At 42.2% G+C, this 545201-nt stretch overlaps 4 protein-coding genes across 4 annotated transcripts; 2 read left to right on the top strand and 2 right to left on the bottom strand.

The window, feature by feature from the left end:
• Positions 1–29251: 29251 nt before the first annotated feature.
• On the bottom strand, positions 29252–67834 carry HSPBAP1 (HSPB1 associated protein 1). Its single transcript, XM_059852731.1, has 8 exons — positions 67478–67834; positions 55263–55448; positions 49485–49669; positions 45583–45719; positions 42367–42538; positions 34891–34974; positions 31802–31912; positions 29252–31591 (listed from the first exon to the last, which is right to left on the bottom strand). The coding sequence occupies exons 1-8, from the start codon at positions 67512–67514 to the stop codon at positions 31034–31036; spliced, it is 1470 nt and encodes a 489-aa protein (XP_059708714.1). The 5' UTR covers positions 67515–67834; the 3' UTR covers positions 29252–31033.
• On the top strand, positions 67834–139385 carry SLC49A4 (solute carrier family 49 member 4). The gene is made up of 9 exons (XM_059852730.1): positions 67834–68336; positions 88088–88181; positions 101333–101595; positions 107068–107197; positions 112220–112328; positions 112957–113024; positions 117984–118111; positions 128437–128619; positions 131774–139385. Exons 1-9 carry the CDS (start codon positions 68003–68005, stop codon positions 131887–131889), a joined length of 1425 nt encoding a protein of 474 aa, XP_059708713.1. The 5' UTR covers positions 67834–68002; the 3' UTR covers positions 131890–139385.
• A 5557-nt stretch (positions 139386–144942) lies between these two features.
• On the bottom strand, positions 144943–411503 carry SEMA5B (semaphorin 5B). The gene is made up of 23 exons (XM_059852719.1): positions 411186–411503; positions 330506–330566; positions 279053–279258; positions 264332–264431; positions 249489–249534; positions 226143–226205; positions 216865–216963; positions 215918–216131; positions 213076–213361; positions 208662–208797; positions 205013–205220; positions 202700–202907; positions 188390–188507; positions 182698–182879; positions 179569–179712; positions 177948–178095; positions 176452–176677; positions 175604–175822; positions 173545–173715; positions 172494–172643; positions 171546–171590; positions 168173–168378; positions 144943–151271 (listed from the first exon to the last, which is right to left on the bottom strand). Exons 3-23 carry the CDS (start codon positions 279204–279206, stop codon positions 151116–151118), a joined length of 3279 nt encoding a protein of 1092 aa, XP_059708702.1. The 5' UTR covers positions 279207–279258; positions 330506–330566; positions 411186–411503; the 3' UTR covers positions 144943–151115.
• Positions 411504–437928: 26425 nt separating this feature from the next.
• On the top strand, positions 437929–535806 carry PDIA5 (protein disulfide isomerase family A member 5). Its single transcript, XM_059852718.1, has 17 exons — positions 437929–438067; positions 449490–449616; positions 452592–452679; positions 466146–466229; positions 466997–467042; positions 472652–472744; positions 474008–474068; positions 477630–477697; positions 482237–482328; positions 482433–482504; positions 486897–487033; positions 503897–503967; positions 505266–505429; positions 508017–508147; positions 522955–523025; positions 531949–532083; positions 534566–535806. The coding sequence occupies exons 1-17, from the start codon at positions 437984–437986 to the stop codon at positions 534644–534646; spliced, it is 1605 nt and encodes a 534-aa protein (XP_059708701.1). The 5' UTR covers positions 437929–437983; the 3' UTR covers positions 534647–535806.
• The last annotated feature ends 9395 nt before the right edge of the window (positions 535807–545201 follow it).

Genomic DNA, 545201 nt, shown 5'->3' with positions numbered 1-545201 from the left:
CAAACAGCTGAATGTTACTACAGATGTGATTAGCACAGGAGGGAGAGCTACAATTAGGGGTAGTTAACAAGTTTTAGCCAGGGTCATATACAGAAGGATAATCTCTTTTTTTTTTCTTCATTGAATTTCTTTTCTGAACTACAAGAACCACTTTCTAGCACAAGCTGCTTAAACCTGGGAGATCAGTGCTATGGCAAATACCACAGCTGCTGAATTTTGGATGGTCCCAGACTCTGCATTTCATTATCACTACATTTGTTATTGTGATTCAATTTTAAAACAGCATTTAAGAGATGTGTCTGGTCCCAGATGTTGACAGATCTGGCCAGGGTTTTGCATGTTGATGGCTGGATTCACTAGCTGTTGATAGCTAGTCTTTCATGTTCATGTGTGTGATAAACCTCTCATGTACTAGTAGATGTGGGGCCTTTAGAATTCTCCAGCAATTTAGGAAAAAAGCCCCAAAGTTCCACATGAAGCTGGCTAAACATGAACTGTGGCATTGTTTCCTTGAGGGAGCTTCCTGTGTGCTTTGTAAAGCAGGGACCCTCATTCATGTCCTGCAAAGTTCTCCCCAGAGAGACAAAAAAGGGGGACACAAACATTTTGCCTTGAGAAGGGCTCATGTTGCCTAATGGAAATTGCAGGAAAGAAAATAATTGCTTTGCTTAAAATCCCTCCTTCCTCACCATCTCAGGTGGACAACAAGGAAGGAAACAGTTTCTTATTGAGCTTTGCATCAAGGAGCTGCTGCATCTTCTCAAAGTCTTTCATGCTGTGTTTTGCCAGCAGATCAGCATTAACCTGGCCCTAGCACCTGTAGATCAGAAGACTGTCAGGATGCAAAGCAGCCCCACAGCAGGCTCCCACAGTCTGCTGATCAGCTCTGATCTCTTCATTTTTAATGACTAGTTGTAGCAGTTATCCTGCAGGGCTCAGTCAGTCAGAATTGCTCTAAATTTAGGCCACAACTAAGGACCTGAGAGAACTGTAATCAACAAGATAAATAGCTAAAGTCTCAAAAACCTGCTAAAACACTGACTTAGTGCTTAATTAAAATTCTAATGTGCTTACAGAAAGTAAAAATGTAAACCTGAATTTAGCAATTCAGAGCAATGAGGAGCTGTAGCTGAAATCTACCAATGTGACAACTGGCAACCAAGATGAAGATACACAAATCAAGCAAACATTTCTCTTTAGATTATTTTTTGTCATTGCATACGTTGTACAGTCTGCTTGGCCCGTCCTGTTGGATTTACCCATGTGTGTAAGGAAAAGAAGCTGAACTGACTTGCCATGTACCCTTTCCAAGCTGCAGCTTGGTTCTTCTCTTGTTGCAGACTTGCAAGTTAGCTCCAAATGACTCCCTTTGCTAGCAGTCAGCCCCCTCAGTCCCACATGCTGATCTTCCCTCCCCACAAGTCATTTGTCCCTGATGACTTTGCCAGCCCCAGCACCTTGCTTATTCCTCCACTCATGCAGCCTCTCTGCTGGCAGCAACAGCGTGTTTGTTTGGGAGCTGTCCTGGACAATGCTGCCCACTTTCCTGCACCCAGAAAAGCTGCTGACCCACAGAAGAACTGTGTCTGGGCAGAGACCATGCCAAGCCAAATGTCTGGGTGGTAACAGCATCTGCCCTGGATGCTTTGCCTCTGGCTTTTTGTCACAGCTTTGTATGCCTTGACACATCTTCTGTTGGCAAATCAGTTCAGAGCACTGACAGGGGCTGTCCAGCATCTCCCTCCCACCTGTCCTGTGCATGGTTAGTTGCCCATAGTCAGCCCTTACGTTGTGCCAAGTCAAGCCACAGGGACTTCTGGACCAACACACTGCTGTCACCAGCCCTGGAGCATCCATCGGTGCTGCCTGTGGCCCCAGCCTGTTTACACATTATTTATGGCCCTGCCCTGCCAGCCAGTTTGAGAGTCTCTTGCACAGAAATGAGAGAAAGCCACACAGGCTGTGTCCATCTCAGCAGTGGTGTGTGGTCAGTGAGCTGCCTTTGCAATCACAGACCTGCCATCAGCATGGAAAGAGCAGCTGGTGGAAAGGGGCAGCTCCTCTGTCACCAGTGCCTGCTGGTGTCAGTGGGGCTGGCTCTGTGGCCATTCCAGGCTTGGCCTTTTAAAAGTCAATGTCAGTGTTTTGCTGAGAGCCCTGTCTTATCACTGTGTATTACCATGTGCTGCTAGGCTTCAGCTGCTGAATCTTGTGGTAGAGGAGCAGCAAGCTGCATCCTGGCAGGGCACCTTCTGCTCCTTCTTGGTCTACTTGTCCATCCCCAGTGACCAGGTCTTGGGTAATAACTGGCATCTCCCAGACCTTGCTGTGTTTGTGTACCACTCACAAATGAAGTTTCCTCAAATGGAAGTGGATTTGCTTGAAGCTCTGACTCTACCCAAGTCTGTCTGGAGCTGCTGGGAGCCTTTGTTCAGGCTCTTTCTCTGCTTAACCTGTGCATCAAAACACTTTCCAAGCAGCTTCATGCTATCCTCACCAAAGAAAGAAACCTCTCAAAGGTGCTGTACCAATATGGATTTTTCCTGCCCAAGTTGGAGGTGTAACAGGCCAGCAGGAATCCACCAGGCACCAGGAGTTGCTGTCTTTCAAAAAGACAAAGTGCTGTCTGTCACAGTGGCTCCTCCCATGTGAGGCCATGCAGTCCAGCTCCTGCTGTGCTCTGAGCTCAGCGGATGCTCCGATGCCTCTCTGGGGGCTGCAGCTCCCAGGTCCAGCACTGGCCAGACCAGTGTGTGCCAGCCACAGGCTGTCAGTGCCAGATTTGCTTCCTGACGTGTTGTACAGCCCAAAATCTGCAAAGCAAGGAGAAGACAGTTCCCTCTTTCCATAGAGGGTATTTAATTTGTGTGTTCCTGCTCCTTTCTCACCACAGCTAGTGTCATCAGTGCCCTGTTATTTCAGGGATGGCCAAGGAGTTGTGCAGTTCCCCATCTCATCACTTGGAGCAAGGGAAGGCTTGGGCTTTCCCACTCTGCCCACCCACAAGCACCTTCCTGGAAACTCTCCTCAAATTCAGATCGTCCATCTCTCCAAAGAGCACTCCTCATGAGACCAAGGATTTGACATGTTTTTAACCAGTCTGTCCTTTTGTGGCGATTAACCAGAGTGGGTAATGTTTGGATTCTACCCTTTGCTGTCTGCTGGTTGTGGATTTCCTTCTGGAGCTAATATCACTGGTTTTTTTTACATTTTCTCCCCAAAGGTTGTCCTAGACCACCTGCATTCTCTGTATAAAACAAATAAATGGCCTTGGCTCTTTTCCGGTAGATGTTTTATCCATCTTCCACCAAAACTTTGATAGTGCCATGAAGAATCCCTCTGCACTAATGGTGCCAGCATAGTCCTTTACATCCCTACTGGAGGATTTCTTTTTTTCTCCCTTGCACCATTCTTTTGTATGTGCTGCTTGTAACAAAAGGGCTTGTGCTCCATTCCTCACAGCCCACAGCACTTCTCCCTTCTGTAATGCAGGCTCTGAGTTCCCGCTTCCATTTGAGCATTTGAGCTGAAAACTATTAAAGGCTGTTGCGAGCTTCAGAACCAGCTGGGTTGCTGGGTTTTATCTAGTGAAGTCCTTTTTTTTTTTTTTTTTTTTTTTTTTTTTTTTTTTAATTCTTTTTTTTTTCTCCTGTGTTCACATCCATCACTTACAGCTCAGGAGTGAAACGCTGCTCCAGTCTTCTCCTGTCAGCTCTCTTGGGAGAAGGCTGGGCTTTTAGCTTTTCTATTAAACCCTTATCTGTGATACCTTTGGTCTTAATGTTCATTGTTAGCATCCCTTGAAGCCAGGGATTTTAGTTCCTTTCTTTGGGTTTTTGCTTCAGTCTGCTCAGCATTTTTAGCTGGTGTCACTGTATTATACCTCCTGGGGTCCACTGACCTGTTGGGCTGAAAATGAGATTTGAGCTTCTTTTCAGCTTAGGGAAAAGCAGGCACTTTTTCATGGAAAGGTGTGTTTTTCATGCCTACTGCATCCTGCTCTGTCTGGGAGGGGATGCTGCCAGGTCAGAGCAGCTCCACCATCCACAGCACTTTGTGCCTGCTTTTCTCTGGCTCTGCCTTTCCTAGCTTGGATTTTCCTGCTCTTGGTTTCTCCTTGGTGGGTGTCTCACAGCTGTGATATTCACTCAGAGGTAGATATTTGCCTCCAGCAACTTATTTTACCAGTCTCATGTTGTGGTGACACCAATCACAGGACTTATTTTGCCTTTCTTAGTCTCCACTGTTTTTCCAGGTTTCTGCTGTGATTTCTCTTGATTCAGACTGTTAAACTCTTGCCAATTTTATCTTCCTCCTCATGGTTTCCCATTATCAATGCTGTACTTGGAGTCCAAGTGCCCTTCATGCCCCAAATCTGCAAGATAAGTAAACTTAGAAAATCATTAGGGCGGACTTTGACCGCTCCTGTCTCCATCAAAGACTTGGATTAAATGAAGTCCCTTTGATAAGCCGAGCTGATGGGCCCATTTGGAGTGCACATGTGGTATTAGGAGCCTCCCGGGACTTATGATTAAAAGACACGAGAGAACACAATTATTTAGAGAGCTACCAGGAGATTGCTGTAGCTCACTAGTCACTTCTTTATCAGAACAAAAGAAGAGTCCAGTTCTCCAGGGCGACAGGCAGCTCTTGGGAAGTGTCCGCAAGTCCCTAATTGCTGCGGGAGGCGGGGCTGCCGCTTTCGTGTGTGCTAGAACTGCGGGAGGGTGCTGGGGAGAAAGCCACTCCAGCCATTTCTGTCCTCAAGGCACTTGGTCCAGGACTGAAACCTTCCACACAGGTGGCTTCTTTATCTCTTTTTATGGTTGCTTGGGTTTGTTTGTTTGGTTTTTTTTTTCCCCACACAAACTGCAGTTGCTTTTGCAGCAAGATAGAGCTCAGCTGGGTTTCTTTGCTGTGATCACATCCTGACCAGCACAGGGAGCTCAGTGCAACCAGGGCTGACTCCCTGCATCAAATCTTGAAGGCTGGGCTGGATCCTGACCCAACAGGAAAAGTCATGTTAGCTTAGGCTCTGCAGCAAGACCTGGAGATGAGAAATGTCTGACTGGACACAAATACAATTCTGCCCGTTCTTTTTTTTTTTTTTTTTTTTTCCTCAGGGTCAGGCTATTGAGTCAGGGCTGGATGGCATATGTAATTGTAGCAAGGCTATTTTTCTCTCTCTCTTTTTTTTTAAAGGAACATTCATGCTGCATTTTAATTACAGCATTTAGAACATGTCCAAATAGCTTGAGCTCAAATTGATCTTGTTTCTCAGCCAGGAAGCTTGTTTTTCATCTATTATTATAATAAATGTGCAATTGATAATAGTTTAGGTGCAATACAGCAAAGCTTTGTGTTATGCATCAGCTCTGGAGGCTCAAAATTTTCTTATTATCCATTACTGACATGACAGTTTACAAATATTTAACAAACAAATTACCAGGTTTTCCTTGTTCCCTCTTAGTTTGCAGTCTCAGTCCTTTTGACAGCTGAGTTCAGGATTAATGATGATCTTGTTTAAGACGATTGTTTGCTAGCAAACCGGTTTATTCTCTAAACCTACAAGTACACTAGGAGAACTAACACTGACACTTTGAATTAAATCCCATCCTCAAAACAAATTTTTTAGCTTTATTCCATCCAGTTCTCCAAAGAAGAAATTGGATTTGCCTGGTAAAGTGCTTAGACCTGTTAATAATTTTTCAGTTTATATAGTCATTTTAAATACAGACACTTAACATGAAGGGCTGGCAAAAGGAGTATTTTTTCTCTGCCAGCCCTGAGCTTGCTGGATCTAGTCAGGCTGTAAATGTTTTAAAATCCTTTCTGAGGACAAGCAGGGGAGGAAAGAGACCACCTTGACCCTCCACGTAAAAGAGAGATCCAGAAGGAGAAGCTGGATTTGAATCTCTGTAAAGCACTGGGAAACACTGAGCCCAGGTCCTGGAGTGGTAAAACACATCCACACTTTGCAGCAGGCTTCTTCTCCACCTGCTCCAGATCTGAGCACGGGGTGAAGGGCACGGAAAGGGCTGATGGCCAACATCTGCCTGGGAAGGTTGCTTCTGCTGTAGATGGCTGCAGGTGAAGCAAGGAAGGTCCTACACCCCCTGGAAAAGCCTGATGCATCCCCAGGGGAATCAGGGGCATCTTCTGGGAGAAAGCACAGAACCAGAATAGAGACTGAAAGAATGTGTGAAGCACCCCCTTCAGAGCACGTCCTGGGCACTGGGCCATCCCTGCCCTGTGGCTTCTGATCTTGGGCTTTGCATGCACAATACAGGAATTCACTGGTGTGGGGGCCTGGCTTTGGAGATGAGAAGTGAATTTGTTCTCAAGAAAAATCACTCTTTGTTGGCAGAAAATCTGTGAGTTGGGTTCCCCAAGGGCACAGTGTTTGAAAATCACCAGTGATTAAAAGATAACACATTTGAGGGTTAGTTTTGTTTTGTGTTGTTTTGGGGTTTTTTTGCTTTGTTGTTGTTGTTTGTTTGGTTTGGTTTGTTCTTGAGGAAGGTGTTTGGTTTTTTTGCCTTTGAGTATAATAAACTGAATGCCACTCATAAATTTCTCCACAGCTGACCTGGCCACAAATTTATTTTTTTTAACGCAAGAAAAACTGAGACTCTCCTTAAAAGAGGAGACCTCCCACCTGAGCTCTGAAATATCAAATGTCATACAAGCAGAAATAACTAAAGTTGGCAAGCCTCAGTGTAGTTTATCACATCAATCTTAAACAAAGATAAACCAAATCAAATCAGACTTGATGAAACAGAATAAAACCATGCTTGGCTTGAAATAATGTGTTAATAGAGAGTATTTCTTATTATGTTTTATTTGATAAGCAATAAAACCACAGACTCAGTGCATACAGTCATTTGCAATGCAAGCACTCCTTTCTGACTTCCCATGGAACCAGTTTGGCCAGCATGGAGCAGCAGGGACAGGGGCACAGCTGAGGATGTCAGCATCTCCTCCCATGTGTTTTCAACCCTGGAATAATCCCATAATATGGACATCTTAGCCTGATATTTAAGCCTTCATCTCACTTCTTTTTAAGGCTTGCTTAACACTTTTCCAGTTGATTGATACAGCATCAATCACAGTAATGTGCCAGCTATGATGTTCCTGTTAATAACTCCTGAGGAGATGGGTGGCTCAAGGCCCCAAGCTGAGCACAGGCATTTTCCTTGCAAATGCCAGGGAAGATTCACTGACAACAGCAACTTGCAGAATGTGTGGGGCAGCAGCAAGAAACTGCCCATCATTCCACCCCCAAGCACCTCCCAGTTTGGGAATATGCCTGTCACTGGGCTTTTTCTGCTCAGGGGTTTAGCCTTGAGGAAAGTTTGTGAAGTGCAGCTACCAGCTGGACACACCAAGGGTAAACTGGCTCCAATTGCCTGCTTTGCTTATGCCAATTGCCATGTATTACAAATCAAGTTGCTCACAAGGAACCAAACTATTAAGCTGCTTTCTCATAATCATTAATTATAAAGATAGCATCACTCGTGTTTGTAAAGTATGAACTATCCTGTGATAGCTCATTTACTTTTTTTCAGTTCAGTGAATTGTGATGGTGAGGCTGCAAACAGTGTTGGCAAGTGATTCCCACAAGGATCTGCTCCTGCAGGTCTGAGCTGGTGAAACCCCCCTGTTCATGACACAAAGCAAGCACAGTGACCTTGCAGGTAGAGATTTATGCTCCCCCCATCCTCCTGGCCACCCTGCACAGTCTCTGGGAAAATCTCAACCCTGCAAAAGAAGGTCAGGTAAATATTGATACCCTTACAGCCAGTTTAAGGAGAAGCTTTCAGGCTAAAAGGGTATCACCCAAAGACTTTCTCTGACATGCTGAGCACCCCAAAACTTTGCTGGGATCCATCCATGTGGGTACTGTTTTCTCCTTAGCTTTGCCATCCCTTATGTGTTTAGGTTCAGAGTGGCAGCACAATGAGAGGGACTCTTGAACCCCTCCCAGGGCAAAGGCAACACTTCTGGGGAGATCCCATGTGTTTTCAGCCCTCTCCCTATTCATCCTGCTGGTGTTCAGCCTTCCTTACACACCTCTGCCATTTCCTGCTGCTGGGTAGGGCAGCCAAATGGGTCAGAATAGGAAAAGCCCTTTAAAGATGCTCATCCCACCAGGTTAGTCAATGATCTGGAGACTGAACTTCCAGAATGATTTGCCACCACAGCACCTGGGACAGTCCTGCACAGTTTTGAGCCATTGCTGCTTTCTGGACAGATGTGTGCCAGCTGCTCGGTCTGCTCAGACTGCGCAGGAGTGATCGGATCACTGATCGATGCTCCACTGCCATCTGCATCTGCGGAAGAAGTGACAAATCTTCCTCCCCCACAACAGCTATACTTTCCATGAGATTTTGATGAATGAGATCTTTATTGGCTGCTGGGCTAATTAAATAGAAGTTGCATCAGCTTCTAGCTGACAGGCTTTAATTGCTCCTGAGCAGATTTTGAGAGAACCAGATGAATTCGAAAAAAAGAGGAAGGACTGTGGATTGGATCCAAGGATGTCTCTGACTGCATTGTGCTTCAGCTGGAAGTTTGTTCCACCTTTTCCTGAGGAACTGGAAGGGGACAGGGGGCTCCTGTGCTGTGAGAGTGCTGTCAGAAAAGCCAAAACTAACACAGATAACAAAAAGGAGAAAACAGTATCCTGGTTTTGGATAAGAATTTCTAAAGTCTTATCTTTGAAGTCTCCAGCTTTGGCTTTGAGCAGCTGGTACCCATCCACTCTGTGCTCCTGTTCCCATTTATCACACAGGACTAGCACCTGCTGAGGGCTGAGCTGCCTGGGATGCTCTGACACAATATGAATTCCTGAGACTGTTTTTCTCTTCTTTTTTTCCCCCCACTCCTGTTTCTTTGAAGTCCAGAGACTGCAAAGGGTGTGTCAGGCATCCATCAGCCCCAGTAGCCAGGCCCAGCCCTTGCAGTTCTGCTGAGATCTTAGGAGTAGGATGCTCCCCTCCATCAACAAGGACTTTGAGCCTGGCCATGCATTGGCACAGCTCCTTTGAAGACAGAGATGCTGTGTGTGTCCCACAGTGTGTGCTGGTGGCCAGCAAGGGCTGCACAGCCCTCTCAGCCCCTTGCTGCCTTTTCCCCATGCAGGAGCAGGGTAAGGGGCTGATTTGCATCTCCCCTGAAAGCCCACTAAACCTCCAAGTGGGTTATGTTCATGGCTCAACAGGAGAGCCCCTGACAGAAAAAGTTTCTGGGTACCCAAGGTTCAGGTTGATGCAGGACAGAGATAGATCTGGTACAGATCAGTAGATTAAAAAGTTAAATGAAATTAATGACCAAGCCCTCAGTGACTTCAGTGGTGTCATGTTTTCCCCAGTGGACTGTGCAATCTATATCTGGGCACATCCAGCCTAAGAGGCTTGTTCCATGTTTAATTTATGGCATGATGGATGAGTTCTTAGCATACAATGCACTTAATTCTATTTTGGGCTGATTTATGGTGTGATGTGAACTGCACGTGAAGTTTTTAATTCAGTAGGTGGTGACTCCGATCCAGTCTATGGAGTGTGACGGAAGAGATGATAAATTTGATTCCAAAGGTGATGCATCAACTTCAGTGTGTAGTGCATCAAATGTATCACAAGGCACATTGGTTTCAGTGCATGACACCCCAGCAACGGCAGTGCCAGGACAGTTCAGTGGGAGACTTTGACTGCATCTCCAGTGGTCCCCCACATCCACCACCTCCTCAGAAGAAAATGGCCCTTGCTGTTTGTCTTTCATTTGATCTTGCAGGTCTTGAACCAAACCATAAAGATGGCCCATTAGGTGCTGTTCAAAATATTTGTCTTCAACTTAATACATGCACCAGGTAAGACCTTTTGATATCCCACATCATTTCAGATCTCAGGAAGATGCTGTTGCTCTGGGGAACCTTGGCACCAACCAGCAAATTGGCTTAATTTTAAGTTAATTTTATGACTCAGTATCTTTGTTTTTAGCTCAACATCTGGCTGACCCACACTGCTGAATGGGAATGTGGAGTTTGAGTCCTCTCTGGGACATTGGGCTCTTCAACATCTGCAACTTCTAGCAAATGTTTAAAAACCCTCCGGATAAAACCTCTCCTCCCTCACTCCTCCCTGGGGATACTCTGGGGTTAAGAATTCCTGGCTGAAACAACCGATTGATCAGGAGTTTCTAATGGCATTCACACATCAGTTGTTTGGGACTTGGTGCACACAGTCTGAACAGCCCAGGGTGTGCTGGGCACTGAGGGGCTCCCAGTTCCCCCAGCTCCTTCCCCATCCTCCCACTCCGTTACACCAGCACCACTGAGTCCAGCTGGGCACTGCAGAGCAGGGCAGAGCACTGAGGCAGCCAAGAAAGACATGAGAGGGCTGATGAGAGGATTTGGTGACAAGCTGAGCAAGAAGTAATTACTTTTCTTCTTCTCTCCTCCTTTTGCTGCCACAGCCTCTGTGGCAGTGAGGATAAATGCAGTGTGTACTAGCAGCAGTGAGTGGCAGATTCACTGGTCTGCAATTTAAAACATTGTCCTCCCCAAAACCCCACTGGAGGGCATTAGGAAGCTAGCTAAATAAAGGGGGATAAAATTATGAGAGGGTCACTGTGGAAAAGTGTTTGGAAACCCTCAGAAGAGAGGCTGTTTTCTTCTCTCGAACTGTCTAGTTGAGCTCTGAGGGAGGGGTAGTGCTCCTACACCAGATATTAAATTCAATCCAGTAAGAAGGAGCAGATGTTGATGTGCCAAGCCTGTCTGCCACCATGTCTAATGCATAAGGATGGCTGAAAAATCTTCCATCAAAATGTTTTGATTTTTCTTGAAGCAAAAATAAATCTCTGCTGGAAAAAAAACAACAACGAACCTTCAGGGCAGAAAACTTCTGGCTGAGAAAACTTTGTCTTCAGACTGTTGATAAAGGGTTGCTGCTGTCAGAGGGGATAAAGAGGAGGATGTTTTTCATCAGTCATGTTAATCTGATCTATCCCTACATGCGCTTGTGCAGACAGATAAAATAAAACAGATACTGATACGCTGATGAGCCAAACTCTATCAGTTTCCAAGGGACTTTGAGCTGTCTGGATGGAGAAGCAGGGGGTGGATTTGCTTTGAACTTAGTCCCTGGTGAAGGGTGTTAAGCACTGGGAAAGGCACTCAGGCTAATGTGCATCTGGTCTGCCTGGAGGGAGCTGTTTGTAGGCTTGGCCTGTGCTCTGTGCTCCCAACACCTCTATAGCAAACAGGTCATGCTGCTCCTGCTGCTCACAGCCCAGTCCCTGCAGGAAGGGGAAGCTTTAAGCCTGGTCTTCCACTCTCCAAAAGGGTTAAAATCCCCCACAAATGTATGGTATGAATGGTTTAAGGAGTACAAGGGAGGGGAAACACTAAAAATAACTCCTTTCGATAGCAAAAAACGCTCATGAATCTGAACTCCTATTTTAGCACCACCTTGCAAACAGCTTTGTTCATGACCAGGGTAAGAATCACTGGGCGTGGGAGGTTGCTGTGCCTGCTCCTCTGTTCCCCAGGGCCCCCCACTGAGGGGATGCTGTTGCCCCACTTAACCCTGGCCAAGGAGAGCAGACAGGCTCAGGGATGCTCCACTGCTGCCATCCACAGAGAATCTCAGTCTGGATCTGGCTGGAGCTGGCACCAGGAGAAAGGCAGCAAGGAGCATCCCAGCTGAACAGCATGGATCCTGTTCCTGCATCCCAGCCCACTGAGCCCCTGGCACACACACACTCCTGCAGGACCGTGGAGAAGCCTCCCATGTTTAAGCTGTGGAGAGAATTTATTTCTTCATTTATTTGCTTTGCACGGGAGACGAGGCTGCTGATTAATAATGTGGAACAATCATTTTAACTGACTGAAGTCAGTCCTATAAAGCAGTTGCCCTCTCCAGAGCATTAACCAGACCCAGGGATCAGCAGTTTTATGATACCTTTCCATGTTACTCTGGGTGGATTCTGGGCCAGAGTCTCAGCTGGTGTAACTTGGTGTCACTCTCCAAATCCAGGTGATTTACACTGTCTAATGCTGCTATGAACTTCTACAAGTTTGGCAATCTCAGGTGCCCTAGTTTTTACTGAAGAGTTCATATTGTTATTTCAAGGTGTTTTAAAATACTTTTGACTGAGAGAGAGCACACAGGTCAAACTGTATATCCCAAACAAATGTGTTTGTCACTTCAAAATTAGTCCAGGCTGAAGGACTGGAAGAAAGGATGTCTCTCTCCGGTAGTATATACTCCAAAGGCTACTGGTCCCAATTAGCCAGGTCTCCTGGAGCCTCAATTCCCTCCTCTTTGCATTGCTGAGGCTCTCAGCAGGTTTGATGGTTTTCCTCCAAATCCTTTGACTATAACCAACAATGAGGCTGCTGGCGCTGCAGGCTGATAGGATGGCTTCTGCCTCCTCCTTGGTTCCCCCTTGTCCAGTATTTCCATCCATCCATCCATCCATCCATCCATCCATCCATCCATCCATCCATCCATCCATCATCTTCTATTCAGAGTGCAAGATCCTGGGACAGGGAGTGTCTTTCCTTTTTCTCTTTTATCCCATTCCTTGAGTGGCAGATATTTATTGACTCACAAATACACACAAAGGGAATTTCTGCCCATGATCTAAAGGATGTGGTTGAGTGAATCTTTTTCCAAGCTGCTTAAGGGTGAGCCCTCACTTCTGATTTAAACTGCAGTTTTTAATTTCTGATGGCTAAAATGAGGAGTTTGTGCCTTGTGAGCCACACTGGGCACCCACATGGCATCTCCACAACAGAGTGGGCATCACCACTGGGGAATCTTCCTACATGCAGGATCCCTCACATCTCTCATGATCAGATGGTCACTCTGTGCTGTTGGATTTCCTGAGGATGTTTGAGACCTGGGTGATTTGCACCATTTTGTCCCTCTCCATTTCCCCATGCTGCTCTGCTATTATTTTTTTTTTTTTTTTCACAGAGAAGAGGAAAAAAAAGATCGGAGGACTCTGAGGGATACTCATCCTCTGCAAACAGAGTGCAATGCACACTCAGATGGACATGGGCCTGCCCTGGCTTTTGACATGTTTTCTGGTCAGATAGAGCTAAGCTTAGTTTCACCTATAAAATTTCCCATTCAAATGAGAGGATGTTTCAGTTAACTGATAATCCATGATGATGACTTTTCTGTGAACCTTAGGTCCCAGGAAGTCTGAGGAGAGTGTCTGTTTCTCCCTTTGACATAAGGCATTTGGGAAAGGCTGAGTTCCAGGCTGTTTTCTGTACCTCAGCTTTTAAAGAGTGGAAGTTATAAAATTTGGGCAGTTCCTTATTTGTTTTGAATCACCTTTCCCCAATTTCCACCACCAGCATCTCATCTGGCTTTGGCACGTTTTTAATGTATAGCTTCAGCTTGCACACAGAATTGAAATTTTCAGCCACACGGTGCAAGATTTGTAAGTGGTAATTGCATCAACTTAGGATCAATGGAGCAGAATAATATCTGCCCACTATTAACAGCTTAATAAAATTAATAGTGCTGGCTCTGCCATGAATTACTTTAAAATAGAGATTGTAGGATAGTAATGTAAACAGTCATTGATTTTTCTTGGGAGAGTACTGTGAGTTAGATATGACTCTCTTCAGTGTGTAGTTGATACCAGACAATGCAGAAAGTGTATCTGAGTACTTTTAAGGTGGGTGGAGAGGGAAAAAGTGAAAGGGCCCCCGTGGCACTGGGGAGGTGATTAGATAAATGAAAGCAGCCCAGACCAGAAGATGAAAGCTCAGAGCCTCCTGGCACTCGATATTGCTGCCACCCAACCTGACCCAATTAATAACACATTAGCACAGGACAGGTCTGTTCAATGGTTCAGGTCTGTTAATTGAAATAGTGTGATTAATGGCATTGGAGGGGATGAGAAATACTTAGAAAAATGACAGGAGTCTGCAACCCTACAATGGAGCTGATGCATTACTTGAGGGTGAGGGAGATGGGAGGTGGCTTTTATTCCCACTGAGATCCTGCCAGCATCCCAGCACTGAGCTCAGTGTCATGCCAGCATTGGAGAGCTGGCAGCTGGAAGAGCCAAATCCACCCTCAGCCCTGCCCACAGGCACGGGGGAACTGTGGGCTCCATGGGCCTGTGGGATTCCCATGCTGCTGTCTGGCTGCATCTGGATCTGGGGCAAAGGCATCTGGAGTGAAGGTTGGGCTGGGCATGGAGTCACCCATCTCATGGGGGGCAGCACCCACTGGTACCCTTTGGGGGACACTGGGGCCCTGGCAGCAGCATGGGGCTGTTCCCACCACTCACACAGAGCCAGCATCCCTGCTTCTCCTTCCAGAGGCCAATTTTCCTGTCGATTCCAATTAACCCCAGTGCTGACATCTCAAGGACAGCTCTGGAGGCGGCTTTGCAGAGGAGCAGCAATTTGGAAATGTGTTGTGGGGCGGAGATGGCACTTTAGAGCCCAGCCTTAATTACATCAAATGGCCAGAAAGAGCTGTGCAGTGGTTTGAACTATTGCCATTTGCAGAATGATTCTGCTGCAAGATTCCCTTCAGTCCTGCTCTTGTCCTGGTGTCTTTCCTTTACATTGGTGCCTGTGCTTGAACTCTGGGCTCAGCACTGGGGCAGGTGTATGTGATGCACACCCTGGGTGTTTTCCTGGCAAAAACAAGCCTTCGCTTTCTTCTCCCTGTCAAATATACACCCTGCAGCTGTTGCATGAGTGTGTAAGGGAGGGGCCAGCAGGCTTTTCTTCCAGGGAGGCAGGGCAAGCTAGCAGCTCATACCAAACAATTGCCCCTGGCTGTAAGGAATGAATCACCGTTTCTTCAAGATTTGCTCTGCCTTGGTCCTATCTGCTGTTTCCATCAACCCCATGAAAGCTGCGGGGGGAGCTCTCCCCCTGTGTCAGCCATGCTCCCACCCTCCCTCCTGGTGCATGTGTGGCCACCCTGTTTGAAATACCCAAATCCACAAGTTTTTGAAGAACAGTATGGCTAATGGGGACAGTTTGGACACCTTCATTCCTGGCAGAGGCTGCAAGAGCAGCAGACATGCTGTGTTTGTTTTCCAGTCCTCAGAGGGAAAGCGACAGATCTTCAAGAGCAGCAGCAACACCAGAGAGAAGCGGGTTCAGAAGGACAAGCCAAAGCACAGCTTTTAACTGGGAATAATAAATGAATAGAAAGACCCAGAGCGCCACAATAAAACATCCCTTAAATCCTTTGTTTTCATTTTGGATGATAAAGGAAAACCATTAGGGCTCAATTAGTCACGAGAGACAGGGGTCCTTCTGCATTGCACCGGCTTGAGAAAGCGCCTCCTGTTCAAGAGAACACTCTCCCCATGCAGTGGGGGATCATTAAATATCAAACACTTTATTTGTGCCATTTGCATTGCTCAGAGTGCCCTTGTGCAGGATGGAGACTTGGCAGAAATAATTGATGTACGTGGATTTAAAGGCACCTGGTTCTCTTAAAACAGGCGGGGAAATGAAGGAGAGGCTCTAAGCAGTGGCTGCCAGTTCTGCTGCAGCAGCACAGAGGCGTAAAAGAGGAAATAAAAAGGGGAAGCAGGGAGATGACCCTGAAGAAGACCCTGACACGAGGACATAAGGGTTTTGGGTAGATTATCTTTCACTTGGGGGTGGAGAGGAGGGGACCAGGTGGGTGACAGCCACTGCTGGACATGATAAGACACAGCTGTGCCACTAGTCCCAGCTTGTCACTGGGATGAACTGGTGCTTCCTCCCTGCTGTGCTGGGGGGAAACTTTGCTGGAACAGGCCATGCACATGAGAACGAGGCCTTTAAATATTTATAATGCAGCAGATGATATCGAGATGCTGGGCAAGAGACTGAGAAGGTTCCCAAAGCCCTCTGCACACTGGCCCTGCTGCAAACTCTTGTTTAGTGTCTGCTGGAACTCTTGGCAATGTCAACAGGGGGCTCTGGCTTGTGCTGAGCAGACAGAGGACACCCCAAGAGGAAATAAAGGAAATAATCCATTTAAAAATCCTCTGCATCAGAACAAGCTCCCCAAACACCCCTCTCTTCCCAGAAGAGCCTGTGCTGCACAGAGGCTGTGATTTGTTGGTGTCACCATGTGAAGCACAGCAGCAGAGCATCACTTACTGCTTTATTACCCTTCCTGCTCCTTTCATTTCTTTGCCGAGACTGCAAATAAAAGAGCAGACAAATGGTGGCTGTGCCACTGTCCCTGTCCTCAAAAGCAGGGTGGGCACAGATGGCCAGAGAGGCAGAGCCCCAGAATGTCCCCGTAGAGAGGAGCACAGGGCACAGAGTAGGGACAAGCACACAGGGCTGTGCCTTGTTTTGGCACCCGAGAGCCTGTGATGGGCAGAGAGAGCAGCTCCAAGCAGTCACCTCAGGGACAGGTCACCCACTGGGGACAGGCTCTGGCACAGGGTTACAGCAGGAGCACGAAGGGCATGGGGTGGAGTTAGGCACTAGGAAGAAAGATATTTGTGCTGCCACAGGCACATGGACAGCTCTGGAAGGAAAAGCCTGACTGAACCTGCCCAACCTTAAGCAGAAGGGACCTGCTGTGGCTCTGGGACTCAGGGATTTAATTTTTTCCTCTCTCTGCAATTTTTTCCTCCCTGCAAGCAGAGTCTGCAGAAGGCTAAACAAATAAGGGGCTGTAATGTAATCTTAGACATATGCTCTTGAATTCACATTTAGAGTGCAAACCATAATATTTTGGTTTATTATTTAATTACAGAGCTTGTAAATGTAAATTGATTTAGACCCTTAATTTTAGGAAGCTTGAATTACCTTCCATTCCTTGTTTAATATTCAGGTGGAGAATTTCCATGTCTGGCTGCAGCATGTTTGGGGTGCAGCAGAGCTGGGTGAGCCAGGCATTTTCACCACTCTGTCTTCTCGTTTGTAGGAGCTGGGCCAAATTATGTTTTGCTGTAAAGTGTCTAAAAAATTAATTAAGTGGTATAGCATAAGGAGTTGGTTTCAGTCCTTCTTCCCCCAGCAGCACTTTGCAAACTGTGATAACCTCCCTGGTGAAAACCAGGAGGAAATTTAGCCCCCACTCACCAGTTTTTCTTATGCACCTGAAAAGAAATATCCTGTATTTCTGGAAATGTTCCCTTATTAAAAATTGTTTGCCTAATATTCATTGTGTCAGACAAACCCTCCTCAGCTTGAAATGTGGACTCTGTTCCTACCCAGTACTGGGAGCATGAGCCTAATTTTGAAATTTGTCAAAAGGCTTGAGCATGTGTGTGGGACTGGTGCTGGATTATGCCCTAAAACTGCTCCTATTCAGTGTGACTGAGGCTTCATGACACCAAAACCTGAGTGGAAACTGCTTTTGAGGCCTCGAGTCTGATCCCCGTGCTCTTGGGGCAGTTCCTGCAGGGGCTGCTGGGGTCACTCCCACAGCAGGAGGGCAGCACCCACATGGCCCCAGCGAGCCCAGGCTCCTGAGCCATATGTCCCCTGGCCATGCCTCCTGGACATGCCACCAACCAATGGGAAGGGGAATTAGGGGAATTGATCCCTTGCCTAAGCAAGGTGTCAGCAGGAACACTGCCACCTGGGAAAGAGGTGGTTATTTATAAAACTCCATCACTGGGTAATGGCATCCCCCTCCCTGCTGAGCTGTCCAAGTCAGGTCTCACAGAGCCCCTGCTGTGCAGGCTCTTGCGCCAGGAGGCACAGCATTGCTCTGAGGGTTTGGGATATGGTCCTGGAGGTCCTTCCCTGCTGCTTCCCTGGTGACCACTTGGTGTCTCCACAATTGGACTGAGGCAGGTTTAGGGATGCTTTGCTTGTACCCCATGAGAAGGGGCCTGAATGTAGGCTGCATCCTTTCCTGCTGTGACCAGAGGAAAAAAGTGATTAATTTTATCTATTTGGAACTGTTGAACTGAGGATGCTCACACCGTGCAATTCCCATCTCCTCAGGCTGCCTCCCAGCATCAGTGATGTCTGCAGGCAGCTGGTCAGAGCTGTGAGTGACTCCACAGGGACACTGCACACGGACACATCTAAACCTCATATTTGCTGTGCAGGCAGACCCCGGCCAGAATCGGGGAGGGGGGCTGCAATCACATCCATGCCCACTCCCACCTGGCTTTTGAGCAGAAAGTTATGGATAGTGTAACCTCCAGGCCAGCTCTTGTACACGGAACTCCTGCTTGTTCCCTGCTGAGTAAATAATTTCTCCTTGAGAAGAGTCTGTGGAGGGACCTGCTGAGATTGGTAACATATTCTCTGGATGTACACTAAGGAATAAATGTGTATCTTTTCTCCCTCATGGACATCAGGTTTTAGCAAAGCCTGGTGGGGTGGGGGGGTGTTTCCTTTGTAATGTTATATGATTTTAAACTGCTGCATTCAAGTAGATGTGCATTTGGCATCTGGACAGACAATACAACATAAAGTAACAACCATCTAATTCCTATCCATCTAGATCCACCACATAAATAATCAGAGCAAAGCACCTGGAGAAGGGAGGTGAGGGGGCTGAGCCCATCAGCAACAACGTGCAATAAACAGCAGAAGAAGATGTCAGACCCACACAACGGGTCAGCCTTGATCCCTCACTGCAGTTCAGTACCATAAAAACACCCCCCACTTGAGTCTGGGCTGTTTACACAGCTGGAGCATAAATATTTAGATTTGCAAGAGAAACGCTTGCTCAGCTGAAATCGCTGCGAGATCTCTGGAGGCAGCAGGGTGGGTGTGGAGAGGCCCAGCATTTCCTTGGAAAAAAGAGAATCGATAATAATTAGAGCAGGGAGCTCTGTTTCCACAGAGAACCCAGCACTCCTGTAAAACTAACTCAGCTCAGGTTCTTTCGGGGATGTGGGGAACTCCTTGTGAGGGTGGGCGAGCGCTGTGCCAAAGCTGCACAAGGGCCACACGTGGGGACCTCAGTGACACGGGGGTTGGCATGTGGGGGGTGGTGGGGAGGGTGCCAATATTGCTCTGAGAGCTGGAGGTCCTGGGAGAGCCACAGGCGCCTCCATGGGACAAGTTCAGCCTGTGGGACAGCAAGGAGTTTGTCCAGAGAATTTTGTGTCTGTCAGGTGCTCTGTGAGTGCTGTGCCTGCCATTGCCCTGGCCAGGAACCATTGTATTGCCATGAATTGCTTTTTTCCCCTTGCCTTTTGCTATCATAAACTTGGCTGTGGACCCAAGTTCATCTTTTCCCACCTCTTGCCAGGGGAAAGGAAGGCTTTCACTACTCCTCTGTATTACACAGACAGGTAAAGCATCCTCCACCCCAGGGAGGGGATGGAGAACCAAGCTGGCTCCTTCCCACTGAATGATGACTGCCTTCTTTCTAGAAAAAAAATGTTTAAGTGGATTTTTCATCAGGTAAACCCTCACTTTAGGAAAACCATAAGGTATAGCAGTTATTAAAAAGATGATTTCTACTAATGCATCTGCTGCATCTTCATTATGTCAGGGCATCTCCATGAAGGGATTTGCAGAGGAATCCAGCCATTCATTTCCACACATAATTCCTCAATAGCCCATTTGCTTCAAAGACTTTTATAGACTTTTACTACTACATGAATCCCCAGATACTTATTTTTTAGGCTCCAGGGGATCCATTGAAAAGAAATTTGTTTTCTGAAGTTTTATGACAAAGGTTTTGCTCTGGATAAAAGCTTCCCGTTACTTCCAACTTCTGTTCTCCACAAAGATGACTTTGGCAGGTCTCCTCCTATGGCTGCCATGGGGTGTGAGGCATGGGTAGAATTTTAGGTCCCAGAAATAAATAACATAGTTAATTAATATATTTAATTAATAACTGGAAAAGAGTCCTTCCTTACCTTCACTGCTTTCAGTAGTATGGACATTTTTCTACAGATATACAAATGCACATGAACACCTGGGAGTGGGAACCGTGCTTGTTTCCATGTTCTTCCTGTCACCCTCATCTACCTCATCACCTGACCCATCTGGCACAGGCCAGCCCCCCAGGGATGGCCAAAAATGCTCTTATAGATCCCCCAGTCCTGCCTGAGCAGTGGTGCTTGGGGAGCAGCAGTGAGCAGCAGCTGGTGGAAGAACCTGAGGGTAGGTGGGATGTTGGCCCCTAACCAGCAGGATCCCACCTGGAAAGAGAGGCCATGGAGATGGTGAAAGTTAATAAGAAACAGGCAAAACTAGTAGTAATAAAAACCTCTCTCCCCATTTCCATGATCCTAGTGCAACATTTAAGCCACACAAGGGCAAGGCAAACTCACAACACTCAAGGAACATTTCATACATCAAGTGGTTTTTTTTGGGAAGGAGCCAAGTTTCTTCCCATTTTGCTTTCCTGAGGATTGGGAATTTCCAAAAGCAAATCATATGCCTTGAAAAATAGGCTAATGTGAGTGTGGGGATGTCACACACATCCTCTAGCAAAACAGACAGTCAAGGGAGTCTGCAATCCAGGTGTTCCTGGCTTGTGTAGCTCCAGGGTAAGGATGATCTGTGTAAGCTGGAGCAGTCAATGTGCCTTGTTTAATAAAAAATATAAACTGTTTGGTACAATCTTGCTCCTGCTGAAGTCCATCAAGATGGCATTTCATTGTCTTCAATAACAGACTGAGTAAAGTGGGGTGATGGAGATGAGACCAGCAGAGGGTGAAAGGAGGATTAGAGGAGAGCAAACATGGCCACACCAGCAGGGCTCCAGAGGCAAAGCCAGATGGTTACACTGCAGCAGCATTGACACAGATAAAAGAAATATTTAGCTGGACTCATTTGCCATGAGGTGTCACTGGATTTAAGAACCAACATGTCCATCAAAGGAAGGGATGCAGCCAGCACTGGGGCTTATGAGTGATACAAGCCACCACACTTCAGGAACTGAGCCAGCCACGTTGGAGGGAGGGGAGGAGGAAAGATGCTGTGGGCAGGCAGGCAGTTTCTGGCTTTCTCTATGGAAAAATGTGCTGGCAGAAGCCACGGCTGGGTTTGGTGCTCGTCTGCCCATGGCGCCATGGCAACACACCAAGGATCACCACTGGCAACTGGCTCCTTATGGAGCTTCTACACCAAACCGAGCTTCTTCCTGCATCCTCTGGCTTGGTCTGTCAGAGCCATGTCCCTGTCCCTTTGCCTGCCCTGCCCCAAGCATCCTGGCAGGGCTCCATGAGCAGCAGTGGGACCACAGTGAGTCCCATGGAAAACTGGGCAGCCACCTCACCCTCCCTGTGCCCATCCAAAGGACATCTCCAGACCTTCACAGCCTGATAGTTCTGCCTCAGAAACTGTAACTGGCAGCAAAACAGGGCAATTAGCCATAATCACCCTGAATTATCACAAGTCCTCCTCCGTCCTGGCTTTTCTGCCTCTCCTCCCCCCCGAACTTTGCTCTCTCATTAATCGAAACAGAACCTTTCTGTCACCACTGATTGCACCGTCCAACATCAGCTGCCTGGAAGGATAAAAATAAAAGATGGAAAGTGTGTGCTTTTTGTACAAATAAATAGATGCCAGAGAAGGTAATTTAATTATGAAGGGATTGAATCAGGTGGAAGAAACTGCATTATGCCCACAAAATATCTGCCCTGATGATGGGTTTGAGGCATGGTCTCCCCGTTTGGCCAAGTGATGGGGTTTGCTTGGGAGGGCTTGGAGCAGCATGCCATTGGGACCACTGTGGATGCCTCATCCCCCTTTTTGGCAAATCTGGCTGCTGGCAGAGTGAGGCTGGTATTAAAATGCTCTTGTTGTTCACTACAGATTTTCTGTGCAAGGAAAAATTACTTTAGAGTGGATGAGCCTGATGGCTGGGCTGTGTCCCTCCATTACTGCACCTTCCGTGGAATTAAATGAACAAAATGGAGCAATTAATGGACAAAAAGGAAAAGCTCATCATGGATCTGTGCTACTGAAAAGTAAAAGCTATGAGGAGTTTATATGGGAGGGAAAAAATATGGATTTATAGCCAATAAAGGGTTTCAGGGAGATCCCAGAGCCAAGTGCCCTCATGATGTGCCACAGCCTCAGCACACCTCTAATTAGGATGAATTTCCCTTCTGCTGGAGTTAATGCATTATGTATTGAAATAATTTGTGTTCATTTGTAGCAAATAATTACTTTTAAATGTTATCATTCATTTGGATTTTTTGACTTCTCTATTAATCCTATAAGTAATTGTTTAAAAGATTGTGTTGAGGTTGGTGGAAGGCATTCCTGTTGTGTTGCTGATGTGGTGGAACAGCTCCCTGTGGTGAGACCAGCTGGTGAATGATGTGTTGGACCAGCAGAGACTCAGCCTGAGCCCTCCATCCCAAACAGCTTCCCAGTGCCTCTTGGTGACAAGGAAAACACACCAGAGCAATGCTGGAAATCACAAGGTGCCTCAAACTTGGTGCCTCTCTCTTAATTGTTAGGAAATGCTCTGATTTCCATATAAAGCTGCACCCTTGTCCTTGTTTCCCTTTGCTGTAAATTTTCTGTCCCATGACACCTAAAAGCAAAAGCAATCTTCTTAATCACAGCACTTCTGAGCACAAACAGAGGTACAAGGTAAGAGGCTCAGGGCAATGAGCTCCTCTGTTGTGTGCCCTTCAATCTGGCTTGATAAATGGAGAATTTGCCGGGAGATTTTTCATGCATGAGCATTAAAAGGGGAGCAAGGCTATTTTCTTTCCTTGCAAGGCGAGACAAAAGAGCTGTGCTTTCCAACTCAGCAACATTAGTCTTTATTTCAATGGGGGAAATTAAATAAATGAATCTGAACGCGGGAAGGAGGGAAAAGCCTTCAGAACAGGATTTAAAAGAATTATTTCTGGGGTTCTTCATGTCCTCCTACTGTTTAAGAGAAGTCCATAAAGCATTAGGGAAACACATGGATCCTGTAGGCATCCCACCAGCAGCCCCTAGCTGGGCACTCGATGTTCCAACCCAGCAAGCTGCCAAAATTTTAAAAAAGTAACCTGTCAATCAGCAGATTCTCTCTGAAGAATTTAGTCTGGGTAACTTAAAACTTTAGTGAACTTAAAAGCTCACCATGTTTAATTTGATCAAGGCTTTAATAACATCTGGCTGGATTAGTATGTGGGTACTCCTGCTGCCAGCAGTGGGGCTGGAACTGGGCTCCCAGCACCCCTCTTTGCTGTGCTTGAGTCATTTCCCCCCAAGCTCCTGTGTTTGCAAGTTAAGAGGATGTTGTGTGGTTTCAGTGGCTCCTCTGGGTGCTGGGGGTACTGCCAGCACTGACCCCCACTGGGGCTGAGAGGTGCCAGGAAGGTGGAGAAGCTGATCTCGACAGAGCCCCTGTCCTGGACTGGGGCAGGAGGGGCTCTGTGGGGTGGCTGAGGGCACAGTGGGGGCAGGGGGGTGCAAGGGCAGGGGCTGGGGGCTCAGCCCCTCTTGCATCTTGTGCCATCACATTGTCTTTCTGCAGTGGGGCTTCTCCTGGGAAGGCATCACACACCTCGCACCAGAGAGGGATTTTGCCTGCCCTTAAATCATGCAAAGATGATTTAAGGAACTGAAAGCTTCAAGCCAGGGTTTCTAACTGAAAAGACACATTGATTTTCTGTAGCTGATGGAATAAAAGAATTACTGTGGCACAAGGAAAAAAAAAAAGAAGCAAACGTTGTTCAAAAAGCCACCTTGGCACGTGCTGTGCATCAGCGGGGCTGGCGTTCCTGGGACAAGATCCTTCTGCAGCCCCAAGCTGCACCGACATGCTGGCACGGTTTTGGGTGCCCTGTGGTGGGAGCAGGCAGGGCCCAATGCCCAGAGGAAAGCAGGGCAATGATGGGGAACCAGGCTCCTCCTTTTGGGAGCGCAGTCTCTACCCCACCCACTCTGGGGTTTGGGGTAGAGACTGCATCCCTTAGCAAAGGGGTGCAAAGGGCAGCGGGCTGAGGGTGGGGAAGCAGCGGGCTGAGGGTGGGGAAGCAGCGGGCTGAGGGTGGGGAAGCAGCGGGCTGAGGGTGGCGAAGCAGCGGGCTGAGGGTGGGGAAGCAGCGGGCAGGGGCTCTCCTGCTCCCGGGTCTCTCCAGCGGCTGGCAGCAGGCTGCTGGAAGGCTCTCCCTGCCATGGAAGGCGCTCCCTAGCTGTGCAGAATTGGTCTCCCCGGCCGAGCCCCCTTGCCCCTCACGGTCGCTCCCTCCTCACTCCCTTTCCCGAGCAATGTTTGATCCCTGCCCAGGCTCTGGGGAGGGTCCGGCCCGCCCGCCCGGGGGAGAGGCTGGCAGAGGGCAGCGCAGCGCACAAAAACGCCCTAAAATGTGCCCGCAGGGCGCCTCTGGCCGCGATCCCGAGTGGGCCTTCCAGGGAAGGGTGGAACAAAGCAGGAGGCCGCGGAACGGCCAAGCGGGACCCGCAGGCCCCGGGCCCTTCCCGGCCGGGCTGGGGCTCCATCCCCTGCGGGTCCCGCAGCTGCCCCGGCCGGGGGCAGCCCCGGCATCCCCCGCCTGCCCTGGGTGTCGCACCAGCCCCAGGAGAGCCGGAACCGCATCCTGCAGAGCCGTGAGGAGCTGGCAGCGCTCCCTCGGCCCTCCGCAGAAGCACTTGTTAATTCTCTATTCTCCCTTAATTACGCGAAAGCAATGACCGTTCTATCATCGCTTTACAGCGCTTCAGCTTAAATCCACTATTAAGGCAGGAGTGTTGTGGCTCAGACACTTTAATTAACAAGAATGATCTCACCTTTGTCCACAGCATCTTTTTGCGTGCTATTATATCAGGTAATTGTTAAACTATTCACTGGTTTGGAGAGGTCTATGCTTTCATTAAAATGTCTTGCTTTTTTTGACCCGGCAGATTACCCACATTTTTACACTTAGAATTTTCAGGTGATTTGAGTTAAATCAATCTGCAGGAAACCAGATGAATTATTTAAAGCGCTAGTGGCCTCACACTAGGAAATGGGATTTGGTCAATGCTTCTCCAAATTTTAGAAGTTTCAAGGTGCTCCCAGAGCTGGCTGGGAAATCAACTCCCTATTGACCAAAGCTATCAAAAGAACGAACTGAATAGTTTAAATTCATTTGAAAACTCCCCACACTTGTGGGGGAAAAAAGGCATTCATTAATTTTTAACATACCATTTCATGTTTCCTCTCTGACCAGAAAAAAAGGCTGGGAGAGAAACCAGGGGCTCTTCCCTCAGGAAACAAAAGCCCTTCCAACTGTTTTGAGCTTTTCAGAAATGCTGCTCATGATTTTTTGTTGTTTTTTTAAGTGAAATTACACTGAAAATGTGGAATGATGAAATAAAACCCAGCCCAAGCCCCCAGATGATAAGTCCTTTCATGTGAATGAAACTTGCTTCTGACCAATTTTGACCACTTGAAAATGTCTGTTCTCTAAATTCAGGGAAAACAGAAATAATTTTTGTGTAAACAATCAGGATTGGCTAAAGCATCTTGGTTACACCCTGTGTCAGCCCTGAAAGTGGGCAGTGATTAGGCTTCTCTGCTAAAACATGGCCCAGGGGGCTGCAGGGGGCCTGGTCCTTCCCAAAAGCATCTCCAGTTCCTGCTTCCAGCGTCTGGTGAATGATCAGGTGAGAGCAAGACTGGGATACAGGCACAGGATGAGACTTCTGCCTCAGCTCTTTAAGGACCAAAGCACTGGATAAATCCTGACATTTGGTCTGAACACCTGAACCTTCATTTCCTCCTCTTCCTCACCCTGAGTTCCTCCTTAGAAGCAGCAGCAAAGCTGATTTAGGACAGACAGGGGAGAAAATCCCACTGCCCCTGCCTTCCCCATCAGCAGCAGGAGTATCACCTGTCCCCAGCCCATGGCAAGCACAGGAACAGGAGCACCTGGGGGCCTTTATGGCCTTGCCCAGACTCAGCTGGGACACACACCTGCACAGGGCACTGGAGCCTCTTGCAGCCCATCCCAGCTGCCAGTCCTGGCTTCAGCTTTTCTTCAGAAGGGCCTTGCATTACATCATCCCATTTCTCCATCCTGGAATCTGTTTGCTCCCATCTGCTGGACTCTGGTGGACCCTGGATCTTGTTCATGTCTCGGACACTGGTCCCAGCCCTGCAGGCTGCCCCCGTGGGTGAGGATCTCCCCTGACTCCCAGCTGGACCTGCTGCTCCCCACAGTGAGTTGTTGTGCTCTGGGTGGTGGTGAGGGCAGAGCTGTGTGTGAGCCACATCATTACCCTAGAATCAGCCTGGGAAAAAGGGCTGGAGGGCACCCTGCATTAAGGGACTGGCTGAATTTTGCCTCCTGTTTGACTCCCACGGGTGTGTGCCATTCCCAGGCTGGGGCAGGTCTGCTGCAGTCACCCATCACTTTGGAGGTGCAGCTGAGGCCTGCAAACCATGTTGGGTGTCAGGGGTCTTGTGCTTTCCTGCCCCTGAGAAGAGCCTCTGGCACTGCTGGGCTGGGGGCCACGTCCATGGCTCCCAAACCCATCCCCAAGGAGAGAGGATGGGGAGTGGCTCTGCCCCTCAGCCCTGTGGATGTGGCTGGGGACAGGGCAGGGAGGCTCCTCTGAGGGCACGGGCAGCCTGGTGTGGCAGTGATGAGAGTTGTGGTTAACTGGGTTAATTATATTCATGTTGCTAGGAACACGGTGAATTATGTTAATAGCAGCATCTGGGGAAATTACATCTTCATTAATTGGTCCTGATTGCTGCTTGGCAGATGCGAGATGTTTCTGACTTTAACATGCAGGACAAAATTTATTGTAATCAGCACAAGCAGTGACTGCACAAATACTGTCACCATGCCTTGCTAATTGACTCTCTGAAGAGGAAGGGATGGAAAAGACCTGCATGGCCATCTCATCCTTGCCCTCCTGCCCCAGCCAGGACAGGCTTGTCTTCCACTGATTCCTGTTCTAGTGCTTCTTCTGATAGAGCTCTGAACATCTTTTTGAGTTAATAATAGTAGTTTATGGTTGACAGACACAGGAGAGCAGCCATGGGGCTGAGGATGCTTCTGCTGATGTGGTGTGCCCTTGAGCTGGCCTTGCTCTGGCCTTGATCTGCCTATAAGGCTCCTCCTCGTGGATGTAAATTGGGGGCACTTGGGTCTATTCACATGCTTGGAGTCAAACTCATTTGGGATTTGGAGACCTTTGATCCCATCAAGTCCCCAGCAGGGCAGCGAGGAGGCTCACCCAGGCAAGGCTGTCCTTGGGGCCCCAACCTGGGTGGGAGATGGGGCTGCTGGCACGTGGAGAGAGGCCAGCCATGGCCAAAGCAGGGCTGAGCTACGTGCAGTCTGTGGCATTGATCTTTGCAATGCTGCAGCTTCCAGTCAAGGGAGCAGCAGCAAACAAGGAACAAACCACACTGCAGTGAGCTATCACAGGGTGGCAGAAAGCTCCATTCTTAACCAGGGCAGAGATCCTAATCCCTTTGGATAGACCCCCAAAGCTCCAGGCAAATGCAGAGGTAATACATTACATCCCTGGGGAAGCAGGGGCTGAAACGCAGGCAAGGCACCGAGTCCCTTGTAAGTCATGAGGCTCCTCTGGGGACAGCAATAAGTTGTGTTACAGCCTCACTTGCTCTGCCTTCTTTTTACACAACACCATCCTTCATTTTAATAGTGGTTTTTCAGCCAGCTTTGTTAGGGCTGCTGCTAATTGGGCTGGATTCATGTGTCCCACCAGGGCATGGGATAAGCCTGGCACTGCTCAGAAGGGAAGGGTTTTACTGCCTGGTGCTTTCAATGGGCATAGCCCAGGCTTTGGGGAGCAGGAGGAGGGAACATGGGAGGGGTGAGAGAGGAATTCAGGAACAATTTTAACTCTTTACCTGCCCTCGAAGCTCATATACCCTCCCTGATGCAGTGATGCAACAGAGAGTGACTCTTCCTGGTACTGGGGCAGGGAACACACCGGGTCTCCACCAGCCAAGAACAGCCTGGATGTGTGTGGGGAGATGAATGTGCTGGTCCATCCTGCTGCTTGGACTGGCCCTGGGCTGGAGCAAGGCTTTAACTTCAACACCAGGCCCGGCAGCCATCTCTTACTGTCATTCAGCTACAACAGAGATGACAAGCATGTCACCACTGTGACCACCCCAGTGATGGCTCTGGGCTATGATCTCAACTGCTGCTGTGCCTACTGCTAACAGTGAGTGGGAAATGCTCCTTCTTGGGAGAGAAAGTTTCTATCAGCAGTTGCAGAGGGCTAGCACTGGGTTCCTGCTCTTCTTGGAGACAGGCTGTCACCAGAGAGATCAGGAATCATTTATTTTTAACGCTATGAATATGTAGAAACTTGTCTGAGCTTCTGCAGGCAGTGGCCATGAATTTAGAAGCGGCGTCAGGAATGGTGGCACTCGGCACGCTGCAAGTCGGGTCAGAGCTATAAATTTCTCTTGCTGGTGCACAAGCCATTTGCCATACGTGACTTGCTGAATTTGTGGTCATTTCTCTCTCTGCCCCCGTGTGCAGAGCGTATGGCTGAGATTTTATATTGCACCTCTGAGACACAAAGTCCTTCTGATGCTTTTGCCTTGCATCCTAAACAGCCTCACTTGCTCTTCTCCCTGTCCCCTTGGCTTAATGGCTTCTGGCCACAGCCTGGCCCTTAAATCATGGGCTGCACCTGGACAGGCATAAACTGTGACTGTCCCCAGACAGAGAGGGTGTGATTGGAGTGGTGAGGGATGTGACTGAACACAGCTCAGCCTTGCAAGAATGCTGCTCCTACATGAGCCCGAAATGGGTCCTCTGGCACAGGCATGGAATGTGATCAGGGCAAGTCCTACAGAGACCCCTGACATGTTCAGTGAGCTTTTCCAAGGACAGTCATTTGGAATACAGAGGGATGAAATGTTCAGTGTGGATTTTGTGGGGTGTGTTAAGATGATCTGTGTGTTGGGAGGAAAGCTTAAGCTAAGCAAGTTCACACTGTGGGGACTGGAAGATGATGCTGCCATCCTCCTCCACTTTACTGCCTGTGCTTTTCCTCCCCCACCTCTATCTGTTCTAGACATACAAGCTTTTTTATTGCAAGACTATTTTTGCTCAGTGAATTAAAATGAGGCATTTGTAACCCTTCCTTCCCAGTGCAACTGCTCCCAGCAGCAGAGCTCTCTAGGTGGTCCCAGCCCCTCTGGTAGCCTGGGAAAGGCAAGCCCAGCAGTAGGACATGAGCAGGGTCTTGCTAATGGGTCTGCCCTGTTCCACAGACAGCTCCCTATGAGCCTGGTGAATCACTAAAGGCAACAGAGGTGACCAAGATGTTTCCTAAGTGATTCCTGACCAAATCCCTTTGTCACAGCAGTGCCACCACACAAACAGGAACTGTATCAACAGGGTTGTTTATTAAATTCTGGTCTGGTTGCAAGGATGCAACCCCGCTGAGACCCTTTGGTGTAGAAACATGAAACAAGAACAGTGGATTTTCTCACATTGCTGAGGTGTTACCAGGGTCTGAGCCCAATTACCAGGGCAGAGCAGGACACTGGAAACTGCCCATTTGTGGGTCAGAGATGGAGTTTGTGTGGCATCTGCTGCTAACTCACAGCCACTCTTCAAAGCCAGGGTCTCCAGGAAACTACATACACAGCTCTGCTTCCATCAGGGTAAGGTTTCTGTGCTTGTTAAACGTGAACCTTTGAGCCTTTTCAACTTAATCCTCTTCCAAATGTATTAGGTTTTTGGGGAGATTTTTGAAATGGCAAGGTTCCCTGAATTTCTGATCTACTGGTGCATATCTAAAGCCCTTACCATAATTCATCAGGGCCCTGCCAACAATGCAATCTGAATAAAAGCAGAGAGAAAGCACCTTTGCAATCAGGATTTTTCTACTATAAATTAGTGGAAGGTGATCTTTGTGAAAACAGCACTAGCTTCATGTATTTAGCAGGGAACACACACCAAGCAAAGGCAATACCAGCTGGAGGGCTGGTGGTGCAAGGTTCGGGCTATGGGAACAGGCTGATGATAGAAATTGGTTTCTTGGTCTCTAGCAGACACAAGCAAATAGACATTTTAAAAGCAAAGGTTTCACAGGAGCTGAAGCTGTCTCTTGAAACTACAGTTAGGGAAAATGCCTCTGTTGCCACCACAAAGAGAAATCAGGAGGTGAGAGCATCCTGGAAGGTGCCAGTAGCTTTCTTCCCAGGTTTTGTTCAAGCCTCCATGCATAGCTTCAGAGTCAACAAACCTCCTGTCTATATTTCATGTTCCCTAACTTTTCAGTCAAAGAACAACTCAGCCCTCAAAAATAAATCCAAGCATTACTATCCTTTGAAGAAAGGATCTTGTACATTTACAACCAAAAGAAAAAAAAATAATATACGTTGATTGTTATGGTAAGGAGAAGGACAGAAGTAAAAAGTCATAGCTGTTTTGCTTTGTTTCTTAGAGATAGGGGACTGTGCACATATGTCTTTAAATAAATAATAGCAGGAACTTCCCAATGCCCTTACTCTCCCACCTTCAAGAGTTTCTGAACTAGCTAAAGGCTACTTTCTTGCTAAGGGCTTTCGTCTCACTCCAACCTAGAGCTTTGTGACAAAACTGAAGTTATTTAGTGGAATGGAGGAAGTAGATGCATTAGTGAGTGCATTGTCTCTTGGCTGAGGTTTAGGTTTACCTGAATTTGTTATTTCTGATGTAGTCAACTGATTGCTTATTGACCATTTTACTTTAAATGTGGTCAAAGACTACAGTCTACAGTCAGTCAATCTATCTACTCCCTCCCACCCTTGGTTCCCCTTTGCTGTGACCATGTCCCAGCACTCCCTCTGTTACCCATCATCAAGCCATACTTGTTTTCCAGCTCAGAGCTGTAGAACATTGTGAAGATCCCACCTGCACAGCACGGTGGGAGTGTGACTGTGTGGGCTCTCTCTTGTTCATAACACTGAGCAGCTCCCTGACTAAACACACCTTTCTATTCCCAGCCATCACTAACCAGCTATTCTTCTTTCAGCTCAACTTCAACCTGCACTTAACCATTAACTGTCTATCTGTACCTAAAAATTACTTGAAATGGAACATTCAATTATTACAGATCTTAAACACGCAGAACAAGGCTGCTGTTTGATTTCTGTTTCAGCAATGATAAAGCACTCCAGCATCACACTCTCATTCTCTCCAACAGCAGCTGAGCCACTAAACTGATGACACGAGGATTAACCAGACAGTCTAACAAGTCATTGGTAGAAAGGGCTGTTTGTGAGGTGCATGGACTACAGTCTGAATCCATTTGATGTGCAGCTGTCTCACAGTCATTACTCATTAGCAATCTCTTCCTCTTGCACTGTAATTTTCCAAAATGTTCTCCTTCATTTTCATGGAGAAGATCTCCACCATCACTTTCAACTGCAACTGCACCCACCACACTGGTTTTGTGAGACTGTGGTAAAACCTGAATAAGATGAGGCCCAAAAGGTATTTTCTGCAGCTCTTCTGCTTTGGGTGTTGGAAAATCACATTCCTGGGTTGGTAATGTGCAGCTCTCTGGTTCACAGCCAGCTTCCCTTCTCTTCCTCTTGCATGAGGTGTTTGTCCTCTGCTTTGCACCATTGCTGCTGGAACGTGCCTGTCCTGACACACTTGTCTCCTGACACTTGAGGTATGCAGACACTGCTTTATTCAGGTACTGAAGATTGATTTCATGGGATGTTGCCTCAACCTAAGAAAACACCCACAATACACTCAGTTAAAAGGAGACATGTTTCAATTCAGCCTCCTGTGATTATCTTCCATGAATTACTTTTGCTACATGAAGGGATGGAACTTAAAACTCTTTTTCTCAAAGCAGCATAAAGACTCAGGGGGAGCTAAGCAAAATGTCAGTAATTCTTTGTTATTGCTGCCATAATGGGAGCAGCAGAGGGCTTACCTCCGTGGGATTTAGCCAGAGATCTCCATCACTGGGATTTTCTGCTGATTTTATGGCGCATACCAGCATTCGAGTTATTGCCTCTTCCACACGGGCTTCATGATCTGCATCCTGCCTCAAGAGAACAGAAGGTTTTAGGGGATAAATTAGCTCATGGGTCTCTGCAGAAAGCTGAAAGATCTTAGGAAAAACATAGATGTCCTTAGTTTGAAAGCCACACTCGTGAATGGGAAGTCAGTGGAAGGTTTCTGACTCTCTTCCTGTGCAAACCCCCAAACAGGTGACAGCAAAGGCTTTGGTGTGACTGCTCATCTGAATAAGGATTTGCAAAAAACAGTATGTGTATATAATCTTTTCCCTTATTAGTGTTTTGTTAATTAAATCTGGTGCTTGAAATTATAATGCAATATTAGCATTTAATTAATGTGTGCATTTAAACAGCTCTTTAGGACTAGAAGAGCCATAGAGGTACACAGCACATCTTTATATCTACATATTATGTCTAATTTAAGCAATTAAAACACACAGGATGTTCTAGCAAGGCAGCAGCTATCTAAGGGCTACACAAGCACAAAAGTGAATCTTAAGGAAATTTAGGAAATATCATGTAACAGCAGCTGACAGACTGCTGCACTTTTGAATATCACCAGAAGGAAAAGCATGTTTGCTCTGAAAAATCTCCTGCAAAACTGAAAATTAACTTATTAAGTTAATAACAGGCTCTTTGTTTCAGGCCTTCACTTCCTTCATGATTCCCCTTGGACAGATGGATACTAGCTAGATTAGGATAGCAGAAAAAAAAACTTTATAGGATCCTGGCTGACTTTCCCATTTGAGTTTCTTCTATGTGGAAGGAATGGTAGACTCTCCAAACAGATGGTGGTTTTGTTATCTCAGTGAGAAGTACCTAGAAGTGGATGCATATATTTGATTTAATTGAGATGCTTAGATGTATTAATTTTGGAAGGAAGATGCAACATGGTCAACCCACAGCCCTGACCAGTCTAACTGTGGCTCCAGGGAACCTGTCAAGCAAACCACACATCTGGCTAGTACAAGGGCTGAAAGCAGCAATTTGTGCTCGAACCCTAAGCAGAGTTTGGGATAGAAGCAGGGGGAAGTGCTCTTGGCATTTTGTGGGTTTGGGTGCAAGGCTTTTTAATGGCCTTGTATAAAAAACACCAAAATACAGAGTTTGGTATCAACATGTGGAAACTATTTAAGGTGTTGCATTCTTGGTATTCATCCTGGCCTGCTGAACAACAGGGCTGTACTGATTGCATGACAGTATGTTAGAAAGCAAGGAATACTTTTGGGTAGCTCACATCCAGCTGAAAACAAATTAAATTTCTACTCTAAACTCTTGCCAATATAATTAATGGTTTCACTGGGACTGTAATTGTTGGTGTGATTCACATCTGTCAATATGAAAGCAGCTGGTAACAGCTGTGAGCAAGAACTGCTTGGTTTGGTAATGCAAATGTTCTCAGAATTGTCTTTTAGAATCCATGTCAGAATTTATTTTATAGATGGAGTGCCCAACACCTCACAAACAATGCTGCATCATCAGCTGCAGGGGTGATTTCTGTAAGGACCTTTCACCTGGGCTGCAACAGCCACATTTGCTCATGGCAGATACTGATATCTGGGGAGGGTGTGTGTCATTTATCAGCAAGATCCAGCAAACACTCCTCTGCTTATGATACCGCACAACCACTGACTCCTGCTGGCACCAAACAGGATCTTGGTGACTTCTGCAAGACCTTTATGCCAGAAAAGGATGTAGAGTTTGGCTCCACTTTCCCCCCCCCCCCCCCCGTGTAACACATAAGAATAGCAAGAAATGCTCAGGTCCTGCCCCAGCACCTGGGAGCCACCAACCAAGCTGATCCCACCACAGCCTGCTCCTCCAGAAGGGGACAACTTGTGAGCCCCTGCTTAGGGCACAATGTGTGTGGTGACATCAGGGCCTTCCCAAGTCCAGGGCACACAGCCAGTTCCTCTGAATTACCTCAAAGGCTTAAATTCAAGGCAGGCTTAAGTGGCTGCTCTAGAATATAATTGGTGCTTCCTCTGGCACTGCAACAGCCTGACTGCATTTAGGGCTGTGTGAGAGCCTGGTCTGGGCTGTGGGCCTGCTGTCCTTGCTAAATACACAGGTTTCATCTCAAAAATTTCTCCATGAGGGAAATACCCAAGTGAGTTCCTCTGCTCTGCTTGGTTTGATGTTGGTATGAAAAATGCATCCTCTGGTCTTGGAACAGCAGCTGAAAGCATGTGTTCTTTCCCCTGCAGATTTCCAGTCTAATATAAGTTTTAGAAGTAGGAAAAAAAAAAAGCAGTGAGTATTTTAGTGAGGCCATTTCACAGGCCATTTCAAAAGGTCTTTTTTTTTTTTTTTTTTTTTTTTTAATATTAACCAAGGATTAATTTTAAAGTAATGTCAATCAGAAAACCTTCTGGAGTATTGAGATGATCTAGTGGAATATGTCCCTGCTCCTTGTAGAGTGCTTGAACTAGACAAGCTTTAAAGGTCCCTTCCAACCCAAACTATTCTATGATTTCATGATATCCCTGGAACCATCCCATATATGCTGGTTAACATGAGCAAGAAAAATCAAAGCCCAGGGAGAAGAAAATTAATTAAATACATGAGGAAATCTAACTTCAGCCAAAGCAAAACTATCACAGAGGAACAAAAATTCAAAAATCTTCTCCTCCCTTCCGATTCACATGAATCTGATTTAAATTCTAATTTAGCTTTGCACATAAGCTTGTCCTTGAGGTGAAGTTCCTGGTTTTTTGTTTTCTATTCAGCACAAAGCTGGCTGGCCCTTAAGAAACTAGGCATGAAAATTTATCTTGTGTTTAATTGTTTACCTGATTGAAGTAAACTTGAAAGGGGATTCCTGTTGAACTAGGGCTTCAGATCTGGAACCTTGAAAGGTTCTTCTAGAAAAAATTTGTCCATAAGGGCTTTTCCCTCCCCAGCTTCTGAACACAACACACCCAATAGGACTGAACCTGGCAGGCAAGGGACAGAAATCCTTTGGAAGTGCTACACCCCCAGGACATTAAAAGGAAAATACCAGCTCAATCCAAGAGTTGATGCTGACAGTGACAGGATCAATGGATTCCACATAGTGCCACCAGTGCCTTGGGACGAGCAGGACCTGCAATTGGAGACATTGCATTAGGGAACAAGCAGAAGCCTGAAGACACAGTTTTTTAATTTAGGTGATGTGGGATGTACAGACAGAATGGAGGCAAGGACACAGGTGAGAGGTGATGTTTATTTCTCTCTTTTAAAGAGCCTTTTCTCAAGACAAAAATGCTCACTCTATCAATACTATCATGTAAGAAATGGACATGATCCAGAACTACCTTCCATCCCAACTCCTTCCCATATAGTCCCAAGCAGGACTATAACCTTTAACTGCTGTGGGAAAGCAAAGTCCAGCAGTACAGAGAGGTGCAGCTGATGCAGCAGTACATCAGGACTTCAGAGTCTCAGCCAAGCAGGAATTCTTTTGTAGACTCTCCAGCTGAGCAGACTTCCCAGTTCCTGTAGGACTGCCAGCTGGTTTTCCCAAAAAGCAGGCATCCCTCTGCTCACCTAGGTGACTAGGTGACAAAGCATAGCTTTAATTCTGGTAAATAATCACCAGTATTAAATTTGTCACTTTTAGTAGACAGGCTTTTAAAAGAAAATGTCATGATTTCTGGGACAATCTAGTTTAGATCAGAGCTTTACAACAATATCAGGATGATAGCTGTGACAGAAAATTGATTCCAACCCATGGTTTTTATGGTACAAGACACTGATGTTGTTTTGATGATAGAGGACAAGCTTTGCAGATACTGAACATTAGAGTAACACGGAGCTATCAAGGAAAACATAAAAGATATTTTTTGACAAGTTATAAAAATGGTCAGAGACAGATAAAAATATATACTTCACAATGGGGAAAGTGAAGCAATGATCTGTATCTGAATTGCAGACAGTTCCTTCTCTTGCTAGACACAAATTACTTAGAAGAATGTTCTGCTACCCAGATAGCCCTGTGCTTCATTACATCAGAACACAGCAAATGAGAAAATGTCTGTGGGGCAAACAATGGCACCAGTCCTGCAAACACTTACAGGATACTTAGAACACTCTTATTTTTTGGGGCAGATGACAAAATGTTCTCCACAGGCTTAAATTTAAGTCAAACAAAAAGAAGCACTGGCTCTCCAAAGGTCAAAATCATTTGGAAATTATTCTTTAATCCAGTACAGCATACAAAACAGAAAAGGAAGTCAGTCAGTGGAGGGTCATTATTTTAAAAATATCACTAGTTAGTCCTGACATGTAAGTGTATGAAACCCTACAGACTGCAGCCAAACCATGTTTCCTCTGCTGAACAAGTTTCAGAGTTTTGTTTTTATCAAGGAAACATCCACTTTAAATGAACAGTGCAGTTGCATTAGCAGCAATGGGTTTATCTGTAAGGAAGTGTTTTCCAGATTCACTGACAGCAGAATCATACAAACACCCCCCCCACAAATACCCATCTGCTCTGTAGGGGATCCTACACTGAACTCTGCTAAAGACTCTGGTGCCCTCCGAGTGACTGGGTGTAATGGTGAACCCTGGCAAACTTTGTGTTACAGCAGAAGAAAGCAGAGCTCCTGTGAGTGGCTGTTTGTACCAACGGGATCCTTCCTGTGAGCCCTGTGCAGAACCATGAGCTCCAGAATGTGGAGGAGGGCAGCAGACACTGGGGAGGTGGTGCAGAGGGACCAGGTAGCAAGGGAACATGAGCAAGAGACAGATTAAGGGAAATGTATAAATGTTTCAATAAGAGATGCTGCCTGGAAAACCAAGAAGGAAATTAGGCATTGAATGTGCTGGCTCCACATGACTCTCATGCAAAATGGAGACAGAATTGCTTTGGAGAGAGCAGGTACAGCCAGAAGGAAAAATACAATCCCCACAACTTGTTCTGTGTTTTCAAACCAAAGAGGAGGAGCTTGGTCCTTTAGAGACTAATCAGATTTCCCCTGCCAGCAGGTTAAGGGTAATAACTGCAAAGCTGTGTCTCTCTGCAGCTGGCACTGTTCGCTGATGCAGTTTATAGAAGAGCTACAGAGCTGTGACTCAAATAGGCAAAAGAGGGTCCATAAAGACACTTGCTCTCCCTCCTTTATTGTTGAACAAGCTTATGCTTGTTAAAATTAGGATCTATAGCAAAAAGAAAATTGAAATTATCAAAAAGCAAAAGGACTAAAACTTTAATAAAGATGAAGAAATGGAAAAAAGGTAATTAAAACTAAAAAATACAGCTGGCAAGAGAGCAGAACTAACAAGACGAAAAAGAACCCTCCAAAAACCCCAACAACCCAGAAAAGAAAGGTAGGATTCTTCTACATTTACAAACTAGTATTCTTCTAGGTTTTCAAATTAGAAGCAAACAGAAGCACAACAAAATGAAAAGAAACAAAAAAACCACCACCACTGCCTCTAACGATCAATTTCACAATTAAAAAAAGCAGACTTCCATATGTTTATGAATATGGGACACAGATTTAGCTACATTCCTATAGGAAAGGTCAAAGTAAGCCACAGTGAAACAACATACACAAATGCAGGAAACATTTTACAGGGAAAATGTAAAGTGCAACAGCAAGACAGAACTACTACAAGCTAAGAGATAATTTTGTGCTAGCCTGCTTTCCACAGAACTTATCTAACTTTATTCGAGCTGGGAAGATACTGATCTAAACAGTAACCAATCAGATAATTTTAATATTTAGGCTAGTGACAGCCAAATATAGCAAATGAAGTTAAAGTAGGACAGAAGTCCCAGAAAAGATAAAATGAGATGCTGTAATGGGAGGAAAGAAACCAAAGGAACAGTTGGGAGAGCAAGTGGAGCAATGCTGAAGACTTGTACAGCACAGAGAACAGAGCAGGTTTGAATTCTCAGTGGACATGATTAACTTGATACAGTGCAAAGGTAGGGCAAAGGTGGAATTGCTTCAAAAGGAGAGCATACCCTGAAGTGAAATATTATACCAAGAAATTCCTGCTCATTAGAAAAAGATATTTAGATAAATGCGCACAAAAATGAAGCCAGTGTCATGGGAAGATAAAGACACTGAGCCATGGGGGGACCCAAGGAAATCCCAGAAGTGTTTGCAACCATGGCAATGAAACATGAAATGAAGTGGGTGCAGGCATAGCCAATTCTGTGGGAACACCACCTGAGGACTGTGTGTGAGCCCTGCTGCCCCAGCCTATGCCTCATCCCAGCTGGAGCCTGTGTCCTGGTGCTTGGAAGGTGCTTCTCACTCTGCCTCCTCCTCCTCCCTCCTGGTGTCTTCCCGCCCACTGAAATGGAGCTCCAAGGGTGATTGGGGTCAGAAACACGGGCACAGCCATGGGGAAAGGCAAAGTGAAGAGGAGGGAGTGGGGCTGCATCAGGCCATGCCCACAGTGACCCAGGTGAGAGAATGAGGGAAGCTCAGGGAAGAGGTGGAGAAGCAGAGTCAGGAAATTTCAGCTTTGACCTTTCATTTTTGAGGCATTCATGGAGTTCTCCTTAGGTGTTGCAGGTTGAGCAGTGTTTTTACCACCAATCCTAGCATAAATTCAGCTCTTGGACTCTTCTGCTTCTTCTGTGATGGAAATCATAGTTCTGGTGTCCCGAGGTTGGGTTGGGCTGTCTGCCTTCTCTATATGGTGAGTTGGAGCCAGCTCTGCAGTCTCCCATGTGAAAACTCTTTATTCCTTCCCCAGAACAGGATTACCAGTCATCTACTATGCATTATGGTATGGCAAACTCTGAATTCTCTTTTAGTAAAATCACTTAAATTTTTCTCCAACAAAAGTGGGTTTTTTTACTGTAACCCCTTTTAAAAAGTCTTTTGTATACTTTGAGCTGGAACATTACACTACCTTTGAATTACTGCATTTCTTGACTTACTAAAACACTTTTCTTTGGTATCAATTATATTTTTCTTGGCTATCCAGGCTGTGTGTTCTTCTGTTCCCCACTTTAAGTCCAACCTGATGTTCTCACACCCTTTCTTTAAAGGCAGCACATAGGGAAATCCCTCCCTGACTTCATGAAGATTTCTTGCTCAGGGCTAGGTCAGAAGTCAGAGGTTTGCCTGCACTGTTGGGAGCTCTGCTGCTGAGCAGGATCCCATGGTGTGTTAGATTCTGCAGCAGAAGCCCAAAAAAGAGAAGATACTGCAGCTAAACACAGGAACTGAGTGACAACTGTATTTGTGGCCACATAAATGTGTTTCTCTTAGACTTTGCAAAAGCAGGGGAGGGGAGCTTCTGAGCAGCAGACCATGGTGAGAACCAGCAAGCAGTAGTGTTCATCTTTTTCTGAAATCGTTTTTTTCCCATCCAATGACAATATTCTTCAAGGCCAGAGGGAGGGCATCCTTCTCAGACCCAATGTGCCTCTTGGCTACCTCAGTTAGGCCTTTCCTTGCACTTCTGCACTGCAGCTCCTCTGGCCCCAGGCTGCACTGGGGCACAGGGCCAGGCCACAGGGCAGGCAAGCACTGCCTCCAGCAGCACCTGCCTGGGGTAGCAAGAGGGGGAATAGGATTGCTCACAGGGGCACAGACTGGCAGCTGCTTGCTTTCCATCCCTTCAGATAAACTCAGATCACTCTGTAGTCTCCCTGCCATTGTCTAGTTATGTGGATATGGATTAACAGGGAGATGGACTAAGAGCAATTACATTAGTGAGCAGGAAGGAAGCCAGAAGTCAGTGAGAAGTGGGGCAGAGGAAAGAATGATCAATTATTTTATCCTTGTACAGCATCTCAGTTTTTTGTAGCTTTTTCAGGTGGTATTCATATTTCCTATTTTTAATCATCAAAAAAGTTAAGCATCTGTGTGCATAGGCTCCTTCTACAGCCCGTGCTGAAGGACAAGGTGGGATGATTGCTCCTGCAGGACTGTAATTGTGTAAGACAGGAAGGATGAACCACCTTGTTGAGGTGCCAGGTGCCACTGATGGCAGGTAGGACACCTGTCCTGAACAGGATTTAAGCTGAAGGTGACAGATCCCTAACTCTCTTAACACTTGTCCCAGAGCATGGGTAGAAGGTACAAGAACAGATGTGTTTTGTCCCATTTCTGGTCTTTTATATATATTTGAGAAAAGAATCAAGGTGTTACTAGAAATGCTGCTCCATACTTAATCCTCAGCTTTGCAACCATCACAGACGTGACCAGGTCCAAACATTTATAAGGACCCCCTACATTTGTGTAACACAACCTGAGCTTGTAACTTCGTGGACATAGTCATGTACTGCTGCAAGCCCTTCCACTGCTCAGCTGCCTGTTTGACTAAGCTTGACATCTAAATGTTTTCATCATTTGTTTCAGAACAGATCACTAATGTATAACCAGAAGTTATGGCTGTTGAAATGTGGCTGACAGCCAGTGGTCAGGTACAGGATGAAACCTTATAAAACCTTAAGTCTCAATCAGCTACCAAAATTCATAATAGAGGTTCACCTCTGAACAATACAGTGGAAGGGCACAAAGGATCTAACAGACTGTACACTCTGTGCACTGGCACAATGTTTCATGAAGGAATTCTGCTTTCAGGCAGAAAGGGTGTAGAAAGATGGCTGGTAGCAAACATTGACCAGAAGGTGGCATTAGACACATTAAGTTTTTGATATTCAAAGCTGCACTCACTCTACATGCAGCTGCTCTCCTGAATACCTAAGAACACCTTTGTCTTCGTTTTTTCAGCCTTTTATTGTTACAATCATCCAAAATGTTCTGCATACCCTCTGGGAATGATTTGAGATGCTACATTTTATCATAAAATAAAGATGCCTTCAAATTCTGCAGTAATTGGGCTAATTCTGTGTGAAAACCACTGTTAAGCACATATCAAGACATTATTTAGAAATTTTCTCCCTTTTTAATAAAGAAGTTCTTTTAGGTCATTCCTTTCCTCTCCATCAAATGGCAGCAGCTCTCAGCCACCTGCCCTGAAAGCTTCTGGATGAGATGCTGGCAAGCACCACACAGAAGGCTCTGATAAAATGGACAAAGGCAATACCTCACTGCTCCATCATTGCTTCTGCATTACTTTCCCCCCCAAGAAATCCAAACAGTATCTCGTTCACGGCAATGCAGACAAATTGTATTACTGAGCTGGCTCAAGGTCTTTATTCCTAGCAAGATTAATTTGTAATTGCTTTAAGCCTAATTAAAATTAAGATCATATTAAAGGTTCACTAGTACACTTGATCGTTGCAAAGGAGATTATAAATTCAAATAGTATTGGGGATCAGGGATAACGCAGTGCTGAATGGATGTGGCATTTTTATCAATAGTAAAAATTTGTTCTTTGTGCTTTAAATTACTGACTGCTGCAACCTTACAAAGTGCTGAATGTGAAACTAATGATTTGCTTTAGGAGTATGAGTATGAGCTAATGTAGTGCAAACAGTAAAGACTGATCATAGATTCCCCATTTGCATCTGTACCAACTGCAGAGCATACACTTCCAGTTGAAGGGTATCATCCTTTTGTTGGAAGCTACTATTCTGCCCCACTCTGCCTCCTCAAAATTAACCTAATTAGAGAAAATCCACTCTTTAAATTGTTGAAGGCAGCTGAGTTTGCCAGTTAGGGACAGGGGAATGCTCATACAAGTTGTTAAACTGAGGTCAAAAGAGGTGACAATATCTGGTAGGAGAATGGCGAAAGGGCTTCAGCAGCAGCAACTCCACTGTTTGAGCAATGACCATTGCAAAATTCCTTTGGAAGGGCCTGACAGTTTGAGATGCACAGCAGAGGCTTACCAGGACATGCATGGCTGAACAAATGAAAAAGGGTAATTCAGACTCCAAATACAGACCTTGTTGATTAAATAAAGAAGGACACTATTTACAGCAGGAGACTGGGAATCAAGAGTCCTGAGCCCTACTCTCACACTGCTGCTGCTTGCCTGTGTGACTGTAAGCCAGGCACATACAGTTGAACCTTCTCAGTAAAGCAGGATTAAAAACATCCTCACAGCCCTGTAAAGCACCATGAAACCTGTGAATGGTGTGCACTCTAAAAGCAAGTATCATCATTAAAGTATTTATTAAAGCAACAGGAGAAGGCTATTCATTACCAAAATATGAGTTCTTTTGCTAGCTCTATATACTCATTAACCAAATGCATTTTATGGAACATACTGCTGCCAGAGTAGACAGGTCAGAGTTCAAGAAAGTTCTGAAGTAGACAAATTTGAAGTGGTTGCAAGACAGGTGGTTGTATGGAATCAGGCAGCTGATTGAACTCTGATCTATGAATCAGGCAGCTGACTGATAGCTCTCCAAATATCTGCAGCTTTTGTACAAAAAAGTCTAGGCAAATAACTGTCAGTGAAGAAAGCCTCTGTGCTGAGAGAAATCTATAAGGTCTGAATGTGGAGTGAAGGAAGAGGGAAGTTCCACAGTCAATTTGTTAAGATTTCCTAGCCCTTAATTAGGCAGTTAAATAGGAAATTAAATAATGTGAAGCTCGTATGTAAGTGGTACCTGTCCTGGACTGAGGGTAACAACATGGGCTGTTGAGTTCCTAAACTCGGGAAAGCGTTTCAGATCAGGGTTGGCAATGTTGACTTTGCTGAATATGCTGGATTCCTCATAAGGGATCCTGGTAGGATAAAGGAAACTGGTGTCACCAGGTGGGAAGAGGTGCCATCTCTTCCTGAAAATAGAGAGAAGACAAAAATGTATTCAGTGCATGTCACTTGCAGCAAAGAACTAAAGGCAGTAGCAAGGTTTTCAATAAAACATAAATCTGCCTCGCTGTGTGAATCTCCTACGCAGTGAGAACACAGCCAGTGCTTACAGGCTGTCTCCTGAAAGTGTTTTTAAAATATTCCACTTTTTATTTTTTTAACTGAGAAGATTTACAGCTTCTCACCAATCATTTTTAAAGGCAGATAAAATTTAAAAAACCTCTCCCGTCTGGTTTCTTCTTCCTCCTTTTTACATGCAGCATTTACAGATGCTCAGAGCATTAAAAATTGCTCTATAAACTAGAGGAAATAGTTTTGTTACAGACAATGTATTTTTGTTCACTGAATGAAAAGCTTTCAAAATCTGTATTTGTTTTGAAAGGAGGGCATCGTGTGTTTAGGATGGCAACAGTAAAAGGGTTAGACATTATCTTCTGTTTCCTTATATGGCTGTGATTCTTAAAAATCACCTTAATGATTCCATGCAAAAGATGGAATGAATAAAAACCCAATACATCCATAGACACATAAGTATCCTTAAACATATGTAATTTTTTGTGTTATCAGTACCACATGATGAAAATGTGGCTGGTTGTGCATTTAAGAACTTACTGGTGTGACTGAATGCCAGGTGGAGCAGGACAGAGTTGTTCTGCTCATGAGGGCACTCGTGCCACATTGCTCCTACGTGCCCAAAGAAGCACATGAATGCACCACAGTGCAAAGGCCAAGCAGAGCTGGGACCATACTTTATCCTCAGGAGCTAATGTCTCTATTTCACTTACATAGACCAGATCAAAGAGAAAAAAAAAAAGAATATGCCAGAACTGGTGGTGCCAGTTTTATGGGCATCATAAATTAAATATCTTAGCAGCTACATATGGTATTTAGAAATAGAAATTTTAAATGGCAGTACTTTAGGTGGTAGAAATAACCAGAAGGAATACACAAAGAGAATTTATTACATTTAAGAGGTGCTAGACAAACAGTGCAACATGACCAATGCACTAAGCAATGGAAAAATAAAGGCAGCACTCTCCAGCACAGCTGGAGAGCTTGTGTAGCTTTTCTCTTTTGTTTTGGAGTCTAGAAAGGGCTTTTCTTTGTGTCCTTTCCCTTGACACTCACTTCTTGAATTTTTTCTACTGCTTCTGGTTCTCGATTCTAAGTCACAGATCTGAAAATGGGAGCAAAGCAACCAAATGGCACAAAACCAAAAGGGACAGGAACAAAAGAGATAGGAATAGCAGGATACTCAGAACTACAGACACCAGCACAGATGCAAGTGCCATAGGCTGCTGATATTTCTTGGTAATCACCAAAGCAACTGCTGGATGCAAGCATAAAACCACTTCTCCTGAAACTCAAGCCTTACTGCAACTTTATTTTGCCCTCCAAGCTAGATCCTCTGAGGGGGCAGAGAACGACTAGGTTAGGAGGCTCAGGGTTAATCCTGCAGGCTCACCGCAAAGCAATATCATAAAGCAAAAAATTAAGAAGCCTAAGGGATGCAAGGAGGAAATTCAAGATAGCAACAAAGGGCTAAGGAGCTGTCCCTGGCTTTCCTGCAAAGGCAAATCTATTTAAGTTTAGCATAAGCTTATATTCTGTTACAAAGCCTGTCTTGTTTGTGAGTCTCAAAAGGGAATCTTTCTTCTCTGAAGAAGCACAGGATTCACAAGCTTGTGGAAGTTTGCAATCTATTTACAGGCTTTGTTCTGAAGAAGAAAACAACTTTGTCTTTTTAGGCTGTGCAAGGGCTTTGGATTTCTTTCCCTGAGAGGAAAAAAGATTTTGGTCTACTTGAGGGGGAGGAAGAGCCTTGGGGAGGTGGACAGAATTGCTACATGATGCTGGAACTCTGGCTCGAGTTCAACATCTGAAGGTACAGATCAAAGAGGCTTGGCAGGTATGTCTGCTACATCACTGTACTTATTTAGTACACCCAGTATTTAAGTGGATCCTTAGAAGATTATGGCATTTAAGTCTCATGGTTTTCATTGAGATTTCTGGCTCCTGAATACAGTAAAGTGTCTGGACTTCAATGCACAATGCTTACTGATGTGATCTGAAGTCTACAGGATTGGCTGCAGCACAGCAGTGCTGAGGGAGGCTTCTAGAATGTCTCTGCTGCACATCCACCCAAGGACCTTAAGGCTGTTTACATACATGACTGAAAACCCTACACAGAGCTACCCTTCATAGGGATAAGATGATGACAAATTCATTTACCTCAGGCCTTAAAGCCAGTCAGCATGTGGCACTGCCCAGCTAAAAGGCAACGCACCTGACTTCCAATCCTGCACCTTAATCACACCACAATCTTACTGTCCTATAAAATGGCTGAGTAATTAATCCCATTGAAAAACCCATAGCAAATTTTTCCTTCCACTCTATACTATCAAACATAGAAAGTGTGTGCAACTTGTTCTGTTACTCTAGCACTACTCTAGCAAAAATAGATAACAACCCAAAAACCAAAAAAACCCCACCAACCCTGAAGCCAATATGCAAAGAAAGGACAAAAACAAAGAATGGAAAAAAAAAAAAAGACAGCGTGCAAACAGGCAGAAAGATACAGCAACAACCACATGCTCCCAAATGAGTTTGGAGCCTCAAATGTCCCTTTCTACTTTGCTCACAGCTGGCTGCTCCCATCCTGATGGTCCCCTTTTAAATTAATTCTAGCAGGCTATTAGAGGCTCTTGCACAGACAATATTGTAAAAGTCTAAAGTAGTTTATTTCTATTTTGTTTGGGGGCTTTTTATTTTTAACTCTTTTATTTCCTAATTCCAAATTCTTGAATTCATAACTACTAGGAAGAATAAAGTGTTTATAATTGGACCATATTACCCACAGACTAGAAAATAAAATTGTGTCAACTTCAGAACGCCCTGAAGTTCTGCCATTTCCTGTAGAACAGTTAGGGTGCTCTTCAGTCATTGAGAACTCAGAAAACTAAAATATAACTCTCCCCTTGTATTTACTGTATGTTTGTGCACTTGTTACCTTCCTTGTACTTGCAACACTAAGTTGCAGCCGTAGGAGTCCAAGTGGCAGGGGGTGTTTGCTCCTTCAGAACCAATCCACAGTGTGCTTTCTTTTCCACTTCTTCCAGGAAAACCAAAGTCAGACCACCTTACATCCTACAGCAACAAAAAGGTTTATTTATGTAAGCTGTTGAACTGATTGACATCCTATCCTTAGTTCTGAGAGTCTCCTGTCTTCTCCTTCCACTGCTCATCACTCTTTATCCACTGCAGCTGTTTTTTCTTGGTTGGGTTCTGGAGCACACGCAGTCTGTTCCCCTTCCTCCAAAATTCTCATTCCCACCTTTCATATCACTCAAGTTACTCCTTTGCTCTACAGAAGGATTACCCAAATTCTCATGGGCACATGGGGCTTCTTTTCCTTTTCAAACACTCTTTTTTATCTTTCTCCACCCTTAACCATCCACCCAAGCTCAGGATTGCTTTTAGAAAAATTCTTATATTTGGCATTTAAAAAGATAATGAAAGGAAAGAAGGAAAGAAAAATCCCTATTCCCTTTTCAGACAATTGATAATCTGTGTGGAATTTTTGCTCTCTCCTTGCTCCTATTTCAGCTTTCTCCACGTAGTCTGGGAACACAGACTTTACCCCATCTGTGACCTAGTGTTATGCCAGGTTAAGTTTCTTATTATTTAATGGACACATTTGCAAATGCAGAGGCAGTGAACTTAACTTGATGACAGGGTGAGAAAGGGCAGAACAGGTGTACACATTTTATGAACACAGTGCTGGATCTTTCCAGTCTGTTGATCCTCCCACAAGCAATCCCTTGGGGCTGACCGTTGGAAAGAGGCACAGTGAGGCATTTTTCAGACAATCCAAGGGTTTTGCAGAATGGTTCTGTGTAGCTTGGATAAAGCTTTCCCATATATCTACAGCTCTCCCTGCCACCTGCAGGGCCTGATCATTTGTTTATTGGAAAGCACTTGAGGAATACTGGCCAGAGATACTGGCACCTTTTGGCTGGAGCCCCAGACTGAGCCTTAGGAAACAGAGATTAAATTTCTGGCTTCCTGATGGTCTTGGGCAAATCACTTCATCTCTGAGTTTTATTTTTCCCATCTTGAAAAGGAAGATAATGGTATTTGTTCCATTTCAGTAAAGCACTTTGGGGTCATTCACATCACCTAACTTTAGGAACCTAATTTAATCTTGGCTCCGGCTCTAGTCAAAGCACTCTCAATCAAGCCTTGGAAAGGCTTCTCTTTTTCTGCTGTCTATAAAGAGCAAATAGGAGTCTAGGAGTCCTAATTTAAGTATGTAAGCTTGCTGCTTGCAGACAGGTGGATGACTATCCTTTCTTAAGATCTATGGATGAGGAAAACTACAGCTAGACATTATAAGGATGACTTCACCATGACTGTGCATCAAGAGACCCTCAAAGTGAGCGATAGCCTTCCCAAAAATTAGGTGTTGCTAAAGATTCTGAATTTCAGAGTTATTGATTTTAAAGATATCATTTGAAAAAAATGCAGAAGTGTAATATAAACATTTGTCAAAGACAAATGTTTCAAAAAGAAAAAGTTGCTCCTATAGATTTCAGCAGGCATAAAATTTGAAATTCAATACAACTATTTCAGTGAAAAAGTTAAGCGTAGCACCATTTCTACTCTTTAATCTCACACCTAAATAGTTTTTATATTTTGTTACAATTTAAGTGAAAAGAAAGCACACAGAATCAATATTAGATTTAAAAGAACTTTTTGAAGATGCTCCTGCTGTAGTAAATAGTTGAAGCGATTATGGGTAAAATAGTTTTTAACCAATGAACTGAAAAGGAACTGGTAGTATTACTGAAAACTTGTCACACTGGGTTCCTTTTCTACAATAAAAAGCCACAGTAAGAAGAAATGCACTAAAAGGTGTTCCAGCCATAACAGATGGCACATTACTTGTGATATATATTTATTTCATTTGCTGCTTATAATGAAGTTAATCTGTACCCGTATGTCACTTTAAAAGGTCTCATTTCTATTTAAACCTCATGCATGTATCTTGCTCCTGATTTATATCTCAAATTCTGTAATGAAATATCAACTGAACAAAAAATGTAAGATGCTAGATATTGCTCATAGATTAGAATAATGGAATCATTACCTTAGCCCACACAACTGTAAATGATAAACAGTGCAATCTAAATTTCAAACAACTTCTAAATGGCCCTATTAATCACTATAAATAACAGTGCAGTTGGCCTTCTTTTCCCCTTCAAATAACCTCACGTAAATCTAAATAAAATCTAGAAGGAAAAAAAGGAGTTATCATCAAATTCACACAAGAATGGAAGAGAATTTCTACAAAGAACTCCTTTGGCTGGTATAAATTTGTAGCAGTGTTTCAAAAGCCACGTGAGTGTGGAACTGATGGATGCATTTCTCTCCCATGCCTGTGAAAATGGCAGATGACACACACCATATTTGCTTGCATAACACCACCAATTCTTTCCTTCCCAGATTCTGCTTTTCAAAAAAATCCATGGCATAGCCATTACGTGTGTCTGTTCTAAAACTGCAGTACAATCTGTTGTGTGTTAGGTCAGGTGATCAGGTTGTGGCATGGCACCTGCACAGACTCCTGGAGCCTCAACTTTGTTCTTGAATGGAGGCAAGGAAAATAAAGAGGTAGAAAAATGTTGTTGTTTCCTTCAAGTGTGAAGGAAGCAGTAGGATATTCAGGACTTCTGAGCTGCTATTGGCTTGTGCTGGAAGACACATGGAAATGCTGTCTGTGGAAGCAGAAAAAAAGAAGACCAAGACAGGACCACAGAGAAAGTTGTGCAAAGATCTGGGGAAGCCTGAAACATCCTGGAGCTCCCAGTTTAGTTCAGATAACCAGCCCAAGGTTATGTGATCCTGGTTATGTTTCAGTGTGCTCAGAAAGGGAAGGGGGAAAGAAAGGTAAGATGATCTCTGTGACCAATCCTTACCTTCTGACCCAAAGGAAAGTCTGAAAAGTCTCAAAGTCTGAAAAAAGACTGATCACTGAAAACCACCAATTTTACAAAAGAATAAAATACATATGAGGAGCATGAGAAATGCTTTCTGAGGAAATAATTAATTTGAGGGGGCTCATCAGGTCATACTTATTGTCACCCCAGTGATATAGTGATTTTACAGGGAATTATGATTCCATTTTCACCTTTCAAAGTATAGAAATGAATAAGGCTTTACTTACTCTTTCTTTATATCTTTTGAAGAAGCACACCTTTTGTATAGCTATCCTTAATTTTGCCCTCTTACAATTTCCAAGGAGAAGTAGCAGAAATGTAGATGAAGCAAGACATTGAGATAGGAGATAGGCACAGAGAAAATAAAAGGCAATACCTTGGGTAGTTGGCCTACTGTGTATGGTAATTACATAATTCCATGGACAGGTTACTTCCTGTATTTTACTGCCTCCACAGAATCTCTCCTCCTCACAAACAGTTAATCTAATTGTATTAAGGAAAGGAGCTGAGGTACTTAAGAAAATGAGCCACAAGGCAAAACATGGAGCAAAGCCATGTTACAGCCTTGTTACTACAATGAAATACATGCCATCAATCCTCCCTCCTGAGTGGAGCTATTAATTTGGGTACCATTTGGGTGTAAGGTGGATCTGGCCTAATTGGGAAGAGAGTGATGCCAGGCTGGTAATTATTTTTTGTCACTTGGGGTGGTGTTTCTAAATTTATAAGGAGACCCAGAATTTTCATGGCTGCCATTTGGCAGATTTCAGTTAGCCTGAGAGCTCATACCTTTTATTTCAGAATTTTGAAATAAGTGGCCAAGGAGCAGAGAGAGATAGCAGTAGAGATTTCAGAAGCTACATTAGATAATTGGCAATGGTTCAACTAGGAAGAGATAATATTAATATTTTACCTGGAAAATTTCTGGCTTGTCTTCAAATATCCTGGCAATGTACTTGTAGTCAGCATAAGCCCAGTATTTGGAGTAATCGTAACAACTGAATGGTCCAGAGAGACAAGAAGGCTGCCCACAACTCCAAGCCAAAAACTCCTCAAGTGTTGCTTTCACATAGCTACAACTGGTTTCAAACTGGGGAACTAGAGCAACAAAAGAAAAATCAAATATTACATGAGCATTGAGAATAGAACCAGTAAAAATAATACAGGTTCTCTCAGCTGTGGTTAAATGGAACATCAGATACAAATCTGACTAGGTAGCTTGACTCTGGTCAATAAAATGGTTCTCATGACCTTACTCATAAGTAAAGTCTGAGACTATTGCTTTTTCATTAAGGTTTAATTGAATGGCTGTTACCTTGAACTTGCTGTGAGACAAAAGCAGGCCAGTAGTTAGTGTTGTTCTTCAGCACAGGAACTCAGTAACACAACCAAATTCACTAAACAACTTTGCTTCATCTCCCTTCCTAAGTGTGAGTTGCAAATGTGCACAACAAATATTTCTGTATCCTTTGTTTTGCCTGCATAGATTTATGCAGATGGGCATGTTCGTCTTACCCTTTCCCTAAAGCAATGACCAAACCAGTGTGGTCATGCATAGAAAGTGAGGTATGGAACCATACACATGCTGCCAATGATCCATCTAAAATGCTGTGTGCCCTTATTTTTCATTTGGGACTGACAAAAGCATATTGCAGTGTTCCTTGGCAGACACAGAATGTGTTTACCAGCAGGGTTTTGCTCCCAGCATGCTTTGGTCAGGCTGACTGATACAGCCTTTCAGCTCAAGGTCAGGTCACTTGGAGGGCCTGTAAGGTAACCCACATCACAGTTTATTTTAATTGCAGTTATTCAGAGATCTTCATTTCCTGCTGCCACTAAGTGTGCCATCTTCAAAGAGACTTACCCAGTTTAAAAAAATATTACTCTACTATAACTACTACTGGGGAAAAATTACTGCAGCCTGCATGAATGACAATGACAGAGCTGCAATTTAATCTTGTGTAACTTGCATAGAGCTGCACAGAAATGGGATCCTTTCACTGCTGTGCAGCAGCAGCTCTTGGTTCTTTACCACTTTCATTTTGTTACTGCAGCAGTTCTCACAGAGTCTCATACAGCTTTTACAAACCTTTATCACTATTATTTTCCATTGTAGTAGCATAGGTAGTGGTTTCCTTCCCACTACTATCAAGTCATTACCTAAAAGTGTCAGTGGATGGACTCCCTACCCAAGGACTGCATACAAGACATATAAACCACTTGCAAGTCACAAAATCACAGCCAAAACCCTCTGTATTTGATCCCATATCTGTGTTGCAGTCTCTCTCCTGATACCCAGGTTTTAATGCAATGTTTATCATTTTACTAAAAGGTGGTCTGACAGAAAGATTAGACAAAAGATACAAGCACTACTGAGGGTGCCTTAATATCTGTATTACTTTCATGAGAAAAAATAGGACACTTTTTCACTTCATGACACTCTTAGGACACTGCCTATTTTCCAAGATAACTCAGAAGCAAATGTTTTAAAGGCAAGAAATATGCTCTTTCTACCTCACAGCATATTTCACTCTCAGTTTCATTTTAAAAAAATCGAATTATGAAAGGCAAGACTATCTTGTAGAATACAATCTCCTCAGGCCAGGGTTCTTGGTTTGATTTATACCTTATTCAGTACCAAGGTGTGAGTGCTTATGGAAAAAAAAAATAGTAATAAAAACCATATTTGGACAATCTGGACAGTTTGCTTAGATGGGTTTGTAGGTTGTTGGGTGCAATAAGGGTGAAAATGTTAGCAATGAGCAACAGAAAGCAAGAACATTATTAACCAGTTTGCTAATACTTAATGATTTAAAGCTGAGGGTGTTTTGTAATTGACAAACTGCAGATTAAGCCATGCAAGTCTAAAGTAGGCTGCCAGTTCTGTCTGATGACATGGTACCTCAAGGCATAACAGTCCTCCTCTTTCCCCTAATACCACAGATTGAAATTGGAGGGAAGGAGAGAAGGAAAAGGTGGGTTTTAGAGAAGCAGCTCTTCTCCTTAGTTAAGGTCTGGTTCTGACAGTTGCCAACATCTGTTCTTCTCAGAGTGTTTGCAATGTGTACTAAGGAAAATGTAAGAAAAAAAAGGTGAAAAAGCCTTAGAAAACACCTAAAGCTCCATTAAGAATGCAAGTGAAATATCTTCTCAATTTCTTTAAAGAAAACCAAACCCCTTCACAGCTGCTGGGGAATTAAACAAATAATCCAAGCAAGAAATAGCCACTTCATACTTTAACAAAGCACAGGCGTACTCACAAACAAAAAAACCTGGCCATGCACATCCAACTCCAATAACCACTTCAGAGCTCAGCTTTATGCAACATTTAATCAGTGTACAGTATTTGTAATGTATTTTCAGCCTTCTATTCAGCCACTGATTCTGCAGCCACCTTTGCAGTCTCCCTCTATATCAAACCTCAGAGATTTGAATTCTTTTGCCATCCTTAGTGATAAAACCTCTTGGCAAGATGGTCAAGTTGCAGCCCTTTCCTATCCAACTGCACATCTGACAGCATCAGCTCTATCCAGCATCAGTGAGAGAAACATCCTCCAGAGATCCTGTGACTCAGAAACTGATTAGCATGACAGCTTCTTGTTCTCTCCAGCTTCTCCACAGTAGACTCGTTGTTGATTCATTTTACTATGCAACCACCAAAAACGGTCAAAACAAGAAATGGCTGCATACAGAAGTCAGTTCTGTGTAAGTTTTCTTCTTACTTACTGTGTGCTGGTGTGCTCCAGGTAGCCCTCAGACACAATGGCTGTAATGCCACATTTTCTCTGTCAGAAGCAAAACTTCTGAAGCTTTGGCCTATCCCTTATCCCACATCAGAAAAATAAATCTTTTAGTGTGGCTGGAACCAGATGGGTAGGGATTTTCTGATTAATAGCATCTTCACTGTTCTTGTAATGAACTCTGGTACTCTCTTTGAAGGTATCTTTTGTCAATGCTTAGTCCTCTGATTGTAGGTTTCTTCCTTTCTTATGGACACAAACTGTTTAACTTGTGTAATCAGACAGAATACTATCAAACACACAGGTACAAATAATGTACACAAATAATACTGCTAGCTCTCACATTTTTCCATGTTTTGAATGTGCCATCCACATTGATACGCTTCAGGAAGTTACAAACTAGTAAGAAAAGCAAATATAAAATCCTTGCAACTCCCACAAAGTTGCCCCATTTGCAATTCTCACTTTTGTACATTAAGGAATCTTCAGCTTGGGAAACCCATCCAGATGCAGATATGGCACTAAAGAAAGATGAGGAGTTGTAGTAAGAGATCTCCATGAATTTTGAGTTTTCCAGATGAACCTCACTTAAATAACCTCAGAAACTCTGAAGCTGCCATTTCAGAGTGTCACCAGAATGTGCCTTTAAGCAGGAGAGTGAATTTTTTCTTCTGCATTTCCAATTCCATAGCAGGAGTGGTCCCACCTAGCCTTAAGGCAATAAACCTCTTGTGGATATGGAAGGAATATTAAGAGAGAGATCAATGCAATTTTAGTTGTATTCTAAAATACAAATTCTGTTCTCTCTCTGAGCAGATGAACTGGTTCTGTTTCACCCAGGAAAGTTAGCAGGAACAATAAGAAAGAGAGGCCCTCATTAAAAGTAGTTTTAGGCATGCAATAGTGAGATCAACCACCTTCCAAATGACAGTGGCACATGGAATGTATTACATTATTTCAGACTGCGAGATGGCTTGGATAATGGCTTCACTAATATATTCTTATATTGAAAAATTTTTATGGCATCACAGGTCTCATTCAGTTACAATATAACCCCTGAAGGCTGTACCAATCTCCTTGAAGACAATTCCAACCAACATTACCACGTAATGGAGGTGCCTGGAGACAAACTGATTGCTGCATAGGGATAAATGGCTTTAGGAAAAAGTGAAATGCAGTTAGATGCTCCAAGATGTAAATTCCAATTTAAATCCACTCTCTATCTCTAGTGACTACAAGTTATTGTTAAGTGATGACTCTTATCTACTCAGTTGGTAGCATCAATCTGTGACTTAGCTACATAACACTCCATCAGTCCCATCAGAAACTCTGCCAGTTGGAACATCCATCTGGCTCTCAAAAAGTGCCTACTAATTAATGGAGAGTAGGACCAAAACTACTTTTGTACCTGGAAGGCCTTATGTGTTACAACTCAGATATATTAACAAGGTATAAGGTAACAAGGTATATAGGTAACAAGGAAAGAGTCATAAATATAAATATAAATATAAATATAAATATAAATATAAATATAAATATAAATATAAATATAAATATAAATATAAATATAAATAAATATAAATGCTGCACCTTCTCTATTGGCAATGGGATGCATTTCACACTTAGTGCAAGACTTAGGTAGTACCTCACTGAACTGCAGAGATATTGCAATGAAGATGTGTACCAAGGTTTTAATTCTACACCTCAGTTTTCCCATCTGCAGAAAGTGAGTAAATAATATCTGTTCCCCCCAGGAATGGCACAGAAATCATTAATCCAGGCTGGCAAAATGCTTTGAAATCCTAACACGCCGAGCATTTTCCCTCTAACACTTCTTTTTCATCACTTCTCTTGCAAAAATTGAACATGAAATAACATGGTCATGATGCTGTGAAGAAAGCAAATTTCACAGTGTTAAGTAAGAAAGTATGATGTAATCCTACCACTTTCACTAGAACTGGCAGACCCTCATCTGGATTCTTTTTGCAGACTCTACATTCCAAGAAAGAGGAAGTCCAACTGAAAAAGGTTAGAAGACTACAGAAAGAATAGTTGTGTGGGGTCTAAAAGACCATGACATATTAAGTATTTTTATAGTGGGTTTTTCTGGCCTAAGGGTTAAAAAAAATCCTAAAGGTAGTCAAGATACTTTATAGGCAGAAGGGAGAAAGTGCATGGCAAAATGTATTTTGGTATGTTGTTGGGAGGGCAAAGGATGTAAAGGGCAGGGATAAAGCAGTGAAGAACCTTTCAAGTAGATAGCAGATGGAACATGTTTCTTCTATCTTCCCTCCATGGTATGAAACTCAGTCTGTCCATGGACACACTACTGTGTGCCTACAGACAGAGATGAAGTTGTGGTATTTAAAATCCAGTTGGAAAATTGTCTTTCTCCCATGGCATATTCCAAGATCTATGAGTGAATCTGGAGGGTTAGCAGTGAAATTATTGCACTGGTGTCAAATGATTTTCTTAATGCTTTATACTTCTATCATGTCTTCCATCACAGGACCTTAAAGTACTGAAAATCACCTAAGTCTTAAAAACCTCTGGAGGAAGGTGAGAATTACCACCATAGAGATCAATACCCCAAGTCTGGCTAATTATTTAACTAATTCCTTTACACAGTCAGGCACATGGATATGGAAGCTCAGCTCATGTGAACAATCTGATCATGTGTAAGACTGGGACCAAACACACACACTACAATGCAAGGAAGGAACACTGAGAGACTTGGTTCTTAAATGCTGGTGCTACCCACCAGACCTCCTACTAAGGAAAAACACATGAGAAAGAGAAGGGAGAGTTCTGGGGCCAAATCCCATTCCTAAAAAAAGGCCTGCAATGAAAAGCAATACATTAGAGAAAGAACAGTTATAATGAAAAGGCAGATAATTGCAGGACCTGGAAAAGAGGCTTGTGACATTAATGCCTGTCCACCTCATTCTCACCTAAATCCACTGTCTTCAGGCCCAGCCTAAACTGGATTGTCTTTCCCTCCAACACAGCAGAAAGGTATTTCACATTCCAGTGTAGGGCTGGCCAGTTGCCAGCCATGTTACAGAAGACTGCAGGTTGCTGTAGAGACATCACAATTTCCTTGGTTTTCTCAGGAGTAAATGGTTTGACATCTGCATCTATGTAAAGAAAAAAAACAGATAGAGATGATTTATCATACATGAAGTGTTACCTACCATCTTCCATGGAACAGAAAACAATAAGAACTAAGACCTCCTTTCTTTATGATTGATTGTTTTATTACATTTGTAGATTTTTTAAAAATCAAAGTTGTACTGCAAACACTGGAAGAACTAAATTAAAGTTTAAAGCTTTGTATTAGCACATAAAATATAAAGAAAAAAATAAAAATAGGCACATGCTTAGAATTTTCACTTGCATGTTAGGCAATAAAGCACTGTAGCCAAACTGCTTAGAAATAGGCTAACAATAAAACAAACTTGCTCATAATGTTCAGAGTTTAGAGAATGTAAATTTAATAAGTGGAGGTTTTTCTGCATGGGATTCTTTCCAAAATTGTAGTGTATTGTCAGAGGTAGCAAACCAGCTCTCCATGTATTCTCTTTAAACTGAGGAACAGTAGCACAACCAATCAGCAGGTATTTTTGAAGTGTTTTAAAATTTCATCAACAGAATTTTAGAAAAAGGAAATTATGCCAATCCAAGAACTAAACTAACCCAAGATTTCCATTTATTTCTTTGCTGTTTAGAGATTTATATGCCCCACTGAAACTGTCAAGCTGAAATGCTGGCAATCTTGAATTAACTCAGCACTTTCAGAACAACTTTTCTTTAGGAACACATTCAGAAGGAAAATCTGGAGTGTTTTAAAAGGAATGACATCTCCATTGAGGAAGAGGTGGACTGCAGCTTCAGATCATAAAAAAATCCATTCATTATTTTAACCTCTATTAAAGTTAACTCATCCAGAATTTGTATCTGTATAATGGCTAAGATTTAACATACTGAATTGATACACGTGGCTCCTCCTGACTTCCAGCAGTTTATTTAAAACAAACAAACCCATTCAATTCAGTCATTGTATTTAGGGGTCAAATGATGGTCTGGCATACACGATGAGTTAAATAAATACAGGCCAAGAAAATTTCATTCCCCTCTGGGTGCTGTCATTCCTCCCCATGTATGGGAGATAGCAGAGAACTACCCAGTGGCATATGGGGCAACCCTGTGGAGTCAACTGGGGGAAACACAAGATGACCCACTGGGAACAATGTCACTGAGAAAAGTTCTTCAGGATTAATTTAAATTCAACAAAAATCCAAAATAAATCTATGAATGCTGAAGTGGGAACGGCAGGAATAAGAGGTGTTCTGTGCATGCTGTGTGCTGTATCTTGTGGGTAACTTTTGTGAGTCCCTCTTCTTTCAACAGGGCTTATACTCCCACATAGCTGTGCTTTTTGGTTTTCTAAATTAGGCTGCTGTCTTCACACAAACTCAGTGGGTGGTATTGGGGCTGGGCTTTCCTAGAGTCAGTGGGTCTCTTATTCCACAGACTTCGAGGGAAACCAAATCCCTCACCTTTCCCTCATGAAAACTCCATTGTGAAGCTTTAAAACTAAAGACCTCTGGTATTTTATCTTCATGGAACATAACAATTTTAAATGGCTTCTCTTTCCTAAGGCAGACGACAGGAGGGAGCTTGGATTTTGGTTTGTTTTCCACATTTGCTCTCATAGGCAGAGCAACACTTGACAGGATGGTGTTGCTGTGACACAGAGATGTCTCTGACACTTGGCCTTCAGTCTCACACCCAGCAACTGACACAACCAGGACATAAGGAGGCCTCACGGGGACCGTATGTCTCACCATATGCTCTTCCCTACCCCGGGAGGAGGCTCTGGGGCTTCCCAAGGAGCAGGTTGGCACACCTAGGGGAGCAGCTCCAGAGCAGGCACAAAGGCCATCTGCAGACACAGGGCACGTGCTGCTGAGCCACCAGGAGCTGCCTGGAGGCATGGCAAGAGGGGAAAGCTCAGCATGTTTATTCACAGCCATTCTGTTAAGAGCTAACACAAGACTTGGTCCAGATCTGAACTCCCCCAGGGGGTTTATAAAACTTCTGTCTTTCACCAGGGCAATTATAATATTGTACAGAGGTGCTTTCACCATGTGGGACCTGGCAGGCCTTACCTACCTTTCAGATTTTCCAGCTCATAAAAATGAAATCACTTCTGCTTAGGCCATGTTTATCACTGCATGGTTGTCTTTTTGACTACTCAGGGTTTTTTTTTTTTTGCTTTCAGGGCACTACATTTAAGTATTTTAGAGGATGTAAATGCAAATAAATGCAAGAAACTGGTGACACCTTTTTGTAGGATTTTGTAAAGCTGACTTTTATTGCAAAAGTTTATCCTGTAACTTCAATGAACAGTCGGGATGTGCTACAAAAGCAGAAATTTTACTGGAAGAGACAGGAAGGCTCTTTGAAGCCAACTGTTGATTCTCTGTGGCTTTCTAATGTGATTTCCACATGCACATCATGCTTTTGCAAGGTGTGGTTTTAACCACAGGGCATACACACAGAGTGGGAAGCTCAGAACTGAAGCTACTTGGAGACTAGGCCACTGGCAAACAAAAAACCACAATTAGGCTAAATACCCTCTCCTCTTCTGAATGACTGTCATGTCACCATGTTCAGTTGTAAACATATTTCCCTATAAAATCAAGAAAAAACAAAAGAGGACAGTCTGTCTTACTAAGATGCTAGTAATTCCTATCTTCAAACAGTATTAAAATCTTTGTTAAATGAGTATATATCTTCTCCTGATATAGATAATCACAATAATACAATAATACAATACCTGTAATGCACAGTGACATTTGAAACATTTTAGAAAATTTAAAGACTTAAATAAATATACATAAGGGATTTTTGCAAAGACAAATGCAGATTCTTGCTAGGTCTGTGTGAAGAATCTGTGTCTTGGTTCACCTTTGTATATTTCTTGGTGAGAACAGAGTCAGCTAAAGGTAATTCTTTCCCTATAACACTTGTCATGCATATCTAAGTGCCTGCTAGAGAAAAGACACTTGATAAAAGGTAAATATCATATAATACAGCAAACAGATATTATGATAATTTGGAGAACTCTGCTCAATACCAACAGAGATTTCTGATGGAATCATATGCTGCTCTAGGAGTGGGGAAAAGTAATTAAAAGAGATATCTGAAGACAGAAGATCTAAAGAGAGATTAGCAGGGTTATAGTTTAAAATAATAACTTTCTTAGTTATTGTTATCATAGTTTCACAAAAACCTTATAAACTGGGCTGTTGCTTCTTGGTATTTTTTAGCCTGAGATTGATGGTAATTGAGTCCAAGGCAAAGCCTGAGGTTGTGTAGCATATATAAGCACACACAGTTTGGATACAGATGTGCACAAGTAAAAGGTGAACAAATAAAATGTGTAGCAAAGAAGAAAAATATTCATTGCACATCTTAGGCATTAAATATCAAATTCCTAGGGGAGATTAGGTAGCAGGAGCAAATAGAAATGCATATTCCCTTGAAAAAGAAGAGCTCTGTGGGAGTCTTCATTTTCTCAGTTGTACTCTGATCCACAAGAGAAAAGGAATACTTCAGCTTAGCTCTTTCTATCAGGCTCAACAACTGGTGTGACTTCACAGTACAAAAGGAAGCAGGAATAATTTGTCTCATGTTTTGACTTTACCCAAGGCATGTACAGAATACAACCAGGAACTGAAAAAATGAACCAAGTTTTAGCTCAAGTTTTGTAACTGTGGCAGCTTATATAATTGGCAAAAAACATAGGTGTTCTTTGGAAAGGCAACACCTGGCAAAATAGAGATCTCCCAATTAAAAAAAGAAAGCTCTCCAGTTGTCTTTACACAAAGTACTGTCAAACATTAAGCCTCATCCAGACTTAGCACTGAGGGCAGGTAAAAGAAAAGTAATGAATTGGCCAAGTACTCTCCAGTAGACTTTGTGCTTCTGAAACAGAAAATAATTTAATGTTTCTTATTAACAATTTTTCTGAATAACTAAGTAGGGTTTGGGAATTAACAGTTTAGCACAGCAAGCAGTCTGACTAAAAGTGGACTTGATCAAAGTTGTTCAGAAGTTAAATGTACAGTCATTAAAAAGCTAAATGTACTGTCATTCATTTAAAATAATTTAGCAAATTATAAGAGTTCATTAGTGCATGGCAGTTGGCTTCTGCCAAAACACCCTGCTGCTTAAATATGAGATTTAATTGAGAGGTATTAAAATTATTTTCTAAAATAGGGAGTACAAAGAAATCCTGGTAATGTATTTGGTACATGCATCATCAAATTGTTTTTCTAGCAAATCTGTAATGCTCCCTTTTCCTTACTTCTTTTATTAAAAAAAATATCAAAAAAATATTTTGAATACATTAATACAGAGCAGCCAGGTGAGTAAAAAAATCACCTTAACTATTAGAAACTCCAGAAATTTAACTATTCCACAACCAGGAGTGGGAAAAGAGAAGGTATGGGGGAAGATGAGCAAACTCCCCAAACCAAATATAAGTGACTTGCTTTGGAGGTCAGACTTAATGGTTTCACAGTACATTAACTCTGTAAATTAAAAAACCAACTTTAAATAATCTGCATGTGATTACAACACTATGCACTATAATCAGCCTCCTCTGGGCAAACAGAATGGCTCTAAATATACATGTGTAGTTTTCAGGATAGGCTGCACCAATATCTAGGTATTAGCTGCTAGCCAGCTATAGCTGCTGCTGTTAGTTTTGGCTGTTTGGTTAATGCTGTGAATGCACACAGCCAGCAGGCAGCTACCCCAGATGTGCAGATGTTCTGGTTGCTGAAGGAGAGGTGGCAGTTGCATGGAGACTCTGGACAGACCAGTCTGCACTTGTCAGACTGGCAGCCACAGCTCACTCTGGCAGCCTGCAGCCAACACGGCCTTCCTCTCCAAGACTGCTACCGCAGGAGGAGGGCAGCCAAAGGGAGAAAAGAAAGAGGCTAAATGAGGAATTTGGACTCAATTTCCAGTGCTCCTGTGGCAGGGCTGAACATCTTACAGTTTTTCTTACAGGAAGTTGAAGTGACTTCAGACATGAAATAAGATAGGAGTGGGAGCCATGCCCAAACCTCATCTTGTCCTTCCGATAAAGCAACGGGAATTGCTGCCAGACTCCTTAGGGGGGAGTAGGGGCTGAGCCCAGAACACAGCTCCGGGAGGGACCTCCCCCCGCTGCTCTAAATGGCAGCGCATCATCTCAAGCATACGTTTAGGAAATTCTTCCCCTAAATGCCCTAAGGCTCCTCCTCGAAAGCTCCTCCTGAACCCCTGGCCAGCTCCTGCCTGATGTCTCTCCTCCATCCTGCCGTGCAGGTTTAGAATGCAGTTCTGCCAGTTTTCAGCTCATGAACTGAATGCCGAATGACCTCAGCTGCTCTGGTCTCCTCCAGTAGAAGAAATGCTTGAAGGAAAAGACTGTGGTCTTTAACCAAAACCTTCCACCAGGATATAAAAAGATACACTATTCTACCTGAAGCTAGGCTGCCACAGTTCCAACTTTCTGTTAGTCTATGGGGTGTAAATTACAGACACCTGCTACTGAGGAAATTCAGTAGCCGAACCACGTCTTCCCACCAGCCCATTGGCACTGATACACATTTCTGACATTTCCTAATAAACAGAAAATTTAATACAAAATTCAATACTAATATAGCATTGTACTTGAGGGTAAGGGAACTGGCATGTCAGGAAGTTAGTGTGTATTTCTAAGAAAAAAACCCCAATTTGTTAATATTATAAGCAAAGTTTATTTGTATTTCTTTTTTTGTATTTCTTTTTATTTGTATTTCTATTCCTTGTCAGTAGTAAGTATGAAGGCTTTACTCTTAAATAGATGAATACATTGTATAAAATTCACTGTCAGTAACTGTAACCAATTGTGACTTTATTTTTGTTCAGTCCTGCAAACTTGACTGACAAGAACTCCAAAATGGCAGCAACAAAAGAATCTAAATCTCATTTCCCATAAGCTATGTAGTAAATAGTCAATAGTATTCTCAAAATACATGCTTTTTTCCCTACAAGCTATTGTAATAAATAGTAATTAACACAATGGAGCCTTTTGAATTTGATCCTAAAAGGAGTTATGATGGTAGTATACATGACCTTGTTCACCATCATACTGCACAGGATACAAATTACAATTAATGACAGAGTCAATTAGAAGTATAATTAATTGTCAGAATGAAATTATACTTTAAAAGAGTATAAGAAGTTTTTGAATTACATGGATTATCGACTTGAAAGAGATCCACCATATGAACCTCAAGAACAGTTTCTGGAAAGCACAATAAGGGAATTAGATTCAGGGATTGCCATTATTATATGAATACTAAGGAAAAAGCATGGCTATTATTCCATTGTTTACATCATTCCATTTCTTTCAGCATGGCTAAAACAACCAGAAGTGCCTTTAATCTTTGCTTCAAATTGCTGTTTCTGTTCATAAAGGTTCTCATGCTGCAACATGAATTCTGTCAGTGAAAAACTGTTAACAGTGCATGCTTTGAATCCTGGGGTTCATATAGACCAAGACCATATAGGTACATGTAAAAATATTGCTTTGACATAATGTCAGCAATACACTTGATCAAAACAGCCCACAAAAATGTGAACTACCAAGGTTTTCTAATTTAATTTTCAACCTTAACATGTTCATGTTAGTTCTGGTTTTTAATATAACTATTAAACATAAACTCTTCTTTAGCTGAAAAAGCACAGCCTTTTTACATAGAAGCTCATATTTCACAACTTTGTGATACATTGAACTGCTGCTAGTGATGTCAACGTATCTTTAGCATTTTCCCTCCAGAGATTTCCTTTATCTTTTCTTTTTCAAATAACAACTGGCTGCGAAGTTTCTCTATCTGTAAACACCAAGACTAAATATCAGAGAAGATCAAAGACTGCAGGCCCAAGTTTCTACTCAGATCTCCATGAACTCCTGGTGTAATCAGCTGCATCTGCATTTCTGGAGACTGAAGGTGACCTTTAATTATACAACAAACTATGACAGTGCTGAAGTTGAATTTTGGAAGTTTCTTGCAATATGAAAAATCGACCAAAATTCAGTATTTTTCAACCTATCAGTAAATAGGGAAAACTCTTTAATGTGGAAGAGTTTCAATATTTTCATATTCTTTTTAAACATTGACATCACTCAACTCAACATTGTCTGATGTAATACTAGTATTAGAAGGAATGATGTATTTTATGTCTGATCTTCACAAGTATGAATTTTACATAGAATTTTAAGATAACCTCCTGAACATTAGCAAAATAATAAAACTGCGAAAGGTTAAAGTTGCACTTTTATACCAAGACATCCAAACTACCTTACCATTGCTCTTTAAGATACTCTTACAGAACCCAGCATCTCATGCTACCATATCTACTCCCAAGAATTTCATTGTGTCTGTGATCACAAAGCATAGAATAGTTTAAACTATTTATTAATATATGTCCCTGTGGAGAAAAGCACAGACAGAGAAATAATCGATTCAGCATCTTCTTTCTATATGAAATTACATGATAGAGTCACATTTTCAAAGACACAAGCAACAATTTGTGAGCTTTATGTCCTCAATATGGATTTGATCCCAAACATCTACCCAGGCAATCAGGTCTTCAGACAACTCATTTGCAGAGCACACAGCATACCTATTGTATGACAGCTAAACGTGACTAGACCAACAGAAACAAACTCCCTAATGTCTACATTGTTAATTATAATGAGAGAGGTAATTAAGTTACCCCTTGTTGCTCCCATGTAAGACAACAGGAGAACAATGGCACAGTTTGATAAGAAATAAGAAACGTGCACCAGAGACACAATGGACAGACCAGTACCAGAGCACCATGACTCTCTCCTTGCTGCCACCAGAGACAATGAGAGCTGCACTGAGGCAGTCCTAGTGCAAGGAAACGGTGGAGATTTTCACCTTGTACTTCCCAACTCAAGCCTAACATCCTGTGACTCAGTTCATTTGCATAATTCTCGGGTTTTCAGGAAGACAGGAAACCATCAGCCTTTGAAAATTTATTTCCTTAACATAACTTTGGGGTGTAAAATACTCCACTGATGTAGTTTGCGGTTACTTGCACATGGTGGCCCTGAATAAAATGAGACAACATAGGGGCAGTAGTCTGCTGAAGCTGGAGTTCCAGCACAAACTCCCTAAAATGTCTAAGACATGGAGCCTGAAGGCTAAGTGAGGTAGGGAAGTAGCCAACAAAATTACCTTGATGAAAGACATCATGTATCTTCTACCTCTCCCTGAAAGAAGATACAATCATCACTTACATGTTCACCATTAAGAAGGTGATGAATGGCAGAACAAGCAGAAATGGAGCACAGAATGCTTTAAATGTGCTCAAGTCAGATGTGACTTTTGCATCTTCCTTTTGAGAGCTGCAGTAAAGAACCTACAGTGTGGTGTACAGGGAATCAAGTGACACATCTTTCATTAGCCAGCCACAAAGGTAGACTCCACAAGAAAAGGTGGAAAATCCCACCTCTCCCTAGAGAATCTTACAATGGGCATTGGCTCACCACAAACCTGGAATCATCTACACTACAATGGTCACTCTGCAATGGGAATATACAGAGCCTGCAATCAAAAGGTATAAATGAATTCCCCCCTGGAAAACACTGAAGTTTGAATTTAAGAATAAAACTGCTCAGCTTTCATAAGCTAAAGATGTGTCTGGTCTGTATTTTTGCTTCCTGTTGATACTAGAAAAAAGGAAGCGCTGTAAAACCTGAAGGACCAGGAAATCATTGTATGACGTTAGAGCTGTAGTTTACACACCTCCCAATAAAAAAGAAAGGCAAGAAAATATGCTGAATGAATACACAGATTGGAAGGTGCCCAAACCAGAGCAGATTTCAACCAGCCCGTTCCTGAGCAACTAGAATAGAAACAATGTCAAAACTTGAGGAAGGAAGAACAGGATTTGCTCACAGCTCACAGGCTCACCTTCAGAGGTGTTTTTCAAGATGGGGTGTAAAGAACTCACCCATTTACAGATCCCTACAACCAGTGTTGTTTATGACAGCTCTGAAACTGCACTGTCGCAATTCCAGCTGAAGTCTGGAAATTGAGGGAAATCTCTAGTAAAGAGAACTTTTTTTAGATCCTGGAAGGAATTTTCAGAATCTGCAAAATACTACTTTTCAATCTTTGAATTAATTTCGGGTTCTGCTCATTTTGTGCCAAAATGCTTCTAACCTTTATGGGGTATGCAATGACTTGCTGCTTGTCACATTGCAAGGTAAGAGTTGACACAAGAAAGGATAAGATTGTATACATGACATTAGGAGCTGTTAGGAGAGAGGTGTAAGAACCAAGGGGACTGGCATTCATTGAATCTCTGAAGAATGTCACATGGAGAGCAAATCTGTCAAAACCATGGTGACAGGAAAGAGCAAATGGCCCTTCCTAATGTGCTAGGAACTGGGGGTTGCCCCACAGGGAGGATGCTCTCCTGGACTGCTGAGCACAACCATTACATGACAGATGTGTTTTAGCTGAACTAGACTCTCCAGATGCCCCAAGGTGGTAACAAACCATCAAAGCCTCAGTTTATATTAATAAGCCAATCTTAAATCGGCACACTGCAGATGCCAACTTGCAAACAGATCCACCAGGCCTGCCTCAGGGATGGCAAGAGCATTTGGAAGCAAGAACAGCCTCAGACATGTAATTTTTGTCTGTCACCACTAGTCTATCAGAGCTCCAGGTGACCAGCTCCTCCTCTGATGAATTCCTGAATGTCTTAGGTCAGACACAGGCATGAATATGGTCACACAACCACCTCAGAGCTTGTAGGAAATGAAGGCACCTACCAATGGACACACTATTGTGCTCAGACAGTTAGTACCTGCATGGGCATCTGTATCACAGTTTTGGATCTAGGTGTCATTCTGTCCATGCAAGACCTGCCACAGACATAAAAGTTATGGGCCAGGAGAGAAAATAACCTTTCTGCTTGCCTGAATATATGTGCATTACATCTGATAATATTCAAATCTCTTTAGCTACATTATAATGAGGTTAAAGCAAGAAAAATTTCCCCACCTCAAATATTACAAATGTCAGTAATGAGAACAGTAAAAATGTCACCACACGGAGAAAAGAGTGAAATTAGCATATTTAGAGGAGTATTATACCCATGAGTGAAATAATGCAATCAGCTAGCTGCAAGATAAAGCTAATTTGGTTTCCAACAGTTTATCAACAATACACTGCTCCTTTACATTAACAAATTTAACCAATACCATATCCTGCAAACAAGAATAATTCACACAGAATATTACACTGTGTTAATTAAATAGCTGGAATAGAAAAGGTCAGGCCATGACTGAAAGATGCGCATATGGGTTGTGAAGCTAGGAAAAGATGGAGCGATTTCAAATCAAGCAATTAAAATAAATTATTTAAATCATCATTAAGTCAATAATAAATATACTTAAATATTTTTGAGCCTATTTTGACAGCCCCTTTAGTTTGTTGCTGTTTCTCAGAAATTTCTTTCCTGTTGACCCATAAAAGAGTCAAAATATCTTGAAACCCATCATAAGATGAAGTGTCTTGGATAAGTTATCAAAAAGTTATACTGCTTATACTCAAGTTTTCATTTGACAATATGCAGGCAATATGAGGCATGAGACAAGTTTTGCAGTTAAAAAGGACACCACAAAACCCCACTTGTCTTATTTCTTGATAGGTTTCCTGCCACTAGAACCATGAAACCTCCACAATTACTACAGTTAATTGAAAAATGTTCAAAGAGAGAAGTACTTTTTCACATTGTTTACTTCTGCAAATAGCAGCACTTTGTCTTTGGATGAATGCCAGCAAATCACTTAAATTATAGTTGTAACATACCCTTTTTAAATTGAAAGAACATTTTGGCATGGGCTAAACTATGCTGAGGTGGTAATGTATGAAAAAGACTTAGTAAAATGGGGAATTAATCTTATTTGGAGCTCCAAAGCACTACCAGAATATATATCAGTCATGAGCAAGTCTGAATCACACCCTATGTTTTTATTGTATTTTGTCACTACAGCTGTACACAGCAGCCTCAAATTTGATTTTGCTGTATGTCCCCCATTATTTAATTGTGTGTGAATTTTATTTTTCATGGGCCATTTCCTGAAGTTTTGTAGACAAAATATAATTTTCTTTTGACCATAGTTCTGCTATTTCAGTCAGCATATACTTCCTTGTTGCACTTTCGGTCTAGGAAACTGAGCTGCATGGACTAAAAAAAATGCGATATCTGTTATGTTCTGAGAAGAATTTCATGGGAATGAAATGAAACCTCTGAGGTTTTGGCTGCAAAATTGTGGGATGATGGCCATGTGTAAAATTCAGCTGTGCACTGCCCAGCACATCAACAGCTATGACACTGACACTGGACATAAAACCAGTCTGTGGGGATCCCACCGTTCAGCTCTCCTCAGTTAATTACATGGGCATTTATCAAGCCAACTTCCAGACTTGGTGACAGAATGTCTAATCAAGCCACACTGAAATACCCAATATTTTAGGGAACATGAAGCACTGTGCAGCATATGAGCCATTAATTTTATGACAAGTACAGATGGTTGATATACAGATAAATTCTCACATAACCTAATCTAATGAATATATACTTCAATGTATTTAAATGATAATACTAATGAGCATAGTGTTCCCCACATGATGGTATATTGACCCGAATTATTTTTAAATGGACTTCAGTGGATGTTGTATCCCTGCTATTTTTTCCCTTTCACTTCGGACCATGGTTGATTTGTATCCACTAAAGCAACACGATTTCCTTCTCCCTTTAAGAGGATCGACACCCGAGGGATGCCCTGCTGCAGCAACTCCCTGTGCGAAGGTACCACACTGCGGTGAGGGGCCCGCGGCCGACAGGGACGTGTCGGAGGAGGAGCTGATGGAGGGGCTCGGCGGGTCCGGTCACGGGCCCGGTTATGGCCCCGCTTCAGCCGCCGCTTCACCCTCCCCATATCCGCCCTCGGCCCGGGCCTGGAGCCCCGCCGCGCTGGGGCCCGGGGCGGGCCGGGGCGAGGGGCACCTACCCGGCGCGGGGGGACGGCAGATCGGCGCCCCGGCCATGCTCCGGCGGCTCTGCCTGCGGGACGGCTCGGGCGGGCCTCGCTCAGCACCGCCTTCGGCGGCGGAAGGGGCAGCGCGGCCCGGGAGCCGCGGCGGGGCGGAGCCGCTGGCGGCGTGACGGCCGGAGCTCCCCGGCCCTGCCGGTGACAGCCGGGCGGCCGTGCCCGCGGGCCACCGCGCTCCTGCCCAGGCTCCTCTCCCGGCTCCCCGCGGGGTGGCGGCCCGGTGCCTTCCCCGTCCCGCACGCCCTCGCTGCCTGCCGGCGCGGCTCGCTCCCCGCGGGCGGCGGGCCCGGCTCTCCTCCGCGGCGCCGATTCCCTCCTCCCCTCACCGGCGGAGGAAGGAGGCGGCCGCCGGCCCTCCCCGACCGCGCATGCGGCACTGCCGGGCCGGGGCAGCGCTGCCGCGCTCGGGGACTGAAGTGTGGGTGTCCCTTCCCCCGGCCCCGTCCCCTCCTCCCCTGCGGGCCCCCGGCAGCGCCCCCGCAGATGGGCTTGGGCTGGAGCAGCGCGGAGGAGCGGCGGCCCCTCCTGCCGCCGCCGCCGCAGCAGCCGCGGCCGCAGCCGCGGGGGCCGGCGGGGGTCCCGGCGGGGCGGCTGCCGCCGCTGTCAGGCCGGGTGTACGGGCGGCGGTGGCTGGTGCTGCTACTGTTCTCGCTGCTGGGCTTCGCGCAGGGCCTGGTGTGGAACACCTGGGGCCCTATCCAGAACTCGGCCCGCCTGGCCTTCGGCTTCAGCGGCTGGGACATCGCCCTGCTCGTCTTCTGGGGGCCCATCGGCTTCGCGCCCTGCTTCTTCTTCATGTGGCTCATGGACAAGAAGGGTGAGCGGGGCCGGGGGCGGCGGGGCCGGGGGTTCGGGACTCCCCGACCCGCTCCTGTGGCTTTCCCCGGGCCAGGCGGGGACACCGTGGCCGTGTCCCCCGGCGGCGCGGTCCTGTTGCCGGTGAAGGGGACGCTGCCAGACCGGGGACACTCGGGCCCAGTGGCCTCGGCCCTAAAAAGGGTTGACTAATACTTAAAAAGCATTATGACTGCTGTTTTCAGAACTCTGCCCAAACGAAGACACATCAAAGGCTATTCACAAGGAAGATACTTAAGCTAAGCGGAATTAGGGCATCTGACGTCGAATAGGAGCTGTGGGTCTGGAGGAGTGCGCTCCAGTCCGGCATTGCCATCCGGCTGTGACCTGGAGATGGTCGTGATTTCTGGTTCCCAGCTGTCAGACAAACACGCGCTGATGTTCCGATCAAGTACTGCCATTGCTCAGGGTGGTCATTGCATTTTGAAAGAAGTTCTTCATTTTTAAAAGCAGGCTGGACGTGAAGTCGGTGGTTTTCATTGTGCTAGGGAGATACAAAGACAGGGAACACAAGAGAAGTTGCGCTTTGGTGTTTCGAAGAGGAGTACAAGGGAGAGTTTCCTAATTTGTGTTCAGACCATTGCATCTTGGTAGCAAACTTACAAAAATGGTGTTTGTCTCTGGAGAACTTCTCCAGGGTCTGTGTGGTTCCTCTGTGGTCACCCAGGGGACCATTCCAATGAGGTCAAGCATCTCTGCAGATTTCAGCTTTTGGGCCTAAATCCACTGAAGGGTTTTCTTTTAATTCCTGTTTAAACAGACCTCTAAACAGGAGGTAGGCACCATTGGACCCTTGTGGCTCCTGATCCAAAGTGCTACTTATTCAATTTATTTAGGAATTAATAGCTCATTTGTGAGAAAGGAAGGGGAAGAGGAAGGGAAAGTGAAAGCAGGCAGAGAGAAAAGTTGTGTTTGAGAAGGCCTGTTTGAAAACTGGAATTACTTTTCCTAAAACTGAAGAGGCATTGGGGGAATAAAATTTACTGGGCTGGAGGTACATTCTGGAAATGAGTCCATGGTGGCTGTACATCCAGGCTTCTCTCAAGCAGTTTAGACTTAAGTTGGCAATATCTGTCTCGACCGATACATAATAGTGTTGTTAATGATCTTAAAATTAAAGCAAGTTATTTTGGTTTGTACAGTGAAGACTGACTGCTTATGGCATAAAGGGAAATAGGGAAGGAAATAAAGGGAAATGTGAACCTGTGCTTAGAGAGCTGAGTCTGTATTTTTATTTCTACATTTTCTATGAAGTGATCCTGAGCAATGCAAAATAATACTGGAAAAGTTTTGAAGCAATTCATGGGAAAAGACACTTTAGTATTTTGTTCTTTTATATTATGATTAGTAGTCTTGCTGTGGGATTTCTTGGTATGTATAGGTTGTTTTGATGATAATATGTATAGAGGTGTTTTTCTCATTTCCTTAATTGATTGCTTTGGAGGATTCTTTTGTGTGTTTGTTTGGGGTTTTTTAAATTCTCATGTCCATTGGAGGTGCATATGAGTAACCCCTTTATTCTTGGTTTGTTGCTGTCCTTATTGAGAGATTGTTGGTAGGTAACCTGAACAGAGCATCTCAACTCATTTGGCCATGTGCATAAGGAGTACATATGGGCACTGGAGCAAGTTCTTTCCAGATCAGGAGATTTTGTAAGGGCCCTGAATGCTTTCTGATATTTGTTTCATGCTGTTTTCTGGGTCTGGGTGATTCCCACAGAGAATGTGATCACTTTGGAAGTGATAGTGGAGTCCTGTCACATGGTTCATCATGGAGTAGACAGGAGAGCTACTGAGTCCCTAGTCAGCCATGGGGCACACTTAGTGGAGGCATGTTGTGGGGAGGAGTTACCTGCTCTTTGGAGTACATGTGTGGCAGGATGATCTTGACTCTACTGCTTTGAAGCTGTAAAGTTGGTTGAATCTGATCTTGCAAGTGTAGTATTTCACTTGCTGTTACACCAGAAGCTACACCATTTACTCTTTGACTTGAATCATTTGTCACTGGAGTTGGCTAGTAAAGGAGCTGTCAGGAAAAAATGTATTTGTGAAGTGTCAACATGTAAAACCTGGCAAGTATCAGAAGTAAGACATTGTAGATGAGGCATGTCAGAATCTGAGAGAAGATTGTGCTGTTAGATAGTCCTATACTTCACAGTCAGAGGTAAATCTAACTGATAAGTAGCTGCCTGCTGTCACTTAATCAGATTTTGTGTTATGATGCTTCAGAAGAAGTTCAGAAGTATTGGTCTTTTTGGTTTTTAGTTGTACATTTGCAGCACATAGTTCACAGCCTAAATCTGTATCCATACCAGATTTCTGTTGTGCATTTTGTGCACCTGCTCCTTTTTTCAGTACTGGTTTGGTCCCTGGTAAAGGTTTTGTCACTTTTTTCTTCTTTTTTCCCCTCTTAACTAATTGGTAGTTGAAAGAATACATATTCATGAATAGGCATGCTAATAGTTAAAGAACCATTTCTTGGACTCTGTGATCCACTTCCATTATAGCTTCTCAGAGAAGTGTGGGGCCCTCTGAGAAGAGATGACAGCAGTGTTTACTTACAGTGAGAGGTGTGCTAAATAAGCTCTTTTCTTCAGGTCGGTACAGAAGGGTTCTAGGAAGGTGGAATTACAATTTTTTTGGTTTTCTAACCTCAGAAAGTTTATTGGCCTTTGTGACCTTTTTCCCTGTGGCCTGCTGAGGGTATCTCCTGGATTCACTCTGGAGGCCTGGTTGCTGCCAGCCCAAGCTAGGCAATTGGGGAATGGCAGGAATACATGGACTGGGAAAGGTGTATAGATGGTGTCACTTCTGGCTCCCTGAGGAATACTTGTGGCAACTGTACGCCTCCCCAGAGGATGACCCAGAAGGGGTCTTGGTGCCAGAAGCAGCATGACAAAAAGTCTTGGTTGACTTAAGACCATGTTCCTATGGATCCATAGGGATAGCATGTTTTTATGAAATTGAGGATGATTTTCCATCAGGAAGGTACTGATGGTCTTCACAAGGCTTCACAAAGTATATCTTGCTTGAAGATCTGAGCAGACTCAAAGAAGACATTTTTTGAAGCATGTTCAACACTGTTTTAAAGGGTCTTTGAGGCACTGGAGGAAGCCTGAATTTTGCCCATGTCTCTGTAAACTGTGTAAACTAAAAGCTACTTTGTGGTTTTGCTGAGCTCTTGTTGTCCAAAATACATTTGTTTTCAGATGCATAGTCAGGTTCACATATCACAGCTGAAAGTTCCTTGGGGAATGAGCTCTGTTCCTGTTCCTGCCTCCCAACTTCCTCTGGCTGAATTGTGCCAGCCCTTGGGCACCCCCAGGGGTTTCCATGTTCCTTGGCTGGGTGCTGTATAAGGACAGTGGTGGCATCTGTCACATTTCTTAGTCCTGTTCTGGGATGGGTGCATGATGAAAATCAGCAATTACATTTGCATATGGCACTTCTGAGTATGTGCCATTTTGGGTGGGTTTGAAAACTCTTCTATGTGTAGGATTAAAGGTGTTGTCTTGGTTGGTTTCTTAGTGAAGAAAGGTGAAAAGATTGAGGGTGCCATGGAACTACTGTTGTGTTGTGTGTCTTCAGAACTACATATGTTTTATTTGGTGCGTTTTCTTTAGCAATAGGATTAGAGAGTCCTTGTTTAAATTCTAATTATCTTTAGAGAATTAATAAGACTGAAATTAAATGGGAAATTACTTCAGTGTGCTATTGGATGGACCCTTGTTGTTTTCATGATTAAAATTAGCTACAATTTGTCACATGATGCTTGAGTGTTTATGTACATTTTGTGCCTTGAGTGTTTCATTTCCTGAGAACTGTAAATACAACCACACAGGACTGGTAGGATGTTTATATGTCTAACTTGAAATCAAAAGCTTATATGTTTCCCTGGATCTAGTTCACCAAGGGGGTTTTATTAAGCTCCTAGTTACAAAGTGAGGCCTAGAAGCAATATATGTCAGTCTTCATTATGTTCCCATATAAGCAAGAAGAGGCAATGAAGAATGAAATATTTTATGATAGCTTACATTAAACAAATTGAATAGAATGGTGATATTTTTCATTAATTTTTGGAATACAGTGAACAGTTTTATATTGAATTTGAAGATGAGACACATTACTTGTAAAAGTGGAATGTAATCTATTTCTTGGTCCTTTTTTATAAAATTATATATGCTTATGTGGGTTGCATACACAATCTTAGTAACTTTATTTTGATGAAATTGAATTTATGCAGCAATGTTATTCTAGTGATTACATTATGAAGTAGAGAGAATACTTCAATAATCAGATTCTGGTTTTAATCAAGATTGTCTTGTCCATCGACACCATGAAATTTTTTATCTGTAAGAGTAGGTATTCCTTTCCTGAATACCAAACTCTTTATTTTATTGCTGTCTCCTAAATCATGCATCTTGGTTTCCTTCTCTGAAGACCTTTGATAGTTCTTTCTCTTCCACCTGGGAATTTTGAGATTAAATCCTTTAATGCAGTCTGACAAAATTGTCATGAAAATGGAGTACAAGTACAAAATCAGACCTTACTAATACAAAAAATGTTCTTGATAACCGTACTCTCTATAAAATAAACTGCACATGATGTATAAACAGAACTGTGCATGGCAGCTTTGATGTTTGGAGTTCCTGGATTGTCGCTTGGTGCTGCATGCTTACACTGGTTTTGCTTTCAGGGGACCTTTGGATACCTCTACCTCCCATAAGGTCACTGGGACATAAGGGAGGTGACTCCAAGTGAACTTGTTTTCTCCTGAGATTTTAGTCTAGGAGGGGTTTGTGAAATGCCTTTGGGTTTATTTTGAGAGATGTGAAAGTGGGTACAGAGAGAAAGCAGGTTGCCTTTCTAGAAGTTGGTGAAAGCATGAATGGCCAAGTGAATCCAGCAGGTGGGGAAGATTTTCTAAAATGTTTCCATAATGCTTGGCATTTCAGGGTCCTTCTCTGTCATTCAGGGTTTTGGACAATGTAAGTATAAATTGGAGCATGTTACTAATAACTTAGAAGAATTACTGCAAGTGTAGTTGCTGATAGGTTCCATGTTAATATAAATGGATTATGTGAAGTAATTTCCATGGTGGCACTCAGAAGAAAGTGGGAGTTTTTGATGGAAGTATTCATAGTTCTGTCATGCCACAGATGCTTAACAGAAGGACAAAAGAGGTGACTTGTGAACCTTGAAAGTCTGAGAATTTTCACCTTTGGCAAAGAAATGCATTTTCATCTCCTTTTTGTCATGATCTCAGAAACAGACTTTTCTTATCTCAGATTCATGACTGCAAGATGAGTGCCTAGTATTTCAAAGTGACCAATTTGATAATTCATATGCTATGTTCAAGTGTGAGCCTCAGCTAAAAACATCTGGGATAAGACTTGGCCTAAGGCTGTAAGACTTCAACTTAGTGACATCAAGCCAAAAGGATTTACATGCTTCCACAGCAGAAGTTTGTAGGCATTCTGGCTTTGGCAGGTTAGTACAGCCTACAAGAAATACCCATGGGAAAACTTAAAGATTCAGAAATGTGAGTAGAATGGCAAGAGAGCAAGTAAGAAAGGCAAGTGTGATGCAGACATTAGAGAGTAGTCTCATAGTAAACAGCTGATTCTACTTAGTATTTATGGTGTTAGGATCCAGTAATTCTGATTATTAGAGAGATGCCTCTGCCCGAATTAAGGTGCAAATGAGACCATATGTCCAAGTCCATGGTACGGATTTTATTTAACATAAATGTGAGGTAGAGAGAGATAGGAATAAGAAAAAGAGAGGGAGAAAGGGAGTGACAGATTAAGTAGAAAGGTATCTCTACCCACAGATCCAGACAACATCCCATTGGTCCTCTTCTTGTCTTCTCAGTGGTGGGGGTCCTGAGGTCACTCCAGACTCTCACCATTTAGACATCTTAGCAAACAAAGGAATCAGTGCTCATTTGTCTACACAGTTCTTTTATTCTATTGGTTAAATGATTCCCTCTATTCCAATGTTAATTAGTCCCATGTTCAGTCTTTCTCTTTTGAGTTGGTGGGCTTCCCAACTTAAATGGGTGGGCTTTGGCCTCCACCTGCTGGACCCAGTCAGAACTTTCAGCCCAGTTGCTGTGTTGGCTTTCAGTGTAGATTCTTTGTGTTTATTACCAGTGCTCCCCTTGCTTGCCTTTTCTTCCTAGTCTGAGATAATCGGAAAATAGTACCACCATTATCTTATCTCACGTTCCCATCAATGGCATAATTTTGTCCAAATTCCCAGGAAATCGTGGAGTCATATTCAAGGGGGAGGGGTAGGATGGGGAGCTTGGCGGTCACAGATGAGCAGTTGCTTCTTTATACAGTTTGCCATAGTGGGCAAAGTCCTTAAAAGCTATTCAGGCTGTTATGACCTTTATGTCTCTTACAAATGGCAAAGGTTTTAACTCCAGCAAAAGCAGCAAGAAGCTCTTTGGGGTTGAAAGAAAGTTAAATGTGAACTTTGGGCTTCAGCTAAGAAAGGAGCCGGGGGAGAATGCCTTGACTCAAGAAGTGAAAGGTGCATGTATTTGGTGAAAATGCAAGTGGATGATGCACTTGAACCAAATACAAAAGAAGTAAGAAGGAAAACACCTTCTTTACTGCAGTCTCTCTCTCATCCTGTAGACAGCTACTGCATGCTATTAATGGTCCATATTTCATTATCTTTTAAGTGATACTGATCCACACCTATCAAATCCCGTGAAAGGGATTAATTTTCCTATGCTAACAAATCTTGGAAGAAATGAGATGAAGTGTTGCTTTTCATGTGTAGAGATGAAAGAAGCAATTAGAGAGCTGAATATAGGTAAATCCCACTAGAGCAGGTATTTGATCAGCTTGGTTTTGCAAAATTTATTTTGATGAGTGCTGGTGTGCATATTTCTATAGGCATACTTTTCCTCAGTATCATCAGAGGAGAAGAAAAAGGAAGACTGAACCAAACTTGGCTTTTGTTGCTAAATTTTATTTACTGTGGCTATATGAATGTTCACAGAGTGTTTGTACAAGTGCTTCCAGAAGTGATACTCATTAGAGAATTGATTGGCCCACCCTCCTTGGAGTCAGGCATGCTGCAAAAGACCACTTGATACACAGTGATTAGCAACACAGAGTGCTTTAATTACGAGCTTTTGAATTGTATTAACTTGATGCTGCTTTGGTTCATCATAGCAATGCTAGCTTGATTCTTAGTAGTGCTTTCCATACCTCCTGCTGGGCCAGGTTGAATTGAAAAGCATCAATCCTGGCTGTAGATAGATGTCCTCTACTGGAGCTAAGTCTTTCTGTTGGGTGGGGTTCCACCCCAGCTCTGATGGCTGCCATGTTTCCATACAGCAGCTGCTGTGCATAGGAGAGCAGCATAAAGAGAGAATGTATAGAAAGACCTAGCTCCAGCGGAGGATCTAGGTCCTCTTTTGCACTCCTCACATGGGTCTTTGCTGCTGAGCAAGGGTACTGGGACAGCTGTTTAAACACCATGTGGTGAAGTATATCAGGAAGCTGCGTGCTTGATTTGAAAGAACTTTTCCATGGTGGAAAGTAAAATAATTCTGTTTGCATATAGCTCATGTGACAATAGTAATGGCCATGTTATCTGGGGATAACGCTCTTGGGCTTTGGTGCACTGCACATACAAGCACAGTGAGCATGGGGTGATGGCCATAAACTGAAACACAAGGAGTTCCACCTCAGCCTGAGGAACAAGTTTATGTTGTGGGAGGCAGAGCACTGGAACATGCTGCCCAGGGAGGTTGTGGAGTCATGAGGTTGTGGAGTCATGTCTCCTCACTAGAGACACTCAGAATCCATCTGGATGCATTCCTGTGTAACCTGCTCTGGGTCACCCTGAGCCTTGGCAGAGGGGCTGGACTAGAGGATCTCCAGAGGCCCCTTGCAGCTCTAACAGTTCTGTGATTCTGTATGCCACTTGATATACCTTGATGTTGGGAAATTGATGAATAGGAAAATAATTTACCAGTGTAAAATATGATCTCTTGCTTTTCTTGTGCAGCTGCTAACACAGGCAGAGTTAAAGCACTGAAGCATCCCTGAACTGGGTCAGGACACACATAGGAAGATATTTTGTCAACAGAAGCTTTTAGAAGTTTACTGCAGGGGTAGTAATACCAGGGCAGCTGTTCACTGATTGTATGCTCACATGTTTTTACTACTCCTCATAACCTTCTCTTGACCCAAGTTCTTTCTAATCTGACTGCTTCTTCTCTACTTCATACCTCACCTGTCTTGTGGTATGTCCATCTTGTCCTCCTATTTTCCTCTGTTCTCCACTACTCTTGGTTGTTGAGGAGTAGGAGAGGTTGGATGCAAGAAGCTCAAAGGAGTGAGAAAAGCCTGTGGATGGATGAGAAGAGGGAGAGAAGGGGAGAGTGTGGAGCAAGGTACTGGGTGAAGTGTGGGAGGCACAGATGCAGAAATAAGATCTGGAGCCAGAGGGCAAGAAGTGCTGGGAATGGGAAAGGTGGAGCAACGGGTTGAGTCGGAAGCTCAGGGAAATGGATACTTTGAGGGGCAGTAGGAAATGGGAGTGCAGCAAATGGGGAGAGGGCAGATGCCTGCACAGCAGTGTAGGTCAGCAGCATGGCTTCTGTTTGAACTGTCTTGAGAGGCGCTTTTAAAACCAAGAGCTGGGAATCTCTTGGGACATAATTGACCTTTTTGCCTTTTCTTATCTCCAGCAAGATCCTGGTGGTTTGGCACTTCACAGCCAAACCTCTGAACTCTGCCTGGCACTGTCTGTTAGACAAAGGGTGAATTGGCCCTTCCTTGAGCCGTGCCTCCCCTGAGGTGTGGTGGGCTGCAGCTCCTGCTGTGGCTGCCTGCGGGACTCTCCGGGCGCTGCTGACGCAAAGGAGGGCGGCTCTTCCTTCTTGTGTGGCTTTGGTGGTGACGGAGGTCTGGCCTCGTGATGGAGGCACCAGTGGGATGCAGAAGAGGATGTAGCCCCTCTGGCTGGTATCTCTCTCCTTCTGGAAAGCCTTGTGGAATGGGACAAAAAGTGCTAAAATACTGTTTTGTTTTGCGCTGCCTTGCTGCATTTTAAAAACATTGAAATTTTGCCAGTCTTCTTTTTTTCGGGGAGTTTTTAATAGTGTGGCATCCATGCTGCATAAAGGTAGCTGGTACTAACTTCTAATGTGAATGACAACAATAATTTCTCTATTATCAAAGTCCCCTGGGCTTTCTCATAGGTTTTTATTATGGAAGTAGTCAAGTACTTAGGAAAGCTGTATTGCATTCATTTTGCTAGCTGTATGTTTATACTGTATTTATAATCCCAAGCTATTAGTTTAAAATTCTATTAAATAGAAAAATAATAGATCAGCTATTGTTCTGCAAAAGCTGAATCTATTTCCTTTAAAGAAAACTCAGGCTTTTCTTCAAAGAATTAACATGTTATATGTTTTTTCTATCGAAGAAACCAAGTATGAACAAACAAAGACCATTTTCACTTGGTACTGCTGAACTTACCGCACTTTACTGGTTTCTGAATTCTAGTAGAAGCATTACACAACTGCATAAACAAAATAATTTTTATTCATTCTTTTCAGCAGATGCTGTTTTTAGGAGTTAGTTTTGTGTTACATTTTAGGTGTGAAAAACAAGTCTGAAGCAAACACAAAAATGAGGTTTATTTCTCATTAATAAAGTTAGAATATTTTCTGCATTGCTGATTTTTCACCTGTGGTTTTTTTTTCTGGTAAGAAATGCCTTGCTTATGGGAAAGGAGCCATGTGAAACAGGGGTATTTGCTTACCTTTTCAGACTTACAAAACAGTGCATACATAACACAACTCCTGAAATAGTCTTCCCTGTTGTGAAAATTTCTAGTCTGACATTGTCAAATAAAAATATTTGGTTTATACGAAATATTTGTTTAAAAACACCCAAGCAACCAAAACCATGGTCAGTGCTCAAAAGAGCAGAAGTAAATTGAAGAAATATGTTTTGGCAGTTGTTTCATTGTTTTACAAATTTTCTTGGAGACTATTTGAATTCTTCCATTGACAGTGTGGTATTGCCTTAACTGAGCAGACCAAAGACATGACAAAAAATTCTTTTAAGAAGTTTTTTAGTTATGATGACATGATTATATATTATAAATCATATATTCCCAGCACCAGCAAAATTGTGGCTTGCCTTGCCTTTTTCCTAGTGGTGACATTGAGAGCTGTTCCATCACTTCCTGCCATAACTTTGGTTTTTTAATGCTTCTAGCATGCATGTGCTATTGTAGCTCTGTAGCTGTGCTGTAGCTGTAATTGTGCTGCAGGAGCTTGTGATCAATGCTCCAACTTCCTCAAAAGCTGTAAATCAAGCTTTCTCATGCAGATTTTTAGTAGAGAGGGTATTTTAGATTTTTCCTGTCTTCAGAGCTGGAGATCTGTGACTCAGCCGGAGGGAGTGATGTGTTTTGAAAGTGAGAGGTCTTCTGCTTTTTGCAAAGAATGAATGCTGGTGTTTTTCTAGTACATAGCACATCAAGTACAACCAGTTAGAAACTTTTTTGTTTTGCTTCTTTATTTGTTGATGAGAGCCATCCCTTTAAAATACTTGAGAAAGGTGATGGTGTTATAAATTTAATTAATCACATGAACCTAAAGAATTGATCAGGACCCTTAAAAAATATGATGGGTTTAGGACTCATTATAGTGCTGCGAAAGATGTCTTTTAGAATGAACTATGTACCCTAAGTAGTGCCTGATGTATTTTAATGTTCAAGTAACACTGAAACTGTTCATACAGAGAAAATTTGAAAGCTCACTTCAGTGACCTTTCCTATAAGTCACAAGACCTGCATGGATATTACATTAGTGAAGCTCTTGCAGCTCTTTATTTCCCCCTCTCACAGCAGGGAAATAAAAGGAAGAAACCTTGCACTTAGCAGATGCACCAGGCAGTATTTAATGGAGCTGCCCATCCTTGCTGCACGGTTGCTTCTTGATACTCTTGTTGAGGCAAAGCAAAATGTCTCTGTACTTCTTAAAAAGAAGAGTTTCATGCACCATTGAGTGGTGTGAGTAAGTACTATCAAGGTAACAACAGAACACCTTCCCTGGAAGATATGTGTAAGAGGGATTGCTTTTGCTCTCTGTTGCCACAGGTAAGGCTCTGTAGTTAGTGGTGTGGTAACTGAGCCTGCTGTGCATTTGGGAGTCCTTGAAAGGAGTGGAAAGAGAGAAGAAAGGGCTTCCCTCCCCTTGTGTGGTGCTGTAAGTGCTTAAGTTGTTGGTGTTCATTCAGGAGAGTTAGAGCGAAGGCTTCTTGTGCACTTTCTGTCAGCTTGTTAGTGACATCCTTTCTTTTGCTTCAGAGTTAGGGAGGAGGTTTAGCCATTTTTGTTAATTGCTCTGCACCTCTATGTACACACTAGCACGTACCATTATGTAGATTTAATTTTATCGAATAGCAAAGATGGATTCAATGATTCACCTGAATTTTCATGTTTTATTAGATACTGGTGTTGAGACTAGAAAGCAGCTGCCTGTGGTGAGAGAAGAAAGAACAATTCAAACAAGTGTTTGTTAATATCACAGATTTAGGAAGTACTTAAATAGCTTTTTTTTGTTGTATCCCAGCACTGCACTCACCTCAGTTGAAGAGAAAATCTGATTTAACAGACTTTCTAATACTAATGGTGAGACTGGCTCCTGTTTCCCTGTGTTCATAGCCTGAATAAACAAGACAGAGGGCAGGGGGAAGCAGAAGGGAATTGGCCTGCCCAATTTCATATGGCATGTTGGGAGATGCAGGTCCTGCTGCCCCAGGCCTGTGCTCTCTTCTCTCAGTGATGCTCTGCAAGCATTAGGAGAGGTTCAATGCACTTGGATTAATTGCAGATAAAAGGGATGCTTTCTGCAGTAAAATGTGTAATAACAATAATTGGCTAAAATAATTGGTCTCCTTTGAAACCAAGAATCGTGTTATTAAAGAATAGAAGATATTCTAATAGAAGGTCTAAAACTGATTCTAAAATCGTCGTTTTGATCTTCAGGCAAATACCATTCAGCTCAGCACTTTGTTTATCTGTTCAGGCAAAATGTCAGGCTCTGGATTGCTGAATAGAATTTACAGCACTTGTATAAACTTGCAATGCAGATTTCTAATTTACATATTTTGCCTTTTTTTCCCATTGTTGATGTTAAACTGTTAGGATGCTTCAAAATCCTTCACTGCCACGTGGAAGGAAGCTTCATTACTTGTAAGCTACCTTTTTCTATGTCTGAAAGCTTAGATTAAGCCTGTTCAGTTCTTAAAACCAGGATTTTTTTATTTCCAGTACCAGACTTTTAAATCACTGCACAAACTCTGAAATATTGCTTTGTATTTACATGTGTAGAGTGTCACCAGCCATGGTTAAATCTCTGGTAGTGGAGCCGACTCTGTAAAGAATTTGCATCATTAAGTCTGTAATAACTAAATGTAGAGGAGTAGAGAGCAGGAGAATTAAGTAATACTTTCCTTGACATATTTTTGGAGATTAATTATGTGCTTGTTTATTATGCTGGGATAATGTTAAAAACAGTATAGGTCCACTGTTCATGTGGGCTTGGCTTCATCCATGCAAATGAGATAAAAGCACCCTGCAGCTTCTTGACTTGGTTGTTTTAGCTTGTTGTTCTTTCTAACAGGTGCAGTCAAATTCTTGTATCTAGAGCAAACAGAAAAATAAGAACTTTAACATGCTTTAATGAATGCTGGGGAGATGTGTGTGTGGAGAAGAATAAAAATAAGTTAAAAACAGTATTTACAATACAAGCCAAAAGCAAGCCATGCATTTAGAGTGTGTACTTAAGTGTCTTGGTTTCCTTACAATTGAGGTGTGCATAAAAAAAGATGCAGCAGCTCAGGAATTGCAGAGTGGTTGTGTCATTGCTGTAATAACTCTCAATTGCATTCTGTTTAGTTTTGTTCCTCACAATTATGTTCTGTCAGCTTCCATATCTGTTTTAGAGGTTATATGTGTTCAGTTACCTCCCTCATGACGAGTGTCTTCTCTGTGAAACACCTGACAGGCTAAATTTTGTACTTTGAGGCTCTGAGCTATATTGTGTTTTTTTTACAAAATTCTTAGCTAACCTCAGAATTTGGGAGGGATATCCTCCTTACAAGGATGCACATGACAATGTATGCAGAGTGCATGTTCCTCATCTGAGAGGTACACTGAAAAAAAGAAAGCATTTGTATTGGCCTCATGCTTTCAGTTTGCACACAGCCTTGCTATGTCTGTCCAACAAGTGGGAGCAGGAGAGATTACGTTGTCTTTAGGTCAGATCTGGCTGTTGTTGCCCCTGTCTTCCTGATTTGGCAGGGACTTCCCTGTGGGTCCCCCCCATCAGTGGTGATGACACTTCTGGGATTTTGGCTCTACTGAAATTTTGACCCTGATGGGAAAGTTTGTCCAAATCACAGGAACTATTTTACTCCACCTTGTTGTGTTCGTGTACTGAGTTTGCTTTCTCAGATTTAAATTTTGCAAGCAAATCAATTTATATAGAAATGTCAAGCTCCTGCTGATAGCCTTGCTGTTAACTGGGCAGCAATTGCTGACAGATTCTGTTGCAACAGCTGTAAGATACTATAAAGAGAAATTGCCCCTCTGAAGACCATTACCTCCTACGTCTACATTTCAAGAAATTTCTAGTACATATTTCATATGAGTATCCCAGTCTCTGCCAGCTGTTTATGTCAGACAGAAATTGGAGCAGTGTCAGGTGGAATCTGCCCTGCAGTCCTCCACTGAAAGGTGGAGCTGGACTGTGTTGTGGATTAGTACAGGAAAAGATCTTGTGCCCTAGGCATGACTGAGGGTTGAAATGTAGCTCTGGGTTTAATTTATTCCAGATAGGTTCTGTGTGATAGAGCTTGGTTCTTATATTTTGATGCCAGAAGGATGCTGTCACTTGTCTTGCAGAATGTTTAAATTGAGTTAGCTTCATTTTCAATCAGGAAAAAAAAGTACTCAGGTCCTAAATCTTTCCTGTTGAGACTGGGATGCTGTCTTGGCAGTGCCACATAAAGCCAGGGAAATGAATGGAAGCACTTGGCTTCAGATTATTTTTAAAACTGAGGTTTGAAATGGGGCAATAACAGAAGAATCAGCATCAAGTACTTGGGGAGAAAGGGAGGTCCAGGTTGTGCTTAATAGCACCCAATGGTAGAAGCAGCAATTAATAGCATCAATGATACCTCTGTAATTTTGGATTAGCTACATACAACCTGGTAGTTGTTCTCTCTTGCATTCAGTGTTTGTATTTGGTTCCCAGTTTTTATTGACGCTATTCTTGAGAATGTATTTATTTTCCATTGAGTTTCCAAACACAATTTATGCCACTCTGCAATCAAGTGTCTTTGTGGAATCCGAGGCAGGCCCAATATACCGACTTTTCACGTTTATTCCATGTGTTAGCAGAAAGACTGGGACAACATCTCAGCTATGAAGTATTTTTACATCAATGAAAAGGTTCTTTTCTTTTGAAAATTGTATTGCTTGATGCAAGGATGCCTCTTCTGAACGAGGATTGCCACTTATCCTCCTTAAATGGCTGTAGTCAATTTGGCAAAGAGCAGGCACAATGCAAGTTTTATTCACTGTGCTTCGTAGAAAGCATTTTTTTGGTATTTTAATCATGGCAAAGATAATTGATGTTATGAGAGTAAATGTTGCAGCTATTAGTATAATTTTGCTAGAGTTACATTAAAAATCCAAAGATTTCTGGAGGATGGCATGTGTGTGCAGTGCTTTCAGGATTCCCTCAGAAAGTGAGTTGTTTAATTAAGCTTTTTCAAAATTATAGCTAAATGTATAGGGATATATTAAAAAGGGAGAAAAACAGACCCATTATATGAAACAGAGAATTGGTATCCAGCAAAGGAACCCATTTAAAAATAATGCTTGAGCAATAAGGAGGGCATTTAAACAAGACATAAAAACAATTCCAAGTCCAGAGAAAAATTGTGGAAGACTTGGAGCTCAATACTTTACTTACTGAACCTAAATGTAAAAGTTGGTTTTTATAGATTAATTTCATAGAAGGAAACATCCAGGACCTGTGGTTTGTTTTGTAAAGAAGGGCAAAACAAGAACTTTGAATTTACTTTAAATTGGGAGGAAAAGCACAGTTTAACAGTGAATTGTTGAAACAGCTAATGCAGTTTGTGAGTTTTAAATTTCCTGGTGTGTGTGGACCAAAACAGACTTTTACATTCTATTTTCTCTTAGCTAGATATGTTTTAGTCAAAATGATGGGGAAGTCAAGGAAATGCTCTCAGTTCAGTGTCAGTAGCAACAATTTGCGCTTTCAGCCTGGTCTTTAAAAAGTGAAGAAGTGCAGGAGGCTGATGTCACATGTTTCTACTCAGAGCCTTGCTGTACTTGGTATTTGTGAGAACTCATTTTAGTATCTGCAGGGGAAGCTGGGAAACCCCTCAAATGTTACTGCATCTAAGAGCAGGGGGTGTGAGCTGTATGAGGGAAATCACTGCTGCTATGCCGGGGGAAGCCTGAATCCAGCAGCCTTTCCTCTGACCAATCTTCTGCTAAAAAAAAGGAGAAAGGTGAAAACTTGTCTGTTCTGCCCATCCAGCTGGGATTTCTCCTAGGATGAATGCTTCATTGTAGGGGGAAACCAAACTCAACCAATGTGTGCCATGTGTGTGATGCTCTGAGCTAGAAGAAGCTGCTTGCAGTGCTCTGTAGCAGTAGTGGGGAACTGAGGGAGCTGCTGTGCTGGGCTCAGGTGGGGGATGCTCAGGAACAAGTTAATCACAGTCTCCTGGTGAATCACAAACTAATGTATAAATTGTTGGAATGAGGACAACAGCATAGTTTGTTAAGTTTCTTATTAAACTGGGCATAATAATTCACTCGTTGGGTTACAAGTCAGTAATGTGGCATGGGGGGGGAATGCATTTTCTTTTCATATACTTTCAAAAGCATCTTGAAAGTAATGCATGCTGGAGGAGTTGTGGGGGATGAGCACCCACATCCTGGATGCTCTTGCTTGATGTTGCTGTGAGGGAGCTGAAGAGCAGCTGGGTGCCACTGGCAGCTGCTGCCTCCACATTCCAGCATGGTGGGGTTCTGCTTCTGCTCTGTGTTGGGCTGTGGGTGGTGGGGGACTGTGTCTTGAGAGTTTGGTAAGTCTGTAATAGTGGCCAGAGTTTGGAGACAGTTGTTTTAAAAAGAAATATGAAACAGCAAATGCAGCATTGACTGCTGAAGTCATAAAGCAGATGGTGTTATGAGCCACAGGAGGGTTAAACAGTTGAACAATATCGACTGTTGCACTCATAAATGATAATTAAAACATCCTTTTTATTACTGACTCAATTTCTGCTGCTAGTTTGGACTTTTCGTTTGCTGTCAGTGAAGTTTGGCTGTTCTGAACAAGGCCATAGTTTGCTCAAGAGCCACTGCCACCTGTGGGGCCCAGAAACCTCCTCTAAGGAGAGGATGGGAAGGAGCAGCTAAGGAGACAAGGTGTATAGAACACAAAACTTCACCCATTGGCAGAAAATCTTTTTTTAAAGGAATTTCTTCACCTTCCAGCCATGTGTCAGAAACCTCTGATAGAAAGAAATGGAAACTGAATGATGGATTTTAAGAAGTTGTACCCTCCTCCCTCCCTCCAATTTCTGCTTGCATTTACAGGGTAGAATTAATGAAGTTAATTATGTCTACACAAAATCTCTTGGTTGAGTGAATTACTTAGATCTTTTAAAGTAGAGACATAATTTTCTGCAAGGTTCACAGGCTGTTTTTCAAGCTTGGTTGGTTGCTTTGGTTTATGGTCCCCATGATGCATGGTTGCTATCTTAAGCACTCTGGGGTGCACCTTTTAGAGTAATACAAGCTGTCAAATTCAGTGTAGCAACAACTGCAGCATTCAAAACAAAAACACTGAAATAAATAAAAAGACTGGTTTCTGACAAAAATGAAAAAGAGTCAAAATGTAAAGCAAAATAACAGGGTGAGGTGCTTAGAGAGTAAAACTATATTGTGTAATTAGCAAAGAAAATGTCTAATATGCTGCTTGTCTGACAATCTTTTGTTCACTTTGGTGTCATCATTTTCAATATACAGCATTAACCGAAGGAATTTGCAGGAGGGCGTTTACATGTTAAGGTGGAAACAGTAAAAAAGGAGAAAGAATAATCTGGGTAATCAAAACATTTTAAAAGAATACCTTATAGTAAATAGTATTCAAGATTAGGACTTCAGAGAATGAAGAGATCAGGCATACATGATTGTGAAGCTTTAACAGATAATTTTACTTTAAAATTATCTGATATATGAGGTTGACATTAAAGATAGGCCTGAATTTAAAGCTGGAGGCAAACTTCAGAATCTAATTAATTTTTTTTACCAAATTGCATGTTGGGGGTTTTTTTAAGGAAATTTTTGTGCAGATTTTGTTTAAAATTTTCTTGGTTTGTATATATTTTGGTTTAGGGATTTTTTCTTAAAAATTAGAAATTAAGTAGGAGTTTTTAATATGGAAACACTCATTTTATGTCTTGTAGTGATTTAAATTTAAATTTCTGTTTCTCATTTACAGCTGTGTCCTGGGCTTGCCCCTGGCTTGCACTTGAGGCAGGGCCCCATGAGCAGCACCCTCCATGCTGTCCTTGTCTTTGTGTCTCTTGAAAGGCAGAATGCAATGTGTTTTGTGAAATGTACTTCAAGAAGAGCCTAGTTTACATGGAAAATAAGGTGGTGTGTACATTACTAGAGCTTCCCTGAAAAATCTCGATAGCATTTCCTAATGGAAAACTAAAGGTTTTTCAGATAAAAGATTTGTATTTCAATTTTCCATCAATAAAATTCCAGTCCTTGCTGCATACAAAATTTCATTATACACAAAAGCAGTGCTAACAAAGGTTAATTTCCAAGAAGAAAAGGCAGAAGCAGTATGTATGCAATGCAGATATGCATAATTGCCCCAGCACAGCACAGGCAGTATGGCAGTGTGGAGTTAAATGTGGCATGAAGACTCGTGGTGGCCTAGCAAACACAGGAACATGAAGGTTTTGAGCAGCCATATTGAATGGGAATTTATTTAGGGCTCTCTGAACACACTTGAAAAACACACTTGAAAAACCAGTTTAACAGCAGCATTTGCTGGTTGAGCAGAGCCAAGCAAATAAGTTGGGGGAGGTATTGGGAAATCCTACCAGGAAAGAAATATTTTTGGTTGATGATACTTCTTCAGGGCATCAGGGATGTGAAGTGTCCTTTGGAGTCACATCACTGCAGCTGGCATTCCTTGTGTGAACACCTGGGCCTTACCAAAGGAAGTGTCACTTCCATTTCAGAAAACCTGCAATTTACTAACTTATTTTTGTTTGGATTGTCTTGGGCTATGCTGGTTGATAGAGAAGCTTACCTTAGGTTTGGTTAGTGCAGTGTCCAACACCAGGAGCTGCATACCCATGAATGAGGTTCATTAAGAACTCTCACAATATGAGCAAAATTATATCTCACCCAGTAAAATCACATTTTAGTAAAATACCTGGAGACAAAATAATTAATGCAACTATTGCTTGAATTGTACTGATTACAGGAGTCACTAACAGGGGGAACATTCCTCTGAAGATAGCAGCTTTAGAAAGAATCAAAGAGTTTGTTTGATAGGTGACTTATCATACGACAGGTTCTTTTACCATCGGTATTTTGGATAATTACTAGTTTTACCTAAATGTTAGAGGTATTGCAAGTTTGTCATCATTAATAATTTTTCTTATATTCTACTAAGAACATGGAAGCCCTTTATTTTCTATTTATTACTGTGAAATTTTTTCAAAATTTACAACTTCACAGATGCAGACTCTTTCTGTGGATTTTAATTGTAAGTATTTATGATTTTGGTGTTTTGCAAGATTCTGGAGCTTAAGTCCTTCAGCTGTCACTGTTCTCTGCTGCTGATGGAAACACCTTAACAGCATCAAACAAATTGCTGGCAAAAGGAATTGCAGCATGAAGATAAGGTTGTTTCTAATCTAAGCACTTCTCAGTTGAAAATTGCACGAGGGAAAAACATATTCAAAGAATCAGTCAATTGTGGCTTTTTTCTAATATACGATATTTACAACCTCTGACAATTGGAGCTGAGAGCAGCAAAAATCTGCTCTAATTGCAAGGACTGCAAAAAAATACTTGCACTTTTTTCCCCTGAATAAATGGTTGTTTCTTTGGGATGAAATGCATATCTGCATTATGAAAGAAAACAATAACAGTGCTGTGTCTGTGCTCGTTAAGTGGTTGGCGAAGAATGAACAAGTCCAGATTTTTCTTTGCGTCTGCCCAGATTTCAGATAACACAGTAGAGCATGTTCCCCAATGCCTCCAACTCCAATGGGAATACTGTACATTTTGATGATACTTTTATTATTACTTTTCACTTTCAAGAATGTCTGTAAAGATTTTGGATACACTCCTGTGCGTTACTTTGCCAAGAATAAGCTTTTGTAATTCTGGAGTGTAAGTGTAGAAAATAACTCAGGATTTCAAAATGTGTCTGGAATTTATATCAGCACCAAAGTGCTTATGATTTGAAAGAAACATGTTTTATTCCTGTGAGACTGCATGTAAATATATATCTATAAAAGCAATGTTTCTTTTGCAACATTACTGATTTAACTTGTAAAATACTGTTATTTTTTCATCTTAGGTCTGAGGGTAACAGTGTTACTAACATCATCCCTCATGGTATTGGGAGCTGGCCTGAGATGTGTTCCAGTTTCAGACCTAGAAATTAGGAAAAAGTAAGTGAATTAATTATTTTTAATACACATATTTTATTCTTACTGCTAATATAATTTTTGCTGCTACTGCAAAGAAATGTTAGTACCAATTTTTTGTATCAAGTTGATGTACCAAATGTTTGTTGTGTGGCCATGGGTTTACATGCTTCTTTGCTTCTTAAATGGATTTTTCTAGTCCTTCTTCTCCATAGTATCTGAAGATCAGAAAACCCTTTACAAGCTTGAGTTAATTTAATCTCACCCCATCCTGCATAACTAATATTAACCTGCTTTGCAAATAAGGAACTAGAGATTTAGCGAGGTTCAGAAACTGGCCCAAGATCACACAGGGAGCCATGCCTCAACCCCCCCAAAATAAGTAATTTGTATGCAAATGTTAAATAATTAGTTCATTTTCTCATAGTGAATGTATGGGATCATGCCGTGAGGCAGATGAATTTGTGCAAAATGGCTTTTTTCATGTAGTCTCTTCCAGTCCGTGTTTCAAAGTAGCCTTGTACTTTTTCTGCAGTGAAGTGATTTTCTGCTGCACACGTGCCCTTTACGAATCTGTGATACAAAGATATTTCTTCCTAAAAATCCCACAAACCAAACAATTTAATTATTCCATTAACATATCCTGAATCTAGGAATCATCAGTAAATACAGCAGCACTGCTGTTTTGTACAGCCAGGGAACATGGGTCACTTGTTCACTTAACTTTCTTTTGCCTCTTAGTGTGAAGGAGGTGGGAGTATGCAGGCATTACTACTCTTTCCTGCTACTTTGAAAAAGCAGCAGCACTGGTTCTTTGCTAGTTATGCTTGCATAATATGTAAGCACTAAGCAAAGGTCTTACAAATAAAATGTTTTATGTGGGCTGGGTTTTTTTCCCCTTGAATTCTAGTCAGTTTGAATTCTGCCATGCAGTCTTGGTATTACTTCAGCAGGTTCTTTGGGTTTGGGTTTTTTTGGTTTTGGTTGTGGTTTTTTTTTCCCCTTAGTATTGTTTAACCTGAAAATCAGCTTGGGCACCTTTTAAGCTGAGAAAGAAAATGTTCAGTGTGAAGTTCAAAGCCAATGACTGGGTACCATGGATAAAACAAAGAAGGAGGTTCAGAGAGAGAATGTAAAAAACACATGAATTGTAAAACTAACCCTGATAAGTAAACTAAGAGCAGAGTGGGGGGTTGCAATTTCAGTTCTTAGGTGCTTAGTGAGCATATAAGGAAGCACTCAAGGTGCTCCCAATGTTTGTTGCCTAGTGTTACCTGTTTTGACAGGGTCTTCAAGGACTCTGTGAGCAGAGCAGGCTGCACTAACCATATTGTGCTACCCTTCACAGTGACCCTTTTGAGAAAAATGTACTGTTTGGGTGGCCAGGAAGTGCTGTCCTTATTTTAGCCTTAGTTTTCATTTTTTTAAAATGTCAAGGGGTGCTCGACATTCAGTTTGTTCATTCTCATCAGTCTTGGGTTAAATATCCAAAGCTTTTAAATGGGACACATGGCTTAAATGCAATGAAATGTGATGTTTTATGTAGCTTTTAATTTATGATGTATGCCAGAAGACATGTGCTGCCCTAGCCTTTACCAAAACAAGGATGAAGACTATAAATACCTGAGAAGATGAAAACTCCCAGATGAGATTTGGATGTGAGGTATCATTTGGGAGTGGGAAGGAGAGTTTCCAACTTTAAATAAGATTTTCCAGGGTAGCTGCAGAAAGCAGGCCTAGGAAAACAATGAAATACATAGCTAAGGAGAAACATTCAAGGAACAGAGAAAGGCTTTGGACTCTATAGAGTCTGATGGGTGAGATGTATAAAATGTGATGTTAAAATTTATTGAAAACTATATAGGGGAAAAAAAGAGTATGAGCAGAATACTGATGGAAAAGGTTAATCGTTTCATATATTCATGCTGTGAAAATATGTATCATCTCCAGCTGAAACTGATAAATTTGCCTACTTGTTCTACTCCCAAAAAAGAAATTTGCCAGAATTGTAGATCTTCATGGGGAAGAAGCTTGATCTTTTACAAAGTTTGATTAAAAAATCTACCAAGAATTAATTATGGCCAACTGTGCGAAGCAAAAGAATAGTTTTCAGTGAAGTTTCTTGAGACTTTGTAAATAATTGTACAGACTGTATGATGCTATACCTTGTAACTTCCATTGTTTTGTGGGTTAAGGCTTAAGGCCAGTTTTCATCCATTCTTTGAAGTGTGATACCAAATAAAATAATTTTTTTTTTTTTGAGATGAGCATTTTTGCTTGATGCATTAGCCACAACTGGCTGAGCACCAAATTATGCACTTATTCTGAATGTGTCTATGTGTTAATACAACAATTTGAATGTTACAGAGCCTGTCAGAGGGACAAGATCACATGCAAGCTAATTGGAAGCCAGTGTAACTGGAATTTCTTTAAATGCTTTTGTGTGTTTTGTAGTGTGTTCCTTCAGTCTGAGAGTAATCTGTGGGAATATGCTGAAGATTTCCATGGGACAATGCTGTCTGAGTTAATATACATAAAATTATAAGAATGTTCATGAGGTTTGTAGGGCTCAGACTGGGGGTTTTGTACTTTGTAGCAGTCTCTGCTCCCTAAGCTCTTGTGATTAACGTAAAGGAGAGCTACTAAAGCTCACCACCTGTCAGAGCAGTCATAGACATAAGGAAATCACTGTTAAGACTGGCATTAATCCTGGCTGCTTTACCTCAAACAGACCTGTAATATCCTAGTGTATTCTTAATCCCCTTTCTAGTCCATAATTATTCTTTTTGTTGTAGTATGTAATATCAGACTAAGACCATGCCCAGTCCTCCAAGTAATGTTTTAAACATGGACCTTAACCTCTCTTTTCAGTACATTTGATGCCTATGCGTATGAGGAAAAATTCAAGTTGCACATTTCATTGTGTCTCTTGAAGCAGCTGTGAATTTTCTATGGTGAATTTTTGTTCTCTGCTAGTGTGTGACCTAAAATTGTACTGGAAATCCATGCCAGAACTGCATAAATTAAGTGCAGGCGAAGTGGGAGTACATGGTGAAAATGTTAAAGTGTGAACTTGCATGTCAGATGGAGGATCCATCCTTTAAATGGACTAACAAGTCCCTCTCATGTACATATATGCTTTTACCTGTTTCCCTCCCAGCCCAGTAATCTATGAGGTTAATGAGTCTATCATACAAGGACGTTAAAAATAATTTTTCTTAAGTACCATGTGCTTCTGGGTTTGTCACATGTGCCAAATATATGACAGTAAATTTGACCCCAAATTTATTATTCCTTTTTAAATGTTATGAAAACTTCATTTGGCACACCTGTTTATTTAGTTCACAGTTAATATACATTATATAGAACATAAAGGAAAAAAAGATGTTACCAAATTGTACCTTTCCCGAATCTTCTTCCCTTCCCTGGAGGTTACCAGAACATCACTAATGTTTTTTTACCTGCATTTTGTCCAGTTATTTCCTTTCTGACACTTGCTTGTCACTGAGTAAATATTTTCATTGGACTCTTTTAGGATTTGATTATTTTATCTTGAACATTAACATTACTCAGAGGCCATTTTTTTATAGACTAAATCAGAGTTGTTTTTTCTGCTCCACATAGCCCTTCATATTTACCTTGTATTCTGTGTTTAGGAATAGATTTACATACATCTTATGTCTTAAATCTAGGCAAAAAGCTTTATGAGCTGAAATGTGTAAAAGAAGGAAATAAAATCAAGAAATCAGCCCACAGCCATAAAACTTTGGCTTTTAAGACTGATTGTGTGATGTAAGACTTCTTAAAATGTTTTGAAAGGCAGGATAATTAAAGACATGGAAGTAAAGGATGTAACATAATTTGTCATTTGTATTGAACACATTAATTAAGCAATTTATTAGAACTTACGCTGTGGGCTGGTAGTGTTTGTCCTTCACATTAGATTTCACAACAGAGAAGCAGTTATTGAGGACCTTGAATCATGGCAGTGAGAGGATGCTCCTTGGCAGTAAGTACCTTTAAAATGTTTGTTGGGAATTCAGCAAAATTGCACAGAGAATTACAGTGGAAACAGAGTGGTTGTTTACACATTTATAGGAGACACCCCAATAGCTGGTAGATCCTGTAAATGGGTCTTTTTGTTAATATTAACAGTTCTTAGGATTTTGATTATTTCTCTTTTACATATATTGTTGTGAACTCTTTCCTTTACTAAATTTGAAGATTCACTCTTAGCACATCTTTGGTACATTTTGGTTCTATTGGCTAGTTGCAACCTAGTTTGTATTTTACTCTTGTTAGACTGACCCTTTAATGATTCCACATTTTCCCTTTTTCTGTTGCTGAAAGCCTAAAGAATGAATGGGATCATCTAATTATTTGTCTTTTCTGATCCTAAGGCTGCCATAAGCCACCATTCTTATGCATGGAAAATGCAAAGGGGCATCTCAGAAGAGGTTATTTCAGTAAAGGAAAGACATACTAGGATTCCTATATTCTCTGGTAATAATGAACACACTCCTGTGCTCAAAAAACCCCAAACAATCCAAATTGGAGCATTTGTGGAGAAGAGGAATTAAAGTGTTCTAGGGAATGAGAAGAGCCTGTTAGGAAAGGAAGGTAGACAAATCAGACTGTAAGGAATAAAGACAGAGTGTGCTGAGTGTTTTGTGCTCCCTAACTCACTGGGGAATAGAAATGAAAAAAGGATTTAATCTAAAGTGAGGGTCTGGGAGTAGAAGGATGAATAAACATACCTGTTTGTGTGCTCTAGCTCAGCAAGCGGAGGGGGAAAACATTAAAATTGAGCACTTGCCTGGTGCTTTTGGTGCTGATTTGTGCTGCAGTGCTGGGGGGAAGGCTGAGCTGGGTTAATCCATGGCATCAGAAAAATAGGAAAGTGGGGAAAAAAGGAAACAGGTCATTCATCAGTAGGTTCACATGGGGGATACTTGTTTTTTATGCCTCTGTAATGTAACAGTTTGTCCTGTTTTTATTACTTCCACCAGCTTCATCTTGTACACAGGGTTTATTGTTTAACCTCTGTTCCAAAGCATTTGTTTTAGATTAGAGGTCCTGTATTCTTAAGTGGTTATGATTTTTTCCAGTTTGCTTATTTGTTGATGGTAGCGGAGGGTGATTTAGTGTCCCTCTGGCTGCCCAGTGGCCCCACCTGCCACTGCTCGGGCCACATGTCCTGTGATGCACCTCCTGATCAGCTTGGGGGGCAGCCAAATTGGCTTCTCCTTCAGCTGGATCAGCCCTAGTGGAAAAAGGAGATGACTTGACAGCTCTGGTCATAAATGCTCTTTTTCTCTTGCTCCTGTCCTGGACTTTGGCCATGGTACTGTGGGTGTCATCCACCTGCAACCAGCGTGCCTGTTGAATTAGCAATTTACAGACCCTCTGTAAATTCTTGGAGTACATTAAAATAATCTCAGAAAGGGCTTTGTATTGCAGCAGTATTTAGTGGGCAGCACTTCTACAAGGTCTCAGTTAGTGCAAGCCTGTCCTGGAAGGGAAGAGAATTTATATTCTCTGTGGGATATTTAGCTTTATCTCATATAATGGCAGGTGGTATCCTTAACTGTAGAATGCTTTTAATTTTTTAATCATACTGAGCCCTTTGCCTTAGTTTGTGAGTCATATTATGGTGGCTAATTTTTGTCCTTAAAGAATTCATATTAATCGAATTTATATTGAAGTTGCTGCATTATAATCAAAACACCCTCTTGCTCTTTCACTCACTTAAGAAAAATTATTCAGGAATATTTAAATAGGTCTTGTTTATCCCATTCCTTAATTTGCTACATCTCCTGTACACTCCTACTCTTTTACTAAAAAATCCTACTTAGGACCTCTTTTGTACTAAGTAATCCTAATCAGCTTTCTCCCACAGCAGCCCAAATAGCAGCCAATCCTGGTGCACTTCCCTGATAATTTTTTTCAGTATGTTTTGCCTCATTAGTCCATAATGTAATTGCCTACTTCATGTTTACAGTGTTGTGTACTTTGGGTCTGTTCGTATTTGATGAGCATGTCCTCTATTAGTGTTGCTTTAAATATTTCTTCTTTTAGTAATGGGTTTGTGGAGTTGGTTAGTTTTAAAAGAAGAATAAGAAAACAGAACTTAATGAAAAAGCCCCTCAGCTTTGACTTTATGTGCCCTTACCTTTCAAACCTGGATAAAGTGAAGAACCACCCCCCACAGGTGTGTGACAGGTGTGATGGCTGCACAATAACACAGTGTGAGGATGCAAGGGAATTTGTCACCTCAGTGCCAGGGGGTCTCCCTGTACACCCACCTCATCCCTTTCCTCTGTCAGGATGTGTGATGGACACCTCAGGCTCTTTACCTGAGATTGCTGCTTCCTCTCCTTGCAAATACTTGTCTCTCTCAGCGGGCTCTCAGTAATAAGTTTTGGAGTAACTCTGGTTTTCCAGTCCTTTAATCCCAAAACTTGCCTGGGATGGAGATGCTGTGGTCCCTTCTAAATCCACTCCCATGATGGTCTGACTGACTGTGCTGAGGGGTAAAACATGAGCCCAATTCCTGATGAAAATGACTAAATGTGCATTTCTAAGTTTTTCTCTTTTCTTTTTCATTCTATTTCTGGAGATAATGTACCAAACAATGACTCAGGCTTTCTGCTTTTAATAATATTTCTTACTGATGGGGAAAAAAACAGCTTTAAATTATTCCACATATCAATGGTCCATGCATCAAAAACAAGCTAAAAAAATGCTAATGGCCTCAATCCGTGAATATCCAGAAGGCAGAAAGCTTTTGTAGTATAAATATATCATTTAATGAAAATATCGAAAGGAAGTGCATTTCCATGAAATTCATCTATAGAATGTTATTTTTAATAGATGAATTCATTGCTTTACCCAGAGGTATTTTTCTTTCCAGTCTTTTTCCAGACATAGAGCCTTGGTGTTCTCTCTTTGGGGTATAAACAAAACATCATTTGCATTTGCCATACAATGTAGCAGTGAATTGCAGTAAAGCATGAATTTGACCTCCCTAATTTTCTTTGCCCTAAATGTGCCTGAAAAAGTTCCTCATACTAGGAGGTTTTTTTGTTGTATTTATTTTTGTGAATTTAAAGGAAAAGCTCTGTCCACTTCTAGTAGCTTGATTGTGAAGAATCAGAAGTGGTTCTTGACAAAACTATTGTTGCTTCCCTCTGAGGTATATAATCAGTCTCCTAATATATAATGTGGGTAAGTCCATGGCTTTTTATGTGCCTTTTTCTGGGCAAGCAGTTTCCATCAGTACAGACACTCCAGAGTAGGAGGTATTTGCTTGCTTTGTTGCCATGTAGTGACATTAAATTCAATAGCACTTCAAAAGTTCTCTGAAGTCCTCCAGTGGAAGGGTCTCTTTCATTTGCTTCCAGGAGCTCCCACAATGACCTAATCACTACATAAACCTATTTGTCTTCCAAATTAGTAAGAGCTGAACAATCCACTTGTTTCAGTGAATGAAACTGTCAGGCATGTGAAAGAAATATTAGCTATCCATTTCTATAAAACATCAACTTCTTTATCCAGAATTGCTTTTTGCTTTAATTGTTAGGATCAGCAGTTTATGTAGTAACCTTTTCCATAGGAAGTGGCACACTGTAGCCCTGTCCTCCTGCAGAATAAGCACTCTCCGTGACTTTGTTGCTCCTCACATTTTGCCCAACAATGGCAGAACTGAATTGCAGTTTATTTGAGTTGTATTTGCAGAGAAGTTTGAAAAGTGACTAAGTGGTCAATTCTCATGGTAGCGAGTGGAAAAGCATGGTAGAGGTTTCATGAACAAAATCTGCACCAGAACCTCCTCTTCTCGGGGCTCTTGAAATGAGCTCTACTTCCTTCTAAGATGAAAAGGAATTGAGTTTTCCAGTCTGGCTGGGGTCATTGCGTTTAGAGAGTCAGAGCAACACCCTGGGGTTGGCAGCCCTGTTCTTCACTGTGTTGTCTGCCAAAGAAAAAGTGAAAATGCTTTTTCCACACTGTGAGTCAGGTAAAATTCTGATCCAACTTCTCTAGTCTTAGCCTTCCCAGAAAAAGTTCACTTAACATATCTTAGAACTGAACTTATTTTAGTGTTGTGGGTTTTAAATCCATTATATCAAAAGTAATTTTTGAGTAAGTAGTTCCTCTTCCAGTGTTGCCTTTTTTCCCCCTCTGAGAACAGAAACTAATGAGATTTTCTTTCATTTAAAATTCTCCTAAGTCCAGGCATTAGACACACAGTGGTAGGAACACTAAATGTCTGGATTTTTTACCTAGAAAAACCACTTATGTAACACACAGCTTTTAAATAGCTTAACAAATCCAGTACCTGATGTGACTGTGACCATGCATGCAAAGTTTCAACTTGTACAAGGAGAAGAAGAAAAATAAAGCTGACTGTAAATGGAATTGCTTTCCCATCTTAACTGTATGGTATTATCATCAGTCACTAGAACCTTTTTCCAGTGTAATCTCAGTTTTTTCATACCCAGTTTGCTCAGGTATATTGTATTCCAGCATTTATAGCCTTACATGGTTTTCTTTGTTGCTGCGTGTTAGGATATTTCAACAGTGGCTGCAAGAAGTGAGTAAGGAAGGTAGAGCCAGGTCAGTTCCTGAGACTAGTATCAAGTCTTCTTAGGGAAGTGGTGAAAACTGCATAAAGTTATTTATAACATGACTTGATAAAAAAAAAATTGGGAAAGATGTGACAGTATAGTACAAAAAGAGTTTTTCTTCTCTAATTTCTATTGCTGTATTGGAACTGTCCCTTGTACTACATTTTTGTAGTTCAGAGGCCAGTTTAGGAACAGAAGTGATCTTTATCTTGTGCAAAAATATGTGTGTTTGTCCATATGTGTATTTTCTTAGATACATAATGTAAATATATAAGTTACTCATTATTGTGATGCTCTGCCATGTGATATTTCACACTACCATTTACCATCAGTCCTCAATTTTTTTTTTTTTTTCTTTAAAAGGGCTCATAACGGGCTCATGTTCAATTGCAAATTACAAGTTTGGCAGAGCACATCAATTCATTAGCAGGGAGGTCAGATGTGCAAAAACCTTGACATACCAAAATGAGTCCTGACCTGGTCACTGAGACAGTTAGAAACAAAATATTTTAGATAGATGTTTACTTCCCCAGTTTTTCTTTAAGTTACAGTCATCAATTATTTTGTTAAGTTGAGAATGAATTTCTGGTGTAACTTTTTTCCAATTTTCTCTTTCATGATTGTGATTAAAAAGCCTTCTGCTCGTGTTATTTTCTGTCATTTGACCTCAATAGCTTTCTACTTTTTGATACATGAAAATAATTAAATGATGATTGGATAAATAACACATCTGAAAACAGCACTGAGAAAATAACAGATGAACATTACACTTGATAGTGCAATGAGACTGAGAAATGTTTTTCCATCTGGGTAAGATCCTGAGCTAAAGTTTTCATCCCTTTCCTCAGGAAAAAGAAAACTTGTGCAGAATGAAATTGGAATAGTGATGGAGAAAAGGCAGTTCCTCTTTGCACCTTTCCAGTAGCAGAAACAAGAAGAAAATCAGGGGATAACAGAAACAAACCTCTCTTGGTCTTGGAGCAATTTTTAGCACTGATGGTGTACGAGAGGAGACGCACAGGCTATGAGACCAAAATCTATTGCAGTGCTGATAAGATGTTGTAGCAAACAGCAAAAAGCCACCAGTACTGTTATGTTCATATTTTTCTGTCAGGTGGAGCAGCTGCTACATACATCTCCCAGAGCAGCAGCTTAGTAAATGCTCTGAATTGCATTTTGAATCTCTCATCCCTGCCTCTCTGGGGAAATGAGTTAAGGATGTGCAGAAGAACCATGCAAATAATCTTTTTCTCAGGAAAAAGTAGCTTAATTCAAGTCAGTATTTAAAAAGAGATAAAATAGGGTTTAAGCTGTTATCATATGCAGAGATACTTGAGGTAGTAGTCTGTCTATTGATGGCAATTTAGTCTGAAAATAGTGTTTATTAACTCAAATATGTTGGACTTGAGAAATTAAACAATATGAAGATAAGAGATGCTCTACCCTGGATGATAATATGAAGCTTGGTAAATGCCAAAACCACAAATCTGTGTGAACAGAGCACACAAGGCAGGACAAGGGTGGAGAGACAGCAGCCAGGAAAACACCAACAGAGTCTTTGAGAGAGGCAAAATTGGCTCACCCTGTGGAAAAAAAAAAACAAAACAAGAAATCCAAAACAACAAAGACAAAAAGCTAATATAGAAATAAAATTCTGGATTAAGTTGCTACTTTCTCCCTCGGGATCTGCAAAGTAAAATTAACATTTGTTGCTCCCTTTGAGTATGATTGGTTATAGAGCTTTATTCAGATGATGGAGTTTGATAGGCATAATCTAAATCTGAAGTACATGGCAAGAACATGTGTGTGTAATCGTCAAAATATATAAATTGGGGGCTTTTGTTTGATGCTTTGAGTTTTTTGTACAAAACTTTTCTTCTTCTGTCAGATGAAGTGCCTACATGACCACAGATGCTGCAGAACTATTGTACTCTTTTCTGATTTTACTGAGTTTTATTTGCCTTTGGGATGACTACAGAGGAGGCATATTTGGATTAAAATAGTAATACCAGAGTGGCATCTGTGAACAGAAGTGGTAGTACACCTAAAGCTATAAAGGCTATTTTGTGGTGACACAGTTTTCCAAACATACTGTAACAAGAACATAATTAAGGCATTAAATTCACTTTGGAACAGGAGGACATACTAAAATAAAATCATTATATGTTGCAGTAGTTACCTCACTTGGTACTGAAATGCAGTTGTTTCTGGGGATGTGCCGTAGCTCTGCAAATACCCTGGAACATTTTAGAAGTTTGAGAATAACTGCAGTGACATAAGTAGAATGAAAATACCAAAGTGCAAAAGGATACCTTGGTTTGTCCCAAATATACTGGAGAGTAACCATGGGGTATTGATGTAATGTATCCTCCAGAAAAATACCAGAGCACTGTTTATATAGTACTTTTTCTTTATTTACAATTATTTCATTTTGGTTTAGTGTGTGTGAGAGTTTAACAAGCATTGACAAGGCCTGACCATGCCTTGGTGATGTCCATCTGAAGCACATTATCAACACCAGTTATGAAATCTGCCATTTCTGTGTGAGGATTTAAAAACATCCAAAACCAGTGAATTGCTTATAAGTAAGAGTGGATATTATTTCTGTACTAGCTCAGAAAGAGTTTCCTTTAGATGATATATAATAATGCTTCTTTTTTGTGTATTTTTATAAATTTTGTTTGAAAATTTAATTTCCAATCCACTGAGAATCAATAGCATCTATTCCTTTCTATTGCAATCTATCTTGTTAATTCCATAAAGAATCTGTAGGCATTTCTTTTGCATATTGTGTTCCTTTGTGTGCTTTAAAAACTCCTGCTACAGTGTATATCCAGCCATTTGTGGCTTGAAACACTGCCTAAATGCTGGCTTATGTTTCCCCATTTTCAAGACGGAGCTTTTTATGTCTCACAACTCAAATCTTGCAGCAATAACACTGAGTTCCTGCTATGGCTAGAAAAACACCACCCATTTGAAAATATCATCTGCCACCATTTTATTGCACAATGAATAGATTTACGTTGGAGGGTTGCAGTATCTCATGTGACTCTCTAGCTGTTTTTTAGACATGAAGTTTTATATAAATTCTGAAATTGTTTTGCATTCTATGGCTGATTACTTTTTGGAAAAGTCACAGTGGAAGGTATCTGACTGAATTCCAAATGTAGGAGACTTCAAAAAGTCCTTTCTGTATTTGTTCATTGTACTAATATTAAGCCAAACTTTCAAGAGACTTCACTGCTTGGAAGTACTATCTCTGTTCTGTCACCAGCCTTATCTGTTAAATCCCAATGAGTGTGAAAAACAAGAAAAATCTGGGTTTACTTGGCTGTTTCAGCAGTATGTTGAGAATGGCCAGATTGCTGCAGAAGACGACTCTCTTGGAAACCCTAGCAGCCCGGCCTTCTCATCTGTAGGCACATAGAGCTCATCTGAGTGTGTAAATAAAAATAAATAATGCAGTGAAAAAATATGCAGAGTATTTTGCTGAAGTGTTTCAATTTTGGATTTGCCATAACTAATTTAAATCTTCCATTGGGATTTATGCAGGCAGGAGGGTCAGGCTTACAATGTTTGTAATTTAAAGCTTTTCTCCTACTACACCTTTTCTACTTTTATATCCTGTCATGATACCTTTTTGCTGCAAAGAAGGTCCCTTTTATTCCCTTTTCCTTTTCTGCTTTGAAGAGAACATTTACTTCTCTTTTTGTATGAGGTAATGAGATCAGAGTAGCTCCAGATTCTTTCAATCAATCTAATTTGGCTTCTTTTGGTGAATAGAATATCCTTCTTTTGCACAGGCCTTTCATTTCTTTGTGCAGCAGCTCCATCTCCAGCACTAGGTACCTGTGAAAAATGCGTATTTTATGATTGCCTTTTCGCAAATATTAAAATGAATATTATATGCGTTATGTTAGAAAGTTATGCTGTGTTAATTTTCTTAAGTAGTGTGTTAAATATAATTTTAGGTTATAACATAGTGTTAAAATAGAAACTATGCTATGTAAGATACTTTTTTTAAAGAAAGGATTTGCAGTGAGATAGCAGCCACAGGACACCTAAATCTTTCAGAGAAAAAGAATTTATTGCTTTCTTATCAGAAAAAACTAACTTCTTCCCACTTCACTCAGCCCTGGAGATGCCGTTAGGATTAAGAGGAAGAAGTTGACGGTGACCAGACAGAATCCTGTGTTTGAATGGAATTTATGCATAATGTATGAGATGTATGAATATGCAACAGGTTATTATTTTTAAGGGTTAACCCTCTGTTAACATGTGCCCTTTTTCGGGCTTGTGCTGCCCAGAAAAAGGTACCCGGCCGTCCGTAACTCTTTGTTTCTATTGTCTCATATTGTCCTAATCCAAATTGTCCAAGTTATTATTACTCTAATTATATTACTATTTTTATAACCATTTTATTACTATTAAACTTTTAAAATTTTAAAAACAAGTGATTGGCGTTTTTCACAGTACCTCACGTGCCTATTTAATCAAGAATTAAATAGCGGTTCTCACGCAGCCGCGGCGGTCTGTTCTGTCTTGCAGGCTGATCCACGGAGGGCAGCTGTTGAACGGGCTGGCGGGGCCCACGGTGATGAACGCCGCTCCCTTCCTTTCCACCACCTGGTTCTCCCCGGACGAGCGGGCCACGGCCACGGCCATCGCCTCGCTGCTCAACTACCTGGGCTCCGCCGCCGCCTTCCTGGTGGGGCCGCTGGTGGTGCCGCCTCCCAACGGCACGGCTCAGCTGGCGGCACCCAGCAACACCCAGCACATCAAGGACCGCATCGAGGCCGTGCTCTATGCAGGTGCGGGGCAAGCAGCGCCTAAAACCACCAAATGTGCATGCTTTCCTGCGTGCTTGGTGCTTGAGAACCACTACCCTCTAGTGGCTGGTTTGCACAGGATCTAGTCTGTGCCTAGGGGAAGATAATTAAGTCAGGATTAATTTTTTAAATAGCCTTTTGTACAGACTGACTTGAAAAGAAGTAGTTCAGTTGTTTGTATCAGCTGATCTTGGGAGAAATGTCTTGGAGTTTCCCTGAGCTTCAAAACTGGTTTTTGCTCTTTGAATTTTCTTTAAAGATATATTTCCATGACAAGTTTGCTTTCTTCTACTGTTCCTGTAAGGATGGAAATTCAATAGTCTTTTAGCATGAAATTCTATTCTGCATTAACTGAGCCTTAATTTATGACCTGCATGTGCCTTTCACATGTGATTAGATAATTAGTATTTCAGAATCTACAGAATCAGAAACATTGAAATTAAAACCCGATAGATTTTGGTTTTAGCTAAAACCACATAATTCTTACTGGTGAGCAATTTCAATGAAGTGACCACAGTTTAGTGGAAAAAATCACTGATATAAAATTCATCTGATAAAACTTGGGTTTTATACCCTTGCTCTTTTTATTACAATGGCTTCTATGCCTCTTCCTGTCACTTGGAAAAATTAGCAGCAAACTTTAAGGAAACTGAATTGGTTAAGTGGTTAAAGTGTCTACATTCTAATTTTTAGTGAATATAAATTGGTACAGTGTTAAGAGTCGCACATCTGATAGGGGTTTTCCCCTCTTATAATTGCATCCTCTGAAATCTAGCCAGGAGTTAGTCCTAAGTGTTCCAGAAGTCCTAACAAATATATGCTGTGTAGTTTATGTGGAGCTTTAGTGGATTCAGTTAGCTGTTTGTGATCATTTATTCCTGGACATTATCCTTATGGAAATTTGTCAAGTTAATATTCCTGTTGGGTGAGGGCCACTTTAATGTTTGTTTTAAAGAAAGTGCAATAGAATTTGGATCATGGCTTCAGCAAGTATTTTTGAGTAAGCTACTTTTTACTGGACTCAGATGGAACAACAAGGAAATTCAGGTTTGGCTAAGCCTTTTTCACAAGTAAATAGGTGTTAGGCTCTGAAAATCTCATGGCAGATGAAAATGTCTGGTGTGGAAGAAGGAAAAATGAAAGCAAGTCAGGTTTTGTCCTGAGGAGCAGTAGATAAGGGGAGGAAAACCCTAGCAATTTGAGAAGTGCTTTAGCTCTCCCTCCACAGATTTTCCATGGAGAGGGAAGAATTCATCTGCCTAAGGAAATACTGTGCTGTGCTTGAAACCACTGTTTTGAGTCTGGTAGCAGTAGAAATGTTGCCTTCAGCAGTGCACTGGATTCCCTTTCTTTTCTGTTCTCTTTCGTGAGGTTTTCCTAAGCATTTCCTCAGAAACAGGGGTGGATGTTGCCACCAACATTCAGGTCTTGCCTGCCTCATATCTCAGCATGGCTCTTTCTACCTTTCTGAGCTGGCAAGGGTGTGGGAACACCCTTGTAGACCTGTTTGGGATCACTGGTCCCAGCAGGCAATGATTCTACAGCAGCTCTTCAGCTTCCTAGGAGTTGTGTTTTGTGGGGCATCTGTATTTCTCACTTAGTATTTGAAAGTGCTTTGAACAGAGATAGTTTCTTTGTGCTGGTGTTTGTGTCCTATGGGATGTGTATTTTCAGGAGCTGCAAACCCTGTAGCTGTTCAGACAATGACAGAGAGCTGCTTTGTGAACATTGCTGGCCTGCAGTGAATCACAGTAATGATGGAAAACCTCCAACTGGTTTAAAATTGCAAAGAACTGTCAAAAGAGGAGTTTGCTTTGAATCCCTCATGGGATTTGTTCTGTCTCAGCTTAGCCCTGTTTCCCTGGAGAGCTGAGGGCACAAGGTTCTTTCTGACTGCTTCCCTGTGCTCTCTTGTGCCCTGTGGGGTCCAGAGGTGGAAGGACAGCTGCTTCATGGTGGGTAACAGTGAACAGACAGCTCTGTTCACCTGTGGGACAAAAAATACCTGGTAGGTATGGTAGGGTACTGTTTGTCCCCTTAAACAGCTGTGCAGAAAACTAGGCTCAAATTGACTTCACAGATTAGAAGTAAAGGTTTTGCAGAATGTAGAAGAACAAGAAGCTGGACCCAAATGTCCCACTTTCCCACTTGTTCAGCCAGTGTGGTCAGGTTTGGTATGACTTGTTCTTTCAGGTACTATGGGAAAGCCAGTTTCACAGGGTAAGCACTCTGCATTTCTAATAAGCTTGTTGCTTTTGTGTGAGCTAGCATTAAATAAGCAGCCTCCAAAAGTTAGATGATGTCTTTTAAAAGACAGTAATGATGTGAATTGTTAACTTGGGATCAGTTGTGTGCCAACAGTGTGCAAATTTTCCAAGGACTTAAGCTCAAACATGACTACGAAGCAATAAGCCCATTCTGAAATTGCTCTGTTAACTCCAGTCTCTTCTGTGTTTTAATAAATTGCTGTTTCTTTATCTCAAACACGGACTCAGAGCTCAGCTGAATTGCCACAGCCTCTTCCTGTGTCGTCTGTGTTGCTGCACATTCTGGTTCACAGCTCAAGTAGTACGGATGTAGCAAATCAGGATTGAATTGTATTACCTGAATTGTGTAAGGAAATGAATTATTCCAACTGCAGCCAGAGCTTTTAGCATTGTGCTTTCCCAAACATCAATGTAAAATTATTAGTTGTTAAAAAAAAAAAAAAAAGAGGGTATGTGTGTAAGGGGCCCTCATGCACCCTGGAATATTTCCCACAGAACAAGGTAGGGAGGAGGGTTTCTGGAATTGAAAAGGTTTTTGTGCTACGAGTAGCCTGCCTGAAGGAAAAATACTTTGTTATCAAGGAGTCTTGAACCTCTTTTTTTTTTTTTTCCTTTCTTTCTTTCTTTTTTTTTTTTCTGGTCTGTTTGGGGTTTACACAAGCATCATGGTGCCTGCTTCCTAGGCTGAGATGCAGGCATCTCTCACGTCACAAGTCACTGTGGTGTGGTACCCAGCTTTTGTGAAGCATTACAGTTTCACTCCTCAATAAGTGGAGGAATGTGCACGTATCTGTGTCTCTGCACACTAATTTATGAGTTGCCCCATTTCATGTGCTTTGCCTTGTTTGAGAGCATTCATTGCACTTTTGAGAAACTGGCAGCTTCTAAAGAGGAGCCTCTCTCTTGTGACTGCAGCTCCCTCGTTCTCAGCATTGACCTATTTCTTACCTTCTCAATTTTTCTTACTTTCCCTCACTACTTACCTGCCCAGGAAAAGTTTTAAATTGTATTCCTCTTCCTCTAGTCTGGTAAATTAAATGATGGAAATAAGGGTGTGGGTTTCCTATTGAGGAAGGATTTTAATATGTAAGAAATCAGATGTATTTGGCAGTACCTGGACTTTTGATAGAGGTGTAAGTATTGTATACAAAGCTAAGATGGCACTAAAACTCAAATTCTTCAGCAGAGGAAGATGCTTTTGTTTCCACAGTGAATTTGTCACTTTTCATTTGGGCATGGAGCAGAGCTATCTGGGCAAATTTGTTAGCCTGCAAAGTATAAGACTGGGAAATATTAAAGAGTTGCAAGAAGGTACTACAAGGACAACACTCTGAACTTAGTAATTTAAAAAAAAAAAAAAAAAAGAGGGTTACTGTACTGCTCCTACTACAGCAATTTGACTGGTAGAAATCTTGAGGTAGTGCATAGATGAGACCCCAGATGGACACTTGTTAGGAAATATTTCTGTAATTTAAATATTTCTGTGATTCTGCAGAATAAAACCTGGCCTTTCCCCTTGTTTTGCAGTATGACAGTTAAATACTAAGTACCTTGGACAAAATTGATGGGATTGTGTGATTACATTCTTGATTGGCTATACCTGTCTGCAGTCTTAAATCTTCCTTTAATATGTGATTAAAATGTGTGTAATATGTATATCTAAAAACCTATCTGTAGACTAGAGGCAGGAGGTGGGGGAATAAAAAGCTTTTACTAAAGAGCTGTGTAGAGTCATCCTGTAGTGACAGAGCATCTCATCCCTTTCTTAGGTCTGGGGTGATCAGTTACTGCCATTTCTTTATTCACTGCTCATGGTCTCCAAAACAATGTGCACAGAGATAGAAATTAATCTATTTTCTGAAGAGCAGAGGAGTGAGAAGATCTAGTTTAAGTGCCCTTGGCCCTTGAAACATGCAGTTACACCACAGCAGGAAAAGACACACCACGTAATTCAAAATGAGTCCTTTAGTATTTGATGATGAAAAATGGCATTGTCACACTCCCGATATGCCTTTTTTCCCGTATGCCAAATAGAAGCATTCATTTTCCTCCTCCATCTCCAGCTGATCCATTTAGACTCTGAGTGTTATTTACTTTTCAGTTTCCTGAATTTGTTTTCTTCTAGTTTAGCAGAAGACCTGGCAAAGTGCCATGTTCATATTGATTTATTAAAAAAGAGAAGAAAAAAAAGAAAATTAAGGCAATTGAGTATCCAGCTCTGCTGGAATTTATTTGTGCTGTCAGTGAACACTTCTTTGTTATAAGATCACAAGTTCTTTTAAGATAACACACTTCAGCTATACATTTTTCTCTCTATCAGCAAAGAATCTTGTTTTCAAAGGCAATAGGAGAAGTACTGGGATTGAGGACTGTGGAGAACATGATATACATTGTAAAGGGCCTGTAAAACAAATTAATTAGACTGACTGTGGGTAGAGTTGTTTCTCTTCAGAATGTCTGCCCATGGGACTTAGTGTTTTCTGTGAAGTGCTCATCACTTCTCAAGCTCAAGTCCAAACTTCTGCTATGAAATTTTTCAAAGATTTGGAATTCCTGCTGCTAAACAAGCAGAGCATCCACAAACAGCTGTATTCTTTCTTTTTCCCCCTCTTACCTGTACTTTTTCTATTCATGAGCCATGGCTGCTTCTGCACTTTGTTCTTTATATTCTGTTGCCATGTAGTACTGTTTGTGTTGGAACTGCTGCCTTGCTTGACCTTTTGTTTGCCTTCATCATCTTGTGCAATGAATAATTGTTATTCCATGCCCTGGGGCTTCCCCAGTCCCATCTGTTTCAAGTCTCTAGCATGCTGTTACCTGCACTGAGTTACTTCCATCGAAAGGAAACGTGGCCAAATCCTCGTATTGCGGTTCTCTCTGAAGAGAAAAAGCAAAAGCTTTCCTTTTGCTTCCCTGAGTTCTCTGTGTGTGAACCTTGTTCTCTGCAGCACCTATCACTAGAATGGACTGCCAGTCTCACTAATTCTCTATCTCAATTTGAAATCTTGTTTGGGGAAGGAGAAAGAAATTCCTCTTTCAGGTTACGGAATTCTGTTGTCAGGAGCAGTCAAGCACTTGTGATGGGATTTATGTCTCAGAGGCTGGCTGATAACAGCGCTGCAGTGAAATAAGTCTTTCAATGCTAACATCTGTTCTTGGTTTTGTTTTTCTTTACCCTCTTGTTTAGAATTTGGAATGGTTTCCCTGATATTTTCTGCAGCGTTGGCCTACTTCCCCTCGCGCCCTCCATTCCCCCCCAGCGTGGCTGCAGCGAGCCAGCGGCTCAGCTACAGGAGAAGTTTTTGCAGACTCTTAAGGTAGGACCTCACTGGGTTTCCACTTCAAAGCAGATCAGTGCCTAAGTAAATAAAAACAAGTGTGCTTTAATCTTCTCATTGAGCAAACAAGTTGGTTTGTAGTACTTTTAAACAAAATAAAATTAAATATTAATGTCAAGACATAAAAGGATGCTAACTGCTAAAGAGCAGACATTAAATTTTAAACTACTGTGTTTATCTCCACTCTTCATGCCAGTCCTTCAGCACCAGCAGTGCTTTAGTCATCCTGTTAGCATGGCTTTTCTTATGCAATGCTTCTGTTACATCAGGTTATACAAGATTGTTAAAAGTGAGCAGTGAGAAAACAGTGAATAACACTGGGAAAAAGTAACTTCTAAGTCATTTTTTTCTCTGCTTATTATATTGGAATGAATTTGGGGTTTACTTGTCTTTTGAAGGATTATTCGGCTTTCCTTCAACTGTAGAAGCAACGAACTATCTAAAACTGTTATATGATCTATTAAATCTCATTAATTGTACATTTAAATACAAAGTGGGAATAGGAAAAATGTCTTTAGATGTGTTTCTGGATAGGCTCAAAGGTGAGCCAGCTTGCTTTGAATTTTTAGGTTAAATAAAAAGAGAGGTTATAAAGAAAGTGACAGTATTTCAATTTCTCCCTCTTGGATTCTTTTGGTAAGACACAGTCCCACTTCCCCCAGTGTTTGTACAAGTGTCTTGTGCAATGTAAATATGATCTGAGAGGAGCAGCTAAAGCAACTGTAATATTAAGGGTGAATAATTGTGAAGGCCCGTGCCCTGTAGATGATACTGCCCAGAGGAACTTCTGGGGCAAAGAAGAGCTGCTCCCCTGGTACGGAATATGACTGACTTCACTGGGAAGCTTCTGACTCTTGCTGTAATTGTTGAGTGATGTAGGAGCTGAATCTGCATATAAAGGGTTGCTTGAAGCTCCATAATTGTGCAGCTTTAGGCATTTAGTTACTACAGGACTATTGTGGGCTGTACTTTCAATAATTGTATTTAGAGGCAGTGAAAACAGCTCATCCCTTGTCACTGGGTTTTCTTCTGTTTTTGGAGGCTTTTTTTTTTCGTTTGGGGGAGTAAATAGTTGGCAAGATGCTTAATCCTGTGTGTTCATCCTGGAGCAGGCTGGCACTCAGGAGGTGTGAGTACAGCTGGGTGGTTAGTCTGCTAAGTGACCTATTCAGGGTATTAAAAAATAGCAGTTCCCTTAAGGACACTTATCACACACAATAATGCTGTTCTGCACCCAAGCTGATGTGCTGTTAGACCCTGCCTCAGGGCTGTGTTGTAAAAATGTTGCTGTTGAACAGAAATCCAAACAGCAACTGGCTTCGCAGGTGAAATATAAAATTTTAGTTTTCAGTGCTCCATTTGGGAGTTTTATAACCATTAGATTCCGTGTTCAAAGTGTTGTAAACAGTGGACCTGAGACACTGGTAAGGTCAGGATGTAAATAGCAGAGCTGGCTTACTGTTAACAATAACCAATGAAACTTAAGAAAACAAACTGGACTTTTCAATAATGAATATAGTTTACAGTGTCTCCAAGAACGAAGAGGGCTTTTTTAAAATGTGGACAGGTAGATAACTAAATCTCTCTTGCCTCGGGTCTTGCATTCTTCCATGCTACCCTTTATCAAAGGCACTTTTTCATTCCTCTGTACATGAAACAATCAACAGTTCATCATTAAACCCACTTGTCTTGGGGAGCTGTTCAGTAACAATCTGTCATGCAAGGGAGTTTTATAAAAGAAAATTGTATCTGCCATGCTTCAAGAGAAATCCATCATCTCGTTCATTAGGCTTCTAAGCTCTGTTGCCTGCCTAATCTAGGCTTCATCTTGGTTTAGAGAGACTTTCTTTAGACTTGGTGGTGTAGACTGAAGGTAACCAGCAGATGAGTACTAGGAAATCATTATTTCCTTTAATTGTAGACTTACCCTTTGGTGTAAGAATGTGTGTAAGGCATTCAGGATGTGTGTGAGCTGGTGGGCTGACCCAGCAATGCACCAGATACAAGCATGAGAACTGACATGTTCATAATTTTCCTGTCTTCTCCACCAAGCTGCAGTTTTATTACTTCAAAATAAAGCAACATAGCATAACTTTACCACTGAAGTCACTGACCTTTTCTCCTTGGACACCAAGGGGATCTGTCACATCCTTGCAACTCCCACACTCCTTCATGCCTTCAGGTCCCTTGGCAAGTCTTCTACTTGAGCTGCTTCTTGAAGAGTTATTACACCATCAACAGAGGTCAACCATCCCCTGTGAGCCCTTTTTGGGGGACTTTCTTAGGACCTTGATTCTTCCTTCTGATTTGGAGGGTTCCTGCTTCTGACAGATTGTAACAATTAGTTGATGTCTCATTATCTCCTGATACCAACTCTCTCAGTCTGCGGTGGGAGACAACAGATTGATCGTGGATTGGGAGCTAAGCCCAAATCTTTTAACAGTCTATCACACACTGTGACAAGTGTAGTTTGAATTTCCATTAGAAAATGTGTGGTGCCCTGTCTCAGTTTCTTGGGTGAAGCAAATATGACTTGTTTTTATTTCCCCAGTTCAGGATATTCCACAAACTTCAATGGAAAAAATTCTAATACAAGTAAATGTATTAGAAACATTAAAACCAGCGTTAAAAAAATGTGTTGTGATTTTTGTTATGAAGTAATAAGATACTTTTAGCCAGTTACATGTCTTTTGTATTTTCTAGGGACTATGTAAGCAATTTTGAAATTTTGTATCAGGGGTTTTATGCATCATTATTGCTTTAATGACACTTTCATCAACAACACCATCCAGTAATGGAAGCTGCTCAGAATGTGCCTGATGTTAATAGGCACTGTCAAAGTTACTCTGAAAACGATGACTGACTTTGATGGGGCTCCCCTCTGAACCAGCCTGTCTTACAGATTCTAGTGGCGTTAGGTTTCTGAAAAAAATTCAATTCATATCCCAGCAGAATGGTTTAACAGGGAGGCTAATTCTGATATCCTGTCATTGCTGATAGGATGGAAAACAGTGTGGGTTCAACAGCTGATGGTGTGACAGACAGCACATTTTTCTACTTTCAGTAGAGCAATTGCAAAATTGCAAAAGCTGTGCACAAGTGACTGGAGCCATGAAAAGTGGAGCTGCTACTGAAGATGTGTGTTTGGAATGGCTTTAGCCAGCACGAGGTATTGCTGGGCAAGGGGGCAGAATGACACCTGGTGATCAGTATCTCTGTCACTGCCAGGCTCCCTTTCTCCTGATCACCTTCCTTGTTGTGGAGACCAGGCAGGGGAGAAGGCTCTGTCCCTGGAGATTGTCATAATGCAGAGCTGTTACTGTAGGATTGGTACTAGGGGTTGGATGTGGCACAGAGCAGCTATCCCACATCACAGTCTGTCTTGTTGCTTGAGTGACACAAAACAAATACACCACAGAAAACACTGCTCAAGTAAAGGACAAAGTTCTCCCTCAAAAGTAGCTCATTAATGAAGCTGAGGTCCAGATAGCCAAAGATTTTGAATATTCAGCAAGTGTTATTTCAGAACACTGCATTCAGACTTATTTCCTCCTAGCAGTCTACAATATGGTTCTATAAGGTCCATGCAAAATTCCCTTTTATTTTATTTGACATATGTTGAAATGGCTTTCACATGAATAGTATTAAATAATATCAAATGCCAAGGTGATACAAGATAGACTAGGATAAGAGTATGGCATTCTTAAAAAAGGAGAAAAGTTGTCAGGAAGACAGTAGCATTCAGAGAAATATAACTGATGTGTAGAAGAGCTGAAAGTTTGAGTGTTGTTTTTCTTTGCATTAAAAGATAAATCTGACACAAATGATATTGAAAGCGGAGGATATGTTCATGGGATGGAAATGTGTTATTCAAGAAGAGGATGTGTGGAAAAGAACAGTGCAAAAAGCACTGGCTGCTGTGTTGTGTGTGGAGCATCTAAGGGAGTAAAGCAGCATAAGCTGCAAACTTACAAATGTTTTGGAGAGTAATTGAATCTCTCTCTCCCTCTTGGCTTTTGTAACTGTGTGCTATCAAATTGCCACTGCTTGCCAAGGAACTGGTACTGATCAGGATCAATTTTATGTAAATTGTTTGAGACCAGAGGGAGCCATGTTTCGGGTTACACAGACATCCCACGGGATAACCGACCTTGGAATCACCATAAAATCTCTTCAGTTTAAAATATCGCTGTTTCAGATTCCAAAGAATATTTTCTTTCCCATTTGAGACATTTTTGATGAAAACTTGGATGTCTCTTAGCAAGGATTTCACATTTGCTTTCAGTTATGGTGAGTGGGGAAAATCTTTGGTTAAATTCCTGTTTAGCTCTATACATTGAAGATGATGATACAGCTTTGACTGTTTCACCTTCACTGAATATTAAAGGCTGAATAATTAGGGGGGAAAGCAAATAAGTTGACTACTTAGAGTAGAATATTATATCTGTGTCTGGTTTTTGTCAGTTCAAATTGTCAAAAATTTCCACTCTTGCAACTGCATCTGCCTCATTTCCAGAGCTTTCCTTGCCTTTCACCAAAATAAAGAGAATTAAAATAGGCTTGGGTTTTTTTTGATCTTTTAAGTGCAGTTCAAGAGGGATGAATCTCTGATTTTATTTTTGAAATAAGCTTTTAATCTTTTAAATTAGTGCTTATTATTCCTAACATACACTTAGGCTAAGTAGGTTGCCCGTGCCAATGCATGGAAGAATTGCTTGCAGAAATGAGAAACATATGAGCCCAGCATGTTACAGAAATCTTTGAACTATGTGGAGAGACTGGTGATTTCTATTATCAGTGCTAAGGTGGTAACATATCAGTCACTAGGAATTCAGTGGCATGGCTGGATACCTTTCTTGTTTTCCCTGGCTCACTCCTGCTTCAGACCTTTGCTATTTTTCTTGGTGGGCAGAATATCTAGGGTGTGATTTACTCTCCTGGCTAATCTTGGTGCAATTTTAAATATAAGCTGAGGCTAATGACAACATTTTATCTTCACAGCAATTTCCGATTCTTGATGATTGCTTTGGCCTATGCGATACCACTGGGTGTTTTCTCTGGCTGGTCTGGTGTTCTGGATTTGATATTAACACCCATTCATGTAAGCCAGGTAAGAATCTCCTGGCTGATAATCAGCAGCTGTTTTGTAAGTGGCATGTTTTTAATTTGCACTAGCATGCAGTTTTATCAGGTTTTTGTGTTTGACATGCTGTTAATACATATGGACCACTTTACTCTCTGAAATTTTAAACAAAATGAACTGTAGCTTTGGCATCCCAAACTGTCAAAACTCTCCCTGCTGACTCTCCATCAGTGGTGAGTGTTTTCAGAACTGTACGTGCCTTTTAACAAAAAGGAAGAAGTAGGTAAAAAAATGGGAGCATTGTTGGCTGCTGCATCTCTAATGAAAGAAAATAATGTATTTATGGTAGAAAAGAAAAGATGAAGTGGGGAGAAGATGATTTCTAGGCTTTTGATAGAGTATTATAAAAAAACAGAGGACATTACTCAGATTCCATAAAGAGAGGTCACATTTAGGGCATAGACTACTTAGTCTTACTTTCTTGTGGTGAATTTATTTCCTTTCCCAGAAAAAGCCTTGCACTTCAGATTATTGTAGAGAGCTGTTGTTAGCAGTTTGGAGCTCCTGCACAGCACTTGTTTTGAAAGTAACATCATCTTATTTTCTGAGCTTTAACACATTTCTCTATGTTTTGTTTTGGTTTGTTCCCTGTCAGGTGGATGCAGGCTGGATTGGATTTTGGTCTATAGTTGGAGGTTGTGTTGTTGGCATAGCAATGGCAAGGTAGGAATAATTACAGGTCCTTCTCCATTTCTTCAACTGTGATTGTCATTTAGGTTATCCTCTTAAGAACAGAACTTGTTTTCTCTCATCTTTCAGAAACTTGAAATGAAAAATTCCTTTTGGGGTTATAATGTGTTTCTAGTAAAGAAATAACTCATAGCATGTTATTGCTTGCTGGGGATTGAGAACTCCACATGCATATACCTGAATTTGGAAGTCAGATTCTTGTTCCTGACAATGGCTTCCTGTATGCTGCTTTTAAAGACGGCTCTGGTGAATTCAGCTGCCTGGTATGAGGGGGGAGAGCCTCATTGTAGCACATTTGGAAAGCATTGAAGAAATTATTTTCTGTTTCCTTCCATTAACACTTTAGGGCATAGTTTCCCAAAGGGATATAGGGAATGTAGCACAGGCAGCCTACCCACAATAACATTATGTTCCTCCACAGAGAAATTAGTCTGGGCCCATTTTGTGCATGTTACTAGATTCCTGAATAGCCTAACTATTTTCTCCTGTATCCTGTGGGCTACAGTATGGGTGTCTGTATGCTTTTTGTAAACCCAGACACAGCTGTCTCTGGCCATCATGAAAGCTGATGACATGGAGAGTGGAACAGCAAGAAAAGGACTGCCCTTCCAAAAGGCTGCTCTTTCTCATTCATTGAGGTCCCCTTTAGGAGAGGGATGGTGGGAGGGAGAAAAAGTCTTTTAGGAGGTACCTGAGCAGTGAGTTTATTATGTGATTAGAACCAATGGCATGTTCCCCTTGCTTTGGGATACCTGAGCATTGTCCAGGCTTCTCTGTGTCCACTCTTTAGACTCCATGTGCAGATATCTGCAGTTGTTGCATCATCATGGTAATGTGGATGGAGAGAATGATCTTTTTAGGACTCTCTTTTTTTTCTTTTTGAAACTCTCTTGTTTTCACTAGCTGTGCTTCATCAGAGTACACAGTGCATAAAGAAATGTGAGGTTTCACATCCTGACATTTTGCAGGCTGCCTAGCAACTGCAACAGGGAGAGGGAAAAACTCCTGACCTAGGGAAAAGAAACAAGGGCTTTTCTCCCATCCACTCCAGATGCAGGCCAGAGGACTTTATCTAGCCAAACAAAGTTCATGCCCTGATTTCCTCTAAAAAGAGTTGCTTCTGATTAGCCAGGCTCAGATACAATGTTTTCTCTGTAAGAGAATAGATGTTTAAAAGCAACTGCTGCAAATGACACAGATGCCATAGGTTGCATGTTGAAGCAGGTAGACTGCCATTTTTCATCATGAGTTAATCTCTAGTATATTTGCAGCATTTCAATAGTAGAGCTTAGAAGCTCACTTAACTTTCCTAGGAGAGAATCTGCAAACTCTATGTCAACATGCAGATCTCAGACTTTATGGTAGATTAATTTATTTAATATACTGCCTAGGTTTAGTTTCAGGAAATGCAGGCAGTCCCTTTAACTGCTTCAAAATTGATTTCAAACCTTGTTGAATACCTGTATTTTGCAGCATTTAGTAAATTTAAGAAATACCAACAGTCTGTCTCCAAATATGTCTTTCTAACTTGGGCGATGCACAGTTCAGATGGGAGGGTTTGCATACAGAAAGGGAGGGAGGAGGTGATTTGTCACTTCTGATGGATGACTCTCCCTCCTAGGCCTATTCAGCATTTATCTGTGTAGGGTTGAATCAATGATGAGTCTGACTGTAATCTGCTGAAAGTTGTAATTAGGAAAATTAAGTAATGATTCTTGTCAAAGCTGACAAGTTGATATATTTCACTGTCAGAACTGTGATTTGCCAAGCAAGCAGCTCTCTCCTTTAACCACCTCTCAAGAAGCTGTTAGTTTTGGGGTGGAATTTTTTTTCCTTTTTTTGTCTTCTGCTAATTTGTTAAAGCAAAATTGGTGCATCTTAGGAATTTGCTCCTTCCATTTTTGTCAATGCAGATTCTATAATTTAGAATTTTTAACAACCTAAGCCTTGCCCTGGAGCATTAGGTCCTGTACTTCACAGTAGGTGTTAAATCATCTGTATTTAAAGTAATGCCCAGTTTGGAAATTTGTTTATCTATCTAATTTTCAAAATGCTGAAAGTTTCTCTCAGCATTATACATAAATCCTTCTACTCTCCACCCACTGCTGTCCTGATAGCCATGAACTTACATGTTTAGCTAATGTGTTTGATGCATTTTTATCATTGAAAAGCCAGGCCTATTTTGGGCAGCTGGTAGGTGCTGTACCCTTTGCTGGCAGCTTTCAAATTCTACTAGTTTGAAGAAAAGCAGTGTCAAAGAGCAGCATTCCTATAATTGCATGGAAACATAAATCTATTCCCTTTTCTCAGATTTTTAATTTTTTTTTCCCCACATTTGCCAAGGATCATAGATATTTCTGAGGTTTTGTCCTCTGCAGCTCAGTTTCAGTTCCTGCTTCTAACCTGCAGTGTAGTCAAAATGCTGAAACTTTATGGCATGGTGATAATTTCCTTAGCAACAGACAGTCTTGTCAGCAGTGCAGGTTTGTGATTTTAACTGGAGGATACAACCTAGGGCTGGATCTGCTGGGAGGCTGGAGGCTGTTACCAGCAGTAGGCTCAGAGGTGTGTGTCTGGCAAAGTGTACACCTTCTCTCCTGTTGTGCCTACTTCTTTAGCAGTTGCAGGCAACCCCTTACATGCCAGATGATGTAGAAGGATTTATACAGAGCAAAGGTTTGAAATCAGGTACACGGTCTGAGGATAAAAGTAATTCCTCATATTTTTTGATTGAAGCAAGTATTATGAAGAGTAGACTAGATTTCCAGTCTTCTTTATTCTCCTGTAACCAGACCAGAAACAGAAGTCCTTCAATTACCAAGTTCAGACTAGGTTATTAGTCATCTATTTTCAATTATTTCTATTGCTGGCTGAATCCAATAGCTAAATAAACCTTTATGTTTATTTAGCTATTGGATTCAGCCAGCAATAGAAATAATTGAAAATGTACTCCAAAGTAAAGGGTCAAATGTACCCCTTTACTTTGGGGTACATTTGACCCTTTTGGAGTTCTGTGATATCTGAGAGAGCTTTGGAGCACACTGCTACCCAAAATGGGATCCTTGTGTCAGGAAGAGTGGCAGCTGCTTGCTAAAGGTAGGTATTTTCTCCACTTAGCTGTCATGAATGGCTTAGATGCATATCAGCCTCCCATCCCCACATATCCTAGGTGGTGGGACTGAGACCAAGGATCCTTTAGAGATCACCCCCAGGCCTGTAGTCTGTGAATGTCCCTCCCAGAAGGCTGATATTTCTCACGTTGTTTCATTAGACAGGATCTACGTCACTGCCCTTGCCTGTAAGGACAGTGATGTTGTCTGCCAGCAGGCAAAGCGGGAGTCTCTGTGGAATAAGCTGGAAGTTTACACTTCGAGATGCTTCTGCAAAGATTTTAAAATTGCTGATTTTGACCCTAGTGATCCCAAAGAATAATTAAAGAAACTCACTGGCAAACCAGTAAGGCGATCCTGGCTCCTCGATTGGATTGTCAGAGAAAAAGTCCACCAGTAGCAGCTGACCTCTGGCTATTGGAGATGAATGCATAAGCCACCTGAACACTGCAGTCATAAACTTCTCAGATTATATGCAGCATTGATCTCCCACTACTGCTTATTGAATTGCTCACTGCTAAATTCAGTGTGGAATTCAGGCACGGGGAGAATCAAAATACAAGGAAAGAAGTTGGTTTGGGGGAGCAGAGAGTGTTTGAGTGCATTACTCCTACATCTCATATGCTATATTTGGAAGTTCTCAAAATTCTGGCAGCATTTCCAGTTTTATCAAGTAAGCTATAAGGTATCTGCTTATAGAATGATCTTTGTCAGGGTAGAGAAGGCAGTTAGCTGGTAGACAGACAAATTTTATCATGGACCAACCTAGGTGGATTGTGCTGCCATTAGCCTAATCAAGGTAGAGCCTGTCAAGGGGGCAGAAAGATATGCTTTAGAAATACATACCTAACCTGTCCATCCCAAAAGCACATCTCCTAAGCGGGAGATTATAGAAAATTACTCATGAACAAATGACATTGCTTTTTCTAATATGTCTTTCCTAGCAGTTAGGTTGACATCCTCTGTGAAAAGAGCAGTTGCACTGATAATTATGCCACACAAGTGCTGCTCATTCTGTTCCTTGAAGGAAAAAGGAAAAAAAAAAGATGAAAAAAGCAATTGTACCATCAGGTGGTATAAATATCATAATTCCCTCTACATAACAGCCAGACTGCCCAAGGACTTGTGGGGTTGTCCTCCCCAGTCTGTCAGCAGGGTCTGTGTAGAAGAGGCGCAGCACCAAGCTTGTGGTTTCTGGAACTTTTCAACCCAAAACAGGCACTGGCAGAGTGATCCCCTGTGTGAGGAGTTCCTTCCTTGCCTAAGGCACCATGAGCTTCATCACCAATGCATCCAAGGGTTCAGAAGCTGTTCCTTGTCATCTTCAACTATGGATTCTTTGGACTTTTTTGGAGTTTTTCCATTTCCCACAGGAATGAATCTTGACACTTAGCTATGTCTTGAATGAAACGCGGCAGCCTCCTCATATGCTAATGGAGCTCTGTGTCTGCCAAGGGAGACTGGCAAATGCTGACAAAACAGTGATGGAAGTAGTGGTGAGATATTGTGTCCAGCAAATGCAGAAGGAAAAAAAACTCTCTTCCAGTGTTTTCATGTGATGCCTTGAGAATTGCTTGAGAATTGTTCTGGTTTGGTTGTTACTTGGTGACAGCTAAAAAATCCATGACTCTTCAGCTTGACAGCTAGAAATATCACCATTCTATAAAAATACCTTTTTTCTCTTTCTGAAAATGAGAAATTACTTTTAAATTATAGTCTCCAAAATGTTTAATGAGGATATTCTGAATTAATTGTCAAGCATCAGATTTAAATAATATGAAAATCGGCATTTGTACTGCTCTGATGTGTGTTTTTATTTTAGATTTGCAGATTTTATCAGGGGCATGCTGAAGTTCATACTGCTGCTGCTTTTATCTGGAGCAACATTAGCATCAACCTGGTTCACTCTCACCTGTCTAACTACTGTCACTCATCTGCCTTTAACCACAGGTATTGACAATGACTTTAATCCCTATTCTTTATAATTGATATTGCAGGCAAATATTTGCAGTCTTCAATGTCTTATAACCTGGTTTGGTATCTTTAGTAATATAGTAGTTTTACTGAGACAAAAAAAAAAGTTTAGAAAGTCTATTGAACCTGAAATATCTTCAGTGCTTTGAATAATGCAATAAAAAGATTAAAAACTTGAAGAACCCAATAACAGGAACCCTGAATACACATTTAAATTTGATTTGGGGACTAAGTGTTTTTCTGCTTTTGAGTCCTTCGGAATAACCGAAGTGAGAAATAAATCAAGAAAAATCAGATGAATGAGAGTAGTGTTGCATATAAGAAACAGTGACATGTCTGGGAATTTAGGGGTTTGAAACTTGCATTAGTTATTAGAAACACATGGTGCATTTCAAACCAAGGTGACCCATAGTGTTTTCAGCCATCTAAATCTGTCCCTGCACAGTGCTGTCCTCTTTTTTTGCACCTGCATGCAGGTTCAGGGAACTTTTCCAGCCCAAAATTAACTCAGCCTGCGCCTCAAAAAGACAGGAAAAAAGCAGTTGGCAGGCATGGGGGAAAAGCTCAGAGGTCTAGTTGGGCTGCCAGCGAGCTGTACCCTTAGTTGAAAGCTAGCACTGCTTAGTTCTTAAAAATCTGTCCTTCACCTTATTATCTGCACCAAAGGACTGATCCACCTGTGATTCCAAGACCTTCAACAGAATAGCAAATTACAGTAAAACCTAAGCCAACAAGGTTCAAAAATTTATTTATTTAATAAAGAATCTTATAAATTCATTTTAAATGAAGAGCCATCTCTGTTACAAGCAATTTAAGCATTCTAGGAGAAATGAAAACTTTTTTTGCCTATTTTTAATAAAAGAGTTTGGTGGGGAGAGTAGTATACAGAGTAGTGTTTTACTCAAATTAAGTTTGAGTTTCAGTAAGTGTCCTTGGTGCACTGCAAATGTCACAACTATAAACTAAAGTGGGTACAGCAAATTGAAATACATGATCAATTCAGGAGCAACACCATCTGGATAGATAGGTCAGATTTGTGCTTTATCTTGAAATTTCAATGCTTTCAAAAATTCTGCTTAAATAAAACATAATTTAATCAATAAATAAATCAAATTTCATGATGGCTGTTGTCATACTAAATGACTACACATTTCCATCAAATCTAAAATAAAAGCAATAAAAGCTTTTTTCTCATGCTTGCCTGCTTCATCACTACAAGCCTGCAGTAATGTAAATTTTTACAGTAACTCTATCCTCTGAATTGATGCAACAAACCAAACACATAAATGACCCTTCAAGTCTATGCATAAGAATGAAGCAGAAACGTTTCAAAAGGGGAAAGTCATTACGTACGTACTCACCAGTGTTCCAAAACAAAACTGATGGAGCTCTCTCTGAGTTTATTTTATTGGTTTTTTTGGAAAGAATTCAGCATGCAACATAGGTTCTATAAGAATTCTTATTTTTTATAGCATGTAGTTCATTGTGCTGGGTTTTTTTTGGAAAGGTCATCCGCAGTCAGGACACTAAAGTAGGTAGGGTGTTTGAGGTTTGATATATAGTCTCCTAAACTAGCATCCCTGGATTCAAATACAGGGATTGGGTTGTACTTTTCATGCAAATACCATTTATCTTAAAATGGATGATTCCTTAGATATAAGTTGTAATTATAGATCAGATTTTTCTGTCAGTGCTTTTCTTATGTATGCCCCTGTAAATACTGAACCATTTTCTTTAAAACATAAGCTTGTTTTGAATAGAAGTGCCAGGAATGTGCTGCATTCCTCAAAAAAAAAAAAAAAAAAAGGCAGTCTAAAGCATCAGAGTCTAATGTGCAGCCAGAAAATCAGATCTCTTTTTTCTTCTGTTTAAATCTCATAGATATGCGGTGGGGGAAGGTTCATATCAGGCTTTTCTCATTAAAGTTCTTAAAAAATAGATGCAATGTGCCTGTTCAATTTAGTTCCTTGTACACAGAAAAGCAGTGCTATATCTTTATGAAATATGCTGTTATGGATGAAAACACACAAGCTATTTAAGCTAATTTATAGGACTTCATGCTAGATTATTCCTCAGTGTAATGATGCAACATGATGATGACCTCTGCATTCACAGTAATTGGGAGAAACGGTACATTTGAATTGATTTGGATGAACTTCTTGTTATTCCTCTCCTTTTAATTAAAAGTTTGAGATGTAGAGTGTATTGGAGTACAAATCTAGGAGGTCAAATGCAGGCTGTGGGCTGGCAGTGTGGGCTGGCAGCTTTTGGAAGTGATTAGTGGTAGCTGGTACAGGTGGAAGTCACTCTGCATATCAGTGGGCAAGTGTTGACAGTGGACTGCCAAGTGGTTATTCTCTGTGTGTTTTGTAGAGCTTGAAGATGTGCAGAACAAAAGCAGACATCATTGTGGGGCTTTTCCCTCATTCATCATTTTAAAATTTTTTTGGTTGATTTTTTTTTTTCATCTGGTGTTCTCTTTTTTCCCTCTTTCTTTTCTTTGGTTTTTTTTTTTTTCTTTTTTTCCAGAAAAGGTCCATAAAATACTTTTTATTACAGAGCCACTTTGCAGGCAGCACTGGACACCTGCTGTAAAGCAGGGGTTGTGTTATTCAAGACAGGTTTTGATGTTGCCAGAAGGTTCATAGGCTCCTCCACTTCCACTTGTCCTGTGGCAAAGAGCACAAGTGTTGGGCTTGGCAGTGCTACAGAGCCAGTGATGGATCTCACTCCACACTTTCAGCCTTCTTCAAATGCTGAGGCAGAGCAAGCAGGGTTCAAAACTGACATGAAAATTTGTGGGGGTGTGCATTTGATCTTCCAAAGAGGTTTTCCCTTCCAACCATGTAGCTCCTGTTTTGGGAGGGACTTCCCCCTCCTCTCTTGGCAAGTGTTGGTCTCTTGAACAAGTCAGGCTTTGCCCTACAAAGCCACAGGTGTTTCCATCTTCAGCAATACCTGGGAACTGCTGAAAGAGCCACATGATCTGAAGGATTGCTGGTACAGTTAAAAGGCAGCTCTTCCACAGGACAAAACAGTCATTTCAGGGAGGAGACAAGACACCTTGTAGGAGCTTTTGTACTGGCCCAGGTGTTAAGGCAGGCTTCACCACAGAGATGAAGGCTGGTCAGGTGACATCATCATTGGCTGCTGTATCTCACCTAACAGCTGCTTGATCCATGAATAAAGTTTGCATCTATAGGCAGACCCTGACAGGGGTTTCCCCAGGTCCAAACCCAGTCTCTTCCTTTAGCATGTGAATATTGGGTGACATAAGCTCATCTCCCTCTTCTGAAAACCCTCTTGCTTGTCTCCCACCTGGGCTCAGAGCAAGCAGTAGATGGATGTGTTTTTATGGAAGCATAAAAAAGATGAGAGAGTTTGGCCAATTATTCACCCTAAAAAAAAAAAAATCTCAAAATATTTGTTTTTAAAATACAAGCAAACCTAAATCCTCTTTTAATTGGTGTTCTTTGTGGCAGTTTTAGTAACGTCTGGTTTAAATACTGGGGGAGGGAAGGTATTTGAAAAAATGGTCATAGCAAAATACATTTTCCTCACCTTGTTTGTATAATATTCTCCTAATTCCTTTTAAATAGGCACAGATATTTCCTACAAAATGTAATTACTTAGAGTGGAGACCTTTAATGCAGTTATTAAAAATCAATGACTGCATTTGTGATTTTAAATTATACTGTTTAGGATTGTTTGTGTTGAGTAATGCTTGCATTGCTTCGTATTTGCATAATACACTCCATTTTTCCTCCTCCCATGGAGGATGAAGTTTTGTGTCATTTGCTGACTTCTTAATGTAACTCCAAAAGACTTTATAAAAAGTGTAGTCATAGTTGTATATATCAACCATAACAGCCAGTGTTGGGAAAAAAGAAAGCAAGGCAATAATGATACAGTGCCAGCTACTATATCATCTGTCTAAAACACCTCTCATCAGCTAATCACAGCTCTCCAAAAACCTTGATTCTGGAATTGGTTTATATTTTAGGCAAGCCTGAATTTTATTTTAAGAAATTTTAATTTTAATGTATATTATTTGCATTTCAGTTTCAAAGACAATTTTATGTACACATAGAGCATTAAAATAGTTTTCTCCATTGAATTCTCAGTGCAGCTGCTGATCTGTTTGTCTTTGCCAAGTTCATTGTTAGTTTGCTTTGTATTGAACTTCATTATGTGAATTTATGTACAATGGGATACTTCGACCCAAAATAATTGCGTAAGCCATTGTATTGCCAGTTTCAGTATCTTGCCACTTTGTATTGCTGGTAGGATCTCTGGATACAAATACTAGCATTTTCCAAAAATTGATATGCAACACTAGTTGCTTGCAGCTCAGATTGAATGTTTTCAGTGTAGCATATCAGGAATATTCTAATATTTATGAGCACATTCAGCAGAAGTTTGCTTTACAAAATCTTTTCTAGTTCTGCATAGCAGACACCGAATACAGTGGCAACTCCATAAGCTGATGACTGTATTTAGGTTAAGCAGCCCACACTTTTATTTTCAGGTTCAACAGATTGAACATTGTAAACACATCTGTCTCTCTGTCCTCATCTACAAAGCACAGAAAAAGAAAGGTGTTAATAATACTGATAGGTTTATTATTTCAGTTTAATTTCTAAGATGTGCTTGGTAAGTGTAAGGCAGGGGAACCCAGAGAATAAAACAGTGGCCTGAAAACATTAACCTGCTTAGGGGTTTGGACAAGTCATTACCCCAACTCCTGCTGTGCTTTTCTCACTCATAAGATGGAAATGACCTTTGTTTTGCTGACAGCTTCTTTAACTTCACAAATAGAAGAGTGCTTGAACAAGAACTAATTTAGGGGGTTATTTTCTTTAAAAAACAGTGTTTAATAGTATACAGTGCTTGAAATTTGGGAGGAGCATTTCAGAGATGAGTATCTATGAATCTGGGCTCTTTAAATATCCATCAATAGCAAGCCTCAAATATTGTGTAATTTCCAGCCTTCTCTTTCATTTCTTGAGGCATACTCAGTAATTTTTTCACTTCTTAGTTCTCCAAACCAAATGCTCTGCTTTCAAAGCAAGTTCCACTTGCTTTTCTCATGAGAAGAATGTAGAACAAATCAAATTTGATCAGATTTTTGGTTACTTTCAAAACTATATCATGAGATAGTAATTTGATCAGTGCGTGCTGGAATGGAAATCCAGGCAGTGAAACATTGATGTTATAAATGTGCACTACAGAGACATCTTTCTTCTATTGTGTTTTTTCATTCCCCTAAGTGAATTACAGTAAAATTTACTGTCTTACCTTAAGGGAGTCACATTTCTCATGGAAAAATTAAGGGTTACTTCTTCCATGACTTTTCTTACCATGGCCAGTAGCAAGAGTTAGATTATAGGGAAGTTTCATTCTACTTTAATGGACTTTAGATTTTGGCAGGAACTAACTTGAATTGTTCAAATTGGTCATGGGGATACTGAAGCACTGAAGTCAACAAAGCTTGCATCCACATGAGGCATCATCCTTTCACTTTGATGTTTGGAATACAGTTATAATGGGCACTGACAAAGTGCCCTAGATCTCCACAGGTTTTGCTTTAAATCGTGTGCTACTTCCAAGAGAATATATTCCATTGTATTTACTCTCCTGTTTATCTCTATAAAATTTGTGTGAGTTTTGGCTGAGTGTGTCTCAAAAAAGAACTGTTACAAAATGCACAGAGTTCAAGAGATTCTGGCAGAGGACTTAGGAAGGAGATACTGTACCACTTGCTTGCATTGATACAGCATTTCCCATGTAAATTTATCTGAAAACTGGTTTTTTTAAGAAATGGTAATGCTTCATGTTCTTTGTTAAAAATCAGCCAAGATACATGTGCCAATGGTTGATATGAACTAATCACATCAGCTGAGGTCCTTCCATCAATTTCATTTGGGTTTGGATCAGCTCTGTATTTATACATTTAGTGATGGTATAATTTAAGAGTAGATTGCTAAACATGTTGCAGAACATCCTAGAAAATTCTGGAAAGTTGTTTGTATGTCAGAGATAGTTGAGTCTCCTTCTGCTACATTGCAAGCTCATCTGAGGACACCAAGTGAAAGCTGTCATTTAAATCACTTCCCTGTTTGAATTCCTAACTTTCCCCCCACCTTTTTTTTTAATTGGTAGAAAGCCTTTGCCACAGTTTGTGGCTGGGAGAAGAGACAGTCTCTTTCTGGGATGTGGGCATGTATTTGCCATCCAGTAGCTCAAGGCCTGTAGGAGATAAGCCAGTCAGGAACCTTCCTTCTTGGCTCTATTTCTCCTCTTTCTGCTAAGCCACTGTATCACCATCAGTCCCAAGTCATCTAACTGGTAACATCTCTACTGCTATTATCAAGGCACATTTCATTCCTTGCGTCCTTCCTGGCCAGCAGAAAGAGTGCTGAGGGACTAGCAAGGGTTACCTCATACCTCAAGCATGAACATGACATGATGAAACATGGCTTGAGCCTCCTGCTGCAGCAGCTCCTGCCAGTTCTCTGAAACAGCTGTGCTGTGGATGGGGTTTTTGCCTTTGCTGATCTTTTTGCAGTGGTCGACCTGAGAAATAGCTGTTTAATGCACACAAACATCTTTTAAACTATTTCAATTAATAACATGTTTTAAGAAACCTAGCCCAGTTCCATTGTTGATGTCCATAGCTGCCCTTGTCTTGGATACACAACCTTGCACAGAACTTCATCGGCAATTAATTGATTCCTTTTCGTAACAAAAAGTGATTTTTTTTAATAGTAGTAGCATGACACACTTCTCCAGTCTATGCCTATCCAAGTTACTTGGATAGGCATACGCTGGAGAAGTGTGTATTATTTCTCCATTTTTCTTTAGGACATAATGTTAGCTTCTTGGTGAATCATCTCTTTTTTTTTTTTTCTTTTGTCAGTGCTTTCAGATCCTGATATTCATTTCCAAGGACTGTCATTAAGATTGTCTTAATTGAAAGAACATTTGCTGTAACTTGAGCAGCTGTTCCTCTGCAGTATAAAATCATGGTAATTGTGTTCGTTCAGCACAAGGTCTCTGTGATGGAAAGCAAATGGTCCCTGTTAATAGGTGGTATCTCCCTGCTGTCCTGTCACCCACGAGCTGGAATATGAGATACACTCTTTAGTGTGTGAAATAAAAAAAAAAACCACTTCTGAACTCTGATTTACTTGTTTCTGGGACTTACTTTTCTAGAACTGTGTGTATCTTATCTTTGAGTTGCTGTCAACGACCAGTTGGATTTGTGACTCAGTTGCCAAATTAGTGGAATAAGCTTTCTGTAGCACTCAGGATAACCCTGGCTGATTTACAGATGCATGAGATAAAAAGCAGTTTCCCATCACGACAATAAGTACCATTTAAAGAAAGCTTTCAGATGTGCACATCTTCCTCATTTTCAGAGCTTCTTTTTGTGGTTTCCCAGTTAAAAGCTATCATTTCCATTAGATGTTAGAATTTAAATTGGCACCTACTAGATGCTGTATTCTGTCTGTCCTTTTGCTGTGACATTTCTGCTTATTAATTCCAAAGGTGTGTGTACCTGTACTTCTCCACAGACCTTGTTTTCTCAGTACTAGCTGTGATCTCAGCTGAGGCACTGTCGTTGGTATTCAGCTGGCAGTTCTTGGTGTGCACACACAAGGCAGGCAATACTTTGGGGCAGCCAAAGGGTGATGCCAAAGCTGCTTTGCTCCTCTCAGTGTGGAAGTGTGAGCTGTGTGCCAGTGGGTGTGTTCCTGTGAGAGTCCTGACAAGAAATTTGAGGGTGCTCTTTCTAAGGTACAGAGTTACTGCCCTTGGTCACTTGTGGTCTGATCATCTTAATACCTTGCAGTGAGTGGTGAGCAATGATGTAATTCAACTGGCATATTTTAAACGAGCAAATCTAGTTTGAAGGCTTCTTCTCATATTATGGAAACCTTGGCACCTACTGTATTAAACAAAATCTGAAGTCTTTAAATGGCTGCTAATTTTTGCTTTCATCTCAGTGACTCTATGTTTCTGGAAATTATATGTCTAGACATTGTCTCTGTTCAGAGGTATGAGTTCCCTTTTCCTGGCTGTTGCTCCTTCTGGAAGATGTTTCAGCCTTCTTGCAGAGGTGTTGCTTCTGACAGTGTGTTCAGTGCTCCACTTTCAGTGGTGCTGTTGGGGCTTTCAGCAGCTTCTCAACTATTTCCACTGTTTGAGTTTCTGATACAGAATTACAGCTGGGTGCCACCTTCTCTTCTTTGGGAGAGGTTCTGAAAATGTTCTCTAGAAGTTACAAGTCTATCTATAGACATCTTCAACTGAATGTAGTAATAAGGAGCAAATGTTCATTTGTCTTAAGAGATTCCTCTATTTCATTTATGTGTTGGTCTCTCAAGCCAATGCAAAAATTTCCAACCACTGAGTGTGATTGGATATTCTGGCTACACCTGACAGCAGTTAGAAAGATTTAGAGCAATATGCAGCAGTGTTTGAGGTAAATGGGAGTTCAAAGAGTGGTTCATGAAACTTTAATACTGGTGAGGACTTGCAGCAAAAATCTATGGATCTTATAACTAGGGAATCAGGTCTCCAGTGTTAGCTAGAGGAGTGCATTAGGAAGAACATCCTAATACTGTGTGGGGTTTTTCTTTCCTCTCTGATGACTCCTGGACATATCTTGCATCAATTTCTTTGATTTATTCTGCAGTTTATGACAGGAGAATTCAAGAATAGGAAAAGCTACCATGGTTTTTTTGAAGAATTGGTTTTGTTTGGTTTTGCATGTGTTTGTTTGTTTTTCTTAACAGCTCAGAGTACTGTGGTATATTCAAAGAAGTGGGGCCACCTCTCCCTCCTTTTTCCTGTCTCGACAAGTCCTCTGTTGAAAAAGAAATGTTCTTGTGCCTTGGAAGCAAACCACATGAAAAAGAGGATGTAATAAACAGCCCTTTCTGCTTCCTAATCCCTTTATTTCTTTTCCATGATTTTTTATATTTTAAGAAGCTGTTTTAAAATTTTTTTTAAGCTGAACATTTCCTGCTTCCCGACAGTTTCTCAGTAGAAAGCTTGAGCAGTGCTTAACAAAAGATGAAGTAGAACTGGTTTTCCCTTTCTAAGACAAAAGAGTGTAAATTAAACTGAAATATGTACACATATATATATATTTATATGAAAAAAATTCTAAGGGTTTTGTACCATAGAATCTTTTCACTGCAGTGAAAGGACACTATAAATAATTCACCTCTGACTTCATAACACTTTTGTATTTGAAATATTTTTCTTTAGGTTTTCTTAGTATTTTGGTGGGAGCCTCAGAAATTATTCCAGAGTTTTCTGGTTATTTAAAGCCTTCTCATAATTTCCTTCTTCTTTTTACTTGGTCAGTAACCTCAGGTTATTGAGGTTGCAAGTCAGGAAATCTTCTCTGTCCAAGACTTACTTGAATTTCTAAATAGATACTAAATTTTTGTGAAGTTTTGTGTTTGGCTTTTTGGTTTGTTTTTTTTCTTTTTTTTGTAGTCCAGAAATAACTATAATAAGTTTCTTAAATGATAATACAAGCATCTTAAGCTTCTGTATTAAGTACTGTGAAGTATTTGGCAGAAATTGTAGAACAAAATAGTTGAGGTTGCTGAAGAGATGTCACATTTTTCTGTTGGTTTGTCCAAGAAAAACAATTTGTTGTGCAGCAGCAAATAATCTGCATTATCAAATCTGTCCCTTTCCTGTCAGGAGCTGGGTGCCCTTCATTTCCTTTTGAAGCCAGAAGGGATTCAACGTGTTGCAGCTCAGGCTGTGCTGAATACTAATGTCTTGATAGCTGGTAGATCATTAGTATTTATTTGTAAAATGGAAGCAAAATTAGTTTTGACCTTTAGAGCTAAGTCAAAAGGTTAATCCATGTCCATTTCCAATTCGGTGCATTAATTGCTCCCTGTCCTAATTGTGTCTAGGACAATATTTTCTGTTTGTTTCAGAGGTAAATTAAACTGTAGGTGATGCTTTGCATTCATAATTTTGTTGTTTGTTTTACTTACAAGTGAAGTCCAAATCACTGAATATATCTTCATGCATTCTGTTTAAATAAATAGGTAAATAAATCAATCAATATTTCTGATTTTTTTTCCACATATCAATGCATGCATTCTTCCTAAAGTTAGTGGGATGTGATGTTCTTTTTGATGCACAGAGGATAAAAATAAGATTGTGCATTTTTTGGTTATTCAAATATTAGTATTCTTGGCAGCTCTGAATAGGAGGGGAAAACACCAGCATGAAATTAATAACTGATTTTGTTTCCATTGTAGCTACACTGTACACATCCTGCATTTTGCTGGGCATATTCCTCAACAGCAGCGTACCAATATTCTTTGAGCTCTTTGTGGAGACAGTCTACCCTGTTCCAGAAGGAATAAGCTGTGGAGTTGTCACCTTTTTGAGCAATGTGTTCATGGGAGTGCTTTTGTTTTTCCTCACATTTTACCATACAGGTAAGAAATATAAGGCACTTGAAAACTTTAATACTCCTTAAGGGCATACCTTTGTCAGTAAAAGGAGGGATTTGCACGTACAATTTCTCTTAATAACCAAATGTTTGAATCCAAGCAAGGGCAGCAAGGAAGGAGAATTTTAATCATTCTTTTCTATATGCATGCTTATAAAAACAAAATTTCTTAGATGCAGGGTAATTCTACTTGAATCTGCTGTAGGCAGAAACCACCAAGGTACACACTGTCATCTAATTTTATAAAGGCCTGGGTAATGTGACCATTAATAACGTTTGTACCTGTGGGTGGTGAGAACCACAGTAAAGCTCACCCCATCTCATGCTCTTGGGTAGAGCTGTATTGCCCAGGAGGGGCAGAGCAGAAATGCCCCATTTAAAACCAGCTCTGTTCAGTGGGTCAGAGGTCCCACTGCCCAAAGACAGAACAGACATTCCTGTGGGAAATCCTGTGGCCTATTCCAGCTCAACAGGATTTCACTTCAGGTTTTTGTCAATTCATTCAGACTTCCTCGTCTCTCAAGTATTATTTGCTTCCTCCTAACTCATAATCATAACTTAAAACTTGCTGTTTTGTAGACTATAATACATATTATTACTCCAAGCTGTAAAATAAGAACCCAGCTTGCTTTCAAAGGGAAGTCTTTATTAATGGTTTTCAAAGACACAGATTTTTTCTTTGTATTTTGTCATTATGGTAAACATTTGCTTCACGGTGTAATATTTGTAAACCATTAGAAAATGTGAGCTTTTATGTATTATTACTTCTTAAGATGTTGAATTTTATAACTAAGAGGAGAGTGACAAATTTCAGATTGAATTCTGCTATAAATTATCAAGGTTTCAACCTGGGGCAGATTTTCAGCATGGCTTGTCTTTCTGCCAGGAAATTGCAAGCAGGATGACAACCTTGTTCCAAACTGTGGTCTGCAAACACAAATGGAGAGAAATTATTTAATTTTTTAATACTGATGCTGAACTGTGTCATTGTAAAATCTGAATGCCATCTGGACTAGCCTTGGGGTGGTGTGAGAGCTAGTCTTTACATTTTAAAGTATACTTTTGATATTAATTGGTGTGAACTCTGTTCACACATACTGTTGTTTCTGACATCTGTACCTGAACTGGAAAGATGACACAGAATGTTCAGAGAATTTTTTCAGTGTTTGGCATTACATAATAAATGAGGATGGGGATATGGTGTCTCACTTCTGATGAAAAACTTACAACACAGTGGACTCATTCCCCCATAAATAGAGTATTTGGAGCCATTTTTTATCTCTCATATTTCTTTCCCTACGAGATACCAGTAAATGCAGGTTAGGATAAACCTGAAATTGGTATACCCATACACTTAAAATATTTTCCCTATTTCTTCAAAAGGAAAGAAAATAAAGTAATTTGTTCTTAGGAAAATCCATTCTTTGATAGAAAGTATGAGAGAGTGTGTGGTCACTGAGGGGGATCAGTGCCAGGGGTGCTATTGGCTCCTCTGATTAAAAAAATCCGTTAGAAGGTAGATAATGATCTTAATCATTTGCTTTCATTTGATTCAAATACATCCTGTAATGGCATTTAAGAAGCTTACAGATAAACCAGAACTCAGTCAAATTCATCATGTTCCCTTGGTCTTTCCTTTTAGCCAAATAATCTTTCAGTAGTTTTCATTCCAATTTCTCTTTTTCTCCTTGTACTGATATTTCAAATGCTGTGAAGGACCCAAACCCTGGAAGCTTTCCAGTGCACTGAAGATTTTGGTTCAGCTAGCAGAGTGGGGATGTAAACCTCCCTAAAGCTCAGCCTTGCTGCTAGTGCTGTGCCCCAAAGCTGCAGCCTCTGGATAAGGTTTCCTTTGCCTTTTCTGCAGGGATTTCCAAGGGAAAAACAAAAGGAAAATGACCTTTCACACGATTGCTGCATTCCCTGCATCGCCAGTGCTGGCACAAATTCTAGATCAAAAAAGACATGAAGTATTCCCAAGTTAAATTTCATCTTTTAGGATATTTGAGTTAAAATCTGTTTAATCCAATTAAGGAGGGATGTTGTAAGGAAAATAATAGCAAAGCATTTGCCTGTTGACTTCTGGCATCGCATAAGTCCTCTCCAAGCCTAGGAAATTTTTACTATGTTTTTAATAATGATACTGCCTAAACAAATCCATAAGGGTTTTTGGTGGATCAGGGAGAATTTTGTTGAAAGTTACTGGTTTTGGAAGGTTGATTTTTCAGGCCTTCTGATTGTTATCATTCACCTTGTTTAAAACAAATCATGCTTTTTCTTTCAGCAATATAAATTGCAGATTTAAGAAAGTAGCAGTGATGAGGCCTTGATTTTGATTAACTCAGATTTGATTAACTCTCCTGGAGGGAGAGTTTAGATTCTGTAAAATTAAATAATAATAAGGAAAAAAAATAATAATAGTAATAATAATTGAAAATTTGCAAAAAATGAGCAAAACACTATCCAGTTAAATGAATGTTTCTTTAGTAAATTGACACATGTAGAAAGAAACAATTTGTTGTTTAAAAAAAATGTGAACCAAACTGCTAATTATTAGTCAAATATAAGATGATAGGATTTTTTGAGTACAGAACACAGACTTTTAAGAGCAGTACGTTACATCAAACAGCTGAAAAGAGGCTTCCAAGGACCTGGTTTTTTGCAATGACTTTTAAATTGAATTGATCCCATTATGCACAAGTTTCTTCTGAGGAATTGGTTTTCCCTCCTTATACAATGTAGCAGGTTTGATTCAAAATCAAACCCAGTTTCTCCCTATGCTTTTAATTTTAGTTCTCAATCCATGGAAATCAAGGGACTAATGAGCAGAGTCTTTGGAAGTGGTTTATTCTCCATTAGCAATGATAGATTTTATTTTTTTTTCCCCCATTCTCTTCATTGGCAGGTTGAATAAGGAGGATTTACATTAGGTGGAGGATTGGTTATAAATATCTCTAACTTAAGGTGTCCATGGAGAAGGCTCACAGACCAAGTTAACCATGGATTGATCAACTGGGAGCTGTCAGGACTTCGTCAGAACACAGTGATTTCCTTCAAACCTGCCATCAGTCCAAGTTTTGGTTGCTTTAAACACAGAACATGTTTGATAACTGAGGCTGGGTCTCTGTTCTGCTTTACAGAGTTTTCCTGGTTCAACTGGTGCCTGCCAGGGTCGTGTCTGCTCAGCCTGCTCCTCATCCTGTGCTTCCGCGAGTCCTACGACAGACTCTATCTCGACGTTGTCGTCTCCGTGTGATCACCCTGCACTGGTGAGGGCTTGGAAGAGACTGGAAGTTGGCTTTGCAGTCTGCACATCTGCCTGGATTTGCACAGCTGAACAGCAGAAAAACAAAGAAATTTCAAGACTTAATTGTGGCTTTATTTAGAGAGGATGAGGGATGGGTCGTTCTTACGTTCAAGACCATCTTGATTTGCCATAAATGTGGAACTGGAGTGGTGATGGTGACACCAAAATGCACAAAGAGAATCTCTCTGCTGTCCAGGTCCCTGTGCAGGGCTGGGGCTCTCTGTTGAAGAGGCTGTTGATGTAGCAGTGAGGTGTATGTTGTGTGTGTGTGCCTGTGTGCTGACTCACGGTTATACACACCAGGGTACCAGTAATCTTCAGAGTCTTCTATCAGAATGAAAATAGGGAATAATCTTAACAAAAGGAAAAAAAAATAAGAAAAGAAAACAAAAATCTTTTCAAGATCTCTTTAAAATCACTAGTCATTTATATGTTGAATGTTCATTAAACATTTTAAGCTAAAATGATTTGGTGCTTGTACACTACATTTACATTCTAATAAAGTGGGTTCTGATATAAGACACTGGTACCAGGGTTTTTAGCCATACTAAATACCCCAAATAATACCTAAATACCCCTGCAAATAATCCTTGCAGTGTTATTAGAGGTGTATGTTACCACCCTGGAGCACAAGTAAAGAATAGCTTTAGCTGCCACTGAATCCCAACCCGCACCCACAGTCGTCTCTGAAATGCCACCATGGTTCTGTATCTCCTGAATATGGAGCTTCTGTGGTGTACTGGAGTGTCACTCTAGGTAAATGTTGCTGTTCTAAAGGCCACCACTGTGTCACCTTTCCATCCTCCATCTCCAGTACTGCCTTTTTTACTGTTTGTGCCACTGAATACTGTGGGTGTGGATGTCTGAATCCTGCTAGTTCTCTCCTGATACTCTAAGGTGTGTGGGTTTAGGATTAGTTTATGACTGAGGGTGCCTAAACAATATTGCTTGTAACCCAAGTCTGGAGAAATCACAGTTTCCTAAAAAAACCCTTCTAGTTGAGGAGGTGCATTGATGGCGAAATGACAATGATTTTGACAATGAGTAACTGGCATGATATGGAAATTGATGCCAGCTCTTTTTATCAGTACTAATCTGTGGTCATTCTGGCCCTTACTTGAACGTAAATATTAAAGACACTTTGAATAGTTTTTTAACTCAATTTTTAAACCTGCTAATGATTTGTTAATTATATTCTTAGATTTCAGTTCAGCGTCATTTAAAATATTTCTCTGTGTGTGTGTGTGTGTGTGTTCTGTGCTTTGTGTTACGGGGGTGTGTTTGTGTGTATGGGGGCGTGCATATTTATATCAATGTGTACACAAATAAAACTTATATATATAAGAGATACATATATATATATAAGTTGTGCAAGGGTATGTGTTTCCCTAGGTTTACTCCAGGTGATCCTGTCTGGGGAAGGTGATGTGCCCTTGTTTGTAACCAAGCCAGTCACTGCCGTGAGTGGGAATGCCTTGTGTGACAGGGATTCTTTTCAGGGAATGGTTTCCTGTCCTGGCAGTTCTGTGGCAGGGGGTGGGTGCATGTGTTGGAGGAGGCTCTGCATTTCTAGAAGTTGAATCAAGCACCCTCTGCTCCTGTGTGGGGCTCTTTACTCCTGGGGCAACACCAACACGGTAAGCTCGCTCAAATAAACCCAGAACTACCTTTCAGACACGGATCTGTTCCTTCTGCCTGCTCTCCTTTTGCAGAGAGAATACACCTCTAAGACTTAACTCAGGAGTGTATCTGTGCAGTAAAATAAAACAAGCTGTTCCCTGCTTTTATGTTTTCAGAGCAATTGATGTACTTACTGTAGTAACTGAAAATGGTTTTAGCTCATTGCCTGTATCAGCTCTAAATAGTCTTTCCTGTCTTGAAGCAGGTTCTTTGTGGCAGTGGAGCTAACCTGCATAGGGAAAATTAAATCAGTCCAACCAGCACATTCAGATCCACTGGCATCATCCCTTACTTTTCAGATGAGTAGTGTTAACTGTCCAGCTTCTTTTTACTACATTTTAGTGCCTGGATTAGTTTCAGTATCCAGTAGCTGCTGCTACCTATTGTCTCTGAAACCAGGGATCGTTTGCCAAGAGTCTGGAGTTGTATTGTCATGGCAGAACTGCAAGCTGGGATGGCTCTTCAGAGCTCTGTTTCTGCAATTTACTGTAGCTATATAAAGATTAAAATTGCTGTCCTGAGTGACAGAGATTTCTAATCCTTTCACTGTCCTGACTGTTTTAAGATGGAGAAGCATTTTACACAATACTTAGACTACAACCTATTATTCCTTTGTTCCAGAAGGCATCAAACAATTCAAAATATTTGTCAGTGCTTCCAGATGCAAGCTCTCCATAGTCAGGGGAGAAGAGTGAACCTCTTGTTTTAAACCCTGTTGATTGTTTTTCTGAGTCAGAGTGAATGGCTCACTGTGACTCTGATGCTTTGGTATCTGTTTCTCTGTGTGGTGAGTTGACTGTGGGTGGACACCACGTGCCCAGCAAAGCCACTCTGTCTTTGCCCTCCTCAGCTGGGCAGGGAAGAGAAAATACAATGGAAAGCTCATGAGCTGAAGTAGGAACACTCACCAGTGACCCTCTTGGGCAAGACAGACTCAACTCGTGGACACTAGTTTAGTTTACTAACAATCATATCACAGTAGGATAAAGTAAAATAAACCCTAATCTTGAAAACACCTTTCCCCCATCCCTCCCTTCTTTCCAAGCTTAACTTTACTTGTGGTTTTCTCTCCCCCCTCCCCTCAGCAGCACAGGGGGACAGGGAGTGGGGGCTGTGGTCAGACCATCATACATTTCATCCCCTGGGGGCTCCTCACATTCTTCTCCTCCTCCAGCATGGGGTCCCTCCCAGGTGAGACAATCCTCCATGAATTTCTCCACTGTGGGCAGAGACCTTTGGGAACAGTCCTGCCAGCAAACCTGCTCCAGCCTGGGCTCCTCTCTCCATCCTGCCAGGAGTCTGCTCCAGCAGGTTGCCCACAGCCTCCTTTGGGCATCCAGCTGCGTGGCAGGGGGTTCTGCACAGGCTGCAGGTGGATCTCTGCTCCCCATGGGCCACAGGGACACAGCTGCCTCACCATGGTGTGCATCACAGGCTGCAGGGGAATCTGCTCCAGTGCCTGCAGCAGCTCCTGGCCTCCCTCTGCACTGACCTGGCTACCTGCAGAGCTACTCCTCTCTCCAGCTGTGCAGTAACTTCTTTTCCCTTCTGAATCTGTTATCCCAGAGGTGTTATCACTGTGGCTGGGGGGTTCAGCCTTGGCCAGTGCCAGTGCTCCATTTGGAGCCTGGCTGGGTTGGCTCTGTCCCTCATGGGGGAGCTCCCAGCTGCTCCTCACGGACCCCAGCCCTGCAGCCCCTCACTGCCAGAGCCTTGGCACGCAGAGCCCGTGCCCTGTGTCTGCCTGGCACTGCAGCTTGGACTGAGTTACAGCCACCAGTGCCTCTGCACTGGAGCAGGGACCTTCTGCAGGGCTGGGCAGCCCAGCCAGGCCCTGCTGGAAACCTGCATGGGGTTCACAGGCACTCTGCAGTCAGGGCTCAACCCAGCTGAGTTCCCAGCAGCTCTGATGGAAATCTGCCCACGTGAAAGTCTCAAAGGATTGCTCCCAAATTACCTGAAGTTGTGCAGGACATGGCTGCATTCTACACACACAGTGTTCAAGTTTTGGATTTTATTAGATTAGCAAGCCTGGCTTAGGATGGAAATGAGGATTTTAAATGTGCTTGCTGAGATCTCTGAAAAACACTTCATCCTCATCTGTGCTCCATAGCAGCACCCTTCTGTGGAGGAGCAGTCCATTTCATGTCAGTAACACAACTCAACCCATAGAAATATTTTTTGGATAAGCATTACTGCCTGGTCCACCCTTTTTGGATTTAGCAAGAGTCCAAGCTGCCAGGCTACCTGCACTTCTTTGGAAGTTTGAGTTTGAAGCACAGGGAGAGCCCTTAGCAGTGCAGATGCAATTAGGAGTAGTGCAGAATAGGCTCAAAACAGTTAATGCTTTTCTTAATAATTAAAGTTTGAAGTCTGTCTAAATTGGACCAGTCACAGCATTGGCTGCTATGTGGCCTGTGACTTGCCAGCAGAGGAAGGTGCCCTGAGAAGCCCTGGAATATTCTTCTCTTTGTGGCCTGTAAGTTCCCAGCCCTGAAGAACCTCTTCCCCAGCAGTGCTGAGCCCCTTAACACAGGTAATGGTGTTGTGGTTTGTATTGGAAATGCTGGGAAGGTTGCTCCGTGGTGACCACTCTCTCCTAATGGTTCATTGCAGACATTTGTTTGGCTCAGTGACACTCCTGGTTTAGATTCCAGTGCTGCTGGCTCTCCTTCTCCTGAGCTCTGGAGCTGTGCAAGCTCCCATGCTGCTCATGGGGAGGCTCAGGATTAGAAAATGCAGGCTCCACTTGCAGCACTGCTTCCTGTCTCTGGTCACTGCTGTTACCCATTAACTTCCTCTGGCATCCTTTGCCCTCCCTCGGGGCTGCCTGCTCCCCTGAGCTAGAGGTGTGGAGAAGAGCTTCCTTGCTTCCAGAGCAATCTTACAGGGAAAGGAGGTTGGCTGACCATGTACTTAATGTACATTAAAATAGAGATTTTTTTTTTTTTAAATCATGCCAGTTGGAATAAAGTGCAGACCCAAAGGATTCTGCACATATCATGAACAGATAATCTGTTAGAAGCAGCCTGTAATTTACCTGAAACCTATGATTTTAGCTCCCACACCTGGAGAGGCCAAGCAGATGGGCACTGTGTGTGTCAGGTATTCAGGCTCACAGAATCACAGTTATTCCCAACCATCTGACAGAGCTGAAAGGACTGGGAGTGGGATGTCTTGAATCTTGGCGTGGGCTGGAAAACCCCAGACTCTGTCAGTGTTTGTAGTGGTAACTTGGGGAAAGCACCAGGTTGGACTGAGTAACAAGAAGTGCCCAGTTCCAGGGGGCATTTCAGCACCGAAATATTCCACTGGACTGGTGAGGTCCATGTGCAATTTGAAATTTTGTGGTGACAGGGATGTTAATGCTGGGCTTGTTCTGCAGTAAACTGAGCAAGTGGCTGCATGGCCTTGCACTGCAACATAAACAAGCTGCACTGATTGATGTGCATGTGTTGGCTCTTGCAAGAAAGGGAAATGTGATTTAATTGTCAGGAGTGACTGAAATATGAATGGGAATGACACAGTTTGCACGGTGGATATAACTGCTCTGTAATGGTGTGACAGCAGGGCTCTAATTGTTCATTTCTTTTGTTGGGTCACTTGCAAATTAAGTAAGTATCTCTGACAAAGGCATTTTTATGTTTCATTAGTTTGGAGGAGGTTCCTTTTATACTAAGTACAGACCATTGTAATAACTTGGCAAGACAACTGCTACACTGTGTGGAAACCTACACCAGTTCTGGGTATTGATTTGGGATTTGATGGTGGTGCTGCCATTCTCAGGGTTGTTAAAGCACCACATGGGATGTGGGCTGTGCAAGGAGCTCTGTGTGGGGATGCACAGTTGTGCAAGGGCAGATGCCAACCCTGCCAAAACACACAAGAACTTTGTCACGTTCCGTGGGTCCCAGCATTCCAGCTGTGGGGGGAGAGGAGGGAAATGCTGCCTTGTGGCTGCTGCCTCCTTTCCATCAGAGACAGCCAGGCAGCCTCCAGGTTCCCTGCTTCACCTGAGGGGATCAGGAATCATCACCATCAACACAGATCCATCTCACTTCCCTGCAGCCGTGTCTGCTGCCAGCTGGGTTGTGGGTGGCACAGGAATATCTGCCTTACTTCCTCCAGGAGTGTCACTTCAGCTGGCAGAGCATTGCCCCAGAGCAGGCACAGCCACAGTGAAGTCAGAAGAAGATGTCAATCTGCTCACAATTTTTGCAGTTTGTGTTTCAAGACAGATGAAACTAATAAATAAAGGAAGAAATGTAACTCTGTCCAAAGTTTTGACAAGCAAAAACAAATATTTGCACAGATGTGCTGGCTGCTGCCAATTACTTGGGATTGCAATGTTTTTGGATCAATTCATGCCCCCCACAGACCCAGCACTGTTTCTTCACTGCTCAGGCCCAGCAGCACCGTGGGAAGCTTCAGGCCCTGGTGGAGGGCAGGGACTGCAGCACAGAGGGAGAAGGGAAGGGCTGAGCCAGGCTGCCCAGGAGGGGGAATGTTGGGCACCTGGGCTGTTTGCACAGGAGGGGTGTCTACTTCAGCCCAGTTGTTTCAGAGCCTCATTTTTTCCTTCCTCAAGGATGAGTTTTTGACCTTCATTTTCTGTTTGTGATGGGGTTTGAGCTGCAGGGACAGGGACAGCCATGGTGGTGGCACATGATGTAGAGGTGCTGGTTCTCCAAGGTGCAGCAGGGAAGGCAGGTGGGACTTGCTCTCTGCAATAACAGCTTTTCTCTGCATGGTCTCTCTCCCAGTGGCTTCCTCCATGTGATTTATCCTCTTGTTGCATCTGGACAGACTCACTGCACTCACTCTGCATTGCTACATGAAGACAATACCAGCAGCAAAACCTTTTTCTTTACCTTCAGGCTGAGGCCACTTCTCCAGTCCTAGTCCACATCTTTGTCAAAGCCACCACAAGGCCAAGCTCATGTTTTTCTTCACAGAGGGGATGTGCAGGTTTGTGTGGGGCAGGTTTGGGGAAGGGCTGCCGGGGGCTTGGGGTGCCCACCCATGCCAGGTGAGGGGGATGCTCCATGTCCCTCCCCAGCAGGGACAGCCTGAACGTGCAATATAAACCAGAGCTGTGTTTCCTGCCCCCTCCCTGCCCACAGCTCTTCTTTCTGCTCTGACCTTTCTGCTTCACCAGGGCTGAGCCAGCCCAGCAGGGCTGCAGGGTGTCCCCATGGGCAGCCTGCCATCAGCTCCTGCTCCCATGGGACAATGATGCATTTTCCAAACATATCTCTTTTCTCTGCCTATGATATTTGCTAGATTAAAATCTCTTTTTCCCCTACCATATTTAATGTCTTCCACTGTGCATTTTAGAAAGAAGTACTTGATAAGGTCATCAAAACAGCTTTTAATTATGGGACACACCTAACAGTTGGGGTTTTTTTGAACTGCATGAACATATGGAGAAGGAAGAGGGTTTTACATGTTGGAGAGCATCTTTGTAAACTATCCTCGACTTGTAAGACTGTTCAGTTTTACTGGAGTTTGTATGCATTTTACTTTTGTAATTTTTTAAGTGATTTGATAGAATTTTATTTTAGGGCAAATTCTACATTTTGTATGGGATATTCCAATGTGGTGTATTTTTACTTTTGAGGAAATAATGTTGAAACCACTATATACTTGTCAGTGTAACATATCCACTGTGTAATTCCTATTTGAAACTGGACTCTGACCATGAAGTGCGTGTTATTTTACGTGCTGGTTGTTGCACATTAAAGAGGTTACTCAGTTTGCTGCCATCACTGTTCATCACTTCCAAGAAAGCACAAGGGAGTAGTTTATTTCTGCAATAATGCTGCCAAAACCCACTGCAGATCCTGCTACGAAATGGGGGTTGTTTAGTCTAAATGAATGTAGCCTCATCCAGTCTCCCAGCCCAGCCAATTAAAGATTTCCATGGCTTTTCCTGAGGTTTTGGGGGGATGGTCTGGCACTGCAGGTGCACCCCTTGGTACCCCCCAGCACGGAGGGGAAGGGGAAGGGTCTGGCAGGGGTGGCAGCCTCTGCAGCCCCATCACATCATCACCACTCTGATTTCACACCCTGATTCCTCCAGGCTCAGGGCCCAGGATGCTGCAGGCCAGTTGATTTTGCTGGCTCCCACCATCACTGTCTCTGTTGGGGCTTTTGGAAAGGAGAGCCTTTGTAAGAACCTTCCTTGTGTTTATCCTGCGTTTGATTGAAGCAGACCCAAGCCGGCATCTCTTGATCCATGTTTATTTTCTAGGACCAGCTCTTCAAGAATGGCCTGACTACTTATCAGGGCAAATTTAAAATAGCCTCACATCCTATTAGTGCTTGGAAGAAATCTGTCAACTCTCATGTTGTGGAATATCTGGGCCCCACTATTCTTAGCAACAGTCTCTTTCCAGGCTATATATGGGAGCTTAAAGCGCCTCTAATGGTACAGTTCCCAGTTGTATTTATCTTTGCAGTGTTACAGAAATCTCCATCCTTAGGGGGATGAGAACTGAGGATCTGTCTCAGAGCCCTGATGTAGTTCTGTGTTTTGGTGAAGTCCCTGTGCTCGTTCTTTCTCAGTTTTTTTCCTATCTCCTGTTTTATCTTTGCTGCTGTTAAGTCTGCTCTTTCCAGAATAAATGACATTTATTCTGTCCTTCCTGAGAGAGTGCCGGGTGCTGGCAGCTCTCTCTTTGCCTGTGCTGCAGTTGCACGTGGGGGAGCAGCTGGGCTGGGGCCAGCTGGTTGAAAGCTCTTGGTGCTGTGCCCAGATGTGCCCAGATGTGGGTGGGCTCTCACAAATACCTCGTGTTCAATGGCCGTGGGACCAGCAGAGGCTGGGGAAAAGGTTGGGGCCACTTGTAAATGCTGCGTGTGTGTGTTTTGGCATCTTTGGACTGCAGCCAAACACCCAGGATGCTGATGCTGGGAAACATGAGCAGCAGCACCCCCAAGGCAGGGGGACCTGCCTTCACCCTCCAGCCATGGGTCATGAGAGCCGAGCAGCTGCAGGGCTTTACCTGCTCCAGGAGCATGATTTGGGTTTGCATCAGGGACTTGGGACCCAAGGCATTCACCTTTACCTGGCACACACCACTGATATTACTCTGCACCCACCACCATGTGAACACAAATTTCCAACCAGGGATTTTTTTTTTTTTTTTTTTTTTTTTTTTTTTTTTTTTTTTTTTTTTTTTTTGCCAGAACTTGAGTTTGAGCTGACAGAGGGGAAGGTCCAGAGTGTGCACCATGCCAGGATTCTTCACACCAGCTGCCAGGAGCAGCACATTCTCCCAGTGCAGGCAGGCCACCTTGCACACTCAGTGTATCAGAGATGGTTTTATCCTGGCTGGGGTGGGCTCTGGGGCTCTGGGCTGGCGTGCAGCAGTGATGCTCCAAGTACAAGTTTGTACCTGCTCACTCCAGACCCTCCTTGGCTCCAGCAGCTCCTGGCACGGTGGGGCCTGCCAGGGACTGAGCTGCTCCCCAGGACAGGCAGCTCTGCCAGGCAGGAGGTTCATCTCCTCCAGTGCCAAAGGAGTGATGGATCAGCAGAAGACAGCAGTAATTGCCAGGAGGCTTTCAGGCAGAAAGCAAGGCTCTCGCTCGAGGACAGGCTGATGTAAGTCAGCATGTAAATTGGGGACAACATAAAAATAATTCCAGCCAAGCTCCTAGGAAGAAACCTATGAACAAAAAAATGTTGTTGCTAAGAAATGTGAAAACAGAAAACAATAATGTGGCTCCTGGCAGGGTAATAAAAGTGTATCAGCGTTGTGCCTGCTCTCCCGTACAGATCGCTTGCTCGTGACAGTAAATTAAGTACTGCCAAAATGGGAATGGTTTTCTCTGTGGCCATTGATGCTTCACATCATGGAAATATCAAATGTTTCTGATGGCTGTTCATTACCCTGCGCTTGAGAGGGGAGCAATCCTTTGCTGGCTCCATTATTTCCATGACAGCAAGGAAATGACTATGGGAGGTTTAAAAACGGAGGAATGCAGCAAGGTTAGATGGATGGAACCTCAGCAGCCTGTTGCTGTTCACTGTACTCCATGCAAACCCTGACTCTGGGAGACACCTCACTGTCTCCAGTGATGGAAAGTCAGGACTGCTTTTTGCTTCTTTCACAAACTGTGATGTTTGACCTTGAAAATCTTCAGAGATGTTATTTTGAAGGGTGACAATGCTGCAGCACAGCTGCTCAGCCAGAAGACACTGTCCACAGCTCCCCCATAGTCAGGGGGAGTTTTAAATGGTTCCTGGATTCCAGATCTGCCACAGCTGGTACGAGGACCCGAAGAGTTGCACCTTCCATGTTCTGTAGAGATCCACACCATGGAGCTGACAGATGGATGTGGCTGATGTGCAGCACAACAACGTTTCCTTGTCATCTTAGTAGTTTTAAAATGAAAACCATCTGACCTTACACAAGTTTGAGTTGCTGTGAGGTGTCAACACAAGGCCAGTTGGAACAAAAAAAAAGGGTGATAAAACTGCTGGGTCTCAAAATAAACCTGGCCTGTGATCACACTGGGCAAGCAGGAAAAGGTGAGAGTCTGCCCAGCTGCCAAGAGCCAGCTTTACATTTCTGTCACAACACCAAAATCACCTTCACCCGCTTCGGTCCTTACCCCGGAGGAGAAGGGTTTGGTTTGGAGATATTGTCAGCAGTTTGAAGGGTTGAAATCTCACCAAAGACAGGGGATGTGTGCATGTGGTTGGGTTTTTTCCTTTGGGAACAGCTGAACTCTGTCACCGTCTTGATTAATTTGAACTGCAGTTTTTTTAAACAGAAAGTGCACAACTCTGTCAGTGTTTTTTTTATGAATGGACAAAACAAACCATGTCAAAATGCATTTCAGCTGTTAGCAAAACAGTTTGTAATGAGTCCCAAAGCTTTTGGTAACTGAGTGTGTGGTCCCTCGAGGGGGAAGCCCGCATGGGGTACCATGGGGAGCAGAGCTTTTGCAGTTGAGGGCTGACTCTCACACACTGAGGTGCTCGCTCTGTGCTGATCTCTTCAGGATGGCTGCACTGAGCTCATTTAGGCAACACAGGGAATGTTGCTGAGCTTGGGGACTGTCCCCCTGCCTGGTCACAGCAGCATGACCACGTGGGCTCTTGGAGAGGAGTGAAATTGTTGTGTGGGCAGAGGGAAACTCAGGAGTCAGAGCCAGGCCATGTGATCACATTGTGATGAGGTACTGGGGGCACTGGTGCCTATGGGGGCACTGGTGGGGGTTCTGGGCACCCAGCAGTGCAGGGTGTGGAGGTAGGGGATTCACTTGAGACCTTTTTTACTGCTGCAGCCTGCCTACTTCCCAGGGAGTGTGTCTGCACAACGCTCTGCCTGGCTGCTGCTCCTGGCAGCATATGAGGCTCAGGTATAAGAGACTCAACAGCCTTGCTAAAATCAGGCTGCAGGATATTTCTTATTTCCATGCTATGTGCACGATGTGGTGCCTGTTCAGAGGAGGAAATTAACTTGCTCTGGATAATGCCTGGGTGCCCAAACACATCTGCTCAGCTGCTCTGTGGTGGTTACAACTCGTTCATCCGAGTCTCTGCTCCAGCATTTTCATGAGCACAGGTGGTACCTGGGCTGGGCTGCAGTTCCCTGCCCCTCCTCACTCCACAGCACCAGGTGTTGGCAGTGCCCTTGCCCAGGCAAGTGCCCCAAGAGCCATGGATATTTCCATCCCTTAACAGAGAAGAAAACACCAGCAAATGGGCTTCATACGGAGGGACAGAGCCGGGACAGGTTTGTCACTGCAGCATCTGGCCCAGCACGTCCCCAAAGCCCCTCTGGCAGGGAGCTGGGAGGAAACAGCGAGACCAGACTCGAGTCATGAGGAAACTTCTGCTTTTCCTTTTCCTGCATTTTTTATACTGAACCTCTGAGCACTGCCAAAGGCAGTTGGAGGGGTCTGTGGGGCTGCAGCTGTTGCTGTGCACCCCCAGACAGCTCCACAGCCTGGCCTGGGTCCCTGCTTTGCCCATGCTGCTGGGGGGGCTCCCCCACCTCATGGAGAACCCACAAGATAACGAAACTTTCTGTTTTCCACACAATTAAGAATTAAAGAGAGAAAAGGGTGCAGTTGGGATGAACAGTGAAGGTGAGAAAACAAAATTTACTGATGTAAACAGTGAAGCTGTTATATTAATGAGTCAAATTAGCAACTAGAAAAAAAATGTGGTGGTAGACAGATTTAAAGGAAATTGGAAATTGGTTCCAATGTAATACTTTGCTCTAATTGTATGCAGAGGTGTCTTGATGCAAAACAAAACTGTTCAGAAATGACCTCCCTGTGTTATCGCGCAAACTAACTGAGAAAAAAAAATCCATCTTATTTGCAGCAAGTTTGTTTTTACTGTTCTTGTGCCTCTCAATTACTTTTTAATGGTCTGCATTGAAAAGAAATTCCTGTATGCACACTTGAGAATAGGAAAACACCCAAATGATAGCTTATGATTTAGGAGGATTAAAGTATTATGTATGCAGGTATAGCACGTTTCAGGTTATTAGCAATCCAATCTATTTTTTATGACATTATGGTGTAATTTTCTGTATGGAACTTCAATATAAGTCTTAAGCTGTATCGGAACATAAACTAAAATGTTCCTGACTCTGTCATTTTTCATGGTCTTTACTTTGATTAATAAATGCAACAAGAGCTATAACGTTCTTCAACACGAGGCTATGATCATCCTTCAATCAAAATATGTCCCTCAGCTTTTCATAACTTTTTGCATCAATATGTAGGGCTTGAGCAGCAGCAGCAGCAGTGACAGGATTTCATTGCAGCTGAGCATATACAGCTGAAAGGCTCTGCAGAAGATGAATGTCTTCTTGCTGGCTTGGCACAGAAAGCAGTTGTGCTCTTGGGGGCTCAGTGTCACCTGCAGAGAGCTGAGGAGCACAAGGGAGGCGCTTACTGCAGATCTGGACAAGGATTTGGGACCCTGAATTTCATATTCAATCTCACCTCATTGGGCACCTCACTCATAAATACCTTTTTTGAAAGGCTCCCCATATTTGGTGTGGAGCTTGTGATGGGGGAAGGGAGCCTTACATTCAGTAACAAAATTTGGTGTCCACAGAGACCACAACTCATGACAAATATAATCCAGACCTGGGCCTCAGACAGGGAGGAAGGATGGATGCTGCAATTCCCCATCCCCACCCAGGCAGCTGAGTGGATTTTGCATGGCCATTGGCCACAAAGGTCAGGAGGAAGCTCCTCCTCATTCCTGCTGGCCCATTCTGCCCCTGCTGTCAGGAGCCCCAGATCTGCTGCGCGTTGGCCACGCAGGAGAAATAACTCACAGGCTTGTCAGGTTGGTCTGTTTTATTTCTGAATTATTCTTTACATTGTACAATATATAAAAATACAGAGTACCCAAAAAAAATTCACAGTGTCTAAAGGCAGTGATAATAGTCTAGGTCACCTTTATGCTAAAGTACCATCAAGTTCGATTGCATAGGAAAGGTGATGTGCCTTCACAACAGAGTCCAATAATACTCTCCAGGTTTTATTGTTTTGGGGCAAGCATTCTGTGTTCACATCATTGGTTCCCATGTATCCAAGATCCAATACTGCATCTGTCACTCTCCCACCTCAACCACAAGCTAAACCCTATCATTTCCATCTCACATACCATGCATCCTCCCTAAAGCTTCCTCTGTGGGAATGCTCCTAATTAAGCACATGGCTTTTAGGTATGGGCAGGTCTGGATGCTGTCTAAGGAGGGGTGTGGAAAGAAAGCACACTGCTCTGCAGCTGGCTGGCTTTTACACTGTTTGACATTTTGGTACTAATAACATTTTTGCTCCAGTTATTAATGGCCCATCCACGCCGACCTCTGCTTGACTCCATGGCCTGAGAATCAGCAGCGTCCTGCTGACAGAGGCATCAGAACCAGAGTGCAGTGCTAATAATTTCATGACCAGATTTGTTTAAAACCAAATCGTGGCTGGGGCCTGCAGAAAGCCAAATGCTGCTCTTATAGCACTGAATCCTCTTGAATAGCAGGGGTGAGTCTGCAGCTGAGGCTGGAGGCAGAATGGAAAAGGTAACAGGTTCAAGACCCAAACTTACACTGAATGCTATTGAGCACTTACGTTTGTGGCTGTGTGAATAGTGTGTAGCTGGTTTTGCTCCTCCAGCCAGCATTAATGCATTAATACATTTTTTTTGCCCAAAGGTTCTAAAGAAGGAATTTCCAGGCAGAACAGCTGAGACTGGGTAAGTCCCACAAGGACCCAGCTCCAGAGGGGTTTCTGCCCAGTTTTGAAGGCTGTGGCAACCAGGAAAAACAAAGTTGGACAGAAAGCTCTCTCACCTACCCACAAACTGCTCTTGAAGCCACCTGAAGCTTCCTTCTAAAAAGCTTAAGAGAATGATTCATCTGTTGGGAGTTCAGGCTTTGGTCATGAGGGCATTTGAGGGATTTGTTGGAGAAGAATGAATCCTTCAGACCTGATTTACTGGGTATTTTTCTGCCATGCCAGAGAGCTCTGAGGCTGCCGTGCCCTGCCGTGTGTGAGGGCTGGCTCAGGGGGTGGCGGGGTGAGCCGTGGGGGCAGAGCCTTGGCCACTGACACAGAAAGCTCCAGAGACACCCATGGCACCAGGTGCCTCCATGGCCTGGTGGGTTTCCTGGGCCCTTCAGAAAAACAAAAGCCGTGGGATCACAGGGCTTCTTTTCCTACATTTCAGATAAAACCTCCTGGTGTGACTGTAAGGCAAGGTCTGCAAAGCTGATCAATAACTCAGAAGGCAGTTACTGACGTCTTTAACACGGAAAATTACATTTTCCCCATTCTAACAGATGATGTGTTTTGCTCTAATGGTACAAGACTTGTTACTCCTACTTGCTATTTTAATTTTCTTTGCACAATTGCTCCCTACTTATAATTACAAGAACAACAGACTGATACACATGAGAAATTTAGGAGGCTTATTATGAAAATATAAACAGTATCAAGTATCTCTTTCTTAATAACTCTTAACCAGAACGATTTAGGGGAGAATCAGCATTTCTAACTAGAAAAATCAATTTATTTTTCAATTAAAAAATTATATTTCATTTACCTCAAAAGTGTGTTTTTAAACCTAATGGAAAGGGTAGTAGATTTTTATAGGGTTTTTTCTTCAGTTTGTCCCTGTGGAATTTGAATACCAGCACTGCCTTTCTTATTCCTAAGTTTCCTCTGCAGGCATTTTGCTAAATATATATATTGCGTGTGTATATATTATAAATATATACCATATCTATCCACTGATAGATGTATACACTGTTACAAAAAGAAGAGTAAGTTGTTACAGAAACTTTACATTTACATTTTTATATATATATTTATAGATATTTATATATATATATATAAAACTCTCCCCCGCTACATTTGGTACAAAGAATAAATCAATCTCAACGGACAGCAGTTTTCTCTCCAGGTGGGCCGAACAGCAGATTATCACCAGAGGCATCAAATTGTCTGCGTCAGACACAGGCTCCATTCCTGCTCTCTGCTGATTTCAAAGCAAACACTTCATTTTCTGAACATAAGGCAGTAGGAACAGTGGTGGTTAGACAATAAATGTTATTCTCCTATATATCTGTACAGGTCATACATTTAAGAGCAGCCCTGGCTCATATGCTGAACATTCAAGTGCACCTTAGAGCAAGAGCACCTCTTATGAGAGAGTTTGATCCTCAAGTGGTTTGTCTGTCAGTCAGCTGTGAGTTACTGGCAACTGCTCAAGGAAAACCCGACAGCAAGCGCACAACACCCCTGGATAACAGCAGCAGGCACACCCCCTCAGCTGGGAGAAAGGCAGCCATTTCCATGGAAAAAGAGAGAATGGCCTAATTACAGATGTTTCCACTACATACTTGGCCGTAAGATTTCCATCATATTTCACATCCTGTACACCTGAATCCTATCCAAAGGGTTTGCAGAGACACAGTGTCTCCAGACCTACAGAGGAACCACCCAGGGCTCCTTTTCTCTGCCGTAGAAGTAAAGGAAAAAAAAAATATATATAGCATAATGAACATTCTGGAAAGCAATGCTCCCAAAGGAAATGCATTTCCACTCCAGTTTAAGATGGTATTAGGAATAGGAAATTTTAGCAAGTTCAACATCCAGCTGCAGGAGCAACTCAAACTTCTACAGATATTACAGACCTGATGCTCAAGGTACCAAACTACCTGGAGGGCAAGAACATCCCTGCACATCACGTCATTAACCTGCCACACATTGGAGAGCTCATAAAAAATGCAACTCTCACACTGCATTAACATCCTCCTTACAGAACTGCACTCCTCTGCAAACATTAATTGAGTAATACAGTGTTCTGATTTCTTTTTTTCACTCTCTCCTGGATTCTGCTTTCTGCTTGAATGGAGACTACAGCCCCTTGCTGTGATTGCCAATTATATGAAAAAGGGCTGAATCCATTTGGATGGCTGATAAGAAGGAATGTCTTGATGAAACTATAACCACATACACCACCCTCATAGCATCTGCCCTCCAATAGCCTACAAAATATCCACCTCCTGAGCACAATGGCAATAATCACCCATCTTGGTGACTTGAACATTTAAGTAATTTCATATGGTACTTGGCAAAAAAGAAATCAGTTTACATCATGTTATTCTGTGAAGCCAAAAATGGAAAAAAAAAATTTAAAAGGGGAGAGGGGAAAAGAGAAAGGAAAAATAGAAGATTGAGATAATTGCAAGGTTTGACTTGCTTGCATTCCCTCAAACTCCAGCTGCAATCTTGCCACGTGCATGGTAATTGCAGAGTGTGTTAATACAGGGAATCTTCTGATGGGGAAGCTCAGAGATGGCTTTGATTTTACAATGGCTGAAATGATCTTGGGAGCTAGTGTTTTCTTCTGAATCACATAAATTAAAGCTGGGAAATCCCATCCTGATAGTCTAATGTAATAATTTCCAACCCTTGGGCTACATACTTGTTAGAATTGCATTAAGTCAGGATTTTAAATACTGCTGAGGGGCATGTGGAAATTCAGTGAGACAGAATGAACTCCTTATGGCACGAGGCACGAAGTCATCACTCCTCAAATGGGATTTAGGGCCTGGGAAGAGCCTCCCTGAAGGCTGCCTGCCACCAGTGCTATCCAGCTTCCCTGGTGATCCTGCTCTGCTCCAGCTGCTCTTGCCTGGCTGCTCTGCTGAAAGTTCAGGGCTGAACCACTGTGCCAGCTTGGAGAGTTGCAGGAGGTGCTTCAGACAGTCTTCTAGGTCTGCATCAGCTCCTGACTCTGCTGCTTAAAATCTGTTTAAGGGCATCTCTCTCTCTCTCCCTCTGCCCCATCTATTTCACCTGAGCAGAAACAGGGTGGGCTGCTAAATAACAAAAGCAGCTGCTGAAAATGGTGGGCACTGCTGAACCTAAGGCGTCCTTGTGGCAGCGCTAATAACCCCAGTTTATTACAAATATCCCCACAGCTTTCAATCACTGCAAACTGAAGTCAAACAAAGTAATTTAAAAACGGGAGGCTATTGTATACTTGCCCTCAGGTCAAACCACCATAACACACAGGCTTGCAGAGTCACGTTGGCTCTTCCTCGCAGGAAAAGCAATACACTTGTCACAAGTAGCACAGGCTTTCTTCATTTCCTACCAGCTGCCTATGTGAAAGAGCTGAGTACACGGCCCAAGCTGGGCTTCCGAACAAGCAACTGCAAAGGAACAGCACTGAGAAACAACCGATGTCGGCTCACAGCGAAACCCGAAACCAAGCGGGGACAGACAGGACTGCTGGGAACAGACCGAGCCGGGGCCAGGCACTGGCACGGCGCTGCTCGGGGAAGGTGCAGACAACAAAGCCAAGCTCAGGACCACGTGGAGCTCATGCGTATTTCAGGGTGTACTTTTATCTCATGCTCAGTATTGCGACATTCTAAAATACTTAGCATCAGGAGTTCATCATAAATATTTAGAAACACTGAATGGTAACGGCGGTGAACTTGTTCACGTTGCTAACACACTGGATGTAGTTGTACATTAAGCACCAGCAATAAGTTTCCTTTTTGCCAAACAATTATGTCAGACAAACATCTGGTTGTAGACAACATGGCTTCTGCATCAGACTAATACAGTTCTTATAGACACAGTCACACACATACACAAAATTACATTTCAAGGCTGGATATACTGTTTAATAATGCTACTGCTCCAATTTACTTCAATAGCTGCAGCAGCATTTGTTTGTTGGGTTGTTTTTCCTCAGGAAAATTAGAGAAATATTGGCAAACAACGCACTTTACTCAGTTGTGTTTCTATTTCATAGAGTACTGAGTGGAAGACGCTGTAAGAATGTGCAGCAGACTTTCTGGGTCATGTCAGACTATGGAAACATTCCTTCAAAAAATACCTTCCCCCTGCAAAGTCAGAATCACTCATTTTTTGAAAGTATATGAACTAAAACCCAATAATAAAACAAGAAGAAATATTAGCCCAAAGCAAGGTGATTTCCCACAAGAAGAGCACGGCCTCTAAAGTTGCCTCTCCTGGCAGACACAATCAGGATCAAAGCTAGAACAAAAAGAGTTAATACTGTCTCAGAAAAAAAGAAAAAGGGAGAAAGAAAAAAAGCCCATGGCTCTTGTGCGGCAATCATCACATCTTTTTTTCCAGTGATATAAACATTTTTGTTGGTTAGGCACTCCAAGTTCATGTTTCCAATGTTATTCCAACATTTACTTTTCTCAGTGTCTCACTGCCTGTATAATTTTCTTTTAATTAAGACTGGAAACATTCTGGAAAGCTTCTTTGGATAATGCACTTTGTTTGTGTGTTGTTTCTCATCAGCTGAACTGCATATTACCCAAGAAGGCTGCAGAGAGTATTTCCTGTAGTATGAAAAGATTCTCTTGAAGATATAGGGAACACTACCCTAGAAAGTTACTACTTATTTTTTTCCTCAGAAACATAAAAAAATCAAAAATAAAAATTAAAAAAAAAAAGAAAAAAGAAAATGTTCTTCAAGTTGTTGGTGTGATGGAGTTCTGCTTGGCCTGTCCCATGAGCTGTGTCTCATCTAGCACACCATTGTTGTCCTGGCTCAGGAATGATGCATCCAGCCCTGCTCCAGGAGACCACCTCTTGCTTTCTTGGAGTGCTCCCATGTGTTGTGTGTGGCTGCTCAATGGCCACCAAGCCCAGCACACAGCCCCTCCTCGACAACCTCAGCCTTGGACAGCAAGCTGACCTTCCAGCCATTAACAGTTGCAGTAGAAGAGCCATCTCCAGACAAATATCCACAAAAGCTCTGCTGAATGGTCCATTTGAATTCTTGTCCTTGTAAGGAGATGTGCTGTTTACAAAAAACACAATTAACCAAAGGAAAAAAAAAGACCCTACTGTACAATATTTACATCTAGAAGCTGGGCCGGTATTTGGTCCATAAAATGAATTTAAAAAAAATCATATAGGAAGTCATCCAGTCCCATAGGATCTGTCCATCATCAGCTGTTGGTAAAGGTCCTTCCAGGGGAGGCCTCGGGCCTGTAATCATATTTATTCAGTGTACTGGGGTAATAGGTTGTTGTGTACACATTGGTTTGCTGCAACGGATAGAAGTTGGTTCTGTCGTCCGGTATCAAGTTGTTCTTGTTAAGTGTCTGTAAAAAAGAAGAGAGGAGATGACAGGCATGGCCACAGTGCCACACAATTACTCTTTTCTACCTGCAGGCACCTCCCTCTCACCTGCCTTCTCCAGCACGGACTCTGCTGCAGCCACCACCACCTTCCCTCCGGCTGGGAGAGCAAGCTGGCACCTCGCGCTCGCTACGGGCTGGGCTTGGGGACCACAGCTCCTGCCCGGGTGTCCCTCAGCAGCCCCGTGCTCAGCTACTGCTGGGGATGGACCCAGAGCCCTCTCCAGGGACACGGAGTCTCCTGGTGGATGGCGTGTTGTCTGAACACCACTGTCACACAAAGCCATGCTGGGCCTACACAAAGGTTGGCAATTAACGGCAGCGCTCAGCTCTAACCTCGTCCAAAATGCTCATGGTACAGCCTGTGGCTCCCTCTCAAACCAGGTGCCAAACGGCAGCTTCTCCTCTTTGGAAGAGCAGGTGTGCATTTACCTGATCTCCATCTCCATTGGTAGATATCCAGGTTTGGACCCCCCGATATTAAGTGTGTCACTTCTGTAAGCTACAGTATAAGTAACAAATCATGGTCACTTTTGGAAAATCTAAAATTACTTTAAAAAAATTCAACAACCACGTAACAATTGTCGGAAACAATAACATAAAAAATTAGAACGACAAATGCCCGTTTTACCAGAAAAATTTAGAAATGTTTTTTTTTTCTCCCTCCCCTCTTCCCACCAACAAGCAGATGTCCCCCTCTCCCCAGATTAAAGGGCATTGCTATGCCAGCTGTTACCTATGTACAAGGATAAAATCACGCTTTGTGTGTATGTGTGCAATAATTCTATGGAACTTTCTCCTTCCTCACAGTCATCTGATTTCTGTGAATTTGTCTGAGATACTTTGATCACAGTTTTTTCACCTAACCCCTGGCTTAAATTTCTTATGCCTATCTCTGGTCTATGTCACTCCAAAGTGCACCTTTAATGGCTGTTGTGCAGGGAACTCACTCCTTTGATCTGGGAGTCAACACTAGGCGTGCTGCTACAGCATCCTTATCTTCAGGGAACATTTAATTAGCACATTTAAAGAGGGTATGAGCATCTCTCCCATCAGGAGCAGAGATGGAGAGGTCTAATGAGCCAGCTAGTCCTGGGCCCTAATGGTTGTTATGGCATGATCTGATACTGCTTTAGTGAGGAACCACTTCACCTCAGTTCCCCCTTGCAACAAACCTCTCCTGCCTGACCCAGCTCAGGGCAAGGTGAGAACTAATTAACTAATGCTCGAGACCATGAACTACCCAGCTCCTTCAGCTTTACTTGACCCATTGAACTTCAGGCAAAGTGGCTCCCTCAGCAAGGTGAGAAATCTCTGCTCTTTCTGAGGGCAGGTGCAGATGGAAGTTTCTGGGGAAGGCTCTGTCTCCACCCGACCCAGCAGCAGCAGGGTGACCTGATGGGGAGCAGGGTCCCACCCTGTGCATGCGCCCACTGCACAGTCAGGGTTCTTCCACATCCCAGCTGTGACCACTGAAAGGATCAGCTACCCTGGGCTCAAAGACAAGACCACAGGCAGTACATTTATCTCCCTATTTCTTTGCAATCAAATCATTTTACTGCATGGGGAGGGGGAGAGGAGGAGGAAGAAAAGAAAATGTTTTCTTCTAATCAGCAGACTGACAGCTACAGCTACCCTGGGAGCTTACAACTCCCAATTTCATACAAGATGTTAGGAGGAAAAGCTTTCCTGTGCCAAAGCTACCCTGGCAAAGAAATTTCCCAATTGCTGAAACACCAAATAAGTTTTTCAGAAATGAGCACTGCCTGAAACATCTCATACATGAAAACTGGAGGAGATCCAGCCCACTCCTGGTCTGACTGCAATCTCCCCCCTGCCTGGAGTCCCTAAATTCATCCCATAGCACAACACTTGTAGGAACCAAGGACAGAATTTGTATAGGCATGCTTTAGGTGACAAATATTTTCAAGAAATGAGAATTTGTGCCCTTCCATATAGAAGGAAAAAAAGTAAATGTCATGCTTTGCTCCCAGTCACCCAAAGAAATATTAAAGTAGTGTGGCCAACAGTTTGCTGCTTTGTGCTGGAGGCTGGGAAACAAGGAAGCCAGCCTCAGTCCTCCAGTGCTTGCTATGCTTCCTTGGGAAATTCAATTAACTGCTCTGCGCCTCCGTGTCTTCTGACCCAGCTTGAGAAAAACAAAGTTTGACATTCCCTGTGAAAAGGCACTTTTCTAAGTACTACCACCAAATATTTGGGGGAGTTGCTCTCTTGTGAGCCCCACAGGTGTTCACACTGGCTGTACACGATGGCTGCTGTTTCCTATTGATGTTCCTAGTCTGGGATACCCACTGCTGGCACCGTAACTCCATGGCCACAGCAGGAAGGAAGATGAAGAGGCTGAGTCCCACTGCCACAGTTTCTCTGGACTCTCTTGAAACTGGTCCAATATCCAGGCTTTGTCTGGGTTGGTTAAGATTCATGACATGACAGGATTGCCACCTCTGAAATTTAGTGAGATGAAAATCCTGACCTGCAATAGCTCAGGACCATCTTGATATGAGGACAAAGACCTCAGGACTCAACTTCTTTGGCTTTGAGATGGAAAATATGTATTAATTTTAATATGTTACACAGTATTAAAAACTAGCCCATTACAACAGATTTAGCCATTAATTAGCATGATTTGCAATTTTTCTCCTCTCTCTTCTTATGTTCATATAATACTTAAGAAAAACACCACAACTGGTCATTTGCTCTTTTTGGTTTTATTTTGAATGGAGGGCTTATATCTTAAGGAAATACCTCATAAAATGGCTTAGTGGAATTTATAATACAATTAGCTACAAATAATTTGTCTCTGGAAATGCTGCAGAGGTAGTACTGTCCTAAATCAGCATGATCAATGTGCACTGCTTTAACATTTCCCCCCACAAACTTATTGTCTGTCTCATTTTAATAAACAGATGATTAGGTTCCTTGGCACTCGAAATTGGTTGATATTTTGTGGAAGGGAAATTAGGCAGCAGTGAAATTTAGAGATGTACACAGACACACTCATGCATTCACTGCAGGAGAAAAGGCTGTAGTTAAATCTCTCTGGGTCGATTCCTGTGCTGCTTTACTCAGAGTTTTAACCCCTGCTCTCATCCCACGGGTCTTCACAGTGACAGTACAGAGATGGCCAACGACTTTCCTTTTGGAAGGTATTTCCCCATTGCTGTGTGGGTTATGCCATTGAGGTCAGAGCCTCCTGACAACCTGAACTCACTGCAGTTCCTGTGGGATGGGAACATCCTGCTGCACCCTGGATGCCCCCAGCAATACTGAACAGTCCCAACAGGAAAGGCAAGAGCTGTCACCAAAGTTGTCACCAGCTTGTCACAAAACCCAACACAGACCAGACCCTGGCTCCCAGCCCAACTCCTGCCAGTGTCTCATCCCCTCAGCCCCCCTGAGCCAGGTCCCCAGTATGACCAGGGCCAAGAAGTGCTTCCTGAAGACAACACCCAGCATGTCCTCCTAGAAGGGACAGTCCTTTGGTGCTTTTGCAGGGACTTGTCAGTGGCTGCAGCAGCAAAGCTGACTGAGCAGCCCAGCCAGCACTAGAGCTCACCAGAGGTTTCAGGAAGGAAAAGAGACTTGCCTTTTCAACCTGAGCCCCCCTGCACCACCGTCCTGCACCCTCCAGGGCAACAGACCCGTCAGTCATCTGAGCACCTCCAGACCTTTCCAATGACACTTCTGACACTCAACCTGTATCTTCCTCTTTTTGTCTGCTTCCTCCCATATCAAACACTACTGACTGCCCTTGCCAGCAACTACAACCTTTTACAACTGTCTGCTCAGTAAGCAGAAAGAACAAAAAGCCTGATCAATGCTTACTGCTGCAAATTAGTTGTGGCAAAATCTCCATGCCATACACACAATGTATTCCAAACACCAAGGAAAATGCATTTCAGGCCATCATTTTGGTCCTATCCTGCCTTGAGAAGAAAGAAGCTTCTGGTATTTGTGCAAGCATAATATTCCACATAAAAAGTGAGGCCAGACTGAGCTAATATGAAAACCTGTGGAATGCACTTAGGAAAAGCACTCCATTCCACTAACAATTATTTCTTTTAACTGCTTCCTCCCTTACAGTATGAGCCATGACATCCTGGCATAGCTGATATAATTTGTTTCTTTTGGTCTGCTCACCATTAAACTCAATTCAAGGGCCTGTTAGCAGAAGGAAAGCCACCAGCATGCTCTAACACAGCCAAGTGGATCACTCAAAAGCAAGCCCAACTTAACTGCTTTCCTTAAATGACACCTTACACACACTTTAGGCTGCATTGGCATATGACTAAAATAATTTGAAAAAATCTCTGACCCAGGAACTCTGCTTTGTCAAGCAGGGATGTTTTCAGATGGACTACGATGGTTATGGCTTTAACAGACTGTAAAAGAGCAGCAGCTTGCTCCCTTATATGTGATCTGTCAAGAGATCCAGTCTTGCTGTTGGTGAATTGCATGTCCATGCCAAGCACAACAGAATCCGAAGTATTTCAATAATTATGGAATTATATGAACAATTGATCACTCATGCAAGTGTGCAGTTAGAAGTGGAGGAGTCTGAGGGGAAGGGTCACACCTTAGCAGAGCATTCACATGCACTCACAGGCTGCTTCTCCCAGTTACAGCTCAGTGCTGGGTGTGTTAAACATGACTCTGTCGTGCCACATGCATACATTTAACATTTAACTTTGTTCAGCTTTCTCCATTGATCTTTTTAGCCTAGGTCATCATTCAGATTTTCCATTTGTTCATTTCTATCCAGCAAGACCTTGCCACTACTTCCCCAAATTCTGCCTCTGCTCCAAAACATTAAGTCATTATCCACTGACCTACTTGCTTACATTCTCCCAGATGTATCAAAACATCTTTACACATAACAGTATGGTACTTCCAGTACTACTCCCAACTCCCATCCCACAGCTGCAAGTATAAGCTGTGTAAACATTTCTTACACACATAAACAGATCAAATGTTTCAATTTCCAATATGCAGTCATGAAAATTTAAAACTTGATTTAAAAAGTAGATGGGCATCTCCTCACTCAAAATTAAAAGGAAGTCCATATATTTTTGAGAAGCAAAGTGAAAATGATACTTCTAAAAGCTTCTGATACTCGTACAACTAATACCAGAATTAGGGCCATAATGTAGTTCCCACAGGGAACTATGATGACAAGATTTCCTTAATCTGCTCATGTAGAAAGCACTCAGCTTTTCAGAGCTCAGCATTCTCGCCGAGTTCCAGATCTTTCTATTTTGGGGGTTGTGGAGGAAGAGTCAGCAAGTTTCCCAGGAGTTTTGTAGGTTAATCTACACCAGCTATGCAGCACTAGAATCCCAGTTAAGTCAATGAGCAAGGACAACTTCCCCCAGCCTCACAGCTCCTCCACTATTTCCCTTTAAACAGGTATAATTTCACTTCTTCTGCCTCCCACCCATGACACTTTCCTCTTTAGAAAGGTAAAAAAGAAAAAAGTTGGGGGACCTTCCCTGGACAGCTTCAAACAATTTTTTTCAGTTTTTATGGTTCCCACCACTTTAGCCTCTGAAGAGGCTGAACGATGCAGTGCACACCTTTCCATGGCTCATCAGAGACGTGCTGCCTGTGACAGGGCTGCACAGCTTTAGGTTTCCACCTTGGTATTTTGTCTGTAATGTTGAACGTCCCAGTGTACTACTAAGAAAAACTTCCCCTTTCCTTCACCACAGGATGAGTGCAGCCATGAAGGAACCAGGGGTAACAACTTCAGTCACTGCTAACCCTGCTCATCCACTGTGAACACGGCAGAGGGTCTAAAATCAGGGTCCAGGGAACAGACAGCAACTTTGTAGCCAACCCATTTCTCTTAGTAAATCCAAATGAAGCCCACGTGCATCCCTCATCCTTCAGCTGCAGAAATCGAAAGGACAACACTCCTGCTAAACTTAGCCACACAATTATCCCTAAAAGAGTTGAGGCAGCCTTTCCAACTTTCCTTGTAACAGCATCCAACAGACCTCCTGTAGCAACAGTGGGATGGCCATTATGCCCCCTCATTCCCCAGGAAAATTGAGGGATAAGGGAATTGTGCAATGATGTAATGAAACCAAGATCCAACATTTAGGTTCTTTTGTGCTCCTTTTATACCATTTGCTTCTTGCAATGAAATCGATTGAGCAAAATGCCTTTTTGATGCAGATCAGCTGTTTCATGGAGCTAGACATGCCTCCTTGTTAAAGGATGTTACTTTTTGCATTGTTGGAACATTAGCCAAATGACTCAGGGCTGTGGAAATATATTAATATTATGAAACATTTCTCAAAGCTTGTACATTTCTGGAAGTACCAGGGCAGAGATCTCGGAATTATAATTAATCAGTAAATTTGGGAATAATTAGCATAATAATTACATTTCAACAAAATAAACCATACAACTAAAATAACCTCTTTTGGCGATAACTGACACCAAGAAAATACATGACGTCTGGCCCACCCACATGCTCCCTTTTCTTCTGATCAACTGGATGCCACAACACTGCTGTGCCTCTTGAGCTAAGAATTACAAATAACCCTGGAAAGATGGAAAGTTGCCAGAAAGACCTTATGAGACCCATGTATTTACTCCAAGCTAGGAGTGATTTTTAAGACTTGAATGACTCCTCTTTCTGATTTTTCTTTAAAATTTGCTTAGTGTCTTATGCCAACCAAACTATCTCACCTGATGCTTTTATAAAACCTCTTAAGCTCTGCCTACACGGAGTCAAAGGAAGCAGTGGCCAGGGTTTATGTATTGAGCTTTTTCCTGATGAATTCAATAAGGCTGTTTGCAGGATTTACAGTGAAGTGTAGATGTACAGATGAGGAACCTATTTTCTATATAAGAAGGTTATTCGTCTCAAAAAGAGATACAAAAAAATCCCACTGGGACACTAAACTTATGATTGCATTTTCTTTTTGGATGGAAGCTTACCATATTTTTAGACTGGAGATTCTTTGTTCACTGTTATTGGTAAATAAATTAGACAACCCCCAAATGATGGCAGCATCTGTAGATGTGCTCAGGTTGACAATAGAACTAACATCCAATTATCAGAAAATGAATAGCTCAAGTTATTTATAGCTGTTTGAAAATAGCTATTTTATCCTTGCACTTAGGAGGGAGTGAAGTTATATTACTGCTATTGTAAACTTATAAAACCCTTCAGAGCTGGCAACATAAAGGACCATTGTCAGAGGATGCTTTGGCACATCTCTGACTTCAAGCACATGAGTAAGATGGCAAAACAAATTGCATGTAATAGTAAGGCGAACTGAAGTATTTTTCTGAACTGGAAACTGAAGTCTGAGGAGGTCATGGAAACCTTCCCACTGGCAAGTGCAGGTGTCTAGCCTAAAGCCTGCAATTTAGCCCCAGCTTGCCTATGATTTGGGGGTGGCAACACCCATGACGTGGTGTCCAGACACAAAAGAGGAATTTCAAGGCTGCCCCAACTGCTTCCCAATATAGCTGATGCCCAGGATATAGCAGACATGATCTCAGCTGTGTGGGAAGGTGTAAACTGTCTCCTCACTGCACTCCTGGGCCTTAGTGAATGCCCTTCCTGGGTGCCCCACGCACACAAGAGTGTTACTAGAGGGGCTCAGCATGCTCCAGTACTCAGACAAATTCACCAGAGGCATAATCACGGCCCTTTAAAACTGACATTAATCACTCTGGATGCAGATGATGGTTTGGAGCACTGGGCTGTACTGGGCTTCAGCTGATGGTAACTGGGGCTGTCTGGGGGCACAGCTCCCACTGCCTCGCTGCTCTCATATTGGAGCAAAAAACCTTGAGGTTTTGGACGGCCTCAGAGCTGCTTGTTCTGATGAATTACCAGCACAAGTCATGCAGCCTCATGCCAGCCCACAGTGCTGCATTTAGACTGAGAATTGCAAAGGTGTAACTGCAGTGGTGAAAAAAGAAGTAATAAAAATAAAAGTAAAAACTGGGCCCAATTTGCCATCTGCTAACTCCATTCAGTCTCTTATAGTCTTACTGCTTTCCAAATTCTCTCACCCTCTAAATAGCTGCTTTTTTATTATTTTCCTCAGGATTGCTTTATTTTCTCCCCATGTTGCCTCTCACCTTGTTATTTCCTCCCTACATTTGTAACCTCCTCAGGTCATTTTCCATTAGTCCTATACCAGTGGCTGTTTTTTTGACACACCTCCCAGTTTAATATCTTCTGCTCATTTAATTAACACACTGACTGCACTCTCTCCAAGGTCGTTAATGAAGATATTAAATAAAGCCAAACCTTGCATTACTGCTTGCAGCATCCCAAACAACTCCTCCCCATAGCCCTGTTTGTTCCCATCAACAATTGCCCAATGTTCACAGTCCATTAGCCAGGTTTCAATCTCTACAGCAGCCTTCCTGTCCAAGCCAATTTCTATTTACACATCACAAGATTATTTAAGACACCAATACCACCCTCTTTGCTTTAGATGTATGGACGAGTGAAGCTACATTTTTAACCAGCTGAGAATCTGCAGCTCTAACTCTGTGCAAAAAGTGATTATGTTTGATTTCTCCCTGCTCAGCATTAGGTCTTGGCTCAGCTGTCAGCTCAGCTGAACCACCTTTCATTTCATCAGGGTATGTGATATGTTGCCTCTCAAATATTAATTCAGATCTTCCTGCATATTAATACTGACACAGATTTGTTTCAATGAGTTTCCATTGCTGTAACTGAAAGCACAGTCAAGTCAATCCCATTTGTTTCTCCTGGTTTCACTCTCTAGAATGGCCCTGGCTGCCAAATTTTACAGACAGAGCAGGATTTAACACCCCATTGATGTGCTTGGTTGAATGGGGAAGGCCCAGGCGTTCTCTAGCGATTGTGGGCCTGCATGCTCACAGATGTTCTGTCTGATCCCCAAATCCAGCTGACATTTCCCACACAGACTTACTCAAGCTACTTGTGGAACTTTAGTGCATTGGACTTCTGTAGCTTAACAGTGACTCAATTAGCAGGGCAGAAATGAGCCTGCTTTCTCACTAACACTTTCGTATTACCTTTGCAATTCACGGCACTGGGGGTTTGCCTAAGGTCCCTGATATTTATAGAGATAATTGGAGTTGTTCACTAGCTGAGTCTCAGAGACTCTGGGATACAGTCCATCTAGATTCCTTCATCCACAGATTTTCAGTTCTTTCCTTTATTCACATGCTTTGTGCCAAATCTCAGGACGATATTGGAGCTGACTCAGTGAGGATTCCTCCAGCTCTATGGGAGTGCAGGCAGAATTACTCCTGCTTCCCCTAGGCCAAACCTCTTGTATATATATAAATGATGCACCAGGGAAAGTGGCTGTGGCTGTAGTGTTACCCCAGCCTGTGCAGCTCATGCTGTGGCAACAGCCAGTGCATCCTGAGCAGCCCTGAGCTCTCAATGACTCTTCAGGACTGGGCGGTCATGGTCCAGAAAAAAAAGCTCAAGTATTTCATCTGTCCTCAGTCAGAGCTGCCAAGCACTCTGGAAACTGAGCTCTAGTCCTGAATACTGACACAGCTATCTTTATTTTGTATGCATGTAGCTCAATTTCTTTATAATTGTACTTAAGAATCCATTAATTGCAAGTGGAACAGTTCAAGAAGAATAGCCAGGCAGCTCATCTCTAAGTGGAGCACAAAGGTTATATGCTTTCTGATATTTATTGTTTGTCTAATATTACCTTCTCCCTTCACTTCAGTTCTCTGCCTCTTTCATGGCTCCCTTTAAAGTCTTCTGCAAACACATAATTAATTCCTCCTGCACATCCTGGTGGCACTGAGGATTTCCTGGTTCAGCTAACACACATAACACTTCTAGCCAGAGCTTCGACAAAGAGGAGAGAACAAAGGCAAAGAGGAGAGAATCACCCCAAGCACTTGGTCCAAGGGAAACCATTAACTTCTAGTAAATGAGGAAAGGGTATATTTGAAATATTCCGCTGCTGACCAGTAGAGGGAAGTCATGTAAGCAAGCAGCAGCAAGTCCAGTGTAATTTTGTTATGCCCATTCCTGTAGTTCTTCAATTAATTATTCTTCCAGCACAGCTGGGTGGGTGCAGGCTTGTACATGTCAACCTCAGAAAAATCAGGAAAGGGGAAAATTGCAAGAAAAAGGTAATATCAGTCATTAGATCAATTAGTGTAGCCAGAAAAATCAGATAATCTTTGGAACACATCTGTCTGTCTGCAGTTCTGAAACAGCAGCTTACATATTCAAAAACCTGCCAGATTTTCCAGCTACACTCATTGGTCTAACTAAAAACAAACCAAAACTTGTCTACCTACAAACAGATTATCACAGCTGCAGTAATACTACTCCAAAGAAAGGCTCATGTGAGCATCCATGATGATCTAGCCTGTGAGAAGGCAGAGCATGGGCCATATCCCAAAGGTGGCTGTAGAGGAGTTGTAAAGAGGGAGCAGAGAAGGCTGAGTCAATAAGCAGAAAAATGTGACAGAATACTATGAAGCATCTACCCACAGTGTCAAAACCTCTTAACATGGCTTAAAAACAAAAAGTCATCTCAAAAGCCAGACTCTCTTAAAAATGGTGGGCAAAAAGGAACAGTGAGGATTCCCACCCTATAGGGAGCAGCAACACCCTGTGAAGCAGCAAGGGTTTGCATGAAAAACAGATGGAGCAGGGACTCAATTCCCATCGGGGGACTGCTGTGAGCAGCTGCTTAGTATCCCAGAGGGAGCAGGAGCAAGGTAACACTCCGATCTGAACTGGCGGTCTCCCCTACTCTTAAATACTTTATCTATGCGAGTGCGCTGTGACTCACACACAGCAACCCGCTGAGCCCCTGCTGCCAGGGGTGGGGACAGCGCCAGGAGAGGCACATCCCTCCCTGGGCACAATCATCCCAGGACAGGCACACCTCCAGGCATGCTTGACTGCTCAATTTGACTCGAGCCAATGATATAAAGGGAGAAAAGACACTAATAGATTTTGACTGAGACGCACCACTTAATCCTTTTTTCCCCATCAGTAAGCTCTCTTGCTTTCCCTTCATAGTAGGCATTATGCAAATCAAGAGTCCCCTGAAGTGATATTTGCAACTGCAGGATCATACAAGAAAGGGCACAATGCTTCTTTGCCAATTCAACCCCCTGCCCCTACTATTCTATTTCAAATAATACTATACTCATGGTAAGTACTAAAAATATGTACTCCACCATTCAAGCACTTAATGTTCTTAAATGCCATTTTGTTCAAGGGAAATGGCCTTTGTTAAACATGCAATTCACTGGGAACAGAATTTATATTTCAATCTGATTTACTATATCTATACATATATATATGGCTTTTTTTCCCCAGCTGATTACATCAGCTAACACCATGCAGCTAAAGCAAATACTTCAGGGACACTCTTGATAACTTCTTGAGAACACTGGGTATCATCAACTACTGCTTTATGTGTGAACTTTACAGCCACTTCCTGGGGCTTGAACAATGCAGTGAAAGGGTCACTGGGAAAAGAAAAAAGCTTATATCACAGTGCTATCAGTGCTGTGATCACCAAAAATAAATGGGTTAGCCAATTTTAGTTGAAGTAACAACACATCAAATTAAGTGGCAGGACACTGAAACACAAAGTTTTCCATGGAAAAGCAAACATCCTCTGAGACCAAGGCTGATTTTGACAAGCATTCCTCTAGGGCACTTGACAGCAGTTTAAATAGCTTTAACTTAAACCACTGGCTGCCTCCTCTCTATAAAAAAGGTGTGATTTTCAGCAGCAATGAAAATGACCATCACCAAGAGAGAGACATTTAAAATCCATACAGAGATTCACTTTCCTATGCCCTAAGCACTACTTTTTTTTTCACAGAATAAAATCACAGACTAGTCTGAACTGGAAGGGACCCACAAGGATCATCCTGTCCATCTCTCAAGCGAATGGCCCATACAGAATAACCTTGGCATTATTAGCACCATGCTCAAACCAACTAACTAATCTTTTTGCTAATTTTTGCAAGGTTGAAAGCCACACCAAACACCCAGCATGTTATTTTATTCAGAAGGATTCATCTTCCAAAGACAGAATTGGTTTCTGTGTCTCAGCTCTCCGTGTTAGTATTTTATTGCCATGAATTACTTGGGATTAGTAATGAAGTGTTGATCACAGGGCCCAGAGTCCTTTGTAGGGGGTGTCTGCTCTGCACTCTGTCATTTGTTTCCCAACAGCATTGTTCTCACTTCATTAGAAAATATTCGTTGCAGCTTCTAATTTATACAGTCCAAGTGATCTACTGATTATTCCCCCCATTTTCTGGTAACTGCATCTATATTTGCTGTATCATTTTAGGCAAGTGCAGGACTCACAGTTCTACTAAAGTTAATGCGTATTGTTCTAATGTCCTAGAAAAGTCAGATATCAAGCAATACATCAAACACTTAGTTTCCCTCTTTCATTGCCATATCCTGCAATCTCACCTCATCTTTTCCCACAATAAATTTAATCCTTGACATAAATGACTGTTTTGCTTCAGTGTTTGGCCCTTAGTTCCTACAGCAGCAGTGCTGATGCCAGAGAAGATGCAATGCTCAGGTGCTTCCTCAGGTTATTTGAGGCATCAGTACAGAGAGTTTTACTGCGTGACTTACAACTAAAGCTGTGTGGAAGGAAGGAAGGAAGGACAGAGGGAGGTCTGTCCAGCACAATCGCAAAGAAAATCTGCAGAATCATCATCAAAACCATCCTGCAACTTACATTTCTCACTGATCCCATCTGGCCTGATCCAAAGGCCATTGGATCTTGGATTTGGACCAATATGCAGACGCCTTTGTCCAAATCCCGCGTAGAATAAAATGTTGGCTCTCTTTATTGGCAGAGGATTTAGCAATAGGAAGAAGTTCAGTCCAAACCCTTTCTCCATGTGTGGCTGTTCCAAGAGATCCTAATTCACAAGGGCTCAATCTTGACCCTACATCCTCCTGCTTCTACTGCAGGATCATCTGGCTTTCCATCAGCACAGCTGTGCTAAGTAACTCACACAAGGCACGGAGCAGCTGAAGCAAGATGTTAAATAGAAGATCTCCTCACTGCTTTGATAATCAGTTATTATTTAATTGGCGTGGCGGTACTGGGAAGGTTGTAGGTGGTTCTGTAACCCGTCATGCCAAAACGTGAAGAGCAGATAATTTTTATTTCATTATGCTTTTGTTCTGCACAGTCTTCAATATTGTCAGAGTGTTGTTTGAACTTCAACCAATTAATGAAACATGAACTGCTTATTAGGTGACCCAAAAGGTCTCTCCCCTACGATCTGTGAATACCAAATCAAAATCAACGTGTTGCTGGTAAATGCATATGCATGAAATCTTTCAAGACATCCTGGCTAAAATAGCTAATAATAAACCTCACATCATTCTTGAGAAAGCAGAACAGGAAGGGAAAAGGAGCCAACAAAAATAAAACACGCTTCTGCAAAACACTGCCTATGCAAGTTAGCATCAGCTACATGATCAATAGGTTGCCCATTATGTATGGTATTTACATCTGATCTGCATTACTGCACTGCTGTGCTGAAATGGCCAACAAGGCTCATATCAGCTAGCACTTCCTTCATTAAAATCTGCCTTCATATACAATTTACCTTGATTTATGAGTTTGCATTCAGTGCTGTACATTTGAATGTAACACTGCCAAACTTTCTACAGTGTTCACCTGCTGGTTGTAGAGCAGAGATATTTCAAGATGAAAACAAACTAAAGATGGTTGCAGAAGGCTTATTATTATCAAAGAATGGAAAAATAATAAACCTGTGCATATGGCCAGCCTTCTGCTACCATCATGTCACTGTGTATTATAAATTTTTGTTACTGAAAAGTAGTCTATACACCCTCTCTATTTCCTTATCCTGGATTTATTAACTCTTTCACACAGATATATACACATACAAACCTATAATTATTCTTTTGCTTTCATTAAAAAATGTTGAGGGTGGTTTCCTTGGTATCTGCTGAAGAGAAACTTATTTGGGTTTAGAATCTGGAATCTCAGGTGATTCCACTTTCTTTCACATGTACACATTTCAAATTCAGATAGGCCCATATCCAAGCTCAGTCCATCCCTCATTATCAGGAAGGTGAATTTTAGCTTCTCTATCATTTTAATGTTGATTCTGTGGCATCACAATAAAAACACACATGCTCCTTGAATGCATGAAAAATCTCACTCCTAACCCTTAAAAAAATCCTGTCAGTTATTCCTAAATATAAAACTGGCTAATAACAAGTTCCATAAGTAATTACACAGCACAGAGCACACAGAGCCTTTCCTTTTACTTCATTAATGCTATATGCTTCAAGGGAACACTGAGGAGTGGCAGATTTGTAGTATGAAATGAGAAATTTTCAGCCAAGAGCTTAGGAAAGGAGGGGCAATAGAGAAGGTGAGCAGAAGGAAATACTCAACAGGAATGGAGAAAAGAAGGCTTCACTTGACAAATAGATTTTACCCTTTCTGTAAACCTCTTTGCCTCATTCACCACTCTGAAGTGTATGACTTTGAGTTTTTCTCAGCAAGTAGCCCCTTGCTCCTAAACATTTAGCTTTGGTCTGTCCAATGACTGCAGATTTATGCACTTGAACTCTTTCACTTCCTAACATTCTGTAAATAAGCCCCATCTGGTCTATCTCTCCTTGTGTCCAAGTCCCTTCTTCCCGAATGTAAGTCATACAGTCTCAGTTAGCTAATGCCTTCCTTTAAATAAACCAGACTTTTCAAACCTTGATCTAATGCCTAAGCTCTTTATGTCCCTCGAAAGAAGACTCTAACAGCTGCTCACTGTTACTATGCACTAGATCAAGTATTCAGAGATGGATCCATCAAAGAGGTCAACTCCCTCCTGACACCACATTAACTAATCTGCTGCTATTTTAAACTTTGCTTAGCTTTGTTATTACTTCTACTTCACTGCACCACTTGACATAGACATAGTGCATTTCATAACCCATTCACCCAATTGATCAAGATCGTTCTGTGAACAACCTCATCCTTCTAAATTTTAACCATTCTGCCTATTTTAGCATCATCTGATAACACATGACAGCACAGTATAAATCATGAAGAAAATGTTAACACAAATCCAACCCTCTAACTACCTGCTTCTGGCCACAAAACCAAATTTGTGTCTTTTCTTTATTGTTTGCTATATAAGAAACAAGGGGATCCTCTTGCTCATTTCTTTGTTTCTGCAAGCCTTTTTAATCCGGGTCTTCCTATTGACTTTGCCACAGCAGCTCCCATAACTGGAAGGGTTACTTGGAAGTTTGATTCTTACAAGATCAAGTCCCTGTTCTTTACCTGTCTTAATAATTTATTACTGAACCTGTATATGCAGAGTGTGTAGAATAATGCATCCCGTGAAACTTTGTTAAAAGTCTCTGAAAATCCCGATATGTCTGCTGCTTCCCTCCTATCTAGATCAATATTTATTTAATTTAAAAAAGGAATCCAATTTGCTTGACATGATTTACTTTCCACAAATCTATGCTGACTTGCATTATGATGCTGAACTCTTATTAAACTGTATGCAACTATAGCCTTAAGCTTGCTAGCAAATGTAGTTTTGAGACTGCATTTATAGGCAGCAGTATCCTCTGAAAGGCTGCAATGCCCAACAAGGATTTCACCACATTCTTTTTACCACACTGGTCAGTTATTTTCCACCTCAAACTGTTTTCCTCTAAATCAGCAAAGCAACACTGACCCTTCTCAAATTATTTGATGCAAGCTCTTATTTCTGATATGCATTCACACTGCAAATCATAGCCATGTATCAGGAGTCGTACTGTGCCCAGCATTACACAGTTCCTACTTAGAAACAGTCCTCAACACCCAGGGAGTTTAGACTGTGGCAACAGTCCCACCACTGATCTTATTGTTGGGTCTCAGTGAGAAGCCAGGCCAGACCAGCAGAGGCAGCCAATCAAAATGTCAACAGCACGTAGCTGTAGGAAGGAACAAGCAGCTGCAGGGCTTCCTTCTGGCTTTTGTTCCTGTCCCAAATTATGCTCCACACTGTTCAAGTGACCCTAGGCAGGCTGTTCCCCCTGTGGTGACATGAAGCCCCTCCACCCTTGCCACTGCTCACTGCTCTGATCCCACGCTTCACCAGGAGGCTGATGCTCAAATCCAGTCTCAGGGTATTGTCTGCAGCACCCTGGGTCCTATCTGCTCTGATAATGGGCCATGCTCACTTTACCAAGCCGACATGCCAACAACACATGCCACTTCAGCACTCATCTCCTACAGGCTTCAGCTCCCCACTCTGCTACTGTCACTGAATTCTGCACAGCTGCCTGGGGTAAGTTTCTGTCCAGTACTGATAGAGGGGGGCAAAACCCTCTCTGCTTTCTCATTCACTCCAATTTGGCAGTCACCAAAGAATTTCCAAAATCTCATCCTACCAATGCACATTTTCCCAGCTATTTGTGCAATGAAGTTTCCATTTTTATTCTTCCTCCCCTCCATTTCCTCTTACCATGCACTAACAATGCACTGAACTGAGCTCTTACTGATTTTTTTAGAGGACAATTTGTATACATTCAATAGTCAGAATGGGCTGGAGTATCTTGGTATGTACTTGCCAGACTGGCATTCATCAGGACTGTGAAACAGAACAAAATCCCACTGCAGTAATGAGGCTTTTTAACCCCTTTGTGACAGCACAGCTAAATGCCCTTTCAACCCCATGTATAATGCCATCAGCTGGGCATAGAAACACAGACCTACCCAGTTCTAAACATGACATGAATACAGAATTTATTTAGGCAGTTTCAAGCTGTTTGTGGTATTTCTCCTCAAGTACCCTACCTTGAACTCCATAGGGGTGTACTTCTCATTCTTGGGGGTTGTGTTGCCCTTGTAATGGAGGTGGTTGGGAGTGGTTGGGTGGATAACAGTGGACTCCTGGGACTGCCTCTGGCAGCGCTGGCAATACACGTAAATCACAAACGTTAACAGGCTGGAGCCGAAGAAACAGGAGACCCCAGTGGCAATCAGATGGATGAGACTAAAACCTGCAAGGGAAATGACAAGAGAGGCTATTTTTAAAGAACGGCCCTTTTCCCTCCCCTGACAAGACCACAGGTGCAAATCAGAGCAATGACATCTCGGGATCAGTGTTAATAAGCTGTTGAAGTCAGAGTCTTACGTTCTAACATAAACTGACATAATCTCCCCACAAATCGGTCTCCCCACTGCAGCTCTGCCTTGTGCAGTTTAACAGGTTCATGCATTGTTTTCTCAAAGCTCCCTCCCTGTCTCTCCTCTCTCCCCTCTATTGATATTGAAACTAAACATTATGTTAAGCTGACAGCTAAAGAAATGAGCCATACAAACAATGCACATTAATGGATTCCAAAGCATGTGCGTGTCATGGAAATAAGGGGATAAAAATGCTCAGTGTTTCTCTGAAGGGGAAGGAAGGGAGGGAAAAACACTTTTTGTCAGCTGCCCAAAATGCCTATGGGACTGTGTGTGGGGTGGGGGAGATACACATTCCTCCCCCTTGTAATCCAAGTGTGCTCAGCATTCTTGCTTATTCATGGGATGGCATTGCCTTGGCCGTGTCTGTGCTACATCTGAGGTGTATTTGTAGTGCTAACAGTGAAATAGGGGTCCTCTGGAGAACAGGAAAGAAAAAGTGGACAAAGGAAAGGGGGACAGTGCTTGAAAAACATTTCTTTGTTGGCTTTCTCTGCAAATTGCAGAGCTAGGAAATCAGTTGCAGGCAGGTGCTGGCAGGGTAGCTACAGTGCAAATACTTCAAACAGAAAAGCTCTTGGACTATAAAAGCCTCCTGCAGAGATCCCTCCATGTGGGATTGCAACAGCACCCTTCAAGGCCAGCACTGACCTCTGGAAGGAGCTGTAGCTGGGCATCCCACACACTGGCAAGTACCTAACTCACAGCTCTGACTGGTGGGGGAAGAAAAGTCAGACAGCACTCCTCATTCCTCCCTTACCTCACTGAGTCTCATGCCCCACAGTAAAACACATCACCAACAGAAGTCTGACAACAGAACCAACAGAAACGACCACTAGAGCCAGCAAGTTATCAAAGCAACCAGAGGGATTATGGGATGGCAAAACTTTATGACCCTGTTGTATCTTGCTATGTGCAGGGGGGACTATACAGAAAGGAATCAGCTATTTGACTCCAAATGCTTCTGCCTTTCCTCTGCCTTTGCTCTGCCATCTTTCAAACAGGAATGACAGAGGCCCTAGAGCCCGAGGGGACCCCCTGACTGCTGGCCCCAGGGCAGCTGTCCCCTGGGTCAGTCACATCGCCTCAGTGGCGACTGCAGCGGTAAATTTCCTGTAGCACTTAAAAAGCCAATTCATTTGGACAGACTGCTGTGTTGACTTGACTGTGTGCAGAGAAATGGGGCTGCTCAGAAAGTGGCTTTAAATGAGGCTCATTCTTAGTCTGATCACAGCGTGCAGTTTTTTGGTGCCATCTTACATTTTAAGTGATATGCTTTTCAAATAGCAGATTCTGCCCATTAGTCAATGGCTCTCGTCTAATCTCTAGTTAAAAAAATCCTTCTGATTTTAAAAAGAACAAAACCAATAGAGTTCTACAGCAAAGTAATGCACTTCAATCATAATTACAGTAGGGACCATTCAAAATTTATTAGACTGACAAACTAGATTTATTTTTCAACCCACATTATAAAATTCCATTGCAAGATTACCATTTTCTATTGTTTTGGATCATGGTCCAAAAAAACCCAGCAGAAATACTATAATTTCCTACTAAATGTCACTAGACTTTTTCAAAAATAAATTTCCTTTCTAAAAACCTCTGCCTGTTTTGCATCACTCATGAGACCTAAAACATAGAATATGCAACTGTGTTCAGTAAAGCCACATGACACGCTGCCACATTCTCCTCCTGCCCAGATTTGCTTATATTGCAGTGAATGTTTCATTTCACTGCCACATTTGCAAGTCACAACATAGAGCTCTCTCCTATTTCACTCTCACCTTTGAAACACCCATCTGATTTTTCAAATGAGTTTTGGCTGTATCTTAGGGGGGGAAAAAAATATTATTTTGTTTGCAGCATGTGAGTCCCCAGGGAAAAGCTTTCTGGTTCATCACTTTGAAAATATAGATTTTCTGAGATGCATCAACAGAATTTCCATTGATTAGCTTCTTTGCCAAATATTGTAGAACACTACATTAATAAATAATATTAGCTATGGCAAAATGTAGATAGCAACAGCAAATACAGTGGTGGTGGAAAAAGAAGGAGGAAATGTGTGTACAGTGCATAACAGTAGAGTGCAAGCTATAGCAAGGGGTTCTCAAATCAAAGCAGAACCATTGCACCCTCTGAGGGGGAAGGAGTGATGCAGGAAGCCAAATATTACATTGCAGGAGCTGAAATCTTAATTCCATTGATTGCCCTCAGCTGCAAACTGAGAAGCCACATTTCCATGCCACAGGTGGCATGCCTGCTTTTGCCATGATCTCTACAGGGAGAAGAGATTTTGGCAGCCTGAAGATCATCTAGATTTCAGGAAAGCAGGGATGTGACGCTAGCAGGAACTGGCATGGCCATTAGTGTGAAACTAGCATTTTAAAATGTTAAAGGAACCTGCCATTTTCTTCAGTCTGCATTTTTACCATAGGGGCTCCCAGGGCAGTGGAAAAGTGACACTAATGGCTGGACATTTCCAAGTTACATGCAGAAAGGAGACACAGTTTCTGTGAGAGGTAAGAAGCTGAATAAAAGGAAGTGCTTGGAGGACAAGTATAAACCTCTAATCTCATCCTATATCAGCAAAGGATCTAAGAGACCCTGTCCACTGAAATCTTTATAGGTTATTTAAAAACACCTGCCTCCAAACAGCTGGAGGCTTACAGTGGTGAATGGGGAATAACCCTTTCTTGAACGTGAACCATTTACCCTGGATGTAGAGAGACACAAGCAATTGCTCTCTGGTAATTAATGACCCTCAGTGGCCAACCCAAACTTCCAAATAAATAAAAGTCTTGGACCTGACAAGTGGACATGAGATACATTCCTCCAGTTGGACTCAGACAGCAAGACTCCAGTGGAATTAAGGCTATCAGTGGGATATGAGCTGTATAGATTAATGGTTTGGTTGATATTGCACAGGGAGAAAACAAGTCGGTTAAGATAAAAATAAGATGTATAGTCAGTGGTAACCTACCTCCACAGTTCGTGCTCTCATCGATGCTGGAGGCTGGCAGGATCACTAAACAAAGAAAAGAAGATGGAGAAAGTTATCATTTTGCCATCCCTTTTCTTCTTCAAGTAATTAAACCCTTTGTGTTTCAGACACAAGAAGGTGCTCATATGTTCTGCAGCAAGCTGAGAGTCTCTCTAAATTGAATTATAAGATCATGGTTTGAAACACATGCAACGAAACCTCTCCAAAGATCTTGTAATTCCAGTTCTGTTACCTGATCACTCTTTAGCTTTTTCAATTTAGGGAAAAGATGTTAGCTGAAAAAACCATGAAAAAGAATACCATTGCCTAGAGATGTCAGATTTTTAAGTCAGTGCAATGTAATCCAAAAAAAAAGAACACGTGGAAAGGCATTATTCAGTCTAGACCATATCAGATATTTGCCTGAGAGATCCAATTTCCAGAAAGCACAGGGTGGAATATGCTGATGACCATCTGTCCATCAACAGTGTTGCTCTATTAGACCCTGGATTAATCTCCCACCTTCATACCCCAATTTTCTGCATCTGCCTCACCTTAATTCTTCTCTCTTTTGGGATGCTTTTTGGATACCTGAAATTAACGACCTTCTGTTGCCCATATGCATACTGAGAACAGAGACAATTTTTATAACCCAGCCTAAGACAAACCACACAAGTTTAAAAGCTTCAATTCAGGTGAAGCAATACTACTTATTTGTTACGGATCAAGGTAATTCTGTTTAAAAGAAATGCTAAGCTGCTTAAGGGAAAGCCATTTATCCTGTGCCTGCCACAAGGGAATTTATAACGTTTATCTATTTCCTTGTTTTTCTAGAAGTATCCAAGCCCAGTTTTTAATAGAGAAAATCCCAGCCTAGTTTGACAGTCCAGGCACGAGCTGCTCTCCTGAACTGGCCCACCCTGTCCTCCTGGATGACACGGTACCTACCAGGAATTTCATTGTACAGGCACTCCTGGTACTGAGTGCTGTTTCCGACGCACTGGGAAGAGTCCGGGCTGTGCACCTCGCAGTAGCGGCTGCGGTACTGGATGCCCTCTTCATTGCACAGGCTCCACTCTGACCACTCTGACCAGCCACCTGAAATCCAGGGTCAGGAAAACACACACACACCCCATCACCAAGAAGAAAAAGGATGCTTTGTAGATACCAGATTTCTCCCATGCTGAAGGATCCCAGATCCTGGCCTGGGCAACTCTCACCCATCTTTTCCATGGGTCCTTAGTGGATTTAATTTTCTCAGTGCAAGCATCGCACCCTACTTGTCAGGTTGTAGCTCTCTTAATGTGGACTAAACTAACCCTTGGTGGAGCACTGCACAGAACAAAGTTGTCTTAAAAGCGCCTATTTTAGCTCTCTGGCCAAAGACATACAAGGAGCAGGGTGGGGCAATGTTGCACCAAGACCTCCAAACTTTGATGTGGCCTCCCAAAGATACCTCAAGCAGCCAGCACAAATTAGAGCACTCATAAAGTTTTGCTGAGGTTCCTAAGGACAGGAGTCAGCCTGCACTGGATCAGAAATACACAACGGTAGTTCAAAACCAGCACCAGTCTAAACCCTATCCTCTGAGTTGTAGCACATGCTGATCTGTTGTCTGTGAAACAAAAAGGAAGGACTGTCCTTCAGCAACTGTACAGATTGCTGCCTCATGACTCCTTTTGTTTGTCAGGTCAACTTCCACATGGAAGAACCAAGCTCCTGCTTTTTCTATTACTTGAAAGGAATGAAGCATTAGCAAAATTTTGCTTGATTCACAGCAGAATGCCAGAGCCAGGGCCAGTGAACACGCAAAGAGGAAGGGGTTTCACTACAGTTGATACTGGGATGTCTCCTTATCCCCTGGCTCAACAGACATTGAATACATGACCAAAAAACTTGTAACTCGTGGTGTTTCTGATCTGTTTTTTAAACATTTTGCAGCTGTGCCTTGCTCCCACCAGCCTGGAAGCCAGCTGGAGCGGGGATGAGGAGTGGCTACCTTGGCAGGGGTGTGTGTTGCAGAGGGCCTCCTCGGTGTGCAGCCCGATGCAGATGTCCTCCCCGCTGGACGGGGCTGGGTTGGTGCAGGTCCGTGTGCGCTGGTAGTGCCCACCCCCACAGGTGGCTGAGCAGTGAGACCAGGGAGTCCAGCAAGACCACGAGCCTTTCACTGGAGAACATTGAAAAGCAAGCACAGACAGGTAGAGGCCATTGGTTACTCCTCTCTCTGTGACAAAGCTGGAGATCCCCAGTGTCTCACCTTGCATATCCACCCTGCCCACACTAGCTAGCAGTTTCCTGCATCCCAGGACATTTGGGCCCGACAACAAGAACTTAACATCAAGAGAGGGTACAAAACCACTTCACTCTGGGGATGCAGAATGAAATCTATGCAGAAAAAGACTCTGCATCATAAAGTGCCAAACCCAGAAACTATTCTTTGTTGTAGTCATTAATATTCATTGGAATAGTCTACTCCAGTCTATTCCTTTCCTTTTTATAAAACAGCATTGCTGCTATTACTACTACTATTATTACTATTATTATTATCATTATTACTACTACTACCACTACTACTACAACGACTACTATGTTGTCTCCTGAAACTTCATAGCAACAGCAGATTTATTTGGGAAAAAAGCGCTGTAGCACCAAAGTTGAGCTTATATGGCACCTTTCTGTGGGAGGCCCAAGTCTTCTAGTTCCAGCCTTCAGGGAACAGCAGCTCAGAGGCTTTATTTATTGACCCTGCTCATTGCAGGGGCATTGAACTAGGTGACCTTTAAAGGTCCCTTCCAACCCAAACCACTCTATGATCTAAGCATAACCCCATAAGAGTTTAATATTAAAACTAGGGAGGGACTTAAGATCCCTGAATCCCCCACCCCCCACCCCCTAAACTGCCTGGTTTGCAGGTCCACATGCCATTAATTCAGAAGATAATAACCTGATGACTTAGAGCAAAATAAACCCAGGATTTGTGTATACACATTGAGTGAGGCAGGGAAGGAGTGAGACACAGAGAAATAGTAATCATGCACTCAGAACAGATTATAAAACATCAGAGTGTCTGAGGGGAGAAAACAGCACAGAAAAGGGGCACAGACATTAGTGAAAAAGCCACTGAGAGCTTCCAAAATAGTACTAATAGCTGCCTTTATAGTGCTGGAGTTATTTCCTTTTTATAGGCCATAGAGTGCAATATTTGGCACTCCTGTTATACTCTTGCTGCACATTCTGATCATATCTACATTTGAATTTTATCTTTGTATTGAATTTTAGAATCATAATAGTACTACTATAATAGAGCATTTTCAAGTGTAGGCCACAAACTACATTGCCAGAGGTAGATAATTGCTGGAACTGCAAAGAGGCAAGGTAATTTGTGTATGATCACTTAAATTTACTTTAGACAGTTATTACAGAGCAAGGAGAAGGATAAGTGAGAGAGAATACAGTAGTCAATGGTCTATTACTACTATTCTGGACCAGGAGTGCAACATAAACATGAGGACAAACTCGAAAACCAGGAAACCAGGCAAGAATACTCCCTGCTGGCTGTGCAGGAAATGGTAACTGATGTCAAGAGTAGATGCCCATCGCAAGAACAATACGTAAGCAGGAGAGGGGGAAGAAATAAGTGTTCACAAGAAGAACTGCCACATCAAGCATCTCTATACAGTATTAAGCCACATTTATTAAGCCTGCCTTCTCATCATGGAGCAGATGCACCATGATGCCCTCCACTGGATGGAGCATCAAACCTTCCTGAAGCAAAGGATTGCTACAAGCCACCATACTACTTCCTCTAGAGGATGTGGCTGTATTACCCTCCGAGCCAAGGTGAAACCTAAGTCAACACTAAAGATAACATACGTGGGTCATTACAATAACTTTAAAAAACATAAAGAAAAATCCCCCAAATTAAAAAAAAAAAAAAAAAAAAAAAAAAAAGAAGGCAGCTTAGAAATACTGATTTTGTGGTTGTTGTTGTTGCTCTACCACTAAGACTTAGGAAAACACTTCTGAATTTCATGCAGGAAGATTATCATGGTTACCTGGGCAGGGGTGAGGATTGCAGTCTTGGTACTCCATCGCTGACCCCACACAGGGCAAGCCACCATTTTTAGGTTCAGGGTTTGTGCATGTTCTCTTCCTGATTCTAAAGCCCAGCTCACAATCCCTGGAGCAGGAAGACCAGGCCCCCCAAAAGGACCAGCCCCCATTGATAATCCGTGCAGAGGTCTTACCAGTCTTGAGGAGGTCATCAACAAGAGCTTCAAGGAAAACAAACAAGACACCATAAGACCACAAATTAATCATTTGTTGAATTTTTAAAAAGGTATTCAGCTCATGAATAAAATCAGGATCTATGTGACCTGCAGAATAGTTTCTGTTGAAAGCCCTTGGCAAGAGGTATTTTTTTTCCCAGAACTACAGCTAAACTAGACAGAAAAAGAAATTTGTACGCATACAAACTGAGTCTGCTGGTAACCCTGATAAATCACCTCCCTGGGCAGCAAATTGTGGCAGTCCAGGCTGTGCCCGCAAGATGCTGCCTTGCATCACAGCAGTCCTGCAGGGAACAACCTGAGCAACAGTGCGCCAGGGGAGAAAGAAAAGACACACTGTCCTGAGAACTGCTCTTCTCTTCTTTACACCCTCATTACTTGCCTGTTGTCTTTGGGGCAGCCTAGCAGGAGCCAGAACAAATCTATAAGCACAGAGCTCACATCTGTATATCTGTGTCACGGGGCTCTCCCCATCCCTGCCACTCTGCAGTGACACCAGTCGTAAATGTAGACACTACTGCAGCCACAGTCAGGGGCTGGTTGTTCTGAGAGCACCCCCTTGCACCGCCCCACCTAGGCCTGCCCCAGGGTCCCTCCGAGCTGGCAGGACGTACAGTCAGTGTCACACACTGCGGAGCCATCGTTGGGGCAGAAGCGACTCTCGGTTTTCTTCCTCCCGAACTGCAGCTCGTGGGGGTCGGACAGCTGGGCCCGGCACGTGTAGCGGAAGCGCTGCTCCTGGCGGGCCCCGTTCTGGGTGATGTTGACAGGCATCCACGGGGTCCAGGGTGTGTTCCTGCGCACCTCTGGGCAGCTCTCTGGGTTGCAGGTCTTGTATTCCTGCCAAGAAGGAAAACCACTCCCTCCTTACTTATTAAACAGCAGCAGCCTAACTGGCAGAGGCTTATTTACACTTCAGAAAATAAGAGGGTACTCTCTGGATCTCAAACAATCCCCATCCACCTTATCTGACCTCACAGGAACAAGTCAGTGCTGGGCACGGCACAAAATGTGGTGATTATGGAGGCAGTGTGCTACATAGGTGGACCTCAAGGGTAAACTGTGCTTGCTATTTTTATGTCTCCCTCAGGTTTGTGTTTCTTTGCTGACTCAAAGTCCTGTGGGGCTTCGACAGCTTGGTTCATTATCGACAGGAGAATAATTCAGGCAAGAGATAATAATAACAGCAAACAAGCTTTCTGCTCTGACCCTGAGACGCTCTTCTTAGGTCAGCCTAGATAAGCCTCAAGAGGACAAAATGTCAGTAAGGTTTATTCCTTGAAAGTTTATCATTTTATTTTTAATAGTAGGGTTTAGAGTAGATCTTTTTACAGTTTTTTTTTGTTTGGTTGGCTTTTCAAACTCCCTAGTGAAGGTTATGAACCATTTGCCATCCTTGGTCTAGAGCAGCCATTGAGCACAGACAGCATTCTGGCTGGCTGGGAATGGGGGGATTCAAGGGTTTTATCATTCTCATCACTAATGGGAGGAATTCCAGCGACAAACATTTGTATTCTTGATTTAAATTAACTAAATAAACAACTCTCTTCTGGCAGAGGGGAAGAAATGTAATGCTTCAGGACTTCATGATTCTAGTGCAAATGCCAAATAGCTTGGTAAGAAATGGGAGGTTCCAGATCAAACCTGCTTACACTGAAATGAAGCCCCACACAACCAATTAAAATGGCTGCATTAAACAGCTGCTGGAATAGCAATGGGAAAGTAAAGAGAGCAAATGGGGTGCTGGACCTGTTGTTTACTCAAGTGTGACAGTGCAACTCATTTTTGATGTGTGTGTGGCCTCCTTGACTCAACAGGATCGTCCTTGGGAGTGGGACCGAAGAAAAGAACGTGTCTAGAGCTTTCAGGTAAAGGACTTGGTATCAGCCTACAGAGGTCTAAGGAAGAACTCTGTACACCAGTCTGTCCCTAAATCTGCCACCCCTCTGTTTCCAAGCTCCTTTCAACATCCTCTGCAGCAAAAACTGAGGACAACATCTTCTTCTTGCTTGAGAAATAAAAGCACGATGGAGAGAGAAGTTAAATACCCCATCCCTCGATGCTACTGTCAATTGGTGCCCCTCATGCAATGTCAGTAAATAATACATACCACAGCACAGCCTGGACATGTGTTTCCATTTTCACAGGACCTCTGCCTTGAATGAATCCCTCCACCACAATTCACGCTACATTTATTCCAGGGTCCCCAGGAAGACCAAAAAATTGGTAATGGACAGGGATTGTTCTCATTACAGAATCTGAAAGAAGAAAGTGCATTGCTGAAAAAACTCCATGTCAGCACATCCAAGGGAGGAAACGGCGTGGGACGCAAGACTGCACACTGCATTTGGGCACAACTGATGCATGCACAGAGAGCCAGCAATGGCTGACACAACATCAGATTAGTAATATTCCTGTCCATGGAGTGAAATGTAGCCTTTGAACCAAATGGGAGTGGTTAATCAGGCTGAGCTTGGTGAGACGGTTTGAGTAAAGGGTCGAGATCAGGTTTTATGAAATGCTCTTTTCTTCAAACACTGAGTCCACAAAAGAGCTCATAAACTGATGCCCAAGCATCACAAAGAGAGAGTGGATAGCAAATATTCTAAATGGGATGACTGGTGGGAGGACAACTCAACAGTGATCTGTCACTAATGGCAGGTACTAAACACCTCAAATCTTCTTTTCACACAATCTGGCTTTTACTGCTGCCTCAGCCCTAACAAGCTAGAGTTTGCAACTGGATCCTATGTGCATCTAAAAGCAGGACCTAAGTGAATGCTATTTCATGTTCTGTGTCAAAAGTAACTGTGATTTTGTTCATCTTTTTAATCAATATTGTTCTCAAAGTTAATCACATAGAACTGCAACTGTTTCAGAGGTAGTTTTCAAATCCAAAAAGGACTATTGTGAATGGACACAAATCAAACCAAACATTAAAATGTCTTGAAACATGGAAGTTAAATGAATTGCTCTTTTTATTCTGAGAAATGCAGAGATATAGGTCTTAGTGACCATTCAAGGGACAAGCAACAGCCTATTGCCAAGTAGAGGTGACCTTCAATGAAATGTCAGGCCTGGAAGGAAGTTGGGATGCCTTGAAGCATGTATTTCATGAAGGGGCAAGCTTGAAGAAGGGTTATAGTGCAGATGGCTCTGTAGGTTCAGAAAGTACTAGGTTTTTAGTAATTTTGTGTGAAATTTTCATAGTTTAGAGGGAAAAAAAGATGTTTTTTTGATACCATACCCTGCAAAAACTCAAGCCTGAGTCTGTGAGTTAAGCTGTATTTTGCCTTGAACTGCTTTTGGAGCATCAGCACAAGTAATAGAGACTTGGAAATGGCAACTGGCAGTGAGCTGCACATACTCAGCTGCCACTCCAGTGATGGATCAGAATGGAGTAACTGTGTCCATAAACTCTACAGTGCCAACAGCAGGCACAGCTTCTTCCTTCGGGGAGGAGGTCAGCCCTCTGTGTGGGACAGGAATACTTGCAGTGGACTGAAGGGTCCTGCTTGGGAGTGAGGGCAGCTCTGAAGTGTCTGATGTTCACAGGCTCACTGAAAGAGGGTGTCCATGTACGTACACGGCCACATCCCTCCCACGCTCCAGGACTGCTTCCGCTTTGCACATTGAGCCCAACAGCCTCAGTCTGCCTTCCCAGCCACCACTTCCAGCTGCCAACACTACAGCCACAGGAATGAACACACACCATCATGGACAGCCCTTACCTTTCCTCCCTGCTCTGTCCAACGCAGACCCTGCCCCCGTACCGTGGTGCGGGATTGCTGCAGGAGCGCTGCCGGACCTGGAAGCCGATCCCACAGGAGGTGCTGCATGGAGCCCAGGAAGACCATGGTGTCCAAGCGCCATTTCTAGCAAAAAGGGTGAGAGAGAACAGACTATGGGAGAAGTGTTGAAATCACTGGAGAATAGATCATTCATTTCAACCAGTCTTTGTATTGGGAGAGTTTCTTAAAAGGGAGTTTCAAAAGTGCCTAGCAGTGGCCTAACTTTCCACCCTTTGAAGTCTCTAAGAATTGGAAAACAACTAAGCCAATGCTGAATAATTTTGAAAAAGTCTCCTAGGATTTACTGGGTGATAGTGTGGTTAGTGTAATTTTCATTGACTATTCCCCATCATCTTCCCCATGTATCATAACTCTGCACTTCTGACTCAATTACTTATCCCAAAGTTGTATGTCCGGAACTCTTCCGCACAAAGAGTTCAGGTTTTGAGGATCATGAATGCCAGTTGTGCTGAAGGATGGAAAAAAACTACGCTCTGCTAATTCAGTAGGTACTGATGCTTTAAATCTTTTACAGCAACACTATTGCCAGCTCCCATGTTTTTATCACAAACCTCATAATATCTTGTGTTTTCCTAAAGCCTTCAGCATTGAATCCTATTAAGTGGAAATCTCAAATTTCATTAAAAATAACAATAATTGCTTCTAGCTTTCATGGCCGCCTGCAGACGTCACTGTAGTGTGACCTTAAATCTGTAGAAGCCAGAGGCAATTAAGAGCTCAGAGGCAGGATTGAGTTTCATGGTTTAATGAGTGATCACATCTCTGCTGAACAGTGGTAACACAGCCTGGAGCCAGTGTGATGTAAAACCGCCTAGTTCACACCTCAGCGCTGGAGACATTGGCAAAGCTCCTGTGAGAGGCTGAGCACGTGCAGGTGCCTAAACACGTGCTTACACAGAAGCCAGCATTTTCATCTTTAAAATCTTGCATCTATTAAAGCTCACCTTCCTCTGATTTGGCAGCACTGGACCTTGAAGCAGGAGAGGAGGAACCATATCTCATCCATTCTGTGCTGCAGGTTTCATTTCATATGGATCCAGTGGTAATGCTCTGTCTTATAAAACTGCCTAATCTTGACACTTCAGTGCCTTAAGCCAAAAAATATCTTTCCCGGGGTGTGTTTTTTTATAAAGAAAAACCTTTCTAAAAAATCTAGTCAAAAAACAGCTCAGGTGCTCCCTGACTCTTGAAAGCTAAGCTTGAAAACAGATGTTAATTTTCAAAGCATTTACTGAACTAATAACACTGCTGGCAAGAAGTATTTTCTGGCATAGCACCAATCAGGGCAGAGGATGAAAGTTAAAACCCACATTGCCCTTCACAGTTTTTGTATTTTTTATCAACTCTTGCCTGTTCTTGGCAGCTTTATTTCAGAACCCTGTTAGATCTTTCCCCCTCCTCTTCTTGTTCTCTTATCCTTCTCCCTCCCTCCCTTCCCCTCTCCCACCACAAACAAGGTCAAAGAACAAGAAATCCACTCATATAAAAATCCTACTATTGCATATTATTCTGCCATGTTTTAAACTACCTACTACCTCCCCACTCTTCAACCCAAAAGAATGATTATATGTAAAATTATGAAAAAAAAATCAAAGGGAAGGTTGCTGTTACTGCTGCAAAAAGGGCAGTTAATTTCTACTAAAGAAATCCTCACAACCCCAACAATTCTCAACATCTATTTGTGTTTCAGGATTTTTAACAGAAATAAAGTCACCTTCCACTTTCAGATCTCCAGCTTTTTAATAGAACTCATCTTTAAACATTCTACTCCCTCTTTGCAGAAAGAAATCTCAATGCCATATGAAGTCAATTAAAGGAAATTTGAGGGCTGAAGCGGATGTAAGATGACCAGATGTCCCTATTTTTCAAACCACGCTGTTTTCGTATGTCTTAAGATTGAATAATCTGTTTTTCATCCCCTTCTTAGAAGCTGTTCCTGCCTTAAGAGGCATCAGAGCAGTGCTGAGAAATCCATCCCACTGGCATGTTTTCCATTTGCCACTGACAGAAAAAGCCTGCTTGGGAAAGGCTTTGCTCAGCCCACAGTGGCAGCACAGGGGTAGGAATGACTGCACACCTTTTGGGCAACACAGCCCATATCTGGAGGGAGAAATGCCAATTAAAACATGAGTATTGCTGAATTTTTGGTGCCAAGGCCAGCACTGATCTCCAGGGATGAGTCAAGAGGCAGCTGTCCTTAATGGAATGAATGTTTATGGAGAAGATAAAGTAGATAAAAACTATATTGACCCAACATTTACCAAAATCCTGGCTGCCCCCACCCTGATTAAACAGTGCTTACACTACTGCATCATCTTCCCTTGAGTCATGACATGATGTGGTCTGAGGGTGGTGGGGCACCACAGACACAAACACCATGACTATGTTTGGGCACCCTACCGGAGGACATTTAGCTTCCAAACTGCCAAAGCTGAGCTTCAGGCTCCCGTGGGCAGGCAGTGCTTTGGCCCCAGCTGAGCTGCCTATGCTGCTCCAGCGCCATCCCGGCAGCCGCCTCCTGCACCTGCTGGCTGCCAGAGGATGAGCCAGAGGATGAGGAGCTGCTCTCACCTGCACAGCAGACAGCCTGTGCTGCAGACAGGTCACAGACTCGCAGAACAAGGCAAGCAAGCCCTGCCAGGAGCTAGGCTCAACCCTGTCCTTACAAGCGTTGCTCTGAAGGAGCTCTGCTTCGTTTTGGCAAAGTGGCCTTTGAACCCAAGCTCTGAAAAATTATGAGCTTATTGATTTTTTTAGTCTGCTGTTCAACTACCTCTGCCTTACTCACCTCCTCCTGATGGGCAACTACTCACTGTACAGGGGAAGGAAACCAAAGCACAGTATAGTGTACAGTAATTTGAGGTGCTCATCTTCCAATGAGGGCCCTTTGCTCAGAGCCCTTGGGTTTCTTCATTTTGCACTGACTTCAAGCTGGACCTCACACACCTCACATTGGCTGGGATACAATGACATGGTCACAAGGAAGGAGCTAAGCTGTGGACACACACAACTCTTGCTCCCTTGAGAAGCACAAAGATGCTGAGGTACCTGGAACAATTTGCGACCTCAATCCTGGCCCCTTCACAGCTGCGACCTCCACAGCGAGGACGAGGGCTGTCACATGAACGTGACCTACACATACAGGAGCCTGTGCTGTCCCCATCTGAGTGCTCACACAGTTGCCATGGGGACCAAGGCCCCAGTCTTCCATTTGTTGTCAGGTTTTTCACCTAATTTTAAGAGAAAAAAAAAGTCATTAATAGCAAGTTTACATTTCTGGAGACAGGCCCACAATAGAAATGCCAAACAAAGCTGCCGGAGGGATTAGGATGCATCTTAGATGGGAGCTGTCTGTGCTTGTGAGCAGGATTCAAAACAGAGGGTTGTTTTCAGACAATGCCACATCAATATTTACCCTCCAAATTCCATGCTGCATACCTAACATGTGCACACAGGCACTGAGCCGACCCAGCCAGCACCACACCAGGAGCAACATCCATCTGCCACACCACACAACCACCACGCTCCCTGCTCCACTCTGCACAGATTCAGCCTTTCAAGCAACACCGTGGCCAGTACTGACTGACCCTACTCCATCATATTCCAGCCTCTGCAGGGCTTCCTGCAGAGTATTTTCCAAGTTAGTGTTCCTATAACCACAGTGACCAGCTGAGGCTGGGGCCTCACTGAGTTAGCACTGCCCAAACCTGCAGTAACAATTGTTTCCCTCTCTAAACTGAGGCGCAGCCTAAATGGTTGAAGAACAAAAAGTGGACATGATGGTGACTAGCATTAATGCTGAGGATCACATAGTCACCTACAGAGTAAGAATTCATCTGAAGACAATTTATAGACTAGACCACGCTGCTATCTGTTCCCTCTGCCCTTTGCTTCATGCCTGCACAGCCCTGAACGGGCTGGGACTTGACAGCTTACTGCACTCTGAAGTGAAGGAAAAACACAGTAGTCCTGGCAGACCAAGAGCATGAGAAACAGAACTGTTTCAGGGCTGATGACAACCCTCCAGTAGACAGAGTGTCAGAGCTTGCTCTCCAGTTGCTTAACCAGTGCTTCTAGGAGTGCCCTAAGCTGGGGGCTGGGAGACCAGGTTGCTGGGGCCTTTGCCCCCAAGGCTCTCTGGAGAGGATGGGAGCTACTTGCTTTTCCTGGAATCACTCCTGGCCACTACTGCCTTCTTGTGCCCACTCCACCACTACTGCAAAATCCTGCAGCCCAAGACCATGTCTTGAAAGCTTCCCTGAACACCCCTGTCCTGGCATCCCCTCTGCTACTGACTTGAGAAATACAATGCAGAAAGGGATTGGTGCTGGCCCTGTGTGCATACAGCTACTCCCTTGTAAGAGCACAGCACTATGATGCACCTCTGCCCTGCTGGCTCCCTCCATGCTCCCCAACCCATGCTCCACCCCAAAGTGCCAGGCCTTGCAGGCAAATGGCACAGAGGGTGGCTGCCTGCAAGCAGCTCACGCCTGTGGGGTGACCCATGTGGTGGTGGGGTGCTCAGCAGCTTTGGTAAAGCTGCTGGCAAAGGCAACGCTGGATTTGGCCTCAGTGTTGCATGCAATTAAGGCAGGAAGAGGCTGGGCCTGGCCCCAGATCTGAGCCAGCTACCCTGAAAAACCCCACAGTGCCATGCTCCACTGAGCTCGGCTGCCAGCAGGATCAGTCCCCTGGGCTGTCCCAGAGGGGGAATGATTGTCCCTGCGTTACAGACAAGTAAACTGAGGCACGGAGGGGCTGTGAGCCTGCTCAGCAGTCATGCAGGGAGCCAACCACAGCCATGGGAAGAGTGCTTTCCAGCATTCATCCTCTGAAGCATGCTGCTCTGTGCTTATTCTCCAAGATCAGCACTACGTTAAACACTCCGAATGTACTTCTGGTGGGTTGTCATCTTCCTCTCTCACCCATCTACAGCAGCATCTAAAATATGCAGCAGTGGCATGGAAGCAATTTAGATCTGATACTGCACTCCTTAGGCTGCAGCTGGGGGTTTCAGGCATCTGCTGTAAGCCTTTGTTTGCAATAGATTATCATGTAGTTGTAAAAATTTGCTCTGGGCTGAAGGTCACAAGGCAAGATGCCCACAGAGGAGATCACTGAGCTTTGTTGTTGTTGAATTTGCTGTTTTAAACATTGTTTAAAAATCAATACAGTTGGGTTTCTAGAAGTTGGAGGGGGGGAATCAAAATAAGTACTTTGAGATATTTAATACTAGATTTTTATCTCGTTTTTCCTCCTGCCTTAGAAAAGTCATAATCCAAGTATTGGATCATTTCTATTCATTTTTGAGCCAGAAAGCCTTGCTGATTCCAGCAGGGAGTTCTGTTCCGAAATCAATGGGATGATGTGGCCCGTGGCATCAATTAAAAAAAAAAAAAAAAAAAAGCTAGCAAATAATCATTGGCTCATAAGTGATACTGGGAAACAACCCAAAAATTAAACAAATAAGCAACCATAATCAAAATGCTGAGATTTATAAACATGTCACACTGTGAGTGTGGGAAGTTTTTATACTTAAGAAATTACATATGGATTATCATTCCATCTTTAAATCCACAAAAATATCTTCAAAAGAGTAAACTTAGGAAGTGGGATAAAAACCCCTATGCACTGATCTTTTTCAGGAATACCTTTACAAGGCAAATCCTTTGAAGCCTACACAGTGCCCATCAGGCAGAGAGGACATCTTTAAAAACATATCTGATCAAATGCCCTTCTCTCACCTGACAATATTGCCATTTCTGGAATTCCTGTCTTTTATAAACTGCCATACTCACACCAAAAGGCCTCATCTTTTTCTTTCTTCCTTGTAGAATCTAAAAGCTCAAGGGCAAGATCTAAACATTCAGACTGACCACTCCTAACCTATGCTACCAGGATATTTTCCATGTTTATTCTGATATTACAGGTAAGACTGGAAGCATTCCTTGTTCTTTCAATTAAACTATTCTTTATCTGAGGATTCAGTTATCAACTGCTTATAATTTTGCCAAGCTTTAATTACTTAATCTGGAAGTTTCCATGTTAGCTGTTCGATGAAAGCTGAAAATTCTTGCAAAGCTTCAAACAACTTAAACCATTTATAAAATCAAATCTAGAGGAAAAGACTGTCCATAAGTAGCAATTTTTCCTTGAAACAAACTAGTGTTCAGAGCAAGGAACTGAACTTGATGTCCTTGTAACACCTCTTTGCAATTCCCATGAAAAGCCATTCAAAATTGCCCAGGGTATAAAATCATTGGGACATGGGAAAAATTCAGTTTTCAGAGATGCATTGATTTTAATCACAGCACCCAAAGACTCTTCTGTGCACTGGAGATGCTTCAGAGTGGGCCAGAGCAGGATTACCCTGAGCACTGCTGCTCTGGGCAGCTGAGTCCACATGAATTGACAGCAGGGTACAAGACACCCAAAAACAGAGTGGGAAAACTGCCACTTATAGCAAGAAAATGAGGTAGCATGGAACAGATGCAATATCAGTAAGATAGGGGTTTGCTGGAAACACAAAGTGGGACTGGGATGAAAACCTGGAAGGAAGATCATTGTTTGGCTCAGGATAAGGAGGACAGTACACTTTACTGGGAATACTCAATTCCTGTCTTGCCAACCATCCTCAACAATGACACCATGAGCTTGGCTAATAGTTTATTAGCTAAGCTAAAGTTCCTTTCCTGCTGGTGGCTCATGTTGGCATCAGTAAGATATCACAAAACAGGATGCATCTGTTTTTCTGAAATCAAAGCGCACCTCACTCCCTTCTCCCAAGCCTCACTCCCTTCTCCCAGGAAAGCAGGTCCAATCCTGTATCAGGACTCCCTGGTAAAGTATGGGCACATACATGGAAGAGCAGTTTAGTTTGCAGAATTTGTATGCTACCATTTCTTAATGTTAAAATGGTTCAGATTGCAACCTCAGTAACCCTTAGGAGATTCTGGATGTTATGTAGTAATGCCATACAGTAACCATTACCCCATGTATTATGTTAACACTGCAAGATTAAGCCTCTCTCTAAAGTCCCTTAATATTAAAGCTGGAGAGTAGGGAATCTGTGGCACAATGTAGAGCTGTACAAAGATATTCAGACTACTTCTGAACAAGCCTGTTTGCACAAGAGCAGCAGTCAAGTTGTGTTAGTGTTGTGGTTGACTCACACAAATGCCTGGCCCATGTAGGATATAATTCAATAATATGCCAGTTCTGGCTTTAAAAGTTGCTGAATGCCAGTCTCTCAGCTGTGCCAGGACATCTGTTTGTGGGCTAGGCTGCAGAAGAACTCACTGACATTAGCTGGGTTAGGAAAAGTTTATTTGGGAGGGGTGCTTTTAATCTACACCATTTCACACTTGACTGTGATCTCACATACAGCTGTACCAGCACAGCTGAGCGCCTGGTGCTCAGCCCAGAAAAGAAGGGTGGGAAAAGCCAGGACTTCTTATGGGAGTAACTCATCCAACTAAACTCACAGACAGGTCTTTTGCAGGAATGAAGTTTGGCATTGGGTCATTACATTCCCCTTCCCTTTCAGTGCTCATCTGCACATGCTGTTCTAGACCCCTGCTTCTGTTGACCATGACCTTTGTCCTGCACTGAATACAAGGAAATACTTGGATATTGCTGATGCAGGTGTTTAAATGAACTATCCCACTCCCTGTCAGTGTGAATTCATTCCAGTGAGTGGCAGGGGTTAAAGAAAAAGGAAGCACTTGCATGTGGATTTTAAACAGCTTGGCAGCCTGTCAGTCAAAGAGCACAAGGCTGACATATGTAACAGAATAGGAGCTTCTACACAGAAAATAATCTACAATGGAATTTTAAAACAAATGCAAAATGCACCCCAAGAGCAGTCAAAGCTCCTGAATATTCTGCGCTGGATTTTTATGACCTTGAAACAATGACCTGGAGTAGTTTGTTCCCTAGTGTGCACCACAGCAGACATGTTCAAACTAGAGGATTAACACCTCACACACCTATCAACAGACACAGGCATTAAGCAGGATGAGATAACAGCATGGGCAATCAAGAAGCACTGCATCCCAATTCAACACAGAAGGGTTAGAAACACACAAGCCTCTGAATCCAGCAGTGAAAAACTCGAGCCTGCCAAGCTGAGGATGGACTGAAGTAATGACTAATATTTCCTGGGAAAATATCTTCAGAGTAAGGAAGATAAGGGGAATAAACATCCCAGCACCTCCAGACAGAAATAGTGTACTGAAGATATAACCCATCCATTCCTCTCTCCCTATCTAGTGGACTTAGCAGTATTAACATGCTAATTGACGTTAGATAATAACAATGAGCATTAATGACAATTTCTCCTTCACCCTCAATTTATTTGACAAGACTGCTTTTTCATTCCCAGCCATCTTGGAGGTACAGTTCAAGCAGCAGGAATTACAGTCAGCCAGACATCTTCTAGGGATCACAGCCAGGAACTGGATATTGTCATCAGAGAAGGGTGGGTGGCTGGGAAGGGAGCTGAAAAGTAAACTCAAACTGATTCAAGAAGAGACACTTATTTTCTATTTGCAGCTCTTGGAGACCAGGACCAGGAAAAAAGGCCACCTCTTTGCAATATCATGTAGATTTGGTCTCAGGTCTGCTGGAGTCAAATTAGAACAGCCAGACCTCTTCAGGCAGCCACACACACCCCTTCCCTTCTCCCTTCTACACATACACACATCAGTATATATAAAATGTTTCCACTGCTTCCACTTACTGGGCACTCAGTAATATTTTGGGTCCAGAGGCTCATGTTGGAACTGTCCTCAATGGTGGTGCACCGCTTCTGCTTGCTATCCCAGCCACAGTAAGGGTCTCTGGCTCCCAGGCATTCCCTGCATGTGTAAAGACAAAAGATTAAAGCCCTTTAAGACTGTCTAGCTCCAAAGACATGTATTCAAGTATAGTCCTTGTATGTGACAGCTGTCAACCGCACCGAGGCTCAGCAAAAGAAACAATTTCTTTAAGCAGAGGTTTACCTGCTTGGAAGGGGGAAAAAAATGGATAGGGGGGTGATAGGACACAAAGCAAATATCACTCATAGAAGCTGTAGATTAAAAATCACTTCACTCTTCTCCAAGGCCTAGGGAAAGAAAATGACTTTACAAATTTTAGTCAAAGAACACTTGTCATTGAGATATCTTTGAGCCCCCATGTAATCACACAGCAGGCCAAATCTCACACAAAGCGACCTCTGTGACTATGTTTTCTGACACTGTGTCCATCCGAAGGGGTTAGACAAGCAGAATTAGCCAATGGACTGGTAATAAAGGCTTTCTATTAGTCTTGGTCTTTGCTGGAACAATGGTTTCATTTATAATTCCAGCATCAAGATGTCAGTTTGGAAAAGTCACAGCAGAACATTATTTCTAAGCTTTTGGCTGCTTTGAACACTGCCGTATTCATTTTCCTCCTGAATCCATATTTACAGGCTAAGTGTGTGTTCCCAACATGTGAGCTGCTAAACAAAAATATCTAGAGCTATTACTGCCACTAAACAGTGAAGATCAGTCACAGAAGTAGTCTGTACCAATAAAATTCAGCTGCATAAAATTCAGCTGTTGGTCATTCCCATGAGTTGCTTTAAAATTGTTAATTTTCATTAGGAAAATATAAAGGTACAAGCCACATCATGCATGTGTTAGTGAAAGACAAAGAGAGGACTAAGCCTAGAAAGATTCACAACACTATTTTTAATCCCTATGATCCATTCTCTTCTATCACACAAAAGGTTGATAAGATCTTTCAAAAAATCCCAAATGACTTGAAAACTGCCAATTAGACAGCAACAAGGGACCGAGGGGAAAGATTCAGTTGGAGAAGCTACACAGGAGAGTAATAAAATGTATTCTAAGGCAAGGTATCAGTATGATTAACGAAACATCAACACCTCTCCCCCCCCAAATGAAATGAGATGTGAACTGTTCCCTCCCAGAAATCTTTGAAATCCTATTAGCCTGTAATCAGCTGCAAATGAAAAAGCAAGTCCCTCACAGCAGCTGAGAACACTCTATTAGTCTGAATTGACTCCACAGTGATTTGTCCCAAAGCAAATCCCAGATTGCTTTGATGTCTGGTACCCATTGCTTTATATATATCTATACACAGACACAATTATATTTTAATTATGAGTTTCCAGTTTGCTCCGCTCCTACATTTCCTCTGCTGAAGATTTCACACACAGAGTTGTAAGGAACAAAACTTTTTCATGCTTTAGGAAGGTAGTTACAATGACTGTCTCTACTGTATTTTTCCTTCAGTTGCTTCAGCACACCCAAGGAAAAGGCAAAGATGATTTTACCCCAGCCCCAGGCAACAGAACATCAAATATTTACCTAGAAAATGACTTGGGATCCTCAGTCCAAGGACACAGAAGGGACATGTGCTACTTTGCTCATTACACTGGCTAAAGACCCCTGTCCTGCTGTTGTGGCAACCCGCACCACCCTCACCCACGAAGGGGGGCTGCTGCCACATCCAGAGCTGCCTTTGCTGTGCAGCAGCCCCTCGGCAAGGGCAGCACCCAGTTCAATCCTGAGCACACCCTGGGGCATCTGCCCACACTCCTGACACTTGGCACCTCAGGAGGAAACTGAGCAGTTTCTAAAAGGTAGAAAAAGAGAAGCAGTGGAGAGGGGGGTGGGGGGGAAGGCCCTGCTTTTCTTCAGAGAGCCTTTTGGTCAGGCTTTCACACCCTGACACCACATACGCTATATGTTCAGACCCTGACACCACGTACACTGTAGTTTCCAATTGCATGAAGCCATTTCACTGGGCACCCAGCGAGTTGAGAGAGGTCATTGTAATTCGTAACAGGGAAGGCTGTTGCGAGCATCACCCTATTATGATACACATTTTCTCTGAATTTAATTTATAGGAAAACATGTGCTGCATAAATTCAGGAAATAATCTCCATATGTTCTGTACTGCAGCCCTCAGCCACTCTGCAGGCTGCAGCATAGCCCAGCTAGGCACTGACCACTGTGCTGGCACTGCCATAATGTATGTCATGGAGCTAATGGGCTGCTCTTGGCCAGGAGCAGCCGGCTCTGGATCCCTCACAGAGCTCTCACTGAATCACAGCCTGCGCTCCCCTGCCACTGCCGTGACCCCCAGCTGACGGGCCATCAGCAACCGAGCTGCATGGCTGCCAGGGGCCCTGCTGATGGGCACTGGGAAATGCTACCATGGCAGGCCCTGCTGATGGTCACTGGGAAATGCCTGGCATGGCAGACCCTGATGATGGGCACTGGGAAATGCTGGCATGGCAGGCCCTGCTGATGGGCACTGGGAAACGCCTGGCATGGCAGGCCCTGGTGATGGGCACTGGGAAATGCTGGCATGGCAGGCCCTGCTGATGGGCACTGGGAAACGCCTGGCATGGCAGGCCCTGCTGATGGGCACTGGGAAATGCTGCCATGGCACCTGTTGGCTGGGAGCTGAAGCTAGCCCCGCGCACTGCATCCGGGGTGTAACGAGTTCCTGTACCCAGCCCGGGCTCTGCTGGGCTGTCAGAATACACACTCTTTAATTTAACAACCATCACAGCCCAGGACTTCTCCTCGTCTCATGGCAGGCCCTCAAAACCATCTGAAATCGAAAAACAAAATAGCTATGCTGTCTGCCTCCCTTCAGAGCACACTCATCTGCCTCAACTCTGGTGAGAAACCCGTTATATCAGCTGACAGCCATACACTTAGGGGTGAGGAGAAATGTATTTACTTACACAAAATTCAGCCCACTTTTTTTCTTTTTTAAGCAGGAAAAGCATTACAATGTATGTAACGCAAGAAAATTTCTGGCAAATACTTCCTGTGAGCACTTCAAAAGCCACCATAATTTATATCCTTAGAGTATCTAGAATATATATATCCCTGTTTATGTCATTAAAAGATAAAACCACATCAGCAAACACATACCAAAAGACAAATATATGCAAGCACACATGCATACCCAAATCGAAATGTTTCAGAACTACACTGTCATTCTCAGTAGATCAGGCACCATAGTGTGGAAAATGCAAAGATATCAAAGCATTTCCCTGTGCTCATAACACAAAATAAATTGAAATGTTTACATGTAAATACCATTTTGTATTATGATACTGTTGAAAAAATCTCACAGAAGCCACAGGGCCTGCAGTCTTGCAGGGCAGTATGTAAATACTGTGAAATAAGATACAAAGGAGTTTACATACAACAATGAAATTCTGATGTTTCAAAGGCAATGGGACTTCTGCCACTGGCTCAGATGTCCAAGTTTTATATTGTACATAAAGGGAACATTTCTCTTAAGTCTCCTCAGTAGCAGGCTGGGAATGACTCAAGGAACTAATGTTCCCAGGGGTAGAGGGTATCCATTATCCCAGAAGACTACCTGAGCATAGCAGGTTAACACTGACTCTCTTACTGCTAATGACTTAGTTAATGAAATCCTACTAAGTGGGATGCTTGTGAAAGTAAGATGATGATGATGATGACACCTCATGGCCCATGCCTCATTTCCCTCTGGCCATCTAATAACCTCACATTCAGTGAGGATTTGGAACCTCCTGACAGATATCTAAGAGGCTGGATTTATTTTGATAGGGCATTACTATCAATAGTGATTCATTTTAATTCATTGCCTCACAATAAATGCCTTGTGTGAGGCATAAAGGCACACACTGAAAAGTTCAATTGAAAAACAATTCCATTTGTGTTTCCTATTCAAGGTGGTTTTTTTCCTCCAGTTCCTCATTCTCACTTACTAAGGTCATTTACATGAAAATAAGATCTTGCTCGTAAGAGCTCACCTGCTGCCTGCTGTTTGGGAGCTGTAAGCCTCCCTGTTGTTGGCTGTTGCAATCATTTCTACAGCAGTGATATGGGATAACAAAAGGATTAAGACTCTGCAAGAGGGACACTATGACTAAAGTCAATGGAAACTCTTACCTATGCCTCAAAAGAGTTTTTATATGGTCTTTGACAGCCAGCTGCTGAGCCTTTACTAATGGTATGTGCTGTGTAAAAAGGCTTCTGCTTCTAGTATGCTGATGCTGCCCAAGATCCATTTTTTTGTAATGTCCTGAATGACATCTTCTTTCAGAATCTTCATTAAAGCTTAAACATCTGTATTTAAAAAGTTTTTCATTCCCACTTTAATTTGCTCTGTGTCTAGACAACCTTATCTTTTGGCCATTTTTCCCTAAAGTTAAAACTTTAGACTGAAAATGAATCATCAAATCAATGGAACCAGACCCAAGAGGTTAGGCTTTGACAGACCAAAGGAAAGAAAGAATTACTATAGCCTCTTCCCATTCTTACTACCAGACAGAAGACACATAAAAACAGCATTTTGTACCAAGAGCCGCAAAATTCATTCAAAATATTTACAACTAAGAACTCTGCTCCTTTCATCTGCCAGGTTGTGCTTACTCTCCCAGTTTTCATTTCCTCTCTTTCATTTAACTTTTTATCACTCCTTTTTTGGGACTAATAGCAAATAGGAATGGAATGGCAGGACATGGTGATGTTCAGAGGCAGGCTCTAGACCCAAAGGCTGAGAAGTTCCTCCCCAAACTGTGTTTGCTCACAAAACCATCACTGCACCGTGAGACGGTTCTGCATTTTCGCTCATGAGCTTGGAACCTGCAGTGAAGGTCCCATTTGTCAGGGACATACAAGAACTGTCTCTGTACCTGGTTCTTTAGACCCCATGGGCATCACCAGGCAGTCCATCAGAGACACATCCACTGGTGCAGTGCAAACATTTATAACCCTGATCCTGCAAGGTACTGAGCAAGCTTCATCCACGCTTAGCATCTCAGGAGCATGGGCAGCACAGGAGTGCCCCTCGCTCTTTTGGGGAGTAAGACCTCAGAATTCCAATTCCACACTGGTTTGTTGCACTTTTAGAATGGTTACCTGTGAGGGACAGCCCTTTGCAAGCAACAAAGGGGTTTTAGCTGAGTTAGTTGTAAGCATGAGGCTGTGTTTGGCAGACAGGCATTTCCTGGCAAGGTTAGCTTACTGTCCCATTGCTAGCAACGTGCAGAGAGGATGAACTAAACAAATAACCATATTAGCTTCCAGCCAACCAAATCATAATTACTGACAACCTCAATAGCCCGTGCAAGGAAGAGTGGACCTCTGTCTTCCCTAAAGCCATATGGCATGAAAAGAGAAAAATAAGAATCAAAAGGTTGATTGTGGTTTAAGAAAATAAGATTGTAAAGGGAAAGAAGCACCAGACATTCTAAAAATCCCTCTGATTTTGATACCTTTAAAAATTCAAACTACAGAAATGAGTTGGTGATCTGTACAAATTCATTATCTTTCCCCATGAGAAGAGAAGCCAAGTGGAACTGAGCTGCTTTAGTCAGATGCTGGTCAAGTAGCAGCCTCATTTCTCAGTTGGTGTATATAACATATTCCATGCCAGATGTTACTGCCCTTTCCTCAACACCAGTAGCCACATACTACATAAGGAATTCACAGGGCTGTTTGTGGAGCAGGGCCCTGCTTGGGAAGAGCATACTGTCGCTCACAGGTACCACCACTGTGAGGGGTGCAGTTGATGTTAATCTGGACAGACAAGGTTTGGTATTTTGGCATGTGATATTGGATGCAGAGGCAGAGAAGCTGAAATGCGTATGTGTCATTTATCACCCACACATGCTTAGCATCAGTGATTGCTCCTCTGCACATGATTTGTTTTGAATGCATAAATTAAAGCCACGGTGTAAAGCAACCTCCAAAACTGAAGTCCATTTATGAGTCAAACACATGTTACTTATTAAAAAAAAGCAGTGCACAGACAGAGGATTTTCAGGCAGTTTCATCTGATTTTCTTTTCCACATCAGGGAAACTCTTGCTAGAGTTCACCTTCTGGCCTACCATTTTCAATATCACTTTAATCGATTGAGGTTTATAGATTATGGCCTCGCACAAGCTCCACAACTATTCCATTTCTTACTTTCTGACATCCCATTCCATCATCTTCTAGCAACAGTGACTTCTTTATTGGATAGGAATTTATTTTTATTTTTAAAGCTGTGAAATAAAACAACATTCCATTTATTCAAACATGAAGATTAATGCCATTTCTGATTAAATCTGGATTTATGTTTACATTAGTAAAACAGATTAGTAAAAAAAAAAAAAAGGAGTGTTCCTTCACGAACGCTTTTAGAAACTCTTGTCACTGTGCCAAACAAAACTGACCTCTAATAAAAACAAAAGTACAGAGGGTCTCTGACTACCAGTGACAGGATCATTCATCCACAAGAAAACTCAGATACTATTGAAGTCCTAATGAAAGGAATAGCCAGAAGGAATTCCTGAATGCAGGGCATGTTTGTCGGGGTTGCAGAGCACCACCATTTCCAAGCCTCAGCAGGCTTTTGAGCCTTAAGAAAACATGCTCCCCAGGGCTGCCATATGGGAAGAGGCAGAGGGGACCAGACATCCTTTTGGAAAGGCAGCTTGGGCAGATCAGTGCACTCAAGTGTTACTCCCTGTCTCTGCCCTGTGTCAGTCAGTGTCTAGAGGCAGCTGTCACATTAAGACGTGCTCTGCTCCTGTGCTTCTGCTCTGTGGCTGCAGATCTGAGACCTCTGTGTGCAAATTGCTGGAGTTTGGTGGTGTGGGTGGAGACAAGCAAAGGGTGGCTTAGGCAAGAGCAAATCCACTGCATGAGAGGCTTTATGTAGCCTCTGCAAGACACTGATGATTTAAGAACACAAGTTACACTAAAATGGGAACTTAGGATGGGAAAGAAAAATGCAAAGGCAGAAAACTTAGGAAGCAGTGTGAACGATGATAAAGAAACCTGAAAATAGCCTACAGTTGTAACCTAGGCTGCACAAAGTAATCCATATTCAAGCAGCTCCTTTGTGAAAGTAGGATTTTGTTAAGATCTGGGTAATTATTTTCTGCTCAACAAGATGCAGATTAAACTGGATAGAGCCTTTGTAGATTAATGTATCTTGGAAAAGTCAAATAAATATTAGACCATCCATTACAGCCTGAGGATCAAACACATCTGCCTTCTAATGCAGGGATATTTTAACACTGTGTAAGGGGCAAAATGGTTCTGCTACATATTCTCCAGTGCTTCTTCCCATGTAATTATAATAACACCATCAAACAATGTTCATTCCTCTTTTTAACAAGAGAACATCACTTAAGTAAATGGATATTCTTGAAATCCAGCTTCCCCTCTTGCAGACTGGAGTGTTCCAATACAATACTCGGTATTTTGATAGAAGATGCCAGACTGTACAATATTACATTTTTCTATAACCCATACATATTTTATGTATTTATATGTACTTTGGTTTTAAACTGAGCCAGCAAAACTAAATTTGCTCTGACTCCAGATACTTCCTCTTCCCCAAACAGGTAGAACAGAACATCTCCTGATAAAAAGTTAATGAAGCATCTGTAGCAATACATTAACTCAGTATTAACATTGGACACATGTGTGTTTTACCCTGCAAATTCTGCCTGAAGCTTGAGACAAGAAGAAAACCAGCCATAGCAGCAGTAAGACTGCAGACCCTTTCATCAGGAGCCGTGTTACTGAATGTGACCATTGCCTAGAATACAAATCTTATGACAAAATAGTAGCAAATGGCAAGAATTGACAGATGCAATGGATATCTGCCCTGGGGCTTGCTGGTAGCTTTAGTTATTAATCTTGTTTGTATAACAATAGCATTGATGTCATCCTAACATAACATATTCCAAGAAAACGACATGCTTTCCTGTCAGTTGCCACTGTGTTGAAAGTAATTTCACACAGCCCACCTAGCAGGCATCAGATGGTAATGACTTTTAGAAAGCATTGATCTGAGCTGGCCTACAGCCAACCTCCTAGAGGTAAAAGGATCTGTACACTAAACTGTTCCTAAGTCCTGTTGGCAGGATGCTTTAAAAATAGGGAGCAAACAAAAGCCCTGGCATGTTCAACCTGTGTCCTCCCTCCTGGCAAACCCAAAACGAATTGGAAACCTAGTCATGATAGGAAGGAGACAAAAGGAAGTGAGTCCTGAAATCAGCTGATTTTTTGTTTGGCTTCTTCTGAAGTGACCTTTGTCTGTTTCAGCAATTGTATTACTCTGGACTCCAGCTACTGCTAAATTTCCCTTCTATTAACTCAGGGTCATTTCCAGATTTCAGAACTAAAAGTGGGAGCCTAAAAGTGCACAGGCTGCTTTAAATTATTATAATATATGTCATTGGTTTGAGCATTTAGTAGAAATGAGAAAAACTGTAATAATTCATCTGGTTGGGAGCAGATGAATTAGCCCTTTCCTATTTTGTATCCTGTCTCCTTTTCAGCAGCACATGCACCAGAAATCTCAGCACAGGCTTATTCCTCAAACTCAGCCTCTTGCTGCTTTCCCTGCTGGCCCTGCACTGCATTTCTCTCCTCACTGTTATTTGTGATTCCTTCATACTTAAATGCCATCTACAAAGTATGCTATTTTCTTTCTTCCATGCCATTAAAGATAATGTCAAATAAGATGAAACTGAAAACCAATCTCTCTGGCATCTTACAGGAAACATGCCCCAGCTCACTACCTCACTGCTTATCCTTGTCTACTTTTTATTTCCAATTTCAGACACATCCCTTTCCCAGACCATTCAAGTGAAGCTCTTTGATTGCTATTCTGAAAGCCACGTTCCTTAGACCTTACCATCCCTTCAAACCCTAGAGGTCCATATCCTGCAGATAGTATGGATGCACTTAACTTTACATATATAAACAGCTACATTAAAGAAAATGGGAGTAATTGCCTGCTACAGCAGATGCAAATGTGTTGTCAGGATAGAGAAAATGGTATAATTTTGTACTTCTATTTAAAGAACACAGATCCATTTCATCTACAAACTTCATTCTTTCCAAGAGCTTTAGTGATCATGGTTCTGTTTGATGTCTTCATTCTCTGTCAGTGGGAGTCTCGCTATTTTCTTAAATGCAACCAGAATGTCAAACCAGATGTTTAGTGATTTATTCGGATGTATCGTTGGATACTGTGGATGACAAAACATTGGGCTGAGCACTCTCCTTTCTGCCTATGAAGTCTTCCAAAGCTTTTCAGCATTATTGGTGATACAATAATTAGCTAATTCCCTTAATTGTGGAGAGGCCATATCAGCCAGAACAGATGGAAATTAATGATTAAGCTTTATCACAACATTTTTGTAGTCTATTACCTTTCCTTTTGCCTCTATTTTTAAACGGATATTCAATGTGCTGAATATTTTTTTAAACTCTCAAGCAGAAGATCTTCAAAACAAAATCTGGGCCAGATTTTCAACAGCCTCAGCTAAGGAAAAGGTGTTGGATTTTCAAGATCTTTGATGAACAATCTGGCCATCAGTGTTGCCTCAGCAATCTGCTGGATGCTGGGCTCCACTGAGCAAGTGTCCCTGTTGTTTCCCCCCCCTATCTTTTTAAACATTTTTCTTTCTATCCAACAATAGTTCATTGTTTGTCCTTCAAGGAACTATCATCATTCTGATGAAAAAGTCAGAGGATTTCCAGCCTGTATTCAATTGAATCCTTCTCCCAAACTGGAAAATTTTTATACCTCTTCCCAGACTATGTTATTTCTCCAAACAAATTCCCCAATAGCTTTAGTCCTGAAATATGGTAATCCTGTAATTCATGTTTTAGAATCCTACATTTAAGTGCTTCACTCCTTTGTTACAGAGGATTTTGCATCATATAAGGCTTAAAAAAAAAAAAAAAAAAAAAAAAAGAAGAAGAAGAATCTAACATTAAACTCCAAAGCAATCCTCCATGTGATATCTCAAACCCCTCAAATGTGGAGGTGGTACAGTGGTTGTGCTTGAGCTACAGTTCCACTTTGGAGAGAGACAAAGAGGGCAGAAAACTCCCTGCTTCTTTAGTGTGGCTGCTGACCCTTTTCTTCCAAAAACTCCCTGGAGCCATTTCAGGAGTTACTCACCTATATGTAACTCGTTTGTCTGATCACTGGCCTAGAGCTATTTAGAGGTGAGCTGTGCTTCTCTCACAGATATCAAGTCAGCAAATAAGAGTCCTTGTCTGCTGAGTCATTTCTGCCAGCTTTGCATTAAGTACCATGGCTGGAGGGGATATTCAGAATTTAGGCCAAGTAAGAGGGCAACAACTCACCTCTCATCACTCAAGAGCAAATTCCTGCAATCGGGTCAGAAGCAGGCAAGGGTTCAGGTAAGAGCATGTCACAGCTGCGTGCAAGAGGACACTGGCATGAAGGTAACCTGAGGTGGCACTGCCACAACCTGGGAGATGCCCACAGCATGGCAGAGAGAGCACAGGCAAGACAAACTATCCCCAGAACCACGCTGTACATCCAAAACTGCAAACTGCAAGTTTTATGCAGAAAAAAATTATGGAAGGAGAAAGAGGAAGAAATTAATATCAAAATAAAGTGCATTAAAATAAACTGCTCAGGACAGGGAGAGGAGAAGGTGTGGGTATTCAAGAGACTGTCTGGTCTTATTTCCAAACACTTTCTTTTCCTCATTTAAACGTGTAATCAAAATCCTTGGCCCACCTCAGGGTTTCCATGTGCTCAGAGACCCATTGTTCTGATGCTGCAAAGAGTCAACATAAAGAGATCATAAACTATTCCTTGTAACAACCAGCTTCATTTTCCTATCTGTCTGATTGCAATTCTAAAAATGCATAACTGCACCTCAGTCTTTGAAAAAAATGACTAAACTATGCCTTACAGATACATCCCACCTGAAAATAATGCTGCAGATCTGAGGTCTTCAGCTCTGAAGTTCAGATTTGGGATTTTGTTCAGGCACATTCTAAAGATACAGTGGTGTCAGTGATAAGGCTGCAGTACTGGTTCTTCAAATATTCCTCATCAAAGCTTGGGGGCAACTTGAAGTAAAAAAAATCGAAGCTCATTTGAAAATTGCAGGGAAGTTAACAAAGATTTCAAAGCCATGCAAAATTCAGCAGCAAGAGCAGCCAAACTACCACCCAGCAAAGCAACCGTCAAAACATTCTGCATATTCAAAGGGCTTGTAGGTTTTGCTCATGTTGGACATCTTCCTAAGAGTCTCCAGTGAGTGGGGAACAGTAGCACTCAAGAGAGCAGGAAAGACAAACACCAGGAACACACACGCACAAGGGAAGGTCCCTGCAGCCAAGCCCAGCCTGTAAATTTGGGCAGCTGACATTACAGATGTCTTCCTGTGTCCCTGTTGCTAAGAGTGGCTGTTCTGAAAAGACAGACTGAGACAGGTCAGTGGGCACACACAAAACACTGCTCAGACACCCACTACATCAAGACACGGGGCTGACTTACTGGTCACCATTTAAGAGATTAAATTGGTGCCGTGGCAATAAACAAACAGTAAAGGAGATGGCAGAAATCCTTATCCCTTTCCATCTCTTCTGTTTGCTGCTGTTTTTCTCTCTGTCCCAATTCTGAGCCTCGGTAGCAAGCCCCGAGGTTTTAAAGCAGCAGAGCAGCAAAGATCGCTGGTCGGGATCAACGCTAGGGTCAGTTTTCTCTGGATACGTTTGCCTGTTCCAGGGAAGAGGAGGAGGGGGAGGAGGAGGAAGGCAGGTTGAAGGCAACAGCTCTGTATCAGCAATCATAAACCCTCATCAGCCCCCAGGGTCTAAAAGGCTGAAAAGTTTCCTGATAAGAGAAGGCAGAACCTACAACAAACACTGTGGTATTCCTGCCTGGGAGGCACAAATTCTCTCCATCACCTCCAAGCTTCCCAAGCCGCCCCACCAAAACAATTACATTATAAAAGCTGCTGAAACCAGAGCTTTTCAAGGAGGCCAGTCACGAAGTCACAGCACAACAAAAAAGTAAGCAGGGAGTGTTGTAGGGGCGGGAGCCCTTCTACCCATAGTGACTGAATATTGGCGTGTATTAAATATAGACACAACAATAAGCAATAAATCACAGCCCAGGAGAAGTGCCAGGTGGAACGCACTGGAGGAAATTAAAATATCCTTCTTGATACTGTTCAGGATGAAAGAAATATAAAGGAGGTCAAATTGACTTATCACCTACATAGCCAGGATGCTAAGGGGGGGAAGGGTTCCAACACTTGCAGCTGAAAAATTTGCTGTTGAAAATTTCCTAGACAAGAAAAACAAGGAAAAAAAAGGGAAAACTCTAAGTCTAAAATGTAATAATAATAATATCATAAACATTCTCTCAAACAAACAAATAAATGATGGAATTTCTTGGCTTTCCTGCATTTTTTTTTTCCTTCCTTTTTCCAAATGCACAAGACTCACCGACAGGGCAAAGGATGGTTTGCAATGTACACAAGAACACTAAATGGTCAGCACCCAAATTCAGCAAATTCTGGCCTTCCACATCACACCCCACCATGCCATCAGGACCTATCCCATGTAACTTGCTATTGCTCAGTGGCTGGGTTTTGCTGATTTCTATCATGAAACTAGTCAATGGAGGCAAAATTTGAGTCTCCCAACTCTGAAGAATTGGGCTGTTTTCTCAGTTCACTCAAAATTGCCTCCAGGAAGTTTGTTTTAGAAAAAAAACCAGCACTAGTACACAAACTTCCCAGTAATTTCGGCCAGGACTCAGTGCCATACAGTGCACAAAACTGAGGCTGCTTTTGGTCACCAGCAGGCAAGGGACCCTCTGTGAAGACTGGTTTTTGTTTTGCTGGGATAAGCTTATACAAGGCTGCTCTGCAGCCTCCAGGACCTAAATACGGTGGTCCTGTGAGATAAGCCACCTGTCTGCTCTCCAGTCACTTCTTTTTTCTTGCTTGCCCCATTTTAAGGCAATTCAGCAAACCCCCAACATTTGAATTTTAATGGAAGTGTCATACAAAGTACTTGGGCAGGCTGAAAATAAGACAGAATCTATAAATTACTGGAAAGGTGAACTCAAGATTAGTAAAGGAAAGGAAGAACTCATTTCTCCTGAAACAGAATCATATATATGTATACACACATAAATATTCTCAGACTGAGGCTACAGGACAGCCTGAAAAGGACAGCTGTGATGTTCTACCTTTTAAAATCTCTGCTTTTAAGGGCTAAGGACAGCATGGCATTTTCCAGCTGTGGTTTTCTCTTACTAAACATTTTTGTGTCCGTCTGTTTTAGACATGCATGGATTTAGACAAGCTGATAGATAAACTCTACTTGTTGAAAATAAAGTTATGATGACATTTTTTATATCAGTTTTTTTGGCAGGAGAACAGGGACATCTTGCAGTAGGCCATGGAAGAGGGAATCTGTTTAAATGTTGCTAACAAAATCCTTCCTCTTGTCTAGCACAGAGGACATCAGTTTCACACAAAACTCTCACAGAGAGGAGCAAGGCAAAAGCATGAGAGGAGAAGGAAAAGTATTTTCAAGAGATGTAAACAAGTAAATGCCCACAGCACCCAGTGAGACTATTTCAGCATCTGTCTCAAACAGCTGCTATCACACTTTCACCTGCTTAAATGGAGAGGCACCATTTGGATGCAAAAACCTTCTACAGTCCTGTGTGGAAGACTGCTCTGGAGCCAAGGCACACAATTAGAAAAAGTCATTTTTCCTACTCCCTTTATAAGATACAATCAAGGCACAGAAGCTATCCAGGTGTAAGAGGTGTCACACATAGTTGAGATGAACTATTGATTTCCAAAAGCAGTAACAAGTTGCCACACAGCCCAGCCCTGCCTAATCCTATGTTTGAGAGGTGATCACTCCGATAAGCAAGGAAAGGCTGGCTGCAACCCAAATTCAAAAACCCTCAGCCATACTGCCAATAAGAACCACCAGGAAAACACATGGACTTAATAAAAGCAACACTATAATGTGATGTTTAAAAAAAAAAAACCCAAAAACAGAAGTAAATATTGTAAACCCTTACTTGGTAAACATATGATTCATTTCTGAAGAGGACTAATTAATATTTACAAAAAAAAAAAATTGCTTATCCTCATTGCTCCTGTTATGCATGTATCTGTAAGGACATGCACTCCAGCAGGGATACATGAGAGCTGTAAATTTACTTACCCTTCTGTTCTGTACATGGAGCATCTCTCCAAAGGAATTTTTAGCACTCCATTATTTAGACCCACGAAGAGTGACCTGTCGCTGTGTAAGATTTGGAGACTCTTGATTGCTTCCTGTTGTCCATCAGGGAGGATCTGCATTTCCTCTAAATAACAACTCCTCAGACTCCTGTTAGTGGTAGAAAGGGCCTTCAAGATGGTGCCATACTCTAATAGAACAAGAAACAAGGCACAAGTAAATCTTGGAGGCAGTGGCTTCATTTCATACCTGCCTAAAGAGGGAAATATTAATGTCACCTTTACAGAGCTGGTTTAACCTAGTTCTGGATCACCTGCTGCCCATGGTAGAGAGCTCCAGCTACATCGTTACAATCCTCAGCAGAAACCACCTGAGAATGTACTTATATGGGAATTCAGAAGGATGTGAACCATCTGGACACTGAGCACCTGTCAATTTTTCCCAGCTGGAGCACTGAGGCAGAGGAGTCTGGTCCCGTCATCAGAGAGTTACAGAGCAAGGTGACCCAGGATGGCAAGAATAATTTCTGTTGCCTTGAGTCTCTATTTCTATTGGTTTATGGAGCAGATCAGTGTGATTTGATGTCATGACAAATGACAACAGATGCAGCAGCCCTACTGGAAATCTCTGAGGCCTCCATAATGACTGCATGGGTCACAGACCTAACTGATCCTCTTCCTGGAAGAAGCCAGCTTGACAAAGGGATGTTATGGCATGAGGAGTGCATACACAGAAACATACATGTTTGTGCTCACAGTGCTCTTAGCTAAACAATTTAAAGATCTGCTAAACTGTGGGAGATTAATGCACACCACTTTTCATTGAAACCCCCAAGAGGACTGTCAGCTGGATGGTTCTTGAAACTTAATCTTTCTGTTCCAGTAACTTCTGCACTGGTGCCAAAGCTCAGCAATTTATAATCTTGGGGTTGGCCACCACGTGAAGTTTCCCTTTCACTTACATGTGGAACAAGACTGAAGTTTGGACTCAGTCTCAGGACTGAGTTAGTGCTCACGGCTGCCTCTACTGAGGCATTTCACAGATTTAAACATTTTCAGCAGATCTTACTCTTCAGCCACCACTAACCAGGGCCATAAAGCAAACATGAGTAAGCAGTTAAGGTTATGGCATTGGCCTTTCTGCACTAATGATATGAGACAGGAAGTATTCCAACTTTCTGTAAGGCTTTGTAGGTTGGACTCCTCACTTTAAATATCAAGATATCATATTGACAGAACCATGTTGTATTTCCATTTAAGTACAATCTTCTCATCATAATTAATGTTCATGGAGTTCCCATACTGCCAGTGTTGCTAGAACATATAAATAATAAACCAAGATGATCACTTTTGAAATAAGTGGTGGTAAAAGTTAGATAAATTATGACACAGTCCTGAAGGTCCATTCTCCTAAACATGAGAATAAGGCAATGACTCTGCATTCAGACATGGGATTAAAGGAACACTTATGGAAGCAATCCATCTTATTCTAAAGTCAAAGCTTCTGCTGTAGAGGATAACAACATTATACCCATGAGGCTGGCCATATGCTCTGATTAATCAAACTATTTAATTTAACCTCTATCATTAGTATGACTATAGGCTAAGACAACCATTTATAACACTTTGTCCTTCTTCAGCATTTTCACTTATCCAAGATACCTGTGCTTTTCAGAAGAGGCAACATGTTCTGCTAATTAGTGAATGGAAGTCAAAATCAAGAGATTAAATCATACACTTAATTCTACTACTGGCTTGCTATGCTCCCACAAAAAAAAGCACTCAGCTTCCCTATCTGCCTTAAACTTCAGGGCATGCCCATTCCCAAAAGCACTGGGAGCCATACACCAGTAGGGCCATGAAAGTGCGAAGAAAGACACAATTAAATCCCTGAGCAAGCCTGGAGGTTATGCATTATTATTGCTTATTCAGAGACGGGTCTGTCATAGCACTGAGAGGCAACTGACATGCATGAAACCACACGAGCATTCCAGCCACCTCTGCTCTTCCCCACTGTTATTTATTAGCCTGATTAGTTGAAACATGTTTTTATAAGAGGGAGAAAAATGTTATTGTTCTTTTTAAACACAATGGAGATTTATAGTCTGATCACTTGGGACTCTGCCTCAAGTCTTCCATCCTGCTTTTAATTTACTCAGGCAAACAACGGTTCCATGTGGTTTTATACCAAAATCATACTGAATGACAACTGTGTAAGGACTTCACAACTGGGCTCCCAGAGCTGCTAGGTCTACAAGCAAGCAGGAGGAACTGTTTGAAGCCCTCACACTCTTACCTGTTCCAATATACATGACATGGTAGAGAGTATCCTTCCCCTGAACAATATCAACCACCAGTTTGGAAAAGCGAATGCTGTCCTGAGTCACGTAGGGATCCACAGTCACTGGCTGCACCACGTCATTCATCAGGAACAGGCGCTGAGCGTCCTGCAGGACTCTCTCCGTCAGGTTCTCGTTAGGGCTGTCATCGTTCAGTGTCCCACACTAAACACAGAGACTGAATTTCAGAAAGTGCACCATCTACCCAGCCCAGCATGGAAATTCATGGCCTGTTGATTTCCTGGGGATGTGGGTCTGAGTGAGGGTCACAGGATCAGGCACGTAGCCTGATCATAGGTCCTTAGCAAAGATTTGGCCTGTAGCCCACTCCATGAAAACTTTTCTTCTACATCCACTGACCATCAGTGTGGAGTTTCATTCCCTTGTGATACCCTCAACCAGCACAGCAGAAGGCAAAAACCTTCAACAAACCACGTAGAAAAAGAAAGAATTAAAACTAGCTGTAGAAACATTTAAAGGTAGCAGTGGAGAGAAAGTTTTCGTGGTGATAAATCCTTAAAATATTTCAGACACTATCTAGCATCTCAGTCTGTACAATGAACAAAACCTGGAGTTTAAAAAACCTAAAAGTGGACTGGTTGTGCAGCAAAGAACCAAACCTGCCATATTGCTTTTCTTTGATGTGTTCCCTTCTGGACAGGCTCCCCCAGCTGCATCTGAAGCAAGGCAGATTAATGACAAGCTCCCTCCACCCCACACCCTTTTCTCCTGACAGCAAATAGCAGATCAAGCCATGACTACCCATCCTCCAGCACCAAGGGAGGCACTGAAAGAGGACTCAATTCCCTTTTACAGCAAGAACAGGGGAGAAAAAGAGCACATCATGTGTCTTTTAAACTGGTGGATAATGCATTTTAAGGCCTGAGTTGCCATCTCAGATTAATCTCTAGAACTCAGTATTTTCAAAAGCCAGTGCTTGTTTTTTGGTTCATGTCAGTTGCTGGGGCTGGATCTCACTCTCCCCACAATATCATGCCTGGAGGGCAAAAAATTTTTCACTCCAAAAGGCAGCAGGGTGACTGGTTATTTATCTTCCCAAGACCATGGGAGACAGTGGTACAACTAAATCCTGCCAAGTCCCATACTCAGTTGATGAACAACTTCACTAGTCACTAAATGAAACTCACACCTGAGCAATTTCACTAGAAATAAAATCCCACACATTTCTTTTTCTTCATTTTGGATCCAGGTGGTTGGGGTTTCCTTGAAGAAAAGTCAGAATACTGAGAATGAGGATGCTGATTTACAGCAGTTGAGCTGAGAGTACAAATTTCCCATGTGCACACTCTCCATACACATCACAGCAACTCTTGGTGGTATCGCTGCCTTTCCTGGGTGCTCCACACAGCCCTTCTCCCACTACGTGCTAAAATGAGTTGTCAGGGATTTAACACACATTCACACAGTAAATATGGATTCCAATGGCTGGTGTACTAAGCTTTACAAGAGTCTAGAGGTTGTGTGAACTAGAAGAACAGTTATGATAATTCTCACAACCTTTTCATCAATTTAAGCATCTTCCTGAATAGCCGGACTAAGGAAACATCAGTGGGTTTTTTAGGTGTCCTCAGGTGGGTTTTAATATTTTTTTCCATTGCAATGGTCTTTTTTTAGTTCATGACTCATCCCACATTCTAAAGAGTTCTTAGATCTCTCTCTTTTGTTGTATCCTATGCTCCTTCTTGTTCTCACCACTGTCTTCCTTTGGATACTTTTCTCCCCTTTTCCTTCTAGAGCACCACCTAAAAGGAGTCCCAGTGGCAGGAATGTCATTGTTGGTTTTGTTTTCTGTTCTCAGCAAGTCACAGATAATTCTTTTGGTCTATTGGCAGCTCACGTGCTGACGCAGCATCTCTTTGATTTGGTTTAATGTTGTTTTGTTCTAATTTCCTGATTATCTGTACTGTCCTGGTCCTCTGCATCTTTCAGTATCTGTCCTTCCTCTCTACAAGAAAAAAAAAATCTGGCATGCTTCCCTCATCTTTCTTCCCTCATCTTTCTTTGTGAACACTGAGGCACAAAAATTAATTTAATGTTTTTGCAATATCTGCCTCTTCTGTCACTAAATTACCCTTGTCATCTCCTTAAGGCTCCTCACTGACCTCTTGTTCCTTCTGTACTTGAAAAACATCTTAATCTCTTCTTGCAATCTTCCTTTTGTCTACCACATACCTCTTTTTCCTTTCCTTATTTTCCTCTGACCCTTTTCTTTCATCTGGCTGCTGCAATTTTACACTCCACATTTTATCTGATACTTTTCTCTACATGGAAATGCCTTCCAAAGTCCTTTACTATTCCTTCTGGGTTAGCCTAGCAAGGGACAGAAAGTCCTTGATACTCATTTTGCCTTAATATTCTATTTAAATTAAAAAAACCAAAACCAAGAACAAAACCAAAAACCTGGCTATGTTTGGCATGGCTGGACCTTCAGCAGGGCTTTGTTTCTTGGTTTTGAGTGCACCAAGCTGATCAAGAGGCCAAGCCTGTCCCACCTCATATGGGCAGGAGCCCTCAGTCAGGTGCCAAGAGGGAATTCAGGAGAAGAAATCAGGAAGACAAGGCTGTCCCTGCCTGCAGCAGAGACCTGTCTCCCATCTGCTCTTGCTGTGATTTCAGAAGACTGTAGAGTTCTTTTTGGAAGGTCCTTGACATCACCAGTTTGAAGGCAGATGGCACTTGCAGGCAGCCTCAGCACGTTTGCCATAATAAAGGAGAGCCAGATTCAGAAAATCAGGCTGAAAGGATTTGCCATGGGAAAGCAAGGACATGAAGACAAGTCCATCCTCCCCAGGATTCCCCTGCTGGGAAGGAGCTGAGCTGTAAAATGGGCTCATGCTCCAGAAGACTCAGAGTTTTCAGGGCTGTCATACACATACCCTGCCCCACACGGACTGGATCTGGTGATAAAGCAACTGAAGCTGTTTTATAATTTTCAAAATTGCTTTAACTGATAATCCTGGAAAGTTGCTCATTCATAAACAGAAAGATTTTTAAAAGGAAAAGGAACCCCTGTGACAATCCTCATGTGTCCCCTTCCACCAGTTACTGTGGCAACATGTCCATGGCTTCTGGCTGAGCTACCATGTGTTAGCAAGTCATTCATCTTCCACTGAAGCACTGGTAGCCTTAGGGGCCCTATCAAGTGATGGAAAATTCATCACCTCCTTGCAGAGTCACAGTGGTTAATTACCTTTCTTGTTTAAAAAATATAGATTGTCTCCATTCTAGTTTGATTTTGTCCAGCTTCAGCTTTCAGTCCTTCCCAGTTCTAGTAGGGACATGCCTTATGTCCTCTTGTGAAAATCACATCCTCAGAGCATATGTGTCAGTGATAAGTGCAACAGAGATTTAAATCACTCATTATTATAAAAAACCCAGAACATTTTTATTATTCCTTAAACCATTCAATTTTTGCCATGAATTCTGTGGCAAGGAGCTCCACAGACTAAAACACTCATAAATGTGGAGAAATACAACTTATCTGTACCATGGGTCTATCTGGAAAAATGAACCCCACACAAATGAACCCACTGAAGTGACAGAACATCAGAGGGGCTGCAGTAAACCCAAGGGCAACAGCAGTACCTGGAAATTGGGGATGGGGTTTAACGTTGGCAGCCAGGCTGATCTTGGGTTTTCCTGGTAGCGGAAGGGGCCATTAAAAGCCTGAGTAATGGCACTCAGATTGAAGGCACACACTGCTGAGGCAGCTATGCTGTTTCTGGAAAAGGGGAGGGGAAAAAAAATCAATTTAATCATTAGAACATTGACATTTTTATCATAACAGACATCAAACTCCACTCAAATAAAATACATGTAAATTGCTAGGTAGATGTATAGTGATACCAATCTCACAGGGAGTAAAAATAAATAAATAAATAAACTGTAAAATGCAGATGACTTGCGTGACAAGTTTGAGAATGAATTTAAAGTTTGGTTTTAAAATGTCAGAGATTTAAGGGCCATGGAAGCAGTTCTGACAAGAAAGGTGAATACAGTTTAATTTGCATGGATTATTTGTGTCTGGTTTTACTTTTATTTTTTAAACAACCCATCTATCTTTATTGATTACAAACAAGCTGATTTTTAATCTCTTGTTGTTTCTACAGGTTCCTGAAATCTTCAGCTATAAAATATATCACCTAGTATTATATTTATATACATGCAGTGGAAGGGAAAAGGTGACAGTGACAAACCAGCTGGTTCTGACAGCAGCTCAGCATGCAAAAAGGTCTTGCTAATTCATGAAAACCTCTGTTTTCAATGACCACAGTTCACTTCTGTGTGTTCCCAGGTGGGAACAGGATCTGTCTGGGGCAGACTGGTCAAGCACACTCAGCCAGGGGAGGCACAGCACAGTGAGGGAAATGCTGCTGTGGGATGGACTCTTTGGAAAGGAGTGTGTTTGGGGTGCTGGGCAGCCCAGTCACAGTGCACACAGATCAGCTGGCCTTTGCTGTTCCATTTCAGTCCAGGAGGACTCACTTCTGCAGGGTCCTGAGCCAGCCCATCTCCTCCTGCCTCAAGAGGGTTGGAAGGCACTTCCTAGATGGTGACCTCAACAAAACTGACTCAGAGGGACATCTGATAAGTGATGACCTGAAATTCAAACCTGCTCTCAGTTCTTCCCTCCTCCCCTCCTCCTTTTTTTTTTTTTTTTTTTTTTTTTTTTTTTTTTTTTTTTTTTTAGGAAAACTACAAGGTTTAGAGAAAAAGATATTAAAATAAAACTAAAAATAGGGCCAGCTTGAGAGACTGATTCATCATGGTGACTTTTAAATAACCCAAGCTCTGCTGTATGAATCTTTTTGCTAATTAAGGTAATTTGAATTCCCTGAAAAGAACACTTTTTTTGCTTTTTTTTTTTTTTTTAACTAAACCAATAATTACACTCTCTTGCAGACACAAAAAAAGCCTTTCTTCACCATTCCAGGCTGGAAAGCAGAAGAACAGATTCTTTCACAGCATATTTCTTCCTAGCAATACAACATCAGGAAGAACTTCCTGCTTTGCCTTCCCATTCTCTGCTCCCCCCTGCCCCTTGCATCCCCAGAATGATGGAGTAGCTCACTTTGAACATGTCAAAGCAATGCCAGGCAAACCTTTCTCCACTTTTGTCTGAACACTGCTGATGCAGTGCATGCTCACAGACAGCAGCTTTTAAGACAAACCTAATGATGGATGACAAGTAAATGCCTTGAGGCACACACAGGGAAAAAAAAGACAATGAGGGAGAAAATGAAAAAGGAAAAGAAAGAATAAAATTCCACTAGTCTAATGAAAATGCTTAAAAGAAAGAGAAAAAAAAAGAATATTTTTAGGGCCCTGCTAAGGACTTCGTAGTTTAGCCTTTTCTCTTTGCTGGAAAGGAGGAAGGAAAGAGGTTTTCCATTAAATCTGTGGACCATTTTCTTTTCCATCTGTGGTCTGGCATATTTCCCATCCCTCCTTATGAAAAGTTTGATCCCAGTCTCAAGTCAGTGACATCAACTGGTGCAGCTGGCCCCTGTGTTTTGGTGTGAAGTGCAACTTCCTTTATTCCCACCTCCTGCCTCCTGTGACTAACTAGCTGGTTTAAAGAATGGGTTAAGTTCAAAGAGGTTTTAACATTGTCTCTATTACCTCCCAGAAAATTTTAATAAAAACATCTTAAATATTTCATCAGCAGCTTCCCCCAAAAGCTCTCTTTCCCACTGATTCAGCTGGGTATAACATAACATGAAGCAATAAATCTATACGTGGGTGTTGCCACAACCACTAATTCCCCTTTTTTATAAGATGACCCTAAATTCATTAAACATGAACCTTCCAAAGTAAAAAATACCTGTATAAATAACAGCAACAGCAACAACAAAAAGTCATAGTTTTGTGTTGCATTGGCACTTTATCACAAAGAAACTCAGACTGGTGCATAAATTAACCCTCTTTGGTATGCAGAACTCATGTAGCATGATATAAGCCCCAGTGAAAGTTAAAAGAATAATTACCATTACTTCTCTAGTTAGATGACAAATTGGAACATTTTCTCTTTGAACTTTTAAAAGAACACTATGCTGTAGACCCAAAATGCTATTTGATCTCACTTCAGCTGTTATCAATTACTAATTTCTTCAATTACACAAATGTTGCATATTGTATTATATTCAGAAGATAAAAGAGGGATCCTACATCCCTGATGGACAAAGAATGTTCAAGTGTATCCTGAGGAGACAGGTAACACTCATCACATCTCATGTTAAACTTGGGAGATGGACACAGCAGAAGAGCACTGTCCCAGCCACAGCTAGTCTATGTCTCCCCCTTGATTGTCCAAAAACGTCACCAATTTGATAAATAAAATACAGTTATGATTAGTTTTCTCATTTCCAGCTTCCATTCTTGGCTGGATGAATAGGCAAATGGATAGATAAAACATTATCACTATGGGCACTGAAGTCTTCTCCAACTGCAAAATTAAAAAAAAGGGGTCATCTCAAGTGCCTAAAGCAGTAGCCAGATTTCCTTTTAATGTTCAGGAACTTTGGCAAATATCCTCTAAATGTTTTTAAAGAATGACTCATGTGCCTTTCAATCTGAGGACAGATCTTTCCCTAGCCCACAGTCAAGGTGCAGGGCTCAATCATGTTTATTTTTTCTAGTTGCTTCTCTGCTGGCTCACTTCTGACTGACATTGGCAATGGTGGAACAGAAACAAAACATGGAAGAGGGATGAGGGTGGCCAAACACTTACCTATTTCTTGGAATTTACAGAGGGGGAAGAACATTCAGGCTTTGTTGACTCACAGTGAGGCTCCCAACAGCGCTTTAGCTCAAGAAATTGGGGCTGATGCTTTGTGACTTCAAGGGCTGAAGTTCAAGCCCTGTCACACCAGCAGGTGACACATTAAAACAGGAGGGTTTGCAGGGCTTCACTGCTTTGGTTTTCTGTGGGCTCCCTGGGAACAGGCCCTTATTCATATTGGACAGCACTGCACACAAAAACCCCAAACAAGTTGGCTGCCCAGCACAAGGAAGGCACTTTGAGCATTTGCCATATGGAGTAACTACTCAGATTTTCATTCTCTAGTTTACACGTCAGGCTAACACCCCCCTGGAGAACATGTATTATTGAAACTCAATACCATGCAGACTGGTTATAGCTTGAAACTTATCATCCCAGCCTTAGGCATCAGAGAAAAAGTTATTTGAGCTTTCCTGACTTAAAAATATACATTATGAGTTTTTTAATATATTTTTTAATTAACTCCTCTTCTCCTTTCTGCTTTCACAGCTACACTAAATCATTCCAATTACAAGTTTTTTCAATATCAAGCCAAGAAGAGGTGATTATGAAGTATCAGAAATCATACCTTCCCCTCAGAGTTCCATCACTGCTTTTGATTTGTGGACCTCAAACAGTCTGGCAGAGGTAAAGCCTCCCCCACCCCACCTTGGAAATGCTAAATGCCTTGTGGCCCTCATGACCTTGCTATTACACTGCTGTTCAACTGCAATAGATGATGTTTTCAGTCTAGGCTGTTGTGATCCCATGTGCCTCATTCTTCTCCTTCCAGCCTTTCTCTCCCAAGTGTGTGCACCTGTCCATCTCATGGGCCAGCTCCAGTGTTCAAACAAATGTGTCAGATTGTCCAGGCAATTAGCCTGGCTGGAAATTAATGTGTTTCTGTTGGGTCATTTTTCGATCATTTCTCTAAAATACACAAGTGGGACTGTCCCTACAAAAAGTCTGAAGTCTGTCAATGCCCAGGTTTGTATCAAATTAAGTTACCCTAAAACTGCACAGTCACCTTTTATGGACTCCAGGAATCTGTGAACCATGGATTAAAAACACTGTCCTAAGGCTATGTTGTCATGATGGATAACACAGATCTATCTATTCTTTCACGTTTACCAAACGATCTTTCAAAAATGATTGCTCAGACTGTCTAAGAAATCAATACATTGTCAGTCTCAGACTGCTGGGGGATAGAGGAAGGGCAGTAAAGCCAGTGCAACTTACACATTAGTAGTGAAGACCCCGTAGATCAGATCTTGCTCAGGGAGATAGAAGGTGCTTTGCAATTCATTGTAATAGAAAGGGATTTCTCCAGCACGGGAGCAGTTCAGTCTGGCCTTCATGAACGTTGTCCATGTGTCCTCCAGCAAAAACCTCCCTCCAATATCATTTTTGCAAACCCTTGCCACACGAGAATACACTGTTTTCCCACAGTCATGTTCCACCGCGTTCTCACGGAAGAAGAAGTAGGTGAACAAGCCGATGTCATAGGCAGCAATAAAGTTAGGCTCTGAAAAACAAACATTTGAAGAGATTTATATAGGTTAGAAATCAATCCATGCTCACTGACTTGCTCAATGCATTGCGCTGCCAGCTCCATTTATGCAGCCTGTCAAAGCTGGGACCACAGGGAGTTTGGAGTCAGCAGAGGACATAAAACCAGTAGATGGGAATAATGATATATGAGGAGATAGCTCTAGTACCTTTTTTCAGATCTTGGAAAGGTCTAGTTGTTTCTCCACTTTATTGGCAAAGCTGCCGCTGATTTCAGTGAAAGCAGAGTTCAACACTTTGCATATGCATGACTATTCTCTGTACCCATACTCATTTTACAAGACAAAGCCTTCCCATTGGGCTGCTTCACCTATTCACTTTTGAAGTGGACCTTATGATGTGTTAAATATGCCGCATGCATCCGCCTGATTCCCCAGACAGCTGCTCTGAAACATTCAAGCTACTCTCCCAGCACTGTCACATCTGGCTTTTATCATCAAACCTTTCCAGTTTCTAGGCACAAAAGATTATCTTAAGTCCATAAAACAAAACCATTTCAGAGACTGACAGTAGTGAAAAGTGCTCTCCTTAATTCTTTTTCTCCTAAAATTTTCTGTATTATTTTCACAAGAATTGAAAATAACTTTGAATTTAGTAGTTTTAGTAATAAATATTTTAATTGGGGATATAACAAAGCTTTAAAGTGTATAGTCTTTTATCCTAAAAGTTTCTTTGGTAAAAGGAAAAGTTTGGCCAATGAATAATATTTGACCAAACAAACAAAACTTCCCCAAACCTGTTAGTTTAATAGGGTGTTTTTACAATATTCATTTCTGAGTAGTGCTCAAAGGAAGAAGAATAAAGGGAAGGACAGGATTCCTTTAAAGCTGCAGCCCAGGAGTGAAAGGAGAACAGAGAAAGGCAGCCCACTGCTGCTGCAAGGCAAGTTTGGGAGGCAGATGATGGTACAGAGGGGAGGGCATTGCAAATCATCTCCTGTCAAACCTCTCCTTCAAACTAACCATGAACCTTAAAGGGACCATTGTGATCCCCAATCTGACCTTCTGTCTAACACAAGCCGGAGAATTTCACCCTGTAATTCCACCATCAGATCCTGTAACTAACAGGAGAATTAGACCACATCTTCCAAAGGAGATCTTATATTAGTGGACAATGTCACCTGGCTTTACATCCATCACTTTCCTCAGTGACTTGTTCAAATCACTAAAGACTGACCCAGCTGCAACCTGTGCTTCTTTTCCCATTTGACATTATCTGGTTTCAGCTTCCAATCACAGGTTCTTGTCATGACTTGTCTGCTAGATTAAAGAACTTTATCCTCTCCAAAATCTTCTCTTGATGTAAGTACTTCCATATCATGAACAAAACACCTTTTATCTCCTTTTCAGAAAGATAAATAAATTGAGCTCCTTAAGGCTCTCACTGTGAGACAGGCTTTCCAAGTTTCAAATCACTGAATGGCTCTTCTCTGAATCACCTTCAGGTTTTCTGTTTCTTGTTGAAAAGTGGCCAGAACAGGATGAAATTACTCCAATGTCACCAATGCTGCACAAGGTTATAAATCCAAGAGTCACATTAGTTTTTCCAGTCACATACAAGAACTTCAGTTACTGTTTGTCTTCCTTTAACTCCCCAGTTCCAATGTGTCTTCCTTCTGAATCTTGCATTCATGCACAGACAAGAGGAACATGTTTCCAATGAGTGTATATGGGCTATGATGCTTGTTGGTCCTAATTCACAGTCTTTCCTGATGACATCCTTTCCCTGACACTCCAGGTCTCCATACTGACTTCAGGATGCCTAGCTCAGTCTTATTAAGCTCCAGAGAGTACACAGTCCCACTACTCTTATCTTTAATTGAAAGGTCCTGAAATCTAATAGAAAGATTTCAAATATCTGGTCAATTTACCTTGGTCAAAGGAGATGGGGGAATATTAGGGTCTCCATCACTACAGTCTGTTCAGACTAGGAGTGCTTTGCCCCAGTTGGAAGGTGTGGACTCAGTGCAGGGATCGCTGGTTAAAATTCTATAGCTTGCTTGATGCAGGATATTATCACACTGGGGTAAGAGCTGCTTTTAATAACTATAAATCCACATCAGCATGGACTCACATGGAACATAACGTGCTGTGAAATTTCTTATTTTTGGAGTGATCTTGCACTGAAACCAGGAATCTTCAGCTGAGTCAGGGGAAGTAAAGAGTGCCTATCACTCTGCAGAACTGGGTCAACAATACAATGCTTTAAGACGATTTTGATCTTCAAATCTTTGAGTGGTTTTCTTGTTAAAATGATGTATTTGGTCATCTCACAAGACAGAGACCCACATATATGTTAAGTAGCCTATAAGACCCACTTTCTATATTCTAAATCAACTTTTCTGAAATAATTCCAGGCTCTTTTTAAATGTCTTCTAAGCTGCATTGATTATTGCTCCGGAAGCCCTTCCCCATCATAACTCTGGATCTCAATATGAAAAGAGAAAGATTTACAAGCCTGTCAAGCTGACTTTAATACATCTCTTGCTCAGATGTGACCCACATGACTTTACCATTGAGCCATTTGGAGTTGTATTGTGCTGTCCTAAGTGGGGGAACATTTCCAAGGCTGCGGTAAATAGCAGGATCCCGTCCAGAAAAATCAATCACAGTTGCAGCATAGAGTTCTCCTCGTGATGTAATCACAGCTGTCGAGTTGTGCCGAGGGTCGTATGGGCACCGAGCCACTCCATTAATTCTGTCAATGATTTTGCTGAGATTTCCTACCTGTATTTAAAAGGAGAGAGAAGAAAATTTAAAGAGCATCTGACTTTCTTAATGGTATAAAGAATTTGGTTTGCCCATGAGTACCTATGAGCAAATCCCTGATTTTAAAAATCAGGTAGCTATGAGAATGTAATCTATGCCGATGACTGAAAATCGATCTTTACAGCCAGCATTTGCCAATGTAAGAAGTTGTGTCTGAACCTCACTGATCCCATTGCTTTGTACCAAGGGTTATTCCCCAGTCAAAAAAGCCCAAACCCCTTGGTGTAATCAGGTGCTCCTTGTGCAAGTGCAGGTTTTTAATCTTCCGTAGACACCTCCTGAATACATATTGGCCTTAAGCAAACATACAAATAAACATTTCTCTGGCCCTGCTCCTGCCTCCCATATACCCAAAGCGAGTTTTGCCCTTTATTTTACAAAAACTTTAAAATATTCAGCTCAGGAGTTACTCACAGTAAGCTTGTCTATATTTCCCATTTTCAGTGCCATACCCAAGGTTTACATGAGCAGCACTTGGTTCAGACCAAATTTATCCATAACATGAATTTTTTGTTCCCCAACTGCAGACACAGTCATTGCCCCAAAGCAGCCCAGAGAAGAAAACCAACATAATTTCAGTCAGCTACATTTAGAACATATTTTGTGCAGCCCTGATAGCCTGCCAAATGACTGTCCTTCCTCAGAGCATGTATCTAACCCTCTCTGTCACTGTAAAAGAGGCAGAACAGACCTGTCGACTGGAACACACTGGCGAAAAGGCGTTGGTACCACAGGTAAAAACCTTCTTGCCATAAACAATCAGCACTCGGACATAGTTCTGGCACTCTTCCTATAAGGACACAAGACAGAGACAAAGGATTTTTGAAAATATTATTACATTAACAATACCTGTGTTGCAGCAAGAATGCACCTTCCTTAGCTCTAACTTGGGCTGAGGTTTGTTGCCTAAAGCAGCGCACAGCTGTAGGGAGCCAGCAGTCTAGGAGAGCACGCCCAATTTGCTGGTTATTTTTCTAACCATAGCCCTGCACAGTCCTGGGTAGGATGTTAGCCATCAGGTCAATTTTGTCATAGCTCCAAGTGCCTCTTTCTGTGCTCTGCTTAGATTGGAGGAGAAATTTTCCCTCTTTCCACCATGATACTTCTGACCTATTTTCCCAGTAATGCTGCAGCTCTGAAAACACTACCCAGACACCAACTCCAGTGAAGGATAGCAGGTCTGTCTGCACTATAATTCAAACCAGTGCCAGCAGGATAACAGCAGGAACTTCTCTTTAATAGACCAGGCTGGTCAGAGAATCTCATGCTTGAACAGGCTGTTACTTCCTTCCTCCCAGAGAACTGTGTGCTCAGGATTTTCCATGGTAGAAGGAGTTTCTCTTTCAGGCCAGGCCAGTGAGAAATAGCAAGTTCCTAGTCTCAGCTGCTCGATCACTTGCTGGTACCAATAGGCAACTCCCTCCACAAGGCAGTCCCCAAAGCTGTGGGGGTCCTGCTGTCCCACACTGTGCTGGGGTGGCAGCACAAGGCTGCAGTTGCCTTTTTGTTCAGAAAAAATCACCTTCATGTGGTTAGAGAGAGCCATGGTCTCTCTTTCTCCCCACAGCCAGAGACCTGTGGAGTGCAAATCAGGCTAACTGAGCATCTTCTTGAGTTAAGTGGTGGGGGTGGAGTTAAGTAGTGGGGGTGGAGGAGGCCACCTAAGGCAGGAACATTCTAACAATACACACGGGAAAAGGGAGGTAAGAGACTAGTATGCAATTCCCAGAGGCAGTGCAAGAGGCTGCAGAGCCACCTGCCCCAAGGATCACCCAAAGAACCCCAATGAGCCATGTGCACCAGCCTGCCTGCCCCAGGCCCTGGGCCACCTCAGAGGAGAGGATATGAGCAATGATTGGCACCCACTGGGCTCCAAGGGAAGAAAGTCTATTATGTTATACCATAAACAGAAAAGGAAACTTGTTAAAAAATAGCAACCTCAGCTGAGTTACCCGGGCTGCTTTGCTTTCTTCCTTCCAACAGATCATCATTTGCCACTGAGTTGAGCCTACAGCTGCAGACACCACTTCTCCCTCCTGTAAGCAGCAATCATTCAGCAAGCTCCCATCTCACAGCACTCCATGCTGTTGATCATTTCCCTGAAGACTTCATTTGCAAGACTCAGCAGTGTAAAAACACCCCCTATCATCTGGAAAGGAAGGAGCTTGCTTAGCTGGACTACACACTCTCTTGTTTCATTTGCTGTACGGAGAGGATCCAAGAGGAAACCTGCCAGTGCTACCCACAGATGGCAACTGCATGGACATGATATGTGATCCTTGCTTTTGAACAGCACAGACTCCACTCCAGAGCCAGCCCAGGAGCACTTGCCCAGTCTGGAAAGAGGCTACTGAGCGCCACAGAGCACATGCTGCCAGTCTTGAGGGGCAGCAGGGGCAGCAGGAATCAGATATCCAATGCCCAGCACCCAAAAATGAGAGCTTAGTTTCATAGCTGGGTCAACTCTTTTTATTTCAGAAGCAGATCAGTCTTGGTGTCTGTACATCAGTCTATCAAACCAGGACCTTGAGAAGCACTGTCCCACCTGCTGTATTGAGAATAGTGGTCTCCTTGCTGCCTTTAAGGAGACAAAGGCCTTGCCATCCTCTCTGCCCTCTCTTGTCATTGCTGCATGGTTCTGGGAGCCCTGTCAGTTCCTTCCTGCCCTAGGGATGTCTGCATTTTATGACTGGGTTAAGTAATTCCTCTTTCTGTACAGTTATTCAATCCCACATAATTTTAGGACCACTATATATTTGACTGCAAAGTACTAAAAATTCTTGAACGAATGCTGTTAAAAAAAAGTATTAGGTCATCTCCCAACAGAGTGTTGTTTTCAGAATATGATTGATTTGCCATCTAACCTAGAATGCAGTTCTGTACTCAAATTTCACACAAGAGACTACCCACCTGCTCCCCCTCCACTGCCACCATTCTCTGCTTGTGCAAGGTCTGAGCACAGCTTCTGACCCAAAACAGCTAGAACCAGTTATGTTGCTGGACCCTTTCCTGCCTAGATACTACAACATATTCCTAACTAAAGCCCTGCCCAGCAAAAAAATAAAATCCTAATTTGGAGAATTCCCTTTATTTGCACAGAGCAGAATTACAGATTATCAAACTTGAATTTCTAGAAAATCTTTCCAGCTGAGAAGATAGCACATAAAAAGAATTTCTGTGGAAGGTCATATGCTGCAGACTACTGGCAGTGATTAATCTGTTGCAAACTTTTATTGCATTTTTACTGCTTAAAAATAATGCTGCTAGGTGCGGGCCATGTCCACCTGTAGTTGTTCCTATGAGTTAACTGAGCAGACATTTTCCCTAGACCTGCCTTACTGATGATGGTAGCAGCACTGCATGCTCCTGGAGGAAGAGCAGTGATAATATGCTCATTTCATGCACTGGTCTCAAAGCAATTTAGACACTTAAAGTAATGTTCTGAAGCAGATGCACATTGCCTGCCCTGCTCTCTCAGCTGGGGGAATGGAAACAATGCAGGTGCTAACCTCGCTGTGGTGACGGACACACACAGAGGTCCAACTACCAGACCACACCTCTCCAATCTGCCTGGCCCAAAGCAGAATACAGTGCTCACCTCATGTTTCTTATTGCTGTACCCATGACCAGTCACATCAGTCTATGAAGCCTCCAACAAAAGCAAAGAAACAAAACCATTGAAATGCTCCTGATTGCAGGATTTTTCTCAAACAGTGTCTGGGAGATTTAATTAGATCCTCTTACTACCCCATTCTCAAAATAAATAGCAAGGAACAGCCTCCTCTCTGTGTTCTTTAAACCAGCCTGGATTTGCTCTGCAAAGTCATTCAATACAGAGCTCTCTGCAGCAAGTCATAGCTGAGGCAACTGGTTAGTAAAATGATCTCACAAACCCCTACAGAAAGTAGGAGCTATTTAATGCAGTTTCTTCCATGAGGTTGGAAAACTCTAGGCACACAGGAAGCAAAAATCAGATGGGCTGTAATATAAGCAGAAAATTTGGCAAGTTTGAACCCTCCTCTGTCCAGACAAGACAATATTTGGATCCTTCTCTCACATTATGGAGCAGACAGTTAAATCCGTGTATGATCAGTCTGCAAATCTCATCACCAGAAGATATTCCAGGGATCAAGAGATTAAGGTTTTAAATAAAGGGGGAAGACTGCATATTTATATGGTTAATAAGAATAACTTAGTTATATTAGTTAGGATTATTATTAAATATATGGCAGAGCTGATAAAAACCTGTGGCTCACTGCCAAAGAATCAAGCATATTTCTGATTTTCCTATGAATTGCATGTTACATACTTTGAGGTCTTTGCTCCTTCCCCAGAATTACCTGGTACTCATACCTTTATTGAAATAGGGCCATAAATTTAGAAGGTATCACTTTTCTCCAGTCTAATGACCCTTGTTTGCCTAGAAAGAAGAGGTCATGACTGCTAATTCTCAACACTACAGGCCACAGAATCTCACAGTCAGAACAAACTGCACTGAAGCCCCTTCCTGCCACCTCCTCAGTTTAAGCCTACTCTCATTTATTTAATTTCTTTGTAGCATTTAGAATTACTATTAATGCACTGTCTGTGAATGCTGTATGTCCATGACTGTGGACAGGACCAGGTCTCTTTCCAGCTCACAGAGACATCAGGTTGCTTTGAGAGCACAATTCAAACCTGGCAAGCAAAAGTGGTGCCCTGTTACTGCCTTCATTCATGTGGACAGATCAGCAAATGGAGGGGCTGACCTCCTGCAGCTTCCATTGGAGGTAAAACTCAGAAAGTTTGAGGTTGCTGCAAATAAGCCAGCTGTAGATGCTTCTTAGTTGTTTATTCTGTCATCTGTTAACACCAGAGTTCTAAAATGCTATAAATCCTAATCTCATTGTACAGATGCATTTTTCTTTGTAAGCATAGCTATATATAGGCATTACTTTAATGGCTTTCTAGTTTAAATAAACTACCCAAGCCCTGTTGTCAGAGATCTCCTTTTTAATTATTGGTAACACTATTTCATCACATACTGATATGTTTTACAGTTATACACTGAATGAGAAAAATAGCTGTTGCAGACAGTCTGCCATGCTCAGTAGAGAAACACAGACTCCTGGAGCACAACCTGGAGTTCAGAAAATCAGCCAGCAGAACTCCAAGTTACCCCTTCTATGACATTTTAGAATGCAGCAAACATTTAATTTATCTGCTGCAGTTTATCCCAATTTATTAAAAAATAATCAAGACCCAACTTGGTTCTTGTGCCCTGCTATTGGTACACTCTCAGATGTCTGTATTTACTTCTTTGGACAAGCAAGTCTGTTACTCAATTTAAGCCAAGACCCCAGCCACACTACCCTTCTCCTCTGAGTGGAACAGATAGCAAAGAGAATTGCTAATGATTTTTCTAGCCAAATGTTCTTTAATAGTTTTCTAATCAAATTTATTTGGGGGCTGATTCTGCATTGATAACTTAGCAGAAGTAATAGGAATGTAGGTTCAGGTCTCTAGGAACAGTTACAAAGGGGATAAAAATAGCTGATGGCCTCCCAGCAATTTCTGTTTCCCCAGGGATTTCTATGGTGCCTCTCCTACCTGGATGTCTATTATTCTTAAATGGTGTGGAGTTTCCCAGTTCCACCAGGTAAGGAGATAAGCATCCTCTATGTGACATACAGCCACTGGAAGGCCTGAAATAGCTCAATCCTCCTTTAGCTCAGCAATTTCTATGCACCAATCCTATTCCACTGGGCTGAAGCCTTGGCTAGGATTTCCCTGTGACCTTGTGCATCCACAACAACAGGACAGCACACAAAAAAAAGCTATACTGGCAGTGCAGTGGGACAACCCAGCTGGATGCCTATCAGATACTAATCTCACTTCTTTCTTGCTCCAGAAGTGTTATTAGTGCATCATCTTCCTCCTGGCTACACAAAGCTCTTAGGGCAGAACATAAGAGCTGCCATTTTTCACTGTCGTTTTCACAAGTGGTTTCTTTACACAGTTTAAAACAATGGTGTGCTGCTTTTGGAACATTAACAAATAATTTGGTGCTTAGACAAAAGAAAGACCAAAGTTTTAATCTTGAAAAAGCCACAATTTTCCATGTTAGGAAAAATTTCTTAGATGCAGTGGATGGCGACTGTTATGCAGAGACAAACCAATTACAAACTAGGAACTGAGCAACTCCTAATGAAAATAAATACATCTCTTCCCCTTCTGCTCTATCCATCATTCATTTTAACTACAACCTCTGGATGATTTCATTTGGAAGACACAAAGAAAGGCAACATAACACTGACTTTGTTCTCTGCACTGTCTCAGTGATGTGGATATTTTCCAGGGGACAGTTTAAAGATATTGATCATGCTACACTTTATAAATGTTGCAAAAAAAAAAAAGGCAAAAAAAGAGAATGACTACTTGTGGAAGCCAGCATGGCTCTCCAGAGACATGGCAAGCAAAGCATGTACACTTCTTGGAGGAAACCACAAGTTTTAGTTGATAGAAATAACATCAATGAAAGAGACTTTTCTGAGGTGTTTGTTTTAATACTGTATGATATATTGCAGAGTTAATTTTAAAATCAGGTTCAGGAATTTATACATTAAGTGATTAAATTCTGATAAATTACTGTAATTAAAAAAATCCTAAAAGTGAAATCACTCATAAACTTGCTGTCCTAGTGCAGTCCCAGCTGGGGTGCTACCAGCTCAGTATCAACATTTTTCTTAACAAATATTAATCTAAAGATGGGAAAAGCTGCAACTATCAATGAGGCCAGTGCTCCACTTTATAAAGATACTGTGCATTAAAGAAAAAGGAACAAAAGGGCTTTATGTATAAACATGGAGATTTCATCCCAGCAGTAGTAACTGTGAAAGGATTTAGTGGTCAAAGTGGCCAGGAAATTCTGCATGATCTCCTGTGGCAGAGGAGCTTACAAAACTGCCATGTATATGAACTAAGGAGGGTGGAAGGCTGTTTTAATCACACTTAGGTATTAGAGATATTGACAAGGGAATACAGGTGAAAAATTGGAGTGTGCAGAAAACAGACAAAAAGTATTCAAGGGCAGTAGAAAAATGACTTAGAGAAAGAGGCTTGGAGAACTCATCTTTTTACTTCATCAAAAAACTAAAGTACTGCATTGAAAAGAACATATAAGTGCCTCTGTAAAAAATAAATACTGATAACTAAAAGGCTCTTTAATCTAGCACAGAAGGGCAAAATGAAGCCCCCTCACTCAAAACCAAAGGTGCATCCAAATAAAAAATAAAGTACATGTTACCAGGGAAGGTAATCTGCCATTAGAACAATCCAGCAAAGCACAGGGAGCACATTGGCTTCAGGCCCTCACAGCAGAACTTTCCATCTTTTTCAAAAAGGTACAGCAGACAGACACAGGCCCTGAGCTCAATTTAGGAATAAGCAAGTGAAATTCATTGCCAGAGGTGTCAGAAAAAAGGGACCTTCTCACCTTTTATCCAATACCCAGATTTTTCATCTGCCTCTCCTCTAGACAATAGGTGCTCAAATGGGAATGGGAAGTGACTATTATATCATAATAATTACACTTCTGTGATATGCATTTTGTGGCTTTTATTCTTGTGCTTCTTATTTTTCCTAGGGTACAGCTCTGTTCATTTTAGGAAGAGAGTTTCTAAGCATCAGGAAGAATCGTATTATCTTATACTTAACAGGCACAATAAAAGCATTTTAATACATGAGCCAGTTTTGAAAGCTTCACCTAAAATACATACATTATTAAATGGGCAAGGAAAATGTACCAGTCATATAACTTAGGCAATTACACTGTGAATTAATTTAAGATTTAAAGGTTCTCCTTATTTCTAGCCTCTATCACCGCATATCTAAATGTCTAACAATCCATAACACATTTATCATCAAATCATCTGTGCTGGGTAGAAACTTGCCATTAGTCAACTTGGAGGCAGACAAGGCTCTCTACCTTGTACCACCATTGCACAGCAGAATCAAAGTGTTCATAATAGTGCTGCCCTCACCTGCTGCGTTTACCCAGCCAAGGGCAGAGATCCTGGCTCAGATCTGGACTTAGCTGGTGTAGAGCACTTCATCAGCTGACTAGACTGAACTTGGTCTTCTTGAGCTGGTGCTGAGTCATTTCTCTGCAGTGTAACTAACAATGAATGTATAGGGGACTCAGCTGTGGACACACAGGGTAGTGTAGATACAGACCTGGGAGATCAGTGTTTACTTAGCTACTGCAGAATCCTTCTGCCTTTATAGCTTCCTGTCTTCTTGTCAGAGTCTTAGTCAATGCCTTTGTTTGCCACTAATTGTATGTCAAGAAGTGCCTAACAGTCTGCTTGACTACCATTCCTCCAAACTTCACTCATGATCACTGCACCCACCAAAAGATTTCAAACTCTGTGTCACAATCAGCATAAACTCAGCAGTTCAGAGCATTATGCTCATGACATTTTTTTGCAAACCCTTTGCTATGTGAGAAGGCAGCAGTGAAGATACTCAGACTGCTGCTTACTTTTGACATAACAGTAACAAAGAGAGATTGAAATTACCCTAGAATTTGTTCAGTCACATGTATGGCTTTACCCAGGGGTTGACAAAATATTTCTAGGTTATAAATACAAATTCTTCAAGAACAACAGGACACAACTTAAATCTCACAGACTTTACAATGGAGGAAAAGAGGAAAACCTTTATTTGCACATCTAAAGTGTAAATACCACAAATTCAAAAATTCCTCATGTCTTAGATTTTGGTGTTTTTCAATTTTGTCCTACTTCTTCTCATTGCTGGCCATGTTTGGTGTTTGCCTATCCCAACCCATTTTGCCTCCATGTTGATTTCCTGCATCATATAGTTTCCACTTGAAACTCTAACAGATGTTCTAGGATAACCATACTCCTGTTCTCCAGAGCTACATGAAGCAAATTGTTGCTTATCTGGCAAAACTCAAGCTAGCTTTTTTTTTTTTTTTTTTTTTTTTTTTTTTTTTTTTTTTGTGTACATACAATTTTATACAGTAATCACATGAACTTTATTATATAAAAATAATATTGTCAATGGAAGATCAGATAATCCTATGTTTAAAGCAGCAAACTAGAATGTGACAGATTCCAGCATTTTGGGCTAGCCACACAATCACTCTGTGCTTGATTGTCTGTATCTAAGCAAAGACTGTGCTTATTCTGTCTTATCTTTTGCTCAGCTCCTCTGGTTTGGACTGAAAGCTCTTTGCAGAGTTGTACTAAAGACAATGGACACCCTCTCAGTTGAGGACTGAAGATTTTTGAAGTGCATGAATATCACATTTGAAAAATCAAAAAATTTCCTGCTTTTAGATAGATGCCTTCATTTTAGCTTCTCAGAGGAAGGGTGGAAAGGCCCCGTGGCTGGATCAGAAATGCCTGCAAACTCCAAACTTCTGGGACAGCATGTGCAAGTTCAAGCAATTCCTGCTTTAAAGTGCAGTTTAACAGAGTGCACCTGCCTCCCAAGCAGCTCTGTGATATTCAACCTGAACAGATTGCAGTGTGTGAGCAGATTCAATTCTCACTTTCCAGGGAATTCTACAACTACAAACTCCAACTGCAAGCAAACATTGAATCCCACATGGCTGAATGCCCAAAGCTCATTGCTGAGGACCTGTGCTAAGCCAGCCTGCCTGGCCTCACATCCCTCTACAGAATGCTACCCCTGGCTTGCCACCACCATGCTCCCTGATGTGTCACAAATTGTGTCCTCTCCAGCAGTGAAATCACCTTTAAATTTCATGCAGAGCAAGTGTAATAACTTGGACAGGGGGCCTTTGAAGTGGCTTGCTTGGTGGTGCTTATACCCATGTGGCAGTACAGCTAAACTGCTGCAAATTTGCAAGCTCAAACCAGTGTCGGACATTCTCTGTGTGGATTTCACATGTTGCAAATATTTTTACCCATAACATCATTGTAACAAAGCAAAACTTACCTCTGTTTTCCCTTTGCTTTGACAGGACCTCCTGGTGTCTTCATCTGAACCCCATGCTGTTGCCTGAAAAACCAAAGTGCACAAGTCACACAAGAATGCCACCAACCACCATGTCTGGAGACTCCCAAAACAAAAGCAAGCATCTCCAGCCAATTTACACAGCCCAATTTAAAAGCAGCATTGTGACAGTAAACATGTATCTAACTCCCACTGTGCTCACAGTGCACACAAATGATAAATAGATGAGAAGTTCAGAGGCGGTGGCAACTGGAATGTTCACAGAGGACAGACTTTAATTTACATGTAAATATAACTTCTGATCATCATTCAGCTGGAAGGTCCAAGACATAAGCCCCACACACCAAGTCATCACATTGTTTTTAAAGAGGATAGCACTGTATAAGCCCCCAGCTCTCATTGCCAAAAAGAAAAATTCCCTACAGCGAAGTCCAGCAGTTGTGCACAAATCTGTTGGTCTTCTAAAATTTACCCCCAAGATTATCATCTTCTAAGTAACCCTGCAGTGAATCAAGCTGGATCAAAACTGGAGCTGACAGGTAAAACCCAGAGAGATGGGAAGAGGGGAAAAAGGCTGATGGTGATTTGTGATGCCAGACAAGTGGGGTCAGGTCCTGAAGTAGAGTAAAACACATTAGGGCTGAGGGCACTGTTCACTGGAGGCTGAGAGCATGTGGGGTCCGCAGTGACCTCTGACTGCTTCAGAATGAAGAGGCCCCTTCCTTCACAGGAAAAGTCAAGACCAGAAAAGCTGCATTAGAGAGAACTTTTAAATGTAAAGTATTTAGCAACATATCCAACTATTCAGTGCCCTCCCCAATTTTCCTCCCTTCAGCACTTTTTAAAAATAGTCCTAACAAATTCAAGCAGGTATTGTTAGCTGGAGGTGAAAATACATATAAATATCCATACTATACATAATACATCATTCTGAGTACCAGAAAAACAGCTCTGCTACATAGGGAAAGGCCAGGCTCACAAAGTACAGATAAAGATCCAGAGCTCCCTTAACAGAGCCAGATTTTCTTTATTTTTATTTTCCTCAGTCCATTACCAACAAAGGAAATAGCTTCAAAGTTCGGTCCGGATCTGAACTCTTCTTGAACTTCTCCCTGCAGCCAATATGTTTTTTAAAACCTAGACTGCCATAGAAATTGTCCTCTTGACACTTGATAAATCCATTTTTTTTTTGCAGGAGAAAGTTGGGAAACTGCTAAAAAGAGAAGATGAATTTTCCAACTCCCAGCTCAGGTCCATGAAGACACTAATTCAGACCTACAAGAAATGCAACCAGCCAGGAAATGCATTTATACACAACATTAGGGGAAAGGATAGTTCTAGCTCATTCAAAAGAATCCAAAAAACCCACACCATCTCTCCATTAGCTGAGCATTCCATTCAATTTGACTTAAAATAAAGACTTCATGAGCACAGGCAAAGATCTGTAGAGAGAAGAGAAGAGAACAGGTCTTTCCCTGGAAGCCACTGGGGAAATATCTCCCATATACTGCAGTCCAATCCAGGGTGAGGGCAAAAGCTTGTGTCTCAGAAGTGTTTTTGTGAGAGCTGGGATAAGTCCTTGCTGAAAAGGATCATTCAGTCATACGCTGAGAGGCAATGACACTGGATGACAGAGCTCACATTGTAAGCCATCACAGGAGAGCAAGGAATTTTGCCTGCTGACTACCAGCAGCCATTGACATCACCAAAGCAACTGCACAGTAGGATTATGATCTGTAATCCCAGCTCTAGCCCATGCTCATTAAAACACAGTGTCTTTGTACCTTCAATCAAGTTTTGACAATTTTAATAAAAAAAAGAAAAAGAAAAAACATACTGAGAAAAGAGATCACTTATTGTGAGGCCCTTTTTCCCATTTTAAAACCAGAGACAGAGAACTTTCCATTATACAGCCCAGTTTACTTGAACAGTGCTTGACAGGAGAAAATGAAAACAAAAATTGTTGGTTGCTCCAGCAATCGATGCTGCTTCTCTGCAAATACTCTGGGTCATCTGGGATTGCAGCAGTGCAACACAGAAGAATTTGGCCTCCTAGGGGTCACCCAGCTCTTCCTGCCAGACACCTGCACCACAGAACGTCGAGGCATGCTGCAAACACAGCTCTTGTCAGAGCACTGCTCTCCTCCAGCAATTTTCTAATGTGCCTAAATGTTTTCTTTTATTAGGCACATTGCCCTTCGGCCTTCTGAAGCACAACCTTGATGAGTAGTGATAAAGAAGATCTTAGTGATGGCCCAAATTATAGCAACATGTTGTTTGTGACTACACCATTAGTCAGGGTGCATCTCATTAGAGCTAAGAGGATAATTAAGCAATATGGCAAGCCAGAGTGTGTTTTACAAGTCCCACACATGTCTTTGGCAGGACAGGGGGGAGCTAGCTTGAGGGCTGAGTAACTCCAATGACCTCTGGTGACTCAAAGAAAATATTCATGACCCTGCAAAGCAGAACATCTTGAAAATAATAAAAGTATAATTGCAAAGCCAAGCAGCTAATGTGCACTTAAATATTTTTACTGCAAGGTCCACTGACCTACAGACTAGACCAGGCCTTGTGCTGGACTCCCAGGAGCCCACACACATCTGTGGCTGTGGCGTGTGGCTTGGACCTGGCTAGGCTCAGACCTCTTAGTCTGGGGCTTTCACATGAGCTCTCCAGCATTATTCAGTTTCTTTACTTGACTGATCAGCTGTCTTTTCAGGTCAAAATGTCCCACCCCTGTCACCTCTGTTGCCTTGGGCTACTCACTGCAAACTCCCTGTGGGACGCTGGTGTTCTGTCCTCTCACTGGTGTATCCAACCCAATCCCCTCCTCCACAGATGAACATCTGTCCTTTCTCTGCCTTAGATCCATTCTGCCCCAGGATCAAACTACTGGACATTTGACAGAGCAGCTTTCAGAAAGATCTCTCCTTGGGGTGCATCTGTGTGTACCTGTATATTTATCAGTGAGGCACAGACCTGCTTAACACTTGCATAACACCACAGCACTGTAAGAGATGCTTTGTACTTTGTCTTCCTTACCTGATCATAATGCTTTTCAAAAGCCATTCTCTTGAGCAATGGCTTAGGTGCCTCTCCCCCCTTTCTTCATATTCCTCAATAAACCAAATTATTTTTTTTTCTTTTTTTTTTTACTGCTTTAACTGCCTCTGCACACTTGGATGAGGTACAAACTGTATCCACCAGATGTTTTTGGTCACTCTGTTGGGATATCATCCTGAATTTATGATTAATTTTCTCAGTTGTCTGAGACATTTCAGTTTCCCAGCCCCAGAAAACACATCTGGGATTATTTTTATACCTCCTGCTACATATGTCAGTCAAAAGCACTACACATCTCTGGACCCATATGCAATAAAACAATTTTCATGGCATGGGTTGTGGAAGACAGTCTGGATGAAGACGTGACAAACCTGGGAGCAGGGCTATATGCAAATACAGGACAGTATGTACTAGCCATGTGCTTAAGCAACCAAGCAAACAGCTTTTTAGGCTGTCAGGGTGTCAGCAATTCCTCCCATGACATCCTTATAGAGAGCACTCCAGCTTCTCATGCTAACTCCTTAAAAACTCTCAAGTATTTCTTCCTTCATGCATTTCTAGAAGAAATGCAATTTCTAACAGTGTTTCCAGCCACTTTGAGGACCTCCTCTATAACCACATGGCCCATTTGCAGGATGGGGTACCCAGATCCATGTGCCATGTGAAGGGAACAGCTCAGGGCAGCAGCTGCTCTGCAAGATGAGCCATGCAAACCACGGGCAGGACTGCCCAGCCACCTGTGCAGACAGACACCAGAGGACAAGCAACTTTGTCCCTGAACTGAAAAAGCAAGTAAATGTGCCCTCCTTCAGCCTATTTGCAAGGACAGCTGGTCCTTCATATCTCTGTTTCTTGAGTTATATGCAGACAGATTTTCTCAAATATTTTTCTTAAAAATTGCATGTTTGTGTATTATTTCTGCATTTTTAGAAGTCCCATGAAGGAGACAATCACAGAGAAGCATTTGTGCGTACAATCACATGCACCTGGTGTGGCATTGCCCAAGTAGAAATTAACAGAAGGGGCCACAATAGCTAAACCTATTCAGTGCATATCTGAGGTCACATCCGGACACAGAAAGAAAGAGTTAATGTCTCTCCCAATAAATTATAAGCATCACACTTTGCTACCAGCTCTGACTGCAGATCAGCAGTGCTCTAGAATTCTAGCTCATCATGTGCTGTCACATCAGTTATTCAGCACACACTGCTGAGAGAAACTTTCTAGATACATTTATTTAATTACCTGCACATCCTGGCATTGGCTTCCAAAGTACCTGCCTGTCACTAGCAAGTCCTGTTATCAATAGTTATGTGCATCCTCAACTGTTAATGTGAAAATTTCTTAGACTTCTATGGACCAGCTTTTACACTCAGGTCAGCAATTTACACTTCAACACCACAATATGAATTTATAGATTAAGTGTACACTAATCCCTGCACTGTACTTGCACAATAGAGGTTGCAGATTTTCATGCAAAACCAAAACATTGCTTTAAAACTGGAAAGTTAAGATTGGAGGAGAATATATTACATGCATATTTATCAATTAAACACATTGTTAAACACATCTAAGGTGTTTTATTACAAACCTATCCATCTGTTACCAACCTCACTGACATGAAGCAACTGCTGCACGCAAACCACTTGCACGCCTGAAGACAGACCCACAACCATATTTTTCTGTCCTATTAGGGGAAAAATGTGTAATACCAGAATGCACATTGTATATGTCTGAAAGGAAACAAAAATCCCTCAAGTACAAGCTTACTAGAAAAAATAACAAACGCAACAAACAAAACCACCATGAAACAAACAAGCAAACACCCCCCAAACCAGGTACTGATTTCTGTGAGATGCCAGCTTTTTCTAGAAGGTACTGTGTTCCTCAGGTTTCTGCTACTGTCAGCAGATGCAGAAGCAAAAGCAGCACCTTGTGTCCCAAGCTCGGGTGTGCAGGGATTGCTGACACAGGAGTTTCCATTTCCATCAAGCCTCCGCAGTGCCCACAGGAGATTTCTCAACCTGCCCACGGAATGTGAGGTGATTTTGGTTCTCTGCTTGCGCTGCAGGGGCACCCCGAGCAGAGCCTGCCAGTCACATCACCCTTTGCTGAGTTATGCATGAGGAAGGAGGGCAGGAGGTGCTGTGCTGTGACAGCTATTGTGCGCCAGAGACCTGAGCTGGCAGACTTATTCCTTTCCCAGCGTATTTATTTACATCTTCCTTTCCAGTAACTGTACAAGGCACTAGTATGTTCAGAAAAATGTACCTCTGGAAAAAAAAACCAAAAACTTGCTTCCAGACCAAAAATCTCTTCATCTCTGATTTACATTGATAAATTTTTCTATCAGCTCATTTTACAGTAAGGTATGGAAGATTTTCTTCAAGTCTACAGAGAGAATAATACGGAGGGACTATGTTTCCACCCTGCATTTAGAATCTGCCATCTTCAATGTAAATAAAGCACATATTCACACACCCTACTGGACCAGTTCAGCTTAATCACATTCTTAGGGACTTTGCTAAATTGGGGTGCAGTCATTCCCTCACGGGCTGCTCAGAGGCTGGTTCATTCCCTTACAAGTTGCCAGCCTCAATATTCCCATCCATACTGAAGAACAGATTTCAGACCTCTAAAATATCACTCATAGATTCTTGCTGATAATGAAAAATTCATTTCACAAGTGTTTCCCTATGTTTCTATATACTTTGTAGTGTCTAACATAACATAGCAGCAATGCAGATCTACCTTTCTTTGGGCAAATGCTGCAGCATTTAAAAGAAATTGATAAGTGCTAGGTCTTACAACACTTGGAAGAAAAAAATCTTTCAAAAAAGTTCTATAGGCTGGATGCAGAAAATCTATGAGGAGGTTCTTCTATTTCTATGATGTTTAGAGTGAAAACATTCCTACAACAATTCAGCTATTTCTTCCCTATTTAATCCTCCAGAACTTCTCCATAAATACTTGCTGTTTTAGTCTAAAAGTGGAAAGTTAAATTCCCTTTTTGAAGCATTGGTTTTTGTCTCTTAAGGACAAGGAACATTTACAGTGCTCCATAAATAATAACTTTTTGAAATCTAATAAAGCACAGTAGCTTAATGCCCTAGAGGCCATTTCTGAAGTTTCAACACTGGTAATTTATTAAAACTGTGATAAGCATGTCTGATAAAAAGATAACTAATACCAAAAGAACAGAATGCCAAACTTCAATAATTAGTTCTGCTTCACACTGCAGCATACGAATTGCAGATCACTGCTGTGTGCAGTGACAGGTATGAGGAATGATCATGGAATTCAGTCAATTCATTGCAGGGAGAGGAGGGGGTTTGGATGAAGGGAATTGCATTGTGTGTTATCAAATTATTAACTGATTTCCCTTAAGTGATCTCAGATCCTTCAAGATGTGGTAAATTCAAGCTGTTTGCTCCATTTAAACCTGTAGTGCCTAACAACAGACTGGTCCAGATGGCTCTTCTGGAGTGGCTGGACAGTAACTCAGCTGGGGAAGACCTCAAATATAACACTTGGAAGATGGAGGTTCACAAGCAAACAAACAAACAAACAAACAGGTGAAAAAAATCCATCAGTGGGTTTCAGTCCCTGTAACCTTAATCTCTCAATCAGACCCTCTCTCTACAAACAAATGTCAGCATCTCACTGTACAGGGATGGCTCTTGGCCTGGCATTTATTGGCTGCTGAACACAATTGCTCACTCTGTTTGTGCCAAAGAAGTGGATGCTTCATGCTGGCATAGTAAGGATGGAATAATCCATCAAAAGAAGGACATGCTCATTTTAAGAATGGATATTTCACTCAGTTCTGAGTAATACCATCTTTGGATATTTAAGATTCTCTGTCTCATGGACTGTTATCACGTCCTTGCAAAGGGAAATGCAATAGTCTGAGGTACATTCCTCTGCCCTAGTTCACCTATTGCACAGATCAGCATTTGACCAGTAAACAGGGAGCAGCATTTTCAGAAGACTGACTTTGTTTTCTTTGGTTTCATTCTTAAGCCTTGTTGATTTAGAGTAGTCTGGCCCATCACTTTATGTTTCCAGGCACAACTGGACAGAGCACCACTCTAACACCTGGCAGAACAGGGCCCCAGACTCCAGATAAGGGAGCTCTTGCTCTTTTCATCAAGTTATCTCAGCCCAAACAAGGTCCTGTACGTCAGCTGAGCCATGGTCACTCACCCTGTTCATGGTCCTCCTATATCTCAGATGCAAGGTAAAATGCTTCACCGTTTCCCTCCTGTGCACAGCTCTGCAGCAAGCGGGTAAGCTCCTATACCACAGTTGGGTATCTGTGCCTAAAGGCACAATCTGCTCTCAACTGCAAATGTTATTCTTTCAGAGAAAGTTCTTAGCTGCTGTGAATTCTTCTTTGGTGGTCAATGCTACTGATTTTCTCTCTTTCACAGCTTCAAAATCCCTTGTTATTTACTTGTATTATAGAAGCACGTAGAGGAGTAAACTGAGATCGTGACCCCGTATTTCTAGGCAATATACAAACATGGTGTGGGAGAGAATTTCTGCCTGAGAGCACTCACAATCTAAACAGAAAACACAGGCACATGGGAGGAAGGGAAAACCAGATGCACAAAGAGGTCAACTGACTAGGAAAAGCCACTGAGCATGTCAGAGGCAGAGATGAGCACTGACCCTTGCTCTCTTGCGGACTAAAAACTTTCCTGTCTAGCACAAATGAGTTCTTAGACAGCCTTTTTTTTGCTAGTGTCACAAAACACATCCACTGAATCAGCGGTGTGTGAGGGAGTGGGGTTAAAGATTAGAACAATGGGCAAGACTCAATGCATCCTGTCCTCTTTCTTGGGGCATGGCCACAGTCTCATCTACGAAAACAAATTTGAGGTTTTGTGCCTTCAACTTCCATTTGTCCTGCAGGAGATTCCATTAAACAACATAAGGACTGTAAATCTGACACTCCCCCCTCTCTGCAATGTCAGGTAGGAATTTACAACTCCAGACTATGCATTCCCTTATCTGAAAGGAGCATTGTGTGAGGCTTAAGAGATCATGGTTTCTACAGTGTACCCACACAGAAGTACTGTACAAGTCCAAGGTCTTATTAAAGACGATTGTCTAAAGATTTAGTAAAGAACATTTGATACCAAAAACTAAAACTAAAATGGTGGGTTTTAAGATAAACAACAGTCATGTACAGGTTACAGCTTTTTTCAGCTCTTCAGGAATTTTAGTGTACAAAGAACATGTTACAATGAAGCAGCCGGCTCAGTCTTAGGTGCTGTCAAATTAAAATTCATATCCGAAGCAAGCAGATTGTCTTGCCACTGCTTTAAGTACATTTTCAGCAACTCTTCTGTAAAGTATTTGTAACTTGATCCTGAATCCCATACAGAGGAGAATTTGAGCTTTTTAACATAATGGAACTTTGTCATCCCAGTTTGCAGTTTTCAAAGGACTTGTGAGCCTCCATTGCAGCCTAGGACTCCCTGTGCCAGCCTGTGTAGGTACAGCCTTGTCAAAATGCATTATAAGTAAAGTGCAATAATAAATGGGGCATCAGGCAGCAGTGGACAGCAGAGCATTGAGAGAGCACAGCCACACAAAAGGAAAAGGTCACAGCTAACCAGCCACATAACTCATTGTGAGGTTTTTGTAACCAGAAGTTATCAAGGTTGGGATTCTTCTGAGATCCAAAGGGGACACATGGGAAGAAGCAAGAGGAGAATGCACATTAACTAAAGGCAAGAGAGGTGCTGGCTTAATGGGCTGATTCAGAGTGGGTTAAACCTCTCACTGACAGTAATAAGAAGGTTTGTGGAAGACCCTTACAGTTAACACAAGCACTAATGCAATGCCACAAGGATAGGCCCAAAGAGAGGGGAATCAGTGTAAGGGTACAAAGATGCTGGGATGCAGAGCTGTCCATAATGATAAAGAAAGGAGGGCACACTCTGCTCTGCCTGTGTGCTGAGCTTTGACAGTTGCATATTTACACAGCAATGTTAGATGAACACACCAACACGAAGCTTTGCAAGGAGGATACAGTTCTGAAGAAGAGAGATAAAGATGGCACTGCATTTCTGTTTCCACTATCTAGTGTTTGTATTTTTATCATTCTATGTAAAGAAAAATGTCAGTCTGTGCCAATGATTTCATTTAGCTGGTGATCTACTTCCTTTTGCTTGAAAGTGCTTAACAGTGCAATGATTTAGTTGCAAGTTCTATACGGGAATGCTTATCTGTTTTTGAAAGCTATTGCTTTTAAGCATGAAAAAGCATGGATGGGGCCAAATAAAAATTGACAGTCTCAGTAAACTGGGATGATAGTGAAAAAAGACCTTGAAGCTCTCACCTATAGCCAGTTTAGAGTGAATGACAACATCCAGAACTGGAGAACAGCAGAGGGGATGTTGGGGAAAGATGACAATGTTTTTCCTATTAGTGAAGATTGAAAGCATACAGAAACTGAGATGAGACTTTCAGCACACTGGGTAATTAACCGCCACAGTAGAATTTGGTTTCTTGCCATGTCACATCCAGTTTACAGCTTAGGATAACAAACATTTACAAAATGTACTGGAGATTACAGAGACATAAGATTATATGTTAAATCAATAAAATAACTAAATAAAGAGGTTCAAATATACTGAGGGGAAAATAATTAAAGAAAAAATTCACTCCAGTCAAGCACGGGTCAGAAATGTAAGTACAGCTGATGCACAGACAGGTGCCGTTGTCACTGGCCAGGTGGGTACCACATAGAACTATTTCTCATAGCACCAGCACTGCTTATTCTGCAAAGAGCAGGCTTTGTTTTGGGGTTTCTTTTCTTCAGTTGAACAAAACAAGGTACAACAAACTATTTCTAAGAAGTGAGCCAACGAATGTAGTCACAGCAATGGTTTCCCTCGATAGAGTGGAGGCAATTCTTCTCTCAAGGCTCCTCCACCGCCAAAAGATGTCCATCTCCACCCCTTTATGTTCTTTGGCAGAGTCGCCATTCAGAACCAAATCCCTCCTTCTTCTTTGTGGCCTCTACTGATAGATGTGACAAGACTTCTAAGCAGCCTCCTCTTACTGTTTTGCACAATGATTTCTGGAGTAGGAGGTTCAAAACCCCCTCCAATGGACCAGCCCATATTCAGTACAAAATCAATTTACCATGGCTATAGTCTCCTTTGTATTTCTGCATCAAGCAAAGCGATTTTGTTTTCCTTCACTTTTCTGCTCCGGGTTTCTTTGCCATTGTAACTCTTTGAAGCTCACTGCTTATGGAGAGATGTTAAGGGTTCTTCACTAAACATTTTTTGCATGTCCTCCCCCTCTGCTTATGGACAAATCCTACACAGTCAACTGAGTGCAATTTTGTGCACCTGCATTAAGGGTTCAGCTATGAAATGCAATCTTTCCATATAGGCTTGAAACCAAAAATGCAATCACTGAAGCACATGTGACATGCCTGTGTATTACCAGCTTTCTAAAGCAGGGAAGTCTTGCATTCTTTATTCCTCTCCAGGTTGCATCGTTGAATATACTTGTTTGGCATTTATTTGTTTGTTTTGAGAATAAGCTAAAATAAGTTTGAGGAACTGTCCAATTTGGATTTGATTCTTACAACAATTAGGCTAAGATTCAGGAATCAAAATCAGCACTTCCTGCAGTATTAAAGAGACTAATGTAGAACTAAGATGACATTTTCACTGTTCTGTGCCTCCTGTTTTTCTTTAGGGAAATCACATCTATTGCATTGGGGAGTGCTAATACTCTTTCAGATGACAAACACTGCAATATATTCTCATTAAAATTGTGTAAGAGGTTGAACATAGTTTGAGTCTTGCCTTGGCTTGGAAAAAAAAAAAAAAGGGCAGTGCAGAATTAAACAAATAAATGTGCATATGATTGATTTTATCCTATCAAAATGCTTTTCTGGTTGTGCACTTATGCTTGGTGTAGTACAATCGAAAGGGAAAAACAAAAGTCACTGGAAATCTTTAATTCAGTGAAAGCTGCATTATTGAGACCAAACGAAAGCTCTGAGACTCCTTTAATGAGCCAAGGCCAGTCTTGTGCAAGCCAAAGAGATTGGGAAAGTTTTGCAAGGCAGGCTGAAAACAGAGATCCTTCCTGAACCACAGGAACTTAAGTGAAACCAGACTCTCCCACTTGCTCTTCCTCCATTTAAAGTAATTGTTTTTGAGCTTCAATAATATGGGTAAAAAATTCTAAACCCTAAACTAAAGAGGAGTCTTTGTACTTTCCCTGTTCAGTTCAGCAGATATATATGAGAATTTCCATTTGTTTTCTAGCATACCTAGAAAAAAGATCCAGACCCTGTTCCTAGTATGATTTCGACATGAACTGCAGAAGCACATGGACAGCTGCATACTGCTAGGCATTTCTGTTGGAAATTAAAAGGCAATTCTGCCCCAGTGGGCCTAAATCCTAGCACAGAGGTGAAACCCACCATGTGGCTGGAAAAAACAGGCAGAAAGAGGAGATGGACCAGTGAGACAACAGATACCTGCAATCAGGGAGTTCACACGGTGTGCAGGCAAGTGTGGTGTAAGCTTCCCAGGATGGTTTGTTGACAACACACTTAGATTTTGACCTTTAGACTCTCTTGCTTCTATGGGGTTTGGTGTTCAGCATCAAAAACTCTCAGAAAAAGGCCATTTTTGATAAATCACTAATAACCAAGAATAAGTAGGACCTTCCAGAAATTACCAGGCAGGGCTGGAAGAGAAAGTCAGCAATGAAAGGTCCTCAATGTTTCATAAAAGAGATTTCTGTAGTTTTTATTGTTCTACAGCTACACTGTGCATTACATCTCTGCTTTCCTCCACCAGTTGCCTAACGCTCTTGATAAGCTAATTACAGCCTTTGCTTATTTCATGTCAAGCTTAAGTCCCAGTCTGAGCCTAGCCTGCAGTTCTGGCATGTATTTTCCTTAATCTAAGACCATCTGTGCTCCATCAGAAAGGAACACTTAAATACAGAGAAAGTGAAGAACCAAAAGTGCAGAATTCCCTCTATCCTGCCTCCACCTCCTCTCCCCAGCATTTCCAATGAAGTGTGAAGCCAACATCCATCCAGTCCTAAATACTCTGGAAGGCTCTGATGCAGCAATAGTTTTCAGTGGTCAGTGGGGAAATGACAAGCCAAAAAGGACCTGAATCTCTCAATTTCTTCATATCAAGAGCTTCATAATTCAAATGCCACCGCATCCCCAGGAACATATGCAGTGGTTGAGTCCAGCACTTGATCAGTGTAAATCAAATACTTGTCTCAAGAAGAACAAGGAGTCAGTTTGGGGGAAAAAAAGCAATAGAGTTGATTTATCAAGAATCCAAATGATATTTCTCAAGTCTATTTTTTATTGGGAATGCACTACAATTTAAATCAAAACTGAACTGCAGTGTTAGGGACAATGGCTCTCTGCCACTCCTGTCCCACCACCAAAATTTCAAGTGTTTCTAAGCCCTACTGTCCCCTTGCTGCCCAGCCCAGCTGGACACAGCCCCTGCCTGCTGCCACTGCCAGAACCTGACCACTGTGCACAGCATTGATCCACCCCTCTTCCTCCCAAGGCTGGGAAACAGATGCCTTCAGACTCCCTGCTTGGTCTGTCACAGTTTGCCTTGCTTCTGTCTCCTCTTTTCCAACACCAGACGTCAGCACCTGATGCTGCAGTAAGCTCTGCCAAGCTTCATCTCAACAAGGAATGCATTTGCTCCTTCTCCTGCAAAGATGGCTCTGGTGCAGTGTCTTTTATTCCTTCCTCCCAGATCCTCCGTTCTGTTCTCCAGTCTGCACTCTCCTGCCAACCCAGGATTTATTTTTCAATTTCCTTCAGTTTGAGTCCTGCCCTTACATTCCCACTTCCATCTGGGTCTTCCCTCACCTTGCCTCCAGCACATTTGCATTTGACCTCTATGAAGGTCAAAGATTCCATAAATGAGTTTTGAGAATATGTTTTATAATTAAGTTGAGGGAATACAAAATGATTCTACAACAGGATTAATGCAGCATACTTCTTTGTGTTTCTTCTTAACTCCTTTCTGGTGATTTTCAAAGCTTTCACATTTATCTTCTGTTGAAAAAAAACCTTTTTCTTTTTTTGCCTTGTTATTAAATCCTCAATAACTGATCTCACAGCAAAAGCTACTAAATTTGTAACAATTATATTAGCCACATACATTTTTTTTCTCCTGTCACTGTGTTTACCACTATTATATTTATGAACCATTGATCATTCCTTTCTGCCCCATGCATCAAAATTCTTTCCTCTTAGGCAATTGCAGTTTGTCTCTTAATATTCCCAGGCTAAGTTAGGATTTTTTTTTTCATATTCTTAATAAAGCTTAAATCACTTCTCTCTGGACGACCTTGCAGCCTATTCAAATGGCTGCAGCCCTCTTAGCTCCTTTTCCTTACTTATAAGGAAGCAAAATACTTTCTTCTAAAACCTCAAAACCTTGCTTTGCCTCCTGTCTGAAATGAATAATCAATCTAATTAGTGTATAGAATTCTTGACAGAACAGTGTTTCTGACGAAAACATATTTTTTATTAACCCTCCCCCACATTCCTTCCAAGCTGTTCTCTTTTTTACACAAATTTGCAGGCTTATTCATATTCTAAGTATTTTTATCTGAAGGGATACATTTGTATAGCATTCTTCCCCTAGCAGACCCCCAACTATTCTATTTTTACATTCAAAGGTTTTCATTTAAAATGTTTAGAAAACAAGTAGTGAAAAAGGGGTCCATTTTAAACACATGGATATGCTGGAATTGCCTTAATGATTACCTAAAGAGAAGAGATGAAGATAACAACTGCTTAATACTACATCTACTATGAATCAGAACATGACAATTTTGTAGACTCACAGTTATGGCAAATTTCCTATATTTACAAGTGCATGTAATCACATATAACATTTAGATCCTAAACAAAATGCCACATATTTCAGAGCATGTCAAAAGGACAAAGTGTCATTATCTCAGCTTCACATCTGGAAAAAGGAAAGCTCAGACTGGGGATAGCTGGAAACCGCCTTACCTCTTCACAGCTGCCTGCAAGTGAAGCAGCCAGCCCATGCTATCCAAACTCTCCTTACAGAGAATGGAGAAAGAGATGTCATTTTTCTGCATGTGCCCTTCCCCTGACTCACCAGTCTTGGTCTCTGCAGTCTCAGAATAGTCTCTTACTTGGTCATGTTAGTGATAAAAATGTAATAGGTAGCTATAACCATCGTGTGGTATCTTCTAGATGAAAGAAGCATTTCAGTGACAGTAGAATAACTTAAGATAATTGTTCCTAATAACTGCTCAAGCTGCAGTGGCAACCAGCAACTCATTTATGCCCCACAGCCACATTCCCTCACCCTCCTCCAGTGGTGTAACCCACCCTTCCTTTCCCATTACCCACCCAGTAGCAGGCAACCCACAGCAGCTATTGCCTGATCTCCTTCAGCTGAAGGTTTGCTGCTGATCCTCCTCCAGCCCTGAAGAAAGGTTTCTGAGGATGCAAACTTCCCATCCTTCTCCAGTCAGGGTGGCTGGAGATGCCACAGGCATAGTCAAGGTTGAGCCTGTTTACCCATCAGTCCTCTTAGGGTGTGGGTTGGGCTCTCCTTGAGCTCAGCCTGGGAAAGGCAGGTGAAATCTTGCAGCCCAAAGCTCTTTGAGGTTGTCAAAGGATTCAGGGATTCAGCTGCACCTGCCATGCTGAGACAGGATCAATATCCTGTGGGAGTGATGAGCAAACTGTTCCCATCCCAGCTCCCCAGCTCTGGGTGTCTGGTAACAGCTGTGCAGGCCACGTCTGTGGCTGTTCCTTAGCTCCAATAATCCCCTCCTATTAGTCATTCAGAACTGCTGCGCTTAAAAGAAGCTGTAAAACACACATCAGCTAAACTGTTACTAACAGAGAAAAGCAGGATTATTTACCTAGGGAAAAAATACACAGTAATAAGAAATGTGTTTACTATAAAATATTTTTTTTCTTTTTTGCAAAGAGCTCAATAGTTGGTTTTAGAGGAAACGTGAGGTCTTTTGTGGGCCCTTGAGAGATGCAAATCAATAAATGGTGATTTTTTTAATGCTCTCATTATAAATGACTGGATGCTAACAGGGTCAAACTTAATCCTGTGCAGAGAGCCAGTGCAAGGGACATGAATCATTTAGATCTCGTTTAAGCTCTGCTTTGAGAACAAAAATGTAGATATTCCTCTGTATTCTCAATCTTTAAAAAGTGCCAACTTTTTTTTTTTTTTTTTAGTAATTGTCCCACGTACTCCATTGTTCATTGTTCATCTTGTAGGGCGCCCAGTGTGCTCCTTTGTGTTTTCAAGGGCTCCTCTTACCCCAGACTCGGCAGCCTGCGCTGCTCAGCTCCCGCGCCAGGGATGGATGGGTCGGGACGCCCGCCCCAGGCAGGAGGAGCCCTCAGCAGAGCAGGGCAGCCCCAGCGCCGGCCCAGCAGCGTGCGGACCTCTGCCGGGATCCATGGGCAGCTCCCCCGCCACTAACCCGGGCTTGCTGAGCGGGGACACCGCGGGAGGCATCCCCTTGTCCCCAGGACAGGGTGCAGCAGGAGCCGGCTGCGCTCGCGTGTGCAGCTCAATAGGTCGCTGCTCCCGCATCGAGCACTCCCGGCCAAGGTGCGCATTAGAGGCATCCTGTGCTGGAGCCCGCGCTAAGGATCGTGTCACGGAGCCTTAACCCGGGCAGGAGCGGCTCGGAAATGAGCTCTGTGCCTTGCACTGCGCCAGCCTGTACAGCGAGCGAATAGACCACTGCCGTGCCCGAAAAACATCCCACGTACCTAAAGTAGTAAGAATTTTAAAAGCACATTTTTGTATAAATCTCATTTTGTATAAATGTTGGCTTAGGTAAGGTGTTGCCTACAACAAGATTTGCCTCTCAGAACATCTGCAGGGCTGGGTTTGCTGACAGCAGCCACAGATGAGTGAGTTTGTCAGAGCAGGGGACAGCCATAAGCACACAGAGATCCCCCAAAGCCTCCTGGAGCTGCTGGAGTGGGAAGCAGCCCACAGAGAAAAAGGGCTAAACATGCAAACCAAAATTTATTTTCCAATGATAAAGAAGCAACATTGGTGTCAGGAAATGAGAAGTCCAAGGAATTTATTTTTCTTTTGATTTTCATTTTTTTTTCTCTTCCCTTCTATGTATGTCTAATGGTATGACTGTAAGTTGCAAGAAATAAGAGCATTAGTCTTCATTCCCTACACATAAAATGCCTGACAGGGTTTTATCAAATAAAGAGTCCAATATGCTACTGTTATCAGTAAGTGACTTCAGCAGCTAATTAAATTCTCAGTTTCTAAATCCTGCTTATAATGTCTGCTGACAAAGACCAAAACCCCTGTAGTAATTTTGGCTTCTAGGTGAGGTGAGGCTGGGAAGGAGAGAATGCCAACTAACAAATTACCCAGGGAAGCAGGCTGGCAATCCACAGCTGACATCCATCATGTAAACCTCACTTTACTGTGTGAGCAGAACAGGGTAGCTCCCCTCTGGATGCAAATCAGCTCCATGGCCTTCACTGACTCCAGGACGGCTGCCCTGTTTAAAGTACAAACCCAAACAGGTACAGCTCATGGACCTTCTCTATAGGGGTGCTATACCCTGTGTATACAATCCTCCCATATATGAGCACATATATAAAAATAGATATGTAAATATATATATATATAAGAACTTCCTATACTATGCCTAAATACTCACTTTAGAGAGCAATTAAATTGATCATGACTAGACAGTAGACTCTGAGCCAGTTTAGCAGACCTAGGAATGTGCATATTGAAACATTTTTACTCACTAGAGCACGCAGTGTGTTCTTAACTCAGAGAATTCTCAAAAGAAAACTGGTATTTATTTAAAGCTAAACCTGGGCTTAAAAGCTTTCCTGGTTATAAATGGACTCATGAGCTGGGTTCTCTTAGACAGAGGGGATGTTGTGCTCAGAAATCACTCAACGCTATGGACTGTGAGAAGAGATTTACTTTCTCTGCTCTCTGAATTTCAGCTGATGACTAACATCAGCAGAACTTTGGTTCCCAAGAGCAGATGCTGGAGCCCATCACAGAGTAAAGTTCCCTGCAGTGAGGAGCTGGACAAGTGTGTCCTTGAAGGGTGAGGTGTGGCCTTCAGACATTGTCACCTGCAGTCTGACTTGCACTATTTTCATCCCTCATCTCTCACTCCACATAGAAATTTCTCTCTTACATAAATCTTGGGAAGGATGACTTGCACCTGAAAGCTGCAATCTAGCTCCTGACCAGTCATTTTAAGGAAGGGAATATTCAGGCAATTTTATTTGGGGACCCTAAACCATAAGAATAAATAGCTGAATTTACCAGAAAGTTTTTCCAGCCAATATAAGCTTTATTATGGAATAGCTTTAAACCACGAGTCTGAGAGTGAGAGGTTTTAGGTGCAGCTTTGAAAGGTGATTTATGAATAGATTTATATGTTAATCTGTTAATAAAAAATGTTTCATACTGATAAAATATGTGACAACCAGGACTCAGCTATGAGCCACATATTAAAGCTGCATCTGCTCTGGTAGAGGTCTTTTGATTATGTTTTTAAATGAGGGAACTGCACTGGCCTGAAAATAAAGAAATAAAAGTTGTAGCTAGAAATATGTGCAGCATAATTCAAACACGTATCTGGGAATCTGCAAGAAACAAATAATAAACTGCTTCTGGAAAGTGAAGCTTATTCCTGAACATTTCAAAAGAGAGTTCCTGTCAGGCAACTCAATGGTACATAAAGATAGCCAAAGTATTCTTACTCTTTTCCAAAATTACTCCCTAAACTGGATTTTAAATTGGATGATAATCCTCACATTCCAACTAGATTGGAGAAATAAATACCTTCAGCAAAGTTGGGCCAGCCCAGCCCTGGGCTTGCGCTGCAATATCAATGCCTACGTTTCTCATGATCTTTGAAAGGATATTTTGAAAAATAAGAACAGCTCTGGCTCAAGAATGTTTCTACAAGGAAATCTGAAATACAGTACTTTTACCTCTCTTCCACTGGCAAACCCCACTTTATAGAGCACTTTATAGAGGAGTGCTGCAGCCCTATTTCACGTGTTAAACACCAGGCAGACAACCGGGGCAGGTTAACTTTACCTCAGGCATCCATGGGCAGAGCCAGCAGAATTTGGCCCTCCAAGCCTGATCTGTCTATCCAGTAACTCTTGTGGATGGGAGATTTTTCTAACATTTGCAAGTTTTCTCATAAGTGGCAGGCCTTTATGAACATACTGTGAATCCTTAATATTTCTCAGTGAAGTATTTTCACCAGAAAGATTACTTGAGTGACAATTTGTGCTGTAAACTATATTACTCACTGTTCCCTGTTGATTTTGTTTATCATATTTTATTCAACTGTACAGAGAAAAACCAAGTTAAACTCTGCCACCTCTCCTCACACTTCTATACACTTACAGACCATGTTTCTCATCAGCAGACATAAGTGTGGCACTACTGAGCCCTAAATAAGTAGAAAATAATGCATTTAATGCTTGGTTTGATTCAAAGTGCAAAAGACAAAACTTGTTCCATTTGTTGCTATGTGACATATTGAGGACTGACAGGCAAGTTTTATTATTATTAACTACAGTTTGTTGATACATGCTGTTGATTTACCAGTGATTATGCCACAGAGTTAAAGATCCCTTCAGGGAGTAGCAGGGAGGGAAGTGTGTCTTCAGGAGCAGCTGTGCACTTTAAGAGCTTCATCTCTGTAGCAGGGATGTTGCTGCTTCTTAGACCAAGGGAATTAAAACTGGAGTAAAACCATCCTTATCAGAAATGCACTGGGTCTGTGGCTGCAGTTTATTTGCTACAGGACACTATGGAAATGTTTTGTCGTTATTTCAGGTTTGAAAAAATGTTTATTCCAAAACCCTAACAATATCAGCAAATAGAAATTTATTTCAGTAAGGTTCAGATCATGATTTAAGAGCTGATACTGCCTCAGCATATTGATAAATTACTTTAAGCTTGGTTTTAAGTCTTATGTCTCAGTGGGACTGAGAAGTACATCAGGTTTTGCCCTGGTGACTGGGTAGCACTATCTAAAGTGCCCTTGTGAATACAGGGGATCTTATTTAGAAATGTGAAGCCAAATTTCAGAAGCAAATGAAGTTGTGTGTTCTGTAGCATTTTGTGTTTTGCAGTGGGGTGCCAGTAGATCTGTAATTGTAGACCTAGGTGGTACTGGACAGTGTGGAACTCCACAGGCAATTCTTCCTAATTCAGGTTTAGGACTACTGGGGAACCCACACATTCTCTCTCTGCACTTAATCCACACTTTTATTTTTGTCCTTAGGAAAAATATATTAAATTGTCAACTAAAGCATATTTTGATCTCAAATTTTTTTGTCTTTCTTAGGTGAAATAACTTATGTCTTCCAAATAGTTCTGCAATAGGTGTAATTATATATTCTTTCACAGTCTGGTAAAATACAGTACAAACCTTGAAGTATTTTAAGTACTTGAAACACTACTAGCCTGACATACCAGCACACAAACTTCACAGGCTGCTTAAAAACTTTTTTATAAGAGATCTTCCATTAAATGAAACAACTGAAACCAAAATATTTTATGAAATTCCAACATTTTCTATTACACTTACCAGATGAGAGTCCAGAAGGACACCTCAGATCCATAAAGAAGGGAATAGGAAAGGAAAAGAAGAGGAAAGGAAAATGAAAAGGAAAGGGAAAGAGGAAGGGAAAGGGGAAGGGGGAAAAGGATGCCCCAAACAAACAAGAACAATTGTTTGAGATAAGAGAAATGCACATGTAAATGTTCTCTTTTGATGCTTCAGAAAATAACTTGACCCAGAGTATTTGCATGCCAATTAACCACATGTCTATCTATCTCATTCTCCTTCAGATTTTAGAAAAATGTCAGAGGTTTGTTTTCATCTAAGTGCAAAAAGATTGGAAGTCTTTGTATCTCAAAAATGTTGCAAAAATAATGTCCTACTCAGTTTAATTGAGAACTAAGAATCCAGGTAAAATCACAGTGAGCAGGGGATAGGTGCTGTACTATGATTTATGAAATACCAGCCAAATAGCCTGCTTTTAACACACACCCCAGAATAGCATTTCTTGCTAAGAAATCCCAATCAGTACTGTGAATTTTAAAAATTTTGCTTAAAGGCTTATGTTTTTAAAATGACTCTTCCACCTACTCTATTAATTACCAACTCCAGTATAAAACTGACTTTTCTATGGCCTCACCATGAAAGCTGCAGATTAGGAGCTAGCCTTGTTTCAGATCCATGCATAAGTTAACCAGCATGCTCTCCAAGTGCACATCATCTATAAAATGTCTAGTAGTGAGAGTTTACAATATATATAAGACAATTGTTTAAAAACAGACATGAAACAGAGTTTTTGTTTAAAAAAGATGCTAAATATTTAGGGAAGAGTGTCCTTTTTAAAATTGTGCTTTTTGACTGCTGCAAGAATTTGAATGCTACATGCCAAAATTTCCAATATTAACAGGTGCTTTTAGATACCCCACCTCAAGATGATGATTTTCAGTAATTCTTTAACAAAGTGCTTTTGTTTTGGCAAATAAAAGAGGTAGACAAAATCACAAATGACCCCCAAAATACCTGGGCTATAACTTCCTTATGGATATTGAAGATCAGCCAAAAATGTTTTTCACTAAAGTATTGACCACCACAAAAGTTCTAATGCAACTAAAACTCATTTGGTGAAAAGCTTCACAGGTTCCAAATGAAATTTCTGGAACACATGTCGGAAACAAAGAAAGGAGGAGGAAACATCTCTGAGAAGTTGGGACATTTGGTTCTGTGGAGCAGGAAATGAGCTTGTTCTGTTTCAGTTTTTTTCTCCACTCCACCTACTAGTTTTCACGTAAAAGATTAGTGCCTTGGAGAAGTAATCTCAGCAGTACCAAAAGAAAATTCTAAGTGAGAAGGAAACATCAACAGAGCAGATGAGAGATAAGAAAGAAAAAGAATTGACCCCTTATTAAAAAGGGGCCCAAGAGCTGACACATCCCAAAGTCAACCCCTCTTCCTTCACTCCCCTGAAATCAAAATCCTTCTATAGAGTAATGCTGTCTTTTTTACACAATTCTTAATCAACAACTTCCCAGTTAATACTAAACTTTGTCTTTTAGTTAACTGCAATGCTAAGACAGCAATTTCCTATCTAAACCACGTGGCATGCCTCTTTCCCACAGGAACTGTGCAGCCTCAGGATACAGCACAAGAACACTTAGGAAAAAACAGCTTTATACTTCATCGAAGCATGCTTAGAGGGGTACATTGCTCTCACTGCCAGGCTTTGTCCCACAGCCAGCATATCCTGATGTCTCTCTCCACAGACCCTGCTCCTCATGTTTCTGCCCTCACTTTGTGGAAGTACAAATGCAAGGGAGCAGATATCTGTCAGCACAAACCTGCACCGTGAAGCAGATTTAGCACCACTGGCAGGATGACAATGAGGTTTCATGAGCAGAAATAAATCAGAATACAATCTCGAGATGAAAAACTACCCCAATTCAGGCCTGGAAAGATCCCCACCGTATTTTATTTACAAGTGAAGAGGAGATACAAAATGTAAATTGACATTGTGATTATTTCTTGAAGTGCATTCTCACCCCTATAGAACTAAATGCAAGTTCCTTGCATTTCTAGTCTCACTTTCAGATCTGACCTTTAAAATGATGCACGGTGAAGGGGAAGGTGGTGCCTTTAAAAAGCATCATGAGCTTTATGGAGTCAAGCCAAGCAGCTACTTAGGCAACCATTAGGTTGGGAAACAATCACTTCCATCATTCCCAACACGTGTGTCAACATAATTCCATGCTCTCTTTGTCATGCAAAAAGTCTTGGCAAAGTAACCGGATACACCCAGAAAGCAGGAGCGAACTAAGCTCATTATGTTAACCGGAGATCCCACAGCAGCCTCCAGTGCCATAGAAGGAGACTTCCCATGTTTTGCAGTGTAGAAAAGGAAACTCACTGCACTGAAGAGGGCCAAGCCTGGCTTCAGAAATGTGTGAGGGAGATTCACAATTGGGTTTTGTGGAAGGGGATCCCTGACAAGCAGCAGAGGCTGTGTCAGGCAGTGTGATAACAGGCATTGCAGAAGGTATGACACCTCTCATGACTACAAACTTCCCTCTCCTGTGTGCTCACTGGAAAGCTTCCAGCCATGTTAATACAGCTCTGCAAAAGAGAAGGCACTGCCAAATGGGAGTAGCAGCTTCTCTAACTCTTTATTGTTGTCATTGGTAACTCTGGACTTTGTTTTCCTTTTAAAGGAAGATTCAATGCATTTTACAACCATTAAACATCTTTTCTTCTCTCCAGCTATACTTGTAACTCACTAACAGCAAAAGGCTTGTGCACATCAGAATGGCTGGCAATACTACTCTAATGGCTTCTTTGTGTGGTCAGGTACAGGAGCAAGGCCTCTCAGTCTATCTGAAAAAATGCTGAATGCTTCTTTGGTGATCCAGCAACTATAGAAGATGGTAAGGATCCCAGAGCATAAGTGTTAATTTATTTAAAGATAAGCAGCTGGTGTTTTCATTAACAATTTTTGCTGTATCCTTCAATTCCAGATTCAGTGCAGTGAGAGTAAAGTCCTAATAATGCTGGATATTTTCAAGTGTTTTCAAACTTCAGCTGCTTTACCTTGGTAAAGGCAATGGTAACACACATTTTTCAACCCCTTTTGCCTCTTGAATGCTTGCAAGTCCAATCATGGTTTTAGTAATGCATTTCGCAAAACATAGCTCCTCAACAATCCATGTTCACAAAGGCCTGCAAGGGCTAAAATGAAGATGGATGAGAACAGTAAAACCTTCTCAAGCATGTTACTGACATCTCTAAAGAAAGCCAAGGATTTCTACTGATTGTTTTGTTTAAGCCTGTATCAGTCACACTACATGCTTTCTTCCTTAAGATGCCAAATTTTTGGCAGATGCCATTACCACCCAAATACCTGAGAATCAAAACCAGACGGCACCATCCAAGTGGGCAAGTGTAGCAGAACTTTCCCCCAGTATTATCACTGGAGTGGGAATAAGCATTTGATTCTGACTCTGTCTTCTCCCTGGTGCACCACTTTGGGCAAATTTACACTATATAGGCTTCTGAAAATGTACATCAAATATTACAGAACTTTCATTAACAAGTCAAATAAAATAAGAGAGTAAAAAGTGAACATACCTGAATAAGAGAAACATTGTGTAGACTAAGTCTGAAGAGGTAGTTCCTGCATGAACAAACAGAAAAATTACAAACTATTAGGCTAACAAGGAAGGAAGGGAAAAATTATTAAAGCAAGTAAGTTTTTGGTCATTCATGTCTACAAATAAAAGGCTTTCCTGGACTCCTCTCCACAGAATACCAAAGCAGTTATATGCCTGTTCACAGACTTGTTCATCAGTATTTAAGTGAACCTGGTAACAAAGTTCTGAGCAGGTCCTAGCATTAAATATTCCAAAATCCATACTGAAGAACCACAATGAAATCCCAGCTACAAAGGGCCATTTGCAAAGTCTCAGCAGGCTTCAGTTGAGGTCCGTATGGGCTGCAGTCATGTTTTTCACTGAATCTGAGAAAACTGGGATTGGACAGAAGCCAGCTGGAGCAGAGCTGACTTCCTACTATGCTCCCCCAAGCCTGTTCTTGTGGGAATTCCCATTCAGGACTTCGTGGAAGAGAAGAGAGCAGATACTTCTCAGTGGAATCTCTCTGCACAGAAAATCAGCAGGGAAATCAAGGCAGTGACTGCAGATATTCCCAATCCTCCTGTCATTGTCTCTTCACAGGCAAAGCAAGGGAATTCCTGACAGAAGTCACTGTAGCATGAGATACCACATATCAGCTGAGCTTCTGTCACCCTTCTGAATGTCCATATTCCATCACAAATAGGAGGCAACACATATTTGCATAAACATCTATAGATAAGGCTTAGTTAACAGGATTTATCTCACATTTTTGCTTGCTAAGACAATGCAGTTACCAGGAATCAGCTGACATATTAAGCCATACGGACTGGATTGTGTGCTTGAAGCTTTTGGCCACATCTAACTTCATATTTTTGAATACCATCTGTCACAAGGTCTAAAGAGCTGTAATCCTTTTCCAACATCACTGACACTACAATTTTCCAGAGAACACACTTTTATGTCATACAAGGTGAATTGAACCATACTTCTGGAAGTAGCTCTGTTTAAGTGGTAGAAAGTGCAGCTTTGATGATATAGGTTCATCTGCTCCAGAAATGCCAGTATACAGACATTCCCCTACCTAGTGAAAATGCAAGTTTCAGACCTAGGTCAGTTAGCCCAGAGGAAAGAGCCTTTAGTGATGAAAAGGTCCTAAAAGGACCTAAGAAGGTCCTAAGGACTCTTCTGAAGAGCCTTCTGTAGGGTCAGTACAGCAGCACACCCTGACCAGGCTAAATAAATAATTCAAACTTTGACAGTGAGAGATTCATATTGGGCCACAATGACCACAACAAGGCTTGAGCAATTTCTCCTTCTTCTGTTATGTATCACTTGTGTACCATCTCAGTCATAAGGATAGAGTTGCCTGTGTACTTGTCCCAGTTCTATAAATAAATCAGAGGCTCTCAAACGTTGCTGACTGTTAATAAAGAAGGATGGGGACAAGGAGGATGGGGGACTTGGGAAGTTGAACTCTTGATAGCAAATCTTCTGACTTGCTCTTGACTTGCACCATTGTATTCTGTACTGGAACTCGTTACCCAGAGAAGAATGAGACCCAATAGCAGTGTCTGAAGAAAATGTATCAGTGATCATTATTCCTCCTATATGTATCAGTGATTATTATACCTCCTATAAGTACACAGAGAAGTATAGAGACACAGAGGAAAGCTCCATCCTTTCTCCTAGTTCTGTCACTGAAGACCCAGCAGTTCTTTTGTACAGTCTGAAACTCTATTCTGTCTCAAAGGGTTGCATACTTTCCCCCAAAAAAATTGTTAACTCTTTAGCATCAGCATCAGACTTAGATAAAGGTGCATGCAGCAGACCAGAAGCACTAAGCTACACACAGCAAAAATTTCAAAATGAAGCTAAATTCTTATCTAGTGACAGATCTGACCACTCCTTTGGAACACCACATACCTACTCACACCAAAATATTAATGCAACTCCAAGCCATGAGATATCATGGAATAAGCCTTCTGCTGGGAAAGGCTTCCAATCTTACAATACCCTCAGGAAAAAAAGTTCTCATAACTAGGGACTTGAAGTTTCTCTCCTGTTGTTAAGCATGCTATTTAAATGCATTGATTTTGGAAGTCTTATAATGCAGATTTCAGCTCCTTGTTCTAGGCTTGCAAAAAGCTGGACAGTTTGACTAGGTAATAAGTTTTAATATTAGGGTTTTTTTTTTTTTCTTCCCTGAAAGCACTGCAGAGCAAATTCAACCAAAATATCTTTAATGAAAGAGACATATCCAAAGGACACAATTTTCATTCCACTCAGCCAAAACAGATGCAGCCAGGAATAGTGCCCATTTCAATAAAGCCAGTCTGTTCTCTCAGTGACTGCTGTGTAGCACCTGGACAAAGCCACTCGGTGGCTGAGACCTGAACCAGACAGGAGCACAGTGCTAATGTGAATAGCACAATGATCTTCCAAAAGCTTTATACTAACCTTAGGTCTCTAAGTCTGACCTTGGGGCTTTCTTACAGAAAGAAGGGCTTCCCCATGTTTGTTATCAGCTTCCCTCACCTGGTGTCTCTACAGGCACTGGTAGTTTCTTTCTGTTTGTTTGATCCTTCTCACATCCTACCAGCAGCAGTATAAACACCTGTAGGCAAACCAGGCTATCAGACACCTCCTGACTCCAGCTGACCTGCCCAGCTAGAACTGACTAATCCTTAACTAATAACATGCTCTTTTAACCATACTTGTTTTTTAAAGCTGTACCAGGAGTAAAATGCCAAAGGAAAACATCTGCTGAATCAGACAGTGCCATTTTTATGAATTGCATTTTAACTGCAATTTCAGTCCAAGAATGAGCAAGATCTCTGAATGACAGGCATGGTTTAGTGTAGCTAGAATTGCCCCATTTGTGTCCTTTTTTTCTGCTTGTGTTTGAAGTTATGTCTGTTTAATACTTTGCTGAACTATAATTTAGAGCAGCTGAAGGAGTATGATTAAGAAGTATGTAAGAACACTGAGATCTCCACATGAATACATGAGGTACCTTCTTGGGTTTTTTTTCCTATCTTTTTCTTTCCTTCCCATCTTCTTTTGTAAGTGGATGCTGGTTAATTCCTTTCTCTCCTAAACTGAACCCACTGGACTAGGCCAGAAGAGCAATTGCCTGGTGCAGCCTCCTGCCTCTCTATGAAAAGCTGGTGCACAAATTTGGAGGGATAGGACAACCTTCTTAACTGCTGTCCTAAAAGGTCACACAACTTCACAGTATTAAACCCAAGCTTTGTTTTACCCCCAGTTTGGCTGCATTTCAGCCATTTCCAGAGCAAGTGACTACACTCCTCTGAGTACTGTGGGGCAAATGACATTACGCCTCAAACTACTAATTATTATTACAACTAACCTTATTTTTCATAAACATCAGTGCCTTTCTGAAAATGCCCATGTTAAATAGTAATGCCCTGAAGTTTCAGGCAAGGCTGTGGTTTTGTTGCACTAAGACACAGAGGGGGGTGATGATGGATCCTCTGTAGATTGATTCCCAGCCAATACCTCTTCAAACAACCTGAGGGCAGATTCTCTCTGTCACCTCTGATTGCAGTGGGTTACTATTCCCCAGCTCAGATATACACAGTTAGCTTCTGTGAAGTCTGTCCTGCTCTATTAAACCTAGGCTTAAAGAATTTGCCACCTGGATATATGGAGAAGAGAGAAAAAGATACATGACTGTCATTTAAATTCAAAACACAGATTGAGCAATTTAGCCAACATTACAGAACATATCTGCAGCACAACCAGGAGAAGATCTCCTGGATCATTAGTTTATGCCCTAGTTAGAAGAATAACTCACATCCAAAGTTGGGGCACGGCATGTACACCTGTGCTGAAGTGTCATTTACACTCATGAGTAGAGGTTCAATTACTTTCTTAACTGGGAGCTCTATCCTGTGTGCATATGAACAGAGTCAAGCTGCAGCAGAAATCCTTTAAATGAAAGTATTTGTTAATTGGCTTCATAATTTGTATTTGGCTGCTTGTAAAATGATTAAGTGCTCACTGTGCCTGGTACCACAAAACACACATACCAGAGCAGCAAGAGAGCAGCTGAGATGTGATTCAGGAAAGGGTGTGGAAGAATATACCCACTTAAATCTGTTTGCCGTGACAGTTCCAAGTAAAATCTGCTTATTAAATATTCATTTCATGTAGCCAATAGCACCTTGGGTGAACTTTGTAACATGGTGCCCATGCACTTGTTCACACATTGCCTGGCCTTGAAACAATTTCCTTTGAAGGCAGAGCACTTTGGCTATGATGCCACTGAGCAATAGAGATACAGGACAAATTTAAGCCTTTCTGTTGGGAAATCACATAATAAGAGTGCCTGAACAACAACAGAGACCCTTCGTCTTAGGAGCTCTGAAACCTTAAGCATTGCAGCCGGATTCATTCCGACCTCCTTCTCAGTGCCTCTTTTCAGGCACCACATCAGTCAGCATTGTACTGGCTGATTAAAAGGTGCTTCCTCCTAATTAAGAGAGAGCAGCTTTTCAGTTCTGCTGTGGTAGATCAAGAGGAACGTCCCTGCAGTTGATGGACTGATCATTTACAAATAAAAGGCTATCCTATCTTCAGATTTTTTGCTATTAAAATGAGTGAGGCTTGTTCACATTTTCTAACTCCTCACACGCCAAGTAGGTAAGAGAACCTCTCTATATTTCAGAATAACCCCTGCTATCAAATTTGGAGCCATGACATGCTGACCACCAGCAGAACCTCTGAGGAATTGGACATGCCCACAGAAACCAACAATATGCTGCCTTAACTGAGCTGGTCTCCATCACTACGTTACATCTGCTCATTTGTTGCTACTTCCCTCCACCTTATAGTAGGTTTGGGAAGTTCCCACCTTCTTCCTTACAGGGTAGGCTGTCTTAAGCTCCCTCTCTTTCTAGGCAATTACTCTGCAAGTAGAAACAAAGTCAACAGAAGCTGATAACAATGTTTGATCATGCATAGAAAATACACATTGAGAGAATGCTGTGGTTTAACCCCAGCCAGCAACGAAGTACCATGCAACCACTTGCTCACTCTCACCCTCCTCAGTGGAACTGGGAAGAGAATTGGGAGAAGGTAAAACCCACAGGCTGAGATAAGAACTATTTAATAATTGAAACAAAGTCAATTGTTGTTGTTGTTCTTACAATAATAATAATCATGAGAAAGAAGAATAAAGCCCCAGAAGCACAGGTGCTGCACAATACAACTGCTCACTCTGCCCTGCCCGATGCCCAGCCCACCCCCCAGCAGCAACTGGCCCCTCCTGGCCAACTGCCCCAGTTAATGTACTCAAGCATGATATTCCAGGGTGTGGGATATCCTTCTGGCTAGTCCAGGCCAGCTATCCTGGCCACCCTCCTGGCTTCTTGTGCATCTGCTCCCTGGCAGAGCATGGGAAACTGCAAACTCCTTGACTTAGCATAACCATTGCTTAGCAAAAACTAAAACATCAATGTCTTACCAACATTATTCTTACACTGAATCCAAACCATAGCCCTGGACCAGCTATGAAGAAAAAAATTAACTCTATTCCAACCAAAACCAGGACAGAGAACGTTGAAGAGAAGAGTGAAGAGTTACTGACCCTTCTGGGGACTAATACTGCACTGCTCCCATCATGCAATACAGCCAGGGTGAGGAACTGGAGCCTCAGATAGGCTCATGGTACTCTGGGAAGTGGTTTTTTTTGGTGAAAATAAAATAAAATAAAATACACTATTTCAGTAGAGAAATGCTTCCTAATATCCAGTCAGAACCTTCTCTGTCACTCTTTCAAACCATCCCAGTGCCTCCTATTACTGGATGCCAGGAAGAAGAGAGCTGCATTTCCCTCTCACTTCCCCTCCTCAGGGTGGCATTGTGCTGCAGTCAGGGGCCAGGTCTGCAAGAGGGTCTCACAACTGTCACAGAGTAGATAATAAGAAAAACAATTAACAGAAAGGGGTCCTTTGGGTGATATGAAACAAGACACAGAATTATGCATATGACAACTAATGCTCCCTTCTGGCACTCCTGGAAGCCACGTGCTGGGGCTGAGCCTCGGGCTAGGAGCCAGCAGCTCCTGTCAGCTCTTCCTATCTTTGCTCCTGGAGCCTTAGATGTACTTTATACTTCCACACTACATGACAAACACAGCTTAGTCATGCTTCACGACTCCCAAGGAGCTGGTTAGTATCATTGCCCCCCTTACACTAATGGAGAAAATGAGCCAGAGAAAGGTTAAATGACCTTCTCCAAAGCACACAGCAAGGCAGTGATGGAATCGAGATCAGACCCCAGGGCTCCTGGCTACCAAATCTCATGCTAGATTAACGCACAGTGCCTGCATGCAGGTTCAGCTGTGGCTGAACTTTTCAGATGGTTATCCACATTTTGGAACTAGCCAACCATACCAAGAAACCCAGCTCCTGAAGGATGATTCTTTGCTTTCAGAAGGAGTTAATTACATGCCTGGTCCAGAATGTGATGTGACAATCTGTTTGCAGATGTCACCCCAGTGGTTCATTTGAAGCTCCTGGCAAACACTTGCTGGAGAAAAGTGGAGGACCAGCAGCTACCCTACAAGCTGGATCCTAATTCACCAGTAATTTTGTTTCTATTGAAGAAAAACTTGTCCAATACATCATTCTTCCTCAAAAATCAATAGATGTACAACAGAGAACCATACTAAATGGCAGACAGTAATATGATGCAGTTGCTGTATGAAGCATTGCTTTTCCCAATGCAACTTTTTTCGGTTATAAATTCAGCTGGAGCTAGAGAAACAACCTCTTAGAAGAGGATCCTTATGCAGGCAGCATATCATTTGTATTAAACAGCTTCCAAATCAAGCCAGGGGCTCAGCTACTGTTTCTGTGTTGCTCTGAAGCCCAGTTAGTACTTCTCTGTGGAAGCAAGAATGAAATTCCTCTATATTGCATTCAGTGGAGAACTACCAGCAGCTTTAATGGCACAGGGCACATGGCACAGCTAGGCTCCTCTAGATGCTGTATATTCAGGGCCAACTCTAGGAAGAGTCAAAAGAGGCAGACACAGCTGCAGAGCAGGCAGGACAACAGCAAAGCTGAGGCACACTTGGACTATGCCAATATGCAGAAATCTAGATAGATGGATGCTGCTGGGAAAGGGAGAAGCAGTAAGGGAATTGGCCTTTGGATTCACAGCCTTGTCCCCTCTTCCATCAGCTTGCAAAGGGAACAGCAAGCTGGTTCTGATGTCTCTGGTTCTTCTCTTTCCCCAGGGCAGGAATGACAAAGCCTCACTGCAAAGTTATTCCATATTTTTGGGGATTATAATATTTGCTATGTTCCTGAGACACTTCAAAGAATGGGGATTGGGATGTTTTTTGTAATATTGTTTGAATATATTTATCAAATGAGGGTAAATTTCCTTTTTTTGTTTTGTTTTGCCATATTTTCTTCCCTCTTTTTCACTAGATGAGTTTCTTTAAAACCTCAGAGAACTGAGACAAATTTTCAAAGCACATGTGTGGGTTTGTTCTTATTTTTCTGGAAGAGTGACTCCATCTCTCAGACCATCACATATTATCTCACATGCCACCTCAAGTCTTTTTTGACATGTGGCTGACAGCTCCTCTCTTCCTCTCTCATCCAGCTGCAGTCAGAGAGCACTTACAGCACCTTGATATGGTCCCAAGACACACAGAGACCTTTGCTCTCCTATTTGCCCATCATTTCAGTAAGTCACAACATAAAATTCCTCTTCTTCTGATGCACTGATTATTGTTCAAATCTCCCCTGGCAGCCTCCCCACCTGGCTACTTAGGCTGATAAACATCCTCAGTTCTCTGGATGTATTCAACATGACTTGTATGTAAACACTGATAGACTTGGCTGGTGAGATGAAGCTATTGCCCAGCAATCCCTTCTCTTTGCTGGGTTTTTATACCTTTGCAGTGGCACAGAACAGTAGGCTTAGCACCTAAACATCTGGATGTAAAGTGGCATGCAAACCACTGTAGTGAGCTGTGCCATATAAAACTGACATATCTCTACCTTAACCAGAGCACGAGAAAGTATTCTCAGCAATGCAGAGGAAAATTGCTCTGCAGCCCCATTCTGTGATGCTGTAAAGCACATTCTGTCCAAGTCTCCAAGGCTTTTGCCAAAGTATCCTGACCTTGTGTTTGCACCCATCCCATTCTCAGAAATACAATCTTCAAACTTAATTATTCTCAGTGTGTTACTAAAGCCAGTGAGCCTCTCATGGGTGGCTGCTTTCGTGATAGGGTATCACCAATTTTCATTTTATCTGGAATATGAGATATTTTTCTAGTGAGGCCTGCAATTTGCTGTATAAAGATGCTTCCTATCAGCCTGTGCTGCACGAAGATTGCCTTTCACACAGCACTGGCTGTGCAGGCACTGGCTGTGAAAGTGCTCAGCCCCACAGCAATGCTGAGGTCACTTGCAGAGAGGTGGGTGGTGCTGCCTTGCAGGCAATTTGAAGGACCAGCTGTTTTCCCTGCTGACAAAGATGACAGAGCAGAGACTGCCACTGCCTCACCCTCTTCTCCATGTACAATATTAACATGCAAAACTGCCCGTTTGCCCTCCTACAGCTGCAGCTTCTTCTGCACATTGATCCCTTCCAACAATCTGACAGTGTTGCAGTACAGCATTTTATTTTATTTATTTACTTTGAGTTAACTAAAATTCATGTTCTTTGCTTGAAAAAATGCACAAATTTTAACTAAGAAAAAACCAAAAAACACTTTGAACAAAATTTGGGCCAGGCTTTAAACCTCCCAGAATCCCATAATTACAAAAACTGTTCTTCATCCTTTCCACACCTTTTACCCTCCTCCCCAAGGGATATAAGTCAGGAACAGCGTAGTTTTAGGGTATGCCAAATTCACACTGGTTGCAGACCAGCAGAGGAAAGCAAACCCTATAGGTAAAAAAAAAGACATCCCAGTGAGGCTTCACCCTCCACAATTTATACAAGGGCTGAGCTGACCTCACCTGGCAGAGTATCAGAGAGGAAAATCTCCCTTTGAACTATCCCAGGCTCAACCAAGGAGGTTAAAACCTGCACTTTAAATCACACTTTTGTTCCCTTTGTAAAGAAAGTGTGCACCCCAATTATGGATTTAACTAGCTGCAGTGTCTAATGACAGCTTTCTCACCTTCACCACATTCTTTACGTCACAGGTCAGGCAATGTCATAAAAAAAAACGTGGTCCTTTGAAAGTTTCTGTTAATTTCAGAGACTGATTTGGGGTTTCCCCCCCCCAACATCAGCATGTTATCTGCCGCTCTCCAGTCTATGATACAAGGATGCAACTTTAATTAGAGCATTCTTTTGTCTGAAAGGAAAAATCACAGTGAGAAGGAAGGCATTTGTTTCTCTCCACTTCTGTGCACTAGTGCTTTCAGCTGCCCACCTATAATCTGGATATAATAAAAAAATTATCATGCTTTTTGCTTGCTCATGTCCTCATTAATACCTCTACTGGCAAGGTAATTTCTCAGCTCAGTGTGACTTAGCAGGGGGTAAAGCTGGCATAAGACTGTGCAAAAAGAGTGCAAAGCCACCAGAAATGGTTCAGCCCATTTGTTTCAGAAAAGTACTGAGAAAAATCCTGTAGTCAGATGCTAACAGGGACAAATGGCACACCACTCCTGGCTGTTTCAGGGCAAGCCTGTAGATAACTGTTGGCTGTGCCCTGTGGTTGTGCCCAGTGCTGACTTGTTTGCATTAGAGTCTCTCTTTGCCCTATGAGACTTGACTTTTCCGGCCATGCTGAAGCCACACTTTACCAGTGTATGTGCATGGGACTCATAGGCTTTCATGAACATTTTGCATCTTCTTTGGAGAAGCAAAGCTGAGAGCAAGTGATTAAAATACCAATGAAAGAGTAAGGGGTCCAAATTGCACCTCTGCCATGGATTTTCTGAGCCCAGAGAACTTTGGTTCTGTCCACATCAGTCAAGCGCAGACTGAGGTTGTGCAGACCTTGACTGGTATCTTCAGAAAGTGCAGTCTCACTGCAGGAGTAGCTGTGTTAGGTGCTGTACTGTGCTACTTTTCAGATATGCTACATATCCATGCGTCACAATATCACAGCCTTTTCACAGGGCAAGGCAGCTCTTAATCCCTCTTGGCCTTGGATTCCCATCTATAGTGTGAAATTATTAGGGCTTTCTTGCCTCACTGAAGCCCTGTGAGAACAAATGTTGGTGAGGGGCCCTGATCGTTTAGCAATAGAAAGTATTGCTGACAGATTTTATACTCTGTGGATCTGTGGAACTACTCAGACCCAGCTGCTGGCACTGAATTTCCTGGTTTGCAAAATATTTTTTGCCTAGACATTATCTATGGAGACTTAAGGGTTTAGTGGCAGCCCAGATGTGGACAGGAATGTGCCCAAGGGTAAGAGTGATATTTTCTCACAGGCACAGGTTTTGAGCATTTTACTGCAGTGCTCTGGAGCATTCTGCCAAACAGGCAGGAAAGAGCCTGTATTTGGCCACAAATCTGCATATAACCTGGTACCTGACAGACTAATCAATCATACACCAGAGACTTTCAATAAACTCGGGGTGCCAAACCTTCTGGCTGAGGGTCCTAGAATATATTTACAATTTGCCATATTTCTGCAAGCTGCAACTTGAAGGAACTCTTTTGGGACATCAGTCATTCTACACAGCCTTCAGCTCCTAAGCCTGCATGATCCAGACCTTTTTTGATACTTTTATACAGCCAGAAGCATAATAGTAAGAAAAGGGTGTGCCCAGGCTGCTTCCCCTAAAACAACACTTGAAAATTCATACAGCACCTTCCCTGCTCCCCAAACCAACCATATTGATGCTCCATCCCTGGACAGCTTTAGTGCGGCCCTGAGAAACCTGATCTAGTGGGTGCCATATTTGCCCATGGTGGGAAGGCTGGAACTAGATGATCTTTAAGATCCATATTAACCCAGGCCTTTCTATGACTCTGTGCTATCTCCTCCCTTGCACCTATCTACTTGGCAGTAACAGGCACATTCAGATCACTCTAAACCAAGTATGAAAATCACTTCTGTCCAGCATCAGGACTTGCATCATCTGCAGCTAAGTAGTTTTACATTTATTGCTGAGAAGTCTGGCAGTCCATAATGACGTGCACTTTACCTGCCAGTTCTGAGTCCCTGATGCAGCTTTTGCTCCCTCCTCTCTACCTGTGGGCTCTTGTTGGTAGCAGCCAGTTGTGACAAGGGCTCCTGAGCTGCACTTCCCTGTGTGACAGCCTAAGGGATGATCCTTTCCCATCTCCTGATGGAGCTGACAGCCCTTTTGGCAGGCAGAACTGTGAGGGCTTCTGGCCATGATGTTTTCTGGCTGGTTTTCCTCAGTACTACCTCTACTCGCTGTGAATGGCTGACCCTTGTAGCCCTGCCTCTCTCATCCGCAGCCTCATAAGGCTATGGCCCTGAGCTCACACCCCTGTAGTTTCCTTCTGGGAAAAGTCAAATATTTCCCTTAGGACTTCTCAGCCACTCTCTCTACAGTCGTTTGTTTGGGTGCCATCCTCCTGTTGTCCAAGCTGTTTCCCTTCAGCTTGCTGCTGTGCCAGATTGTCACACTGTGTCTCAACCACCCTCCTTCACACCTTTTATGTTGTCCTCACCAGGGAGCTCTTGTGAAGTATGATTTTTGGCCTGCTTCCAAGCAGGGTCTTTCACTTCTTTACTGGCTTCTGTCTGTGCCCAGCCAGCAATGAGACAGTCTCAAGGAGTAAGACTCCTTGAGGAGGTGGAATGTCACAGCTATACTATGTCTCTCCTCCACAAAACTCACACTCCCTGGGGCCTGGGCACCCTGCCTACAGCACAGGTGACACTGCAGAGCACTGCTTCTCCAACAGACAGGTGAAATCACTGTGACCGTATTTTCAATTTTTTTCTCACCAATAGTGAGGTCTAGATTATAGTTTTCCCTCTCATTAAAGTAAGCTCAAATGGCGATCACTTGTGCACAAGGGCTGAAAAAAGCAGCAAATATTTCAAAACAATCACTCATTCACAGAAGAAAAACAGTACATTAAAACACTAACACTATATCCAAAACAAAAACAAAACATGCAAACTGTGAGTCAAAATGAAGGTTATGAATTTTTGAAATGTGTGTTTTTATACTTAATGAAATGTGACTCATAATATGGGTAGTGTAGATTTACAATGTTCTAAACTATTCATATCCTTTCTCTCAAGCATTTGGATTTTACAAATGATGTGACAAGTAAATACGTTGCTTAGAAACCATGGTGGGCTTTTGAAACTAATTCTTTTGTTTCTGGGTTTTTAACTTGGCAGGTGTTTGGTGCAGTGGACTTATCAAACTCCTCTGGTTTACTCTCAGACAGCACCAGTCATTTAAGGAGGGCTCTTAGATAAGGATAAAGCTTAAAAATCCAAGTCTCATGTTATTCCAGCTCCCTGTCTGTATGGCATGCCCTCAATACCTCTTACAGTTTCACTCATGCTGTGTCCAATTCCTGAAACCAAAAACTCTTGTGATCCCCCGGGTTTTCTAGGAAGTATTTTCTATGAAGCTTTGAAACACAGGACAAACTAAACCAAAGAGATGCTGTGGTGAGGTCATACTGCTTTTAAATAGAGACAGACAGAAGCAGTCTGAAATAATTTATAACTCTATCATCTAAGAGAATGATGTTAACCAGGAAATTGAGAAGTGGGAGTACTTATAAACGCCACCCTGATCCCAAACTCCTTCCACAACCCCAGAATAGCTGGCATTACTACTAATATGATCTACAGCAGCACATTTAAACATGGTTAACATTTAAATTTAGGTTTCATAAATTACACCCTGCAAAGATGGATAGAGACAGCTCCTATCTCTTTGAGGTATTGTTTCATTTGCAAATTCAAGCAGATGGTGCACGAGCAACTAATGACTCAAAAAATCACCCCTAAAAATAGTCCAGAACAAGGTGTGGATTTATCAGGGAAGGAGGGAACAGAAAAGGCTTTACTTCCCCTTCCCATTTCTCAGACACAGCTCCAGCAGGAGGTCAGCACACCCGGAGCCATGATGCAACAGGGATCCCATCCACACCCCATTTTCAAGAATCTCTCCCCGTCACCTTCCACAGGGTGGAGCTGAGATGAGGAAATGCGTTCAGCACTCCCCACTTTCTCCACACCAAGCATGTGTATCCAACCAAAAAAACCACCCTGGGAAATGACATCTTCATTAAATGTACCCTGCACTGCTCGGCGCAGCCGTGTGGCACCGCTGAAACTTTCAGTCTCCCAGTCAGGTGGGTAGTGCTTCATGAAAACTGACTTTTCCAAGCAAATTCTATAAATACTTGTCACAGCTTCCTCATGAGGCCATATCCTGCAATATAGTGTACCTCCACCGGGAAGCCAGCTTTGCTGTCACTCCCCTGTTTGTGATGATGTTGTACCCCTGTCTAACCACACTTGTACAGGCTCTCAGGGAGGCAGAGAGTCCCTTCAGGACGTGCTGTGGGGTTTGGGGAGGGGTAAGGGAAACCTGCCGTGCAGCCCAATTATGTAAACCACAAATTCCTCAGAGCACCGTGCCTGAGCAATGCCTGGCAGAAGGCACTGTTCACAGCCATCCCCAAAGCAAAGCTGTTCTGAAGTAATAAATATTAATAATTTCTGGTTAAAGATCCCTGCACAAGTAAAGCCTCAGCTTGAAAAGTAAAATGTTTCTGTATGAAAAGCAGGAGGGCCTCTGGCAATTTGAACAGCTACAGGAAGGTAAGTGTTATTATTTACTGCACACATACCGGCAGAAAATGTATATTAAATCACGCTTCACTTGTTTCTGTGAAGCATAAAACTCTCCTCCTGCTACATATCTTGCTCTTTTCTATTGCTCATTCCATGAGTTCTTCCACATGTGTTCCTCATGTCCCTGTCCTCTACTGCTGAATACACTGGGAAGAAAGCACTCTCCCTCCATTTTTGTTAAGAGCAGAGATACCACAATGTTCTAAGTGTTATACTTCAACTGATTTGTTAGCCCGTGCTTAGTATATTTTTATTTTTGGCTTGTCTTATCTGTTTATTATGCAATAAAAAATAGTTGCTGTTAGGACTCATGATTAAACCACTTCTGATACATATTATTTCACTGAAGCATAGCTCTTTTCCCCATTACAAATGCAGCTCTCAATTTTTAAGACCTTGCCTGTTCTTATCTTATGTGTTTCCCCTTTCCTTTTGTGACATCCTAAATAAAACAATGTTTAAAAATATAGGAAAATAAATGATAATTATATACATTGTGCCAGAATAAAGAGTTGCACCAGAACACATTGGGTGAGGATCTGACTTCATCAGCCAGATGAAGCAAAGAGGTTCTGACGTGGATTCTACAAGAGAAGAAAACAGCCATTCACCCTGGCTCTATCACTTACTCAAAGGTGTGTAGATGAACCTCGTTCTGAGCAAAAGTCTTGCCATAGCAAATAAACCATAAAGTCAAATTCTGTGCTGGCAGAGGGATGATGCAGAATGATTTACTGTAGCTCTCCTAACATTTACAATACTGAGTGAGATGCCAGCATTCTGCTTCATTAACCAGTCATTTTGATAGCATCTTTTTTTTTTTTTCTTTTTAATTCTAGTAATTTTCTCTTCTTTGCAATTATACTGGATGTCTAAATCCCTCCACATAAATTATAGCTTTCTTTCCAAGGGGGAAACTGGCTACATAAGCTGGATACACACTCTCCTCTGAAGCCAGAACCTGAAGGGAAGGAGCTTGAGCAGCAACCCTAGACTCATCAAAATATTATCTTTACCTTGCTCCCACAATGAGCTGGTTCCTGTTGGCATCCAGTGCAAGCTGAGAAAAGTCATGCACGCCTGGATAGGTGAAATTCGACACCCAGGGCTTCAGATCTGCAATGGAAACGAGAAAGCAGAAAACAGTAAAGCTGCTCCAGAAGCAGTGAGTTCACCCAGACATCCACTAATGGATTTCCTGCTGAGTTATCTGTCAGGGGAAGGCTAATTAATAACCTCTTTAAAGTGTTTCTATTTATTCTGATTCTCGTCAGAATGTGCAAAAAACCCACACATAAACACAAGGCCGTCTCAGCAGTTGTTTTCACATCCACAATGGAGTGTCAGTATTGGTTTCAGAGACAACAGCAGCTCAATTTTACTAAGTTTAAACTGAGGAAACATCTTCAGTGTCAGGATTAAGTGGTGTAAAAGGATGAGGCTGCCTGCCATAACACTTCCCCAGCCTTGCCTTCTGTGCTAATCAAAGGGAAACTGCTGCCTGCCAGAAAGAGAAGGTTGTGCCAACTGATGAAGAACCAAGTTAGAGAATACTAGTGATTGGCACTCAAGAACTAGCTGCTTCAATGACAGATTTTGCCTTCTCTTTCAGGTCTTAGGTTCTCTTCTATGTTTCACTTTACCTAGCATTTCACAGCCTATCAGCTAAATCCTTCCTTCATTTTTAGATGGTGGGTTGTTGGGTGTCATCACAGCATCTTTGTGGCTGAGCAATTGCAAAGGCTTGAGACTGACTTTATCAACTGCCTTGGATTTGCTCATCTAGGCAACTGTCCAAAATGCAATCACACAGGTTAAATGCAAAGTATTAGATCTGACTATGCTTTGCTCAAGAAGACAAAGCTCTTTCAGAAGTTACATCAACTGAGCAATCTAGGGCAGGAAGTCCTGTTGTAAAAAAGAAACATATATATATATACTTGTTTTAAAAGAAAAAAGGTGAATTACTAGTTTTAAGGTACCCTCAGGCATGATGCTAGGGCATTCACAGCATCCTATCTTTCAATACCACCACCAACTTTGACCTTGTGTATATTACAGATCACAGAATTTCAATCTCTCACCTTACACCCTTACTGCACAAAATAACTGGAAATAGATTTAAATATGTCTTTCAGAAAGTCCTCCAGCTTTACTGTGAGGACTTCTCTTGAGAATTTATTTTGTTAACCACTCTGGCTGTAAAATACATGGAGAATACCAAATGCCTGAGGGGGCAGGGCACAGATGAGACCAAATGAGTATGACTGTAACCTGCCTGTGACCTGTTAACAAGTAGCCCTGTCTCATTCAAGGACTGGTTGTTGAAGATCCAGGAGGCTCAGCACGGAAGGTAATATCTTCTGGTCCCATGCCAACAGGATACCACCACACAGGCCAGTGACCTGATGACTCATAACAATAATGATGCAGTTCAGACCAGTTCAAGAGAGCTCTGAAAAAACATGTTCCACTGTCATTTTATAGCCCCAAAGACAAATTGGGGATATAAGTCTCACTGAAGGCAGCCAGGTTTGAACACTATGTTGCAGGCATTAGTTTCCCTTTCCACAGGGGCAAGAGGACAATGCTGATGAGGAATCTCACTAAGGCCTGTGGTGTCTTGGCATGCTTCACAGGATTACAGATGTGCAATGGTTTGAAACCTTTGACACAGGAATTTTTGTGGTGCAATTTCAAGTCCTTTCTCCCTCCAGGGATGGATGAACCTTAATCAAGCCCTTAAGTTATTGAAACCTTAAGAAAACACATATAAAAAGTACCTAAAGTCTACACGGCCTGCCCCTCTTTCCAAAGCAGCACCCTGACATGGAGCTTCTGCCTCTGCCCCAGCCACCACCATGTTTCAAAACAGCTCTCATAGTCCCTCACCGTGGAGCTGGACACCATCTGGCCTGGCCCCATGCCCCGCCTAACTGGATGCTGCCAGGGCCCCGCTGATGGTGAGACCTCCATCCTCACAATAATAAAAACTCTGCTGCTGGGGCTGGAGGATTTCAGCCCTTCTCAGCATTCCTGTCACACTGTGTAACCACACACAACACGTGTACCTCCTCTGCTCTTCAATGAAAAGGCATGAGTTAAGGAATAACTCCTCTAACCTTCAAGCATCCTCCTACACTCCTCTGGGACCCTTAATGATGTACTAGTACCAGGGAGGCACTGCAGTTTCACCTCTGGCATTCTCCTAATGGGACTCTGACTTCTTTTTCTGTGGCTCTTTAGCTGCAGAGACATTTCTGAGCCAAGAAGCAGAACCAGCAACAATAACACCTTTCAGGCAGGTTAGCTGGCTGATGTGCTGCAGATCTTCTGGCATTTCTCTTGGTGATGGGGGTAGGATTAGAGAATTGCTATATAATGATGATATTTTTAAGGATCCTGCTTTTAGGCCATAATTTCTCTTGTCATTTTACCTCCTCTTTTACTGACTCTTTCCCACTAACTAACCCACTATTAGAGTGCAGTGGCAGGAAGAATATTTCTTCATCTGCTGCTCTAAGCAAAAGCTCATCACTTCAGAGAGGTACACTCATCAGTGCTTCCTTTTAATGGCAAGATTTGACAAACTACAGGTAAAAATATTTTTTTAAAAATTAAAGGCAGTAGTTTGCTTGAATCTTTCCAAGTTGGCTCAAATGTCAATCAAGCCCAAGAAATAACAGGCAGTGTCTTGATTTCTATTAGTACTGCAGGTGGTACAACTTATAAAGAAACCCTTCCCAGTTATTAAATTAAAGGCTGAAAGGCATGCATCCTCATAGCAAAATTAAGCTTTTATAGGCATGTAGTTGGAGATTATTAAACCCAGCATGGTTTCACATAACAATGTATAAATGCAAGTCGTCAGAATTAATGCCAAATGGCACATTTTCCTTCCCAAACTTTTTTCTTCCTGTTAAGAGGGAGTGCAACTGCAACCAAGAATCAGGACATGGGTCTTTTTTCATTCAACATGTTCAAATCTACTGTTCAGACCACAGGCATCCCTAAAAACTTTTTCAGCTTCACTCTGAAACTAACTCAGTACTTCAAGGTAAATGCTGCCCTAGGTCCACCCCATATTAGCTGAAGTTTACACATATGGACCCAATGAACTCCAGAGACTGCTTGTATTTGACCTTCTTCTGAAGGTTGATTTTTCCAGTGCTGACTCCTTAATTTGGCTGGAAACCTTCAGTGCTGGGGTATGTTTACATTTGCAAAAGTATCTGTTTAAAAACAGTATGAAAAATTAAAAACCAAGGCTCTGGCTTTGCAAGTCGGCAGCAGGAGACGGAAAACTTGGAACCACATGGCTTAGGGGCAAAATGTTCATCAAGGCCTCCTTTGTGCTTCTCGTCTCTAATCACTTCCAGGGGGTTAAAGATCCGTGCTCTCACTTCCTCCACATGAAAACCAATGAACAAAAGTTTAATAGTTTCCAACACCATCCATCTCCAGATATCTGATTCAGAACCTCTAAAGCTCCATGAGTCCCTCTACAGCTCAAGGTGGCTCAGGTATCCAGCTGCAAAGAAGACAAAGTTTTGAAGGAAATGTAAGTCTACAGGCACAGCGGTGCTCAGCTATTATGCAAGCCTATGGCAAGGTGAAAAGAGGCCCTCTGCCATTTCAGAGGATGGTCCCTGCAGCCTCCAGCACACTGCTCTGCTCTGACTTCGTGAGAGCACAGGGCTGGGACCAGGATTACTCAGCTGCACAAAACACAGCAAGCCAATTTGCAAGAGCTGGATTTAAGGGCCTGATACAGAAGCTTTCCAAATCATTGTCAGTTTTCCGCTGTGTTTGATGGTTTTTGGATAACCTTCTAAAGATATGGTAAACCTGGTAATACTTGAGCCTTCATCTCCTCAAAAGCAACTGCTCCCCACCTCACCCTTTGTGTGTTTTGGAGGAAGGAAATATGTAAACACTAAGCTAAGGCTTCCCTGTCCGAAGGACAGCATTCACTGCTTCATCTCACTTGAGCCCCTTGTTGCTCCCATCTCCAGCAGGCTGTAACAGCTTTGAGTGTCCAGCACACATCACACAAGAGCAGAGATGTTAAATGCCCAGGCCTTGAAATTGCAAAGCCATTGTAGGTGCATGGAGTATGGCTACCTACAGTGCTATTCAACAACAGCTCTTGAAAAATAATTCTCAGCAAGGATTTCCTATTTGAAGCAAAAGAAACTAAACTGAACAGGACCAAGGATTCTTTGTGTAAAATGAGGGTATACCCACGAGCACAGACTAACCATGCTCCTTTCCTAGAACTGCATGGAAAAGCTTCAAAGAGATCATAAAAAGACCTTTTGAGAGATAAATTCAGAGGGTCCCCATTCCAGAAAAGATAACCTGAATCCCATAGCTTATGTAAGGCTCTGTAAAACAGGCTGATTCAATAGTAAAAGTTTGTGCAATGAATTAGAGCATACACAGCCCTTTGGACCTGTCAGACTCAACGGCAATAAAGAAGTACCTGTTCTGCAGATACTCAGACCTACTTTTGTGCAGTGCTAACTTGATCACACATTGAATGCTTCCCTTACTGCCTCAGCATGGTCTCTTCTAAGTTCTCTTAACTCAGCTTACCAGGACATAATTAATTACTGTGTGTGAGTATTGGCAAGGCTCAGATGACACCCATGACTCCTGTAACTTGTACAATATCCCCTTTTGGTTTGCTTCAGCCTTGGCACAGGGCAGATGATGTATAGTGATTAAACCACTCAGTTTTATTTCAGACCACCCTCTAGGCTTGAGGACTCTCAGTATTGGATTTGAACCATGACCAAGAGATGCAAATCATATTGTAAAACAAGGAAAGGCCTCAGGCTCTATTCTTGGTACAGACTGATGAAATGTCCCCTTTTCAGAATCAGACCTACCATCTCAGACCATCCTCTGCTTCAATTATCCTCAGTATTCGAGCTTTTCATGAAGTAGACAGTTGCCTGCTAAGACTGAGGCCACAGTTTCTGTTGTGTGTGGGCCCCTGACCAGACCCATCAGAGACAAGGCAAACAAGGCTGTAACTAAAGCTGAGAAAGCTAATGATTACCCAGCCATGCTATCACCTGTCTTCTCAAATGCTGCAAGTGTGGACATTTCCAAGAATGCACAGACATTCCAATGAAATTACAGCATTATCTTTATTGGACTGTCAATGAATCATATTTTAATATCAGCTTCATTTTAAATTTTAGCTCTCAGTCGTAGGTCGCACCACACGTTAGTGCAATAGACTTTGGACATTAACTTTTACTCCTACTCCATGCTGAGTTTTAAGAGTAGCCTCCAAAATGTAAAACCACTCCACAATTTATCAAATTTATCAGGGGAGGGAGAAATCTTTTGCTGCACGGGCAGAGCTGAGCAAACAAATGTGTCAGCACTCAGAGCTCAACCTTACTTATGAGGCCAAAAACTCAATCTGGCTTTACCCCAGAAGTCCTCCTACACATACATATCACCCTGCTGTCTTGTCTTCCCATCACCACCTCCACCTCATTGCTGGTATTCTCTCTTTCTTTCTTTCTTTAAACCTGATCCATTGAAATCTTTATTTGTACATTAAATATGTCCTCATCCCAACTGCTGCAATTTCCAGTGTCATTGTCTTCTCAAATCTCTGATCTCCACTCACAGCCCTGAGGATTTAGAAGGTGGTTGACAGAATACATGCCCTCCTACAAAATGGGCCAAACCGGCAGTTTCCTTCTCTCTCCCCTCAATACCTAAACCCAACGCACATGTTCTTCCAGCTGTCTCAGTTTCATGGTTTCATTCAGTTTACCCTTCTGACCCCATATTCACCTTTCCTCCCATTCCTGCTTTCTTTCCTAGCAGTCTTCACCTTCTAGACATGTTTCTACCTCATCTCCTGCCCACTCAAACAATTTTTCCTGTCTTGACCAACTACAAAGCCCCTTCTCAAATGAAAGAGCAATGAACTAACCCATGAGTGGCCTGTGAGTCACTGTGATAGCAGCTTGCAGTGAGCCATTCCTTTTCCATGAGATCCAGGAAGAAAGAGTTGCTAATATCCCTCTCCAAACTGTCCCAGAATATGTGGATAGGAGATGACTGGAAAAATAAAGAATAAGACTTTTTCTCTTGGTCTTGTAAAAGAAGGAATAGTCCTATCCCTCAGCTAACAAGGAATAGAACAGCACAGAAGAAAAGGCTCTGTTTTTTACTATCCTGGAGGAAAAAAATCGCCAAACCAAAGACTCAGTTCTTGCCTCCACAGAGCCATAGGAATCACAATAAACATAGTAAAATTTAAAGCTCTGGATGATTTTATGCCTCTTCTCTTAATATCTACAGCTTCTCTCTGAACTGATCTTGCTGAGCTTCTTCCACCCCAAGAAAGAAATGACAGCTGGAGATCAAGACATGGTCCCAGGAGCCCAATAGCACTGACACAGGAGTTCTTTGTCTTGAACAAATCATGAAACTATTCAATGTCTCAATGGTTCCAATTGTTAAATGGGTTTAGGGATACTGGCTGGTGCATCAAGGTGTAATTATCTGTAATGCATATGATGTACAGGAGGCACTAAGTATTGCATATTGCGTACCAAGCATTTTGACGCTTTTATTTCCTAAATTTTAATTGCTTCTTCAAAACAAATGTTGCTAAATTGTTTCAATATGAAGAATAAAGAACTTAGTCCAAACCAAATTTTTGCAAAAGTACAATTGTAACTGCTTGTTTATTTACTTTTTTATTAGTAATATGGAACAGCTGGCAAAACACACCAATATATGAGGAAGAACCCAGGGATTCAGTCCGAGATAAAGCATACACTAAATAATAAGCATGAATTAGTGCTCGCTTCCAGTATGGGACAGTATGCTCTAAGTTGTCCTGGGGCCACATCAAGGAAGGTTTTTGAAGGACTACAATTCACATTCCTAATTTGCACATGGTGAAGAGTGGGCAGAAGTTCCATCCAGACCTGACCTGGGCAAAGCTGGGAGGCTTCCAGGAGCCAGCAGACTTTCACTTGGTAAATCCCCAGGCCTCAGGCAGGGGATTGGGAAAGAAGTTCTGTAACTCGAGAGATCTTCTTCCCTCTTCAACATGGTTCCTATACCTCAGGCCCACCAAGACCTCAATTCCCAACTAACATAAAATCATTTAGGTTGGAAAAGACCTCTAAGATGATCAAGTTCATTAACTCAGCACTGCCAAGTCCACCACTGAACTACATCCCTAAGGGCTCTATCTACTCTTCTGTTAAATACCTCCAGGGATGGTGATTCAAATACACCACATCAGGTTCTCTTTGACCAGGGCCAATAAAGAGCAAGAGGGTATGCCACAGTGCTGCAAGAGTGGTGGATATGGATGTGTGTCCACGTCCATTTGCCCTCTCTGAGATTTACAGGTCCAAAGGTGTGTATCTACATAGCACAGGACTTTATGGAAAGAATAAATTTGACTTTCCTCAGCTGGCTGTCAGCTGGGACAAACACCACCCTGACACTGCCTCCCCTCCTCAAGAACCTTGCCTGCAGCCCCACAGAGCACTGCACAGTGTCATGTGGCCACATGTCACTCGTGCGCCGGGGTCGGGGCAGGAACAGACGAGAGGCAGGATCGTAGCAAAGGCGAAGAAGGACTTTATTCAAAGGAACCGCGCGGTTTTTATAGAGAGGTACGATAGATTCTCTTCTATTGGCTAACTAACAGAAAGATCTTTCTCACGCACTGTCCTTGAGAGGAACAGAAAAACAAGGTAGAAAAACAGCACCTGCAAATTGTTTATAGTCAACAGGTTATCACATCTTTCCAACTCCCTAAAATTTCTCACAAGCCACTGTGAGAAACGCTTGCTGTTTCTCACTGTCCCATGGCATCCACAGCCACAGCTCTGTGCCCCATCACCAGCTGGTGAAACTTGGCTGAGCAGTGCCACACACAGCCCCACTGTGAGCAAACCCAAAGACTTGTTTTCCTGAGGATGTTGCAGACCGTTTAAATATTGTGATCTGTTGTTTACTGAGACAAGCCCCACAGCTGTCACACAATCTCCCTCACTGAGAAAGATAAAGTGAGTGCTCATGCATCACTTGCAGCTTCCTGTGACATTCTGATCAGTATAATCCCTCTCTTCAGACAAGAAAGCAGCCTGCATCCTGGCCTCTACAACCATGGTAGTCTGATGGGGGAAAAAAAAATCAACACCTCTTTGTCATTATTAAAGGATCCTGCAGTCTGTCTCCTCCACACTTGGAGGCAAATTTTTTTCACTATCCTTACAGTTACATGTCTAAATCAGCCACTTGTGCCAGCAGAAGTGGCGCAATATTCAGGACAACCATTTTCACGAGTGATAAGGTAGGAGAAGGCAGAGAAAGCAGGGCTAAACTCTCCTTGAATTTTTCCTGCAGGTAACCAGATCTGCCACAGAAGCAGAAGTGTCTGATTGTGGTGACTATCTGAAGCAGAAGGTGATCCTCTTTGCTGGCTAACCAAAGACTGAACTGGAGATGCCCAGTTTAATGCACTGTTTGTGCTGTGTAGCTGTCAGGCCTACGAGGACTCTTGTCTTCTGCAGACAAAACTCCCACCATGAGGCAGTTTGAGCAAAGAAGGAGAGCACAGGCTGTAAATTCCTGAAAGAGTTTTGAAATTAGGCTGTTCTCATAAGAATCAGTGTTTTAAATTGGAAACTGGCTAATTATAAACAACCCCACTGACTTCAAGAAAAGTACATATTCAGAACCTGAGTAAGATGAGACTATCTGTAGGCTTCCAGGGTGAACCCTATATGATAAAAAATAATTTTTCTTATGGGATTGCTAGTACTGAAGTGAACTTTATCAAAACATAATGCCATCTTTGAATGAAAGGTTTTAGAAGAATGTGCTATGTTAACACTCACCAGAAGCAGATGTGCTAAATAAATGAAGTCTGCTGTACCACTGCTGTATCACAAACTTGTTCAGTTAGGTGTAGCTACAGTTAGGGAACTATATTAAGTAAGATTTGAAATTGAAAATGAGGTCTCTCCAAGGGATGTCTTTGTTTGCACTGAACCACAGAAAAAGAAGATATGCACTTCATTTTAGATGTCCACTCTTTTTCTTTTCTCTGATGTGTGCCCTAGATCAAAAAAAAAAAAAAGGCTGCCTATCTCTATGTCCTAGATCCAGCCCCTGTGCCAAAGACAGGACCATGCACATGCTGTTGTTAGCCTCAGTTACACCAGTGGTACCTCTGGAAAATATCAATCAGCTACTCTGCTGCTCACATGACTTTTTCATGGCCTTGGTCCATGCAGAATGGTGACCTGAGTGCCTGTTCCTCCACACTGTGAGTCTACCTCACTCAGTCCTGCTGCTGAGGAAGCCTCCCTCTCAACAACACCAACACTCATGGTCACAGGCTGCTCCTTCACTTGACCTGTTGTACCTCTTTAAAGTTTTACCTTCCCTCACTCCCATATGTTAAGTTACTCGATCACTTCACTTCCTGAATCTTCACTGCAAACTCTTCCTTTTCTCTCCTGCTTCTCATGATTCATTCCATCTAAAGCATTTTGTGAATGAAGGACATTCTTCCAACCCTCCCTTTCTTCCTGAGGTCCCAAGAAACAGCACACTGAGTAATTTTTTCAATCAAGTCTCATTGCTATTATTTGTGAAGTGCTTTGGACATCATTGCTACAAGCCTTGCTTAATGGAAACAAAATCCATCCTGAAATGCACTGAAGGTCAAATATTCAGAAGCACCAACAGGATGCCACCAGTTTCCAGTTGAAACTGCATCATTACTTAATGTTTGGGCTCCCTGCATGGAGAACCAAGAGCAGCAAGGCCCTGAGCTAGAACACAATTCTCCCATAATGTATTGTGCCATCCCTTAATGCTTACATACACCTGTAATACTTCACCTCACAATCTTCATCCTTCTTTAACTAAAATTTTGGTTTGGATTGTCAAAATCTCACTTGCTCAAGAAAAGTGTGTATCTTGACCAGAATTTCCTGTGGGGCTTTCCCAGCTGTCCTTTGGATAAATGCTAATGTGCCTTTTTCCAATCAGTACAGACTATAGGGAATAATGTATTAGTGACCTATTCAACAATAGTGGGAGTGTTTGGTGAAATGTAAAGAACTTTCTACACAAATAAATCCTACCTTATTATCCTTCAGCCCACAAAGTTAAAATAGCTTTTGCTTTCAATACAAAAAACCATTTAGCTGCTCCCCACAGGTTTCAGTGTTTGAAGCTGGACACATTTCAATAAAATGTTGTTTAAAGAAATAAAATATTGAGGAAATGCATAGCAAACTACATTCAAGTCATCTGAATCACATTTATCTGGTAGGAGGTAATAATTACAGACAGTCTGAAGTAAACCCCCAGATTTAAACACTCCCAAACTAAATCACTTTGAAAACCTGAGGCAACAGACAGAGCAACTTGTCTGCATCTAGGAGAGATTGAGGATTAGACAATGGATCACCTGCCACACATTGAGAACTCACACCGGCCATGATGATACAGTCTGCAAAGCTGAGATTTGCAGTCCTGAGGAGATCTAAGCTATTCAACCAAGTCCCCCTCTGTCCTGTGCCTCAATGTGGGATCACCTGAAGTGTTTTTATGGATGAAGACAGGCTGTAATTATTAAAGCAAGGACAAATGATGTTCTTCCAGCTTATCCTAACTGCCATGACCCAGGGGAAAAAGTCCTGAGAGACAGAACAGTGAAAAACCTGTGAAGTTATCATACTTTTTCCTGAGCATACTGATTTAATGGATTAAATTAATGAGAAATAAATAATGGAAAGAACTGCAAGTGGAAGCCTGCCTACAACTCATTTCCAGTGAAGTTGTGAACATCCAAATGGTTCACGTAACACAGATGAGTTTGCAAAGTTTTAAGCACTTGGTAAACAAGATGAAGCCAAACACTCTGCAGCCATTATAAACATGAGTGCACGTCCCTCATGGCTCTGGCTCTTGAAATAACAAACCTTACATAGGAAGGAAGATATAACATGGAAGATGTTTCTGGTTTTCCCAAAAGGCATGTTACAAAGGAGCTCCAAATATCTTTAAGGAATAGCAAGGGTGTTTTATATCCAAGAAAGCTATACAATGAAGTATACTGCTGGCAGCCAGGACAGTAGGACACAGGCATAGACCAATTGCAAATGCAGGCACTGATCTATTGGCAGCAAAACCCATACAGAAAAAAAATGAGAAATATGAACATGATTGACAAGAAGGAGAAACAAATTCTCTGGTGTTTGGCTTACCAGAGTGGACCACGGGGGATCTGTGCTGGGATGACAAACTGTTTTGTGAAATGGGACTTGGAAGCATGTGTACATGCATGTATAAATAAAAAGGGATGCACTAAGAATTCACTTGACTTGTTTCACTAAATTCTCAACTCACCGAAAAACAAACAAGCATGCAACATCCCTAATGTAGATACCCACTAACAGTCAAATAGGTAGTAAGACCCAGAAACAGCCTCCTGGGAAGTAGAAGATCATTTTCTTATTGATCTAACAAGGGAAATCAAACTTTAACTGGATTTCCTATAAGCACAGAGTAGAACAATCTAATTATGAAAAGCCCAAACTGGGTATGTTATTATTGCTGGTGAACTGTACAATGAGCACCATTTATAAGCCCCAGGGAAACTGGGGCACCGTTGTGATAGTTTGGTACTGTGCAAACACACAGGACAGTGCTTGCAGCACAAAATTCCTGTTGTGTCCCTCAGGATCTTCATGCAGGCTGCAAGGATAAACCATTCAGCTCATGTTCCCTCCCCAGCCCACATCTCTCCTGGCAGTGCAAATGTTATCTTTAGCATTTAAAGTATGTACATCTAGAACCAGAATGTTTGCCCCTTGACTTGTCTAGGCCATTTTCTCTGTGTCACATGTGATGGCACAAATCATCTTGGGAAGGGAGTCTGTAAAGAAACACACATTTCTTCAGGTCTGAACACAGCTAAAGTTAAAGCATTTCATATACATAATCTCCTTTCTGCTTAAATGGGTAGGACATGTACTGGGTTCTACCTTTCTTACCCACTCTCATAGCAAGACAAAGAGATGATTGGCTAGTGTGGATGAGATACAGTAAGAACATAAAAATACAGAATTTCTCAGGAAATAAGGGGAAAGTAGAAAGAAGTTTTACTTGGGTTCTTCTACGACAAGGCTATTATCCAGTCAACTGGATATTAAGAATATAATCTAGGGGTAAAGTATAATAAAAAGAGACTGAGCACAAGCAAAGTGGAAACTGAAGACTGGAGAACACAAAACATAGTATGGCATCCCATATGTCTGGTGATGGGAAGACTGGTTAGCAAGGTTGTGAAAAAGAAGTTATTCAACCCCTTTGTAACATAAACTGTTTTGTTAGCCTATTCATTCTGGCAGTAAATTAATGTACCCTGTATGACTGAATGGTCAGAGGCCTTATTATTATTGTGGTCCATCCACAGAAAATTGCTGGTGTAACATAATCCTTTCCCCTGGCAGCAGGAGCATCAGAAGGGCTCTGCTGGGGTCACTCTTTCAGTCATTACACACTCCCATTGTGTACAAGGTTGTGATTCATGAGTCAATGCATCTGGAGAGCCACAGAAAGCCCCTGAGGCACACTGTTAAGCAGAGACATCCTCAGAGCAATCTGGGAACACCATATAAAATTTAGATTCCCCTACTTGTCTACCATTGTAGCATAAACCTGTGTGTGCTGGCATCAGAATAGGGTATAGCTTTAAGAGAAATCAGATTATGAACTGAGATGTGGTTTTGGACATGTGAGCCCTCTTCACCAGACCTTATGTGCAGTGGACAAAAGGTGCCTTTAATTTAATTCCTACAGTGTGTCTTCCAGCTGAGCTTTGCAGCAGAAAATACGAGATGAAACTGTATCGTGAACAATCACAAGGAAACAGGTGCTGTGAAAAGACATAACTCTGAATCTAACTTAGGTTTAAGAATATCAAATGATAATCTGGGTCATTTTCTTGATGCATCTGCAATTTCAATCTTTCTTTCTTTTGCACAATTGTCAGGTTCTAATTAACTCACCAGTTTTTGCCCTCTATCATTGAAAAAAGGAAGGGAACAAGAACAGTGGAAGAAGAGGACAGATTTTTTTTTTCCTGTGAAATATTCATGCCTTTTATAAAACAAAGCAAACTGGCAGATTATGAGTGTGTTTACACAACCATCAGTTCTGCACAGTAGCACTCATATTGAGTGCCAAGAAATGGCCACCAATTCCTCAACTTCAGGAATTTGGGCTTTTAATATTCCCTGCAGAATGATTTACCTCAGTGCAGGATTGCACAGACACATCCTCTGTAAAATCAAAGTTTGGTTCTCCTGGTTAATAGAGAGAGCAACACTTTTTCTCTTTTCCATACCTATAATATTCTCATAACTTTTTTATTTACTGAATTGAATTTCACTGTTTTTTAACAGCAAGGGCTTCTCCTTTTGGCCCTCCCCAGTTAAAACAGATGGTTGGATTTATTTAGCAACTAAAATCAAGGTTTATTTACCAGACCAAGGTTAGAGCCAGTATCATGCAGGCTTAAAGATTCTGCTAATTTATTTTAATCTACTTAAACCTTTAAGGCATGGATAATGGAAAACAGACAAGAAATCTCTTAAACTTTCCAAATTAAGAGACAAGAGTTTCCTCCTCTGTGAAGAATAGTAAAGCTCTCTAGAAGAACCCTGAAAGGTCAGCAAGGAAGCCTTTGACTACTTTCTTCCTGGAAACCCTATCTCAAAGGTCACAAAACCACAAATGAATTGCCTTTAGCAAAGAACCTAACTAGAGACACATGGCAAGGTACTCAATTGCCTTTAGCAAAGAATGTAACTGGAGATGCATTGCAAAGTTTTAAATGGGAACCAAAATCGATATTCCAACAGTTCAGAGGAAACCATTTTTAGCAAGGAGACTCAGCAGCTGCTGATGCTGGCACATTGAGTTGAACACACTAGTCTGGAGTGAATTTTCAAATAATAGTGGTACCAATATAAAGATCTAGCTGCTGTCTGGATAAGTGGACAGATTATCCAGACAAGAATTGAGGAATACATGACATGTACGGTCATGGAAAATCTGAGTGGATAAGGACAAGAGAAATCCCACTCTTCAAAAGAACAGGAAAAGAATTAGCCATTGCAAGACAAAAGCTCCCTCTCACATTCAAGTTAAATGCCCAGATGAAGGACAGAAAAACTACTAGCCCAGGTGACAAACACATAACAAAACCAATCCAAACCAGGAATGCTACAAACAAAAGCACAGCCACTCCCTGCAATTTTAAATCAACTAATTTCTCTTGCTTTCAAGCATGTCCAAATTCTCTATCACGTTTCACTTATTAAGTGTCTGGCTTCAGCAAGCCAGGTGAGGCATTACTGAAACCAGTTAGAGAAAAGGAAACTGAAACACAGTTTCAGCATGGCACAAGATTACAGGGAGCCTGTAACAGAGTAGAAAATTGAGATTCTTAGACCAGTAGTCCCAAAATGGCCTGGATTAAGTGACTGCTGTGAAACCTCAGAATTAAAACACTGTAAAGCATCAAAGGGAAAATGATTTGTCAGGCCACTTCCCCTGGCCTGTGGATCAGAGTTGTAAGGAAAAACAGCACAGACTAAACCTAAATGGATCATCCAATTGGAATCTGGAACAGGAATAGAAGCTCTTACCTTCAAAAGCAATTGTGGGGTGTTCCTTCCTAACACATTGCTGATGTTCAGCTTCAGTGTATTCAGGTACATTCTGTGATGCTGAGAGATGAAAAGCAAGAAGAAAAAGGCTTGGCAATGACAGGGAAATGGCCTTTAATCTTGAAACAATCATGACTGAAGGGCGGCTGCAGATCTAGCTTCCAAGACAGGCCCACGGAGGATACCTGAAATACAAATAATTCCTCTTTCAGAAAGGCAAATGCTTATCCAGAGTGTGTAACATGGGGAAGGGTGGATCTCCCTTTTCCTACCAACCCCACTTGTGCTTAAGTACGTCTGGTAATATTGCACAAACAGCATAAAAAAACCCAAACCAAACCAACAAAAAACAAAAATCAAAAGACCCACTCCAATTTACAATCATAAAGAAGGGAAGTGCACAGCTCCCTAAACACCTATCTCTGTGTACCCCTTAGGGTGTGCATCTTATAAAGCACCTGGTGTGCAATGGCTGGCACCAACAACATGAAAATTCAGATATCCCAGGTGTAAATGTTTCCCCAGTGTGGACATCTCCCTCCTCAATTTCAAAATGTATCCATAGTAAATTCCATGCTAAATTCAAGAGATTGCTAAGGAAAGGCCAACACAGTCACCATGAAAACACTGTTCTAACGTGATTCATAAATCTGACCACTGCTGCTTTAAATGTCTTGAAACAAAACAAGCCAGTATAAAGGTCTTGCCAGGAAAGTGCTAATTGAGGTAACATAAAAGTTAGAATAATCTAAAAGGAAAAACGGTGAGAAGAAAGTTGATTGCCTTCATTATTATGGGATGCTATAGCTCCCAGTCACAAGAGCTGAGGCACAGCTAAAGAGGAGGGGCATTCACTCTCAGGCGAGGAGAGAGGAAAGTTGTGCCTTTTCTACGTGAGCATTTTTAACAACAGCAGCAGTAAAGGCACAGCTCTAAAAAGTCCCCCAGGCCTACCAGGCCTGAGGCAGAGGATGGAGGATTAATTAGCCCATGCCACAAGCTCCCCAAATGATGCTGCAGCTTAAGAAAATCTGCATTGCCAAGTTTAACCTTATTGAAGCGCATCATATATTTTCCTATGTAACTTTATGCAATAATTGCATGCACGTGTTTTCAAACAGAGTCCCCTACCTTTAATCTTATCTAGTGATAACGCTAATTTTGATCAAATTCACACATAATCAGATTTTCAATTCCTGCAGATGTCATTCATAAAGATAGTGTAACAGTCAACACCTGCAGTGTCTGATACCTCTATATTTTTGTTTGGAGTCTCTAAAACACTTTCAGTGACCTGAAATAGGCAGGCTGATGGCAGGTAACATGAGGCACTGATGCACAATGACAGGATTGTGGCATAGAGCAACCTCCAATACAGAGGACAATATTGTGACTTCAAGGAGTTGGAAGAAACTTTTAAAGGTCTTCAGGCATCACAAGAGCAATAAGGGACTGCTTACACCAGAAATGGGAAACAGTTGGTTTAAAAAATGGATCCTGTGTTTTATTCTTAACTGTACTTCTCTGTGATTTTAAACATGCATAAAGATGAGTTGCCAGTGCATTCATCCTGCACGTCCTCAGCAGCAGCTCCATACCTCTAACTGAAAATAGCATTGGCATTCAGGGCTTGGGGTAGTTCTGGGGACTTGGTTTCCCAAACAGTGTGAGTGAGACATTACAACATTTCACATTTTTTCCATCCCCATATATATGCAGATTTTATGCAGTGATATATAAATCCCTTTCCAGCTCTCCAAAATAGGTTCTACAGAACTTTACTAGGGAGGGTGACTGTTTAGAAAAACACAGCAAATATAATGTTAAATTAAGAAATGGGACTGGCAGAAAGGAGAGATGTGAAATCATTTAAAGCTAAGGCCAGCACAGCATTAAGCACTAAGCATTAAGCCTACAGCAGGGTGTACACAACTGAGTACTGTGGCACCTCACATGATGGACATGTTGTATGAGCAACACTGTAATAAAAATTACTGATGATGAAGCTTCACATTATATTTTCAGCCACTGGATTAAATGATCCCTTTTTTCCAGTAAAGATCCAGAAATGAAGCACAGCACAGAGATGTGAAGGCCAGGGAGATGCATTTTGTATAGCTTTTGGATACACTTAAAGTCAAAGCCAAACTTTCCTTAGAAGAGGAGATGGTTGTTGTGGGAAATGCACAAAAGGCAAAAAGGACTTTTTCACTGTCAGATATCCTTGCTGGAAACTGGGAAAGACAGTCATAGAAATCTCACTTTATGCACGCTCTACTACTCCCAGTGCAGCCATTACTGGCTAATCCTAGAAAGAAGGTACTAAACTAGACAGACCTCTTGTCTGAGCCAATATGGCCATTTTCATGTACTAATCGTCCAAACAATGATCTCAAGCTAGGTGGAAAAAAAATCTTAAAACAAAGATTTTTTGATAGGGTCCTATGCTCCTCTACAGTCCTGTGTGGTGTGCAATCAGCAGATGAGTAAATTCAAGTTTCACACTCATTATGATCATGAAATCATAAAAAGTTGCATACAGGGAATCTTCATAGCATCCCACAGCCTATTCTGTGCCAAAGCAGAGTACATTTACTAGTGTTTTGTCTGGACTAGTTGTAAAATGTGCCAAGTATCTGGATTTCTGCCACTTTCCCTGGAGATTTTACCACAGTCCAAGAGACTTCAGTGTTCCTTAGAAAGCTATAACCAGTATGTGGGGTAAAGTTCCATCTTCTTTTCCTTATTGTCATAGGGAAATCCAAAGTGTGTATGAAAATAATGGTTTCCAACATGAAGTGGAAAGTAATAAATGACCAAACCAAGGTGAAAAAGGAACCTTATAAAAACAGATATCCCTCACTGTGTTCTCTACCTCCTACATCCAATTGCATTCATCAAATGTGTGAAGCATCTGTGTGCTGGAAAGTTGAGGAAAATCAGTGTCATGTGCAGCCCTGAGCTGGTGTCTGACTGGAGTCAGTCAGTGGGTAAATGCCAGCTTGATTCAGGGCAACAGAAGTCAGAGCCCTAGAGCTGAACAATATTGAGACAGGGGATAACACTGAAAAATCTTAGTCCTTCAACCTGTCCTTTCCCAAGCTTCCTTGTTCACTTTTTCTCAGTAATTTAAGACTCTAACTTGGTAATTCCCAGGTGCTGCAAATTCATTTCCAAAGAGAACCCCACACTCCTAATATGAAGCAGTGCCATGTGCAAGTGCAGGTCAGCTGTATGCCAAGAGCAAGCTCATAACTGCCTGGGAGAGCCCAGCAGTTATGAAGTGTTTTAATGAAATGAAATGTTTTAATTTTACTCGAGGTGGCCAAATCCAAGCCTCCCATTTTGCCCAAGCTACAGATTTTCACTGTGATGCCTGGAGTATGATCAGTGCTTAGGGCCAGTCCCCATCCAGACTGCTAAAACACTGCACAAATGCTGTCCCAAGCACAGCCCAGAATAGTGGTGCTTTGCAGTGCTGGAACTTGTCCTGGCCTTAAGCCATTTAGATACAGTTAAATGCTATAAAAAGAGCTGTTCTTATTAGATTGTCTGCTCTGAATGGCTTAGGGCTCAAGAAACCAGTTGTCAAGGTTTCAGTGCAGATGAGAGACAAGAGCTCAAATCCCTGGTTAAACTGAAATCTCAGACAGGACACATCATTTCAATTCTTTAGTTGCTCATCTTGATGCAAGTTACCACCTTAGCTATTCTTCTCCCTGGCCCAATGCAGACACATTAAAAAGAGACAAAAATGTACAAAAATATTATCTGTCCAAGTTTATCTGTTTTGTCCCTCATGAAAGCTGTCCTCTGAGCCTCTGCAAAGCCCCAAGGGCCAGTGATGGAGCATCTTTCTCCCCTTTTCTACTCCACCCAGTGAATCCCTACAGCCCTCTGACAGAAAAAGGTTGATAAATTCAGGCTACACTGGATTTGGTGACATTTGCTCCACAGTCAGATATTTCATAGAACACCACTTCTCCCACCATCCTCTTGTCTCTTAAATCAGGCTTTCTCAGCTCACTGCCCTCCCTGCCTGTAGTGGCAGTGGCAGGGGATGTGGAAAGGGTTGCTCCATCTGGGAAAGGCAGGAGGGCTGCACACTCAGAGCATCTCCAAAGCTGAGATTTGCAACCTCAGTGCCCATGTCAGCACACACTCACTCTGCCTGCTCACCTCCCAGCCAGGACATCCCATGGCAGCCCAAGGGGGACAGGGTATAATTCTGCTTTGCCTTGTGGCTTCACCCTGGAGCAAGGGCAGCGTTCAGGGGATCGCCCACAGTCCCTCCCTTATTTATTGTCAGGGCATGAGTCTTTTCCAACTCACCCCATATTGTATCATTGCAACTCCATTGATTTCACAGGAACTAATCCTGATTTACAGAGGGTAACTCAGATCAGGCCCCTTTTGACTAAAGCTTTGTGTCTAAAAGAAAAATACCTTCAATCAATCTTCAGGGCTTTAAAACAAAGCACACTTTAAAAATGGCTGTACCAGGAATTCATATCCTGCTTTCCTCTGACTGTAGCTATCATTTTGACTTAATAAAATGTGACAGTAAAGTTAAAGGATAAAAGAAAATGCTTCATCTTTCATTTTAAAGGAAAGACATGCCTTTAAAAAAGACTAAAAAAGGAACCTCCTGCAAAAGCTTTAATTCTTCTGTTCAGGATCTTTTGTGACTGCCACAGTTATGGTTTTATTAGACTGGGATAGCAGAAGGAAGAGGTGCAATGGAAAGCTATGGACATTAAAGTATTCAAAAAAGTATTGGAAGAATAAGGGAAACAAATATAAACATTGTAAAGAAAGACAGCTCAGAAATGTGGCTATGACAGGCTGGCACAGGCAGCTCTGCCCTAGAAAACAGCTCCAAGACCAACAAAACTAATCCTTTATTCATCTGATGCTCCTCACGCTTCCCTCCCTCTCCAGCTGGAATCCATCCCACCCAACTGGCTCCAAGGGCCATTCCATACTATCGAAGAAAAAGCACAGCTTTTCCCTCTGCCCCTGGCCACATGCACACACTCAGCCCTCAGATGTGTCCAGGGATCTGTCTTACAGCCAAAATAGGCCATGCTGCACTTGCATGCCCAGAGGTCAAATCTCATACGCACTGTTAGACTGGACTTGTGGATACTGAGCTTCTCTCACTTTGTGTGGCAAATCTATGGAAATGCTCAAACTCTGGCTGAGATGAGAATCTGTGAAGAGATCTTGTTTTGCTTTAATTAAATCACCCTACAGTGTTCAGAAGAATTGGTGAGCTCACTTTGGATTTCGTGGCAGTTTATATGCCAAAGGTCTTGCTCTGGCTGCCAGCAGGCTTCTGTGTACCCACCTTGTTCAGGGCATCCCATGGCCTCAACTGCAACATCATCTAAGAGTCTCACACTGATCTTGCTCTCACAACACCCCAGAAGACAAACCCGCATTTTCATACATATAATCCAAGGGTTATCTTCAACCCCCCCTACAATTCAGCAGCAGGGTGCATCACAAGTGTGTGCAGGCAATATGCTGTCTTGTGGCAGAGCAGAAACTTGAGCTCCATGCTGACCCCTCTCACAGCTCCTGCCTCACAGAGTCTGCAGGACACCACTGGCAGTATCATAGCAAGTTTTGTATCAGGAATAAAACAATCAAAATTTTGCAACACAAATCAATTCATTGAAAACCTTCTGTTATCTACATCTGTATAAATAATTCAGGTAACTCTTTGCAAGGGAGAAATCAGTTTTTCCTAATATACTCTTTAGTTCATGGCTCGTGAAGCCTGTAGTGGAGCTGAATTGTAATAGTCTATACTTTGATGTTCTTAGGACTACATTCCACAAAAAATTGACAGGGCACTTGGGGGCACTTTATTTCTAGGGCTCTTTCTGATTGCTGATCAAAGCCACCCAGGACTGGTCAAGGTCTAAAACCAAGGCCACAAAATGCAATGGGATATTTTCATTCAGGACAGGTAACAGAGACAAAACTCTTAGTGGTTTAGCACAAAATGAATTGGTTGTAGTCAGGCCACTTCTCTATGGACTGGTGCAGGCCCCCAGTAAACCATCAGCCACCACTTGGTTACTGGGCCTTAGCAGAGCAGTCACTGCCACAAGGTCCTGGAAACAGAACTGTTTCCTCACTGGTAGGGGAAGCCCTCCAAAACAAGACCCTATTATAGAGACCTTCCATTAAATAAAGCTGATTCAACAATAAAAGTCTGTGTAACAGCACAAAGTATACTGTACCTCTGGGCTCCTGCCAAATCCAGTGGCATAAATAAATACCTGCTCTGCTGACACTCAGACTTGCTTCTGAGTAGTGCTAACCTGACCACACATTGAGTGTGTCCCCAAGTGCTTCAAGAGGCTCCCCAGAGAGCACCAGATAGTTTTTTTTTACTGGCTATACTTAATATAAAGACATGAGAGGCTTTGTTCGCATTTGTTTGGGACATGATTTTAGCACTTGAGAAAAGGTGCCTTGGAGTCTGAAGTCTTCTGTTTATTCAAAGATTGAATTTGGCAATGAAGGCTCACACTCATTTATCTCCCTGGTGGTATGCTGCCACTGTTTTCTAGAAAAGTGCCTCCACAGGGGGGATGAAAATATTTGCTATTTACTGTTCACAGAATGGCCTCTCTGAGAGATGTCAAAGTTTTGTCAAAGAATTACCAAATTTTTGGTAATTCCTGGACCTGGACTGGCTATGGAATTATTTTTATGTGTTCCATCTGTGAAACACAAAGATGAAGGCAAAGCCTAACACAACAGCAGAATGCAATGGATGCTATGGTACTTAGCACAACTGCAGCTCAGACTCGACATTTACTGGAGCCTAGCTCTAGAATCAGGAGATCCTGACTACAGTCAAAGTCTCCAGATGCTCAGCCAAAAAGAGAAAGAGTGTCCCAGGGCTCATGGGACAGCAGCAACAGCAGGAATAACTATTCCAGAGGCCCTGCCTGCAGCAGGGGAGCGTGCACAGGGCTCAGCATCCCAGCAGTGCAGTCACCTTTCTCTCTGAACATGTGAGTTGGAACGCCCTGCATGGGGGCTGTTAATCCAAGGTATCAGACATGCTGTTTGCATACTGCAAATATCACACTTACTGCAAATCATCACCTGGCTGCAAGAGTTCTTTCTGGCTTGAGGTTTGGTACTCAACTATACTTAAGGCATAGACCAATGCCTTAAGCTTGTAGCTGTTACAGAAACACCAACACAGCACCTTTTCTTCAAGTTACTCCCCTGCACAATGTAGTTGGTTTGTAAATGTGCAATTTAACAGAGCCACAGTCCCCAGGACCACACTGCACAGCCACTGTCATTACAACACACTCTTGTACTCGACAGTCTAGAGGCAATCTTCTATTTGCAGTAATTTCCAGACATGTGGTGCTCCTGCTCACAGACCTTCCCACTGCAGCTGTGAGGCTACAATGCTGGAAACTGAGGCAGGACAGAGATTTGTCACTCAGTCACTAGTATCTGCAGTTTTAGACAGAGACAGAAAGAGGAATTAATCCCTCCTGACTTTTCAAAATGCTTTTGGTATGGGCTTATCTTTTGTCTCACAGTTTAAGATGAAAACCATAAATGCTATTGAATTTTTTGACTTACTAAAGTATTAACCAATGTTTTACTGACACCATTTTTTTATTCAGCTCTAATTATAGGGTCTATTGCAGACATCCCTTGGGATGCTTAGTAAGGAAGTTGGTGGCAATGGTTCCAAATTATATTAGACCTAATACAGGTTGGTAACTCACAAAGTTTCTCTCTTAAACACTGTGACAGCAATCTGGGGACAAGTACAGTCCCCAGATTGTGCCCTGCAGATAAGCAATCCTGATAAACTATGTAGCAGTCACTGTGGTGTCCCTGTGTCCACAAAGCTAAGAAAACAACAGAAAGCAGAAATTAAAAAAAAAACCAAACCACTTTATTTTCCTCTGACCTAAAGCAATCCCACAATTCAAGGGTCCAGAAGACAAACACCAAGCCATGAAATCATCACACCAACGAACCTCCTGCCTGAGAGTCTGCCATAACATAAGGGCTGGCCTTTTCAGAGGCTTGTTTTTCCTGTTAAAACCTCTGACACTACCTCCAGCTTCTGCCACCCACTTCCTCCCACTCCATCCAACAATCCTCTTGCATCACTGACACAGCCCCTCATGCCAGAGTCAAAGGCAGTTGCTGCACATTGCAAACACAACTCATCCCTCCCTGCAGCTCCTTCCTCCACTACTATGTTGGAAAAACAGGATGAGAAGAACTTTTTCTTTCAATGCTTGGCCATGCAGGAGAGAGAAACCAGAGCTTGTTTGTTTTGTCAAAGATTTGTGATTACCCAGTGCCGCACGACACATACTCATGGTTTAAATGTAACTCTAGGAGAAGAAGCATAAAGCATCCCTGTAGCACAACTCCAAGTTTCAGCCTGTTTGGAAACAAGAATATATTTTGCTGCATTGTCTTCTTGGCACAGCACAGCATCATTTATCATACAGAAACCTTTGGCTAGAAAGCATTCAGTCAGCCTCTATATGCCCCAAATGTGAACAGACAAAACAATAATTGTCAGCCAGAGTCTTTTTTTCTCCTGCCGTGCTCAGCTTTTCTCATACCTCTTGCAACAGCAAGTACCAGTGGAGCTCTGTTTACTGCTCCCCTCACTGGAGCAGCAGGGCTGCTTTGGTCTGCCCCAACTCCTGCACTGTATTTGGGACTCTGAAAAGCAGGGCTGCTCTTCCCAGATCCTCCTGGCTGCAGGGCAGCACTGAAAAACATACACAGCTCACAAATGACAGGTTATTACAAACTGCTGTGTATAAACAAAATGGGACTGATTTCTCATCTGCTGAAAACAACAGTGACGCCAATTTTCCCACGAAAAATACATGGTGATCAACAGTTTCTGAAAAGACAGAGCTGAATTTCCCCCTCCTTCCACACTTGCTATGCAACCGCTCTGATACCAGGAACATGGTACTGTGTTACTTGCTAACTGAAGCTCACCAGCCTCAGAACACAAGCATTACTATGCTGGGTCACAGACATCCTTTTAGAGCTTTTCTCAAAAAAAGTATTTAGGCAAAGGCAAAGTCAAGCAGGACAGCTGACCTTCAAAAAGGCCTTGGCTGCTATCTTTTAATGAACTGAACAGTTGTAATTTCCTCTGTCTGCACATTTACTTTAACTAAACAGTACAGAGTCCCCATCCTGCAGCGGGACTCCCTAAATTCCCAAAGACATCACATTGATCCAGGATTTAATGCAAATCCAATGATCTACAACTTAGCTAAGAAATTCCATTCTGGAATTGAAGGGAAGAATATCTGAGACTGAAAGCTGAAATCCTCCTCTGCACTTATGTTTTTGACCATCAGATGTCCAGCCAAGATTGAGTATCTGAATATTTTCCCACCAGGCAAGAGAAGCAGCCTTCCAGAGGACACCCCAGCCCTGGGGTGTCAGCTCTTTGCCTCAGAAATGCTTTAAAATACCTAAACAATCCGTCAGACAGAAACTTTGTTATCATCTTCCAGAGGCAGGGTCTGAGCAAGCATTTGGGAGCTGATATAATTTTAATACACTCTGAGGCCAGCCTTCCTAGAGAAGATGAATTATTTGTAATGAATTCCAATCACATGGTGCTCCAGCCCCCACACCTTCATCCTGCATATATAACCAAATTAGTTTAGGAGATGTAAGTTATTCAGGGACTTAGCTGTTCAGTCTGGCCTTGGAGGAGTTGCTCTCATTATGGCTTTTATGCAAATTCTGTCCTCCAAATCTCTTCTGAATCAATTATTACTAGATTAATTTAAACATGTCCACCTGGGGTGCCTGTATATCATGTGCCTCATGTTAAAAAGTAAAAAGGATGATAATGAATTCAGGAGGTGACTGAAACAGATTCCTGCTTTGTGGAAATGTGACCTTTTTGCATAATGTCATAAAAGAAAGAAGTTCCTTCAAGAAACATGGCAGATAGGGTCGTTCACTGGATCAGCTGGGCTTTCAATCACTCCTTGGAAATTAGCATGATACAATAAAAAATTAATAAGAAATTTAGAAAAATATCACTTTAATGCTCCAGACTATTAAAGTCTTTGATGGACTATTAATTGAAATGTAATGCTTAATTTTAAGCAATGCCATTTTATTAATGGTAAAAACTTGAATTAATGTCATTAACCAATGTTAATATTACAAATCCCCTGAGGGATAACAAAGCAATTATGTTATTCACAGAACTGAAAGGGGGAAAAAGATGTAATCTCTACATGACTGCACTAAGGCAGAAGGGACTGCTTCCATCTGCATTTCCTCTGCTGAGAAAAGGGGGTTTGTTTGTTTTTTTGAGAAAAGAGGAGGGAGAGGAAGAGAAGAACTTGTACTAAGTTAATTACTGCTGATTTTCAGGCACTTAATAGCTAGGAAATTATTCTGTTACTCAAACACCATACTGTGGGGACCCTGGAAAAATAATTTGGGAATGAGAAATTGATTACAAACCCTCCTTCTTGGAGGTCTCCCCTGTGTGTGCTTGGCTCCTAACACATGAACTAACAGCCTTCACCTGATGGAAAAGCTTGATGCAAATATGCAGCCCCACACCTGGCAGCAAATGGCTTTATGAAGCTGTGCTGGATTGTATCTGCCAGGGATCACCAAGGAGAACACCTTCTGCACTACTGAGTGCCCTCAATTTCATGTGAGGGCAGGTGCTTTTATTTTATATAGTTTAGCAAGTTCAGCATCTTGTCAGATCCACTGTTCATACAGCAAGGGAGATGGGGTTAGACTTAATTAAAGAACCAAAACCAATGCTCTTGCTAACTGGCAGAAGTCACATTGCCCAGAGGGAGTAAGATCTTTGTATTGTGCTGGTATAATACTGCATTTACTCCAGAATAACCATGTTTGACATAAACCCTGGATTAACTATTTTTTTATTGTCTGGCTGATAATTTAGAGACAATGAGGAGATTCAGCAAGCCAGACCATGAAGAATTCCCCAAGGAGCTACAAACGCTTTTATTGCTAAGAATCCCAAAGGCTTTTGTTTTTTATTTACAAAAAGTGAAAGTACTGCAATGCACCCAACACACCATTGTCAAAATCCAAGTGCCTCTTTCAGCGTGCATTTTTCAATGCAACCAGTCAAATGTGTCACAAATTCACAAACAGTATTAACCCATGGGAAGAGATACAATAATTAATTTCCTCTCTTGCATGTAACATGACAATGCTCTGGTGTAAACCAGTACTGAGGATGCTCAGGAGATTCTTCTGAGACTGTCCTGCCAAGCACTTCTTAAAAATTAGGTTTCTTTGCAAAAAAACAAAAGCATTGACACTAATTACTACCAGGCTTCCTATTTATGTTGCACAGGATGTAAAACCTCAATACCAACTCAAAATAAATCAACTAAAACAAAACTGAACTAAGGCTATCAAGGGAGTGAGAATCTATGTCTAAACCTGGCTGGATGTAATACCAGGGATTCATACTTGGTAGCTGGGACCAGGGTGTCTTTCTTTGTAGCCCAAGCACAGAACACCCAGGTGCCTCTTTATGCTTCTGTTGAGGATATAAATACAGCTGTAAAACACAATGAGATTTGGGGATTTTACTTAAATTGATATATTACTTAGTAATCATATTATAAATGGCAGAACAAACAAGGGGAAGAATTACTGCAAGGTTTCCACTCTGCTTACCAATGAGGTCCTGCACGTGGCAGGCTTCAGTCTGCGGAACAGGTTATGCTTGACAGCATCACAGCTTTTCTCCTGCAAATTTGCAAATCATTGCATTTTCGTTTCCCAGCAATGGTTCCTCTTACCTCTTGTCTCCCCCATCTCCCCAAAAAACAACATCAAACCCCTTTCATAGTATCTCCATTCTGTCACTCTTCCATTTTCTCTTCCAACTCCCCACTCTCTATTTGAAAATGAGAGAGGGGAAGCCACTGAAGACACCAAGGTCAAGGCGGAGCGAGACAAAGTCAAATTCATGCAATCATTTAACACCACACACCATCAGACCATTACAGAGACATGAGACATTATGGATTGCAGCTTAATAGGTCGCAATAGAGGATGATGGGGGAGAGGAGAAGAGAAAAATGTTCCTTCTGGGCTGAGACTTGCTGATTAAAGTGCACGAGTGGGCAGGGGACAGCATTTGTGTTCATAAAGCTGAGTCTTACCTCTCGATACTAATGGACACACCATTGTCACCAGACGCAATGTTTTGTTATTGCGTGATTAATTGAGAGTCACACGAAATGACATATTACAGGCAGGATAAAGCTGTCACTGCAAAGCAATCCTTCACAGTAATTCCTACCAGTCTCTACAGTCTGAAATTGCATACCTCGTTACAGACGACCCCTCAAGCACAAATGCATTACATATCTTTATATAAATAACAGTGACTAACAACGGCAGTCTGAGGTAATCTCTGTGGGATATGAAATAGGGAAAAAGGTAAGGCAGAGAAATTGCCTTCAAATATTAGTAAGCTTGTCTGTGCTAATCCCCATCAAATGAACCATTTCTCTTTTCCTTTAAAATAAAAACTGTTCCTGCTGGAGACACGGAAAGTATGATAAAAGGACATGTTGTGACATAAATGACAACTAGAAGCCTTACTTCTTCAAAAGGCCACTAGTTCTAAATCTTAAAAACGCATCTTGATCAAGACTAATTAAACTTCGACACAGTCGCTTTATCACTTACTTAGGTCAGTAAGTATCAGAAACTGGTCCAACTCACTTTTTTAAAGCCACCAGATCAAAGACTCTTTTACATTTCTTTTGGCAGCAGCAAGAAGATATCAAATCATTAATTTTCTCCATGCATTTTATTTCAGTCAGAATCACTGCATCCAAAATACAATACAGGAAAAAAAAATCTACATTGCTCAAGGGAAAGGACACAGCCCAGGGGAATACAAGTGCCCAGGAAAACCAGTTTGCGTCACTTATGCTCTGCGTATGACAGATTCCTGGCTGCATTGCCAGGAGTGGCACAGAGTTGCCTAATCTCCAGTTGGCATTCAGCATTTCCCATACCATTGGCTAATGGTCAGATCTGCTGCAGAGCTCTTTTCTTCCTGTCTGATTGGAGTCAATACCCCACAACTCGAGTGAGCAATATTTTAAAGACTCACCATCAGACAGGATGCCATCAACCAAAACCAACAGAACCTTCTCTTTGGCAAGCTCTCCATGAAAGAGTTCCATTTCACACCACCACTGGGACACTGTTTTAAGCCATTTCGAGCTCAACCATTTGGACTTTCTCTTACCAACCACTTGTAAATTAAGGAAAAGTCATGCAAAGGTCTTTACCTGCTGGGAAGATGTTCTCTACCTCCTCAGAAGACAGGCTCTTGCAGTCTCTCTTAAATCTGTCACTGACAGTAGCCAAGAGAAATGGAGACAGGAAAGCACAAAGCCTGGGCTGTCCTGAGGCCTGGAGGCAAACAGCAATCTGTGTCTTCACCTAACCCAACCAGAGCCCTGCAAGAGAGTAAATCTGTGTCCACTGGCCTTTTTAACAGCCCCTTAATGACCGTTAACTTTTTTCAGCCAGCCATTGATTCTAATGGCATGTGCATTCACACACAATAATACCTCAGACGGGCCTTCATTAATTTACCATGCATAATTTCTCTGAAAGCTTTTGCCAATAGAATACCCTAAACTGACTCACTAACTCATGAAGATAAAGCACTTTCTGTGTGAAACCATTATGCAGATGCACAGCATTCTACTCAAATAAGTTAAAAAGTAGGTATTGTTCGGTATCTACCCATTTTTTGGACACAGCAAAGTACCAGGGCTTGAAAATGTAAAGCTGCTGCTGGAGTATCCGGTGTGACAATGAATATGTAAGATACTCCAGGCTGAAGAATAGAACAACAAGAAAAAAGGCAAATTATATGAAAAAGCCTTTCTGCTGTGAAGTTCCTAAAATCTTTTACAAATTTCAACAATGGGAAATCCTAAAAGTGAAAGGCTGTTAAAATACCAAAGGAAAATGCAGCAATATAGATATTCACAGGCCTAGGTCCATTCATCCAGAGAGAGGGTGGGGGAAGATCCAGCAAAGGGAGTGTATTAGAAACAAACCATCCCACAGAACAAGGGTTTAGAGCTGTCAGGAGCCACAGTGCTGCCGTTAGCCTTGCAGTAAATTATGGAGCTGTCAGCATTTTCCCATTATAAATCTCTCAAGCTTCCTCTTATGTACACTGATGTAAGATTCAGACCTCAGTCCCATGGTGGCAATGATATTGCAGACAAAAGCATCACAGACCCCCTTTGGAAATATAAGACCCATAAATATAACCTGTGGTCTTAAACTCTGGAAGATGTTGGTTGTAGGGAATAAAAAAAGACCATAGTTTCTTTTTTTTTTTTAATTACAATTAGTTTGTCTTTAAACAAAGTCAGAGGATGAGAAGTGAAGAGCTGATTGAAAAGGTGATCAGGAATAGGCTCCTCTTTTGCACTACATGCAAGTCTTTTATCAACTTGCAAATTTCTTATCGCTTTCTGGAGGATTGATCACAGAGCCCATGAACACTGAGACTCCACTTCCAAGGTTATAGGTGCTGTCCTGACTCATGTAAAAAAAGCACCTTCCATAGACAGTCACTTGTGAGGCCCTGTAATATTAAATTTTGAGGTAAAATAAAGATTAAAATAAAATTAGATCTGAAAATTTAATCTGTCTCAAATTCATGAGTTGTGGGACTTGGGGTTTTGGTTTCCCATCAATGAGCAGTGAACCACTTGCAGGGAATTCAGAAGCCACAGAGCAAGTGGATTAGGAACAGAGCTCTTCAAAAATTCTCCATTAACAGCAAACCTCATTTTTGAGAAATTGGATTTTTTGTTGTTATTTCAGGATATAGACTGCAAAAGAAGCTCCATGTACTTCTGTGAAATAAAAAAAAAAAAAGATAATGAAGACTGACAGTGTATGTGGGGGGAATATGCTCACATAGAGATACTTTTTTAAGGGAAAACCACCAGGAGGATTTTGGCAACATTGGTTTAGTACAAAGGATATAAGCCATTATCAGCATAAAGGTAATGAAAACCAAGAGAAAACATGTCTGCCTGGAGTTAGTATCATTAAAGACCATTAATATTGCCACTAATTATACAGGCTTAACTACAGCTCTGCCTGGAACTCTAAGATCACAACATGCCAATAAACCGTCTGGGGAGTAACAGAATGCTTCAAAGTCCATAATATGTGTTTACAGATGATAAGGGGAAAAGTGATTCATCACACTTGATCACCCTCTCCTCTCCTTATTTTTTTCTATATTTACCTTGCAAACACCAAGCTCTTCCTCCATGCTTTTGAGGCCAGCCTGGGATGCTGAGCCTGGCGTGTCAAACCAGGCAGACTTGGGCAGGGGCTGCAGCTTTTCACTTACACAGGGGCCAGTAGTAAATCTCAGCAGCACATACATGCCTGTACTAGGCATCAAGTAGTGCATATGCTGGAGGATTTGGGACTGCAAGCAGTCTGTCTGCTCCAGATAAAGTAATGACTCAAACACAAGGCAGGAGACACTCGAGGCTCCCAGTGCGTGCGACAGCCCAGCAGAGTTACAGCTGCCCCCAGCCCTCCATTCAGCAGGAATAGCAAATCACTCCTCACGTTCTGCTAAGCCTTTAGCAGTGTTTCCACACAGTACCATCCTTTGCTCCTGGCTTTGTGTTATAGGAAAAAAAGTAGGACAATGATTCCCTTCTTAATTCCTGATTTTTACTTTTTTTTAAATTATATAGAGTTTTTAACTGAAATCTTGCAGTGTATCTGCTTATAAAGTAACCAGCATAGCACTCTGCTTCAGAGAGAATATATAACAGCAGAATAACATTCTATCCATATGTCCGAAATATAAGGGGTTCACAGTAGAACTGGCAAATGGTGTAATTAATCCTGACTGCATTTCAGCAAAGACAAATCTAGAAATAATGTACAATTTCTCTCTTTGTGAATTACCACTTGAGAAAACTCCCTGCCTGTATCATATATACCCAAAGCAATTTTTGCAGATTGTTTACAATAAATCACATTTGGAACAGTGTTTGACTGATGAAATTTCAAACACCATCTCTTTATTCTTTGGGTGCTCCTTTTATAATGTCAAGTTAACAGAAAAAACACAGCGGATGCACAGACGCCAGACACATTCAAAGGTTTCCATCTGGGCTTTAATTACTATCACAGTTGCCTCACTAAATTGAATACGTTCCTCCTCCTCCTAAGGGCTTTGCCTTGTATCTGATTTAGCTTACTTTGCCTTGATGAACAAAATCTGGTATAATCATTTTCTATGATGCCCCAGAGGAGCATCATCCCATGTATAAACTTGTTGCCCTGTAAGTCAGTTTTTTACATTTTTCTCTTAAGACATTATCCTGAACTGTACTGATATTTTTTTTTTTCCTTCAGGAAATTATTTTGGATAAGTTCTAAAGCAGATTTTCTCCAAAAGCCACATTTAGATTACATTAAGTCACTGTTGTTATTGTAAAATTAAAAAAGAGGCAACATGTCCAAACCACTTCTTCCAAATGCAGAAGACAAACAAACCCCCCTTTCTCCCTCTCCACACAGCATCACCTGTTCCTGACCCCACTGACCAGTTCATTATTGCTTTCAGATGGTAATTAGTGAGGCCAGACAGCCTGAGCTTTGCCATTTCTCCTGACCTGTTAGGCCTGGCCTCCCTCAGTTATTATCAGTGTCTTTCTCTAGGTGTTCTCAGAGAGCAGGAAAGTGTGTGCCATCTGTTTAAGCTCTCCTGATTTGAACGGTTAAATAAAAACACATAACATCATCCACAAAAACGCCATTGTTAGGGTTCTGCAGCAGGCTCTGAACCCTTTATAATTAACTGCAGACCTACTTGTTGGTTTCCAATAAGGTCATTCTTTCAGTAATCAGAGGTGGTCCCAGGAGGTAGTACATAAATAGTCTATATTGAAACCTAAATTAGGCTAACTCAGAACTTCCTGTACTCTTCACTGCAAATAAAGCAAATATTTATAGACTCTTGCAATCTTTGAAGTTCCTACCTAAGAATTAGCATCAGAGCAGCTCTTCTTGTTCAAGCTAAATCAGAATCCTAGCAAATGTCCCAAAGCTCAGATTCGTCAGTGTATTATTTTCATTTGAAACTCCCCTCACTACTCTTTAGATATATAAATAAAATAAAATAAAATAAATAAAATAAAATAAAATATTCAAAAGGAAGATGAAAACAGACTTTGAAGGAAAACATCCCTCTGTTAAAATTTGGCTAAGTCATATTGCTACAGACTTGGAACATCTGGCTTGTATTCTGGGTTCTGCCACCAACTCTCTCTGTAGCCTCAGGCAAGTCCTTTCAGCTCTAAGTCTTCATTTTTTCTTTCTTTGCAAGCAAGTAACAGTTTTCCTTAATTCTCTCCTTTACATTCTGTCTTGACCATCCCAACCCATGCACAATTTTAAAGAAGGCAAGTATCAACACTTCTCACTGGATGCACCAAATAAGCAGACGCTTCTCTGAAGGATGGAGGCTCTGGACTGTAAACACCTTGGGGTAAAGACCATCTCCTAACATTTGTGAACTCTTCTGTTTTTTAGAGTATTTAGAGAAGGCTAATGTTATTCTGTAGGAGCTTCTGGAAGCAGCTGGCTGAGTTTCTGCTGGAATCATCACTTTAAACACTGTTGGGATGTCATTGTTTTATTCAGAGGTGTCAGAATGCCTAGAGCTTTGGCCAGCCATCTTCTCTCATTAGTAATTTTCACACAAGTCTAAATAAACGTGTTTGTACTGTGCCCAACGTAATGCAGCTCCAGTGTGCCACATTAACACAGCTAATAAATAAAAAATCCTATTCATGATATTCTTACACCAAGCCAGCAGTAGAAAATGGCCACTCATCAGGGAAGTGGGAAGCATTAGTGGCTGGGGTGGATGGTGTCAGCAAACAGACTCCAGCTGGAACAGCAAGCAACTTTATCAATTATTTTCAATAGCAAACTGCATTTCCTTGCTCCTTTACCCCCTCATAGAGAAGGTCTGGTGAAAAGCATTGCACCCATTTATCCTTAGCAAGCTCTTGAGCCAGCAAGGCCCCTTTGTTACATTCTGGCCTGGAAACTGAGACCTGAATGATCAATGCTGTTCGGCTGCTGCCTCTGCACAGTGCAGAAAGAATGATACCAATGGGCAGTGAAGAATACTCCTTCCTCAATAGCTGCCACCAACATGCTAGATGCTTTTCAAATACACAACATCCAGCCTAAAAGTGCTGTCAAAGAGCTCCCAGGCACCACTGAAACACAAAATTAACACACAGGAGAATGTCTCTGTGAATACATCAATGGAACTCCATGCCTCATGTTGGGACTGCACCCAGCTGTGGTGCAGCTTCCTTACATCTCCTTATCACTATCAATCCATCTTACCTGGAATGATAAAATGATCTCATTTCACAAGAAAGTGTTTTAAGAACAGAGACATGACTTTAAAGATAAATATAGTTAATTATCATATCATGTATATACATTTTCCCCCCGAAAAATAGAATTTTAGACTAATGAGATAATTTATTTCTTTCAGGTAGCATGATTAATGGTTTTCCCATTTCACAGAATAAACATATTTGAACAAGCATTCCAGAACCACAGTATCCTACTGAACTTCCCCCAGCCTGTGGGTTTACAGAGCAAAGGCTCCCATCTCTTTCAGCCAGGAAATGAGCTCCTGTCCTTTTAGGACTGGGTACTACCAATACAAATAATCCCATATAATCTTACTCAGATGCACTGAGTCTTTGACAGAAGCAATTTCACGAACAGTCTGCAGAAACTCCTCCTCTCTGCAGTCCCAGTTCAGAGCTCTTTATTTCCCTGCCTTTTTCTTCACCTCTCTTTTTCTCCAATGAGCCCAGCTCCCAGGCTCAGACAATTACATTTTTTCAAGAGCAATGGAGCTAATGTTACTCCCAACAAAGTTCAAGAGAGTTACAACAATATTCATGGCCAAGACCCCTTGCCTATGAAGACACTTGACAGAGGAGAAAGATGGTGCCTTCCTAACCATCACGCTTTCAAAAATCCAAAACAAGAAATCATTTGCCTGTGCTCATAGAAAATAATATTTTACTGTGATTTTAAAAAGAGAGCTACTGAAATCTAGGACTGCTAAAGGAAAAGCAGCCTTCTATGAATCCTGGGTGGTACACTATGAAGATGACAGTTGCCCTAGAAACCTCATAAACTGGAGTGGCAGATAACTGAAGTAGATGAGATCTGTCAGAAAAAGTTTGGCACCATCAAACCAATGCTTTGAAAGCATAAAAATGACTAATTGTCTGTGTTTTCTTTGCCACATCAGACAAAAGGCTTTCCTGGCAGTGAGGGACAGATTTCTGAGCTGTGTTTTGCTATTCACTCATCTGCTTAAATTTTCAGTGTAGGATTTAAAGCTTGTTTTAAAAAAATTAAAAGCTTCTTTTATTCAAATGAAAGCTAAGTAAGTAATGGGATTGCGTTCTTTCCCCTTCTCTTCCAAAGGCCTGAGTTCAGATAACCTTCTGAAAAAGAGTGGTGTCCTGTTGGTCCTAAACCTTACTCAACCCTACCATTAAGACACGACCTAACTCAGTCCAGGTTTTATTTTATGAACAGGAGCTTATCAAGAAAAAAAAAAATTGGAGGTCTGACCTGTGATGCATTTATGTACCAGTATAACTTTGAACAGACTCTGAGTTGTCGTATCAAATTTACAGAATCACAGAATCATCTGGGTTGGAAAAGACCTCCAAGATTGTCAAGTTCAGCCATTACCCCAGCACTGTCAAGGCCACCACTACTAAGCCATGTCCCCAAGTGCCACATCTACAGGTCTTTTAAACACCTCTAGGGATGATGACCCAACCATTTTCCTGGGCAGCCTGTTCCAGTGCTTGACAACCCTTCCAGAGAAGAAATTTTTCCCAATATCCAATTAAAACCTCCCCTGGCAGAAATTCAGGCTCTTACCTCTTGTCCTATCACTTGCAGCTTGGGAGAAGAGACCCACCCTCACCTTACCACAGCTTCCTTTCAGGAATATAGAGAGCAACAAGGTCCCCCAAAGCCTCCTTTTAGCCAGCCTAGAGAACCTGAGTTTGCTCAACCACTCCTAATAAAGACTTGTTCTCTAGATTAACTACTCAAGGTAATGACTTTTGCCAAGCCCACTAATCCTGATTTCTCATCTACAGCAAATGCAGAACAAAACTGAAAAAGAGAAGGTTGAGTGCAAAAAGAAAAAAAACTGAAGTATTTTGACTTGTGTTTCCTTATTTGGCCTCTTTGTTTTTCATTCCTTTTCCCTCCTTTTAACTGGCCAGTTGCCAATAGAGAAGAAGAGATAAGCAACAAAAATTGATTATAAGCAATAAAAGGAATTTTAAACTTTCTTAAGGACCGAGCCAGAGCAGGAGGGAAAACCGAGGAACTTTGGACTTCTACACTCTTCTTCATGGGTCGTGAGTGATGCCAGTGTATCTGTGCAAGCAGCACACAAGCAAACAGCACAGCTGTTGGCATTCTCTCTGTGCACAGAGAAGCAATTTCCCCCTTTCATTTATTATGCAAAACTTGCTGCAGCCATTCTGCAAATTCAGTGTATCTCCTTTAATGTAACAATGAGATTGAGATGCAGATTCTTTCCCTTGTGTTGTTTGTGGTTTTGGTTTTTTCCCTTGAATACTGAAAGTGCTGGATATGGGTTTTCTTTCTACTTATATTTCTTTTCAATTTGGAGATTATTTAAACTATACAGAATGCAGACAGGCAACAAGTAAAAATTTTTTGTTCTGATCCATGCCTTCTTCTCCAGTCAAGCCTGCAAAAATAACCCTTGAGTCCTCAACATGAACACATCACTTCGAATTTAGAGAAGAGGTAGTCTCAACTCTCCCAAAAATGGTTTGGGAATTGAATGGCTTCAGAGAAAATGCTGTCTCCTTTTCCTCTCTACACTAATTAGTACAAACCATAGTCAACTCCTTTGCAAAAAAGCAAACATTTAACACTAATAGCCATTATCATTAGTAACTCCCTGCTTTTGAAAAAAACCCTTGACTGCAACCTCCAATATTTATTCTCACTTGATATTAAGATGACAGATTTGCCAACCAGCTTGGGAGGTGAAATAGCATCAGTGGGCCACCTGCTCCCTTGAAGTTCAGCTTTAATAATGCAATGCAATATCATAAGATGAAGTCATCTGATGCAATTGATGCAGGAGGAAAATGTAGATTTTCTCATCCTCTGAAAGTTTTGATTTAGGCACCAAAATAATCTGTATTGTTGTGCTCCTACACATCCAAACTAAACAGAGCAAAGTTAGAGCCATCGCTGGTGTGAGTCTTGGCTTGGCATGGGGCCAAAAAAAAAAGAGCATAGATTTCTTTCCACAGTGCAGGGTTGGCAGCCACCCTGCGTTTCTTCTCCAGATAAAGTGGAATATCTTTGTTTTGCTTTGAGAAGTTAATTATTTTATCACTGAGGCTTCATAACACTGCATAAGAGTGTCTCTGGACAACATCCATCCTGTGGCTCAGCATGGTTGGTAACCTGTTCACTCACAACAGCATCACTGCAGGTCCTGTACTGTCAGGGCTGTGTGACACAAATCTGATTCCATTTCAATATTGCGCTGATGCCATACCCTGAACACAGAACACCAATTTGCACACAACATGTTAGGAGCCAGATTGCACAGCTGTCACTCAGTCCAAGACCACTGACAAGAGCAGAAATGCATCATCCACATCAGCAGATCACCGGGTCCGGGTCTGATGTTTAGGGGCAGGACTGCCCAGCAAAAACTCTGGATTTGAATCTAACACAGTCTGGGCAGTTCTTCTAACTTTTGTGAACACTAACTTGCTTTTTGATGATGTGGTGCTTAGATTGCCTGCACACCTTACCAAAATATCTTAGTTACTTAAATTTGTTAAATGCATTGAGATTTTAGGGCAAAACAGGCTGTGGGGAGTTAGAGCATTGCTGCAGATGTGATCAAATGTGCTGTACACTGTGGGAAATGTTACAGTTCTACCAATATAGGAATGCTAACAGACTTCTGCCCTTTATAACTGATATGATTGGCATGATATAAAGGACTAAGTTTTCAGAGGAAAATTTAGTAGTATAAGCCCTATCATCCCAACCTGGCTATCTGCATGATTACATGGGTTACTGCAGTAGCCCACCTCTAACATTCACTCACCATCCTAGTGAAGATTATCACTCCTGAGAGACACCAAGTCCCTTGTTCCCACTGGTGGGAAATCATTTTAGGAAAAATTGTGAAGCTTTAGACTGTCTGCATTCTAACCTAGAAAGCAGGGGACCCTTCCAAAAAAATGTGTAAGCCTGGGTTCTTCACCATCAGTTAGGCTGGGATGAAAGCCCTGCTTTTCATACACAGGCTCATATATTAAATGAGAGGGTCTTAAAGTGAAATCAGCTCCAAGTTTAAATCAGAAAGCAGAAAATCCTGGTGTAATTTCAGCAGTGCTATTTCACTGAATAAATGCTTACACAAAATTCAGGTCAACTCAAATGCCACCTGCATTGGCTGGTGTGACATGCAATGGGTAAGGTACCTGCAGAGCCTCTTTTCTACCTTTGCAGGGGAACAGGAACTGATCATTCACAGAGTTGCAAATACACCTGAGTGTCATCTAAGGCAGAGCCTCTCTCAGAACAGAGCATTACCAGTTACAGGGGCTCGTGTTGTTCTTCCTCCCCCGTTGAATAAGCTGCTAAATGAACAAAATCAATTTGAAATCACACATCTAACTAGCATATTAGAAAAAAAAATCAAGAGCAGCTGCTGCCTACCTACAACTCTCTAATTCCAGCCCAAACAATCTGTTTCCCAGTTGTGGGAGAGCAATCCACAAAAGGACCCAACAATCAGAGTCAGCAGAGAGGCGATGTTGTGCCTCCATCTCTGGCATGCAGCTAATTACAAAGGACAATTATTATAATTAACGCCAGTAGATGTGGCCAAGTCTCCCTGCAACTGCTGTGGGGAATTTCTACCCCTACTTCAACCAAAAACCATCTGTCAGACAGGAAAAGAACAAAATAAAACCCCTCCTTGCCAAACATTCTCAGTAAAATGTTTTATTGCTGCTAACCTGGCAGTAACAGGGAGATCACACAAGTTTCAAATAGGAGCCACACTGAGAAGTGAAAATCCCTGACTTCATATTCTCTGCCCCATCATGTAAACAGTCCATTGATTTATGCAGCAAGAGGCTGTTGCTGGAGAGGTTCAAGGATGGATAAGTTACACACTCCTGTTTGTCGTGAGCTGGCTTGTTTTGTACAGAAGCAGAGATCAGCCAGAGAAAATGGACTGGAAATGCTGCTGCTGCAGAGCTCTGTCAAGGTAGTGGGTTATGCAAATGCCATTTGATACTGACCATTCACACATTTAAATTTTCTCATCCTTGTACCTCAGTGACCACCTGAAAGGCAACAGGAATAAGGACAAATTATGAAAGTAGATACATCATGTTCCTGACTGGTCCATGCACATACTGTTAAGAGGAAAATTTGGCTATGCAGGAAATTTGTTGACTATGTCAGGCTTCTTTCAGTGCAACACGCGAAGTCAACACAATTGTCTGTCACAATGATCTGATTTCCTCTGAGCAGATCTCCTCTTGCTGCAGTGCTGCCAGTGAGCTCTCATCAAAAAATACCCACCCAGTGATCTCTATCAGTTGCTTCAGGCTAGGTATTGGCACTCAGGCCACTGTAAGAAATTCAGTGATGGTACTCAGGCATACCTGAACCATCTGAGACTGTCACAGACTCAAGCACTTGTTCCCTACTAGAGGAAAAAGAAAACGGCCAAGACAAAAGCGTTGCAGAGCAGGAGTGTTTTCAGAAGTGTTACATAGTGAATGATATTGGGGCATTTTTCTTCCCAACGGGTAATTCTTACTGGCATACAAAACTAATAGCTTATAAAGTTTCAATGCTATCTTCTTTTGGACAGCACAATTATGTTCTGCAGTCTCACCAGCTCAAGTGAGAAGCCGCTCACATTTTAGGGCTGATCTACCCTGGGATCCCTAAGCCAGGGGCAGATGCATTCACACCATCTTCCAAAGGTGCACTACAGGTATTGTCAGCAATTTAGGCACAGCAGAATGGAGCAAAGCTTCACATCTTGCCTGGGAATATCTGAGCCATAATGCTGCTGGAAAGACTCAAACTCACAGCACATAGCTACACATTAACCCTGCCTGGTAGGCAGTCTCCAAGGAGCTGAAAAGGCAGAACTAGAGTCTGCTGAAGAAAGAGATACCTGCAGATAAATCCACAGTCATTCACTTTCACCACCAAGTTATTACAAGATCAAAGAGGATGTGAACTGGGGCTACCACGGCTGGAACACCTGGTTTAGCTCCTAGCTCTGCAAGAGGTAACTTGCCCAGATAGACATGGGCAACTTACTAGTATGTGCAAAAGCATCTGAGGATGTATTTCTATTCATCCCTGTTACTGAAATATTGAACTAGACTTCTGCTGTCTGCAGTGCCTCATGGGTCACAGTTAAGGTGTCTTTGCAGGATATTTCTGTACAGGTGCACTGAATTACATACATGTATTGATCTGAGCTGAATGAAGATTTGTTCTTCTAAGTTCTTGTTGATGTACCGCTATGCAACATTCGACATAAGTTAATTAAAAACTGCTTAGTAGTCTTCACACATAGGCTAATGGTGAATATATTTGTAAATCCAAAACCATTACACAGGACAGCTGTTTTGAGCTGGAATGTACACGTGTACAATGTGACATACTAAAGAAAGATGAAATATTAATATTTAATTTCAACACTTTCAGAGTCATGACAGTTATGTATTTTTCAGCCCCTTTAAAATGCTTGCCTTATCATCAGTATTTAATTCTTCTCTTGTTACTGATTAGCTCTAAAAGAGAATAAAAGGCGCCAAAGGAATAAGGAAAGTAATTCATAACTTTCAAGAAAAATCATCTACGGCTTCCAGCTAAGTAAACCAAGCTCTTTTATTATATAATGTGGGTAAGACAATGTTTATTCTAAGGATTTAAATGTAAAAGTGCTCCCAAAACTCTAACTTGTCCTTTTACATTTGAAATAATTCATGCTCAGACTAGTCAGAGAATATAATCTTCTTAGCTTTTAAAAGAAAACATCTGAAGCAGTTTTATCACCATGCTAGGGGTTCAAATGTTGGTATATGCTTTTTTACTATCTAAAATTACTTATATTTTCATATTGATTTCATTATTGATTGAATATCAATGAGGAAAAATCTTTGTATCAGAGGTGGGAATCCCCTGAACTACCAGACCCTGATGAGAGGAGAAAAATAGAGATGTCCAAGTCAAGGAAAGTAGTTTAATGTAATAACTAAGCACTGCAGCAACTGTTTTTAAACCCACCTTCCTGTCAGACAACATACTCATAAATCCATCAGCAACAGGTCACTGCTGGTCCCTCTGGGGTGCAAATGTAATTGAAACCTCACAGCCATTTAAGAGCTGTTGTTTTTCTATGTTTAAGAGGCTAGAGAAGTTAGACTCAACTGCACTAATAGATCAGATCAGGCTGGCATTTATACCACCACTGTTTAACTGAAAAGCTCCTTGTAAGTCTGTGGACAAATGTTTTGCTTTTGATTTGCAGGAAGTTGCTGTACACACACCCAAACTGCTCGGCTGTGAGAGTCAGGGGAGATGAGCCTTTGGAAGAATATATAAAGAATCAGTTAAAGGTGCCTAACATCTGTTACTTAACTACATTATGTCTCATCAGTCAGATTTGATTCTACTTCCCATTGGTGTTTTTCTTTTCCCTCTATCTTCTTTCCATTATTTTAGTTCAAAGGAGTAAAGACAGTAGATGAAATGTTAAAATTATTTAGGATTTTCAGCTGTAAGAAGAGTGTAGAAGCAACACTAAGAGCCTGATTTCAGTGCAAGATAGGATATTTGGACAAATCAGATATTCCAGAGCAATTCAGCAGCTTGGAATTGTTGATTAAAGAAAGATCTGCTGATCTCTCCCTAGAATGGTGAAACACTGTACATGCAGCTGACCTACGTATGTTCATTTAATATTTTTCTCTGTTCTTTCCTTTTCATAGAATTTTTTGAAACTTGCCTTTTAAATTTTTTTAAGCATCATTTTGTACCAGGTGCTGCAGGCTCTAATGGAACTGCAAGACAGCATCACAGTGTAGACAAAAATGGGCCAGGTCTCATTTAGATACATCTGGAAGGGAAGGCAGCTGAGCTGAGACACACAGACATCAGCACAGGTTAGCTACCAGATTCAGGCACAGGCTGACTTCTACATTACTGCTGCCTTATTGATGCGGATTCTCTGAAGGGAAAGTTCTCAGAAGACCGGAATAAAAGAGTCCAATGTTGAGGGCAACAGGCATTGTATTGGCTCTGTGCTGATGGAGTTTTCTACAGGAGATTATTTTGTATTCAGAAACTGGAGATGTGCTGAAGCTTTAAAACACAAGAAAAACCCAAGCTCACAAAGTTGATTGCTACCTGAGAAGAGGTGGAGGGTGGTGCCAGTGAGGCTGCCTGGGCAGCAAAGTCTTCCTGTCCCTGAGGGCAGAACTGGGAAATTGCTAGTATACCACGGGCCAACGTACTCCACAATCTGCAGTCCTACTCAGTTTCACTCTGCTGATAGAGTTTGATGAAAATGTATTTGCCCACCTAACAATGGCTAAATCTGCTGCAATTCTGCAGCTTATGTGGACATTTCTCCAACAAATGCCTCCTTAAAATTGCAGGAGTTCAGTCTCACCACCACACTGCGTCTGTGCCTCCCACATCCACAAAATCAGCCAGCAGTGCCTGGCACCCTGACATTGCACAGCCAGACAGCAAGAAACACACAAACCTTATTTAGATGTTCTTTTTAATAATGTTTTACACGGCAGAGTAGAATTCTTTGGGATATTTAATCTCCCTTTGTTACCAGGAACCATCTGCTAGAAATGATACAGCGCAGAGTCCCAAGGCAAGTTGATGTCAGGGTTGGCAATGCTCAGGTCGGAGTTGCAGGAAGGATATTTCAGGCTGATGTTGACATCCTATACATTGAGATGTTATAGCCAAGTTTTCTGTAACAATTCTGTCTTAATTCTCTCTTCGATAGGTGGTAATTAGGAAATTACAGGAAGCAGCCCCGATCTCCTACTTGGTTATTTATATCAAAACTGAGTGACTGCTCTGCTGACTCAAATACATGACAAAAGAGCAAAATCACAGTCACTCAAATATAAAAAAGCAGCTAAAAGTGAGAGCAGACTGTGGTTAATTAAGTAATGAGGAAAAAAGCACACCTATTTTTCATTTGAGTTCTATGTAATTCAGATGCTCATGAGCCTTCACTGCTTCATGATAGACCATAAGAACTCATTAACAAAGCTTATTTTAATTCTGAGAAAAATTATTGTAATATTTGCCTGTGGACTTGCAAAAGTGATTTACCTAATTTATCCAGTTGAAAGAAAGGACTAAACTGTATGGACTGTAAGTGATAAATGTAATAAAAAATTGAGCATTTCCACTGCACTATTTAAATTTATCCTGACCCTCCCTGGCTGCCCACTTGGCCAAGCCATATTGGTCCATCTAACTTTGCTTCCATCACTGCTCTGCTCTGTAACATCAGCACCACCCTCCTAACATCCCTAACGCACAGCATCAACAGGCTTCAGGACACCAGACAGCTCTGATGGCTGTGAGACAGAGGAAACTCCTTTATGGCCCCATGTAACATCTCACATCTTCCCTAAAGCATGTGACATCGGATAATGCCACTGGCAGCACACTGGTGAGGGAATGACTGCCAGTTTTATCTGCATCTGTCAGAAAGCACTGCTTAAAATATGCACCCTTAATTGTGGTGCCAGTAGACTTCTGGAGTCCTGTAGGAACGTACCACCCACAAGAATGATATGGTGTGTCAAGTAACCAACATCGTGCTGCATGAATGTTATCTTCAGAAAGGTGTTAAAAAATAATGCTCAGTACCAGACACAGCTAAGTTCACTTTTCATCTGCACAGTATTTGTGTCATTCACAAGCAAGGGCCTGGTGCTACACAACCAAAGTAGCTCTGGAAAAAAGACATTGTCCTATTCTGCCCTGTGTATAATATGCAAAATTACCAGCCAGATTCCTAACCCAGCCTCCTCAGTGGTATCCCTTTAAAAAGCAGGAGGAAAATTTGTTTTCTCCTCTACAGAAGAGTTTGCAGTGGTCAGAGACAAAGAAAAAAAAAATGTTCTAACCTGGAATCTGGCTGGGTTTAGTGTGTGACCATTATACAGAAATAAAAAAGAAATATCAAGGTATGTATTGCACTTTTTGGCCTGGACAATGCTCTGATGTTCATTACTGCCAAACCTACTCACTGAAGTAGGAAATACCCCAAAGAGGAAGATCTCAGTGCCAGAAGAAGAAGTCAAGGCAACAAGGGTTGCCTTGAAAAATAAGCATAAAGAAAATGCAAGAGTTTGAAAAAATGGGTTATTTACTGCTGGGAATATGGGGAGAATGCAGCAGAGCATGCTCAGGGTATGTGAAAAAAAAGCTTCAGTGACTTCTGCTTCCTTTCCAGTCATTCAGTCCTGACAGGCAGGGACAAATTGAATAAAAATCAAAACTGCCGAAGGAAAAGGGGAAACAACACTTTTTATTAGCTTTCATATCTGACACTGTGGTGGGAATCCCTGGAGAAGTGGTGCAGCGTGTGATAGCCTGGACACAAAGCTGCAGTCCGTGCCCACAGGCTGGGGAAAGTCATTTAGAGGCGGGACAGAGCAGGTAACCAGTTAAATGCAAAACCCAAAGATCAAACAAATAGGCAAGTCCTAGAATCTTAAAAACCAACCAGCTGCTTTATTGGGAATCAATCTTGCTCCCTTAGGAAGGAAATAAGATAATGGAAAGACTTAGATTCAGTATAGAGCCCTTCCTGAATTCCGTACAGAAGGGCAGCAGTGACTCAGAATAAAAATGGCCAAACCCAGGCTGAGACAGAATAAAAGCAGACAGCACATTTCTCTATTACCATTGAAATGAATAGTCTTAATTCATGTGATCAATTTGTCTGCCTCTCAGACACAAAATTTCTCTTTAGAAATTCTCTTTTGAAACAGAACCCTCTGTTTCAAAACAAATAATTTTCCTTCTTTCTTTCGAAAAATCCAGGTTCCACCTTTCTACTACTTTGATCAAGCTTTGTCCCATTACTTTTCTAGGTCAAATCCTCCATATCACCACTCATCCTGATTTTCTCATAGCCTTCCATCCAACAGCAATATTGAACCAATACTCCTTCGGAATTTGCCATAAAACAACAGAGCAAGCAAAATGGTGACTTCCAGGTGTCTGAAGGTAGATCCTTCCTCTTTCACTCTCCTTGCCTGCTTCCACACTCTTTCCTGTCTGCTGGACTTCTACCAAAGGTCCACCTGGTCCATTTCTTTTTCAGGCTGGAGAGTCCTGGTCTGTTTTATTCATTTATAGATAGACCTGGTGATAAACTTAATTTGTTTTCTTGCAATTGAGGTCAGTAATTTCCCTCCTCAAGATCAAGTCTGAAATGCAACTGAAGGCTGAAACAATATTCCCGAGCCTCCCTGACGAGGGTTTGTCCATGAGTAGCCAAGACCTTGCTGTACTTGATGCCCTACACACACCCCCAGCCCAGCTCAGCTCCAGGAGTAACAGCATCCACCAGAAATACATCAAAACTACTGGTATGTCCTGAAAGGGTCAAAGCTAAGATGATAAAGGGTTTATATGCTCAAGATTCTCACTCCTCTCCTCTATTATTCTGGCTCTCCTCGCAGCAGGCACAAGTAAGGAGAGATCTCCTTCCAAGGCCTGATCTCATTAAACTGCAACAGAATTTCACTGAGCATTCACTCAGTTTTCTGTGCTTTTTGCCCTTTTTGGCAGGAAAAGGTGCTTTTGATAGCTTGTCTGTTTAACAAGGCAATTCCTCAGAGGGTCTTTGCTGAGAGCCTACAAAAATCCACTGACAGCTGCTGTGATGGTTGCTCGTTTCTGGGTTAACACAGAGTATTTAGACAGGAAGCAGTTGAGGAAAGGTACAATTTATTAAAAATGGGCTTGGTTCCAAAATTCACATTATGGTACAACACATGGCACAGAGACAACACACTCCCACTGCAGCTACCTGCATGGGCAGGCAACCCCAGATTCCCATGTTTGTGAGAGCCTGGTGCAGGAGCTGAAGTTACACCCTGGGAGAAGAGGACCCCCACCACTTGCAGTCCTTCAGAACCAGAACACTGCCATAAATTCCTTTCTGAAAGACACATCCTGCTTTTCCACATGGTGCAAAGTGAAGCCAAATTTTTGCATTTCTTTTTACATCTTTAAAGCAGCTGTCAGATAGAAAGCTCTGTCTCTGAAGGACTCACGTGGTCCCTCACACCACAGCAACAGTGTAATCCTAATTATCTTTACTTCTTCTTTGGGAAAGATCTCCTCCAACTTACAGGAGGGGAAACTGAGTCAGAAATCCACTCAGTGATTTTGCTTCCTGCTCCCCACTGTAGAGCAGGATGATGGTGACTTGGCTCTTACAGAATCACCCCAGCACCTATCTCCCTGAAAAAGAGTGATAAAAGTGCACATTGCCTCATCCCCTCCAGCATTGAGGTGGAGTTGGGGTTTTGCCCCCCTCCACCAGCAGCCTCTCCCCTTCTGCTCTTCTTCTATCCCCAGGGGCTGCATGGCTTTGGTGGGATAATTTCTTTATGTTCCAATCCATGAACCCCATGGGGACTCACGCTGAAAGTGCGGTAAAATGCTCATCTCCCTTCTGGCAGAGGAAAGACCTGGTGTGCCCTGCCAGGCACCAGCTCAGACCAGCACACGGTTTGTGCTCCAGACACACAGACTCCCATTCTCCTCAAGTACTCAGCAAAGAAAAACCTCTGAAGAGGGTTCACAAAGCACCTGATGTCAGCCTACACAATGCAGCAACAAAACGGTCAATTCCAAAAAATGGTTGCTATAAAAAAAAGATGAAATTTTGCCATCCACTTTAGAAATTCCCACTACCAGGTGGTGACTATTTTATTCTTTTTACAAAAGCACAGAAACTCCCACCTCCCCCTCTCCCTGCCCGTGTCAGCAGGCTCGCTGGGATGTTTTCATGTACACCCACATTTGTCTTTCCTCACATGCTATTACAGAAATATTTTAGTTTGCTCTTTTCATATGCTACATTCCAAAGCATTTCTGTCAACAGGGAGCTGCATCCCCACCATATATTCATGTGTGTAATCAGCTGGTAGGCAGCCATCAAATCCCACATACAGCCAGAGCCTGTTGGTAAAGACAAGGATCAGCACAAAGCAATGACACAACGCAAGGGCACAGACACACACGTGCCTCTCCTGCCCTCACTGCAAAGGCTTTTTGCCCACTTGAAGCCCCACATAATATGATCTATGATATGTAAAATAAAGTATCAATGACATTTCATGAAGTTCACACACAGGTGTCCCCCCCAGCAGCTTGGTGGTGCAGATGTTGGAATAGCTGGCTGATGTACCAGGAGCACCATGGGCACTGGTAATTAACATTAATGTGTAGATGGCAGATCTGGGCATGGCTGACATGAAAGTCAGAGTTTCTCAGCATTTAGGAATTGAGTCCTGGCTGTTGCACTGAACACAAGAACTTCAGCAGGGGCACTGAACTATGCACAAGGGAAAGAGAAGTGGTGCTTGCCTGGAAGTGGTGGTACTTTGCATTTTTTCACAATTAGAAAATTCAGCAGTGGCTGGATGGATTTATATCTGAAGTATCAAAAAGAATATTTTTTCTGCCTCTAGAGAAAATAGCATCCCAAACCCTAATTTTTATTAAAGCAACTGTAGAGAGCAGTCTAGAATGAAATTGCCATCTGAATCTTAATTATACCTTCACATTGAAACACTGTAGCGAATTACATGTAAGATTAAAAAAAAGGAGTGAAATTAACATATAATGAGCCTCATCAATTACTATGGATCAGGAAAAGTAGCCCTCATATTATTGAAATGGTTTAATTTCCATGACTGGATGATTCAGATTCTTCTTGGCCATTCATTCAAATCTCCCCAGAAGACACAGCCACAGAGAAATGTCCCGTAGCAGTCTTGGCCTCAAATAACTAAATTAAATACACTGTTACCCTCTTATTTTGCAGCAGGGAAATTGAAGAGATCTCCTATGGTAGGTCCAGGGAGGAACACAGATCTTTAGCCATTACTGTGCTAACTGTATATGTATATAAAATTAGTAGGATTTTTATAGTGGAGCAGTTTGTAAAATTACTTGCATATTTAAGTTTAACTTCTCATGGACAGAGGCTCAGTCCCATGCTGGAAACAGGAAATATATTTTAACAGCAAAGCAAGGAATGGACTTAAGGATAAAGATCAGTGGTCCCACCATTTGAAAAGGAGCCCAAAAATTAATAAATAAATAAATATATATATTTATTATATATACTCAGAACTAAGGTTGTGTGTGCACTAGAGTTTAGCCACACCTTAGGCACAGGAGACAAGTACTTGAGAGATCTAGGAATACAATAGCACATCCAGGGTAGACACACTGAGATGTTTCCTTCAGTTTTGTCAGTCTTGGATTTTCTTGGCTATCCTTGGGAGTTTTCCACAGTTATAACTGTAGTGGTTTATGACAACAAACAGCTGGATGATGCACAAAGATACAAGTCAGGAGCTGCTTGGCAATATTTTGGACACCACATTTATCCTCTCTACTTTAATATTCCTGCTCAAGAGTTAACATTATTCCCTGCTTTGCAAGGACATTGGGGCAATCCATTTAATACTGTTGAGCAGATTAAGATGTTGAATGAATATTGATCACTAAGCTTATTCTGACTTTAGCACCATACACATGCACAGACCAATCTTCTAGACGCTTCTGATGATCAGCACTGACCAAATATATTTAATGAAAACTAGTTTAGAAACACATTTGAGTCAGGTATCATTCATTCATTTCCAGATTCAATCAGCAGAGGAGAGGGGGAAAGTTTGTTTCCTTTTCTGCAGATTAAAGGCTGTGTCTGCTTTGAAAATTAATCACTTTCTGCTGTCATATAGTCCTCCAAGAAGCAAACTGATGGATTGGCATCAGGTTACTCACAATAAACAGATATCCACATGCCTGCAAGCTTGTAAAGATTAAGGATGGAAAAGGATTTTTTGAGGTACACAGAGATACCATCATGAGTAATCACTTGAGGAATACAAAGGCAAAATCTTAATTTGAAAATGCACTGTGGAGTGTTTATTAGAGAATGGAGCAGAGATAAACTTCCAAAGGAAGTTCTGAAAATTTCATCACTTGCAACTAGATGCAACTAGACAGAGTACCTGGGAACATACTATCAGGTGCACTCATGTTTTGGCAGGCAGATCATTTAGGTAACTTAAAAAGCTTCTTTTCTATCTGATATTCCAAGAAGGCCCATAGATTTTACTACAAACCCCTGGTCCACCGAGGCCCTCAGTGAGCCTGGGCTGTTAGCAGGGAAGAGAAGAGGGGAGGAAGGACCAATGTGTCCTTGGGGCGCCAACATTTTTCAGGAGCACAACCCAGCCATGCACCATGCTCCCCTCTTCTCCCACCCCCCCCACCTCAGTCACCATGCACAGAAAAGAGCCTGCAGGCACTGACCACCTTTAAAAACTACCTGTCTGACTGCCTGGCTGTGTTCTGACTTTAAATCACAGAGATCGCAGGACATTCAAAACATCCCTTGTGGTCCACAGGCATCCTTGTGCTCCCACCAAGTCACTGGTGTCCCAGCCATGCCCTTGTTGTGGGCAGCACGACAACAAAGAATGGATAATGACTCCAATTAGAAGGTGTGAATGTCATTCCACTCCTCCTGCTCTCTTCCAGGTCACCATGAATGTGTTTGAAAACTACTGGCACAGCAATTTAATGATAATTCAGATTTAATTTGCACTCTGTCATCTCTGTTTTTTCGATAGGCTTTAATAGTTTAATTTAACAGTCTTAAACACTGTCTATATTACTGAGACATAATGTGTATTTGAGATTTGAGCAGCTGCATGGCACAAAATAATATATCACATTTATATTGTGCCTTTCATGCCGAAGATGCTGAAAAATGCCGTGATTACTATATCTACAGAAGAATCAACTCATCCATCACTGAAATGCAGTCACTTCGAGGTTGGAAACCTCATTAGTCTTTAATAATTTAGGCAAAATAGAGCAGAATATTCCACTCTATGAGGAGGCAAGTTGAGCAGGTAAAATTAAGTTATCCAAAACTGCAGTTGGGCAGGGCTGTCTCATGTGCTCACCCTCATGACAGGAAGTTTTTTATGACTCTCAGATCTCTAATCAAAAGGCTGTACCTGCAGGAACAGTTTCCCTTACACCGGCATGGTTTATTATCGGTCATGGGAAGGAAGGCTCTATTGTCTGCTGCCTGCCACGGCTCTGCCACCTCCCCTCTGGGTCACTAAGTCCCAACCTGATGCCAGTCAGAACAGACCCTTGAAAACATAACGAGACATTGAAATGATTGCCAAAGTTCCTCACTCCCACACTGCTGAAGCCAGATCCTTCAAGCCAGTGAGAAAGCCCCACTGATGTTACTGTGCTCTGAATCAGCCCCTAATGAAGCCCAGCCCTGCTCTGCCCTTCAGCCCCTGCCTGCTCCCATCACCAGCTGCCAAATTCCCAACTAAACAGGAACCCGGGGAGATCAACTTGCATTTGTCAGTGAGTGCTCTGCTCGATCTTTCAAATTTGGCAGAGGAGAGCTCTCTTACACACGTGGATGGAAACCATCTGGTGATGAATTTCGCTCCCACCTCCTTCAGCTGCCCCAGAACCCCTCCTCTGATCAGAGCAAATCCATGGTGTTGCAGCCTCCTCCCAAGATGTCAGGTTCTCCAGGCCCTGGCAGCCATGGAAAGTGGTGCTTTCCCATGTAGTATCCCAACTCAAGCTTTGTCCCACTGGCGCATTTTTGTGACAGTGATCCAGGGACCAAGTAAAGTAACAGTGAAGTGGGTGGGTGGAGAACAAATGTGTCAAGCTTAATAAAGATTCTCTCTATTTCCAAGAGCATTATCGTCTATGTTCACAATTTATTAAAAGGCTTTCATTTATGAAGCCTTTAAAGCTCAGTTTAATAACCTGCAATCATTACTTGAATCACAAAATTTGCTTTTTATTATATTGTGTAAATGAAGTACCATAGCATTTAACGTAAATTATGTTTTCCTCTTCCTCTTTTATCAATGTTTTAAAAACCATTATGATCATGTGTTCTTCTCAACCTCCCCTAAAAATGCACTGCACAATATCTGTGGACCCAAAGTAACACTGTTCCTGGGTTTTGAGTACAGCAATGAAAGAACAAGGATAATAAACCAGCCTTTCCTGTGTGCTTGCTGCCTCTGAGTTTTCTAACTAGATTGCTCAGACCACTTTTTCTCCCTAGGGAGAGACCTGAGGTCCCCTTATATCCAGGAGACATAAAAAGGAATCTGTTCATTATTAAAACACACCCACCAGGAGGCTTTTTTTTTTTTTAAAGTCAGAGTATAAATTCATAATGGAATTTATATCTGTGCAGACTGAGGACACTGCACTGTTGATGGGGTGGCCTGGAGTTATGGGTGAAGGCACAGTAACAAGCCAGCAGTAAGATTCTGCAGCTGGGGACTTCTCAAGAGTCACAGCCATTTCAGGCCAGTGAGAAAGACATTTGCCATTCAGGACTTCCCAGGGGCTGTGCCTTACTGAGCTACCAGGACAGCAGCAGGGGCAGAAATGCTTCTCAGCCCCAAGCCTAATGTGAGCCCTCCCAGGCTGTACAGATGCATCCTGAAACCCAATTATGCCTCTGCAGCCCCAGTGGGACTTATGGCAGCACTTCTCATGTCCTTCATGAGGCCAGTCTTTCATGGAGACAAAATGAAAACATTAAAAACCTGGAGTAAAACCAGAAGGAAAAATAAAACAGGAAGAAAATTAAACACTGGAAACTGGTCAAAACTGCAAAGCTTAGAGATGTGGATCCAAAATTTGGAGCAATTCTAATCAGGGGTTTGGTTGTGGCTCATCTGTAATTGAAATGAAGTAAAAATCTGCCTGAGACAGTCAACAATCTCAGCTGTTTCCGAGATCTGGCTTTCATTAATTTCATTAACATCTAAAATGCATTCTTATAGCTTTTTCTTATGCTGAAGAGTATGCGAAAGAACAACACACCAGGAACCAGTTTATCTTTGTCTTCGCAGAGGAGCAGATGCGGTATCAGTCTCAGGGGCACGCAGACCCCTCACATGGAAAATGACAGCAAAGAGTTGTGCAAGTGTGGAAATCTTTAGCCTGAAAAAGAAATAAATTGGAACTAGTACTTCCATCAGTCCCTCACACACTTTGGGGAGCTGCACTGATATTATTAGTATTAATCAGTGTGACAATCTCAAGCTACACTTTGCCAGCCTTGTTCCAGAGAAACAGTCAAAAATTCAGAACTCGTATGGAGCCCTCCCAAGAACCTGTGCTTTGTGAAGCCAGGTCTGGGGATCCTGCAGAAGGCTCATACCCTTCCTGATGCTCATGGAAGGATATATATCACAGACCAAGGTCCTGGGCAGAGGGATGGATTACACATGCTCTAGTTGGGCACGTATAAATGGCATTTCCAGGATAAAATGGCATTTCCATCCTTCCCTTCAATTCAGATATTTAAGAAGAGAGTGAAAATGGGAACTGGGAGGCTGGCTCCTCATGCCTCTGAAACAAAGCTGCAGCAGCTGATGAGATGAATTTCCTGTGTGCCCCCACTGCTGTGCAGGGATTAATACCCCAGTCTGTGTGGTGGAAGGGGCAGTGTGTGTGCAGTGAGGGCTGTCCCCACCCAGTGAGGGCTGTGCCCACACAGTGAGGGCTGTGCCCACACAGTGAGGGCTGTGCCCAGCTGCCAGCCACACGAGAACCCTGCACTCCCAGAAGCCAAATGCAGCAGCACTCCAGGGCACACATGGCTCCTTGGGAGAGCAAGGAAGCCACTTTCAGCATAGGTAGGATATCAGGGCACAGAAACCCTGGACAAACTTTTAGTCAAATTTCCCTTGATCTAAACCATTTTGCCGGACTCCATCTCCCCTCTAGTGTGAGGCAAGCCACCAACAGGGCGACTAGAGGGTGCTACAACATATATGGGCCTCAGATTCCATTCCCTGGCACTTAGAAACTCATGGCATAAATTAACTGTTCAGCTCTGTGATGATGCTGATTTGCTTCACTTGGCATAAGCAGATATTTTGCTACAAGAGAGATGATACTTTCTGAGACCTGTCATCCTTGGGTTTTCAAATCCAGTGGCATGTTTAATAGCAAAAAATATGAAAGGCAAAAATAGTCTTGTATAGATAAAGACCTCCGTGTCACAAATGACAATTCAGTTTAATTAAGCCAACTCACATATATTATATTCCACCCATAAAACTTAATATCAGCTAAAAATTCCCATCAAATGCAAATTTTCTTTAGTGATTTATTTATGCAGTTGTGAGACAGAGAAAGCACACAAAGCAGTGGGAGCTGCAGGCTGAAGTAAACAGTGCTGTCAGAATATGCAAAACAAGGGAAGAACACAAAAAAAAAAGAGAGGGAGAAGGAAGGGACAAACATTCTCTGGCTGGAAAGTTATTGAGTGTTTGGAGCCAAAGGGGAGTGGAAAGCTTGGAAAGGAATTTCTCCACATAACCTACAGACTCTACCCTATTTCCACGCCCAGCATCTCTCCCATTTAGCTAACAAATGAAAAATCTTTTTTGAGGTAGACATAGGGTTAGATTTGTGGTTTTAAAGGTCATTGCCTAAAACCAGCCCCGCAGCAGGCAGAAAGGAGCTTTGCAGTTGGTTGGCTTCGGCGTATCCCACACTTTGAGGAGCGCTGGCAGTGAGGTAATCCCTTAGGAATGTGTGTGCGGTTGGATGGCTGTGAAAAGAGAGCGGTCAACTACCAAAGCTCTGTGCTGAATATTCACGTCACACACACACAATCATTTTTCTTGTTAAGTATTGAGAAGAATGGGAACATTATAAATGCAGTATCTTCTCTGGTTACAAGTTTAGCTGCTTTGAAAAGATCTCATTCCCTTCTCCTCCACTCCACCAGCTGTGCTCCACTGCCATTCCCGAACCAAATCTGCAAGACACTGAACTTTATAAGACATTAAAAAAATGGGGGAAAAAATTAAATACAACTGAACTAAAGCTGAACAGTAAGGAGTGTAAAAGGTGATGATGCAGAAAATTGTTAAAAACGTTTCAAGGTCACTTGTCTATCTAAAAATGACTCTTTATTGAACATATGGGGTTCCATGCCACATGACTGGGTAATATCCATATCCATATTCAAAGCAAGTGCTTTTCTGTCTTCATGTTGAGGAGCCATTTTAGCCAACAACAGATGAGTTTGCTTTGACAGTGCCGAGTAGTAGTGATAGTGCTGGTTGTTGACAATATCTTTATTTGCTAGAGGCACTTAGCAATTTGTTGCAGAAAGACAGAGTAAGTGTTGATCAGGCATCCCAGCCCAAAATCAAGACAGTTTCCCACTTATTTTAGTGAGTTTTTTATCAAACCCTAAGCAGGAAAAAATGCAATAAAATGCAATAATGCTTTCAGTCTCTTTTCTGATCATTTGCCAATAAGGCCAGACAGATAATCTTCCCTTTTTTTATTTTCTTTATTTTCCCTTCCTTTCTTCCTGTTTCAAATGGGCCTGCATTGGCATTTATCTGTCCATTTTCATATGTACTTTGTCACCCTCTGCTTAATTCAGGGGGCTAGGTCTCACAATTTGCCTGCACAGAAGCAAGATAACAGCTCCTCACAGAAGTAATTTTCAAATTAATGGTATCTACAAAAAAGTGAGAATTAGACCAATCACTCAAATGGCACTCAAATGCCTCATTTGAAAATAATATATTTTTTGTTTTCTAAAAAAAAGTTCCAGATACATGAACTCACAGGACTAGATTAAGTTTCTAGGTCAGTAAACTCCTGATTATGAGCTGATTAGCATAAATGGCACATTTAAATCCCAATCTCTTTTCTTGCAGGAAACAAACAGTTTAAGCATGCAATTCTTGACCTACTCTAGTACCTTTAAACTTACTATTTAATAAAACAAAAGAAAGAAGGGTGGTGAAAAGTTGCCAATCCACTTCAAAGCTTCTTCTATATTTGTGAGCAAGCTAAATCCAAAAAGGATTAATGAATGTACTCAGATGAAAACTCACTGGGAACAAACTTTCTAGAACTAAGCAGCAAAAGCATCAAACAGATGCTCTGTACCAGCGGCCAGAATGCAAATTTACTTCAAATATATTACAAACGTAAGCCTTCAACTTCTAAGCATGCACATAGAAATGTCTTTACAGCTGTAACTGATTTCAGCACAGAGGTCTTCAACAACGTGGCACTGGGGAAGGTGCTGGATGGGATCTGGTACTGTTTATTTCCAGCTGAGGATTGTCCCACAGCGCAACTTCTCTCCCTCAGGAGACACTAACTCTCCACAGATACCAACTGACCAAGCCTTAAAATCCAGCTGTTTCCATTAGCTCAAAACCCTCAGCTTTACCAGTGAGAAAACTGAGACACAGTGCTCCCAAGGGATCCTAAGGCACAACTTCCTTGTCTGCTGAGGGATTGAAGTCCCCTAAGAGATCACATCTTAACACTACCCCCAGGCATTTCACAACAGGATGTGAAATTCCCACTTCATACAAGGAGGATGACTTTTTCACTCTCCATTAATGAAGTTCATTAACTCATACAGACAAAAGGTGCTTTCTGGGTTTCTATCTCTACCACCATGACTACAGAAAAGTCTGCTCATGATTCACTTACAGAATGGTTGTCCCCACTGGAATTTCTGCCAACAGTGCATCTCCCATGCAACATATCCAGGAAGCTGACTGTCTGTATGAAATGATTTCCATAATTTTGAAACTGTCCCAATTCCACATGTGTGGAAGAAGAGAAACAGGATCAATGGTTAAAAAAATTACACTACTAAAAAGTTATTTTCCTTTCAACTATTGTATCAAGTTCATTAATACCTTCTGCTGTTGGTGAAATGATCTCCCATTAACATTTCAATTTATTATTGCTGCTCCATTAATGAGACCACAAGAAATGGAAATGAGGCCTATAAATATGCCAAGAGTTAAAGTCACGAATCGTAACAGTGTGCGCACTTTATGAGGAATGTTTTGGCACCACTGGCATCCAAAACACCATGGAAGGATGGCTCTGCCTCATAAGTATGTGGTTTAACAAACAACACCCCAAAAGGTCCAAACAGAAACCACAGTTCCTGAAACTACAGGTTAAAGTATCAGCAGAGTCAAATCAGTCTTAACCCCAGCTGCTCAGCTCCATGTGGTTCATTGTCAAAATGCTCTCTCAGAGAAGATCACCGGGACTGTTAAACTTCAACAAGCAAATTCTGCAGGAAGAAGGACTTATCTCCATGTCCTTTGTTTAAAAAAACCCCTTTATTTCATGTTAAATATCTGCTTACTGGCACCACATCCAGTACTGGGGGATATTGATCTCTTGATAGCACATCACATCTTCCAGGAAAAAGGGCAGGCTACAAATAGAGAATTCCAGTCTTGGAAACCACATTAGGATTCATTTGAGAAATAAATTTATTGCCAGGTAGCCTTTTAGATCCATCAGCCTCCCATAGTTCCCTGTTGATATTTTCTCCAACAAGCAGTGAATATCCTCCATGGGTCAAGAAACATCCTTATGCAAATGGCATTACTGCAACTTGCATTTTCAATTATTAATATTCCACTTCCCATCTTACAAATGTTTTCAGAAAAGGAGGAAAGCAGAAGCTCATTCCCCTGAGAACAAAACCACAAAATGTGATACCTTACTGAGTTAGGAAAGGGATGTCATATCATGCTAGCAACATTTCTGTTTCCGCATTTCATTTCTCTCTCCTGATTAAAAATTATCAATTCTACCCCATTTTTTCAGCATAGCTGACAGCACTAGGCTCATGCTAAATGAAATGTGTAGCGCTATCATTAGCACTATCATCTTGGAAGGAACAAACTTACAATTATTACATTATTTTTTCAGATTTAATTTCCAGGACTTTCAGGTTTCATGACAGGGACTGGCTTTGCTCTAAGGTCATGCAATGTCAGTGAGAAGAGAACACTGCAGTCCATGCTGCTTTTAAGCATTAACAGCAGAAATTGTTTAAATTAGCCAGCTTGCCACAGCAGCTATAGTAGGTTTGGAAAAAAACCCAGACACCTTCAGTAAGATGAAACAAACAAAAACACAAAAAGCAAACTAGTTAATGAGAGCACAGGCTATTTCAATAAATCTAGTTATTTGATAAGCAGACTGCCACTGTCAACCTTTTATCATCTGTGAAAATGCATTTATGGATCTTTTCTGTTTGCTTACAATTTCAGACCTTCCCCTTCTGATCAACATCAGCATTTTGCTCCAGTGCCTCTAAGGACATGGATTGCTAGCAACCATCCAGATTCCACATTTCAGGAAGACTGACAAAACAGGCATGGCTCAGTGTTGTGTGCATATGGCACACAGACTGGGTAGTTCAAAGCTGTTAAGGGTTCAACCTCTTCTGAGTTTGCCTAAAGGGAATGAAAATGGCTCCTGCTGAGAGTGCATGCACCTAAACCTGTAACAAACATTTAATTTTAGCTTCTCTGAAACAGAATTATTCTGTGCATTCTGCACTACCAGTTCCTACTGCTGCTGCTCAGATGAGGTGGCTTTAGTGGGTTATTAATTCCCATATTAATGATCAGCCTCCCCCACAATATTGAAACATAGGGTCCTGAGTGTGTTTCTGTCTTACTTTCCCACACTTCTTTCAATTCTTCCACAATAAGCAGATAAAGTCATGATTTGGATGAAAAGGACTTCAGGCCAACACAGGCTCGCAATACTTTATCTAGCTTTGTGATTCAACTATACATTTTACCTTCTATGTAAAATAAAAAATAAAACTTGCTCAAAGAAAAAAAAAGCTAGAAAATAATTTTAAATGTACAGCAAGTTCCAGGGAAACTGCTGAAACAGCTACATCCTGTATGCACTGTTTGTGCTGAACCAGTTAGCAGGAGAGAAAGGCTCAGATAGGATTTTTAAACTAGGCTGGTGAAAAATGTTTCACTCTCCAACAGAGTTGATTTGAAAGGATTATTTCTCTGCTACACTCTGAGAGAACAATGCTGCCAGATGTCATGAATCTAAAGTGCTTTATCTAAATCATAAGGTACCACCTGAAATCATGTGTACTTTACATACCACACACCCTCTTTCTGTTCTTTTGCCGAAGTTCAGGTATAAAGCTCAGAGGTACTACTGAAACAACCCCAGAAAACTCTATGGAGATTGAAACTGCTTGAGCTGGAGCAAAGCAGAAGTAACTCCATCAAAGTCAGCTCTTTAGTACTGAAGTTTATCTCATTTATGCTGGCTAAGGATCCAACTCTACTATCTACAGATTGAAAGATGCTAAAAAAAGGACTATTTCTATATGCTCTACCAAATATAAAATATGTGAGTGAAACGTAGGCAGAGATTCATCTCACCCTACTTTATTCACCTAGCTAAGCTAGGCTGCAAGGCCTTGGTATGCCAGCAGGAGGAGATCAGCAGTCCCAAAGGTCACCTCTTGTCACCCATGGGAAAGCCCTTCTGGTGAGTCACCTTCTGGAGATGCTCATCTCTTCCCTCCACTACACAACAAAACTGGGTTATGACAGACTGTCCCAGTCAGTTGTAACAAAACAATCTGACAGCCACATGAAATACTACTGATCCTCCCCTTTTTCTCCCCTACTATTTTTGTGTCAGCATAAATCCACTGACTTCTGCAAGGTTATTCACACTCAAATCCATCCAGTCATAATACTGTCCATAAAGCCATGTTCACCTGGACTGAAAGCTGCTGAGGACACTGATTTCAGTTGTCCTAACTTCTCTAGAAAAGGTGCCCAAAATGCAAGAGACTCAGAGATCATCCTTTATATAAGGCTCTTCATTACTTTCATCCAGGTTTTTACCTCAACAAGAAGTTTGGTTTGACACCAGACAATTCTACCACAAAACCACTGAGAAATATAAAATACTGTAACAGCCCCTCACAACAGGATGAATTGCCCTGGATGTGAAGCATTCACATCCAGATATTGTTCACTCTTCACTGCATCACTTACAGTGAATTTTGCTGAAGTTTTTGAGAGTTAATAGGCTGCCTGCTTCTCTTTCAGTGTTCAACAGCGTCAAGTTTGTATAGAGAGAGGTACAGAAACAGTATCTGATCTAAAGCTAGAAACTAAAGAGCTTATTTCCCCTCATCTGGTGAAGAATCCAGTAAGCCTCTTAGGCATGTAGTTGAAACCATAGTAAGGACAGTATAACCTCTCCTAGAATTGAAGGATCAGGAATAAAGTAAGAAGCAAGAGGTAAATGAGTTGTTAGAGTATGGTTGGGGAGAGCTTTAATCAAAGGTGCTGGGTAATCATTGGGTAGGTCCTTCATCAGCACCGCAGCACTCACTTCATACAGGGAATGGCCTGGGACTGTGCCCAGTCTTGACTCAGTTGGGGCTGATTCCACCTTTGAGCACTCTCTCTTCCCCATCTGCAAAATGGTGATAACTCCTTATGAATAAAAATCAGTTCATGGGAGCTAAGCGTTATCCTTCATGTCTTCAGGCAGGCTGCACCCCGGGGAAATCAGAGTGGGATTTTTCAGGCGACAGGTTAGAGGGCAGAGCCCAAAGCCGTGGGACAAAGCCTGCAAAAGGAGGAAGGGGTGACACAAGTATCATGCCCTTCACATATCTCCTGAGTGGTGCAAAGTATTTCCCAAGTTTGTTGTTGCAAAGCAAAGCTGAGAGATATTACTTCTCTACACAGACATTTCATCAAAGGACATCAAAACAAGTTTTGCCTTTGTTTTGCCCTTCATAACTTAAAAAGGCATCTCCCGAATAAACAAATTCCCTTCTTATTTCATTGTCTCCAAACATGCTGCTTCACCTGGAGCTAGCCTCTGCAGCAGCAACCATTTCGCTCCAATATGGTAAACGTCCTTTCTTTCTTTCTTTCCCCCTCCTCTCCCCTTTCCTACCTGAGGAATTCAGCTGCTTGCTGAAAAACTTGAGAAGAGGAAAATGAAATAAAATGTTGGCTTCTATGGCCCAGAAAAAAGAACTGAAAAAAAAAAGTGAAACCTTATGCCTTGTCCCCAGTGGCTCAGGGACTTGGATCCAAATCAAGGCCATGAAAAGAGAATATTGCTCTTTGTTTACTAAAAATAAATAAATAAATGACTACTCTCTCCTGCCCTTTGGGACATGTTTTCTAAGGAGGAAGAAATTCCCTGTGGAGTTTATTATGTGTAGAAGGGATGTGTGCCTCCCAGGGAAAAGCAGTGGGGGTAGTTTTTCCCTTGGTCATTTCTTTCCGGCCTTTATATCACTTTTTCATTAATTTTTGCAAGCCTCACTCCCCTCTCTTCTGCAATAAGTGAAGCCAGACAAAGGAACATGCAGGTAATTCAGCCACTCAAAACTACACAACATCTCCTTTCCTATATAAACAATCAGTGTGTGGCCTGGGTTTCATTTGCAACTGTAAATGAAACAGGCCTACAACTGTGTTCATAATCCTCCTTAATTGAATTTCTGTGACAAAACCCAGACTAAATTATTACCCTCAAGTTAACAGTTTGTGCGAAGTAGCCAAGGGTTCCTGGGAAGCTTTAAAACAAATGCAGGACAAAACTGGATCCCACAAAGCAGCTATTTGGTGTTGGTACCATTTGTTTGAAGTGGGGGAGGTTTGCCTGGAGGAACAAGGTCATTTTAATATGAAGGACAGGCCAGGAATTCAACACAGGCCAAAATAAAATGTGAAAATTAAATAAGCAGTGGACGAGCTTGGATGTAAACCAGCACATGCTGTTCACACCACAGCTACTGGAAGGAGGTGCTGGGCTGTCCTGGCTGTCCTGTTTGAAGGACAGCATCATTCACAACTGGTGTGGCCCATGGGACGAAGGACTTTAAGCAACTGTCAGGTTTGTGTTGAAGTTCACACCCCATTGAAAGGGATCTCCTTTAAAGTTCACATGTAATAATTTCCTTCAACTTAGATCATCAGTTCTGTGATAAATATGCAGAGACTTAGTAATGATGTCACACTGCTGGTAAAATATCTAAACTTACTTTTAAATGTGAGAACCACTGCTAAATGAAAGCAGTGATGCAAAAAGGGCACTGTCCTGCAGGGCACTCCCACAGTTTTGCAGAAGAAAAGAATTAAAGCCTTTCCTGTTACCCAAATTCAGTGTTTGTTTTTCTTTAGATGATACAGATGTTTTCTTGACAAATTGGGCAAAGTTGATGGGAACAGAGACGTCTGTTTGCAACAGCTAATTTTGTGTGTCATTGCCATGTACTTGGATAAACATTCAATATTTTATCCCTAAGTACCGTATTTAAGTCATTTTTGTATCAACTGGTAACTAAAGCAAACTAGCTAAGTTATTAAGGATCAAAGCAGGCTCTCTATGCTTCAGTTTACAGAGTTGATCAGAGCAGGGAAAACCATGTCATCCCAAGGCAGTGCCTGCCTGGGTTACTGCCCTACATGCTCATAGAAGTTAATATCCTTTGCATTTTAAGCAGAAGGCAAGGCTACGAGGGAATGGGGAAGGCTGAGGTAATGGAAATAGAAATCCTACAACTCCTCAGTATGCGCCCATGTCTTGTGTGTTACCCAGCCCTCTTTGCAGGCAGAGCTGATGGAAATTTAGGGGTAGAGGAGGGTGGCGGGGCCTCATGTTAAAATTTCCTCCAAGTAAAATATTGCTATAGGTGATTAAATGAGCATTCCTGTTCAGAGACAGGCAGGCAGAGACCAGAACTCATTTCCACAGACCTCTGTGCCACTGCAGGATAGTGAGTCTCTGTCCCAGCCCTCACTTGTAAGGCACAGCTGACATAATGAGGGACCTCAGAAGAGTTTCCAGGAGACATGTCTACTCCCAGAGATCCAGAGGGGTAACAATCAGGTGCTACTGCTTTCTGCAGTGCCTCTGCTGTGCCAAACATTTCAGCAGTTGCATTCATACCTGGCTTTAAGAGACTGCTCATTAGCCCTTGGGTCCTGTGCCACTTTAAGCAACCTTTTCAGAACAACTTTTTTATAGTTTGTGTGCTCTGTTTTTCCTCAGGCCACAAGTTAAACACACTTAACAACACTGGAGAAAGAAATAAACACTGAGTCAGAAATAGAGATGCATACGCACATGCCTAATATCCGCTAACCCCCCCCACCCCCCACATACACAATCAGGACCAGAGATCAATGTTTTCAGGAAAGGCATGAGGGAAAAAATTATCACAGTGCTTTGTCAGTGGTGGCAAAGGAAGGAAAAAGGAACATTCAAAAGGGTGATGAAATATTTTAAGAAAAAGCAATATATTTTATGTACTTGTAAAATCCATTGGCAGTGACTTTTCTGGTTAATTGGTTCCATCTTATTAAGCTAGAAATGTATTTGTAAAATCCAGACATATTCAAGCAGAAGTCCAATTTCTTCACCAAAAGCCAATACACCATTTCAAAAAAGAAAATTCAGCAATACCAACCATTTTCCATTAGCCTGAAATCACAGCACTCATATTGGGAAGAGAAATGGATAGAGCGCTTGACTTCTCTAAAATGCACTTTGGAGAAATCACGTAAGTCATTTACCCCAAAACTGCTGTCCTCTTTCTCCCTGGCCCTGTGAAAATGGATGAATATTTTGGACCAATTATGCAGTGATTTATAAACTAACATTCTGCTATCTTTCCTTGCACTTGTCATGTTTGACTTCTTCCCCTTTATTAAACCACTCTTCTTCCCATGAAATAGTCCCTCTGTCTCACTTGCCAAAGAACTGCCAATGGGTCCCTGATTTTACAGAAGAATAGACTCAGCTCTACCAATGGAAAAGGGCCTTAATGTACCATGGACACAGCACAGTGAAGCATGGTAATTTGCCTGTGTTAATGATGCTACTTCACAATGATCAGGGAAACAAAAATCTCTAATAGCTAAATGACACACAGTCCTTCTGCAGCCTGTTGAATTCAAAATTAGTGGGAGCAAAACCCAACATCCTTTAGGAGATGAGCTAAAAGTGGTTGCAGTGTTTCTTTTCTTTACCCCCAAATTCCTGATTGGCATTGAATTACCAAAATGGGTGATGTGGTGATGTGTCCTGCTGGGAGCAGGACAAAAAAAAACCCCAAACCAAGTGTTTCAAAATGTTTTAGCAGCTCAAAAGCAAGTGGAGAAAAATTGATGAACATTTATGTAAATATTTTTGGACATCTTTACACTGGCATGATTTTGTGCAAAATACCACTATAAAGCAGGACTAAAGTTTAATTCATAATTTTCTCTTTTGTAGGTGAAAAAAGGAAGCTGTTACTGTGGGAAGGACAGAGCAGTAATCTCTTATGTGCCACTGCTTACTTTTGAAGATGCTCCAGTTCCACAAAGCTCCGAGGTCTTGAGTGCTAAATTAACCCCAAGAAATATCTTCAGCCACAGTTCTCATCAGAAAGCTTCTTAGACCTGGGTTCCCTAGGCTGCCTGCCTGGGCACAGCACTGATTGCTTTGGCCAGTCAAAGAGTCATTGCTCCAAAAGTCAATCTTCAAATACAGTACATTAAGCTACTCCTTGGAGAAACTCTCCTCTCATGTTTGGCCAAACACAACAGGCAGAACAGCACCAGCTTTGATGACATTATTTGGAGTGCACAAGAAGGGAACCAGGGATCATGAACAGTCATATGGTATGTGTTTGGTAATCCTTGGCACCTTTGAAAGGTTGGAGAATAGACTCAAACACAGGTTTATGAAAAAAAGATTAACAATATTTACAATATTGCTCATATAAGTTTCCAGGGACAAGAGGGAGTGATTTGTCATCTAGTCACAGTTCTGTAGATTTTGTAGCTGTCTGACTGGCACACTCCACACATTCCTTGTCCAAAACTTTCTGGTAAAAATGTGCAAAACAGGAGAAGGACTTGAATTCAAGAGTGGCTGAGAATGTAGGACCAAGCCATTTCAATTTCATCTCCATTTCATTTCACAGACTCACATAGAATCACAGAATCATTTAGGTTGAAAAAGACCTCTGAGATCATCAAGCCCAACCTTTGACTGACCTCCAACTTGTCAACCAGACTATGGCACTGAGGGCCACATCCAGTCATTTCTTGAAGACCTTCAGAGATGGTGACTTCACCACCTCCACAGGCAGCCCCTTCCAATGCAATCCTTGTCCAGGCATTTTTCAATCCATGATGTTCATTACCTAATAAACCCTAAGCTAAGACGCTATCCCCATTAAGAGACAGCTTTTACTGTAGAGTGCTTAGGGTGTTGTTGGGGATGGAAGGGGTGGGGAAGTAAGATTATTTACTGTAGAGCTCTACACTTGATTCTCCTGTGCTTACCACAGGAAAAGTTTGTCAATCCATGTTGAAAATAAGCACCTGAAGACTCTCTAAATACCTGTTTATTCAATCTCAAGTAGCACTCAAGGGGAGCACTAAAATCTTCAAGACAAATGCCACACACCACATATCAAGTTCCCCAAAATGTTGTATTATTAAGTCTTTTTTACTAACATGCCTGCTTCAACTAAAAGACCTGTTCTAAATATCCTAAAAGATGGGTGTTTCAATAGCTGGCTCAATGTCTGATTTGCAGAAAACGCATCTATAGCACTACCAACCAGGCCTCAGGAGAGACATAAGCAAAAGAGCAGTGATGTGCCTTAAACACCAAATGATTTACTATAATTTTAAATAGTAACATTTTCTGAATGAAGAGTTTTGATATCTTTCATCTTGTGTTTTGCAGACTTTGCCAAGTTGACACCATAATACTTCTAAACAATTTATCAGCAAAACCATGGCTGACTCTACAGAGGCCTGATATTTGAGACTTGCCCATACAATCCCACTGTGAAGTCAAGGGGCTAAGGACAGACTCCCAGCTGTGGCCCAGCAGAAGTGCTTCTCTGCTACAGCACAGGTCACAGCTGAGACAGCCACGATACACAGAGTTATCACCATACAGTTCCAGAGGGCTTTAAGCATTCACCCAAACAGAGTAACACCGTCTCATTTCAGAAGGTTGAAAGCAGCTCCTCCTTCTTGTTCTTTAGCCCAGCCTTTTATACCCCTCATGTTCATGCATTGCACCCGTGTGCCCTCTGTTCCCTTTGGTGGTTGGGCACTCCATGGCTCATTGCCTTCAGTGCTGTTCACCTGCTTCTCAGAGCTGTACCCACTGGGGATGAGGCTCTGCCACAGCCCCACTCCCAATTACCACAAACTGTGTACCTGCACTTCTCCGGTGGGGCATTCAGTCTCCCAACCAGGCCTTCCTCAAAGCTGCTTGGCAGTTTGCAAAGGGCATGTTGTCTTCCAGGGGCTGAATGCAAAACAAACCTCACCATGGGGCAAAATTCACACCTTTGGCAGAACTAGCAGAGATGCTCTTTCATATGGGCCAGGACAGGAAACCAGAACAGGTCTCACTGCTAGCAATGAACAGCCATCCCCTCATCCTGCCAGCAGAGCACAGTACCATGCCCACCCTTGGGGCTGCAGAAGCTCTGCAAGCAAAGCCAGAGGCAGGGACTGAGCAGGTTCACAGGCCACAGCCACCTTTTACAGTGGGCAGGGACACAGGGACATCCCTGTGCTGCAAAGCCTTGGGCCCCTCAGTGATCACATCAAGGGAGGCTGCAGATCATCCCTCCTCTGCTCTTATCTAAAGCAACAGCAACACTATACAATGCCATGTGAGCAGGAGGAGCTCACACAGCAAAGTTTCTTTCTTGGTGTTTCTCTCGTTACCAAACTGCTCGTGTGAACACTACTGCTCATCTATGGGGTTGTCAACACCTGGAGATGGTGCAAGGTGCTTGTTATAGCAACTTAAGTATTATCCATGATTGTCCCTCTAGATTTTGCAAGATGAGTGCATAGGCAAAATTATTATATCCATTAAAGTAGTAATACCTCTTCTGCTTGCTACTTGCCAGGCAAGTATAGCCACCTAGGTGTGCAGCTGTTAAATGCCAACCACAGTTCCCATCATCCTTTTTTGTTCATCTTTCTTTCACTGTGCATTTTTCTCAAGATCTCTCTTCCTTGATCTTCTTGAGGAAAATGACCTCCTTTATTGATTAAATTACAAATTCCAATGCTGGATGATTGAGTTATATGATAACACCTGACGAAAGACAATTGAAATAAATGGAAAAATTAGCACTCTCTTTATTACAAAAGATTTGGATGTTGAGTGGCTGACTGAATTAAATGGAGATTGAGCAGATCTGAGAGAATTGATTAGGAAAAACAATGCAGAATTCAGAAAAGAGATACCAAAATTAGCACCTTACTAACTCACCTTTGAAAAAGATGGAAAAAGTTGAGAAGGAGAAGGAAACTGTATCCTTTTCATGCATTCACAATGAGGAATTGCCCAAAAGCAATCTCTGTGATTGCTTATATCAATGTGAGATATCTCTCTGATAAGACTTTTAAGATACTGAACTCTGACATCAAGTTACCAAAGGCCAACAAATACATGATAAGGTCAGCAACCTCTAGGGTTCATTTGTTCAGTTTCTAGGAGGCCTTTTTAATTAGTATCACAAGCAAAGGAAGGTTCTGTGCCTGGGAACCAATGGCATGCCAGCTTCTGGTATGTATCACTTTATTCACTGCTCACAGATGCTAATGAGATATTTTTAATTTTGTCTGCTTGTGACATTTCCTGCAATCCTGACAGATGTCTTGGGCTTTCTTCCTGCAGATTAGGCAACCATTGCTGGAGTTCTTAGATTAAATAAGAAGTTGATAAAGCAAAGCATCTAAAATGGCACGATTGACTTTGAAACCATGTCTTCTCTCAGGGACTTCCCTGCAAGCTTGTTGTGAAGTAGACAGGGTCTAGCAAAGATGAGTTCTAGAAAAGCTCTGGAAAGAGTGTAAACACAGCTTTAAAACAAGGGCTGCAAAGATGATTTTATTTACTTACAGCTTCTGCATTACTGAAGTGTCATATTTGAAGACACGCTCCAGGGAGAATCTTAAGTGACCTGTGGAAACACCAGAAAACCAGGTTTTAGTGGATATTTCTAACTACACCTTCTAACAGACAGGAGAGAATTTTGACATTGTTTGGAAATCAAATGTAATGAAAATATTATTAAAGTTTAACCACAAAGCAATGTAAAAATTTTTCCTTAATGCTTACCTGAAGGTTGCTTCAAAACTAGCTTTAGCTGTAATTATTTGCTTTCTGCAAAAAATCCTAGCCCACAGAATAGGTAGCAGAAAATGTTTGTGGAAACAATAAATATTTCAACACAATCAATCTGTCTGAGAAATTTTGCAGTCCTCTCTGAATTTTTCATAATCCTAAATGCTTCATCCTCACAGAAGAAACAAGGAATCACTCTTGTCCCAGTTTCCAAGTGGGAGATTTGCACCAGTGAGAAATGTAGGCTGTGAACCCGTATCTTACTCCTCACTGCAATGCTCTCTTTGGGAACACTCCTGTCCCCACCATCCTTCACCCTGCCTCATCATTCACTCATGCTGGAGTTCCTTGCACCTTCCTTGCTGCCAGCTGAACTACAGATGTGCTCGGGTTAGTTAAGAATTTTTTGAACTGCTCAAGTAAATGCAGGAGCTGCAGCTGGATGATGTGCGAGTGCAGCATGCACGATTTGCCCTGTCTCACAACAGGTGTGGCAGGGCAGAGAGCCTGTAAATCCCCTCTTTGAAACACCAAAAGCAAAGCTCAGAATGAACACATTTGCTCAAGAAACCCACATCTGAAAGGTTATTCTCACTGTTTTCACCCTTTTGTCTTATTCAAACCACATAACAGTTTCCTGAAAGTAGAAAGGCAAAAATCATGACAAATTCTAACAAATTTTGATTAGTTCATACTAATTTATCCTTTAGTTATGGCAGCACCAAAACGTCCACCCTGTGCCTGCATTGAGCACAATGCAGACATTGGCTGTTGTAGTCTCTGCTCCCTGGAGCTCACCAGCAAGAGATCTAAGAGCTAGAAGTGTAGGCAGGGAAAAGACAGAGACAGTAAAAATTGGAGGAGACTGCTGTACAATGGCTTGTGAGCACAAATCCCACTCAGCCAGTAAGAAATGAATCACTGTGAAGAGATTCTGACCCTGCTACCCATTATGCTCGACAGACAAACTCAATGAAATAATTTATCTAGTTATTTACATGGCTTCCATTAGAGCAATGTCTGAGCATTCACAAACCAGATGGGTTTTTCCTCACTGTGCTCCTGAGAAGGAGCACGTGCTGCTAACGCTACATCACAGACAAGGAGTAGAGATACTAAAAAGACAAAATGCTTTTTCCAGGGAAACTAGCATCTGATCTGACAAAATTCTATATAATGCCAGAATGCTTCTGTAGGTTAAGGTGCTGCAGTCAGGGACAGGCCATCAGGCTTTAGCCATAGGCAGATTCTTACCACCCTGGTAATTATTTTTTGAACAATGGCTTCTATACAGTATGAATCAGGAAAAGGGAAAGAGAAAAAGGGAAAGGGAGGGTAAAAGGGAAAATAGGAAAAAGACAAAAGGAAAGTCATGATAAATGTAGCACCATCTGAGAAAAACTAAACTGCAGAAACAGAGGAACCAGTCACACAGCTCTCTGAGAGGACTGAAGCAATTGTTTCCTTCAAGAAACCTCATGCATCACATTTCCATAACCCAGAAAAGGCTCTCACAGTCCTCTCTTTCAACATATTAAGACTAACATGCATACAGACTCTTCACATTTCCTTCCTTCTCCTATCAGTCTTTTCCTCATGGAAGAAATCATAGGAAAGGGATGAAGATGTGAACATTTCACATTTCTGCAGCTGTTCTGCCAGGGCTGAATCCTGAAGGTGGGACACCCACAGGGGTGATAGAGCACCCACCAAAAGGACTCAGTCTTCAGTGTCAGATAACTCCTGCTTCTTTAAAATGGTGACAGTGGAAATGCTCCTTTGGTGATATCCCAGGAGGCAGACCAGAGCCCAGCACACCAGCTTGTGAGAAAACAAGATCCATCTGTTAGCTCAAACCTCCAGGACTGGCAGGTAGTCATTTCTATACAGAAAGCCACGGGACACCACAAACTCAGAGTTTCATCAGCAGAAGAATTCTGGTCTGCACACTGCCTCTCTAAACATAATAGCTCCCCTTTGGCTAGAGAATAGAAGATTCCCTAAATGAACCCTTTGATCTGGAAGATACTGAGCCTTCTCCTGAAATTTCTTCTTAGACATCTGAATTCCCTCATGCAGGGTTACAGCATGAAATCTTTCTCATCTCTCCATTAAAGCAGCAGATAGACAGATGGGATAGTCTTCATCTTTCAGGACTCTTGAAGTTCATCTCCCACCAATTTTAACAGGAATGCTCAGAGCTCCTGTTAAGTTTAAGAGAACCAAAGCTGTAGATTGTGCTCAGTCAAAGCCAGGAGAATCCCAAGCCTGGTAGTCCCTCCACAGGCTGTCATTAATTTAAAAGAAGCAACATAATATAAATAACAATATAATGGCCAAACTTCCCCCTCCACAGACATTGCCAAATCATTTTTGCAAACTCGTTCAGCACTGCTTTTTATAGCCCAGTAAGTGCTGTTAGTGGAGGTGGAGCTGTACCAGAACCACCACTGGGTCTAAATGTCTTCTCTTTATTAATGGGTTTTATTCTCTCTTCATAGCCAGTCAAAGGCAACAAGGTGCTTTTGCCCTTTTGCAAGCTGTAAAAAATCTAACACAGCAGATGGATTACACTCCTCACTCAAGGTCCCTTGAGACACCCACATTTGTCCAGAGAACTGATCCCAAAATGCCACACACCCAGTGCCCTGCCCTTCCCTCCAGCCCAGCCTAATTCTCCGAATTTTGTGATGATTCAAATGTCTATTTAAAGCCTACAGCTATGGGAGTGTGCAAGAAATTAAGGTTGAGCCAAAAAGTTTGACTGGAGCAGCCCTGGCTGAGATTCTTGGTAAGAGTGAAATTTCACACAGAGCTGGGAGGGTTTAACCTGACATGGAAAAAAGGTGGCATGTGTCAGCTGGGTTATGATGTGAAACCCCAAGAAGATAGAGCAGCAATGCCAGTGTCCCCTTCCCAGTCAATCTGCCCTGTAAACACTCCAATGGTACCCACACAGCCTAGCACAGCCTTCCCAAGCCTGCTCCTTGCTTGCATAGCAAGTGCTGCTATGAAACAGGAGAAAAGTAGATACAGAGGAAGAGCTACTAATACCTCTTGCAGTTTCCCAGTGTAAATGGAGTGGCCAGGCATAGTTACACACTGAAATGAAGCAGCCAGGAGAGCTGACAAGGTTCACAGACACACAGCCATGGTTTACTACTCAAACCATTCTAAGCTCTTTAGGCAAGCTTTGTTATTACAGATGGTATCGCATGCCCTAGATCTGATGTCCAGAATGGGGTTGGTCTCTGTAATCCTTCAGAGGCTGCTTATAAATCAGAGAATGCTTCACCTCTTGACACATGGCACTAATAGATGATATTGTAAATGGTGCAATGTTTTAACCTTAACAGGCATTTGCTTAGGTTATTTTAGACAAAAATGAGGTCAGGAACTGTGGTCACGAGCCTTAATCTCAAAGAGCCAGTCTGGAATCATCTGGAGCCCTCTGGCTTGTGCAGCAAGCAAAAGGCTGAGGGTGCAAAGGGGGAGTGGGCTCTGCTGTCCCACTCCTGCACAGCTGCACCCCACAGTGCCCCCTGCACCTCCCAGGACCCTCCCAAGACACTTTGCCTGCAGTAAACAGCAACTGCAGTATAGTAATTGCTGTGGAAATGATTTTGAAGGCATCAACCCCTAAACACAGAGAGTAAACAAAATCTGCTTCTGTATGAGCTCTTCCACTTTTCTCAGGCATCTGAGGGAAGTCCTTTATAAACCATGAGATAAGAGCAGACTGGCTGTTCAGACTGCATATCTGCCTGGTTCCTTAGATACCACCGAAAGCCCAAAGGCACAGCTTGGCATCTCATCCCCTTCTTATAAACTCTTTCAGAAAGTTGCAGCTGATTTTGACACAAAGATGATGAGAAATGGGGAGCTATTTGTGCCGTTCTGGAGAACATGCCAAACCCTGTATTAACACCCCCAATCCTGTTAAAAACAAAACAAAGCAAAAAAACCCCAACAACCAAACCAGCAAAAAGCAATCCTTCTGTTTGCTACTGATTAGGCAGCCGAATTAAAACTGATGAAGTGATTGGATAGGATCCAAAGCTGTTTATCTGCACATAAATCACAGACATGCTTTACTCAGCCAGTATGGATTTACTGAGCTAGAGGAAAGACCTCGTACTCAGAATGCTGATTATTACAGCAATTAAAATATCAGTGAAGCAAACATTTTGGGTAGAAAGCTGTTAGGGGCTACTGGAGAAATCATTCCATTAAATATGAATGCAATCAGGCTTTAAATTTTGAAAAAAGGGAGTTTTGATAGAGGGTTTCTTTTTTCTGATTAAGTATATGTTGCTAGAAAAATCAAATTCAAACAGAGAAAAGATAGAAAATAGCTAACTGGACAAAGGAGATTAGAAAGGAAGGCTGATACATATTTTATGATCACAAGGGAATTAAAAAAAATAAATTGAGAGATGTACTGTCAAACCAGACACAGTGTTAATAGCTAAAGTATATGGCAGTAAGAACTGCTGTTCCCACAGCTATTAATGTAAAACTGAAAATTTGGAGCAAGCTGCGGCAAAGGAAAATAAATCACACTTTTTTTTTTTCAATTTGAAAATATATATAAAATAAATCCCTACCCCCATCACTCACTCTCTGCGCATCCCAACCCCTCTACACCAAGACAGTCATTTCAGCCAGCTACAGCTTCCAGGCAAGTGAGACAAGTGACAATTTCTTCCTATTAATCATTGCTAATTTTTTGATGCAACTTTTCTACTTATGAGAATCATTGGCCTGGAGATTATTTCCTCTTTCCCCTTTGAGTCCTGAGAAACTATTTAACATGGGAAGTAGTTAAGGGGGGTAAAGAGGGGAGAGTGTCATGTAGCCAAGTTACGCATCCCAGCTGGAATTTGGGATGTTGTCTTGCAGTTCTGCTCCTTCAGCAAAGTTTCATACAGGAAACACGAACATGCCAAGGGCGCAGCAAAATCCACTGGAGCCAATAAATAGCACTTGAGTCCATTAACACACTCCTGCTATGGATCCCTTCATGAAACCTCAGCCACCTTGCAACCAGTTTGCTCGTGAGGTAGCCAACAACTTGCACAGGGGAAAGGTTCAGGAGCCAAGGGATCCTCTGGTGAATCCTCACAGATGCAGAGTATGTGTGCATGTAGGATATATCCAGAGCCCTTCTAGAAGAGGCAAACACTGCTCATATATAAGGTTTATATGGAAAAATGGCGATGGAAGGTCATGGTGTCACTAGCAAGGTAAAGGGCAAATTTATATCAGGAACTTCATGAGGCCCTGGAAGACAACTCACTTCTTGCCCAGAGGGTTCTCTCCAAGCCTGGGATGGGTCCGGAGGTATCACAGAGAAGCAGGCATCCCCACAAGTTCATGCAGTTTTTGCTCATCCACAACAACCTGTTTCAGCTACGAAAAAGGTCTAGGAAAACATTTCTAAAATTCGTAGATAAAAATTTTGTAATGCATGCATTACAAGTCTGATTGTTATTTCAAACCTATCAGTAGCAAGAATAATTTCACCTACCATAGAAATACCTCCATGATAACTTTCTGGAGTAAGAGATAACTTTTGAGGAAAGTAGCTGACAAATTACTTGACAAATTTGTCAACCATTTTGGAGCCATCAAGATAAAAGGCTTTATATGTTGTATGATTTTTTATGTATATATATAAAACACTTTTATTGGACTGTTGATAAAAGCCTGAGCTACAAAGGAACTTTTTCCCCCAGCTGAGAAAAGGCCAGCTGCTAGACAAATCAGTTCAATCTCTGCCTTTCAAACAATATAAAGCAGTATAACTTTCAGGAGTAACACCTCATCTGTTTTTTTCTCCAGACTGCCTATCAGGAATCAAGCATTAAGTAAACATTTGAAAAGTGCTCCTCTGAGAGCAAAGGTTTAGATTTGAGTCACAGGATCCATTGAAAAGAAAAATTGCTTCTGTGCATTGGGACAGTGCCTTCCCTTCTGAAAAGTTTCTAAAAAGAGCAAATGGAGATAATCTTTTTACAAGGTATAACCCATATGGAAATTCATTATTCTTTCCCTTTAAAAAAAGTCAAGATACTTCAGAAAGTGAGAATGGAATCACTATTTTAAAACAATTAAAAATATGCAGAAGATTTTCTAACAACTATAGCCAGTAAAGGCATGGTTAAAGTGCTTTATCATGATCTAAAGTGAAGCTCCGATTGATGAGAACATGAGATAAACAAAAGAGGTAAAGACATAAGAGAGCCCTAAATCACTAAGAGTACTTAATCCAGAAGTGGGGGTATATATATCCAGCGATTGTTGATTAAATATTTTAAGGATCTATTCTTCTCCCAGCACAAAACACTCACTAGAGTGGCTTCAGCACTGCAGCTCCCTGAAGGCTGCATTACTGCTCGTTAGTCCCGTGCAATCACCACTGTGGATGCAGAGCTGAAAGGAATCATTGTTCCTGCCGCACAAAAGCTACACTGAGCCCCCAGAGAAGGTGAATGATTTGCAAAGGATTTTACAGCAGACCAGTGGCACAGCTGGGGGAAGGGGGAAACCCCAACGTACCAGCCGGTGCTTCCCAGACACTATTCCTCATTGCTTGCAAGAGCACCCTGAAGTTAGGCATTATTTTCATTCCTGCCTTTTCCATACACAGCCATGACTATTAACTTAGGACTGTCACCAAAAGCATGTACATACCCATGGAAGGTCACAGAGGCAGGGCCCGGAATAGTGCTCGAAGACAATACTTAACTCTAGGTTCTACTTTCAAGAGCTGTGAAAGATAAACTCTTTCCTTCAGTGGTTTTATATTGGAAATGAAAGTTTGATCCTAAAAGGCCTAAACTAGACCTACAGCTGCTTGGAAATAGTCCTCTGTCATAGCCAACATTAGTCCTGAATTCAGTCTGATTACACAGCATTAAGTATGGCAGGTACCTGAGGGCAGAGCATAATCCCACACCAGAGCACACTGGATACACAGGCAAGGCAGGGTAAGTCATGGAGCCAGACAGAGTGTCCTGGATACTCACACCAAGCTGCACACTTTTCTTTAACACTAAGATTTCTTTAAGATTAATTAAATCACCAAGATTAATTTAGGTGATGAGTCAAAAATTCAGAGGAAGCTGTTGTTAATTTCTTTTTCCCCCATCCCTTTGGCTACTCCAAGAGACCTTTTAAGGGACAGATGATCTTTTTAACATACAGTTATTCTCATTAGCACTAAATCCATGAATATGAATATGAAAAGAATTCAAGGAGAGACAGGAAATAACTGCAAACATTTTTAGTTAAATAAAATTCATATTCTTCCTCCAAAGAGTACAGCTGCACCATTCTGGCGCAGAATGTACCACTCTGGGCAAGACAGATCAAAGAAGTAAAAGCCACTGAGCCAAGTTCACCTTTTGCATTGTTTCTTAGCCAGACCCAGGATATGGAGAGCAGCTCTGCCCAGGAAATCTCCAAAATGACTCTTTTCTGATTAAAGCTTGATCAGTTGACATTGACACATCCAGTCTTTCAGTTCCGCCAGGTCTTTCAAAGAAGAGAGGTAAGGGGACCAAGCCTGTGCTGCTGGTCCTGTCGGCTGCTCAGCTTCCCACCAGCTCACACTGGGTGAACAGCAACAGGGGCAGGGCTTTTACAGGCCAGTGCTCCCCCACCTGCACAGCCATGCCACAAACCAAAGTACTGGAAGTACAAGCAAATTTTAAGATCAAACTCACAGGGCTTTTAGGATCCCTGATACGCAGTCTAACAGCTCTCAATACAATAACATTCCTCTGCCCCTAGACTGCCCAGGGTACAGGACAGACTTGCTCGAGCAAGCCTCTGGGGCATAAGGGGCACATGACTATCCCTTTTTTCTCTAGGCACTGAGGCACTCAGTCCCTCTGGATGTGTATTTTTGTCCAGCAGCAGAATTAGGCCATATGATCCCATTCTCCCTTGTGAGATGACCAAGTTTTGCTCAGTATAGCAACCTGCAGAAGAGCAGTGTATCTGGGATTTCTGGGGCTTTCTGAACACGTCTCTGCAGACTGTTGCCTGCTAATGGCACCACTTGATTGATTGATTCCTGCAGCCTCCTTCACATCTCCTCTCTTTCAGAGGACTCCCAGCCTGGGAGCTGTCTGCAGGACTGAAACTGACACTTCCCCTGGAAAAACATTTCTGGACCCATATGTCTTTGCCGGACAGAGCAAAGGGAAATGAATCAACATGATTGGACCAGATCAGTTGTTCTGGAAAACTCTGTCTTGGGTCCATCATTCTCCAAAATCAGAGAAAAATATTTGATATTTCTGTTAGAATAAAATAATTATTTTCAATAAGGAATTTAAAAATTCCTTTCCATTTTCCAAACTTAAACTACAACCTTTCCAAAGTGGAAACTCTTCCTAGTTTCAGACAGCACAAAATGAGTACAAACTATAAATAGAAACTTCTTGTAGTGCTCCTGTGGAAAATCTGTTGAGTTTTTGTGGGATATATTCTAGGATCAAACTAATCAATTTCCACTCAGCATTCCCCTGCTTATACTACATCACATCTATCTGTCCTGACTAACTGAGAAGTAGTAGGTTCTTGTGTAACAATGGACTCTGGCAAAACACACCAATGCTATTTGGGATTTGAAGTAGTATATAACCAGGGCCTGCAGCAGTCACCCACCTTTTTAGTTAACTGTGATTTTCCCACCCATTATACAGCAGCTAAAAAGTTGCATCAATTCCCTACACTGCAGCAGGCACACATTTCTTTTATAACCAAATGAGGAACATGCATGCTTTATAGAGAGTCTGAAAAATAAGGTTCCCAACAAAGTCAAGAGAGAAAGTCCCACAGAGTCTAATGACAGCAGAGTTAAGTCATTGAGCCCCTGGAAAATGCTGCATCTAATGTCTGTCATTCTTTGACTTCTCCAGAATCACAAATAGGCTGTGGCAGTCTCAGGAACAGTGTCCAAGTCTTCCAGCTCCCAGATTTGTGCTTTAACTACTTGACATATCCTCTCATCACTGAAGCAGGAGACAGAATGATCAGAGACCAAAACCCCTCACACTGAGCCATCTGAAAATATCATGTTTCAGCCCAACAGAGACGTGTGTCATTCCATCACTAACTCACCAGCCCAGAGGACAAGTCCAAGACAAACCCCGGCAGCAGTCCAAGGTCAGAGTCCCAGAAGGTAAACCCGTCAAGAATGGGTGATGTAAACGCTCCCTCTCAGAGACAGTCCCACTGCAGTCTTCTCTGAATCCCTTGAACTCTGCAAACTTCCTTCTCCGGCATGCCTCTTTGGACTTCTTGCTTCTAATTTTCACATAAGCTTGTTTGTGGATGATTTATCTATTTTTAAAAATAGGCAAATTTTTCCTTCATTAAAAAAGAAGTGCGTCTGCATTTGGCTGACACAAATAATGGTGTTACAAAGGCCTCTTTGAGGAAGGATCTCTCTACTTCACGTCCTTCCTCTTTGCTGAGTTATGTGACAAAGATCTGGGAAAATAGCTCATAAACTTTGTGGTAAGCACCATCTTCCCTTCTCCCTTTTCCCTCCTCAAAAAAAATTTTGAAACAATTTAGAGTATCCCATTCTGGGTCTGAGCATTGAGTCTGACATGTCATAATTTCTGAAGGGCCTACTTTTCTTCCATCACCGACCAAGACACAGAATCCCTATTCAGTGTAAACATGACTCAGTTTAATTTTTCCAAAGACCATTTATTTTTACTTTCTGGTATACACGAGTGAGTAAATATTACTTGGAAGGCTAGAATTTCATGAAACCCAACTAAAATGAAGGCTCCAGATCACTAGATGCAGCATAAACATATGGTGAAAACTTTGTAATCATCCCCAAGACTACAGAGGCATCCTGTGAGGCAGCCAGGAAAGGAACTGAAGTCAATTTTCTGAGTCCCTGTGTAGAGCCTTAAACATAAGTCATCTTTCCTCCATATCTCTGTTCTCAGAAAACACATATTTTCTCAGTTTCTGCCTAGCTAGCAAATATCAAAAGCAGTTTTCTACCTCTAGTATCAACTCAGTTACAACAATTTTAATTGCAATTGGTTTCCTAAGTCATCGTCTCCTCTCACAGTAATTTTTGCTGAAAATTTACCTCCTGTCATTGCATGGGCTCCATTCTAATCAAGCTACACTTTTATCTCCACACTTTTGGCACTGCATTTAAAAATCAAAGTGCCAAAATCCCTCTGTGAACTACTCAGATGCAGCACTTATATATGCCTATCAAATTCAGAGAGAAGTCAAACTTTGACCCTAAATAAGTTGATATATGAAAACATGACAGCGCTTCTTTGGCTAGAGGAAAAAAGACGTAACTTATAAAGCCTTTACTTAATTCTTTGTGTCTGTATCACAAAACAAGCAATTATAAATCTCCTCAGATTGTTCTAAACAGTACAAGTAAACCTATCAAAATGAGATGCTCATGCCAGCATCTCATAAATGCTTTTCCAAGCAGAAATGTTAAGCACAGTTGCAGCCCCACTTCAGGTCAGTGCAGTCCTGTAGTAATTACAAGTGCTAAGAACAGAGCAAAGACCAGATTCAGAGCAGAACCCATCCTTTTTCACCTATAAAGAAAATAAATTTCAAAGAAAACCCAAGAAAGAGTGAAGGAAACGTCAGAAAATTAATGAAATCCCAAGCCTGCCACTATATGCAGAGCTAATCATGGCTCTGCTAGTGAGCTGAAGAGGAATGGCCCAAAGGATGGAGAATCTGCCAGACACTGACAAGCCCAGATAAAATGAAGAGTTCTAAACACTTCTAAAGAAAGACTTGTTTCCCCCAATGATGAACTTCTCTGTTCAACTGCAGACCCAAAGCAGACACAGAACTAGTCTATGGTATCTAACCAAAAAAATGTGACTGACACCTACTTGAAGGAGGGAAGATATTTAAAGTAAGTTCTTAATTTAACAACACAGGAAAGACTTCCCCCACAAAGCACTGCCAATTTTACACAGGGATAAAGTTGGGGTCTGCTGGGGGAAGACCAACTGGCATTTGCATCCTAAGGAGCAACTCAATGTCACAGCATAAAAGACTAAAGCTGGAATCAGTTACGTAGCTGGGTCCAGTACATGCTCCACAGTAGTTGATAAACATTTGTCATGTGCTATATAGGTCCAAAAATATTTTGGCCGAACACCGTGGAAGTATTACCTTTTCTATGGCACTGGAACACTACCAGTATAACTTTCATAGGTTATTGTTCATGTGCTTCAATGCCTCATATGAGAGGTGGATTAAATCTGTGACTATCGCCAGCCAAAAAGATTGAGTTACGGTACCAAAATCTCTTGTGCTGACTCCTGATAACTCGTATTTACTTTCCTCAGCCTTTACAGCTTCTTTCTTTGACATTTACTGCCAGTGCAACTGCTGCCATTGTTTCCACAGAACATCACAAACACTTTGTTACTAATTTTCACCAAAGAGCAGACAAGATCTGAGAGCAACTGGGATAGCAAGTCCTCCAAGCAGCATACAAACTTTTGATTGCAACAGAAACCTAGAAGCAAAGCTTGAAATCTCACAACCAGAGTGAGAGTTTGCAGCTAAAGTGACTTACACATTCAGTAAGGGATGCTGCAGAACCAAGAGGCAGGACAGATTGCAAAAATGAACTCACTTGTACTGCAGAGGAAATAATGTCCACAGCAGTACAGATGATTTCCTGCAAGTGTTTATGTATTTGCACTGGGAAAAGAAACTTGACTAGCAAACAGGTTTCCATCTGAAAATCTCTGGTAGCTGGAAACTGCTAATTTTCTACTTCTCCAATGAAAATCTCAAAGCCCAAAGAAGATCTCTATAAAGCAATGTTTTTACAGGAATAAATTTATCTTTCAGCCAGCTCTCTAACACACACATCCATAGTAGCATGTAACAACCAGTGCTAGTATTTAGGCTGCCCTATTTTCTTTGCTGAAAGCAATGCTCCTCTATTTCTCTTTAGGACACCTCCCATTTTCATTTCAGATAATTACAGAATAAAATCTACTGTCTTCTCCACTTCCATTGCTGTTGACAGAGATCAAGGCCTAAAGACTCATTTTCCAGTGTACAGTTAGATCCATAGCAAGCTCTGCCCATCAGATTATTCCATTAATTTTCCAAACGACGTGAGATCACAGTTCTACATTAATTTCTTGATGATTATCTAGGTCCTGGAAAAATTGCATCAAATTTTGAGCAGCTCAAATCCTTGTAAGAATTCTGTTTCTTAAACACAGTAATGATCAGCTGTTTTGGACAACAGGAGCCACTTCCATGCATTGGATGTTATCTTTAAATTTTCAGACATTGCAAAACTCATCAATTGGCAATCATTAACTGGTAGCTGGGATCCCTATGCAACCTCATTAATTTGTGCCTATCAATATATTTAAAATAAAGCAAGAACTATCAACTCTATATCTGTGCTACAAAAAGATAAACAGTTTTGTTAATCACTTGTCTTTATTGTATCAGAATCACTGATTTAAATATCAGTATCAGTTCTTGCACTGTTAACCAATTCCAGTAAATTTGCACTGGAAATTCATTTGGCTCACTTTTACTCAGATGTGAGGTTCTGGCAGTATGCATTTGTAGTCTCTTTTCCATAAAGCCTTCCTGGCAACACAGATACAAGGCTGTTTTCAGACATGCTCCTAAAATGTGCTGTAAGCAGGCAGGATCCCAAGAGACCATTTGGAGCAGCCAGCCCTGCAGGTTGGGAATTAAGACACCCACTGTGTAACAACAGCCACGGGGTCAGCTCTGCTTCAAGGAAACAGCAGGAGTGGAATACAAGAGTAGGATTTCCAGCAGGTACCTCTGAGGTGTCCACTGTCCTCAAAACAGTCAAGAGTGAAGTACCCAAGCCCCCCACAACCCCATGAAGAGTTCCCCCCAGGCTTTCTATAACACAGTTCTGACCAGGCACAAAAGTCATGAGGCTGTAAATCTCCATCTCCTGTACAACACCAGCGCACTTAAGTTTTTGTTTCATATTATGAAGATACAAAATATCCAATTTCTTTCTTTGGTATTAGAGAAACAAGAAGGATTCTACAACACCACCATAGTGCCTTTATTCAAACACAAATTATAAATGCAACTAATGGTCATGATGGACAAGGCTGACAAAACACCACTGGACTCTGCTGTTGAACCCACTGTATGAAGCAGGAAATACTGAATGTCACACTTGCTGATTTCAGAAAACAAAGTATTTCTACCTAGTTTGTCATAACTACCTCATTAAGCAAATGATTTCCCTTTCTGACTGCCCCTAACCATCTAAAAGTTTAGCCTCATTTCCAATTTGAATTTGCCCTTTACTAAATTGAATTCACTGTTCTTTGTGTTACTACTTGTGTTATGTATCATTTCCTTTTCCTGGTATTAAATGACCCTTAAGATGATCATCCTGCCATTAAGCATTTCTCTAGATGAAACTGGCTAAATTCATTCCTGCTTCTGTATCTCCTTTAATGGTGCAGTGTTCCTTTGGAGTCTGATTTCTGACATTAAGAACATGATCTTGGTGCATGATGCTACAGGTGTGATCTTAGCATCAGCATAATGACACATTTGTAAATTCTCTTATCCCAACAAAGCTGTTTTTCAACCTTCACTAAAATAAGCAGTGTTTTGATAACTTCCATCAACAAATACTTCTTTTCCTGACTGCTTTCATTTTGCACCACTCATCTCAGGATAGATTTGCTGATTCAGACCAGACACTTCCCTGGTGGCACCACAAATACCTATACATGGAATTAAAAACCCATTGGGTCTCAGTGCTGCCAAAGCCTTTGGAGAGAGCTGGCAATCAGGTTCACAGTGATGTGAGAGGCACTGGCTCAGGCTGTCAAACAGGAATGAAGTTAAGAACTCTTATGTTTTCCTAAATCTTGAGCTGTGGGATACAGGATTTATTGTGGAGTTAGGCATACAACACCAGTAGGGTTAATGCAGTTGTGAGTTTCAACTGAGCTGCCTGTCCCTTCATTTACACATTCTTTTAACTCAGCTGTTTTTCATATGCATTTTACCTTCTCACTGTTCATGTGCAATTTGTCAGAGTCATTTCCTCACTTGTGATCCTTTCCTGGTTATCTTTCTCTGGTCCTGGACCAAACCCCATTTTGGAAAGACATTTCTGAGCTACCTTAATAGTCTAAGCCTCCCATATTTCAAATCAGCATCAATGGACAGAAGTAAGAAAACTTGTCTGTTCAGTTAAAGCACAGACATCCCTCCCAGTTGCCTTCTGCATGTGTGCACATGCAGTCACACAATCACACCTGCTTCTTCACCTGTAGGATCAAACCCCTTGAAATTCTTCCATGGTTAACTTGCAAATAACTTATAACCCAACTAGAGACCCACCTAGAAGACTGCAAACAGTACCTACATTCTGCCTGCCAAAGCTGTTCACTTCTAAGGCTTTTTTTTTCAAACAAATATGGATATGGACATATATATGTATGTGTGTGTATATATTTATGTATGTGTGTATACATGTACATGTCTGCATATTTATGTAGGTAAGTATAAATATATATGTATAGTTACACAGCCACTTATTTGTAATTTTGGCCTCATATGCCCCCAAAGAACCAAACACTTGAAAATTATTCTTCCAGTAGGGCTATGTGAAAATCTCTCTGCTCTTAATTAGTCAAAGGCTCTTAAACTCAGGGAGTTATAAACTACCAGAAGTAGAAATCTATTGAATGTATGTAATGTGCTTTAGATAAGCAGCAGGGAATAAAGTACAAGACTGCCCAGTGTTACTTGTCTTGACAAAGTTTTACTTTCCCTGGGTCAGCAGCAGAGCTTTCAGTGTTCTTTCTTTACTTTTAATGAAACCTTACCACAGAATCTCCCCTGTACCATGACCTGGAATTCAGAAAAACAATGCAACAGCCTATATATTTTTCTGATTATATTTTCCAGAGCCAATTTCACACAGACTGTTTATAAGTCACTCACCAGAAAGCAGAAAAGAAGAAAAGAACATTTTCCATCTCTTTACTGAAAAGCAAAAAGCCTCAAACCAAACAAAATTGTACACAGCTGTGTGACACCAGCAGTGACTTTTATGATACCATATGCCCCCCTCAATGGTGTTTCACTCAGCTGATGTAGCCTTACTGAAAGGTTAATAAAGAGGCATGATCTTCAGCTAATAAAGGCTGAGTTTGTTATAAAGGAGATAGATTTCAATTTGCAAGGAGAAAGAGGGGAGGGAAAGAGGCAGGAGAAATCTCTGCTGAGGGCACTGTTGGCACGCCATGACTTGCAGTGCAGGGACAAGGGGCCTTTTATGGGGTTTCACTATGACAGCACATGGGGCAAGCAGAGCCGGGACCTGCTCCAAAGCCCCCTGCAAGGTTCTTTCCTCAGAGCCACATGGCAAACCCAGAGCTTGTTTTCCAGCTTAAGCATAAGAGAAACCAACATCTCAGTTCTCATCTGCTTCTGTATTTCACACTATTTATCACTCTGATGGGCTATGTTACAATTTAAAAGATATGAGGGGGGTGCCAGCCTGGGGGGCTTTTTTCATCTAGGATGCAAAAGAAAGTCTGAGATGCAAACCACTTTAGAAACACACAAATGGAATTGTGAGATGCACCGTCCCTGAGAGATGGGGCTGGGCCACCCACAGGCACTAAACAGCCTTCAGAGGAAAGACAGATCCTCACCTGCCCTTTCTACTGCTGCTAAGAAAATGGGAAACCAAGGTGATTTTTAGTGAAGCAAGCCTTCCTTTCAAACATGCATTTCTGCAGAGCCTGGCAGGCTTCTTCCAGCCTCCCAAGAAAGCATTTCCAGCACACTCTGTCCCAAGACCCTCTGTTCCCCCCACACACTCAAATCCCATCAAGGTAAACAAGTGATAAGACTTCAGGATTAGGTCTACTGACCTCAGAAGGAATTTTGCTGAAACAAGCATTAAGCCTGGAAGGATTTTGTCCTTACTGAGAGGCTTCTAAAGGTTTCCCACATAAGAGTTTCAGGAAAATGACTTGTGGAATTTACATCCCTCTTTGCTCCCTCAGACATTTTGGCAGCTTATCCTGGAGGACACGGGAGCTGGCACTCAGACAAGACGTCAGCTCACAGCCTAACAAATTATTGATCCTCTCCTCACTTTGAAGTAAGGCAACAACAAACTCCTAAATGCACTGCATCCTTCACTATCTCCCTCCAGAGAAATACCCATCTGTAACACTGCCAGTTAGGGGGTGTTTCCATCTCAGGCCTTCTCAGGTGGAGAGAGCTCTGTGCTTATGTATTTTGTTCTCAATGCCCAGGTGAGATTTCTGCACAGAACAACTTTCAAATCCACACTGAGACACAGCAAAACATATATACAAATGTTTGAGTGTACATATATTAAACAGATTGAATTTGGAGTACAAAAGGTGTCCAACAGAAAATGGGGTTAAGAGTTTGTTTTCCCCAGTATCACATTATTAAGAGCTAAACAGAATTTTCCATGCATCATACACTTAATGAGCTCCAGATTGGGGACACAAAAAGATCTTGACATTGGCTTGAAGAAACAAAATGTTCAAAATGATCTTGACAACTTGAGACACTTCATCATAAAAGGCACATAACCACATAAGCATCAGTTTTTTGCAACTCCTGTTATTTCTCTGCAACTAACTGCAACATGCCCCATGCTTTCTTGTTTTCCTCCAGCTCTCTTCACTGCCCACTCACTAGGGATGTAGGTTCTCCCTTGACCCACTGGTCTGCTGGGGCTGTGCCTTCTCCTGCCACTGGGTATCCCAACTCTGCAGCCCCAAATGCCAAAACCAGCACACAGCCACCAAAAAGTGCTGGTGACTCTGCACTAGACTCATGTCATGAGCGGACTGAGGAATAACATCTACTTCTACTTCTCTGGGTGTAGTTGTGGGAGGAGCTTTCCCTTGTGTGAAGGGCTAGAAATTAGGCTATTTGATGGAATCCATCAGGGAATGCCTTGTTGGGATATACAGGAGAGGCCAGAAACCCAACCCAATAGCTGCAGCTTGCAGTTGTTCGATACATCTCGTATGTGATGCCTCCCACTGCCTTGCACCAGCTCACATTAGGACTAGAAGAGGTCCCTTGGGCAAATTCTGCATTCTCACAACTTAGAATACAGATAAATCCAGCAGCTCATCTATTCTGCCTTGAAATGTTTCCCCTGCACCTGAAATCAATATGGTCTTCATGCAAATTTTTACTACATGTGCTGCATGGATTCTAAACATTCATTCAGTCGACACACCTAAATAGCTCGGAAAATGATATTATAACTTAGCAAGTCAATGATCTACAATTTTATATCTCCCTAACCACATATTTATAAACAACACTATCAGCATTGTTAAGGGTACTGTGTGAAAGTCTTACACCATTTCTAAATGTATTTTTTTGCAAATGCTACTTTTATCAGAAATATTAAACAGCAATTTTTTTTTGCTCCAGGCACTCTTTTCTGATTAAGATTGATACAACAGAGATTTCCAATGTGCAAAATACTCTGTACCAAAATACTTTTTATTGTCCTTGTGAATTGCAGTATGTCCCAATTTCAGAAGTCTGCTTTGCTTTAGATAACGTTGCCAAGTTACTAAAAAAAACCATCAGCAGTGGACTGTTTGCATCCCAGGGTCATAATAATGTATCCTGGTGATACTGAAACATCAAGATGTAAACAAGAAAGAGACAGAAGGATGTTGACCCAAGTCGCCAAGCCTAAAAAAACCTGCATTTCTAAAGCAAAGCAGGATTTTGACCATGGGATGGTACTGGTATAGGTACCTGTAGAACTAGGTGCTGATTTTAGTATTTCTCAGATGAATTTGCAAACTGACTTCATATGTTGGGCTCACGGCAGAATAGAGACCTCAACAGATGCAGATTCCTGTACACTGAAGAGGCTGGAATAATCACTCCTAGCCCCAAGGCAGAGAAATAGGAGAACATTTGTTTTCAATATTTAAATCAACTAATGCTGCAGGATATCTCGTCATTAATACACACACAATAAGAGGCAGAGGATAACACTGAGACAGACACCTATCCTGCTACATGGTTTTGCAGCCTTAAAATACCCTGGATAGAAATCAAATATTAGCCACCATTAGCTGCAGCAACATTTTTTAGGAGATGGACTGATAGCAAGACAAGGCAGATCGTGAATCTTTTATTGGGCTAATATATAAGCTGTAGCACATGAGCCTTCAGGCCAAAGAAGTCTTCAGGGGGCTGGCAGCAGAAAGAATATTTCTGGCCTGAAAGCATCTCAATATTTCGAGCCAACACAAAGTCTCCACCTCTGCCCACTTTATCTCAAGCAGCTGAAAATATTTTTTTGCAGCCTGCTTGTGACAGCGACAGTTACAACCTGCACAAACCCAGCAGGCCCAACAGTAAAGTCCTTACTGCTTAAGTGCTCTTTTTGTCCACCCAGGCTATTTATAGAGCAATCACAGGGACACACAGCCCAGTCACGGTGACAGGCAAGTTTTGCAAGAAGTACAGTCACAAAATTACCAGTTCTCTGTGAAAACACACAAATTCTTTCCCCTGTGACACTTGGGCGTCCCTGGAAGTGACCATTGCAAATCTCTTGCAATTACAGTGCAACTGAAAGGAGGAAAAAGTACTGTTGTCAAGGTGTTTCTCAGAGATGAAGGGATGAGGCCAGGAGTAACTTCAATCTCTTTTGATAAGGTTTCCATACAAATATAAGGGCCACTTAGCAGAGACTTGAACAAGGTGTTTCCAAGGGTTTGTTGGATGAGTTAAAAAGCTGGGTTCTGAAATTTGGCATTGCAATAATTCAGATCATGCAGAGACAATCATAGGAGCCAAAAAGAAAAACAGCTTTATTGTTGTTCATATAATATGACAAAATTTGTGAAGCACAGAGGGTTTAAGCAATCTGGCCACCAGGATCAGAAACTTAACTGTGATCTCTTGCATGTGCAAAACGCTTTTTGCAGCAGAAAATGAGGTGGATTTTTCAAGTCTCTAGGAAGCACATGAGTACTGAAATAGGGTTTCCAGCAACAGTAAGTCTGAACTGGTCAGAAAATCTTTGGAGACATTTTTCCTTGAACCAAAAGAATTTGTGGTACCTTATCAGTTCTGCTAAAATTGTGTCTGAAAGACAAAAAAGGGAAGAAAACTGGGAAAGTTATGAAAAGGGGAAAATCAGACATGGAGAAGCTTTGAGAAGCGTAAATTATTCTGAAATAAGGTTTTGCTTCTGCATGTTCTGTATTATGCATCTGAAGATAAACATTTCTTAAAACACAGCATTTCTATGAACCCCATACAAAACTTCTTCCCTCCCTCACCTGAGAATTTCCTTTGCAGTTTTGAAATTGTCTGTGTTTGATCCTATTCAGAATAAGTGCAAACATTAAAATCCTCCACAAAATATAGCTTTTGTCCATACCATGCCTTACACCTAAAACTCCATTCTTCTTTGTAAGGACAATATACCTGAGCAGTTCACCAAATGTTCTGTGACTCTTTATTAGGCATCTAAATATTTTTTAAAAATATAAACTCATCTGGAGAGGAAGACATGAAGCCAGATAGCATATATATACCAGACTGCATTTTCAGACAAGCCAGTTAGAAGCATAAGGCTATGAATAATCTGATCTCTACTATCCCAACAAACAGGAGAAATAATGAAAGCAAAGGAGAGAGGGAAGGAATTTAAACAAGCAGTGTATGTAAGATAACGACAGTGCCGGAGCATCACTGTAGTGTAGCCAGGCTGTGGCAGGCGATAACATTCACTCCCCAGAGAAACCTTTGGGTTTATGACAAATCAAGGATGATGCTCAACAGCCATTTGATGAGCTCTGCAACAGCTGCTGAGGTCTGAATGCCACTGCAACACAGCTGGAAATGCATGGTGCCACAGCATTAACTGGATAATGACTCAGGGCTTGCCAAGCACTGAGTATCAGTAACTTTTTCTGATGAGTTATTTGTGTCCATAATCAGCTGTGAAACTCTTTAGTAAGGTTGTTCTCTGAAAAGGAGGATTTATCTGCCAAGCAAGCCACTGCTGTTAATAAAGTTGTCTGGCCTCAAAGCCTCAACAAACCAGACTCAAAACCATGTTGCAGGCTTAGGGCAATTAAATGTTTTCCCAGTAATGGAAATTTTAGGCATATTTAAAAGACAGAAAACATGCTAAATGAATGAATTGGTGGACCTTTGTATATGAAATGGAAGATGTGCTGGGGGAGCAGAAGAACTACAATGCACCTGTGACAGTAGGATCAGGGATGAAATATTTTACAGCACTGGAGGACCATTTTTGACTTGGAAAAAAATCCTAATAGTGAAATCACTTACATCTTGATTGTAAGACATCATGTGCTCTGATAAAGGCTGGCACCAGCTTTCCCAGTGAGCAGAATCCAAGGAACAAATTGTGGCACAGGCAGTTCCAATTCCCTCAGTCTTGCCAGAGAAAAGCTGTATCCACTTCACTGCAAGAAACATTAGGCATCAGGCTGTGTGCAGCCACCCTACAGGGACAACAAGGGGCAGAACCAAGCTTGTTGCTTCCCTTCACTCCATCACGGGGAAATGAGCCAGTGCAGGAGGAAATTTTGTGGACAAAACAGTGGGGGATTAGACTCTACTCCCTATGCACAGGGACAGGTCAGGCCAACCCCGCTCTTCTAGTATGGCTTTTTTTTGTGCGTAGAAGAAAATCCCTGGCACAGCTCTCAGCCATAGGGTGTCTCCTTTCACTGAGTGATTGCTCTGGCCAGTTAGAGAGCTCTCTCAGCTGGTGGGGGAGCAGAGCTGCAGTTGTCATCACCGTTCCTGGAACCGGAGCCAGCAGCAGCTGCCGTGTTCTCGGGGAGCCCATGAATCACTGCCCACAAACAGGTGACAAGGGAGGGAATGGCAGGTTGGAGGGTATGGAGGATGATCTGCAGAAGGAAGGCAGAGGTACATTCCTGTCTTTGCCTAAATACATTAAAAATCAGCCTCAGTCCAGACTTAAGACATGCCACACACTACCACTGACCAGCCTTTTCCCTCCCTCACAGGTCAAAGGCATCTGCCTTAAAGAATGTAAATTAAATAACAATCATTGCCTTCTTTATTATACTAATGCCTAGAGCATGGAAAGGGGGGAAGGGGGAACCTAGCAGAATCTTACTCTGATTTACATCAAATACCATTTGTACTTTTCACTGGCTGCCTGAGGGAGAGGAAAACCACAGAATGAATATGGGGGTCTTTATCATCACCAAAAGAAGAGAAGCAGAAGAAAAGAGCAGATGGGAGAGGATGAAAAGAGGAAAAGAAAGTATTTCAGAGAAGTGAGTTTATAGCTGTTGTTTCTTCAGCATTTCACAGGTTCAGACTGAGCACATATGCTGAAGAAGGAGAAGAGGTTTCTACAGCCAGCAGCAGAGGCTGTGGTAGTTTTCCAGGGGTTTCTACTACTTGGAAGCTGAGTTCTAGGAACTGTTCCATAATAGACTTTCAGGGATGACAGTGATAAAAGCAGCAGTTTTGCAAACATTAGAGGAAAAGGACTCATTTTAATGGATCTCAGCATGTTTAACATGGCTAGTTTTGAGGGTAGGGACAGAGCCCACACAGCCACAAAGACTAAGACAAAGCATTTGCTACAGATGCCTGTTCATGTACCTGTATCAGTGAGTGACTGAAAGAGCTTGTTGGTGCAGAAGGCTCCCCAACAGGAGCTGCAATGCTGAGAAAAGCTGATTTCCCCATATTCTCCTTGGACAACCTGGCAATGACAACCCACAGCACAAACCCCTCTTACTCTCCTCATATGACAGGTGTGTCACGCTGAGCCCTCACAGAGACCATGGCAGTCAAGCAGAACAAAACAACATCCAGACGGGTTGGACTGTCTCCTCAAGCTGCCTCAGTGGTAATCAGGCCTTTTATTCCCTTGTGCATGATGACCCATCAGGAGAAACCATCATTGTCAATCCTCAATTTAATCCCAAATCTTGCACTGGCTGGTCATTTCTTTAAAGCACTGGTTTCTATAGTTACACAAAAATGAGTGCTGTGCCTGGTTCCTAAGGAAATTAGACCAAACGTGCATTATGACTTTCTCTTCTTCCTACTAACTTGAGAACTCATTGACCAGCTTTTATCCAGAGCAGAGAAGAGTGGAGGCTCCCAGGATAAGTATGTTCTCACAAATTTCATGAACACAAGCTCTGGACAGGATATAGCTCCACGAAAGGCTGAAATGTGAACTGAGACTGAGGAAGACACAGCTCTGCCTGGCTACAGAAGCAAAACAAAGAAACAAAATTCAGCCACATTAATTTCAGAGAAATTACCTTTCCGGAACATAAGGTTTAGAAACCATTTGTTTCTAAGGATCATTGAATTAATAATCATGAAAACCAATGGTTTTTCCAAAAGTTATTTTATTTCCCATCATTAATTCAGCCTCTTTGAATTGCTAAAGATATGTGCACATGAATGGCAAACTGAATGTGTCCTACAAGTGCCACATCAAGATGATGCTGCCGAAAGGCACTACAGTACCCTTTGTTCCCTCACTAAATCTGCCCTGGGGACAAATCCAACCCATACCGATGGGATTTAGCCAAAACCCAGTGCAGACACAGGAGATAAAGCTGGCTTTCTGCTATTGCCTCAACTAGGGTGGTTTAAGATGCCAGTATTTCAGGCTTCCTGAGCAGGTCTACCATTCAGCTTTCATTTGCATTGTCATTGATGGAGGGGGCACCCACAGAGAATTAGAGCTCTGAAAATATCTCCATGCAGATAGGGCCAAAGAGGCGTCCTCCTCATGGTGATTTATTTCACTAGAGCAATGAAAATTCCTGTCTGGAACCAAGTGCCTGACTGCAAACTTACCACAGCTCCAGGGCTAGCAGAGTCAAAAGGTCACATTATTTATTTGTTGCTCTTCCAAGATCACTTTCCCATGAACTAGATGGATTCTCAAATGCCTTCTACAGCACAGAAGACTGTGATTAATCTAAGTATTGGTTCAATTTGGGACTAGCAGTGTCTTCTTCAAAAAACAATGTCTTAAATTCACTCCTTGGATTCTTAGAAGTTTAAAAACTGGACAATTAGTTTTAAAGTAGAATATATAAGGTCTACTTTTGCTAAGCAAGTCTAATGACTGCAGAAAATAAATTGCTTTCATTCTTAATTTAATGCTTTGCCCAGCAGAGGAAGAATTCCACGGTCAGGATCTTCAGCTGCGCTCTTTTTCCCCTCCCTGTGTTAAGACATAGAAGAGGTCTGTCCTGCTACCCACCCTGTGTGCTGTTGCATGTAAAACTCAAACTTCATGTGTGTTTTCTCAGCTAATAAAAGTGCTTCTCTGTCTCTGAAGTGTGGTGTTATTTAATTTTTATGTAATATAATAGAGCATGATTTTATACAATCTCTCATAACTTTCTCTTCTTCATAAAGCTGCAGTTCCTGGAGCCACGTTGTTACACAAAACTCTCATTACAACAAAATGTAAAAAAAAAAAAAAAAGGAAAAAAAGAGGAAGGAGAAAAAAAAGCATTTAGTGCTCAGGGTAAGAAAGAGGAGATTGCAAAGGCGAAAATACCATAGGTTCAAAAACCAGACGAGCCCTAGCAAATCATGTTACAGCAGTTTAAGACATCACCATCCCCAGATGGCTGCCTCAACCATTTGCTAGAGGTTTCCATTGCTTGAGGCAATGGGCAGAGCAGAACATGTGTCTGCACTTAAGCACAACAGGTTAGAGCCAGAGATCTCAGTGCACAACCATCAGCCTCAGGTTTGAGCTGAAGGGGAGGTTTTGCACAGTGCTGGAGGCAGCCCAGGCTTATCTGCCCTTCTGCCTATTCTGCTGTGCAACCGGGGGCTGACAGACAGGCCGGACAGACAGCAGAGCCACGTCTCTGGCTCTCTGGCCCCAGGTTCATGCACCCTCATTTTGCACCCCAGTATTTCACACAAGCTGTTTTGGAAGCAGCAATGCTTATGCTGCCATAGGATCCAGGTCAGGTTGACTTCCCTGCTCAGTCACCCCATAACTCCTGTAATCCCACCCTGCCCTTGCAACATCCCTCCTCCAAATCTCCTGACATCCCCTCATGACAGATTCTGTCCCACAGCCCCAGCCAGAACATGGTTTTCTCCCCATAAAGCCTGGCATGTGGAGCTGAACACTGCTCGAGCTGACAGCTCAGCCCAGTCAGCCACCATGGCACTAAGGTGACTGCTTCTCCATGGAGGCACTGATATGGCTCCCTGTCCTCCATCCAACTATAGCATTTTCACTTGCCAGTCACAGGAATGCTTCTTGTCCCTTTCCAGGGAAGTATCTGTGCATCAGGTACCATCGACAGCAGCGATCCAGTGATCCAGATACTCAGCAGAAGCAGCTTGGGGATGCAGATGTTAGCTACACATAACCTAGCCATGGTTTAAACTCATGACCTTGGGGGTTTACTCCCCCCAAATACAACACTAATTCTGAGATTGCCTTTCCACCCCAAACACGCATCAAAACATTAATAAAGCATGAGGTCTTATATGCTAAAATGGGCACGTTCCCACTGGGAAAACAGCCATCCCAGAAGTCTCAAGCCTGGCAGGAAACTGGCTTTCCAAGAGCCTGGAGTTATGTGGGACAAGCTAAATGATGCTACTCAGCAACTGTTTCCCAGAGAAATACAGCAAGGGCCACGACAAGGCCAACAAAGACCAAAAATATCCCAGAGTTTAGCCCAGGCTCTACATATTGTTCCATTTAACGTGCCATAATTAAGGCTTTCTGTCCACATAGAGAGATGTATGAAGTGTAACACCACTGTCACAGCTGGGAACAGTGATGCATAGGAGACTCAGAGACAGGGGGATAGTGCTGCTGCTCAGCACAGAAGACACCAGAGTCTCAGGAATAACAGCAAATCGAGGAGAATGCCTCAGAAGGAAAATATCTCCTCACAGGGTAATGGGAATCTGAAGTAAAAATTCAGCAGTTTAGGTGGATCCCAGCATTTTGGTGAGAGTAGATGCCTTCAACATTTAAATTTCTCTGAGTAATGTCTACAAATTGTACTTATCTGAGACTGCAAAGCATCTGTTTAAAGCAGGCTCTAATTTGAGACATTTTTCCCTTTGATAATATGACGGAATCAAATTCCAAAGTGCTAAAAACCAGACAAAAATCAAGAGCTGAGATGCTGCAAGATGTGACATTTTTCATATAACAGCAAGCCAGTCTGACACTCTCATGGATCCCAGCATGCTGTTATTATGTGAAGCTCTACTGCCATTGATAATAGTTAAAGGATGGCAGTTATGTTTCAGGAGCCAAAAATAATTTTAAAACCTTGAAGTGCCTTTAAACAAACGTTACTGAAACCTCTCCTTGTGGTCCTTGAATTCCCATCGGGTAGACACTATACCCTTCATGTAACCCCTGGCTGCTGATTAATGAAACTTGGCAAAGGGTAGCAAAGCCATGCCAAAGGCAGCACAAAATCCCAAGTTGCTTCAAATCCTGGGGTGAAAATGCACAGACAACAACGGCACCCTCCAATCATTTCCTGACTTCACTTAGCCAGAAGTTTGAGATAAGAGTGCTCAAATAGGCAGTGCTTTTCCCTCTGTGTTCCTGACAATGGCTCCACATTCAAAGCAATCACAGCCATCTCCTGTGTACAATTACAGCCTTTTACAGTCTCACCTTGTCTAACTCCCCACCACGGACCACAGGTCTAGTCAGACACTACGTGCATTTGCAGTAAGTTTTCATGTAGTTGCCTGGATCTCTGCCTCCTGTTGGAACTCTGCTGTCTGCAAAATTAACAGGCATGAAAAAGTTGGAAACAATTCTCACGTAAGCTAAAACTGAGCTTTTTGGATCATTAGTGTTCATAGCACCTAATCATGCTACTGCAAGAATAACTAACCCTTTATGTTCCGCAGGTACTGGCCTGAGCTGCAAAAGGCAAACATCCAGACTGGCAGTGTGTTCATGTTCTACATCACATCTCAGTTTTTCTGCTTTGTTTTATTTATGACTAAAAAGCAATAATCCACATGCCACGTGATCAGATAATCTATACTCTGGTTTGCTTGCTCTGCAGCAAGAGTCAAAAGACAATATTCGGCAAGCAGCAGCATCCCAGCTTCTTGTGTACAAACCAGCAGCTTGGGACCACTGGTGCACAGATAGGTCAAAGCAATACACTGCAGTAACTATCAGATATAGCCAAGGTGACCTAAAGCAGACTAGCCCAAGTCCCAGATCTCATCTGGAACAAGAAGGAATGCCTGTTCATCCAGAGCACTGCAGCACTCGAGATACCCCTAACATACAGCAGAGAAGGGAGAAGAGCTGTGTTGGGGCGGGGTGTAACTCGCTGCCTGCAGCCAAGGGCAGAGCCAGTCCTGGTTTGCTGCTGCACTGTGGGGGTGCTGCCAGAGATACAAAGCCCAGGGTTTGCAGACAGCCTGACAAGTCAGTGCTAAAAGTGACCCATACAGATTTCTCACCCTGTGCAAAAAGCCACTATTCTTCAGATCAACAATGGGGTGTGAGGGCAAATGGCTTGCTACAGTAGAGCAATTAACGTTTATGCTGTTTGGCCATTTGTAGACAGAAATCCTTTCAAGCAGGAATCTTGGATGCAAGTAATTGATTTTTTTTAGTCAACTAAGGGACATTTCACAAAATATATCCTACATGCCATATATCATTATATGTGCCATGTGTCATTATAAATCCATGCTCCTCCCAAAGCTGCACCTCAGACCTACTGCTCAAAATCTGTCAGCTGTCCATGCCTGGTGGCAATTTCCATTGCTTTTGGTAGAGGGTAGATGGTGTGCATGCACTGAAGCAGCAGAAAACCTGCTGAAGACATTCCAACAACATGTTAGAATGTCTTCAAGGCAGCAATGCAAAAATTCCAATCCCATTTCTGCTTTTGATTTCCTCCTGTGACCTCGATTAAGCATCTGTGTGCCAGCTTTCCCACCTGTGCAAGACCCCAGTTCCCGGGGTTCTTGTGAAGATTACCTTCTGTAAGGCTCTTAGGAGAATTAAAGTATATTCCTTGTGGTTGCACAGATATCCATGTGGAAGAGTCCTGGGCTTCTCAACATAAATGCAACCAAGAGCTTCTGCAGCACTGCAACCATTCTGCAGTACCGCATTCCAACCTTTCTACAGAAAGGACCAAAACCTGTATTTAAAGAAAAGAATGAAAGGCTTTTGGGAATAATTTTTAGCCAGCACCTAGGACACTGCTGCTGGGAACTTGTGCTCTGCAGAACTTTACAGGAGGATTTAAGAATGCTCCAAAGTCCATTTTCCTCTATAAAAGAGTGAGACTAGGAAAGCTAAAAAAGAAGACTGGGATGACAAAATGCAGAAAGAAAATATCAGTCAGGGACTGTAAAAGAAATGCAAAGTGTTAAATGTCTAGGGAAGGCAGGGCAAGATAGGAAACAATATCCCAGGTATGAAAACCAGAAAAAGCCGGGCTTTAAGAAATCCCTATATATCAGTGAGTGAGCAGTAGCTCCTCTGGGAAGAGGTCGGAAAAAATTAATTCAACAGTGAAGTGGGAAAAGGTAATGAAGAAAGCACTGGTATGACACTTACAGACTGCTCGGAAAAGTCATGGTGAAAGTGCTAATGAAGTGCACATTGTTAATTACCACTGAGCAAGCCCCCCACTATGCCAAAGTGCAGGATCACAGAGCCTGAGCAGATGGGTTTGCTGACCATCCCATCACAAGCCATGGCTGAACACCAAAGAATTCACAGGGGCTCACAGAGCAGGTGATGACAAAAGGTTGGGTCTGGGTGATAGAAGAGAAAGAAGGATCTGTACATCCTCTTTTCTCCCCATGGAGCTACACACTGTCCTTGCCACAGCAGCTCCATGGCTACCAATGCACCAGGCTAAAAAGCAGCAGCACAGACCCAGGTGCCACATCTAGACCCACCATTTCTTGTTTGTCACACACTCAGCACCTTGGCACAGCAGACAGCTGGTCATGCAGTACCACACAGACCCAGCTCCATGTGGCCAGATGTCAGGAAACACTGATCATTCAGATGGCTGGATAACAATACATGGCACTGATGGAATACCTGTGACTACCAAAGCACTTTGTGAGTATGACAGCACCTCTGTCACTAGGAGACAAATTAATATTTGTCCTCATTATACGGGAAGGAATTGAGACATGGAAAGGTTACATGATTTGTTCTACACAGCAAAAGTGAACAGCAGAGCAAGGAAGATGATGACTGACAGACAGTCACCAAATTTCCTCCACACTCTCTGGTTTCCTTTGCTCCTGGCTATGACAGACTGCAATACATTTGTACTGGCAGCTATGAGGAGAAAGTACAAAACACAGAGCTGGGACTGGGCATTCATACTGTAACAAGTCTATCCAGCTTTGTGATGGCAAACTGTAGACAGGGAGAGGAAAAAGCTTTTGCAAAATGCTACCCATTTCAGAGCTGGTCCCTGGATATTAGGAGTTGGGAGAAGACATTCACAAAGAACCATTTATTGCATGCACACACCCTACAAAGCAGCCAATTTTTACCAGTGTCAGACCCAGCAGATTTCTGCACAGCTCAAGCAGAAATCCAAATCTGGGCAGATTTTTCCTACCATTCCCACCAAAATCAGAAAAGAGACAGAAGTGCAGAGTGGACTTGTTAATAGCTGATACATATGAAGAGGGAACTTGAAACAATTCAGTTCCTGGCTGACATATCCTGCTTAGGGGCTATTTTCAAACCAGGAAGAAAAAGAGAATAAAAATATTTCCTCCATGGATCTGGACTTCTCTCCCTTTCTGTAATACTTTTGTTTGCCAGATTGGAAACTGTTTCTGGCCAAAATATCCCCAAGAGAACAGAACAGAAACTGAGGTGTCTGGTAATAGATATCACCTAATAACAGAGAAAAGAGCTATTTCACTTGCAGTCCTTGCTGGTATCTCTGATGGACCTGGAAAGTCAAGCATTCAGAAGGTTAATTCATAAACCCAGGTTTGAACTTCTGACATTTCCCTCACTGCTGAGCATCAGCCTCGCCGTGGGCTGACACTGGGTGCCTCATTCACCTTGGCTTTGTACCCTGTGAATCCACTAAACCTATAGTGCCCACAGGCAGCTTCTGAGCTGAACACTCAGAACTATTTCAAACCCAGCCCCCAGCCTGAGCAGGTTACACTGCCAGCAGTGCAGCAGGTATAAACATAAGTCATTGCTGCAGGTGAAGTGAGCTGACTGTCACTCATTTCTCACCCTGAAACCCCTTTGCATGCCCACTCCAGCCTTGTCCTGCAGCAGATCTTGTCTCTTCTCCCATCTCTGAGCTAGGCTCAGCTCCCCCGCCAGCTCCCCAAGGCATGTTGTAATGTATTTCATGGCCTTCAGCCACATGGAGAATTTGGAGAGCCCAGAACTTGTAGAGTCAGGAATCTTGGCCATCTCTAAGTTCAGCTAATGAAAAGGAAAGGAGCAACACTAGGTCTGGACACAGCTGCACTGTTCTGGAAGGGAACTACTCAAAAGCACAGCTGCTCCTTCCCCACATGACAGTGGCAGCAGGCAGGGACCTGCAGCCCACTCAGGCTGCCCATTTTGATCTGCTCACACTCCATATGTTTTTTTAATTGGAATAACTGCTGCAGAAAGCAAGCAGCAAAAGAAGATCCCACCCCAAGAAAAAATAAGGATTTCAATAAAAGAAGGTTGCAAATATCAGGGTGCATATTAGAGTACAGAGAAGACCACACAGGTGGCTACTGCATTAAAAGTCAGCATTTGCAACCTCAGGGTGGCTGAGTTTACTTTCTTGCTGTCCCTCCTCTTCCCCTCCCCCTCCCACACTTGATGAGAGAGCCTGACAACCTATAAAATCCAAGTGCCAAGAAACAGCAGTCTTGTAATCATTTGTGCAAGTCAGGCTTACAATGCAGGACAGAAGGAACTCCCAGAGCGCCTGAGAAGCAAGAATGTCTCAACCCTTATACCTAGAGCAAGCTCCAGAAAATTCACAGGAACTTCCTCTGCTGAAAACCAGCCCTCAGTACCAGGATTCCCACACGGTAGCTGCTCCAGCCTCCAGCCCTCCTTGTGATTCCCCCACAAAAGGAAAGGAAACCTCAGGGAAATACCAGTGGGTCAAGTCAGAGTGTGGAGGCAGCCCCGTGAAAATCAGCAGGGAAGGAGCTCTGCAGCTGCTTGTGGGGTTTTGCTCACCATGGTCCCCAGGGAAGAGGGAGAGGCTGTGGGAAGGACAACCCCAAGGGCTGGCTGGGAAGGAGAGCTCCCTGATGCTTAATGCGTCTCCAAGCAAGACAAAATCCACCTCCTTCAATGGAGTAAAGGTGAAATGTGGGCTCCACACAGCCCCACATGGCAGTGAGAATGCTGCCTCAGCATGGACACTTTGACCTCTCTTCCAAGCATATGAAAACTATTGCGCCTTATCGGCTCTCCTCTGCTGGAAACCTCCTGCAGTCCCATGCTGGGGACTTAGAAAGAGGTCAGGGAGGGAGAATTTTACATGCTGAATCATTCCCAGACAAATCGTTTCCTTATTATACATGGCAGCCTCCCACGGACAGACTGCCAGAGGGCTCTCTGAAATCGTATTAGGTGCCTTTCCCTTGCTCCTCTTTATCCCCCCCCATCATCCTTCTCTCATTTGAAACGTTATAGCTTGCAGTCCCACTGGAGAGGGTCTGGGGGTCATGAGCACGCAAACAGTCCAAGGGGCCCGAGGAAGGGAAGAGCACAAGGGCCTGCTGTAAGCTGCTCCAGGCTCAGCCACTCCTGCACGGGGCAGCTGCACTCCCAGCTCACACTCCCGGCTCACACTCCCGGCTCACACTCCCAGCCCTTTACAGGACTGGCAGCCAGATGTCAGGATCCAGTGAGCCCAGCAGCAGAGCTGCCCTTCAGACCCGCAAGGCCTCTGCTCTGTCACGCTGCCGATCGCGCCTGCAGGTCAGGTGTGCACGCTCTTACCATGTCTACCCACACCCGAGGTTCTCTGGATGCAGACCAGGAGCCACAGAACTGTATTTCAAAGATCATCAAAGGGGAGTTTGTTAATAAGTATCGAGGAGGCACTTAGCTCGGTGCCATGTCGAGGCTCCGGTTGCAGCCTCTGGGCTGGAGCTGACTTGCACCCAGCCGGCCAGAAGTGTGGAGGGATGGGGGTAATTCCCCCTACAAACCGCACCGCCCTGCGTGGGGGATGACTGGTGCTGGGAGGCTCAGGGCTCCTTGCTGCCAGGGCTGCGTGCCCGTGCCTCCTGTGCTGTGCCTGCCTGCGAGGGGAGGACGGGCAGCAGAGGAGCACAGCTGCTGCTCCAAGCCCCTCCATGAGGTCTAGGGAGAAAAACAAGATACTCAGACTTCACACGGGCAGTTTCTGAAGTCAGCACAGTGTCTTGATGGCATTACAGCAGCATTATTGTGCGCAGCTGGGGGTAAATTATTCCTTATGTAACTTTTATTTAACATAGCAACTTCCCTTGTAAATCACACTGCTCGGGCCCCAGTCACTGCAGGGACGTTGCCAATCGAGGCTGTGACAGAAGTCATGCCAGATCCAAATCAAACGCACAAACCCTTCTGAGGTTACTCAAAACGTGCTCAAGAGCTTTTCAGCAGGGCTGGGTCTGCAGGCTCAAAACATTGCTTGGGCCACTTCTGGTTTGTTACTCAGATTCGTCTGCAAAGGAGGGCTGGGGCTGTCCCACAGCATTACAAGGTTTCCATTTACTCCCACAGGACTGAATAGAGGTTCTCATGCTGCCCCTCCACTCAAATGCTTTGGAGCCACAAGAATCATTAACACGTCAGGGAAAACAGAAGTCTTCTCTATACATTTACAATTTCCTAAAAATTGTATCATCAAACCCAGCCAGTAGCCATTTCTCTCTGCTGTTTGTTTTCTCCTACCCTCTGTGCTCTGCTTTGTCTTGGCGAACAGCTGCCCTGCAAAGCTCTCTTCTGTTCCAGGAGGGTTTAGCATTGAATTACTGACAGCCCCACAATGTTGTAACAGGTACAACATGTAAGGGTGACCTAGCACCATGAGGCCATTTAAAATGCAGCCACTGGGACTTGTGGCAAACTGTTTCAGGTTCCAGCTTGGAAGTGACTTGTCACCATAAGAACCCAATCTCTTGGTGTCATTTCCAGCAGGAGGCTGAACTCAAATGGTGTCTGTCCTACAGAGTTACAAATCCCATTTTAGCCCCTAGGTTCCTCTGAACCTTAAGAGATTTGCTGTGAACCTCAGGTAAGTAAAGCAAGTTCCAGGCCTGGGAAATGAAACGAAAACTGCAAGTAGAATTTTATTGCCTAGAAACTGCCCTGGAATCTGGACCCACAGGAATTTGCCCAGCACACACATAGTTTTTCCTGTCAGCAGAGCACCTCATTATCCATTGTGGCTGACACAGCAACTGCAGCGTCACAGAGTCCTCATCTCCAGCACAACACAGAGACACTCAGCACAACTGGGAGAGTTCTCCCCAGAGAGGCATTCCATGGGGAGAAGTTCTCACAAATCTGCCAAGCACCAGCTCTCCACCCTCTGATTCCATCAGCTCAGGGTGGGCTGGGTTTTTGTTCTGTTTTTCCTGCAAGCCATGGAGCCCTACTGTCCCATTACTGCATTAGGCAAAAGAAGCTGAGACCACAATTGCCCTGAGCAGCTCATATGCAAGACAAGGAAGGAAAAGGCTGGGGAAGGATTATCCCTACAACTGCAGTACTGAAAGGACCATGGAGATTAACCAACTTGCTTGGGGTCACACAAGCAGTCTGTGGCAAAGGCAAGAATTAAACCAGAATTCTCCAAGTCCTGTGCTAGTGCCCTTACCACAGGCCTTTCCTCTCTGCCTCTAATGGAGTGTCTTCACCTTTCAAGGGCAAAGCAGGGTAAGTGGCAGTGCTGCTTTGTTCCCTTCCTGCAGCACAAGCAGAAAATGAGAGTTACAGCACAGCCAGGTGGGACTGGAAACAGAGCACTTGGAGCAGCAGTATCAAGTGGGCAAACTTTTTTGACAATTAATGAAGATGTGCTACAGCCAGAGACCTCCTTTCCCCCAGTTTCAAGCTGCTTCCAGCTCCTGAAGTGTTTGGATCACTTCCCCATTCCCTCTCTGTAGCATATCTGGCAGAGTTATTGAGATATGGACATCTGAGCAAGCAGAGCTGATTTACCTTCACTTGCTTTGCTTCTCTCAGTGCTTGCATCCCCTCTGAACATCTGCTTTGTGTTTTATAGCGGTTTTAATTGGGAGCAGTGTTGAATGTGTACTAACTGGCTTTTTCTTTGACTTCCACAATCAGGCTCCAACACTATTTTTTATTTCTAACTGGACAACTCTGCCAGGGCAAACCTGAAAGCACAACTGAGGCTGGTAACTGCTGACACACTGCAAGTGTTTTACACCAAATTAAGACAATCATCATATAATCAGAGCAGAGACTGACCTACACATCCCTGAGTAATTTTTGTCAGGGCCAGATATTTCAGATGACCACTATTCACTCTCTCTGCTGACAGAATTTAGCTGCCATATCTGGAGGTTTCTCAAATGTAAACCTCGCATCAAAATGACATGAACAAGTCAACTTTAATAGTCTGGAAATGAAACAAAATTTCTATGATTTCTGATTTGATTTCCATCCTGAAATATACATAAAAGTGACTGATAAACCAGTGCAGACTTGGCACAGGGCAATCATAATGTTCATTTTCAGAATCCTGAAAGTCCTGATAATAAAATAAATAAGCCAATTTCTCTGCGAAGTGGTAAAGAAACAAAGCAATTGGCATCCAATATTCTCAGCCCAGCCTCAGACTGCCTTTCTACAGAAAACAGGTTGTTTCCAAACAAAACCGCTTTCCAAGCTTGCCACAACAGCCCTGCTTCATGCTTCAAAAAATTTCTGCATGCATTCAAGCCTCCTTATGCACCTTGGTGGAAGTCCTATGCTCTCCATGATATAGACTGAACCTGAAGCCAGTTAAGTTTTCAAACTTTGTTTTTAGATCCCAGCTTCACACAGTACCAGGGCTCCAGGCAAGAACCCCCCTGAGTGTAAGCCAGCCAGATCTAAGGATGGTTATGACCCTTTATACAACCCCAAGCACAGCAGAAACTATGAGCTTTGATATAAAAACAGGGAAAAAATCATGACAGTGAACATCTGAAATGCCATCAGAATCATCAGTAAAGTTTTCCATATGTCACTATGTCATTACATCACAGTTTGGTGGACAGGAGATGGGTCGATGACCAAGTCTAATTCCAGTCCTAACATCCTCTCTTTAGACTGAATTCAGTCTTCATTTAATGAGCTGCAGTTTTAATGATTTACTTCCAAGGACACCAAGTCTCTAGTTGGTTTTTTATGTGGCTTGAGGCATATGTTAAATAGGATCATAATATTTACTTACTTCACCAAAGTGGTGGGAGATTTAATACACCAACTTGCACTTTAATGCAATACAAAAAGATAATGTCTGAAGCAGTTTCAGGCACTATCCTGAACCTCCCCATTCTGTTTTTAAGGCTCAAAAAAATCACCTATTTTTGTGATGTTCTTTCTATTTTGTTCTACACAAAAAGGTAATGAACTAAAGGTAAAAGCATTAGAATACAAACAGCCCCAATTTCCAATACTGCAAATTCATAGCAAAAGCAGGCTGGAGGGAATGTAGCTAATTTATTTTTCATGTTGTTTTGTGTTTCAAGCCAGTTAATAAAGAAAAAAATAAATTAAAACTTTGTCAATCACAACTTTGACCAGAAAAATGAGACAAAAAGAAATCCACAGAATCTTCCTTTCCTTGTTCTATGAGCAGCATTTATTACAGTACTCAGGTAAGGTTTTTAAGAAAGTAAGCTGAAAATCAAAAAGGCAAAACTGATTTCTTGGTTGGCAACAATGCCTTAGTTGTGTTTGCAACTCATTTTGAAGATGTAAATGATTACTGTAAGTGTTAAACATTATTCCTGACTTTACTGGGAGAGAAGTTCAGCACAGGTGAACCACTAGAGAGGAACAAAGCAAACTGGCTGGCAGTTCTGAAAAACTGTAACCCAAGAATGGCCACAATGCACTCTGACCCTGCACACAGGTGGATCTTTTATGGAGACTGCTTACTTCAAGCAGTAAATTTAAGGCACAGCTATGAGAAGTAGACTTAACTCTTTCACAGCCATTTTCATCCTCATACTTAAAAGCAGTATTTACCCAGAACCCCGCATTACTAGGTCTGTTTTCCATGATGAGACATGGGTGGGGAACACACAAGAGTCAAGTCCCACTTCAGTATTGTGAGCACTCGCTGTGCTGCCTGTCCTGGTCACACCAGGGAGTGCAAATGTGCAGGAAGACCTGGCCAAATCACTTAAAAAAAAAAAAAATCACTTACAGACCAATCTCTACAGCAAAAACTAAGGAATTGCCATCTGCTCAACAAGGAGACAAGACTAGGAGGACCATGCCCCACTTGGATGGGAAAGAAGTGTCTTATTCTGCCTGGACTAATCCTCCTCTGAGCATTTATGAATCCTTTCACCTGCTTCCACCCATCTCAGCTGTTTGTCTATTCTTTAATATATCCAGTAAAACATTAACAGGGGAGCACTCGGAACAGAAGTCAATCAAACAGTAAGCATTTACTCCTCTCCATGCATTCCCAAATACAAACGGCTTTTTCCCAGTGTTCAGTCAACATCCCAAACACTCCTCCCTTTCTTTAGGAAACACCTGAGCAAACAGGTGTGTCTAACAGACTGCTCTCAAGTCCAGCAAATCCCCTGGGAAGTAGCTCATGGCTAAGCTGTCCTGTCTAAAAGTTGATCCCTTTTTCCATCCTTGGGTGAAGACAGGACTCATGGGAGACCCAGCAGGCAGGGCTGTGTAGACCAGCAGCTCTGGTTTCATTTTCAGATCTGGAATGTTGACCTGTGGTGCACTGGCACAGGTCTGTCAGCCTCTGCCTCCCAAAGTGCATTCACTATTTAAACAGCAAGCCCCTGGGAAAGATATCGCTGCTGTCTAAATGAGGGAGGACAGGTTGTGACTACATCAGGCAATTTAGGAGCAGTGTTAAAGTGCAGGAAGGCTGGGGGAACTACCAATGCCTCTTTAGCACTTTCCCATCCTGGAAAATCTGCAACCATCTCAAGCCATCTCCCAGCACATATTTGTAGCTGCCTATTGTAACAGATCCCTGGCTTCTGCCAGACCTTCCTGGGTGTTAACCAAAACAGCATAAATACTAGAAGGCTGAGAGCTGTCTCAGAAGATCCAATAATTTCCATCTGTAACTCAACAGAGTATTTGAATCCAAGGCTACTGAAATGAATGGCTGATATCAGACATCCGCTGCACGACCCACATCACTCTCCCACACTGCTTTGACCTCAGCTGAAACCATTTGCAATTTTACTTCTTCCACAGTGGCAGGGATTAATGATTGATCATGGACCTTCACCATGAATCTCTAGGCTCCTGTCAGCCAGTGTCACAAACTTAACATTATCTAATTGTAAGTTTTCCCATTTAATTGCAATATACACCTGCTCAATGTCCCTCTGTGTGTGAAAAAGCATCATACTTCATTTAAAAAGCCCTCATTTAAATTCAACAGCTAGCTGCACAGATTTAACCATTAAACTGATTTATGTTGCATAAAAGATCAAACCAGATCGCACCTTGTGGCCAAATAACCATAAAAGGTTTCTGTAAAGATCATTAATTCACCTCCCTGGGCAGTTAGTTTAGCAGTAAATATGACTTAGATGACTTTATCCAGTTAACCTTAATCAATTTGTTATTATGATTAGTCACCCTAAATAACAGAAATGTGAGAGGGGAAGGTGCTACAGTTCAGACCCTGGTAATGAACAGGCTGCTGGTGTGCTGACCCCGGATTCCCACACTCCTGGAAAACAGGAATCCATCCTCTGCCTGCACCTCAGGGGATCTCAGCCAACCTGTGCTGGGGAGAGCATCTCAGAGGCTGATCCTTTTCAGTGGCCTGCAGGTAGGCAGCTCCCACCATCACAACTGAAGAAAGAGAAGAAGGGGCAGAGGGGGACAGAAGGCAGGAACAGCCCATTCGCCTCATGCTACGAGGAAAGCTGGCCCAGTCGTCCACGTACCAGCTTGAAACCTGGCAAGGTTTAATTTGGCAGACCTTGCTCTGTCACAGATTTCCACAGTGACCTTGGCCAAGGTATTTCATCTCACTGTATCTCAGCTCCCCAGCTGTTAGGCAGAGACGACAGTGCTTCCATCTCTCACAGGAGTAGTCTTTAAGTTTGTGAGGCATTCAAACATCATAGCTCTGGGAGCAATAAAAACTCCTTAAGTAGGTGGATCCATCACTCTGGATGCTCTGTTCTCCTCTCACCCTGCATGGCTCCATTGACTTCAACCCATTTAACCTGTCACAGAGGACGTGAAATCAGATTCAGGCCCTTGATCTGGCAAAGGGATTGCCTCTTCCTCAGAGTCACTGCAATAACCACCAGAATGGGACCCAGTGGTGTCTACAGCAATGTAAGTGATCATCAGTACTAAAGTAAATAGGCCCATATCTCAGCCACCAAAGTTATTCACACCTGAGCAAAGCACATTATACTGACAGCCATGCAAACTGCTGGTATCAACTGAGTGCCTTTTACACCAGTTTGAAAACAGAGGGAAGAGAAGATGAGAAGGGGCTTAAATCGTAACACTCATACTGGTATAGGTCAGCAGTGAATTCATGCAGTTAGTGGAACAATATTGGTGTAAGGACCAAAACAGGACTTGAGGTGTTTGGGCGTCTGCCCCCAGTCTCCCACGGGGCAGAGCCTTGCTCCTGTCACAGCTGCACTTGGTATGCAGTCAGCACATCAGTAAATCATCACTCCCTGCATGAAAGGGCTCATTCTGTCTGTGTGCATTTCTCTGTCTGTGTGTTCGCTCTCATCAGCGCAAGGAAAGCACTTTAGCCTTCATTTTTATGCCCAGCCACGTGCTTCTCCAGCCTTCCCACGTTGTGCACACAAGTTAGAATGTAGAACACTTCTCTTTGCAATATCCACATATCTCCACCTCCCAGGGAAAGGACTCCACACTCACACCTGTGTTCAGCATTAAGTGCTGGACACTTTCTCATAAACCCTGTTCCTACTTCAGTGTTTTGTCTGAACAGAAAACAAGGTTATCATCACAACCAGTCAGTAAGGACCTTTTCACTGACCCCGCAAGCTTTAATTGACAAGAGGTTCAAGCATACCTGCAACTTTCAAAGCTCTTGATATGGAACACAGGACATGAGAATAGACAATGTAATTCACTTGGGAAATGTGACATGTTAACAGAGAGCCCTTCCACCAATGTCAATGATTTTTTCCATGAACTGGGTTGCATGATCATATGTTCTTGGATGTAAGTTTAGCTTTCTACAAGTGGAGAAGGGGATTATAGATTTGTACAGCATCCAGGAAATCTCTGTTCCTATGAAAACAGTTTGCACTCTTTGGATGTGGCTGCAGGATGGTGGCCAAAGCGGTATTGTGGAAACTATATAGTCTATCCCCATTTTTAGGGACATTTCCAAATCCACTGAAATTAGGACACCAATAAAGTCTAAAAATGAAATCTAATGTATTTTAAGAAAAGTGGGGCCTCACTTTTAAGCATTTAAGAAGCATTTACTTAAAATTCAGCATATGTCTATGGGTCATCAATTTCAGTGGCGCTTATTTGTGGGTCCAAGTTCTGTCTAGATGTGGGATCTGAAAGCTTCAACATTAGAAAGAAAATGCACAGACGACTTTTCATTTTTCTGATTAAAGGCATATCACATCAATCTCATATCAACAAGGAGTCTTTATTTATAGAATATGATATTAAATCTGGATTCCTTTCAAATACTGGGAGTATTTTGTAACACTATGTATCCAGGTGCTACATGTGATTTTGACAGACAGGCTCATCTGAGAGGTGCCAATTAAGAAACACTCTCAGAAGCAGAACATGACAAAAGTCACAACATCATCAGAGAAGGAATGTGTTTTCTCTCACAGGAGGAGATATCAGTGAGGAAAAAGTTTGTTCATCTCCTCCAACAATATATGAATAGTTCCCCTCAATTACCCCATTACTCCTTTACTAACTATAAAGAGACATCATGAAGAAATAAATATATATTACATTTCTAGTTTACATAACACATCTCCATCATTACTAACGAATCAGAGAGAGTTAAAACTCGATTGAAAGGTTGTTGATTTTTTATCATCATGTTTGCTTTTAAACTTGCTGGAGTGCTTAAGCAGGCCTGTGAGTTCCACATTTGTTCCTAATTTGCTCTGAAGGCAGGGGGCCAGCGGCAGGGCAAAACAGGCAGCGTCTGGCACTTCTGCTTATTTTCAGATAGAGTTTAAGGCAGGAGTCCAGACCTGGAGGGTGTTTTAAAATACTGATCTTGAATTTCTACAGTACTTTCCTTGGGAAGAGATAATGGTGTCTTATACACTATGGCCACAATTCTACACTGAATTAATTCAGGCCTCATCTGTGAAAAAGAGGATGAATTGGAGAAGGACTGGAGCTAGAGATCACTGTGACCACTGCTTAATGCACACTTGCTTTTAAATGGTACAGAGAAGAAAATCCTACATGAATTCTTATTCTATTATATCTGCCAAGAAATAACCATGCAAAATGGAACAAGGACCTCTTCACTTCTGAAAAATGCTAAGTGATAATTAATTATTTCAAATGTCAGAAACTTTATTTTATATATTTTGTGGGGGACTAGTGACACCATGCCTGACTAATTCATCAGGAGCAACTTTCTCATCCATGTCATCATCTGCCAGCACCTTTAAAGAGTCTTTCTTTAGGACCAGACCTATTCAAATATAATTTCCTATACAAGATCTGGCAAGGGCACAATGTGCCCGAGGCTGTGACTACACACTACTGAGAGGTGGGGCTTTCTGTCTTGCTGGTAACTGAAAATGGCCTAATTCAGCCCTTCCAGTCATGTCTTTTAGACAAGACCTGTTGCTGACTCACATCCTGCCAAAGAAGTAACAATCTCACACAAGAATCATCTCTGACCCTCAAGATGCTTCCTACTGGGTGTGTACAACCTAAACCTCACTTGCAGCATGAAGTAGGGAGGTGCTTGTTTATGCTACTAAACTCACTAAGCAAGAAGCTTTGCAATGCAAGCTTCTTTTGATATACTTCATCTATACCTCAGTGTAATGGAAAGACAAGATTTTTAGCAATAAAGCCATCAATGTGTTTTCAAGTTCCTTGGTGCAAGCCCCTTGATGGTTAGGTTTTCTTGTGATCTCAAGTGAATTGCCTTTAAAACTTTGCTATTTCTGAGAGAAAGTAAAAGATCCCATTTTGCTGGGCAACAACTTTAATTCCTTGTTTTGTCAAGCTCAGACAAGGGTAGCAGGTTAATTGCTGTTTTTATTGTTGTAATGAATGCCAATTATAAGGTGTGTGTTAAATTCCTATGTTCTAGCTATGTGAAAAAAACAGATCACATATACCCTCTGCATGCTGCTATCCAAAGTAACAAGAAGTTGGAATATCCCAGGTAACAGAAAACAACAACTACAACAACAACAAAATGAAAATCATGAAGACACCTCACGACTGCCAATCAGCTCCCCAGATCTCATTAGGCTGAGCTTACATGCTCAGTTTCCACAGAAGTCCTTTACAAGCAAATCCTACGTGTAAGGAAATCTTTCTATACCTGAGGGCCATGGGGGCTGCAGCCACAGAGCTCTTTGAGCACTCTGCTGGTTTGTACCCAGCTCCAGCCATGTTTACTGCTTCCAGCTGTGCCGGAACCATTCCTGACCCCCTGTTCAGTGTCCTGGTTACAGCACAGATTCTCCCCTCTCCCACGGGAAACACAAGTGTCTTTTGGACCACCCTGACCAAACCTGCAACATGATTATGGCCTGAAAGTGTTCACAGAGCTACATGCCAGTTTAAGAAGCTTACTAATGGACTTGGCAGACAAGAAAAAGTGTAGGATTTAACATTTTTCTTCTTTTTTTAAATGTGAAAACACTTTGCAGATGCAATTAACCCTGTGTGGTCATCTTTTCCCGCCACTTCACGCAGCTACATAATATTCTCATTCAAATTGCTCCTTTGGTGTAAAGTTTCTCTTCAGAGAGTTTTTTTCCAATTTTCCCTCCCTCTTCAAGTGGTCTTAAAGGAAGGACTTGGTCAGCTGGACTTCAAATGACCCCTGAATGCTGTGCTTACTTTCACAGCAGGATGCTTCAACTGCTTCATCAAATAAGTCTCAAGCTGACAGGTTTGTTGGTTGGGAAAGCAAAGCCTCAAACTGAGGGTAAAGGGTATGTCACAAATATTAGTGTAAGTACGGTGAAGGCCCTATATCCTTGCAGGGAACAGTGTTTGCCCTAGGCTAAAGTCTGTGCTAATATTTTGAATTTATATCACATCTTCTCAGCTGATCTTATGGGAAAAAGGCCAATTGGATTTTATAGCTCAACAGCTAATAGGATTCTACAGGATTTGATAAAGAAAGAAACTGCCGTTATAGGTTTAACTATCCTGTAACAAGGAATATAGAGCTGTGTTAAATTTCAATATTTTATAAAATATTTGCACTGAAAATAGAGCTGCAAATCCATGTTATGTGTTAATAATTTAAAATTAAATACCTGGATGCCTAGCTGCTGCTGAACCACATACTGAGAAAAATAAGTTATCCTATAATTTTATAGCCTGAATCTCTGACATCTGCAGTATCTTCCACTCCAGGTGTTCCCTTGCTTTGGAAATTTGGATTCACAAAAAGAAAATTGGGATTCTGCAAAAGCTTAATCCAGAACCAAGGTAGATCAAAATGAATTCAGGCACTACTGCTTATAGAAATATCCACTGTGGTGTATGGCACACTGATAGGCACTGGCTGATAGCACCAGTTATTCCCTCTCCTGAGAGAGAGCAACATCTGGGCTCCCCCCAGACATGTGAGCCTCCTTTTTTTTAGTGCCACTGGCACCTGCAGACAGGGATATGGCAGCCTGAGCTTCTCCTTCAGCACAGAGAGCTCCCAGGGGCAGTCAGCACTGCAGCTGCCCAGAGGCAAGTGGTAACACCTCAAGATACCAAGAGCTTGTTGTTTTTACCAGACTGGTTTTGAGGAGAACTGAACCGAGGTAGCAGAGAAAGAAAGAATCATTAAAAATTTGTATGCAGGCCCAAGGGTGGAATGGATTAAGAAGGAAACAAGATCTTGAAGGAAGCATGTGAGGGACCTCAAAGTCCCAGGTGGACAGTGAAGCATGGATTGAGCCCAGCTGATATTGACAGCTCTCTACAAACATGACCCATAAGAAGGTAGATCCCTCCTGATGAGCTGACTGGGACAAAAACAGATGCCTTGCAGACTGGACCTTGCCAGAGAAGAGCCAGATAAGTGTAGGACAAAGATCATACCTGATCCTAGGGAGAAGATCTGACAAGTTAGACTCAGGAGCCAGAAGCCATTTACAGTGGCAGCAAAAAATTAAACTCTCAACTATAACCTTGGAAGCAACGGGCTTGCTGAGCCAAGCATCATCTCCTAGATAACAATCTAATGAGAAATCTCTCCCCAGCTCCCTTTCTCCCTCCCTTCTCTCTGTGTACATCCCTTTGATGTACAGCTGCAAGGGCTGGCCAGGTGCAATCTGTTTTAGTGACTAATATGCATACAGCTTTGTAAAGTATTTTTAAGACTTCAGGTGAACCTGGGTTCAATGTTCAGCTCCTAATAGGGAAGCAGCTGCTGGCTGCTGGCTGAGTACATCTCCTCACTTGGAAGGCATTGTACCTCCCCTCTCCAGCTTGCAAGCACCTCAGTGAAGAAGCTGAGGTGCAGGACAGCCCTGCATCTTCCTAAAAGAATAGGCTGAGGAGGGAGCTGGCTCTTGGGGAGGGAAAGGTAGCTGAACGTGAGTTTGTGAGGGATTCAATCATCTGAAGTCTCTCTGAACCTGCAGGGTTCTGCTTGTGAACAGAGGACTGAAGAGAGGGAAGGGGCTAGGGATTTTTCATGTGTTGGCTCCTATAAACTGGACCACCAGGAACATGTGTACTTCTCTATTACTCAGCTTCCAAAGCGAGGCCAAATTGTTCATCCTGGCTGTGACTCCTTTGCACAAGTCTAGCCACACACTGTGAAGCTGGATTGGATGATTCCCTTCTCTTCACTATGCAAAGATGAGTCTGTTTAAACTTGCCTCCATCTCCAAGAGTAGGTGTCGGGTGTGCACTGCTGGGCAGACACCCAAGACATCTCTCGACAAGCTACGCTGAGTTGAGAGAAACATAATCACTTTCTGTTTGGCACCTGGGAGCAACGTAACCACACTGCCAAGCTGATGCAACCTGCTTCCAAGGAAGACTAATTAACCCAAAAAGGCATCACCCTGGTGTCGTCACCTGGCTCTGCATTGCTAAACAAGCACCTCCCGGGCTCACCTGGGCATTTCTGAGAAATGCTGCTCTGCCCAACTGTGAGCTGTGTTCCATGGCAAACCATCTGCTGCTGCCCAGAGCTGGAACTGCTGCCTGACAGAGGGAGGTGCTGCCACACCCACCCCAAGGCACACCCCTATCGAGAGAGAGGCTGCATCCACAGACACTGCGTGCAGTGCAGACATGGCAGAAAGGTGACAGCAAGACAGGTGTCACAGGACATCACTGCAACACACCCAGTTGCTCAGTGCTCATGACTGTCCTGCTCACTGGAGCTATTCTCCTGTATCAACACATGCCACTCCCTTGACCCTCAGTAAGTGCAGACAGAAGTGTCTGAGCTCCAAGCCAAGAGCCAGCCCAACGTGGCATGTACAAAGGTTCAAGAAACATCCATTCCCTTCTTCCTCTGCCAAGGAATCAGTGGGTGCTGGATTCCATCTACAGGTTTTTGCTTCCCACCACACAGAAAACGAGCAATTTCCAATAACATGCTCATTACGCTCCAGCGGAGCAGACGATAAAGAAGGGCACACGGCAGCCAGAGGACTGTCTGCACACAGCAGCCAATGGTGGGGAAGCTGTCCTCATCCTGCAAAATTGACTCAGACACTTCCAGAAATTCACATCAGATATCCAGCCTCTCTGAACAGATAATAAATACGTCTGACCCAATAATCCAAGTGTTATCTGTGTTTCAACTACCAAATCAAACAATACAGCCACACACCTGATGTAATTTTAATAACATAACACCACAAAGAGCAACGCAGCACAATAGCGAAAGCAGACAAGGGAACATTGATTTTCAGATTGCATTCCACTATAAACATCAAACTCCTGGTGGTTTATCTGAAATATAAGCAGACCTAAGCAGAGCAAAAGAGGCTGAAGTTCATGCATTTAGGCTGAAGAGTGCTTAATGTGCCAACCCCAGTGGATCCTGCAGGCAAGCTGCCTCTGCCAGCCATAAACAGGAATTCTTCATTCAGAATCAATGCAACTTCAGCTACAGTTGTACTAATTGTAGTAGCTGGATATTGACAGTGTTCGTGTACGTGCTATGCATTGCAGCTTCCTGCTTACAGGGGAAGAATTTAAACTTGTTTGAGCACAGATGATTATACCTTATCTTAAAGCCTTGACCAAACTCCTTGTGCTCATGGGTTATAAGTTTTAACACCCTGAACGCATTCAGCTCTCACTGACTGCTTGTAGTCCCAGGAAGTTTTTCAAGTACAGCTTCTGGGGCTCTCTGTAGGAGAAGGAGGCTCACTGCTAGCTTTTGCTGTCATTTACTTGGTTATCAACCAGGTAAAACGTTTTTCCAATTATTTGTAAGGAAGTTGGCTCCCTTGCTTCTTCCACTCATGCAATTTATTTTGAGGTAGAGTGAGGAGGTTTGGGCTTTGTTTGGATGGATTTCTTGTTGATTTCTCCCCTATAAAATTAATATTGAGGCATCTTCACAATTCCCACATGGAAAAAGCACATTTGTAACGATGAAGATCGTCACTTTTCAGCCTGGAATGCAGCTGACCTTTCCTTTTTCGGCCATTGCAGTTTCTTAGCTTCCACAAATGGATATTTACTCTTTTTTCTTTATTTCCTTTTTTTTTTTTTTTTTTTTTGGAAACATTCCATTCACAGTATGCTAGGGGATTTCACTCAAAGTAACACATGCTCCACAGATTAGCAGGCTCTTAAAAATATGCTTGTTTTCTCTTTATGGGCTGGTCTATTAAAAAGAAGTTAACAGAAAGACACCCATTACTTCTGTGGGTATTGGATTGGGGCCTAAATTATTGCTAGTGCTGAACATGCACAGTCAGAAAGCATTTCAGAAAACATGTGCTTTTGAGTATAAAGCGGATTTCCCTGAGATCCTTTCCAAACTCCAGTGACTAGTTCTGGAGACATCTGCTCTCCCATGGAGCTTCTCCCTCTAATGATGGGCAGGATCAGGCAATTCCTGAGTACTCACAGAGAGGTTTTGTATCACTTATTCCCTCCACACACAGACAGATCTTTTATACACCAGGTTCTCCGCTTCCCATCCTACTCTGGCAGCTTCTTCTCTCTAAGGCCATTCATGGGAATAGTGCTGGCAGCTCACTAAACCCAAATTGTTAGTGAAGCACCAATTTTGATGTGGTCACATTCTCCTGTGGCTGCACCATACCCCATACACTCACCACGTGTATATGTGCATCAAATATGTCTTGTGAGCTGAGGAGAAATGTCTCAAAGGATCCTACTATTGCATGTGATATACAAAGGACATTTTGCAGAGTCCTAAACATTTCCTTAGCAAGACCAGCAGTGGCTCACCAATAATTACCTATTGCTAATTACATCCCATCAAGTGACCTGAAACTACTCAGCAGCACTGAGTTAAGTATGCTTCCATGGGAAACATCAAAAAGCTAAATCTCACCACAGTTGGCTTAGAAAAGATTAGTTTACAGAGACGTCTGTTCCTTGTCAAAAAATTCCTTCCATTTCTTTCTTTCATGTTATACATGGACAGATCATTATTGGCTTGAAATTGCAGAATCCATTTCTTCCCCTTAAGAAAATCTATGGTAAGTCTTACTGGGTTAAACTAGTAATTTTAAAAACTAAATGAAAACAGGCAGAAACAGGTTTCTGAAGATAAACATAGGTTTAAAAAATAGTTTTAGTTTTAAATGGAAGCAGAAGTGCATACATAGAGAGCTGATTTTTTTCCTAAGTGAAACCAGAATTGGAAATCCAGTTGTGAGCAATCTGGACTGCTCAGCCACTCCCACTTATTCCAGTTACCTCTCCATTTCTCTGCTACTGCAATGCTCACTTATTGCCTCTAGTCTTTAATTAGGCATCCATCCATCCCACAAACTGTTTATGGCAGCAGTGTCCTGTTAACTGCAACAGGGCCTGGGATCTATCAAGCTGCACAGAACACTTGCTCCTCTGTTCAGGGTTTGGTCTGAACTCCTAACAGAGACTCCACGGGCAAGACCCACTCCTAACAGAGACCCCTCAGGCAAGAAAGAACAGGAGCCTGCTTAGATATTAGTACAAAAATTTAAAATTCCATATTGTTTTCTAGAACCAAGCCATTTCTTTATCATTACAGCTCTCCCATGACCTTCCTTAACTGGTTTTAAAGCTCTCCAGAAGGAGATAAGTCTTTATTTACAAACAGGGAAACTGCACGGGAAAAACTGGTAGCAGAGTCAGAAACGGAACCTCAGCTCCGCAGTCCTAGGCCAGCACCAAATACACTAAGCTACACTTACCTTTCAAGAAGCTGCTACAATCAACTCCTTTAACTGTAGCATTAGTGCCTCTGAATGTACTGGTATAATTTTAAATGCCTCCTACCTAGGGAGACGATCAAGTTAGCTCGTGCATAAAATATGCTTATATGCATTTCTGATTTGATCTCTACAGTATCCTGTGTGTTTTATGCTAAAGCAGAAGAAATAGCTTCAGGATACTATCTGTTTCCACCACACTGCTGAAATGGGAGAGTATAAAGACATGCATGGGGAAGTCAGGAATTGATTCACACATATGTCCTATCTGTTCCAGTTCTGGTTGCATTAACAGCGAGACTCCTGTGAGTTCTCTCTGCCGGGTATGCTCAATGTCGTTTTAGGGAAGGGAAAACTCTTCATGTCCAGCTCCTAAAGAAATTCCTGCCGCACCAACAGTGTTGTGACTGAAAATGACAGACACAGTGGAGCTACAGAGTTTAAAGCTAAACTCATCAATATGGAGAGGGGAGACAGTCATCTCTCAAATCTGCACATTCACCAGGTCTCTTTTTCCCTGACAGTTTTGCTTCAGCCCATCTCAAAGGTGCACTCTTGAGCACTGCAGCATTTGAGCTCTGCTCTCCTCACAGCATGTGAGCTGTCTGACCCCAATGGCCCTGAGGTGACAGGGGTGACAAGTGACATCTGACAAAGAGTGACAAGAGAGAACACTTCCAGAGCTAAGATATGCCAAAGGGGATCTTGGAACATGGAGCTGGGCTCTTAGCTGGAATAGTAACTCTTGGGTCCACAGGTATTAACTGTTTGAATTTGTTCATACCCTCAGTTCTTGAGGAACAGATTGTGACCAAAGCCAAAAAAGGGACCTGGCTAAGGAATGCAAAGAATTAGGAGCTGCCTTTAATAAGGGATGTATTCAGCTGGTCCTCACAGTCCAAGCATGTACAATGTGCTTCAGACTTCTTTATATTCTGGTTCTACTCAAAAAAATTACAGTTAATTCAGTCAAATGTTGGGGGAAGATCATTCATCTATAGACAAGAATGCGTCCTGGAAAGCTAAAGAACTGCTTGCAGAGCTACTGCTTTCCAGGAAAGGAGTCAGGGAGTCAGAACAAACAAGGAACTCTACGTCAGTTGCCATTGCAGTGGGATCAGCAAAGCCATATCTCAGCAACAGAGAGCTGAAGCAGAAATGTCATTTAACTTGAGTTGAAACAGTAGATACTCTACTGCAGCTCATCTGCACCAAAACAGTGGGGCACATTCACACCACCTAATGAGCAGCTGACCTAAGAGGGCAGTAACACCAACACAGCTGGAGCCTGAAGACAATACGGGAACATACATTTGACATTTAAAAGCTGGAGAAAACAGAGTGAACATGGTGAAGACAGCTCTGTATTTTCTGAACTGCCTCAGGAGGGTGGAAGATGAGAAGCAGCAGTACCGTGGGAACATCCTCTACATTTCTGAGCAATTCAAGAGAACGTGCTTCTAACTTTAGCACTTGGAGACTCCTTGTTTCCTCTCCTCCAGCAATTAACACAGAGGGTATGCCTGACACACAGGATCACACAACAGGAAACAGCTCTGGAGACCTTTGGGAAGCACACAGCCATGCTGGGGTGCAACACTGTGCTGGCCCTGTTCTCCAAGCACAGGCCCTTGGTGAGCTGAAAGATGCACTGACAAGCTGCACCTTTAATAGGGGCTCACCAAATGGGACAGAGGTCCCAGCACTCCCCAGCAAATGGATGGCAGATGGCTCTCAGGGATTAAGAGAGCTCTCTGTGGATGTGCAGCCAGTACAGATGTGACCAGTACATGACTGTGATCCTCACTGCTCAAAGTATTTTCTCACACAACACCAAAAATTTTTATGCCTCTGACTCAGCAGTGGTTAAACACATCCATCCAAGTACCTGCTATAGAGCAGGAAGACTATCAGCTTTCCTTCACCCATGGAGCCATCCCTCTGTGGCCTGGAAAACCCACAGTGATGGTACAAAATAAAAAACTGCCACAATGGCTCGATGTAAGCACGTGCAAATGCATCCAGGATCCATATAGCTTCCATGGGAGGGGAGGGCAGGCTAAGCCACCCTCAGTGTGTGCATCCCAAGTGGAGGCTTTGCAGTGCTACCAAAGAGAATACATGAGGTGTCTCTGCCCAGACAAACACAATAGTCAGATTCAAGTATTCTCTGTGGGTGGCTCAGAAACAAAATGCTAACACACTAAAAAGCATTCTAATGAGAGGGTCCCATCCCTGAAGACCTGATAGTTCGATTTATATGGGACAATCTTGTCTGCATAACTGGAAAAAAGGATGGCATACCTAAAATGTCCAGAATTGCCATATGATTTAATTTGCCATGTGATTTTCCATGTCCTTCTCCTTTGTTTGGCTTTGGTCTGTTATCTGATAATGCAGAAGGTGAAAGGATTCTGTTGGAATCCTCCAACATACCACATTCTAAAAACATTCAGGGTTAATGAGAGGAAATAAGGTTTTTCTTAAAAATGCTGTTTCCTCCACACTCAGAAGACACGGGAGCCTGTTGAGGCTAGAGAAAGTTATAAATTTAAAATGCAGCTCAGTGACCTAAATGGTGGTGTCTAGAATTAAATACTGCAACACAGAAAATCCAGGGTCAGTGCTGATTCTGCCACTGACCTCTGCTCAGTCCCTCAGACTTGGCTGCAGCCCTGGTTATCATCTTGAAAATGGATTTCAAAAATGGAATTCTAAGTAGGCAATGTGATTTGTGCCTGTGCTACAGTTGAAAAGGTACCAACAATTTTGGGCAACTATAACAATACCACTCTGTAGATCTCACTTCAGATTCAGCTTTTTTTGCTAGACTAACAAGAATAAGCTAAGACAGCCACTCCCCTGATAGTGTTAACTAAACACCTGTAGAAATCTAAAAACCTGTCCCAGAGTCAAAGGTTTAGGATCCAACATTTCAGCTTGGACTCATGTATAGTTTAAATCACCAAGGAAGAAAATTCCTCATTTGATTGAAACCACTCACATACAGAGCTCTCCTTACTGATCGAAGAAAAGTGATTATCTGCTGTATTTTTCGAGAAGGAAAATGAGTGTTCCTAAAAAAGAGCTCACAAACGCCAATGTCCATTTTCTATCGAGTTCTGAATTACATTTCACAGCTCCAGATAAAAATTAATGACCTCTGCAGTGTGGAGAATGCTCCAGCTGGGATGACTTTTTCTTTTATTCCTAATGCCTTACAGCACAAACACTGAGCAAAATGTCCTCACAGATATAATTGTGTTATATCACGATACTAGACAGACACGGTGCTGAGACCAGACAGTAATTTACTCACTGAGGCTCTGATCCAGTTTCATTGAAATCAATGTAAAGGTTTCCTCCAACTTGAATGGCTATTGACTGGATCAATCTTTTTCTCTTCAGAGCTGAACGCAGCCATTTCCCATTATTGTTCTGTGACCTTGTTTTCTCATTAAACTTCACTCAAGATACAGAGTACTGCATATGGAAGATAAGTCAAGAGATTTATTCTACCCAATCATGTCTAAATAAAGTAGTGACAAGCAGGAAAACATACTTCTTTTCCTACCATGCAGTCTGCTGGCCATCACGAGAATGTCAAGTTTTACTTTAAAGGTAAGGTAAAATCTTACAAATAATATCCAGATCTCAGCTCTACAAAGTGATGGAAATATGTGGGGTAAGCTAAGGACGAGCTGAGCTGCAGTGTTGCTGGGGTTTGTTTGAATCGGACACTTCAATGCCTGTAACAAAAGTTTGGCTGTTTGTGCTCCTTTATTGAACTCTGCTGGGTCATCCAGTCTCTCGCTCTCGCACACAACCACACTATTGATCCTTTTCATAAACAACCATGATCCCCACTAAATGCACTCTCCCTTTCAGAAGCTGTGACAGAAAACTGCCTCTCACTTCTCTAGTGGCTGGAACATTACAGTTCCCAGTCTGAACTCACAACCAGTGGATACACCCCTAATCCTGTGCCAGCCTAGCACTTTTTAGCTTAAATCGTTCTTTCCTTCCCTGGTATTAACACTTGTGATATATTTATGAACACTTATACTACCTTTCCACCTCTGCTCTGCTGGGCCAAGCAAGCCAGGCTGTTATCATTTCCTCTCTAATGGTGGTTCTTCACTCTGTTTAGACTACTCTGTACCTTGCAGTACTTTAAAATACTTGCACAAGTTAGGACAAATTATTGTATTTTACAGACAGATTAAGCTATGATGACCTTCTGAATTATTCAGGGTACAGAATATCACCTGTAATTCCTGCATTTTGGACATAATTTCAGGTTGAACTAGGTCATATATTTAATAAGCAAAGAAACAAATCCATTATACTCTAATGCATCAGGTACTCTAATGTGCTCAGGCACCAAAATGGTCAGAAACTTAGTGAAGGACATTCAGAGGGTAGAGCAGTAAAAACCAGTGGCCGTGAAAAATGCTGCATTGTTTTAACAAATACATGTTCTATGATATGCTGAGCATCACAAAGTGCTTTCAAAGTTAAACTGGTTATTTATCCTACATTTATAACAATATCAAGATTTTCTTTACAAGGGAGACTCTTAGAAATAGTTCCACTTGTTTTTATTTCTGTACAAATATTTAAAATCATTCCAGGAGTACAGAGGGAAAACAGTAATGAAGAAATCACAGAGCTGGAAAGGCAAATTTATTAAAGATAAAAGTCAAAGTAGTTTTGAGGTTTTGACCGAAACCAAAAAACATATGTAAAACATAATGGCAACATTGGTTATTACATTCAATTTTGAAAACAATAATGCAATATAACTATAGGTCTTCGTTCAGCAGAGTATGTTCATCCGTTGGCCATAGATCTTCAGGTGATGTGGGTGCACAGCATGCAGAAATATCCTATCAGGATCCAAGACATCCTTGGACTGACCCTTCCAAAAAGAGCTGAGGCATCCCTGGGCACCCCTCTTTATTTCAGTGACTCCAGCCATCTAGCCCTAGGGCTCACTCCTACAGCAAAGCACCTCCTTCAACTGGAGATTGCTTTGAAGCAAGTGAAACTACTTGCAGATGAGGTACTAATTTTGCATGAGCAAACACAGCACAACCTGTGGCTTAGCTTTAAGAGGTCCTGAGCCCCCACAGCTTCCACTGGCTGCCTCTGAAGCTCAGAGTCTTCAAAAGCAGAGCCAGCATATCCTCAGGGCCTGATATTTCCCCAACCTCAGAAGCACTGAAAACTAAAGCACAAGGGTTATCAAAGGAGCGTGTGAAACGTACTAGATTGTGTAGTGTACATTAATACTAAATGTGTATCTGTCTAGTGCTCCCTGCAGCTGCTCTGCCAGTGAGACACCGACCAGGACAGCTCCACAATTGGAAAAGCAGATGGACTGTGATATTTCCATTACAAAGAACCAAACAAGGTCTTGCTGCCCACAGGTCCATGGACATATGCTTCCCCAGGACTGATGATTTATGAGCTAAAAAATGGCAAGGCACTGCATAAATCTGTGAAGGTTTTAGTCTAAAAAAGAAGATCTGTGAACACTGGAGTTTTTCCATCACTGACCATGTAAACACTGCTGCAATAAGGAATATGAGTATTGTTAAGTCTGAATCTACAGCTTTCCTGTAATGTCTGGGTTTAATTTCCAATAAGTCTGCACTTTACAAGGACATATATTTTTTCCCAGTTTTCTTTGGCTCTATTTTTCAGGACCTTGTATTTTGTTACAAAGGAAAGAAAGCAAGCCATAAAATGTTTTAAACCCAGTATATCCTATGAATATAGGGCAAGACACGTCTTTAAAAATATGAACCAAACCATCACTTCTTCCAGAGCACCTTCAAAGGCTTTTGCAAATGTTGCAGGTTTTGCCCTATCTTTATTTCTGAAAACAATTGTGCTTTAAGATCTGGCCATCCCTTCTTGCTATCAGCTTCATTAAAGGCTTCATTAAATGAATTGCTTCACTTTGTACTGAAACAAATTAGGAATACTTACATGATCAGTCAGCTGAGCAGCAGATAATGAACAGCTGAGAGACAGTAACAACCTAAATCAGTGCAGCTGTTTAAAACTCATGGACATAACTATCTTTCAAAATATCCTGGTGGAATAGATAAATATTCTAATAGACACACTCCTTCCACACCTAGATTTCCTAATTACCCTTGTGTGGTCTGTTGTAACCATGAGGGATACAGGACAGAACTGAGGGCAGAAATCAGTTTACCCCTACTGCACCCACTTCTCAGTTGATCTCGCCCCTGGGTGTTGGCAGTAGCACTGGGCAGGTTCCCTTTTTATCTGAACTCCCTCCAGCCAATTCCTTCTAACCAGCACTGCAAATGCATTTTAGTCTACAAACATCTCTAAGGCTGATTTTATTGTAGTCCATAAAGCATTTGCATTTGCACAAAAAACCCCCACAAAAAACCCCAAAAAACTTAGATGAAGAACTATCACTGAGGAAATCCTGTCAGTTTCATGAATGCTTCTGTAAATATGCTTTGGCATAAACATCTGCGAAATGGACTCATTTAAGCCCCCCATTTTTAGTGAACGCTTCTCCCATTCACTCAGACTGATGACAGATTCACATGTAGCTTGTGTACATTACACCAGAGGCCACCAACAAATGAGAGCCATGCAAAACCACAATTGGCCACTCAAGCAACTCTAAAACTGAGATTTGTCTCCATAAAAACCTATATGAACACTTACTTTAAGTAACAAACAAATTTATCAAGTCACAAATCCCTGTGTGAAGACAAAAACCAGAGCTATGCTTGTTGAAAGCAATTGCTGTGATTTAGATAAGGGATCTCAAATCACAAAGAAGCTCCCTGTTCAGCACAAGCCACTGATTTATAGATGCAGTGGCCTGAGCAACACATTGCATTTTCTAAAAGGGTCATGGCACCCCAACCGCCAAAACAGGCAATAAAAATCACACACAGATGAGAGAAAAAAACAGATTCTCTATATGTACACACAAATTGGTATGATAATCTTTAACACAAATCCACCCCAGAGACACAGGTGAATACGAAAAAGTCTGAGACAAACTCCTACTTATTTCTAATCCAGGAAATCAGACTAAAATTCCTCAGTGGGGTTTGGCTATTCTATTTGTTTTATTTTGTTTTGCAGAAGGAGAAAATCTGTACTCTGTACTCCCAGGATGAGGAGATGCTGTATGCCAAATGTCAGCATGGAGCACATTTTTACAGCCAGCTTCTAAACCCATGAATAAAGAAAAGGGCTTAGCGGAAATACTGACAGAAGTTTAACCACAGTGGGCCAAAGTTAGCCCTGTGTAGGTCCAGGCAACTCCACTGATGTTAATGGATTTACACCAAGGCTGGAGTTGGCCCCATGCCTCCAGCTGGCACAGCTAAAATCTGCAGGCGTGATACAGAAAGACAGCAGCCTGGAGGGACTGGATGCTTCCCTCTGAACCTGGCAGGATTCACGTTCATCAGAATGGATTGCATCAATTCCTTTATGAATGAGCACCTGCAGATTCACCCACGATCAGCTCTGAGGAAACTCAATGATGCCAGTTTTTCATGGGGCAGTGATTATGTATTACAGTGCTCCCAGTAAACTGTAAAGCCTGAGGGATGATAATGTGCCCCTCACTGGCAGAAACTTCCATCAGGCCTCCTTTTGCACAGTGCTCTGCTTTGTTTTTTCCCTAAGGGAAAGACCACACAGGGATTTTGACATCCCGTAAATGGAAAGCTGTAGTTGGTTTCTAAACGTGATGAATCCAATCCTGCAAGCCTTAGTTTCAGCAGGGAATGAATGAGCAAGCTCAGGAAAAACAATGGTGCATTATCAAATTAATTTCACAGCACAGATCACGTGAGATTCCCCGGAGTCCCTCCAATGCCAAAACACAATCCAATTGTGTAGATCAGCGGCACAACTGCTGTCATCAAGGGTAAATTAACTGGCCAGACTCATCCCCTGGTGTAACCTCACTTGAATTACTGAATAGGACAGTGGGATCCTGCAACAGACAATTTTAATATGGAATTTGACTAGTTTCAGGTTTTGCCAGTAACTGGAATTTCCAGTCTTTGACTAGATTAGAAGATCGAGTAATATTGCATAAAATCCTGCTTTATTGAAGAGCTCCATGCAGGCATAAATTTTGTCCATATGGAGTTCCACTGCTTTGAAGTAAATCATGCTTGCTCCAGTTTCATTAATTGAATGACAGTGGGTCACAGCAGGTGACCTGCAAATTCTACACACACAGGGAGGCGCAAACACCCTTACACAGCCTGACATAGACTGCATCTGTATTGCAATCAAACTGAAAGTGATTTAGGCTCCTGTCCTGCAAAGAATTCTGCATGGGCACCTCTAGAAATGTATCTTCCTGAAAAGCTACTCTGAGCAAAGCAGCTTTGTCTTAGCATATGCTGAGAACCTTGAAGTGTGCACACACTGAAATAGTCCACCACAGCACAAGATCTTACAACACTGTGGAAACCAACATGACAGGTATGCTGGGGATTTAACTGAAGACATTCAGAGTTAAGTTGTCTGCTACCAAGAACTGAAAGATGAAAACTTTCTGACTGCAACCTCTGTAGCTTCATTACAGTCTAAGTCCTGCAGATGAGGCAGACACTCAGCAAGAGCTACAGTGTAACTTGCAGCCCCAGTCTATATCTCACATGCTCTTAATTCAGCAGTGAACAGTGATATCATACATGACATAAGAGGCATGAATCAAGAAGTTAAATAAAAAAGGGCAAGATATGGTACTTAAAACCCAGCAAGAATATTGTGGATATAAGTGGCTAGAAAGAGAAAGACCTGGGTTCATAACTGCATTTACAAGCCACCTGAGCCATTATCAGGGCATAGCTGTTACAAAGACAAATGAAGCTACATCATTGTATTAAAAAACATTTTTCTAGCAGAGGTGAAAAAGCATTAGTAGAGCTGTTCAACACAGTTTGTCTTGTATCCAAAGCAGAGGAATTCAAACTTGAGTCGGTCCAGAGAAAAACTACTCATGCTATCAGACACTTCATGGATCTCATGAGCTTAGATTGGTTTAGGAGAGAGAAAAAGATTACTAACTATAAATATATCAGTACAAAATAGCTATTTAGGTTAATAGGAAGTATTCATACAAGAAATGAAATTATATAAGCTGTCTCTGAATAGTATTAACTTACACCTTTAAAAATATTTCTGGCTATCAAAGGGCTGAGTTTCTTTAATAATGTTTCGGTGAGAACAGTGAGAACAACACAACTATTAAAAGTGGTTCTTGCTGGGGCTGAACAACCTACCACCTATCAAGAACAGGGAGCACGGTCAGTAGTCTGGAGATGTCATCCTAGTCTTGCTTCTCTGAGGGTTCTTGAGACTCCCCAGCCTTGGTGAGGAACAAAAGTCCCACCATACATGGGGTTATCACAAAATCATGGACTCTTACTGTACTGTCATTTTCCTATGTCTTTTCTTACCTGATGGATTCAAAAGGCATTCCTACTTAAAAACTAATAAAACAATCTGGCCAAAATTTAAGGGAAGATTACAAGATTTGAGGGCAGAATTACTGGAGGGGAGTAGCAGCTGAGGAAGAAGAGACTTCAACAACAGGAGTGTTAATAAAAAGGTAAATAAAAACATGCAACAACTACAGGCTAAGCAATAGCTATGCCTAGACAATAAAGAAACAACAGTACATCTTGTGGTAACATGTTACCACTTGTCAGATGAACATAAAAATTGACTCCGTGAGTGCTCCTAGCCCATTGCAAATGAGTGAAGCATGTTAACCAAAATAAATAACCTCTAGCAAGGTTTTGGAGAGGAGCAGCTGGAGTGATAACATCTTACTCTATGTCGTCTCCAACTACAACACATTTGATGGCAGCCTCCACTGTGCAAAGAATCAGCCATCAAAGAGTAGCTCATTACACTGTGGTGCTATGATGTAAGTAGTCACACCAGTGTACTGCAGGCAGCTGCAGCAATAAACCTTCCCTGACACTTATAAATTCTATATGATTTATGTATTTGGGGGTGTAAAGCATAATTTGCATGACGTATTTAGAAAGCTTTAATTAATTTTGTGATTGATGCTCTAAAACTACTGAGTGAAGTTAAGACTTTTTAAAATTGTTAAATTATATTTGGGAATTAACACGAGCAGGGCTGAGTAATCACCACTTCATGTTCATGTATAGCTCATTCAGTTCAATTAAGTTCTGGTATATAATGAAGAAGAGAAAACAGCCAAACAAAATGCTATTGCAAGAATCTGGGTGACAACTAGTACAGTTTACAAAAGAGTAAGAAATATAGTAGGTTTTCTTTAATCCATTAAAAGAAAACAAGTCTGAGAATTATTAAGAAGGCAGGATATATACTGTTCATGGTAGAATTATCTCATGCCCAGAGTGATTAAGTATTTTGTGAACTATCCTTAGAAGACATTCCATCCTGCCCAGCAATACATTTACAGGCTCCTGTTTAACTGTATATCATACACATGCACAAATATTTTAGGAGAGAAGAGAAAGAATGCCATAACCAGTTGAAATGCTACGGAGAATTACAAGCAGACTCAAATACAGGATATCTTGAACATTCCTTGTTGTAGGGAACACCTGGAATGCTTCCTCTTGGAGAAGAGGCTAAAAGTATTCCTTGTATCTCTTCTGGTTTTGCCTTACTAACTACCAGTATGGTAGGAGAGAATCAGTGAAAAAATAATAACAATATCAGTGGCATCAAGGATTAAAAGAGATCAACTGAATTTTTAGGAAATATATATATATTTATTATTTTTTGCTATGTCTCACAAGCTGGTTGGTGAGCTTACTTGTAACAAGTCTGAGGAGTGTAATTTAAAAGAGAGGAATTGGTTGATAGACCAATAGTGAATATGAATCCAGATTATCCAAACTCATCAATCCTAATTCTTTGTATGGAGAAATTTCTGCACAGCCCCTCTCTCTTGGTGTAAAAGCTCAAGAAAATCAATAAATATATTACTTTTGTTATTTGCCACATACATTACCCCCAGTCTTGCCTACCCTGGTCCCCTTGGTGACGTTGCTTAGTGCCTACTCACACACAAACCCAACACACATAACACACATTTCTCTGGAGAATTATTCTCCTCTGTATCTCACCATGGCACCAAGAATATAAATTGATCCAATTTGCCACCTGTCAGGACTCAGGGACTCAAAAGCAAAGAGCGCTGAGGTATGAAATGGATGGATACTGACCATGATAAGGCAGTTCAGATTATCAGAATTACTTCGTCCCTTAGAGATAATGACTGCAGCAACATCCTACCCTTCGGCAGAGGAAGTCAACACATGAACAATAATTATCACTCTCAGTTCTGCACTGAAGATCTGGTTGGATCTGGCTCTTCTCAACTTGTGAGAGCCCAGACAATGCCACCCCAGGTCGAGATCTGCAGAATGCCAGTCACGTCCTCTTTACGCCGTGACAGAACGACCCACTGTGTGTTTGCCGAGCGATCAGCAGAGGTGCTGGTACCACGAATCCCCAGCGCCTCTGGTTTCTCTGTACCGTGCTGACAGATGCAACTGCTGCTGATCTATCAGTGAGCTCTCCAACTTCAAGAAGTCCACATCAGAAAGGCAAAACCTTTTATACACATCCATCTCTCTCAATTTGCCAGGCACACCAAGAGGAGAGCACGAAGCGGTGCTAACTGACTGGAGAGCAGATGAACACTGTAACATTGTGCTGCACAGGCAGCACAGTCAATTCCTGCAGCAGACACTCATTTGATCAAAAGTGGTTCTGCTGGCAATTTACTTTTCTTGATCCCACTGAAAAAGAGTTTTAATCTCTGTTTTAAACTTGACTTCTGCTTGCTGCCCTGAGGAAAATCAAGGCCAGATAAATGATTTTCAAAGACAAGACAGCTTCTTTTCTTCCAGATTCAGAAAATGATTTTGTCTTGATGAATAATACAGGCTCTAGTCGTTTAACTTAACTCTGAGCTACAAAGAACCTCTGCTCTCTGCAGGTAACCAAGGACACATGCATTTTTAACACACCTGTCTCAAAATGAATTTGCAGGGCAGGCAATCAAAAATCTACCCTGTAACCTGGATAATGAGACATAGACCCCTTCGAAACCACTCAACATGCAGCCCCATGCTGTCACTTCTCAGATTCATTTTATTAAAGATGGCTACATTGTAAAGCATTTCTCTGGTGGGGGAAGGGGGGGGGAAGAAGTTCAGCAAAACTAGTATTTTGTGGCTAAGTGTACTTCCAGAGCTTCAGAGAAACCTGAAACCTCACCAGAAAATAGAGAAAAAGACCACCGTTATTCCACAACATCACAGACAATTTAAACAGAGAAAAGAGTTTTCTCTGAATTTGCTGGATCTAGCATCAATATTGTCTTGACATGGCCTTTTCTTTCTCATTTCCAATTCCCTCCTTGCATCAACAACCAAACTTCTCCACTCTACACTCTAACCACTAGTGCTTTTGTCACCATATCTCAGTGTGTTTCCACATCATTCAACATCTCCACCACTTGGTTCCTGAGCAAGGCAAATAATCCAGCCCCACATCAAAACAACAGGTAGGAGCAATCAGAAAACTTCACAGGTTTCTATAATGGAAGACAGCAAGGAACAAGCAAGGTCTTATTGCCAAACAGCAAGGAAAATGAACGAGACTTTCAAATGCCCAACTGGCAGTGATAGTGTGTTAAAAGAATGTAAAAGAGGGGAAAGGACCATCTGCCTGCCAACTATGAGCACTCTCTGGCTGGTGCTAAAAACTCCACTGACTGCTGGGCTTGAAATTCTGGTATTAAAGTTAAAGAGATATGTTCAAGACTTTTATGAAATTAATGTGATTTACACCAAAAGACACAGCCAGTGATGCTTCTTATCCTCTGTTACTTTTACTAGTCTTTTTCCTCTAAATGGATTTTCTGGATCTTTGACCACCAGTAAAATTTCAGGCTTCCAATAAAGGACTCTTTTTAAATTACAATGAATCATAAAAAATATGAAACAGGGGTTGATATGTAATTCCAGATAGCTTGGTCATTGAGCTGAAATAAAAGAAAATGGTGGCCTATCACCAGGATGAAGGATGGCAAAAATAGCCTAAAACGAAGTATTTCCTCTGAAACCTTTCAGATTCAGATCTGGTAAAGACAAAAGGAAAGGTTTCTCTAGGATTTGGTGGTAGCTGAGCCTATCTCGAAGATAAGGCACACTTTTGATACAATAGTGATTAGTATTTGGTTTGTGAAGTTTTACAATACCTGCAATTGACATTACCCCTAACTCAGAGCTGGGAAGACTGAAGTATCTCTGTTACATTTGTACCCATGTATCTCACACACACACACACACACACACACACACACACGCCCAGACACAGTTTATAACAGCAATCTGTACTAAAAATGCACAAGCCTCCATTCAGAAGCTGTCCTGACTTATCAACCAAAATCACTTTCCTAGGTCAATGAAGGAAACAGGTGTTCACATTATCAAAAAAGGGAGTTAGTGGCTTTCCACAGCACAGACTCATGTTGTTCCAAGCCTGTAGTGCCACATTTTCAAAGGAATCTGAAGCAACAGATTTACGCAGAGCCCACAAGACGCACAAGCTGTTTAAACAAAGGACATGCTGGAGTTTGAGCTGAGCATTAAGTGGTGGCACTGGAAGATGTACATCTCCATAGTGAAACTTGTAGTATTAAGCTGCAATTTATAAGAATGAAGCTTACTGATTACTCACATAAAGTATGGTAGCCATCTACAAATACTGGAAAAGGGTAAAATCTTGAAAGAGTTAACTGGGGGGATGGGCAAAAAATTAAGGAAAGTTTAGGCTGGTTGTTAGAGTTCACTACTGGTCCATGATGCCTTCCCCAGGGAAGTAACAGGTGCTTAGTTATTTAAAGCCAGCAGGAAAGAATGCATTGTAGGGAACAATTCCACAGTAGTAACAGATAAAGTGGACAGGCTGTCAAGCCTTTCCCAATTCTAGTTAGTTTATGATTTACTAATAATTCTTCTTTGGGTTAAAAGGTTCAGACCCCCACTATTCTTACTGGTCTCCATAAATGCATGTTACCCAACAGACAAAGAGTAAAAGTTCTCTCTGTATAATGTGTTGTACTGTCACCTTGCAATTACTGAAACATCATGCAGTGAAGCCTTTTCACCACAGAGATTTTACTCGCCAAATGATGGTGATGATCACTTTAACTAGACCTCCTTGCACTTTGCAAAACAACGGAGCAGTTGCACCTTGTCTGTCTGAGTCTGAGTGTGCCTGGAAGTTATGCCTGGATGAAGAAAACAGGTTGTGATTAAGATCTACTGAGATACCTGGAGCAATTCCGGGCTCTGGTTACAGACACTGTCTGCATTCCTAGCAGCTGTAATGCACTTTCAGCTCAGGCTCCAAACTTCAATACACTTCGCATCAGCCCTAGCCTAGGTGTACTAAGAGCCCAGGCACATCTCACAAAGCTCCTGGAAGATGACACGAAGCAAACAAAAGACAAAGTGAGCAGCTTTATGTAGAGACAGGAAAAAAAGTGTGCTAAGAGCTAGAAGTGCTGGAGAAGCCAGTTATTTCAGCAAGCAGCAAGGAAAGACATTTGGAAAGGAAGTTTCCCATCTGTGAAAAACAAAGAAACTTGTTGTCACTCTAGAATTAAAAGCCTGTGTGGGTTAGCAGAGATGAAGGAAACAATGTCAGGGGAAAGAAGTAAAAGTAGGAGGTTTTGCAATGATTCAACTATCAGTTATGAATTGCCATGTTCAAAGGGTAAGTCTGGGATTCAGAAGAGAAGCCAAGCATGGGAAGGAAAGGAGCAGAGACTGAATATGGACATCTTTTATTCTCCCTAGTTTTCTGATGCTTATTCTGCATGAAAGGACAGAGCTAGTGGTTTAAAGATTCTCTAAAAATCCTATTTTTCTTATCTATCACACATACCTAGAGAGACAAATTGTTGTTCAGAATGAGCTGGGATCTAGAAATACAAGGATACAGAACTGAAAAAGAACACACGAGAAACCAAGTTTTACTCCCTGCTCATGTATGATGGTGGTTAAAAGCATAAAATTAAAATGCCTGTGGTAACACATTCCTGGCTTAGCCAGGCCGAGGTGAGACCTCCCGTCTAGGAAGAGCTGCAGGGCACACAAAAGCACCAGATGTTTGCCTGCTCAATGACAAATCGTGCCCTCACCCTCAGTAAAGTCTTCGAGTGGCATGAAGAGACACATTCTTGGCTTCATAACCAGCTAACGTTAACATTCAGGAGGAAATGTCATTAAAAGTCTGTACTTCAGCCCAAGATTGGAGTAGCTGAAAACTCCTCGATCCCTTACCACCCGACCTGCCCCCAGACAGATGGGGAGGCTTTCTGGTGAAACACAAACAGCTGTGTTCACTGGATTAGGTACAGTTCTGAGGATGAAAGCAAAGGACAAGATCCAAGCACTGCAGTCTGCAAGGACTGGGAAGAGGGAGGGAAGGGCCTTGCCCGGTTGGAAGGGCAGCAATCCTGTCAGCAGCAGCCCAGCCTGCAGCAGACGGGAGCTTGCCCATTTCTGACAATGCAAATGGGAATTGGGAAAGGAACAGAGGTTACAGGGCAAACAGCATGAGAAAGGTTGGAGCTCAGCCCATTTCCATCTAAAAGAGCCACATAATTTAAAGAGCCTGTAAGAGAGGCAATTCAACTGAAGTTTGCTCTCGCTCTTGAGGGGTTTTCTGACAGAAAAACGACAGAGACCCGCCCTGCTGCATTCACCAGAACAGATCTACAATCTCTAATAAGAGGCTAACACAGAAACACTTCCATGCATCAGGAAATCTAGGCTGAGAAACACTATCCTCAAACCCCTGACCAAAGAGGGCAGCCAGAGCCAGAAGGCTCTTTCTGAGAAGCAGTGACTGTGATTATTCTTCTCAAACTGTTTTCAGCAAACAGCAACACCCTAGAAGTCCTTCTCTCTCTAGCAGATATAAAACCCCTAACAGAAGAGGACAAGCGCAGGGATCTGTTGCTACATGAGTCCGTCCTGATGGGAACAGGATGCCAACCAAGCATGCTTTAGATTTTTTACTAAAACTACCTGTCAGACTGCCAAAGGTATTAAATAACAAATCTGCTTATTTTCAACCATGACCACAGTTCAGTGCAGCCAAGTGAAAACAGTCCCTCGCAGGTGGACAGCATATAAAGTGCTACACCCAGGCCCTGGAGAGGACACCCTGCCCTTAACGATGTGTATTCCAGCTGTACTGCACAGATGTACAGTCCCTGTTCCAATTTAAAGAATACTGACTTTGGTAGACTCACTAGTTTAAAGGTAAAATATGCTATTGGCTGCAACTTCAATTGTACAACATTGATCTATTCTACCTTCTATTAAAATACAATCTTGGTAGCCATCCATGTCGGATGCAGTAATGAAAACCAACCTGCTTCTACAGACCACAAGCCATTCTAAATGAGAGGAACTGTTAACTAGGCATGCATGAAGGAGTGAAATGAAAAAACTCTGAAACAGTAAAGACATGCACAGTACTCAAGAATGCTTGACTGAGATTAGAAGACAAGTATCTTCAGAAGACAGCCTAACCTGAAGAGAGTGGAAGGAATTTTAAGACACATTCTTCCTTTTATGTCAGCGGTCTTTGCATCAGGTCCGCAGCTGGAAGTTCATAGCCAATCCATAAGTTTTAAATTCAGAAGGAACAAATACAGTAACTTCTTGAATAACTTTTAAAGGTATAGTCTATAAAGAAAACTTGCTGTCATCATTTCAGAACATGTCAGAGCTGGTGCCAACTAATCAAGCTGATGGAAACTTCAGTGGCTGTTGGATGTACATTTGGAGAAGAGAGAATGGGGAGCATCTTCATTTGCAGCCCACTTCAAAGTGAAGTTATCTAGAGAATCATAGGAACATGGAATACAGACAAGAGAGCTTTGGCAAGTCCTTAGTAATCTCTTAGTCCTGAAAGGAAGCTCAACAATTAAAACTAGTGTGTGAGTCTTAATGCACCGGAGAGGTCTGGCTTTCAGTTTGAATGCTGAGGTTTGGAGGCTCATGGCCAACAGCAGCCACAGAGTCAGCAGCTTATTTCCAGTTCGTGAACTCCATATGCAAACTGGATTTCCACTTCAGGAAGAGGTGAAGGGAAATAATTCAAGTTACCATGCCTTTAGGGTCTATGTTCTTTGCATTTCTTTTTTTTTTCCACCCAGGCTGGCACATGTCACTAGGAGCAAAGCCAACACTAGACACTCAATGTGTCAAAGTGACTCACCGCTGATCACTGCTTGTTACTGGGAGCACAGATGTGGAGGAATCTAAGAACTGGAAATGCAAACTTCTTGGATCAAAGGAAGTAAGGGTAGCTAATACCAGCTGTTCTGCAAAAAACTTGGGGAATTAAGTTAAAGAGTTAGCAGCAGCTAACTGCTGGGAATCTACTTTTTCTGAAAGCACTGCTCCAGCAGGGCGGGTTTCAGAGATAATGCTGCCAGTTTGAAGTAGAACATCTTGTTTTTAATAGCACGTATCTGTCCTTTCTGCTGTTTTGATGTAAGAAAGGGTCATTTCAAATGAAAATCACCAAATGGGAGTTGTTATTCAGACTGCTTCAGACTGCATATAACTAATATACAGGGATTAGAAAAAAATTAAAATACATAGCACTTTTCAGGTAATCCTCTAAAACAATATTTTATTAATTCTTACAACTCTAGAAAATGCTGTCTATCTTCTTTATTTTTTCCTTAAGCATTATTGCTTCAACAGAGAAACCTGATACTGACTTCCCAGTGTTTGCCCAAGGCATTGAGTGAGCTGCTGGTGGATGAGCTTAGAAGTTAAAACTCACCAACTGCCAGGTTTGTATTTAAGCAATCACAGCACATATCTCTCAGCCAATTCATGTCCCTTTCTAACTGTTACCACAGACCAAAGCAGGTGACATTTATGCAGAATTACTTGAATGCAACCAATATCAATACTTGCAATTCTATAGCTGGCCCAGACTAAGTGTTCCCAGAGCTTTACAAATCCCAGATACCAAAGCCTTACAACATGCCTGTAAAGTACTATTTGCTTTGTAGCGGGGGCTAAGTAATGAATGATGGAGTGTGCACGGGACAAGTTCATATTCACAGTGTAAGCATGTGACAGGACTTGATGCTAGCCAAGAAGTCCAGGTCATTCCCAGGTGTTTCAAGTGCTCTCTTATGACAGCATGCAGATGGTTTGTATGCCTCATAAGAGGAGCGGGGTTTGGCTACAGAGAGCCAACCCCTGACATGAATGCAAGCAGGTAACTGTTGGTCAGTGGGCTGGGTGGTGACCAGTCAGAGTTGAGTATAGAATCTTTTGAATCTCTTTATAATGAGCTGTGTAGACCAATAATCTCTCTCTGCTGCATGAAACCTTGACATTGTGTCATCTCACCATCCCCACATACCACAACATTCTCTGAGTCTTCAGCCAATGTTCAGCTCAAGAGTCCATTTTGCCCTTCCTTCAGTTCAGTTTTCAGCCAGAAATGTTCTCCATAAGAGGCACAGAGAAGATGTTAGGCTGTGTGTTCTCAGACAACCTTATTAAGGACAGACATCCTCATACAGAAATTTTGTAGGGTGAAAGGACCAGTCACAAGAGACTATTGTTTTGTTCTCTAAACAAATTTTGGGGCTGTGTGCAATGTAACGTACATACCGTTTAACCTTTTAACACTGTTAGTTGTAGGTGCCAATAAACTCAACAAGGGAACATTTGAAATCAGTCTCACCTAACTGTAAAATCGATGCTACCTGTCACAGCACAGTAAAATGCTTCAGCTCCAGCTGTACTGTATGGCTGCACCCCCCACTGCACAAAAGCACACACAATGCTGCAGTCCTGTTAAAACAATTTTCATTAAATGTCTCAAAGAGCTAAAGAGATTGCTATCTGAAAACACAGAGAAAGCATTTAAACCACAAAGTGCTTGGATTTCAGATGGATTCCACTGCTATTTGAGTTAAGAGTCAGGCAGAGGTTCCACATGAGTGCCACTGCACAAGTTGCTATCCACAGAGTAACTTCTCATCCCCAAAGAACTTTTGATCTCAAAAACCAAAACAGATTAAATGTACTCTAATGCTCATTCACGGAAAATTGAGGCAGAGAGCACTCATCAGACATCCTCCTGGAGCTGGTCTAAACTTCCTGTCCCAGCATCATCTGACCTCAGTGTCAATTAGAACTTCCTGGAAAAGGAAATTATTGCCCAATAATCCAGGATGTAAATCTCAATTGCAACTGGTAATTCCTACTAACTCCCTGAGTGGATACTGTATTGCACAGTCAGAGCATTTTCTTGTGGTTGAGAGGATTACACTAAGCCACCTAAAGGCACTTTTTAGTTACCATTCCACCTCAGGAAGAAGACACATCCCCTGCACAGGTAGGCACACCTGTGATAGCTGACAAGGCACAGGCTGTATTAGCACTACCAACATCCAGGTACTTACTTGGGCACTTGATACCTTTGCTGTCAAATAAGAGCCCTCAGGGGCCATGATAAAACAGCAAGCTTTTGGAGCTAATGTGCAGAGAAATAAAACTCCAAACCTAAAGATGCTAAAGAGGTTTTTGTTTAAGTGATGTATTTGTTCCTTCACAGTCCATCATCTGACCAGGTTCAGCTACTTCTAAAAGCTCCAGTGAGGAAAAAATAAACCAGCAACTGTTAGAAGTCAGGACTTCTGTAAGAACACAAGTGAGTGATGATGGTTTTATGAATTTAACCCATCAAAAGACAAGTAGGTGCCAAGAACTCTTCCCAATAACATGGTACCATGCAGTACTCCATTGCCCCTCTCCTCTCTGATATTCCAAAATCTCCCCCAAATGCCTACTCCATTCCCTGAAATCCTGAAGAAAAGCCAGGAAGAGGCTCAGCACATGTGACTTGCTCCACTCTAACAGCAGAAAGGGTGGTTTGGCTGCTGACTCCACAATAAACCCTTTCTTTTCATTAAGGGTATATCCAAACAGTATTTTACTGGCAGACATAGTCTTCTGCTCAGACTCAAGACAGTCAATTACAAGCCTTGTTCACCTGCATTCTTACTTGGGGATCTCATTTGACTATGGCGTCTTACCTCTCTTTCCCACATAAGCAACTCCAGCTCAGGAGAGGAAGTGCTTTAAATTCTGGTTAATTAACTCTGCAAGAGAAAGACAGAGCTCAAAATCTACCCTCCCCTATCAGAAACTCCTTACTCTGCAGTTAAGAAACATGAAGATGCTGATAACTCTTAACCACTCCTCCCATAGGAAATATATTTCTCCCATAACTTCTGGGGAATTACTCCCATACAGTCTCAATATAAAAAAGTCTTGGGAGACAGCGACACCCACACATACACACACCTTCCCAGAGGCAAGCACACAGGCACTGAGGACAGGCACATGGCTTTGCTGTTGTACTATTCACATAGAACTTCCAACCTCCTAGATGAGTTGTGCAGTGAAGACAAGGATATGCATTTGGGACTAAATTGTTCTGTTCTGGCACAGCCTGTCCAGGAAACTGGACACCTGCACTTCTCTCTCAGCTCTGCCACTGACTGCACACCCCAGTCATAAGCCATTGAGGTGCCCTGCTGGAGAGACATGGTTCTGAGATCCCTAGTGTCTCTAACTCTCCATGACTTCCATCTGCTTTGAGCTTTTCGGACCCCTGAGACCAGAAATGCACTACCAGACACCCAAAAATAGAGGCTGTACTTCATTAGCCTGTAGGAAAAGCCACGTCCACTGCTGTTCTACACAAGTTGCATACGACCATAAGCATTTTAGTACAGCTATCTCTATTAATACAACATGGGGATGCTGCAAATGGGCCGTAGTCTCTCTCTCCCTTTCCCTTTATCCTTCCCAAAAATGGAAATAAATAACATCCACAAAGCATGGCAAAGCACTTTGTAATCCCCAAATGAAGGATTCTGTAGGTGTGAAGTATTCATAAGACATATTTATTTTCAAATTGCAAAAAAAGCTGGTTGCTGTGTTTCCTGGCAGTATTTAGTATACCTCTCTGCTGTGCACATCTGAAGCACACATCAGGGAAAGAAATGCTGTGATAATCAACTCCAAATCCCACAATCTATTTGTTCTAGTAATTAAAGAAATATTTACTCAGGAAGCAGGTTTACACAGGACGAATAGCTTCTAAGAACAAATATGATTTAATTATGTGTAAGTGCAAGAAGCATGCTACATATTAAGGAGATTAATTTATGCTCATTAACAATACAGACAAAATTGGTGCTTGGCTATTAATTTTCTATGCTGGAGAAAAGAAATGGTAAGGAAGTGTTTACAGAATTGCCTGCTTTAGAAGCCTATTTGAGTGTGATCTGTACTTTTTCAGAAAGAACCAGAATAAGTCCTCTGCATAAGATAACTTCATTTACTCACCACATTTGATAAATAAATTGTATTCTGTACTGTCAGAATTGTTCATTTAATGACAGTGAGGATAAAAAACTTTTATTTTTTAACACTTACCATAAGTATTCATAATATATTCTTCAACAGCATTCAGCCTTGCTTTATAGGAAAAAAAATAATTTCCCAGAATGTACAGGGACTATTTCAAGGCCCCTGTTTAATATAAAGAATCCATCATATTTCTGCTGTCAAACAAGAAAAAATGTTTGTGTCTGCAGGACTGTCTTTCACTGCTGCCCTCTACGAGTTTAGACTAGAGACTTGACTTTTCTTTGTCTCATCTTCTTCCCTGATAAAAAATCAATTTGTTCACTTAAGACTCATAAAGGACAATGCAATGAGTGTGTTATATTACAGCTGGATAAGGCACAAAATAACAATGATGACTGTTTTTGTAAATTCTTCTTCCTGTCCTCTGCATGTGCTACTAAATATAGTGGAGCAAGACAGTTCTAATTGATTCTTGTCTTTGTTCTTACAGCTGCCTTTCATTTTCTGCACAAGCTTCCTCTCTTTTCAACATCCTTGAAAACCAAGAAGAATTTATTGGCATCCTACCACAGTTCAATGTGCTGTTACCACCTGGTTTTATCCCAACCAGAAAGATGGCTTTTCACATTTGCTTTGGTGTTTGCTAGTAAGCAGGAGACTTCAATTCTCAAAGATAAAAACTTTAGCCTATAAGTAAAATTTTTAGCAGTCTTGATGAAATGGAATATCATTAGCCTTTTGTGTGAAAATTCAGAAATTAATACATTTTAAGAGCATTTCCAGTTCCTAACATGGTTTAGTTCAGCTGAGCATATATTTAGCTAAATGGTGAAGGTTTGGTTGATGCTGTTTGAGCTGGGGGAATGGACTGGACAATGTGCTACAGTCAGTTCTATGAAAGTCTGGCCACCAATATATTAAATTAGTGTCTGACTTAATCAGATGCAGCTCAGTATTTCATTCTAATCTTTAAATCTTTGCCTTTAAAAATACCAAACAGAAATTTAGAAGGATATGGGAGAAAGGAAACACAACCTTTGAACTCCACTTTGAAATGCAGGGATCAGCAAAATAAAAGGAGCTTTGCAGTACTTTGGAAATTATGAGCAGACCATTTCTATCAAATAAATGCTGTTGTAGCTGAAACAACCCAGATTGCAGACACATTTGTAGATTTCTGTTTTACAGAGAAGCTGAAGGTTTTGGTGAAAGATCTTCCTACATCAATCTGCTTTGAAGTGCTTCCTACAATCATGATAATCTGTTCCAGAAACTGGCCATAATAGAAAACACTATTTCAATGCAGTCTACAAAGCACAGTTCTAAAAAAGCTTTCAGTTACACCTTAATTGTAAATATGCTACCAAGCCACTCACTTTTTCACTGGGGAGAGTTGGCTGTGGTAAGCACACATTTCCTGATCTCCTGCCTTCTAATCATGTCTATCAAGTCTTTGTGACTGACAGACATGTAAGATCTGCTATTCAAAACAAATGAGACACCTAAATTATACCACTGCATTTTAGAGAGGCACTGTCTGGTTGAAAATGTGGGGCCATCTCCTGCAGCTCTGACTCAGGTAGTATGCCAATTTCAAAACCAAATATTCATTGGATAAGAACTGCAGAATGTGAACTTTATGGAGTTTTTTAAGATGAAAAATCAAATTTTAACTTACAAAAATTGAACTCTTCCTACTGGTGTCGCTGGCTGTAGGGTCAGGCTCTTGTCTCTTCAACAAATACCTTACACATTTAGAAGTACATGTATCAGATTAGTTCCAATTCTTTAAACTACTAATTTAAACCCCTGTTTCTATCAGGTAGGAGTCTGCCATGGAAAGAATCCCGCTGGCTCAAGGCGGCTGTGATAACTTCACTGAAGCACTTCAGTAGTTCATTTGGTCTATTTGTGAAGAAAAGTCTTACTCATCTCAAGTTAACTCTTCAGAAGTTTGTTTTTTTTCTTTCCTCAGTTGAATCAGTTTGGGAAAGGAGAAAAAAAAAAGCAAGCCTCATTATTTTACTTCTGTTTTTAATCAATTACTTCTGCATCTTATGCTCAAACATGTGGAAGCCTAAAATTCAGCAGAAATAGAGATCATGTTGTTTCATGTTTTTGTTTTAATTAAAACTAAAAATGCTTCTCTTGGTGCTGGGTTTTGCAACAGCATAATGCGGCAGACCTCATTTTGGAGAGTGCCTCCAGACCAATATCATCCCTATGCAATCTGGTTCCATAGGTACAAACTTGCCTTTGATTTTTTGGGCTTGCATTACAGTCGTCAGCCAAGCACAACTGCAGCTCTTCACTGAGGCTGCACTCATCTGTCTGTGAGTAGAACTGGGCTCTTGAACTTTTCATGGATGTTCAAGCCCTTCGAGAGCTTTGTAAATGGATAGCAGAGTAGGCTGCCAGAAAACAAAGGGTTTTCATTAAATGATAACATCTTTCCAAACTAAAAACATAAATTGTAGTACTTATGGGAAGATTCTAGTCCTCTCTAACCACAGGTATCACCATTAAGGTTAGTGCAAGCCAACCTGATACTACTATACCTTTTGCAAATAATTTAACCGTTTGCCTTGTGTTAGCAATCAAGAACACAGGCCAGTAAACCCTGAATTTTTACAGATTGCAAAAGTGAGTTTGATTTTGCAGGCTCAGATCTTACAGTTGCAAGAATAGAATGTCTTCCTCACCAGAAATTCTGCCTGAACTCTGCCCTCAGTTAGTTTAAAGTGTCTCTTTTCACCTTGCCTGCATTGCAGTGCTCCTGAACGAGAGTCTGGTTATGCCCAGGCAAAGTGCAGACAGATGTTCTGACATTTCCCTGCAGAGAGTTCCCCTGATACAACACTGCTCTGATTTACAAGCAGTGCTGCTGCTGCAATCCCCACCCAGCTCCAAGTCATCCTCCTCTGCCAGTAAAAACCTGCTGTTGCCTTTAACCATTGCAGCCACTCCAGCTCTTCACAAGGCATGTAATACAGCAGGCTCCTCAAGCCAAGAGATTCCTACACCACTATCCTTTTCTTCCTCATTCCAACTTTGCACTCCTTATCTCCTGCTGTCTATCTGCTCAGTTCTGCTCTACAACCTCTGCTGTTTCAGTTCTCCCAAACCTTTGTAGCTGTCACTTCTACGGTCTTCTTTGGCCAGTAGCATCCTTAGAAAGTTCAGAGAAGAGCCATCAAGCAATAAGGATTGAAAAAACATTGGAAAATCCAGAATCATACTGAAATATCACAGAAAATTAAGAGATTACTTGACTACAGATCAAAGTACTTCCACAGCAAGAAAATGTGATGCTTTCCTCTTTGGATAAGAGGAGGGCCAAGTACCAATAGCAGGCCCAAGAATCTAGCAACTAAGGGGCTGCATAATCACAAGAGTTGCTAAATTTTAAACATTTAACCAAGAATTGCATGATATTGTCTCATTTCATAAATATTTAAATCAAAATTGGATGTCTGTTTAGAACAATTTACCAGCTTGAACATTAATTGGCTTGGGGAAGTTCTGTGCCTTCAGGGAAGACAGAAAAAAATTACTGGAAGCACCTTTCTGGAGTCCATCACTGTGGGAGGAGGGACCAGATTGGGAAGAACCCCAGGAATCAAAAGTAAAATGGTAAAAACTAAACTAAAGGGTAAAATACAAAAAAAACCTGCTCATATATGTACTCTCACAGGTCAATGAACTCCATTTAAATAAAGACCAAATGACCAAAGACTACTTGCCCAAAGCACATCACCCTCAAATCTGTCCATGAGTTTTCAATGCAAAATTAAATTTAGACTTCTCGGCCTTGATGTGCTTTGTTTTGATGAAACCAGAAATTAAATATAGCACAGTAACCTTATCCAGTCATCTTAACTAATTCAGCATTTTGGATGCCTTAGTGTATGAACTTTGCAGAGAAATTTCTGGCAAAAATGGATGGCATTGTAACTTCAGCCTTCTTAAAATTAACTCACACCAGCTATTCTCAGTAGTACCATCATTATCTGTGAAACTGTGCTCAAATGAAGAATCGATAAATAAATATGAAGAAGAAATTTAGGGAGAAAATGAAGTGCTATTAGCATTCCAGGAGTATAATAAACTCATAATTCTCTGAGGCAAAACAGTGAAGCCTGGATTTGCAAAGCTACCATAGACAAGGAAGTGTGCAAAACTCATTCCAAATATAAGCTGGTTTAATATTTCAAAGACTCATTAGAGGGAGCACATAGCGTTAGCAAAATCATGGTTTGTATTACTGATGTACAGTCCAAGACAAATACAGAATGTATCTAGTAAATTACTCTCTTGGGAGCAATTTCTGTTGGTTAAGGGGGGGAAATATTAAATTTTAAAGATGTTAATCACTTGTTTTTGTTTTATTTCAACCTGTATAGATGCATGTCTGGTATGCATATGAAAATGCAAAATACAGGAATAATCCGTAGCTCATCTGGAAAATGATGGGACTGATAGTGCACATGCAAGCAGGGTACTTATTTTCTTGAACCAAAGTCACATTAACTTACACTGAACTGTTTAGTTGTGTTAAGGATTTGCAAGATAAAGTTACGTACTGGCGATGTTGAGCATACAGGTAAATGCATAGTCTTGTAAGGCATGAGTTTAGGGCTTTGAGGCAGGAAAGCAATGAGATGAAATATTTCAGTCATAGGATTTAACTACACTTATAGAATTAAGTAATTGAATAACTGTTTTCAGGGCTTGTAACCTTGCCTCTGTCACTAACACACTCTCTGACCTTGAGCAAGTTGCATAAGCCCAGCTTTTCACAGACTTCAAAGTTTAATTTGTACAGATTTCAGTCACTGGCAATCCTACCTGGTGCCCATCTGCATCATTATTCATGATACCTTTAACAGATGAGCACAAAATTCTCCAGGCCACAGTCCTTTTATGCCTCACTTTCTGTCTCTGATGATTATTACTTCTGACTGCTGAGCATGGATGTTAAAATGGAAATAAGGTTAAGTTGTACTATTATATCTCTTGATTATCCTCACAAAGCAGGAACTGTGAAATTTTTCATATTATGCGTTACCTCACCTCATCCTTTATCAGTATTAGAACAGCACACTGTTACAGTGCATATTCCTATTTTGCTCATGTTGAGCAAGTATGTATCTTTATCCTACCACAAGCCACTAATGATATTCTTCCCCCTGTTGCCTTTTATTTTAAGTAGGTGGTTACAAGGTGCAATTACAACTAAAAGCTAAGCTCTTTTGGACTGGAGGAGCACACTGGATGCAGGCAGAAACTGAGTCTCAGCTTGGTGTTTCTAATGAAAATGTCCTTCATATGTGGAATGGATCCCAAAAAGGTCAGAGAGTGAAATATTAAGTGTTTTACAAATATAGACTGATTGCCCTGTCCAAACCATGTGTTTGAAAATCTCCTCCTGGCAGACAATCTTCAATCAGGAAGGGAGAACAGAGAAAGGAACATGAGGCAGGACAGGGGATCTGTAATCACTCTAACAAACTTCACAGACCTAGCCAAGTTTTCCTTCCATGTGTTATTATATATATATATATATATACAGGCCCCAAAAGCATCTCCTTCTGCATTCTTGAATTTACTATATTATCCTGTCAAACTGAGTTATCCAGAGAGAACTTCCTACCCTTTCCTTTCTTGCCTTATTTTTTCCTCCTATCTTTGAAGCCCTGTAAATCAGCACCAGAGGAGAAAATAAGCAACCTTTAGCTGAAATAGCAGGCTAAACAACTTCCACGTGGCCAAGCAACAGAGCAAAGCAATTAAACCTGCCCAACAGGCCATCTGTAGTCAAACTTCTCTTCCCTTAAGAGCCTAAGTATTCCCAGATTTAGTTCCTAATCTTACCTCCGAGTTGTGCAGATGGTTCCACAGCACCCACTCAAAACCCCTTTGAAGTTACTATGAATCCACACATCTGGGTAAACTCATTGTCCCTGAATCTGCTCCAAGAATGAGGATGTGGCCAAAGTCTTGTGGAAGTTTGTTTTCTGCACTTTCAGAAAACAGGCAGGATCTGCTTCTTTCCCACAAAACTAGTCATAACTGTCACAGCCATATTTTGGAATCACCAATTTGATCTCGACAATTACATACCACATAAGAAATTTTCATTCTGTTATCCTTTCAAATAAATTTGAAGCTATTTTTTTCATTTTCACTCTACATCAGTAGCCTGCACAGGGTTTGCACAAGGTTTGCACTTGAAATGAAAACTGCTGCTTTAAAATGACAAACACTGAACACAGGACATTTGTTACCACTAAAAAAAACCACTCTCTGTCTGTGGAGAAGCATAATTCATTCACTGATACATGCACCCACATTTTCTCCAGGGAGTTTCACAAATTCACATGCACTCCCAGCACTAAATTTTGCATTTCAATCTAGGCATTAGCTATAAAAGATGTGTAAAATCTTATGTAGTCAGACAGAAGCTGTTCCCTATTGGCTACATAATAAGCACCTTAGGTAGCTCCAGGGTATAAAATTATTCCAAAAGGGGTGTGGAAAAAATTACACTGCATAAATTGATTCCAGATCCACCTGTTCCAGGTGCCAGCAAACATATTTTGTTAAAGCCATCTGGTTGTCTTAAAAGCTAACAGTTTTTGAAGACTATGGCACAAACAATCTGCAAAATACACAAACTTCCAAAGCTACAAACTCCTAAACTGCAAATGGCTTAGAGATCATCTATGCAGGACTTAGCTGGGCTGCTCTGCAGGATTGCAGGTGGCATCTCTGCTTAACATCTAAGACTATCTAGCATGAAGGTACACCCCCCATAGCACAGAGGGTTCAAGGCTACTGGAGGATCCATTCTGCATTACCAGATGCTCACATGATATTCCCAATTACAGAATGGGTTTGCCTCATGAGTCTGAAGTTATGATGAAGCTTTTGAGTGCAGCACAATATTTAGCAGAAATAAAACTTATGACTGAGGTTCTTCTCTGCAGGTGGCTATGTCCCAGCTGTTCACGTGTTGCTGCATCATGGATAAAGTAAAACCTTTGAAACTGGCAATCTGCAATTTATTTAACTTGCAGCAACAGCCTAATAGGGAGTATGTTATCTAGACTAACAAGCCCATAAGCATTTTGCCTGCTCAACAAAGCCACGGGGGTCAGACACTGCTGCAGTTTGTGTTTATCAGGGTCTGGTTGTGCCGGGTGCTGTTTCCCGGAGACGCGTTAACAACAACGAGGAACATGCAGCACCTTGTAAGATCAAGCTCCTTCACAGCAGCTTCTGGGAAGAAAATATTCTGTGCTTTCTCCACAAATGACCCCTCTCTGAACACCAATGAAATTACACATATGATTTACAAACTCTACAGGTGTTCACAATTGATTTGGGGATTAAAACTAGTAATCAGCATGTTTACTTATTTTCTGATTTACAGCTCACTAAAAAGTAAATAAAGTCACACAAATTCTTAACGAGCGAAGTGCTTTGGTACATGTTTAATTATAAGCACATGAATAGCCCTGCCACCAATTCAGAGTCATACTTTGTAACTTGGTAACATCCTTCACATGCAAATTACCTCCCTGAGTTATTACATTTAGAAACAAAACAAACCCACTTGGTTTGTAGATACATTTTTGATAACAGTAATACTTCTGGACTATTACTACTGATAAACTCATTTTCAGAAAATCACCTTGAGTGATTTTTTGTGGACCTTAAAAATTGTGCTTTATATGAGTTCTGAAGCAGAGGCAACTTAGGGAGTTGCGGAGCTGTAGTCAAGGAGACCCTGCGTGCTGAAAGTCACAGTTGTGCAGTCAGAGCTCTGCTGCACTTTACTCACATGGTTTGAGCCTGGGGTAAGAAATAACGGCTGTCATGCAGTAAATTTTCTTTTGGACAACAATGAGAACAGTGGGGAAATAAATACTGAGGTTAACTGTGCTTGAAGAATAATCTCCAGCAAGCAAAGCACTGTCCACACATTTGCAGGCTCAAAGAGCAGTCAAAGTCTCACACTCAGCTCCCGCTGAAACTAATGAAAATTGCCACCATGGACAGAGATGGGATGACTCCTGATACTGGAAACACTGGACAAACCAGCAGTCTAAAAGCAAGAGAAACAATCCCTACAATAAAACCGACACAGAGCCTTCAGTCAGTTCATTTTTGTTTCCTTAAGTAACAGAACAATAACAAAGAGCTGTTGACTTGATCCTCAGAAGCAACAACACTCGGACACAGCCCATTTCAAGACACAGCAGGGGTAGTGCAATACGATTTGTCTCCTGGACTAAATCACAAGGATCCTACTCAAAATTGTAGCAGTTCACCTTCACAGTATTCAGTCTGTAAAAGCTAAGTCCATCACTTAAGACTGACTTTGTGATTTCACTGTGATTTGGTACTTACACAGCTGCTACACAATCAACACTGATGAATTTTACCCCTAGAGAACATTCTGAATTGTCTTCACCACTCTCTGCAGGTAATTAAATTTCCCTTTTTCAGCTTTATACCAGAAATGATCTTGTGGGCATGATCTGCAGCAAGGCAAATCCAGCTGAAGACTTCACACTGGCACCTAAACTCTCAGCACTACCCCAGGAGTGGAACATCTTCACATTACAGTGATTGATTCCCACTCCTCAGCACGTCCACTCTCTTGGGGCCAGTCTGCCCCTGCTGCTGCAGTTCTTGTCATGAAGGCAGTGAGCAGCACTTAGGAGACCTGGCAAAGCTGGAGTTCAGTGACAGACCCTCAGTAAAATTGCCCATCGCTCCCAGTAAAAATGAACCAAAAAATGCTAATCTAATAATGCAGGCATGTAGATAAATGAAAGGTGAAAAGGCTTTTAAATGCATTCTAAAACCAATATTTTATGAGATGGATCAATATATTTCTCTAGGCTGGAAACAAACAAGTTCTCAAAGTAAGTTAAATTTAGAGAAGAAATTGTTTGGTTTTCTTACTAAGGAAACATTGATGATAATTCCTTGTAGGCATTTGTACCAACAGCACTCCAAAGCTAGGGCTTCACCATGTTTTCCCTAAAAACAGTACAGTAAAAACAGGATAAGGTTGCTGCTGTCAGCTTACTAAATGTGAACAAAACTAGCTTTGCAATCATACAGCATTGTCCATAATTTCCAGTCGTTCACCAGCATATGGAAGTGATGCAAACACAAAGTAAAACATTTACAGCTTTGATCTTGCATCTTTTAGACAGTCAATTAACCTCTCCGATGTCTTTACAAGGAATCACCTGAATATGGGCTACCGGAAAACACCCTTAATTCCCAGATCCCAGTTGATAGTGCATGCACTAGCCAGCGTTCGAGGCAGGGAGGCGGCAGCGGCAGATTGCTCCCTGGCACTGTTGGATACTGCCCCCTTTTGCCGAACAGCAAGGCAACAGCCCCGGCTGCACAATGAAACTTCGCCCGGCATCTTTTTGTTTTTGGGAAGATATATTCATGCAGATGGTCTTATTTAACCCTAGTATGTCTGTTAGCATGATTATTCGTTCTGACTAAAATAGAAGTCTATTGTTCGAGCCATGTTTAATATCACAGAGTGCCTGCTCCCCAGGAACTTTCCCTCTTAGGGGGCCCTATCATGTGTCAGCCCAAGTCAGGCAGCACTTTTTCAACTGACTACAAGGTAAGAAGAAGAGTTTATAGTCTGGGGGTATGTTCCCCCAGGTCAGCTGTCGGCCCGGGGAATAAAGGGCAATCACAGAGGATGACCAAAGCCATTCTGTCTGGGAACTTTTTTAATCTTACTGCAAAGCAACTAAAATTCCAAGGCACCACTTGTATCGAGCTTCTCTTGGGCTATCCACATTCCTGCTGAACCCATCCCCATGCAATTGTTTCCAGTCAATGTGAACTGATCAAGGCCAGTTTGCTAAAAGTCATTTTCTGTGCAGAACCTCATCCCCCGCATCTCTCCGTTCAAGCCTTTTGTCCTCTGGGGTTGTGCTTTTTCACTTGCTGGAGTTTGCACATTTTCTCCTCCCTGGTTGCCCCAGCTTTTTGCAGGAAGGGTGGGAGGTCATGGAGGGCAACCACTGCCAATTCCATCAGCCAAACAGGCTGGAGGGGATGAACAAAGCAAATATCTATATTCTGAAGGGTGGGATCTCTCTCTCCCCCATGACTTCAGGATTAGTGAGCTCCTGGCAGGGGAGGACAAAAACTTGGCCTTTTTAATGAAAGAAAAAAGATAGAGAGAAAAACAGAATAACGTGCCTAGACTTCACTGAAAATGCAAGAAGCATAACATAAAACACAGAGATTCTCCACCATTGCCTAGTGCCGAGGCCCAATCCAATCAGAAAAGTTTTAGAGCAAAAGGAGAAAAGATGAAAGATATGGATGATTCAAGTGTCTGTTTAAAAACTGAATCTCTGTTAAAAATCTGGTTAAATATCAGCAGGATTTTTCTTATCCGCTGCCACTGCAACTTTGTCTGCAGTTATGACCATTTTTCAACCTTGGGTGCTTACAAATCAGATGTATAATCACAACAGTACTTTTCTGTAGTTTGTTCCAGCTACCCTCACTCCTCCTCCTTCACTCACCTGGGATCTCTAGTGATCTCAAGCAGCAGTAAGAATCAAAGCCCATTACAACTTCTAGTTTAGTTGGTTTCTATTTTGTCCACAGTGCAGTCAGCCTGGGGTCTTAGCCTACCACTGAACCAATCCAGAGGCAAAGACATCAAACCTCTTGCAGCTCAGACTATAATTTAGGAAAATAAGTATTTTTTTGTAATGAGAGGGAGCACTTGCACAACAAAATAAGGAACTTTACTATGATGGTTCCTAACCGATATATCCATACATAAATAGTTTTAAGATAAAAGAAATGGGGGGGAAAAAAAGTAAACTCCAACCAAAACCAGATAAATAAATTAGGGAAAAAAACCCCAAAAACCCAAACAAACAACAAAACAGTACCTGGCATCTACCATGTTTGGAGACCTTTATTTAAGGACAGGAAATTATCAAAGAGTCTAAACTGAGCCAACAGAGGACAGTGAACCTTTAGCACATAGATACTCCTCGATACTTAATGCTCCACCTAAAAGGCCATGAAGAGACAGGTTCAGGACCGACTTGGCAAGCACACCTTTTGTTTGTTTCCTCTGAGGCTTAACAGTAAGCGTGCTCCTGGGCAGTACCAGGAGCAGATGGTAATGCTGGTAAATACAGCTCTCCAACTTTGGTGTGGATATCTGAGCTGGATCTACAAAGGTTGTCTCTGGAAATCCTACCCTCCCATATACTCCCCGTAAGTTTCTAACAATGCGCGGATCTAAGGAGCAGCACAAGGCTTTCTGCTTCCCTCTCCCTCTCCCCTCCGCTTTTGATCTCCATCTGGACGTGAGCTGAAATTTAATGGGCCACCCCTACCACAAAGACAAATTACCATCTGAAAAACAAAAATCATTGATATCCCTTCGTCTAGGCTATCCTGCTTCCCACCACTGCACCCCTTCGCTCCCGCCACAGCCTCCCTCAGCGGGTTTAGGAAGAACTGGGAAGGTGGCGGAGAGAGGAGGAAAAAAAACCACCTCCACTGCCACCTCCGAACTAGCGTGCTCTCCAGCGCTGCCGGACTACGACTACAGCGACAAAAAATAAGCCCCTTAGGCTCCCCGGCGGGCAGGGGGACAGCGCGCCGAGCGCCGGGAACAAACACACCCCCACGCCCCGCAGGTTGCCCCCGGCCCCCATCACCGTGAGCTGCGCCGGGGGCGACGGAGACGCGGAGAAGCCCGGGGGTTCCCACCTCCCTAGATCCCCTTCCCAGCGCCGCCCGCTCCCCCCGACCCCGCCAAGTTGCGAAGTTTGCGCGCCCCCGGCCCGTCCCGCCGCCCGCCCCCCGGGCCGCCGCCGCGCTGCGCTTACGGGGTAGCCGCCGGGCTCCCGGTGCGGGGCTCACCGGCACATCGCGCTCCGGCTGCCGCAGCAGCGAGGGGAACCGCGGCGCGGCTGAGCTCGGTTCGGCGCGGTTGGGCTCGGCTCGGCGCGGCTGGGCACGGCTCGGCTCGGGGCGATCAGGGGAGCGGTGGCTCTGCCCAGCCCGGCGCTCAGGGAGTGCCGCCTCGGGCCATGCGAGCGGCGGCGGGCAGCGTCCCCGCGGTGCGGCCGGAGTTGGGACCGAAGTCCTCCTGGGCGCTCCGCTGTCTCTTCCAAGCAGCTCCTATCAGCACGGCTTCAACTCTTTCCATCGGGGACCGAGGGGAGGAGGAGAAGGAGGCGGAGGAGGAGGAGGTAGGGAAGGAGGAGGGAGCTAGGGGCTGGCAGCCCCAACTCGCACTGATGTCAACTAATATATTCAAAGTTCAACAGGGCATTACTCTAGCAAGCGAATCGCCCTCGCCGCCCTCCCCTCTGGTCGCAGCCGGCCTCCCCGGGCCGGTGGGGGATCCCGCGGAGCACAGCGGCACTTCCCGGCCGGACCCTCCGGAGGGGGGCCGGCGGAGCTGGCCCGGAGAGGAGGGGGTCGGGGATGGAGGATGGCACACTTTTCAGGCGGGCAGGTTCAAGTGCCGCCGGTGTGGGGAGGGCTGAGGGTGGAGGTGAGGGCGAAAATAATCCACCGAGCGGCGGAGCGATGTTTGCGTTTAAATCCAGCCTCTTCCCTCCCCGCTGGAAGGGGCAGGGCCGGCTGCGTTGCTGTGGCTGTGATGGGAGAGGGGCTCGGGGAAGCGGCTGCGCTGGGGCTCGGAGTGGCGCCGCGGGGCTCCGAGCTCCCTTGCAGCCCCCGCGGCAGCGGCCGCCCAGACACGCCGCCCGTCCGGGGCTTGCACCGAGCGCGGAGCGGAGCGCGGTCCCCTGCCCTGACTGAGCCCCTCACTCGGGCCCGGGGCTGTGGTCACGTCTCCCCGATGTCCCCTTGTTTGCCGGAGGCTAATGGGGTCGAGACAAACCCGGGGAGGAAAGCAGTAGCTTTCTCACGCCGAAGCGCAGACAGCGGCGGAAAATCCGCGATGAGGAGAGTACGCGGCGCGGAGCGCACGGGAGAAGCAGCGCTGTCCCTCCGCGGCCCCGCCGCTGCTCGGGGGCCGCCCGCGGGGAATCGCTGCGAGGCCGGGGGGCTGCATCAAACGTGGTTTTGGGAAGGCTGATGTGCCGCGCTGTCCCCGCGGTGATGCACAGCGCCCGAACGCCGTTAGCGACAACCGCATAAAGCCGTAGGATGGACCCCGCTGATGGACAAGCAGCCCGGCAGTCAAAGGATAAAAACACATCTGGGCTGGTCTAGTGACATTTCAAAATCGCCAGATAAGAGCCTCAGTTATTTATCAGCTGAATCCCCAGATAGAACGGCCTGCACTGATGCCGTTGCATATGTATGTGTGCATACATAATGAGGCTGGGTTTTTTCCCTTCTGTAAACTGATCCTGTCATTCATGTTGACAGTATGTTATAGCTATATAAAAACAGTGTAATTGTATGATGGCTCATCAGTGCTGTGACAGCCAATTGTGGCGGCAGTGGGTGTGCTCCCAATTCTCATCTCAGAGAAGTAACTGCATAGATCTGCTGAGATGATGATTATACAACATGTAATTGTTTGCCTGTTCATAATTTCTGAGTTCTTCCTTAAACAAGGAACTATATCACTACATCTGCTCATGCAGTAATGTATTTTTTGATACCTTGAGTGAAGCAGTCAATATAGTATTTGTATGCATAACATTTTTTTTTTTTTTTTTTTTTGGTAATAGTATCTTAGAAATCTTAGAATATTGTCCTATTTTACATGTGAATAGTAAGGAAGTGTCCTTCCATTTCTTTAATATACAGGATGCAGGATGATATCTTTCAGTTTAGTGAACTGAATTTTAAATAATGATGTGCAACATCCTGGGTGGATGGAGCAGAACACAGTGAAGGTTGTGCTCTGTGCTGGGACACTATTTGTCTTCTTTTTCAGTTTTACTGTAGAGTAAGCCACTTGGTTATCTAAGCCTCAGGATCACCTCATCAAATGCCACAACTTCGCATGCAATTTCCAGAAGACAGCTCAACCTTTCCTTATCCTTAGACTCTGAGATGTGGCACTGAGCGTTGAACTTAAGGCCACATAAATGTCTGTCAACATTTAAAGATATAGTGGATAGAACTTTCTATTAAAGAAAAAATTGTTTGTCCTAAAATCTTCTAGTGTTTTCCTGCTATTTTGCTGTTTCCTCGACTAGGCTGGGATCAGTTCTGTTGGTCATGTGTGTGTATGCATTGCTCAAAGACTTACTAATAAAATGTGCACATAAATAAAAGGTTTGCAATGTTTCCATGGCCAGTCAGGTCCTGACACCTTAATGCCTTTACACAGTGTGGTATCTGGGAAATCACTGGCCAGACAGAGAAACTACTCAAATCCTTTTAGTAAAGGGCTTGTGACGCAAAGCGGTACAATTACAATTCTATGAAAAAGAGAGAAATGTCATGGGAAAAGTCAGGGTATTGCATGTGAAGTGATCTGTATCAAACAATTTGTTTCCAGTCTCCAAAGGAGAGGATGTACCGGATTCCTGTTCCGGGCTTGGCGGAGGCAGAGGTCATGGCAAGACTCCTCACAGTTGCTCGCAGAGGTGTTGAACTGTAACCCTGTCCAGAGCCACCGCTGCTGGAGAAACGCCCTTTCCGCCGAGCGAAGAGACGCGGCCGGCTGTGGCTGTGGCTGAGGCGGAGCGGGCGCTCGACGCGGCTGTCACCGCTAGGGGCTGCTGGTGCCTCCCGGAGCGCCGGCCCCGCTCACGCCGCTGCCGGCGCTGGGCCGCCAGACCGCGGGGCATCCCATGAGCCGGGAGCCCGCACGCCCTGAGCCGGGAGTCCGCACGCTCTGAGCCGGGGTCCTGCACGCCCTGAGCCGGGAGCCCGCACCCCGAGCCCGCACCCCATGTGGGCTCTGCAGCGCTCGTGTGAGCAGCCAGGGCAGCGGCGCGTCCGGCACAGGCGTTATGGGAACGATGTAGGGAGAAGGGGCTCCCGCCTTTGCTGCCTTCAAACTCAGCGGTGCAGAGCACGGAGAGGGATGGGGGAGAGTTCAGTAAAGCGGAAACATGCTGCAGGGACGAGGGACAGGACTCGGATGGGAGCGCTTTGGGCTACAGGGCAGAAGTAGGCAGGGTAACAAGTACAGCTGGGCTCTGGTGGGGACGAGGACATGCCAGTGTAAAACAGAACTCTCTGGGGAAAGAGACCAAACCTAGGCTTTTTATGAGTTGGGTCATCCAAAGGCAGTCCCCCAAACTGCAGATAGAATGATATTTTTGCAGCCTAACCAGAGCAGTCTGTTAGCCCCCATTTGCACACAGGTCAGTCTGTTTATGACTGAACTGACTGCACGGACCTGCTTGAGCTTAAGCTGTTTTGGGTGCTCAGATAAGCTTTCCTGGTAGATGTTCTAGAGGGTGATCTAGAGAAATATCAACCCTGGCCTCATTGTTTAGAGGCTAGGGAACAACACTGACCCACACTTGATGGCTGGACTATGACTCCACACTAGTAGCGGCCTCATTAGAAAATTATTTCTGCTGTAGATACCCAGACTATTTCACACAGACTGACAGTGCATATATCATTGGCAAAAATTTTAAACTATGCTGGAATTTAGAGCTGGACACATATGTTCAGACATCACTACACTGGCCAACTACACATTTCTATTTCCCCATAGTACTGCAAGGGAAGAAACAAAGTTGCCATGAAAAAAAACAGTCAAAATATATGCAGCAGACTATCTCTGCTGATTCAAATGCCTGAACCTGAGTGCAGCCTAAATGCCCTTCTGGTGCAGTTTCCTCAAAAGAGAAAAAATACATTTCTAAACACAGTATCCGTAAATACTCAGAAGCAATGGCATGCAGCAGTAGCAATAGTAAGCATTATCTTGAATACTGAGATGTAGATCTGAAGCCAAATGGCAACTAGCCGTAAAATATTTAGGTATGTGGCTTTTTTCCTGAATTTAAAATAGATTGTAAATAGCCACAGTTGTGGTTTCCAGGCTCAGTCTGGTGGTGACAGCAACATTTTAATTTTTACTAAAGTCAAATTTAAATCCATGACACTAACTAAAAGTCAGATGACCTTAATGCAAGAGAATACAAAAGAGCTCCCTGGAGAAAAGACACTGTGATGAAACAAATAGAATAATATATAGGGATGACTTGACACTGTCACCAGAATGACGGTATTTAACTTCTTTGGAAAGAAATTAAACGAGCTTAAATTGGGACAACTGCTTTATTTTCAGAGAACTGCATCTGAAGCCTACAGACAAGAGCTATACAGTTGTTTCCCCCCCAATGCCAGGGGCCAATCTTCATATGTCACTCGACATGACAAAGTCAGCAAATGTCATCACACTTCATAAAGGCAGGCCTGAGTATTCCCACTGAGTCTCACAAAAGTAGAAAGTTCCCTCTTTGCAGACAAAGACTTGTGAAACACAAAAGTTGTGTTAACACAATGATACACTAGGTGGAAGGGAAAGTTAAACTGAGACACTTCTTGTTGCCCAGGAAGCATCCACACTGAGGTAAGATACACAGTACCTAGAAGTCACCTATTAGTTGGCAAATGAAAAAGAGCAGTGAAAAATTAGTTTTTTAACAACACCATTAGGAAGTTTAACACTACCTCAAAACTTGTTTTTCCCCTCCTCTAACTCAAGCTTTGAGCCTAGTGACTGTGTTTATTGCATATTACTTTTGCCTTGAGACTGGAAGAGTAAAACCTAGCACTGAACACCTTTATGGTACCCTTAGACACATATTATCTGAGGGACTGAAAACTTCCTTGGTAAATACAAGTGGGATATTTTTTTTTTTTCCTCTGGGAATAGAGGTACCTTTGCAATTAGCCTTAACCTTTATTTAAAGTCATGTTGTTTAGCACATCAGACGTCTCACTAAACACTCTCTAAAAAAACCACATTTTAATGGAAAGTGAATTCAGGACTGTTGACATCTTATCTACTGACTTCATATCCCACCTTAGGCAATTCAGCTGAAAGATAAGCTCAACACTCTTAAGTTCCCATTACAGCCTTTGCAATACATTGTCTTATTTTAATTTTCCTTTAAAAAGCTAAATTAAAAAGCTTTACAAGGACCCACTTATACAATGAACTGTCATGTCCAGCAAGCTGAAAAGTCTGAGTCTAAATGTGAGGAGGTTTTGAAAGTATTAATATTCCTTCCTCCACTTGCTTACATGATGACCAATGTCTTGATAATGCAACTTGTGGTGTCTGGTTTGGAAAATTAAATTCTCAGTGTAATGGGAATGTGAACATGCTGATAAAACGGAGTATCTGTTCTGCAGATTGTAGTTCTGTTGTAGTATTTGAAACTCATGATCTGGAAAGCCATTCTAAGGATTTAAGAAGTTCACAGCGCTCAGTTAATACAATGGCCTTGCATACTTGTATGCTTTTAATGAACTTAACTAAAAAACATACTGTACCTACTCAGTCTGTGATATGCAAATGCTTATAATTCAAATCAAAACAAATTGACTTTCAAATGTCACCCACTTTGGCCGCAGGGCTGTTTTAACTAAAATATCAGGAGAAAATATTTTTAAAATTAAACTTTTTTAGTATTCTCAATCAAAATAGAAAGTGCTTTCAAACTTATATTTTTACCCTTAGGCAGATGTGGACTAATTTAAATTTCAGCCCTCCATTTTGCAGGTTTTCAGATGGATATTGAAAATAAGAGCAGAAACTGTATTGTAGCTTCACCTACAGTGGTTGTGATGAAGTCACCAAGTCTTTCATCTCTTAAGAAATAGGCCCATTGGAACTGATGCAGACAGGTCAATGATTTTTGGGAAAATGTGGTTCCAAATTCATAGACAGGTTAGCTACTATTTCACAGGTTGAGACATTTCCCAACAACAAACCTGAAACATCACAAAAAGCTCTTCCTGCTATTTTAGGAAAATGTAGCATATTGTAGCCATGTTCCCTCTTGAACTGCAATGTCTCCCTCTGTGACTTGGCAATGCAATGGAAGGCCCTGCATTAGACAAGAGGTGGAAGTCTCCCACAGAAAGCCCTCTCTGCCCTTTTCACTGTTTGATTCAGTGAGGCAAGGTGGCTTCTCACCCACACAAAGAGAAGGGTGGTGGAAGAAGTTCTGTGATGAAGGAGAATCTTTGGCCTAGGTTGAGAAGTAATATGTTAAACATGAATATTCCTTGTTATTTTATCATTGGTAAGCCAGGAAGAGGCTCACCTGGATGTTTCTACAGTGTGTAACCTGTTTTTGTTAGAGAAAAAAGTTGGAAGAGATAGACACCTTTTTTCTTGCAGTGCCTCAGCAAACGATTGTGGCATATTGCAAACCTTGCAGTTACAGAAAGCCAAGCACACTGTCACATTAGGCTGCACTTCCTAATGGACTGCGTGCTTTCCTTCACCAGGAGTGTCAGTAAAGGAAAATGATTGCAGCACAGTAGGTTAGTGCATTGAGAGAAGCTTTCTGCTTTGTATTTTCAATAATTAAAAACACTACAACTTCTTCTCCAAAACACCACATCTTTCCTTCAGCTTGGCCATCTCAACATATAGTGATGGCATCTCAATTATAAGGCACAACACAATAGCAAGCAAGAGCTTCATAGTGCTTTTTGAAGGTATGTGGTGCAGCCACACAGATCAGGGTGGTTGGAATAGGCAGGGTCAGGTACTGAGTCAGGTACTGAGTCCCAGATATTAAGCAGTACACTGTTATTCTACTCAGATAATCCCAACCACTTCATTACACTGTGTATGTAATGATATATTACTGATTATCTATTTTCCATTTCTTTTCCATGCAAAGTTGTTCATCAGAAAAACCTTTATTAGATTAAAACACATTTGGATATGTATAATCAAAGTACAATCTCTCTCTCTTTATTTTAATTAGCGTAACATATACTGCAAGGTATATTGTATACTCAGTCTAGTCTAGTGGCCAAAAATATTCCATGAATTCTGGTCAACAACTATCAAGAATTCTATTCCTGCCAGATATGCTGAAAATTATCACTCGCTGACTAAGTCAATATGTTACTCTGCTGCGATGCCATATGGCCCTGGATGCTGAGACACAACACAACCTCATCAAGTGACATCCAAACTGGAGGAGTGGAACACTGGAGAGAGCAGGGTTTCCGTTCGAAAGGACCTCAACAAAGCAGAGAAGCAAGCTAGCAGGAACCTCATGAGGCTCAACAAAGCCAGTGAAGTTGTGCATTGGGGTCAGAAGTGCCCTGTGTGCCAGGCCAGCCTGAGGGCTGAGCAAACAGCCCCAGCCCCACAGCTACAGTTTGGGGCTCACCCAACAACAGCTGCTCACAGCCTGGAGAGGCTCCAGGGAAGAGCTGCTGAGGCAAAAAGGGAACCACAGGTACAAAGAGAGGCAGTGGCCACTGCCTTGCTTATGCTGGAAACAGGAAGCCCAAGACAGGATGTAGCTGCAGTCTTCCCCTACCTTAATCCATTCGAGAAGACAGACATAGACATTTCTCAGGGGTGCAGAGAAAAGAAAAAAAGGCAATAGTCACAAGCTGCAACAAGGGAAATACTAATTGGGAAGGGGAAAAAAAATCATCTCAGTGGGACTAGAGTATCACTGAAATGGGGGCCCAAAGGGGCTATTCAGTCATCACCCTTGGAGATTTTCAAAACTTCTCAAGGCTTAGAGCAATTTGATCTGATTTTGAAGCTAGTCCTGCTTTGAGCAGAAGCTTGGTATACAGAACTCCAGATGTGCCTTCCAACCTAGTTTTCTATGAATGCCTCTCCCAAAATGCAGTTCCATAAGACACTAAGTATTCTTTCCACCAGCCATAAAAGGTGCTCAGGTCTTGTCAAGGGTCAACAGAAATGGCTTATTATAGCAGTGACCTACCTAAATCTTAGCTCTGATTTGATTTGGTGTATAATCAGTTAAAGTGCAATCAATTATTAGATTGCCTACATATTATATTCAGATTATTGTAACATGATGAATTATACAAACCTTGACTCTGCTCTCCTTTTCGTCAAAAATGTGAGATTCAGCAGTGGTAATGAAGGAAGAAAAGACAAAAGACACAAACTCTTCTGCCCTGAACAATGAGTGGAACTGCTACATTTCATGTAAATATTATGATGGATCTATGACACAATCATTTCTACAGTCAACAAACTCATAATATTCCATCCTTATCAAAACACATAGGGTTACTCATACAAGTAAAGGGTTGTAGGCATGCAAATTAATTTGTAGTAAGATGGTTAAAGCTCTAAATCATGTATTAAATTACTTCTATTGTACAAGTTTAACTTCATTTTCCAAGTTAGTCACATGCAACAGAGATGCAGTAATGTAGGTATTCCAGCTGCAGTGATTAGCTGCCGGTGCCTTCTAAAACTAGATTTGTAAGTCAGATCATTGGAAAGATCAGTGGTCTGTTTCCTGGATGTCATGAGACCAGAGAGGTGGAATATTGGCAGAAGATTAGGTTTATTTTTGTGTATGTGTTTGAAATATTTAAACAGACTAGGATAGAAATCAGCTTACAGGGTTATAAACCCTGATCCAGCAAAGCTAAAAAAGTCATAAGCAAGCCCATCTCAGGTGTACAAGGAGCACAAATATAGATTAATCCTTGAACAGAGGCCCAAAGTCCCATTAAAGTTCAGGGAAGGACAGTGATACTCAAGCACTTGCTTAGATAGGCATGTCCTTAAATGCAAATTGATCTGGAGTATTTTCACTTGTACATTCTTGAGCATAAAAAGGGGACCTTCCACCATCTTTTTTTAACATTGCAGGCATTTCTGCATCTCCTTGTTTCTTCATAGAACTATACTGCTGGTACATTTGATTTTGCCACAGAAGAGAAGTATCATTCCAATATGAGTTCTCAGCGGGTCTGATTAAAGCAGAGAAATTAGACACCAGTTTCTGTAGGGGCCAGATTTGGCTATAAACATTTATTCTAATGAATAAATATCTTTAGACCCTTAAGATGCTTTGGTTGAAGTGTAGTGATTTCTGAACAGTCTGACTGGGACCAATATATAAGCAGTCAGACTGGGATGCCAGTCAGTACCTTTGCCTCCCTCAGGAGCTTTTTCCTTTATGGTTTGTAGGCTTACCTGTTAATGCTCATCACAGTTACAGGCTCTGACTCAAGAGCTGTCATTAATCACTGCCTAAGAACACTGCATCAGGTAAGCAAACGCATCAGATACTGAGCTGAAGCAGCAGTACTCACTTCAAACTGTCATTTGCTCCTGACATAACAAGGGAAAAGATTATCCAGCCTAAGCACCAATAATTTTCCACTGCATGATTTGAAACAAGCTTTGGAAATTGGTGCCACATTGCTACAAATGATGGTGCTGAGGGTTCACGAGGTGCAGTGGTCAGCACTGAAACACCATCCTCTACCTCTACCACTGCATGTCCTGCTTTACACCCACTTGTACTTACTCAGAGGAGGTCAGTCGATGAGCCTGAATAACAGTGTTAGAATTTATGTTCTCTCAGCTCTCAAGTTTGAAAGCTGGGTCTGAATAATCACATCTTTTGACAGAGCCAGACACATTTTATGAGAGTTCAGATTCAATTTAATCCAGATTTTCACCTGTGTTCCATCCCTAATTCTTCCTTTTAACAGCAAGAGGAAGCCAGGCGACATCTTTGCATAGGTGTTCAAGTATTTAGCAGTTCAGTTTCCAGGCAATCAGTAAATGCAGCAGTTCTCAAACTCCAATCTACTAAGACCACTGCTGCCAGAGTAGTAAAATATCTGTCAGGCTTAAGGCTCTGATGTTTTGGCCCTGCTTGGAGCTCAGGTCAATTCATTTAAGATTTCCAAAAGCTTTTTCAGTTTATTTTTGGGTTTTTTTCCCTTTGTCCTGAAGCTTGGTGGTTTTCTTTTGTTTGGGGTCTGTTTTTTTGTTTGTTTAGTTTGGTTTTGGTTTTTCTTTTTTACCAGCTAGACTCTGAAATCAGAATATTTCTTTGAGCTGTTTCTATATCAGGTATCTCTGGCAAAAATACAGCTATGAACAAACTTTCAGCTGCTGCTGAAAGCAAGAGGGCAAAAAACAAGAGGAGGAAACCAACACAGTGAATGACCTGGAGAGAAAATTATATGTCTGCATGCAACAGAAAAAAAGTCCCCAGTAACAAGTGTAAATTCCTAACACTTCTGCCAAGAGAATGCTGAATGACAGGGTGCAGCAAAGCAGATGCACACCTCCTGTTGAAGGAAGCTCCATTTCATATTGTTGTTAATAGCCACTCTAATTTTGCTTAACTATTTTTATGGCAATTCCAGTGTATGTTAGAAAGTATTGAGAAAAAGGCTGTGACATTGGAAAGAAAAACAGAATCCATTAAAGATCTGAGGTGCAGATTGTGATGATACAGTATTTGAAAAATCAGTAAATTTATGCATTACTGTTCCTCTTTGCCATGTGGTTTCAGCAAGAGATAATATTCTTCCCACACAATGTTCAAACTGTTCATTAGTGGATCTTGCAGCAACTGCTGTTTTGCAGCCAAGGAATGACTGCACTTTAGTGGCAGGCAAAGGATCCCAACAGCTCCCAAAGTGCTGGGGCATTTTGCTATGTGGAGTTTAAAGTATATAATATGTTCCTAATTTATTACCTTTTACACAGATGCATGCTTTATGAGAAAAGCTTGATACAAGTAATGCAAATTTCACTTTAAGACTTACCCAGGAATTCTTTAAGGTCAATTTGTAGTCTGTATATTATAAAGAACTACCAAACTGGGAATGGCAGCAGGACAGCTGGTATGAATGGCACCCTTTTTTCCATATTCCCATATTATAACTTTTCTAAACTGATATGTGAGTTGCCAAAGGATTCCACGTCCCGCTTATTCTTTGCTGTGCTGATACACTGGCACATCCAGAGGTGATTTTTCATGTGTCATCAGAAATGTTACAAGACCAGATTGGTTTTGTAAATACAAGAGATTACCTAAATGATGGAGGATTCCTGTCTTCTATGCATACAAAAATAAAAAGGGAGGGCAGAAGAGAGAGAACAAAGCACTATGTACCAGATCAAAGAGCAGGAAACCTGAATTAATTTGTGGAAGCAATAGCATTTTTGTCAGTTATTCCTCCTTCCTGAAGGATGGAATCTCACTGATTGGAAGATGCTCAGGTCAGATATGCTTTACAGTGCCAGCAGATAAATTGGCATAGGCCTTGCAAAATCCAAAATCACGTCCCTTTCACTACCCCTGTTGTTTTCGAGGGCTGCACTCAGCCTAGAGTATAGGAATTGTCATATGTTATCAACTTGGCAATCTGTTCAGATCAGTATCCTCTCTAATTGTAGTCTAAGAGGGCAGTGACATAATCTGGTGCTTTTTTTCCTGCTTTTAATCTCAAATTAATCTCTTGAGAGATTCAATACTACTCTGGACACATGCTTTAAAATCTCTCTGAAATCTGACATAAATAATGCCAAAGCTGGGCAATCTTACTATAACATAACTGACCAAACCCTCCTCAATCTTTTTAAGGTATTGGCATCAGTGGCTTCCTGTGACAGTATGTTCATGCTCAGCAAAAGTGCTTATTTTTATCAGGTGCTTCCTTTTGCGGAATTCTCTGCTGTTTAATTTAATTTCTCACTCAGCTGTGCAGTAGCTTCCAGCCCATTGCTAGGGCCCTGAGTGCACTTTTAGACCTGGATGCCCCGATCAGCTCTGGAGCCCCAGCTCCTGCCCATGGGGGTGCAACAGCAGCGGTGTCCAGCTCCCCACAGCTCTATCCATGGGTCCTATCGAGCTGATCCCTGTGCCCAGGGAGATACTCTGTGCCTGGAGCTGGAGCTGCCCAGCATCCCCCACTGCTCTGATCCCTGGAAAGAGATCCCTGTCACCTCCAGAACCCAGGGAGCTGCCAGTTCTAATGGCTCCCTGATACACAGCAGCACAATAAAGTTTCTCTTTTCCTTCCCCTCCCCAAATATTTGTTATGAATTCACAGAGAAGCCTACTATGAGTTACATGCCCTGGCCCCCACCAGCTGGCAGCTCCCTCAGCACTGACTCCTGCCCTGAGTGGGACATTCCAGAGGCTGCTCTGCCAAGCAGGGCCAGGGCCCTGAGCACCTCAGGGCTCCAGGGGCTCCCTTCAGACCTTCCAGCAGCACTTCCCCAAAACCATTCTGTCCCTGCACAGCTGATGAAAACACCTGTGGGTAAGGCAAGCAGTGACAGGGACGCGATGGCCACTCAGAGACCTCCTGCCACACTCAGGAGGGACAGTCTAAAGCTTCCCCCGAAAAACCCAGGAAACCCTTTCATAGGTTCTCTAAATCAGTTATAAATGAGCACGTGGAGTTCTGAACACCATGATCTGCCATTCCCCCGAAGATAACAGAAGCCGTGCCTCCAGCCTTACCTCCTCCTGGCTGCCAGCCACCGGAGAGCTCCTGAGATGCAGCAGGACCCGGCTCCGCCTGCCTGCCCGCCCGGCATCGCCAGGGCACCACACGGGCCCCGAAGGGAAGGGGGAAGCGGGCACGACTGTCCGGGGAGCAGCACCGCCCGGGGAGCGCCCCAAGGCCTCCGGCCGGACTGCGCTGCCCCCCGGGCGACTCCGCCTGAGGGGCGACTCCGCCTGAGGGGCGACTCCTCTTGTGAGGCATCTCCGGCCAGGTCTGCTCGTCCCATCTGTGGGCTAGCACAGACAACAGCATCTCTACGTCCTTCCCTTCAAAATTTAGCAATTTAGCTGCGTTTTGGCTGAGATGCCTGAGGACCTGGGAGAATGCTGGGATTGGCCTTCACACAGAAGGGGTGCGCGGCTTTTGCTCTCCAAAGCCCAGGTATGGTCTCAAATGGTGGCACATCACATCTTCACTGAAGGTTTACATGGGGCAGTATGGTAAAAATTGCTTTATTTTACTAGGGAACAGGCCCACAGAGAGGGAGATCTTCATGTCACAAGACGTGAATCCAGCCCTTCCCAGTCATCACTAAAGCCATAGCCACAAGCTCATCCTTACTCTTTGGCGACAGCTCTCTTGTGAAATGTGTTTTCTCTGGTCTAATCCACTACATTGTGCCCTGTGCCGGGATTGCCAGCTCATTGTAACAGCTCCAGTTCACGTTTTGTTCTCTTTTCAAATAACAGTGAAACAAATTCATGTGCAAGCTATGGATTAGTAGCTGGCATGGATTTGGGCCAAAGTACTAGAATGCATTCATGAAATTTCACTTCATCCCTGATGCCTTTTCCTCAAGAATAATTTAAATTTTCAATTCTTTCTTTTATCTTAGTTGTGTTTCACTTGTTTGTAAATACACATAATACATCCTGATTTTGTTTGCATGTTGTTTGTCTTTCTCGGGAAAATAGATAAATAATTAATTGGTGAATAAGAGGCAAACTGGTGTTGGAGTTATGCCAGATCTAACCTTGGGTCTTCTTTGTTTCTTTATTGTCTTTGAGGGAAAGAGAAATGAAACAAAAAAACAAGAACACTTCAAGCATGTGATAAATTACTAGCTGTAAAGAAGGGCATTAAGGAACACTTCCTTTCCAAGAGCATCTTTGGTTTATTTGATACAGTACTGTTGTCAGGTGTATTTGGGTTGTTTTGAATGGAGAATGATAAACAAATGTTGTTTGTATGATAATTAAATGCAGCTGTCTACAACTACAAGTCAGGATCAAGTTCAGAAATTTCAGCAGCAGAAGCACAAATTCCTAAACTGAAGGAGGAACTCCTTCATCTAGAAATGAGTAACAGGCTATTACAGTCTCTGCAGCCAGCTGTAGAAGGGAAACGTTCAGTACACTGCAATTATGCCATGCATCATAACCTCTACAGTTATGTGCAAAGTAAATGTAGATTGATCATTATTAACTTCCAATTTTTCTGAAGAATCAGCCTAAGTACCTCACATAAAAGAAAATAAACTCATTAGAAGATGTTGAAATATGAAAAAAAGTCTAGGTTGCTTTTTTTCCTTAAGTAGATCTCCTCTGTTGTGTCGTTGTGGATCCTTGGTTGGCACTGTATGGAAAATGGGCGGTTAAGGAGACCTTGTTTTGTACAGAATAACCTGAAATGACAGGGAAAAGGAAAATATTTTGATTCCTAAACACAGCTGGTCTGCCTCCTGGGAACTGTAGTCCAGGTATTGCAAAATTATATTCTTCATTGTAGGTAAGGTTACCTCTAATATAAGAGTAGACCAACATGCCCTCCTCTTCCACTTTATTTGTACAGGGAAATGGTGCATCACAGCAGCTCACAGCACAATGAAGGGATAACATAGCTTAAAAAGAACAGTATAAGACAATCAGAGTAAATATATGAAAGAACCACTAATGTTAAAAAATTGTAATAGTAGAATTATTATCACTGCTTCACCTGCATTTTTCTGCAGAAAACAAGCACCATTGACCAGAAGCATTTTTAATTAAAATAGTTCTATCAAAAGCTCAGCTCTTCACTTAAACCAGACTAGAACTGCACAGTTTTTGGTCAGATTTCCTGTTGACAAATTGAGCAGACACTGCTTCTGCCTGTTTCTTTCTCAGCCCCCTGTGAATCAGATTAAATGACAGGGGCTGCTCCCTCCAGTTCTCATACATGAATTGCAGTGCTGAGATGCCTTTATGATCATGATCATGCCTTCTAGCAGAGATTGCTTCTCCGAAAGCTTGATGGAAACAACCCTCTTAGAGAGAAAGGAAGCAATTTTTTCCTCAGAAAAACTCTGTAGGGGAAAACAGCCTTCTCTAGATTCTGGCACAGCATGTTAAATATCTTTTAGCAAGCACACAGAAAAAGGCATGCCTGACTGTTTTCTGACACACAAATCCCATCTTCAATAGGCATTCTGAAGGGACTGGGGCTTTGTGGGGGGCTGTTTTTTCTGGAGAATTCAGTGGAACCCAGTATATTGTGTTGGCTGTCCCAGAAACTGGCATTTTACTGAAAATGAAGCAACAATAATGAATCAAATCTACTGGAAATAGCAATGTGCTAGAAGAAAGAAATGTAATCCAGTAATGATAATGCTTGCCTGTAGTTTTGCAGACTTCAATGTTCTGGTATGCCACAGATTTCCTACATCCATCTTTTAAACCTGTAACTTCTTAGGGATTAACACCTTCTGATGGTGGTTTTATCAGTAACAGAAATACTTTTAAATAGTTCTGGGTCCAAAATTAGAACGTACAATAGTCTTTTTATAAGTTTAGATTAGTGCAATGCTCCTAGATTGTAGATTCTTGCATTGCTGTTTTTTTTAAAAATTTGATAGGATGAGTGAATCTAAAGTGTGTTCACATCTAGTTTTAAAAATTTAAACACGATTCAGGATTTTGAATGCAGGGATCTCAGCTTACTTAATGTCCCAGCAACAAGGCCTGAGATCCTGACTGGCTAATTAAAACCCTTACTTTAAAAAAAGCTAAAAAGAGAGAGACACAGAAGAAATAGATAGGAGAGAAAAACGATCCAGTAGAAAGAGCAACAGGACAGGCACTGATCTCTCCTCTCTGGTGGTTGGTGACAGGAACTGAGGGAATGGCATGAAACTTTGTCCTGGAAGGTTTCGGTTGGATATCACAAAAAAGTTCTTCACCAAGAGGGTGGTTGGGCACTGAAACAGGCTCCCCAATGCAGTGGTGACAGCACCAGTCCTGGCAGAGTTCAAGAAGTGTTTGGACAATGTTCTCAGGAACATGGTGTGACTCTTGGGGTGCCCTGTGTAGGGCCAGAAGTTGGACTTTGATGATCCTTGTGGGTCCGTTCCAGCTCAGGCTATTCTGTGATTCAGTGATTCAATGAACAGGAACTCAGCGCTAGTTCGGGTTTAGGCCAAAGCGGGCAAAAGTCATGAGTCACCAAGGGCTTCCTCTAGAGCCTGATCTACTCCAGCAGTGCTTTGGTGTAATTCAGCACAAAGGTGATGCAGGAAGTAGCCATTAAAAAATGTTTCACTTTCCTTTCATGACCTCCTTAATTCTTCTTCAGTCTTGTTTTTTTAATGGCCCTTCTTAATGTTTGAATAGCTGATCCCTCTATTAGAAGTAAACAGATGTGAGGTTAATGCAGCACATTCTTTTCTAGTTGTGTTTCTCTTTTCCTTACCACAAATGATTTTAGCAGTACAATTAGGCTTTTTTGTTTGGATTAATCCAATCCTTTTCCTGCTTTTTATAGACAAATCATTGTTACCTTAAGCAACTTACCATATTGGGCATATGAAATAGTCACAATCATCTTTTTCATCTATGTTTGTATAGCAGCTAACGAAATGGAGCTATGCTCCATGCTGGTGTCTCTGCAGAGCTATAACAATGTAAATAATTAATAATAACTGTTGTTCAACACTTGAATAGGAGTCTGTTATTTGTAAACAAAGAACATTTATTTCCCCTGCATTTCTTATTGCATAAAACATAAAATTAATCCAAAGGAAGGAAGCTGTCTTACTCATACACTTGGTGAAATTCCTCAGAACTCCACAACACTTCAAAAGTGAAAGGTCAAAGGGATTTTTAAAATTATTTAAAATATTTTTTACTAGCAATATGGGCAAAAAAAAAAGTGATGTTTATGTTAACAAATTTGTCTGCCAAAATGCAATTATAAATCAAATAGGCCTTGTGGTATTATTGTCAACATGATAAGAGCAAAACAATGAACAGATTTGAAAAGAAGGAGATTTAAAAGTGCATCTTACTACAGTATGTAAATCCAATTACAAAAGCAGAGCTGTATCAGAAGTCAGCTGTGCTTTTTCTACACAACATGCCTTAAGAAAGGAACATGAATTGACATTGCAGAAAAATTAACTTTTTTGCTGAGTCTCAATATGTCTTTTTCTTGCATGTATTGAAATACTTAAGAATTAACAGGAAAAAGCCAAAAGATTTTGATTAAAGCTGTGGGTTTGTAATTCCAGAAGATTTGAGAGTCATGATTTTCCATTGCATAAGGCATACCATCCCTCTTGTGGTATAAACACTGAGTGTTTTGATTTATGTCATCCGAATACATCCATGTTCCTTATCACAGAATTACATTATATCTATGTGCCAATTAAAGAAAAGGTCCTTGCCCTAAAAATCCTCCTGTAAGTACACAATATTAAAAACAAGTTCATTCCCACTTAAAAGTTTGGCATTTATGCATACATAACCAATCAGCTACTAATGGGACTGGGAAAGGCACAAACTCAAGGTATGGAAGATGGAGGATAAGGTGGGAAGGAAGAATTCATAGATGACACATAGTTGAATATTTCCATTTCTGTCTTTTTCTGACCACCTTAGGACTGAATCAAGAGGAAAAGGAAAATAAATATTACCATTACTACTTGCACCAGTGTGAAGGTATTCTAGTCAGATCAGAACACTATAGTGCAAGATGTTATCTAGAGAAAAGGGGATTCCTCTTCCAAAGACATGATAGCAGAATAAAAGTTCTTATGCCTTAGAGCTCTTGTCTTGAGTTCTGCCAGAAGAACGTGTTTGGAATTCTTCATTTAGGCAAATTCACTGAATCCCTCATTGCTCATGCTCTCCTCAGAGCAGGCTTTAAGCATAACCTACTCAAGAAAACACTTGGTGTCCCTTTACCTCTGGAGACTCTGCACACCCAGTCCATCAAGCCCTTGCCTACACAGAGGAGCTGCAGCCCAGCTGCAGTGACAGTAACTCCCTGTTACTTACAGCACTAATGTACATGGAGCCCTTTTCCGTGGGGCTCAGAGAAGCCATATGCAAAGTGGGATAAAAGCTTACACATGGGAATTCACAGAAGAATGGATCTTTTGCCAGTGACAGGCAGAAGCTTTTGGGTACTTGGCCTCTTAAGGAGTATTTTGACTGGGAACAGTGTGTCCAGCTGACTTAGAGCAGGGCCTGCAAATCTGGCAACAGGATTGGCCCAAGAATTTGACAAAAAGGGGTCATGTGTTTCTCTTTTCTTCACTATCGCAGTAAGACTCTGTTTCTAAATGATGAGTAGCACCTTGCACTTTCTGTCTTTCCACAGTAACATCACAGAAGTGTCCTGTCATTGTCTCCCCTGTGAGCTGCCCAGATGTACTGCTTTCATAAACTTGGAGAACTATGCTGCGCTTCAAATCTGCAGCATTTTTCACTGTCAGCCTGTATTTCTCAGATCACATTCACTGCATTGCTTTGCACTTTTAGTGCTACCATTTGCTGGTTGTCATTGACAAGAGCCTTTAGCAGGTGCTCACTTTTCCTGCTGGATAACTGACAAAAGTGAAAAATCCCTGTCCCTTCCAGCTAAGTTCCTTCTGCAGCATGTGTGGGGATATGAGCTTGAGGTGACCCTGGAGCCTCAGCTAAACCTTGTTCTATTGTTTTATACTAGTTCAGTTGGACAATGCCTTTGTGGAGACTTAGTACTGTCCTCCTCGTATATTTCACAGACTTCAGTGGCTGTTTTATGACGATGCTATCCTTTCTCTTATTGGTTTTATGTATTGCTTTTTTTCTGGGTTGCTGCCAAGACACGACTTGTTTAAGAAATAAACCAAACCCAGATCCTGGCTTATGTCACCCTAATAACCTCAACTCCGTGGTTTTGTCTCTAGGGTGTACAGTTTATGACATCAAGCCACTACGTAAAATTGAACTGGGTTTGATGGCTCATGGATTTTGCTCCAAACCCCCTGAAATTAACTAACTTCCCACTGACTAAAATTGTCTTCAGAATCATCCTTTGAGTTATCTGGGAGTCACTTGGTAAGATCTTATAGTTCCTGTGAAAAGAAAAATGCATTAAGTCTTGTAGCAGATTTCACCAGCACTTCTCCAAGCACTTTTCTTGCAAGGAAGAGTATCATTATCTCAGTTTTATAGGTCCTTAACACATTTTTGCATAGGCTTGGCAGAATGTTTTTGAACACATTCTTGTCTTGTCACTGCTCGTTTCCTCTAAAACGGTTTTCTTAGATAAACAGGCATCTGTTAATATTTGACCATACTTTTTTCCCCACAATCCTTTTCCTTTTTCAGTGTACAGGGTAGAGGGTGCTCAGTAGGTGCATAGCTTTTCCTATTTTAACTTCCATGATCCATGTGTGTCCCTTGTCTCCCTCCCTGTATGCTTCTCAGACTCCCCTCTGATGTGTTAGACCTCTGTATGTTGTTTATCATTTAAGAGCTCAAGACCTTCATGCCTGTGATAAGCTTGTATTTCTATTACATACTAGAACAAAACTGGATGTCTTTCCACTTCATAGATAGGGAATATATGGTTGAGTTTCCTATTTTGAGTGTACAGTTTAGCAGTCAAAGATCTCCTATTGCAGAATAGTCAGCTTTACAGAGCATTAAGTACTCACTGCACTGCTCCTATTCAGTTCAGTTTCTCTTATGAGTGCTCAGCATTTCTGCAAATCTGTTCAGATGCCAAGTTGGATACTCAGAAACAGAGATATGAACATTTAGAGATAATGTGGGGAAATTTTCATTTAAGCAATTTACCCAATGTTACAGAGGTCACATTGCATTAACGATAAGACCATCTTTTTCCTTTCAGTTATCTCCTGCCTTTAATTATACCTCTCCCAACTATTGCAACAAACAGCTTAGGCAATCTGTGAGGAAAAAATAATTGTGTCATTAAAAATCCCATTCCTCAAACTGTGTGCAAGGGAGGCTACTATGATTTTTCAAACATTCTTTATCTGGCATTTCCTTTTTGAGTGAGTGACTTTGTTGCCTCTGAATAGAGTTTTGTGTGCATGTGATCTCCTATATATTTTTTTAAAGCAATCCAGACAAAAAATATTTCCATTTTGAAGGTGATGTTCTATCATTGACATCCGTAAAATTCCACATCGCCATCCTGGTTGTTGAGACACCATAATTAACTCATAGAAATAGCAAATTGCCATCTGTAGATAAGAGTGTGTTGGGGCACACACTGACTGAGAGCAAAAATCTGTGAATCTAATGGCTCTGGGGGAGGGTGTGTTTACAGCTTCTACTGTCCTGTTAGCTCCTGTCTTGTTACCTTAAGTTTCATCCATCAATTTTGAAAATTCAGTTGTGTTTTCCTCATTCAATCCATCATTCAGTCCTAGACTCTGTTCCCAGTGTCATCATGCAATCACAGACTCCTCATGCCCCCATGAGTTCTGCCCACCATCCCTACCTGCATCTCTACAGTCTCTCTTAGAACTGCCCTTCACACTGGTTCCTGATCATGTTTCCCTGCTCATCCTGATCTCCAACAGATTGATATGAGTTCTGATCTGATTCCGGGAATACTTTTCAGCCTGTGAGCTCCAAAGAGGCCAAAACCAAAGTCAAATCAGGTGCATGCATATTTCAAGAGAAGAAAATGAGAAAAAAATTGTACAGACTTAATAACAATTGCCAGAGCTTTTTGACGGGCAGCAGTCAACATTCTTTGAAACAGAATTCAGGTCTCCTAACTTCTGTTCTTGGCCTGCAAAACTTAATCTTGTGCTTATAACACCTATGTTAAATGATTTATTAATTGCTGCAGTGGAAGCAAGGGGCAAGACTGTGTATTACTCTAACACTGAGCTCCTTCCATTCCCACTGACTTCTGCAGGACCTTACCTCCATACCCACCCAAGGGGAGACTCAGGTGCACACCAGGCTGCTCCATGTACAGGAAACCTCAAGGCAGAGAACACTTGGGTGCTCTCTAGGAAGTGCTGGCTAAAAACCAGGAGCAAATCACTGTCCTGCACAGTCCCTTTTACAGATCATTCATGTTTCTTTCCTCATTCCTCTCTACTTCTGTTTCAGTGGTGTCCACTATTACTCTTTCTGCCTCTTTTCCCTTGGCACTCTACCTTTTACCCTTTCTGGTTTTTCCCTTTTCTCTTCAGTACTTCTTCTTTCTGCTTCTTTTGTCTCCCTGTTGATCCTCAGCTGTTCTTCCTCCTTTTTCTTACTGACTTTCCTCCCTGACAGCTAGGGATTGAGCCAAAGCCTGCTGAAGTCAATCCATTACATTCAAAGAATTTAGGATCATGGTCTTATTTCCGCTTGCTTCTCTGCTTCTTCGACAATCTCTTTTCCTATGCAGCATTCTCTGTGGTGTTTTCCTTCTAAAAGATGGGTTACTGCAATATGCAGGGAAGGAAGAAGGTTTATAGAGAAAATCCTAAGGACCCAGTAAATTCCTTACAGGATTGCTAAATTGCTACTCTGAGTGCACAGCTGCAGAAAGCCAAGGGATTTGATCATAAGATTAGGGGAGTTTTTCATGCTTGCTTCATCACAGCACAGATTCTTTCATATAGCTCTGAGTAGTGGTCTTTGCAAAGACAGGGTCTTCCAGGAGGAAAATCCCTCATTAAACTTTGCCATATTACATGTTGTAGCGGCTGACTGCATAGTCATACACTTAATTAGTCTGCTGATCTTAAGCTCAAACAGGCAGTATTTAATCACACAAACTAATTCCAGGAAACCTGAAAATGGAGGGGAAAACCCAATATTCACTGGATATTTACTAATATAAAATAATGTAAATCCACACAAGGCATCTCTAATACATACCATGTATATGTGTGCATGTTTGTGTGTACACATGTGTAAAAAAAAGATACAAAGTTATCTATGTATGGAGAGGGAAAAGTACTGAATATGTATATATTGGATATATTGGTTATATTCTCATAGGATAGATGTATGAAAAATATTTTAGTAGAACATAGTCTGCAGTAAATATGTGCTGATGGTTGAATGTTAATACATTTTTGAACATAATATGAAGACAGATGCACAGCTACGATGAATAGATACAGCTCCACTAAATACTGAGACCAGTAGTGCAAACACTGTTTTACACCAAACAGTATTTTGATTGTATTTTTATAGTCCTGTCTTTATATCTGGTCCTTCATTTGGATTAATATTTTGTGCACCCAGACCAGAAGCACAATAACTCTACTTGCAGGAGAAGCTCCACCTTCTCTGTTGGTATGAGGCTACCCCGATGAACATGGCAGAATCAGTCCTGTTATGTGAACTTGCATATTGAAGTCAAACATTTTGCCAGCAGAATAGCGACGTATATTGTTCAAAAATAACCAGACAGGCCTCTGTTACTAGAGTATGTAGGTCATCACCATCCAGGGGGTATTAGCTAAACTCCACTTATGCACCTATTTTTGATTTATAGGTGGAGACGTCAGCCCCCACAGATCACATGACATGTAGGAAACATGTGGTTGGACTCTGCATTGAATTCAGATCTCTGCCCTCTTCACAAGCTCATTGTTCAACACTTTCCTGAAGACACAGTAAAGGTATAGCAGGCTAAATATTTTTTAAAGCCTAAATATTTTCTGCAAATCACTGGAAAACTGTTGACCACAGTAGCTGGGGAACATGCAGCAGTGTGGCAGTCAGTGCACAACAGCTAGACTCCAATGGTTGTTTTAATCTTGTTTAACTATTGTCTCAGCAGGTAACTGTGAGACATAAATTATCAACTACCTGCCAGCAAGGTGCCTGTTCTGCAGAAGGTTTTTATTTTACTCAGGAACACATTATATCCAGCTTTGGAGACTCAGTCAAAGAAACGACAGTGTTCTTAACAGTAGGGCCTCTTAAATGTAAAGGGGCATACAGACCTCAGACTTAGAGAAAGCAATAAAAACTATAATGGAAAATATCTAGGAGGAAATACTTGGAAAATATCTGTACTCAACTTTTAACTGATTCCTGCAGTACCGACTGTTTTTTTCCTCTCATATATAAAGAGCATCTGTCTACCTGTGGTCCAAAAGTACTTTATTCTAGAATGAAGGAAACAGCAACCATAAAGTACAAAAGTAAAATTCCCATGAAAGCACACTGCATGTGTGTATTTTTTCTTTGTAGTGTTCAAGGTCTGTACAAAAAGTCCAGAGGCCTTCTAGGTCTCCAAAATGTAAAAGGATAGGATGTAGCAAATGGAGGCCCAGAGTTCTGTGCTGCAGAGAACACCATTACAGGCACTGCCATTGAAGCATTCCATCCCAGCTTGCCTCCATGCCATTCCCATTGACCTCAGTGAGCAAACCAGGTAAAAAGCACAAATATGTCACAGCTTGAATAACAGCAGTCTCTTGAGACTCATGTATTTTAAAATAGTGCTAAAAAGAGCCCATGCAACAGTATGAAACTAGAATGTGTGGCCTAAGAAACAATCCTGTACGTAACAGCTGCACCTTTGTATCCATGATTATGGTGTGCTAATGGTATTCCATGGAACTTGCTAGTTGAGTTATGTGTATGGATATGCTGCATCTGCAGCAGCCCTGCTGTCAGATGCTGAGGAGGCTGCAGGAATGGAAAGCTGCCTTCAGGCTCTCCCCTCTGACAGACATCAGCTGGAGAAAAGCAATGTACAGCTGTGCCTCTTCTCTGAGACCACTCCCACATAAAGTCCTACAGGGGCTGGTCCTGTCTCTTCCTTTTCATCATGTGCTGAAGAGCTGTAGGAAGGTCATGAGGAGCCCAGGGCTATGATACCATCAATCTGTTGATGGCAACCAGCTCCTCTGTCTCTTTTCAGCTGATGCAATCAGTGCCACGCACAGATGTCACAAAACTTACAGGAGATTAGCCTGCAGATCAAAATCAGTTGGCTGAAGCTTAACTAAAGAAGGAAGAGATGTTCCTGGAAGGAAGGAAGAGAACTTTGTGTAGTTAAGGCAGTGAGCAAATCATGCTTCCATTCTGGGCAAGTGACATGTAGTTTTGGGTCCCAGCAGAGCCTGTGTTGCCCCTGGATTCCGTATGGCTTGAAATTTGACTTGTATCTTTTTCTGTCTGCTCTGCTATCACTTTTTGTGGTAAAGGTGACTCATTTTACCTTTTGTGAGAAGCCAACAGAGACTTGTTCAGGTTAAAAAGAGAACAAAGAATAAAGCTTGTCAAAAAAAGCAGAAACATAGAGGAAATGTGGAAGGTGTAATTCCTTACAGACATACTTACTGTCAGTCCAGTTTTGTATTTTATTCTTGGTAAAAGAGGTGTTCGAATGTAGATAGTCAAGTAAGGATTAGCAGACCCAGTGCAGGCTTTGGAAATGAACATGATCTGAAACTGTCTGGTTTTATAGCCTTGAGCAAATCATATAATCTCACTGCTACTGTTTTCTGATCTATAATCCAAGGGTAGTAATGCTTTCTTCTCAGTGGTGAATAAATGAATGCTTTCACAGTGTTTTGCAGTGCCATATACAAATATTACAATTACAGAGAAGCAAGCAACATATGATATTAACGTCAGATACAGGGTAAACTTGGGATACTGGAAAGCAATGCACTGAGATACAACTCTAATGAGTTCATTAGTGATGCACGACTGGATTGATTAAGTAGTTGCCACTGTGTAAAGCCTTGTCTAGAGCTGATACTTGATATATTATTTTGACCTGCGACAGATGCTCAATGATCTTGTCTCTTAAGTTTTGGCAGTGCCTGTCATGTCAATACAAATTACTGAGCCGAACTGAACGAAAGAAGCTGTAGTTGCCACATGGATACCTTTTCTATATTCTCCTGTATATAAAAACTGCAGCTTCCCAAACTGGATTTTTTATATAACCTTTCAGAAGCTCAGTTTGAAATAGCTTGTCTTCTTTTTTTCTTTCTTCCTGAGAATGTTTCCTCTTGCCATCATGATAAAAATGTACTGCTGTGACAAAACAACCATATTCCCATGATTTTATCCTTTCCTATCACAATGGCAGCACATCATGTATGGTTATGACAAGGCACAGAAAATTCTACCACACTGAGGTTACTTTTACATTGCCTGATAATGGTAACTGTGATGTGAAGCATCAGAAGATATAACATTTTTCTACACAAAAGAGTCACAGGAGGACTCAAGCAGTCTTTGAGGATCTGGATATCCAGCTGAGATTAGAGGTCTGGATGTGTCAGGGCAGTTGCATGCAGAAGCTTTTCAGCTACAGGCTGGGGATTTGAAGATGAGCAGCATCTAGAAGAGGTTACCTATTCCTGGAAGTTTTGATAGCTTATTTGAACTGGGACTGAACTGGAGATCCAGACCCTTTTACTAGCAGGCTGATTATCACAGGCTGGGAAGTTGGCACCAGCAGTGGTTGTAACTAGTGCAGCCCACCCATCTGTTCATCTGTCCATCCCAGTGCAGTCAGTAAGGACTGCAGGTGAAAGGAGACAGTGTGGATAGCATATACATTACAAGTACAGATGTTTGGCAGAAAGGATGTTTTGTTTTGGGTCCTTCAACTGTGAAGTGATAAGATTCATGCTTTTTTCTTCCCTAAGTCTCCCTTAGCCATCCATCCCTTCTAATCCCAAACTACTTCTGATGGCTTCAGGACTGTGCCTCATGTGTGCTTTCACTGGCATTTTAGCAAGAGCTGAGGATTCCTAACCTTGTTTTAAGGCAGGCTAACTAAGGCCTTTTGCAGATGGGAAGCGAGGCATAGCACTGTGAAATGATTTGCTAAAGGTTATCCAGCTGTGACTGAGAAAGTGTGCTCTGATTTTGCTGCAGAAGATGCCACAAAAGTGTAAATGTTAATAGTAATAACTTTCTCTATGTGTATTTCTGCTTTGCAAAATTGTATTTCCACCAGGGGACTTGTTAATGTCAACGTCATTCAGTTTTCATCATCACCACTTGAAGTGATCAGTCAGCTGTGTGGATCTACAAATTGCTCCCTTGCAGCCAGCCTCTTAGTCTAATGCTCGGGTGACAGTCAGCTGTAAGGATCAGGCTCGAAGATGCCTTTGATTTTCCTTTGATGTTTCTGAGCCAAGGAAGAATTTCACACAGCCACTGGGCGGTAGGTGAAGATCCCTTCTGTTTGTGGGAAGCCAATTATAACGTGGCTGACCTGCCTTGACCTGAAGATTACTGGCAGGACATCTGGGATGTCCTTGCGAGGCAGAGCTAGCTCACTGGATGTGCCACACTCAGGGCACAGACCGATTTGTTCGTCTGGATGCAAAAACCATTCCAATACCATGATTATAATGGAGGCTGCACAAATTGATCCTGGTCAGACTCAGTGTATTTATTTATTTGCTTGCACTTTGGCATCATTGCCAATGTGTGAGGATAAACAGGGTTCACCTTTAAGATTTAAAGAGTGGGAACAACTTACAAGGACAACAGGTCCTAGTTTCTAATCCTCTCTACCAGTAAACTCTCTCTCCCCTTTCATTATTTTTTGTTTCGTTGTTCACCTCTTATTCCAGATCTAAGATCAGCTAAAGCTTTTAAAACCCCTGACAAACAAGCATCACGAAAGCGGCTGTGTGCCAGAAGCCTCTTTGGAATAAGGGAGAAAGGTGGAGGCACAAATAACCCCGGACAGGAGGCTAGTGGAACGTGAGAGAAGAGCTGGAACTTTTTAACCTCTGCTGAAGCAAACCGGACGGGGATTTCGGGCAGCATTTCGGTGGCGGTTGGACATTTATCTCCCTGCGCGGGATGGCTGCAGGAGCTACACCGTCCCTCGGGGGATGAGCATCCCCGGCGCGGGCCGGACTACAGCCCCCGTCATGCCGCGGCGCGGGCGGGCGGTGGCGGCGAGCGCGCCTGCGCCGCCAGACGTGGCAGCAGCCGCAGCGGCGGCGGGTCCGGAGCGGGTCCGGCGCGGCGGCGGGATGGCAGCGCCGGGGCAGGGCTCGGGGGCTGCGCGGCGCCGCGGGCGGCTCCCTCCGCTCCCGCTGCTGCTGCTCGGCCTGGCGGTGAGTGGCGCCGGGGGGCGGCGGGGGCGACGCGGGCTGTCCCCCGTCCCCGGGCCAGGGCGGGGGCGCGGCGCGGCCGGCGGAGTTGGGCGAAAGTTGGGAGCGGGACGGGCCCCCGGGGCCGGGCGCGGCGGCTCCCCCGTCGCTCGCACCCACCGCCGCCTCGGGCGGGCTCGGCTCGGCACAGCCTGGCATGGCCGGGCTCCGGCAGCGCTGCTCCCGGGTGTCTTCCCAGCGCTCAGCCGTGTGCTGCTCTCCTGTTTCCCCTTTCCCTTTCTCTCTGCCTTCCAAAGCACCGCCCGGAGGAAGCGCTCCCCGGCGTGCGGCAGCGGCTCCCCGAGCGGCTGCGGGCTGGGGCCCCCGGCTGCCCCGGCCCCGGGAGCTCCGACCGGCGGCGCTTCGGTCCCAAGTTTCATGTGAAAAGCGGTGCGGTGTTAGCGGGTTTCCAGAGGATTTCTCCCGGTGGCGGCTGTGCTGCAGCGGAGCTGCCGCGCTCGGCTTTGTGCACCTGTGTGCGGCACCCCCGCCGCGGGCACCCCCGCCCCTGCGCCCCTCGCATGTGGCGCTGTCCATCCCGCTGCGCTCCCGAGTATCGGGGTGTGCTTCATTGACGTTACACTGAGTAGAGCGCTGCTTACCTCAGGGAGGCTCCTAGACTTCCAGAAATATTTTAAAGTCTAATTTTTCTTTTTTTTTTTTAATCCACAGAATTTAGCATAAATAGCTCAAAAGATTAATGAAGACATGCTTTAAAACAGTGCTTTATTCCATTTATTATCATGAACTACAGTTCATCCTTCTGCCCGGGCAAATGAAGCTAATAATTAATGAAAAATTACGTTAATCTTTTTATGCACAAGTGATCTGAAACATATTTGGAAATGCAGGACTGCGGAGTGCTCACCTAGTTCATACAAGTCAAGTGTGGAATTGCTAATTGCTATATGCTTATTCTGTACTAATATTGGAATTGCCTGTGTGGGACAGAAAGATTCAGCTCTGCCTGATGTAGCCTTTTGCCCCTGGCAGGGCCATAGCTCTTGGCTCATTCAGGAGGGAGAAGAAATGCTGTGCATTCTGAACAACTTTTACATTAAGCTTGATCTAGAATCACAGACCTCTGCAATTCACTGATTTCAAGTGAAACTGAAGTCAGGCTGAACTCTCCCTAAATGTTGGAGAGGTCTTAATGTGAATTTTTTCTCTCTGTGGCTCGTCTTTAATATATGCAGTAGTTTTCTCAGTGGTACTTGTGGCAGTGCATTCCTCAGATTGAGCATATACTGTGGACCAAGTGGAGCTACAAGTGGACTGAATTTTCCCTCCCTTCAAAATAGTTAAGCACATGGAGTTATTTCTGGTATTTCCTACTATATCCACTGTGACTGTCAGACCTTATCTTACTGTAACATTCATTTTATGTTAATGTAAATATTTTCCTGTGATTTTTCTTTGTAGATAAAAAGATATTTTCCCCATCTTTCTTCATATGAATCTGTTGTTCCTAATTGTTCTGGTTGCCCTCTTTGACCTTTTGTATTGCAGAGCTGGTGTCTCTGAGATGAGCAGAGGGGGCCTGCTGTTGTCAGTGAAATTATACAAAGCCATTTTAATTTATACACATTATTATTTCTTACCTTTCTTAATTTGCCACAGCAGTTTATTTGCTCTGTGATGCTTCATGCTGAGCAGATGTCTTCATTGAGCTGTTGATTCAGCTAATTCTTTCCCCTTTGCTGTGTACAAGTAGTTTAAATTATTTCTTCCAATTTGCATTATCTTGCACTTGAAGGTGTGATTTTTCATCTTGAAATACGTAATTTGCTGTACTCAAAGATTGAAAAACTAGTTTACAGCTGTGACATAGGAAAACCTGCTTTTAATTTATTTTGAGTTGATGCGAGGCTGTTAAATCAGGTGGTTCTCAGTGTGTAAAGTTAAACTAAAGGTAATACCAGCTGCTTGGTAGGTCAATGAGAAACATTTTTTCCTTCCAGCCAGTCTTTTTTCATGTATCCCAATGTGTTTTTTTTTTTTTGGCTTTTGTTTTGTTTGTTAGTTTTTCTGGAAGTGCTGACTACTTGCAGTGCACCTGGAACAACAGCTAGAGTTGTGCATGCATAGCACTTCTGAAAAATAGGGCTTGTTTTTTGACCCAGAATTGGAGGTGGCTACATATATAAAAGGGAACCTACAAAGCTGGATGAAAAATATGTTTCAGTATCTTCTAATGTAAGCTGTTAATTTGTTACCTTCAGCATCACTGTGGGTGTATGACACACACATGAGAAAGATGGTGGGGGGATCTCTGCCTGCTTTAGTTTTATTTCTTGAATGAGTTGGAGAGCCGTGAGGAAGTTGTGGGTTCCCTGTTTGGTTTATCAAGTGGTTGACTGTATTTCATGCTCTAAGGACTGAATTTTCTGTTCAAGGCACTGGGAAGGAGTTTTACACTGAGGTGGATTAGCATCTCCCCTGATGCATCAGGTGCTGTGCTTTGCCTAGCAGAAGGCAGCCGCTGCTTCCTACAGGATTTTGCATCTGGGTCTGTTTGCTTTGCAAACACAGATGAATATTATCTCACACCAGTGTGGCAAAGATCAGTTTGTCTTCCGAGTGTTGGCATAATGACAGAGAAACTGAGTCAAGAGTCCAGCTAGCTGAGCATTGTTGGGAAGCAGACTTTGTGACCTGCTGCCACTCAAACCCAGTGCCTTCAAAGAAGGGCTTGAAAGGAACATTTCCGGCTTCCAGCTCCTCAAGTACTTCCTTAATCCTTGCCAGTAGGGTCACGGGAATGCACTAGTGAGCCCTGACACTGACTTGTGAATCCAGGCCTGCAGGGAGGGCTTGGGCATGATTCCCTCTGTGCTGCAGGTAGCCCTGCAGCGTGGCAGCAGTGGCTTGCCTCTGGTGAGTTTGCAGGCAGGGTGTGAGCACTGCTTCATCACTGCAATGTTCAGGTGCTGTTTCCTGTTGTGGCATTTTGGCTTGAATTCAGGAGTGCCTCTTCCCATCCAGTTATTGTTTGTACCACAGAAGCCTCTTTGGACAGTGTTTCCTGGCAGTCAGAGGGAGGGTATTGCAGAGACAAATTCCTTACTTGCTGTCCCCCCACTGTTTTCATACTTTGTCCATTCCCTCTTCAAAATATGGATTTGTAAAACTCTGTTGTGGGCTATGCTGTGTGTCCTCAGATGCCCCTCCCAAATCAAACCTTTGCTTAGTTACTCCACTCCATGCCTTATGGAGGGATGTTTTCAATCCATTGAATTTGGTGCCACAGCACCTGTTTAGCTCAGAGGCCCTGGGATATTGGAGGCCTGGCAAGTGTGGGGTCGTCAGAACTGGTGTTTCTGGCCGGGGTGAGTTCATGGTGTCCTGAACAATTGGTGATGGAAGAGGTGGTTGTTCTGTTGTTGACCATTTCTTTTGCCTTTTGGTGATGGAGTTCCTTGAAGTCCTCTGTTTCAGTAAAATGGATGCAGTGAGGTATTTCTTGAGAGCTGTGGCTGGAGGTCTGTGAATAGAAAGACTCTGGCTTCAAATTGCATTGCACTAACTAGCATTGCCTTAAATTTCTTGGTGCAGGTAGGGTCACTTTGGAAGTAAGTTGTTGTTTACCTTGTTCCTGCCACCTTTTCAAGCTTGTGAATGGCAAAAAATTGTGATAGCAAAGCAAGTCTTTAGTTTTGGCACTGCGTCAGCTATGAGTGGCTGGTAGCATTGGTGGAGATGCTGTGAACTGCATGCTTGCAGAACACAGATAAGAAAGGTAACTTAATTTGTGACTGTCTTGATGATGTCCCGTCTGTTGTCTTTGGGTTTAGAGTCATATAGCCTGTTTGCTGGGTGACTGCAAATAGACTCTTTCTCTCCCCCTGTTCACTTTTCCTGGACATGGCACAGCATGACTGTGAGGTTGTGCTGCTCTAGGATCAGCTGTGTGCTGGTTTGTTCTGATGCAGCCTTCCTTTCACCTCTTGCAGATCACTTCCTTTCTGTGTGAATCTTGCTCCAGCTAGTAAAATTAAACTTTGTCTCCTATCAGCTGGCGGAAGAATGTGAGGATTAATTAGTTAACATTTGTGCAATGCTTTGAAGATAACAAATGCCATATAAAGTGCTAGAGATTTTCAGGTGTTATTTTTTTGCCCTCTCTTCCTTATAAATCCCATTAATAGTGGTTCTGTCTTCTTTTTATAGTACCTCCTACATACTTCTTGAGTAGGTGATGTTTCTTTAAACTTCTCGAAAACCCAAATTTTAGTGGGGGATTATGTGGCATATGCTTTGGTCATGCCCTTAACTTCTGTAGTCAAATGTGCTTGTTCAGAAGTGATATCTGAAATATTATTTCATTGACAGCTTGTTTAATATATGTATGGTGCCATTACCTGGCTTGAAGAGAGAGAGCTTCACATTCATAACATAAGGAGAAAATTCTATGTCAATGTTAGTAATTGGCCCTATTACAGTCAGTTGTTAATTAGTAAATAGTTGCACGGGTTTTCCTTCACAGAGCATTTGAAACCCAGTGATAAACCATACAATTAATTTGCTACTCAGAACCCTTAAGAACATCCTTTAGTATAGACTATTATGCCTGTAGCTTAAACCCCACTGTGTAAGAACAATATGAACAGTAGAGTCTAGTCAAATCTTGACGTCTCCATGGTATTTTTTGCTACCTTCTATATTTGGAAAGTGAACATAGCAAGCACCACCTTAAGTGGAATGTCTTATTAGTAGCGTTCTTAAGACTAAGTTAGAGAGTACTAAGACGCTCTTTGTCAGGATTTTAATTTGCCTTCCATTGAAAAGAAAAGAAAAGATGATACTTCTTTGCAGATATGACCCCCCCACAAAAAAAGTGGCAGTAGTGCTTCTGTTTTTTAATTTCTGGAACAGCTTCAGGTGAGGGGTAACTGATAGGGATTATGTATGCAGTAAGAATGTGCTCTTCCATAGAGCTTGTGGGAATGAACAAAACCCAGGAAGTGTCCAGTGGACATCTCTGCAAAGTAAGTATTTTGGGCAAACCCACAGTTTTCAAATGCTGTTTGTCTTGCAGTGCAGAAGTTGTTGATTTTCCTGTGTGTCTGCTGGAGCCCTGCTCACCTGGCCATCCCATGCTGCTGTAGGTGTGGGAGTCTCTGCTCCCCACTCAGACTGTTGGTGGCTTTTTGGATTGGTCACAGACATCACTGAGCAGCCTTTGTGCTGGGAGTCCTCAGCAGGTTGCATCTTGTGAGCTCCTGCAGGGGCAATTGGCAGAAGATGGTTTTGTGATTCCAGTGGGATTGCAGAGACTCCTGCAGGGGCCACTTCAGCTGTGACCCCTGAATTCTAAGACCCAAGAGCTACTACCCTTTCTCTACCCCACTCCACAAAATAGTTTTTTACCAGGCTTCCCTGAGGTACCCTTGGGTAACAGAGCTAACCTGTCTCCTCCCATCTGATTTGATTAAAATATTTCTACAGCTATTTTAGATATTAATCATGAACGAAAAAAGGGGACTGTCCTACTTATCACTATCCATCTTGGAAGGCATTTGTTACAAATGGCTCAGTGATCAAAGCAGCACAATCCTGAATGTAAATAGCAGCAGAGGGAGGGCTCCTGAGTGAAAAGCAAGCAATTATTGCACAAGGTCAAGAGTGTTTGTATGATGAACAAGGAGGATAAAACATCTGCAGTCAAACTGTGATTCTTGTAAGCAAGAAGGCTTTTGATTTGAACATCTTGTATTTTTCAGTGGGAAGGAATTGGGGGGAAGGAAGCAATGGGTCAGTTTCTCCTTTGTGCTTGCCTGGAGATGACTTAGACCTGGTATTGGCAGTACATGCACTGTGTCTGCACCATGGGACCTGGCTGTGTCACCAGCTGATCTGCAGACTTACCTCTGTCACCACAGTACAGAGGTGTCCCTCCAAGTCAGCCTTCTGAAGTGAAGTGCACAGTCCAACACAGGGCTCATTTTGGGACCTGAGTGGGAAAGGAAAGGTGAGATTCTGTCTTCTTGTTGGGATTTCTTCCCCTTGACCTCCCCCCGCCCCCTTCCCATTTTAATGTGGCAGATGGGACCCTTATTCGGAATACGAGCTACTCCCCTCCTAAAGAAGTTTATAATGAAATAAAATTCAGTCATCTCCATTACTGCTTGGAATTTTGAGGCAGGTTTCCTCTTCAACTAGACTCCTAAAAAATGCCTTGTCAGACACAATCTGTTTCATATGCACAGGGTTGCTGATTGATCATATTTACAGTGGGTTGAGTGCTGTTGTCCCAAAATGAGAATGACACCAGTGGGTGGCTAAGCTAAGGCAGAAATCCGAGTCCATGTCTTCCTGAAAAAGTAGAATTTAGAAATTGCCGTCGAGTGTAAGGCTGTGTCCCTGCCAAGCAGCAGTTGTGCTGGAGTCTGTTGTCACAGCCCCAGCTATTCCTGATGAAGTGTGCAAATTGGCTGCTAATTATACATGTGTTAGTGTGTGCATAAAAATTGCATGTTGACATATGGATTCAAGCACCTAAGCACTGTTTCAGCTGCATATCCATTTATATTTTTATGCATTATTTGTATCCAGGGAAGTATATATTTCTGGCTCTTGAGCTGGAAATAGGAGAAATAGGGAATAGTTTTTCTGTCCAGTGTACAATGGTACTCTTCTGATAGAAATCAAAATTAAATAAGGAAGATCTATTTTCTTGTTTTTAAAACTCTGTTTTCATTGCCCTTGATCTAAAATAAATAATAAGTAATTCTCCAGATGTGCTGCTTATCCTTAGCAAAAGACTATGCTGTCACAAAGCTTTTGTGGGGAGCAACTCATAAACTGAACTGGGTTCTGTGGGAGCAGTAGTTAAGCATTTATCACATTTAATTTGAATAATAAATGTAAAATATGAAAATACATTCTTGTGGCTGTTTGAAAGATATTCCCTTTTTTCATTTTAAAATGAGATTCAGAGAAGAGTAAAAACTTGAGAAATAGACTCTGCTTTCTCAGATCCTTGATAATTTTGAGAAAACATGGCCTGAGGGATGACCACATTTTTCAATAGTGTCAGTCCTGGAAGTATAATTAGCAAATAGCTATTTGCCTGTAACTCTTTGCCTCTGGGTGTCTGAAATCTCAGATCTTCCTTGGGTACCAGTTTTAAGGGAGTGGGGTTGTGGAGTGTTTACTGCTCTTTAACACGTGCATATGTTTGGCAGCTCTGCAAGGAATTACTAGAGAGTGGGGGGAAAAAAGAAAATTGAACCTTTCTGATTGATCAGACTTCTTCCACCAAGCTTGCAAGATCATATATTTAAATACATACTTTGAAGAACAGAGACAGTTAGAACACCACGGGGGTTTTGTACGTTGTATTTGAATAGCTGTGTCTCAGCAGTTTTGAATTGACTGTCTTGAGGATTTGGGTTCACTTATGTTTTCCTTGAGAGTCTTTCATGCATCTCAGACGTTACAGTCATGTGACTGATGTGTGACCTATGCCATAAAAATTCTGTGAAAAAAAATTCAGATTGCAATCTTGAGCTGGGGAAAATCTGCAGCCTGGAATTGCTATGAGATTTGCATTTCATAGTCTGCCACTAGTAGTCTGTGTTTTTTTTTGAAGGTCTCCACCAAAGTTTCCTGCATCTGAGAACGCCAGGTGACAGTCATGTCACCCAGCCAGCCATGGATAAGGACCTGCTATGATAGGCAACTGTGCAAACACAGCAAAAAATAAAATAGACCTTCCCTCAGTTTTGTTGCAGTTTCTCATTGCCATAACTGGCAATTGCTGAGATGTTGTCCATGTTGGTCCTCTTATGCCTTTTACTTTAGCAGGTATCGAGGTGGGCAGCTTCTTGAGAAAAATACTTGGAGCACTTCTTAACTTTTCGGAGGTGGTCGTGAATAGATTTTAAAGCTTTAGGATGCTCAAGTGACAAAGGAGTTTAGCTTGTTTCTTATTTATAGATTTCCATATGTGTGAATGTAGCACTTCCTGACGCATATGAGAAGAGGCTTCCTGCCCAGGAGGGACTGTCACCTTTCTTGACCTCTTCTTTTTTTAATATGCGCTCATCTTCTCTAGTGCCCTGGATTTAAACAAGAAGCAGTGTGCTTGATTGGGCAGTGCCTGGCTGATGAGCTCTCCTGCAAAATGTCTGGAGTAAGTCAACCTGAGTCATGACTTACAATAAATTCATATAGCACAGTACATGTAAATTAGCTTCATCACTGCTGCTGCTTTACCTATGGGCTGTGCAGGATCATGAGTTTGGTTTTCTGTGGAAGAGTATAACTCCTTCCATAGAATTCTTTTTTCCCATCCTCTTAATTTTACATTGTTGCCTGAACCAGTGGCTGTAGCCCTGGTGAGGCTGTAGCCGCTGGTGCAGTCATCACTGCTGCGACTCTAGAGCAGGGCAAAGCAGCCCCGTGTTTGGGACTGGCATCTGGTGGAATTGACTCCTTGATATCCCTTGCCTTCAATAGAGCTGGTAGGAAGGCAGAGGTTCTTCTAGAGGTTTAACCATAAACCAGCCTCTTGTTTATTCCCGGGTAGGGTATTGATTAATTTCAGCAGGAGAAAGCTGGAGAGTGCAGAACTACTTCATTCTTATCAGTTGGGAATCGGGGATGGTGAATTTCTCTGCTCAGCCAATAACCTCCCAGTGTTGCTGCAGCTGCCTTAAATGTGCAGGCAGGGCATTTCTGTCCAACTCAATGCCTTTGGCTTGGACCTTTTGGGTTTTATAACCAGGAAAGGCTGCAGCATTAATCTTAATTAAAGGGAGATGATGATTTATTCAGCTGGGTGACTGGTGTGTTTGTATGCACAATGCCTTTCCCAGTGGATTTTGGGCTAAACCATAGGAGCAGAGAGAGCTACTGTAGTAAAACTGCAGGAAAATGAGTAGCATGTATTGATTTGATACCTGGAAAGGAATTGGGCAAAGAAGCAGTGGATATATGCAATGTGACATGCATCTCCCTCCAAGTCCCTGCTGTTCCACCAGCGCAGCGGGTTTTCTGTTAGTGGCAACACCAACAAGGCGCTACTTAAAGCTGTCATTGTTTTCAGAATCCAATTTTTCAAGAAGTCTACAGCTCTGCCATTATAAGGAAAGAAAGAAAAAAAAATACAGCAAATTCCTGAAACTGGCAAAACTGCCTTTCTAGCTGGAAAAGACATGGAATGCCTATACTTAAAACCATAAAACGGTGTGTGTTTGAAGAGAGCTCACAGATCACCTCGTTCTAACACCCCTCTTCTGAGCTGTTGGTAAGCACTTTAAACAAAGTTTACAGTATCATTTGGTGTCATGTTGAAAGTGGCATTTGTGGGGTGTTTTAGTCTAATTGCTTCTTTTTGATAGAGTTCACAGACTTGAATATCCTCGAGTCCAGTTTTTTAAGGCAAATGAGCAACCTGTAGTTTCACTTTTTTCCTGTGTTCAGCCTTAGTTTCAGTTGAGCTTATTTTTTGTCGTCTGTAACTCAAGGCACAAATAAAACTATAAGACACTTGAATAGTTACAAAAATTGAGGTGAACAGAAGAATTTAAAAAAAAATATTTAGCTTTAAAAAGATCAGCCCATAATGTTGGACTAATTTCTCCTGTGCAGCCCCTGATATTGATGGTTTTGGGCAGGGCAATTAATGTCTGTGTCACCTCACTTAGCCCAGCTTTATTTGCCTGCTTTGACTGACAACACCACGTATTCATCTCAGAAAATACAAAAGTGATACACATATATCAGCGTGGAGTAGGAAGGTTGAGCCCTGGACATCTGGGTTTAGAAGAATGTGAGTCTTTTGGTGGAATTAAAGCATCAAGGACATTTATGCTGAAGGTAGAGACTGACTTGCAAATGTGCTCACTTCCTTCTCACAATCTGACCATCAGGCCAGCAGGGCCCAGTGGTGAGATTCCTGCCTGCAGAATGGGGTAACTTGTTCACTCTTAGATTTTATGTTATAGGTGTATTTTCTGGTAACTTCTAAGTTCTCAAACAACGTGGTTGTTTTGAGGATGATCTCCATCTCTGGTCGGCTTCTTTCCATTACCTCCTGTGTCCCAGGATTCCCCTCATGTCCTTTTCTTTTCCACATGTAAAGACTTCTGGAATTTATACAGTGTGCTTTGTAGGTGCAGGTTTTGTTTCTGAGCCTCAGTGACTGTGGTGCTTGGAAATAGCTGAATTTGAATGAAGGGCATGCCTGAGGCTGTGTGTTCTGACTTCATTGGCTTAGTCCCTTTGCATGATGTAACACATGGGATGCAAGAACTGCTTTTGTTTCTTCACATCCACTTTCCAGCCTGGTTGGAGTAAGGCATGATCCAAAATCAGTTCTGTAATTAAGGAAATGTTGAAACTCTTGTGGGTGTTAGGCAAATGAGCTAAAGCTTTTAGCCAAGCAATTAAGTGTTAAGGTTTTACTGTAAGGTGAATGGAAACTAGATAATTTCACTAGCTAAGCTTCCCCTAATCATTCCATTAGCATGAATTCAGTACAGGGCAGAAAGGAAGCACCATAGCCTGATGGATAAGATGATGATGATGATGATGATTATTATTATTATAGAATATTGCAGTAAGAATAAGCAGTAAAGGCCCCAGCTGTGGTTATGGTCATAATTTGATATGAGTTTTACTTCATGACAGTCAAACTCTGGTCTGGAAGTGTTGTGATTTAAATAGAGTAAAAGATGCAGTGGAAAAAAACTTGCTTCCATAGATCCAGAGCTGAGATGCAGAGAGATTAAATGCTGTGTCTTCCATGTGGCCAGTGGAAGCTGAACAAGGCACTGCTGTGTGTGTGTGACACGGTGTGGGCACTGGGAAACATGAGCCCTGCTCCACTTTGGAAGGGTGGGTGGGAGAGGGTTGTGCTTAGTGCTCTAATGCGGATGCTGGATTGCTTGGAATTTCTTTTCTCATTTCCTACATCTGCTCCCTGTCGGTGTGGGTTATTTTAACTTCATGGCTGTCTTCTGTAGGATATCAAAATACTGGATTGAGTTTGCAGCATATTCAGAGATGCAGGGACAAGAGTGCTCTCAAAGTGGCAATTTGCTGCTTCTCTTGGTAAAGCATGTTAATTTTACATAGAATTGTTATCTGATTATCTGACTTGGGAGCAAACTTTTAAAGGGGGTGACATCTTAAGTAAAACCGTATTTCTTGATGTGGTGTTCATTTTTCCATGTAAGGGTACTTTTTAGGAATGTATTGACCCAGTTTCAATAAATCACGTGCCTGGCATTTTTTCTTTTAGTTTTGCTGATCAAATCAATGTGATAGCCTATTAAAGGCAGCATGTCTCAAGATTATAGAAAAGCACGATGGCAATTTGCATAAGCATGTTGTCTTTGTGTTTGTGACTGATGTTTTTGGCTCTCTGTTTCCCTAGGCATTCTTGCCAGCGTTCATGTACACATTGAAGGTGTCTCCACTCATAGAAAAAATAAGTGATCAGAAGGATTTTAAGAAGCTTCTCAGGACACGGAATAACGTACTGGTGCTCTATTCCAAATCTGGTAAGTTGGTTTTTTTTTCCTTTTTTTTTTTGATAATTCAGCTCTTTGTGCCCAGCAAGGTGTGTTCCAAGGGGCTTCTGTGTGACTGCAAGGGCTCCTTGGGGACTCGTGTCCTTTGTTTTAATTCAGAGGCTCCTGATGTTTCAAGATTGGAGTCATCTTAATTCAGCCTTCTAATTGCTCTGTCACATTGGCAAAAATGTACTTTATTCTGGCTTTGTCTCCAGAACTGGCTCCCTTGTAATAAGAGCTTTCTGGTGTGTTTATCACAATAGTTTGCAAGTTTTGATTTCCTGGTGACACTGAGAGGCGTAATGAATAGTTACAGTACTGAAATCAATCCATCTTTGCTTCTGACAGTTTTGAGTGTCCCATGGTTGTCTTTCAACTTTATTAAAAAAATATAAAAATAAAAAAAGAACTGTTGTGTAAGATGGAAAATGACTCATTTCACGTTATGCCACCTGTCCCCTTGAATCTTTTTGTTGGTTCCTCTGTCATTCAGGCTCACCTTTCTGGCTCTTTACTAAACTGTTTGCTCTTCCTTTACTCTGTTCTGCTCCTGCTGTACCTTTTCTTCATTCTTGCATTGTGTTTTTTTGGGGGGTGTTTTATGTAACACCATGTAAAATCAAGAAACTATCTTTAAACTCCATACACAAGAGCAGAATGCTTTTGTGAATGTGGAAGTCATTGGACAGCAAGAAGTAAAATGTATAATTAAGATGATTTTCCTTCGTGCTGTATTGTTTTTGTTGTTGCTTCTTTCTTTTTCCTGTAGGCAGACAGAACAAGATAATGCCTTGTTTGGGTGTTGGGTCCTCCTTTTCTGACCTTTTTTGTTGCAAAGGTCATCTGTCAGTTCAACACCGTGATGGTAGCATTGCTCTGGGTTCATAGTGTATCAAATTGGAGCAGCATATGGTGACCAATATTCTCCTCCCTCTGCCCTTCAGTATTAGAGAATTTTGCCGACAAGGATGTTCAGGTCCTGGAGTAATTTACTTTATTTCCTAAAGATATGCTTATTCTGAAACAGTTAAAATGATATATGTGGTTTATTTTTTATTAAAATACTTGTGTTTTGCTATAGTGGGGAACTTTGAGCGCTCGAACTTGGCCAAATGGTTTTGTAGTAACAGGTTCAAAGTGAAAATCATAAAAGAGTTTCTAATGCTTTTTGATTTTTGAAAGGAACACTTTAGATAAAAAGACGTCTGTATTATTCAGCTTCTTAAAGGGAAAATTTTCTTTTTACGCTTAATATTTTAAGTGGTGGTTGCTTTCATTTTTAGCAGCACAATCAGAACACTTCAGCTGTGACACTCATCTAATAAATGTTGCCCTATGGGTATTGTTCAAAAGCCATGTTATGGAGATTTCTTTTTTTCTGTTTTTGTTATTTAATTGGTTGGTTTTAGCAGTCTAAAGCATTGCATGCAGAGCTGACTGTGGAATTAATGTTTCTTCCTGGAACAGTGATCTTCGCACAGTTAGAAATCTCTTGCCCAACAGTCACTCAGAAAGAGGGGAGAGGAAAAAAGAGATGGGAATTTGGAGGTGTAATTTCAGTCCCAGATATACATCCCCCAGCTGTGATGAGATGTTGGCTGGCATCTGGTCATCCTGCTGGAACAAAGGCTTTACTTCTCAGCTGAGCAGAACGAGATGTCACTTTCTATTGCAATCAGAAAATTCATTAGTTTTGGGAGGTGTCATAATTTGTGTGAGATGTTTAGTTCCCCCTGCCACCTGGATGTCCTACCAGGGGTACTCAGCTACTGAGTCTTCTGGGACAAGCTGAAGGCTTATTTTTAAAAGTGTATTTGTCAAACTGTTCCATTCTAAGTATGAAGAATTCCCTCACCTGTCTAAGTCCCTGTGTTGGTGAGAGGGGGCAATTGCATGTTCTGGGTATTGGGGGTATGAGAGTTTCTGGAGAGCTGATACATGTGGGTTGGTGTCTCTGATGGCATCAGGGCCAAGCAAAGTCTGTCAAATACAAAGAGGCTGTTTCTGGCACAGGAGATTGTGAAGATTTAGAGATTATTTGATGGGTTATCCCTGCATGCTGGCTCTGCTTGTCTACTCTGACATCTACAGGCCCTTACTTCCTCAAATGGTGGAGACAAGATACTGGTCTACAGAAGCATTCTGTCTGTCCCAATATTGCCATTCTTACATTCAGTTACTTGAAGTAGTTGTGGAGATCTGGAAGAGGCTCTGGGTTTCTATTTTCTGTTTATTGAGGAAGGAAACAGTTCCTGTTAGATTTTTTTGGGGAATGGATACTTATTTGTACTGCTATATTTTTCTCTCTTCTGTTTATTTTTAATACCATTTAAAAGACTGTTTTGGAATGGTAGTGATTTGCAAAACCTACACATGTGGCATGGCGTTAAAAAAATCTCTGTTGGGTATTTATAATACAGCCAGTACTTGAAGGACCTTTTCTGGGTACTGCTCATGACTGTTGGTTTGGGTACGTCCCAGGGTTTTTATGAGGATAAAGTCTGTTATTTTCTGTGTATGGCTGGGTAGAATTAGGGAGGCAGAGATGCTGAATGACTTGCCCTTGCAGCTGATGAAAGTCCTAAATGAAATAGCTCTAATTAGCAGGCTGTAGTACAAACTGGTTCATGCCCAGCCACAGGGAAGAAGGCAGTGTTGGGATGGAAGCTATAGGAGAGGACACATTATAGCTCCATAAATGCAGCTCAGGGACTGTGTCTGGAAATACCAGTTTCAGTGTCTTGTTTAAGGGGGTAGAGGGTAGGAGCCACCCAGCTTCACCTGCAGCCAGCTTTCCTTCTAGTTTACAGAAGATTTTAGTGATCCCTGTTACGCTGCTTTCTTCAAATGAGACAAAATATTCTTGGGGTGCTTCGGAACATAGAAATGCAACATTGTGTTGTTTTGTGGAGAGTGGTAATGCTGTTGTTAATTGAGTTTTATTGTTTAATTTTGTCTTCCAGCCGCTGCTGCTGAAAGCTCACTCAGATTACTGTCCAGTGTGGCCCAGGAGGTGAAAGGACGAGGTACTATAAGCTGGATAGACTGTGGGTATGTGTCGTGCTGTTTTCCTTCTTATTTTCCCTTTCCCCTTTTGGCTTTTATTGCTGTCTTAGCTTTTTTGATGGCTCTGAAACTTTTTGCCTTTAAGTGGACCCACATAATTCTGTGTAGTTTCTTCTATAGGGAGCTTATATCTTGCCATCTTCTCTTCCTTTGAACGAGTGGAGGAGAATAATTTTTTTCTTTATGGCTGTTCTTACTTCTCTGATGGCATGTTTTTCAGCCTGAAGCTGAGACCCCAGCTAACATTGCCATTCACAGGTGACACACAGGGTGCAAGTTTTTTTCCCACAAGCTAGGGGATGAGGAATCTCACATGTTGTGCCTCAGCTGGAGGGCAGTGCAATTCTGCTCTGACAGCAAATGTTGTGTGAGCAGTAAGGCTGTTTGCTTGGTTTCGAAGCATCCACCCATTTGTGTTTCTCAATGAAATGTGCTTTCTTTTAAAGACCTTCCTCTGTGCTGGCGTAAGTGCTGACAATTTTTAATGTGAAGGCAAAGAAACTTGTTTTTGTAAGTGGTTTTGTGTGTGTGTGGAGGAATGAACAGGTGTGTACTTTCTGGATTGCAGATGTGAAAATCTCTGCTGTGGTTCAACTCAATAACAGTTTGCTTGTGGTTTTAGCTTGTGTATTGTAGTGCCTCTGCAGCTTTGAGAGCTTTGCCTGCAGGTGGCAAGTTCCCCTTCCTGCACTGCAGAGGAGCAGCTTGCTGTGTACCTGTGTGTTTGGGTGGATTGCCATGGTATGAACAGATTGTGCACTGTGCACAAATGTAAGTCAGCTCTGCACATCATGTGGCTCCCTTAAAATTACACTTTTGAGACTAACCCTCATCCATCAAACAGTGACCCAGAATAAGTCTTTGGTAAACTGGAAGTTAACGTGGGTTTGTGATTATTAACCTGCCCTGCTCCCCCCCTGCCACCAGGCAGGTATCTCTCCTGTGGAGTCCTCTGCCTTCTGTTTGCATTCTGCTGGGCTCATCCAAGTGCACACACACTTTCGTCTCTGCCCAACTGGTGGGGACAGAGTTCCAAGTCATCTGCTGGCAGAAAGCAGGCTGTACCTCAGAGATCAGTGAAGCCTGTGCCACTTGCCACCTGCTGAAAAGCCAGTGGATAAATTGTATTGACTCTGACAAAGGTGAAGATTGTGAGGAGATCTAGCATACCTCTGAAATCTGTGAAAACCAGTCTTCATTTCTAATGAAGGTTATGAGGGTTAGCAGATAGGATGCTGAGCCAGCCTCTTGCCTTCGGTTTCTAATCAGCATCGGTTTCGGGTTATGGACTGCTTGCTACCTTTTTGTGACTTTTGTTTTAGGCCACTTCTGTGTTGGGGGACTTACTGCTTACTTTGTGTGTGTATGTGGTATATACAAATGCTGGATGATGAGACTGTTTGGCTGGCCCTTGAAAATGCTGCTGTAATTCAGCTAAACAAGAACTCTGTTCAGGATTTATTTTAGTTCTGGGTTGGAGAAGGAAAGATTCAGTGTTTAGGACTTCAGCTTGAAATCCAGGGAACTTTTGGCACTTAGTTCCGCAGGTCAGTCTCCACTCCTGAGTTGGTAAGTAATGGTGATGGGGAAGGAAATGTATTGTTTGGTTTTGCTGTAAAATAAAATTCAATTAATAAAACCCTAATATACTCTCCTTTTCCAAATGTTGACATCTAGACCAAACTTTGTTATGGAAGTTACTTGCAAGAAATGTATTTTCAAGTCTCTCCCATGCAGTGCTTTAATACTTTTCATAGAAAGCTTAGTGCTTGCAGTGCCTTTCCTTTCACCATGAGGGGGAAATATTGAAAGATGAGTTAATCTCAAACAGTGAAGCAGTGTGGTGAAAGTCATGCTGTAAGGGGTTAGGACACCTGAGAATAGATTGGTAGGTTGCCAAAATTTGCAGTAATGCTGCAATCAGATTACCACTTCCTGAGTGGCAGGCAGTGACCAGGATGTTGTAACATGGCAGTAGGTGTAATTTCTTGTAATCTTTGTGGGTAAAGCAGAGCTGTCTTTGATGACTTGTTTGGGAAGAACCTGGAAAAAAATAGCTGGGCATTTTTTAGAGTTGGACTTCTATCCCTTCTGTCACTCCTGCTAAGGGATACCATAACAGGGTCTGTGAACTTGCTTCATGGGGCAAGGTGAGCTGGAAGACTGGCTTGTGGTAAAGGAGGTCTTGGTGGATGCAAAAAGAAACCCTAAACAAATAGTTTGAGGCTAAACCAAGCTTTGTGGTTTATTTGCTTGTTAACTTCTGAAGCATTCTGAAATCAATCTAGTAGTGTTGAGGTAGCTTTTAAACAATTTTTTTTTCATGAAAGGTTTTTTCCTTTGCTTATTGCTTTTTAAAAAATTGTATACAGGTGGCTGCACCACTGTGCCCACTTTGCTGCAGTGACAATACCAGAGGCTGCAGTTGTGCTGTCTGCCCTAGGTCACAGAGAGCCAGCTGTAGTGCCTGGACAGCTGAGTCCTACCCGAGTGGCTCAAGCCATTCTCCTGCAGCAAATATGCTGGGAGGCTTATTTGCAAGTCTTCATGCTGAAACAAACAGCACACAGATGCAGGGATATTTACAGCACAGGCTCAATTTGTTTTACAAATACTGACAAGAAATGTCTTGTTTGGCAGCAATATTTAGCGGGAAATTTTGGCTTTGCTCTTCACATCCTGCTGTACTGGGTTTCTTTGCCTTCGAATCCAAGCGTTGGCAGGGCTGGCATACATGCAGAGTTGTGGTTTGTGCCTCTGCTTCCCTGTGGCGATGATGGCAGCCTTTTCTTTCCTTTTTCTTTACTGATGGTGCTTTTTTTTTTTTTGTTACTTGTAATTCTCCTTCCCCTCATTTTCAAGAGAAGGCAAGAACATTCTGCTGCATGGGCAGAGATCAGTGTGGATTGCTAAGTTTCAGCAGCATGTTCTGTGTTTCGTGTGGAGGGGAGTGTGCAGGTGTGGCTGGAAGTGTGGCATTCAGGACTTCTGAATGCTGGTCTGCATGGAAACCATGCTCCTTGGCCCTGGCTTCTGATGTGTCTGTGGTTAAAGACAGGGATTAGCTTTGAGCTTTCGGTTCCAGGTTGAGTGGTCTCAGGGAGAGAGGGAAGTTAGTTTTTCAGCATGATGTGGGGAAATACTTGGTTTCTGGCTGAGACAGTGTCGAGTAAAGGAGGATGCCACTTAGTTTGTCACTTGGAGGCAGGGTAGCCAGCAGTCCCCAGCGTGCTAGGGCTTGGGAAGTGTAGGGCTGGAAATGCCATGTGCCTGCCTTTCCTGCGCAGCTGAGCTCACTTGTGCCAAGTGCCATGCTGGAGTGTGACCCCCCTGCATGTGGCACTGTAGATAAGGTCCTCAATTGAGAGACCTCAGTCCTTCCTACAGGCAGATCCACACCTCCTCCTAGAGATGAAGGGGCAGCTCGAGAATTGCTCCCAGCATTGAAGTGGCCACTGTTTGCTGCTGTGTGCTGAGATAGCATGTGTGGCTGTGTACATGGTTAAACGTGAAGCTATTTCAATTGTGAATGAAAGACCCAGCAGTGATGTGACAAAAATACGTTTTATTTTTGCCTTTACATGTTTTAGTTAGGAAGTCTTTGCTGAGGCGTTTGACGTTGAATGAATGGTGGTGTGAGAGACAAGAGAATACTGAACTGAATTATGCCTGATGAGATGCATGGTACTGGGGATGGAAACAACATTACAGATTGCTAAATCTTCAGTGTTCCAGAGAGATGGAGCAAGCACCTTGGGAGCAAGTGTTCTGAGGCTCATGTCTGGGGACATGCCGTGGTAATAGGAGCTTGGAGTCACAGCTTCTGTTCCTGACTCTGCTAATGAGTCACTTCTTGTTACTTTGTGCAGTTACAAAAGGTGTATCTGTTTTCCAGGCAACTGGGTAAATATTGCCTGATTCATTAGTCAATGTTTATAAAGAGTGTGGAGAACTTTGAAAGGGAAAATGCTGCAGCAGCATGAGTGGGTGCTCTTTAGGGCATTCAGGTGAAATTGGAATATAAGAAAGCAGGAGGTTGGGCTATTTATTGAATTATTTTTTAGTTGTAGGGTGATAGAAATTGGGAAGATTGAAGGGAATCATAGGGAATTGAAAGCTTAGAATACCTGCAAAAAAGCACAAAAGGACGTGATGTATTCGATCTCAGAGAGTGGCTGCTCCTAACTGACAGCAGGTTGAGGTTTGTACTGCAGAGCCTCTGCATCCCCCCAGTCTCACAAAACCTCCATTTTTTAAGGCCTGGTTCTACTGGAGGTAAGCACTGATGTGGTCAAGTAAAAGAGGAGTTTTTTTAAAAACAGAAACTCCTGTCAAATCCTTGTGGTGGCAAATAAAAAGTACAAAGTGATCTACTTGGGAACACAGTAAGATGGAATTACCTTTTGAGTGAAAGACAGTTGTTGCTGCTTGTATTTAAAGCAGACAAAGCTCTAGTCTCAGTTTGTGATGTCCTGAGGTGTGGTTTTGAAGAATAGTCATTACAAAGTTATTCTCTAGCCTTCTTAAGTGGGTTTTGTTATAGACCACAGTATGGCCAAAGTATGTTACTTTGAAAATTGTAACTAGTTTGGGTGACATGGAAAGAATGTAAAATGGCTTTGTTGACGAGAAGAAAATGTGTTTGGCAGGTTATTAAGCGCATTATGGTCAGGTGCAGCTTTGAAGAGGTTGAAAGTAGCTCTCTCCATCATGAATATGATTTAGGGAACACTAACACTCTTGGGTTTTCCAGGTTTTGAATTGTCTCATGTTTTTATTGACTATAACTCCTGCCCAATTGTGGATTGGTATTTTTTAAAAAAAACGCCAATTTCTTTGGCTCTGGGTAATTATTCTCTGCTCAAACTTGCATGGTTCCCTTTACTGTAGGTCCCAAACATAAACAAAGCTGTGTGATTTCCATCTGCTGTCATCGCGCGTGTGCTTGGCTTTAGCACATCAGACTGCTAGGAAGAGGAAATGCCATCTGGTTAAAATGTCTGACTAATTTTTGTTTGGTTTTAGTCCCACTTTTTCTGCTTTGTGTCATTCTTTTAGTCCCTTTTGTGTGTTATGAGCATCATTCTTGTAGTCCCCATCCTCAATAATTACTTGTTATTGTAGCAGTCCCATGACACTTAGCATAAAGGTGAGACCGTAATTTGGCTGGCAAAGCAAATTCAAACCTACACAGCTAAACATGCTGCTTCACAAGAGAGCCAAATCTAAAGAGTATTTGTCTTTTCTGGGGTTTTCCCTAATATCCCTGTTTTTCTGTCTTTTAGATGAGGTTTTCCCAAATTTGTAATTTCCTAATGCTTAGATACAGAAAGGCTTTACCTATCCACACAGTCATAAATGAATGTGTTTAATGCCTTGACATGGCAGGGAGAAATTTCAGAAATAAGGCTGACAGTACAGATGGTGTTAGAGTAATTTTGCTCTCTAGTTTTTACCTTCATCCTGTAAAGCCACTCAGAAGTAGGATTTATTTAGGAGAATAAGTCTACTCATCTTTCGTACTTTTAGCAGAATTTTAAAGCTGATAAAAAGCTTTGAAATTGCAAATAAAACTGACCAGACCTAATAGAGAGAGAAAAAGAAACAAGGAATGCTGCTATTGCCCTGGTACAGCCCTTTCCATCTAAGCAATTTGTGGTTTCTGGGACTTCTGCATTTTCCTACAGTAGCCTGAAGGTGAAGGGCAGCTCAGGAGAGGATGGCTCATAGTGCCAGCCTAAGGAAGGTAGCAGGGGGTCTATTTGCAGCTGGTCCAGGGGAGGTAAAGTAGGTGTCCCTCAAGAATGCTCTGCAAGTGAGTTATACTGCCAGTGTGGTCCTTGTGTGAGTGCCATTTAAAAGGGCAAACTGCATTTACAGCATAGATTTTTCGATGCCTTCCTCCTGTCTCTGTCATAACCTGTCTGTCTGGTTAATGCTCGTTCACATTAAAGCTTTTTTATTTTACTGTAAGAGTGACTGTGCAGGAATCTGAAAAAACTCCTTTTTAAGCAAGCTCTCAGTTCCTAACTTATACAATACACCACACTGAATGGGTTTTAATTCAGAAACACAAAGCAATTAATTAAATCCACAGTAGTGGTTGGGGTATGAGCCTGAGCTCGTGTCTGTTTCATCCTAAACTTGAATATTCCATGGGTTTTGCCTAGAGTTGTTCATTAACCAAACCTTCAGTGTTGCTGCTTTTCAGACCAAAATGAAGAGTAAGTGAGCTCAGATTTAATGTAAAAGAAGTCACCTCTATTTTTCTGCACCCAGTAATTCTATTAAAACATCCTCTAGCATCCATCCTCTTCAGGCCCATGGTGCACCTAAAGGTCATAAATGGGGTGTACAAAGGGCTGCAGCATCTGTGTGGCTATGGGTGACATGTTGAAAACCTGCATTTTGGGCTCTTCGGTTCCTGTGAACTCAAAGACAGAGTAGGAGTCATCGTGTGTCCCAGGTTAGGACTGTGTTCCCCTCTGCCGTGTTGTGGGATGAGGGAAGCTGCTGCTTTGCAAAGAATTTGAGTGTTTGGTGATTTTAGAAGTTCCTACAAAGCTCTTGTGAATGTGTTTACCCTGTTTCTGTGCAGGTATGTGGGCTGCCAAGTGCCTCTTGCTAATTTATATTTCCATGGGAAGTACTGTTCATTATAACTCCTTGACTTTTTGCAGGGTCTGGAGCTTATAATTTTTTCCCTTAATTGTTTTAACTTGACGATATGATGATACATGTCACCTCTTTGTCTTGGTTTTCCTTCTGCTTTTTGGCTTGCTCTTGCTTGCAGTAAGAATTAATCTCATGGGTTTTAATTTTCAAAAAATACTTCTTTTTAATCTTATTCCTCTAGATCCCTGGCCTCTCTAATTGACTAATGGGCACAGGGAGTCGTTTGTATTGGGTGACAAGTGGTGCTGGGTCTCCACAGCACATGGATTACTCTTTTGCATTCCTGGCACGTTCCAGGGCAGCGTTTGGAGCAGAAGGCTGCAATCATCTGCAAGGTGATTGCAATCCCCCCTTGAAGTGGGGATTTTTGCTGCATTCTAGGGGGTAAAATCAGGCCCTAAATTCACATGAGACTGTCCCATTCATCTGCTAATCCTTGTCTTTAATTCTTTCCAGCAGTACATTTTCCGGTTTTGGCTTTCATGCTCCCCCATCCCTTAAAAGACTCAAGCTTTTCATGTGCCGCCCTGTTTGCCTGGTTCATTTGTTCTGTGCTGTGGAAACCTGTTGCTATTGTAACTTGTTCTAGAAGATAATTTCCATCAGGAACCCAGAATGGGTGCAAAACATTGCTTTTTTTTCAAGGCAAATCTTGTGTTTAAGCTTCCTGTGCTCATTACTTCTGCATCCATTTCTCCTGGTCCTGTTCCTGTTTTGGTGCCTGCAGGTCCTTAAACCCCACGCAGGAGCAGAGTCTCTCTAAGTGCCTTTCTGCATTGATGGCTGAGTATGGATTTTCTGTTCAAGTAGGTGTAAGCCATTACCATCCAGTTCTTTGGAGAAGTGCAAGCCAGCTTGATGGTTTGAGAAGTGATTTTTTTCCCTAGGATTTTTTTGTTTCTGATTTCAGATTGGTCTCAAGAGAGTGATACAGGAAGGTGTGGGATCATTATAGAAGATGAGGAGCCTTACAAATGAGGCATACTGCTAGCAGCAGTAGTTGTGGCACTGCTGGCTCAGGATGGGAGGGAGAAGTGAGGATGATAGGGAGGCAGGCAATGCCTGCAGTCTGAGAAGAGGAGAATTTCGCTAGGTTCAATCTGGTTTTGCTTGGTCAGCTGAGTACACAAACTGCTATATTGTAAATGGATCCCACAACACAGTATTTGTTGGAGGGTAGAATTGATACGACAGAGCGCAAGTCAGAATCCCATATTGTCCCAAACAATTGCTAAATGAATTTCCTTTTTTTATTTCAAAACCTTGTAGGAGCACATTTAAGTACAAGTGACTGTTAATGACTTCTCTTTCAGATTAGGTTTGTAAGTGCAAATGTGTTACATACTTTAAGGAGGCCTGAGGAAATTTCTGCTGCTAACACTTCTTTTGCTGCTTTTTGGGGTCACAAGCTCAATTAGTTGTTTGGCAGGATCTCAACTCCATGCTTTCCCAGGATGTTCATCAGTCTCTTGTCTGGAGAGTGTATTCTATGGAAGGTAGCCAGAGGGTATTGCAGATGCTGTGCATTGGGCTGGGAAACCCTGTTTGATAATTCACTTCTGATAGCTGGACTGAAATTGCAGTTGAACTTCCCTGAAGTTATAACTGGAGTTCTCTGTGATGGTTTTCACTATAACATAAAAGAATGAAAACATCTGAGCAACAGAAACAAGAATGAGAGAACTTGCTTGTAACAAGATGACAGCTTTGACTGGTACCTTCCAAAGCTTTTCCAGTGTTGGGAGGCTTGCTTTGTAGGCAGTCTTGCTTCTGCTTTGCTGTATTCCTGTGCTCTTGGAGCCTGCTCTTTCTCCTTACGTGCTCAGTTTTGTCTCCTTCAGCTTTTGGGACAGTGACAGTGTTTGTACAGTCAGGGATACCACAGAGCCTCCATTGCATTAGAGTCTAGAGGCACAACCGTGATATAAGGGACTGCTGAAGCATCATTTACATGGATTGTTGAGCCCTGTTTCAGATGGTGAGATGTACAGATAAAAGAGAAAATCTGTTTAGGAACTGTGAGGTCTGTGGGTTCCATGTGGTTACATCATATGCTGATAGAGGAATGAGATAGTTTTTGTACAGGCATATTTACTGACCCGGTTATTTGAATTGGTTCTGTCAGCATTTTTATTAATTACTTTTCTTGTGCTTGGAAGCCCTCTAGGTATGGATGAAAAAGAAAGCTGGGTGCACTCTGAAAAGTGTTAAGGGATGCCAGGGCAGTGGCGTGGAAGTGATGTGGCCACACAGCATGTGCACACTGTGCTGCTACATTGGCAGCTGGAGACATGAGTGTTTTGGGATGGCATTTTTGTCATTGCTGAGGAGGGGATTTGACAGTCATTCCAGATCCTTCCTCTCCACAGATGTGGTTGTGGGGCTGTTTTCTCACCTTCATGAGGGGCTGATGGGCAGTATTGCATAATAAGGGAAATAATTAGGAAGCTGCAAAAGCTGTTATTTGTGCTAGTGAAAGAGAATGGTGCTGAGGATGTTTGGTCTTACCATGTTCCTTTGGGACCCAAGTGGACAATATTTGAATTTGCCCCAAGGAGGGGGTTTTGCACTTCCACCTCCCTGCACCTTTTTTTGCTTGGGATCCATCCATCTTGGACTTGTTTTAGATTTAGAAATTATGTGGACTTAACTGCAGCAAAACTCCTGGGTGTTCTTTTGTGTTCCTTCTGTCTAGCTTTTATTTTCTGTTCTTTCTCTCTCCAAATTACCTTGACACATTGCTGCAAAAGCCTTTTTCTGTGTTGCTCCTTCTGCCACTGGGGACTGCCATCAGTGTTTCTCCCTGCTTCTCCATCCTTATGGCCATGATTGTCCAGACCTGTGGGCAGTCCTGGACAGGCAGAGCATCTTGTGCCACTCCTACAGAAGGGCTGTGACACGTCCTCTTCAGGAGCTGGTTGCACTGGTGCTGAGCCAAAGGAGGCCAGATCTCCTTCAGGAGTCCCTTGCCACCCTCCTGCCCTGGTAACAGCTGGCTGCCGGTGCTAAGGGATTATTCATGCATGCTAATGCTGACAAGGGACCCCAGAGGTTTACAGGGAGTGCTCCAGTTGGGCTTCCTGCCAGCTCCATCATAACCCCCAGTGACAGAAATGTGTCCTGCTGGAGGACATGGGGACGGGAATGGAGAGAGGTGAAGTGAGCACACGATCTTTGCAGTGCAAGCTACCTTTGTTGTTATTTACACTTCTTGCTTAGGTCGGCTTGGATTGCTCATTTCATTTTTCTTTTTACCAAGCTGTCGTATGTCTTCACTTCTCTAGCAAAGGCACGTTTTGAAACCCTGGTTTGGTTTTGTGGAAGGGGAAGAGTAGAGAACATGCCTGTGAGAGTAGAAGGAAGCTGTGCCATTGTACCACTTAAGGTTTGACCTTATTACCACATAGCTAGCTGCTGGTTAGGTCCTTGTGGTGTTGCAAATAGGTTGATGTTTTGGATGATTTTCCACAGACATAATGCTGGATTATTGTAGGACTGCCTGCAAGGGTCCCTTCGACAGTAGCACAGCAGGGACCTGCCAGGCTTCACATTGCTCTGGACAGAAATGGCAAGAGGCAGCCAAGGATGGCTGCTGGGGACACATTACTGACCTCATCCTCACACCAGTATTTCCTGAGCCTGGTGTCTTTGTCTGGAGTGGCTTGGCCTGGGCTGGTAGAGCGCTTATTTTGGGGGTAGTTTCTGGCTTCTTAGGTTGTGGTTTGTTGGGGTTTTTTTGTTTTTGTTTTTTTTTTCCTCTTTCTTTTTATTTCCTGTTTTGGTTGCTTTTTTTTCTTTTAGTCATTATAACAAACTCGTACACTGCCTCTTCAAGTGATATAATTAAATTGCAAGAACTGGAGTCCTAATTACCCTCTCCCATGTGAGAGTTGAGGAGCTCATCTTCAGAGAGAGGCTGTTGGCTGAGATTCAAAAGAGACAAATCTCAAAGCAGGCTGTGTTGATCTGTGTTGATATTTACTCTTACTAAGAATAATGGTCATTACCAAGTGATATCAGAGCAGGTTGCTCTTTGCCGGTTATTTTTGTCTCTCTGTAAGTGAACGCAGAGGGAAAAGCAGAGGGGTCCATCTCTGCCATTTCTGTACATCTCCTTTTCTGCTTTTTACGAATAATTGTTAGCATAGCATCTGAGCTGGTGGGTCTGGCATGTGAAAAAATCTGCACTGATGCATGAAAAAATTACTGATACATATTTAGATGTTTCCTATTCTTGGAATTTGCTCCTCTTCTATCCTGTGCATCAGTGCAGATAGCTTGCATAAACAGGCTTAATTCTCAATGCAGTGGTGCAGAGAATCTGCCCACTAAATGGTAGGAGACATACTAGAGCAAGCTGCTGCTTTCTTTCCTGTGATAATGGCTGTGCATTCAGGCAGCTGTGTGAATCTCTGCAAATGGAGAAATCCTGAAAGCAGGGCACACTTAGATCCAGTGAAATAGCTATTCTTATCTTTCCTTTTTTTTTTTTTTTAAATAGAATCTCATGCAAACAGAAAATGAATTGCTAGGAGTTGAAGTGGTAGGAGTTGCTAGTTGCATACCCACAGGTATAGATCAGTAATAATGCTTTGTCGTTTTTTCCCACTATAAACCTTTCAGAATATTAGTATCCATTCAGATCTCTAAATGACACGTAAGGGAAAATTACACTTTCTTCTCCACATGGTTAGTTGTTGCACCAAATACATGGTAGAACAGGCACAGGATTCTCGTGATACCCAGTTTTTAGTCCTCTGCTTATGCCAGAACAATTGTCTGCACATGTTGGGTTTTCACAGACCCTGTTGCTGAGGTTTCAACATTACACTTGACATCAAGCACCTAACATTTGTCTTGGCAAAGCTGAGATAGCCACAGATACACCTGCATGCTGGAAACGTTTGGGAGTGTCTGGAAGAGCATTTACAAATGTTGACTGTTGTGTGAGCTGACTGTAGTTAACTGACTGGCACTCAGCTGCAGCAGGGCCACAAGACCTTCTCTGTGCCTCTGAATCTGTACAGGGTAAGACAACGGGATGATCTGGTGTCTTCTCTGGAGATTCCTTGACCTTTCGAGTCATTTAGGTTTAGACCATTGGAGAACTGCAGGGGAGAGAAGACAGAATGTTTCTGACCCGTGGATTTGACGTTGCTGCAGGCTTTTTGTATGAACTCCATGTGGCAAACGTGGTGTTTTGGCGTAACTCCAAATCCAGGGCATTTGTTCCATAGTGTAGTTTTGTTATAAGGAGATGTGTCCACATTATTCAGTTCTCAAGCTCAGATCTCCAGCCTCACAGAGAAGCAAAGAAAGTGTTTATGGGTTACAGTGATGTGAAAATGTAAAACTGACATGAATTCAGTAAGACTCTTCAGATAAATACACTTCTGTTCAATTGAGATTACAAGTGGTCCTTCCTGGCGTGGTAGTTGCGTGCTTTGTTAGGTCCTTAAAATGCTCATTTCTATCTTCTGCATAATCTGATTTTGCTGCATGTGTCCATGGCACGTTCCTCCTTATTTCCAGAAGCATTTGGAAGTTTCCACTTAGGTGCATTCTCACTTGCATCTCACTGTGAATTTGGTGTTTGTTCTTCTTCACACTTGTAGAAAGGCAGCTGGAGAAGATTGGGAGAATTAGCACCAGAGCTGGCAACACACTTAATTTGGTGGAGCTCTTGCAAGCCTTGCATCTTGTTGTCTCTAATCAGTTTAAACTTGATGGGTTTTCAGTGTTTTCATTTTCTAAATTGATTTATCTGTGTAAAAGGTACAAGTTGTCCTCTGCTGGGAACAAGTTTCCAAGCTGTTTAATCTTGCTGTTTGTCAATGCAGAGAACAGCCTTGAAAACGTGAATCATTCTCTTTTCTGTTTTGCTCATCTCCCCAGATCTTTGACCAACTTCTTATTCACTTCAGCTTGAAGTCTCCTTATAGCTTCACTTCTGCACTGTTTAGGAGAGCTGCTAGGCCATAAAGACCCTTTCTTCACCTGCCCACTGAAACAAATGTATTTGCAGCTCTCTCCCATGGCACTTCTCGCTTCTTCAAGCCTAATCTGGTGCTGGAAGCAAGTCAATCTCATTCAATTTGAAGATCCCCTCCAGCAGGTCTGTCTGCTGATAACCTCCCTCCTCCTTTAAGAGCTGGTTTTGCCTCTGCTTTCCAGGTGTGGCTCCGGGACACATCTTTCATACCTAGAATGAATGGGGTTGCTGGGCTTAGGGCTCCAGAATTTCAACTGGTTTTTGTTTTCTGAAGGAGCTTTTTAAGGCTAAATGCTTGTGATTTGGACTTGGACATACCATGAACATGGGGTTTTTTGGCTTTCTGTTGTCTTCTGCCAAATGTAAAAGCTGACCTGCTCCTTCCTTTTGCATCTTTTAACAAACAGTGCTCTTTGACCACCACTCTAACAGTAGCATGGTTTTACTGAAATTTGGCTTCTTAAATTTTATGTTAATCTCATAGACAGAAGATCTGCTGAGGTCCTTGGACATGCTGAAATGAGCTGCTTCTCTACTGGTTAGAGCTTGGCTTTGGAATGTAAATTTAACACAGTTCACTGTGTCCTGACCAAGCAAACAGAGAAATTAAATTGACTAATGGAGCTTTTCACAATGCTTGTCCCACAAACTTAGCTAAACAGCTTCCAAATTACTGTTAGTTTGGATTAATTGCTGAGTGCTGACCACAGCAATGAGTTCTCAGGACTAAATGCATTTGATTTACTTTTTTGGTAACCTTTCTTCCAATATGTGTTTTTTGCAGTGATACTGAAAGCCGAAAATTATGCAAGAAGATGAAGGTAGATCCTAATTCAAAGGAGAAGGGAGTGGATTTACTCCATTATAAGTGAGTGCTGGGCTGGGATTTGTAGTTCATATTTGTTGATGCCCCCATTAAGAGTGTTTATTCTTTGTTCAGCCCCATGCTGCTGCAGCATTAAGATGACTAATTTTTTATCCTATGAAATTACTTGCTGTTTCTTCAGTTTGCAAGCATGTGTTATGACAGAAGTTGAGTTAAATTTATTCTGCTTTTGAACAGAGAACACTGAAAGTGGGGCCAGGGAGAGATGTCCAATGGGCTAAAACTGCCCAGTGCATGGGGCTGATACCTGAGATTTGAGTTCTCTTGCTTTCTGTCACTTGCCTGCTGGCGTGTGCCTTGGACAAGTTGCTTCACCTCTTTCTGCCTTTCTGACTTGAGATAGTCCTTCATTATGTGAGTGGAGAAAGGCAAGTGTTCTGAAATGGCAAGATATTTTTCTTCCTGAAAATAATAGGAGTGGGAGTGCTGTCAGGTACACCAAGCAGCTGCATCTCCATCTCCAAAGATCATGCCTTAGTAAATAATCTTGTTAAAGTGTCAGGGAGGAAATTGTTTACTGGGAAACTGTTTTCTTTACACTGGGTTTGCACCCTCCCTTTTTCCTTCCTCTTGTTCCTCCCCACCCCCCCCTTAAACTACTGTACTGTAAATTCTACTTAGTTCTGTGGCTTCAGCAGGATGATGTTATTCTGGTTAGTGAGAAGTCAGGAAGAGCAGCTGTACGAATTCTGATGAATTCCAGTAATGTTACTGTAAGTTAACACTGTTCCCCACTCCTCATTTAACAGGGACGGTGCATTTCATACTGCGTATAACAGAGCGGTCACATTGAAGGTAAATTCAAATATAACATTGTTATTCTTTTGGTTTTGATAGATGTGGGTGAGGCATTTGTGGATTAAAAACTGGTTTTGATATTTTTTCATGTTGAAGGTATGAAAGGGAGGGGATTAATCTTCATAAACAGTGGTCAGAATGGCCTAAAGGTTTTTGAGTGCATACATGTCTGTCAACCACAGATCCAGGAAAATTGTTTATTATTTAAAAGATTGACCCCATGTTGAACTGGAAGGTAAATTGTAAGTTAGCTTGCTTACATGCTGGTAACAAAAAAGGATTTTCTTGCTTTGATTACAAGGTGCTCTTTGTGGTAGTATAACTAAAAGCATTAGCTGATACTGTGTTTTGATAAGGAGTTCTCTGAGGTTCTTAGATTGTGTGTTTATAAACTTTAAAGAGAGCTGAGTGGCCTTATCTTTTATCAGATTATAGAACCACAGTTCCTATGAAAGTGCTTTGAGTGCATCAGGTATAAAATGACCTTTCTTCTTTTTTGGCAAATCTGGACATAAAGCAACGAAAGGCAGCGTTCTGTGGGCAAGGGAAGAGAGAAGGCATGAGGCATGTTACGAATTTGTAGATCCAGATGATTGTGGGAATGGTGGAGTGAAAGTACAGTGAGCAGGCCAGAAGTGTGCAGCTTTCCTTTGCAAAGCCTTGCTGAAGTGCTGGGAGTATCCTGATGTAAGGAGCCCAGCAATGACTTGGCTTCCAGAAATCCTCTGTCCGGCTCTGATGGCCAGTTCCTGTTTCTCTTCCTCCTGCAGCAAACCTGGGCTCTGCACAGTCATTGGTCTTTCGAAGGCTTAGTGACATCACCCCAGGTTGATATAATTCCATGTACTTCCCCTTTATGGCTTGTTCAAGGCAATGCCCTGGGATGGAGGAAAGCCTGTGTTAGATGCTCTGTGAACCTGAGTCTGCCAGAGTGGCTGTTCCTAAGTGCACTTGCTCTGGACCTTGGTTTTATAGCCAGAGTTGGAGAGTATGTGATGGGGGACTGTCTTGGAAGTGTGCCCTGACTTGAATTAATTCAGTGTTCACGTGAGGTTGTGATGCAGGATTTGTCTGAGGTGGGAAGGGTAGGGCCGTGTATCTTCCCATCTCCTGCAGCAGAAATCTTGCCCGGCATTAGGAAGGGCAGTGGTAAATACCCAGCCCAGTCAGCAGCTGCCTAAACCAGCTTCTGTGCTTAGTGAGGAATTTCAGCTGGTGATTGTTTTTTTTCCTTCATCGTGGGTGATGGGTTAAGGGAGACTTGCTAGTTGCCTAAATTTGGGCGATTTGAACAACAGATGATGCATCTCTCCTGCCCTTCATAAAGTGCTGCAACCAGGAATTAGTGCTGTGACTCTTCCCTACAGATCAGAGGAAGTGGAAAGCACCTGCAGTGCTCCAGGGAGCGTTGGGCTGAGAGGCAATCATAGCACAACAGGAACCAGATCGTTTATTCCTTCAGCTGTTTTGTGAGGAGCATTTCACCCTTCCCTTTTGCCCTGCCTGCTGGGAAGAAGAAAGCAGCACCCCATGGACAGGGGTGTGGGATTCCATTGGAGGTGGAAGAGGGATTTTGAAGCTCCCTCACTCTAGGGGCTGGAGTCTTTCTCAATTGAACTGCCCCTGTGAAACCAGCCACTAATTATTTACAGGTTGGGCAGTGGATCAGATCTGGACAGTGATCAAATAATTCAATTGTTTTCTTGTTCTGCTGCTCACAGCTGCCTGGATATTTTCTGTATTTCTCCCTCTGTTCCATTTCTCCCTGTTTTCTTCTGTTAGGCCAGTGACCTTTGTTTCTCTCTCTCAGCTGTGTTTGTCAGGAGTCTCCCAGTACGCACAAACACAGAGCAGCAGAGCAACACAATTACATAGGGTATCATACTCATTTTATGGACAGGTGGACACACTGAAGAACAGGGAGATTAAAGGATTTGTTTCACATCATTCAGCAAACTTGTGGCAATAAAACTTGGATCTTCTTTCCAGACATCCAGTAGACATACTAATATATGTATGGCATTTTGGAGAATGATGGACACAGTTCTGAAGAACTGCAAAAGGATTCTTCTGGAGCGATCAGCAATTTCATAGATGTGGCTGATCTAGCTGATAGTGTACTCAGGCTTTTAGAAAAGCTTTTAATTTCTTAAAGTAACAAAATCCTTATGTAATTAGCAGAGATGCCCTTTGTGGTTTCACTGTTAGGAAAATGAGGAGTAAAGGATAGGTCAGTCAGTGTTCACAGCAGGGGGAAGTTACTTGTCAGTCAGAACCTCCTGCTGCTGAGACCTGTGTTAAGATCTGAGCAGTTTGAGGTATCTAGGAAAGGGAGATGGAAGGCAAGAGAACAAAATTCAGTGATGCAAAATTATTAGGAATAGTTTAAAAAACGTATTTCCAATTCTTTGCAGAAGGGCTTAGGTTCTCACAATACTAAAAAGGACAGCTGGAGGAAATTCCAGTAGAATGTGATATTTCTGTAATTGTGAGTAGCTTTAAAAAGGAAGCAATTACTTCTTTTTTCTCCAAATTTGAGGGCAAACAGTGGCATTTTGGGATAGTTGATTTGAAACAAATAACTGCAATGTTAAAAAAAAAGTTGAAACTTGTAGCTACACATTGTGAAAGCCAAGAACTTAGGAGTCTGAAAAACAGTTTTAGATAGTCATAACAGATAGGTTTCTTGGTAGTTAGAAAGCAGAGAGGTCCAATACAACAGCTGGTGCAGAGTCCATAAACTTAATTTCTTTTTGCCAGAAGTTGAAAGCATGTGCCAGTGTAAGCTATATAGGAACCATAAGTACTAGTCTATCTTTTCCTCAAGTAGCTGTAGTCATCTGCTGTTGAAGACCTAAGCTTAGGTCAGTCTTTGATCTTACCTGGAATGTCTGTTCACATGTTGCTTGTGCCACATGATGTCTAATTCTCAAGGGAGCCACAATGCCAGTATCCAGGCTGTGTTTATTACATGATGAAGCCTTTTCTGGGGTATAAAGTACAAGAAGAGTTTTACCCTTCTTCTAAAATGGAGAGAACTCACTGAAGTACAAATCTGCTTAGTACTAGCAAGGGGAGTAGACTAACTCAATAAATTGGTCCTGCTCTAAACCCTGAATCCTTTTCAAGTTGGCTGTTGTAAGGAGTGTATGTGTGAAATTTAGGCAGGTCTAGTTATTAGCATCCTTACTGCATGATACTTCAGAGGAGTGAAAAGCACAAGGATGTGTTTTCTTTCAGGTTAAAACCTAAGTCCATGTATATGATTATGGATCAGCTTTCCTGTTAAAACTTGCTTGTTTTTAGCAGCATGTGCTGGATGAAGCATGTCCTGTACTCTGCTGAATGGAGGTTTAAGGTTCAAAGCTGGCACAGCTGGTTACAGCCCATGGTGTTTCTGTCCGTGCCATGGGGTCAAAACAGGTCCTGACCGTAACACAGCAGGACTGGAGAGATGCTGGTTCTGCAACACCAGGGGTGCTGTGCCCTGGACCTTGCTGTGGCCTCTAACACAGCAGCCTGGGCACCACTGCTTTCTGTGATTAGAGAATGCTGTGGATTGTTTGGGTGTTGTTCTTCCCTGTTTAAAGCAGGAGAGGAAGTTCTCTTCGCTGCATGAAGAATTGAGGGCAAGGCAATGTACTGCCTGCTCCTGCCAGAAGACATTACACATCTAATTTTTTTCTGTCTTGGCTGAGAGGGAGAGGCTGGATGAATTAAATCTCTTCAATTCCCCCATCCTCTTACCACATCTGTTTCTACATGACTGAATTTGGCATGCAGGAATTCTTGAAACTAGCAGAGTCAATTACACTCATTAGCTGTTCAAAATGTTCACCCCTCTCTCCTCCTCTCCAGTGTATAGTTGAGGTCTGTGCGTGCTGAGGGTGAGCAGAACTTGATGCAGCTGTCCTAAAGGTAGAAGATCTCTGCTGTTTTGTCCTCATCTTTTCCTTTCCCCATGTATTATTAGTCTTGGGATGTTAATGCCTCTAAGTCTACAGCTTTTTACGTTGTAACTCCATTGTAAATTACTTGATTTTTTAATATTTTTTTCCTAACTAGCTCCTGTCCCTGATAATGCCACTGTAAAAGAAATTTCTTCTGGAGCTGTTTGTCATCCTCACCCTTTAGATCCTTTTTACTCTGTACATTAAGTGTTTTGATTGCTGTCTGGTGACTGATACATGCTGTCTCTTGTGATAAGACAAATCTTTTCAATATTAGCTGTGCAAGCAGACAGAAACATAAATGCAAAAAATGGATCCTGCTGTAAGCTCTGAATCCTCTCAAGCCTTACAGTACCAACCGAGAGGCAGGAAAATGAGCTCAACTCTCCTCTCTGTTGATAAGTTGCTGGGATGTTGTAGCACAGCAGCCCCACCAAAGGCAGACAGGCAGCAGAAATGTCTCTGAGACTGTTCCAATGATGGGACGTGTCGCCAGGTGTGCTGCCAGCTCCTGAGAAAGGCTTTTAGATAAGTAGTCTTGGTGTATGTTGGTATAGCTCAGTGCTGTGGCAGCTTCATCCACTCACACTCACACTGATGGAAGCTCCTCAGGGACCTCACAATATTACTGGTGTGGCAGAGATCCTGTATGGGAACAGACACAAACCTACAAGCAATGCCATAGAGAAAGCAGTGGGGCATTCTGAGTGGTGAATGAACATGGAATACCAGGTATTATGTTTCCTAGAGGACAGACATCTGAGGATAAAAGTGATCAAGCTTGTGTTTGCATGTACAGCTGGAAACAGGGAGTAGTGTGACTGCTGGAATCCATGGAGAGTATCTCATTGATTTAGAGGGGCTGGAGTTTCCTTCAGGCTGGGGTTGAAGTCAGAACTATCAGAGTATATTTCCTTTTGGTAAAAACAGTATATCTGTGGTGTGCTGAAAGGGATTTTTGGTTGCATGTCAGTCAGTTAAAGCAGTTAAAATGTGTGTGTATGCAGGTGTACTCGATTTGTTGAATGTGGGAACTGCAGAATCCTATTTCCCACTTCTCCTGTCACATTTGTTTCTTATTCTCATACTTGAAATTGCATTCAGTGGATTTTTTAGGTAGGTGGGTTACATAGGGAACTGTTGGTGGATTATTCTTCCTTTGACCAAATGAGCAGTTTGATCTATAAGTGTGTTCATTTGCTTCTGCTCACAGCAAGTATCAGTGTGCCCTCCAGCTAGTCCTGTTACTCAGATACTGTGAAGGGCGTGGGAGCCTGACCTCTGCATAAAGAGAAGTCTTTCCTGCTAACCCAGGGACTCTCTGTGGAAGGTCTAATACCATTGAAAGAGCTCTCTGAAGGATCCTTGAAACTAATGTCTGTGTGCTGGTCCACTTCCACTGTTTTCCCCAGTTTTATAGTGGGAGTGGGAACTGCTAAGTTGGAATACCAGTTAAAATGAAGGTACACACCCACAGATCACTTGGTTCTGCAACAGGAGATTTGTGCTAATCTGCATTAGAGCAGATGAATATATGAGCAGAAAAGCAAAGGCATTAATTGGATGGGGTTTACGTCACAGCATGGATTTGAGATTGGATGTCTCATGATTTCCATTCATGTTTCTCTAAAAGATTTTCCCCCCTGTTTATTACAGTCTATGGTGGCCTTTCTCAAGGATCCAGAAGGTGCTCCACTGTGGGAGGAAGATCCTGAAGCCAAAGACATTGTGCATGTTGACAGTGAAAAGGTACATTAGCTGGATAGATGTCCTGTTGTTTTATAAATATATGGGATGGAGTGTGTATGTTTGTATTAATTCTTAGTGAAACACCATTATTTTGTATCTTTGGGAGGGAAATTTAAAGGACCCAGCCTGTTTGAAGTGATTTGACAAATTTTGTGGGTTGTGATGGCTGTAAAGTCCTGTGTTTCCTGTCTTCCTCTGCCCTGCATGTGGTCATGACCTCAGTCTGCCAGCTACACAGCAAGTGTCAGAGCTTGTGGATGGTGTGGGGGCACAGCCCTCTTAGTCTCAGGGAACTGGAGCAGCTTGCAGGGTGCAGTCACTGCAGAATGCAAGTAGGACGTAAAATGCTGCTCTTCAAACTGCAGGTTGTCATTAAGCCTTGGGTTCCCTCATGTGCCTGAGGTTAGGGAGTGTGAAGCAGGAGGAAAGGGGATCCAGATCTTGAGGGATTTGACTTGGTACAGGAACTGTCCTCTCAGTGTTAAGTGGGAAAGCAGTGAATGTGATGAAACTTCCTTAAAAAGCCAGTGCCACCACAGTTACTCATTATGTTTTTTCTAATATAATCAGCTTGGTCTTTTATATTAGTTTTCTAGTCTATAGATTTTTTTAAACTTTAATTGATTGGACTCTAGCTGGTATTTTGTAAAGGGCTTTTTCAATTTTCTGGCTTTCATTTTTAATATTAGAAATGGTTATTCTGACATTCAGTTTTTGTAGGAAGATTAATTTTTAATGTTCACCCTCTGTACTCTATTACAAGGCTTCCAGGGGTTGCATTCAATTTGAAAACTTCATCTAGTTTTTCTATCATGCTGGTACTGAAAAATCCTTTTCACATGGCATCTCATAGGTTTGGCAAGGTTTCACAGTGTGAAAAGTGAACTTGTTTTGTTATTATTGAGTCTGACTTCTTGAATTGCAATATGGATTTTGGATGTGTCAGCAAAGAAAGAGTTTCCAGGTAGAGATTCTGCAGTGAGAGTGAACTAAACCATGGAACTTCCACATATTAACAGTGGAGATACTGCTCTAGGACATTCAGCAGATAGCTGAATGTATAATAAATTTTGTCATTTTCTTTCAAGTTAAAATTGAGCAAGGGAAGAAAAAAATTAGTCCTGTCTGTTAGGAAAGATGAGCCCTTTTCCCTCAGATAAATGAGCCTGTGTTCTATGAATACATATATTGGTTTTTTTTCAGTTGTAGTACGGTGTCTTTGAGTATAAGTGTGTTTTTTATTTTCCTTGGTTCATTCACTAGGAATTGAGAAGGCTTCTGAAGAAGGAAGACAAGCCCCTACTGATGATGTTCTATGCCCCATGTAAGTAGCCCAGCATGTCCTGTCACCTCTTTCCCCTTTCTCCACTTGGAGATGTCCATGTCTGACTAAAGCTTCACCTGTGCTTCACTAATAATACCATCTTGTGCCACCTTTATCATTCAGCTCCTTGTGTTCTGCCTGTTTGTCCTCAGTTTTTTCCCTGATAGTCCATCACTTGTATCCCAATCTTGTCTCTTTCTCTTGTGATGATGGTTCTTGCTCAATGTTCTTTTAAGCAGCCGCTTTCTGTAATTTTGTTACCTGTTGTCCTTTCTAGATTTGTGCTGCACAGAACAGAAACTCTGTGTGCTGCAGGCAGAGGGAACAGTGTAGTCATCAGGAGCAGGACTATTGTTCCTGCTCCATCCCAGAGGCACCCTGAATGTTCCTGCCTACATGGGCAGGGGTTACTCAAATGCCAGTAGGGTTTCAGGAAGAGGAGAGCACATTGGAGTCTCTCAGTTTCTTTTTGTGACCTTGACCTTGTATTGCTGCTATTTTGTCATTGCATTGGCTACTTATTCCTTTATGTTCTAGACTTAAAGCCTTTTTGTGTTTCCTGGTGACTGTTGTGTGAGAGGCTTTCCAGCTCTTCTAAGCAAGATTGTGTTGCACTTGAGTTGTTGCTAAGTTCAGGAAGCAGGGAAGCCATGAGAAGAGAATAAATGTGTGACCTAAAATAGGAAAGCCTCCCAGCAGTGCCCTGATAGGGAAGTTGATGTTGGGTACCACAAGCAATTTGCTGTCTGATTCTCTTTAAAACTTGTGTCCCATGGCAGCATTATCTGGTGTTTCTCAGTGTATCTTCTCTTGTACTGTCTGCCTGAAACACCAGTTTACCTTTTTATTCTCATCTGAGCGCTGCCAAGATGGCCAAAATTGCCTAAGACTTAGTTTGATTTTTCTTTAAATTAAAACACTTGTGGCTCTGTGCCTTTGGACTCTGCAGTGGTCCTGTGTGGGCTGCTGTGGTGTGTGGCTGTTCCCAGTAGCTGCAGCCTTGGATCAGCGGGGGATGCTACGGCTGCTCTGCTGTAAATCGTCCCTTCGGGGAGAGCTGGGCTGCACGGTGCTTTCACAGTTTACCTCTATCAGGAGTAATTGTTTTCCACAACTCAGGCTCTTTGTGAAATGTGCCTTATCTAACCCTTCGTTCTCTTTGAACTGTTCCCCCAGAAACCCTCCTCCTTCCAGTTTCTCTTCTTTGAAGTGGCAAAACACTTGCTAGTTTTCAGTGCTGTAATACTTGTGCTGCTTTCCAAACTGCTGTGAAGGAAGTCTACTTGTGAGGGTTTTTTTTTCCCTCTGATTTATCAGTTTGTTACTCCCTCATCTTTTATTTAACACACAAGACTTTCTGAAATGGTTGTTGTCCAAATTTTTTCTCGCTCCTTTTACTGGAGACAGAATACATCAGCAGTTACGATAAAATATGGCCTTTGAGCACCTGAAGTTACTGGTTACATACAGGTATTACCTTTCATAACTGGGAGCAGCACATCAAGACTGGTCACTAAAAGAAATTCAACTTTTTGTTACTTGTAAGGGAGGTCTTTGGCACGAGAGGACATCATAGGCTTTGTCTAGGAGGCTGTGGGGAAGACAGCTGCCTTATTTCTCTGCTTTGTTGGGAGCAGGGGCTTTAGATTAATTGTGGCAGATTGATAGGAAATGGGCACTTTCATTAGGTACCGATGCAGAGGGAGATGAATGCAACTACAGACTTAGATGTAGTTACTTTAATATTTCAGGAATGGTTGGTGTGGGTAAAACAACTCCAAGCAAAGGCTTGTTTTCTTCAGAAGATATTGCCTGCCATTTGCAGACCTTTCACTGTACTTTCAGGCCTATATTAGAAAGTCAGTCAGCACTAAAAATGAAATATTAGGTGTACTTGAAAGCATTCAGATTTATTTGTAGTTAACTCTGTCAGAGAAGACTCCTGCAGGAGACTGTCTGGATTTGGCAATAAAGAAGGAACTGTTTATAAACATGATTGAAAGCAAGGCTTTAAAAATCTAGGTGTTAACTAGTGGAAAGACTAATCTGTATTTAATTAAGCTTCCATTTTGGGAAAAAATACAAGAAGAAAAAACAATAGAAAATGAGTTTTTTGAGGTTCCCCTTTTATGTCTGTAGAGGGGTATATGTGGCTTGGCAGCATCCTGAAAAATATAACCCAGAAGTATGATGACAGGAAAGGGTGTGCTGAAATGGGTTTGAGAGCAGCAAGTTTGAGGCAGCAGCAGAGCCTGGAAGAGGAGGATGATGGGGGTGATGGCTGGGTGGAGGAGGCTGGTGTGTGCTTGTGCCCTAGAAGGTACTCCAGGGAGCAGTAAGAGAGCGAAGAGGGGAAAATAGGGAAATTGCTGCAGGACTTAAGGGCCTGAGGCTCCTGAGGAGAGAAGGAATAGAGGATTCAGAAGATGTTGTCTGCCAGCTCACATCTTTTGATATCTGTTCAGTGGTTTGGATGAAGCTGCAAGACCTTAGTGGGCCTTAAATGTGCGGTCTGTGCCCACCAAGAAATTATCATTTTGACTAGCGCTAATTTAACAACCTCATTGTCAATTTGAGTGGAGAGATCAAAGATGGAAAGACCACAGAAACAAGAGCTCTCCTTCGTCAGATTAAAGGATGTTCTTTTCCAGGCATGCTGATGTGATCCTAAAGTAGTGGCTGCAAAATCTGTTCCTCCTTTCTGGAAGATATTTCAAAACTCTCTGTCTGTTAACCAGAATAGAAGTGTTGACTACTGTCCCGTGGTGGACTGAGAGTTTCCACAATAACTGTCTGGAGTGCTTGGCTCCAGCTACCTTTCTTCCATGCTGTCTGCACTCCTGCCCCTTCCCATCTGCATGCACAGATTTTACTTGCAGGGGGGAAAACTGCTGCTTACAAGGTGATTTACCGCTAATCTGCTTAGCACTGCAGAGCATCATCAAGCAGCTCTCACTCCAGCTACACATTGGTGGTCTTCCTCACTCACCCTTTGTCTTTTCCACAGCACTTTATTGTATCTTACAAGGGCTGTTGCTTCTGAGCTATGTCTGCTCAATTAACAGAGCACTGTTTAACACTTGATGTCTATGTAATGTGTTTAGGAAATGCATCTCAAATTAATTTCAAAGCCTTGTTAAGCTGGGATGAATCTGAAGTACCTCCCCCTGTCCTTCAAAGACCAGAAATGCACAAAGCTTTTTGTTTTGAGTTCACAATTATGACATCTTCTGTTGACTTTTGATATGTGTGTTTCATCTTGTATTCTCCTCTGGGCTCAGCTCAGAGCCTGAGGAATATAAGATGGTTTTACTCTCTCCATACTAGGATGAGAAATGAGTATGAAAATGAAGAGCATGAAAAATGTGCAAAAATAGAGGCTTGTAAAAAGTAACATACTTAAAAACTAATAATCTAATAATGATTTAGTAAAGCAGATAAAGAATTTTTGTTTAATTTTTTAATATAAAATATTACTTCATATGCTTTGGAACATAGATACTATAGAAGAGGTTGAATAGAGTTGTTGGCATATTACTTACACAATTTATTTTTTATCAGGGTGTGGTGTTTGTAAGAGAATGATGCCATCTTATCAGCAGGCAGCCACAGAACTCAAGGGTAAATATGTAAGTGACACAATGAGATTTATATGACACTTCAAAAATCATTTTAACACTTTTATTTTAAAGTATATAAATCGACAAATATTTATCAAAATCAAAATGATGCATTTTTAAGCCATCTGAAAAAAGAAATAAACTTCTCTGTTCCAGATCTCTTCAGAATTTTCTCTTGGTTTTTATTCTTCTAAAACTTTAGAGAATGAGATGTGAACTCCCTTGCCCTTTAGATCCACTGCAGTTTTTTCCATGGAAATACAGGCTCTGACACTACGTAGATTTTTTTTTTTTTATTATTATTTTTCTTGCCTCTAATTTATGAATTTTTAGGCCTTTTGAGCTCATTTTGGTAAAGAAAGAAAGTTTGCTTTAATGGGTTTGATCAGCTTTTTGGCCTGATGTTTCATAGCAAGGTCAGGGATGGATGCCCTCATTGCAGTTATTAATCCACTTTTTTAGTGGGGAATCACAGTGTTATGGGAGGGAAATCCCCCTCCCATAAGCTACTGGTCACCCTCCAGCCACTCAACATTAGTAGAATCTTACAGTTTAACTGTAGCTCTGTCAAAGCTGATGTCACAGTGATATAAAAGTAAGTTTTGACTCTAATAAAGTACAGAATTCACAGTAATTTAGTTACCCCTTTGTAGTTGTAAGGTGTATTGATTTCTGTAAGCAAGTCAAAGGCACCTGTCTAGTTGAGGTTTTATAATGTGCTTAATGCGTGATTTATGTGGTGCCAGTAGTACATAAAGGATGAAGAAATAGGATTGTTGTTTCATGGCTGTAGCAGGATTTGGTCTGATCCTACTAGTTGAATCATTCACTGCTGTGTTTACAGGTTTCCTTGTGAGAAAAAGGTGATGAAGCACTGCAGTTCACTGCTGGGGCAGCTCTGGCCGTTTGTTCTCATGACCACCCAGTGCTGTCAGACTGCCCAACATTCTCCAAACCAGTTGTTTTCAGAAATGCTTTCTTTAAATCTTTGTTTGCTTAGGGCTGGAATGAGTGGGAGTTACTCAGATTTATTTAGGACATGGCACAAGCCTTAGAAGATATTTTCAAGAGTGTCTTTGTCAAGCCATTTGTCAAGGCAGCATTCTAAGGCCATCTCCCCTCAGAGGAGCATGTGCTGCAGCCTTTGGGAGGGCACTCCCACCCTGCATGGCAGTAGATTGTGGGGTGAGGGGGATTAGGAGTGTAAAGCATCACCTATAGAGACAGTGCTAGAGAGGAGGCATGCTGCACAGCACTCTGTCCTCCTGCCATTATCCCTTCCTTGTTCATGTGCAGCTCATTTATTAAATTCAGACCAGATAATTTAGATCTATTCTGGTTTGAGTATTTCCTTCCTCACTTGGAAATGGTTTCTAGAGATCCGGGCTGATCCTGCACAGCTGAGTGACAGGGCTGGGACACAGTTCTTTGCAGTGGAGGGTTGTGGTGCAGGATCAGTTCAGAGGAAAGTCCAGTTACGCCGCTGTTTTCCAGAAAAATTGGTCTGTTTGTCAAAATATGACCCAATTAGCTTCCTGAGTGGGATGTGTACACAGCTCGCCATTTCTAAAGTTAACTGTGCTGTACCCATCATAAATTATTCATGGAGTGCCTTAGAGTGATGTTGACCTCCAGATCAGACTTGGCTGCAAAGTTTATGAGTGGTTTGGATGAGCTGAAGGTTTGGCCTTTTAATCTGACCTGTCATTAACTGTCAGGATGTGCCAGGCTCAAAAGTGATTATTGCAGTTATATAGCAGGAAAATTAAGTGCAGTATTGCCTATTGAGGAGGTCATAAAAGTGAAAGGGTGAACTGTACCTGTCTCTGGTTGCTGTGTTTCCGTGGGACTGGTTGCTTCTTGTCCCAGTGCTGTTACTGAGAAGAAGGCAGGGTGGCATATTTAGTTTATATTATGGTTATATCTTATAATTCTCTTGCACCCAGTGCAGAAGGAGAAAGTGCTCCAAATCAGAAATGGACTTATTTTATCCTTGGCAGGCAACATTTCCTGTGGTTAGAGGGTTGGCTGGGCTCTGGTGAGTGAGTGACCACCAGAGCAGGGGGGAACTGGATATTAGCAAACCATTCACCATCTCCCTAATGCCCATGAACTTTGTGAGTGTGCCAGAATGCTCTGCTCAGTAAAGACCGACTTGAGAATATGCTTAAGGATCTCTTCAATCCTAGGAGCAATCAACTTCATTACAACAGCAATCAACATAAAACCTCCTGCCCTCTCACAATACCAAACCCCCCTATTCATCTGATCAGTCTTAATCAGTTTTCCTTCTTTGATGCTTGTTTTTTTTTTTTTTGTTTTTGTTTTTTTTTGTTTTTTTTGTTTTTTTTGTTTGTGCTGTAAGGTACCAGTTTTGGAGCAATCCTGTCAAGAAAACTGAGAATCAGGGTAGGGGGTCACAACTAAACAGGAATGGTCAGAAGCTCCAAATACTTGGGCAGCTAGAAAAGGTTCAGAGTTGGTTTAGATTACAGGTAGCTTGTTGGAGAGCAGACAAGTGTTGAAATATGTCAAGTGTCACTGCAGAGGTGAAAGGAATAAACTGATCTTTGTTTCTGCAATGGCTATTACAAGAGGTAATGGACCTAAATTGAAGTTGGGGTCATTCAGTCTTTTGCTAAAATCATATTTGCCAAATATCTGGCAGGAGAGCCCTGGCTTTGGGCAGTAGATGTTTTTTGATGGTTTCTGGCAGGCTGATCCTTCATAATTCTGTGATTATTGGCCAGCTAAAGCTGTTACACTTGTCATTAAAACAAATCCTATTGTAATAAGCTTTTTTTGCTAAATACTCTTCATATAATGTAATGAACACCAGAATGAATCCAAGTTATTGGCTTTTATCAATCACCTTTAGATGGCCACAGTGAAATTGTCTGACATGGTCAGGAATCCCCACTTAAATCATAGGAAATCCTCTGAAAGTTCACAGCAAATGTGGAATCTGGTAGGCTGGTGTTAATTAGGGAAATAGTTAACAAAATGGTTCTTGCTTTATAGAGCAACCATTGTATCTTGATCCTATTGCATTTACCTGCCTTTAGGTGGTGGCATGGAGGATGAGGAAAGGGGAGAATTGAGTCTAGATAATCTCATATGAATGAAATCTATCCAGTTGTTCGAACTACAAGGAAAATTCAAAGTGGAAGATTAGGTCAGCTAGTATAAACCTTACTTCTGTACTCTCCTCTGTTCAATTTATCCTTTCTTAGGCTGGGGAAGAGAAAACAAAGTATCTTTTTGTGACTTTCCAGCACATTCTTAGGAAGAGTTGACCTTCAAATGAGGATTTTCTGCTTTAAGATTTATTTCATGCTGGCTCTGAGCACATTTGGTTGGTCTGTGCAGTTTGCTGCAGTCAGGAATGTGGTATTAAATTCTGATGTGGTATTTCAGCTGGAAGGAGAAAATCCTGTTTTTGGAGAGGGAAGGAGGAGGGGGTTGGATTAAGACCCTGCTGCTAAAATGATTTAAGCCGTCAATGCCATTAAACTAAGTTAATCAGGAAGTGGTATCACAGCAACTTCCTGGGTCCAAGTTGGACAGCAGAATGACCTCTGTGTGAATTGCACACCCTCAAAAACTTGGAATCAATCCCATCCTCCAATTTTCATGTCAGAAATATTTGGAAGACATTTGGACAGGACACAGAATAAGTCGCAGGGCACAGTATAAGTCACAGGAGTCCTGAGCCTGAAGCTCAGGGATTGTTGAGATGGAGGATGGGTTGAGATAGAGGTGAGGATTGAGGAGGATAGAGTTTTTGTTTTATGTGCTAGTCTGAAAAGTTACTGTGCTTCTGTGCCTCTCTTTTGAAGACTGTAGGACAAGGTTAATTCTTAACTCTCATTATACCCTGCCCTACCTAAGTTAACATATTTAGAGCATATAAATGCCATTTGCTATTTCCTGAGCTCATGGATATAGGGCACATTTAATTTTCACATCAAAGTCATGCTGATTTCCCCTTGCCTTTCAATAAGTGCATTTTTGACCTGGGATAATGCTTGTGGTTGGTTAGACATTGACAAGTTGGTTAGACATAGACAAGTTCATTGCTGGAGTGGAAACCAGAGAGCTGAGGGTAGAATTTCTGGTGTCCTGTTTAATGTTTGGATATGAACTAAGAACTCATTTTTTCTTCATGCAGAAGAAGGAAAAAATCTAGTTGTAGCTTAAAATCCAAATGTGCAAAGCAGAGCGCAATGCTGCAATTGAGAGAATTCCCTTTAGATATTCCTTTTAGTGGGTGAATAAAAAGAAACAGAGATGCTTCCAGAGCAATGAGGATGTGACATGTTAACTGCTGTGTGTTTTCTCTGGATTAAACTCAAGTATTGTTCTGTTTCCCCTTGCACAAAATCAAAAAAACTTCAGTGCATTTACAGAGAGCCCCTTGCTTGACAGCTATATGAATGAAATCAGAATCTGCCCAGACTGAAGTGGTTTTACTTAAATCTTCAAACAAATGGTGTGATGTTCCTGCTGTATTGTAAGAATCAGTAAGATTATGCTCTGTTTTTCCAGGTTCTTGCGGGGATGAATGTTTACTCTGCTGAATTTGAAAGGATAAAGGAAGAATTCAATGTCCGGGGATATCCTACAATCTGCTATTTTGAGTTGGTTATGTTTTGCAACTATTTTAGAAATCATGCACTCTTGTATAATTGAGTGTTTTTATCTTTTAGGGCCAGGACTGAACCTTGTTTTGTTGCTTTAACAGGAAAGGAAAGTTCCTGTTCAACTTTGAGAACTTTGGTGCTACCGCAGCAGATATCGCAGAGTGGCTGAAACAGTAAGGCATTGAACTTCATGCACTCCACCTTTTATGTACTCTTCATTATTTACAGAATGTAATGGTTTAGGAGCAGACATCTCTCCCTCCTTCCCTCTGCTCAGAAGAGCAAACAAAACTACCCCGCTGAGATCAGCTTAACTCATACGGAGAGATTGTCTAATGTTTGGTTTTTAGCATGCATGCCTTGCATTTCACAATTGCATTTTGTCTGTAATAGCAGACTGACTATGGACTAAAATAAATGCAGATACACAGATCTCAGCTTGGTTAAAAATGCCAGGTTAAATTTTCAGTGATCTTGGGTGCTTGAACTTGCAAAAGGTTTGACTTCTGTTGTGTTATTAAAAATGTATATACCAAGTGTGCAGTTCTAGTTGGTTCATCAGCCTTTAGCTGAAGCCTTTAAAGTGTCTTGCAGCGACAAACTGAAGATCAAGGCACCCTGGATAGATCGTCACTTTTACAACATCTGTGTTTGCTGTCATGACATGAAAGTGTAGAAAGCACCTTGTTCTATCTAAAGAGAGCTTTTTGCAGTCATAAACATTTTGGGGGCTGAACGAGCCTATGAGACTAGCAGTTCAGAGACACACAGGAAAAGTGTGTGTGTGTGTGTAGCTGCTCTTCAACTGGTGCAAATCCCCACCAGTGGTCAGTGAAGCTGATAGAGAAGCTGGAGAGGGTTGAGATAATTTGGTGATGGAGAAATTCCATTTGCAGTGAGCCCAGGCTCTTGGACATGGTGTCATCTTTGTAACCCTCCCTTGTTTGCTGCACTTGTGGAAACAATACTGAAGTGAAGCTAATGAAAGGAAACAAACCCATGGGAAGGAACAGACTGTTGCAAACTATTGTAATAGTACAGCTTAGCGAAATTGGCTCAGAATAAATGTATTTTGCTGTACACTGGGGCTGTGCTGGGAATATGCATATGGTTGCAAGTAGCCCAGGGTCTCCAGCAGCAGCAGGCTGAGTGCTTCAGGATTTGGAACCCACAAATGAAGTGAGAGCAGCATCCTGTTAGCATCAAGGGCTACAAACACTGCAAGCAAGTACTGCCCAGTGGCTCAAAGAGGAGGAATTCAGCCAGAGTCATTAAGCTTGGTGTAAGTCAATTAAGTCTTCAAATGTAAGTGATCAAGATGGCAACTCCAGCAACTTGAAGAAGATGATCAGCCCTTGGAGCAAGGATATGGCTTAATCACCTGCACTTTGTTATGCTTTTCAATTCTGCAAGGATGTGGTTATCTCTTGGCTACCACATGTGAAACATTAGCTGTTTGGGGTGTTTTTTTCCCCTGTCTGCCCACAAAATATCCAGATAATCCCTGCAATATGCAGTACCTTTATATCAGTGCTGTGACAGCAAGTGAACGCAGCTACTGGAGGAAAGCAGAACAGCTGCAAGCTCTTTCCAATGATAATCTCTGCTAACAAGCCACTGTGGGCTTTGGCTGATACTTCAGCAGTCCAGAGCTAAAGACAGCTGTTTGTCCTCTCTTAGTGCATGCTTATTAGTTGCCCAAAAGATGATCTGAGCAGTAGCCTGGTGCCCCTGTTTTGTGTTATAAGTTCAGCCTTTAAAGAAACCACATTTAGTGGTTATGTGTTTTTATATTTTGCCAGTAATTGATGCTTAAATTACAATCAATTAAATTATTAATAAAACTGCTTATAGGCTGAATATGCTGCATACATAATATTATACTATTCTGAGAAATCTGCAGTACAGGTAGTCAAAATGGTATGGCAAGGGCTTTAGGAAAGCCAAGGAGTGCAATGAGATAGCTGTAGGGTGCACTGGCTGTGTTTCAGAATAGCATAATATTAAAATATTGAAAGGTTGCTTTTGTACAAAATGTTACTCTGAGGACCAGGGGCATGGCAGGGCTGTGGCAAGGAAAGCCAGTGCATTTTTATACTGTGCATGCATGTGCTGTGCTTGTAGAGTCTTGGAAGCAAATCCAGAAGACATTGAGCCATAGGAAATGCCCCTTTATGTGTGGACAATAAGTACACTCTGCAGAAAAGCAGCTCTCTCTCTCCCTCTTCTTGTCTTTTTCCCCTCTAAATACTACTGGTAAAGTGCTGAAAGTGGGTGATCTTAGGCTCGTTTGTGGGAGAGAAAATGATATAATTTAACAAAAGTTAGAATTATTTAAGTCATTGTCCATGCTTTTTCCTCTCAGGACAAGTACTGCTAGTTTGGAGGGCTCCAACACCTCTCTTTTATTTTTTTGTTTTCTTTTTTCTTCTCCTGCTTATTAAAGGTGCTTCTTTTTTATTCTGAAGTGTGCTAATGTATCAGTCTTGCAAATACTTCACCTTTCTTATCTTCCTAATAAGCGCTGGCTACTGTGTTATGGAGATTCAGATGTTTTCATGAGAAGATAGAGATGAGCCATCACACAGCCTTAATCCAACACAGCAGAGATGCTGTTTTGTACATACCACTTTTTTGTTAATTCTGATACACATCTCTATCAGTCTGAGTGGTAGGCAAGCCCATCAGCTTCTTGCTGCCTTCAACAGCTGCTTAGTTTGTCTTGCTGTTTTTATAGATCCCCCTCAGGCCCTTCCTTAGCATCAGCTACTTTGCTAAATCAAGAACTTGTCCTGTGCTCTCAATTGAATTAGCTTTTGATAACACTTCTGGACTTCTGTCATCCTAATCAGGTGTTGGGTGTGCCTTGTCTCAGTGTTAAATGACATTTTAAATTTTGCTTTCTCCAGGCCTTGAGGTGTTTCTTACCACCTCCTGTGTAGGCTCATTAGCATGCACAGCATTTTAAATTAGGCTATTTGAATAAACATCCCATGCCCTGCTTTACTAATTCCTGACTGAAATAGGTCACACCAGGCCCTGCTGAGCACCATGTTCTCCCAGTACTTTGCAGGCACTGTGTCCATGTTCATCATGCTCTGCCTACTCAACCCAGCTCCCAAATCCATTAAGTGTCATGGTGTTTGCTGGAAAGCCTTCACCCTGCCAGGATACCTGGAGATTATTGCTCTCTGGGCTGCTTGGCCAGGTGCAGCTCCCACCTTTCACTTTGATTGGTTTGCTTATTGGTTTGCTTCTTGGTTTGCTTCTTGGTTTGTTTATCACAGAAGCAGCAGGAGGCAGAGATGTGCATCCCAGTTCTGCATGGATTGCTTAATATTCTTGGATCACACCTATTGCTTACATCAACAGAATTTGCTATCTGAATCTGTGCATCTCTACTGCTTTTTTTTATCAAACTAGGCTTTCAGCCTAGAAATGAGTAAGGCAGGATAAATGAGTTATCATCTGTTTGCCATTCCTTGTTCCAGGCAGCTAACACAATAATACGTTTTAATCAAAAATAGTAAATCTGCTTTCAGCAGAGATGGGGTCACATCCAGACATGTACTTTGCCAAAGAATTTGGGGAATTTGGAGGGGTTTGGAACTCATTACTGCAACTGACAAAAACAGCTTCAAAGTCTGGCTCCCAATGTTCGTATGTTTGGGTGTCTTTTCTGTGAACACTGCTTTAATAAATAAAATGTCAATTAGCATAGTTTAGATCACAGCTGCCAAATTCTCTTTTTAATGTACATTAATAAAAGCCAAAACCAATTGTTTACTGGGATGACGAGCTGCAGAGGAGCTTAGGTTCAGTTTCCAGACTTGCCACTGTGTCTTTGAGCAGGCTCTGACCCATCAAAGACAGCTGAACTCAGGTGCAATCATAGTGATGTTGGTAGAACACATCATTTGCCTTTTAGATGAAGCATGCAGTTGAGTATCTTTGCTGAGTTAGGCCTACAAGCCCACTGCAGAGTAAGGACATAAGGATGCTGCCCTGGCTCCCAAGATCTGTTCAGGGTAAAACCATATTCCTGGGGAAATGGTGTGTGTAGCTGGCTCATGGTCCCAACACTGCTCCTCCTTTCTCTGCCGGCCCTAATCACGCTGTCAGTATCCAAGGTGATGGGTTAAATTGGCTGTTTCTGCTCACTGCTTTTTTTCTTTCATTTGCAATGACTCCTGTGAACTACAAAGTGGGAGTGCTGTGAGAAAGGGAGCATCCTGCTGAGGAGGGTAAAAGAGTAATAGAAAATGCATTTGATTTCTATAATGTAATAACCAAGCAGTCTGGTTATCTCCTCACTCCATCCCCTTCCATTGCTGATCTGTCCTCAGAAGCTTCTTGCAGATTTTTTTGTTCCTCCTCCAGTTTTATCTGTGTTTCAATGCCTGTGAGTTCTGGATGGGTACAATTATTATGGAAGCTGTTCAGTAGGGTTGGTGTGTCAGACATGTGTGAACATCTGCACAAAGTGGTTCCTTACAGTTTGACTTGCCAAGATGACTGCCTAGCACCAGAGAGCTGCCTTTAAGCTGTGTCTCTTTGTCTTGTAGTCCACAGGCACCTCAGCCACAGGCTCCAGAGACTCCCTGGGCAGATGAAGAAAATGTAGTTTATCACCTGACTGATGAGGACTTCGACAAGTTTATAAAAGATCATTCATCTGTGCTAGTGATGTTCCATGCACCATGTGAGTTTGTTTTCTCTTCTGTACTCTGAGCCAAATGCTTGCTAATGAAATTAGTGATGTTTTTCTGTGGAAGTTTCACAGAACTGTGAACTCAAAAGTCCAGGCTTTTCTTGTTTGTGATGATTGTTAAATACACAAGGTATGCAATGTTTGAGAAGTTGCTGACTTCACATTTAGGATAGAGATGTGCCTCTGGAAGAGGGACGCTTTGTAGGCTGAGTCAAAACATAACTGAAGAGTGTAATGATGCTTAAATAGTCTGGGTTCTCATCACTTTACAGCATGATTTCCCATTTTCAGCTTCTCTTCAGTATTGTTTGCTTTCAAAGCAGAACTCTGATTCATTGAACGACAACTAACTCAACTTGAGAACCCTGAGTCCTGAGCTCTTCCCCATGGCTGCTGCTATGTCATTTTGAGCATTTTCACTCCTCTGCCACAGTTTCTCAGCAATGTAAGGGGTGATTGTCATTATATACTGTGCTGAACTATGCCAAAACTAAGCCTAAGTTTAGAAAGGACTTTGATAACTAATGCAGAGTTGGTGGTGATACTGCTTATTGTTCTGCTGAAAATGCATTGAACTGATCTTTTCCATGACTTGAGGTTTTAGCTTGAGAAATGAAATAAAGTGGGTTGCCTTTAGGAAGCTATTCCAGCCACATTGCCCTCCTGGATGCTGTTGGGTGGAAGAGTGCATTAACCTCTTAGTTCACTGTGGATGTAACTTGTTTCAGCTGCATATCTGGTTCTTCTAATTGTTTATGTTTGTGATGGACAATTCAGGCTTGAATCTGCTACACTGTGTGACACACAGCTTCTGTCTCCTCTTGCTTCTGTGCTGGCAGCAGTATTGGGTGAGATGTTCCTTTTCAAGTGCATGGATTTAAAGGTTAGGACTTTGGAGGCAGACTGTGTGCTGACAGCAGAGGGTCTTGGCACAGAGGCTGAAATCCTGCTGCCCTTTAAACCAGTAGGAGTTAGCTCCAAAATACTGTTTTTGAAAGTCTGCTCATAAGACTCATTTGAAAAACATACCATAATGAATTTCCTCTGCCTGATGAAATGTCTAAGAATTTGGTCCACTGAAGCAGGGGACTGACTGCTGTTCTGTCGCTGTGTTCCCTGGATTATTTGTACTAATGAAAGTGGGACCGGAGGTGAGTGCCTGCTCTGAAACCCCAAACCCAAGGAGCAGAACTGCTGAGGCCTGCTTTGCTCAGGAGTTATCCTTCGTTACCCAAATCCTTCCTTCCCCAGATTTCCCTGCACCCCGTTGTGCCAGTGACAGCAGGGGCTGCTGCTCCTCGGCATCTGTGTGCTTGCTGAGCAGCTGCTGCCAAGCACCAATGGAACTCCTAAATTTGCCTCCTTTCCCTCTCCCTGCACAATGACATGGGAGAAGTGTCTACTCTCTCTCAGCGTGTTCACACTTAGTAGTACTTTAAAGTTTTGCCTTTTTTTGAGTTTGTAAATGGGCAAAGGGGTCTGGTCATGTATTCAGGAGGAGGAAGAGGGGGAAGAAATCAACAGTTGGCCCTGAAAAACTTATTCCTTTAGGAAGCCAGATTAAAAATAAATTAATATGTACGACTGCAATCAAATTTTATAGTAAGTTCAACTTAGTTTTAAATCTCAGTAGGATTCTGTTCAGTTTTTAGTATTTTTTTAGTATTTTCAAGAACACAGGTAACACAGTTTTAGCATTACTTATTTTGAGAGCAAGGGTGCTTCCAGACAGGTATGTTTTGTACTAAGGGGCATTCTGTACCAGCAGTGCTTTGGCAAATGCTGTTTTGAAAGTAAATCAAATGCTTTAATTGGGCTGTCACAATCTTCTGATAACATTTTCCAGCTGCTCAGAATTGGGATGAAGAGTGTTCCTTGCCAGAACAACTCCATTTTGAATGCAACTTGAATATTTGGGGCATTTTATTTACATTCAGGTGGTAATGGCAATACGTGCAGAATCCAGCTCGTACATGTGTAAAAAGTCTGTGTTGGTAAGAATCCTCTCTGAGCATCCTCAGCAGGGAGTATGAGGCTTGCAAACTAATTAATGATAGACAATATCATAAACAGTTATCTCCATGATTAAAAGCTCTTCTCTTAGCACTTCTTAAATGTGCTAATGGTGTCACCTTATGAATATTAGGAGATAAATTATTCCAGTAAGAAGTGGTAAAACCAGTGAGCATCTTAATTATTTTAACCTTGGTAGCTCAGGCTGAGGAAGTTTTTTTTCTAAAAATGTATTAATAAAAAAGTTGAAACATCTATAAAATAAGCTCATAACACAGGATATACTTCTGTGTAACTAAGAGTAATCAAGGGGATTTCAGCACTGGCCTGGAATTAGCAAGTACTTAAACTCCTGTGTCACCGTGCAGCATACACGTGACTTGGAGTTTTTCTGGCTCGCTGTTGTGGTTTAGCCTCAGCCACAGCTCTGCCCCACACAGCTGCTCCATCATGGTGGGATGGGGGAGAGTTTGAAAGGTTAAGCCAAGAAAAGTCATGGGTTTGTAAGGTAATTTAATAAGAAAAGCAAAAACCATGTACAGGCCAACCAAAACAAGGAATTTGTTTACTACTTTGCATTGACTGGCAGATGCTTGACCATTCCCAGGAAAGCAGAGCTTTATCACACATAATGCTGAACTTGGGAAGACAAACTTCATCACTTCAAATGTCCCCCTCTCTCCCTCTTTCCCCAGTTCTGTATGCTGAGCATGACACCATATGGGTTATCTGGGATATCCCTGTGGTCATTTGGGGTCAGCTGTCTTGGCTGTGTCCCCTGACATCTTCTTATGCACCCCCAGCCTCCTTGTGGTGGGATGGGGTGAGGAGCAGAAGAGGTCTGGATTCTGTAAGCACTGCTCATCAATAGCTAAAACATCCCTGAGTTATCGACGCTGTTCCCAGCACAAATCCGACTCATGGCTCAATACCAGCTACTGTGAAGAAAATGAACTCTATCCCAGCCCAAACCATCACACATACATGAGGAGCTGTTTTACTAGAAGAGAATTATTTCAGTGATGCTTTAATTGCCTATTCCAATGACCAATGCATTAATAGAGTGTAGTATGGAAAGATGTGTGGGGAATTGACAGTATTTTATCCCCTGCCCCCAGTGCTGAATATACAGCTGAACCAAACACATCTCAGGTAAATACCTGTGAACTGCACCATTAGGCACTGTGATTGATGTGGCCAGTTGGGTCTCCATGCCTGTGGCTACTAATGATCATCCCTGAGGACCACACTGTAATTATTTACAATCAGTTGCACTCACTAGCCCAAGGACATGGCAGCATTTTAAGGGCTGCCTAGCATAACTAAGTTCAAGGAGAGCAGCTAATGTGTTTTAAACACATCAGGAGGGTCTGCAGCATGCAACTTGCACCTCCTGGGATCAGAGACACCATCCCTTTTGTGCAGTAATTTATCACAGCCATTAAACAGAAGATGTGCTGCTGCAGGTCGTTACTGCTGGCCCTGAGCAACGTGTGGATGAGTGTGGCTGGGCAGGATGAGTTCATCCTGCTTTCGTTTCACAGGTCACTGGGGACACAGAGCAGGATTTCTAACCTTCTCAAACTCCTTTGTAAAGCCCTTAAGAAGATGTTCAATAAATCTGAATATTTAGCATAGGTAAACAGTGACCCAGCCAGTCAGGCTCTGAAGGCACTCTCCTCCCCAGCCATCTGTGAAGGGTGTGTGCAGTGTTGTGCTCCTTACTTTAGTATTTTGCTGAAATTTCATAATTTCTAGTGGTGAGCTTAGTGTTGTCCTGGATATTATCCAGACTGCAGTCTTGCAGACATCTGAAGTGTTTTTTCAATATGTTGTTGTACCCAAAAACTGGGTTCTTGTGCACTGTACAAAAGAACAAAGAAAGGGCCCTCTCTCCCAAAGGATTTGGCGTTTTCCTGTGGGTTGATCGTATTTGGTAACTTGAGATAGCACTTATGTTAGTGGGCCTATTTCTAAATCTATAACAAAGGATTTATTGCACCAACCAAAGTTATTTCTGTACTATAACATAACGAAAAACACCGTTGCTGCTTATGATAAACTCCTGCTAGCAATGAGAATAATGATTCCATGTCTGTATGTGCTTCTTGGTATCTGTGCCTACAGCTGATCGATTTATTTAGATGCCCAAGATGACAGCTGGGTTCTGAATGTCTCTAAATATGGGTTATGCTGCCAGTCAAGTGTTGTTAAATGCTTTAGTGTCATGGGGACTCGCTGAGATTTAAAATGCTCCTGAGTCCCTTGATCATGAAAAAAAAGCCCTGTTTGTGTTTTCAGTTTCTTCATCAAACTGTTTGCTGAGTCCAATGCAATTTTAAAAATAATTCTGTCCAAAATATTTGCCAAATTAGTGAGGATTGCAGTCTTTCTGACTGTGTTTTGTTGAAGGAATAAACCCCCTACACATTTATCCTTTCTACATTTTCCTCAGCATTTTTCTCCAAATCACATCTCAGTCACAAAATAAACCCAGCCAAGTCACTGATAAGTCAATTCAAATGCCACTGAAAGGTGTTTAAACTCCAGGACTGAAATTCAAGTCAACTCAGAAATGTTTTCTGGAAGTGTCTGCTGTTCATTCACCGGAGTTGCTTTTCATTATGTTTTGTTAACACAAGTTAATGTTATAAAGGATACCTGTTCTTGCAGCCTCATGCAGAATAATGACCTGGTGCCACTGTGAGCTGTAGCCTCCCCCTGTACTTTCAGCAGGCACGGATCTGAGGAGTCTCTGATGCTGGCTGGTGGTTGTAGTCAGTCACCCCTGATGTTTGCTTGGGGCTGCTTTGCTCTCTCTCATGCTCCATCAGCCAGAGCAAAGTTTGTGGTCCAGTACTGATACCAAAGAAAAAAGTGCTTTGGCTGTACTGTTAGCGTGAGTGTGCATTTGCTTTTTAAAGGATTAAAGTATTAAAATGTTTTCCTGAAACATTTCTCCTTTGTATGTGAGCTTAAATTCAGGTTAAACCTGTGTTCTTCCAGTCCTCTTCATAGGGCTCCTTCAGAGACTGTATAAGCTGATTGCAGGACTTAAAGTAGGAAAAAAGTCAATATCCTTAGTAGGGTATTGGAGCCATTGTGATTTTTCCTCCATTGATAAAGAAGGAAAGCAGGGATAATGCAGCCTAATAGACCTTTGCCTACTTCCTCCCAGTGGAAGGGAGTGCAAAAATAAACTCTGAAATGATAAAGTGCACCACAGTTTTCATGTGTTGTTGAAATGTCCATGAAATTCCTTTCCTGTCCTCGGCTATTTTCTCTACCTTTATAAACCAGCCCGATAAATTATGCATTTGCTGCTTTCCAAAGTCAGCTATTCAGCTGTTCAGGTTTTTAATTGCACAAGGAGTGGATTTATCAATTTGGCTTTGAAAAACAGCTTTTCTCACTCTTCACTCCTTCCCTCCTCCCTTCCAGTGCATTTAAACACAAGGTTTTAAGCGACTTTGTGAACTCATTATTAAGAATCCCAACCAATTAGCCCAGTAGTAGAAGAAGGCCTCAGCTTCTAACCGAGTAGTGAACATGGCTCTCTCCCTGCCAGTTCACCATCACTAGTTTCAGTGGCCTCGTTTTGTTTCTTACTGCTGCATGTGGTGAGATTGGGATGTAGAAATCCATTGCTCGCTTTAAATATGAAGCAAAGCGAACTCAAAATGTGTGCACAAAATCAAATCTATTTTTTCAAACCATGTTTTATGACTATAAATAAATAAGTCTCCCTTTCAGACCCCACTGGTTCCTTGTGAAAGTGAGCTATGTTGCTGTGAGCTCTAATTGGGATGTCTGTTGGCAGCATCAACAGAAAGGCCACGAGCTGAAAAGGCTGAAGAATAATCTACTCTGCAGCCTGAAAAAAATGGCCTTTCTAGCATAGGTCAGCAGCAGCCTAACACTGGCAGCCTGTGATAAATAAAGAAATTATATTATTTATAAATAAATAAAGTTTTCCATGCTAATTCATGATTCAATCAAAGATTTTTTTTTTTAAATGTCAACCAATGCACTTGTTCCAATAGAGGTTAAAGGCCTGTGAGTTGTCCAAGCATCCAGCAGCCCTGAGTGTGGTCAGAAACATCCTTTAATTTTCATTTGTTCCTGTCATATATGACATTTGTGATTTTCAAAATAAAATGTTGGTTATTTTCAGTGGTTTTCAGTGGGTACTTTGCCTTCAGATGTAGAGCCTCTGGGATAAAGGCAGACAGTGGGTAGCTGGGAAGCTGGTTTTGGTGCACCTCTGCAGGTCTGGATTACTGGAAGTTTGTCATGTGTAAGGCAGGTTGTGCATCTGGAATCTGGTCAGATGCCATATGCCCATGATGCCATATGCCCATGATACTAGCCCATAGGGAGCTACACAAGGAGACATTTGTATGTCAGGGTGCCTGCTGTGGGCCACCAGACCCTGTGAACATATTCTTGTTTCAGAATAATTAGAGAAAGCTTTGAACAAGTCAAACTTTCTGGACTGTTCTGTGGGTCACAGGCAGTGCCTGCCTCTGGTGAGATTTTGGTGGAGCAATGCAGATGTCAGGGTGGGCTGTTGCAGTGCCCACATCACTGAAAACTGAATTGTTGGGTAAGGGCACTCATATGATGAATGTTGCTGTTTAGGAGTCTGGACAGATTGTTGAAGAGAAACGATGTGCTTCAATTTCAGAATAGTGTTTCCTGACTCTCTGTGTCCCATAGGCTCCTAATTCTAATGTTGCCTTAGTGTATTTTTAATGGGATGTATAATAAAATGCTTCCCTGTACATGCATAAATTGTGCCAACTTTCTGTGCACTGTATGCATGTGCTTCTCAGCTGAACATTCCTGGCAGACTTCTGAAGCAGATACATTCTCCACGTAAACCAGTTAGAAATTTGTGGATTCTTGGCTTCAGAATCTGCTTCCACTGAGATGAGCAAGTCCTGATTGTTGATTTTAGAGAGAGGAGGTCTGGGACACTTAGACTGGGTTCTTCATTATTTAAAAGCAATTATTTATTTGGAAGTCTACAACAAGATGTTGCTTGATACTACATATATTTGAATATCATCAAAAATCTTAGGCAGAGTAAACAGTTCAGTGTAAGTGACCTGCCAGTGCAGTGGCCTGTCTCATTAAGCTAATCACAGAAATTATTTTCAGGGAGATTTAATCATGCAATAAAATAGTTGTTCTTCAGGAAAATTAAGAACCTGACATGGATTTTTCCTTTAATAACAATACCACTCATGTTTCTCAAGGATCTAAAAATAAAAATCAATATGGGTTTTTAGTGGTACTTAATATAAATGGGAATGGGAATGTGAAGAGTATAAGAATCCTGATAATTATCTTGTGCAGTAAAACTATAGGATACCTGTTGGAAGGGGTGAAGACAGTAATGACTGATACCATTGTCTCTCTTTTGTCAGTCTTCTGATACTAGAGCACACAGTTCGTATGGGATTATTGTCTTTTTGAAGCAGTTTGTGCTCTTTGAGCAGGGTATGGTCATAAAAAAGGATGATCCAGTGATAAAAGCAATAGCCTTGGCCTGGAGGTGTAAAAAAGTTTAGTTCTTTGCTTTGCTTTGATTTGTACAGTCACGACCCAAGTCACTAAATATTTGTCGCTTTCCAACCTGTGAAGTGGAGATAACATTTCACCTTGCGTGGGAGTTTTATCTCGCAAGCCATGGCCAGACTGCAAGCTGCTCCAGTATTGCAGGAATTGAATTATGGAAGGTGTATGAGCTCTGCACAGTCTTGATTAACATGAAGGAAGTAGAATTTTGCCTTTGGAGTTCCCTGGCTTGTGGCAGACATCAGTTTTTTGGCCCCCATGTTTAGGAAACCCCATCTGCCACTGGGTGAGCACAGAGCTCAGACAAGATTATCGTGGCTGAAGCTGATCACTTGCAACCTGGTTGTAGCTCTTGCCAGGACTAAAAGGGAGGAGCCTTGACTTGCTCTGGTTCAGCATCACAACTGGGAGGGTGGCAAATGTGGGGTGTTTTGGGCTGCCCTACCTTTGGGCTGGCTCTCAACTTGCTCTGTGGCATGGTGCTGTTCTGGGGACAGGGCGTGTACAATGAATAACTTACTTGGCAGCAGTCATGGGTGTTGAGAATGCAGGCTAGAAGTAAAGCAAGAAGGAAAGGAAACAAAATGTGGATATTTGGGGGTTGTGAAATTTGGGAGGTTTGTTCGAAATGCATCGCTGTATGCTCACCTCCAGTTGGGAGCAATTACTTTCTCTGTTAAAGAGGACATTAGCAAAGGCTATACCAATCAGAAAAAAAGCTTCATGTGAATGTGTGGCAGGTGGTGTGAAGGGAACATTAGTTTCTTTGGGGATTTGCTGCCTCATTTCTCACATTACTGTTGCCTTCCCTCTCTCCTAACAAGTCCTTACCGACTGACTCAGCCTGTGACATAGGAGTAGCTGCCAGAGCACCAAGGAGCAGCTGAGGGGTGACAGCTGAAGAGAGACTGGCCTCATTCTCTGAGTATTTGTTGTACATTATTTAGGTGTTCAGAGGGGTCTTTTAGAAGACTTAGGTAATTTTAGCTGTTAAAAATCCACATTTGAGTGTGTGAATTGGATGACTGTTCTCCTGGCAAGCTTGACCCCAGTGTACATATAAGCCCTTAATGCTCTTGTGGTGAGTTCTGATAGGAGTGAAACATAACTTATTTTTCTAGGTCTCTAATGATGGGGTAACAGTAGGAATTAGCTTTAAGAATTAGACTCTAGGTTTATTTTTTCTGAAATAAATTAATTTCCTTGCTTGGATAAGCTCAATATACTGTGCAGGGCTCTCATTTGGAAAATGCCTTATAGTATCTCAGCTACTTGAGTCATTACCAGTGGAGTTTTCATTGTCAGGTTTATCTTCCTAAATACTTTATGGTTTCAACTTTTATTCTGTGAAAGGTAGAGAACTTACATAAAGAGCAAATAGTGAACAGAGACACCTAGAGTCTGCCTGTCTGCTCCTGCTTGCCTGTCTGTCTGCTCCTTGTGCCCTTTCAGATGGTGAGTAGGCAAGTGATGCTGTTTTTCTGAGTTACTAATAAATGAATTCATTGCTTGGACACTGAGGCATTGTGCTGATGGTAGAGCTGTGTCTTCTGGGCTTCTGACTGCTTGTGCTTGGCAACTGTGCCAGCACTCTTCTCCTAAATAGGTGAATAAATCTCAGCTGGTTGTCACTTCTGCTGTGACTTTGGACAAAAACTGTGCATTCTGCATGATATCTCCTCTTGATACTTGACTTTTCCATCTACTTCACAGTAATATTCAATGTCACCATTCCTTTTAATGTCCCATGAGCTGGAGTTCATTGGGATGTACCTTTCTTAGGAAGATCTCTTTGCATGGCATCCATTTTGCTGATGTCTTACACAAATTGCATTCTAGGAAAGAATTCAGGATTTTGCTGTTTTTGTGAGCTGATCATTCAAAGCTCTTTCATCTCACCTGTGTTCTCTGGCATTTTCATTGCTAAATCCAAGCATAAAGTCTTCCACAGTGGGATAAGAGTGTGGGGGAAGCCAGTGCAACTTCTCTTCCCTTCTCCAGGTAAAATTTTGTTGTTCACCTGGCAATGCAGAAGGGGGTGAATCTTTTTAGGATGTTAAATAATTCTGGCTTAATTGAGAAGGAAACCTTCTGGTGGTATTTTTCATAAGCTCTCAACAATTTCACCTTAAGGCAACCATGCTGTTGTCTCACATTTCAATAGGGGAAGATTAATTTTCAACACCTACTCAGGGCCACGTTACTCAGAGCTGGTGTAGGAAGTGTAATTCATATCTCCCAATGCCAGCTGATCCACCTTCCTTCACTTCTTTTCCCTCCCAAGAGGGATGGTAGGAGGCACCATCATCTCCCAACATTGATTTCTACCAGTTGCACCACAGTCTTGAGTGAGAGGGTGTATATATATATATATATATATATATATATATATATATGCACTTACTTTTAGTGTGTACATGCAGTGTAATCTCCAGTAGCCAGAAGCTGAAACCACCTTTGGAATGAAAATAAGGAGCCATGCGATTTTTTTGTTTTTTTTTATTTTACATAAAGATGATGATTAACTTTGAGGTTGTTCCTGGATGTGTGCTGTGCAGATGGGGTATATTTTTTCAAAGGCTGCTTTCAGGAGTCCAGCTCAGCCACGGCCCCGTGTGAGCTCAAAAGCAGAGAGTGCACACTGAGGGCATGATGGAGCAGAAATCTCTATTCCTGCCTGACTCCCAGGAATCCCTGGGAGGCAGCAGCCTCTGGCTGATGTTAGCCTTGGAGAATATTCACCTGTTCCCCTGAGCCTGCTCCAGTGTCACCAGAAATAAAGGCAGAAATGTGTTGTGCAGTTTGTGTGTGTTGTGCAGTTCACCAGAGCTGCTGTCTTTTAAGTCCTATGCAGGCAGCCTGCAGCACCCACTCCATCTTTGCCCCCTGTGCTGAGCCTTCCCTTCCCAAGGGCTGTTGCTGACTAAAGATGGCCCTTCTGCTAGAGCTGTGAATGGGGCACAGATGCAGAAAGTGTTCCTGGAGGATATGTTTAGTTAAGCTCTCTTCCCAGCTTGATCTGGTTTATGTAATGCATCTGACTATCGTTTTTAAAAATAAGTAAATAGTTTTAACTCATACTACAGCTGTCTAAAACTGCTAGATTCTTCTCCTGAGCAGTTTCAGTGATGCTGGGAGGGAAGAAATTATGCCACTGTTAAAAAGACAAGATGGTGTCTGGGTTTGGGTCACTATCACCTCAGCAAGTCATACGGACAGGAGAAAGTGTGACCAATTTGTAATAATTTTGTGCCCTAACTTCACACTGAAGGACTCCTGGAAGCAGGCAGAGAGTTTCTTCTGTGTGGCCATGCTGGGATTGGATTTGCACAGCTCATTGCACGCACAGATTGCCTGCACTCTGAGTTCATGGCAGTGCCAGTGAGATGGTGCTAATGGCGGGGCCGAGCTGCTGCAGTGCTCTGGGATGAGCTGTGCAGCCCACGCAGCCGCCGCCTTCGGCTGCAACCGCAGCCGTCCTGACTGCAGTAATCCAAACTGCTAAAGTATTTTCCTTCTAATGCTGCATTTCCAGTTCCTCAGAGTCTTTTCCAGACTGACCTTTCATAGGCTTTGTCTTTTGTAAAGCCGTAAAGCTGTTTGCTTGTCACTGATCTCTAAGCGGTGTAATGCCTGGTGGAATCAAACCTGCCTTTAAAGATATAGTATTGGGGGTGGGGTGTCTGGATTTGTGTATGTGTGCAGACATTTCTAGCTGTTGGAAATTTGAATTCAATATCACGTTAGACATGTTGAAGACACACCTCTTATAAGAAAGCATCATGTCTTGAAACGTCCTTGTCTTTAAGTATCTGGAATTTTACCTGGGTGTGCAGTGCTGCTGGTGAAAAGATGAATGGTTTGGTGGGAGTAAGTACCCAGAGGGAAAAGGTTGTACAAAATTGTTTGAGCTCCTGATCCTTCCAAAGGTGATTCCTCTCTTTTTTTAGTTTGGGGTTTTTTGTTTTGTTTTGGGTTTTTGTTCGTTTGTGTTTGTTTTTTCTAATGCATGTAGATTGTGGCATGGCCTGACTGCTCTGACCATTGTGACTATTAAGTGAACATGCAACCAACACGATTGCAAATTCATACCTGTGATTACGGGGAGAAACAGCTGCTTTTGTCATCCTGCCTCCCTGCCAAATTTGTGGATGATTTTCCATCAGATGTCTGCAATGCAGATGGCTAAATTATGCAAGGGAGTCTGCAGCTGTTGTAGTTTATGCTCTCCTACACCGGTGAAGGAACTGTAAACTGCCTCGTGTTAGACCTGAGAGATCCTCTTTTACATGATGAATGTTTCAGGCTTCCATGGCAGAAGAGAATTCATTTGTGTTCTTGCATGGGTGATAAGAGGGCTGGGATTTGTGTGTTCTTGCTGTGGCTGCAAGGACTGTGTCTTCCCTGCTCCATGTAGGTACTCCTACTTTCATATGTAGGGATGAGAGTTCAAAGTTAACGTTAACTTGTAAGAACTGGCTATTCTGCTGTTTTCAGAGGTCACTGCTCCTCTGGGATTAAGAATAGAGAAACCAATGGTGTTATCCCCAGGTGTTAAATGTTTAGAGAATGAAGGTGCATCTGAATTTTTTTACTGTTTTTTTTCTTTTCTTGAAGTTGTCTGTAAATCTTCTATGAGTGTATTCTGAACTGCCAGTGGCCCACTTACTGAAAGCAGGACATGTTTTGTGCTTCAAATTCATTTTCTCGTCAGGCTAATGGAGGTATTTTTGGTGTGCAGCTATGGATGGATATAGAGCTGGCATTATACAATAAATAGCTGGTACATGATAACAGTATTCGAGCAGTCTGTTGATGACAGAAATGTAATGATTCTTTAAAATCTTTATTTGCAATTTAGTTTACCTCTAGGGTTCTTGATGTCAGAAATAGCTTCTTCACAACTGCCTGGATGTTGTCTTTTATCTCTTGCTTGTCACGCACACTTCAGATCCTCAGACAATGTTGTCTTGAAATGAGAGGACGTGGCCAAAAGCATGGCGTTTATTTATATAGTCATAATAACCTGAAAGAAGCAAACAGCGAATGACAGAGAGAAACAGATTTATATTCTTGAGACATCACTAAGACAGCATATGCAGGAGCTTAGCTGGAGCTGCTTGACTGGTTTTCTGCCTGCAAAACTTGGTTTTAACAGTAGAAGTTTTCATTTCTGAAAAGGTTTAGAGCAACTGTGTTGTAAGTCTTTGCCATGGTGCCAAACAGGCTGCTATAAACAAATACAGATATTTCCTTGGAAAAAGAGTTGCTGGTATGTTTGTTAAGCTTTCCTTTGTCCATGTGCTGCTTACCCTTTCACTTCAGAATTGCTCTGTCCACACTTGGCCTTTGCCTCTACATTTGCATATGGTCACTCTGCAGAGGACAAAGTGCTGAGCAAGTGGTGTCCTCTGCCCTGCAGTAGGATCCTGGAGGGAAGTGACTTGTCTGCACTGAGGTGGCAGGGGGACCTTTGATCACCATTGTTTGGGGGTGCAGCTGAGCTAAGCTGTGTGACAGTGACTGCACTAAAGGAAGGAGCTGCTTATCTGCCCATCTGCACAGTGCAAATGAGAAGATTGATTATAAATAAACTGGGAAAGCAGAATTCTTCCTTCACTCAGGCATCTCTTTTAAAAATGGTTAGCAAGGGTGTGTACCAGTTGTCCTAGCACTGATTGTTGTAAGTTTTGACTTCTTTTCCCTGTCTTGTAACACTTCCTTTTTGCTTATCTGTGTGCTCTTTCTATCTGAGCCTTGGCCCTAGCAGCCTGGGCTCCTTTTGTGCAGGAGGAGCAAGATGAGGTGTTAGAGGTCAGAGGAGTTGTCCTGAACTGGTCAGCAGAACCAGGCACTGAACCTGGACTGGTTTCTGCTGCTGGATGGAGAGTAACTCTGTCTTGAACCCCCAGAGCAGCTGCTTGACTTCTGTAAGAAAAGACTGAGGCTGTGGGAGTCCTCTTGAATGGACACCTACAAGACCCTTGGGTGTTCCCACCAGCCATGCCCCACAGAGGCTCAGAGGGTGGCAGTGCTGGAGCAGGCCCAGGCCATCCTTGTATTGAGGGCAGCCTTTCTTCTTACCTGGGATCAAATGAGTCCCTTCCCTTGCTTACACTTTTGAGTTTTAATGTCAGTAAGCACTTAACAGGACAGTGCATCTTCTAGAAGCACATCTGTCACAGATGCCCACTGCAGACCTCTGGACTCCTTCCATTGTCCCAGCAGCACACAGGAGCATCTGGGCCTGTCGGGTTGTTGTTATTTTCCCCACTCATTTTATGAACAGAAAGCATCTAAAACTAGAGGAGCTTAGCACAGAGGGATGAAGCTGCTGCTGAACAACCTAATGTAGCAATCAAAGGAGAGGCAGTGACCTTGGAATTAATTTAAATAACTTTTCATTGCCCTCAAAAATTTAATGGCAATCTTCACAGGATTATTCAAAGATAAGATAAATAATCATAGGAGAGATTAATTGGTTTGCAGTTTGTAGGTCTCATTTGTAATTCATATCTCCCCTTTTCTGCAATGGTAGGTGAAAGCAGGCTGTAGCTCACAATAGCAAAATTCTCATGAAGACAGCCAGAAAAGCATTGTTTATTGTGGGAGAAGCTCTTAAAATTTGTTGTCCCTCTCTCAGGTTCAGTTTAATGTTGTGACTTTTTTCCCAGGCTGATACATCATGCTGTCCTCTGTCAGGGGTAGAACAAGCATTCACAATAAAGATTTGAAGACTTCAGTTTGCATTTAAGTGCCTTTTAAAGACCTGTTGTTGCTTCCCTTTATTTTAAACCTGAGTGAGTTAGCTTTGCGGCAGTCAGTAGTGCTGTGTCTGTGTGATGTTCATGAAAGATCCTGGAACAGTGACATTTCATGGTCTAGATGTCTTGATCCAAAATATTACTTACATGATCTTCAGATGCTTTGGGTATTTTTTCATTTCCTGGGCAAAATGTGCCTGTGTTACTGGTTTGGGGTTTTTTTTAATCTGTGCATGGCTTTGTGAAAACTCTGGTTCTTTAATGCCTTTGGTTGATCAGATCTAATTAATGATTGTAATATAATTGGAATATAGTGTAGATTATGTGGATACTGTAGCTAGAGCACAGTATGAACCTTGCTGTGGCTAAGGGACGCACTGTGTAAATCCCATCAAGGTGAAGTTAGCCCTGCAGAAAATCATTGTTTGTTCAGATTTAAGCTACCTAATTCAGAGAGGTTCCCAGGTATCTGAACTGGGAGTTGAGATGGCCTTTGGTTAAAAGTGAGGAAGAGCACAAAATGAATTAAGTTCCCTGCTCCTAAGAGGAGAAATAAATCAAATTGGGCAGGTGTCAGAGGGATCTGTCAGCCCCTTACACAAAGCCATATGCCTGCAAGTTTTCTGTGGGTGGCAAATAAATCATTTTCCAGCCTCTTTTGTGCTTTTAACCAAGATAAGCAGTGCTGAGACCGTAACTTTTCCTCAGCCTGTCCCAGCTTCTTCCTGAATTCTTCTGTGAAGCTGTCGCATCAGGTTCCCAGCATTCTCACACCATGGTGTAAAATTAAAGCAAAGCTTTCTTCACCTGCTGAGCTCCCCTTGTTCTGCTGTTCCTACCACATTACTGTTTTTTGCTGAAAAGAATGGCATGGGGCTCTTTAGTGCTGTGGTCTCTGTGCAGATGACTGTGGGGTATGGAGTGTAGCTGGTGTTTGAACAGGAGATGGTCTGAGATCAACTGCTTTGGTATTTGCTGTAATTCCTAGGTGGGATTTGCATTTGTTGTTCAAATGTTCCATAAACATGCCCTGAAAGTGTTCCATGGTGTGCTGTGGTGGCTGAAACTCTGTTTGTTCTGGTGAAGTTGGATGTCTTACTGCTTCTTGGCTGCAAACACTCTTTGACTTAGGCTATATGAAACATGCTTGTCTGGTTGAGTTCAGGCCCAGATTTGTGTCTGCTGGCTTCAGCCATCATCCCGTCAGAGGGAAACAAAGCAGCACTGTGGTTCAGAGTCTTTGGTTTATTTTCTTTTGGGCAATGGTGTAAAAATAGCCCCTGTTACCCGAACACCTCAGAGTCAGCTTTTGCTGGCATGCATTGAAACATTTCTAGCCGTATCTTCTGATACAACTTCCAAAAGCTCAGCAAAGTCTGGGCTTTTGAGTGCCCCTTCCAACAATAACAGCTCAGGAAAGCGAGCTGGCTGCTGCTGCAGAGGAGAGGGAGAGGTGCAGCAAGGCACTGCGCGGGGATTGCAGCGCTCCAGGGCCATGCCAGTGCCTCGTCCCAGCTGCCTGCACCTCCAGCCAGACCTGAGCCTCACCTGCTGGGTGTTGACCTCAGCCCCTCTGTCCCTGTGCACTGTCCCAGGGGGTCTGCTGTTGTGCCCGTCCCTTGGGGACAGGGAAGGGGCTGTCACTGAGGCCCAGCAGTGCACTGGAGGTGCCAAAGTGTAACTTCACATCATGGCAGGACCCTCATCTGGGCCTGAAAGTTCAGCCTGCCTGCAAGAAATTGCACCAGCTGAGAGCAGTTTAATTTACACCCAAATAATCTATTCTAAGTCTGCTTTTCTCACTCATATATTCATTTGACTTTATTGTAATGTCAGCACTTAGCAGTGAAGTAATGGCAGATCTCTGGAGAACTTTGCACAAGTGAGAAAGCACCATTATCTCGGTTTTACAGATCCTGCTTATGTTGGGAACATATGTGGTGGTGTAATTACACTGATGTGATTAAATCAGTGCAAGTCCTTCCTAGAAGGACATGCTGCACCACTGTAAAGCAGGGCTTATTATCAGTGCAGTTGAATTCAAATTATATTACTCTATTAAGCTGTGCTAGTGTAAGTCTCCACTGAAAGTCACAAAGTCACGTGAGGAGCTGTGTTGTTTCTTTTTAAAGCAGATAAAGATTTGGAAACTGAAATGGGTGAGGTTGTGCTCTGACCGAGAGCATGCTAGAAGCAATGGGCTTGACAAATGTTTATAGAACTTTTTGTAAGGAAAGAGGTGTGGATGTGAAAGCAGGGGTATATTATTATTATTATTATTATTATTTTTAATAGATTAAATTTTTTGTTTAAACTGTTGTGGCCATTTTGGAAAAAATCCTATATCATACTAAGGCTTTACAAATATATTAAGTAAAATGCATGCAAAATTATAGTAAATCTTTACTACATGGTTTTGAATTTTTATAATGGGTCAATGAAGAACCATGGTGTATACAACTTAATTGTAATTTTTTTTTTTTTTTTTTGGCAGGGTGTGGGCACTGTAAGAAAATGAAGCCAGAATATGAGAAAGCTGCAGAGTTTCTCCATGTAACCAGTGATGTAAGCTAATTTCCTTTATTATATCCTTCAAATAATCAGTAATAAATAACTAGAGTAATAAAAGTGACTTTTCTCCCTACAACAAATTCAGCTGTTCTCATCCTCCCACAGGACCCTTCAAAATGTGCTTCCAAAGTACAGTCTCATCGCTAATGCATGAGCCCTGCCAAAGTCTGAGAAAGAACATTCTGTCTTGAACGAAAACAAAATCGAAAAATGTTTATGTATTCTACTGTAGGCCTTATACATAATATGATCAAATTCAAAAATGGATTTTTTCCCCCTTACTTAAAAGACATTGAATGTGAAAAAACATAGGCTTTTATTTATGAATTAGATTTGGAAAAAAACAAAAGGGGTTGATCCCTGTTCAAATACCCTGTTTTTAATGGTTGCACCACTCCATTAGCTTCATCATAAGTGCTCCATCAGCAGGGCTGGAGAAGAGAGATCCAATAATACAAGTATTAGTGTTATTGATTCAGTCTTGTGCTGTGTATGCCATGCAGGAGGAGAAGTAGAATTGGTCTTCCCCCTGCTTTAAGCATCTTCTGTGGAGACATCTAAAGTTTCTTTATTGCTCTTGGAGAGGGAGGAGATGAGAACAAAGATTCAATTAATCACATTTTACAAATGCCTGTTCTTCTGTGTCTCTAAAGGTGGTCCATGAAAAGATACCCACAAGTTAGGGAGAGATGAATTTGCCTTAAAGTAAACTTACCTCTAGCAGTGCTTGTTTCTTCTGGGAGAAACAGGGATATGTGTGAGGAAATGCAATTTTTTGTGAATGGCCCTTAAGCACTGTAGAGTGAATTAGATAAAGAGAATCCATCAGAAGTCGGAGAGGAACAGGTAAGACTCTGGTAACATTTAGTCCACAGTATGTCCCTTTCTGGTTTTGCATCAGTTCTCTGTGTCTTCCTGTATGTCTGTGTACAAAATCACAGAATTAATCAGGTAGGAAAAGACCATTGGAATCAGGTTCAGCCCGTGACCAAGCACCACCATGTCAACTAGACCATGGCACCGAGTGCCACATCCAGTCTTTCCTTAAACACCTCCAGGGATGGTGTCTCCACCATCTCCCTGAGCAGCCCATTCCAATGTCTAATCGCCTTTTATATGAAAAAATTCTTACTCATGTCCCACCTAAGCCTCCCCTGGCACAGCTTAAGACTATGTCCTCTTGTCCTAGAGGCAGCAAAGGCACCTAGAGCATGAGTGATTGCCCCCAAGCCCACTGTGTCCTGCTGAAGGGGTGTGTGAGGCTGGGATTTACAGGAGGTGATCTGTTTCAGAGTCCGGGTGTCCTTGCAGCAGTCGATGCGACCGTCAACAAGGCTCTGGCAGAAAGATATCACATCTCAGGGTTTCCTACTTTGAAGTATTTTAAGGATGGAGAGGAGAAATACACTCTGCCGCACCTCAGAACGAAGAAGAAGATCATTGACTGGCTGCAAAAGTAAGTTTTGAGGGTTTTAAGGTAGTATTTGGGTTTCTGGTTAGTGATTTCTGCAGATGGCTTTGATGAGGAACTAAGCAGAGCTTCAACACTGCCTAAATCCCTTGCTAACAAAATTCTGAATTCCACTATTCCAACCCACAGAAACATGTGTGTTAATTATGATCTCTAATACACCAAATCCTTTATTTGCTGTGGGGTTTTTCATAGCTGCCCTGGTATTTCTGTCCCAAACTAAATATTTTTCAAATATACCTTAAGCCTTTCCCTGAAGAAGGAATAGCAATGGCTCTGAAAAATAAACAGAACATTTGTTGTTCCCTCTTTATACAAAGCAGCAGATCCCAGTGTTAGTAACTGAATTTCTAGAGTTGTACTTTTCTCTTTCCAACATTTCAGAACCAATGCCTAGAATTCCACCCACATGTGGCTGAAGGAAAGCCAGTGAGACCAACAAAACCAGCACCTCTGAGTGCACTAACCAGCTTTTCTTGGGTGGTGTGCTGAAATATGCATAATTAGGTTTATATGAAAATGATGACAATAATTCCATTTCAAAATAAATTGCTGGTACAATTCTCTTTTAAAGTATGTATTATATATGCATGTATGTAAAAGTATGCATATATATATAAAATATGCATTTTCTTTAGGTACTGTAAGCCTCATGTATTTTCTGCATTAGTCAAGGGGAAGAAAACCTGCCAGAGTTTTGTGAATATTTTAATCATGTAACTAGTTGGCATGAGGAATGTAATCTTTATTTTCCCCCTTTTACTTGTTGGGGGAAGAGTTTGTGTGGGGTTTTTTTGTTCCCTTTCCATTTCCCTTTCCCTTTCCCTTTTTCTTTGTCTTTCTTTTCTCATTACATCTCTGACTGCTTCAAAGGAGGTAGCGGATATGGTCTGGCAGTATTGTTGTAGCATGTTGAGGAGTTTTATCTGTATTTTACTTTTTGACATGGCCCTTGGCCTCCCTGCCCACACAGGCTCCAGGCTGCTGTATCTGTATTGTATGTGAAGTCATTGTCCTCATTTCACTGCTTTGCTCAACTCTTTTGAGCACTGTGCACTTTGTAGTGAGTTAAACAGTCAGGCTGATGCTGCCTGTACCGGCAGGTGAATAAGCAATGAGGAACAGGAAAGTGATATTAATTCTTATGGATCCTGCTGTGGCTCTTGATGACTTTTGTCTGCAGCCTCAGCTAGTCAGCAGTACAGGTGAAGCTGAGACAGCTTGTCTCCTGCTCTTGGCTCCTGGATATTCTCCCAGCTAGAGATGCAGTACAATAACATCCTTGTTTTCTGACAGGGATAGAACTGACACAGCTGCACTGAAGCTGGTGGAAATAGGGATGCATCTGGGGTGCTGGTGATAAAAGTACAGCTTGTGGAGACCTGTCTCAATGGGTGCTTGCAGCCATGCAGGTTTTGGCCGTGGTTCCTCTCTGGTGATTGTGCTCCCACACTAGGCTGTTACCAGTTGCTGGTAACTTATTCCAGGTCAGCGTGGAAAATTTTGTGTGAGAGTAAAGTCCCACCTCTGTAACTGTAATCAGTGATAGCTCACAACAACTGTGTTCATGGAGGAATTCAGCTAAAGGACACACTGTGTAACTCTTCTTTCTCTGAAACACATCTAAGTCTTTCTCTAAAAACTGGAAAATCAGTAATGGTGGAAATAAAATGAATGTCCACCAAGTGACCTTGAGAAGGACTTAAAAAATTTAGTTTTTCTCCACTTGGTTTTTATGTACCTGATACAACTTAAAATGGTGTCATTCAAAGTGTCAGGAAAGTCTGAAAAGCTAATTTATTACCAAGGCGACATATGAAGGTCTTTATACCATGGCACCATTCTGATGATTTTATATAAAGTAATCACTATTTAAGATACAGCAGGAATGAATTTAATGAGTCTGAGAGAGGTCTGTGAGTTAGTGAATAGCAGATTTTTTGTTAGAGACGCTCTAGGTGTGCAGGATTGCTCTGATCTAGCCAGTATGTGCAGTCATAATTGAAACCTGACATTCTCTTTACCAAAGTAAAATATTCCAGTTCAGTCACCCCCAGTATTCCAAGTGGAACGATGCTGATTTTTGCATCCTGGCTTTAATATCTGAATTCTGGAGAAGGTCATGAAATTCTTTACAGAAGTTTGCGTGATAGTCATAAAGTGAACAAAAAGGATATTTGAATGGAAGATGCTGTTCTATATCAGTTGCCTTTTGATTCCACCTTCTTCTCAGTTCATGCCTGTGGATGATACAGTGGTATGTATCAATGTTGGATGCAATGCAGGAAGTCTTTATTTGACATTTCTACTCATAAGCCTGACTACAGTAACTTAAATTATATTTTAATTATTTTAAATTATATTTTAAATTATCTGAGTTCCAGATATTAACTTGCATCCTATTTTGCTGTTGCCTGGTGTTGGAAATATTAAATATGTCTTTCTACTGCACAGGCACCTTGAAGGATTTTTCACATCAGTTCCCTTGTGCTAGTTATGACCAGGACAATGCTGTCGCTTTATCTGCTTCCAGAAACATTTTCAAACCAATTTCATTGTCTTGCTTTTCTAGTCCTGAAGCACCACCTCCACCAGAGCCTGCATGGGAAGAAAAACAGACCAGTGTTATCCACCTGGCTGGAGAAGACTTCAGGGAGTCCTTGAAGAAGAAGAAGCACACCCTCGTCATGTTCTATGCACCATGTGAGTAAATAACCTCTCTACAAGGATGGGTTTTGTAAGCCCTATATTTACTATAAAATCCTGAATAAATTCCCTTGCTGTCCCCAGACTTTTAAGGGTAAAGAGCTGATTCTGAATATAAGTGCATGGGAACATCATTGGCACCATCATTTGTATCTTTATAAATGGAAACAAAACAGTATATAATGGTTATATTGTTTAATGCAGACACCAAAGCAGGCAGCAATACAAAAACAAAACAGATTTATTTTCCTCTGCTGCATTTTATGATCCATATAACAAAATGTGATCCATTATAGTAGCACAGTGGACATGGAGAGCCTGATTCATTAATGCTGCACTTCAGTAGTGAAATCAATACAGTAGTGTAGGAGGAATCAGTCCACGAGGTGGAGAACAAATTTTGATGGAATAAATTTTGTCTGTAATACATCTGCATTTAAGTCTCCACTGGGACTAGGGACATAGCTTCCTCCTCCCAGATTTTTTTGCATGCATCACATAATCACTTTGGTTTTGAAGCTTCTGAGAATATTTCTAGAGAGGTTTAGAATCAGGCCTTTTATAAATAAGGTGAATGAGAGGGACCTCTTCTGTTTTCCTTTGCTGTCCCAGAGACAGACAGACTAGCTACAAGTTCTTAGCTTTTAAGGGGCTTATCAAAGGGGGAAGATAATCCAGGCATTTCATATTAGATACTATTAGTGTGCTTTTATGCCACCATGACTCAGTCCCCTCAGATGCAAAAAAAAAATTCTTCCATATCACATGGCCAGCAAATAATGGATAACTTTCAGATAAACAGCTACCAGATCGTTCCCATTAAATCAAAGGTATTTTCCATAAAGAGAGAAAAGGGTCCTTAATGTTTAATCAGGCAGCCCCTTATTTTGCTTTTCTGTTAGAGAATTAAACATGAATGCTTTGGGGCTCATATGAAGGGATGTGGGAGAAAGCAGGGGTGCAGTTCAGGAGGGAGATTTCTGGAAGGTTGTAAAAGAAAACGGAAGGGGACATAATCCCTTTTCCAGTCCATTCCTACCACCTATTGACTAAAAATTGCCCATGTGCCAGGAATTTCTGATTCATGGACCTCAGCTGGTTAGGAGCAAATTGTAATTTTAAAATCAAATGATTGCCCATGAAATGGTAAGATTTAAGAGTTCGCTGTCTCTCAAGTTCTCTTTACCCAATTAGTGACTTTCTGCATAAGAGGGATTTATTTCACTTTTAGGTTTTAGCTGCATCTTTTTAAGACAGTTAGATTCTTGATCCTTTTTAAAGCCACGTTTTAGGCAAAGACTCTATATGTGATGAGTATGCAGCTCCCAGGGTTGAAAGCATGAAGGAACTTGCCTGATGGGCGAATTTTCTGCCATTTGACTTCCACCCTTACTTTAGGAGCGGTGAGAAAAGATCAGCCTGGCCCTTTCTATATGAGTAGGCTGTAAAAACAAGGCTTGCATGATGTAAAACTGTTGGTTCCTTTGAAGCTGCACTTGAGACACATTTTTGCACTGTTTTTGAAACAGTGCTGCATGAGACCACCTATATACAGGACAGAGAGGTGCTGACTGAAACCCAATCTGGCCTTCCTGTGACTCCTAAGACAGCGTTGCTGTTGTGGTGTCAGTACGTGGGTCATGCACAGTTTCTGATTTGTCATATTTGTTCTCTAAATGTGGAAGTGTCTGTGAGCAAAGCACAAAGCAGGCACACACAGGGAGTGCAAACGAGCCTGCACTTTGTTGGCTGCAGGGGAAAGTACCAGATGAGACAGGGATTTTAAATCTCTGTTTTCTATGAAATAAACATTAATGCAGTAAAATAATTACAATTATTAAAAACACTATACATTTTCAGCTTTTGTGCAGTGATAATGTGCTTCCTGTTAAATTTTATAAATTAGCTGTTGTTTACCATCTTCTCAGTCTTGAGACCTCTTGAAGCTTACATTGCCAATTAATCTTAACTTGCTTGTTTTAGTGCAGAAGGAACACTGCTAAAATTTCAAGGTCCCATTACCTCAAATAATTTTCTTTTTCTATTCAAATCCACATCTTGGGTCAGGGCAGACTCACAGTATGCTACTCCGTTCACTTGTGAGTCTCTGGCAGTATTTGTTACACTTACACATATGCTGAGATATTTTAGGATTGGGGGTGTGTGTATACATGCATATATAAAGTATGTTTATATATAAATATTTATGCTAAGAAATGTATCTTTCATCTGTCATTAGAATTTAAAGCAGAAAGTTGAGTATTCTGACCTTTGTCAAGCTTTCAGCTAGAGTGACAAACCTTTAGGCAAAGGCCACAGATATATATCTTAGATGCAAATTAAAATGAGATCTGGCTTTCGTGTGGCAGCTTCTAGTCCGAATTACTTAATATGTATAGGAGAGCCACCAATCTGCTGCTGTGCCAATAACTCAGGGCTGAGCTGAGCTGGGCTTTAATGGTACTGAGCACTGCTTCACAGTGGTTTAGCTCTGGAGGAGGAGGCTGCTACATCCACATGGAAAAGACAGGGAGCTCATAACTCTGTCTTCTGGAATATGGGTGAAGCTTAAATGTAAAGGTTATTCTGCATGGCTGTGGAATACTTTAAGGACTGAGAATCAGAATCAAGACTCTGGAAATTACTGGGGAAAAAGTCCACTCCTGTGGGCTTTACACCACAGAGATCTTGATTTCACGTTCCCTTTCCTGCATGCTGGCATCTGTGTGTGCTGCAATGACTGATTTGGGGCAGGAGGCAGAATTAGGGGCACATTTCCAATACTGACTTGGGAAAAAGTGCCTGCTGCAGAAAACCTAGTGCTGCTTGTGCCAGTAATTACCTGGGACCAGATCTTCATCCAGATGTCCTTTGGGTCGGTCTGCTCCATGCCACACAGGCTGGAGTGCAAGCTGTTACGTGTTAGAGCTACTCAGGGATAGGACTTGGGGCAGGCTGCTGGCATCTGTGCTGCACAGCACCTGGCCTAGCTCTTCTCTGAACCCTTGTGCAGCTCTTGTGAAGATGTAATTGTCATCCCACTCATGTACCTTTAAGTTCAAAATGCCTAAAATAACAGGAATACAATGGTACCATCTGCAGAAGGGAAGCATGAAGCCTCAGGTGTGTGTGGGGACTGCTGTGAGGCGTTGGAGGAGTATTTGAAAGCAGCAGTTTGATGCACCAGCATTTGAGAAGCTTTTGGAGGAGAGTTTAAAGGACTTGTGTCTGTATTTTTTTCATAATCCAGTCCTTGGACTACTGGATTCCATCAGGTACTTCAGGTTTACTTTTATAACTATTTGGCTTCATCCAGAAATGGGGAGAGGAGACAACTAGTCCGAGTATGGTTTGATGTGTACATGGAACCTGGTACATGGATATCAGGATTTGGGGGCTGCAAACTGTGTTGGAAAGTGAGCCAAATGGACAAGAGCAGGTAGACTGCAGTGCTGAACCAGCCAGGGTCAGGAGGACAGTGGCTGCAGGTCTGTGCCCTACACCCAGAGCTTGGTTCAACACTTGCAGCACTAAAGTGAGGTGTCCTGGGCCGACCTCTTTGCATTGGTGCCTCTTCTGGCATCAGCACCCTGACTTTTCTTTCTTCTTTATCTTATGTCTTCCCTGTTTATAAAGCTTATCTGGATGTGTTTTATCTGCATTTTTACTTTTATGTGCTCTCTCCACTCCGTTATTGCAGATAATTGAGATTTGACTTTGACAATGCATTAAATTTTAACCTCCTACTACTGTAGCATTGAAAACTGTGCAAAATAGAAGCAGTTGGTTGTGATTAGTTGTCAGAATCACAAAGAGTAACAAAAGTTCCAGTAAATAATGTCTTTGTGGTTGGAGATGTTTTTTGCTGCATTACTCAAACAAATTAAAGGGGAAAAAAGAATGATTGAAGCTAGGTGAGACTTCTCTGCAGTGCCCAGGGACACTGAGGCAAAGGGCTCAAATTGAAACACAGGGAAGTTTGCATAACCATTTAGAGGAAGTGGTGGTTTTTTTGCTATGGTTGTGGTTGAATACTTGAACAAGTTGACCCAAAAGGCTCCATCCTTGGAAATATTCAAACCTAGCTGGAGACAGTGCTGGGCAACCTGCTGTAGTTGGCCCTCTTTTGAGCAAGGGAGTTAGGCTAGATGATCTCCCAAAATTCCTTCCAACACAGCAATGCTGTATTTCTAGGAATAGTTATACTGGAGTTTGAGATACACAGTAGGTTTTTATTTGGTTTGGGGTTTGATTTTGCTGATTGTGGTTTAGGTTGTTTTTCCCCCTTTTCATCCAGTTCTGATTTTGTCTAAACAGGAAAGGCTCAATCACACCCCTTGCTAATTCTTGTGCAGAAACAGAAAATGTCCACTTTCAAGTTACAAGAATTTTTTTGTCATTTTGTCATTATTTCATTGAGATTGCTGCTTCCAAAAAGACTACAAATGAATCAACTGTGTCAGAAAGGAATTACATTTAATAGACTATTCATTAAGAGGTCCAAATGATGGGGGGGAGGGCACTCTGTTTTTATATCAGTCACTTTAAATGGCAGGAATCAGCACTTATCAAATTCATTCAATTTCTACTTTTAGTGTCAAAACACAAGTTAATAAGCCCTTTTAAAAAATAAAGACTTTCAGCAGCAATGGGAAGTAGTTGGGGGAAAGTGCTCCCTTTTAGTGGCTCGTAAGGGGAGCAGTTGCCAATGTTATTGACTTGCCAAATGGCCTCTATTTGTGGGACTCAACAGGGTTTACAGAATGGATATTTTTAATAAATGCTTTGCTGGGAGCTGATTTCCGGTTCTGTGTTCAGCAGTGAAACTTTCACTTCACTAGAAATTAATTTCATCAGCTGGAAAAAGTTATTTTCTAGTGAAGCCTGACCCACAGGGGTTACCCAGAGAACACCAGAAGTAAACCATCCTGAGGATGGTTTTAATGAAGTGGTTTTGGATGGAGCAAATGGCTTTACTGCTGCAAGAGGATGTGCAGTTAGAGATATCAGTCTCTTTGGTTCTTCACTTAAACTTTTTTTGTAGGGTTTTTTTTTCAGGGCTGGAAGAAGGGAATAAAGGTGCCTAATGTGTGTTGCATCTGACAGGGTCCAAGAAGACTTTAGGATGCTTTTGGAGCCATTAAATGGCTGTGTCTTGATCTAAGGTGTTTGTGGGAGATAGTACCTGGGTTTTGTTCTGATGTAAAACAAAGAGAATAAAGCAGGAATATTGACATCATTGCTGTCTGATGGGTCAGCTCCTGGCCACCATTAAGAAGTAAGTAAGGAAGGGAAATCAGGTAGGACTTTGCTCAGCAGAAAGAAATCAGGCAGGGATCTGACTAAATGAGTTGTGCTCAACCCTGTGTGTTTCATCAGGAGCCCATAAAATGCTGAGAGCTAAGCAAACCTGCCTTCATTTTACCTACAAAGTTTGTTCAAGATTTTAATTATTCTGTGTCCTGGTCTGCTCCTCCTCTGTGTTTTCACAACAAAAACTGCTTGGTTTCTTCTGTCCAAGTTATGCATCAAGGACTATCCAATGACAAAGCACTTGGCTGAGTCCTTGCCGGGGTGGGTCACACTGTGGGCACAGAGGGTGCTCATGGCTTTGAGCTGTTAATGCTGACAGCCAGGAGGGCAGTGTGCTCCTCCCGCCCTGGGATCCAAGCTGTCATCAAAAAGCTGTTCTGAAGGAAGCAGTAGTGTTTCCTTTTCATCCTTCCTATTTTCTGGAACAAGCTTGGCCAAAGCTGTTTGCACCATATCTCAGCCTTTGCACAGGCAGTTTTGGGGAGTTAATGCTGTGTTTTGGTTAAGCTGCACTGCTGTAGGAAACCTGGCAAATTCTGTTGGCTGTGAGGCCTCAGCCTGTGGCTGCTGGGCCTGAGATGGTCAGTCTGGGTCACTGCTGCGTCACTCAGCAGACTTGGGTGGCATCGTTCTGTGTGAAGTATGCACAGAGGGGGAGAACATACCCAACAGTTGAGTTTATGAGTTCAGATGTGCGGAGCAAAGCAGCAGCACAGATGAATTTAGTGTCCCACAATGGCCTCAGATTGGCTCCCACCAAGAGGTTTTCCTGTCACTTGCAAGCACATCTTGTTAAGTTTTGATTAGGAGGCTGTATCAAAGAGCCTGAACAAAATGTGCGTGTTTGTAAATGAAGCTTAAGCTATCAAAAAATTATTAAAAACATGCTGAACAGAAAGAATCCCTTTCAAGGCAAAAAACCTTGCTGGAGGGATTTTCTGGTTGTTGACTGAGGCAGAGTCGAGGTCTGGACCCTCTAATAATGAGGCTGTAAGTCCTGTGTGGGCTGGCACTGCAGAATTTTGATGTTAGCTCTGCCACTAACTGCTTTCCCTCCTGCATCAGTGGTGCTCTTGTTACAGGTGCATTACTGAGGCGTGTTCCTTTCGGTGTAAATAGTGCTGATGCCACAGAGCCCCTTAACAGGCTGGGTTTGATAAAGGATGAATTCATAGAGTGGTCTCTGCAATCAGGCTGGCAGAACTGCTCTTAGCCCCGTTGTTTGTGCCGTGGAGATTAATTAGTGCTGAGAGAATGGTTTGAGCTGCACTTCCCCAGACTCAGCATAACCAACACAAAGTGCTCACAGCAGTTGTGAGTGGCTGTGGTGGAGTGGTGACATTAAACTAAAAGTTGTTGGGGTGATCCAGCTCCTCTTGTTTTGTAACCCTAAAATATTACAGCTGCTTGATTTGGTGTGCAGAATATTGCCTGTATATAAACAGCTCCAGCTTGTGAGAAGGGAAGAGGAGGGGAGTGCGTGCTCTTGCCCCATGGAATTCTCACAGACACACAGCTGTGCTGGTGCAGTGTCACTGTGGGTACATTAGGAGATTATGAGCATGCCACCCATCCTTATGCACTGTCATGAAACCCATTTCCAGTAAGACAAATGCTTTTTTTGGTGATGTGTAACATTGTCTGACACGAGCTCCTTTTAAGAATCGGTGCTACTGAAATTCCAGTACTCTGCTGGCTGTTGCTAATTCAACAGTGTGTCTTCAATTAGTGGTGTCCACTGGCATGTCAAATGGCAAAATTATTTTGTTTGCTCTATAACTGTTTTTGCAGTTAACCAGGGCTGATGCTGGCTTGGGTAGCTGCTGCTGCCAGCTTTGTTCAAGCTACACAGGCCAGTGGCACAGTGGAAAATGCAGATCTGCTGGAACTGGCACAAAGGTATGTTTAGGGTGTAACTCTTGACCTTTATACCCTTTCTGTCCAGAGGTGACTTGCTGTATAGCTTTTCAACTCAAAGGATTGCTTGTTGCCAAATGCTGAGTGTTGGCATTTCATTTGTAATTCACTGCAGTCAGTCATATCCTTGCTTTTTGTAGTGGATGAAACAGTCCAGGAATTTTGTGCAGAGTCTTTTTACTCTCCTCACTTCTGCAATTTGACCTGTTCTGATGACTTTGTTGCTGTTGCAATTGTTCATATCTCATGGCTATGGTTTTCCAATAATTTGGGTTTTGTATGTTTTGTCTCATTTGTATACCTCCAAGGTGTTACAAAATAAGAGTTCAGATAGCTTGGGAAAACTCAACAAAATCCACCAGCAGGCTCTGAAATTTGGAGTAGTTTACCTGTTGTTAAGAGTAGTCAGACAAGACTTGGTTCACCTGATGCTTAACTGAAAACCTCATAACATTTTTCAAATCAAAGGACACGTCACCCTCTTTCAATTACTAATGTCTTAGAGATATGATTATTCTATGGTGTCAGGTCATCAAGTGAGCTTTGGGTCCAGATATGAAATAAAAAGCCCTCCAGTTCTTTACTGGTAAAACAAAGTGAATTAACCTTTCAGTTTCATTTCCAAATGCCTTTCTCAAACCTGCCTGTGGATTCAGTAAGTCCTGTAGCCTCACAAATTGCATTGGTTTAAGCAGTATACCCTTTTCCAGCTCTTATCAGTGCAATTACTGTCTGTGGCCTGTCTTTCCTTGATTGACCAAGTAATATTCTGGTTTTAATTCTAGTTAATCGCTTGGAACTCTTGAAGTGGAAACAGGCTTTGCTTGACTCTGTGGTGTACAACCTCCCAGGCTGGGTTTGATAGCTGTGCAGAGCTGCTGCTTGCACTTGCTTAGAATTGCAGTCATTTAAAAGCCAGTAACAGAGGGCACTATCTACCCCTGTTATTTAAACGGTGATGATTTCAAGCAGAGATGGGGAATTGGAAAGTCATTCTCTGCTCTGCACTTTGCACGCTGAGGGCTCCATCCTGCCATGTGCTGAGCCCTCTGAGGCCCTGTGGTTTCACAGCTGAGCAAATGGAGTCAGCACCTTGCAGCCTGGCTCCCTGTCAGGCAGGATTGTGAGCCCTGAGACTCACTTAACCTCTTCCTGACTCTGTTTAACCTTGGATGTAATGACAGAGGGGGATAATCACATCTGTCTCTCTTAGGAGCAATTTGAAGGGTAATTAATTGATATTAGTTAAAGCATTTGAGATCACCCGTTGAGAAGTACTAAAGGAAGCCGGGGGCTGAGGGGGGAGCAGAGCCCTTTCTCATGCTGAGGGTAGAGAACAGACAGCACAAATGCCATGGTCTCACAAATCACTGGGCTTTCAGATCTCCTCTAAGGAGTTGGCCAGGTCTTTGTTACAAAAGTACTGACAGTTTAAGTTAGTGTATTTAATATGAAAGCAGTCTATATTAAAATGTGTGCGTGTTTAAATTCTCTCCTTAAAAAAATCTCATGTAAAATATAAGCACACCACTTTGTTACTTTATTTATCAAGATGTTATTGCGTATGAGATGCTAAATCACGCACGGCAGCAGCACGGCTGGGGTTATAAGTCATTGTGTGTTACTGATGGGCAGAAGGTATAAGGTAGTGCTTTCTGAAGGCAAAATGCCCAGTCTGTGCTGCTGTAGTGTTCTAGTTGGGATGCCTGGGTTAGGGTTGGCAGGGGCTGTCGTCCTTGCCTGACCCATGAGCGGTGCTGGCCTCCTGCAGCTCCGGCCGCTCGGAGATGGTGACAGAGCACAGCCAGACCATGTCACTGCTGTGGCAGTCTCAGCTCAGCGATGCAAGTCAAGGACAGCTGTCTTCTGATCAGGTACAGAGCCACTGGGTGAAAGCATCTCTTTTAGAAAACCATTTCCTTTCAGACTAAAAATCACTAGTGATGGGGAATGTGAATTTCCATCTAAATTTGACTGGCTTCAATACACAACCAGCTCTGGAGCTTACTCAGCCTTTGGCACCCAGCTTGAATGGCTCGTTATAATGAAATTTAGAGACTGACTTTTCTCGATTTCTATCACTTCTTAATCTTTGGGTTTAAGCTGTTGACACACTGAGCTTCCTGACTCCCTTTGCCATGAAACACATCTTTCAGTTCTGTTGTTTTTCTTACGGGTCTTCTGAACCCCCTCCAGTTTGAACTCATTGTTGATTTGTGAGCCCAGAACTGCAAACAGCACTTCAGAGGTGTCAGGCATAGAGGCTCTCTCCACATCTGCTTACTATTTTAATTATATATTCAGTGAAGTTCGTTTTGACAACTCCCATCATTTTCTTTCAAAGCTATATTGCCAGCATTGTTTGGATTTTTTTGCTTCTAATACATTTAAAGCCCCTTATATACTTAAAACATCATTATTACCTCTCCTGACTGTAGATACTGCTTTGATGTCCATTTGCTTCCTCTATCTATTTTGTACAAATTGTTAGCTTTTGATTTATATTCATTAAAAAACAGCTTCACCTTTCTTCTATGTGCTATGCTAATACAGCTTCCTCTCTTCTAAGGAAACTGAATTAACCTTGTACTGTTCAGCTGTAGAGAGGTTATGTTATATCACTGGGCTTTGTAGTTTCAAATTAAACAAAGCATGAAGTAATGTAAGTTAAAGGATGTTTTTTCATATTTAAACAAGTAGAAACCTGTGTTTTTGGAAATAGGACTTGATTCCTTTAGGCAGTTCTGAAAATTTGCCACAATTTTATTTAAATGTAATGAGGTGACTGTTGTACAACAGGCTGCATCTGTTTTATGCACTACTCTTGAGACATCTTAAGAATTGCCATCTGGTCCTAATACCTTTGTACACTGAAGTTTTAAGAATCTCTTAAGTTTTACTTTTGACTCACTATCATCTCCAAGCAATTCATTGGTTAAAAAAAAGAAGCCCTGTTCAATGAAAAATTCTCCATTTGAATGCAATAAAGACATGTAAGTTATTCACTAGGTTGTTCCGGTGCTTTGAAACCCTCTTTGCATCCCTTCTGCATCCCATGGGATCCTGCAATTATGGAAAATGTTTTTACAGGTATTATTATGTCTGAAAATTTATCAAATTGCTACCACATCATGTCAATTTTGTGTCATTCTTACTGTACCTGAAAAATGGGTTTATATGATTTTTTCCTTAGTCTCTTTTTTGTTTAAAACCCAAAAAATCAGTTCACAAGGTGGTGTGAGCACGTAGTTAAGTTTTTCCATGTGCTATCTTTGTTTTACATCATGTAACAAATGTGTTATGGCATCGTTTTGGAAATCACATCCAGCTCAACCCTGCAGTTCTTCTTCACAGTCCTCAAAGCATTTTTCCACAGGAATGAAGTTCCAGCCCCTTTCTGTGCCCAAACCAGTGCTGGCTCCTTGGGTTTTTCCTCAAAGATACCCTGCGAAGGTGCTGTACCTTGAGGCTGTTCCTGCTATCAGTAAATCCAATCCATGGAAAACAAGCTGGGTTATATATTTTCCATCACTTCATTTCCCTAAAGACCCACTAGCTTTCCTTTAAATGCCTCTCTAATTAGAGGAGATTTAATCTGACTCCCTCTCCCCTCAGTGATAATGGCTCTGAGTGAAGCCTGCTTGCTTACTTGCTTGATTTCCCTCGTCTGCTGTTCATCAGCCATTCCTCTTGAATTTTTCCCACAGAAACCATATTTCTCATGTACTGACTCAGTCGAGAACTACTTGGTTTTTCAAGGTGAGGAATGTGATGCTGCCTGATGTGACTGTACCACATCTCCTACCAACTTTACAACATGAATGGTGGAGAAAAACCTTGTAGAAAATACTGGGTTTGTGTACATTTTAAAATTTGGAGTACAAGGGCAAAGAGAACTTCAGAACTCCTCGGCTGCAGGTGTTTGGGACCTGTGATGTAAGCAGGCAGCCCCTGTGCCCCGGAAGGTCAGGGGGAGCAGATGCCACCATGGACTGTATGGGGGTCCTTCAGAGAGCCAAATTCTGAGCACAGAGCTGAGTGCCTGACTAGTGCTCTATTAAAGCTGTATTGTTTGCTGATTGTGAACAGGGAATGGCCTCAGCACATGTTACTGCATGTGCCTGAGATGTCAAGTTCTCTTGTTTTCCTGCCCGGTGATGCAACTGTGTTTCTGCAGTAGGAAATGGAGTTATCTTGAGATGTGCAGGAATGATTAGAGGTTTTTAGTGCCAGTACTGGGATCCTGTGGAAAGGCTGGATATTTCAGGAGCAGATTTTTTTTCACATTTCTCAAGTCAGGCACAGGAAATTACTGTTAAGTTCACATCTGCTCTTAACCCTGTTGAGATCAAATTTGACACTGTTGTAAAAATGAAAAAAGAAAATTGTTAAAGCAAAGCCCTGCATCTGTGTTAGAAGGCTCTGCTCCCAGAAGTCCTGCTTTTCAATGCTGCTCAGTTAAAGCTCCACTTCTTGTCCTTGCAGGAAGTCTGTGTGCTTACCATAAGATCCAAATTATTAAACTAAAATGAATTTAGCAACTTGTTTAGTCCATAGTGACTGAGAAGGGGCAGGACCTTTTGGCTCTTGAAACCTTACCCACACCTTTGTATGCCACCAGTTTAATCTCCTTCCATTGCAGCCCGTCTGAAAATTCCTTTGTAAGGAGGCTGCACACTTCCTATCCTCACATACTGTGCTCAGTACATTTCCTTTCCTTGCACTTTTGAATCTAGAAGATAGTGTTAACACTTAAAATAAACGTGTGATAGTGGGTGTGAAGAGGGAATGGGGAGAACAAGTTTTCCGTCTGTCAAAATGAAGACATCAACCTCTGCTTTTATTTTTTTTGGCATGTGTGCTTTAAATAGAATGACTGGGTTGGGTGACTTCCAAGTGTTTGCTGCATTTGGCAATCCTTCTAGGTTGTAACAGATGAAGTTCTGCTGTTCCATATGATGTGCTCCTTCCCCCTTTTTCAGTGACTCTTTGAAACTCCTTGGGAATTCAGTGTTGCATTCACATCTGTTCCGTGGATGGATGTCCAAGGCTAACAAAATGCCTACTGGACTTGGAGGCAGCTCTGCCAAAAGCCATATGGTTGTGTTTTAGTTTTGTGAGCACAGTGCAGTAAAGAAAGGAGGTTGGGCCAAGGGAGAAGTGAAGGGAGGAGGGATGGAGCTTCAGATGGGTAAATGAAGGTAACTTCTCATTATTTGGTATTTTGTGTAGAAGAATATGCTTGTTATTTGTGTTCTCATTTTCTTGTGGAATGTGGCTCATGAAGAGCTCTTACCTGCTGCAACCTCTTTAGGGGCTTTGAGAGAGGCCTTAGTGTCCTGAAATATCTTTTTTTGAGGGTTTACAAGATGTTCTTTGGTGAAACCTAAATTTCAAGCCGAAGATCATAAGCAAAACAGGGAACCTGAAAGGTTTAAGTTTTTAAGAGCCTTTATGTTGTAGTGTAACAGTTGGAAGTGCTTTCCAGAAAAACTGCAGCATGTAGTTAAGAACAAGTGTTCCTGTTTTAGAGGTGCCTGATTTTTATCCATTTTTTGTTTCTGAAATTCTTTATAGATGTCGTCACCAGTTCTGATTTATTTGTGTAGAGCAGTGTTAACAAGGCAACCGAGGCAGTCCCCCCACAGTACAGGAAATTATCCAAGATTTGTTAAGATGCAGGCTTGACCTGCAGGCTCTTCAGTATCAAGCAGACAGGCCAGATAAGTGCTAAGAGAGAAAATGGGTCACCAAAGTGGGCTGATGGACGTGGGAGCAGCCTGAAACCCTAGCCTCCTCCTCCTCTTTCTTCTCTTCTTCCTCCTCCCCCTTTTCTTTGATGACCATTTTCTTCCAGGCAAATGCTGAACAACTCAACAAGGTTAATAGTTTGCAAGCTGTAGAACACTGTGCTGTCTCCCACTGAAACACAGCTGCCGTTGTGCTGCATAAAGAGTTTGAAGCCATTAAGATGGATTTACAGAAGTGCCTCAGTTTCCCAGGAAACATCCCCTTGACTTTCTGCTATTCTTAGCTACTGCACAGACTCTCAGTGTATTTACACAGGTGTGTCACTGCATTGCTTTCAGAATCCTATTCTGAAGAAAGAAATGCTCTAAAATTCAAAGCAGTGCATGTAAGCAATGAAGTTATATTTTGGTGAAGCTGGAAGGGGTATTCAGCCTTTCCTTTGTGGAGAGGAGTGTGCAGTGTTTATGCACAGATACTATTTTTCTTGACAGCTGAAAGAGTGAGCATGGCTTAGGAGGATGGCTGCAAGTCTCCTAAGAGGGCATTTGTTCAGTCCTGATTTTAAAGTAACACAGACACTTGTTCATCATGTAAAATACTGGTAAGCAACAGTAGCATAAACTGTAATTGGTGCTTGTGAGCAACTCATTTGTGATTTTTCTGTTCCTACCCAGAAATAATAGCAAGATGAACTTCTTTGCCAGCATTGGCTTGACTGTGTAATTCCGTTCCTTTCTTAATGTGCGTCTAAGCAAAAAATAGTGTCTTGAGTCTTTGCTTGGGATCAGCCTGTGTGCTAGGTTTGAAAAAAAGCAATTTATTACACATATGCAAGTACTTTCCTTTTCAAAGGCTTACTTACTATAGTAATGAAGTTTTGAGATGAGTTTAGATTATTCATAGACAATAATTTGTAGACATTGCTTCTGGATTAAGAGCACTCATATCTGAGCCTTGAATTAAGAGAACAGTTGAATATCTGAACCTTGAATCAAGAGAACATCAATTTCCCTTCTGTGACTTCTGAAATATTTGAGTCAAATCAGTGTGTATTTAAGCAAGGGATTAGCTGGCCTTCTGTTCAGTGCTGCAGTGTTACAAAAAAGTATCAGCCCATCTCCCATACAAAGCTCTGGGGTTCCTGTGTGCAGTGTCTGTAAAACTCTTCAGGGGTTGCCCAGCTGTGGTGAACAGCAGGAAGGTCTCCAGGAGGGCCAGCAGCAGCCATCCTAACCTGGGACTGGACTTCTGCTCTGCATCCATGAAAGATGTCTGGCCTATTGGACTTGCTTCTCTTCCCCTCCCTTATGTTCCCAATGGCTTGGCTTGAACACAGGCCATTTCCAAATACTTATAACTGCTCCCAGCAATTTCCTTTTCAACTTCCAGGCTCCTGTTCCCAGCTGGGCTTTCTTTATTCCCATGCTTAAATGTAGGTGGTATCTGTGGCAACAGTAGTAATAACCTGCCTGGCAGTACCAGGAGGTACAGAGCAGGGCAAAGGTCTGTCTGTGGCTGTGCTCTGGAAGTGCCCTTAGGGGATTGGTGATGGAGAAAAGTCCCCTGCACTGTGGCCCCTATTATGGGATGTTGCATAACTGTAAACATACACCTAAACTCCTTGAAGTCACAGGGATCTTAGATATGCTTACTCTCATGTAGCTGACACATGCTTTGTTCTGCTCATTCCAGAACTGGAGAGCTCCTGTTTAGAGCGATTTTTAATGCAAATTTTCCACTGACTCACCTTGTGTCTTGACTTAGTCCCAGTATCTTTCCTACAACTAAAGTTTATGATGTCTTTTTCTTCCTGTGTCAAACAGGGTGTCCTCACTGTAAAAATGCCATTCCACATTTCACAACTGCTGCTGAAGTCTTTAAAGAAGATCGCAAGGTAATTTGCTGTTATTTTTTTCTGTAATATTTAAGAATATTTTCCATAATTTGTACTTCATAGTCTTTGCTTATTGATAAGGTAATAGGTTTGTAGATAAAATTGCTGTTACACTAAAAGAAATGTATCTGCATCATAGGGGTTTTCTCTCTTATGGTCAAATTGAGTTATTCTTCCAACCTGTTCTGTTTTCCCTAATTTGCTGTCTTTAAGTCTTTGCATAAGGGTTACTTTGTATGAAACACAATTTTTTCTCATTGGGGGATTAAATAAATAGAATTCATATAATCTCCATTCCCCTTCAACTTCTATCAGCTGTTGGGGTGCATGTAGAGAAACCACAAGCTATGTGATAGTCCTGAGGCCCTCAATCACATAACTAACTAATCCTTGCTTGCATAGCACAAAATACAATATATTTCTGTAAATTGGCTGACTTGAGCCCAGGATGCTCTTCTAGGACCCTGATGCTTCAGCCTTGAAAATGCATTCAGTGGCTGAATCACACTGGGTAATTTCCTTGTATCAGCTGAACCACTTTTTCACTGAGCACATGGAGATCTAGGATTTAAAAAAACCAAAAAACACTTGAGCCCCTGGATTTAACCAGATAACTAGCTAGGAACCTGTTTCATATCTTTCAGTGAACTGTATTTCATTCTGATCTCTGAATTTGTTCCACCTGCACAATTGCTTTGTGTTCAGGTGTGGCAAGAAAAAGATTTGGTAATTTACTCTGGAAATTGCCCTCTACACCTTCCTCAGGACGGGAAACAGAGAGGGACATGCTGAACTCTTCTCCCTGGAATCCAGTGATAGGACATGTTGGAATAATTCAAAGCTGTGTCAGGGGAGGTTCTGACTGTATAGTAGGAGACACTTCTTCACCAAGAGGGTGAACAGTCCCTGGAACAAGCTTCCTTAGAGAGCTGGTCAATGCCCTGAGCCTGTCAGTGTTTAAGGGACATTTGGACAACATCTTAACAACAGGCTTTAACTTTTGTTCAGCTCTGAATTGGTCAGGCAGCTGAGTATACAATCCTTATAGGTCCCATCCAGCTGAAATAGTTTATCCTATTCTGTGTTCTAAATGAAGAGGTAATTTTGTAACAGTTGTACTCCACAACAGAAGAATTTTTGAAATTTTTTTCTTTTCCTCTCATCTGTTCTGTAACTCACAGAGAATGCATCAGATTTACAAGAAACAAATCATTCTTGTATCACTGACTGCATAAATTAGTCCATCACTTCTGCCCTCTGGCACACAGAAGATTCATAGGCCTGCAGCTTTTAGTTCTCCTACTGCTGTAAATTAGTTTTCTCAGATGCCTTTTGGTTACTTCTTTGTTTCCAAGATCTCTGAGAAAGTATCCTTGTTTTCCCACTTTTCTGGTATTTCCAAACGAAGCCTCTCTTTCCTAAACTCATTAAAATTTCAGTCAGAGGAGGTGAAACAAATGTACCAAACAATGTGAAACTTGCTTATTAGAGCCGCAGGATGTATTAACAAGCAATCAGAATCATGCCACAGTTAGTTGGACAGGGAGGTGGTGGGAAATGCAGGCCTGGGAAGCTTTTCCTTCAGACTGCAGGTTATGAAAGGACTCCAAGAGCAGAGCAGTGATTGACAGTTACAACTCTTGACTTCAGTTTAAGGCTGAAGTGGGGAGATATAAAATGTAATGAGTTGGAACAGGAGAGCCAGTAGGGAATATTAAGGCTGGTACAGTTTTAAAGAGGTGTGTGCAGTTAGGGAGAATGGTGTTATTCCACCCCAATGACTTATGAAAGTGCCAGGGATTGATTATGTTGGGAGCCCCTATTTAATTGTGTACAGCTATAACCAGCCAGGGTGCTTCCTGCTGCCAGTTTGTGCCATTGTGGAAAAGAAAATGAACCTGTTTTAGACTTTAGAAGGGCACATCGCTGTTCCCACAAGCAGCACAGGCCATATTCCCATGTTTCAAACTGGTCTGAGCCTTCAAACTAATTTGTAGTTCTGTAGGGTTTCAAACTAGTAAAATCACTGCTTAAGAAGTATTTATTCTTTCAAAAACAGGGCAAGATTACTAATTTTCATTTTAAGTAGTAGATTCTTTTCAATACTTCATTTCTGTAGTAGTGTCCTTTTTTTTCCCCCTGGAGAAAGGTTTTTCACTTAACAGAGTATTTTTGCATTTAAACTGTATCTTCTCCTTAAAAGAAGGGTCTTTTAATTAAACATATAATCCTGCAGAAGCCAAAGAACAATCAAAAACATTCCAGTCTTGAATTGGTTATAGATGGTATCTTAAAAGGTATCCTTTGGGAGACTTTGAGTCTTTACATTGGAATTTTGAAGATGAGCAGAGCTTGAAGCTGTTAAAGACGTGTCTCTTGGTTTTGGCGCTGAAGCCCCCCTCCCCCGGGGCTGTGTGTAATGCTCTGTACTTTTTCATCATCTGCACTGCTGGAGTCGGAGGTTAAAAATGCACTGCTTGGAACACTGGCCCCAAATGTCAGCTCTCATTGGCCACATCACTGCTGGTGGTTTTAGCCAGAATCCCCAGCCTGCTCACTGGCCTGGGGCAATCCTGTGGCTGCTGCAAAACACGGCTCAGGCTGAGACCCACAAACCAGAGCCTCCAGTCTTTCCATCTTCCTGGAGAAATTCAGTGCCAGTAGGACCAGATCAGTGGAGAGGCTATTCCAATGGCAGTGAGCATATTGTTTCAGTTATTTAAAAGGAAAAAAAAGGTGGAAAAAAAAAAAAAAGCCATCTGGAGCATTCTTAGCTTGGGGTGCTGTGGTCTTAGCATGCAGCTGCCAGGGAAAAGCCCATGGCCAGTGCCCCACAGCCCATGTTCTGGCAGTGACCAGTGAACATCAGAAAATGCAAATGTGAGGATTGTCACTTAGCTGAACAGATTGAAGAGCAGGAAGGCATGTTCAGTAACTGCTCCACAGTCTCTCTTGAAAACGAAATCTTAAAAAAATCTGCATTCTGCCTTTTGGCTGATCCCAGAGCTCAGCTCAAAGGAACTCATTTGTGGTGTTCCAGTTTGGATTTGCTGAAGGAGAGCTCTTGACTCTTTAAGGCCTCTCAGTAACAAATCTCTGGCAGTCCTGCAAAGGAGCTGCTTTTTGACCAATCTTCCCATTTTCACAAGAGACCGTTCCTGTACAAATGCATTGACCCAAATCCGAGCACCACAGCTGGGTTCTAGTGAGTTCCCACGGAAACAGCTGTGGCAGCAATTGCTGGAAAGGGTGCAGCAAATAGGGTGAGCTGGGGTGTTAGTGGGTCAGTCAGCAGTGAAACTGGTGGGTCCCCAATGTGCATTCTGAATCACAGTTTAAAATTATTATACCAACCAAATGACTGCACAGAGTTATCCAAATGAGGTAATATTTTAGTTTGGCAAAGAATTTGATCCCTGTTTGCTTAAAAAGCATGTGCTGAATTTCTTTTTAATTAGACTCATTAAATATGGTGATGTTAGCACTGTACATCATGTTGTACTAATGGATGTCCCCTTTGCAAATAGGCCTGCTTTGAGAACAGCTGATGAACTGCACCTCCTGTAATGATGCCATGCCACACCGGGGCAACTAATAATGAATCTCCCATTTGCAGGGCCTTTCACTTTGAGAGCAGTAGCTGAATTGCAGCAGGCTTTAGAGACCAGTCCCTAACTGCTGTTAGGATCCAGAACAGGTGATATAACTCGAAACCTATGGAGTAACCATAGGGAAGAATGCACATCTGTCTTATTTACAGGTGCTTTTAAGATATTTGACAACAACAGACTTTTTTACTAGTAATCAGGTAATTGTCATCTGGAATTGATTCTACTTTTAAATTGTTATTTGGAAGCATTTATTTCCATGCTGCAACTTTGTTTTTACTTTTTTTAAGCTTATCAAATATCATTCCTTTCTCAAATCAATATTCAGTTAGTTATTCACTTCCATTTTCATAACAAAAGTCAATATTAGCTCTAGCAGAGATTTATTTTCTTGAATCAATAAACTAGTGTGTGGCGGTACATATTTTAACAGGAGAGCAGCTAGGACTGCAGGGGGTTATTTTAACTGTATCATCATGTGGTGACTGGGAGGCAAACTGTTAAAAAGAAAGCTTTAACAATAAAAAGGAGGAGTTACCTGGAAGGTCAAGAGATCCTACTTTCAATTTTCTACACATCTGTTTGAACCGTGCAATGTACTTGTGTTTCTTACCTGTAAGATCCCTTTAAAGCAAAAAGTTTTTTCATAAATCTGTTGGGAGGGAGCTGTGATTTCTGATGTATGATTAGATTATACTTCCAGTACTTCATTTTCTTTTTAACACTTAATAACAAAATAAGGCATCACCCTTCTGTTACAGTTGGGCTACCTGGAGATCAGTGGTCATATTTTTGGCATAGCTCCACTTCTACTGAAGTACCGAAATGAAAAGTTCTGGTTTTACCAGCAGCTCAGGTTTTGTGATCAGTCCTCTTCATCTGAAAAATATGCCATGCTCTATTTCCTCAGAGCTCTTCAGAGCTGCTCATACACTGCTCACAGTTTATTGCCATGCTGAGTTAAGTTTGCAACCCTGTAGTTAAGCTCCCAGTTTTTTGGTAGAACCACGAAACGTTGTGGGATTTCTTTTTCAAGTAAAAGGTATTTTCCAGTCCCAGATGTTTCCAGACTAATATTAACCTATCCTGACTATGAAGAAATGCATACTTATTTGGTGGGTTGCTGTTGTTGCTTTGTTGTCATTATTATGCATTACTGTATCTACTCACCTGATACTATTAATTGTTATAGAGTGCATACCAGTCGTGAGGAACTACTTGTAAAATTAAGAAAGTTGGATGTACTCCAGGAAACTTCCTTTGGGGTCCACAATCTCTCATTGATTATCTTTTAATTTAATAACATTTCTATTCTTGCTACAGCTACTGAACAGGCTGGTGATAGACCTGAACAGCATTGGCTCTGGAGAAAGGACTTGTATATAATGATGTGTTGTCAATATCTAAGGCAGCAGAGCTTTGGGTTATAGAGAATCCATAATCCCATGGAGTTTTGTGCATGTTGCAGATATAGCACTTACAGCTTTTTCTCCCTGAAATGTTTTTTCAGTGGATTTTCCCCTCTGATTAGAGGAAAACTAAAAAAATTAAATTTAAACTCTAACAATCAAAATCTCCCTAAAATCAATCTTGCCTTCTGAAAGCTGTTACACTGGATTTTTCCATAATGGACATACACACTCACACACACACATGTAAATGTTAGACCAGTGTTAGCAGAGTTTCTTTCTCTCACATATTTTTAGAGAGTTTTTCCCCTCTTGATGAGAGGGACTTTGTGAGAAGTGATACCAAGTGTCTTAGCTCTTGGATACCTACTGTGGATGTCTTATGCTTAATATGCCTGCAGTTTCTGGTTGAATAAACTTAGTGGGTTTGCAGGTCAGGGCATGTAGGTCTTGCTAATCTGTGCTCTCCAGTGCACTTCTGTGTAACTTGTTGAATAGTTACAGTAGTTGAATATGAGTATCATATTCTCCAGAAGTCTTTAACCACATTTTGAGAGAGGTTTTTTGGAGTTGTTATTTTTCCTGACTCAGTTTCTTTTTTTAGTGAAGCAGAAAAGCTGACTGTTGCTAAGAGAGTTGAGAATGAGGGGAAACTTTCCCTACAGTGTACCACTGCTCACTTTAGCCAGGATTCTGCATCTTTTTACATGCAGCCTTTCAGTAGAGCCATGCAGGAATTCACTCTTATAGGACAGAGTGACAGAGTGACAGAGCATTCCTCTATCAGCAATGGAGCTCTGTATTCACAGTCCATGAAAACACAAACAGAAAGAAGCAAAGGGCATCAGTGCTATTTGCTGAAATTCTGGTGAGTCTCTGAGTTCAGCTGTCTGGAGTTGATGGAATGGAGATGAGAATTGGTCCTCAGTCCAGAAGTGTGTTTTGCTACAAGTGTTTTTCAGAATCACTTTTCTCCTCTCTCAGTGCACTATATTTGATCTTCCGCTGTGAGACAGGCAAGACAATTAGGACTGTGATGCTATGATAATGAGTGCACAGAGATGGTAGCAACCTCTATATTTAGGCTGCCTTAACATTTCCACTCTAAAGTAATCACTCAAGCTCTCCCAAGTACTCTTACTCAGCCACTGTTGGCAGCAGGCATTGAATGCAGCCTCAGATACAGTCTTGGGAATTAGATGTTCCTCTATGAAATTTTGCTCACGTCTGTATGAGTTACAAGGCTTTTGAAAATCGCCGTTCCTCTTCTCTCCCTGGCTGTAAAAATAACCAAACGTGTGTGTTCTGAAGAGCTGGGCTCAAAATGGTGGCTGCAGTGGTGGGGCTGTGTGGGAGCTTGCATTAGGAGCATTGCAGAGGGGACAGACCATGGACAAATCCCCCAGCTGCTATTCCAGATGTGCCATTAGACCTGTTGGATTAGCCATGGCACTGGGCTCACGTGGCTGCCGTGGACAGACTTAGACTGGGATCTTTGTGTGCACAACTAAGGCACAGATGGGCCAGCTTAGGTTTGCATGTGCTGAAGAGGAGAGCTGTGTCTCAAGGACGCTACTGAGCGTTCCTGTCAGAAGCCACCTCTTTAACATCCATCAGTCATCTGTTCTGAGGCAACTGGTGAACATGTTCTGAACAAGGTTAGCAATGGCTTGTAGCATTGCATTCCTGCACTGCACCCTCTCCTCACTGGGGGCTGTTCTCACAAAAGTCAGAAGGTGAATTAAATTGGATGCTTTGCTCCAGCCGGTACCAGTTTAGATATTTCCAGAGGTACAGATAAAGAGAGTTTCTTTTCCTTCTTCCCTCTTCCTTCCAGTGTACTAAAAACTCATTTTGTTAATCTCCAAGACACTGAGAACAGACGGGTCATCAGTCACAACAGCTGAATGTCTCAAACCAGCTCCTAAGATCTGGATGAGCACATGCATACCTTCCCCCTTTTCTGGCTGTAATCTCTCCCTGTGTGATCTTTGGAGCAGTGAGAAAAAAGATTATTTCATTTATTCTTCTAGTTTTTAGGAAATCAGGACTTCTGGTATTCTTGCTACTTCATGCTGTGTCATGAAATAAAAGTTTGTCTCCATTCTAAGCTTTTCTTTACACAGAAGTGGCCAACAGAGCTCTAAATTTTGGCTGGCTGCTGAGATCAGGAAGGCAGAAATACTTAGATGAAACTCTTCTACAGTTTATTATTCCTCATCTTTTATTTAAATTGACCCTGAATGTGTAGGAGTCTTTGTGTTTACAAAAAGAAAAAAAATAGGATCATACATGTTTTTAACAGCTTTCAAGAGTCCTGGTTCTGTAATAGCCTTATTAGTGTTTAAAATCAGAAACCAGATATTTAAGGTAAGAACACTGTTCACTTTATCTAGTACTTTCCACTTGAAGACAGACCAAGCGAGATCATACTGAGAATTGTCTTGTCAGGCTTTCAAAGCCTAAACAAAACAAGCAAATTAACTGAAGTTGGCTTTGCCAATCACTTTAATTACTGCTAGGATAATGAGATCAGGTTTTCCCATTTTGACAGTGTCACCATGAAACAGGAGGACTTTGTGGAATATTAAGTGATCTTTTAATTGTGGAAGAACAGTTCCACCGCAACCCTAAAGTCATGCAAGCAAAAGGTATTTTGATCAGCTGTTTGAAGGAGGCTTGTGGAATGGAAATTTCAAATTAGGATGTGTCTGCTGTGAAATTAGCGCTTGATAAATTGTAACCCACCAAAAAGTTGCAAAAAGTCATTCCTCTAATTTGTTTGGTTTCTTTACATAGGTTGTACTTTAACGTGCTTACCCTTCAGCCGGGCCCGGCTCAGGCTGTGAAGGCAGAGCTTATGTGAGCACCTGCATTCAGCATTCAGAGCCCCAGCTGCTGCTCACAGGAACAGTCAGGGTGAAATCATAGCACAGGGCTGAGTTGCTTTGAGTAGAAGCCTATGAATTCCATTTTGTTTCAGCATCAGAAGTGTTAAGGGCAGCCCCTCCTCAATACTTCACAGAGTCAGGACTTGAATGTTCCGAGCTGCTGCTCTGGGGCTGTGAGGCTGTGTTTCCTCGCCCTGCCTGTGTGGAAGCAGGCAGGGAACTGAGGGTGTTGCTCCACTGTCAATAGGCTGAAAGTGTGGCAGGCTCTCTCCTACTCAGGGTTTGTCTGTGTGACAGTAGCATCTAGAGGTTTAAAAAGGAATTAAAGCCCACTTTGCTAATGGCTGCATATAATGTACAATCCTGGAAGAAGACAGGAAAGGAAATACAAACCCAGGCTGAGATTGTAAGCAAGGAACCTTTTTCTCTACACGCAGTGCTTGGTAGACAATGCTCTGGCTTCTCACTCATCCCCATCTGACTTTGGAAGAACTGCATGGAGTTTAGAAAAGCTGTTTGGAGTAGAAATCATTATTAATCTGTGAATAGGCTGCACAAGTGACCAGCCATGTTTGGTAACTTTTCTGAGCATTAGCAATGACACAGGAATGAGGGTAGGTTAGGTGGGTTGTTACCATCACCAAAGCCATTGTCACTGTTCATCACTTAAAGCCAAAGTGGAGGGAAAATATTGCAGCATGACAGAGCTGTGACTAGTGTGCCTGGATTTGGTTTTATTAATCCAGCCTCTGGATTTCCTATTTGGAGTCTTACACAGAGCTCAGTGGGAAGGCTGCAAAGGTCATTTTCTGCTCTGTGAGTTGAACATGCCATGCACAGGCCAGGTGATGACCATCCTCTGCTCTCCCTCCACAGCTAAGCCCTTAGAGAAGCCATTGCATGTTTGGCAGAAGACTTGGGTCTCTCTCAGTGCTAAGGCTAAGCAGCAGCAGTATCACCATGAAATGGCTTCTTGCTTTGTTCTCTTCTGCCTCAGTGTGATCTCTTGTTTCAGATTGCCTACGCTGCAGTGGACTGTGCCAAAGGACAGAATCATGACCTGTGTAAGCAGGAGGGGGTCGATGGCTACCCCACCTTCAACTACTACAACTACGGGAAATTTGTGGAAAAATATACTGGAGATCGAGGGGTAAGTGAAAGCAAGAGTCATCACCTGGTACAGGGAGCAAAGTCTCCTCTGCCTGTCCTGCATTGCAAATGAAAACTGCAGAGTGAATTTTAACCATGCCTCTGTTGCTGTCTTGCATGGATGAATCATAGTGTACCACACCCCTGTACATCTCTGCATTAGGAACACTCTTGGTCTATTTTTAGGAGCATGAGAAGAGGAAAAAGGATTAGATTTGGTAATATGCTTTGTATATTTTATTCTTTAAGCTGAAGTCTGTGAGTGAATTTGGACTGAGTGAAAGGGAAGGGTTTATTGCATGTGCTGCTGGCAGAAATGCCAGGAAGTACAGGGTTTAACTCCTGCCAGTTCTGGATCGCATGGACCCTGCAAACGTGTTACAGATCCACCAGGCTGCCAAATGGTGACAGACCATTGGTTTTATAGCCAGGACAAAGCTGTCCTTTGGAGACTAGAGGAAAGTAAATATCTCATTGGCCCTGAATCAGATTCACTCCTGGCACTCAGGATGGGAAGACAAATCGTGCCATCTACCCCTGGGCTGAAGTTTCATTCTTTGTCCCGCTGTGGCCAGCTAATTATATGCTATAAGTGCAAGAAATGGAGGCAGAAATGGCATAATGGCTTCAGTGGTTGTAAAGTGCCTGAAAATAAGGAAGCAATTCAATTATTTGTGGGCAGCCTTTGTCGTAACCTCCTAGAGGGAGGTTACTCCTCAGCAGCCATTGATTGCCTGGGGTCTGCAAGAAAAACTTGGGGTCTTTGAGCCATGCAGTGATTTTGAAAAAAGATTCTTGCCTGAAAGTTATTGCTGCTGTTAGAGCTCAGAAAGCCAGGTTCTGAGGTTCTCTGTTAGTCAGGATCTTGGGGAAGTCTTCATGGAGCTTCGCCTCCCAGTTTCCTTCAGCATGTTTGGACTCCAGTAATTACCATTTCATGGTGCTGATCCAGCCGTTGTTATGGATACTGTGTTTAGTTCCAATTCTGGATCTTTTCTTAAAAGTACTTTTTACACAAAAGTAAAGATAGGTGCAGTGGCCAACAATTGAAGGAAGATTTCAGCTGCAGTTTTTGCATTTCTAACCCATTCTTAGAGAAACAATATAAAAAAGGAAGGATCTATGGTAGCTGATAAAAAGAATTTATATCCAATACAGGAGTGCTCTGAGGCCACAGGAGTTAGGAGATATTTATCCATATGCTGGAAAGTGGACTAACAAATCCCCTTATATGCAGCCAACCCTTTCTTGGGTAAAAATTACCCAACAGGAACATCCTGGTCTCTCTGCTGATGGCTGCTTTGTTCCCCTTCCACCTCTCTGGGGACCCAACAGTCTTCTGCTTGTGCAGCATTGAACTGGGGTTTATCTCTTATCATGGTAATGCTGGAGGCAGTGCTTAGCACAGAGCCTGTCATGGGGGCTGCTGACTGCCAGATGTCTCCAGGTGACAAAGGGCTGAAGCATGTCACTTCATTTATTTTCAGTGGAAGAACAGTGAATAGTTTTAGAAAAGCTTTTTGTTGTTCAGCCTTCTAAAAGCTTACCAGCCTTGTGGTTTGGGTTGGGTTTATTTTGTTTTGTTGTTTCACAACATTCTTTTAAGTCTTTAACTTCTGTTAGTTGCTCTCTACCTTTGGTATTTTCCCTCTTCATCACCAGTTTTTGAGTGGTATGTTCTGTGATTGTTTAAATGCAAAAATGGTCAGATTGGGTGGGAGCAGTGTCACTTTCCCAGAAAACTTCAGTGTTGGGGTACCAGTAGACAGTGTATGCCAACACAGGTGTTCACACCTCCATCCATCTGAGCCTTTTGAAATGCCTAAGAGCTGTGTTCACAGCTAGTCTTGGAAAAGGAAACTGCTGGCATTCAACAGCCTTAAATCATAAGGTTTTGAAATACAGAGGTTGGCATCTAGACCACCAGGCTTGAAATTTTTGATAATAATTTTAATAGTAACTTGGGGAAAAAAAAAAGTGATTTCCATCATTGCAATGTTTGGAGAAGGAGAAAAATTGTAATCAAAACTGTTAGAGGAGGAGTGGCAAATGTGTGTATAGTCAACAGACAATCCAGTAACTGCTTTTAAAATTACTCAAATAGCATACAAAGACAGCTTGAAAATGACTTTTGTGTTTTCAACAAAAAGGCATCAATGGCACTTCTAGTGACAGATTTTACCTTGTCCTATGAGTTTTAGGGACTTTTTCTCTGTGTCCCATCTCTTCAAAATTTGACATGTGGGATGTGCATGGATATTTTCCCCTTGCAGTGGAGCAGCACAGGACCAGAGTCTGGCATGATGAGGCAATGCAGAAGCAGTAACTGCTCCCTGGTTTCTATTCTGCCGTGGGCTACAGAAACTAAACAACTGCTCCTTAGTTTATATTCTGCTGGGATACAGAAGCTCAAAGTGTTCTTGATGCATTGTTTTGCTTTGTTGGTAAAAATATGACCCATATTTTTCTTCTTTCAAAACCAGGAGTCTGGATTCACCACTTTCATGCGAACCCTGAGAGAAAGAGATCATGAAAGAGTAGGAAAGAAGAAGGATGAATTGTAGTTTCTGCCTCAAAAGAAGCTTTCCGCTGCACTGTGAATGGTTCCAGGTCTTTTGTTGATGCACCTGAGACTTCACATATTCTCAAGACAGAGACTTTTTTTATAAACAGCCATGGCCATTTTGTACGATTTTGAAATAAAGTGAAACCACTTGATTTTTAAAAGGAAAATAAATTAGAATGTTGCCATAATGTTTTAAAGACAACTTAGCATTTTCTCTCATGTTGGGAGACTATGCCCACTGACACTCCTATGCAATATTTTTGTAGTCTGTAGTGTGTCTGTAGGTAATGTTGTTTGTTAGGGTGAAATTTTTGTTCCGGTATTGCAGTACATGTGAAAAACAAAGGGGAGGGGACATGGTTTGGTTTGGGTTTGTTTTGTTATGCTTTGTTTAAATCAGTGCAGGAAAATGGGATTTATAGGACACAGATTTATTCAAATGAAGTTTTTCATTCTTGTGAAATAGTTATGTTTTCTTGACTGAGATTTGGGGGGAACAATTTTAAGGTGCTCAGGGATAAATAAGGTATCTGAGTTAATGAAGACATTAACATTGACCAGTCCAGATCTGTTAATTTCATTTAAACCTCTCTGGTCTTTAAATCAGAACTGTTTACATACCTTTATAAAATGTATTGAGTGAATTAAGCCACACATTAAAAATCAGCAGAGCGTGGGTTCAATCAGACTAAATCCTCCTTCTTTGGCATCAATACTGTCAATGTATCTGAAAGTTATGGCAGGAATGACTATCTTATGGGGTACATAGTTATTCTTATAGGGTACAGTTTCCCTTCAAGTTATTATTGGGTCATATCAAATATGTGTTGTAAAGTGTTATGTTCAACTGTTTTGAGAAATGCATAATACTTCTGGTAATGCAGTAATTGTGTGTATTACCTGTTTACATTCCAAAAGTTATCTGCATTTGTAGGAGGGATTTTTCCTTTTTGCTCCTTAAGGAGTTGCACAAACAATCTCTCTCTGACAGTCATCACGTAAAACCTGTATCAGCAGCAGTTGAAATGTGTTACACTTTTGATGCTTAAGCAAAAAAAAAGTTGATCTGGAGGTACTTCTGTCTTCGCAGGAGGGGAGAGGGAAAGGCAGGAAGTTGTGATTCACTTTGAACTAAAAATAAATTTTTAAAAGGACAAATATTTTTATCATTAATCAGCCTTGTTCAGCTTCTTCCCCGCTGGGCGAATGACCAGAGGTGATGATGGCTTAGGAAGAGTCGGAGCACGTGGGACAAGTTCCAACCGCCCGTGGCCTTGGGAGTGCTGGGCAGCACTGCAGCTGTGTGCTGTGTGAGGGTCTCACTGCATCTGTGTGCTGTGTGAGGGTCTCACTGCAGCTGTGTGCTGTGTGAGGGTCACACTGCAGCTGTGTGCTGTGTGAGGGTCTCACTGCATCTGTGTGCTGTGTGAGGGTCTCACTGCATCTGTGTGCTGTGTGAGGGTCTCACTGCAGCTGTGTGCTGTGTGAGGGTCTTACTGCAGGTGTGTGCTGTGTGAGGGTCACACTGCAGCTGTGTGCTGTGTGAGGGTCACACTGTGTGCTGTGTGAGGGTCTCACTGCAGCTGTGTGCTGTGTGAGGGTCACCCTGTGTGCTGTGTGAGGGTCAGACACCTCTACCCTGGCACTCCAGGGGGCACAAACAGCTTCTCACAGCAGGGAGCTGTGACCTGGGTCTGAAACGTTCCTCTTGCTCCTCAGTTTGTCCATCTCATTTTCTTCTAGTTGGGATCTGCAGGCTGTGCTGAGGGGCTTCTCAGGAGGTGAATGGCATCTTGCCTCCTTCCTGGGTGTTTTTTCTTTCTCTCTCTTGCCCAATTAATGGCACTGTATGTTTGGCACTGTTAAGCTGCTGAAGCCATTAGTGAGTATTGTGGAATACCAGTAGCCTGATTGGCCTTGTATGGTGGCCAGCTTGTTAACCATAACATCAATTGGAATGGCCATGGAGCTGTGCCAAGTATCTTCTCTTATTAGGCACCTGATGAGCCTCTTCACCCAAAAAGATCAGCTGCCAGATAGTATATAATATCATAGTGTAAAAGTAGCTTAATTTATGAAGACTCTTACTGTTTTTTTTCTTTCAATTAGCACAGTTACTTATGTTGTGTATAGCACTTTTGCAGAGAATCATGATAATTCTTTATTTCAAGTTATCCTCACATAAGTAGCAGGCACTCCACTGTCCATTTAGGAAACAATACATATTGATGCCATTTGATCTCAAACAGGAATTCTGCTTTTAGCAAACTATCAAATATAATCAGTCCAGGACTTGCTGCCTCTTTTTATCTCAGAGTCAAAGCAGCAGGCACTAACGATATACAGCCTCCAGAAAATGTTGAGCATTTCTGTGCATAGGCTGTGCCTATGTTTGTGCTAATTGGTGAGAAATGTAGACTTTTTCAAAAATAAGAAAGAAAAAAATGATAGCTTGCCAATGGTGACTTCACTAGTCAGGATCATTCTGAATTATAGGCTTTAGTAAATGTTTAGGATAAGACAATTGCACACTGTGCTTCAGACCAGTAATTCCTTACAGCTGGTTACACCATAATAAAATTAGGAATTCTCATTTTTCCCTTCAGTCTTTTGTCAGTTGCTTCTTGGACTTGGGCATTAATTTTTTCTTGGCTAAAGAAAAAACGTGTTGTGCATGTGTTAATGCACAAATATAAAATATTTGAGAATAATTTACCTTCTGTTATAGGGTCATGACTCATCTGGTTTATGGTCTGAATGGTTTTTGAAAAATACAGTTTTGAACACCACAAATGATTACATGAAATGGCTGACAAAAGCCTTAGTTACTGTGAACTAGAGTGTACGAGGAGCTCAGAGTTTTGCTTTCAAGCCTTTTTAATTAGTAGGCCAGGTCTGGATGTCAGTCACACTGTTTTAGTTCTGTTGCTTCCCGTAAAGCAAAAGTTGGTGTTTAAAGTGCTAGTGAAGTCAGTTTATGTTTATATTCACATCAGTCACGTTGAAATTGAAATATGTTGTTATTTTTTACAAGCTGTGAATGAAAAATATATGTAAGAGCTGTTATTTTCTGTATTTAAATGGTTGGTCATTTCACCCCTTCAGACTTCCCAGCCTGTTGCAGTAGATGCGTAGCCCAGGCGTTCATAATCACACAGGAATTTCTGCCGTGGTTAAAAGTGAGTAATCTCGGCTTTCAAGTCATGAATCATTTATCAGCAAGAAACTTAATTGCTGATAACAAATGGTTTGCAGTGAATCAGAGATTCTGCTCTTGCAATTATGGGTTTGGTCTTTCAGTCTTTTTAAGGTGTGATTCAAAGGTCTTGGACATCCGCTACATAGTTAACCTTAAGCAGATTAAATCTTGTCGAGGAAGGGTAAAACGTGTACACAGCAGAGAGGCTGAGCCAGGATTGTGCATCATTTTGTTCTCCAGTGTTGGCTTAAACAAGATATAAATAGCCCACAGGACTGTGTTAGTCTTGCTGTGCAGCTGGACCAAGAGATGAAGGGCAGCAGGGCCAAGCATTTTGTGCACACTGGAAGCTGGAGAGGAAATGGTTTTCCCATCTAATGAAAGAGCCTGAGATGCTGGATTTGTTTCATGCATCAAAAGGAGGGAAAAGGAGGAAAAAGTTCCCAGGAGAGTGAATGCTCTGGGATATGGCAAACACAAGTTGGGAGACCCAAGATGAGCATAAGCTTCTATCCCAGCCCCTGCAACCTCAGAGGATGATTTGGCTCTGTTGTAATCCATCTATCTCTGACCCAGTAACTGTGTCCTTACTTGTTCAAACCAGAGCAATTCCTCCAAGAGAGACTGGAAGAGACTTGCTTTCCAATCTGAATCAAGAAAAGCAGCCTAACAAATCTCCATTTCCTCTTTTCTCCCCCTGTAAAATTGCATTTTGGATCTGCCAGTCACATTTACCCTCAAGCCCCTCCTAAATAGTTGCAGTTGGGTGAAAAAGCCTTGGGAATTTTCCGAAACTCCCACTCAGACCAAATTAAGTCCCCAAATCTTGCTAACTTAAAATCCTTCTGATAGGCATCTGCAAAGATACATTGATAGTACTGGTGAAAAAAGATAAGAGAGGTAAGGTCTATGTTCTTGCAGCATGTAATTTGGGAGTAAAAAAGCAGATAAAACTCCCATCGTGAGTAAGCTCTAAGAGAATGCTTCAGAGAGTCTTGTTTCAGATGGAATTGCTTTATGAGTGATTTTGATTTTAGAGGTGAACTGCTTTTCAAAAGAAAAGTCAAGACTTGGTGACACAGCCTACAGATGTTTTGTCTGTTTGCCTTTTAAAAAATAAAAATAAAAATCAGAATCACTCTCCATATTCCTGATAGTGCTGTATTACAAGAAAGAAATGTTGCCTACATGGATTTCCTAGAATAACACTGAACCCCTGCCAACTGCATTTTACAAACTATGAAACAAGCTATTTGCTCCAAACGACACTCACACTCAGGGGAGTGGGGACTGCTGCCCACGTGCACCTCGTTTTAATTTAATAGCTTACTTTAGTGTGATTGGGTCTGTAACAGAACACTGAGATTGCAGAAGTAAATTCTGAAAACTGAAAGGTGGGGCGGGAAATCAGCTCTTATCAGCAGGTGTTGAGCACTGTAGCCAAAAGCTGGCATTTCTTTTGCCTTTGGCAGCCCAGCATCCGTGAGCGTTCCATGGCTCTGTGGAAACCACAGGAGTGCGGCCCTTTGGCTAATCCGGATGTGTACATTACTGCTCTGTGCTGGAACTGATTGGAAACCAGAATTTTTCCCATTAGTTTCTTTGACTGGTCATAAGAAGATGCTGTGTTTTCTCTGCACATCCTGCTTTTATTTACAGAGTGGAGAAGGAGGATACTTGGGTATCTAAAAAGAAAATGAAGCCAAATGCCATTTTTTCTGCTGGCAGCCAGGATTCCTGGGGACTCACCATTGCTGCTGAAATACTCCCTGCAAAGCACTGTCGAGTGGCTTGGCTTTTGCAAGGTTTTGGAAGGTACTGTGCGATGCAATATTGCAAAAAAATCTCAGTATCCAAGGCAGCAATTTCCAACCTCTGGTTTCCGCGGAGTTAAGCTGAAGTGTAAACTCTATTCATCAGCCCAGTGTAGTTGGTTTTGAGATAGAAAAAAAGATGGCCTGTTGGCCCAAAATTTAGGAAATCACAGCTCTAATGCAGGCCCATAGGATGTCTGGGTGTTTCCACACAGCTGCCCTGGTCCTTGGTTGGTAAGATTCCTGCCCCTGGAAGTCATGTCCTCCTGCCCAGAGCACTCGGCACTGCTGCAGGCAGACAGTGCTCCTTAAGGAACAGTTATTCTGTGTTTGCTTAGAAAGCATAATAGTGCTAATTATTCTCATTAGCTTTGAGCCACTAATAAATTATCTTTCCTATTGCTCTTCCATCACTCAGTAATGAGAACCATTTAGCCAGATCTTGCAGATACTGCTTGCTCCCTCTCTACAGCATGATTCCCTGCAAGCATTCATCATAGGAAAAGAGCTACGTGAACAAAATCTTTTCAAATTAGTCTCTGGTGCCCCAGTTAAGTGGGTGTCTACATCGCAGGCATGCAGAAGAGCCTTCTTCATTAATATGTGCAATTCTGTGCGAGCTGATTAGCTCTTGCAGCTCATTTGATAGCAAATGTGTAAATCCGTCACACTCTAAATGCCAAATATGTGCACAGCTAAATTATGGAGAAGTAAGAAACTGCAAGAGTTGGGAGTCTTTATCAGGAAAAAGAGGTCCTTATCCCATGCATTAAATTGGAGCTCTGGGTTTATCTAGAGCATTTGTCACTCCTCTGCTTTGTCATTTTACTGCTGGCAAAATGAATAATTCTTTGTGTGGTGTTGCTGGTCCTTTCAGGATGTGTGGGTGTTTAATTTGGTGCCCAACATTTGTAACAGACATCTGGTATCCAGCCTGAGTTCCCAGAAGACAATAGTCACAGCACAATGCCATCTTCCTTGTGCAGGACAGTAAACCAAACTAATCAGTTACAACTATGTATTATTAATAATGCAGTTGCCATCACTTCTCATGTTGTTTTTTTGTTTTTTGTTTTTTGGTTTTTTTTTTTTTTTTTTGTAAAAATCTCATGAAGAAAAGGAGAGGCATGAAGTTAGTTTTTGTTAACGTTCATGTTTTTTAGCCAGGGCAGTGCTGCACAGTGTAATTAATGTCAGGGTGCATCTGCCAGCACAAGGGATGCACTAAAGAGTGTCACTTGTCAGCACGGAGGGGTTGGTCTGCTGCTGCAGACCAAATGCCCTCAGCCAGTTATTCTGGGACCAAAGAAGGAAACTGGCCTTAAGAGCCCTTAATTTATGCATGTTTTTCCTCCTCTCCATGCCAAGTATCTGCAGAGCCAGCCCAGCCTCAGGGCCTGGACATACCAGCTCAGGGCAGCCAAGCACCCTCTGTTTTATTTTCTCCCAGCACGAAGAAAAATCACAGTGTGAACCCAGCCTGACCTCCAACATATTTTGACATTACCTTCTGGGCATACAGGCTGGAGGGAAAAAGCTTCCCACTTCCAAAAGTTCTGGCGTGGGAAGCTGTCTTTCTCCAAGCTCAGCATAAACTCTTCAGAAAACATTTCCTAGGAAAATGTGAAGCACAGTAATCCCTGTAATGGATTACAGTAATGGATCTCTGATCCTGTAGCCACCAGGTTGATGGTGATAAACGCTTATTACTGTACCCCACCCCACAAGCATGGAACAGGATGAGCACATCCACATTTCCTACTGCATCCCCAAATGTACTGAGACCTCTCCAAGGGTGTTAGGGTTTGCTTACCAAGACGACAGCTCTGTGTTGGTCTCACCTGCAGTGGGTGCACAGTCCTCCCCAGAGGCAATATGGATGAGAAGCTCTTTCTTTTCCATTTTCACAGAGGGACAAGCATCCTTTAAGGCAGATTTTCCCTGATTCAGTGAGAGGTGAATGGGGCCACAGGAGAGATGCTGCAGAAGTGCAGAGATGCTGCACAATGCTGCCCGGTTCCATGCAATTCCCTCTGGACTCTGGGCCCATCATGCCTTCCACCTGCAGTACACCACAAAACAATTGACACAGCTTACCCTAAACTTAACTCTCTGCCACAGCTTTTCTTAGGCAAAAGAGCAGCACAAGAGGAGAGACTGCAGAAATCAAAGAAGCAGAATTCACCATGGAATAAAGTCATGTCTCTCTGGCAAGGTACTGTAGCATGAGGTGCATTAGGTATATTTTCGATGGATGCATAATCCTAATTGTTGTGTATTGTTTGTGTTGTAGTCCCAAGATTCAAGTCCTCATTATTCTAGATGCTGTACAAATATATAAGAGTCTGTCATGCATGGAAAGGGTTTTATTATGTAAATAGTCATGTTGGGAGAAAAGAAGTAGTGTTATCTCTGTTTTACAGATGAGGCAGTGAGACAGAAAAAAACCCCAACAAAGCATTTTGCCCAAGGACACACAAAGTCTGTGGGTCAGCAGTGGACTTGAAATTCAAGCCTTGGTTTCATTTCTTACTAGCTCTTCTTTCCAATGTGTACTGCCCACAACATAATTAAAATTAAGCACAAAGAAGACAACACTGTGCAATTTATCTCTATCTGTAACAATAATCCAGCACCTCTGAGCCAAATCCTCCCCAACTCTTCTCTGTCTCTTCCAAACCTGTATTTCTGCCATGCCCAATGCCTGTGATCACCATACAAGTCACTGTACCTGTTGTCCTCTGATTTTCTGCAACATGTATCAGTTAACTACAAAGCTGTTCAGGAAAAGACCCTGTTGCATGTGGGGCTGTGTCTCAGTTAGACCAGCCTGCCAAATTTGTATTCCAATCCTTTTAAAAAGTGATACTAACACTATTTAGAATAAAAAAGGATTCATATACATTTCTGCTGGAATATAGAGTCAACCAATCTATAACTGCTGTTCAACACCACCTACTAGTCAAAATTGTATATTGCTGTAAATAACTAATCTATACCATAGAAAAATAAAACATGGATTTTTCACTGAAAAAGCACAATATATTTTGGTTTGTGTACAGCAATATTTTATGTCAGGCTTTTGGAAATAATGTGGGAGGAGAGAATTGTACAAGTCATGACAGTCACTGGAAAACAGAATGAAATGGAATGGGTATTTACCAAGGCTAGATAATATCAAACTAATTTGATAGGTTTCTTTGATAGAGTAATTAATTAGCTAGACAAAGAAGGTAAATGTGGCTGTCTGGACCTGAATAAAATACCCCATGAGGAGCCGTGTATAAATTTATATCTCCTGTATGGAGAAGTCTGAGATTTATAGAGGACCTGCAAGGCATACGTGGTGTTGGAAAATGAGAAGCTGAATTGTATTGAAAGGAAATTATTCAGAGCTCCTAAACTATAAGTCTTAAGACTGATTGGTATTATTTTCATCAGTGACCTATTTGTAAAACCGAGGTGTCTGATCATAAAAATACATTGAAGTCACCAAGTTAGGAGGTATCATCAGTGTAGAGAAAGTTCAGAATATCACACAGCAAGAGCTGAATATCCTTGAAAAGCAAGGCCACAGAAGTAGTAAGGGAGGTAGCAGCAGGCAAAATTCTGCAGGAAACCTCCAATGACACAAAGATTTCGTGTTTCAGTGCAGCATGGGCACGGAAAAGGCAACTGAAACTCTAAAAGGCAGTAGGAGACACATTTCTAGCAAAGCAAGGGATGTATGAACGTCCTTGAATAAGCCCCTAGTAAGATTTTGTTTGGAATAAAACACATTATTCTGATTGTGTTAAAGAAAGCTGGGTTCTTAATGAAATGGGTACAGCAAAGGGCTGCTAAGAGAACCCTGGAGAACCTTTCATGAAAGGACAGGGTGCACAGGGGGCTTGTTCAGCCCAGCAGCTGAAGAGTGAGATGTGGTTTGATTACTTTCTGTAGGAGGAATATTAAGGCTAGGGCATCTGCATGTATGAGCAAGTAGGTATAAATTGGCCATTAATAATTTAGACTATCAATTATGTGTTCTTTATCCACCTGCGTAGTGAGGGTATAAAAGTTATAGGGATGAAACCATAGCTAGCTTTTCATGAAGCTCACAAAATGCATCAAATGGACCATGTGATCCAGTTGCCTACCTGGGGACTGGATTTGATAATCCAGAAAGTCCTGCCTATCCTGTGTCTTAGTGTGTTTCTAATACAGTGAGCCACCACCTCCATCTTAAAATGTTATTAGATATTACAATACCTATAATCCTTTCAGTCCTAAGAAACCTTTCTATCCCTCTGAATTAAATTTCAAATAGAACAACCTAACTGTGGATTACAAAGCCATATGTGTTTTCTTTCTTACTCCATAAATTTGTTGTGGTGATTATCGTAAACAAAGACAAATTTCTTTAGGGACTAAGAATTCTTTTAATATAAATTATAGTGTTTATGGCACAACTGTACTGACAAATAATGATTTTTTTATTTATTGTAATTGTTCAAATGACTCCTAATGAAAATTTTGGCCTCCTAAAGTGATCAGCTTGGAATGACTTTCCCTTCTATGAAAATATTTAAATACAAACAAAGTCTGCCAATGTGTTCAATTACAGTCATGCAGGGAACTAAAGGGATTATGTGTACTAGGAGTATATTCATGTTGCTTTTCAGATCAGCTGCTTCTACCAGAAAGGGAATAAAGTAAGCAGAAAGGCCCCAAAGAGAGCCCATCACTGTTGGAATGGCTTGGGACATGATCATCAGAAAAGCTCACTCATGTTATTTCATAAGCCCATAATGCTTATAGCCCTGTAAATACAAATACATTAACAACATGTTGCTTTTCAAACTAATTGAGATGTAGTGTGAAGATTACTTTTCAGAAATAGGATGTTCTTTATGCAGGAGATCATACTGGGCCCTGCTGCAACAAGCGCCATTGGGACAACGCTGTATTTTGTTCTAACAGCTGCATTTATTGCCAGTGGGAGACTTTCTGTGACATTATGAGGTTGCTTCAGTCTTGCAAAGCCCTTGAGAGTTAAATACTAGTGTTCCAGGAAAGAGACTTTTGGGTCCAGCACAGAACCTTAAGACTGAATCAGCAGAGGAGGTTTTTAAAAAAGAGAAGCAAGGAAATAAACTGCATATTCTGCTGATGATTTTTATGACCTTGCTCACACTTCTGCTGATGCGGTGTTGGCAAGAACTGTTCATTCCAGGGAGTATAATCCTTGCTCTTGCGATTATGGACACAGGTTTCTCTGAAACCTCGAAAATCAAATGCAATTTTTTAGAGTGCGAAATTGTTAGAAAGTCACAAGCTTTTAGCGAGTGCCATGATTTCAGGAGCCTGATTCAGAGTGCAAAGGCCTCGTGATGCAGCTGGGCTGCACTCCACCTGAATTCACTAATTCAACATACCTGTTTTTTCCTGGGAATTGACAGCACTATCCAAGAAACAGGAAGCATATTAATGGTTGTTAGTCCAGTTTAAACCTCAGCTTGAATAATACCTCCAGCTTCAAGCACCAAACATTGAGAAAG

The sequence above is a fragment of the Haemorhous mexicanus genome, chromosome 8, assembly GCF_027477595.1.
Source record: "Haemorhous mexicanus isolate bHaeMex1 chromosome 8, bHaeMex1.pri, whole genome shotgun sequence".
Taxonomy (NCBI): Eukaryota; Metazoa; Chordata; class Aves; order Passeriformes; family Fringillidae; genus Haemorhous; species Haemorhous mexicanus.
Note: the sequence above shows the minus strand (reverse complement) of the source record. Positions and strands in the feature narration are given on the sequence as shown.

What these genes read in the sequence shown, in the direction of transcription:
- SLC49A4 (XM_059852730.1), top strand. Translation starts at nt 68,003, where the DNA reads ATGGGCTTGGGCTGGAGCAGCGCGGAGGAGCGGCGGCCCCTCCTGCCG. An exon ending in GACCTAGAAATTAGGAAAAA is followed by an intron (nt 88,182 to 101,332) that starts GTAAGTGAATTA and finishes TCTGTCTTGCAG; the next exon opens with GCTGATCCACGGAGGGCAGC. An exon ending in CCTCACATTTTACCATACAG is followed by an intron (nt 128,620 to 131,773) that starts GTAAGAAATATA and finishes TCTGCTTTACAG; the next exon opens with AGTTTTCCTGGTTCAACTGG.
- HSPBAP1 (XM_059852731.1), bottom strand. Translation starts at nt 67,514, where the DNA reads ATGGCCGGGGCGCCGATCTGCCGTCCCCCCGCGCCGG. An exon ending in CCTGAAGACAGTGGATTTAG is followed by an intron (nt 49,670 to 55,262) that starts GTGAGAATGAGG and finishes TTGTTGCTCTAG; the next exon opens with TTCCCCAGTTTGAAACCAGT. An exon ending in TCAACTCTTGGATTGAGCTG is followed by an intron (nt 31,913 to 34,890) that starts GTATTTTCCTTT and finishes CTCTTGAGGCAG; the next exon opens with GATGCAGATCATGAAGCCCG.
- PDIA5 (XM_059852718.1), top strand. Translation starts at nt 437,984, where the DNA reads ATGGCAGCGCCGGGGCAGGGCTCGGGGGCTGCGCGGCGCCGCGGGCGG. An exon ending in GTGGATTTACTCCATTATAA is followed by an intron (nt 466,230 to 466,996) that starts GTGAGTGCTGGG and finishes CTCATTTAACAG; the next exon opens with GGACGGTGCATTTCATACTG. An exon ending in CGTCATGTTCTATGCACCAT is followed by an intron (nt 508,148 to 522,954) that starts GTGAGTAAATAA and finishes TGTGTCAAACAG; the next exon opens with GGTGTCCTCACTGTAAAAAT.
- SEMA5B (XM_059852719.1), bottom strand. Translation starts at nt 279,206, where the DNA reads ATGATTGTTTCAAGATTAAAGGCCATTTCCCTGTCATTGCCAAGCCTT. An exon ending in TCCATGTACAGAACAGAAGG is followed by an intron (nt 188,508 to 202,699) that starts GTAAGTAAATTT and finishes TTACACATGCAG; the next exon opens with GGAATGCCTGGGAGCCAGAG. An exon ending in CAACACACACCCCTGCCAAG is followed by an intron (nt 172,644 to 173,544) that starts GTAGCCACTCCT and finishes CCTGGATTTCAG; the next exon opens with GTGGCTGGTCAGAGTGGTCA.